Raw genomic sequence first — 576,716 nt, forward strand, 5'->3', positions numbered from 1 at the left:
GGTATGTTGCCATGGGCAACGGTGAAACGTCCAATTTAGCGGTATTATCAATACCTTTTGAACTGGGAAAAATGCAAGGCTCAATATTGCCAGTCTTCTCTTTGATATGGCTGGCCAATCGCAGGAAGCCCCGCCTTCTGAATGAAAGAGCCAATCGCTAATCGGTATAGTCAGCGCGTCATTGCAGCTGAAGTTAGAAGCGTCCGGTTGCTATAGAAACAGTCAGCGTTCCGAGACGTGTGAATGCTCACTGGCTGATCTAGCCTGAAAAAATAAGCTTTTTATAAAGCTATTTGAGCAAAAGAAACTAAATTTATGACACAGTTGTTGTCAGATTTCAATGGTGATTTCAAATATGAAATTTAATCGTAAGTTTAGTGAACAGTTTGGGAGAATTTAATGTTTCCCCATACAAAGTGATAGGAGCTGCACTTGCATGCCCGTGACGCGTTTCAAAGATGGCCGCCGAGTGACATGACTTGCCTTAAAGGTACTTTGGTATTATACAAAATATTTTAACCCACATAAATTGCTGCAACTGACCTATCTGATATAAGTATTCCAAAAATGCGTGCAATGAATGGTTAGTTGGACTCCCAGCCTGGCTATGGTCAAGATGGCCAGCTAAAAAAAATAAAAATAAAATAATAATAATAATAATAATAATAATAATAATAATAATAATAATAATAATAATAAAGAGTGGCCAAAACCCCTCTAAAACCAGCCTGCAAACCAGCTATGACCAGGCTGGAAGACCAGCTAATATATGCAATTTTTAATAATTTATTTAATTTAAAAAGGTTTAATATGTATATACTATATAGTATAAATGTTAACTTGTTTTTTTTTTTTTATTTGGCAGGAATTATTTGTAATTGCTGAAAGAAAGACTACAAGTAATGTATTATTCAAGACAAATGTATTATAATGGTGTTAGATGAATGACAGACCATTAAGTAACACATAGCCTATTTGCTGTGGAACAGTTGAGATGACAATGGCTTGTTTTGAGTGTATGAAATACATAATTCATTGTAAGGTGGATTTATTGGCTGTGCATTTTCATAAGTTTTGAATATGTCTTTGGATCCAGTCTATGAACTTGGCCACTCTGGTGTAAACTCCGGGAAGGTTGGGTCTGCCACAGCCGGAACCCCAGCTCACAATACCCGTCAGAAACCAGCGGCCGCCCGAGTGGGCTTGACAGGACAGAGGACCGCCTGAGTCTCCCTGAAATCAAAAACTGGTTATGTAAAAATCCAAAGAGACAGCTCGCTTTCATCACAGAGAAAGGCTAGTCCTTTAATAATGCTCTGAAATGAGATACTAAGCTTAGGTTCGGTTCATAAAGCAGGAACCAGTCCAACGGTTGTTATCTCCCCTCACCCGGCAGGCATCCTGCTCTCCTGAGGGCACACCAGCACACAGCATGCGGGGTGATATAGCACCATAGCTTCTCTTGCATTCACTCTGGCTTATAATGCTAACTTCTGCCTTCTGCAATACAGTGGGAAGAACCTTATCTGTATAAACAAAGGGAAAAAATGCTATTTATATGCCATATATTGTAAAAATAATAATAATAATAATAATAATAATAATAATAATAATAATAATAATAATAATAATAATAATAATAATAAACCTTTAAAAGTTTGGGTTCTGTAAGTTTTTTTTATTTTTTTAAGAAATGAATACTTTTATTCAGCAAGGACAAATCAAAACTGAGAGTAAAGTCATTTAGAATTTTACAAAAATTCTACATGCAAATAAATAAATGTAGTTCTTTTAAACTTTATACTCATCAAAGATTGCTGAAAAAAATATATATAATAGTTTCCACAAATATATTAAGCAATATTAACTCTTATGACAACACTGACAATAAGTCTCTTGAGCAACAAATCAGCATATTAGAATGAATTCTGAAGGATCATGTGACACTGAAGACTGGAGTAATAACTGCTCAAAATTTGGCTTTTTCATCACAGGAATAAATTACATTTTAAAATATATTAAAATAGAAAAGTTATTTTTTAAATGGTAATAATATTTCATGATATTACTGCACTCTTGATCAGATAAATGCAGCCTTGGTAAGCATGAGAGACTAGTTTCAAAAACATTAAAAAATCTTACTGACCCCAAAACTTTAAATGTTACTGTTACATCAGTTTGTCAGTGTTTTTTAGCTCTTTACCCTGTTCAGAACGGTAGCCCCAGCCGGTGACCCAACAGCGGTGTCCCTCAGTGAATGTCTGTGAAGGGGCCGGCAGACAGATGGGCTGGATATATTGTGCCAGACTGCTGGGCCAGGCCTTCTTCAACTGCACAAGGGCGATGTCATAGTCAAAATTTCTTGCATTGTAGTATTCATGCACAACAAATCGACGGATCTCGGCCACATGCTTGGCATTGCCCTGGTTTAGCATGCCTAGATGAGCCATCCACATACGTGGATCTGCCAACCTGAAAGCATCAAAAATCAGAAATGCTCAAACTACATTAAGCCCAGCTCAGTGCTACTAACAAAAAAGGCATTAAACTTTGATGTTCAGTAATTTATACTGTAGGTCTACCTGATATTTCTCACCTTTCTTTGCTGAAACAGTGTGCTGCTGAAATGAGCCACTCGTCAGAGAGGGCCGATGCTCCGCAGTACAGCTGACCAGAAAAATGCATGCTGACTTGCCATGGCCACTCCCCCTCCAGCGCATTGATCCCGCCTACAATACGCTGCTGTGTGGCGGCACTGTCAGATACACGCTTTGAAGGGGTGGGATTGCCACAGGCTACAAATTATATGGAAACATATCAGACACAAGAAGATTATATACTTTGCATTAGCGTACAAGCATCCAAAATGAATGACATGATATGTAACAATGTAAAAATATGTGACAGATACAGGTGTGTGTACACCACTATTCAAAATTTTTAAATAATTATGATTTTTAATTTTTAGAAAAAAGTCTCATGCTATTCAATTAAGAAAGGAAAGATCGGGAAAGGTCCGTGAGCCGGGACTTGAACTCGGGAGACACGAATCGCAACAGCACTATATGTCTGCATGCTAACAACGAGGCTATTTGTGCCAAAGATTATTCCAAACTTTTGACCAGAAGTGTATGATTGTATGTGCATAAACTGCTCAGTCATGACAAGTGCATCTGATGAGCCAAAGCCATTAAAATCAGAGAGCGTTCAGGAAGAGAATGAAGCATGATCAAAGCTCAGCTTGACTCCTGTAATCGTCCTCTGATTCAACTATTACACACACACACATACATACACACCAATTACCAAACACAATTTCAAGTCGACCATTGCAAAAAAGGTCAATAGATCATAATAATAGCAGCGATGTCATCATAGGAACATGATGGCTATTTTGGGTTGAATGGTTAGCAAGTTATACGTAAAAATTGGAGGTCCTAAATGAACTTTTGGAGTCTCTTTGTAGATTGTGGATTTTGCCTTGATATTTAGCATCAATCTGACATGTGTATTTGTTTTCTGCTCTTGCTGACATTTTTTAACTTGTACTTTTATTTTCTCCCTCTTCATGCTTTGGTTTTCTTTACAAATTTGGAATCACAAGTGAAGAACCAAAGTTTGAGTAGGGAGAAAATAAAAGTGTAAGCAAAAATGCCAGTGACAGCAAGATAATTGTAGAAAAGAAAACATCATTAGGGGCTGAGCACCGGGGTATTAGATTTGCTCATTTTTTTCTTCTTCTCCAAAATGAATTGCATTGTTGAGGGTCTAAACATGCTCAAACCTCATGAAACTTTGCACATGCACCAGAAGTGGCGAAAATTTATATCTGATATAGGTTTCAGAAGTGGGTGTGGCAAAATGGCTCAATATCACCACCTATAAAATTTCAACAAAGTGCCTATGTCATGTTTTGTACTAAAGCTGGGTACACACCACAAGATAATTGAGCTGATTTTCGTCCGATTTCTCCCCTTCTGACAATCCTAGACAATGTCCTGATTATCTTGGTGGTTCTAAAAATTATCTTATCAGATTTTTCTGTGGTGTGAGGTTTGGTAAGAGTGACTGAATCTGCTCGAAAGACCGTCGGAGGCGCCCTGATCGCATCAGAAATCCTGATGTATGGGGAGAAAATTGTGGCACACCCCACACTATAGGAGCAAAATGGTTAAATCTGGGATTTTTTTTTGTCCTCATGTTTGTGGTCTCTCACATTTTAAAGATATTATAATATTTTGCAAATTTTTAGTATGTACCCAGCATAACTCAAACGTTCCATGTTCAATCTGCACCAAACTTCATATGTTTGATCAAAGTCCTGGCTGGAAGACATCTACATTGCAATATTCAGTTATAGTCATAGCGCCACCAGCTGGCAGCAGGAAGTTTGTCACATATTAACGACATATTCCTCCTAAATTTACCACTTAAAATGCATATTGCTTTCCGTTCACAGTTTCCCTAAAGCCACCAGGTGCGAGGGCCGCTTCAATGCTGCTTACAGCTTTAATTTTGATTGCAATTCAGTTGATTTTGCAATTATTATTATTATTATTATTATTTATTTTTATTTTTTTACATTTTCTTGTCTTCAGGTTTATAATAAATTTTGATTATCTTTAAATCTGTGACGGCAATACACTGACATCAAATTGACTACATTTTGAATAACTCAATATGAATATGGATTTGAAGTTACCATACTGTTGATTGTTTGGCTCATACAAGATTATTTTAATAAAAATAACGGAATTCAAGAATATGACTAAAATACCCTAAAACAGACATGGATGGTGTTTAAACTAATACAAATCTGTTCTGTTTCTTTATGTGTCTACAAACCAATTTGATGAGTAACACAATGTTTATGGATGTTACCACAGTAAAACTCACCACAGTCCTTCTCGTCACTGCGGTCGTAGCAGTCGGGTAAGCCATCACATTTAGCATTTTTCTTAAGAATGCAGGCTCCATTGCCACATTGGTAACTGACTCCAGAACAGCTAGTCTCTGCACAGCCAACACATTAATCACTGTACATACAATTAACGCATCTCAAAGTCTGAATTTTTAAATAGTTCTCACGTTACCTTGAGTACAGTTGATCTCATCTTTACCACTGGAACAGTCCATCTCTCCATTACAGATGTATAATGGGTGCAAAGGGGATGAACTTTCACAGATTTTAGGAGGTTTAGCTGTTGAATAAAAATAATTGCTAATAAAATTGTGAATTTTAACTAAATTTTGATAGTTTTACTATTGTAGAACTACTGTGTTTACATGATTTTGTGGTTAACGTACAACAAAAAATCTCATCGCTTTCATCCTGACAGTCATCCAGTCCATCACAGCGCCTGAACTTCTCCACGCACAGACCTGTGGAGCACAGGAAGTGACCCTCTGGACATGCTTGAGAAAAAAAACAAAAACAACAAGAACATTTGGTGCCATGAGTCATTCTAGTGACTTATAACATATTATTCCTTTGCTCGTAAGTGAGAATGTACTACTGACGAAAAATGACTATTGAAATTGTTCTGCATTTCCTCTGTTTGGGCAGCATTGTTCTTACGCTGGCTGGTGTTGTAGCTGCTGTAAGTGGCACTGAAGGGTTGGGCAGCACTTCGTGAGCTGCAGCGGAAAACCACTTCAGGGTTTTGCGCAGGAATACGGAAGACGGTTGAATGGTCAACGTAATTTCCACAGTATCTGTAAATCAGTTGCAGTTATTTCTGTACCAGCTCAAAATGTTTAGAATCAGTCTATAACCTGATAAATATGACTTACTATCAATATTAAAGGAACTTATCACCAAAAGTAACATCTGTCACTATTTACTCACCATAATGTTGTTCCAAATCTGTTTGACCATCTTCTGTGGCAAAACATTTGTGTTGTATGGAACATTTTTATGGGTCTTTTTTGGTGTTTGGTCAGTGTAAACTATTGTTATATGGAAAAGAGATCTTTAAAAGATCTAATTTTTGCTTTCACAGAACAGTAAAAAAGTAAAATGAGTAAATGAGTAAATAATGATAATAGTTTTTTGGGGGGTGTGTGAACTATTCTAAAAAAATTCATGGTATTAGTACACAATGAAATGTACTTTAACTTTGACTCTGAAATATCACTTACATAATCTCATTGACTTTCCACCAGCCGTGTTCACAGTTTTGCAAGTCTTTTAGTTTTAGCATGTAGTTCTGGAACCTGAGAGCCACACCAAGAGCACTGCTGGGCATCTGACACATAAACACCCGACAAAAAACACCCGTTTGTCACATGGATGCTGTGGATAATATTGCTACACATTAAAAAAGCTTTTGATTGGGTGCAGTACCTGAAACATCCAGGTGCAGGAGCACTGACGGGGCAACAGACTGGGGTTGAATGGACTGGTTATCACTCCAGCATCACCTGGGCCAGCGGGTAATGCTATCATATTCATACACTCTGTGTATGGGAAAGATGAAAGGGCATCAGGATCATAATCGGACATACAAACATACAGATACTTTAGTCAAGGGACTCACGCTCTTCCATGAGAGCCTGGAAGAGTCCTTGGAATATCTTGTTTCCTTGAGTGAGTCTGAAGGAGAGCAGCATGACATTGGAGGTGGAGACCAATGAGATCGGGGCTGACACTGGTTCACAGAACCTTTAAAAAGAATGCATCAAAATAAAACTGATCATCTCATTTTTTATTTTTTGTCAGTTACTTTGTCTTCCAGTTTTTCCCTTAACAATCTGTTCTGGAGCATTTGAATGTGTTGTAAAACATCTACCATAAAATGTGTAGATGTTCCGGAATGATTTCCCCTAAAATCCTAAAATAAAATCTTAAAAGTTATATATCCATAGGCATATAATAATAAAACTTTCTACCCTACCTGAACAGAATCATGCCTCTCATGGGAAGTAGAGAGTCATACACGGTGAGGGCATCATAGACGCAGTCACTAGGGTCAATGCGAAAGCTCTTCACAGTGAGACGGATGACAGAGCCTGGAGCACTTGTCAGTTTGATGTAGCAGCTCAAGCCTCCCCATGAGGAGAACACATTGAGGGGAATACTGACATCAGGAACACCTGCGTACAGCTTATCCACACACTGAGAGCCTGGACACACAGAGAGATGATAACAGCACCCATCATACACAGCACTGCAATAACACAATACAAGGTTCTGTTAATAAAAATACACATTCAAAAAGTCTTTGATTGATTTAGATTTAGAATTTAAGAATCACAATTTAAGTGTGAATTTGAATTGAACTGGAATCGGTTTTCATGACTTTCATTAGTCCAATACAAGTTTTGAGACAAAGCATAGTAAATACAATGTTAATAAACAAATTCACTTCCTCAAATGAATATTGTTTTTTTTTACTAAGAAATATATACATACATACATACATACATACATACATATATATATATATATATATATATATATATATATATATATATATATATATATATATAAACAAACATTTTCTGATGTATTGAAAAAAAACACTCAAATCAATTAAATTAAAGTATTACATCTATTTAACTTTATAAAAAATTTATTTTAAAAAATATAAAAATAAATATTAACATCCATGGTTTCATTTTGAAGACTTGGATAAATTAGCATTCTAACAAATGTTTTTTTTTCCCTCACCTATTCCATGAAATTAAATTTAATTAAAGAAATATGAAGAAATATGTACATGTACCAAGCAAAGGTTTGTGGTCAGTATGATTTTTTTTGTTTGTTTCAAAAGAAAGTACTGTAATACTTCTCTTCAGTAAAGAAGGATGCATTAAATTGAGTTACAGTTTAGAACATTTACACTGTTACAAAATATTTCAAATAAATGCTGTTCTTGTTCATCAAAAAATAAGGAAAAAGTATCCACAAAAAGTTCTTTTTTAATAATATTTCAAAATATTACTGCTTTTAGGACAATAGGCTTCTTTCAAAAAGTATATTTACTGATATATAAAAAATATACTGACGAACTCCTTACTTTTCAACGGTAGTGTATGTTACATTTTTTAAAAATCAAATTGCAATTTTGCATTCTTTCTGCTACCTTAAATGTAAATTGAAGTCAAGTTCTGAAATGAGCTAGATTTAAAGAGCAGTTTTGAATTGTGCACAACCTTGGTTTGTCATGTTTATGTATTTATCAGTAGTGACTGACTTACCCACAGCTGTTGATGAGTAATCTGAGCGTAAAGCAACTGGGAAAACAAGAAAACAGAAATTGAAAATGAAAATATTTTTTGAAGCTGAAATTATTCACAAAAAATTGAACAAGGAATATGTGCACAAAATCTAACATTGTAAATTAGGATTACCATTAACAAGAATGGAGTCGATGTCCACAGGAAGGCCCTGCAGGAAGCCCACTGAAGAGCGGTTCTTCAGACTCATGTGCACAGAGTCTTTGAGGATGGCACTCACACAGTCCTCACACACTGATGGACCCTTCAGATGCGGCACCACGAAGATCATCCAGAAATGCACCAGTACACCACCTTGATTGTTATTACTGAAGATGTGAGATTACAGTATTATTTACTGAAATAATTTTTAAATATTATCGCTGAAAATAAATAGTGACGTCATGTAGACTTTAAATCTGAACTTCCAAATGAAAAATGTCAAAATAGCAAATTAATTAGTACAGACTTTTAATGGATACTTTATTGAAATTATAAACCTTCCAAATCTTCCTAGCAGAGTAATACTGGAGTGACTGTACCTCAGATCAGAGATGACGGTTTGTTTGTAGAGTCTGGACACTGAAGATGTTCGGTATACACTGGTTATCATTGGATTCAAACATTAAGGTGAGGGTTTTAATGTTTTTTAAGGCCTTTTATTCTTATGACATATTTATGCTGTGTCACTCACCACATGCTGAATGCGGTTTGCCATGGACACAAACTCACTGGAGTCAGCGTGCCGGTACTCTGGTATAAACTCCACGTTGGCAACACGGAACATACCAGCAAAATACACACCACTGTTGCTCTCTCTCCGGACTACAAAACACAAAGTGCACTTTCCAGTTAAATTACAGTTAAACTGTGGACATAATTTTGAATACCATTGTGAAAATACACTTTTAAACAGTGTGCTTATTACAGGAAAAACAATACTTTAAAAGAATAAGTGCTAACTGAATGTAATGTTTTTGGACCCCTAAACCAAATTACATTTGTTTGAAAAATGATCAGACAAATGTACTGACAACAAGCGATGCTAAATTAAAATATACTTTAATGTTATTTCTACTGAAACTTGCATGTCATCTTTAAGTTTCTTTAAGAACACTTAAGTGGCCTTTTATTTCTTTAATATGATATTATCAAGTAGTTTATTTTAAAATATAAACTTTTTAAAATTTGAAGCACACTACAACTGCACATTTAGTACAAGCACACTTCTTTTTCGCAAGGGTATGAACAGTATATTCGTGTTTTTGTTTAGCTTACATATAAAAACCCACAGAAGTGACCACATTATCACCACAATGACAAACACCACCACTGTGATGAGGATGGCCAGATTCTGTAGATCCAGTATCGGGTTTTTCTTCTTTATCTTTTTTGCTCTTCTTCTGCGTCTGTTGTATCTTCTGCATAGTTTATTAAGAGTTGCGTCCACCGTAGCCACTTCCACGGATACATCAGCTACCTGAAACCACAGGTATGTATCACATTCTGATCTGATGTAACACAGGCACAAAAAAAGCTAACTGCTGTTAATGGAGAATCAACAGGGTGATGATGTGGATTATGGTGATTTGCAAGAGTACCGTTATAACTTTCTGATAGTTTTATTACACAACGTAACGAGTCATGAAGATATCAAACATTATGCCACCAAAGCGCTGTTGTCATTTCAGGACTCAATGTCTTTCACTTTTCTTGAGTAAGATATCTATGTCGATGTATTTTTAACGGTTCAAAAGGAAAATAAGTGGGAAGTTAGTGGCTTTAGTTTTGGATGCAAGGTGTGTGTTGTGGCCTTATCACAAACAGATATTATTGCAATGAGTGGTTAGAGTTACATGGTAAAGTCACTCAGTAATTCTGAGAGAGATCCAACTGGGTTACAAAATCCACCTCACTCTGAGCTCACAATGATCTAATGGGTAACTGCCTCAGTCATTTCCCTCACTGTAAACTATACAACCAATTACTGCAATCTCTATCTGTCCAGCCTGATAGATGCATTTAGGCCAGGGTTTTCTAGAATATAATATGAACATTTTATGTGTTAACTACACTAGTCAACATTTGAAGTGGATCATAATGACCTTTATGACCTTTCATCAAACTTGTCCTAAAACCTAAATCCAAAATGCCTTATTGTCTTAGGACAACTATGATGAACTTTTTTGATCCACTTAAAATGTTGACTACAATATTTTAATTTCATGGGGTCATCCACTGGTGTTAACATGAACATTTAAAATAAATAAATAAATAAATGCAATCTAATTATCCCATAATCAAATTTAAAGTTCACAACAACTTACAAAAGTGTGTGGTACTGTCATTTATTATAATTATTATTAGCATGGTAACACCAGTGTATTTTTTTGAAGAACCTTGCAATAAGTTACACTAATTAATAACTCCAAAGTAACCTACTGTGGTATTACCAACTGATTTACTGGATATAACTTTTTAATAAGGCTAAATTTAATTAGAGATAAATAAACATTTCTGAAGGGTTTTGCGACCATCACCATGAGTGTTGCGTCCATTGTGGTTGTCCAGTCATACATTATTTACATGATGTCATCCCATCTCGTTCGCTGTATTTAATTTACAATGAGATAACATGGGTTAAAAGTCTTTCCAAGATATTTTTCAGACAACAGCGAATTGAGTTTTATTTGACATCAAGTAAATTTCATGTTCGCCTCCTCAAAATTCATACAAAATTCAACTCAAAAATGTTAAGTTACATAGGGACCGTCTACGAAATATAAACGATAAGAGCAGAAAACGTGTAATGGCTCTGTCACAATTAATTAAGAGCAAAGTTAAGATGTCCACACATACACACAAATATTTCTGTTTCAATCATTTTTGTAAAATACATAGACAAAAAAAATTTTTTACACTTTAAATAGTCAGAGCACACTTTACATACGGTCCCTATCTTTCGCCTAGGAGATACGGTCCCTAGAAGGTATGGTGAGGAATATAAAATATATAATGATATGAGATTATAACGTTAGATAAACCAACTTTTATGCAATTATGTATTCTAAGGATCATATTGTTTTTCAAGTCTATCTGACAAATGTCAAACCTTTAAAGGGTAACTAAACCCTAAACCAACTTTTTTTAGTTAATGATCTGTAAGAATGGGGCTTTATTAGTGCTGTTCATTGATTCGAGTAACTTTTTTTGACATTTGAGTATAAAGTGTTTTAATTCTACAATATAGCCGCCTCTAGACTCATAATTTCAGCAGAGATCAAATGCTTTACCCCTCACAGATACGACCATGGTGACTGCAGTTTACGATAAAATAACGTAGTTAGTTACTATAATGAAAATATAATTTTAAAAATCAGTGTGCAATCAAAAAACATGATACAATGTATTTATACTTTTCTTCTTTATTTGAAGGATATCCCACATATGATTAACGTTGTTAATGATTTCGCATTAACAACAAAAACTAAAGTGACTCGTGTTATTTTGTCGGAAACTATGGTTGATATTTTGATATTGATATCATAGTGATATTTAAGGGGTCCAGCAGCATGAATTACTCACACTTGTGGCGTCTTCTTGGGCCGCATCATCCTCGCTCCCCTGCGCGCTTTCTTCTCGCGCTGTCTCCATGGCGTACAGTCATTCATTTGGACAAGCAATCTTAAAAACTCGGATCCAGTCCGGCATTGTTAAAACTGTTTTCTCCAAAATACCTGTCTGCTCTCTCAACGTGAACGCGAGCAGCGGAATGAAGGCAAACAACACGAGGCGTTTCGTTTCCACCTAACAGTGTAACTGTATCCAGGCAGGAGTGCAGACACTGAGCCTTGTGTTCACTTATCCTATAGATGCATTCAGCTCCTTTGTACCATAGGGACGACCGTAACTTATATACTATATTTGAGCACTTGCAGGCACTGTACATTTGGTTCAAGTTTATTTACAGAATGATAGGTGTTAGTGTTTGCCGTCTTTACATTTTAGGAGGCTCCAGCCTCGGGTAAAGCAATAAAATTAAACAGACATGTAGCTAAAAAGCAGAATGCAACTCTTTGTCATAAAAGACACACATTTAGGTGAGGTGACAGATGGGAGAAACCCAATGGGAAGCAGCTTTTTTGACCATATCAGTAAAATGACATGACAAAGAAAAAAAACTAACACTTTCCACACTAACACACTGACTTAAAGCTAAATAATGAGGCTTTATACTAAGGCACACGTCATTTGTACACACATATGTATATAAATATACACTCCCATGTGTTTGCATTTGAATATGACAAAACCATAGGTGTAGTCCTGTAATATTTCATTATTTATGGATCTCATCAGCGTAATGTAAAAACACAAAATGTTGTCTAAAGTGTCTCTTTTTGTCATTTCCTGAAGAGGGCACTGCGTGCAAGTGAGTACAACAGGTGAGATGGTTTCTTCTTTGGCTCTGCTAAAGAGAAGACTTGCTGCTGGGGGATGCTGGTTGGCACAGTCACATGTCGCTGATGGAGAGGATGTAGCGGCTGATGGTGAGGAGGCACGGGATGATCAGAATAATTCATTTCTGGAAGCAAACAGACACAAAATCGTGGTATTAAAATGTAATCTTAGTTTACCGTTTTTGAATTTCCAATGTATACGTATAGTCTAAATTGAAAATAGCTGCATGGGGCCATGGACACGATGGTCACTGAATGAACAGAAAGTACATTTTTGTGACAACCAACTGAAATGAAATAAAAAATATTTCCTGAAACCTGAAACCTGTATGCTGTATGACCGGCCTGTAATAAAGATGAAAATGCCTTTAGAAATCAGTTATACTTAACAGCTTTCTAATCTTAATTTAACACTGAAAATTAACATTAAACATTAACACTGAACATGTTTAAGTTATATCAGCCCATTATCTTTGGAAACCCTAAATATTAAAAATAAAATCTAAAGAAAACTCAAAAAACAAAAAAAAAACCTAAAACAAAAAACTAACAATAACTAAACGACATTGAGAAGACATATTAAAATTAAAATACAATAAAAAAAGAAAGTATCACCAAAAAGACTCTGACTCTGTCATTATTTAAAAAAAAAAATACTACTACATTAAAAATGTAATTAAAATCTATTATAACTCTGCTTTGACCTCCAGTTCCAACAAGACAACAAAAATACATACTCTTCATATTTCCTTGTTTAGTTTTCCTGGCGTTGTGAACTGCTTGCTTCCTCTGGGCCTCAGTAATCTCCATGCCTGAAAAGCGATGAAAATAAAGAACGTCATTCTTTGAATTCATGGCATGACCATTTCATTCCAGAAGAGAACATGTATTCCTTCAGCTGTGAGACTCACCCATCTCTTGGTCTTCCTGTACCCGTCTGCGCTCTCGAGCAAACGCTTGCAGCCACCGCTGCTTGTCCTGGCTCTTTTTGCAGCACAGCACACACAGCACATTCAGGTTCTCTGAATGCCGTATGAGAAACGCGTTCTTCAGGAGGCCCAGCTCAGCGTGCCGTCCATCAGGCAGGTCGATTGGCTCCAGTAGGTCAGTGTCCATACGGCCACGGTAGTGTAGCAGGTCTCTCCGCAGGACGTCTTTCTTACAGAACACCAGCTGGTGGTCAAACAGGAAGTAGCTGCGTTGCTGCGTCTTACCGGGCCGCACTAACCGCGTTAACTCGCCGGAGTGGATGAGCTCAGAGCTTCGCGTTAACACATCTTCACCCTAAAGGAAATATATACATTTTTTTTCATCATTTTTGCAAGATTTGAAACCTGAAATTGTTGTTCTGTAGTACACAAAGCCTCATCTAGCCCTGTGTATGACCCAGCGCATTAACAAATAAGTAATCTAATAAACAGATCAACATGGTATCCAATTAATACCTAATTGCATTAGACATGCACACATCTGCGAATTAATCAAATTTCTTGATATGAAAACGTCAGAGAGGCTGTGGCTGCTTAATGCTGAAAACAGAGGAAATATCACTGACCGCCCAGTGGAGGATGGCCACCTGCCAGTGAGCGATGGTGTCAATGCTCTCAAGTCGTCTTTTCCTTTCATTTATCAGACTTGCCACATTCTTCATTGCTTTATGTGCAGCACACACCCCTGTGTAGTCACTGAGGAGAAAAACATTACTTTATTATGATCTTTTTGATAATAAAAATTATATACAATTGTAATAGTTCATTTATTAGCTTCATATTTTGTTCGTAGAAATGTTTCCCTGGGTTTGTTGTGTACATAACTGAACAGGATTCAGTGGATAAAGAATAGAAATGATGATTCTGTCTAAAGAAACAAAGTAAACATATGTAAAGATATCAGTATTTCTCCAAATGTGCACACTTTTGACTAAAAGCCCTAATTGACGCTATTTAGTGACGCTTGCATTTGACTTCCTGCCTGAGTTTTGTCGACAGTCCAGCCAAAGGCAGCACAAAATTTGACGGAGGCAGCCACCTCATAATTCTCTTTGCACGAAAACCCCGGAATTGTACCAACTCCAAACTTTTGTATAGTGCATGTAAGAAAATAAGCTACCTGTGGTCTTTGGGTGTGTATTTCAAAAGCTCTCCCAGCTGAAGGGGGTATTTACAAATCTTCTGTACAGGTGTGAGTAGGAAGCCAGCAATGGAGATGTCGATCATCTGCTGTAAGAGACGGCAGGCTTCGAAGAAATGTTTATATCTGCCTTGTTTCATCAACCGTTGCAATTCAGCACACGCCACTGGATGTGTGTTACAGTATTCAGAGTATATACAGAAACCGTCCTCCTGAGAGGGAGAAAAGATATAAAGGAATAGGAGCAAACTGTGAGGAAAACATTCATTCCACTGGTTCTTGTCTGTGTAAGGTACCTGTTGTAGAAAGCAGGAGCCAATCTCACTGAGATGAGGGTTTTGGGGGTTGTATTTCTTTTCTAGGTCCTTCAGAAACTTTCTCTGGAACCTGTAGATGTCCTCAATGTTGCTGAAGATTGTCTTTAGCTGTGTATCAGTAAACATGCCAGGGTGCTTCCTACACTGACGGATATATCCCTACAACAACAAATCATTTTGGATTGAAACGACAAATTTAACATTTTTTCATTTAGATATTTTTGCATTGCTTTGGAAAGTTTTCCTTCACTGAAAAATATTTTTTTATGCCTTTGACCAGCAGAGGTCATCAATGAGACTGTTGGATAAACGCAATCTGATGGATAAACTAATAAATTTGAGCTAAGAAATATTTACCATTTTTTCTAAACTCTTGTTTTGATAAGATTTCTGAATGTTAAGTTGCTTTTCAAACAAACTTAGAGTAAAATACAGCTATTTATTTCCAATGGACTCCACTTGCATAAATAAAAATTCAAAGCGGTGAAGTCCCATGATCACACTTTAGCATACTGCTGTTTTGGATACATTCACAATTGCATTAATATCTAAAACACCATTTAGTTTAAAATACCTAAAATAATGACAATAATCATCATTATCACTATTATAATCCTCAATACAGAGTATATAAACTACCATTCAAAAGTTTTTAAGAGGGCTATGCTCTTCAAGACTGCATTTGATCAACATACAGTAAAAATAGTAATACTGTGAAATATGATAAATATTTAAAATAACAGTTTCTTTTTTAATATTTTAATCTATATTTAAAATGTAATTGATTCCTGTGATGGCAAAGCTGTATTTTCAGCATCACTACTTCAGTCTTCAGTGTCACATTTCAGAAATCATTCTAATATGCTGATTTGCTGCACAAGACTCTTTCTTATTATCATCAATGTTGAAAACAGTTTTGCCACTTAATATTTTTGTGGAAAACATGATGCATTACTTTCTCTAATGAATAGAAAGTTTTAAAAAAGAACAGCATGTATTTAAAAAGAGAAAACTTTTGTAACAGGAAAAAGAACTTTTGAACGGTAGTGTACAATGTTCAACATTGTACAATATTCCACTAGTGTGGAGTTATGGATCATTGAATTACTCGAGCACTACATCTATTCTTGAAAAAAGGCAAGTGTGTTTCAATCTTGATCTCATATTTAAAATGACAGGCGTAGGAGACTGAATACCATTCTGGCTACATTAAAGATAAGGGTTTTTTTTATAATAGAGAATATACACAGACCACAAAACAAACAGATTAAACTAAAGCAGATGTGAAACACCTGGGATGGAGGCTCACCTCACAGATATCTTTGAGATGTTTGATGTAAACGCGCTCTGTGTCCATGATTTCTTTGACCACATTGGCTCTCATCTGCTGTCTGTGCTCTGAGTTTTGTTTGTGAGTATCTGGTGGGATGGATTCCTCGGCATCCGGTGGGATTTCTACACTATCACTGCTTGAATCCTCCTGATTCACCCGAACCTTGACAACAGCATATCATTACATTAATTCCAGAGGATCAACCGAGATTAGGCACAATTTTGAGACAACAATCAATTGTGATTGAGACAACTGGACAATCCACTTCTACAGGAAGTCTTGATCATGTCACCTAAAGCCTCTTTGTGTCTGGTTGACTCATCTTGTTGGAGCCATAGACTGACAATGGGATGCATTAATGTACAACTCAAAACAATAAAAAGCATAATTCCGTACACCAGCATTTCTCTCAAACCGGTCAATCAGCACATGCAACCGTGATGACACATCTAGCATTTCCTCTTGGGTCAACCGGTGCAACCGCACAGGATGTGTTACTATGTTCAAGTGTTACTTTCAAGAGAGGGTCATAGTGCAACTCACTCGCACAAAGCTGGAGGGAAACCAGGCCTCGCGGTCGCCCACCGCCCCCCACCACCAGTCCTGCTCCTGAACGTCCAGAACACGGATCACATCCCCGGCTTTGAAGGCCAGCTCCTGCTCTTCCATTGTGACATGGTCCCACAGAGCCTCTGCATACACGGCATGTCCCAACTGTATGTACTGGAGAAAGAGAGAGATTGTAGTCAGGCCAAGCATATTGAGGCTAAAGGTCAGACATGATAAGAAAAGTACGGAATGACAACATGCACACGAAGTGTGACGATCCCACACAAGTACATATGCAAACACTAGAACAACTGCACATAAACACATGATTGAAAAGATAAACAGTGAAATATGACCTGTACTGTATAGCACTGCCCCAAAGTGCAAACAACGAAAGATTAAAAACGTGTGTAAATGTACTAAAGGTAGATTTCATGTAACATTAAGTGCACAAAGTAACTTTTACCACTGTAAAAGAGTTTTACCCCATTGTAAAAGCTGAGAAAATGAATAGTATATTTCTTAAATGTTGATTTCCTGTCATATGTAAAAAAAAAAAATGCAATCAAATAAAAATCTAAATACCGTCAGTATAAAAAAATGAAAATATCTTATATTTAAATAAATTATATATTATTTATAAACATACACATTTGTACTTACAAACTGTGCATAAACTGTATAAATCATAGTACAATAAATTAAAATTTTAACTAATAATAATAAATAACAGTTAATAACACTTACATCATTTTAATAAATTATAATATTAATAATTATTACTAAACAATAATACATTCATAATATAATATTATTATTTTTTAATTATGATGAAAAATGTCAATTTTTGTAAACCTGATTGAGTGTGAAAAGATCGACTTCTGGTTGTAGATATGGTGTTTCAGTCAGTTCTTCAAAGCTGCCATCCTCCTCACTCACACTATCATCAAGCATTGGATCAGAGCTGCCATCTATAATATAACCATATTGAATCAAGTTAGAAATTATGCCATAAAGAATCAATATTCCCACTCCATTAAAATCTCACCATTGAGGCTCTCATGTTTGTAGGCCAAGTGCACACACTCATGCATATTAATAACAAAAACAGGTTTACCGCTGAGCACTCTGCGTCCTTTGCGCCGCCCCATCCTATCCAGTCCGATAGGTGTGCTTTGGGAGAAGACGCAAGGTCTCAGACGGGCAGATACGGCCCGGTATGGAGGCACTCTATGAGAGGGCACTGGAGGACGGGATACCGGCTGAAACAAAGCATGACAGATTAGACTTTAATCGGCAGCCTTAAAAGGAGCCCACTGTCCAGCAGGCCTTATGTTCAGAGGTCAGTGACTGTACAGACTATGCAGGACAATGACCTATGATTAGATAACACAGCAATTTCAGCTCATCCACTTGGCCAAGTACATAACATTACAACCAAAACATTGAATTTCTTGCTGAAGAAATGTGTAGATTAGATTTGCCAGAAAAAAAAAATAAATAAATAAAAAAAGTAATAATGATAATAATTGTTATTATTACTATTATGTTATACAATAATAATAAAAAATTAGCAAAAACTTAAATACTACCATGATATGATGTATAAATGCAATTTAAACATTTGCAAATCCATTAAAAGAATGAATATTGATGTTCAGAACCATATAATTGTACATTAAAATGTTTTAAGTAAAATAAAAAAAATAATTTACAAAAAAATAGTTTGAAACACTTTGACTCCTGCAGTACTGCTGTGGACTCCCTGTTGAAGAACACTATATTACAGTAATGAAAATAAGATTAAAAAAAAAAAAAAAGTCCTAAAAACCGCGTTATTTTTCTCATACACATTTTTTACAGGTTTCATTAGATTGAACATTTAAGAGATCAGTCAAATAATGCATCAAGGAAATGATTGTCTGATGGAGCATTTTTTCAAAAGAACACATGGATCACATTGTTACTTAAGAACAAAAGATGTTACAATCAGGGTCTAAAACGAACCTGCTCTGAAATATTTTATTTGATTTTGCTAATGGTGCAGAAATTTGACAACAAAACAAAATTTAGAAGAAAGAAATGGCCATACAGAAGGCAAGCTTTCAGTGTCGTCCTTCTGCTCAGCAGTTGGGGATGAATACAGATCCACTCCTCCTATAACAGAGATGGGACGTCTCTTTCTGCTCTCTGTTTGAGTGCACACATGACCATTCTTTGGTCTGTTGCTCTCTGTGTAGCTGCCATTGCTATTGTAGTCCTTTTGGGAAGTGTAGTCCATAGTCTCGGACTCCCTGTCCTCCTCTGGGATGCAGTACTTTGAGCTGGCCAGCTGGCCATAGTCAGAGACTGGCCTGGGTCTGGAGCGACCAACACTTTTCCTGGACACTACAGAAGAGGAAGAGTCACTGGCAAAGGGTGGAGAGATCGGTGTTGTTGGAGTCACCAGGGGGGACTGTGAGGAACAGGTGTTTGGGACAGGTGAAGCAGCAGCAGCTGAGATCTCATCACTTTCGAGAAACGTTTTTGTGATATCTGATGAAGCCTAAAGAGTCAGAAGTCAAATGTCATCAGTTTATGCTTTAAGACCTGCAACATCAAATAAATTATTTCAAGATTTTTCCACAGACATTAATGTGGTCAAGACCCAATGAGTACATAATACAAAAACTATAGCAAACCCTAGAGTGATTATAGTTCATTATTAGTGATGAATAAAGATCAATTAAATAAAATAAGTAGTGCTGTCAAAAGATTAATCGCAATTAATCACATCCAAAATAAAAGGTTTTGTTTACATTATAAATATACACAGTACACACATATTATGTATATATAAATACACATACAGTATATTTATATTCGTATTTATAAAATATATATAAAAAAGTTATTTTAATATATATATATATATATTTTTTTATATATATATATATATATATATATATATATATATATATTTTTTTTTTTTTTTTTTTTTTTTTTTAATATATACATGCATGTTTGTGTATTTATATATACATAAATATCTACAGTACACACACATATGTTAAATAACTTATTTTGGATGTGTTTTGACAGCACTAAAAATAAGTAATTAAAAAATTACAATGTAAACAATTAACATTTCAGATAAATATCAAAACAAGGAAAACTTGTTACACATCAATCATTGCTCAATAATAATTTAAGGACTATTAACTAATAGTTCAGAAATGTACTTTCCCAAACAACATTTAATCTTCTCCACAACTAAAACTAATACATTTCACTTGTAGGCATACATAATGGTTTTATTATTAGTTAATAATATTATTTATTATTTATCAAACATAACATACAATAATAAAAAAAATATTAAAAAATATTATTTTTAATTAAAATTTTACGTTAAATGAGTCTTTGCACAAAAAAAAGCTATTTACTTGAATTTTTTTTTTTTTTAATTTGCAATAATTGCTGATATTCATAGCACTATAAAATGCAGTTCAATTAAATCTATGAAATCATAGGCATACAATTTTGACAAATGGGGCAAGTGATAGTGGCAGAAATTCAGAAAGCCAGTTTTAGTGACAAAACTATATTTAAACCAGATATGTTTGACAAAAAATAAATAAACAGATTGAATGGAGGTCTGTCTGTACAGGATGGTAATAATTCCAAACAGATATCTTACCTCAAGATCATCAGTCTCCCTCTCTTCAGTCCATAGACACTGAAAAGGCACACAATAAATAAGCACCATATTGAAGACGGTACACAACACACATATGCAAACATATCTATGCACACACACACGCAAACACAAATAGACAAGCAAAACAAAGTTTGACTGGGATCGCTCTAGCTTGTCTACTTCTTTCTGTTATATTCCCCTGTCCTATTGGAGTCCATTTGCACTTGGTTTGATTACTGGACTTCGGCCCTTGGGTTGTTCTTCTGGGGAGGAGACACTGTCCTTGCTGATACGTGTCCAGTCTCGGGTCTAGAAGCTGTGATTAAGCAATCCCGCTAATCATAAACATAAGCTAATCATTAACTCTACCTGCTGAGTTGCTCACAGCTGAGCAGCCCATGTGACACTGATGCAATGTACCACTACAGAAGAACGACTGTGAAATTAGATGTCATTCACCCAAAAACAAAAAAAACACTGGATTGTCCTGATCGACCACAAAATTATATCAGATCAAGGATGTGGTTGCATCGTCAGATACAAGGGTCACCCGTGTGAGGAACATATGACGCAAAGCATTAAATTTCATGCTTCAACAAAAATCTAAGACTAATGTAATTTATGACTTCCTATGTTAAAGTCAAGGTCATCCAATGAACTGGACTGTTCCAGTTATTAAGTGTTTAGAATTAGATTATCATATCCTCTTTGACTTCATGGCAATCGCTGATGTGATGTACATGAGATTTCACATTTTCACGTTTGGTCTGAAAGAAAATGAGTGCTTGTGCAGTCTTGCTGCTTATTATCAGCAAGACTCATTTAAACAACAGTTAATCAATATCGTCTCGACGAGGAAAAACAAGTTACGTATGTAATCTTGCCAAGAAAATATAAACACAAATTGTAACATAAGCAGCACACACTACAATTTTTCAGTTTTGTTGTATGCAAGTAAAGTCTGACTCTGAAACACATTTTGGGCCACAAACTGCATGTCTTCAAGTAATGTTCTGGGTTCAACACAACCCCAGCATTTATAGCATAATGTCCCACAGAAAATAACTCTCTTAGTTCCCTCAAAAATAGTAGGTACAGTATGGCAAAAAATAAAGAATGAATGAATAAATAAATGTAAAGTTATTTAATTGTTTAAACCATCTTTTTGTTGTGGGTCTACAAAGATGAACTTTGAAGATCTCTATGTAAAATTAACTGGGTTTAACCATTTTACCTGGTCCTGACATGAGTGAAAATAGACCATTTTACACAGAAAAGACTGGTAAATAATTATATCACTAGTTTCATGCATGCTAAACATTTTTAGCTTTTACATGCTCTTTAAAAGTTTGATTCAAGTCTAAAGCAATAATTTGTCTTCCTAAAATGCTAAAAAACAAAAATAAAGTGCTCATAAAGTGCTTCATAAAGTGCTCCTGTAGCTCAAGTGGTAGAGCATTGCGTTACAAAGCGCAAGGTTGGGGGTTCGATTCCCCGGGAACACATGATAGGTAAAAATTAATAACATGAATGCACTGTAAGTCGCTTTGGATAAAAGCGTCTGCTAAATGCATAAATTTAATTTAATTTTTAATTTTAAAATGTCTTGTAATTGCTTTTGTCAGACAGATATTGTACTACTTTGATCAAACAATTGTAGCTTGGTTTCGTACAGCATGTGCATACCTAGCCCTGACTCCAATTACCCATAACAATTTGACACAAAATGTGTATTTAATCATTCAAATATTATGTTGCACATTGTCTCTTCTTGGACAAAGCATGATTATGCAAAAATTAATTGTAGTTTGATTACAACTGTGAATGTAAATGTGCATGCTGTGCTTTTGTACATTGAGAACCATTATTTTTCCTGTGGTATTTGACATTGCGCCACAAATGTTGTCTGTAGATCTTAACTTTTATTGAAAATTTGACAATATGTACTCATTAGGATTGTCTTACCTCAAAGTTAAGATCAACACCATTGACTGTCTGCTTTTGACTGGGGCTTGAGCACTGCTTGGGCATATGAGAGTAGTGGTTATTTATTCCATTTTGATGGCACTCCATAGGTTCCCAGTATTTTTCCCGTGGGGCTTCTGAACGGAAATCTGTTGAGGACACAGCCACCTGAACATAGTCACTTATTAGGGCTGTTGTTTTGCTGGGAGGCTCCAGAGAGTCATCTAGAGTGGAACTAAAGACAGCGGGGCAGGAGGGTGCGGGGTGTAGAGTTGGGTTGTGTTGGTGAGTGTTGGCCTGCTGGGCTTACTGGGTGTGGGTGAAGGCCTTCGCTGGCGCCCACTCATTTGTACACATGGGGTTCTGCGGGAGTAGTCATCATGTAGCTGACTGAGAGGTGACAGAGGTTTTCTGGAGAAGGGGCCTGGTGTGTTTTTACGCTTGACAGACAGGTCGGTTAAACTACCGACAAGCTTTTGCAAATGTCCACGTGTCCTCATGGGGCTTTGACGTTGACCTGAACCATGTTCCTGCAAGTCAGCCAATGAAGAACTGTTAGTCCTCTGAAGAATTATAGTACTGGGGCATTCTGGGTTCTGTGGTTCAGCTTTGCGTCTAAAATGACTTTTGAAGACATGGAGATTATCTGCACTCTTGCTTAGTCTTTTGAGACCCTTGACATTCTTGAGTCTCAAGGTTCTTGGAAGGTCCGACGGACTCCACAGTGCTGCTGGGGTCAGGCTCACTGTTAGATGGGCTCTCTGTCTTGACTATGTCAAGCAATGAGATCCGTCCTGCCCCATAAGCCTTGCGGATACTCTGAGAGAAATGGGAATTCCTCTGAAACCCACTCACATCCTCCTCACAATCATCTTCATCCAAAACTGAAGAAGTCTTTCCAGTTTGAGCTGTTCCATTTGACACTTTGTCAGTTTCTTGGATTTGAATGGTCGGAACCTCTCGTTTGGTTACTAAGAAACTACCGCCATCCTCAAACATCGAGGACGGATTTCTCTCCTCACCTGCTGCCATCGCATTGCTCCGGTTCTGGATTCCTTGGAGCACAGAAGTCCGCAGTTTTTTGAAAGAACCCATGACACGGAAACTAGCCAAACCAGACCAAGCCTGTGGTGTGACAGGTGGTCCTCTGAGCGGAGTACTGTCCTCACATTTTGTCTGGGTGGAAAGCAGACGTACAGCCCTGGAGGGATACAGCTTGGCCTGGCCATCAGCTATCACGGGGACAGTCTGGTCCTGAGAATTCAGTCTGTTAAGCCGGTTCTCTTCATAGCAAGGCTTGGACAGCACTGGTTGCATATGGACCGTACAACCAGACCTCAAACTTGGATTCATCAGCTGCTCCTCTGTGAAAGGGTCACTCTGTGGATCATTGTTGTGAGAGGAGCCCTGTGGGTCCGATGAAGGTGCCTGCAAAACCAGATTGAAGAAAGTTTAATCTTGATGAACAAGCTGACAAATCAGCATCAAGTCTTGGAACAAAGAACAAAAACCATGTGATGTGGAGTGAGAAAATAAATGACCCTTTTGTTTTGTCTGGGGAAAATTTTAACTTCAGACTACAATGAAACAATACAACATCAGTGTGATAAGCATAACCTTGATAAGTCACATTATGAAAGAACTTTGAACAATACCCTTATATTACCTGTTTGATTACTTGACCCATGCAATACTAAAACTCAGCACAGGTGAAGCAATTCAAAGCGTTCCTATCCACCCACAAGTGTAAATCAAGCTTCAACATTCCACTTATGGATGAATAATGCCTTTATCTGGCAAATTGGAGGGTGTCAGTAAGTAGCATGAGAGCTTTGCTCACGAGTAGGTTACACAAAGTGCTGTAAAATGTCCTATAAACAATTTAAGCTATGCCTTTTTGCTAAGAAAGAGAGGCCCCTCTACACTAGGGTGTGTACATTGATGCCTGGTGCGATGTTCGCTATGATGAAAGGCTTTTGTGAGCATGACTAAGCAATGAAAACCTCTAATCCATTGTGATTAATGCAATAAATTGCCCAAGGTTTGGAGTGAGGGGTCCACTTAAGGAGGTTGAGTTGCTTTAACCCATTTTTTACCAAGTAAGAATGAACATATGTACGATATTCTGAAAATCATAAATAAGTCACAACAATTTTAATATTGATTTTTGCTCATAAAAGCCCCCAAATAAAAGAAATTGTGTCAATTGCTAAGATTAAATGTGATCCAGTCTTCTTACCCCACTGAGACGTTTCTCAAATCTCTTGACTTTTTCATGTTGTATCGAAGATTTGGACCTTTGACATTATGTAACCACTTTATTGTTCTGAGTCAACCAACTGTCAAGTAATATACAATGGCCCTAAAAAATTCTAAAAGTTAGATATTAATATAATAACTTAAAAATTCACACATTACGTAATTTCAAAGCAAGTGGTAATGTCACAAATGAGCTACAATATTATGTTTTTAATCAGCCTGTGTTAAGGTGATTTAAGTTGTGTGAAGTTAGTTTCCTTCAAGCTCACAGTTCATCACATTAACTATAGAAATAGTTCTTGTTTAACCATCAGAATGACTTTTTAATCTTCATTTTACCTTTGTTCTACCATTTAAAATGGTACCCTTTTAAACATGTATTATATATTGATTGATTGTTTCTGCCATCTTTCTTTACAATAAATGCCACTTGGTTTAAGATTTTGTTATCTAATGCAAACATTCATATATTTAGTGTGGATTGAGTGTTCAAACACTTCCTTGGACCACTGTATGTAGATTAACCACCTGTACCTTTTGACCTCTTGTCTTGCTGTGTGAGCATTGGTTGATTCTGGCTCAGTTTTCAACTCAAATGCTGATCTCTATCACATCAAGTCCTGCTACCCATAAACACACAGCTCCATCGAGGCATGAGGAAGAAGCTGCCACCTGACCTTTTTGTTTAACCAGAGCTTTAAAAGAATGCAATTAACTCAACTTCCAAGTCACTCCTCAGTCTACTCACATGTCCAATGTCTCTGTGTTTAAAGCTGAACTTCTCTCCTACTCTTCCTCGTGTTTATCATCTTTGTTGCAGAGAAAGAATTAATTAAAAGCCCAAACAACCTCTGTACAGCTACCAGCTGGAATCAGGCTCAAACTAAACTCCCTAAACAAGTACTCAGACAAACACAAACACGAGCATGCCTACGGAAGCCACTAAGACACCCAAACACACATACAACTATGTAGTGATGCACGCATACTAAACACTGACATGACATTCTTAAAGCCAAGCACGCCTTTATGATGCATAGACAGCAGTCAAAAACTATTTTACTAATTTTCCAGCTCCAGATGGAGGAGGATAAAGAATTTATGCTTCTTGATAAACAACTTCCTTGTGCCAGAAAAAAAAAACAAAAAAAAAAACTACTTACGTAAGGGTTTTAACACAAGGAAGAACACACAGAGGCATTAAACATAGGGCAATCAAAAAAATATATAAATAAATAAAATAATTATTGAGATATGGCTTAGATATGACAAAAAAAGTGTTTAAAAAAAGTTTTAATGGCTTCCTACAGTTTCCTACCATAAAAAAGGAGCAAAATTAAGTAATTGAGACACATAAATAACCTTTTTCTTATTATTTTTTTCATAATACTACATTTTAAAATAACATTTTTATTAATAATAATAATAACTACATTAAAAACAATCACAATACCAACAATTTTCTTATTATTATTTATTATTTCTTATATATATATATTATATATAAAATAATAATTTAGTCAGCATTATGTTGTTCCAAACCTGTATGACTTTCTTCTACGGAAAACAAAAGAACATTTTCTTAAAAATGTCTCTGTGTTCATTGTATGAACAGAAAAATATATTTTTCTGTGCTCCACAAAAGTAAAAAAGTTACACCAGTTTGAAACCACATGATGTTGACTAAATTATGACAATGTTCATGTTTTGAGTGAACTGTCCCTTTAAAATGAAGGTGGCAGCTGTGAAGGATGACAGCGTACAACACAAATAAAAACACAAGCCCAAAATGATGCTTCCTGACTAAGGAAATTCCTAAGAATAACCAACCACACCAGTTTAATCTGCCAATCAAGACGAGCAAGTCTTGCCATGCTGTCACATCACTATGGAATGAAGTCTATGCTTGCTTTATTTAAATAGTAGTAGGAAAATTACCAGAGCCACAATTGCTACAAGCTTTTTTTTCACTCTTTCATTTTGGGTGGCTACACCACCCTTTAGCCATCCAGACTTTCTGCTTTATTTTTATCTTTGTTGATTATCTTATGTTTATATTCAGTGTTTGGAGTGAAAGTGAAAAGATTTCATTTGACTCACCCGATGATGATGATCCTTTCACAGAGTTTCACAGTGAAAATGTTTAAGGAAGCTAGCTTTCCTCATCCCTCCGGACAAGATCGCACTCGCTCAAACCCACATGATAACGTGCAGCACCCCTCTCCCTGTCCTAATCTGATTATGAGGCTTTATCGGTCTGGACTAGCATCAATATATCTGCATACTGTCAAACACGCTCACACACATAACCACGTGTGTAGAGGGAGAAGATGTTCACTGGAGCAATAACCTCTTAGGTTTGGCGTATGTGATTTATTATTTTTGTTTGGTTACTGATACCACCTACTATATTACGACCCAGTTCTCTTTTTTTTGTCAGTGAGAAAAAGACGCACAGTTACGAGGCAAACACGCCCTGCCTGCTTCAGGCATGGAAAGCGTCAAGTAATGCTACATTTGACACCCCATTCATCTCACCTGTCTCATGACCTGCATTAGTCTACTCCAAGTTCACTGGTCGAAAACATGTCAACACAACTGAGAAAAAAAACAGTGCTGAGTTTTAAGGAAAGGTCAGATCTTTCACTATAAATGTGTGACTAGAAAGGTCTTGGGTAAGTAGCATTTAAAGGAACAGTTCTCCCAAAAATGAAAATTCTGTTATCGTTTACTCACCCTCAACTTGTATGAGTTTCTTTCTTCTGTTAAGTGCAAAAGATGATATTTTGAAGAATGTTGGTATCCAAACAGTTAGCCACTGATTTCCATAGTATGGAAAAAAATACTATGGAAGTCAATGGCTGCCGTCAACTGTTTGGTTACTAACATTCTTCAAACTATCTTCTTTTGTGTTCAGCAAAAGAAAGAAGGTTGGAACAACTTAATGCTGAGCAAATAATAACAACATTTTAATATTTAATAATTGAACATTTGAATTAATATTCAGTAATATTATCAAATTTAACCGCACTGACACTGAACTAAGCTGAATAATTTCCTTCTGTAGAGCTGCTTTACAGCTGAAATTTAATGTGTTTTATAATTGATTATTTTTCATCATTAACACCTTTTGGTTTATTAATATGAGGCTGCTTTGAAACTATTTGTATTGTATAAAACACTATATAAATAAATGCGACGTTGTAACTTTTTTCAATGCAATTACAATGAATGGAGACTTAAGATTTTAAGCATCAAAAGTAGTTCACCTTTTTACAGGTTTCTCAAGTCATACAATAGCTTTGTGTGAGAAACAGACTCAAAGAAGTTATTTAGTGATAATCTTCACCTTTAATGGGCGGTGAACCATAGCGACTGGACTGTTGAATCAGTAAGCTGAACTCGAGAATGGGATCAGTCCGGTTTATGAACGATTCATTCAGACATGTTTTGAAAACAACAATAACTTCAAATAAAAACATCCTACCCAAAAAAATCACCAATCAAATTATCACAGATTCCAACATGAACATTTCAAGAAGTGCTTTCTGTCCGTTTCTCACACAAAAGTATGATTTCATAAAACTTGTATAACGCAAAAGTCATATGAAAACGTCACACTTTTACGATATGTTTATGGTGGTGTTTTTTTTTTTTTTTTGTCATTTTGGAGCCAGTTCTCATTCACTTTTACAGCTTATTAAAAGCTGCAGCCAGAATATTTCTCAAAAATGAATTGTTTTTCACAGAACAAAGTCAGTCGCACAGATTATAAAATGAAATGACTGAGTAAACTAACTTTTTTTGTGTGAACTATCCATTTAAGCTGTATACATGCATAGAATTAAAAAAAAATTGGTTGTGGCATAATAGGACTTTCAAACAAATGCTTTCTACTGACAAAACACCATTAAACACTTAACACATCAATGCATTTAATGCATTTGTGCACTATCAGGGAGTAAGGTCATTGAGAAGAAGGTGGGAAGTGCGATTTAGCCTTAATTTACGGCAGTCATAGATTAGGAGGCACCCAGTGAGGCATTAAAGTTCCTTGTGCGTGTCTTGTGATAACGCAAACACTCTCATTATGTGTGGAGGAGTGCATTCCAGCTCAATGCAGTGTTGGCGAAAAGCAAAGCAATTGTTTAGAGAAGCGAAAGTGTATAGTGCATAGTACTTTTAACCAGCTGTTACCATGAATTACATTACTTTCCTTTCCTTTCTGGCAAGTTTAATTTATTTGTCATAAATTATGATGTCAACAGCAGCACATGGCTTGCATATGACAAACATGTGGCAGACTTTAGACAATATATTAGAGCATGAGAAAGGAGTCGCTTACGAACCTAAATGTAATCTATTTTACAAAAATCTTGAATGCATTTACAACAGTGCTTCTCACGGTGGATTTCACGGACCCCCACTGTCAAATACAAGGTTTGAAGGACCCCCGTGTAGGCTAAGATACTTTAATTCAGGTGCTGTGGCTGTAATGATGACAAAGCTGCTCGTTTTCAAACGATTAACACAATTAACCTTGATTATTTTTGTAATTCCTGATGTCACACGACTTTATTATATGTTCCCACACTTTCTGATCTATGAATTTCCATGATTTTGTAGTTGTTGGTGATTACTGGATAAGGATTTTAATCATAAGAACAGAATTATAATTAATATCTGACATCTCAAGTTTTCATTTGGTAAAATATAAAAAAAAAAAAAAATCCCCTTTGGTTCCACCACAAAGAAAACCTTTCAAGCAGGACAGACCAAGACAAATATTTCAGCGTTGAAAGCAAGCTGCGGGTATGAATGAAGGCGATTATGGAGTTGAGTTTTTTTCCACGGAAGAAAAAAAGCTTTAGTTTATTTGTGAGTTTAATTAACTCAGTCTCTCCATAAAGCTCTTTAAGAAGCACCTCGAGACCCTAAACAGCCAACCAACCCCCACCTCGTCTTCTCGGATCTCCCTACAAGCTTTGCGCGCTCCTACACCCCCCTCATCACTATGGCAACCAGTGGGCTAGTAACGCATACACACAATACCCCTCCGCCGCCTCCCCCCCCAGCTTCTTTTGAACCCAACGGAACTGGCAAGATGATAACGAACTGCCAAACTGTTGAACGCACATTTTTAATTTATTTGACATATGTATTCTCAATTTCATAATTGACAAAAATCAGTATGGCCTTTCTAAATAAAAGGGATAATTATTTGTTACTTAAACGCAGAATCTTACCTTTATCATACTTCTTGAGCGCTATCTTGGCCCGGTGTCACAGCACTGGTGCGGCCGCGACCAACTCCTCCGACGGTCCAATGTCCGACGAATTACGCATATTAACCTCGCGGAAATCGTTAAACTGCCTAATGGTGAATGCGAAAGTACACGGTGAACAGTCAGCCAATATCTCGTCCGGTGCGTGTATTCACAAGAACAAACGCCCCGTAGTCACGGATCTATCGGGACGGAAAACTTTCCATGAAATGTGTGGCTCAAGCACTCCCTCGGGCGATTTAACGGCACATGACCGAAATCAACCGGACACGAGGAAGATTTGCGGGTCAGAACGGCTTCGGGTAAAAGTTTAAGTTGGTTCTCTGCGGTGGAAACGCTCAGCTAGAGAGCCATGACTCCAGGCGGCGTCGCGGCGGGGTTGGAGAGCATCAGTGCACTTGTTGCGCTGCCGCTGATTGCTGCGGGGCGGAGAAACAGCTCGACTGTGATACGCGGTTTGTAGTCTGCCCAGGGACGCCAGCCAAAATCACAACCCCTATATGACTGCTATATAAATATGGTGATATCACAGTATCACAGCATTTCTGCGTTTAGAAAACATTCTCCTCAAGATAATATGCCTTGGCTATCCTAGACACGTTTCAGCCCTCAAAACGACTGTAGCCTATTATGTTTTCTGTTCTGCTCTGCCCAATAAATATGAATAAATACTGAAGAAATTGTTCGTGCTAACTTGTCTGTGCAGAACTCGCAAGGGTTGGTGCCAGAGGGTTGCTTTGCGGTTGCTAAAATGTGCTGAGTGTTTTTAGCTCAGTGCTAGGTGTTTGCTGGTTCTTGCTAAGTTGGCCCCATTAATTTGTGGCCTCCATTGTTCATCCAAGATTATTTTAGGCATGCTTAATTTCTTTAACACACCCACAGTGTGTGATGAGAACAAAAAAACATTTCCCAAAGGGTGTATTCAAATTCTCCCAAGTTGCCTATGAACCTGTAAATTACATTTAAACATTTGCCAGATGCTTATCCAAATGTATCCTCTAGGAAATCAAACCCATGACCTTATAAGGTAATAGTGTTGCTAGCAGGTAAAGTCTCCATGAAATCAAAATAGATGATTCTTATTTTTTTATGGAATATTGCAATGTTTATTAGGCTATAAATGATTTCCCTGCTGAAAACAAAACAAAACAAACAAACAAAAAAAGACTGGTCTAGGCTGGTCAGCAGGCTCATTCACTCTAAAAATGGCTGGGTTAAAAAATAACCCAATTGGCAACCCAGCGCTGGGTAAATATTGGACAGAACACGTGCTGGGTTAAAGTAACCCAGCATGCTGGTTTACACATTTTAACCCAGCAGGCTGGGTTGTTGAGAAAACCCAAGATATAGTCATTTTTACCATTTGTGTGTTTGCATTTTTGTGGTGCTGGGTTATTCTTGCTGGGTTATTCTCATAATTTTCTCTCTATGCTTAACAAGACAATCATGGATTAATAAATAATGAAGAATACAGGTTATTTAGACTGTTAAAAAGTTATTTTTAATGCCATCTGACATTCACAAATGTGTCAAAATTCGTACCAATGAAAAACGACATGCAATTTTCTTTTTTTTTTGTTTTCAACAAATGCAAAAATCACAGAAATACAGTTGCAATAAATAAGAAAATTAGTTCTGAATGACCTGTGTCTAGCTGTTTAATTATTATATTTTGACATGTTTAACTATTTAAATACACAGTGAAATTACATTGACAATTAAAATTTAAAAAGACAGAGAATGCAAAATCATTTAAAGATGTCCTAAAATTTATAACAAGTATATAAAGACTCCTAGGTAGATGTACACTGCTTAGGGTAGTACAGGTATAGGTCACCCAAAAATGAAAATACTTTCATTTATTGCTCACCCTCATGTCGTTACAAACCCTTAAGACCTTCGTTCATCTACATAACACAAGTTAAGATATTTTCGATGAAACCCGAGAGCTTTCAGACCAGGGTGAATAATTACTGACAGAATTTTCATTTTTGGGTGAACTATTGTCAAACACTTAGAAAGCTTTGAAGCAAAGATCTACAGCTGAGAGCAGTGAACTCTGCTATAGAGCCTGTCTATGGAAGGACAATTTTCAAAAGGAATTGCAAATTATATTTTCAATTGCGTTTTCCACGTGACAAATTGTGACATAATCAAAAACACAATTGCAAATCTTGCATTACTTTTTGCGTTTTCACGAATGCACAGTGAAAAATACAGTGTCAAAGCAGCTTTACAGTATTAAATAGGAAAATAGTGTGTAATAATGCAAAAGGACAACAGTAAATACTCAATTTTCAGTTAAAAGTCAGTTCATCATTGATTCAGTGATTTATCGTCCAGCTGTTGCATTCAAGTAGACGATATCGCTGGATATTAAGTGTCCCCAACTAAGCAAGCCAGAGGCAACAGCGGCAAGGGAACCAAAACTCCATCGGTGATAGAGTTGAGAAAAAACCTTGGGAGAAATCAGGCTCAGTTGGGGGGGCAAGTTCTCCTCTGGCCAGACCAAACCAGCGGTTCAATTCCAGGCTGCAGCAGAGTCAGATTGTGCAGTGGACTCATCTGGTTCCGATGACTTGTGCCGATGTCCGTCTAGGAGACAAGGTCTTTACAGGGGATCTGTCTCTGGGGCTCATCTAGTTGTCCTGGTCTCCGCTGTCTTTCAGGGCTGTAGAGGTCATCTCTCCACCATCTGATCTGGATACAGACTGGATCTGGGTGGCTACGGTGACCTCGGAATAAGAATGAAACAGACTAATGTTAGCTTAGATGCATCATAAGAACAAGTACATCGGGTGCTATTAATTACCACGTCTGCTTTTTCACTGTGTCGCACATGTAACATGCCAAAACTGAAATGGAATTGCAATAACTTTAGCATCTGAATTTCCAAATGCCTCACATGGAAACCTGTCAATCTGTGTCAGGGGGTGGGACCATACTATGGGGCGTGTTTGTATTGGGAGGTGACATCACTCAAAGACAATTGTGCCAAATGCTTTGGACAATGGAGGTAAAGGCACTACTAAAGGCAGCTGCCACTCCGAGAGATGCGTGTTAAAGAACAGACAGTGCAACCCGGGTCTCCCTATATCCTTGGCACCTTACACAATAAATAATCTTTTTAGTCATTTTAAAACCCAAATGCAGCTACACTCCCCTGCTAATGGTGGGAGCCACAATGGTACTATTGGTCAATATTCACCATTAACCAAATGCTTTTCACCTGAGGAACATAATATAGGGTAAGTTGCAAATAGGCAAATAAGACTAGAACTGCAAGGTTGTTTTGCTGACGTGCATCAGAGTGCAAACAGTGAGAGATTTGGGGTAAAAACTACAAAATATCTCCCAATACAAACATGTCCCATAGTATAGTCCCACCCCTGACACGGATTGACAGGTTTCTGTGTAAGGCATCTGAAATTCAAATGCTTTTCAATTGCGTTTGGTCTATGTCACAATTTATGCGTCCACATGTGGAAAAATGCAATTAAATATACAATTTGCAATTCCTTTTGGAAATTGTCCAGAATATCCTTACCTGTCCATTGATTATGATCAATGTCTGATAGATCTGCTGGCATTTTCAAATTGCCATGACAAATGGATGGGGTTTTGTGGACTCTGCTCGGTTAAGGAATTCCACGTTTGTTCCAACCTATAAAATAAAGTAAACAAAATACAGATTTTTAATAGCGGTGATTCAGTTCAATAAACTGTGTGAAGTTCATCATGATTATGAGTTAAATTCACCTATGAGTAGGTCTACAGAAGCTGAATATGCTATAGTGATTGGCTTTCAAACTGTGTAATCAATAGGATGTTACAGTCAGTATAATCACAGTTTATATTAATATGCGGCTGTATCGAAACACACAATCACAGTCACTGGCACAGATATGTGAGATCACACTGCATAGTCAAAAACACAATCTGGAAAAATGGGTATATAATGTATTCGCTCATTATAAAAATTATGTACATTCTGAACACAAAGTTACAAAGTGCAGCTTTAACTACAGCACGAAACAGAATTATATGTGCGTTTAATTTACGCAAGTGTTAGTTGATTATCACAGACAAACAATTATGTATGTAAAATGTATAATAAACATGAACTTACCGTTAGACGTCTCGATAAGACTGCATTCAACGAGTTTTTCTCTCACAAATGTATCCATGTGCTCTTCTGACAAGAAAAAAACAACATTTTGAATTATGACTTACCAAAAACCTTATTTACGTATGTAAAAAGACTTTATAAACCACACAGGCATCAAACATCACCTCACTAACGCGGCCTACGTCACTCGCTGTGCGTGCGCGCACTTTGAAATGTATCGAGGCCCTGAGACGTCGATTCTTTTCCGGGAATCACTTTGTCCGAGAATTGATGAACCGGTTTATTTGAACCGGATCGTCGGTTCTTTTAGACCTGCGGTCCAGCGACATTGTACGTAATTTGTATGATTTACATGTCGATATGGACAACTGCAGGCGTTTACATTATAGCAGAAAGCCGTATTGACTTATTTTGACTCACTTAAATGTTAAATTCGCTTTTCAGTGTCAGAAACGACTCTTTCCTCTATTTTCACAGATATTCACATATTTCAGCCTTCCGTCGCTGTCTGATACTTATATAAAACTGTATTAATCTGTCGTCTCAGATACCTCAACACGATTATGCGAGTAACGTTACACGTAGAATGGCCGTCTGAGGTAAAACTGTTCATCATTTAACAAACTAATGTTGGCCTGTAGAAGTTTAACAGTATTGTTTCCGCAAATAAAGTTATAATTCTGCCAATTTCAAATAATTATTAATGAAAACATTAAATAAACTTACCTTAAAACAGTTGAAACCAGTGGCTTTGCCCCGTTGTTCTTCCAAAATGACAGTTGGGGAGCGATTTAAACATCTTCAAGGCGCGTTAAAATAACCCAGCGCTGGCCTGAAAAAACCCAGCGTTACAACCCAGCAGGTTTGACTCAACACATGGTAAATTGAAACTACCCAAAAGTGTTTAAAAAGTAATAAAATAACCCAACAAAAATGACCCAACAGACTCAGCCCAGCATTTTCTAATAAAAAACAACCAACCCATTATTATAGTTTTTAGAGGTGTTTTGGCCACTTCCTTAGCCAGCCAGGCTGGGAGACCAGTTAAAACCAGCTACTTCCAGCTTAAACCAGCTAAGACCAGCCAACCATCTCATGATTATTGTTTTTTTAATTCATGTGTCTTCTTAAATCCAAAAATCTTAAATTCAAAACATTAATGTCATCACCTCCTTGCAACATTTCTCTCTCACTCCTTTTTCTTTTGTTGGCCAACTGGAAGTTAGCATCACTCTGGTTCCCTCAACAAAAACCCAATAGGACTTTTTTCATTGCCTTTTAGATTATTGCAGAAAATAAGCTCTGTGTCCAACAAAGGTTTATGAAATTCTTATGATTCTTGCATGTAATGTTTATCATGATACTTTTCACAAAAGAACACAATTCTTTAATAAGAAATAAGTAAATGAATTTACCTGTTGAGGACATTTAATATTTCTGTAGTCACATTTAGCCACTTGTTAGCAACCGCCTTGTTTTAAGACAAGGAAAAGTTTAATAAAAAAAAATCACAAGGGGTATTACATTTTGCAATTTTATGTTGTAGAATAAAATGTGACAATATCTTGAGCTTGCGTTAACCATGCACAGACCTTATTTTAGGCATTTAACTAAAAACCCATTGACTTCAGAATGATTGAACCATAAGTGCTAAAATGCTAACTTTCTTTTTGGGTTTTGGCTTACAAAAAATGCATTATCCCGCCTGCAGCACTCTATGGGAGGAAAACAATCTCAGTTTCTGTTTCATGCCGACTCTAAGCTACAGGAATGTTGTAATGTTTGCTTTAGCAAAAATACACAGAGACACATCATTTTTGTCACAAATGAATTTAAGAAACATAAACAATGATTTACATTTTTACTGAATATTATGATGACACCACTTAGTGAATTTAAAATATCTTATTTCAAAGCATGTTTTTTTTTTACCACTTAATTCCCTTTCGTAGCAGCGTCTTTAGGTTGCAAAGAGGAGAAAGCCAGAAAAAACAGTGTCGTCATCTTCATCTGCATATAACCCATTAAATAGCAGTTTATCAGCCACTTGCATCCACACTTTGTCTCCGGCTTCCAGTTCTAGGACTGCTCCTCCAGAAGCCTGGTCCTCACCACCTTGATAGCTGTCCATAGTGTAGATCACTCGCTGACCATTCTTCATCAGGACCACTTTTACATTGCGAGAGTACACAGTGATATGGTAGGTGAAATAATACACTCCTCCGATGGCACAAGTAAAGCGGCCAGTCTGAGGATCATAGTGTCCCTGACGGTTATAGATGATTTTATCAAAGAGAATTGGAGTGTTAGCGGCAGGTAATTTGGAGCTTTCACTCAGTCTGGCTGAGAAGGCACTTTTTGGTATCTCAGGCATGTCCCCCTTTGGGCCTTGCTCCCCAATGTCCCCTTTTGACCCTTTCTCACCACGAACACCAATGCTGCCTTTGATACCTTGATGGCCGAATTCACCCCTTGGGCCTGGTCGCCCTGGGGGCCCCAAATGACCCTGTATGCCCTTGTCTCCCTTATAGCCAATGTCTCCTTGTGGTCCCACAGGGCCTATAGGACCCACGTCCCCTTTGATGCCCTGTGGTCCTGGCAAACCAAGTTCTCCCTTCTGACCTTTTAAACCCAATGGCCCTGGGAAGCCTTGGGGCCCCATTTTGCCAGGTGGACCCCTTTCTCCATTGTCTCCACGCTTCCCTTTTGCACCAGCTATGCCAGGAACACCTAAAAAAGAACCAACCTGATAATAGGCAAATGAAAATAAAAAATACACTATAAAATAAAATAAAATAAAACAAAACAAAACAAAAAATAAATTAAATATTTTTACATTTAAAAAAAAATAATTTGGGGTTTTTTTTGTTGCCATTTTTGGTATATATTTTTTATTTAAATAAATAAAAACAATTGTTTCTTCTTTCTATTATGGGAAGATTTAGAAAAAGACACAAAGACATTATTAAAATTTACCAGGTTCTCCTTTATCTCCTTTTGGTCCTTCTTTACCAGCTGTGCCGCATGTTCCTATATCACCTTTAGATCACATAAACAGTTGTATTTTTTGTATGTATCGTATGAAACACTTCTATTGCATGCAAGCAGGCCAAAATCCTTTTGCCAAACCAAGCTTGAACTTTAACATCTAAATGTCAAATATGGCTGCAAAATCTTGTCAAGGAATTTTTTTTACAGCATTGTTTCATTTGTATATCTATTTGACCTCATAACTTAGCTCAAAGGTGACTGATTAACTGGAGTCAAACATTTTACTTTCATTCTTACCTCTATCTCCTTTATCACCTTTGGCCCCATCTCTGCCATCACGTCCTGGCATTCCATTGTGTCCCGGGTCTCCCGGGATCCCGGGGTGACCGTACACACAGCCAGTGTTTTTGTCAGAAATGCTCTGCTCTGCAGCATTGTCCAATACGACTAGAAAAAGCATACAAATCTGTGTGGGAAAGAGCATGGTCCTCTCAAGCACTTCAGCAGCAGTAGTCCTCTGTGTTGAGGAAACCTAATGTGCACAAACATTTGAAGAGTTTTTTTAGACTTGACATATTGTAAACCTGCTATTTCATTGGTCAGAAAGTCGTTGTTTAGATTACTTATTTTACCCTAATACGTTACACATCACCTGTGTCCTCTATTGTAATTCCTTTTTGTATTTTAGCTTAGATAATATTCAACCTGAAACATGCTATTGCCAAATCCATATTAGCATAGAGTTTTGCCAACAAAACCCATTTATATTCATTACATTGTGGAGTAAAGCTAATATTAAACTGAACAAACCCTCATGAAAGCCACTTCCTTGAAGGCTTTAGGATGTTATGTGACAAGAACATCTTGTGCTTTAATTTGCCGTTATTGATTTGGTTACTTTAGAAATGTTACTGAACAGTCATAAAGTCAGTCTAAAGAGCATCATGCAATTCAGTGCTTAATGCATATTGTCCCATGTAGCTGCTTATGGCTGTTACTCAATCTTGATTAAATTTCCACTTCAGTGACACTGCAAATGCAATCCAACGCATCCCAAAGCTTGACCTTATGAATCCATTTGGCCTTAAGCTTTTGAAATATGTCATGTCTGCCTTCCTCCTCCCTTAAACATAAAGTTTCAATTAGAGCTAAAAGGTTTCTATGGTCATTTAAGAGAAACTATAACAGAGCTTCAATGTGCCACACTAAGAGAAACGCCTTTTGGATATAGTTTATGTAAATTAAAATATTGTGATTTGACATAATGCTAAATTAAATATATAAAAATCATTTTAAACACATAGGTTATTATATGTAGACTTGATTCCATATCTTGCTCAGACTGATCGTTTCGACTCATAAGACTTAAATCTTTTGTCAGGAGCAATATATTGTCATTTTGTGTTTTTGTATTTGATGAGGCATGGTTCCGTTTAAGTTAATTTCACAATCCAGTCATTTCAAAACGATTTCATGTGATAAATTTCCCATGCAAAGTTTGCTCGTATTCAAGTTGGTCAATCAAAATCGCCACCTTGACCATCAGAAAGCTGTCTGGTTTTAAAGAGACTTCTGTGTGAGCGGTGCTTCATTAATCACTAAACTATTTTTCCGCTAATGTGATCTCATCTAAACCAAGTTGAATAGTCCATCTACCATCAGTGGTTCAACCATAACGTTATGAAGCGACGGGAATACTTTTTGTGCGCAAAGAAAATAAAAATAAAGATTTTATTCAACAATTTGACTCCACTGTGTCTCTCCGCATCACCGTAGCACCATTTTGGAGAATATCCGCTGAACGCAAGCAGCATATGCTCTTCTGTGTCAAATTTTCCCTTTAAGAAACTCAAGTATACTTAAACATTGTACAATATTCTTAAGGCTTAACTTCATGCCATGTTACATTTTATTTTCATAGAAACATAAACACATGAACCAATCATGTTAAGGTACCAATTTATTAAATATTTACACATCAAACATGATCATCAAAACCAAGCTTATGAAACTGACATGGAATGTTCACACACAACAATGATGGACAACACAAATTAGTATATTTCTACATTTATGACTATCATTAATCTGCATACAGTACTTCTGGTTAGTATGTGCATTGATATCTTTTACTTTTTAACTTTTGCTATTAAAACAGCAAAAGAACTGATCACAATAACCCAGAAATAACAACAGGTGCAATACAGTATTTGCAAGGGCAAACGTTTGTCCTTTACTGTACATTCAAACACTGTGTAAACAAGTATACTGTTGCTGTCTGTTATTTGGTATATCAACACACTGTCTGCTCATAGAGAATAAGGCAGTTGTTTTGACTTGCTTAGATAAAACTTTTATCACTTTGCATACATTTACAAATAAATAAATATATTTTTATCATAAGCTGAGCAAACAAAACTTGAAATAGGTATGCCTAGCATGCTCTAATATCTTAAAATTATGCTTCAGTTTATGACATTACTAATACTGCTCCTCTTCATCAAACAGATGCACCATCAAGGAACACTGCTTGGTTGAGGGCTGGGGTGAGAGGGTTTAAGGTCTTCTGGGTGTTGCTGGGCACTAGTATAGTTTTACATAATCTGCCGATGCATGCCGTAACCAGTCATGCCAGCCTGAGATGCCCCACGGTTACTGCCCATCTGTAAGCCAATCAGATTCTGACCCTGCCGCAACTGCTCCTCAGAAAACTCTCGCCGGTTGCCTTGAGATTTCCTGACACAAGAGATCAAAAAGAGTTCACATGGCACTGAGACACAACAAAATCTATTCACAAGTCCAACCAGACAGCACTTAACGCCCCGCTATGAATTAGTCTGGCGGTAATCTCCACAGGAATAGTCTTGCTCACCTGTGAAACCAGTCCCGGTTACCTCGGTAAAGTCCATCGTCTTTTGTAAGAGCGACACTACCCAGGGCCATTAGTGTTCTCTGGACGGCTGCCATGTCTTTTCCTTTAACCAAGGGAACCAACAAGCACTGAAGTGACTTTGGCTTATAGTGCTTTTTTATAGGATGATGTACTGTAGTATGCAAGGCCTGGCTGATTAAAAGCAATCTTTCAAAACAATTCAAACTCCTATATATTAATTTTCTACAGCGGTTTGCTTTTACAAGCACCATGGATAATTCCGAAGTCCATGAAGTGCTGTTCCAGAACTTATAAAAGCAAATTTTACTGTACCTTCCCACAAGTCCACTGTCTGAAAAATGTCTGTGGTTATCACTCCATAAGCTTCAGCTGCCTGCAGGAACTGGGAGATCTTTTCCATCTGCTTAAAGGCCATCTGAGTCTCTGGGATCTTCTTAATAGGCTCCTTACCACGCGGATACAAACTGTTAATGAGTCTACAGAGGATCTGCAGACGTGGACGAATGGGGGGGATAATGATAAATAAAAGATGAATGGAATCATGTTGGTGTGATATTGTACAGCTGGTATTTACTCACAGTGCCATCCATTAGCCAGATCTGAAAGTTTTGCCTCCCCGGTTGTGGTTTCTCTATATTTCCTCCACACTGAGCGACAATCCAGTCCACCAGTCGAGACTCTAGCTCTGGGTCATACTTCTGCTCGATCTTCTCCTGCACCTCACGGCTCAGTCCATAACTGGGTCCTCGGTTTGCCATGGTCAAGTTTAATAAGTCTAGGTCCTTACCCAGTATATATAAAAACAACCACAAAAAATTTACACACTAGCTTAATCTGTATATAAGGCTTTATAATTTTCCCTTTAGCTAAATATAATTTTAATATTCCTGTATTATGATACAGACTAGCTACTGTATCACATATAAATGACTGACAAGGGGTTATATTGACCGGGGTGTGGTCCATGCCTCTGTTTCCATGCATGACTTTAAAGAAAAAAATTACATGTCTAAAAATCTAAAGCTATTTAGAATATTTAATAATAATAATAATCCATGAGACCACTGCAATCACTCAACGATTCTTTATAATCAAGAAGAGCGTGCAGATGCAAAAAGAAACTCAAATTTAACACCAAACACCAATAAACTAAAACAACCAAACACAAACAGATAATTATAAAAATCTAATTCCATTTTCATTTTCTCATTATACAAATGATTTTTGTCAAGAATAAAGATTTACTTACTGCAAGCAGATGCGCGTGTCGTCCTCCTGTGCAGCGAGGTCAAATCCTTCCTGTTGTCAGTGCTCAGAGATGCTGGACTGAAACATCCATGCGGCGGGGGACGGGGCGTGGCTCCAACGCACTGTCCAGTGAGTGTGGCTTGGCTTATGAATATTAATTATCTTACGTCGGTAGCATCGGCGTGACTTAATTAACATTCATGAGCTGACAATTATCGGCAGTGCAATTCGTAAATGTCGGGAATATCAAGAATGACACACAATGGGCACTATGGAACAGAATCAGACTGAATTGCAATAAATATATATTGTAACAAAATCTTAGTTTTAAAATAAGGAGTTGTACCCAATAAAATTATATAGCCTATTTACACCTCCCTATAAAGTTAAATCCGTTTTCGTAATGCCAGATTTAAGAAGAAAAATGTAAAACGGTTTAAAAACTGACAGAAAAAAAACAGATCCTTTTGCTCGTCCTCAGTAATAAATAAACAAGCCCATTTCCAATTAGATTAAGATGCATTACTAATGCAAGCAAATTCTGCAGAGAGAGAAAAAAAAGTGAGTAGCACGTGATAAACAGGAAAAACAAGTCATCTATCGCTTAAATAATTATTGAATTCTTTAAGCATGGCTTAAAGCTACTTTAGCTACTACTAAATAAACGTCCTAAACCTAAAGACCTGAGCGAGTAAACTGAGGAATGTAAATATTTAATTACATAATAAACGACATACCCTTAAGATTGTATTAAATTACATAGTTCTTTTAAAATAGTTTAATAGTGGCTAAACAACATCAAAATATAAGGCAGCTTATATAATCCTAGCAAGCTCTTCTATTGAGCAATTAATGTGGTTTAAATGACACCAAAATTATGTATTCAAGTCTAGTCAGGTTTTATTTTGTGTAAATTGCTTGGTGCCATTTTAATTTAGAGGCCTCTGATAATCAACTGATATAGAAAGGTCAGTCTGGTTGTTAGAGCTCATTGGATTGTGATGGGGTAAAAAAAAAAAAAAAAAAAGCCCCAGGCCCACTGAATCCAGACCAACGTTAATCATGCACGTTAATAAACAACCAAGCTGTTTCTGGAGCAGTGGCCCAATACGTCCTCCAAAGAAACAGAGAATGCAAAAGGCAGGAGAGAACCGAAAGGTCAGCTTTAATATTACGTGCTTAGTGCTTAGTGGGATGTTCAAGTGGGCTAAAGCAGTAGCACACACACACACACACACACACACACACACACACACACACACACACACACACACACACACACACACACACACACACACACTACTAATCCCTTACAAGAAACTAGCCTAAAAGAAACCTTCAGAGTTCAGCAAAAACTCAATCTACAGCATTGGTTACCTAATGTTAACAGCAACAAAAAAAAAATATAATTATAATAAATTATAATAATAATAGTAATCTAGGTTACGGTGAGGTACAATGGAAATTAATGAGGTCAGGGGTGCACAGTATGTATATTAATGATGGATTAAAATATATAAAATGACAATAACATAAATTGATGGATAAATTAAAATGATCATAAAATGATCAACACTGAACCTGGATTATTATTGCTTTAAGGAATTTAAGAAAGTGTTTAATTACTCCAAAACACTGCATATTGGTATACAGAGGCTTTATTTCCATAAAACAGTGTGAAATATGGTAAAAAAGAAGATCTAGACAAACCTTATGCTAGACAAACAGCAGCTTTACCTAAAAAGGTTTAATGGCACAGTATTGCAGTAAACATGTAAAAGACATGAAAAAGAAACTATTCCGTCCTCCCACAATTCACCTTTTCCAACATTCCTGTCTTGCACAACAAAACAGGAAGCAGGTGTTTGGAAGGTTGCTCGGTAACCCCATCCCAAACGGTGTTTCACACCATGGTGGTAAGCTTGTCTATGAGGTCATCGATGGTGTAGACAATGAGCTTGATGTCATCTTTTTCAGCCATGCGGTGCTGGCCGTGGCGCCGCAGAATGATGTCCACGTCGGGGCTCAGCACACGCTCGGCCACTTGCACAGAAATGTGCCAAGGCACGTCCTCGTCTTTCAGGCCGTGAATGAGACGTACGGGGCAGGTGATAGGGATGGGGCTCTGTAGGATGCAGTGGTTCTCCGCCTCACGCAGGAAGTCCATACTCACAGTGTACATGCCCTCCTCGTTACTTTTCGTGGGGACTGTCCATACACCCTTGTCCTCACACTCTTTTCTCACCTGAATAACAAATGTGAACTCTGACTGATTTTTGAATATCAATACCCCAACATGTGAGACACATTAATCAGCAGGATGTGCATAAAACTAAAACATGTCAGAATACTTCAATTGCATCTCACCTCTATAGGAAGTGTCTTGAAGGCTGTAACAAAATGATCTGCTGCTGTGGAAATGCCCACCAAGGCTTTTGTCTTCTCTGGGCGAGCGATAGCAGCTAAAAGCATCAACCAGCCGCCCATACTGGAGCCCACGAGAATCTAGGAGACAACATACTACAGTACTTACAGTCAAAGCCAATGTTGCATGCTATATTTAAAGGTATTAGTAACCTCTAGTGGTCACTCTTTAAAATGAATTAAGAATTAAAGGTATAGTTCACCCAGGAATGAAAATGTATTTACTCAGGTTGTTGCAAACCTGAATTTCTTTTTTTGCTGGACGTAAAAGAAGATATTCTGAAGAATGTGGGTAACCAAACAGTTTCTGGTCCCCAATGACTTTAATAGTATTTTCCGTAATATTGAAGTCAATGGGGACCAGCTACTATTTTGTTACCCACATTTTTCAAAATATCTTTTATGTTCATCAGAAAAAAAATGAACTCATAGAGGTTTGGACTGAGATAAGGGTGATTAAATAATGAAAGGAATATCATTTTTGGGTGAACTATCCCTTTAAAGGGGTTTATTCCACACCGCTCTGTCCCTTCACCTATAAACGCACTGATCATTTCCTGCTTTTATAAAGCCCCTCCCTCAGAAATACACAATGGGCTCAGACTGGTTAGCTGGTCCAGTGTGTTGTGATTGGCTAAACCGCCTCTAGTGCGCATCTAAAGTCCCACCCCTCACCTCAGTGGCATGTGTTCTGGTTGTATTGTAAACAATGACGCTGTCTATACTGCTTGTCAATTTAAGCCCGATTGAGACCCAGAGAATATTAGTGTAGAGGATCGTGCAGAACCTGTGCAAGCACACAGCTCTTAATGGTATGTTTTTTTGTTTGTTGTTGTCTCATACTTTTAGATACGCTGTTATATGTAAATGCTAGTTCTTCTGTTAGCTTTTAATATACGGTTTTATCCTAATTAAAGCTTAAATACAGCACAGCAACCGTACGCGCGTCCATGTATAACGCTTCTCATAGCTGTGTGAAAATAAGTGTATAATTGGAACAATTCATTGTTTGAGCTGAATATATGAGAGAGAGAGAGAGTGAGTGAGAGAGGGACGCGAGGAACAGGATTGAGAACCGCTGTTTCAGAACATTGATTTTGAAACTTGTGAATCCATTAGAATCGTTAGAAGACAGAATCACGATTCATATATGGATCGATTTTTACGTGCAACTCTAGTTTTCTCTTCCTCTTCTCTAAAGCAGCACAACATGGCCCCGTCTCTTTAATTGCATGTTCCTGAGGGTGGGGTTCATCTGGGTTTGTGACGTCACAAACTGGGGAAGTAACTCGTTGTAGTCCCTACGAGTTGATTTTGTAGGCATTAAACTGCCAGAATTTTTAAAGACGATATCTCTGTTTGCACTGAACTTTCAGCATTGCAACTTTGATATTGTTAAGCTCAAACAGCAACATTACGCACTAATTAGCATTAAAAAAGTCAAATTGCAATCCACCACCCCTTTGAGCATAAACACTAAACATGATTATTCAAAAATGAGAAATAAGTATTTCAATGTATAGTCCTTTTTTATATATAAAAAAAAAAAGTTACCAGCTGGTCGTAATTATTGACTCAGGTCTATCAGTGTCTGTGCTGTTTAGATGTAACCATGAACACATTGTAAAGTCTTTCTAGTCTTACCTGGGGACCTTCAGCGAGTTCATCTAACATGAACAGGACTTCTTTTTTCCATGTTCCTATGGTGCCTTCTGAAAATACACCCTCAGAAGCTCCATGACCAGAGTAATCAAACCTGCGAATCCACATAAAATGACCTGAGTTTTGTGTGAACTTTCACCTAGAGGATTTCAACACACACTGTTGGGACATTATTAAAAAAAATAAAAAACTTGGCTAAGCAGTTTAAGCTCTTAAATAATTAAATATATATACACAGATTAAACTATGCATGATTCAATTTATTGTTGTCAGCAAATAAAGTGATTCCAAAAAATCTGAACAAGTAAAATTCTTCTAATGAGCTTTTTTCCCCAGTTCAACTTAAATTTACGTTAAACCTGATGATCATGTTCATGACCCAAGGAGACTACTGAGCTTTAAAGAAAGAATCTGACCATCTGAGATGTCACAGATTTGCATAATTAATTAGTGGCTTAAAAATAATACAGAATCTTCAATCATTCTGACATCATAACATTTCTTTGTTTACATTTGTTAAATTCCAGTTACTTTTTACATTATTTACATTGAGTCTCAAATATTTGGACCCCGCTGCATGTATTTGTGAATGAATAACAGACACAAACCTCAGGTAGGCATGACCTAATGACCTGCAGAACTCCTCCAGGGCCTCTGCCTTCTGTCCGCTCATGTTAGATCCATATCCAGGCAGGAACACGACACCAGGACTCTTTCCCTTCACTCTCCGATAGGCCAGCTTTGGATGATCTGGCCGTGATATGTACTGTACTGCAGATTTATGTCGAACTCCTGCAAATAAACACAACAGTATGACAACAGGGCTTTAGATTTTATTGTTCTGCATTTCTTATCCTAGACTGTGGTCAGTATGATATTTTTGAAACTTATTTTATTAAAAAATACCCGTAACAACAGAAATATTATTACCGTTTTAAGATAAAAGTTTTCTACTTTAATATGTATTTAAAAGTGTAATTTATTCCTGTGATGGCAAAGCTGAATGTTCACCAGTTATTATTCCAGTCTACAGTGTCACATGGTCCTTCAGAAATTATTTTAATATGCGAATTTGCTGCCCTCTATCTTGGTGATTTTAATGCGTATCATAAAAGGACTCTAAAGTTCTTAACACTTTGCGACAATTAGACAACATGTGAAAATCTAATTAATGACTTAAGGGAAAATACTTGTTTCTGTTTTAAAGGTTTATAAGAGCACTTCTATTACTCTTTCCACAGTTTTTAGAGATAATGTGTAAGTTTATGTTATGCAGTGTATCCCACACCCCTTCATTTGCCTAGATTTTAACAAGCAGAGCTTTCTTGTCATCTAAATGCAGCTTATCATAAGTTTACTTGTACTTACCCTCGATGATCTTCGACCTGACAGTTTTGACAGCTCCATTGCCCGAGTTCTGTAAAAGTCCTCTCCAACAATGCCTCAACACTGCCGCTGCCATGCTGTCTCACCGCCCACCGTTGAAATAACGCGAGAGTACATGGGTTGCCATGTTTAGAAGCGTATTGAAAAACCCCATCGCGAGACTCTGCCGTGTTGCCAAATACACTGCAAATTATCAACTCTAATAAATCCCCTATTACTTTTTTTTTGCATCAACATTGCATAACCGTGAGCTGTACTACTCAGAAAGTTTATGATAGTTTGAGCAACTACAAATTCTGTTAGATTAGAATTGCCTCTCTGACTGAAAGAACCAGGTCAGTGCATCTCTATCTGATAACTAGAATATTATGAGCAGATGGAAAAATAAATAAATAAAAAATGTCATATAGACCAAGAATTGTGTGGATGGTTGTTTTAGTGTCACACATTGTAGTCACAGTGTTTTCCACATTTTATTTCTCACATTTTAAACATGTCATAGAAAGTGATTCAGAAAATGTGTAAACTTATAAATTAAATGACTGATTACTGACTGTATCAAATGCATGCATGTGACAGCTGTAGAGTAGACATTTTAAAAATCAAACCAGAATCCACATATACACACACACACATGTAATTGTAGTGATGAATGTTGGTGAGGCTTTTTTTTTTTTAGGTAAACAGTATTTCATCCTATCAGGACATCCTAGAATGCTCAACAGTGGTCCACTTTCCAACCAAATACACCATATACACCCAAGAACATCAAATAATCTAAATAACAAAAAATAATTTAAATTACAAATAAAAAAAAAACTATATATATAAAAAAAAACTATGAATGTATTATTAACTCATATATATATACAGTACAGACCAAAAGTTTGGAAATATTACTATTTTTAATGTTTTTGAAAGAAGTCTCTTCTGCTCATCAAGCCTGCATTTATTTGATCAAAAATACAGAAAAAACTGTTATATTTTGATATATTATTACAACTTAAAATAGTTTTCTATTTGAATATACTTTAAAAAAATAATTTATTCCTGTGATGCAAAGCTGAATTTTCAGCATCATTACTCCAGCCTTCAGTGTCACATGTAACATCCAGTCTATCACATGATCATTTAGAAATCATTCTAATATTCTGATTTATTATGAGTGTTGGAAACAGTTCTGCTGTCTAATATATTTGATGAATAACAGGTTAAAAAGAACTGCATTTATTCAAAAAAAAAAAAAAAAAAAATTCTAATAATATATATTCTAATAATATATTTTCTTTACTATCACTTTTTATCAATTTAACACATCCTTGCTGAATAAAAGTATTGATTTTATTTAAAAAAAAAAAAGAAAGAAAAAAAATACTGACCCCAAATTACTGACCAGTAGTGTATATTGTTATTACAAAATATTTATATTTCAAAAAACATAGCTTCTTTTTTTTTTTTCTTTGTATTCATCAAAGTATCCTAAAAAGTATCACATGTTCTGAAAAAATATTAAGCAGCAGAACTGTTTACAACTTTGATAATGAATCATCATATTAGAATGATTTCTAAAGGATCATGTGATAATGATCCTAAAAATTCAGCTTTGCATCACAGAAATAAATGATAATTTAAAGTAGAATAAAATTAAAAAAAACAATTATTTTAAATTAAAAATGTACAAAAACTTAATAAATATATAAACACATTTTTGATCAAATAAATGCAGGCTTGATGAGCAGAAGAAACTTTTTTCAAAAACATTAAAAATAGTAATGTTTCCAAACTTTTGGTCTGTACTATGTATATAAAAACTCATTTATAATAATGTATGCATTTATAAAAATAAAAAAATTATAAAACAAAAATAAACATAATCAAACCATAATTAACTCATTTATAATAATGTATGCATTTATAAAAATAAAATATTTTTAACCTCCATAGCTCTGTGGGACAACAGCTGGGACATCCTTTTCAAGACGGAATGTGAAATGAAACACATTGGTAGTGTTGTGCTGCTGGGTCAAAGGATCAAGCACTTCTGAATGAACCCTGACCTGGACGTACATTCCTTCTGTGTAACAAACCTGATTAAGATATCACAGTTTTGTTAGTGTGAATAATATTCAAATAAGCTGAAACAGCAAAAGTTACTAACCTGAGAAGAAAGCAGGAGCAAAGAACCAATTTCTACTGGCTTACGAAATAAGATATCATCCACAGCCACCACAGTTGGTCTGCAGCCACTGAAAGATACAAATATAACCATTTTAACAATGAACAACATTTTCACTAAAAATATTCAACATGTGAGGCAAAGCAGTTCTTTTTCCTCTTACGCAAATGCACAGGCATTGGCACGACCCAGTTCATAGGCCTTTCTCATCAGAAAACCACCGAATATCCGGTTGAAGATATTTCTTTCCTGTATAAAGACCAAATTATACTCACATATATGATCACAATATTTAAACAAATACATATATATAAAACATTTATGTTTCCCTTACCTCACACACACACACACACATATCCATATATATGTATATATAAAACATTTATTTTTCCCTTACCTCTGGGTGGCAAATCTCTAGCCCTTTGAGTTTGGCGTCTTCCATCCACACCGAATTTGGCGGTAGAATACGACCACGAAAACTCATTCGTCTACAGAAAAGGAAGAAATCTTTTTAATTAATACCCATACCAAAAATAAGAGCACATATTTAAGACTGTGTAGTGATAAATCTGACCGTGTGTCGAGAGTGTTGAGGAACAGGTTGTGAACGAGAGTCCTCTCCTCAGCTGTAGGAGCCACTTTCAGAAGAGACGCTGTGCTCAGCTCCACACGCCTCATCTTGTTAACTGATCAATATAAATTTGGCAATAAAAGCTTTTTTTTTTTTTAAATGAAACAAACAAACAAAAAATTAAGGCAATGTAACCTTTGCATAAATCTTCTTGATTTCATAATTTGCATCTATCCTTATCAAAAGGATCCAATCTGCAAACCTGAACATATTTTTAATTCTTCTGGGATAAAGAGGCCATTTTAATTGTTGAAAGACAAAAATATAAGGCACTCACCTTCACCCTGATGAAAAATGGCCTCTTCCTCCGGACCCTCAAGTTTGAGTGGGTTTACAAAAGCTGCTCTAAGAAAAGAATATATGCATTAACTCACAGACACAGCAAATCAATTTTAGACATACTGATCACATCAGAGAGCTGTGATACCGTTTATTTTCAGGATCTCGAGCCACCATGACAAATGTGGCATCTAATACATCTGTGTACGCACCATCTTGGTACTGGGAAAACAGTTCAGTTTAGTTTAATGATACTCTGATAATACTATACAACAAACAGAGAATACATTACCAAAAACTGGAAAACAACACCTGAGACATGTGCATTGTAGCTTCTATTGAGGTTTTGCCAACCCATGTCACGTGACCTGTGAACTTGATGTCACAGTCAGGGAAGATGATGTTTTGTCTCATGTCTGAGACACAATAACAATACCATATGAATGAATAATTAACAGTAAAGCATAAATACATATATAAGATCTTTAAAATTTGAGTGGAAATAAAATATTAATTAAGTAGCATTTGAATAATCTTTGTGAATAAATTAGAAGCAATACCGATCTGGTCCACGAGGGCGGTGACAATAGACAGCGGAGATCTTTGCAGCTCCTCATTCCATGTGTGAGAGTAACAGATGAGCACTAAAGAGACAAGAATGAGACAGCTTGATACCCTGTGTTTATGTGATCACTCTCAACAGTTATTACAGCATGCATTAACTGTAGTAGGGCTGGGCAAAATAGCAAAAAATTAATTAATTTTTTTTAGACTCCCTTGAAAAATACATGATCTTTATAACCGGCTATAGTTACAAATTACATAGAAATTGTTAAGTGCAAAATTAGCACAATCAAAAAAAATGTTTGTTAAATTAACACAAAGGCTACATTTAAAACATGTACTTAAAGGTGCCAATATAAAAATTATACAAAAGGTGCAAAATGTTTTGATTGTTGCAACAACAAAGTGAGTTATTTGAAGAACAAGAGACTTATGATGAACAAAGAAATACATTTAGAAAATAATACACTTGTTCTCATGATAACAATCAATAATAGTTGATGTACCATCCAGTCTATCTACAGTATATTGCTTATATTATCTGTATTATTAAAATCTATATTACCTCCTAAAAAGTCCAAGTCCTCCAAAATCCGACCAAATCTGAAGAAAACAGAAAAATCAAAAACAGAATGACACTGTTTTTTCCCCATTATCAATACATCACAAGCTAACAGCGATTACTAATCAAGCTGCAAGTGCAGAATAATGGTTTAGCACCTGACGCTGTTGTGAGAGTTAAGATATTTCTCTCTCAAGGCAGGCTGGGAACCCAGAGGAAGATGCGCCTCTATCATACTGTCCTTCATTCTTTTTGCAGGCAGTTGATCCTGACTCTGAGCAAGATACTGGCTTAGTGATGCACGCTCGGCCAGCACTTGCTGATGATCTCTGTATATTATGGAGAAAATACATCATAAAATGTACATTTCAGAGACTTCCAATTGATTTGCATAATGTTTAATGATTGTAATATGTTACACCAGGAACATACTGCCAGTTGGTAGATGCACCGACTATTTCTCTCAACCTGTTGCGAACTGTGAAGAAGAAGAAGAAAAAAAAGACCAAAATTTTAATAGGAGACATCACACATTCAAGTGGTAAGCCCGTCAGTTTTGGTATTAGAAACACAGACAGTCAAAGCTTTACACTAATGAGTTTGACAGTGCAAGGTCAATTTATGGCAAGTTCATTACTAAAAAAAAAAAGAAAAAAAAACATGTTTTGTTGGTCAAAAAAGCTCTTAAGAAAATAAAGCTGGAGGGGGAAAAATGCAGATCACATGGCAAAACAGGAAGCAAAAAGCAGGAATCAAAGCAGGACTGTTTCAGCAGGCTGCTAATTAAAGACAAGGTATAAGGTCTTGAAAGAGAAAGGCATTTCAAAAATGAAAAACATCAGATGTACTAAAGGCTCCATGCATTTTTTTTTTTAAATAATGATTTATATATCTTTATATAACAGGAGAGCAGACATGCAGACAGAGAGTCTTAATATGCATTCAGAATGCAGCATAAGCAGCTCAATATGCATTCAGAATTAATAAAAAATGTACTTGCTTGAAAGTAAAAAAAATGAAACAATCCTCCAAAAAGTGTCATCATTGTTGATGAAAACACAAACATCTGTATCTATTAGCAATGGATTCTGTGATATTTTGTGTATTAGTTGGTTAAATATCAATTTAAAACATCCCATCCTGTTGGATGACATTTAAATTTAGATAATAAATTATTACATTTATCAAATTTACATTTGCAATCCGTTAAGCCAAAATCTGAACAATATCTAACTTTTTACTTATATTATTTTATTATGCATTGGATTTTTTGTTTTTGTTTTTTGCCATTGAGAAAATATTTTAAAAAGAGCTAGTGCCTGAGCTCAACCAGCATATTTTTAAAAGCCTGCTACATATCTTTATGAAACATATTCAAAAGGTGCTGCATAACAGGAATTACTAGTCTATCCCAACAGTTACCTTCAGCCATATCAGGAACCTTCCCTTGTTGAGATATTTGACCCATTGAAAACTTCCTGTAGGTGAAGGACACTGCAGACTTAAGGAACCTATCCAAAATGAGTGAGCTGAAAATAAAATAGTCATGAGAGAGCCTGCTAAAAGTGAACAATGCATTAACAAGTAAATAGGAAACTTTTGGCAGATGAAACCGACCACGTGTCTTACCCATACAGTCTATGGTCTTACCGAATAAATGCAGTCAGAAGATACCGGGCGTACTCACCGTGGACACAACATCTTTTCGCTCTTCTCTCACCACTTTGGAGAACAGCAGGAACTTTCTTCAAAGCAACAACAAATTTGACCTTGCAGACGGTTTTATTTCACTTCCCGATCCTCTGCGCACCGTACTAATGGTTATAAATAACGTTTCGCACTTTTAACGAACAACAAACACACAGCCAGAGTTTAGTTACCACCATTGTTTAGAAAGTTTACCAAGTAATCATTGAGCAATCGAGGAGAAACCTAACAAATTGGCATAAAATTACACATGCTCTAGATTGTTATATGGGCGACAAAAAGTAACATATTTACTCACTGTCTGTCTCAACATGACCAAACGTGACGTAGTTGCCATTTCTCACACTTGCAATTGCGCGAGTTTGTCACTCGATGGCAGTCAGCCACTGTCAGTAAAGCGCTGCGCACTAAACGTTTCCACAGTAAAATGTTTTTTTAGCAAATAAAATATTAATATACAATATGTTTAAAAGGTATACACTCACATGAGATGAAGACTCCAGTCATAAGTACCCTAATAGAATTTTATTTTATATGGAGCGGGTCGCTTCACTGTGTTTAGATCACATGACCAGACAAATACCACTGGACACTTTCGCTCATTGAAGAAAAAAAAAAAAAAACTCTGCAATGTGCGTTATACATAAGGCAAATGTTAGTCCATTAATACGGATGTAAATAAGCATATTTAAGGTTCTGTGTTAATAAGAAACAACCAAGAATACAATCATAAAATAATTTTCAAAATAAATCATGCTAAATATAATTTGTGAACAAAAACATTAAAAAAAGGCCTGCATTCGCTGGTCATTTTTCGATCATTCTGGAAGTGTGTACATGAAAGGCATCATATTAATCTCCCTGAACCTTTGTGATTTTTTTTTTTTTACATAACTTCCTACAGAGTACATTCTTAGGACCATCTTTTACAAATGTCCATGGTTGGTTGTTGCATTTAAGATAATAACAAGTTTTTATATACAAGTCTATTTGTCAGCATTCTAAAACATACACAGATTAAACAGCAAAACCTTATGTTTATCCATACTGTGCTCTCTAGACCAGACGTGTTTGGTAAAGTGTTTGTGTTAGGCAGTGCCCTCATAATTTGATCTCCAGTTTAGGATCTCCTTGTTTTCTTTTGAGTAGATCGAGAAAGGAACACAAAACTTGTTCTCAGAATTTGTGCATATACTGAATATACTTTTCCAGGATACCAGTTCATGAATCGCTTTGCCTGCATTCAAACCAGTAACAGTACAAAACAGGTTAATTCCACCAGTACAACCAAAACCACTTGGTTTAATAATGACACTGTAGTGCAAACAAAACATGATCTGTTATAAGTCTTAATGACTACATAGGTTTAATATTGCCACAATCAAGCAAAAGCATTTCACTAAATGCTCCTCTCCCACTGTAAGTTTAAAATTGTGGAAAAAGAACATTTATATAAAATGCAGCGAATGATAAAATATACTGTGAATATAAAATGAACGGAACTAAAAAACTACTAGTCGAATCCACACGTACAAACTCTCATGTAACTACAGTGGTGACCATCATCGCAGCTTTGGCAGGAATCTCATCCTAGTATCAGCACATCCCAGATGCTCAACCTTGGCTCCTCATGGTCTCATCAAAGTGCCTCTTTCCATCCAGGTAAAGCATAGACTCTGCATATGACAACAATATTAAGTTACAAGTAATACAATTCAAATATAATGTAACAATATTTGTAAAAATCTGTATTCTGACCTCCATAGCTCTGTGGTACAATAGCTGGGATATCCTTCTCAACACGAAAAGTAAAGTGAAACACATTTGTGGTGTTGTGCTGCCGGGTCAATGGGTCAAGCACCTCTGTGTGAACCCTGACCTGGATGTGAATCCCTTCAGTGTAACAAACCTGACAGAACAGTTTTATCATCAATCTTTTTCTGAAGGACAAAAAATGGCTACAAATTAGTGCATTTGATAGTTAACAATTTAGAAACCTGTGAGGACAGCAATAGCAAAGAGCCAATTTCTACTGGCTTTCGAAATACGATGTCATCTACAGCCACCAGCGTTGGTCTGCCTCCACTGAAAGATACAAATATAGCCATGTAATGAAATTATATACTTCTTTACATGTAATATTAAATAGATAACCACAGGGAATCTCTTACGCAAATGCACAAGCATTCGCCCAACCAAGTTCATAGGCCTTTCTCATCAAAAATCCACCAAATATCCGGTTGAAGATATTTCTTTCCTGTATAATGCAAAGAATAAAGAAAGTCCAGGCAGCTACATAAAAAACATCAAGCAAATGTACTAACTGACATTGTCAGCGTCATTGATTAGGCCGAAGTATTGCAAAAAAAAAAAAAAGCTTACTTGTGGATGGCAAATCTCAAGCCCTTTCATTTTGGCATCTTCCATCCACATGGAGTTGGGTGGTAAAACACGACTCCGAAAGCTGACAGTTCTGTTGGGAGAAGATAAATATTGCTAAAAAAAGGGGACAAAAAATAAAGGCACAGATTTATAACCGTGTTTTGATGATAAATCTGACCGTGTGTCGAGAGTGTTGAGGAACAGGCTGTGAACGAGAGTCCTCTCCTCAGCTGTAGGAGCCACTTTCAGAAGAGACGCTGTGCTCAGCTCCACACGCCTCATCTTGTTAACTGATCAATATAGAGAGCGAGCATTAGTCTTGCTCTAAATGGTTCAAATTGAAGTCACAATTGTGATTACAAACAAACAAAAGTGCTACTTACTCTCTCCTTGCTGAAAAATTGCCTCTTCCTCTGGACTTTCTAGTTTTAGTGGGTTTATAAAAGCTGCCCTGTGTAAACAGAACATAAACCATGCATTAATTTACAGACACAATACAGCAATCATAAATATGTGGATCATACCAACATATTTAATGCTACCTTTTGTTTTCAGGATCTCGAGCCACCATTACAAAAGTGGCATCTAATACATCAGTGTACGCCCCATCATGATACTGTGAAAACGGTTCATTTTAGTTCAATGCCACTTTTATGTGCAACATTTAATACATGCTTTATAAACAGACTTTAAGAATACCTGAGACATATGCATTTTAGCTTCTATTGAGGTTTTGCCAACCCACGTCACATGACCTGTGAACTTGATGTCACAGTCAGGGTAGATGATGTTTTTTCTCATGTCTGTGAAACAATAAAACAGAATTTAATGTATTAATTTAACAACAAGAACAACAACAACAACAACAACGACGACAAAATGTCTACTACTTCAAGAAGCAATACCGATCTTGTCCACTAGGGCGGTGACAATAGACAGTGGAGATCTTTTCAGCTCCTTATTCCATGTGTGAGAGTAACAGATGAGCACTAAAGAGACAAGAATGAGACGGTATGTGATAAGAAAGAGCGAGTTATGATCTATGAAACCCTTCCAGTGCACAAAAGGTTCTTAATCATTGAAAAAGGTTCTTTAGATTATTAAAATGTACATCACATTAAAAAAGGTTATTTTAAGAAAAGTTGACTGAGGAACATAAAATGGTTCTTCTGTGGTATCACTGTGAAAACCCCCTTTTGGAATCTATATGTTTAAGATGTATTTATTACCTGCTAAACTGTCCAAGTCCTCCAAAATCCTTCCAAACCTGTTGAGAAAAAGGTATTTAAGCAAAAGAAATGTACTTAGATCAGAATGAATATTCAAAAATGGCTGGTTGCGATATTTGATATATTCTGAATGCCACAAATTTAATAACAGACAAGTGAGAAGTGGTGGTCTTTTAGCACCTGACACTGTTGTGATAGTTGAGGTATTTCTCTCTCAAGGCAGGCTGGGTACCCAGAGGAAGATGCGCCTCAATTGCACTGTCCTTCATTGTCTTTGCAGGAAGTTCATCTTGACTCTTTGCGAGATTCTGGCTTAGTGATGCACGCTCAGCTAATGCTTGCTGATGATCCCTGTAATGGAGAAAATACAACATTATTATTTTAAGTAGTGACACAAGGACTATCATTCTGCAAAATAAATAACATATATATGTTAATACAGTAACATACTTCCAATTGGTGGATGCTCCGACTATCTCCCTCAGCCTGTTGCGAACTGGGAAAATAATAAGGAACAAAACGGAGCTTGAAACGTACTGAGATATCACATACTGTATGTACTAAAGAGTAGTGTTAGAAAGGAAAGTGTAGCAGCATCTGTATCATCCCATAATATAAGAATAAAAGCAGAAACAATGTATTAGAAAGGAACCAAGACTAGTCTACATGAACAAAATGCTTTTAAAGAAGGCGTTTAAAGAAAGAAAGAAAAACACTAGCTGTTAAAGTACAAAGAACTACATGCACATGTACCATTAGATAACAGCAGGACAGTGTTTAATAAGCCACATGCGGAAAGAGACTGTCTGAGAATATCAAAGAGAGTAAAAGTTCTTCCATTTTACCATTGCTCACAAGTAAAAATGTGTTTCCTGTGGGGACATAAAAATGTAATGAGGTAAATTATTATAAGATTACAGTGTGTATAATAATTTCGCAATAATTTCTCGTGAATTACTAAATTATTTGTTTTGCACCAAGACCTAGCCAGAGATTACCAAAGTCCCTTTAAGGGTATTCTATAGTCTTTGAGATTACTAATTAAAGTTCTGTCACTGATGCACACTAAAATATACAACATAAGCATATGTGTGCAGAGTGAATACAGGATACAGGTAAAGTGGGACATTTTATTGGTCACTTTAGTAATGTATTTAAGAATAAACACATACTACATTATTTCCTATTTTACCTGCATTTTTTTTTTTATATAATTACCCTCAGCCATATCTGGTGCTTTCCCTTGTCGGCACATCTGACCCGTGAAAAACCCTCTGCACATCAGGGACGATGCAGACTTCAGGGCCCTTTACAGAAAGTAAAAACATTCGAAGAGAGCGCTGACTTTAAAACATTAATACACAACCCTGCTAATGGTAAAATCCCAAAAGTATTAAACCTTTAACTAAAGAAACTATGTAAAAAAAGGTCCCATTGAGAGAGCAGGCTGGTCTGGAATCCTTCATGCATGACTCACAAATAATGTGTTTACACTAAACGCGTAACGCAAGATAGCATTTTAAAACTCACCGCGGAGAAAACATCTTCCTTGTTCTTGGCTCACCACTTTATTGTATAACAACAGTGATTTCGTGAAACATACAACTGCACACTTCTGTCACAGATAGAAGACAGGTTTCTTAACTCGCAGTGATTCTTACTTCCTAAACGTAGGCGCGGCTAGTTTACCGTAGTAACCGTTATAAAAGCGCATTTACAAAAATCTCCCTCACTAACCGGCCAACTTCTACCGTAATTGCGGCTGTTATGTTTTGAAAGGTTTCAATGTTGTCAGCGAGACAAAAATGCTAAAACGTTGTCTTTAAACAACAATTGACATGAATTTACACATCTTTAACATTGCTCAAGAGGAAATGTCCTTCAAACGAACAAAATTTCAGTTGAAAATACATACATTCCTATAGTGTTTTAATCCCACTGATGCACCAGCATAACGGTGCGTCATGACGTGGCTCAAAAGGACTACTGCTATTGGTCCGCGATCGGAAAAAACGTTCTTATGGTAACCAAACCCCTCCCCCATTGCCAAATATATGTCCCAGTTGATAAACAAAGGACATTTACTAAAGCCAGGTGAACACAGTCGGGTCAGTTGCTGCATGCGAGTCCCATCCAGGAGAAGCCCAAACTTGTCAGCGGAGGGTAATATTCTGAGAAGCGAATGAAGAAACACCTTTTGCTTCTCTTCACATATAGAGGATTAGTGAGAAAAGGGAAAAAGAGTAAAAGAAGAAAATGGCCAATTTTAATTTGCGTAAAGCGGAACCCAAAGACGTGCCTGACATATTACGACTGATAAAGGTAGTTTTCACACTGGTTTAATTGCATGTGTATGTTTGAAGTACATTATTATTTAGGACAGCAAAATATGACGTCGAAACATTTTTTTTTAAGTTTATAAATATGTCTTAAAATGCGTTTATTGGTGTACTGTTCCATGTTATTATATTAAAAGTTAATTTCACACCTATTATGATCTTTATATTTATGTTAAATTGTTTCAAAACGTTTCAAGACATTGATGGAGTATGCAAATATGACCCTGCATGAAAACAAGCCCTAGGCCCACCGCCTACAGAACTTGACGTTCTGACAAGTTCAAGTTCAAACCGCATCTTTTCTTTCCACCTTCTACAGGAACTCGCTAAGTATGAAGAAATGGAAGACCAAGTTAAATTAACTGAGAAAGGTGGGATCACATTATTTCTCAAATGTTACATTTGCTCAGTAGTTGGCCAGGAGTGACAACAAATGTTCTGTTTAGATCTGCTCGAAGACGGATTTGGAAACCACCCGTTTTACCACTGTGTGATCGCAGACGTGCCAGCCGAGCATCAGAAAGTCGAGGGTAAATATCAAGACAAAGGTTATCTTTAATGCACTTCAACCTGTTGAATAGCGTAATAAACTGTTTATAGGTAGACCAATAGAAACAACATGTGATGTTAAACTTTTTTTCATAAGTTTTTATTATTATTATTATTTTTAATATTCTCACTTTCATGCACAAGCATGTAATGCAATTGTGTAAGACACCGGTGTTCACTTACAGATTATTCTGTGATTGGATTTGCCATGTACTACTTCACCTATGACCCTTGGATTGGCAAATTGCTGTACCTTGAAGATTTTTATGTAATGAAAGAGTACAGAGGTAAGGGGGTGTTATTAAGGTGTCTTTTATGAAACTAGGTGCTTCCTAAATTCCCTTGACCATTTCATGCTTCACAGGTTTTGGAATTGGGTCTGAAATCTTGAAAACCCTCAGTGATGTAAGTCATCCTGTTTACATTTGTTGCACATACAGTTTGCATCATTAAAGACAAAAATGGATACAAAACTGTATAATTGCTGACACAAAATTGTAATTATAAGCAAGTAGTATAAACTCAAAACAGACCACAGAAATGTAAGTGTTTTATGTCATCTTTAAATGATTTTATGCATTACACGTCTAAATGCAATCATAGACTCTTCTGTTTCCACCTGCAGACAGCAGTGAAGAATCGGTGCAGCAGCATGCATTTCATCGTGGCCGAGTCCAACAAGGCATCCATCGACTTTTACAAGCGACGCGGGGCTTCCGACCTCTCGCTGCAGGAGGGATGGCGACTTTTCAGGATCGATAAGGAGAATCTCCTGAAAATGTCTGCTGAAGAGTGAGCTGGCCCGATGTTCCAGTGTTCAAAGAGGAAATAGGGATGGCTCACAGCTCAGTTTAAATAATACTTCAATGCTTAGACAAAATACTTTAAAATACTCTGTGGGTATTCATCATATTAATACACAGATTAAGTTACAGTAGTGCATGTATTCATACTTATATTTCAAACATATTCTGTAATTTGTATGTCAGATTAGCTTATCAATAGTCTTTTTTACTTATATCCAAGTTAATGCATTAAAGTCTAAAAAAGGAAAGAAAAAATTATGTCTTGTGATTATTTGCATAAGTTAACACCTTCAAGCTTTCCTCCTAGTCACAGTGGTAAAAGGGTAAAAAAATCTGACTCTGATCAATGTGGTTTGTGAAGATTTTAAAAACTTATGCAAGTTTGAAATTTGATCTTTGTATAGTGGCACGGGAAGGTTCTAGAGAATGCAATGACAACACTGGTGGAAATACAATAGGAAACATCAGTAAGCCCTACAAGTCAATGAGTTGTTGAAAAATGTCTGGAAATTTCACAGTCTGGAAAGTCAGGTGTGTAGCTCTTTTTTTCAGGGTAGTCCAAATGGTTACTGCTGCAGTGTACATTTATGTACAAAAGGAAATTATATAGTGCACAGACAAACATTCAAATATACAGTTCCAGTAAACACGACCAACACAATAATATAGCAAATACCACTAAACTGATCCGTGCATTGAAAAGAGAACAGAATCCAGGTGCAAGGCAGGAACTCCTCATAAAACTTACTGCTTTGTCTCAGCTTGATTTCTGGCTGTCTGGTTTCTGTGTTTTTTCAGCCTGGAAAGGAAAAGATAAAAGGTTACAGAAAAGCAAGAGTGTTTATTCTACAAATTCTAGAATGATCTTAATGTTAAATATATGTGCCATCAAAATCTTGACTTCAGACTCCTTACATTAAGCACAACACAACTGTTTTCAACATTGATCTTAAGAAATTTTCCTTAAACTGCAAATCGGCATATAATTATTTCTGAAGGATCATGTGCCACTGAAGACTGAAATTATGGCTTTTGAAAATTCAGATTTGCCATCACATGAATAAGTTAAATTTTTGAATATATAAAAGTTATTTCACAATATTACTTTTACTGAATTTTTATTGAGATGAACGCAGCTTTGATGAGCATAAAATGAGTTCAAAAACACTGAAAAAAAAATCGTACCGATCACAAACTTTTGCGCAGTATTCTATGTTTTGGTTTCATTTAAGACATTTGGATGAATCTGCACAAGACATTAGCACAGTATGAACTCTGTCTTGGAAGAGGAAAAAACTAGTACAACACTGCCAAGTATCAGATTTCTCCTCACTTTGTGCTTGGATGATGATTTCCCTCTCAGCAGCTCCTCCAAAACAACTCGCCCTTCTGAACCCCAGGAAAATATGTAGTGTTTTGTGGTCTGTTAAAAAAGAAAAAACAGTCAATTCATACAATTCATCAGTGGACTAATGTCTGATATTTGAATTTTGTAAAATCTGTGAAACAGTAAAACATGCTCATTAGTCTTCATATAATTTTCAGTGCTTTTCCTGTGAGGCAGGGTGTAGTCTATTATTCACTTTATTTGACTGAGCTTATTCATGGAAAAATTCTCAAAATATCCCTCCACTTTCTAGTTTAGCACTTATGGATGGCCAGACAGGAAAAAAGAGGAAGGAACACTGACTCTCTGAACATACAATTCACAGACTGCATTTCCTCCAGACAAGCGCTGTTAATATCCCAGGAGGACACAAGTATAGTAGTTGACATTACATTATTCAAAACCTCAGTTATTGCTGTCTGTACTGGAAGGCCTGCTGAGAAACAACAACAGACCCTGTCCATCTAAAAAGAAAGAACTGTAAACTTGCCCTGGCAACAGAGGCGGCATGCTGTGGGTAGAACATGGAAGTGCTCAGAACCATCAGCCCAGTGGGGAACATCAGCCTCTTGATTCTGCTGCCTGTCAACAGAGAGATCCAAAAAAACGGTTCTTAATAATAACACAAAACAAATGTTAGAGGTCAAAGACCTTATGATCGAAATTGAATCAATAATAATGGAGTAAGAATCATACCTTTTGCTAAATAAAGTCCTAGAATTCCAGAGAATCCTATAACACCCACACTGGGGAAGAACTTAGATGGAGGGTCGTTCAAAAACGCATACATATCTGAAAAAAAAAAAAAGAAATGCAATGCCGTTTCGTATAACCATGGAAATGTTTATAGAAAAAACTGGAAATAAAAATAAGCAATATGGGGAAGTCGTGGCCTAGTGGTTAGAGATTAAAAAGATTAAAATACACAAAAAATAAATTTCAATGTAAATAAATGAATACAATAATTAATAAAAACAGATTAAAATGATCATAAAACAAAAAAATCTAAGTAAATTAAAATAATAGAAATTTGATTAATATAAACAAATATATATAAAAAAACCATAACACTAAAGTATTATACTTACTATAAAAACATATAAACTTAATTAAATGATTGATTAATTAATATTTATTCCTGACATTATAAATTGGGTCTTTATACATAAAAAAAATCTATAGCTGCATTCAAATTTAATAATAGGAGTCCTTCTCATGAGTGTGATCATATTTGGGGGTCGGTGGCATCAAATATCGCAACCCCCTGGTGTGGAAAACCCATGTGTTTGTGTCCATACCTTTTACAATACTTTGAGTGGTATTCACACCAGGCTCAACGGTGTTGTAGTAAGACTATGATTGAAAGAGAGAAACATTAAGTTATAGGAAAATATTACTGGTTAATTCAGTATCACGGTAATAGATTATGAACATAATTGTTAAGTTGCTAGAAATAAACAATATAACTTGCCTGCACTTTCTCCGTGGCAAACTGTGTTTTTCCTGCAGGTGGACAAGAATCATAAATAAATCATGGAAACTATAAACCAAACATTATGATAATGTATAATGTATAAAATATGGAGAAGATATGCATGTACTACGTACATCATCTGATGTGTCTGAGTTGAGTACACTGTATTAACTAAAACTCAAGCTTTCTTATTGAATCACTTCACTATGCACTGTCAGTACAACAGCATACCTGACACCAGGAAATATAAGGCTCCACTGTCTTCCTCAGAGATGCTACAGCCTGCTCAACATGACCGACCTCAGGCTCCTCGTACCTCAGCTGGGACTCCGGTGTGTCATAGAGTGAAAGCTGAAAAATACAGGGGTGTTGTAAAAGCCATTCAACATCATGTCAATGACCTCCTCAATCTACCCAACAGCATCCCAAAATACAGTGCACAGGAAGTACCTCATCCGTCATCAGGGTGGTGTTATTTTCTTTGGCCTCGCTTGCTGCAAAAACTGTGGCAGACATCAGGCCAAGGGCTCCGGGCACAGCCATGGGCAGCACCACCTCAACAAGGAAGGCCAGAGAAAACAAACATAAAACAAGTCATAGTAACCTTAGAAACAAAGCAGATGATGTATTCACATATTATGTACAAGTACTGGAAAACTGAAATTACCAAACAATATTACAAGAAAGCAAAATCAAACATCAAGGCATATGAGTTTGGCATGATTCAGGATGAGGAAGATAATTTTTTAGAATTCCGGACATAATATAATTCACGAGAAATATAAAAACAATTTTGAGAAATTTATCAATTTAGTTTAAATATAAAAATGCAAAAACACTATGAGGTCAATAAGCTCCAGTTAGCTTAGCTACATCACTGCTGCCCCTCTCTATGCGCTGAGATGTAGCGCATCCTCAAAATAAACGCTTTACTGAAAAATCTCAGCTTTCTTATTATGCATAATTATCTTATTTAGTTGCACACAAATATACAACCGTACTTGCTAAATTCGAATTCATATAATGAAACATATCTATATATTTTACCTTGGCTATTTTCCCAAGATATGACATTTTTTCTGTGCTACGGCAACTCTGTGAGGACAAACTTCTCCGCGACGTGTAAATATTTCGAAACGTTTTTGTAAAGAATAATATAAATAAACAATGTCACATTCTCTTAGTTGTTGTTTTAAGCATTATTATCTGGTCCGTAGGGTATTCAAATTAGATGTTACTTTTTATAACAATGTAATAGGCTAGTTTTAGTTTTACGATGACAACATTATTCATATGAATAATGTTGTGATTGTAAAATTAAAACTATTAAACATGGTTTTCGGTCATTTAAATAAAGCTGATCTAAAACATTAGATGAAAAACTTACAAAATCAAACATTTTGCCTTGACAGCCAATTTTATAAATGTAGGCCAAGTATTAAAATTCCTACAAATTTAAAATCACTATTACCAAAACTAAAGCTGAAAAAAAAATAAAATAAGGCAAAATAGAAATATTTAAATTACAAAAAAACATAAAATTAATAAAACTAACAAAATAGTATAAAATAAAAATAAAAGCGAATTCTAAATATTAGGCTAATAAATACTCAACAAAATTTTATTCATTTTATTTCAAAATGTTACTCATTTATTAGAAGAATTTATTAAAGACCACCTTAACAAGCAAAAAGAGACCCAACAAATAACCCCTTAATAAGTAACTGGTGGTGGTACAATCTCAACATCTTTTGGAGTGAGTGGAGAATGAAGAACAATTCCAAACTTTTCTCTCAACAACTCAAAAAAAGTAAAAAACACTCTTGTGGTTTTTGTAGCTTGTCTTCCATCCACTGAGGATAAACTTATAATCAGTCTGCAGCCCATGATTATGATTCTTCCAGTAAACAGAGAGACTTTCAGGAGAAAATCGAGCTAGCAGAACTCTGATGGTAATCACACATGGCTCTGAAATCATCTCTTTCACGTGGCTCCAGGGTGAATTTGTACAGTTCCGTCCAACATTCTTCTCCAACCCCTGATACTTGAGTCTCAGATTTCATTTCCATGAAATGTTTTCCTGAGATCTGAGGCAATGCGCTCTGTTCTTGTGGACTGTCTGTCTCGAGAGAGAGAGGCAGCTGGAATCCGGATACGAACCCTACATCACAGAGCCATCTGTGTCCATCCAGCTTCACCATCATGATGAAGTGGTTGAATAGAGGCCCGTAAGCACCGGTGAACCGATTCCTGACATGAGCGCAGAGAATAGTCACATCAAAGCCATGAGAAAAGCCCATTATTCTCAAAGCAGAATCCTCCATTTTTCATATAAAAGTGGCAACTCAAGCCTGACCCTTTCTCTGATGTGAATAGTGAGATTCTCAAAGGGAACGGTCATTAAATGGTTCAGATAAATGTGTCGCAATATCTCAAACGTCAGAGGACATGGTCCCACACAGCCGATACATGCCAAATACTTTGAACATGCATTGTTTTGCAAAAATAGGTATGTAGTTAAGCCAAGAAAATCAACCCAGTTGCAAACATCTACTGGGAGCAAACAGCATGCACCCATGACCTTTAGCAAGTTTTCACTTTGCATAGGCTGTAAACACAGACTGTATTTTCTCAGAAGTCCAAGTCTTTGTCAGGGTTGTGGGTAAAGGATGGAGTGAGGACTCAATGCAGGAAGATACGGAGCCCCTCTGGTCCCACTTTGTCAAAAAAAAAAAAAAAATTATAACTATCTTGTGGGACCAGAGGGGCTCCGTAGATTTCATAATAGCATAACAAGCTACTATACATAAAACGAATACAAAAAACAGTTATCACATTTTATTTTAACAAAAAAAAATCTGAATGCATATAATCTTTTGTGATATCAGTGACATTATTGCCCATGTTGATTATCAGAAAAAAAATTTGGTGGAATAAATAAATTATATATATATATATATATATATATATATATATATATATATATATATATATATATATATATACATCCCATAGGGGACCCCAGACTGGCCAACACAACATGGGAACATATGTCAACAAACTGGCACAGAACTGCATATACAAGGAGAATAAATAGGGAGCAAATGAGGAGGGTAATTAGGGAAACACAGGTGGGGCAAATTAACCAATAATCAGGTAACAAAATACAACTGACAAAAAAAAACAACGAAAACACAAAACAAACACAAAACAAAGACAAAAGCCACGTGCTGGCACAAAACAAAAACACATGGGCAGCAAAACAATCACAAGCCATGTGTTTGAACAAAACAAGACAGGAACACCGCTAATGAGAATACTCATAAACCGCGTGTTCACACAAGACATCACAACATGAAAGCACACAGCCAATAAAAAACACAAGCTGCCCGCTAAACTGCACAAGACATAACATGACATAAAAACATGCAGCCGAAAACACGAGCTGCGTGCAACACCACAAGTCAACAGTAAAGCACTCCTTACTGTTTCTTTTGTACATACTGTAATCTTTGTTGTTTATTATTGAAATAATAATAATAAAAACAGTAAAGCACGCGACTGAACACAAAGCATGTGCTACACAAAACAACGGGGACAGAAGAGCGTACAGCCCGAGAGAACCATAGGAGAGAACTCGAGACCGCGCGCTCCCACAACAAGACAGAACGTGGAGCGCGAGAGTACGAACCCCGTCACGAAACCGAAACTTAACAAGACGTGAGCGCTGGTATTCCAGCTATTCACGTCCTTCAGGATAATTTGAAAAATACATGGTTTGTGTGTTGGAGCAGGGTTGGAATTAAACCCTGCAGGGCTGCGGCCGTCCAGGAACTGATTTGAGAACCCTGCACTAGACCGAAGTGACAGAACCCTGACAGTCTTGTGCTCACATGAAACTTTCTCATCAACCCTTCCTTAACTGTTTGCTATGTTTCTTGACGATGTTGCAAATATACCGTTGATTTTACACAAGTTTTGACGTGAACGAAAGAGTTCTGTCTATGCGTGTTTATAAGTTGCCAGATATCAAGAGAAAGCATAGCAACACAAAACTACCAAAATAAGCGAGTGTTTTTGAAATATTAGATAATGAAACATTAATTAATCGGGGCTAAACTAATATATTTTTAATAGTTAGTGTTCTTTCACAAAATGTTAATATTTTAATTAATATTAATATTTTTATACAGCTACATCTTTCGAAGAAAAAGCATCAGATTAGCGCACATTGCAAGCACTTGCAAACCCAAACACCGTTTTTTTTTTAAATAATAAACCGAACCGTTCACTTTGATTTTTAAAAGTAAAATCAAACAAACAAAACAACAAAAAATAAATAAATAAAAAAAAAACAAAAACGAACAAGCGACTTAAAAGGCAGGAACATGGCAACACGTGCTTTAGTTAACGCCCTCTTTGCTGGCATTGGCCAATCAGATCTCGGATCTCTTTTTGGTTTCTAGGTAATGCTTACAAACAACCTGTTGCTATGAAAAACACAGAGACACAAGTCGCTGCTGTCTTATAAGATGACAAAATAATATCATACCTCCTTTACTACATATAAAGTAGCCTATATAAACGTACACTCTACGTTTATAATAAGCTATTTATGAAGAAGGACTTAACTACAACGTTGTATTTAAAATAACCATAAAACGGTAGGTTCTTTTGTTTGTTTAAATTAAATGCTATTTAGTTAATCTGGAACGCCAGCAGATGCTGTAGCGAATTAAAGTTAACACACTTTTCATGTGTTCAAGTGCGTAGCTTGTAGCTACTTGATCCACGGGCTAATGTCCTTCTTGTGCTCTTTTGTGTTCACCTTCTCTTTGTCATTATCTTAAAGTCAAACAAAGTGATGCCTTCTCCTGAGTCAATGTACTGCGGCCAGCAGATCAACGGACCTCCAGAACTGCCTGATATTTTAAAGCAGTTCACAAAAACTGCCATCAAGACACAGCCACATGATGTGCTGCAATGGGCAACTGAGTAACTTTTGCTTTTTTTAAACATAATGCATCAGACTGGCATTATATATAATATATGCTTTATAAAACAAGTGTGATAAATGACAACAATAAAACTGTAATAAAACTTCTCCTCCAGCTATTTTTCAGCATTATCAAAAGGTCAGGACCTACCAGTCAAAGAGAGGCTGGAAATGCCAGTAGCAACTCAGAAAACAGACACAGGACTTACACCAGGCCTTCTAAAGAGCCTTCATCAACAGGTGTGTTCCACTGCATTTCTTTTGTATGTTTTATACACAATACAACATATATTTATGAATACTGATGAAGTTTCTCTCACCTGTAGTTTGCACCCAAAGAAATCATTACAAAAGAGGAGCTTCTTCAGAAGTGGAAAGGCATGTGCTTGCCTATTGAACAGCTTGACACAATCCTGGCTCTTGGCAACTTCAGTGAAAATATCAATAGGATGCAGTTTTTTGCTTTAGGATGCAGCGCTTTGGGCGGGGTGAGTGGCTAGAAATATGTAACTGTGTACTTAACGATACATTAAAGGAACGGTTCCTCCAAATTTGTTGGAATTTTAATCATCCAAGATGTAGAAGAGTTTGTTTCTTCATCAGATGAAATCTAGAGAAATTTAGCATTACATCACTTGCTCAGCAACTGATCCGCTACAGTGAATGGGTGCCGTCAGAAAGAGAGTTCAAACAGCTGATAAAAGCATAACAATAATCCTCAAGTAATCTGTGGGACTCCAATCCATCATTAAGGCATTTAAAACATCATTTCTGGACAAAATACGAGCCCATAATCCATAATTATAGATTCATGGAATCAACGGTTTGAAATGTTAAAATTATGGATTTGTATATTTCAAACATGCAGCTTTTCATCTCACAAGACATTAAATGATGGACTTGAGCCGTGTGGATTACTTGTTATGTTTTTATCAGCTGTTCCCATTCTGACGGCACCCATTCACTGCAGAGGATCCGTTGGTATGCAAGTTATGTAATTCTAAATTGATCCAAATCTGTTCTGATGAAAAAACAAACTCATCAACATTTTGGATGGCCTGAGGGTGAGTAAATTTTCAGATTTTCAGTTGAATAGTTTTTGGGTGAACTGGTCTTTTCATGATATCATATGCTAACTGGCTTTATTTGAGATGTTGTAAATGTAATTCTACTAACGAGCTCTGGATGGCAGTGTTGGATTTTTAAATGGTTTCAAATTTCAAGGAGTTGAACAAGAACTAAAGATTTACAAAAAACCATACAGACAATGATGTTCACTTCATTCAAAGTTTGCTAAACAATGTCAAAAAAAGTGTATGTTTTGAAATTATGTCTACTGTACTGTTCCCACAGACCATCACAAGTGCTTTGAAACATGCTTGTGAAATACTCACGGAAGACCCTGAGGGTGGTGCAGCCCAGATTCCTTTCAACACATTTCAGAGTCTCTACACATACTTGGCCCATCTGGATGGAGAAATTCCTAAAGAACAGATCAACAGCTTCTTGCATAGTTTAGAGGAGTATGCATGAGTACACACACACACACACACACACACACACACACACACACACACACACACACACACACACACACACACATACACACACACACACACACACACACACACACACACACACACACACACACACACATGTACACACACAAATGCATTCAGTTAAAATACTATTATTTTAATACTACTACTTCAATGGTTACTAGAAAACAGGAAGCAAAAACAAAAGCAAAATGGTATGATCAAAGGTGCCCATTTGCATGAGCAAAATATGTCATTCTGACAGTAGGTAGTTTGAGACAAAATGGCAATAAGAGGCTTTAGTGTATGAATTAGACACATTTTTTGAGGTTGACAGTTTCTTTTCTGTTTTACTTTTGTTGCCAAAGAGGTCTTTTAGCAGGACAAGTGATAAGGAATAAAATTAATTGCTTTGACTTTTGTTGCTTGAGGCACCTTCAAGTCTTTTTTGTTAGAATTTACTCCTGTGAAATTACAAAGCCTTCTGTTGTTTCTTTCTTCCAACCGAAAAAAAAAAAAAAACTGTTCTATATTTAAAACTATGAGTGAAATGATTGAAAAGGTACATAATACATATGTCTTTAAACATCACATAATGCAATAAGATTATGTAGTTTCCAGTTGCCTAATACAAGACAAAAATCTCAACCACTATTGTCTTTACTCAAGTCAGTCTACAACTGCAGAAACAATACCAGAAATTATCATTGCATTTGTAAGAATTTTTGTTCTGTGGGTGGTTTTATTACATTTTACCCTTACCAGCATACCAACAGCAATTGTCTTTATCAGTTGCATAAAAAAAAAAGATTTCATCCCCTGTGTTTAAGACATTTTTAACTCAATTCAAAAGCCCAACACTCTGTTTTACTATTAAGACTTAATAACAAGGAATTTATGAACAAACGTTGCATGAATCATATTATCATGACCAGCAATTAATCTTCATAATTATACTGTTCAAAAGCCTATGTAAAGTATTGTTATATATTTGGCTGTCCCAGATTATTCAAATGGTATTTCTGCTGTATGACTTCATGACATGTTATAAATCAACCTCTTTGTAACTATTAACATTTTTTAGTTCAAATATTCTTTTAGTCTATTTAATTGCCATTCAGACAATATATCAGAAGGTGCTTTGTACCAGTTCTGCTTGGAAGGATGGTCAACGTTTCTTCATAGGTTGTCAGCACTTTTAAAGGCTGAAATGTAAAGGACCAACTGAGACTTTTGAACACTCTTTGGATCACAATTTAAGATATTTTGGATGAAAACCGTGAGGCCTGTGACTGTCCCATAGACTGCCAAGTAAGTAACACTGTCAGGGTCCAGAAAAGTATGAAAGACATTGTCAAAATAGTCCATCTGTCATCAGTGGTTCAACCGTAACGTTATGAAGCGACGAGAACAATTCCTTTGTCAACAGTCTCCTCTGTGTCTCTTCACATCACTGTATGCTGAGGAGACTGTTGACAAAGGAATTGTTGAATAAAGTCATTATTTTTGTTTTCTTCGCTTACAAAAAGTGTTCCCATTGCTTCATATAACCCAGATTGCACGTCTGATGGCAGATGGAGTATTCTGACGATGACTTTCATACCTTTTCTGGACCTTGACACTGTTATTTACTTGCCAGTCTATGGGACAGTCACAGGCCTCCCGGTTTTCATCCAAAATATCTTAAATTGTGTTCAGAAGACAAATAAAGCTTTTACGGGTTTGGAACGACTTGGGGGTAAGTGATTAATGACAAAATTTTCATTTGGGGGTGGAGTATCCCTTTAAGTCTTAAAAAACTGATGTCTATGTAACGACAGGAAAACAGATAAGTCTTTTTCTGCTGCTTTGCATGTGTGTACCAGCCACTGATACCGCTAAACCAACCCACCCTCACTGCAGGGTGCCCTTTTTAACTCTCAACAAACATAGAAACAAAGCAAACATTTGCTTCTGTGTACATGAAGAAGCTTAGATCTTCAACGTGATAAAACAATTAGAAACTAAACTCCAATTCAAATGAATTCTTGTAAGCTGATTCATCACATTTACTGGTCTTGATTACAATCTCATACACACTTTAATGTCTGTTAAGTGCTCCTAAGAAACAGGATCTCTTGACACAAAAGCAGTCCGTTCCTGTAAATACACAATACTGTTTGGGAAGCATGTTAGTGAGTCAATATTACAGACATAGAAGCAAGAATAATGAAATGTCCCCAGCATGTGTTTTAGACTAATGATGACAAGCCTAAAGCAAATGAAGTAAAAGAGAATTGAAAAGAGGATGTCAATAAACAATTAATAAGCAAGAACATCTCCTGTCATGATAAAAAACATTACACATGACATTTGTAGACGTTTAATTGGAAACTCTGTTTTTCCTGCTTTCAGAGAATGCCAAGGAGGAATGGTGCAACCTTCAAATTTTACAAGCCTCCACAATGCTGAGTAAAACCCAGTACAAATGATCTTCAGGTTGTGATATCTCAACATGCTTGAAAACTATTGATCCTTGTTACTGTGTCTTGTGTTTGCTCTCTTTATCCTTATATTGTGATGTGATTTGATTATTTAACCCAAATAAATCCTTGAATTTCAAATCTAGGTTGCCTGGAATAATGTTGCGAAAGTGAACGACAAAACAAGGCTTATTAGGTGCTTATGTGAGCCTAATGAACTTTCAGTTCTGATTGCGATTACAGATGTCCCATTGATCCTATAGGTTGGGGTTTTCAAAACCCCATTACCTCACTTACCATTGTGGGTTTCCGTTTGAAAGAAACTGTATTCTGTATATACTTCGAACACTCACACATATTATTTTTATATTAGAAACAATGACATGAACTAGAATATTTTTGTCCTTGCATTGTACCGCACATTTGTCTTGTGTTTCAGAGAAGCAGTGGCACAGCAACAGGCAACAGTTTGATTGATTGCCTTTTTGTGGATGGAAAGAGGCTGTGTACCAAATGGAACCAAAAGGAGCTACTCAACCTTCACAGACCTGTTAATGAAGGCTATTCTCAACATTTCTCTGAAATTAACTGATTACCCATTAGTAAGCAAGGTCATTTTAGATGAACAGCCCTTTCTGAATGATGATACAGTCTCAACCGTGAGATGTTGTTCACTTCTTTATGAAAAAATATTTTTAGCAAGCATAATCTAAAACCTTTTCAAATTAGAAACGGATTCAGAAATCGTTGTTTGATACAGGGACAGATAATATCAAAGATTGCTGGTCAAGGATCTATTCAGGTGCTTTTATATGATTTACAGAAGATACCAGATGAACTTTACTCAGCATGAAGTTCTCCCTTCTTGATCGGCTCCTGAGGATTTATTAACTTAAGCAGGTCAGAGTGCTGAGCTAATGTAATTGTCTAAGCCAAAGTTGCCAAGGAGCAGCATGGCATCTATCATTTCTAAGAGAGATGAAAGTTGTTTCCCTTTTCGATCTCTCACTAACAATTCACTCCTAATGAGGCTGATTCGCACAAACCTGCAGCAGTATGCATTTCAAATTGAATTGAATTGCCTCACTGTAACCCAGATTTATTTATTTATGTAAAAAGAGGGACAAGTGAAATTTTTTTGTTGTTGTGATAATCAGTATTATGCTACAAATGCTCTCAATTCTAAAATTGATTACTATTCTAAATATTAGGATTAAAATTGCAGGGCTAATGTGTAGTACAGTACAGAGTATATGGAGTATACAGGATACAATAGAGAGTGCAGTTCTGCAGAAACATCATTGTGTAAAATGATAGTCATGATCTGGCAGTTAGATAATGACTCATTTTTGGCAGCACAGCTTACTTGTTTTTAAAACCAACAGTACTTCCTCTATAATAGATGTGTAACGGTCGAACGCAAGCATACAAAGCGGTATGTACTGCTGCACTGTACTTACAGTATGTTTGACTGATAAGATCACAGCTGCAAGTGAAGGGGATGGAGCCCAGGCTCCCAGCTGTTCGGGGCTAAACGACTCACTAATTAGTCACAGCAATTATGCCACTTATCTTAGAACTCCAAGGAAATGGGAGTGTTAGAATTGTGGAAAAAGCTTGAGGTTGTAATAGAGCAAACACATTAGCTGTGATGTGTGATATGGAGCCGTTTGTGTGTGTATGGTGTAGCTTCCCTAAATTAGGTGCCAATCTGAATTTGAAAGTGCTATGCTTGCTTTCAGAATTCAAAAATGTATTTATTTATTTGAAAGGGGAGTGTAGCAAAGAAAGCTGAGCTGATAGAAACCTTCCAAGGTTTTGTTATATGTGTAGTCTAAAAAAGAACCACAAGTGTCAGAAAGTTGATTAATTACTCTGGTACTGTCACACAGGGACACCCCCAACACAGCCACAGTCAAGCTGAGAAAAAACCCACGATGATGGTAAACAAAACTTTGTACTTTCCAGAAATAACAAGTTTCAGTAACTTTGTGTTCAGTAGTCCACATGATCAAAAAAATGTATTAAATAAATTAATTTTTTGAAGATATTTATATATTTAATATATCAATTTGATATATATTTTATATAAAACAAAAGATTTCCAAAATGTTTTTTCCTTTCACTCACTCTTTTAAATATTATAATAAATGACAGTAACATCGCTTTGACCATTTTGACCTACAAAAATATCAATATAATAAGAGAGAAAAGTGCTTTATGTAATTTTAAATATTAGTATTATAGTGTATATTTTTTAATAACTAGCCTAATACAGTAGTTTAGAGGAGAAGTAAAACTGTCATTGACCCATATATGCAAAAATACATAGAGTGAGGGAGGAAGAAAAAGTAGTGTGCGTTTGTGTGGGTGCGTGTGTGTGTGTGTGTGTGTGAGAGTGAGTGAGAGAGAGAGAGAGAGAGAGAGAGAGCATCTAATCGGATTATGGAGGCAGAGTTTTGAAGCGAACTCGTCTGTTTCTCTGTTATCTTCTGCGGGGAATGTCCAGCGCTTCCACCCTCAATGCTGTTTGTTTGGAACATCACAAAATCTTAAGTTTCTCAGGAAACAAATTCGACATTCTGAAGATTGTTTCACTTTACATGGAACTTCAAATACTTATTTTCTGGAGTTTTTTTTTTGGTTCCACATGCGTTTCTGATCATCGCCGAGTGCTGCTGAGGAACACTACACTGACAGTGGCGTTATAGAGACATTAATTAGATTCAATTAAGCTGATAAAACTACGATCAATTTTTGTTACATGGACAACAATTGCACTTGTTTTCTATATGAGTGGGGAAAATGAAGTCGCCGATAGGCTGCTTAAAACAAGATTTGAACCTCAGTTTGGAGATTAAACGCTTTTTAAAATAGCATTTTTGCTTGTTTGGCATCTATGATTTTAACGAAGCTAAATGTAGCCGAAGGAGACCAGGAGGTGTTTGATCCACATGACTTGAGGATTTTAACTATTGGGGTTAAATGGTTCTGATAACGGACAACAGGGATGGCGGAGGATCATCTCCAGGAAAGGTTAAACCACTTAAACATGCTAAAAGCGCCCAGATCGCTCCCACTATCGTGGAGGAATCACCTGATCGATCTGGAGATAACGATTATGATGAATATCTCGGCTCGGTCGAGTTGGATGAGGACTTCGAGGAGTTGGATGACTTCTCGGACCTGCCGGACACCAGGAGCATCGCCTCAGATGACTCCTTTTATCCACCGGACGATGACTTTGCTGACTCGGAGAGAACCCCTTCCCCGGAGAGTCCCGCACCGCTGTCCTTTTTTCAGGCGTGTTGCAACAACAACGCGCTCATAGTAAAACTCATGATTAGACAAGGAGTCACGGAGGAGGATGTACAGGAGACGGACAAAAACAACAGAGTGAGTATATCAGAAATTAAAGCAGATCACAAATTAAATGCATAATTACATTTGGTCACACTTTACAATACAGTACACAGTCTACAGATAAAGGAGAAGTGTGCAACAATGTAACGAATCGTTTTATTGAAGCGGATCTTTTCATTTGAACAAAAGTGGTCTGACTCTGAACGATTCATTTACGAAGTGAATTGAATCAGGGGTGTGCAGGCGGTCAGAGAAACATCTTTTCAGGTTTGTACGACTCGCACTAATCCGGGTAAAAGGGATAGTTCAACCAAAAAAAAAAAAAAAAAAAAAAAAAAAAAATTAATTTACTCACAGGATAACTTCAGTAGAACAGTAAAGAAGATTTTTAGCTGAAACCATTGTCCTTGGTGATTTATAAAATGTAAGTCAATGGCTACACTGGCATCTTATTCATGTGTCCATACCATAGACTGTACCCCTACCCTAAACCTACCCGTCCATACTTACCCTTACCCTAAACTTACCCTTAAAACAATGCAAATATATTTTTGGTAGCACAATCTGATAGCATGTTTCGTCTGTACACCGGCACTTTGAGAGTCCAAAAAAAGCATATCAGGCAACACAAAATGAATACCCGTGGCTACTGGCGCTATATTGAGGTCTTCTGAAGCAAAACAACTGGTCTGTGCAAGAAACTGAAAGTTATTTATAACCTTATTAGCCTGTAATCCATAGCCTTAGGTCAATGTCCAATTCTTTTTCCGGGAACTGGTTCTTTTGGACAGTTCATTTCAATGGGTAAGTATGGACGGGTAGGTTTAGGGTAGGGGTACAGTCTATGGTATGGACACAAAAACCAGCATCATAGGATCATATACACTGGTATAATCTTTAGAGTGACGGCCGGTCATGTCCTAAAGTGAGCTTTGATTGAGTAACTTGTAGACCTGTGCTGCTCAGGCTGCAAACTGTTACAGAAGGTTTAGTCTGATTTGGTGAACTGATTAATCCAGTTCACTAAAAAGAACCGGTTCAAAAGAATTATTTGCTCTTGAACTGGACATCACTCTGGACCATTTGACTGAGCTATGAATTACAGGTAATAATGCTGTAAATAATGTATTGTCAGATAGACCTCAATATCGCTAGGAGCCACGGGTATAAATTTTGTGTTGCATGATTTTTTCAATCTCAAAGTGAGGTTAGCAATTAAGGTTCACTTTATGAATCGCCAAGGATTAGGTTTCAGCTAAAAAACCGTCTTTATTGTTCTACTGAAAAAAAGTCACATTTTGAATGGCCTAAGGATGGATAAATTAACAGCAAATTTTAATTTTTGGGTGAACTACTTCTTTGACAACTCACTTAACTGAGAACCATCTTGCTCGAACATGTCCAAATTGACTTGTAGTGAGTTGAGAACTGATGAGTGAGCTAATAGTTAAAGCATTTGGAGTCAACTGAGAAAAGAAAATAACTTTAATAGCCAAATAGAACAAATGTTACATATAAATCGTAGGCCTACTGGAAATGTTATGAATTGTGTGAGTTTTATTAACACACATATAAAACAGAACAGGTTTAAATAGTTTGATATTATTATTTGTAGGTTTGTAGAGTTTTTTTAAATAGACTTTTGTAAAGAACAAGATGTCGTTTCATGGTTGTTAAGGATGGGAGCTTATTTAATTATGAACAAGATATGAACAAAACCCAATATCCCAATATCTTGAAATGTCAGAAAGTCAGTTAGACAATCTGTTTTACATGAACACGTGAAGTTTTAGGGTTGATTCTGGCAGTCTGCTGTGACCTCTAAGGCATGTGTTGTGGGATAATTACATTATATAAAACCTTAATGCAAAACACGTTGTGCAAAGTGTGCACCAGTAATGCACAAATAATTTGCAGGACTTGAGGGTTAAATAATGGACACATTATCAGTAATGGTCACAAGAACAAGCCTCTTGCCTTTTCTCTTTCTAGCCCAAACCTAGTCATTCCTCACAAAAATGAGTCCCCAAATGACATCACCTCCCAGAGCTTGAGGCCTCGGCAGTTCAGAATGTATCACATTACAACTTAAAAGCTTAGATTCAAGAGAATGTGTTTAAAAATATAAAATCAATACACTCTATAAAGAGAAGGTGATATAATGGGGAAGCCGTGGCCTAGTGGTTAGAGAGTTTAACTCCTAACCCTAATATTGTGGGTTTGAGTCTCAGGCCAGCAATACCACGACTGAGGTGCCCTTGAGCAAGGCACAGAAAATCCAACTGCTCCCCGGGCGCTGCAGCATAAATGGCTGCCCACTGCTCCAGGTGTGTGTTCAATGCTGTGTGTATGCACTTTGGATGGGTTAAATGCAGAGCATGAATTCTGAGTGTGTCACTATACTTGGCTGTATGTCATGTCACTTTCACTTTCACTTTCACTTAATGGCATGGCTCGTCATTCCTGGCAGCTTAACAGACCGAGCTGTAGTGGGATGAGACTGTGAAATTCCTCTAAGGAACCTCAAGAGCTTCACTTCGCACAGGCTCATCTCTTATCTCATCACTCTTCTACAAGTTCAGAGCAACAGGCACAGGATTTCCCCACTAATAGTTCCAGCATGTGCTCTGTTCATTTGAGACTCTGCATGGTGTAATGCTGTAAATAAGGTCATTAGTCATCGCTTCCTGGGCTGAATGACTTGACAAAATAAATACAGTAACAGTAAAAAACTAAATAATTGTGACATGTTATTACAATTTTAAATAACTGCCTCCATTTAAATATATTTTAAAATGTCATTTATTCCTGTGATGCAAAAACAGAATTTTTAGCAGCCATTACTCCTTCAGAAATCATTCTAATATGCTGATTTGGTGCTAAAGTATTTCTTATTATGATCCATGTTAAAAACATGAATATTTTGTGGAAACTGTGCTACACCATTTAAGAGTTTGAGGTAAGAAATTTTTTTTTTTCTTAAAGAAATTAATACTTCAGCAAGGATACAGTTGATCAAAAGTGACAGTAAAGACATTTATATAATGTTACAAAATATTGCTATTTCAAATAAATGCTGTTCATTAAACATTATATTCATCAAAGCATCACAAAAATGTATTATTCATGTAGCAAAGAATATGTTGTCAATATAGATAACAATAATAATAATAATAATAATAATAATAATAATAAGAACCATTATTATTAACTGAATCCCAATAATTATTTGGGCACCAAATAATCATATTAGAATAATTTCTTCAGGATCATGTGACATTGAAGACTGACCGCTAAAAAATCATATTTGCCATCAAAGGAATACATATATTTTCAAATAGTAATAGTAAACAGTTATTTTAAATTGTAATACTGTTTTACTGTATTTTGTCGTTATACTTAAGCAAATTCACATAAAGGAAACTACTAAAAACTGATTAATGTTCTTATTTACAGCATCACATCATTCAGAAATTTCTTCTCAGCTCACATATTAGCACTGAAATGCTGCAAACACAGAAATAGAGTGATACCACCGTAAAACATTTGTTGGTATCAAGAATCTGGGCTAAACTACACCAGGCCTAGCAGGGAAGTAAATTCCGCCAGCTTAACTGACAACTCTCTGGCAGATTCAAGGCATTTCATTTACACACTGCTGTGCAGGTAGGGCTCTCCAGTTGATGAATGTGTTAGGATCACTTTGAGCCTGGCGTTGATGTAATATGAAGTCATTGACGGGACATCTGTGGATGGACGTTACCCACTGACCTGTTTTCTGGGACTCCAATAATTCACAGCCAGACTGACATGATATTATTAAATCCAGGCCAGCTTGCTCCTGTCACACTTTTTTTTGAGGCCAGCTTGTTTCAGGGTTTGTTTCACCAGTTTGTCATATATTATTATTCATCCTAAAAATGTCTAAAAACTTCTAGTGACGCGCAATAAGTAATCTAATGTTCAAAGTAAACATAAAAACATGCTACTTTTTTTTTGTATTAGTGCGTAATATCATATTACATTGTGGTCAAACTTTGCATTTCACATCCACAAATATGATATGCAAAGTAAGCAGTTCTGTTCTTTTTTTAGAAGGATCATAGACACTGTATTTTGTCTTTGTTGTCAAAGCTGAACTGGAGGACAAATCCTGTAACTCCTCTTTCATTCAAAGGCTCACAAGGCTAATCCTTTCTATTTTAAGAATCAACCAGGCCACAGATTACCCAAACACATGTCTACATTTGTATTTAGACTGAGCTGAGTATGTTTGATATAAAGATGCAAACTAAGAGAAACGGGTTGCACCCTAAATTAAATTTTGATAATAAATCTACCTATAAATGAGTTCACAGTGCAACTGTATTTCTACACAATACTTTATGAAAAGCAAAACTGCAAAACAGTTTACCCAAAAACAAAGATAATGTAATTTACTCACCCTTGTTTTGTTTCACATATGTATGCCGATTTGTTTTGCATTAAACACAAAAGGACATTTCACACTTCTCTTTTAGGACACAACAACAGTTAATAGTGACTATTAAAAAGCATCAAAACATACAATAATATACATAATACAAATCAGAAATTCAGAGGTCATATGACATTGTTTTCATAGCGTCACCGGGCCAGAGTTGGAAACTTGGCTCATAATGTCTCTGTATATTAAACATCAATAACACTACATACGTCACCCTAAGGACACACTTTCACCGTCATCAGCAACTGGAAGCATCTCTCTCTTATTATCATAACCGTGTAAAATTTTCTTGTCCGGGGTTTATTTTTAGTGTGCAGCCTCCAGCTGTGTGTCAGTATGATGAGACGCTGCTGTGCTGACACTCCGTTCCACACTCTTATACTGTTCACACTTAAATAGGACAGACTGACTGAGAAGAGAGAAACAGGCATGCCAGACGTCTACAGAAACCCCCCCCAAAATCAGCCGCACTGCTTCATCATGCCAATAACACTGTGAAATAGGCCTACTTGCAATTCTGCCCATTTTCAGATTTGAATATACCTACGTCAAACCAGATTAGAATTTATAATTCACACGCCCAGCTCATCAGATAGCCTACCATCATTCGTTTCATTAGTAAACGTTTCTTGCTAAACACTGTTTAATCATATGAACACACCTAAAAAGAATCGAATCATTAATCAAAAAAAAAAAAAAAAATCATTGTGAACTGAATCGAATCGTTCAGAGTTTGCAAAAATCGTTCTTGAATTGAATCGAAAACAAATGAATTGTGAATCGATTCGCTTTCTACTCAAAGATTCACATAGCTCAGTTTTATCGCAAAATCAATTCAAGTGGCAACTTTTTGAAAGAACAGTACAACTTTAGAAATTTATAATGTATTTTGCAATCGCTAAATCAGCATTTTAACCACGGATAGACATCAGTAAACACTTGTAAACAATCTGTCAAGTAACGTTAGGTTTAGCTCAGGAAAGCCATTAAAATAAACTAGAGAGGATCATTTTGTTAAATATATACACTGTTACATATTCTTTATATTTTTACTTTACATATAATATTATAAAAATATACTGACAGCATTCCTTGTATAGTTTACAGCTTACTGTACCATATATATTTCCAAATTAAAATGGAAATTGAATGGTGAAATCTGTATCAATACCCAGCCATTTTCCTCAGATTTACCAACTGCTAGTTCCACTAAATGTTCCTGGCCAGGGTGGAAACTTCTTGACAGTAATGCCTTGTATGTGTGTTGACTTTGCAGACTGGACTAATGGTGGCATGCTACCAAGGGTACGTGGATGTGGTGGTTGCTCTCTCCCAGTGTCCTCACCTGGATGTGAACTGGCAGGACAATGAAGGCAATACAGCCCTCACCACCGCTGCTCAGGCGGGTAAGAGCGATCAAACAGCCTCAATCCAAATCACTACCTGCACATATTTACATTTAGATTACTATAAAGTTTAAGTAACTAGTATCTCAACATTCAAAGTAAACGGATGAGTGTGAAAACTTCCAAATACTACTAGAAATGAACTTCTGAGTGCCCCAGAAATGTTGTTACATATTTAACAGCTGACTGCATTTCCATAATTCTCCTGAACAATTGCAGGTCACATCACAATTACTAACTACCTACTCAACTACTTTCCCGGGCTTGACATCGAGAAGAGGAACTGCCACGGTTTCACCGCTCTGATGAAAGCTGCTATACAGGGTCGAGTGGAATGTGTCAGAGCCCTGATGCTGGCAGGTACTCCAGTCTTAGACCACTGTGCGGTAGACTGACAGACGTGCCAGGAAACACTACAAAATAAAGCAGCTGTTATATGATTAGCTACAATGCAAAGATAAAATGCAAACATAATAATACCACAGATTTACTAACTGATTTTAAAGGGATAGTTCACCCCAAATTAAAAAAAAGTTGTCATTATTTATTTACTCTTATGCCATTCTGAATCCATATGCTGTTATTTGTTTATGTAGAAAAAAAAATGCAGCTCTTGCTATACATTGGGACTTAATACAACTATATTACACATCTTCCGGAGTCACACAATAGTCACACAGTTTTATTTATTTATTTTTTTATTTTTTTAGGCTTTTGTTACGGTCTTTTTTATATTTTATTCTTTAATTTTTTGCTTTATTTTTTTCTAAAAAGATCTTATATTCTGAGCTGTGAAGCTGCATTTTATGAATGATGTGTGCCATAGGAGCAATACTTCTTGCAAAAATATTTATTATTAATATTTTTTTGACATTTTATTTATTTCTAAAGTTTTATATTCTGACATGTGAAGCTACATTTTATATGTAAAATTTGCCACTCAAAAAGTATTTTTTTTAATAAAAATTTTATTATTATTATAAATAATTAAACTTTTTTTTTGCTATGCTTTTTTCCCCTAAAATAAAATATAGCAAAAAAGTAATGTGTCTCAGCTTCATTCTTACATATGAAGCTCCATGGTATGCATAACATGTTTAATACAAATAATATTTATATTATATTAAATATTAATATTTATTAAAAATATATTATCATTATTATTTATCCCCTGAAAATCTGTGAATAACGAATTAAATGCCATATAACTTAAGACGTAGTGCAAGAAAGTAGTGAACAAGCCATATTTGTTGTTGCATGGCATAATGATTCTTCCAAATTTAATTATTTTGTTATAGTCAACTTAAGTATAGTCAATTATAGTGATTATTAAACAGAATTATTAAAAAATAACTGCTTAACTACATTTTAATGCTAAAGTTGCAGCCCGATCTCACGGCAATTTGTACATATTTTACGAGGTGGCTAATTCGTATGAATTTGTATGACCATACTCATACAAATTCATATGATTTTTGCCAAATCGTATGTATTTTACAAGTTGCACAATTCGTATGAATTTGTACGAATGACCTACACCTAACCCCGCCCCTAAACTAAACTGACACTGAGGTTTAGACAAATCATATAAAATAGTACGAGTGAGGTTGTACATATTCATACGAATTAGCCACCTCGTAAAATACTGTAATGATTATGATTCTACTGATGCGTGACGTCACTGCTACGGACAAATACGGAAGGAATGATGTCTTCGAGCACACCTGTGGACAATGAACAATTTTGGGATGCTTTTAAATGCGGGGGAGAGGAAAGGTGAGGGCGCGCTGTTGCCTGATAATTAACTGTGAAAGAGACTGAGACGCTGCCTGCCGGGTTCGCAAAAGCAGGGGATCCGTGGCATTCATGGTTGGCTAGCACCACCGGCGTGAAGAAAACCGGGGTCCCACTTATTGGCCTGGAGGTAGACAGTGGGGGGAAACTTAGATAGATAGGGAAGAGAGTGTAGGTGGACTTGGCAGGCTGTTTGGAAGAACCTTCTCGGCATTACCGCGGAAGGGAAGGTTGAGTCCTCACAGTGACGGCAGGGTGTCGTCAGACGTGGACAGGGAAGTCCGAAATTATTTTATTATTACAGAGTTGTGTGTTGTTATTTTTGTTGTGCTCAGCCATTGGTGATTACTGTCCTCCTGAATTATGTTGATTGCCTGTGCTGGTCATTACACCTAGGGCATGTGATTTAGGCGTGGAGTTTCTAATTGAGTGTGCTTTGCATGAGATTTCACATTATTTATGGTTTGCTGTGGATTTGGAATGAGTAACGTTACTTGGGTTCTCTTTTATGTGTGTCACGGTTTAATGAAATATGACTAGTGTATGTAATCAGGATATTTAAGTGAGACAACGCCAAATGGCTGCTATTGTTAATAAAAAGTGTATTCTTCTGTAATTCTTGTTCTTGAGTGTGTTTTGAGTGCTCCTTCCGGACCAGACCGGGTTAAAATTAAAGGTGGTGGCAGAATAGGTGTTAATCCACAATAAGAAAGCTTACCAGTGGCCCCTAGTGGTGGCTAGAATTATTACAATACGTACGAATTGGTCGTGAGATAGCGTTGAAAGTTACCACTATTTTGAGTGTTTCCACATGACTCAACAGCGGTTAGGTGGCACAAGTCAGAGCAGATTCCTAGTTAATTATGAGTTCTAGGAGTATGCGAGCGCTTTTCACAAGTCAGATTTATTATGGCAATAACTAATGCTAACTCCAATCACACAATCACATTTGCTTTCTTGATCAGGAGCTGACATAGATGCCAGGGACAACGGGAGGAAGTTCACTGCGCGTGAGTGGGCCATCTTTACAAGCCGCTATGACACTGTGTTAGCCATGACGCGGCTGATGCAGCAGCCATGTGCGGATCAGTTCTGCGACACCTATCGGTCCGAGTGGCCCCTTCTGCCTGCGCTGGTGGCCAAAGCTCAGGCACCCAAAGGCTGCATTCAGAAAATTTCAGAGACACTACGTGACTTCTTTGACATCAGTAACGTCACCGAGGCTTCAGAAGACGGGGTTCTGGATCACATGGTGCGCATGACAACATCGCTGGGGAGCCCGTTCATCGCAACAGCATGTCGAACGGTGTGTCCCGGCAGCCCGCCCTGTGTGGGAAAACGCCGGTACTCAGTTCAGGAGATACTAAAAAAACAACGCATCGAGCAGCTGAAAAGTCTGGGACCCGAGCGCCTCGAGAACTACAAACGTCTCTTCCAGAACTCCCGCATTCTGCTAGTGCCCAAATCGAAAGATCGTCGTGCGAGTCTGCAACCCCAGGCCCAATCAAACGGCTCCTCCTCTTCCTCCCCGGGCATCCGCAGAGCCAGCCTGCTCCCCTTACACCTGCTGAGGAGGAGCAGCGTAAGGCCAGGTATGGTGGTGCCCAAGATGAGGATTACCAAGGCACCTACGTCAAACTACGTGCCAGAAAAAGTGCGGCGGAAGAGCAGCTGTATAGACGACCAGTTCCTCCAGATCCCGAAGTGGAGATACAAAGAACTGAAAGAGGAGCGAAAGAAAGCAGAGGAGGCAGAAAGGAAAAGACTGGAAGCCATAACGAAGAGACAACTCACTACAGGCAAAAGGAAATAAGTGTGTGCAAACATACTGCTCATCGTTTTATACTTGAAATGCAATTTTGATGTTGGATTCAAATTTATTTGACTAACTATTGTTCTCATTTATATACACTTAAATGCTTCTCAACTCCTCTTAACCTCTTTAAAATAGAGTTAAGTGAAGGATTTACTGTAGGACAGCTCCTTTAATCCCTCTTCATGTGTTTTGAGCATCAGGAAAATAGCTAACCAGATTAGCTAATATGGGTACACTACTAAAACCAGATGCTACTTTATGTTTACATTCTTAAAATAGGGTTCTTTGAGTTTTTAGAGTTGTCCAAATGCTAGCATTGTCTCAGTTTTAACAGTAGCATTGTGAATGTATTTAACAGACATACTTTGTCAATACCTCATTTGTAAACTATTTTTCTAAACGTTGTAGATATTGATGGTATTTCAGCAGCAGATCTGTCTGTGTTTGCACACATTTCAGAGACAAACGCTACAGACAATCACCAGCAAGTAATGCAAGACAGAAAAAGAGGTAGTGATATCATGGATCAGCATCTTATTTGATTTTTTCTGTATTTGTATTTTAATAATTATTTATACTACTAAAGCACTCTAAGTACATTACTTTAATGACTATGTTCTGAACCTATACCTGTTCAAGAAAAACAAACAAACATGTTTTGTCTTTTATCAAATGGTATTTGCAACTACATATGGAGAGTGGGGTATGATGTGTCTTGCACACGAAATTTTAGGATTTTATGTATCAAGGGCCCAACATACACTGCTGCCTGTGATGGAGAGGTGCTTTTAAAAAAACTAAACATTTCTTTGCATGTCAAAGTAAATAGTTCTATATGAAAGCCAACACAAATGTATACAGGTTTAAAAATATATATCATACACACTACTGTTCAAAGTTTAGGGTAAATGAGAATTTTATATTGCTACAAAAGATTTCTACTTACAATAAAATCTGTTCTTTTTAACTTTTTATTAATCAGAAAAATACCCAAGGTTTTCAACATTAAAAATATTAAATTTTATATATATATATATATATATATATATATATATATATTTTCTAAATTGTAATTATATTTCACAGTATTACCTTCATCAAATTCATCAAATATTTCTGAAACATTTTGTGTCAAGGTTTCAACATTGATAATAATAAATGATTATATACATACATACATACATACATACATACATACATACATATCTATATATATATATATATATATATATATATATATATATGGGATACACACACACACACACACAAAAAAAACTATACACACACACACACACACACACACAACTGTAAGTCACTTTGGATAAAAGCATCTGCAAAATGACTAAATGTAAATGTAAACACTGCAAATTATTATTAAATATTCTTAATATTTAACCTTATCCTGGATATCTTGGTATATGAAAATGCTAATAATATGCAGCAAAGTAAGACTTAACAGAGGTATCCTACTGTACATTAGTCAATATTTTCCTCCCTCATTTGTTATTTTAATTTAATATGTAAATGATTTCCCAATGATTCGATTTAACCTTTACGTGACAGTTTACCCCTAACATGGGCCCTATTATAAACACATAGGAGGCATCCTGAAATATTAAACTTTTTTTTTTTTCCATTCCTTCTCGCAGGAGGCATCTTAAGTAAAAAGTGGCACAGCTTACCCTGCTCTCCCTTATGATTTCTTTCAGAGCTGGAAACAGTTAATGCAAATTCAAACATATCACAACAAATCTCAGGTATGAATGCTTCTGTATGCAGAAAAATTCAATGTTTAATTAAAGAATGTGTAGTGTTATCTGTTTGAAATATCCTCTCACTGACCGTCACATCATCTCAACAGCACCACTGTGCCTCGGTGTCCAGCACTCAGACTACACAAAACACACACCACACAGCTGACTTCACAAAGATGCAAAGAGGTCACCCTCTTATCTTAAAATAACACTGTTTACACACTACTGTAGGTTGTAAACCAAAAGTAATGACCAGCAATGCTTGAAAGAAGGATCTCATTGTAACTTTTAAATAAAAACTACTTTATAAATCCAAAGTGTGACTCTATTTGTTGAACTTTGAGCAGGAGTAAAGGTGAAGCACACACCTTATTAAGCTATTGAGGTCACAGGCACGAGGGATTAATCTGTCTTGCAGGGTCAGCACTTGCCTCAGGACAACACTGTATGAAAAACAATGAAGTGCCCTCTGCTGGAGAACCAAAGCACTGATGTGGGATCTGTGGTTGTGCTGATAGCCTATCAAAGACAAATACACTGAGAAGGCCTGAATGTCAGATAGACACCAGGATTTGGGTCACCCTGAACTGGCTTCAAAACCAGTGCTCCATTTCCAGATACCATGCTGTGGAAAAGTGAAAACCTTGACCTGAAACATGACATTTCGTAAGGGTTTAGCTGCCACTCATTCCTTTTGAGGTTCACCTTGTCCGAGTGGGAACAGCAGGTTTGGCCAGCTGGTCTGCTAAAGGCATGCATGCATAAGTCTTGCTGCTTTGGACCCAGAACATGCTGTGAGAACTACCTGAAGTTTGTGGCAGCTGCTGGCTCTTATCGGCACCTGAGTGGAACACAAAGTGAACAGAGCCAGATAGGAGGAGAGCTGGAGAACATGAGATAATGAAACAGAGGGAGAGAACGGGGCAAATGCTGAGTGGCATTAGGTTTGGTGGCTCAGGGCCGCATGGGCTGAGGCAGAGGAGAACAGGAAGCTGACGGGCTTTGCCACTCTTTACTAGTTCATAGAGCATGAAAAGTAGGCCGTGGGATTACAACATTAATAATATTTAATATGACAAATCACACATGGCAATTGTTTATTTTTTTTTATTTTTTTTTAGTGCATGCAGTGCGATTACTGAAAATCCTCTACTTTTACTCTCCATGAATTCCACAATTCAGTTCAGATTGTTGTCATGAACAGCTCAAAATGGCATGAAACATTGTTTTGAAGATAATTTTAACCTCAATTGTGTTACTTTTTCTATTATCTTGGATTCTAAAAAACGCAACTGTATGGTAATTCTAGCATGATTTTTTTTAAGCAAACATTGAAATTCCTCTTTTAAACCTATATAAATGTCTGCAATTAATTCAATATAATAAAAATGTATATGTAAAATTTAAAATAATGTGTCTGTGATATATATATATATATATAGTGTGTGTGTGTGTGTGTGTGTGTGTGTATATATATATATATATATATATATATAAATATATATATATATATATATATATATATATATATATATATATATATATATATACACACACACACAAATACATACACACACACACACGCACACAAACTGGCACTGATGGCTATAGTATTCAACCCTCTATATTTTTAACATTCATTTGCAATTTTTTAATAACTTATTTATTTTTTAATAATTTATTCTCCAAAAATTTCTGAAATTAATTGAACCCAAGGCACACAGACTCCCTATTACCGTTTTGTAAATCATTTCAGCCTTAAATGTTACTACTTGTTTGTGAAAGCACTGATATTTCCATCAGGCATTGCAACTCTATCTTATGAATGTGTTTTCAAGAGCAAAAAGGCGCGTGTGGTTTTATATTAACTCTTTATTCAGATAGCCACACCTAGTATCTAATGCCTAATATACAACATTTACCGACTTCAAAAAAAAAAAAAAAAAAAAGATTCATACAATTTACATCTCTCTGGAACTATTTATGTAAGACAAAATTAAAACTAAATAAAACAGCTCCAAGCATCCCTCATGAAGTGGCCCCACATAATTAACATGTTTCTGATTATTGATTTGCAATGGAGCTTTCAATTTTAGTGTTGCAATGATCTACAGCTAAGAAACAGGAAAAGGAACGCGTGTCATGATACTGTTGGAAACAGGACACTTGCAGGCACAGACGGAAGGGGGAGGGGGCGTGCGGAATGCTTTATGGCAAGAGATCCCTGGCAACCTGAGCAGGTGTTTGGGGTGGTGTGGTCCTGGCCCTGTGCGGGGGGCCGGGGTGGTCTAGAGTTGTGTAAGGCTCACTTCCGGGGCTGGTGGATGTGCTGGTTGATGTGGTGGGCTGAGGGCAGCTTCTGTACCGCAGGCACAGGTTTCTGATGGGCCACCTGGGCAGCAGCAGGGGTGAAGTCTTTATCCCCCTGAGAAGGACGACCAACAGAAACACACCTAATTATAATGGTGACATGGCAAATGCTTTGTGTGCAGTAAATCACAAATAATTGTACAAAACTCAGCCATGGTTCTCTAATCTAAATGACTGAAGGGTGTTCGAAGAGTGCTCTGTTGTCGACCAGGGTAGAGTTTTTCAAAAGCATTGTGAGCTAAGTTGATCACAGAGACCATTGGTGTCAATAGATCTACAATCTACTTGGGCTTACAGTGCTTTTTGGAAACGCTGCACAGTACTGATGACTGCTGTCTGTGATCCAGGCTTTATTATACTGTAATTAACTAAAACTGAAACCATAAGGCCACGTGTCGACCGAAGTGTGACATGCGCTGAGCAGCACTCATCACTGTCATGGTGTAGTCAGCCATCCAATCACAGTGGAGGAGGAGCTATGGACAAAACACAATGTGCAAATGTGCTGTTGCTCAGAATGATATCCAGTACTCGAATGTGATATTGCTTAATTATGATGATTCATATCAGCAGCAACTACTTTTTAAGAGATGCTGAGACCTCTTTGCCTTAGTTTTATGTCTATTAACATGAAAAGAAAAGTGGGAAACAGACGCATCTGACGTGCAGCAGCTGGACGCCCAGTGAGGATAAAACTCCTACTGCGAGAAAGCAGCAGCTGCAGACATTCTTCCGCATCACTTTAATCTGTATGAGAGAGTCTTTCAGAGCAAATATGTGAAGCTTTTGAAGTAGATTACAGGGTGGACAGTCCAAGACTGAACACAAGCGTGGCATTTTCTGTTTTATGTCTGTTTACCAACTTGCCAGAGGACAAAAAGAGCCTCAGATGTGAGTATTTAGAGAGGAAATATTGCAGGAATTGTGTCTCTTGAGAACTAGAGCACTATTTAGATCACTTCAAAGTAAAAGGAGCCCACTGCCTCAGTAAAGGGCTCCATGTGCATCTAGGGTCACACACTGTGACATGCGTAATCAAACACAATGTTCTCTTATACACCTGACATGTTTATATAATGATAATATAGCAAAACCTCCCACATAACTCTGCATGCTCATCCTTGTAAGCACAGATGGATGCATTACATCACAGCCTCCATCAAAAAAACTAATTCAGAGACGCGGCCAATCCCGTGGCGGCGGACCGGATTAAGGTCAGCTCGGGCTGGAAATGAGCAGAGTGGACTCTATGAGACCAGCTCTTTTGTAAAAACGGTACATATATGTCCTTTTAAAGGTACTGATCCATTGACAAGCTTTTGTACCCCAAAAGGTACAATTTAGGCCCTCCCTTTTTCTGTGTATATTAGGGTACCTTGTGTTAAATTATTCTGACATTAAAGGGATAGTTCACCTAAAAATGAAAGTTCTTTCATTACTTACTCACCCTCATGTTGTTCCAAACCCGTTAGACCTTTGTTCATCTTCGGAACACAAATTAAGATATTTTTGATGAAATTCAAGAGATTTGTGAGCCTGCAAAGACAGCAACACAACTGACACGTTCAAGGCCTAGAAAGGTAGCAAGGACATCGTTAAAATAGTCCATGTGACATCAGTGGTTCAACCTTTATTTTATGAAGCTATGAGAATACTTTGGGCACAAAGAAAACAAAAATAACACCTTTATTCAACAATTTCTTGTCACATGGACTATTTTAACGATGTGCTTACTACCTTTCAAGGCCTTGAATGTGGTAATATCTTCATTTGTGTTCCGAAGATGAACAAAGTTCTTATGGGTTTGGAACAATGTGAGGGAGAGTAATTAATTACTATTTTAATTTTTGGGTGAACTATCCCTTTAAAACATAAAACTGGCAATTTATTTGGACTTAAAATGAATCCTAACAGCTTGCTTGATTTGCATCCTGTCACTGTTTCTCTCAAAGAGCCGTTTGACTGTCGGCAGACCAACTGGTGCATTTACACATCAGTGTCACCTACAGTACAGAGTAGAATTTAGCCTGATGAACATTCAGGTGTCAGTCTTTGGTATGAATAGATCTTTTGAAAACAACAGCGGTTGCTCTAAGTTGCTCTGGATGAAGCCAATAGAAAGTTAACTGGTAGAGACCAACAAAACTCAAAATGTTGGACCAGAGTCAACCTGGCCTTTGATTTAGATGTTATGTAATCAATGGACATGTGCACCTACCTTTGTGACAACTCCCGAGACCACAACAGGTAACTTCGGAGGGCTAGAGATTGAGGAAAATAAGAAAGTCACAGTTACAAACAGAAAGCAATACATTTAAAACAAAAAAACAAAAATGATTAAATATATGTGCTAGTTAATGAAGTATAAGCAAAACAGATGACACAGAGTTTATGAAGCAAAACATTCTCATGTCAAATAGCAACTGATTGTAAATAAGCTTGTATATTAATCAGTCTCTGATTTTTTAGCATCATTAATTTTTCCACAGGGAATATGTGAAGGAGAACACAAACAACTCTGTATTCTGGTAATAAATAACACCATTCATATTTTAGAGAGGGGAAAAAACTATTTTGTGGATTTCAACCAGATTTGGCTCAATAGTGCTGCCTTGTGTCTAGGCCAGAAACACCTTTAAACTGAATTTATCCAGACGGCGAAGGCCAAAGTTTGTGTTTGCTGGTAAAATGAAGATGAAGTGGTTTCCAAACATTTAAAGGAGACAGATTATGCCCCTTTATACAACATATAATATAAGTCTCTGGTGTCCCCAGAATGTGCCTGTGAAGTTTCAGCTCAAAATACTCCACAGATAATTTATTATAACATTTTGAAACTGCATTGTATTGTAGTAGCTGTATCACAAAGCCCAAAAGATATAGCAAGGCTTTGTGACAAATCATCAGGGCTACTTATCAGCATCCACAAATACATATTTTATTATTTTATCAACGCCGAGCTGACAGCAGATTGTCGGCTGTATGAAATCAAAGTGTGAGGCCTGTGCTGATTAGCTGAAGGTCAACAGGCATCATTATGTGTGCGGGAGCTCAATCGAGACCTGACGCGGCTGTCAGCAGATGCCCTCTACTCCATATAACCGCTGGAATGAAGCTTCTTCTCCGTCTGGACACGTATCTAATCGGATGCTTGTATGGAATGCTAATGCAGCAAATTAGCTACAGCCTTGATGGAAACAACATCACATTCTGCATGTGTGATCGGCATTCACCGGGCCACCAATTACAGTGGGATTAACATGATAATTATTCTTCTAACTGTATGGCCTAACATGGAATACAATATCACTGATGAGTAAAAGACAATAAACAAGATACTGCCTAAATAGCAATTTGTACATTGGTTAACATTAATAAATAGGCTGCATGGCACTGATGATGTCAACTGAAAAGTAATTCCATTTTGATATTATAAACTAAAATAAAAATTAAAATAAATATATAAAATTAAAATAACTGAAATAATATAATATTATAAAATACATATATTTTTTTGGAAATGAATCCACTTTTGAATCAAACATACAATAAACAATACTATAACTTACAGATTCTAAATTACTTGACAGAAATTGTAGTTAGTAACGTAATCCATTACATATTTTAGGTAATATAATCAGACTACTTTTTGATTACTTTTAACCTAACTTGTTTATTAAATTGATTTAAATAGGATAATATTGCACCATATTGATAATAAAATGCAATGAAAATATATAACATATTTAAAAGATGGAAAAGAATTGGGGAGAAACAAATTATGAATAATTTATTGGTATAATGTGAATATATGAAATCAAATAATCAATAAAAAAGTAACTGTAGTTTGATTGTGAGCATTTTAAAATGTAATTTAATCTAATTACAATAATTGAATTTTTGGAAACTGATTACGCAATCCAGAATGCATGTAATCAAATTAAAAAAAAAAAAAATGGTGAGTAAATGATGACCAAATTAAAAAAAAAAAAAAAAAAAAAATAAAGAAAAAAAAAATATATATATATATATAAATATATATTTATATATATATATATATATATATATATATATATATATATATATATATATATATATATATTTATGGGCTTTTTATGTCTTTATTGTGAGAGGACAGTGGAGAGCTGACAGGAAAGCACTGGGAGGAGAGAAGTGAGCAGGATCGGCAAAGGAGATTCGAACTTGGGTCACCGTGAGCACAGTTGCGCTACACTGTATGTTGTCAAACTAACCACAAGGATATGGGCACCGACAAAATTAGAATTTTTTTGGGTGAGCTATTCCTTTACGTCCTGGTCAGTTCTCAAGGCCTGCATGCACATCTGGAAACTAGGGGGAGCAAATGGATGGCTCTGACTCAAAACCAGGTGCTCCAGGCAGTGGGTAAGGTACAAAATGGCCTATAAAAATTCCCGAGGGACAGGGAATTTACCACCACCATCTGAGCACAGAGCAGAAACATGGCCCCAGGCTTGTGCAAGCCGTCAGCCTCAGAAATGACTCTCATTCATTTTCCAAAGCCAAATGTTTCCCTAAAAGCACTAAGTCAGAACAGAAGGTCAAGAGTGATAATTGACCTTGACAAGAAAAATGGTCTATTGGAAATAGAATTATAATGTCAAAGAGAAAGTCTGAAGAGTGTCCGACTTCCAGTAGCCCCGGTCAAATACTACAGCGCCTGTAGTACATTACACCACCACTCGCACACTGCAGGAAACAGAGCTATAAAAGGAGACGATTAAATTGTTATCACAGCGTGAGACAATCCTGATGTCTCAACATACTTGAGACTGAACATAAATGAGGATACTGTGACAAAGGGCTTCATCTCTAATGCTGTGAAATCCAGTATATGTCAGAAGTTTGTGGCTTTCATCTCGCTGAGAAGCCAAGGAAACTCCAAAGATAGCTCAAGACAGTGAAAAGAGAGAGAGAGAGACTTGCCAAAGGGATAATCTCACTTTGAGGCATAACAGTGCTGCTCAACCGGTCTCATAGCTTCCTATCTTTTAAAAGAGACAGCTGTATAATCTCAGATTAAGCGGTCACTTCTTTTTCTAAGGGCAAAAATCTTATAAAGCCCTGTGTTTAAGAAAATGTGAGATTTTGGGATCAAAAGCCAAGTTATTGAAATCATACCATCAACGAATTCAAAAAAGCAAGCAGGATTATGTTTCTATAATCTATTTTTTTTAATATCTTAGCTTGTTTAAAATTTGCTGAATGGTAAAGGATGAAAACTTAAAAACTGAAAATAAATGTTATCTATTTTTCCGTTGGAGATAATTCAAAAAGGTATGTTTTGGGATATAATTATTAACCCCAATACTCTGAACTCTATTTGTGTACAGATTAAGAGTTATCATGCATAAAATGTTAATCAGGTACACAGCTGACCCATTTCCTGTTTCAGCGATGAGATTCCTCACCTGAGGGTGGCAGCAGTGTGCTTGGGTTTAAACCAGGCCAGAGACTGTTTAAATCCTTCAGAGTGTCTAACTTAGGTAAAATCATTTATGGAAAAACACAAGCTGAAATAGATTACAAGGTTAATATGAAGGTCAGTATCTGAAATATTTAAACTTAAACAAAACATTCACTTAAACTTAACCTCTCCTGGAATTAATGTAAGAGAAAGCCAAGGCAGAATTTTCTTGTGCAGAAGATGCAGTCTACAATTTATACAGAAGGCAGCAGTGTCACACGATCCTTCACAAATCATTCTAATATGCTGTTTTGGTGATCAGTTACCAATTATTATTGATGCTTTGTTATTAATAATAGTTCTTATTATTAAGGTTTAGGCAGTATTTGTTGCTTAATATTTTTGTGGAAACCGTGATCCATTTGTTTACAGAATTCTTTGATAAATGGAAAGTTTCCCTAGTGAATAAAAGTGTTATTTAATTTAGATTTTTAAATTATACTTACTTATCTGTGTTTTCCACAAAAAATATTTGTTAATATCAACAAATAAATGTTTCCCGAGCAGCAAATCATCATATTGGAATGATTTCTGAAGGATCATGTGACACTGAAGACTGGAGTAATGTGTGTAGGACACACACACACACACACACACCCATTCAAAAGTTTTGGATTAGTGCGATTTTTAATGTTTTTTTTTTTTTTTTTTTTTTTAAAAGACATTTCTTCTGCTCATCAAGGATGCATTTATTTGATCAAAAACAGAAAAAAACTTATATTTTGAAATATTATTACAATTTACAATAACAGCTTTCCATTTTAATATACTGCAAAATATAATTTATTCATGTGATGCAAAGCTGAATTTTCACATGATGCTTCAGAAATAATTTTTTGCTGCTTAATATTTTCTTTGGAACCTGTGACACTTTTGTCAGGATTCTTTGATGAATAAAAATGTAAAAAGAACAGCATTTATTTAAAATAGAATAAAAAAAAGTCTTTACCATCACTTTTTATTGATTTAACATCTTTGCTGCTGCTGCAAAAAACAAAACAAAAAACAACCACAAACATTTGAACAGTAGTGTATATTATTACAAAAGATTTCTTTTCTTTAATAAATGCTGTTCTTTTTTTTTTTTTTTTACTTTATTCAAATAATACTTAAAGTATCACAGGTTCCAAAAAATAAGTTTCCAATATTGATAATAAATCAGCGTATTAGATAGATTTCTGAGGGATCATGTGAAACTGAAGACTAGGGCTGTCAAAATGGCTGACAAACTAAATTAGAATTTTGTATATTAGACTTTAAAATGCAAAATTTCAGTTAGGGTGAAGAAAAGCTTTTGGCTTCTCTCCTGAGGGCACAAGAGGGCGCATGAGCAAAATATAACTAATGCAGTTCATTCAAAGAATAAGATAACATTACTATCTGTGAAAATAAAAAAAGTCCATGAGTTTTAAAATAATGTTTATAAACCAATTATAATTAAGTTGCTTAAAAAACGATAAACAAAGCAGCATCATGAATGTATGCATAGTTTAATACAAAGAGCCGAAAGCCAATCACAGAGAGTAAAATTTTCATTTAAAAACGTCCCTCTAGAAAATGCGTGAAATATGCATTCCGTGTGAACAGCTTGGTTTCAGTTTTGACGTTAACAAGATCTTCTCCACATTGATGTTCTCTTTTCCCACAATATTTCTAATTAACAACACAGCAAGTGGCTTCAACTGGATAGGCTAACAAAAACATTAAAATGCAATGACACTTAGATCGTCATCGCACCTCGTAAGCCACTGATAAGGCTGCCTTAAATTCGAATGCAACGTTTTTGCATTTGAATGTGGATATTTATTTTAAATTCAACGAATATTCGAAATTCGATTTTTTTTGACAGCCCTACTGAAGACTGGGTAAGGATGCTGAAAACTCAGCTTTGCATAGAGATAGAGATTGTGTGTAGGAAGAGAGTGAGCTGGTACATTACAAGCCAACTCAGCTTCAGCAGCAAAAGCAATTGCTGCAATTAACAAGTCGGCACAGACGCTCACAACTTGCTGTTGTCATGGCAACCACGTGGAATAGCTTTTATTTACTGATGAGCTAAATCGGGAGGAAACAGCAAAAACCTCTCGTCTGGAGCTTAGGGAATGAACCGTGCAACCGAAGCAAAATTGGACTGGACCTAAAGCTCCATGCTTAGCCTCTGCTGCAAACAAGACTGAGTCTCAACATCAACAGAATATAAACACAGGGGTGGATGGAGGAAAGCATCTGTAAAACAGAGCTCAGAGTAGTACACAATCAAATGAACCAAAATATTAAATAAAACAAACATGAAATGACATGAGCAGGAGTTTGTTAATGAGAGGTGTAACAATTCTGCTGAGCTTTCTGTGTGGCCTGATGATATGTTAGAAAAACCACACACGGACACAATAGCGCTCTGATGAATGGCTTGCTGTAATTACTATTATCTGATTAAAAAGTCCTTCCCCTCTGAAATTAACTAAGGTATGAGGTTAAAACGACATCGGTATCTGTTCCTTATCATACAACAGTTTGCAGTAGTGAGACTAACCCTAAATCCTAAATTAGAAACTCACATTCCTGCCAAAAACTGATTATGAAAAAAATGGGAAACGCGTGTTGCAAAACTAAAATACTTACAATTATGACCGAATTTAGGATCTAGTTGGGTAAAAATCTAGATAATGCACAAAAGATCTTTTCCTTAAAGCACTGGGCGGATGGGGAAGTCAGGTTTGGACTTTAGTTATGCAGCTCCATGTGTGGTTTGACTGACAGGCGAAACATTTGAAAAGTAACTTCTGTGGTAATGAGATAACATATAGTTATACAGAAATTCTTCCGACATAGCAGTGAGGCAAATTTAAGCAGATTAACTGAAACAACACACCAAGAGCCCATTATTCCAATAGCGTCAGCACACTTCGCTAAACAGTGCAGAGAGGGAAACTAGCGTGGAAATAATTGTCATCAAACTGTCAATTTTTATTTCCCTTTTTTTCATTTGCTTTATTTAAATCCAGCACCCCATCCCAATTTTCACCATCGCTTCATCCACTGAGGAACGCAGGCAGTGGGATGTGCTTTAGCAGGGGCTATATATATGTATATATAATTTACACAACTGCTCAGTTAGCTAATACTTCCATTAATTAATTAATTTAAATTAACAAACATTTTTCAAAAAAAAAATTAAATTCTAATTATTGCTGTTCTTTTGAATTTTCTATTCATCAAATATTTATCATTCTATTCTCTGTTCATCTATTCCATAAAAATATAAGGTAGCACAACTGCTTTCAACTGTAATAATGATAAAAATGTTTTTAGATGACTAAATCAGCATATTAGAATGATTTCTGAATGATCATGCAACACAGAAGATCACTGGATTAACGGCTGCTTAAAAAATTCACAAGAAACATAATTTATGGCATTACATGAATTACATTTTATTCAAAATGACATGTATTCAAATAGAAAAATTTAAACAATACTACACAATATTACTGTATTTTTGATCAAATAAATGAAGTCTTGATGAGTATAAGAGACTTCAAAAACATTCAAAAAATCGTGATGACCCCAAACTTTTGAACAGTAATGCATATTACAAAGCATGCAAAAAGTAGTGTAACTGTTTAGCGCAGGTATCCTTAAATCTGGACCCTGAGATCCACTTTCCTGCAGAGTTTAGCTCTAAGCCTAATCAAACACCCCTGAGCATGCTAATCAATGCTAATCAATGTCTTTGGGATCATTAGAAAATCACATGCAGGTGACTTTGATCAGGGCTGGAGCTAAACTCTGCAGCGCATTGGACCTCGAGGGCAAGATTTCAGGAACCTGGACTTTAGCGAATGCTGTATGCATGGACACTCCTGATGACAAAAATTATGGATCATTGCGAACCGTGGATGGACAAAGTATACTTTGGGCTTAAGTATAAAGAAAGGACAGGGAAGACAGCGGAGGCGGACGCATCAAGGAGTGAGCTCACCAGCAAAGCACATCACATTAGCATCTCAGACCCATTCCATTTTGGCCACCGATCCATCTGAGAAGCCCAAATCACATTTGACAGGTGCTCCCTAGACAGTGCCACTTGACTTGCTTCAACAAATGTGCAATTTTTCCATCAGAAGCCAGTTGCTTACAGGTTATCCCTCTGACAGCCAAGAGAACATCGAGGAAGAGTGTATAGTGCAAGACATTGGAGTGTGTGCGCACGTCTGGCACATTCAGCCACAGGACAAACTTAAAAATGTATTAATATCTACAATAAAAGATGAAATACAGAGCAGGAACGCTTCAATCAAACAAACTCAATTTTGATATGGACGTTCTCACTCCAGAGCTGCTCATAAAGGTTCAATGATCCGTGGCCATGGAAAGCATTAGACTTCATCCAGATCTCACTGAAAACATCTGTGAATTTGTTTAAAGGCATATACCAGAGCATTGTGAAGGAATAATGTTTGCAGAGAACACCGCTTAGCTTTTGCCAAACAAAACCAACCAAGAGTTGTTTTGTATTTTATTTTTATTTTTTTCATGGCAAGATGGCGCCGCTGAGTTTGGATGCCGTCCAGGTCGCTCCACTTAGATTGTGTTTTTATTTACTTTTGTACTTTCTTTTGCTCTCTCTTTTTACACACATATCGTCTGCACTGACCTAACCGGTTTCACGACACTTTATCCTCCAACCCATCGTGGCCATCTGAGATTCTCCAGAACGCCGAGATGAACAATGGCCACTTGAGTAACCCACCGCGATGACAGATCAAGAAACACCACGGGAAACGTACTGGGATTCGCAACAGACTGAAGAAAAGCGCACACAGCCCTCCTCTGCCGAGCATTCTGCTCGCCAATGTCCAGTCTCTGGAGAATAAGATGGATGATCTGGGAGCCAGGTTAAGTTTCCAACGGGACATTAGGGACTGTTACATCCTTTGTTTGTCTGAAACATGGCTCACGACCTCGGTCCCAGACACTTCTGTAACACCATCTGATCATTTCTCTGTCTTACGGATGGACAGGACAGTAGAGGCCGGTAAATCCAAAGGTGGTGGAGTGTGTTTCATGATCAACAAGAAATGGTGTGACCCCAGGAATATCTCCACTCTGTCACGCTCCTGCTCTCCTCATCTGGAACATTTATCCATTATTTGCCACCCATTCTATCTTCCCCGGGAGTTTTCATCGATCATCGTTACTGCTGTTTACATCCCACCACAGGCAGACACAAGCTTGGCTTTGTCTAAGCTTCACGATGTTCTCAGCGGTTTGATTAACAAACATCCTGACGCTGCTCTTATCATCGCTGGGGATTTTAACAAAGCCAACATCAAGCAGGATATGCCTAACTTTTATCAACATGTATCCTGTCCAACCAGAGGACTGAATACACTGGATCATTGCTACTCTCAGTTTAAGAATGCTTACAAAGCTCGTTCACTACCGGCTTTTGGCAAATTGGACCATGCCGCCATTTTTCTCACACCGGAATATAAATGAAGGCTCGTTCAAGAACCCCAGTTGCAGAGGGTAGTGACAAGCTGTTCCGCCCACTCTGAAGCCATGCTACAGGCGGCTCTTGATGATGTAGACTGGGACATGTTCCGAGCGACTTCCTCTGATGTCAGTGAGTTCACGGATTTAGCATTAAGCTTTGTAAACACGCTAACCGAACAAGCTACGGATACAATAACTATAAGGACCTTATCAAATCAGAAACCATGGGTGGACAGAACAATCTGTGCTTCAGTAAACAAACACACTGTGCTATGATCTCCGATGGGCAGTTAAAGCCCCACAGATACAGGGAACGCATAGAGTCCCATTTCCAACTAAATGACCCCCGACGCATGTGGCAGGGACTAAGGACCATCTGTGCCTTTGGAAATAAATCCCCTACAACTTAAACACCATACACGTCCCTTTCTAACGAAACAAACTCATCCCAAGGCAGCGATAAAAATCAAACCACGCAGCGCGAGTCTGCCGATCAGCGCATCAGGAAGCAGCACTCATAGCAGCGATAATCATGTAATCACCATGTCAGAGGACGAGGTTCGGAGGGCTCTAAAGCGAGTGAACGTCAGGAAAGCAGCAGGTCCTGATGGGATTTCTGGCCGTGTTCTGAGGTCCTGTGCTGATCAGCTCGCTGGTTTGTTTACATCAATTTTTAATGAGTCCCTTACTACCTCGGTGGTTCCCACCCCCTTTAAAAAAAAATCTGCCATCATCCCTGTGCCTAAGAACAATAATCCCTCTTGCCTGAATGACTATCATCCAGTTGCCCTCATGTCAACAGTCATGAAGGTCTTTGAGAAACTTATAAAAGGTCAACATTTGATCCTCCATCCCTGATACTTTGGACCCTCTTCAGTTCCGCTCCAACAGATCTACTGAAGATGCCATCTCTCACATCCTGCACTCTTCTCTCACGCACATTGACAGCAGCAATGGGAACTATGTAAGGCTGCTATTCACTGACTATAGCTCAGCTTTCAATACTATAGTCCCCATCAAGCTAGCTTCCAAACTCATGGATCTCAGCCTGAATTCTTCACTCTGCAACTGGATTCTTGATTTTCTCGCTGGTAGACCTCAAGTGGTGAAAGTAGACCAGTTCACCTCCAACTCCATCACCCTGAATGTGGGAGCTCCACAGAGCTGTGTCCTGAGTCCCTTGCTCTACTCTCTCTACACACATGACTGCATGACTTCCCATAGCTCCACATCTGTTATCAAATTTGCTGATGATACTGTGGTTCTGGGCCTCATTTCCAACAATAATGAAGCCGCATACTTAGTTGCGGTAGAGAAACTCACATCATGCCAGGACAATTGTCTCTCTATGAATGTGAGTAAAACTAAAGAGCTGATTGTGGACTTCAGGAAGAGACAGCAGTGGCCCTATACTCCTCTTAAGATCAGTGGGACCCATGTGGAGAGGGTGAGCAGCTTCAAGTACCTTGGTGTAAACATCTCAGAGGACCTGACTTGGACTACCCACATTCAAACACAGGTTAATAAAGCCAGGCAAAGACTGTACCATCTGCGACAGCTGAGAAAATTCAGGGTTTCACCAGCAATCCTGAAAACTTAGAACATAGAAAGTGTATTGACTCAGTGTATCTCAGTGTGGTATGGGAACAGCTCCAGTCAAGACTGCAAAGCCCTGCAGGGAGTTGTGCACTTAGCTGAGCGCATCTCAGGTTCTGCTCTCCCCTCTCTGCAGGAGATCTACCTCAAACGCTGCAAAAGCAGAGCTGTTAAAATCATTAAGGACTCAAACCACCCTAGTAACAGTCTTTTCACTTTGCTGCCATCTGGTAAGTGCTTCCGTAGCCTGATGGCAAAAACTGAGAAACTTAGGAGCAGTTTCTTCCCCCAGGCCATCAGGCTCCTAAACTCAAAACCAGCCTCTTAACATCTACATGTCTCCACTTAATATTCACTTAATCAGTAAGATATTCATCATTCTCTACCTCATACTGACAGTGTCACAACCTGTTTGCATATTCACCTCTTGTACATTATTGTGTATCTTAATATTTAAGACTACAGTATACTTTCATGCACATTTTATTTTCTATTCTATATTTAAGCCTACAGTATACATTTTTTATTTATTTTATTCTTTCTATTCTTTTTACTTTTATTTCATTCTTCCATACCTATATTTATGTATATTTTCCTCTGTGTTGTATTCTTTAATCATTGCACTGTCCATGGAGCAGACCTGACCTGATTTCACTGCTGGTTATATATTCTCTATATAATCGTGTATGTGACAAATAAAAAATCTTAAATCTTTAATCTTGAATGAAGGAAATTGGTTGTTAGATGACAATTCAGGCATGTTACTTCTGTCCATTGTTCAGTTTTGGCTCCTTTTGACTCACTAAATGTGTGCCAGACATCTTTAATGGCTGACACAATTTTTAGCATTCAGCATAATGACTCATGTTTGCTGATGGATTATTATGTCTAGTTATGCGAGTCCCCCACATGCATACATTGAGGGCCACAAGCAACTTGGTGGATCAGATGTGAAAATGCCTCCTTGGTTGGGAAATGTAATTTGATTATCTATATCACTTCTAAATTTAGGGTATAATAATTTCGTTTTTCTAGTGGCCTTTAATATTACCATTAATATTAGCTCTGAGCTGTTTATTTCCTTTGATTTGGAATTACGAGTTTCTATGGAAACACTATTAATGCCAAAATTAATTTGTGTAAGCAGTAGCCAAAACCACAATATAACGAGTATAATATATATTTTTTCAATATCTTATTAATATGCATTGTGGTTGGCCGAACACCGCAAGCTCTCGTCGGAAATGTAACAGCCCTTTCCATAATCACGAGCTTCATCTTTCAAAATAAATGTAAAGACAGTTAATAATGTCCTTAGTTTTACCATCAGTTCAAGCCCGAAAGGAGAACAGAGTCATGTGACAGACACAGTGATGAAGCTCATATGTGTTTGCAGTACACAATCCACCGACGGTTAAGACAGCTGACTCCACTGTGTGACCCTGCCTCTCTCTCTCTCACACACACACACACACATACACGACGCGCAAAACTCCGCATTTGAAAATTCAATAGCAAATACTTTAATAACAAAACATACTTACAGTAGGTGATTCAGAAGCACCAGATTGTTGTAGCTAAGTCAGAATTACCTCCTCTCCTGGGTTCACTAAACGATAAAATGCATTACTGTTCTGTTGTAAGTAATCTTAAAGCTTCCTAAATGCATCTTCTTTCGGAAGGCCAAATAAAGTGCTTTTGCTTTCGCCTAGATACACACAGCATCTCCCTGACATGGCTGCTTCAACACTAACTGCGGTTACTGAAACCATGCCTTCTTTCTTTGCGTGAACATTTGGGCAGCATTACGCAAATATTTCCACATAGTGATGTGGGGGCGTGTTTGAATGAGCCATTCATAGTGCTCAACTTCAAAAAAAAAACATTTATATAGAAAAAATAAATACTAAGAAATTTGAAATCGCATCATATGACCCCTTTAAGTCCAGTATGGTGTGAATGCGCTATTGACTGAAAACATACTGTATGCAGTTACATAAATACAGATACATACAGAAAATGGGTGAAATTATATTAAAATCGATTAAAATGTATTACAATTAGATTTAAATATGAGAGTATTTCAAATTTAGTTGCAATAAATAGTTAATATAATACATTCATTAAATTAATTCACTTAGCATTCGCTTAAATTTAAAAGATTTACATATTTTTTTATTAATATTAAATATTTAGAAAAATAAAACATTCATAGAAGATGATTTTCTGCTTTAATGATTTGTTCCTGTTTTTATTTTACATAACTTTAAATGAAACTCCCCGATTAAGTAAGAAAAAAACTAAAATCATAAAAACAATTAAATTGGGAGTTTTGGGAATCAACACAAAGATGAATAAACATCCATTAATCAGCCAGCAATGAGACAAAATAACTGGCCTATAACATACTATTAGCCTATAACTACAACAACAACAAAAAAAAAGAAGCTTGAATTAACTGATAATAACCAACCACCATAATAACCGTGCAAAGAATCTCTTTGTTGTCAACAACTAAAACAAGCTTTGGAAAACCATCTGAGCACAAAGAGACTACACAGGAAAATGGCGAGTTCCCTCTTGGCTTGCCAGTGGTACGAGAAAATGCCAAACCTAATAACGTGGGTGGATGGATCACATTCTAACATCACAGTGCTTGGGCACTGAAACCGCATTTCAACCTCTTCTCTGAAACATCCACCCGGAATGGCTGCCATGTTTCTGAAGGAAAGCCAATGAGATACTAAAAGCAACTTTAAGCTTGTTCAGGAACGATACACCTCGTAGGATTTCCTGCAGCAGGCTGAGTGAGCTGATAAGGGCTCGCTTGCAGACGGGGCGGCCCATCAGTCATCAGGTACCGGGGTGGAGGGGACCGCTAACAAAGCCATAAAGCCCATCTGAATCAGCAGTCAAACCCTGTGAAAACACCTCACTAGCGCTGCTAACAGGTCAGCTATTACACAAACACAAACGGGGAAATCTGAGGACTGTAAAACTTTTGCAATGCACATGTGCTCTTGCGCAACTAACAGATAGACAGCTACCTAGTAGCAACAAGCAGAAAACTCATTGAAACCTATTTAATCTAAACACACTCACCCAAAATGAAGAAAAAGGAAAAAATGAACATGTGGCGATATCCGGCTGTTGCCACATTTTCCTAACTGACACACCCAAGATTATTACATTTAGTTTGCGACCAAAAATTATATCATGTGCTCAACAATCCAGATGTGTGTGTAAAGACGGCCAAATTCACCTTCACTCTTAGTCATCGAGAAACTGATGGGCACTAACAGTGACTTCATCATCATATTTAATATTATGGTTTAGTATGAGCTGCTTCACCAACACAGAGCAGAGGAAGTCCAAGCTAAGAAAAACATTTCTCATTTTAGCAGAAACCTCTCCATATGCCTACGGTCATATGGGAATTGCACACCTGTGTCACTGATCAAATGTTCAACGCTGACTCAATGCTGAACCAATTCTTTCATAGCGTTACTAAAGGTTATAAAGAATTGTGCTACTTGGAAGTTAAAGGGATAGTTCACCCAAAAATTAATTACTCACCCTCATGTCGTTCCAAACCTGTAAGACCTTTGTTTATCTTTGGAACAGAAATTAAGATATTTTTGAGAGCTCTCTGACCCTCCCATAGACAGCAAGTGTCCTTACACGATCAAGGCTCAGAAACGTAGCAAGGACATCGTTAAAATAATCCATGTGTCATCAGCGGTTCAACCGTAATTTTACGAAGCTACGAGAATACTTTTTGTGTGCAAAGAAAACTAAAATAATGACTTTATTCAACAATTTGTCTCCTGCACGTCACCCAATAGCGCCATTTTGGGGAGTATCACATACGAAAACAACTTATGCAACATATGTACGTAGATACGTTGTTTACTCTTTGATCTGAACATAAACAACGAACATGAGGGTGAGTAATTAATGACATTTTTGGGTGAACTATCTCTTTAAGTAGGGCTGCATGATTAATCACATTAAAAATAAAAACGAGATATGTCTTAGTGCAATCATCAAATCACAAAGTATGCAATTTAATTAAATACATTTATATACTGTGCATTTCAGCACGGCAATGTGTTTTCTTACACGCCAGCAGCTCATGATCTCCTGTTTTCAGTGTTTCAGAGAAAAAGAAAAAGACCAAACCCATTATTTTAAATAGAAACTTCTATGAGAAAATTGAAAATATCTATTTAAACGACAATCAATCACAGTTTAATATTATTATTCAAAATATCCACCTGCAGAATGCAGCGACTGACCAAACAGAGTGAAGTATTAAAGTGAGCCGTGAAATAAATTTTAATAAAATGTTGCTTGTCTTGATGAGAGGCTGGTTATTGCTGGAAATAGTTTATCTGAAGAGGTTTTAAAAGGTTGGTAGCGTGCAAGTAAACAAAACTAAAAATTACGAGCACAAAGATACTACAGAGTTATGAAGTGATGTATAAGAACTGAAACCTATTTTGATTTTGAAAGCATCAGAATTATAAGACTTATAAGCCTAGAATCTCTTAAAAAATATATACTTCATAAATAAAATCAATCAATAAAAAAATCAAAGCAATAATGATTCTGACAAGTTATAGCTGAAAATATAGATGACCATATGCTTCTCTAGAAAAAAACAGTCTGTCATTGCAGAGGTGTATGGTGAACTGGAAATTCAATGCATACTTCAGAAATGTGAAGGCCAGCATACTTACATCTCAGTCTCATATTCTTCACTGTCTTTGTCATTCTTCTTTTCTGGCACATCATTTGCAGACTGGTGCTTCTGAACTATCCGCATGCCTCCTGCTTTCACTGCCACAAATAAACACAAACGGTTCAGAGTTTATTTCCAGACACTGGTGGTAACTGAAATTGCATTTATTATACAATGTCATCAAGCAACATAAATCAAGTGGCCATTTTAATGTGCAACCCTATGCAATCTTTTTTTCCCTTGGCCTACATTTAGGGCCATTACACACATGTTGTTATCTGATTTCTTGTGTACTTTACACCACACTGACAGATATGCTGACAGAGTGAAACACAATGCAAAATCACAAATTTACATCTTGTGAAAGGACAAATATTTGGATGAAAATCTGCACCATGTCACATAATCAAACATGGTTGATCTTTAACATAAACTGCCTCTTAGAGACAAATGACTACTTGGGAAGAGCATAACACATCAGCTGAATCATGTACTAGGGAAATTCCATAAAAGTATGCCTTTCACATCCCTTGAGAGCATATGTGTAAACAATGAAGAGCTGACACCAACTTTTACTCTGTTATTATAGAATTTTTTCTTGAAGCGCCAACCAAAATCCAGTAACTTTATTCTATTTTTGTTGGAAGTATTTTTTGCCCATTCCATCCCTGTCTTTCCAACTTATCCTTATTTCATTACATGCAATAATCATATATATATAATAAATTTGCGCCTCATGCGTCAACCCTGTTATTATCAACCCCCCCCCCCCATATATATATATATATATATATATATATATATATATATATATATATATATATATATATATATATATATATATGTTATACCAACATCACCACTTCAAAACGTTAGCTCTTTAAGGTATATTTTTTCTTTATTTAATATTTTGTTAGGTTTGTCAGATTATATATATATATATACACATATATATATATATTAAATAAGAGATTCAATGCAACGTCTAAAATCTACAATAATGGACTTTTTAAATCACATTTTACAAATGCAAAAGGCGCCCATTGGTGGACTGATCCATTAGACTTGTCAGCAGAAAAACAACAACAGCAGAAGCAGTAGCACAGAGACATTACCAGCAGGAAGATGTCCAGCTTTGGTCTCGATTTTCTCTTTGGGTGGCGATGACATGGCTGCTGTCAAGCGCTTCTTCCAAAGAGTTGCTTCGTTGTCTTCAAAGTAAAACCAATCCTTCAGTTTCCTGGCTGAAAAATAACGCACACTTCTGTCGACTTCGTCAACGTGGCTTTTTCCTGCCCATTGTTTGGCAACGGTGCGTGATGACGCCAGTGGTCGGGTCCAACCAATAGGAGCGTTTATTGAGAAAGGACGTTCCTCCTCTTTACTATGGAAAGTCTAATGGAACATACGAGGAGAATCAGAAAATACAAACCTGCATGCATTTGTAGAAGAGCCATGTAGCTTTTATTAATACATTCATTCTAGCTCAAACAAGTGATAGAGAGAGGGGAGAAAATGTCTTTGTTTTTAAATTTAAAAAAAGGACTGATAAATCACAGCATAATTTAGTTAAATATTATTTATGGTAACATTACTCAACATCACCGGTCGATTAACTCTGGGTCATTTTGTACACCGGGTAAAAGGAATCCTTCACCTTTCACACTGCTCATAATTTACCCGTGGTTAACAAACAATTGGATAATCATAAAATGACGTTCATGTTTACGGCTTTTATTGTCAGGCTGTCAGCGATTGGACGACCGCGGCACGTGACCTCTTTACTTAAAGGCTCTAAAAATTTGCGTATTTTAATTACATATTCCTGCTAACAAGTTTTCCAGGATGGACTTTTCGGACTATAAAGGTAAAAATGAAACGGTCTCTTTTTAATTTTAAGGCTAAAATTTGTCTGGGAAACTCTAGCAGACATAATAATAGGGAATCTTATCAAACAATTATGTCTGGGGAAAAAATATATTCAAGAACTCCCAACTGCTGGTGCTCATATCCCTACAGCTGGTAGACCTATTGCATCATCTCAGGGGTCGGCAACAGTGGCACGCAGAGGGATAATCGCTGGCACGCGAGCAATAGAGAAAACTGCATACTAACAAACATCTCTAGTCAACAAATTCTCACAATAACACAGCACATAATAAGCTATAAATACTATTAAAGTGTGAGAATTAACTTGCGCTAGTCTACGGATGCGCGCGCGACCGTTGCACATACTAGGCGCTTCGGATCGAAGCCTGAGTCTGCGCTCGTCAGTGTCAAAATGACTGAGATGACCAATCAAATCAAAGTAGGCGGGGTTAACTGTTCACAGAAGCAGAGCGCGAAGCGTCAGTTTAACGTTAAAGAGAGCTATATCCAGTGATGCAAACTACTCGATTTTTTTTCTCAAATATGGCCACTTTTAGAGAGAGAGAGAGAGAGAGAGGTGTAAATTTCCTGCACCTGCCTCTCTCTACAAACAATGAAGCTGAGTTTAGTTACTTTAAAAACAGCGATTTAACCCCCTCGTTGCTGAGAAATATAATCTAGCCATTCAGTATCGATTAATAAAAGTCGCATGGAAGCGCTGACAAGTTTATGAGCTTCTGAATGTTTTTTTTTTTTTTTTTTTTTTTTTGCACAATGATTAACCAAAATAATAAAAAATGGCACATCATGCTGAAAAAGTTGCCGACCCCTGCATCATATTATGATGCAAAGCTGCAATTAAGAGAGAGAGAGAGAAACATTATCCTAATAATCAAAAATACTGTGAATGTGATTTTAATGGTAACGTTTACACTTTGGGGAAAGGGCATGATGTCAGTTTTGCACAAGTCCACAACACAAGGGGTTCCTCTCATTTAACGTTTTGGAATGCATAGTCTATTTGAGATCATTGTCATATATACTTAATATTAACCCCTGTGTTATTGTGTGCAGAATCATATGTCATAGCAAAGGGGCCAGAGTTTGGCCCAAGGCTATTTAAGTCAGAAGCTGCGACGCAAACACAATTTCTCAGTATGGTTTTCAGTATCAGTAAATCAAGTTTTGTTCGTCACTAGTGCATAAATCAGTTTTTCGATATATAAATCTGAGATGTTTGCCCTATAGCACTCTGTGCATTCTGCAGATGTTGAGCTGCATTGATGGATTTACACTGAGGTGAATCATGACCACTAGAGGGGAGACTAATGCTTTAATAAATGACAGGAGTCTTCATTTTAAACCAAGCCACAGAAGCAAGCCTTATGGAATGGCACTTTTTTAAAGCAGTTGGTAAATTTAATGCAAACAGTCATAACTACATACGAATCAATATATGATCAATATTTTAGAGCAGAACTCTGCATTTGTAGCATCAGATGCTGTCCATAGTTGCTAGGTAAAGTATCCCATCATCAAAGGATATACATCATCAGTGACCACAAAAAGCCTAGTGTGTTCTGGGTTTAAGGAAACAGTTGTCGTAGAGTGCAAGGCAATCAAATCGTTATGGTTTTAGGACCTGCAGGAGCTGCTGATCTGAGCCTGACAGAGGCAGTATTTCATCGTTATATCACTCACAGGTTGAAGAGCTGTACTGTGCAAAGAAATTTGTGCCAGTTACTGGCAGTAATGTCTATGACGTTCACATTGGACGTATCATGGGAGACTGATGGGGGCTTTATGTAACATTTAGCTTGCATGCTCTAATAACCATACTGTTCTGATTATTATCGAGGACTTGAGTTATTATCGAGGAGATTGAGTTACTTTGTGACAACCTATCAATAAATGTCCTCATACTATATAATTTCACCCCCTCCTCATTTTCAGGACATATTAAGCACATTTCCCCCACAACTCTACTGTAATGTCTGGTAATTTTAGTATTTTTAAGCAATTATTATTACTGTAATATTCATTTTTTGTTTTGTTTTTACAGTAAAACTATTGCTTTGCTATTATTTAAAGTTTAAAAAAATAAATATTTTCATGGTTCATGTTAAAACTAGAATAAAATAAAATTCATAATTCATAAAACTTTTTTTTACTATAATTTCTAATAATTTACTATAATTTTACTATAATTGTTATAACTGCCTCTCTTTTTTGTTTATAAAAAATAAAGTATAATTGTAGCATTTGTTGAAGTGCATTTAATATGTTTATTATTTTAGTATTTAAATTTGTATGTAAAAATTGCAAATACATTGAAAAAATTGAAGTAATTTTCACTTAGAAATTGCTAGTAAATTTCACAGATAATTGTAAAGAAATGGCAAGCCACATCGAATTAAACATAACTGAAATATTTCCTTGTAAAACAAGGAATTCAATAATAGTTTTATTTACAACTTCCGAAAAATGTTACAATGTACAGCTGTTTTACTGCAATACAGTAAAACAATGACTATTATAAAAATCATGATAAAATGTAATATTAATTTCATGTTATTAGATTAAGATTGTATTTTACATTACAGAAATGACAACTGTGGAGAATGAGCTTAATTGTTCTGAAAATTTTTACATTGCAAATCATTAAAATAGTAGACTTTTTGGGGGTATCCTGAACTCCTATTGATATTCCCTTGTACATGAAAAAGAAACTATTGGTCATTTTGTTTGGAAATTACTGATTAATCAGGTCTGGCACAAAAATATAGCGTCTAAAATTCACGGATGCCTACCCACTTGTTAAGTGGTGACGTAATGCACCAATGAATGCTGTTTCCAGGTCCAAGCCTCAACTCATTTCACTTGAGAATACTATCTCAACAGCCGTTTATGAGCACTGTTCATTCATATTAAACATTTAAGATAAACGTTTTCAAACTTATGGTGTACACTACAGTCTCTGTGCTCTGAGCATCCCAAATAAATAAATATTTATTTATTTATATTTATATTTATATTTTCATCTGGGATTTTGGTATGGAGTAAAAGGGTGGGATTAAACATTTTTTTGGTAGTATTATATCACATTGTGAGTGTATATTAGCACCGTTTGTTGTTTTCTCGTGGCATCTGATAGAGCGTTTGGACCCGGAAGCGGTGACGCGTAATGTCAGACTTAACGAACGGATTAAACTAACAACCCTGTTCAGTCTCTTCAGACACTAGAATAAATCCTGACACAAATTCATTTTCCCTTCATGAATAATTTCATCTGCACTGGGCTCATGATCCTTTTATTTAACTGTTGTCCACACAGAAATTGATTTTGTGCCAAATCTTCATTTTGGACTCAACTTCATGGATGTCAACAGTATGGAAGAGAGATGGGCTTCGAGTTCTTGCTGTATTTGCCCTGGTGTAAAATGAATCACATTGTACAATTGAAGACCTATTTTCATGCCACATTAGATTATAATCCCACAGTGTGAGGCGGCACACTCTGAAAATGAAACTTTGGTACATATTGAACACTTAATCATCGCATGAGTTCAGGGGAAATAGAGCTATTCTGCATAGCCTCTGAATTTAATTTTACAACTTCACAGAGCCGAAGGGGATGAGACAGCGAAGGTCTGACAAAGAGTGTTGCATTGAAATATTTCAACCTGTGAGTCAGAATCACTTACAGGTTACTATAACGGAGACAAGCAGTCTACAATTGCCAATTTTCAGTCTAATATATCCCAGAATTCAACTCTGCAAATAATATTAATCTAACATTATTGACTTGATAATGTTTGTAAGTCTAGACTCACAAATCTAATAATGGACTCCAGATGAGGAGACTTGTTTTATGATATGCAAGACTGAAGCCAAAAACTTTTTCCTTCCCGCAGTACTTTCCTTGTCAGTGAGGGTCCTGATACACTCTGAAAAATAAATGCTCCAAAGGTTTTTTTCCCCTTCTTTCTTTCTTTGTTTTTTTTTTTTTTGCAGCGATGCCATAGAAGAACCATTTTTGGTTCCCCAAAGAACCTTCCAGTCAACAGGTCTTAAATGGACCATTTTGAAGAACATTTTAAAAATATAAAGAACCTTTTTTTCAGTATAAAGAAATGTTTCTGCATTTGAAAGGTTCTTGGATGTTCAAGGTTAAGACCATGGATGCCAATAAAGAACCTTTATTTTAAAGTATTATGCAATATGCTTATTAAATAAAGTTTTGAAAAGGGGGATGAAAGAACCTTTTGTGCAATGGAAGGTATGTTAAATTTTCTTTGTGGAACCAGATGCTATAACCTTTATTTTTAAGGGTTTACTACACACAGTATTTCTTCTGCCATTATACACTACCGTTCAAAGGGGGTCAGTTAGATTTTGAAAGAATTAATACGTGTTCATCAAGGACACATTAAATTAATCAAAAGTGGCAGTAAAAACAAAAGTTTCCTATTTCAAATAAATGCTATTCTTTTGAACTTTCTATTCGTCAAAGAATCCTGGAAAAGACATGATCAGGGTTTCCATATAAAAAAATATATAGCAACACAACCATTTTCACAATTAATAACAATAGTTAATGTTTCTTGAGCACCAAATCAGCATATTAAACTGATTTCTGTAGGATCATGTGAGACTGAAGATTGGAGACATGGCTGCTGAAAATTCAGCTTTGCCATCACAGAAATAAATTACATTATATATATTATTTGCATTGCAATAGTATTTCACAGTGTGTTTACTGTATTTTTTAATCAAATCAATGCAGCCTTGGCCATTAAAACCATAAAAAAAATCTTACTTAACCCAAACTTAAGAACTGAAGTGTATGGATAATATTCAGTGATCAATAAATTTCATTGACTTTTCCCTGATATTCTCTGTCAACTGTAAGGAATCATTATTTATTATCATTTATTAGAGATCGCTGAGGTAGATTTCCAGTTGTATGTCAGGAAAAAAACATCTTTTAAAAAATAGATTTCAACAAGGACACTTACTAGTGTACAAATGTCTCCAATAAGACCCTCACCGGACAGGCTGATGTTATCACGATCGCTCGAGGGCAAGTTTTACTCCAGCTACTCTATCTAGCTGATGTAATATTACAGAACAGAGCAAAAACTAGACAAAATATGTGGCTTTTCCCTGACTTCTACTTCGAAATCCATTTTAAAATTCCCTTGCATTGCCATGACCATCAGGACCCTCATTCTTGTGCCATAAACTAAAACACACACGTCTCATTTCTGCCTCTTCTGTGCTGGATGGACGGACTCTGTCCCTGAAAGCAGAGAAGTAATGACAATACTCATACTGACAGGAAATTAGCAGATAGAGTCCGTCTCAAAGGGCGAAATTTAAGGTGCCTGTTACTTAATCCTTATAATACCTCACCAGGCTTGAGCTGCCACATCCTCCTTCTCTAAGAGGAGAATCCATCCTGTGTGCTTATTTATTTCCTCTCCCGCCACAGGTAATAACAGGTACATGCCTTCTCTTCACGTCTGTGTGCCCATGTGCGAATTGTTGGGTAGCCTAAATCGGCGCAAGAGACCCCTGTTGTACATCATGCAAAGCCTGCTGGGGATGTAATGCTCTGAAACTGTGCTCTCCGCTGAGCTATGGATTATGGGAAGGATTCAAAGCCAGCATCCTTTGCTTCTGTTTTCCTTTTTACTAGGGAATGCTCAGATGGCTGTGGATCTGACAATACTGCACCCGGCTGGAAGAGGTGGAAGAGCGGATCAATAAAAGGAATTGTGGGTATCTGGCCCAAGGTTCCTTGTAATCCTACTTGGTGAGTCTCCAAATGCTTAAAAGACATATACAATGCTGTTATCGATATATAAAACATATAATACCATTAACCTAATACAAAACCACACTAATGTGGACTATTTAGGCTTGCCATGTACAGAAATTTTATGGTCTAAAGGGGAGGAGGGGGGTGATATTATTAAAGGGTTAGTTCACCTAAAAATGAAAATTCGATCATTAATTATTCACCCTCATGTCATTCTAAAGCCGTAAGACCTACGTTCATCTTAGGAACACAAATTAAGATATTTTCAATGAATTCTGTGACCTCTCTGACCCTCCCATAGACCGCTGACAAAGGAATTGTTGAATAAAGTCGTTATTTTTGTTTTCTTCGCTTACAAAAAGTGTTCCTGTCGCTTCATATAACCCAGATTGCACGTCTGATGGCAGATGGAGTATTCTGACTATGACTTTCATACCTTTTATGGACCTTGACACTGTTATTTACTTGGCAGTCTATGGGACAGTCACAGTCCTAACTTTTTTTCATCCAAAATATCTTAAATTGTGTTCCGAAGACGAACAAAGCTTTTATGTCTTTGGAACGACATGGGGGTAAGTAATTAATGACAAAATTTTCATTTTGGGGTAAAGTATCTCTTTAAGACGTACCTCCTTCACCGTGATTTCTTGCACAACAACTCTGATACACATTTAAATGCGTCATTAAAAACTAGTTCAGGTCGGTTCTGTACACACAATTTGGTTGTAGAATGTGGTTGTCACTTCCTTACTAAAGTAAATTACTGAACTGTGTGTGTACAAAAAGCACTAAGAGGTGAATTGAGGCCGAATTTAGCTGCAGCGTGTTCATGGCCATTGTGTAGCGCCACCTAGTGTCCAAGCAGTGGTAATACCGGTGTAACTGCGGAATAAATGCAGAATTGTTCAGTTATGAAAATGATTTTGTGGCATATCTACTGGACATAAGAAAACGGCTCCAAATCGCAAAGAGTAATTTATTGTCCTGACATCAGAACATCATCCAAATCCAGCGTGATTATTTTAGTAGCTTGGTAACAACACAACTGGGACCAGGTCAACATTTCAAGTTTCATTTTCTCTTTTCTCTGTTGGAATCAGAACATGAAGGTAAACTGAATCATTTTTCTTTTTTTGTACAAGTCTTTTCTGGTTTGTTGCTTTCAGTGACACTGACATCAGCACATAAAAATTATATAGATCTATATTTATATTCATATTTATATATTTATCATTCTCTATTAACATCTCAGTGTAGCAGTTCATCATCTCTGGTCAAGTCAAACAGAAGAAGCCACCTGTCAGAAACAAAGCCTCTCATAGCAAACACTGATCGACATACAGCACACACTCAACTAACATTGAGAGACAGGGTTTTTTTGTACATCTTTGGAGGGAATTAAGCTCGCAAAGTTACATTTTGCCCTCCTGGTAGTATTCCAGTGTTTTCTAGATGTCGCTTAATTCCAGTAAAACACACTTATGAACAAAAAACACAAGTACAAATTGAAGAAGTAACTAACTGAAAAACTTAAAAATGTCTCCAGTGTGCTGATTGAAGAGATTTTAAAATTTGGCACAGTCACTTAGCATGGAAAACAGAGATCAAGGTCTAAAACAGACTGTTTTCCTGCAAATATGGATGACAAATAGCCACATTTATTTTTATTCAACACTGAGTCATCAAGAAAGAAAAAGTGTAATCGAAAAAAGAATCTATGTCAAAAATCTACATCTATTTTTGTAGGCAGTGAGAAAGCACTTCATCAACGAGGAGAGGAGAGTGGAATGATGCTCCGGTCTTCATCTGCTTTTGTTTTAGTTGCCACAGACATATTCACGTTTTCAGAACGAACGATACTGGCATTTACATCCTTGTTCTCCGAATGTAATTTTGGGGAAGGGACACTGAAGGTTAACACATCTCTCTGAGGATTCTTTTTTTTTGTCTTTTTCTTGTACCGTAAAACAAATACCCAAAGCCATGGGAAGAACCGAGTGGTCTGTGTGTAATTTACACAATGCACTTGTGTGATGCATCTCTTTAATGTACACCAAATACTTTACATCAAATTAAAAAAATCAAATAAAAATAGTGGAAAATGTGTAAAAAAAAAAGCTTTTGATCCTAGGTGACGCCAAATAAATGAAAAGAAAGTTTCGAAAATGGTGAAAAGCTGTTCCTGTAGCTCGTTTTACAAACTTCATTTTCTTGTGCTTGCATACCTCGCCTTCCTCTGCTATGTTTTTTTCCTCTACACTTTTCAGATACCTTTCAATACAAACCCACTTTCTACTCCAAAGGTTAAGCTTTCACTTCTCTTTAAAGTATGTGTGCTCTCTCATCTCATGCATTCTTTCTCTCTGTCAAGGCCTTCTTTTCTCTCTTGCTTTCTTTCTTTCTTGTTTTTTTTTTTTTGCTCAGCTCCGCTCATATTCGCCACGGAACCAGCTTAGACTAACAAAACTCGCTGAAAAATGTTTTGTGATATGCATGCACATGCAGTTTTCCCGGCCTCTACGTGCTTGAAGTCCTAAACCCAAGAGTCGGGGGACGCGGGGTAGTGACTCGTTTCGTAGTTGAGTTCACTATAGGGCCGGGCGGCAGAGTAGAAGTCCACGTAATTCCCGGTGGACTTGAGTCCCAGGTGCATATTCAGATCAGTGGCGGGAGGGGGACGATGGACCTGATCCTCAAAAAATGGCTCCTCAAAGTTCCTAGTGGAGTTTTGATAGATGGGGTACACCTCGTAGTCTTTGCGCGGCGGCTCCTGTGGTGCGGGCGGCACTGGGACCTGCGGTGAAAGAAGGATTTGTGAGTGAAGTTGATCAACAGAACCGTCCAGAGTCTCACATCTCAAATTTGGGAGGAAGAGGCAGCTGTTGTGCTTCCAAATACATTGATTTGGAGCCGATGTTCTTTTATATTGTACAAAGCTCAACAAAAAGGATGGCCCAGTGCTTTATCATATGTTTTTTGATAATGTACATACACTATGCCTTGCAAACACAAGCATTTAGTTTTCAGTGACAAATTCTCCTTGTCAACTTTTTAAACTCAGCTAGATAAAATTATCTTTGAGTTTTTGCTAAAATTGCAACAATGACTTGTAATAGTCTTGGTAGCATCAGTAAAAATGGGTTAAATTACAAACCAATCAATAATGTTTGGCCCTCTATGTATTTATGAATTCACTGCTGTCAGAGTTTTTACAATAATTTCCAGCTGTTATAGCAAAATGTCTTTGCAAAGAACAATTATAGGTGTCATGAAATGGAGAATCAAAATACTGCCAGTTTCAAAATTCAAAACCAACTCACCAGTTAAAACCATGGATTATTCTATACCCTTCTGAAAAACTCAGATTTGAAAAATCCTCGAGACACCCCTTAATATGCATCATCATTAGCAATCCTAAGCAAACGTCAAACTCAGATGTTGTTCTGTCAGTAGATGTAAAGAAACTGCACTTCCCTTCCATAGCCTCCTAAAGATCTGAGCATTAGAAATGCATGACTTCAGTTTATTTTTAATGATGTTCCTGAGAGACTGAGAGATAAAGTTTTCATTTTTTCTTCACATTTCACAATGGACTGTTGAATGAATTATTCTAAACATGCTGCTGGTGTTGTTCTGAATTCTGACCACCCACCAGATTATTTTTTATTATGGATATGGTGCAGTGAATCTAGCCAATCGCAGCAGTGGGCATTTACGTCTGTATCTGTGAGAGGTAACGCCCCTTGAAATTGAGTTTTTCACAGAGAGTGCAAAAAACTTTGCAAACTTATGAGCTAACCTTGAGAAGCATAATACAAAAATCTGAAACTGCATTTCATGACCCATTTACCATTTCATGAAAACAAAAACTGAATATTTTTCATATTCAGACATTCTGCCTAACATCTCCTTTTGTGGAAGCAACCCAGGTGAGTTTGGAACAACACAAGGTGAGTAAATGATCATGAACGTTTCATTTTTGAGTGATCAAACCCTTTAAATTCACATTATTCTGTCCATTCAGAGCTGCTTTCTATAACAGAGAGATTTGAAGCAGAAAATGAGATGTTACTAATTGAAAAAGATTCAGCACTGAATGCTCTCCAGCTACAGAAAGGAAAGATCCACGTGGAAGCCAGGCTTATTGGTACCCAGCCTCCTCGCAGCTGCTCGTCTGGGAAAGCATTTCTGTCGACTGACTCAACATACGGTTTGGTTCGGAAGTGTGCCAGGGACATCTGGTAAACTTTATCCATATGAAATCTGAAAATTTACCATGATGAACCTTGTCAAGTATAAGTAATATGTCTTTTATATGGCCAAAGTGCCTAGCACTTGGAAGCATATAGTTGCGATTCATTAGCATAGCATGACTGCTCACAAAGTCAAATAAACAACATCTGACAGGTCTATGAAAGAACGAATAGATCTTCAGCCTTTTGTTTGCCAGCACAGTTCTGGACTGGTAGATAGACAGCTGCCTTGTGTTGAAAACATTCGCTAATGACTTATCCCAACATAGCCGCATATCAGTTGTAGTAAATGTAAATGGTGTCTGATTTTTGCAAGGATTTCCACAATTGGAGACATATTTCTCATGCAGCCGTGGAACTGCAATCCCTGTTTGACCCTGGTTAGTTGAGTCATCTCAGGCTGGTTGCTCACCTGGTTGTGTTTGATCTCGTCATTTGAAGTCTCGTATGAGTTGCGGAACAATGTGGATGTTCCACAGGAGGTTTGAACTGCGGGATGAAAGGCAGGGTGTGAATGTGCAGAGAATCAAGAAATAATTAGCATTAAACAACTGAAAAATTCTGGAAATTGTACTTATTGAGAGTGAAACAAATCCACCCTTTTATAAGATACTCTGGCAGGGCTGTAGCAAGGAACTCTGGGCTCTATTTCAACCAAATGTGAGTCAGGGATAAAGCTTGATGGACCGTAAACACACTTTCTCCTAATAACACTTACATGCGGCCGGCCAAGAGTTCAAACCCAGACAGTGTTGTTTTTTTTCTCGCATATATTAAAATAGAACATTTCAGTATCAAACAAATTTTGATTTGTTTATAATGTCACATTTTGATACACAATACATTAAATTAATAATGCCTCTTAGATCAATCCTGCTAATAATGTTGTGGTCCCCCCTTAATATTTACAGTACAAATGAAAATGATTAAGATAATGCATGTTAATATTATCAATAAATGCATAAAGTTCAAATATTAATATATTTTCATTATATAACTATATATCAACATTGATATAATTTATATGCAACAATATAACAATAAATACAAAATATTATATTAGTTATATTAAGATTCTAATTCATGGATATAAAATCATTGTTATCTATGTTGTCTTATTTTTAATTTAATCTTCCTCCTCCTGCTGAAGTTAGACCTACCTGGCATTGTGTCTTTTCTGGAAGTGTGCTCTCCTTTGTTTCCATGGTAACTGGCGTTGGTTCCAGTAGAGTCGTAGTCGCTCTTCCTGTCCTTGAGGCTGATCATCTCTCTGGGTGAGGCGGGGGCACTGGCTGCAATTCAAATCATCACACAAACCTTCTTACTGAGCATCTGGAGACACACTGGCCTGATTTTACACTTTGTAACTTTGTCTTTTTTATTAAGATATAGTTCTGTTTGCCATCTTTATGTCGGTGTAACCAACTTTGAATTTGCAGTTCTTTGCTCTTTTTTCAATTTATTTTTATTTTTTCCAATTGTCTCTCTCCATTTCTTTCTATCTTTTTTCATCATTTCCTGCCTGTACGAGGCTGGACATGCAGAGATGTGCATCATTATTCATCATTAGTGCTCTTTAGCATGACAGCATGAAGGATGTTTCCAACAGGTCCTGTAACAGCCAGCTCCAATCTACCCAGCTCCACCAAGTCATAAAAACATGAAATTACACAAAGAATACCATATTTGTCCTTGAAGTGCCATCTTAAAAAAAAAAAAAAAAAAAAAAAAAAAAAAAAAAAAAAAAAAAAAAACCATCAAATCATGACAGAAAAGTTACCATGTGACAAACACCTCCTCTATGGAAGCAATTAGACTGGGGAAAATATTAGGGGTTATGGGTGGTTTCTATGATCAGTGCTGGGTAATAACTACTTACATGTAATCAACATTTAAAATCAAAAACTAAAAAAAATTAGCAACGGAAACAATCACCGATTCGCATCGGTGCATCGGCATAAAAGTTAACGATGCAATGCATCGATTTAAAAAAATGTGCATCGGATACAAGTTGGCATTTGTATCACGAACATATTTGCATCTGTAAAACTGATTAATTTATAAATAATTATTAGTAGATGCACTATACTTTTATTATTTAGAAAGTGCTGCTATGTGAATATGATGCATTACAACACTATGGAGACCGAGGCATGTCCTGAGAGTCACATACACATGTCTGTCTGAACCAAAGAAATAAAATGAATTATCTGTACAATACTGAATTGCATAGCATCATATTTTTTTTCCATTGCATCATATTGCATTGAATCGCATTGTGTTGAAGCGAATCGTAATTGGGGTGAATCATATCACATCGCATCGGCAGTTGCGTCACATGTATCTTTAATGTATCGTATCTTTGGATATGTATCAAGATGCGTATCGCATCAGCCTCAGTTCTAGAAACAAACATCCCTAATAAATATTATGTTAAAAGTAATCTAAAAGTGATCCAAAAGTAGACAGAATACATTAACTAAAATGAGTAATCTTGATAACATTACTGACTACACTTTTTAATGTAATTTGTTATCAGTAACAGATTACAATTTGTAAGTAATCTACCCAGCACTGGCTATGGCGCTGTGTTATTGTTATAAAGCTGCTATATGCTGGAGACCCACAGTCTTGCAAACTTCAGATCCAACCCTAATCAAACACACCAGAACAAGATAATCAAGGTCTAAAGGTTACTAAAAAGCCGCAGGCAGGGGAGTTTTTATCAACTAAAAAGTCCTCCACAGAACTAAAAGGTTTTAAATTCTTAATGGTCTACTGAAATTTGTAATGACATCCGCTTCAAACATTACAGTGTTAATGATAACATTTGTTAACTCTACAGTAAGTAAATCCACTTCACCAGCTCTAAACAGCAACGCCATAGAAATATATAGAGCTACCGCAAAAACGGAAGATCAAACATAAAATTCGAATGATGGCTATGCACTTGTTTGTCTGGCACATAAGGTCTATACATTTGCTAGAATGTTCTGAGTGGTTGCAAGGTGTGTAGCTCCACCCCCTGTGAAATCTCATCGTCTAATTTCTGCTTCTTATAACTGTTCTTTAAACATCAATACAGACTGACTGGCTGTGATTGTGTCAATAACTGACAAATTGCTTATATTTGGAAATGCTATTAATTTGCAAACGTTAATTACAATACAGCACAAGTCCTTCTCCATTACTTCATGCAGAATTATTATAAAAGCAGATTTCTTGTATTATGTAAACCAGGGGTGCCCAGACCCGGTCCTGGAGATCTACTTACCTGCAGAATTCAGTTCCAACCCTGATCCAACAAACCTGTCTATAATTATCAAATGCTCCTGAATATCTTAATTAGCTGGTTGTGTTTGATCAGTGTCCTAGCCACTTCAAAACAGCTGTATGAAGGTCACAGAGATCAGGAGAGAGTCTTCCCTCTGTGCCTAAAAATCCCTTCCAGCCTCAATGCTCTAACCGGATCAGCACCACACCCCCTCCGGCCCTCTTACAGCCCGGTCTGATCAAGCCTGGATCCCTGGATAGTGGGCAGCGGCACTATCTCCAAAGCACACAGCTACCCGAGGGCTCACGGGCACGGAAGACCTCTTTGGCCAGCATAGAAGGATTTAGACACACCCACGCACACACACACAAACACCTATTACTGATTAGCCCTGACCATGAAACATATACACACGCTCTTTTATACACACACACTCCAATAAAACACATAATAGCTTTGAGCACCACTCTACCCACAATGGCCAAGAGAAACATTAGCATGCTAATTATTTCAAACCCATAATCAGATTATAACCACAAGTGCTTTACCCTCCTCTAAACTGCCTCGATACAACTAATCTAATCATTGCTCCTCAACAATGCATCATTTTGCAAAAATATGCACATAACTGATTATCAGTCTTAAATATCGAGGAGCTCCGGCGGTTATGAAGTCAACAAGCGATGAGACTCTCAAAGGCTTCTGTCATATTTCCATAAACCTCACGAATACAGATTCTCAGAAACACACAAAGCAGTTTCGCAGAAAATCATTACTGATGCATTTAACTCAGTGTACTGTGCTTTCTGATTTGATTTTCTTCAGGTAAAGCTGCAACTCTACCGAACAGCTGATGACCTTAATGGTAGAAAATGAAAACAATATTTTTCGTAGGACATATAGGAAAAATTGATATTGTAAAGATATGTGCTACACAGCAGATCTTCGTGATTTAGCCGAATTGGCCAAAGGGCTTTTGTGTCTGAGCTCCAGTGGTATCAGGATAGGAACACTCGACTGTTGCTAAACTTGTGTGTATCTCCTTGCCTACAGCACTGAAAAGACTTGATTCTGTGAGAAATATGTCCTGATATACAAGCTAATACACACAACAACCATTATTGTTACTAAATTCCTTGTGAACGAAATTAAAAGGAAATTAGCAATCTGTATGTCTATAAAAACTCCGGTGTGAAGGCCAACTTTCCGTTTTCTCTCAAAAATTTTAAATTGTGACAATAAAAAGCTCTTTCAGTCAGGGCAAACAGTTCAGTCTTAGCCACATCATAAGTTGTATTTGAAGTGATCTACAGATTGCTTCCTCACACTTTTGGGTCATTAAAGACACAACGTGTATTTGATATTTCTACCGAAAGGAATAGTTCACCCAAAAATGAAAATTTGCTGAACATGTACTCACCCTCAGGCCATCCAAGATGTAGATGAGCTTGATTGTTCATCAGAACAGTTTTAGAGAATTTTAGCATTACAGCTCTTGCTCACCAATGGATCCTCTGCAGTGAATGGGTGCCGTCAGAATGAGAGTTCAAACAAAAAAAAAAAAAAAACATAAAACTAAAACAAACCAACACAACCCAATCACAAACATCAATTTCTTTTAAAATCAAAATCAAATTAATCAAAACATCATGCTAAAGCAAACAAAAACATCCTATATCCATAATATTGCTTTCTCTAGTTAAAGTCATCTTGTCTGAATCAGGAGAGATTTATGCACAGATCATGCAAAAGCAGTCCCAAACAGTTCTATTCAAATATGTCTGTGGACTTTGATGTGAAAGGACAAGAGGGGATGAACCTTTTCACTGTAAAAAGCGTTATAAGGGTTTATGGACTGGCATTTGTACCAGAAGTGATGATATAAAGTTAAATTCCTTGATGGATTTAAAAAAAAAAAAAAACTGTTTTGGTCCACAATATGTTAACTGATGGACTGGAGTCATGTGGATTACTTGTAGATTTCTGTGACGTTTTTATCAGCTGTTTGGTCTCTCATTCTGACGGCACCCATTCATTGCAGAGGATCCATTAGTGAGCAAGTGATGTAATGCTAAATTTCTCCAAATCTGTCCCAATAAAGAAATAAACTCGACTACATCTTGCATGGCCAAAGGGTGAGTAAATTGTCATTTTTGAGTGAACTATTCCTTTAAACACTAGTAATGAACTCAATTGTACTTTATTAAAATGAACAAAGAGCTCCAAGTCCTTTGGCCTCAATATGTCTCAGTAATACAGTAACAGCTGGCAACTCCATATCATGGCTGTTGTGTTGTTAGGGTCTGGCATCCCATAGAAGTATATCTGAAGGCCTTGTCTGATGGCATTAGAAGCATTACCTCTGTGCTTCATGATTAAATTATAAAAGTGAGCAAAATGTGTCAACCCTGCATTGAAGTTCATGCCAAAATCCTTAATGTGGATGTACTGACCAGGCAGAGCTCCAACTTAACTGAGCAACTGCCTTAGAAACATTGATCTCTGAATAATTTTAATGTGACGTCTGCTGATATTATCTGACATTTTATGTCATTTTTAAATGGAAAAATATTTACACTGTAAGACAGTTTGTATGTCTTTTTTGTTGTTGAATTTATCTACTATATTATTCTACATAAATATATTCACACATGCACCAAGCACATAACCATAGTCTAATCTGCAAACTGTGTGATGAATGCTTTCATGATGCAAATTCAAAGATGAGTGCTTCCAGTGTATCCGTTGATTATAATGGGAGTGATTCACTTTTGATGCGTCATGACGCTCTGCTGGTGTCTGCTCTAACTATACGTTTATGGTTGCCAAGTAACGTTGCAAAACTGAGTGCATTAATACAGAATTACACTGTCTGCAGGTGGTGCAGGTTATATCAGCTAATTTTACAATGGTGCCAAATGTGGCTCATCCAGTCATAATTATAATCAAATATGATTATTACTCAGAAATTTCACAAAGAACAATATTAAATAAAAAAATAAAAAAAAAAATATATATATATATACACATACACTAAATAAATACATTTATTATAATATATATATATATATATATATATATATATATATATACACACATACACTAAATAAATACATTTATTACCTTAAATTTGATACTCCAGTTTTGCACCACTTTTTGCTACTTTAATTTGAAATAAAAAAAGCATTAAACTCTTATGTTATGCTATACTTGTATGTTCTTTTTTAAAAAAGCGGTTTCAGAAAAGTTGCCAGAACTTGGTAATAAGGAGAACACAAATAAATATCTTTCCGCACAGTAAATACAAGTCTCTACTGCTGCAACTAAATGGCAAGGTCGTGGTATTAGAAATAATTGCAGAGTTGTGAAATGAATGAATTACATAGTATTGCCAATTTTGCTGTATTATTTTGGCTTTGAGCTCACATGTATCGTAGGAAATGTTAATTGAGTAGCACAGGCGAGACTCTGCTGTCACATTCTGATGCTCTGAGCCAAAGAGCACAGCTACTCTCCGTTACGCCTACAAGACCTTAGACACACCACTGTCTCTCTTTCCCCTACCTTCCTTCTCTGTCTAACTAAAAGAGTGCTTTGATCTCTGGCAAAAATCTACCGTTCACCATTTTCATGATACACACTGGAGCTCAAACCATAGAGGAAAAGCCTGCAGACAACAGAACAGCATGAAACCAGCTGCAAGCCAGAGGATGACTGGAGACATCAGAGATTCAACTGAGAAAAACAAGCAGACAATAAATCAATTTATTCTAAAAAGCTGCAGAGAGCATTTTGAATCATGTGAGGACTGCTCTGCACTATATTTCCTACACCACTAGTCTGAATCTAATGTCACAGCAAAATAAATTACATTTTACATGAGATGTGAGCTTGCAGCCTGAACTGAATGCAGAGATAACGCACCTTCCTGTCTGTGTATTAAAACAATGTGTTTAGTTTAATCCGATTAATGAACCAAATGACACTTATGACCCAAATCTTTTAATAAATCACCCAAAATTGGACTAATGAATTCTTTACTGAATCCATGAATTAACATTTCATTTTCAGTCACATTAAAATTAAACCAAACACTATTTTGTGTAGTTAAGGTTTGTCACAATCAATATTGTTACTGACTGGTTCTGTTTTTTTGGTAATATTTTATAATATTTTAATCTCATTTTCAAATATTTCAGATTTTTTTATATTAATTAAATAAAAATTGTAATTACAAATTATATATTATATATATATCACTCTATTATATTACATCTCTCTCTCTCTCTCTCTCTCTCTCTATATATATATATATAGAGCTGATATATATATCAGCTCTATATCGATCACCAGCCACCCTGCATTCTAATCGGATAAAAAACATATATATATATATATATATATATATATATATATCAGCTCTATATCGATCACCAGCCACGGTGATTTTAATCGGATAAAAAACAATATCGTTCGACCACTTATATTATATCATGGAAAAAAAATTTTAACAGCAAGATAACACTGTAATACTGCTATATATTTATCGTAGATAAGACCAGAAATGGCCTGGGAAGGAATTCACTACAAAATGTAATATAACACCTTAAATTTTGCATTAAGGAAGAAAGAACATCATTTCATCACTCTGTTCACCTTCCAGCCATTTAAAGACTCATTAGCTCTAAAATTCCCACTTCTGCTGCTCAGCCTCCACCACCAACGGTCCTCTCAAATTCTGAATCTGGGAAAAGTACTTTTCTGCTTCAGCGAGATGCTAAGTCCACCGGAAAAGGTATTAGAGGCACAACCAGCTGGCCATGAATCCACTAACCCCAACAGTACTGTGGATCATTAACCCTGAGTCCCAGGACAAACTGAGAAATCCCCATCAGTTTAATAGGATTCTATCAGGGTTAAAGAGAGAATCAACCTGCTGTTTGTAATTGTTTTAAATCCAGGCTGAAGAGCTTGGACTTCAGGACCATGGACAGCGACTCTCTATTTCAGCACTTCAGATCAAAATGTGTAAGTTATCATTGTTGAGAAAGATAAATACATATATTCACCTGATCGGTTATTAGGGGACGTCCGGACTGGAGATACTGACGGAGTGCGTGAGGATGAGTACGGTCTCTGTCTGTCTCTCTCTATTGTTGAGGCAGAGCCAACAAAGTGATACTGCGAGTAGCCATCCTAGAAAAATAAAGAAAGAGAGAGAAAAGTTTACAATAATGCATATGTTCATTTATTTTATCTACTAGACAAGTGGTGCACAACACAACATCCAGTATATATGTCCGCTACATTAGCCAATTGTCAGTTTAGTTTAGGGCCTCCCATTGTGGAGTCATTACAAAAATCAATGGGCAGATGGAGGTACAGAAATCAATGGACAAATGATCTGGAGTCAGTGGTTGTGGAGAAAGCCTGTTTGATGTGTGACTGAAGCAACCTGAAAGACTGATGGAGGAAATCAACAAGCCATTGGCCACTGGCTCTATGAAACGTCACTGTGAGCGTCAATCAATGGGTCTGCTGAGTGTGCTCAGAGCATACAGTCATGTATTACATTACTAAAAAGAACAACTTAAGGCTGTAATACACTACACAACTTTTAATATCTAAGCGGATGACTGAAGATCACAAACCAGACTTGGTGAAGAGCGACAAATTAATACAATATATGCTCTAAAATTTCCTCAAAATATGTTTGATATCCTCCTGGATGGTCTGATTCTATTTAAATATGAACTCTCTCAAATGTTTGAGTTTATTATGTTGCTTGTATAAGATATTAAAAGCATGTATAAGATCATACATAAGTTTACTCTCACTGAATAAAGATGAAATAATTAATACAGTTGATTCATGTGGCCGTTTATGCAGAGCAGAGTACAATCTTAAACATCTTACGAGGTCTCAGAATGGGTCAATGAAGAAGCTCAATTTCTGCTAGCTAGATCTGTGCCAACAGGCAACAAATACAAAATAAAGACACAAGGAGAACGTCCAAAACTTGCAGTCTACTGAACAAGCTCTCTAACCGGGACACCGAGCACTACCCTTGGCATCCCATTTGCCCCTCCGTGACATTGCTTGTGTTGGAAAGGTGAGGAATAGATCAAACGATCTGTCCCTCTGACTCTGTGCAGTTCAAAGCTGCCCTACTTTCTCAAGAAGGCAGAAACCCTGGCAGGAGTAACCACCGCTCTCCACCTAATGTGCCTGTTGCAAATAATGACATTGGACAGGTATTTGAAGGCTCCAAGGGGCTAGAAGAGAGGCACGGAACAAGGAGAAAGCGGTACTTGTCGCCTGTCGACTAAAGACCTCTTCAGCAGGGGAGTTTGTCATTTCCTTTTACTTACGCTGTTGTAAGTGTTACTTGAACTTTGAGGTTCCCACATGAGGAAGAAATGAAAACTTTTACCTTTATTCTTCATGATGATGGGCATTTGGGCTGGCTGTGCAATAAAAGATATCAGTAAGGATGGATACTTCTTTTGAAGACGTTCCTGCCATTTGAAAACAATACTTGCAGGGAAGACTGAGTTTCAATGTGATTAAAGAATCTTTCTGTGTTCATTACATCCCATAACTCCTTTCTTTCTTCTTTATCAGGCCTGAGAGAATAATGTGCTTGAATTGATTGACTTTTGTGCTGAGGGAACTGTTCCTGAGGTGTAAAAAGGGTGAACGGTAAATGCACGTTTGTCTTTTAAACTCAAAAACTTCAATTTATTCTGTTAATTCCAGTTGAATGCATGAAGCACCATTACAGGACTGACTCTGACTCAGACCAAGACTGAAAAGACCAAGCAGACCATGCAAAGATGAGTCATTAATGGAACCTGCCTACCGGTGATTCCTCAATAATGCTGCTTAAGAGTCAGAAAAAAAAAACTTCTTGTGTGGAAATGTGCACTGAAGCAAGCCAATGGCAAGCGCTCATTATTATACTCCCAGAGGCGGATGGAGCCAGGAGCGTTGCTCTTGCTGCGTTGGCTCCCTGGGGTTGCTGAGGCAATTGACTACCCTGATACTTCCTCATAATGTTGGGGAGGGATGACTGTGGAATTGCATCTCAGGAGGCTGCCAGCTGAATGCAACACCTCTCAGCAGAACATGAGTGAGGCTTCAGGCTCAAGATCAATAGCATAAGCAACATCTCTCTTCTCCCAGGCTAGAACTTCACTTCATCTTAGTCCGGCTCTACGTCATACTGAGTAAATCAAGCCAAGCGCTTCTGGGCTTTCTCACAAACACACACACCTTATTAGTAGATGGAGCTGGAAGCTGTCTGCACTTCTTCAAAGATTTCTGTCTATGTAGATCAAATGCTGTAACTTTATATGAATTAGATGCATTTTATTATACAAAATTATAAATATTTATGCATTACAGGCCAAAAACTTTTCAAAAAGCAGTTTTCAAAATCTGTTTACAGTACATCTAAACCTCCCTAGAGAATAAATGCAATGCGCAGAATCAAAATCATTAAGGCTTTGGTCTACCGCAAATGGCCAGAACACAAAGAGAATGCTTAACAAATATATTTTAAACAATATATAAATATATTTTAATATAAATATATGTGCAGTTGAGGTCAAAGGTGTACATCTCCCTTTCAGAATCTGCAAAATGTTTATTATTTTACCAAAAAAAGAGGGATCATACAAAATGCATGTTATTGCTTATTTAGTACTGACCTGAACAAGATATTTCACATAAAAGATGTTCACATGTAGTCCACAAGAGAAAATAATATTTGAATTTATAAAAAGACCCCGTTCAAAAGTTTACATCTACTTGATTCTTAATACTGTGTTGTTACCTGAATGACCCACAGCTGTTTTTTTGTTTAGTGATAGTTGTTCATGAGTCCCTTGTTTGTCCTGAACAGTTAAACTGCCTGCAGTTCTTCAGAAAAATCCTTCAGGTCCCAAAAATTCTTTGGTTTTCCAGCATTTTTGTGTATTTGAACTCTTTCCAACAATGACTGTATGATTTTGAGAGCCATCTTTTCACACTGAGGACAACTGAGGGGCTCATATGTAACTATTACAGAAGGTTCATATGCTCACTGATGCTCCAGTAGGAAAAATGATGCATTAAGAGCTGGGGGGTGAAAACTTTTGAACAAAATGGAGATGTGTACATTTTTCTTATTGACATTTTTTCATTTAGTACTGCCCTTCAGAGGCTACAGAAGATAGTTCAATTTTCACCCCCCCCCCCAGCTCTTAAAAAAAAATTCTTTCAATATATAACACAAGTATATGCAAATAAATGCTTTCAAGATATTAGCAAATTATAACATAAAATTTACAACAAAATTAGAGAAAGAAAATAATCATGAAAATGAAATGAATTGTGGGTCCATCGCATCGCGTTGGGTCTGGTGCTTGCGACAGAAGTTGAAAACTTTTCAAGTGCCAACGCAGGCGTCAGCAAATCAGATCACCTTATGCAAATACCCTGCTGCAGATGCTAGTGCACCAGAAAACTAATGTGATTGGCTGTTGTCACTATGACGGTCGCGTCAGCACCAAGCTTCAGAAACGCCCTCCATCAAGCGTCAATGCAGATGCCCTGTGTGAATGTACCGTTACACTCCATAACATACAACTTCCTCCAATACTGGCAAGAAGCATCAAAACCAAAATATCACAGATGCTTCCTGGGCACGAGGCCATTGTTCACAGCCTCGGGAGGTGTCTGGCTTTGCAAACCTCTTGTTTTCACTTTCCTCCCCTCTTGTGTTCCCCCTTCTCTCTCAGCTTCATCCATCACACCACCCAAAACACAAAGAATCGCGCCTCAGGTGGCCCGACTCATCCAATTGACACCTTTCATTTCAACGGAGGGAGAGAATGACACATCCACGTGGAACAACTGTCATTATGCACTCATGAGACGAGAGACGGGCTCTGCAAATGTTAATAATAGCAATCTCTTTCTTGCTGCCCTTTGCTTAATACCATCCCCGGTGACATTTCCAGGGCTCAGCTGGGTTGGAGGAAACAGGTTAGGTTGTGGGAGGTTTTAAAAATCTTTGCAAACGCAGCCTGGAGGGGGCTGGAATGAGTGCGAAAGGGATCCACAGAACTCTATCCCTCGAAAATCAATCAGAGAACTGTTTATAATAAGAATTAGTGTAGATTTAACAACTTCAGCCTCTCTGATGATGCATTTATAGCTCTGGATGTCCTCCACGTCCTTGACCTTGTCAGTTCATCTACGTCAGCTCAAGCAGCCATTCGATAACCTGCCTCAAGGCGGCATGCGAACACAACGCCACTGTGAACCTGTGAGCGCTTCGATATTATTTATAGATATTTAGTCAGCTAGCATAATGGGTATCGGCGTTCCATCTAATTACTCTCTTTCATTATAATCTACACATGGTACCTTTTCGTCGAACCCTCTAAATATTGAAAAAAGACAGAGAGGGTAATTAATAGTATGTGCACATGAAATTAGAGCTCGTAATTCGACATTGGTTTTGACGGCGACGAGCTCAGCGGGGTAAACTCGCAAACATCTATAATTACATATCATTACAGACATTTCAAACAGGCATTGTGAATTCGCTCTCCGATGCAGTTCGGGGAGGGGGTGCCTCTATTTTCTCAGACACACTTCTAAACTCATCTCGGTGGTGCAGGCAGTCGGCTCTTGGCCTTTTCTTATCTCTAAAGGTCAGCGTGGCATCCGTCTCCATCTCCGTGGGCTGTAATTCTTCAATGCCTTCTCCGCAGAGCCAAGTGGGCAAAACGACACATTATAGAGCTCGGTCCGGGACGTTCCTCAACACCCAGCGTCATATCTGTCAGGACGGAGATTGCTCAGTGAAGGGGAACGGTGTGTTCTCGCAGCCTAGAGCCTTCTAGGGCTTGTGGGGGACGGTGGTCTGTCACAACCCAAAGTTTCTCTTCTCATGCTCTTATTAGTAGTTAATTTGGGAACATTTTGGCTTGGTTTGACTGTTAATGTTTAACACTACTTTGGCTGCTCATTATCTGTGTTTAAATGCAGCACGAGAAGTCTGGCTACATGTAAATAGGTTAATTCCTATTGCCCTTAATTAAATTTAATTTCATGAGCACATTGTCTATTCAAAGCCCCCAAACGCTAGCTTAAAAAATGTTTGGTTTGGAAATGAAAATAAATCTGCTTTTAATTGCTGAAATATGTCTACATTCATACAAGGTCTCCTCACATCAGTCTATTCACCATGTTGTTCAGACCGTACAATACGTTCTGAATGCCATCAGTGCTCGCCAAGGCCAAAGTTTGCCTCAATAATCTGCAAAGGTGCCATCTGAACAGATACACACAGTAGTAAGTACGACAAGCACTTATTGAATGGAAATATCTCTTCAGCCTGGCTGTTACTGCTCAATAGAGCATTCATTGCTAGTCACTGCGGATTAATGTTTTCAGTCGGCTACAAGGTGTCATGTTGAATAAATAGTGGGTCGCACATCTTTGTCGGAGAGGAGGGGTACAAAAACACTTCTCCGGTTTTTTTTCATTCTAAACTATTTTCTTTAAAAGTTCAAACACAATCATGTGGGAGTGGGAGATCAGTTAGCATGCTAAATGAATTCCTCAGGTTGGGATGGATGAAGCGGGACGCAGCTGTCGTGAGTGGAAGCAGGTCTCCTACCTTCTTATAAAGGCTCCGGAGATCTCTGTACTGCCACATGCTACTGAGAACCTGAGATGCTGCCTTTACCACTTTAGGTGAGTGTCTGTAAGAGAGAGAGAGAGAAGAAAACAAACAAGTAGAGTCAACAGTAACAAATGGACAAATGTTTCAACAGTCATTTATTATTATCTGTTAAAATCCGACAACATTTTAAAAGCATATTACTGGAAGATTTTTTTTTAAATAAGTAAATTATTTGATCAAATAAATATAAGAAATTGTTGTATATTAAATCTCATAATAAATATGTATATTATTATTTATTTTCTTAATATGTTATTTATTTATTTAAAGGATTATTATTAAACAACATACAAATAATGACAGTAATAAAAAAATTAAAATTTTACAAAAAAAAAAAAAATAAAAAAACTAAAATTACACTTCCATTCAAAAGTTTTTTTTCCAAAAATTTATTTTGCTTTTATTTACTTATATTCATAAAAAATTTTTTTAACAAAAATATTAAGCAGCACAATTGTTTTCAACAATTTTAATAAAAACAAAACGTTTTTTGAGCAGCAAATCAGCATATTAGAATGATATCTGCCATCAGCAATAAATTACATTTTAAAATATATTAAAATTGAAAAAGTGATTTTTAATTGTTTTGTTTCAAACTGCTTTACTGTATTTTGGATCAAAGTAAGCCTTGGTGGGCATATGAGAAAAAAAAGTCTTACCAACCCAAAACTTCTGAATAGTAATGTACTTTTGATGTTTTGATGGATGACATCACAGAAAAATAATTTTTGGATCAAATATTGTGTTGATGTTGAAGCATGTTGAACCGAACACACATGCCAAGTTAAACCCAATTCTCCAGTATATCTATATGCAGCACATCAGTATAACAGTGACAACTAAACAACAACAACAACAAAACATTTTTAATTGTAAAAAGTTTACAAAATAATCCAACTCTAAGATCAAAATGCCAATACCAAAACATAACAGTGGAAAATGAAAATCCAATCCTGGTACATTGTTGCTCTGATGACTGTTCCTGCGGAAGCATTTGATGTTTTCTCTGCTTTCTGTGCAAACAGCTCACACGGACAGCAGCTTTTGTTATGATTAACAATGCACCACAAACAAAAGAAACAATCCCTTGGTTCTCAAAAATGACACAAATTGTTTGAGTTCAGCTGATTTGATAGAACAGCTGTGCCTTTTGTCTTCCGCCGAGCCGAGTCAATCCATTTCTGCTCAAAGGACACAATGGAACAATTTACAATTGCCACTTGAAATGAAGTTAGAGGAAAATCTTTGAACATGGCTTTAATAGAGGAAATGAATGCTGCTCATCCTTCATCATTTCCTCTCATATATGACAAAATGGATTCTTCGAGGTGGAGCTGTATGTTTGATTTGTCCTTTCTCTCATCTTTCAACATGGATTTTAACACACTCAGACCTTCAGTTGACTGTGGCTCGTCTCAAATTAACCCCCTCACTTTGGCGATGTAAAGTCTGTCAGATTTGCTATGAAGTTGGCATCAGTGCAGATTTCACAAATGGAAACTATACAGTAAGCGAAAAGCTGTGTGCCAAAAGTTTTAAATCACAGTAGATTTTTAATGTATATATAAAAGCAGTTTGTTTCTTTTTAAATAGCTTATTATAAAAAAAAGAAAACAAGTTATTCAGCCAAGAGCAGTGAGTTTATTATTTTGACATGCATGATGTGTTGAGTACATATCAAAATCTGCACCAATCCACTTCAAATCAAAAAAGTAATCAAATCTGATGCATATCAGAACAATCACACTGGTTGCTGCTTCGTGCCGGTACTAAATCAACCGGTTGCATTTTTGCTATATCCAGACAAACAAGCACCCGAGTGGCTTGTCCCTTTGATAACCTCTCAGCAGGAAACTGGAAGCAGCTGTCATTGCCATATTGGCTCCAATGGGGTGGGCACAGTGTATGAATAGCTGATGGGGATATAAAGCAGTCGCATGAAGTGTCAGTTTGATGAGGGTCGGACTGATGTCTTTGACAATGTCATCACTCACTCACTATCAGACAGCCTACTTGGTGTTTCTAAGAGGCTAAAGCAAGCAGTTTATAGAAAGGCTTGATCAATGAATGATTATTATAAAATATAATGGTATGATGCACATTTGAAACACCTGTTGCATGTAATAACATGCCATGTATTGCAACCGAATACATCTATATTAATACACCAAATCCATACATAGGGGGCACAATAAAAATTAAAAAACTAATAAATAATATATAATATAATACAAAATTTTTTGGTCACACTTTATTTTAAGGTCTTATTCTCTCTATTAACAAACCATTAACTATGACTTTTGCTTAAAAAACTCCTAATTTGCTTCTTATTAATAGTAAGGTAGTTGTTAAGTTTATGTATTGGGTAGGATTAGGGATGTAGAATATTGTCATGCAGAATATCAGCTTTATTAGTACTAATAAACAGCCAATGTGTTAATAATAGGCATGCTAATAAGCAGCTAGTTAATAGTGAGAACTGGTCCCTATACTAAACTATTACCCATTTTTTAATTATGCTATATAATCCTGCTAAGAGGTTATCAAACAATGAAATGATTACATTTTATTTTATATCAAAATTAGAAATTAGCTTTATTTGGCTAATACACAAACTCGAGGAATTTGTTGTGGTTTCCAGAACCTCTATGCAGACAATAAAATTCCTTGTGTTTGTGCACACTTATTATACTAAAAAATTTTTTTTTTTAAAAAGTAAAGTAATAAAACAAAACAATGAAAAAATTTAATAAAATTTTTTTCACTTTCAGGTTTAAATCACAGCAGTTTCCAATCTCATCTGGACCACTCGTTATATCTTTTCGTGATTTAAAAGACCAATAAGCCTGTGTCAAGGCTGTGGACCATTGGTTTTTACCTAAGTTAAGGGAGTTTTTTCCACATTGTCATGGCAGATAACACTAAACTCTGTGGAATCATTGTTACATACAGCCTTGTGATATTTAGCTTTATTCTCAAGGATGCTTCAAATCAAACATCAGCTCTTTTTGTCAGCTAAGGCAAAAGTTTTTCATAACAGTTCAGCAGGCACTGAATAAGCGACTCATGTCAGGTGCATTGCAGATGTATATATGATGTAGCCGAACATCTGTAGACAATGTGGCCTTGAAGCTCATTAAATGCTTATCGATGTCTGACTCATACCATGCATCTCTTTTAAAAGGTGCTGGAATAAAAGTAGAATCGTGTAGCTGGAAAATAAAATGTCTCCTAGAGCAATGCACAGATTCTGGTGAACAAAATAACTGGCCGACCTCAGTGTCCATTACAACACGAGCAAACACAAAACCACGGCCTATTGGTTAGCACACACTGCAGGCCATTTACGGAGGTAGTTAGTGATAAGATGCAAGCTTATTATAAAAAAGACAACTTACTTGTCTCCTTTACTCCTAGCAATACCGATGAGCTTCTCAATGCCACCGGCGTCTCGTAAGGCCTTGGCATTCTCCATGTTCTTGGTGATGACCTCGTGTAGGGCGCAACATATAGCCGTAACGGTGTCATCACACATGGTTTTACCCGCTGTGCTGTTTGCCGTACCTCCACTGCTTCCACTAGCATTGCTCCCACCCGGGAGCCGGTGCACGAGGTCCCGCATGGCATACTTACCTACACAAAGACAAAAGATAGACAGAGAGAGCATATGAGAATATGGTGATTAGCGCCGAAATAATTATGATAGTCAGGATGACATTTTTCACAGTCAGTATGACTATAGTGCTACAATTTATTCTTAATCTAGAGTATAATAATGCAGGAGCTGCAACAATTCAAGAGTGTCAGATGTGTCGGTGTAAGCATCGCTGGATTTCTATGGAGGGGGTGTTATCCTGACTGCAGCGTGGATATATGACTCACGCTACTTGAACAAAGCAAAGAAAATATGAGAAAGTGAGAAAACTCTGACATTAAAAGAACAGCAGGGGATGTGTAATTTAAATTGACCTGGCAACACTCAACAGCACCGAAAAAGAACTTGACCAGTGGGAGAAACAAAATGATTCTTGAGATTATGTGTTTGTGTCGGTGAAACTTGAGACAAATTTGTGCCGTAACACACTAAGTGATATTAACAGGCAATCACAGGCACAATGATCGCTACAGGATGTTGAGTGCTCTTTCCTCACCCAGTGGTGTATGGGACACCCCTCATGGTGTTATGAGCCAATAATCATATTAAAGTTAAATTTGCCTAGAGAGGTTTTAGTCCACATAAAAGCCACATGAAAGCGGCAAATATAATGTTTGTTTACACAGACTTTTCCTGTCATACAAAGGAGGACTACCCTGGAATCACAACCACCGGAAACAACGCCACTGATCCAGTGGACAGGAATCAAGACTTACTGTACGTGAGATTAAGTCAAGGTTATATGTTAAGATAAAGTAAAAAAAAAAAAAAAATCTTATTGTGAGATATAGTCACACGGTGAGATAAAAAGTCCCATTATGAGATAATAAGCCACACTCTGGGAAATAGTCACATTATGAGATATAAAGTCATACTGTGAGATATGAAGCCATATTTAGAGATATTATTACATGGCTCTGTGGAATACTTTATTCTGCAACTGACAACTGGCTGGAGGTATGTACATGGATGTATATTACTTGAGTCACATTACTAGACAGAATATTATGAGATATTAATCCACGCAAAAATATACATTTAAATTGTGATATATACATTTAAATATTGAGATATAGTCACACTGTGAGATAAAAAGCCATATTATGGGATAAAGTCCCACTGTGAGATAGTAAGGGACATTATGATATTAAGCCACACTTTGAGATATAAAGTCCCACTGTGAGACACGATGCCACATTATGAGATATTAAGCCACACTGGGAGATATAAAAACACATTGTGATGTTTTGTTATGCTAGAAATCTTAAATTATAAGAAATAAAGAAAAAGAGAAGACTATAAATCTCCACCATACAATTAACAATCAATATAATAGCTCATTCATGATGTCATCACTTGTAGGCAGGGCCTATGTATGATTTTTTAAATGTTGCTCTGACAAGTTCCTTCCACAGACCTGCAAAGGGCCAGAGAAGGGACTGTAGAACTCCTTGCATTACCTTGATCTCAACAAAAGAAATAATGATACTGCCATGTCAAATTATATATTTGTTGTTTGCACTTAAGGAGATCTAAGGTCTAGAATCACCTACCATGCACATGTTTAGTTCTGCATTGGAAAAATGTGAATAGCATCAGGGAAGCCTACTAGCAAATATTATAATTATCTACTTTTTTAATAATTTTTTTTGTTGTGTTGTAGCTCCAGAAACTTTTTACATTTAAATGAGAACAAAACATGAAATGCTAGTATGTGGACATCTGTAGTAATGATAAAACTGGTGTATGAACACAAGCTTACAAGATATTTCTGTGAAGTAGCCATCCGATTTCAAGAAGAACAAGAAACTAGTTTGCAACATTTATTTTCCAGATTTCACGCTGCCACTTTAATCATCCAAGCGCTCCAGTATTTTGACCTTTGAAATACTGAAGAGTCCTCCTCCTTCTGGCAAGCTATTATTCTATCACAGAAGCACACAGCTAATGAAATTAATCTAAGGCTGTTCAATTCTTTCCGCTAATTCCAAATGGTCTCCGAAGGAGAAACACAGACGTTATTTTCTACATGAAGCATACTGCAGAAGGGCTCTGTTTTATCACCAATAAGCTTCCAGTTAATTGGTGTCTCCTTATCTTGTACCCGCAGGCAAAATCGTCTGTCTGGCGTGAGCTGACAATATGGATGCAGTCCAATGAGATGTGAGATTTCTCTAAACAGTGAACTGTGGGAAAAACATGATATTCACTGAATAATAAAAACCTGGTAAAACTATTGATCAGTGATATAATCTCTTGTTGTTCATTTAATCTCCAATATTCCAACAATGAACCTCTTCATTACACCCAAAGTGAAATAAATGAATATCCTGCTGCTTCAACATACTGTGTAAATATCAGTATAATTTTAGAATGTAATAATATTTCAATATATTTATAGCTTTAATATATATCTCAATATAAAGTCACTTTTGATCAATTTAGTCCTTCCTTGCTAAATAAAAGTATTATTATTGTTTTTTTAAATCCTTACTTACCTCAAACTTTTAAGTGGTATTATATCTCTGGTTCAACAAAAATCTTAAGCAGCAAAAATAGTTTTCTACATTGACAATAATAAGAAATGTTTCTTCAGCAGCAAATCAGGGTAATAGAATGATTTCTGAAGGATCATGTGACACTGAAGACTGGAATAATGATGCTGAAAATTCAGCTTCACCATCACAGGAATAAATTATATTTAAAAATATATTAAAAGAGAAAACGCTATTTTAAATTTTAACAATATTTTACAATATTAATGTTTTACTTTAATTTTGACCAAAAAATACAGCCTTGGTAAGCAAAAGAGACTTAAAAATTTTTTAAAAGCATAATTAAAAACACGCAAAATAACAAAAACCAGAACTCGGGTTACTTTACTCGGGAAAAGTTACAGCATAAGATTTGAAGCATCAAAAAAGGACTGAAGTATCAACTCTGGCTAAAAACAGGAGGACGCACATCATGATCAGGATCCCACAGAGGAAGAGTGGCATGGAGAGGAGAAACAGGTGAAGTGTGGGACATTTTCAGTCCAGTTTTAGGCTTTATGATCACAATGAAACACAAGATTGCATGATTACGGGTAACCATGAGCTTAGGACTCTTCCAGTACAAGTTGCTGATTTTCAAGAACATGAATTACTGCAGTTCGGACAGGTTTAATTCTGAACATCCGAGATCTCAAAGTCAGCCTGAGCATGAAAAACAACAGTGCTTAAAGTAACACATTCACACTCCTCATGATAAATCAAGAGTCTCTTTATGGACTCAGCCGGATGGTTCTGCTACATGACGATGAGATCTGGCGACTGTATATGACTCAAGGCTAACCTTGACTCACTAGAGTGCCTCATCTACGAGCTCTTGGGAATACGAAGGCTTAGTGGTAATCAGAGGTAAGTGCAGACCCTCCAGCTTATAAAAGCCCATTCTCCCACAAAACAGGCAATCAGCTACACGGCCCTGGGCCATCATGAGCTCCAGAAATACACAAGCACCCACAGACATTTACAAAGAGAGAGAGTGTCCTTTCTTTATTGCTGCTTTTATGTACACTAAATTCTAGGTGACAAAGTTAGTCGACATAAAGGAGATTAAAGGCAAATTCAGTGTTGTAATTTTCCTCACATTCATGGCATTCCAAACCTGCATGCTCTTTCTGTATAACACAAAAGTAGAAATATTTAAATAATTTTTATGCAGTACAATGATAGTTAAGAGCTCCAGAAAGGACAAAAAAAAAGCAATACGCAAGTTTTGACTTTTAAGCTATATTGCAAGAGTTGATTCTTTAAAAAAATCTGTTATAACAGCACAAGGGTTACATAATGTATGAATTTCAGTATTAAATTTTAAGCTTGCATACATGCATACAGTATCATAATAACGTGCTTTACACTAGTGTTCAAAAGTGTGTATGATCTTTTCAAAGAAGTCTCTTATGCTCATCAAGGATGAATTTATTTGATCTAAAATACAGGAAAATGTTATACTATTGTAAAATATTTTTTACATTTCACAATAATTGTTTTCTATTTTAACATATTTTAAAATGTAATTTATTCCTGTTATCCAAGCTGAATTTTCAGCATCATTACTCCAGTCATCAGTGTCACATGATCCTTCAGAAACCATTATATTATGCTGATTTTCTGCTCAGAAAACATTTCTTATTATTATCAACATCAATAATACTATGTGCTGCTTTTTTTGTGGAAACTGTAATAATTTTTTTTCTGAATTCTTTAAGGAATAAAAAAAGCTCTAAAGAACAGCATTATTTGAAATATATATTTGTTCGTATCAATGCAAGTTTTTGCTTTACTCAATTTATCTGTAATGCTGTGGAATAAAAGTAATAATTTCTTAAACAAACAAACAAACTTACCCTAAACATTAGAATAGCAGTGTATAGTACATACTTATTTCAAGCAGCAAACATCACTCTGTTTCTGAACACGTACAGGTGGTTGACAAGGCATATAATGAGGGGAATGGCATTATATACTTCCATTTTATAATGGATCCGAATAAAATGAAGAGCATTAATATTCTCAGTCAGAGTTCAAAGAGAGTTGGTAAATGTTCCATGAAGGCCTGAGGGTTCTTGGCTTGGTTTAAAATGTCACACAGTGGTGAAAGGCTTTGGGCAGCATCTCTGTGAGCCTTTATCCTGCAATAACATTTAAATGGATCCAAAGAGGGTTTTTTTAATGAAGCTAACAGCAGAAAATAGCCGACTTGGACATAAAAGAGAAGTACAAACAACAAAGCATTGGAAGACAGACCTTAAAACAAAATTATTCTTAAAGGTTAGGGAGCAAATTAAATTGGAAATCAGCCACCGTGGAGACCATTTGAAAGGAGAACGTCCGGCAGCGTGGCTTTCAAGCGTTATATCGCTCTCTATTACTGCCTTTGATGTCTGTCATATTGGATTAAAAGCAAAAGACCTATGGATGCAATTTCAAACAGAGCCACCTTGTGGAGTGGCGGCCGGGACAGATAGAGAGATGGATTGAATGGCTGGATTTGGCCACGGAAAAGATAAAGTGGCGATTTTCTAGTGTCATTATTATAAAGCAGCTCTTTTGCTTCGAGACACCTCTGGCAATCTCCTAATGAAAGAGAGAGAAAACAGATAAAGGAAGGGAAGATGGAAAAATGACCAAACGGATGCATGAGGGAGCGCGTGAGAGATGGGAAGATTGGCTGGAAATTGAAGCGAGAGGAAGGCGATTGGTCACAGCCGTGCACACACACACACATACTCACACACGCACGCACACTTAGTTATTTCTCTAAAGGCCAGTCTGTCGAGCACATCCCCTCTTTTCTCATCCTTTGTGCAGGTGGGCGGCAAATATGAGTCTTTCAGTCATCAAATCCTGGATGAAACTTTCAATGATGGATCAGAACTTTTCAAATCCCTCTCCATCAACTGAAATGCTGGACCTTTGAAACAAGCCCAGTAAAGCTGGTTCTCAAAGTTACAGCACAACTTCAAACATTTCCAACAAATCCTCCAAGCTTTGTCTGCTAGTCCTCTGAAGAACGTGTCTCATCATGGTCCGCATGCCCACACCAAAACCCTTCTATTTCAAGTTTTGCCACCTGAAAGTTTGGAGAGCCCTTCCAATTACAAATCGCACTACTCTGTTGCTCATCCAGTGCTATGCTTAACATGCATCTGCATTCATTCACACCTGCTGCGCCTGATTTTGTGCACGTCGAAGCCTCAAACAGCATCTTGGGGGATTTTATACATCACGTTTCAAATTCAGCCCCTGGAACTCACAAAAACTCCACTGAAAATATATTTTGCCCACATCAGGAACTTCAAGGCAGGTTAATTGATGCTTGTGTGTAGATAAAACAAGAGTGAATGTGTGAAGAAAAAGAGTGAAGCAAAAAGAATAAAGAGTATATAGGCTATTAATAATGATCATGAGCTCAGTAAAGGATTTAGATTTAATGTATGAAAAAAAATTGTAAAAATTTAGTAAAAAGTAAAATCATATAAATAAATCATATAAATCATATAAATAAAATAAGTAACTTTATAGATATAAAATACAGATTAAATAGTGAAATATGCACATACTACATATAAAGTAGTCTAACGAAAATCTTTCCAATAAAATGTAAAGCACAGGATTCATAAAATCTAACTGTTTATTTTAAATCCCGCAGATGTCAACTTGAAAACTGGTCTTTTTGTTAGTCCTGTTGAGTGGACTTTAAAGTTGGTTTTGGGCTGTCAAATATTCTGGGACCTGGCAAACCTGCTGCCAATAAACAAAATATTTCCTAGAGTCCATTAAATTGTATACTATATATTAAAAAGAAACATTGATATATATGATATTTAATAATCACACACACAAAAAAAAACATATAAATATATATATAAAAAATAGATATGTAACTAATAACAACATAGAAAAAAAACTCTCAAGAAGATCAAGTTAGTGCTTCTTTCTCCCATCTTTCCTAAGCATTAATGTCATCAACCTCAGTCCTGGAGGCAGGAAGAGCGACAAAAAAGGCAAGAAAAATTATTATAAATGAGAAAAGGTCAAAGCAGAAACAGAGATTACATTTGTACTGTACCTCAGTGTCTATAAATATCAATGAGGTACAAAAGTACACATTCAAATGCATAAAAATTAATTATCTTTTAACCTCACAATACTCAAAACTTTTGGTTTTAATTTCCCATTTGCTTTATGTTATATCACAAATAGTAGACACTCAAGTACTATAGAAACATATTAGCTGAGCTCCCAAGCATTTTATTTTAGATAATTATGGGCCATTATTTGAAGCATAAACCATAAGATATGTCCACCCTGTCATCTTCTTACACAAAACTAAAAAAAAATCTTGAAAATGTTTCTACAGAGATAAGTAATGCTTTTGTTATGAATATAAAAACTTTGTAACTAATATAACACACCCATTCATAGTCCTTTTTATGTTAAGTTATCATGGCAAATGAGTTATTTATGTACAGGACACCAAAAGGTACCCTACAGTGATATTGACACCAAAAATAAAAAACAAGGCATCTGACACCAAAGAAACTTAAATTTTATGATCTTGCAATGTGCTGTTTATCAGCATACAGTATCAAAGCTCCAGGATATAGGCTGATGCTCTGAACTTAGGCTGTTGAATTCATTTATTTAAACAATCAATCTTTATTTTAATACATGATCAAACGGTAGGATTGAATTAGCCATTTACATGCATTTCATGTGCCCAGTTTCCATCCCTGGGCTTAATGTAAAATGAGCTCAAATATAGATTCAGTGATCAAACATGTAAATAATCATGGATGAAAGGAAGAGACTGTGGGAGAAGTTTCAAAAAGAGGGACCTTGCGTGATTTTATTGCTCATGGCTCTCAAAAGCTTTTGATGGATGACCATGTTGAACTGTCTAAAAAAGCAAAGTGTGAGAATAGCCGCCAGTCACAGACTGTGTTTACTGCACACACTTGTCAAAACAAATCAATTTAGAGTCTAAATATACTCTGTACAGACTCTGCAATCTGATAAAAATTTCAATTTATGTGAGCATGTACTGTATGCAAGTTACTTTTGCATAATACACCGAGAAACATGCTAAATCTACAAAGACAGGAAGCACATTTCCATGGCAGTGTATAATGAAGACAATGTGATCTGCATAATCTAAAATGATTTTGGATGATGTGCAAATCTAGGAGGACTCCAGGTGGCAAATGCAAACCAGTTGTTTGGGGAGCCTAAAACCAGCGGCAGAACGAGATTGGGGAGCCGTTGCCATGGAGACGGCGAAACTCACCAGGGAAGCCACGTTTATTAGAGGGTGAGATCAATATTCTGCCAGTGATGTCACTGGGAGAATTTCAAGTGGTGTGAATCAGTGTGAGATGGGATGAAGGAAGGAAGAAAACAAGCTCTAATTAAGCACCTGATGTGGCGGACCACTTCCTGTCATTCAGACAGAGCCTAGTGATGCTGTGTCATGTACTCGTTAATATGTCTAATTCAGAAGCAGTGTAATGCCAAACACCTGCATCTCAATATGAAGGCAAGGTCAACTCCCAATTGCAGAACCTCAAAGTTTCTGACACATGTTTGGTGGAAACAATATCAGTTATGGACAGGAGTGAATGTAGTTATGAAGAGTCACTTTGACTTACTTCACCTCTGCGCTGAGTGTAAACATTGAGGGAACTACCTGCATCTTCCATGTTAATCTTGTCCTAAACAGTGGAAACGTGATGAAGTACCACTCAACAAGATATTGGGCGAATTCCACTGAAAGTTAACATAACTATGCCCTGCTTATTCTGAAGGACAGAGCACTTGAAGTCAGCACTCTGAAGGGTGCAGGGCTTAACTTCGTTGTGTGTACACATTTGGAACATCTTACACAAAGATAAATTTTATTTGATTGTTACCTTGGCAACATACATTAACAACTAATTATATTCTTACACTTGTTGTAGCAAATAAAACTTGCGTCAAATTTGGCCTTGTATCATTATTTTGAATTTATTTCAACTTGTGTTCTGCTTTTGTTTCTGTTTCTACTTTTGGTATATAAACAAGGTTCAATTCTAAGAATTTTATATTTTTCTTTGGGTTTGTGATTAACAAATAAATGTCCTCAGTTTAAATAATTAATTGTGAGGATGTTTTACCAGGAATCACATGAGCAGGAATGACAAAATTGCTTAGTCTTGAATAGTCTTTACTTCCTTATAGGACGTGAGCGCTGTTGTGTCATGTCGCAAATCCATTTCTCTTTCAGGTCAGAAGCAGCGCAAATGCTTGGAGTATATCAGAAATAGAATGGGACCTTAGTTTACTGTCTGGGATTTGTTTTGTCAATCCGTTCCACATCCTGTGTAGACAGAATTGCTGATTATAACGGATTCCATCGTCTATAGTCGTGTTGCACGCTCGCGTCCAATGTAAACATGGGGTTAAATTAGGAAAGAGCTCCTGATCTCATCAGTGAAACATTTTGTTTGTTTGATTTACTTTATTATGGATTTGTTTTTAAACAACACAGATGCAGGCTGTTTAGAGAGACTGAAAGTAAAAGATAATAAAGTGCTGAGTCTGACTATATTGGATCCAATGGTAATGTCGCAACACATAAGTGTGAGTAAATATGTTTTTATCACCATCGCATTGTCTGTTCCAGACCGTTTGATATACTGTTATATACTATTTATACATTTTTAACCTAAATGACCCATGTTGTTTTCAGAGTATGTCAAAGTAGCATCCATCTGGTATTTTAATAAGCAAAACTATAAGCCAATCATAGCAGAGGATGTTTACTTGCGAGTCTTGAATGTGCCCCGCCTATAGAAACAGACCGTTCTGCAGAGAGGCTCAAAAACTGGATAGAAAATAGGCTATTACTTCTACATTTTTTAAAAATGTAAACTCACACTAACATTAAAACTGAACCTCAGAGAACATTATAAAATAATAATAATAAAAAAATGCAGTGAGAATTATATGAACTCTCTGTAATGATCTTAAGGAAGGGCCATTTGTGATGGGATTTAGACCCTTTGAAAAGCCTCCAAAAGCTTTGTCACCTTCAGTAAAGTCAGCTGAACAATAGAAAAAAAAGAACAAGTCAAAAGAATAAAACAAAACAACAACAAACCCAAACTAAAACAACATGGCCAAAAAAAAAAAAAAAAAAAAAAAAGTAACCAAGCCAAACTAAAACAACAAAGCCAAATAAGCAAAAAATCAAACAAAACAACAACAATCCAAAACAAAACTGTTTGATAACATCATTCAAATCAAACAATTTTGAGTTGCATGTCACCTTCAGAAAAGTCAGCTACTCAAAAAACAAAACAAACAAACCAAACTAAAAGACAAAAAACGAATTTACTAATAAAACTAACAAGCAAAAAAAATCAAACAGTCCCTTAGGAACAGCCCTTTGAGTAGCCTCCATGCACAACTGCAACTGCATGTCACTTTAAGTAAAGTCAGTCAGCAATGAAAATCCCAAAAGCCCAAACAAAACCAAAAATATATACAGCATATATAAACAGTTGCCCAAAAGCCATCAGCCAAGAATGTGCAAGTGCAGCCTGATGCCTGCTAGACAATTTAAAATGATGAGTGGCCAGGAAATGTGTAATAATAAAATGACAGTTATCTTCCTTTGAGCTGAGAGCAACGAACAGTCCTTTTTACCACACTGGCTAAAACATAAGAGACTGGACTTCATTACAGAGAAGCCAAAGTGACCACAGCTGTTAACCCTGAGCTCTACCAATCCAATGGATCTGAACCATTTGAAACAAAGTGAATCATAGTGGCTGATAAAATAAAAGACGACAGTCAAGAGAGGGGAAAAAAAGGCCGTACCAATTAACTCTTTATTTCTGACGTCCAAGGCCATGTTTCTGAGTGCAGTAGCGACGGCACACACCACACGGTCGTTGTCTATCCTCAGCAGCTCCACGAGGATGGGCAGACCCTTCTCTTTCCTCACCGCCGCACGGATGTACACCGACCACTAGGGGAGACACACACACACACACACAAATAAACAGGTGTAAGTCGCCAAATATGACAAATGACACCTTTTGGCCACTTTGCTATATATAATTCTACATATCAGCAGTTTTCAGGAGAGCATGAAGTGTATCGTCATAGTTGGATATGCCATGTGGGTAAATGTCTGTAAAGTGTCTCATTTTGGATCAGCCCCCCGCTGACAGTGTAATCACACTCCCCAGGTTACAGTGAAAGACTAATACTAGCTCAGAGCTCTAGCTCTCTGAGGTTCTCTATGTATGACCCCAGCTGTGGGATAAGCCTTTATCAGTGATGGAGTGTCAGCTCAGATTAGACTCTGTGCTACCCTGCACTTCTGCTTTAACGGGGGAGACCGAAGCATACGGCCCAGCAGGCATCCCCTCATATTTCTCATTTCTGATGACCTCTGTATGTGTGCATAAAAAAAGAGAGTGACAAAAACACAATGACAGAGAGGCTCTGTTCCAAAATCTTGTAAGCTGCCTACCTAGTAAGCAGAGCATAGGCTCACTCCAGAATTAAAAGTTGTTTCAAATTCATATTTTTACAATTTAAAATACCTGTTTGCTATTTTAATATATTTAAAATTTTAATATATTCCTGTAATGGCAAAGCTACATTTTTAGCATCATCACTACAGTCTTCAGTGTCACATGACCCTTCAGAAATCATTCTGATATGCTGATTTAGTGCTAAAGAATCATTTCTTATTAACACAGTTGTGCTGCTAAATCTTTTTGTTAAAACCATGATACATTCTATCCCCAAGATTCTTTGTTGTAAAAAAAAAAGTTCAAAAGAGCAGCATTTATTTGACAGAATTTTTTTGTAAATGACTTTACTCTCTTTTGATGTCTTTTTTTGCATTCTTGTTGAAAGTATTAGTTTCTTCCAAAATAAAGATCAAAAAGCACAGATGAAAACAATTATATAAAATAAATAAATAAAACTATTAGTAAAGCCTCTTTCATAGCATACATTGTTTTCTTGAACATGCACAAATCTTAAACGCTTTATGGCCTGCATATATTCACCACTGACACATCAATACTGTAATCATGGTTTGATGTTGCATAATCACCAAACAGCAAAGTACAGATTGATTTGAATGATTGCGTGCTCCCTTTATCTGTTGCTAGTTGAGTGACTTGAATGCTGCACTGCTCCAACACCATGAAAAACCCTCTGCTTGTGTGATGAATTTATTTTTTGAAATTCTAATTTATGTATTTCAGAAAATAGGATGGGGGTAATAGTCTGGAAACACAAATATTTTTCCATTCCATAATTCTTTTTTCATATTTATCCAGTACTGGAAATGACTAAAAATCTAATTCCACCTGTGCCTATGTAGTGTGTTTCAAATGAATCACTTGTGAGGTTCGTTTGCAGTTAGGATGCTGCCTAATATGGTGTCTAACAAGTGACCTCGACAAGTAACGAGCAACAGAACATTTCTTCTGTCTCTTAGTTTCTATTTCTGTGGCGTTTTGCCATCAGTGGTAAAATCTCATCGGTCCGAAATCCTGCTCCACACAGGTATATATTAAAAGTCAAATTGCCTGGAATTGTGCTAAATCAGGCAAAGTACATCACAGAGGCAGCTTACTAGGTTTAGAAACAGAAAAAATTGCACTAGAAATGAGTGTGTGGAAATGTAAATCTGTCATATAGTTAAAATCAACGTCACAGTTCATTATTATAAGTAATGCAATAAAAGAAATATCCTTGAAACTGTAATTGAAAAGGAGTTTTTGACAAGACAGCATTCTTCACGCTTGAGCGTTTTTTGATCCGTTTTAAGTTAAGGGCTTTGTTTCCATTTCCTAGTACACACAGCGTGGGATTTGATAATCCCACCGTCCAAGATGGACTTTGAAAACATAAACAGAGAGCTTAGTTCACACATATTAGATGAGGGCTCAATGTCAGCTCTTCTAGATGAACAAACAGAGCAGACAATTATGGGAACTGGACAAAATAGGCAAACAGACCCCGTCTCTCGCTTTCTTTTACTTTCCTGTTTGTCTCACCAACAAACTCAACCCAACAGCAGACACGTATACAACCTGTTGCCCGGTAGGTGTGGAGAGGGGTCTCAGGGACGCCGCTTTCATTTAACTTCTTGAAGGGGGTCTAAACCTGTTATGAGACTTCAAAACCAATCCAATCCCATTGCATCTGTCTCCATCTGAGAGTATTGATCTTGCAGAGCATATCGGGTGGATTAGAGCTCTCGAGCAACAGAGGTAAAAAAAAAAAAAAAAGAAGAAGCTTTTGTCGCTGATAGATGGTGAAAAGGATGTGAGAACAAAGAGAGAAGCAGGGGCCAAAAGGGAGATTGGCACTGGTTTTAACATCTGATGAAAGCAAGTCTTTTCAGGTCAGGAAAAATGCAATTTTACACCATTTCTTCTTGCACCGTTCAAATTTAGATCCTGACAACAGCGAATAAAACCTTCTGTAAAAACAATTCAAGAAAACATATCAGGTACCAGAGTGTAATGCTACGGTGTTCTGAGTGGTTTTTATCATGCTGCTATGCAGCTCTTTGTCCGATGGTAGGTGGACTAAGTCAAAAGAAAACTGTCCCAGTGGACAAGTGCGTTGCCATATAATACCGTTGTGTTTACGGGCGTCCTGAGTTTGAATCCCAGCTCCTAATTAGTGCCATACCTCCCACTTCACTTCCTGTTTGCTCTCAACTGTCATATCGTAAAAAAAGGCAAAACACCAAAAAAAAAAAAAAAAAAAAAAAAAAAAAACAGTCTTGGAAAATACTAGCAAAAAAAGTCAGATAAAATATAGAACAATATGTCACATAGTCAATTGTTATACTTTGAAGGCATAAAAATAAATAAATAAACAGATAAACATCGTAATGTTCTTTTTTATTATTTGAATATTAAATTATTTTTGTTTAAGGCCCTCAATGCTAAGTATACATTGGCTTACACTGGCTTAAAAAATACATGATTAACCATTTTAATATATTTTTTAAATTCTTTAAATACTTTTAATGTTAACGACCTCTAACCCTACACCAAGTAAACATTTGCCCTCAGACAGACACCAAACTTGTATTTACTACAAGTTCTCTACTTGTATTTTAAACAATATTTATTGCATCCCAAGCCTTATCTCCAGCACAGACAGATACATCCACAAGCTGACTGACCGTAGGGCTTACCTTCCAACTCCCAGCAGCCAGGTTCTGCAGTGCCCCGGCGGCCCCCTCCAGCGTGTCCGGGTTTGAGCACTCAGACAGGAGGGTGAGGTAGGGCTTTACTATCGAAGGATGCCACAGCATCTGAATGCCTTTGGGGGGCTCAGCAGTATCTGGCAGTGGTCCCACACCATCCCACTACAGAAACAATGATGTGACATGAAAAACAAGTCAGTCAGACAGGAAAACACACAAAATCCATCGCCATCAGCATCTTAATCCTTATGAAGGGGCATTCACACTGACATAAATCTGCAGTGACAAAGCAACTTGATTTATTTTCAATGAACGTGATATGACAAAGAAGTTAATGTGATTTTACTCTTCAGCATGATTTATATATACCCTAGCATTCAAAGGTTTTTAAAAATGTTTTTGAAAAAAAGTTGATTTTATTCACTAAGGCTGCATTTATTTGTTAAAAAATACAGTAAAACTAATGTTTGGAAATATTATCTTAAACTTAAAATAACTGTTTTTGGTCACACTTTAGTTTGGGGACCAAATCTCATTATTTTTAGTAGCTATTATTACAGTCTTTAGAATCACATGATCCTTCGGCAATTCATAAGAAACATTTCTTTTTCAGTGCTGTTTTGATGCTTAATATTTTGGGGAAAAATGTGTGGAAATGGTAATACTTATTTGTGTGGAAATCACAATGCTTTTTTCAGGATTTACTGATCAATAGAAAGTTCAAAGAAGAGCATTTATTTGAAATATAAAAATTTGTGTAAATTTTTTTATGTCTTTTACTATCACTCATTAATCATTTTAATGCAGCTTTGCTGAAAAAAAAAAAAAAACTTTTCTTAACTTACTGATCCTTAACTTTGAACAGTAGTGTGTCAATACAATAAAAAAAAGCTACAAGGAAAACTGTGTCAGAAATTATTCTAAGCAAGTCGTATTCATAAATTAATAATCATTTCTCTTCATCGTTATATACTACGCACTGCAGCAGTTTGTATACTTTACAAACACTTTCATCTCCAGAGTGTTCACTTTTAGTGTCAAGAAAAACTTTCATTTTTATCTCTTTTTTTTTTTAATCAGATTTTCTACAGTTATGACCACCAATAACATTAAGGCATCCGCCTACTAGCAACCATCAGTACAGAGACCTGGCGAACTCCTGAGATAAAATCGCTGTCATTTTGTACGGGTCAAAAGGCAAATGTAACCCCCTGCACATATACACAAACACCACATGAGGAGATCTCTTGACAAATCGTGGCCTGAATAGACCCAAAACTGGGCAGGAATGACGAGCTGTAAGTCTGCTTTTGAGGCGTGTGGGTGAGTCAGTTTGAAAAGTGCTGGTCTCACAGGCTGACCTACTTTCAGCAGAGCAACTTGTGAAATACCTCAGCATCTTAAACTAGCTCTGGCACTCAGCCTCACTCTCCCTTCATTATTAATGAGTCTGTTTTCATCTCCCCCCATTCCTGCTCGGGGGAGCGGCTCTGTTGTTCAATCAACTGCTGGAGGGTGGAGAAGCCCCGTGAGGCTGCTGCTCTTCCCATACGGTGAACGCAGAAGAAATGGTAAGAGGTTGAGAGGAGACTTGGTTTAATCTGTTGTTTCACTATATGCAAACAGTGAGGGCAACATTTCGCAAACATTCAGTCTGTTCATAAATTATCAATGAAAAAGGTGCTTGCTAAGGATGGCATCAGGGTCAAAAACACATCGCACACATCCAAATCTTTCAACTGATTAAAAAATAATGACACCTCTTCTTTGATGGACATGTTTTCAATTTCTGGAAAAAAAAAATTAATACATGTTGTAACTATCCAGAAATTGTAAAAAAAGAAACAAAGTTTCATTAAAGTCTAAAATCCTTGAAAATTTTTATTATTATTTATTTAAAAACACAAGCAATGACGCAGTTTTAAAATAGTTTTAAAATATTATTAATATTTGGTGATCTTTTGTCTGCCAACGTGAGAGTTGTGCAACCAACAGGCAGGTAGAAATTTTGTTGTCATTTGACAAGAAAAGTTACAGAAAATATGACAGGAATTAATATTTAAAAAATTTATATTTATACATTTATATAATTTTATTATTTACATTTAACAATATATATTTTAATATACACTGTCCTTCCGAAAAAACAATATTTCGTTGGACTGCCTTTAGCTTTGATTATGGCACGCATTCGCCGTGGCATCATTTCGATAGGCTTCTGCAATGTCACAAAATTTATTCCCATCCAGAGTTGCATAAATTTTTCGCCAGGATCATGTATTGATGATGGGAGAGTCAGACCGCTGCGCAAAGTCTTCTCCAGCACATCCCAAAGATTCTCATTGGGGTAAAGATTTGACTCTGGACTCTGTGGTGGCCAATCCATGTGTGAAAATGATGTTGCATGCTCACTGAACCACTCTTTCACAACTTGAGCCCGATGAATCCTGTCATTGTCATCTTGGAATATTCCCGTGCCATCAGGGAAGAAAAAATTAATTGATGGAATTGATGGACCTGGTCATTCAGTATATTCAGGTAGTCAGCTGACCTCATTCTTTGGGCACATAACATAATCATCCATGCAGTAATTATCCAATGGGAGGATCTTAACTATTTGCTTAGTTAAATCCAGGTGGTGACTTTTTTTTTGGACGGGCAGTGTATCAGGTGATGATTAACATTTAAAAAAAAATCTAGATTTTTGTAAAAAAAATAAAAGAAAATCTGTTAGATATTAGGCAGACAGACAGATTTTCAGAATATGTGTCTTTCTGGGCATCTAAAATGAGTCAAATCTGCCTAAATACTACTCTTATAGCTTTTCAAAACCCAAAATGAGAGTTACTCCTTAAATCTAAAAATGACAATGTGATCCTAATGCTTCTTCTGAGCTATCAGAGCGTAAAACAGCATCTCAAATTGTCAAAAACTTTCTCTTTGCCCTTTTCCTGTCAGCAAGCTTTGAGCATAATGAGCGCTCCATGCCCCATTTCTCAGAGTAAACTCAAAGAAGGGTATCAGTGCTTGGTGGGCTGAAATTGCTCTGGTTTACATACTCTCCCCTCTCAGTCAATTAGCTACGCTAAACGCCACTGCCCTGCCCGACAGAGCCGCGGTGGCAGCACGCTCTGGTTTCCTGGGCTATCTCGCTGCCACTTAGTGATAAATGATTTAACAGAGTACATTAGCCTTCTGTTGCCCGGAGGCCCAGGTGTCCTCTTTCAAAGCATCTCAGCTGAGGAGAAGGTCCGGCACATGATACGAGAGGGCACCTTAGGTTATGGGGAGAAATAGCCCTCTTTACAGTCCAACAGACAGAGACGGATGACTCTGGTATCCTTGCACATCCTTCCTTCTGTAATCTGATAGGAGGAGACACATCTGACTGAATCCTAAAACAGATCTGCAAAATCATGTATGGGATTTGAGGTAATGAATGAAGGAAATACATCTTGAATGTTCAAACAGTCTATGCTGTCATAATCTCAACAGAGCAATAGCTTTGATGTATTATTCGGCTCTGACTGCTTTTAAAGTTTTACCGCTTCTTGCTAGGCACGTAGCAAGTGGAGGTTGTTGTGACGGACATCTCTTTTGCAGCAAATGCAGGTTTTATTTTAGTTTAGGAGGATTATATTCAGCTATCGGTGGCTACAGTATATCACCAGCTATTAGCTTTATGGCTTTATGGTACGAGACATATCCAGAGGGAGTTGTGTTACACAACTGCTCTCCCACCTTCACGCTCCCCCTCTTCGTCTGCACCGAGGATCTCGGCTGACTTTTGCTGCGTGAGATTAATGAAGAGTTTCCTCTGCTATAGAAGAGTCGCCTGTAAAAAAACTGGGTTTTCCCCCTCCTTTAGTCTGACACCCACAAACACTGTGATTTATCAGCCGTAGAGCATGTCACTGGGGAAACTCTGTCTGTCTGTGCGGCTCTGTGTAGGTGGTGAGCGTTACGTTTGCAGAGGAAGTAACTGATAAAAGGGCGGTGTGTAAATCTGTTATTTGGGGAATAAATATAAACATAAATTGGCATTATTTTGAGGCAACGAGGGGTGTAAAAGGAAGCTGAATATGCTGATTGCGTTATTAATAATTTGATATGAAATGCCTACTTTTTGCTGGGATCTCTTTCAAAAGCAGAGAAGCATTTTATAGTGAAATAAAGCCCTCTTTCTCTAGCCAGTCAACACAAAATGACGTTCACAACCTGTTTTACTTCCATTTGACATAAGTGAAAATTAGGGCATATACACACACACACAGACACATAAAAAAAAGCTGAAAATACAGTAAGATTTGCAACAAGTATTAACAAATCAGATAAGGGTAATAATGTATAACTTGATTTCCTGTTGACTTCAAATAGCCTCTTTCACTATACTCTGGACTATGATTTCCAAAGTAAAGTGTGTTAGAGTCATTGTCAGCAGGTGAGGGATACCAATGCCTGTAAAGGATGCATCAGGTGGCCTACCTGGTCCAGGGACTTCTTCTTCTTTTTCTTCTTTCCCCAGCAGCCTGAGGTCTCTCCGTCCTTCCCGCTGGCATCGCTACACAGGAGACCATCCAGCTCGTCCGTCCCCATCTGCTGTCCCTGAGACGTTTCAGCTGCAAGCCGATACGAGAGGTTCCTCAAAATGCATACACAGTTTTCTATGGTCTGGCAGAGAAAGAGAGAGACAGGGCAGGTATTAGTCTAGCACCACTGAGCTCTTGATAGAGCCCATCTGGCCAGAGGGGCCAAATTTCATCTATTCAGCTCATGCTGGTTCTGAGACGAGAGGAAACACACATTTGTTCAAACACACAAATACACACTCACACACACACACACACACAGGTCTGAATGCACTTCTTGTGCCATCATAACGATAAGCAAGTGTTCGGAAAAAAGCAGCCATTACAGAAGGCGTCTCAAACTACTGGCTTGCAAGATTTCATTTCATTTCAGTTCAAAATTAAATTCAACCTCTTTTTAGAGGTTGATTTAGTAGTTTATCCTGAAATTTGGCCTGCAAATCAGTTTCTCTAAAGGACTGTTGAAGTCAAAAATAATGTCAAATAAAATAAAGTAAAATATAAAAACGTAAAAATTAATATTTGGAAAAAAACGAACATAACCCCCCCTCCCCTTCTTAATTAAATTAAGAAATATAAAAAATTAGAAATGTATTGTTGTAAAAACAGTTGTATTTGTTTTTAACTGACAGACATTTAATTAATTAAAGAAATAACAAAAAATTGTTGCCAACAATACCAAGCCAAGGGCCACCGACCTTATATAATATAAATTATTATTACAATTATTATATTATTGTTGCTTTTGTTAAAATAATAAAAAGATGGTCACAAGATAAATATTCAGATTTCTTCCCCCCAGTAGTCTGTTTTATTCAAACAATTATGAACATTTTTGCATTTAGATACAGGAGAACTTTGCCTGTTGAATATTAAAAACAAATGAACACACAAAAAAATCTGGATCTCCCCGTCTGCCATGCAAATCTACTGTTCCTGCTCATTCCCAGACTGTTTCTCTTCTCTCCACTTTCCCTAATTGCATATTCAATTATTAGATCTGTCAGCATTAATATTTTTATACTTAGAATTTTTGGGGGATCAAACCGTAACCACCCACGACAGCCACACGTGACAATAAATGACGGAATTCTATTTCAGGAATGATTTTTATTTTCTGCGTCGTCTCAGCAGGAACAACATACAAAATGTGACCATGATAATCTCAGGTAATGATTATGTGTCTTATTCAATGTAAAAAGTGTCTAATGTGAGTTTGAATATTATTTTCCGTGACCTTTATAGCCATAGTGAAAGCAACAATATATATTTTACCTCAGATCTTGAAAATAAATTTGGCTAAAGCAAACTTACGTTAAAACTATGAACTCACTGTGAACCAACATCCATATCAAAGATGATCTTACTCACTCACTCACTCACTCAAAACTGTTCAGTCCAATCACATTTGAATCATCTATTTTCAGTGTCCACTTTTCTTTTCTTCACACCATGTTTTTGCTGTCACATCGTATATCTACTTTGTGTCAGCACGTCATAAATAGAACGAGTCAGCAGTTTTCTGTCAGGGATTTGTCACGCTGCATCCAGTGTAGACAGCATCACTGATTATAATAAGTTCTATTGTATTTTGTTGCGTTGCGCCGCGCCTCTAACGTCTGGTGAAGACACAATGAAAGTTAATGTCGCTTTCTGATGCTGCATTTGAAATTTCATGCCACATTATTTGAAATTAGAGTGGGCCAAATGTTTTTCTCTCGTGGGCCGGATGTGGCCCGTGGGCCGCCTATTGAGGAGCCCTGAATTAGATGATTTGACATTAAGATCCCTGTTTTAGAGAAAGACATGTCTAGGGCCTGTCAAAGACAGCAAGTTTACATCCTACAGTCTTTAAAACTTCTATCTTGCCCTCATATTTTCCTCTCTCATGTCTCTCTTTCATTTCATCTAACTTTCTCATTTTCTCGGTCTCTGTCTTTCTCTGAGTGTTGGCTGGGAGTGTTTATGAAAGTACTTAATTATATGTCTGACACGGTCTCCCATTTAAATGTGATTAAAGGATATACTCGCAGATGGGGAAAAATGACCAGCCAAATCCATCGGCTCACACTCCATTTAACAGGGTATTACAAGGAGACACAGCAGAGCAGGCACAATGCTTGACAGCAGAAAATAGAAAATAAATGCTCGCAAAATGATGATGAAAAACGAGCATTTTTCTCAATCTACATGTTTTTCTTTTTTTCCCTATTATGGAACGAGGAAGACCATGCCCTGCACAAACAAAAATAATGACTGTAATCAGAGAAACGCTCAGAGAATTATGCACTGGCATTTAATACGTACAGAAACATATTGACTTACAAAAACCTAGACATGGCTGACCTTGCTTTCTCCATGGTTTTTGAAGAAAACAAAACAAGTTCTGCTTAAATTTTCCTGGAAATGTGCTACATAATGAATGTCGCACCTGGTGAAATTTGGGGCAGCACCATCTCTCTTACTGGCAGCAGTTTACAAGGTCACCATTTTAAATGTTAACAGTCAACAGGAGGGAGCTTGACCAACCGCAGGTTAACAGCATATTAAGACCATGGGCAACTTGCTTTCAGCAATTATAGCTCTGCTGGGCCAACACCTGGCGAAAACAGCTCTGGGCAAATCACCACACATAAAGAAATTGGAGTGATTAGGGTAATTGCCCTTTTTCGAAGCCAGTGTGATGGGTAAAATGGTTGCTGTTGCTTTTTTGAGTGTTTGTAATGTGTTAAAGCACACTGATGGATGAAAAAGAGTGCTTAGTGCTCTAAAAGGAGCTAAATGGACATGTATAGGGAAGAAGAAAAGGTGTAACCATAGGTTAGAGGTGCACTTACAGAATTAGTATTTTTACATTTAGATGAAATTCAAAAGGTCGCAGTAAAATGGGGACAAATGGCACAGCGGCAAAGCCCACCAGCTTATTGGTGTGATTTTAAGTCTCAAGTGCTTCAATATGTCTGACGTTTTTTTGCTCTGACCTGTATTTTGAGGGCAGTGGAATGCATGAGAAGAGTCCGGATATCAGATTTTTAGCAACACATGCATAAAACCAAGCATACATTCTTTGTTCTGCAGAACACAAAAGAAGATAGTTTAAAGAATAACTCATTGGGGTCCAAAACAATACTGGACCCAATATACAACCAAAGACTATTGAAATGTTGTTCAAAATATCTCAAAGATCATCTTACAGGTTTGGAACGACATGCGAATGAGTAAACTAATGACAGAGTTTTTATTTTTGAGAGAACTATTCCTTTAATATAGCGTCCACCAATGTTCAAATTAAACCTATGCCATTGTTTTTAGCTTATTAGTTTTACATAGCAAAGTATACTTTGGTTTTACATGTTCTCTAAGGTAAAAGGTCAAACAAATTTTTCAGTTCCACTTCATTTGAAGTGGCCTTAACTAACTACTATGTACTTACATTTAAATTAAGCATTTGGTACAACGCACTTTCTGTGAACATATATTTTAAAAAATACTTGCTTGTAATTACATCTGTAATGATTTCCTATAATTACATTTATAATTACTCTGTTGACCTATCCCTTACACCTTAAACCTACCCATACCACCAAACCTGTTCCTAACTTTACCGTATCCCACCTCAATAGCAGCAAAAGTGTTTTGCAATACAATATAAACTAGAAGGTTTAGTGACATCACAACTTTAGTTTAACCCTCTGGAGTCGATTAACGCGTATACGCGTTTTGGGGTATTTTCTCCTGATAACCCCGAAAAGAACTTAAATTACACTTTCAGTTTTGATCGTACAGATAAGTGCAATACATCAATCGAATCTGTAACGGGTCTACTTTTTTTTGTATACAGACATAATAACAACAAAACTTTGTGCACTTATAAAATAAAGATAACAAACAAGGAGTGCTGTCTGCAGCCTTTGTCTGCGCTGATCTTCAAAAACAAATGCGTCATTAAAATGAACTGTAACTCAGTGAATACTCAACGAAGAGACATGAGAGAGATATCTATAGAAAGCCTGACATGTCTACTTTTAAACTAAACAAGTGCTGCCGAAAACAAATATTCTGTGATAAAGTAATCCATATGAAAACAACGCGATGTCCTTTTTTCACGTCTCCCTTCATTATCTTCTAATGCGACCACGCCCCCGCGCCGAGCGCGCTTTTGAGATTCAAATGTTTCACTGAAGCGCGCGGCTTTTGAATACGCCCACACAAAAGAAGACAACGCAGCGAGACTGTTCTTCAAGTTTTTATTATTTTACTGTTTGCTTCGCGATGAGAGGAATAAGACATAATTCACCCCAAAAAGATGTGATGTGGTTGAGGATTTGAGATTTGGATTTCCTCAGAAAAAAGAATGAAGCACTTTATTCAGCAGAGTTCATAAACATGAGTAAGTCTCTTTTTATTTATTTATATACTTGTACTAGTTTTCACATAACGTATAAACATTTTACTAGTTAGACTTTTTCCAAAGACTTTTTCCAAACTATAATGCCTGACTAAATGTATAATCAAGTGAAATATTATGAAGTTTCAATAACAATATACACTACTATACCATTCAAAAGCTTGATGTAAATAATATAAATGTAACAATAAATGTAACTGTAACAAATGTAACAATCATTGCTGTTCTTTCAATTTATCCCCCCTAAAATACCTAAAAAAAAAAATATTCTCAGCTCTTTTCAACATTAATAATAATAATAATAATAATAATAATAATGATGATAATAATAACAATAAATGTTTTTTGTAGAAAATAAGATTGTTAAAAGGATTTCTGAAGGATTGTGTGACTGGAGTAATGATGCAAAAAATTCAGTTTGAAAGTCAGCTTTGATTTTTCCTAATAAACTGTTTAACTGCACTCACAAGTGAATATTAAATTATGTTGTGGGATAATTAAATATATTCTAAATAAAAACTACAAACATAAAATTATATAGATTTATTTTGTCCTCACATTCTTTCTTGTAACTCATCCCTCTCAGTGACACAGCTGACTGAATGGCTCATTATGCAGCTCATTATGCAGGCCTTTGTCTTCTCAGGTGTGAATTCATGATAGTTGACGCCTACTCGCATATGACTTTTACCAACAAAAAGTGTCTTAGAAAATTTAAATCAATATATTGTTTTCTGTAAGTGAGTAAACAAGATGATTTTCACATCATTTAGAAAAAAAAAAATTCTAGGCTACAAGCTCCAGTTCTCAAAATTCCTGGGAACCAATTTTCTGTATGTGTTTTTTATTGCCTTTTTCAAGTGATTTAACATTTTTAGTTTTTCACTAACCACGCATAACATTTTTTTTCTCAAAAACACAATCATGTACATACATGCTGCTCACATATTATTATAGCCTAGTTTGTGCTGATTACAGTGAGATTAGACTTTAGCCATTTAGATCTTTATAAGAAACTGAAAAAAGCACAAATGTCAGGGCATGACAAAACTTCTCCAGGCCCCAAAAATACCCTTAGACTCCAGAGGGTTAAATGAGTACAGAGACACTTTTATCGCTAATAACTTCTGGATAGGCATGGATGAAGCTTTCTAGTGCACGTGTGTCTAGAGACTGTGTTTAAGCATGCTTAAAATCAAGTATACTTTGAAAGGCTATGTGGTCGGCTATATGCATATAAGTGTTCATGTGAAAACTGAAGAACACTTCAAATGACAGTTATTGCACATAACTATCACAGTATGCATAAAAACTGGAACGTTGCTCACGTGGATTGAACTGTCTTGATATATGTTGAAATTTAAGGTTGTGAACTTGTTACTGAAAGAGAATTCAGATACAACACCCTGAAGAGAGTTTAGCATAAAAAAAACAAACTTCTCAACTTCACTTATATTAGGCCTTATCTTATCAGGAGAGAAATTGGTCAGGACTGTCCACTCTTTGTCGTAAAAAAACAAATAGTTATGTGACTGACTACTTTAAACAGTATATTACCAACTATGTACAACTGGCAAACTAAGAACAATGGTGTAGGTTTCATTTGAACATTGGTGGACTCTTTCCCCGCTGTGTTTCCCAGCCGAATTTTCCGTGTTTCCATGTTTTCAATGTTATACAATATATACGGGAGCACTATTGAATGAGTCCAGAATGTGCAGATCAAAAACACAGTCGTGGAAGACGCAGAAACGAGCGATCTCATATGTAAGCATATGCATATGTAAAATAACATGATCATCAACATAAAAACAGCACATAAATTAAAACTGCCTAATGTTACCAAGTGAAATGTCGATCTAGGAACTGGTAAAGTACTGTGCAAGCTTTATGGGTGCTGATAGAAGCGATCTACTGCATCTTTGCTTTGATTATAATACTTAATATTACACATATTAATAAACTTATAAACAATTTGTATGATTTTCTCAGCTCTTTGCTCATAATGTTGCTTTTTTAAATGAAACTTACCTACATTCAAGTGTTGATAAAAAATAACGCTTGAAGCTAGAATAGAACAGATTTTTTTTGTTTAAAAGTAGAGGCTCTATTCTTTTGTTTTTTGACACACTTCAAACCACCAACAATCAACATACAAAATACAGAGATATTACAAGAAATTCAAGTACACTATTTTTTATTAGCCATGCTGTGAGTTTGGAAACTGTGAAGAGAGGTGGTTGAGAGGGCACCGCGGGGGGATTCAGACAGCAGGAATTGTGGGAAAGTTGGAATGCTCGCAAGTCTGAAAATGACCAGAGGGAAAGAACTGTGCCACGCTCCAGCATCCACACGCTCTGCTCTTCAATTCTCATTAGGACGGATGCATCCCCGGCGCTCTGCTATTAGCACGCTGGGCCTGATGGAGGGCTGCCAGTTAAATCATGATTAAAGAACGCCATTTAGAAGAGCGAGCATTCGCAACCTTCAGAGGGCAGCCAACCACAGAGCTGTTTATTTGTTGCAGACACACACTCTCACAGACGTAAAAACTTTTACTACAGGTTGATCCCAGGAGGAAAGCGTACCTTGCTATCAATCTCGGTGCTTCCGAGGGAAGTCTGGATGACGAAAAGCAGCGTGTCAGTCAGACCCTCGCATTCTCTCATGCGCCGCCGAGCCTCCTCTCCTGCCGAACTCACATTCCTGGGAGAGAGATGGAGAGAGGGAAGCACAGGACAGTGATGAGTGCATTAAATCAGGGAGATTCAATCACACGGGTGCAGATTCCCTCTGGGCATACAACCCGCTTTACACCGTACCACTGTGACAAACAAAATGCAAATGTTTCACATTTTACGAGTTGCCCAAACAAATCCTCCCACCTCTGACATGTATTAATATATGAATCTATTAGTCTTCAGGGGGAGGACCACAGACACTGCTAGATATCTGACTGTTTATTTTAGACAGTATAACAGTAGGAGAGAAAGAAATGGATATTGGAGTCATTTCAGTTGGATAATCCAATAAGGATACTGATTATTTTGTTTATTGAAAAAATCAATCAGGTGTACACTGCTGAATATGAACGAGGAACGAATGTAATAGGCTTATTATACAAACACAAACACTGTTCTAACCAGATACAACAGCTGCAAGTTTCCAGCAATTTCTCTGTCCATGCTGAAAGTGGCCACACCATCAGATTGGCTTATCAAAATATATTTTAAGTTTAAAATGTGGTTGTGGGACCAATGGGACTTCACTGTGTGTGCAGCGACAGTTTATCATTTGACAATTTTGGGAGGTAGTAGTAGACAATCATTTGAACAAATTATTCAGTCACATGACTTGAGGCTTATGACTTTTTCAATGCTTGCCTTGTAAAAAATACATCTGCCCCCCTTTCTCCACAAAATATCTTAATAAAGAAAAATAATTATAAATAAATTAGCACTTTAACTTTCAATCAAAAAATTTTTTTTTTTTAATAAACACATAAATATCACACACAAAAACAAAAACACACACACACAAACAAACAAAATTTATATATATATATATATATACACACACACACACACACACACACACACACAAACAAACAAAAGCATAATAGAATGATTTCTGAAGGATCATGTGACTGAAGAGTAATGATGCTGAAAATCCAGTATACTTTCACAGGAATAAATTACATTTTAAAATATATTCAAATGGAAAACATGATTTAAATGTTAATATTATTTCACAATATTACCATCAAAACTGTATTAAATACAAAATAAAATCAAACATACTTATCATAAAAGACTACTACAACAAAATGTATGTTGCTTGTTGTGGTCACAGCTGTTGAGGACAAAAAACATTTAAGATTTATTGCTTGTCATGCCTGGTTAGGACTTGCTGTAATGCAGTCAATGTCTCTGTGCAAATGAGACAACAGCAGGCATTAAAACTCCATACACATGTCTATTAGACACACAATAACAGTAAATCACAGTTCTATTAAAGGCTTTATTCCACATCATGTCAATGTACTGAAAACGGTTTGATTCCAGCTAAAAACTCCCTTGTGTGTCGGACCAAAAGAATATGACACACGTGTTTCTCTATGCCACACCTTATGAAAGTGCCTTAGGGAAAACGGCCCACTCATAATAGGAAAAATTCACTCACATCAACTTTAATGTGAAACAGGATACATTACACCATGCAAGATTTACATTTCTATATTCACCAGACCTGAATCAATTGCTATGTATCATTTATTAGAATTGCCTCCCCTCCTCCTCTATAATGCATGAATATACCTGAAAAGGCATTGGAAATACATAATTTAGCCTGCATATGGAGCGTTTGAATTACAAACTTATCTATTTAGTTCCTTTATGGCCCTGCTTTATTATGTCATTAAATATTCAACAGGCTTGACAGCACCAGCTTTAGAAATTTAAGACCTATAAGTGTTACATCCAATTTGTTGAGCAAGGTTTCATCAAAGAGTCATGTGAGGAGGCACGGCTTACAGAAACACTCATGTCACAACAGACATGTTTCATTTGAATGAAGAAATTACTATTTCATTACAACAGACACCCGAGGAATAATTCACGTGCCAAATCATTGGATGTTTATGAGGTCAGGCATTGAAAACCTGAATGTGGAAGTACATCAAAAAATCTTTAATATGAATTATAGTTTAGGTAGACAAAGTCATAACTCTTAAAGGTACCTTGGCACTTCCTGTACCAGCCAGGCTCTAGCTCTCTTTGATTGGGTGGCTTGGGGGATGTGAGCTTATTGATATCCATTCTTTATTTTTTTGCTTGTGTATTGCATTCTAGGCAATTAATGACAGTTATTAATGTGCTTGTGTGAGAACAAACACACTAATTAGTCATGTCGCCCTTTTCTTATGATCCATCGTAGATGGAGGAAAAAGCATGTGGTTGCTGGTATGGAACAAATCAGGATGAGCGCAGAAGAAATGACATAAAGCAACTGGGGCATGAGGACGCTATCACTCCCCCTGAAGAAACACACCAGAGACCAAACATATAACATCAAAAAATTAAATATAAATAGAAAAATGGACAGTTTCAGTTTTCTATTTGAGATCATTTTGAGTAAAAGTTATTTTGGTGTATATATGTCCTTTCAGCTTTGGCAATTATTAGATACAATACAATTATTATTAAAAACAGATTATGAAACATAATATTACTGACTTGACTCCACTTCCCTATAAAATTTAGGTAAAAAAAAAAAAAAGCCAAATATGTAAATATATACATAAATATATGCACAGACATACATTTTACAGACCCTATATGCAGAATCAAAAAAAATTTATTATGTAATTATATTTATTTCTATACATTTTTAAAAATTTGCAATAATTTTTGTGCGTGTATAAACAATTATCCACACACATACGCACACAAATAAATTGACTTTCTACATACAAATTTATATATATATATAACACACTCACACAAGTGTAGGTAAAAAAACAACATGTTTTGTTTTGTTTTATACTCTATAACTTTTATAACTTCTCCAAAAGCAAACATAGAGACATGTTTCCCACTCCTGCACATCGTCTTCTCTTGTGCTGGATGAAAACTTCACACAAAGGAATTTTTGCTCTGTCCACTGTTATACAGTGTCATCATCAATAATTCATGAAGTTTGTGCCAATTTGTTTTGGTCACAGAGGCATGTGCGCATGCAATTGTGTGGTTCACTTCCCGCATTTATAAATGAGTGTAAGACATCAAAATGATCTATCGAGACGTTCCCCGTGACATTAGCAGAGGGTCCAGCTTTCAATTTAAAATGAGTATAAACAGACTTTATTTTGAAATATTAGGAAGCTTGTTTCACAGACTGCTATGTGGCAGAGATGAACTTTAAATAACTAGAAATAAATAGGAAATTTGACCCAAAGCACAGCAGCTGTTTTTTCTGACATCTGGTTTGGGTAGTCTTAGTCTCTTGGTTATGAATAGTAATGTCTCATCATTTATGTCTCCCGCATAACTGTTTTATTGCATAAAGGGGAGGCAAGCATTGGGAGCCCAGAGCTCTTCTCAGCCTGATGTGCATTAGCATAACCTTTGATTAACTATTTTCCCATATGGCCTTTGTGGTGCTTGGATGTTTAACTTCCCGCACAAAGGGCTGCATTGAGCCTTCCAATAAGTGAGGACAGCACCGATTCATGCTAAGAACTGAGCTCAAATGTCCATGTGTAAAGTGTTTTATTGACCTGAGTGGAGTATCAGTTTTTACACTTGTTTTAATACAGCAGTTTAAGTAGTGTTATTTTATAGTAAGTCACATATAAAAGTGCATGAATGCTTGTATTATATAACAAAATATCAGTGTTTCATATATATTATATAACACATTTTTATGCATATATATACACTGTATATATATGACATTTAACTAGCAGATAATATATTTAATTTATATTATAATTTATTACATACATTATTTTATATATTTAAGTTGCCACATCATATCTAAACTCATTAGAAATACCTAATTCTTTTTAAGCAGTGATATCAGATTTTTTTTAAGTCATCAAAAATTAGATAATTAATGAAATAATATAAACAAAACTTTTATATAATTAATTTAGAATAAAAATAATTAAGCAGATGAATTTAACAGTTCCCTGATTTTGCACAGTGTAAAAGTAAAGATATCGAAAATATATATTTTTAAAAGTCCAAAGAATTTGACTCCAGTAGACTTCCAGATCTAGAAGTCATTCTGGGTTATTAACCAGTCAAATGAGTCTCATTAACAGCACACAGGGAACATTAATAGGAAGTGAGGAGACCTCAGGGTTTGAGTTCCTTCATAAACGGAGCCCATGAACATCTACTCCCTCTTCTGCCTGCACCAGCACCAATTAGCAATTCACTTCCCATTGGCCTTCTTCCCTCATTTCCTCTCGGCTCACAGCAGGTTTGCGAATGCATCAAACTCTTCCCAGGCTGTAGGAAAGGGTGTCCTGAGCCCTGTAATTGAGACCGAGCTCAGAGAGATGATTCACTTGTGACGGTGAGTGATGGATGTGACTGAAGGTGGGACTGCTCGCAGCTTGGCAGGAACGTAGATGATGCATCATGCGGGCCGAGAGGAGAAAAAGAGAAATTGTTTCATTACTTTTCAAGGTGTGTCACGCTGGACTGATATCAGAGACGGGGAGAGGGAGGGCAGCAATTAGAGGGTGACGGCGGCTTGATTTATCAGAGCATCATTTTGATGGAGTATTCCAAAATGATGAAATTATTTAATAAATCCCCCTCGGCTGATGCCGCGCAGGGTAATCTGATGCTGACAGGGCAGAAGTGCAGTGCCTGATATTGTCCATAAAGCATTTCGGTGTGAATATTCAGCTGGTGGAGAACAGCTATACGCCTACAGATAAGCATGAAAGGAGCGCTGCAGCACTCTGTGCTGAGTGAGGATGGGTAAGAAAACAGACAGAGATAACTGAGCATTACACTACTCTCCATACATGATATCCTGACACTTCAACGGGTGCTATTATTACATAACTCAAATACACAACGACAATTGATCTATCTATCTATCTATCTATCTATTATAAATTACCTTTGTGTGACTCTACAATTACTTGATTCTCACATAATAAAATATTTAATTATTAATTTTAGTAAATTATAAAATAAAGATAAAGAATACATTTAAATTATGTTATGTACTGAGGTTTAAACAAGAACAACAATAATAGTAATAAAAGTAGTAGTTATAATAATAATAATAACAATAATTTAAAAACACATTAAAGTAATATTAATTTATTTGATTAATTATTAGCATCACATTAGACCAGTCACTTTCTTCTCACATAATAAAATAAATTAATTATTATTAATTAATAATAAATGATAATAATAATAATAATTATTGTTGTTGTGATTGTTACTAATATTTTATAACACAAATACATAATGTCCATTTATCTTACTACTAATTAGCTTTGTATCACTCCAGTCACTTCTCACAAAACAAAATAAACAATTTAAAAAATTAATAAATAATAAAATAAAGCTAACAATTAATACACAAATTTTATCAATTTGAGTAAAAATAATAATAATAATAATCATATTGGTAACATTTCAGTAAAGGGGACCAATTCTCACTATTGACTAGTTGCTTATTAGCATGCCCATTATTAACAAATTGGCTGTTTATTAGTACTTATAAAGCAGATATTCGGCATGACCATATTCTACATCCCTAATCCTACCCAATACACAAACTTAACAACTACCTTTTATTACTACTATTAATTAGCAGCCAATAGGAGTTTATTGAGGCAAAAGTCATAGTTAATGGTTTGTTAATGGCGAGAATTGGACCTTAAAATAAACCGTGACCTAATTTTTACTCAAATACATAATGTTCATTTGATTATTAGCTTTGCATCTTAATTTGTGTGTTAATAATTACCTAAACTTGTTTCAAAAGCTATGAGAAAGTTTCAGGCACTGACTTCACTGTAGCTAATAACACTGTAACGATAATAATAATATTTGTAAGGCCTAATAATGTATATGGCTGTCTGGCTGAGAATCACACAAACAAACTTGTTGTCAACACTCCCCTGCTGCTTAATCAATACTAAAGGTTTTACTACTGAAAAGCTACATTACTTAAGTGTGGCAGTCCCTTCCCACTGCTGCATTATTTGTAGCGATACACTGCTGAGAGAGCCACAGGTAATCACACACACACACAACCTTGTTACCTGCTTCAAAACAACCCAAACCACGATGCTAGCTCTAAAAGTTTGCTTTTAAATTAATAACAGAGGTTTGGGTGAGTCTTTTGAGCTAGCAATGGCAGTAAAATGCTTGAACAGTGTAGGAAGAAAGGATTTCTACAAACAAGAGTGCTTGAAAACCTGAAAATTGTGTTGAGATAAACAGAATGCTGGACTCCAAATTGCTGAATTTTCCATTATTCAGTGGTCTGATTTCAATCAAGAAAGTGGCATCAGTGTTTAACAGTTACCTAATGTTTGTCAACGCAAATGAAAAGCACTGCAATTAGCATCATGATTGAGGTTTAAGACGTACATGATTCAACAACACTCAACCCTGATACGTCAACACTCCACCTAATAATTTTCCACAATTAATGAGCCCTTTAGATTTTATTGCTTATTCATTTACTTTCATTTCTGTTACTCGCACACTCCATCTAATTAATTAGCATACTTTGTTAGCAAATTGCTTATTGAACACAATTAGTGCTGTTTTCAATCAAGCACACCTTAAAAATTCCTTACAAGGAGAAACGTCTGTGCCTCAGTGTTTTAATGTCCTTGGTTAAATTACCTATTCAACAGCTACGATGTGCTCTTGTACTCAAAACACTCACACAGCTGGTGACCACTGGGAATATAGAGGAAATGTCATCGTCAGACTTAGTATTTGAAGACTAAAGACTTTCTAAACCTTGTCTGAAAGAAGCAGATTTTGACAGATTGTCTGTTTAGATGAATTGTGAGGTTTCATGACAGCAGCCAGAATGAAGAAGTGCCAGGTCTCTAGTTGGCTGACACTAGGTTACAGAAGCCAAATGGCAAAGTGAGCTAGCAGCACCTAAACATCTGGAGCACCAACAGCACAATGTCCTCTTCCTGCAGTCCAACACGGACCTCCACAGCTTCTCAAATACTGAACACAATCACCTGCTGTGAGAAGAGAGCTGCTTCAGTGTCTTATAAAGCATATTAAACAATGTTTATCTCAGCAATGACTGTTAACAAAACGATTTTTGGTTTTGGCCACAAAGAAGATAAAAATGGGTTGACCATAATTAAATTCCTTTTAAACAAACTGAAAATATGACAAGAAAAATAAAAATGACACTGCACAATATTAACAATGCACTTATTTATGAAAAACTGTAAAAAAATAAAAAATAGAAAAAAAAAAAAAAAAAAAAAAAAAAGTTTGAACGGTAGTGTATACACAATATAAATGTAATAATACAAATTAATAATCTGCACAAAAGTTGTGAATTTGAGGTTGCCTGCTAGTTAGAATGTGAAAATCATGTTGTGTATACGCTCTTTCCATAACAACAAATCAAAAACAACAAAAAGCTAAAGAAATCACAACTGTATATAATAATTTCACTATTTCAGAAGATCAGGTTTTTAAAATGTTTGAATATGGAGTTACAAAACAAGGACAAAATGTAGAGGATATTCTCATCAAGTAAACCGAAACAAAAAATAATTAAATAAATTAATAACATACTGACCTATCAAATTAGCTAGAAACACAATGTGCATCTCATCCATGGAAATGTGGCTTAAGTTTCTGTGATCTCTCAAATGGCAGATTTTGTTTATTTGACAAGTATAAATGTGCTATGAACTGTTGATCATGTATGAATAAACATTTAAGGCAAAGTGTTGTGAGTGTGCTTTAGTAATTTCCAGTGACATTCAGCACAGAACACAACAAACAAATGCCTATCAGGTCTTTAATGCAGTTTCTAGGGAGGAAATACTAAACATAGTCAGTCTAAACTCAAGTTCTCATGTTTACTCTTTGATCTCACTATAGAAAAAGTGCATTTTGCTTCAGAAACAATCCCTCAATCAACATTTGAGAGTTGGAGGGAAGCTCTGACACAATTACGAAAGGAAAAGATTTGTAAGAGCGGGCAGCTGTTCAGGTTCGATTAAGATCCTGCTGACAGCTGGTGAGCTGCCGAACCTAAACAGAGCGTGGAGCTCTTTAACTGTGTAAATGGCTGATTCATCCATTCACTGAAGTCTGACAGAGAAAGCGAGAAGGAAAATCCAATGTTGTGATGCCTTTTTGGAATGTCATGAGGGATTGTGCTTTGTGGCTGAGAAAATCTCTTTCTATTAGATAGATTTTTGAGCCCACAGAGACCCGCAGGTTTCAGAAATTTGATTTCTGCTTGTGGAAGTGATTTACAGCAGCAGTGTCAAACTCCCATTGGGATGAGGCTCAATTCCAAAAACACTGCTTCAATGATTTTCAATGGCTTGCTCAAGTGTTCCCGCCTCCAAAGGAGAGAAAAAAATCCCACCCTGACGAACATCATCAATCTGAATTGAAGTATTTAATTGTCAGAAATTGAGAGAAATTGACAACTCGACTGTCTCCAAAGTGATACCCAGAAGAGACAGCGAGAACGTAACGTAAATGCCTCAGTCAAATTATCTTGAAATATTTTCAGGCCACCTGAAATATTCGAAGCAAAACATGCTGCATATTTCAGTTTTAATGTCCATTTTGCTTACATATTAAATAGTGCTGTCAAACGATTAATCGCGATTAATCGCATCCAAAATAAAAGTTTTTTGTTTACATAATATGTATGTGTACTGTGTATATTTATTATGTATATATAAATACACACACATACTGTACTGTATATATTTTGAAAATATTTACATGTATATACATTTATATATTTAAATTCTTATTTTTTATATTATATATAAATATATTTAATGTATAAACATTTTTCTTAAATATATACATGCATGTGTTTGTATATATGTGTTTGTATATATACACACATACATAATGTAAACAAAAACTGATTTTGGATACGATTAATCGCGATTAATCATTTGACAGCACTAATATTAAATAATATACAGAACATACAAGTCATTATTTATTCTAAAAAATACACTTTTTTTTTTTTTTTTTTTGTTCCTAAGAGTCAGTTGTTTGTGAACTGAATTACAATGATCACACTGTATGTTACTGATCCAATAAAAAGAACCTGTTCATAACAGTCATTTGCTTGTAGATCACATAACACTGGTCTCTCTGTATGTTTTATTCATTAAAAAGAACATATTCATAGGAGTCATTTACATGTTTTGATTCACTAAAAAGAACTCGGTCTTACAAGCCATTTGTAGGTTGCACTATAGTTTTCATTCACTAAAAATAACCACATCATATTATTCATTTGCTCATGATTCACACTAACAGCTATTGAATCATTGTGTGTTTTTGATTCAATAAGAAGAATATGTTCATAAGATTAATTTTTTTTTAAATCACAATACACTGGGGTACTGCTGCGTGTTTCTTATTCATTGAACTGAACTGTTCATAAGAGCCATTTGCTCACGAATCACACTATTGATCTTACTGTACGGTTTTGATTCACTAAAATAAACCAACTCTCAGGAGCCATTTGTCTATTAGTTTGGAATTCAGACTACATAAGGTGCATTTTTGCACAAGTTGTATGTTTTTCGTTCACTAAAAATAACTACATCATATGAGTCATTTGCTCTTGAATCACACTACACTGGTCTCATTGCATGTTTTTGATTCACTAAAATGAACCTGTTCATAAGAGTCATTTGCTTGTGAAACTTATACAATGGTCTTGCTGTATGTTTTTCACTCACTAAAAAGAATAGTCTATAAGAGTCATTTGCTTGTGAATCACACTATACTTGTCTCGCTGCATGTTTTTGATTCTCTTAAAAGAATTGGGAAGATTGTTGAAAGATTGTGCAAACTCATACATCAGATGAGGTAATCACAGCACATACATTTACTAAACTATCATAAGCAACTAGCTGTGGATATGAATGAAAATGTAGTAGAAGATATGTGTGGTCCACAATCACACGATCGGCATAAGATATGCATTTTACTTTCTGAAGCGTGTGCGTATCTGACAGACTAATATGCAGAGGATGGTAATTGCCTCTTTACGGCGCTCCTACAGAAGATGATTTGTTGAAACACAAGACACTGCCATTCACTCTGAGGGGTAATTCACTGCTGGAATCAGAAGCAGACTTGTTATTTAGAGAAAAAATTCAAACCAGAGGATAAAACGACTGTTTGTGTTTACATATCAGTGTGTATTTGCATACAGTACATGCAAATCCGTTCATGTATATTCAAAAAACTCTTATAGAAGGTAAAAATACAGTTGCTAACAACTAGTTTATAGTGAAACTGCAAAACTTCTTCAAGTATGGCTTAAAAAAAGTTTCAATAGTTAAGGAAATCTTAAAAGGAAGCTGGGAAAGCAAACAAAAGCAGCATGTTCCTCTCACAGCATAGACTTTAATGTAGTTTAATACTGCGCTGTTGCTATGGATACAAGAATAAAGCCTTACGTGAGACGGATACTCAACCCAAGAGAATCAACACTTTCTCAGTTATTTTTCAGCCAACTCTTCACAACAAGAAGCTATGTATAAATCATAATAAGCTAGATTTGCACGCCACATAAACATCATTATGCATTATTGCATAAATCATGAATCAGATGCTTTGTATCCTCTTGCTTCACGCAGAAGAGACAGGAGAGACACAGTAAATCTTTATTCAACGTAACAAAGCCGTACAGGTAATGATTCACTTTACCCGCGGGCGATCTAGAGTTAAGAATGCACAGAACAGACGTGGCTGGGGGAAATGGTTTGTCAGGCCTGTTCCTCATTCTGTATGGAACAGGAAGGAGGTGTGAAAAATCCAAAGCTCTTGTTTTTTGTCAGTTCATCAAAGGGACCATCGTTCTCAGCGGTCCAGATATAAAACTCTCTTCTCTACATCACGTGGCCAGCTGCCATAGAAACAACCACACTGTGCAAACTGCAATCTGTTCTTAATGAGAGATCTGCTTTTTCGGCCTATCTACAATCAGTGGAGTGGTGGCTGCATCTGGTTTTGTTAATGCAATCTGGGTAATAGTTTCTCATGTATATGTGAATGAAGTCTGCAAAGTAGTCTATGCTTTTCATTCAGCATTAATCTTTTGAGGGCAAGAGCTGCTGCTTAAATGAACGTCAATCTGTGCTTTTGTTCAAAAGTTTTGGGTTGGTAAGATTTTTTATGTTTTTGAAAGAAGTTATGCTTACCATTATTTAAGAGAGCATATAAAGTAATAATAGAGAGTAATAATTTGAAATATCACAATTTATAATTACTTTTTCTATTTGAATATATTTTAAAATGTAATTTATTCCTGTGTGCTGCTTTATATTTTTTTATTCTGTGACGCACATTTATTTTCATTATATAGACAAAAACAGTTGAAATGTTATGTAAACTTAAAATATATTGTTTTAAATTCTGCTGAAGTCTCACAGATTTTGGAATGTGTAAATGATGACAGAAGTTTGCATTTTATGGTGAACTATCCTTTTAAAAAACAAACTAAAGTAGTAAAAAAAAAAAAAAAAAAGAGCACACACAAGCTCACCTCAGGCAGCCGGTGGCATTGCGAAGTACTTGGGACGTGTGCATTTGAAGCTTGCGGTCCTCCTGATGTGGGGACACGTCCCAGGTGGAATGGGGTATAATCACGGTGTTGGTCAAGACGGCTAGAGCATCCTGGATTATAGGCATCTTCAGAGCATCACAGGAGGACAGGTTCCACAACACACCTGCACAGGACAAACACATAAGCACAGCATTTACAAAAGCAAATAGGCAGAGCCACTTATTTTACACCATTTGTGAACCGTATTTAATAACAAACTATGAAAGGAATTATTCACCCAAAAATGAAAGTTTGCTGAAAATGTACTCACCCTCAGGCTATTCAAGATGTAGCTGAATTTTTATTTTTTTTGTTCTTCAGAATAGATTTTCAGAAATTTAGCAATACATCACTTGCTCACAAACAGATCCGGTTGCTGTCAGAATGAGTCCACAACACGACTCCAGTTCATCAATTAACATCTTGTGAAGCAAAAAGCTCCATGTTTTGTTAGAAACAAATCCATCATTAAGACATTTCAACTTCAAACCTTTGCTTCCTTCATCCATAATGCTTTCTTCAGTAAAAAAGTTATCTTGTCTAAAGTGAAAACAGAACACAACAGTTCTAAACAAAAAAGATAGTGGACTTTGATATGAGAGGACAACAGGGAATGAACTTTTTCACTGGAGGAAGCATCATTATGGATTATGAACTGGTATTTTGGCCAGAGGAGATGGTTTAAATTTAAAATGCCATAATGATGGATTCGTTTCTTAGAGAGGATCCACTGGTGAGCAAGTAAATGAATGCTATTGTTCTGGCGAACAAATAAACTCTACATCTAAAACTCTAAATCTACATCTTGGATGGCCTGAGGTGAGTACATTTTCAGCAAGTTTTCATTTTTTGGGTGAACTATTGCTTTAACATTCGTGTGGGGCACACTTCGAGACCCCTGCTTGAAAGTGACTGCAGCAATGCACAAAAAATAATGCTTTTCTATTATTACTCTTTCATAGGGGTAAAAAATTCATAGAACATTGTCAATCCTGTGCTTGAGCTAGCCTGAGACAGGTTTTGACAACGTCTCACACAGACTCGGAGACCCACACAAATGTAGGGCTGAACACCGGAGGGGAAAAAAAAACAACATAATTTGACAAGCTATAGAGCCTGCGGTCTCACATTACAATGTCAGTCTAACAGCATTTTACCAGACTCCTTCACAGCTTCGCCAAGATTTAGAGGGAGGACTTATGCAATATGATTTACTAGATGCAATTCACATAAAACAACTCTTCTGTACTGCACAACCCTTTAGATTACATCTGAGAGATTAACAGATAAAAATGCTACAACAAACAGAATTTCGTAGCAGCTCAAAAATGAAACAGCCTATTTTACACTTTTTACAGACTATTAAAAACATGCCAAGACTTAATATCTTTGGCTCCACAACAAACTGTAACATGTCCCTGTTATCATTATCACTGCAGCCATTAGAGATTCGTGAAAGCCATTCTTGCAGAAACATCATATTTGCCTCAGACAGTCATTTGATAAACAAACAGAAACAATGGAGAAGAAGAGGAGGGAGTCATTAGCATTTTAATTTTTGTTTAGGAATTGATAATGACAGTGGAAGAGACAATCAAAATGCTTGTTCGGTCAAGACCTTTTGTTCTCCAACATATACATGACTTTATAATATATGCAGTTCGATGGCGGCTACAGTATGTTGAAAGATCTGAAGGATAAAAACTGAAGAAGATACTGTATATTCGCATATATTTGTGTGGGAGGTCTGTCCTAATCTAGCAGAGATCAACCACCCATTCTCATGCTGTGATTGTGGGCATAACGGTCATGTGACTGCACAGCTGTCTCCTTTATGACTGGTAAGAAAAGCCACTCATTTTCATGTTTTTGACAAGAAACAATGCACCTAATTAGGATTTCAAACATGCTAATTACTGCGTCTCTTCCTCCAGAGCCCAAAAACAAAATTCATACAATTCTACAGTTGACTAACTATATCAACACGACTAAAGGCTTCATCAGTTTGTAAGCAAACATCTCAAGACCTGCAGACAGCTCTAATTTTCTTACATCGCCATGGAGATAAGTCAGACGGAAAAGATCAAGATCAAGTCAACGCACTGCATTGTGGGATACAGTATTTTCTCAGAATGCAATTTAATGTACATACACTAGCGTTTAAAAAGTTTGGGGTCAGTAAGATTATTATTGTTTTTTTTAAACAAAGAGATTCATCCAAAAACAGCCAAACAGTTGATGGTAGCCATTAACTTCCATAGTATGGGGGGAAAAATAAAATAAAATAAAATAAAATAAAATAAAATAAAATAAAATAAAATAAAAGGCTATTGAAGTCAGCGGCTATAGTCAAATGTTTGGTTTTCAACATTCTTTAAAATATCTTAGGGTAAGGGTAGTACGCTGCTTAAGGGTAGTACGCTGCTCAATCAGGATCCTTGCTGTACCAAGCGATTACAAAAATTCAGCCACTTACAAAATCGATCATCAGGTTATTTCAAGTTGAACAAGAAGAAACTAAGAAATTAAGGTTGTAGGAGGTCAGTTTCAAGCAGTCAATACTAAAACATCCCGCAAATGAGAAATAACCAATTTAGCTATGTGAGCCAATCCTGAGCTCACCAATATCTCACCTGAGAGAGCTCACTGTCTGAAGCGGTAATTTATCCTGACAGAGGGTATATCACAGAGGATATCTCTAATTTATCCTAAACCTCCAGAACATTCTAATGTCTAGCAGCTGCAAGCAGAGAAGTGTATTTGGGTAGGACACATTTTGTGCTAATGTAAAAACATAAATATAGCCAAACAAAACAATTATGTTCTTATCAGACAAAAGCATAGTAGCTTGAATAGATGCATGCTTTTAGCATGCTCCTGTTTTATTAGATTCACTTTACATTATTTCCGCAGATGCATAACTACATATAACTCTCTTTGTAGCTGGAAGCATTATCAAATTTGTTTATATATTTTAGAAACAAACATTCTAGGGAAAGGTCGATGACTTGTTCGAATTCTGAAAATGTACATTATATTTATTTATCAGATGCTTTTAGACAAAGTGAGTAAAAAATACTAGCAGTGTTTAAATGCAGAATTTTAAGAGATTTAATAAAGCTTTCACAGTGATCGCCCACTTTTTACCCTGGCCTTGGGTCTGGAAGTATTTTTTCAATTTATTTTCTCTACAGGAATTAAAAAAATAAAAAGCCAACAGCTCTGAGATGAATCACAACCTGTGATATGAGGCCAAAAAGTATATGAGAATCAGAAAAAATGGATGAATGGTGCTAAAATATCAAATTATTGACTAGTCATTAAAATAATATATTTTAAGCTTATTGCAAAATATTTATTTATTTATTTATTGCAATGCTTCATGGAAGTTTGGTGGTCATTTTCAGTTTAACTGATCTTGCTCTTCAGAATTCATTAGTAGAGCAGTTCATAATTCAATAATTAAAACAAAAAATGTTAAAATTACACTGGCTTGTGGCATCTATAGAAGCATATATCAGTATATATACAGTAATATATATATATATATATATATATTATATATATATATATATATATATATATATATATATATATATATGTGAAATGAAACTAATCTAAAAATATATATATATATAAACAATAAAAAAGAAACCAATCTAAAAATAAAAATGATAAAAACTAAACTAAACTAAAAATAAATAAATAATAATAAAAAAATAAACAGACAAGCATTGGCATTCAAAAGTCTGGAGTCTGTAAGATCGACAGACAAGCATTGTAATAAAAAAAACTGGAGTCTGAAAAAACAATAACAATTAAATATAAAATATAAATAATAAAATAAATAATAATTTATTTGTAGCTTATTGCTTGGAATTCAATGCAAAAAAAAGTTAAACTTTATGGTTACTAATTTAGTGCCAATATTTTGTGAATAATATCACAGCTTCAAAAGAGGTGAGAGAGATAATGACTGAACTCAGGAGAGATTTAGACAGCCCCACAAGTACATACACAGAAGTTTTGCTTAATCTCACCACCTGCTGTACTGAATGAGCGGCCTTGCAGGGGTTTTGCTATTGCCTGTAATGTGAAGAGCTTCCTGCTAAAAGCCACTTTGTGTCACTCAGTGCTACAAAAAAAATTAGCAGATGTCAGAATGGAGGACAAACTCTAAAAACAGCGATGATGACGAATCGCAGAACACGTATGCAACCTATTAGAATGAAGCCAACCTTCAACATCAATCCAGTTGCTCATTCCCACTGTCTATCATCTTTACAAAGGACACAAAATGAGTCAGACCAAACTTCTATTTTTTCCCATTTGCTTATCTTCACTTTTCCTATTCTTCTATGCCCCATTCTCTCTCTCTCTCTCTCCCTTCTTTAGGAAACTACGCACTTTTATGAGTCAGTATGAAGAGGTGGCAGTTGAATAGTTGATGTTGACCTTGCCAGCTTCTTGCTTTCAAACACACACACACTTGCATTTGTGGTTTATGGGGACTCTCCATAGGCGTAATCCTTCAAATAAAACACAAAATTTACCCTCCAAAGCAAAACACCAACCCACACCTAAACCTACCCCTTACAGAAAACTACTGCCAATTTTTGAATTTCATAAAACACCATTTTGTATGTTTTTTAAGCCTTTTGTTTTATGTGGACACAGGAAGTGTCCTTATAAACCATGTTTACGTTGTACATAGTACCCATGTCATTATACACATTTGTGTCCTCATAAACCATATATATACACACATAGTACACACACAACACACACATCAGCCGTCAGACTTTAATTCCAGAGCTAATTTAATTTAATTTCAGAGCTCAAAACTTCATCGTGCTCATTCTGGTGAACACCTCACCTCTTCACCACAAGTCTTAGCAGGGCAACCTTAGTGTTTCTAAGGTAGGCATGTCAAACAGCAGTTTTATATAAAAATTCACATTTACGTCACAGAGGTTATTAGTAATAATCCTACTGGAAGACATTTGCTCAACATTTGCTGTACAGAAGCTGTGACTGGCATGGTACACTTGAAAAAAAAAAAAAAAAAAAAAAAAAAAAAATATATATATATATATATATATATAAAATCATAATAATAATAATAATAATAATAATAATAATAATAATAATATAATATATAATATATATATATATATATATATATATATATATATATATATATATATATATATATATATATATATATATATTAACGCATTAGCTATGAAAAATTCACACGATAAAAATATTTTAACACCGTTAACGCACTGGCCCCGCCTCCGGACCTGTACATCATCTTACATTTCATATGGTTGACTGTTGACAATGATGCAGGGCATCAGTTATGCCATAAAATTGAAAATACTGGGGCAAAAATGCTCCTGTACAAGTTTTTGTCTCATATTTATATCACATGATAAGGGATATCACACCAGCAGTGAGAGCAATTATCACATAGCAATTAAAGCTGTTTTTGTCTCGAATAGCACGAGTGCAAATGTGATTTTATTCAACAGTTCAGTAAATAAGAAGATAATATTGTGTTATATTTTAAACACAGTATTGTCTGTTTTTGCTCAGTTTTACCAACAAAAATATTACCTATAAAGCCACTGCAGAATTGTTGTGTGTCTCCGAGCAACACAGTGGTTTTGAACAAATTTTTTGAACCAATGATTCAAAGCCCCATTTATAAAAGGAGCCGTTTACTTAATTCCTGAATGAATCAGCCGTTTGAACTAATCAAATCAATGAATGACTCATAAAGACATTTAGCACCAACTTCTGGCAGTTTTAGTTTCTTATTTAGAGTATTATTTCATTTAGAAAAAGGGGGATTATTTTTTTCAAAGGGATAGTTCACCCAAAATTTTTAATTAGGCTATGTCATTATTTACTCAAATCTGAATGACTTATTTTCTTTTGTAGAACATAAAAGAAGGTATTTTGAAGACTGTTAGTAACAAAGCTGTTTTGGTTACCAATGATTTCCATTGCATGAACAAAAAAAAAAAAAAAAAAACCGGTTGTTTCTCAAATTCTCTTCTTTTATGTTCCATAGTTTATGTTAGGCCATTGTACTCTAAACGTTTATGTGTAATACATTTTATATTGAATCAAATAAAATATTTCTTTCTAGGTACTATTTGTTATGTCTACTTAATACTTTCTCATTTAACACAAAAATAGCTTTAAATAATCTTTTGGGGATATATTCACAGCCAAATGTAATTTGTGATTAATTAGATTAAATTCAAAAGTTTGGATTGATATGATTTTTTTAAACATTCTGAAAGAAGACATTAAGGTTGCATTTGTTTGATTAAAAAAGCAAAAAATACAGCAATTTTGTGAAATAATATTATAATTACAAATAAGTTTTCCAATTTTCCATTTAATATATTTTAAAATGTAATTTATTCCTGTGATTCACATGATCCTTCAGAAATCATTCTAATATTCTGATTTGGCATTATTAATGTTGAAAACAGCTGTGCTGCTTACTATTTTTTACATTTATTTCTTTATTTTTTTGATGAATAGACAGTTCAGAATAGAAAGTTCATCATATATCTGAAATATACATCTTTTGATCACCTTTAAGCAAATTAATGCATCTTTGCCTGAATTTCTTTCAAAAATATATACAAATAAAAATAAATCTTACTGGTTAAATCTCACTAACCTAAACTTTTGAACAGTTGTGATGATATGAAATACTAGTTTGCAATAACAAGCAGCATAACAAGCTGTTTTGAAAAGCTAAAAATAACTGATGATACCGAAAACCTCACACATTCAAATTACAAATAGCTGCAAACTCTTACAATTACAAATCTGGTGGATATTGTGGGTCTTACATGTTTATGAAGGTGTGAGCTTCTTATTATTGTTACTCTACTTCTAGCAGTCTTTCATGGCTCATTTTCTTCTTGACTTTCACTTTCACAGTCTTTGAAAAAAGCATGCATTCTGAAAAGGGAAGAACAACCTTGATTGCTGAACTGAGAGAGTATCTAATCAGAGACCGCTTCTCATGAGGGAGCAAGAGAGAGAGAGAAAGAAAGAGAAAGAGAGGAAGGCTCAATACTAGAGCACTACAAGGACATAATTGTCGTCAGTGGTGACATTGACCAAGATCAAATCTCATGCCAGCAGAACACAGGCCTAGATTTAGACTGCTTCATTTCACCAGGGTCTCTCACTGCATGAGTAAAAATCCCAAAGACAGCTTCAACTGACTTCACGACTGTGTAGAAACAGATATAAATAGTTGAATTTCTCCAATGTTACGGCAAATCATTTATTTACAATGTTTTAATTAATTAGCGGAGCTTACAGTAGAAAAACTAACAGTATAGATTAGAGATGCTCAAACATAAGGTTAGAGTATTGAACAAACCCCAAATCCTAAGTTTTAGAGATGCACAATGCATCAGCGCCACATCTGTCATTGATGAATACTGGCAATTTTTAAATTTTTTGTATGTTTCTTTTTGTATGAAATTTAATTGTTTCTGCCTATTTTAAGATAAACTATCAGCAATATCTATAGACTACAGCAATAATTTAACCCTTTAAGATAGATCAGGAACCAATCATTCAAGGGCATTTGTTAGTCTCTAACAAAGCACTACTAAGTTTTTCAATAACTGTCTAACAGGCATCTCAGAGGTCATTTCTCTATTATTATTCTCATTCAAACACTATTCTTTCCTCTATAGCACTGTGATGCCTATATTCTCTGACATATAACAATTTATATTTTAATTTGTAAAATGTAACGTATGATATTGGTTATTGTCTAAAAAAAGTAAAATAAATAAATAAATAAATACCATTTAGAATTTGAATGTCAGTGAATTCCATTTCATATAATCTTTTAACAAATTTTTTATTCAGCAGAAATAAATGTATCATGGTTTCCATAAAAATATTAAGCAGAACAGTTATTTTCAACACTGTTTTTTGAGCAGCAAATCAGTTTCTGAAGGATTATTTGACACTGAAGACTGGAGTAATTGATGCTGAAAATTCTGCTTTGACATCACAGGAATTAATCACATTCTAAAATATATTAAAATAGAAAATAAATATAATGTTTTTTTTTTCAAATAAATGCTTCTTTCATAAACATTAAAAAAAATAAAATTATTTCTGACAAAAACTTTTAAAGGGTAGTGTAGATGGATGAATAAAAAAGGAAAAGGCCATGAGACTCCAATTCTGCATCAAGTGCACTATTTGGGACAGTGTGTTAGAGCAGTGCAGCAAGAGACTAAAAGCACACGCTGAGTGAAATTTAGGCTAACTAAGCAAGAATCTTTCTTAATTTCAGCATACGATCACACTGCATAGTGTTCATTCAAACACATCTCACTGCCAAAGGATTCAGACAGTTTCTCAGTGGATGTTCTGTTGTCTGGGTTTCTTGCAAGCTGCCTGTTCAAGCAAACCAATATTCCATCTGTTCTCCATAGTCATGAGATTCATAAAAGAACATGGTCACATGCTTGTGCTTACAAACCAAACACTGGTCTATTTATCTTTCACATGGACTCTGTAGAGCCTCTAAGCACTTCCTTTAGGAAAACTACATGACAAAATGTGGTGTTCATTTTATCGTGTTCGAGGATACATGATAAAAGATAAGCCAAGGTTTTGAAGCTTCACGATCCTTCTCTCATAAAACATTTATCACCACCCACACAACACAAACTGCAATACTATGCTAAAAGTTTTTAGGTAAATGCAAAATCTAAATCTGACTAAATTCTGAAGGCAACATGGCTGCAAATGAGAAATTTGCAGAGGCGTTAATATTATTAATAATAATATGTTTAATTTATTTCAAGAACACAAAGACACTTTACATAATATTGGCAAACAGTCAGACACTGACTGTCAGACGATGATCATATTCAATATAATAACCAAAATAAGTATAAATCTGACAATGAAAGGAAACAATCAGTTTTAAATGTCTAGAGTGAGGAGATGGCACAGAGGATTTGGGTCAGATTTAGTAAAGGTCGTATACGAACAATGTTGTTGAGGAGGAAAAACAAATTTTACAAGCTGGCTGGCATGAGGTTCAAAGCATAATTTGATCAAATAGAATGATTGGATGATTGGAATAGAAAAGGGATTTTGGGCCCGCTAACAAGATTTCTGTTTCAGTTTTAGAAGTTGTCAGCCATCTTTGAGATCTTGTAGGCAGAATGTGATGGGAAAGAGGATAAAAAGAATTGGGCTGGACAGAAAGATGGATTTGTGTATTTTCAGCATAATTATGAATGTTAAGATGCTTAATTCACCATGACGCTGAATGATCTGACCAAGAGGAAGCATATAGATTAGTAACAGAAGTGGACCAAGAACAGATCTTTGAGGTGCACCACAGAAAACAGTGACAGAGCAAGATTAATGCTGTTAATGTTAATAAACTGTTGCCTGTCCGAGAGATCTGAAGCCACTGAAAGGAAGTGCCAATGATACTGTCAGAACATAGACAAGATAGGAGTTCTAAATGCACTGCTTTTCAAACAGTCTATGAACATTTTCCAAGATGGAAAGAATTGTCCAGAGTCTCCCTTTCATTCCATCCTCTGTGTTCTCATTCTGGGAAAATCCTTGCATAAGCCTCACTGGCCTTTGAAGTGAAGCAGATGCAGGCAGCAGGTTGACAGGACACCTGACCATCAGGTCTGACTGGGTCCATATGGCTACATCTATTTTCTGTACGTATGTCAAAAAACAGCACATTTCTACAGAGTCAAACAGGCAGGCAAAGTATGACTCAGATATGCTGCTTTGCTTGAGATTGAGAGGATGAGAAGTTGAGAATCCTATGGGCAGCCAAAGACCTTGAGGCTTCCAGCTTGCTGATTAATTTGTGACAGAAAGTCTCTCTAAGTGCCCTGTGTGCAATGCTTTTAATTTATATGTTAATCTGAATTCAGTGCATAGCAGGCATTTCCAGCGTGGCTTCGTTCCAAAGTCTACCCAGTCCGTTACAGAAACAATTTAGAAACATGTTTGGGAATGCAAAGCCTTTGGGGATGTGTTTTTTTTTTTTGGGGGGTTGATCTAGGAGTAGATCTATCTATCTATCTATCTATCTATCTATCTATATATAGACCCATATACATATAGTATGCAACGATCAGTCTTCAACACTTTGCATGACTAGAGCAAATGAAATGGCTAGAACAAAACCAATCCTAACAGTCTAGACATATTAAAGTATTAAAGAAATGAAGTCATCTAATATTCAAACATCCCTCCAGTGTTCACTGTTCTCTAAATAATAAAAGAAAATAATTAATAAATCCACAAGCAAAAATTTCAGATAAGTTTTCACTTTGAAACAGATCACTAGACAAGCAAGTTTGGGCTTTCTGTACCTATAATAAAACAAAATGTCACTCCTGCTAAAATCAAAACCCATTTGAACTTAACTGTGTGACTGCACTGGTTTAGGTGCAATGATCCCCATTACTCACCATTTAAAAGAGTCTGAAACTGGTAATTAATTGCTACAGCATGCATATATGTATAAGGAGAACTGATGACTGTATCTTTAAATTTCCTATAATATAACTCAAATTGAATAAAGGCATATCAAAGCCAGCAGAAGTTCTTACCTGTGACCAGTTCTCTGACTTCCACATCAGAGGTCTTACGCAGCAGGCGGACAAGCGCAGGAATTCCACCGCAATTCTTCAGAGCGATTTTATTATCATCATTGGCTTTGCCGTAAACGAGATTCCTCAGGGCACCACAGGCACTTCTGTGTACTTCAGCCATTCTGTGATCCAACAGGTCCACCAACAGCTGAATACCGCCCTGCCTCCGTATCTGAGAGAAACAGACCGATAGAGGGCATTTTCATGTTTTAAGACTTAAAGACTGGATTGAGAACATGGGTTAACAATAAAATCTACATAAAAGGCATCTACAAAGTAGCAAAATGACCTGGTAAAAAGTTTTCACGTCAGTTTTAATGTAACATAAGAACAATGTTCAAATAAATTATTTTTTGGCCACTCGAGGCACCAGGGAGCTGAAAAGGGCTTTGAAAATGAATTCATATTCACATTTTAAACATGAACTCCTGATTTGAATGCAACTTCAATCGATCTAATCAAGAATTATTGGTCAGTGAAAACATTAGAAACGTTGACCTTTCCCTTCTGACATTCAGCAGTACTGCATCTTATAAATGAAAAAAACAAAAAAAACAAAGGCTGAATTCAGTGTTAAGTCACACCAAACCAGCTTAGTGTCAGCCCATGAGATCATTTGGAGGATAAATGAACAAATAGCAGACACTGAATCCATAACAGTGTATTTGAAAAATCAATACTTAAGGGAGCTGGAGAATGAATCACTCTTCAGACAGCTAAACAGACTGAGAGGTGTGAGTAAATCTTTATCAACAGAGCTTTGCTGTTCTACACTAAAGTCAATTAAAGCCAGCCAAGTTCATTAGAGGATCTGAGACCACACTACATAAAGCTGTATGTTACTAAACTCTATGGAAAAACAACATGGTCTGACATCAACTCACCAAAGGCTTCTCATCTTGATAGCCGGTGCCATTTTTTATTTTATTTTCAGGAATAGTTCCCTCAAAAAAATGAACATGCTACCATTATTTTCTTATCTTCAAGTGTTTTTTTTTTTTGTTTTTGTTTTTTTAATCCAAAAGGAGATATTTGGCAGAATGCCTGTTTTCCATCAGTATTGTAATTAACTAAAACTAAAACTATAGAAAAGCATTTTCATTAAATAAATTAAGCTGAAATAAAATAAAATGAGTTAAAGGGGTGGTTCATTTTTTTTTCTAGGCTTGATTGTGTTTATGGGGTGCAGTCTAACATGTCTTAATGCTTCGTAAAAAAAAAAAAAAAAAAAAAAAACTGATTATTTTTCACATAATTTACCTTTATTCCGCTCTGTCCTTTCTCTGAGAAACGCGTTATTATAGCAGAGGATATTATTGAAGAGGATCGTGCAGAACCTGTGCAAGCACTGCTTTTAAAGGTAGGCCTATGCTTTTTGTTTGATGTTGTCTCATACTTTTAGATACGCTGTTATTTGTAAATGGTATTGCTTATGTTAGCTTTAATATATGGTTTTATCAGATTAAAGCTTTAATACAGTACGGCAACTGCGCGTGTGTCCATGTTTAACGCTTCTCATAGCTATGTGAAAATAAGTGTATAACTGGAACAATTCATTGTTGGAGCTGAGCTGGATGAGAGAGAGAGAGAGAGAGAGAGAGAGAGAGAGATACAGAGTGTGTGCAGAGCAGGGGGATGCAAAGAACACTATTAAGAACCGCTGCTTTAGAACATTGATTTTAAAACTTGTGAATCCATTAGAATTGTTAGAAGACAGAATCGCGATTCATATATGAATAGTTTTTACGTACACCTCTAGTTTTCTCTTCCTCTTCTCTAAAGCAGTGCAGCATGGACTTGGCCCCTTTGCTGCCTTTTCCTGAGGGCTGGGTTTATCTGGGTTTGTTACGTCACAAACCCGGGAAGTAACTTGTTGTAGTCCCTACCAGCCATTTTTGTAGGCATTAAACTGCCAGAATTTTAAAAGACATTGCAAAGACATTGCAAGACATTTGCATTGAAGTTTCAACTTCGTAACTTTAATTAAATTAAATAAATTTAAGTACTAACTGAACTAAAAAAATTAATAAAAATAAATGAAAGCTAAAGAGAAACATTAAAAAACATTACAGAATTACTAAAATTTAAAACTGAAATATAAAAAAAATTGAAAACCAAAAGCTATACAGTTTTTTCCCTATATATATATATATATATATATATATATATATATACCCACTGTTTTCTATACAATGAAAGTGGTTGGTGATTTTTACTGCCAAGCTCCATAAAGGCACCATAAAATTAACCCAAAATGACATCATACAGGTTTGGAATAAAATGGGAGCAAATAAATAATTAGACATTAGTCAATAAAAAAAACATAACATCTGCCTTGGATATTATTTGACAGCTTAATTTGTCGCATTTTGATCCCTTACAGACTAATACTCACAGTAAGTGATGTGTGACGTTTTGAATGATTTGACATAAAACCAGCAGGGCTAAATTATTAAGAAAGAGTCACACCTGTGTCTATCTGGAAATTCATCAAGTGATTGCACTATGAATTTCCAATTTCCAGTCCCGCTGCCAACTGGCATACACAATACCCTGCTGCATTAGCTGTAGATGAGTGCAGGAGCAGCCCTGGCAGATGTGCTTCTGAACAGAGCGTCACTACAGATCAGAGCTCCGGCTTCACATCGCCACTCACTCCAATGGAGATTACAAACCCATTTCTTTGTGTGGCTTTGTCTGAAGGTGAGAAGTGATCTAGTAGTCCATTCTGTGAGGATACTTCTCATCCTGTTTCTTCCTGTTTTCGGGTTGTACTGCATGTACAGCATGAATATTCAAAGCACACCTGACAGGAAAACAAAGGCACGGCTCATCCCGAGAGGCGGACAGACATGTGCGTCACCGCACAAAAGCCTTCATTTCATTCATGCAGTGAGATTCACACTTCTGAGAATGCAGCCCCAGTACACAAAACATTATATAGATAAAACACAATTAATTATCGTGATCGCAGCATGTTTGGAAGCAACAAACAACAGAAGATAAAAGCAGGAACTGGGGATGTTTCTGGCAAGTTCTATCAAGAAGATGAGCAAAGCTGTGCAGGGGAACCAATGGCGGCCACTTTGTTCTGCTTTTTTGTGAACTCTGTGCAGCAAAGAAATTAATTGAGGGTTAACAGTCCTGAAGCAGCGGAGATGTTGAGTTATTCAATTAGAGGCGTGAGTGGACAGGATGGAAGTGCTTGCACTTGACTCTAAAGCGCACGTGCAAATAGATATTGACGAATTAGATTTTCCCTCCAAAAGGGCTGATAAAGCTGAACTTTAGCCAGAGGCGGGCTGCACAAGAGACAGACCTGGGGAGCTTTGCTGGAGCCACCTGCTATAAATAGTGGCCGGCTGAGTACAAGAAAGAGCTGCCTTTGCATTTGGCCAGTAGTTCAGCAGGAAGACCATAAACATCAGAGCTCGGCCTGTCTGGCTGAAATGCTGGGCTAATCAGTATTCTCCTCACCTCTGCTGCGGGAGATACTACTCTGTCATCTGATACCCGTTCTCCTTTCCCATCCGAGTCTGCTTCAGTGTGTGCGCTAGTTCCTGTCTGGCTAAAGTTCATTTACATCTATCTTTAAAAATGTCAAAATGAACCTGTTTGACTTCTGTAATGTGATGTATTTTGAGAAAATGACGTTCGGATGGCCCATTAAGTTGGGTGAGGAGAGGATAATGCAATAAAATACCCTGTGTATTTCTCATTTTAAAAACACTGCTACTGAATCTACAGCGCAAAACATACAACGACAAGAACAGTCCAATTCATGAACAAATTATTAGTATTAGAAGGTTCTTTTTAGTGAATCAGAATCATACAATTGGTGGGTCTAAATGATCATCAGATCAGTGAGTTATTTTTAATGAATTAAAACCATACAGTGCGACCAGTCCAACTGATTCCTGAATAAATGATTTTTATGAGCCAGTTCTTTTTAGTGAATCAAAACTATACAGTGTGAAAAAGTAAAAGCAAAGAAGTTTGTATTCAAATTTAAAAAGCAAAAACACTAGACTGTTTTAAATAAAGTTCCTCAGATGTGTGTAACTTCTAAATTAACTTCTAAATAAAAACTAGAAGCGTCTTTTCCCCTTGATTTGTGTAGGCTATATAGTGCATATTTAAGGTAGTAATATAATACATAATATCATATTTATTAATATTAATAATATGACAATATCTGCATTTAATATTGGTTAAATTGGAGGGGGAAATCCTGCCCATACCCAGTTTGGGAAAAAAAAAAAAAATAAAAGATGTCAATTAACTTAATTTATATTCAGGAACTGTGAATAAATAACAGAAAAAAAAAAAAAATACTGCCAAAAAAATAAAAACAATAATAATAATATCACCACTATAATAACATCATCAACAAACAAAAAAGAGATTTAGATAAAATTTGATTAATATACGCACAGTACCGGTCAAAAGTTTGGACATATTAAAGGTTGTAATGTTTTTGAAGAGACTTTGATGCTCATCAAGCTATACATTTATTTAATCAAAAATACGGAAAACAAAAACTTAATATTGTTAAATAAAAAAGTTAAAAAAAAAACCCTGCATTTATTTAAAATAGAAATCTTTTGTAACAATACTGTTCAAAAGTTTGCAATTCAATGGGTCAGTATATTTTTAAAGAAATTAATATTTTTATTCAAAAGGATGTGTTAAATTGCTAAAAAGTCAGTTATGACTCACAGAAACAGATATTTTGAAATATGGTAAAAATAGAAAACCATTCAAAAAAAAAAAATGCAGACTTAATGATCATGAGCAACTTCTTTCAAAAACATTAAAAAAGGTTAGGAATCATCTTTGTTTCAAGTGCTTTTTACTGGGGGTGGGGGGCCTCAGAATGTCTAGAACCGGCCCTGATGCTGTCAAACGATTAATCGCATCCAAAATAAAATTTTGTGTTTACTTAATATATGTGTGGGTACTGTGTATATATTTAAGATAAATTTTATATATATTAAATATTTCTATTTACAGTCATGGCCAAAAATATCGGCACCCTTGATAAATATGATCAAATAAAATTAATCTACATTGTTAATCCTTTTGATCTTTTATTTAAAAAATTCTCACAAATCTAACCTTTCATTGGATAATAAGAATTTAAAATGGGGGGGAAATATCATTATGAAATGAATGTTTTTCTCTAATACACATTGGCCACAATTAACGGCACCCTTTTATTCAATACTTTGTGAAACCTTTATTTGCCAGATTAACAGTTCAAAATTTTCTCCTATAATGCTTGATGAGGTTAGAGAACACTTGGCAAGAGATCAGAGACCATTCCTTCATCCAGAATCTCTCCAGACCCTTCAGATTCCCAGCTCCATGTTGGTGCTTCTTCTCTTCGGTTCACCACACTCATTTTCTATAGGGTTCAGGTCAGAGGACTTGAATGGCCATAGCCATAATTGTCACTGCTCTAGCTCTTTTCTTAAAGCCACTTCACTAATTTGTGAAGCTCAATAATCTTTTGCTGCACATCAGAAATATATTCTTTTCTTTTACTTTCTCATTGTAATGTATGATTCAGGGGATTTGGGCTTTGTTTTCCCTCCTATTTATATTCCTGTGAAACAGGAAGCCATGGCTGGATAATTTCATATTCATAATCACCCTGGAGTGCTCAAAATGGTAAATGTGAATGGGAATATATACTTCAGAGATATTTTACTCATATGAATTTCTAGGGATGCCAATAATTGTATCCAACATGTATTTGAGAAAATCATTTATTTCATAATGATATTTATCCCCATTTTAAATTCTTATTATCCAATGAAAGGTTAGATTTTTGTGATTTTGTTAAATAAAAGATCAAAAGAATTAACAATGCAGATTAATTTTCACAGCCTTCTTTGATCATATTGACTGTATATTATGTAAACAACTTTTATTTTGGATGCAAATAATCATGATTAATCGTTTGACAGCACTTATATTTTTGAATATATGCTTATATACTTACTAGACATATGCTTGTTAATCAATCAGTACCTGTACACTGATTTAAATATCTCAAGCCTAAAAGAGATGATTCACCTAAAAACGAAAATTCTCATAATATACTCTCTCTCATTTTGTTCTAAACCTGTATGACTGTAATTCATCTGCCGTACATAAAATATATTCTGTTTCTGAATGTATATTTTCATACTCTACAAATGTCAACGGTAACAAAAATTCTTTGATTATGAACATTCTTCAATATACCTTATTTTGTGTTTTGCAACATGACGGTGAGTAAATGATGAAAGAATTTTCATTTCTGGATGAACTATGCCTTTACAATATAATATTGTAAGCATGTGTGTTTGAGTTGGTTAAAAGAGACATCTCATAAGAGTCATATATTCAGAATTGGTTGGACTGTTCATGCTGTACGGTTTTGATATGCTGAAAAGCCCTCAAATAAATCACTTGTTGTAGTCTGACTGTGATGTTGACTGGTGTCATTTTTCACTATCCACTCCATAATGTGAAAGCATTTATGTATATGTATGTTGAGGAAAAAGAATGGAAGGGGTGAAATAACTTGTTCAGAGCTTCGGCACAATCTGCTGCAGAACTGGCACATATAATTAACTGTACTGCTTTACCGAGCAACAACACACACACACACACACACACACACACACACACACACACACACACACACACACACACACACACACACACACTACGTGTCTGGTACCACCACAATGTGTATTATATAGATACCTTCAATAATATCTCCCATAATTCACCTGTTGGACTCTTTCTGCAGTCATTGTGATGTCATTTTCAGATGGACAAACTGACAATGGAAGTTCAGTCCCACTCCAGACAAAAAAAAAAAAAAAAGATCATGTTTGGACATTTACTGCAGCTGGTACTGTATAAGGGTCAAACCCTTGAAAAACACTAGGGCTGTGTATCACTAGTAAAGTCACGATACGATGCGTATCATGATACAGAAGCCACGATACGATACGTATCAAGATACAGAACTGCACTAAATTTCACCTCAGAAGAATTTAGTAAAACACTGCATACTACTATAGTGCTATTTCTAACTATTGGCTGAGCAGGCAGTTGACCTCTGCATTATGAAGGGCCCCCATAACTACCACAGTAGGCTACAATATAGTGTAATAATGACATGTTTCACACATTGGGCACTCCCCACCAGGTACAATATTCTGATTGTTTGCATCTTGTTTTAAGTCCATAAATAATAATGTACTGAATCTAATAAATTTATATTGTAATTTACTCATTACTACATTACTACATTACAGCTACATTATATTTCTCAACAAGGAGCTGGTAACATCATTGTTGCTAAAGGAATTAAAGCCACAGCTTCACCTTTAATAGAGAAACGCGGCAAAACGGTGGTAATTCATACACAGCCTATCTCCCTTGCTTTTTCTCTCTCGTAAATAAACATGACGAGTTACACTTTTCTGAGAATAGAATATTAAAGTGGAGATCGCTAAACTGCAACCTAATCGGTGTTTTCAGAAAGCAAGCGCGTTTATCAACAGTGGAGAGAGAGCGCGAGCACATGGTTGCCAGGTTGACAAAGATAAGTAGCACACTTTGCAGATATTTCCATGTTGTGCAAGTGGGAAGCTCTGTTTCGGGGATTACGTCTCTTGTAACCCAGTTGTGTTCCTCTGCGGCCAGATTAAACCTTGTTGTAGCCTTTATATTATGCTCTATTCATTATTTTTTAGAAACCTCGCACTTTTCTAATCAATTTTAAATGCTGTTCTTGTATTCAAATTAAACGCGGTTCACTGCTGCACACATGCCACAATATCGATACTGGGCCAGCTGTATCGATATTCGTATCGTCAAATCTCTGTGACGATACACCATTGTATCGATGTATCGAACACAGCACTAAAAACACTGCACCTAACTGAGAATGAGGCTGCAGAAACATTGAAGACATTGTAGAAAACTTCAGGATATAGTGATTTACAAATGTGAAATACATTGTACCAACACAAGCTTGTTGCATAATACAATGAGTTGCATAATGTACTGGATGCATTAAGTCCATGAACTATGAATGTTTGACCTTTTTAGAGACCTCAGATATGATGACCGTGGGATGAAACAGAGCAGTAGTTCTCAACTGGTGGGTCACAACCTAAAAGTGGGCTGCAGGTCTGTTCTGATTGGGTCACGAACTGGAGGAAAGAATAAATGCTAAATACAATGTAAAAAGCAAAATAAATAGACTCGCATACTTTTAAAAGCAATGAGAAACATCTTAGCTCACTGTCAACATTCTAGTTTAGTTAATGGATGCGTATCCAATCAAAATCTAAACTATTTTGGTGCATAAAAAAAAAATTATTATTGTTATAAATATTATTATTATTAAAAAAACAATTAAAAAAATAAAACAAATCAAAAAATAAAAATAAATAAATAAAAAAATATAATAATTGCAATACTATTATTGTACTGTTGTACACTGTATTGATGTAAATAAAAAATAAGTATCTAACAACAACAACAAAAATTGAAAATAATAAAAATTATAATGTTAACAATGTTTTTTTTATTTTCAAATATTAAACCATAACCATGCATTTATTTAGTCAGAAAACTGCAGGGAGATCTTAAAGCTTGTCTTTTGTTGGCAACAGATTCATAAACAATTGTAATTGCAAATTTGGGAAGATGGTTTGGCACATGTTGCTTTTTCAAATGCACTTTATAATCAGATGCTCATAGACAGAAAAAAAAAACAGTTGAGAATCACCAATGAAATGTATATGCCAATTCTTTTGTTTATTTCCAAGAAACAAAAGCACACCACAGAGCATCTGAATACAAAGGCCCAAATCTAATCAATAAAGTTATGATGGAACATTGCTCCAAATATTTTATGAGAACAACATGAAACAAGTTCATTTCGGTGTGTGGTGAAATTGATGAACGGGCGGATCAAAGAAAGCAGGGGGATTCATTTAGTGTCTTTTCTTAATAAATAAGACATTTTTCAGATGGAGAAAAATGCTGGTTTGAAGTGGAGCTCATCGCTGGATAAACTAATTTGGCTCTCACTGTTTGTGTGTTTTTTTCCCATTAAATATCATTTAAAAGTTTGTCGGCTAGCTCTTCTCTCCCTCTGTTGCGGTTTTGTTCCCGCAGATTTATTCTCCAAATTTAATTTCCTTGTCCTCCGAGCCTCTCTTAAGCCTCTGGGACACAATTATAGAGCTGCTGTGTGGAGAACGGCTGTCAATATGCAGCTTTCCGTGTATTGTTTGGCTGTGCTATTAGTGCTTAATTACTGGTGCAATCCAGGGCACTCTTCATAATTGTGAAAACTTACTTCCGGGAGATCTACCATTAGAGACCTGGCATCAAAATTCAATAAAGGGGTGAATTATATGGTACATACAAGAATTAATTTCACACAACAACACATATCAATAAAAATCTTTCAGTAGGTATTCAACAACAAGAGTTTTCCCAAGTTAACACAAAATTTGTGTTACCTTCAGATCCCACTTTCAACACTAATTACCTTCTACAAGGCCACAAAAAAAAGCTTTCTGAATAGATTTTGCCTACAGATGTGTCTTGGTAAGCAGGTATATGATCATTACAAATGATATAAAGATTTACCTCAGCTTTAATCTTGTTGTCTCCAAAGCATAGGTGTTGCAGATATGCTGCTGCGTTGGACTGAACTGAGGGAAACTGGTGCTGCAACATCTGAATGACTTCAGGTAATTCAGGATCTCGCCAGCCGAATTCCCTACGGAAAAAGAGAGTAGGAGAGTGAGTTTCACACTTCTGTTGTACAGTAGGTGGTGAAATAGGACTTTTACTGTACGTTGTAGGCTGGCAGACCTGCACCATTACTGAGGACATCTCTAACACACGGAGGTTAAAGTGAAATAAATGTCTTTCCAGAAACTGTAACAGGGAAAATGGTTTCCATTATTGTGTTATTGCTCTAAAACAGTGGGCTCGGAGAAGTAGTAGGAGTTTACAATTGTGAATGCCTGTGTGTGTGCGTGTGTGAGAGAGAGAGAGAGAGCGTTTCTCTCAGTGAGAATGACTAGATTTGATCATTTTCACTGATGCTGAGGAAGTTTGACAGAAAGATTGATTGTACTCTGAGGGTTTTGGGTTTCTGATGATCTACAGAACCCTGCTGCAGGAATTCTTCTCTTACCTCATAGAAGCCAGGCAGCAAATATCATAAAGTGTATATATACACACACAAATTTTATATAATGTGTAAACACATTTTACACACATTTCTAATTTTTTTTCACAGATTAAATGGGTCTTTATACTTATGTTGTCACAAAAAATATATTAAATGATTAGATATAAACTCTGTCTGTATACAGTATATTATAACATACAAACACACATATGCACATACACACACACAGACATATACACACTTATGAATACCAATATAAAATGTATAATATAGAATATATAATGTATACCTATTAAGTTTTTACATTTTCACTGAAGTTCAGATGAAACAAGTAAATAAATAAGAGTAAATTATAAAAAAGTTATACAAATTTTATATTGTGTAAACGCATTTTAGACATATGTACATATTATCATTTTTTTTGTGTAAATAGGTGTTTATTATATTTATAGGTGTATATTAATTTAAACTATATCACACAATTATGTTGCACGTAAGTTAATATATAATGTATTACATATTTTTTATGGTTTAACTGAGTTTTTATAGTTATATCTTGATATATATTGAATTATTATGTATATAAAATTTTACTCAAATATTATCAATACAAATATCACTTTTAATAGGTGTTTATACTTCAAAAATGACGTTTAATTTATTAAATTTTAATTTAAACTCTCTTTGCGTTATATATACATACATACATATATATATATATATAAAATGTGTGTGTGTGTGTGTGTGTGTGTGTATAAAGTTACATTTGCATTGTATGTAAGTTAATATATATAAAATTACAACATTTATGTTGTATGTAATATATTACACAATTATTTATTTTTTACGGTTTAAATGTTTTTTTTTTTTTTTAATACTTATATCTTGATATACACTCACCTAAAGGATTATTAGGAACACCATACTAATACTGTGTTTGACCCCCTTTCGCCTTCAGAACTGCCTTAATTCTACGTGGCATTGATTCAACAAGGTGCTGAAAGCATTCTTTAGAAATGTTGGCACATATTGATAGGACAGCATCTTGCAGTTGATGGAGATTTGTGGGATGCACATCCAGGGCACGAAGCTCCCATTCCACCACATCCCAAAGATGCTCTATTGGGTTGAGATCTGGTGACTGTGGGGGCCATTTTAGTACAGTGAACTCATTGTCATGTTCAAGAAACCAATTTGAAATGATTTGAGCTTTGTGACATGCTGCATTATCCTGCTGGAAGTAGCCATCAGTAGATGGGTACATGGTGGTCATAAAGGGATGGACATGGTCAGAAACAATGCACAGGTAGGCTGTGGCATTTAAACGATGCCCAATTGGCACTAAGGGGCCTAAAGTGTGCCAAGAAAACATCCCCCACACCATTACACCAGCACCACCAGCCTGCACAGTGGTAACAAGGCATGATGGATCCATGTTCTCTTTCTGTTTACGCCAAATTCTGACTCTACCATCTGAATGTCTCAACAGAAATCGAGACTCATCAGCCCAGGCAACATTTTTTCCAGTCTTCAACTGTCCAATTTTGGTGAGCTCGTGCAAATTGTAGCCTCTTTTTCCTATTTGTAGTGGAGATGAGTGGTACCCGGTAGGGTCTTTGCTGTTGTAGCCCATCCGCCTCAAGGTTGTGCGTGTTGTGGCTTCACAAATGCTTTGCTGCATACCTCGGTTGTAACGAGTGGTTATTTCAGTCAAAGTTGCTCTTCTATCAGCTTGAATCAGTCGGCCCATTCTCCTCTGACCTCTAGCATCAACAAGGCATTTTCGCCCACAGGACTGCCGCATACTGGATTTTTTCCCTTTTCACACCATTCTTTGTAAACCCTAGAAATGGTTGTGCGTGAAAATCCCAGTAACTGAGCAGATTGTGAAATACTCAGACCGGCCCGTCTGGCACCAACAACCATGCCACGCTCAAAATTGCTAAAATCACCTTTCTTTCCCATTCTGACATTCAGTTTGGAGTTCATGAGATTGTCTTGACCAGGACCACACCCCTAAATGCATTGAAGCAACTGCCATGTGATTGGTTGATTAGATAATTGCATTAATGAGAAATTAAACAGGTCTTCCTAATAATCCTTTAGGTGAGTGTATATTAAATCATTATGCATATAAAATTCAAATAAAAAATATTCTGTTTTTATATTTTAGGAGTCCTGCAAGTGAACTATCATATTTGAGGGTTCATGGCATCAAAAAGACAGTTGGACCATTTAGCAACCACATTGCATTGGCCTAGAAACCACACAAAAGATTCGGTATGCATTTCAGTAAGTTCTGCACAGACAAGATGCACTCAGATGGTGTAAAAGTCTAGTTTACGTTCCTCGAGTTAACACATAAAAATAACTGCACACCTGCCATACCCATTCTTTTGTTTTTATGAAGAATTACAGAATATCTTCCACCTCAGAGTCCATCACCGAGCGTGGCAGGCTTTGATAAATAAAGGCCCTAAAAATGCCTTTTATCTAAGGAAGATTGCATTTGATAGAGATAAGAAGAACCACAGGAGGGATTTGGGAGGTTGCCGGTGTCTTAAGCCCTTAACCTGAGGGCCGGCAGCGCTTGAGGGCAGCTGGTCTCTCCTGCCTCTGCAAACAGACCGATAAGCATCAGCCTGCCTGCAGCTAAGGGCCCATTACTCCTGAGGATCAGTCTTCCCGCCTGCCAGCCCGTAATCAAAATGAAAACCATCAGCTGATAAGATAAGCATTGTGCTTTTTGATTAATTAAAACTTAGCAGGGATTCTCAGTTCAAATGAAATGCCAGTTATGTGCTATATAAAGTGGGGGAGGGTGGGTGCAGGTTTCATAGGCGCTGTACTAAACGCTTTAAAATTGGGCCAGTTGACACCATCAGAATAGTTTATTTTCCTTTTCCCCCATCGATGCGCAAGAACTTCACAGGCAGCGTGACAGAACTGGGGCAGAAGAAAGAAGTTTTCTATGTGTGTGTATATGTGCATTTCAGTGAGTTTAACAGAGAGGAAAGATCAGAAGTAGCACAACGCAATCCAATGCATGATCATACAACCACATTTGTGTGGAGACAGCAAACACGCACACACGCATGCAGAGAACAGTCACCACGACTACAGTGTTCTAGATCTTCACAAGCGTCAGAGTCACTTTACATCACAATCACACAGACTGAGTGCTTACATGCACAATCAAAGTCTATCAAACATCAGCTTATGAGAAAAACACCAAGTTTTATGTATGAATGATAATAATAATAACCAAAACCAAGGCAACAAGTAAACTTCTTTTCATGTTGAGTTTTGAGTTAAATCATTTATAACCTTTTCTACGGCTGTGAGATGATTCCAAAAAGATTTGTAATTTCATAGGCGTTGACTGAGTATCGATAGTCAGATTCCACTCAGAGAATACATGAAACGTTCAGGCAGTTTTCCTCTAATCTAAACTACTATACATCCCAAAGAAGCCATAACAGCAATGATTCATAGTTAGTGCTGCTTTAAACTAATAATATTTTTTTCCCCTGATGCTGGGAGTCAACTGCAAAAAGAATCAAGAGTCAGTGAACTGAGTTGATTTCTCTAATCAATCAATTAATTAAAAAATGAAGAAGACAACACTACATCAACCACGTCCTTCTTTCTTAATAATTCATTATTGTTTTGCATTCCTAACTAAATAAATAAACATTAAACTCAAATCAGACTCTTTGACAACCAGCTATTTTTCACTTAAGACAAGTGATCGTATCTTTGTTGATGCTTCTTGAGAATTGTTTACTTTTGCTTAGAACAAAACTGACCATTATTTACATCCCTTGATTACTTTTGAACACTCAGATGTGTGCTTGAGAATCAGACTTTTCCCCAGTGACAACTGATCATATTTCATTAATAATTCAAAGTTAGGAGAATTTCAGAGTACCCCTACTAGCATTTATATAGGTGTGTTTATATTGTATATATATATATATATAGGGGGGCTTGTGTATCGTCAGTATGTTTTGTCTGTAACAATAAAAACTGCACATTACATTGCAAATTCCTGCTCTTTATAACCTTACATTAATCAATACACATCTTCTGATTGATAGTGACAGAATGGTGTCATGCAGCAACTTCACATTCACTACGGACAGACAAAAAATGTTATTGCACCGTGTCTGGATTAAACAATCATCTAAATGCTTGCTCATAAACGCACCCAATCAGACTGCAACACATGCAATGCTTCAGTGATTGAGGAGACACACTGAAACACAAATTCTTCAGCTCCCTTGCAGACGCACACACACTCACAAATAAATGGCCGTCAAAGGGGGAGAGATGACACAAAAAATCTTCAAAACAAAACCAGCTTCCCTTTCTGTGTTCAAACAATCGATATTGCCACAACGCAGCTCCAACAGCTGCCCAACAGCAGAATTGCATAATGAGCGTCCTCCACACATCAAAACTGGGGAGTGATAGGTCCACCCAAGACAACTGCTGGCAAGGCAATGGGAAGTGGCTAATGCAAGCGGACAGGCGTTGTCATGGCCTCCATCCAACGGCCTGCAGCCTCCCCTGGCCAGAGGATTATTTTTAGCAGATGTTAATAATGGACTCTCAGACATAATCATCATGGTTGTGTAAGCGAGAGGTGCTGTAAAGTGAAACTGTCCCTGTGATTCCTTTAATGCCCATTAAGTAAAATAACAGGCACCCAGCAACATTATCATGCATTTAAAGCCATTAATACAAGTACTTAAAGCTGCCATAGTGAATAAAGCTGATTAAATCTCACACCAGTCTGCGGTCGGACTCGGAGTTCATTGACAAAGCTGATTTATCCCACTTCAATCAATAACTAAATCTGATTGTATTACAACTACACCAATCCCAAAAGGCAAAGGAGCAGTAAATATCTGGCAAAGACACATTAACTGAAGCTTAATGAAGTCTGCCGCAAGAATTCAGAGAGCATTGTTGCTCACACCGATGAATTTCGAGGAAGAGGTACAGTGACAGATACACAGTACCTAGAGTCCAAGGGACTCTATAGTTCCACCTACACGAGTCATGCACTGCTCTACTCTAATTTCACCCTCACAACCCATGACATTCACAATTTCACTTTTCTAATCCACTGTGTCCTCTCCAATAGGTTTGTTTGTGTGTGTGTATGCTTCTGAATGTGTGAGTAGTGTATATATTTGTAAATGCAAAAGTTACAGTAACAAAGTTAAAGTAACAGACTTGGGTTTCCACACACACAAAATAAAAAAAAACAATAAAAAAAAAACAAAAAATTCATAAAAAAACAATGCATATTCTCAATAGGATATGCGCACATATACATTACCCTTTAAAAGTTTGGAGTTATAAGATTTTTAATGTTTTTAAAAAAGAGGTCTTATGGTCACCAAAACTACTTCATTCATCAAAAAAAAGTAAATATAGTAAAATATAAATGGTATAATAAATAGTAAAATATTATTGCATTTACAACAGCTGCTTTATATTTTTTATTTAACAAAATGTATTTAAAAATGTAATTTAATAATATAACACAACCCAACATAAAATAAAAACTAAAACACAACCCCATCAAATCAACTTAAATTAAACGCAAGCGTATCATCTCCATCCAACAATACAGAAATATTAAACAATTAAACTATTTAAATTGCAATACAGGAGTGAATTAGTTAGATGAGTTGTATATCACCATATGAATCATTGCTGAGCCACACATAAGTCAATGAGTTTTTAATAAGATAAGAGTCCAACTACATTCCACAGATGGCCTGATTTATTGATAAGCTTGAAGCCAAAGAAACGATATGATGATCTATTGATGCCCTCTGAAATAGGAAAAAATCTCCTGGGTAATGATCAAATTTCTTCTCAAGAGCGAGGGGTGGAATTTGATTTTAAATGAGGCAATTAACAGGGTAGAGTTCCTTAGAGAGTCACCAGACTCCATCACAGTGGCACCACGGAAAGGAATGAGAGAGATGGTCATGCTGGGTAATGGTGCTGAAAAAACGCTGCCATCCTTCCTATGTTTTATACATGAATGTGACATATTTGCAGCTCTCAGAGAAACACAGAAGCCTGAGAGGGGTACATACATATATACGCACATTATATTTAATTCGATTTTTTGTATTATATTACAAAAAGGTAATAATTTGTAACTATTGAAAAAGTAGTGAATAATTACTGGAGTACTAAATTAAAAAATAATAATAATTATGAATCTATATACAGTACACTATCAGTATTATGCTCACCAAGACCACACTTATTTGATCAGAAATACATTATAACAGTAATATTGTGAAATGTTATTTAAATTTAAAGAACTGTTTTATATTTAAATACATTTTAAAATGTAATTTATTTCTGTGTTGCAAAGCTGAATTTTCAGCACCTATTACTCAGTCTTAGAGAAGAAACATTTCTTACTATTATCAGTGCTGAACACAGTTTTGCTGCCTAATATTTTAGTTTTAACTGTGACACAGTAAGTCAGGTAAGTATGATTACAAAAGACAAGAAAAGAATCTAAAGTTCAGCAGAGATGCATTAAATAGAGCAAAAATGACGGAGAACAGATATTAAAGGGTTACTCCATCCCAAAATGAAAATTTTGTCATTAATCACTTAAATACACGTAAAAAACGTATCCTTGTGGCATGGCTGATACAGAAGAGCATATACTTTCCTGGACTTTGACAGTGTTATTTATTTAGAAGTCTATGGGACAGTCTCAAGCCTCCCTGTTTTCATCCAAAATATCTTAAATTGTGTTCCGAAGACGAACAAAGCTTTTACGGGTTTGGAACGACATGGGGCTAAGTGATTAATGACAAACTTTTCATTTTGGGATGGAGTATCCCTTTAAGCTGTTTTCAACATTGATAATAATGAGAACTATTATTAATAACTGAGTAGCAATATTAACTGAGCACCAAATCAGCATATTAGAATGATCATTAGAATCACTGAATACTGGAGTAACAATGCTGAAAATTCAGCTATTTTAAGTTGTAAAAATATTTAACAAAATTACAGGTTTTATTGTCATTTTAATCTAATAAAGGCAAGGATATAATGCAAAAAAAATTCATAATATTGGATTAATCTTCGGGATAATCATCAGATTAATTACTCAACAGTTTCGCCACCAGCTCCTTCAAAATAAATGGATACACAACCAAACAAAAGAGATCTCCGCCCTATTCATCAGCCTGCCATCTTCATGATGGCAAAACTCAGTCAGGTTCATTAGGCTATGATCTTGAATTAACCTAGAGGCCCCCAACAATCTTCCTATTCTAATCAGGAAGATAGTGACACAATTAAGGAGTCAAACTCCTTGTCAGTAATTTAATTAAGCCAGGTGCTATGCCATGTTGCATACTAAGTGCTGCTACCCAGGTGATATGACTTTAACAATTCCCTGTCTGGATGACTGGTGATGGAAGCTGAAGTTGTAGTCTCTAAAGACCTGTGTGTCTTTGCTCGCTCGGCTGTAACCGGCAACAAATACGTTGACAGAACAGGTCCAAACTCCACTTCACACCATCAAACCTGATATAATTAGGCTGCGCAAAGACGAGCGGAATGAAGGCCCCTCAAGAAGTCAGTACCCTTTGTCACACACAATTATTACTAATGTGACATCACATCAAAAGGAGATTACATGCCACACAATGAGTCCTTGCTTCCCTTTAAAAGGCGAGATGTTTGAAGCAACAGTGAAGTTTCTGCCGATGCTCATTACCAGGCCTGCTACGAGTGGGAAAAAATGAAGTGCCGGTACTCCACTTCATTATAATGTACTGATTCAAATGAGTAATTATTATTCTACTTCTCCTGACATGCACCTCACATAATTTGGCTGAATGCCTAGTGAAAATTTCCTCACATTATTTTATTTACTGGAATATTAATATAATTTCTCCATCTTTCTAAAGAAGTTGACGCAAACATATGGGTTTATTATTGTTTTCTATGGTTTTATTCGTGTATGCCTTTGGACTTAAATGGACTGAGTTGTTTTATGCATTTTTGTGATTACAAATAAATAGAGCAGCTGTGACTGAACAAGTATGTGTTTTGTCATTTTATGTGAAATAATGAAACATATTAGTTGGATTTAGCATCACTGATGCGACCTTAGACACAAATTGATAAATTACGGTCAATTTTAATGCTGGAGACTTTTTAAATATTTATAAGGACGAAACGTCCGCTTCTGTCAAGTTCATTTTGCGATAGTTTTCATTCACATTTCCCCTCACTGGTAAAATGATGTTGTGTGCCGTTTGCTTCAGAAAGGTGTGTTAAGGGTTTTTAGAGTAGCGCTGGTTCTACAGTGGAAGCACAGCATTGTCCCCCCCTGCTCATTGTTAGCCCCCACTCACACTGGCCAGACAATGGAAAAGCGACCACCTCTGCGGTAGAACGCATTCATTCACGCGATTTGTAGAGATGAGAGATGACCCCCTCCTGGTACTGTGATTCATATACTATTATTTCACCAGACACTGACGCTTTGACTGTGTACAGGCAACATGTCAGAAGCTAAATAGTAAAATAGCTGTTTTTTTCCCCCTTCACTACTCTGTTCAACTGAAAACAGATATATATATAGTATATATAGTAACTAGTTTAATTTATATGTTTTATATATATTTTATGCATTATCATTCAAAAGTTTGGGCTTGTAAAACTTATATTTTTTTCTAATCTATTTGATTAAAAATACAGTAAAAAATGTTTTTAGTTATTATTTTGAAATATTATTACAATTTAAAATAGCTATTTTCTATTTAAATATATTTTAAAATGTAATGTATTCCTGTAATTGCAAAGATTAATTTTCAGATTTTTTGAAAACTTGATTTGATGCTCAAGAAACATTTCTTGTTATTACGAATATTAAAAAAGGTTTTGCTATTTATTAGTTTTGTGGAAACGATGACACATTTTTTGATTCTCTGATTCTCAGCATTTATTTGAAAAAGAAATCATTTGTATAATTATAAAAGTTATTACTGTCACTTCTGATCAATTTAATGCATCTTTGGTGAATTTTGGTGAAATTTCACAAAGAAAATGAAAAATTAATAAATTAATTAATTAATTAAAAAACCACAGATCAATAGAAAATTCAAAAGAACTGCATTTATTTGTAAAAGAAATCATCTGTATCATTATAAATGTTACTTCTGTTTATTCTGATCAATTAAATTAATTTCTATCCAAAAACTTAATAAATAAATAACCACAACACTTTTGACTTTTTTAATTTTTTGGGAGATTAAGCCTCTGAGACATGAGAGACATATATTCAGTTAAGTGTGTCCACACTTTTGGCTGTACCTAGATTCGTATTTCCATAATCAAATACATTCCACTGAATTCTGCCATTTTTGCCCCATAATCAGCTCTGAAAATGTAAAAAGTGTGTCGGCTCATTACCTTGATATGCTGCAATACTGAGCAATGTCATGACAAAGCAATAGATACATATGTTCCTCTCTCCCCTCAACAGGGCAACTTTTAATAGAGGCACATTTGAGGATACACATCTAGAGGACAGGCTGCATCTGGCATGAAACATTAAATGAATGTCTGTGAAAGCCTGAGATGGACGATCTCTGGGGTCTCTAGAGCGTCAGATCTACTTCATCAGTCGCAGCTCAACAACACTGATGAAAATGATCATACCAGGGAGTAAGTGACAGAGGAACGCCATATCCTGAATCTCTGAAGATTGCCTCCATGGTGGATGGGTTTGCTAGGATGTTCTGGAAGTTGCGTTGGGGTATGAATCTCTCTGACTCATGTGATGAAAGATGACAGTCGTTCTTGGGATGCTTCCCTCAGAGGCTCTAAGGTCAGACCACATCCAAGGACATACGTGTCAATTATGGAGGAAACAGAGAGGGGGACAGGAACGTGTGTACCAGTGGAAACATGGCGTGGGCAGTAGATATGAAGCAAAGCCTATTCATACATAGAAAACATCGAGTGACAGTGTGAAAGCACATGCATTCAAAGGTGATGAGTGGATGACGTTAGCTCAGTGATATAGTGCTCATCAGACACTGGATCCAATTAAAAATGGATTTGCACTGATGAGCATAGGAGTTCATATCTGAATAGGTGGTACAGGTCAGGTTCAACTAATTATTCTAACATATACAGACACATTCACAAATGATGGAATACGCCTCTACTGCTTATTTGCTCATCTAGCGCATAGTCAGCTGTCTACATCAAGTTCTTAGTCACCAAACAGCCTGATGGGAAGACTAATGTGTGACACAATCTCATGAGTAGAAACATTACGTTTTCAAATATATTTGAGGGAATGATAAGTATAACTGTATAAAATAAATTTTTACAGTTACGTAATTATGAGTAACTGTATAAAATTGTTGAATATTGTATAATATTGTGTAAATGTATACCATGTGTACTGAGATAAATAAATAAATAAATAAATAACAAAAAAAGTTTTAAAGTAATATTTTTTTATTTAGCAGGTATTATTACAGTTTAAAATAACTGTTTCCTATTTTAATATATTTTAAAGTGTAAATAATAACTTTAATACCAAATATAAACTTTATTACAAATTTTAAAATTAACTTCAAATTATAATATATATATATATATATATATAAATAAAAAATAAAGGTTTGATATCTAATATTTTTGTGGAAACGATCCATTTTTTGATTCTTTGATGAATTTAATAAAATAAAGGTTTTGTAACTGTATAAATGTAATTACTGTCAATTCTAATCAAATAAAAACATAAAATCCAAAAAAAAATAATAAATTCTTAAAAAAAAAAATAATAAAATGAATAAATACATAACCACAGATCAATAGAAAATCCAAAAGAACAGCATTCATTTGTAAAAGAAATGATCTGTAACATTATAAATAATATTACGGTCTCTTCTGATCAATAGAATTATCTTTTTTTTTTTTTTTTTTGCATTTGATAACTTTTGATCTGTGAACTGAAATATATATATATATATATATATATATATATATATATATATATAACAAAAAAGCATAACTAAAGTTAATATTTATTATTTATAAGATATAATAAGATACAATAATACACACACACATACAGATACATTTTATAACAAAAAAGCATAACTAAAGTTAATATTTATTATTTATAAGATATAATAAGATACAATAATAATAATAAAACGTTTTTAAAATACAATATATTATTATTATCTGAGATGTATACAAATATAAAATATAACAAAATGTTGTTGTATAAAGTCTATATTCTTATTATTATTCTGTATTAAATATGTTTATTTTTTAGATATTTTGAATATACTACATTAAACCAATTTTCTTATTTAGAAGATAATAATAATGTGTACCAAATTTCTTTAAAAAAATAAACAAATATTATTTATATATTATTTATATAGATTATTTATGAATTAAGTAAATGTTATTTTACAGTTTATACAAAATTCCGTGCAAAATTTAGAAACTTTCAAAACATACATACTAAATATTCCTAATTTTATTTATTTTAATTTTTTTTATAAATAATCTTGAATACTTAATTAACAACATTTCTTTGTTTAAAATGATTATAAATGATATTCTACAGCATTTTGATGGTCAGTACACTTAGACCATCAGCCACTCTGCTGTATCAATATCAGCATGTGCATCAGATATGAAATAACTCGTATCATATGACCACTAATCCATACCTAAATATATACAAACACTTTCATCTGAGCAGATCTGATGCGACAAGAAAGTTGAAATGTTCTCTGCAAGAGATCAGGTGAAGTCTATAAATGTCCATTTCCACTATAGATCCTTGCTAAAAGCGGCCTGTGGGAATTGATTTTGTAGTTTTCTGCGAGATCTAAAGGTGGCTTAAAGTTGCGATGCCATCTATTTGTCCCAGCATGCATCCAGAGAGTAAGCAGAGCTGAAAATAATCCCATCCAATAAATCTCTATTTCAACATGACCGAGCAACAGGCTCCCATGGGAACTGCATCCCAATTAGTTGAAAAAGACTTAATGTCCTATAGAGCTATTTCAGGTCTTTTCTATAAATAAAACCCCTAAAAACACACATTATCACTGCACAGATAAAGTCTCACCTTCCTCCAGGCATATTGTGCCAGACTCGCAACCTGTCAGAAAACACGCCAGAAACCATCTTCTCCAAGTTTGCTGCGGCATCTGGCGCCATACTTACTACAGCCTTAGATAAACAGCACATCTAAAGCAAAGAAAGCTGCGTTAATGAAGGGCAGAAGGCCTTGTAGACCCTCACATCCTATCACTAAGTTTAGATCTGATTCCACAATACCACAAGAGCACCCGTCTGACGTCACCCACGAGGAAACATGCGATATCTGGCTAACTGCGTGATCACCCGTAAACACCCAACCCCCGCTCAACGTGATTTGTGGGAGACCGCTCAAATCCCCTCTCCTTCATTCTTTCGCTGAACTTGCTGAACACATACGCATTTTTGTGTGTCTTCTCCAGACTGTTAACTCTAAAGGCGCAGTGCTTCCTGCCTTTGGTTCGGATCAAGGTCGGATCATATTCATTCCTTAAACGAACTGTAACAGAGTTTGTTTGGAACCGAACCGAATCCACCTCTTCAGCTGGGTCTCGGTTCGGTTGTTTGGTGTGCACCAGAGTGCGATTGCTGTATTCACATCTGCCAAAAAGATCCGCACCAAAGGGGGAAACGAACCAGAGTTAATTTCATTCGAACCAAACAAGACAGGTGTGAATACACCCAAAGACAAAAGGTAGATGACAAACAGAAAGTGAGAGAGTGAGAGAGGGATGTTTAATTCATGATTCCACCTCTTCTGAGTGCAAAGCAAACAAAGATAAACCAAAGCTTAAACATTCTCCACAAGTTCTCTCTTATGTCTGACAAGATTAGCCAGCAAACTTCTAAATCAACATAAGGCTTTGCACACTACACTTAACCCCTGGTTTAATGTTTCTTTTAACCCCTTAGTAAAGGCCATGTTTTATGCTTGTCATTCTGAAATAGATTTTAATTTTAACCCTGCACTGTTCAATCAAATAAAAAAAACCTTAAAATCAAAACACAGTCAATTACAAACTGCCTTAAAGTTTTGCCTTGTTTTTGTTGAAAGCTTCTTAAGACAGAAAGTCAATTTACACAGTTTTTGTGTGCTGTAAACCAGGATTACATTAAACCAGGCTTTAAAATGATGAAAAGTGGAAATGAACCAATATTCAAATTCTAGTCAACAAGCAGGTAATTATTTTTGCGTTATGGCTGATATTTAAAATTATATTCTATTTTCTCTACATACTCTACTGTTCAAACTTCTGGGCTCAGAAAGTGAGGTAATTTTGTGCTAAGAATTACTCATTTTATTCCGCAATGATGCATTAAATTAATCATAAGTTCCTTAAAAGACATTTATAAAGTTACAGTTGTCTATTTCAAATAAATGATGTTCTTTTTTACTTTATATTTGTCAAAAAATAATGAAAAAAAAAAAAAAAAAAAAAAACTAGCACGGTTTCCACAAAATTATTAAGCAGCACAGCTGTTTTCAACATTGATAATGAATTTTTGACCAAATCAGCATATTTGAATAATTTCTGAAGTTTCATGTGACACTGAAGACTGGAGTAATGGTTTCTGAAAACACAGATTGGTGAGCATAAGACACTCATAAAAAAAAGAAAAAAAAAATTATATATATATATATATATATATATATATATATATATATATATATATATATATATATATATATATATATACACACACACACACACATATATACATATATAAATCATTTTGGAATAAGTAAGTAAATAAATAAATATCTTAAAATTAAAAAAAGAAAAAAACTTCAACTACAAACCTTTAAATGGTAGTGTATATTAAAAATAAAATGATGAAAAGTAAATTTAGGGATCACAACATTATGATGTTTACAGTATGAAAAAATATTCCTTTTCAGATTTTCTAAAGTTGACATTTAACTTCAGCATTTATTAAATTATTAGTGTTTTGGCAAATGGCAAAGGTAATTGAAATTATATATCAATATCAGCCAGTAACACATCAATTTATTATAGTGACCCCAACTAACCAAATAAAAAGAACCACCAGATCACCAGAACATTGTAGGTAAGTATATAAACAAAACCAGGATAATCTTTCTACTGAACAAAAGCAAGGCCAAACAGAGGATACCAAAAGTTCATTCCTGTGCATCAGTGTGTAAAGCTCTTTCAACAGCAGCCTCTTCTTGCTCTGCTCGTCAGTAAAGTGCACACAATTGCAAGAAAAGAAGTAACGCTTCTGGGGACACCATAAAAAAATGTCATATTAAATTTTTACTGCCTCGGTCCATTTAAAGTTCAATCTATTTTCAGAGACAGCAAGAGGGAGTAAAGGCCATAGCAAACAAACAAACAAACTTACACCAGCAAAACAAACCCATCAGCTAGACTGTAAAAGTCAGAAGATTTGAGACTAGCATTTCAGTTCGTAATAAAACTTTCAGATTACGAATACTGCATTAATGTGTCCAATATTAAATGTGTCCATTTCATTATATCAATGAACCAAAGAAAAATACTTTCTTACAAATTGTCAACTGATAAATGGATCAAAATGTCAGCTTCAGTTCTGGAGTGTTAACAACACAATCCTCAGCAGCCGAGACAGAGTTATGACTAGTAGAGTTTGGTCTAAATAATGTGACAACTCAAAGTATACAGGAAGAAAAGAGAAAGAACAGACGCCAGTCCAAAGGCTCAGTGAATGCGATATCTGAGCCTCTGGGACTCCATGCCCTTACTTTTAGCTTGAGCTGCGTCCAGTGGTTTTTTTTCATCCCCTGTGACTGACTAACTGTTATTTGATGTATTATATATGACAGACACGTGCTGTACACGTGAGCTGTATTTTACGTGCAGTCACTGAGGTCTGGAAGTGGGGGAGATGAGCAGGAACCAGTGGTGTAACTACTTTTTTTAAAGGTTTATTTATGGGCTTTTTTATTACTTTATTTGGACAGGACAGTATAGAGCTGACAGGAAAGCACTGGGTGGAGAGGGGAGTGGGATCAGCAAATGACAATGAGATGGAATTCGAACTCGGGTTGCCGCGAGTGCAGTTGCACTGTATGTCAGCGCAATAACCATGATTGGCGCCGACATGTTTTAACTACTTTAAATTACTTTACTACATGCTCTGGTTATGCCATAATATGATATTTTACTCAATATAATTTAATGCACTGGGCAATGCTGACACAAGCCATGCGAAAAGGCCTTATGCATTAGCATTTTCCAGTCACTGCAAAATGCTTTGATGTTGTACCTGACAGCTACGAATTATATTTTAATGACTCTTCAAATGTTCTACACTTCACAAGCCGCACCTTCACATTAACACCTGAATCTCTACTGTCTAAAGCAGGTCATATAATTTGCATTTTATGTGCGAGTAAGCTAATGACTTCAAGTGCCTGCATGTCAGTATTCTGTTATTATTCAAGTATTGTTTACACACAGACAGATGCATTCCCCTCTTGTTGCCCTGTGCTTTGGGATTTGCTCAATAACAGCGGCATCTCTGATGAGACGAGCTGCCAGAGGACCATATGGACGGCTGTCAGTACCACACTGTCTGTCTCCCATCTCAGATCTCCCCGTTACAGACAGTGTCCTGACCTGACAGATTCCATACTGACAAACAGAGACACCACATACACACTTGATACTCAAAAACACATAAATAAAAAAAAAAAAACAAGCCAACAAACATCAAAAGAGAACAAGAAGACTCAAAAAATAAACCTCACACAGGTACTTAGCAGCCAAACAGCCGCAAAAAATATGATCAAAGGGTGTGGGATTTAATAGCTAGTTGAAGCCAATGCATTAATAACACGCCGCAAGACGCAGGCAGTCCTGAAGAAACATTGGCTTGTTCAAATATAGTTATAGGGGGATTAGACCATGTGAGCGCAGTCCCAGGGAGAAGCTACTGTATTCCCTTCCCTTAAGCTAGCTAAAGGTTATATTTGATATGCAAGCATACATTTTCCACTGCAAATCCTCTTCATTGCAGTGTGACAAATTTTAATGGGTACGCAATTTACCGAAGAGCGATAACCAGGTGGTTGTATTGTGTTTGCGTTAATGACATCACAATTCTATGATGTAATCAGTGGTGTGTGTACATTTATGATAATTAAAGGTTTTAAAGAGGCATGCAGGGCAAGATGTGACAGGCAGCACAGCCTGTTTCTAGTGTTCATCTTGTTCACCTTTAATTTTCCTATGCCACTACAGAAACATACACACAAAAAATAAGTTATTTTTATAAGAGTATAAGAGTCTTTTACACTCACCAAGGTTGTATTTATTGATCAAAAACAGTAAAAACCAGTGATATTGTGTATTATTTTAACTTTAAAATAATTGTTTTCTATTTTCTATATTAATTTATTACTCATGTAAGCCATTACTGCAGTCTTCAATGTCACATTATCCTTCAAAAATCATTCTAATATGATTCCGAACTTAAGAAACATTTCATATTATCATTAATATTAAAAACAGCTATGCTGTGTAATACTTTTGTGGAATATATGATACACCCATGGGCATCAATAACTTTACTAAATATCTGCTGGCTAAGAAATTAATAATTATTATCTTACAATCCATCTTTTTTCAAATCCACATCTTTTGAATATCACAACACCGATGTCTGTCAAAAAAATTTTTGACAGACATTTTTATGAGGAGCAGAGGTCCAGGGAGTACCTATTTCCTGTAAAACCCATACTATTGGATGTTTTGACTACAATATTGTTTCTGAGAAGAAGAAAATGGCGACCTGAGCAGCTTCAACACACTATCTGTATAGATGGTAACATACATAAAATATAAAGCATGCGAGTTTAAATTTGTTCTTTACTCACTTAAATTTCATTGGAATGATCAGGGAACTGAGTGAAATATTTCACACTGCACGCTAAAGAGAAAAACGCCTAATTATAAAGCTTTGCCGGGTTAGTAAACATCATTCAATGACATTTGACACTATGCATTCTGATTCAGACATTCTTTTATCTTCTTATTCTTTAAAGGGGTCATATGATGCAATTTCAAGTTTTCCTTTCTCTTTGGAGTGTTACAAGCTGTTCGTGAATAGATAAGATCCCTAAAGTTGCAAAGACTAAAGTCTCAAACCCAAAGAGATATTCTTTATAAAAATTAAGACTCGAACACGCCCTCCTAAAACACTTAGTTTAAACACACCTCCACATGTCTACGTCACAATCTGGAAAGATTTGCATAACACCGCCCAAATGTTCATGCAATAAAAGAATGCGGAACTTTGATTCTCGCTGTTGCTACCGGCGCCATGTTGTGGAGACGCTGTTTCGTTGTGAAAGCGAAAATACTTTGTTTGTCCTTCCACAAGAGGACACAAATAGAAATCAGTGGTTAAGTTGAATTTACAACACTGTTCCAGAACAGTTCAACCCAAATATCCAGATCTGTGCAGCACATTTTATGGAGGACTGTTTCCTGATCCTGGGAGTGTAGAGTACAATGCCAGTGTAATGTGTACAATGTTCTGATTTGTAAGTACGTTTACATTTAAAGGATTTGCCAATGACGATTCAAACGCAAGCTTTCAGCAGTGTAGAGTAGTGCTTGTTGTTTGTCATTTCTTCGATCACAAATGCAGACATGGTTTTATGTTTGTGCGGTGTGATGCCATTATAATCAGTAAATAATAAAGGCCTGTTCACACCGGGACGAATTTCGCGCGCGATATTCGCCGACGTTTAACGCCTCGTGACTAAACAAAGGGCGCCAATGTGAGTGTGCACACCGACGCGAAAAACGCCACGCGTAAAAAAGCGTCATTTTTTAAAAAAACGCCTCGGGTTCGTTTTTTTTTGGTTTGACGCACCGCGTCAAAAACTATACGACCAATGAGAATGGCGCTTTTGCACACGTGTCTGGAGCTTCTGAAGTTACAGTAAAAACACAACTTGGGGGCGCTCAAACACAAAACTGTCTTGCTGAGCACACATACGTAACGGCGAAGAAGATATACGCCAAGTAGCGTCTACACTGCCGGGAAGAAATAAGACGAAGAAGATGCAAGGCAAGATGAATGTAGAGTTGCTGGTCTCGTTGGTGTCGGAACACAAAGAACTATATGACAAACGCGACAGCGATTACAAAAATCTTGAGAAAAGAGAACTAGTATTTCTAGTATTTCTGTTTTACATTAAGCGCCATCTAATGTCAGGGAATGAATTTGCATGTTCACTCGGATCATCGTCAGCGAAAATCGCTTGGGTGTGAACACAAAAAACGTGTTGAAAAACGCTGGCGAATAACACGCGCCGATATTCGTCCCGGTGTGTACGGCCCTTAAGTCATTATAATCAGTAATTATGTCCCCACTGGATGCAACAAATGGCTTGTTTGTAATGGGTTTTATTGTTTTTGTCTTGTTCTGACCGGGACACGCATCACAGTATGGCAAGGGGCATCACATTTCCGTCACATGCTTGAGGTATTCTGCCAATCACAAAGCACTGGGTAGCTGGCAAATCAGAGCACACCTCGCTTTTCAGACCAATGAGCTTTGTAAAAAAATATGCATTTCAGAAAGGCGGGGCATAGAGGAGAAACAAGCAACATCATAGGACCCCTTTAATCTTTTTTTAATTTTTTTTTAATAATTTTTTATTCTCGACTTTGTCATAAGTTTGGTAATAGATTAACTGTTTAATGAGTGATCTTGAGATGTGTCCTTTCACACAAAAAAGCCAATTGATTTAAAAAAATCTCTGAAAATAACATCATATTATGTAATTTTGCCTTTCAAGTAAATTTCTATTGATCAAATATTTGTACCACAAAACAAGAAGAATATGAAAACGTTTGCTCAGATTTAATTTTTTGGAGTGACTTTCTGAATAAAAGTCAGGGCTTTTTCTGCTCTTCAGCTCTGAGTGATTTTGCCCTGAAATACTGTTATTGAAGTGATGAGCGTGAATTAAAGGTTGTCGGGTAGATACTGTTTGAGTGTAATAGCCCGAAGTGGAGTTGGGACAGCCTTCTGGCCTGATTCATATGCTAAGTCAATAACCCGCAGGGATAAATGCATTATGGATTAGCTTCAGTTATGTAGCACACAGCTTGCTGAAGTCACATCATATTAGCATTCGTGTGTGTGTATTTGTGTTGGTGTGTGGTAGAAAACAGCGAGAATATGTCGCACAGCATGCAAAACTTGATTGTCACTGCAGAATTCTTCATCCAGCAAAGACTTTTGCCCACGTCCGACAGAAGCAGCTCCACTAGCCTTCCTAGCAGTGCCGAATATTTCGCTGATGTAAATGTCCTTGTGTGACTTGCATAAGGCTTATTCAAATGGCTGACCGTTTTGGTGTCAATGACGGGATTTTAGTTCTGCGGGTGAAGTAATGAGAACCACAGGACTTTAGCAACATGGGCTTAAGTGCTAGATGCTGCGCTGTGGACTCGGCTAACGTGTGGCGCTCCATGATCACGGTGTAAAACCACAACAACAAGGAGACTAATGAGGGAATGTTTGCAATGTGCGACCCTCAAACGGACCCACAGAATCACTCACTGTCAGCCAACATTCCCAGTCATGGAAATATGAGCAGAACAAATCGAGACTGAGGTGACTCATGTATGCCTGTGTATGTGCGCAGCATCGTTGCAGCAAACATTTGCTTTTAATTTTGAGGCAGGTCAAAGAACTGATGGAGAAGACCTTTGAAGATATTAGTGGATCCTGGAAAGAGACTGCTGAGCCTCAATCCAGAGATGAGCTACCGGCTTCGGTATTGCTCGGCAAATAGCCCCATCTGGGTTTACAAATGGATCCTCACGTTTCCCCCTGAAGAGTCTGGTTTTATGCCTCATCCTTTGGGAGAGATGATAGCAAATTTTAGAAAGCCGTATAAGATAAATAAAGACAAAGAAAATATGGTTTGCCCTCTTTTGTGGCCCAGAAGTAGGGTGACCAGATTTCTCAAGGTTCAATACGGGAAGTTTGAATTTATTCTAAATTACATATGTATACACAAAAAAAAAACAAAACAAAAAAAAAACAAAAAACAAACAAAAACACAAACACCCACACACACACACACCTGTACATAGTTATTTTTTATATAAAGATAAAACAGCAAATTACAAACCATAAGACAAATAAAATAGATACAAATTAAATAAAATACACTCGTTTTTCTAATACAGTAGGTTTAACATGTATACTATATTTAAAGGGGTCCTATTAAGCTCTTTTACAAAGTCTTGATTTTGTTTTGGGGGTGTACTAGAACAGGCTCTCAAACTAGGTTGTTCGAAAAACACATTATTTTTCACATTTTACCTCTCTCCCCAGTCTGGAATGAACAGCACGATTAGTTCCTGTATCAAATGAAGGCCTGCCTTCTGAAATGTGCTGTGATTGGTTAGCTGGGCCAGTGTGTGTTGTGATTAGCACCACTCGGCGCCTGGTCGGGGAAAGTCCCCTTACCAAAGCCGCCTGTGAGCTTCAGTGTAAATATTGCATCAAAATCAAATCAATTTGAGCGCAATTTAAACCCGGATGATTGTAACTATTTTAAGTTTGTCTGTCTTGGGAAAGCTAGCGTGTCTCCGACCCACCTGTGTATGTTCACTTAAGCCATAACAGACTGTATTTACGTGAGATACTCCACACAATGAACATTTTGACAGCTGTGTGTGTGTATTTGACTTGAAGGTGCAAGGAGAACTGATCACATAACTGGGAATGCACGGGCACGCGGCTGAGAGATTGATTCTGTTGTGTCATTCAGCGTGATTCCGCCTATCTATCCCGCCTTCACTTACAGTACTGCAAGTTAATTGATAACGAATTGTGATTGGTAGGGCTGTGCAATTAATCGCATTCGACTGTCGTGCGCATCTCTTCAGTAAAGCCGGTCCCGTTATTAGTAGTAAATCACCATCACCTGCTTTCAGATTGAGCCGTATTTCACTGACAATTAGGCAAAATTTCCCTCATAATCGAAGATGAATCGCATTCGATTCAAAATAAGTCGGGAAACTAAAATAGAGCTGAAATATGGGACTGTCCCAGGAAAAACAGGACGTCTGGTCACCCTACCCAGAAGTCAAACAACAGGCCTGGAGATGCATGGAGCAGAACGGCATTGGAAAAGCAATATCTTTTACTTCATTTATGCTCATAGTTATGTAAACTCTAAACAAGCTTTGTGTTACTCTTAGAATTCTCAAAACAAGTTAAGATCTGAAGGTCTTGTTCACACCATTTTACAATTGTTCACAATTTTTTATTTAGGCAAATTGCAAGTGTTTTGGCACATATGTAAAAGAGTAAGTACATATGTCTACACAATAACAGCATGCGCATGTTTGCTAATTAAAACTGAGTTCGTTCTCAGTGTAACTGTCACTCTCTTCACAACTGTCTTTCATTGTGTGAGTCATCACATACAAATGATCCATTCAGTTCATGAAATGTGTGTTATGTCTGCATAATCATAAATGACCTGTCATAGTCATGAAATAGGAATCGCATTCACATCAACTCATTAAAATTGAAAGCTTTTCTGGATTGTGACAATTTTTCTGTATGAGTTTATAGCAGTGTTATTCTGGTATCATTAGGAAATATATAAACACACACACTTATTAAACTATATTAAATTTTGCAACAAAAATAAATGTACTGCATGCAAATGTTTATATTCTTTTTCCATATACTACAATACAGACTTTTCCCAGTAAACTTTTTACCTAATGCTAAAAACTGTATGTAAAATGCTGTCAACAACAACAAAAATTAACAAAAATTTAATTTGTATATAAAAACACTGACAGCCATTTAAACATTTTTGACTAGTACAGCTTACAAAATTACAAAAAAAAACCTTGATTTTGATGGCATTGGCCAATTTACTGATAATAATTGGGTGTTAAAGCATGAATTAAATGATTTGGGTGAGTTACTGGATTGCAGACATGATGTCACATAAAAGAGTTGTGACAACTGCACTTACAGTTACTCAATTCCTGGAGGGCCACAGCTCTGCACAGTTTTGCTCCAACCCTAATCAAATACACTTGATCCAGCTTCAATATTACTAGAAATGTCCAAGCAGGTGTGAGTTGGAGCTAAACTCTGCAGAGCTGTGTCCCTCCAGGAACTGAGTTTGAGAATGTTAAGACGGTTTCAAAAATTGAGTCTAAATGATTGAGAAAAACTAATTAGCAAGTAATGGTCACGTTGTATACAGGTCTTTGGGTCAACCTTGTTGTTGCTGATGGCCATTTATAAAAATAATTGGTCAAGAGCACTTAACGTCGTCCAGTAATCATTGTATAGCTTATTAGGAGTTAAGTATTAGTTAATTGAATCACAACAGAGTCAAGCAAGCATAACAGCCGCCATGAAACATGCAAGTTTATTTGTGCACAATTATGGGTTCACAAACAAATGCATTAGAGAGAGAGGACAGACTGAGAGATTTCTGAAATTGTAGATGCAAGAATGAAACCATCTCTCAAACAGATTAATCGCATTAGAAGATGGTAAACACTACGTGTTCGCCATCCTTATATTGAGCTCCTCGCAATCAGGACTAATCTGCTCCCGCAATTTTTCTGGCTCAAGACGCAAAAAAAACCCACATGTTTTTTGTTTGCAGCATCTTTTTTCAACAATAAAAAATATGGAAAAAATACCATCAAGAAAAAATGAATACAAACAAAATACTGTAGCATGCAGAAAACATTTTTTTTTTTTTTACTGGATTTTAGTGCTGACTCTCTCCTACTGAAAATGTACCGGGATCATGTGATTAAAGTGCAAAATGGCCTTTAGGTTTAATACCCAACCTCACTGACTCAAATAATTGATTTTGAATGAGTGATTTGGTCTTTTGGAATTGATTTGGTTTGAGTCACTGACAGGACAATGTTATTGTCAAGACGCAACATGGTGGAATCTCAACCTCTCTGATCTTACCGCCCGAACACATGAATCATCCAAAAGACCTCTGCCTTGACTGCATAAAACAGGCCACCTCAGATAATGCTATATTCATAAACACTCAAAAATGTGGTGACCTCGAACATTAAAGACACGGTTTTGCTTAGCCAACATATTTGTATTTATCCAACCTGACACATAATGTCAATGTAATTAACTGACGCGACCAGCGCTGTGCATTAACCTTAAGTACAGCTTGTTGCATTCATTGATTCACTCTCTGTCTGTCTATCTGTCTATTCCAGGAATCCATACTGACTTCACTTTAGTTCCTTGAGTACAGAGCACTCAAGTAGCAATCATAAACACTATACCATACTAACGTTCAACCACACAAGCCTGATACAAAGCGAGGAACTGAATCAAAACTACAGCAGCCCCAGACAACCCTCTACATTGCGAGTAAATCACTCACATATGCGACTAAATCTTCACTCTGGGTAACTAAATGATGTCTAATATTAGCCACTGGCCAATAAATTCTCAGATTTTACTTGCCATTCACTGTTAAATATATCTGTGCTAAACTTATACTGAGCCTCCAACTCAAACACTGGCGGCCAGTGTGTGAGTTGGAGGCTCAGTATAAGTTAAGCACAGATATATTTACACTTGCCGAACACTCTCTGACTGAGCGTTCAGAGTTTCACTCTCTGTCAAGTGATCTGTGATATTTTTCAGTTCATCTGAATGGATGCGAAGCAGACCTGCGCACGACTCGCCGTAATGTAAACGATATTCTTTGTTGTATTTTCCTGTTAAAGTAACAGAGTTCCTTTGGAATTCTTCAGCTTTTAAGAACTGCCGGGTTCTCCGGTAGTGGGCGGAACTAATGCGCAAAGGACAATCTCATTGGCAGACGCTCACCTATTATCGTCCCTGTTTTGATTTCAGAAAATCAGTTCAAGCGAACACACACAACCTGATTAATATTCATGAATCCAGCAGCTCAATCCTTATGCGTTTTATTTTGTTCTTATTAGTAGAATTTGTATTATCATTAGGTTATTATTGTCTGTTAGATTTTTACCCATTTTTTTTTAATAGAAACACTGAATGACCAAAGAACCACCACCACCAGTCCTAAAATCAGTTAAAATGACTATGCAGTCATACATGGTTACCAAGTTTTAATTCTAATTACTAAAGTTCTATCATTAAATAATAGTTGATTATCATGTTAAGAGTGTACTTTCAGATATTTAAAAAGCTGTGCCATTTTACAAACATTTTATTTATATATATTTATATTATATATTATTTATATTATATACAATGTGTGTGTGTGTGTATGTAATGTATAAATATGTACTTATGCTAACATATATACAGTAGTATATCAGTCTGGCGAGTAAACTAAAACATTTACTAGCCAATGGCGATTCAATTGCCAAGGTGTCCGTAGGGCTGCAAGAACACTTTTTTGTTGATATTCCACCCAAAAAAAAAATTCTCTTAGGATGTGCTTAGACAACATGTGCTTTTTATTCATTTTAGCTTGAAAATGCAAACTTTTGAAAACAACTTTCAAAGTGCAAATTTGTGAAAATGGTAGCATTATTGATGAGTAAACTACAAATTTGCGAATTTGTGAAAACGGTGACATCATGCACACGCCCATAATGTTTTTTTTACATAGCTACATTGCCAACTACTTGCCTAGTCTTGCATTGCCAGACCTTCAGACTGATGATAGAAAGGTCTGGAATCCATGGCAGTTTTCTTTGGCCAATGCCCTCCCATGAGGCCGTTTGACCAACATGTCAAACAACCAAACACAGCTCATTTCGTTCAGTGTCACGTATCGGAGTGTGGAAATGTCGTCACAATAACAGACCGGTGTGTAAAACTCTTGGATGCATTTTAAGGATTCTATGCCACAAACATGAAATATTTCACATAATTTTGAAAATCCAGCATTTAGTTGATCCTGAGTTGAAGCGCTCATCATCACAATTGTAAAAACGACAGCTTTCTTTTTCCATGAGGGGGTTTGGCATCACAGCCTCTTTGGTTCCAGGCGAAATGTTAAAGAACACGACATGCAAGTCTCCCGGAAATCCTGTACACTTCAACTAATCAGAAGACAACTTCAAAACTCCTGAAGTGTTTCCAGCTAATTGTGCCGAATGCTTTAGACGTTCAGCCTATGGTCCATGGGCGTGACGTCTGAGGCTGAGACTATTACAAAAGTCTCTTTAAGACAAGTCATGTCACTCGGCGGCCATCTTTGAAATGCCTCTCGTGCATCCAAGTGCAGCTCCTATCTCTTTGAATGGGGAAACATCCAATACTCCAAAACTGTTCACTAAGTTTAGGATTAAATTTCATATTTGAAATCACCAAAGAAATCGGTCATAAATGTTGCTACTTTTGCTCAAATATAAAAAGCGTTATAAAAAGCTTATTTCTCAGGCTAGATCAGCCAGTGCGCATGCGGAGTCCTTAGCACACGTCTCAGAGTGCTTACTGTTTCTAGCAACCGGGACTTCTAACGGCAGTTGCAGTGACACGCTGACTTCACCGATTTGCGATTGGCTCTTTCATTCAGAAGGCGGGGCTTCCTGCGATTGAGCGGCCATATTGAGCGTTCCATTTTTCCCCATTCAAAACTATGTGTGACATGTCTTGGTTATTCTATAGTCTTTGCTACTACTGGTCTGGCATGCATAATACAGTGTTTTTAGTTGTTTTCGGGAATCTGTGTGAACCGGGATCATTTTGACAACTTTGTTGCCTGTACGTGAAACTTTTCAAAAATGCAAAGGAAAAACATTTACGTTTCAGTATAACATCATGTAAACGTACACTTAGATTCTCTTGAAGATTTTCAGAAGAATAATTCCATCTTTGTGAGTACATATTTCGCAAGTGCATAGTATCCTAAACACTTTATAAATGAAACAAAGCAAGCAGAATGATAACATTCAGGGCTGCATTTCCCAAAAGCATTGTAAGCCTTAGTACATCGTAGACCCACTGCCACCAGTGGAGCTACGATCAACTTAGGCTTACGATGCTTTTGGAAAAAAAAAAAAAAAAAAACCCAAAAAAAAAAAAAAAAAAGATGTATAAGAAAAATACTAACATTTTAAACTAACTTTTATAAACTACAAGAAAATGCTAACTAGAGGTCGGCCGATTAATCGGTCTGATTTTTGACATTTTTAAATTAAATTTTGATTGTGCTGCGAATTAGGCCGATTTATAGGCAGGCACATCTGCGGGCATCTAAGTCATTCCCTCTGGCTGCGTGAGCAACTCACACACTGCAGCAGCGTCTCATTTACACACAGCTTCAGCTAATGATGGGAGGGGCAAAACAGACAGTGAAAGCGTAATTACGTTTTAACCTACTAGAACTGATGCAGAAAGTTATTATATTCATAAGTGCAACAAGTCATTTGCATGTGAAAGTAGAATCATGTACAATTCAGACTAAACTTCTGGGCTGATTACAACGTGCACAATAACTTTCCTCATGAAATGTGTCTGTGGGTCCGACTATAGCATCCACGACGTCATCGCTCGTGTCCAGTGCACTCTTAAGCAGTTATGAGCAGCAGGCTGTGTAATATGGCCATTTGACTTATAGCAGTGTCCAGTGTATGCCATACACTGAGTTATTTGTGGCGGCTCGTCACAATATCAAAACTGAGCACCAGAAATAGATTTCCCAAAAGGCTTATACTTCTTTGAATAAACTGAGCACTGTACGTTTCAAAATTAAAATGTAGCGCGGGTGTTTTTATACGAATGTATCTTTGAAAAGAACCAACCATTTTCAAAAAAGCTTCAATGTCATTTTCATTTCATCTTTCCTGTAATGCCTGATAAAGTAACGTTTGTGAGCGCAGTGCTTATATGATTACAGCGTTACCGGGGAAACCGCTATATCTCCCGCTCCAACATCGCCTCCTGCTGGCAGAGAATGAATTTGCATTTGCACGTCTGTGGGAAACACTGGTGTCTGTCAGCAAACACAAACAAAAAGCAATGCTCAGAACTAGTTTGAGAAGGTGCTTAAGTTTTGAGCCATGTATTACTATGAATCAGGCTACTACTACTACTACTACTATTACTATATTGTACCTTACAATAAACATTTACTCAAAATCTCTATTATTAGATGAAGGGTATGAAAAAAAGAAAATTTGCCAGACATATCGGCCATTGGCTGCCCTGATTTCTAAATCTCGGCATCGGCCAGAGAAAAACTCATATCGACCTCTAAAGCTAATCACATCTGGATACTCTTTAGCCAGATCACATTCAAGTTTGTGTTAACTTAAAAGGATAATTCTCCCAAAAAAATTAAAATAAAATATAATTTTAAACACGTATGACTTAATTTTTAAACAGATTTTTTTTTAAGAATCTTAGTAACCAAACAGTTTTGGTGACCATTGATTTGCATTGTATGGGGAACAAAAAAACAAAAAACAAAAACAAAGAAAAATACTCAAATTCACTTTATGTTCTACAGAAAAACAAAATGATGTAAACAAGTAACTCATGAAAGAATTTTCATTTTTGCTTGAACTATCCCTTTAAGATAAGTTTTGGTATAAACTCTAGCATAATTTGTTTGCAGATACTGCTTGGATTAATAAATTGCTAATCCCATATTTTGAAGTTTGGTTTATTTTGAAGTTATTTTGTGTGGCTTAAGTGGTAAAATACTTTTCAGGACAACTGCATGGTTAAACCCACCCACCTCGTTGTCTGCGTCCGGCGTCTGGTACACAAACAATCAGGTCTATTTATTTAAAAATCCCAGAGGATACTAAACCCCTTAGAATAATCATAATCACTTCTAAAAAAAAACAAATAAAAAAACAAACACAACAAACACCAACACCAAAAACAACTAAAAAAGACAATTCCAACACCCCACAGATACAGTAATTATTACTATAAACACCAGGTGCAGACAGGATGAAATATGACAATGCCGTCTCCCCATACGTGACAACATGTGACAACACTGCAAAACTCTTTGCCACTCAGACTACAAAAAAACGAAACGGCAATGAATGCACCAACAAGAGCTGTTGCTTGCACAGTTATTGTGAACAAACCCTGAGGTCTTCAATTTCCATCACAAAGCACTTGGCACTGAGTCACACTGGAGTCATGCATGCATAATGTTCCTTACACAGGATAAATCCACCTATACACTGTGTCAATGTAAACTGCGTTCCTACATTGCAAAGTAACCACATGCTTAAGTAAAAGCATCATCCATAATAATACAAGGCATCATATGTGCCGTTCTGTTTTGCTATCAACATCTTCATGGCAGAGGTTTCTCAAGAGACTGATCTGAAGATAGATGTGAGGGCAATGACGCACTCAGGGTCACAGATGCAGCTGTCGATAAGTCTTCGTGAAGGGAAACACAGAATGGTGATTTATCAAGTCAAGTCAAGGTAAGGTTAAAGACAGCATGGCTGGGGTAGACGCCATGAGTCTCCAGCACTTTATTCTATATTGGAGGCATTTATAAACTTGCTAGGAGTGTTTCTGATGCACAACAACCACCACGTTCTATTGCTGTTCTAAAAGCAGGGGAGCTGCATCACAATTAAGCTGTATATTCAAACCAAATGTGAAAGTGAAATTGATTTTTAACAACAGCACAATAAAAGAAGACCAAATATACAAACAAATCCAGAGCAGGTCTGTCAAGCATTCTGAGGAACACACAGCAGTGGAGCTACTGAATGGATGATTGTTTTTGAATTAAATGGTTGAATGAATGATTCAATGACTGGTTGTTTCAGAATGAATCAGAGTTTTGGAACGAATTGTTTGAGTGAATCTTTTGTTCCTAAATAAATCAACGTTTTTAACTAATCAGGTTCATGAATTATTTGATTATATCATCTTGTTAAATGATGGCTTCATGCTTAATATCATGCAATATATTGTAATATTGTTGCAGTCGTCATTTTGTTGTTTTACTGGTGATTTGTACATTGTAAATTTAGTATTCTTTTTCTTAGAGGAGGCTTAAGGAAAATACACAGGCAAAATTACAAAATCGTCTGACTGTACTGTACTCTCTTGATCAATTTTTCCTGTGTGTAAACCTTTATGTTTGGTTTGACAAATTAATCTCATAGAAAACTTTATATATATATGAAGAGTTTGGTTCCAAAACGTGATAAACGGCATTTTTAAAAAATTGAGTTTCCGCCAAAATCAGTATTGTTTCTGGTCGGTATTGAAAAGTCGATATTCGCAGAGTTATTAGGTCATGTTTTCTCCTTTTTTTTTCCGCTAAACCAATCACAGTGCACCATTCCATGCACTGTAAACAGTAACAACCAATCACAGTGCAGCATTCCATGCACTGTAAACAGTAACAACCAATCACAGCGCACCATTCCACACACTCTAAACAGTAATGGCGGCGCTTTGAATACACTCCGCATCTTAGTTTTACTTCTCTACTTTGTACTTTGTGATCAACAAACAAGGGCTGCACGATAAATCGCATGTGATTGTCATTCGCATCTCGTCAGTAAAGCCGGTTCTGTAATTAATAATACCGGTAAATCTCCATCACATGCTTTTAGATGGAGCGACATTTAATACACAGAGCCATAGATCACTGACAAGCTGCGCTATATCGTGTTCATTAGATGTATCACATTCAATTATGAACGCAATATTGCGTAGCTTGTCAGTGTTAGTGTTTTTATTAATGCCATTTATTTTTATTTTTTTTGTTAAAACAGCATATAGCACTAGTCAACTAAATAATGTAACATGGCAAAGATGAATGCACTTTTGGAAGTTGCATGTAAGGGAAATGTCATTTTGGGATTCCTGTGGTCTAATGTGATGTTGTTCATGTTCATGTTCTTGTTTATGATGAAATTTTCTTTTATTGCTGTAATTAATTTATTTTGAATTCATTTTGGAAGCGATGACTGATGGATGTATTTTTAGTCCAGTGCCTGTGTATAAGTATTGATTATGATATAATATAATTAGTATTGACCAAGTTCAGAGGCTGTCATATGTGGATCAACTTACTATGTTGTGTATTTTCATCAGTTTCAATATGAAAAATAACTTTCATATTGATTCAGTGGATTTATTGCATTTTGAGAAAAAAAAAAGTATCATGGATTTATTGCATTTTGGGAAAAAAATATAAAATTTTATAATAAATCTTTGAAAATCAAAACCTGGATTTTAATTTTTTATGTTATTATAACCTAAAGATGCTATGTGAAAGTTTGAAACAGAAAACAGTGTTTTTTATCTTGCTACTTTCTTGGTAAAGAAAACACATTTTTACTAAAATTAATCAAAATGGATTTATTGTGTTTTGGAACCAAACTATTCATATATATACTGTATATAATTACAATGTGCTTCGGTCAGAGCAAGATGGTAAAAAAAAAAACGAAACAAAAAAAGCAAGATTTTTTTAGACTATAACTAGCCCAGCATTGCCATGTATAAGCAGCATAATGCATCAAATTGCCACTCTGCCACAGTAATGCATATCTGAAGACTGACCTCCAGTTTCACAGACCCTCCACAAAATAATACCAACCATCCTTTTCAAGCACTGCTCTCTTTTTATTAAGCATCCTTAGGTCACTCAAGGGCATCACCTTCCCAACGTCCCACAAGACGTTTTCTGTAAATCACAGCATGCATTTGTATTTGTCAATGCAGAAGCTTGTTTTTGTCCCTGAGTGGACAAGGACGGCACTCAAGTGCACGTCCACATTAAAACAAAGCAGTGAAAAAGCTCTTTGGTGCCCCAGTAATAATGACTGTGTTGAAAAGGTTTGCACCTAAGCTTTGATCAATAGAAGGGGGAAGGCGAAGGGCAGACCCCTTTATTTTCCTAAGGCAATCCCTTATTCTCTCCAGCTCTACGGGATACGCTGGCAAATCAATAACCCCCATTCAATCACACTCATTTATCTTCATCCCTCAAGTCTCCCTTCTTCCTCCATGTTCTCTTGCACTGCAGATGGCTCATAACTCTGTTTATCGCTCCACGTCAGCAAGCGTAATACGATAACGTCTGCCAAAGATTTTCCTGGCCAATAGTGGCTGATGCTTTTGACGGTTTACTGAGCACTTGAACCATATTTTTAGCCGCATGATGAACGTTAATAACTTGTTAATGTGCTTTTTGTTTTTAATCACAGCGTGTCATTGACAGATTTCACATATGTGGATCGCAACTCCCAAACACCTGTCTAATATACATTTTGAGGCAGTTGGTCGTGGCAATTATGGATTTCACACAACTTGTGGATAACAACTGCTTGAGAAAGTTTTGACACTTGAGAACAGTTAGGTCTTTGTATTCTTTCTGTTTCTTGGGGTTTGGGTTGTAGGCTACCATGTGCCGCTTTCAGGTGGAAAGGTCAAAGACTGTCTTTTTGTCATTTTGAGTAGTCGAGCGTTTCACCCAAGGACACAGTTTGCCCTTACAAATTCATACAAAAAACACTTTTTAGCAGTGCTTCACACTTGCCGTGGGCTGAGGATGTCTAAACTTATTATGAGCCTCAGCACTTGTGGCAGTGTGTGGTTAGCATACCTGTCCTCCCTCATCCCTTTATCTCTAGGGAGGAAACACTAGAACAGAGCAGAAATAGCCTTCATTAGAGTCATAACCCGATTACAGCTTATCACGCAGCAATATATGCAATTAAACAAGCCATTTTCTCAAGAGATCAAGCTAGAATTTTGTCACATAAGGGAACAAGCACTGTTAAGTGTTTAGGTCATTGAATATTTGCCTTGTGTTCGCTCATAAATTAAACAGAGCAAAAAGATTCCTGAAGTAAAAACACTTAATTGTTTCCTCAGAGACAATAAGCCTCATTCATGAAACTTGTGTAAATATATGAGTAAATTCAGAGTAATTTGCACATAAAAAAGACCTTCCCGAAAACTCTCCTTCGGATTCACAAACTCTTCGTAAACGTCCGATTTGTTAGTTAAACGTGTATGTTAACGAATTCCAATCATTCGTAAATGGGGTGCTCGGGAATGCTCATTCACAATTAGCATTATCTCGCCTATGAATTACAGCTACACAAATTACATGTCCAGGAACGCAGTGAATTATTCTGGTCTACTTTCTCAGGTTTGGCTTCAGTATATTGCATGAAAATCAAAAAAGACTAGGTCATATGCCTATTAATTAATATTCAATAATGTGTGACCACCAAAGTGGTTTTAGCCAGCTGAAAAATGTCAGGCGTTCTTCTTAAAACAACTGGTTGTTGGCGCTTGAGAATGCTTTGGTGGCACATGGTATGGGATACTAACGACGGCAACGTATTAGCCTACTAGTACCTATTTTTTAAGAATTTTACTAAATCTAATAAAGCAGTAAACAATAATACTGACTTCTCAATCGTTGTAGGCAGTCATTGTACAAGTAGGATGTTTAGGTATTTGTCCCGCCCCTCCTCTATTTAAGGCTTGGTAAAAAGTGACAGTGACAAGCACTGCCTTTTACACTTCTCAACTCAGCTGCAATAAATAAATAAATAATAAATACATAATACATAATTAAAAAATTTAAATAAAAAAAAATTAATAAGAGGCCAAGGGCAAATTAACTTGTAATTATTATGAATTTACAATAATTATAGTAAATTCATTGTCATCAGTTTGCCAAAAAGAACACAGAACGTTTTACACACCATTTACACGTGGTAGGGAGCAGGTGTACATTTCTTTTGTATCAACTAACATTTTGAAAATAGAACATTTTAATGAATTCGAAAGTTTACGTCAGAACGGCTTTACCAACGATTTACACAACAATTTGCTCTGTTCGTGTTTCATAAATGAGGCCCAATGATTTTTAACAATAAACTACAAACATTTACAGACAGACCTACTATTATGGAGGACCAAACCTGCAGAAATTAAAAATAAATGCATAAATAAATAGATAAATAAATAGGAAAATAAATAAAGGTATAAATGACTTGATAAATATAATTAATTATAAAATGTAATCATTAATTTATTTTTATTTATTTATTAATTTATATTATTTATTTTTATTAACTTTAAAAGACAACTTACATAAATAATAAATAAATTAAAAAATATAAACATAATTAAATAACAATTAATATAAAAAAAATCATTCCCATGTGTATTTATTTCCAGATATTTATTCATACATCGTATTTATTTCCAGATATTTATTTATACATTTATTTTTTTTAGTTTTCTGTGTGCAACATGGAAAAGAGGGAGGAGTCCTTGTGGAGCACAGGTAAATATAAATAAATGTCCTCCATACTATGTGAGCTGGGAGATTGTTAAATGATGACATACAGTATTAGGTAGACTATGTAGTGATTTCAAAGTAATTTTATTTATTTTAATAATATAATCATTTTTAATAATATTAATAAAATAAAATAAAATAAATTTAAGAAACTAAATTCAATAGAAAAACCACACTTGAAAAAAGATCCACCTTAGATCCACCAAGCTGCTGTTAGCATGGAAATGAGAAGCAAGCCAAACAGTATCCTTAGCAAACTCTGACTCCCACAAAGCATTGCGAATGACTCTACACAAGGCAAACAAACTTTAAATATAAAAAATATATAATCAGTAATTATAATTATTGCTTTATTTTGTAATCTTATATTTGATTACATCATTCACAATGCATTATGGGATTTGTAGTTCATTCAACTTATGTGTAGTTTATTAGTTCAGTGTAGTTCAAAAGACATATGGTTCACCCGAAATCATTTACAGAATAGGTACTACATTTGAATTGAAACTACTTCATAACCCTTAAAATTGTATGTTCTATATAGTACGAATAAGCATAGTATAAATAAAAATTTTGATGTACTACATCTGCCATGTTGATATTGTCATGTGACCTACATTTCACTGCCATTCACATATCCTCTCCTGTGGCCTCATGGGATAGTAAAGTGTCCACACTGCAGAATCTCACAGGAAGTGGTAGGTTATGTTGGTGCTTTCCCTCTACTTTTTTTCTTAATGAATTCAGATACTCTTTTACAGTAGGGAAGTATTCTATTTCAGACACAGCAATATGGTACAATCTTCTATCTTCAAATAATTTTGAATGCATTTTTTAATCTTGGATCTAATATTGAAATCCCTGGGGAGAAAATTAATGACAAAAATACTTCCACAAACAATGTTGCTGAAAAAGTGGGCGGTCCCAGTTGTGCTCCATTCAGGCACAGCCTTGCCTTTACTGTATATGAATCACACTCAGACTAACAAGCTCACGCTCTCATTCTGCTGCTAGTGCTAATGCTATTCAAACAACTTCCCCCTCTCCACACTATAAAAGACCAAAGTGCATAATAAAGATCAAAGACACTCTAACAGACATCTATATGAGGATAAATTCTGTGTGCATAAGCATATCAAACTGCATCTCTATACTGACTCTTTAAATGGCTTTAGTATAGTTAGCTACTTTGTGTTAGCAGCTACGTACATTTCAGTCGCTTGACTGTAGCCGTTTTACATCATGAGCAACTTTGTGAGTACCATTTCAGAGTAACATCTCCAACACTCATAGTATGTAGTCATCAGCTCTGCAGAAACTAAACAGCACCCTTGCTAGACTGCAGTAGCCTTTATTAGCCCAACCAAGAGTGTCACCAAAACTCACAACTAATTATCTGCTGTCGAGTTTTTCAGGAGCGCATTAACACCGAGCAGATGCGGATCTGCTTTCTATAACGGCAACATGCGATCGTCGCTGTCTTATTAATGAAAAAATGGAAAATAAAAGTTTTTAGTGATTTAATTAATACTATCACACATATCAGCCACTTTAAAAATAAACAAAGTGTTATAATACTGAAAGAGGTGTGAATTCAAACAAAGGAAAACCTGACAAATAGATGAACACTAGAAATATTGGTAACACTTTAGTTTAGGGACCAATTCTTACTATTAAACTAGTTGCTTATTAGCATGCACATTAGCATATTGGCTGTTTATTGGTACTTCTAAAGCACACATTAATGCCTCATTCTGCATGACCCTATTTAAGATCCCTTAACAACTACCTTGCTAACTATTAATAAACAGCAAATTAGGAGTTTATTGAGGCAAAAGTGGGAATTGGTCTTCAAACTAAAGTGCGACCAAAATATTAAAATGATGCCTTATTGTATCCAGTGTGCTATTAAAGAAAGGTGGGAAGAATAAGATTTATTTAGATTATTTATATGCCTGTCTAATACCCCCAGTCTTCATGAATATGGTTTGCCATCAATAGCCAATATTAAAACAATGGTGTTTGTTAAGGCAATTGCACTGTTACTGTTTTTTTCATATTTAGCCTAAGGTTAGTGAATCACATAACTCATTCGATACAGTTTGGACATGAATTATACCTGAAATTGAAGCGAAAAGAGATGTTCTATTATTAACACCCTTGTAACCATCTATAACACCATAGCAACTGCATGGCAAAACTCAGAGTACCTTAGTAACCACACAGAACACTTGAGTTACTGCATAGTCACACTATAAAATAATACAGAAAACCATAGCAAATACCAAGCAATGTCTAACAAGCACACAGAGTGCATTAGCAATGCAGAATCCATGTACAACAAGACAGAGCCACTGGAAAACATGCTAAATTACTGCTTTTTTTCTTTTAAATTAAATGTGAAGAATGCATTTAGATTTTTTCAATATTTTCTAAAGAAGTCTCTTATACTCACCAAGGTTGCATTTATTTGATCAAAAATACAGTACAATATTGCCAATAATTGCAATTTAAAATACAGGTTATCTATTTTTATAGATTTTAAAATGTATTCTGGTGTCATTACTCCAGTCTTCAGTGTCACATTATCCTTCAGAAATCAATCTAACATGCTGATTTGGTTCCCAAGAAAAATTTCTCATTATTATCAGTGTTGAAATCAGTTCTTATTTGCTTAATGTTTTTGTTGAAACCATCATACTTTTTTTTACGGCCCTTTGATGAATAGAAAGTAAAAAAAAAAAAAAAAAAAAAAAAAAAAAAACATTTATTTGAAATAGAAATCTTTTGTAATATAATAATTGTCTTTACTGCGGAATAAAAAAACAACAACAACAAAAAACAGTACAGTGTATGATTATCTGGCAGCCAAAATGCAAAAAGGTGAAACAAATAATATACTTCCAAAAGCTATTGACTAAGAAACAGTTACAGAATACGTAACAAGTCAGAGACTAATTAACAGTCTATTTTAGCTAGAAATCTCACTCTATATGCTTAGAAGCCGTCTAAGGTTCAGAATCATAATCGCAGGAAACCTTGTATCACATGCAAAAACATTTATTCTCATTAACTTGTTTATGTTTTCAAATTATTTATTTGCACAAGACAGAAAAACAGTAGACAGAAAAAGATATGGCGGTATAAAAACCCAGTAGGATTAGCCTTTGATAAGTCAACTGCTTAACTGTGATATGAACAGAAGATTACAAAACAGAGCTCCATTATGGCTACAAAATCACTTCCTCCTCATTTATGTCACGACCAAATGTTTACTGAGAATCCTGAATATGATTTTACCCTGATAGACTGTCTAAATGTGTATGCTAATGATTTCTGAAGGATCATGACTGGAGTAATTCAGCCTTGCCATCACAAGGATGAATAACATTTTACAACATATTAAAGGGGTCATATGATGTTGCTAAAAAGAACATTATTTTCTGTATTTGGTGTAATGAAATGTGTTTATGCGGTTTAAGGTTCAAAAAATGCATTTTTTCCACATACTGTACATTATTGTTTTTCCTCTATGCCCCGCCTTTCTGAAACGCGTCAATTTTTACAAAGCTCGTTCTGAAAAGCGAGGTGTGCTCTGATTGGCCAGATATCAAGTACGATGTGATTGGCTGAATACCTCAAGCGTGTGACAGAAATGTTACGCCCCTTGTCATATTTCAGAACACCGACGAGACAAGACAAAAACAATAAAACCCATTACAAACGAGGCATTTGTTGAATCCAGTGGGGACATAATTACAGATTATCAATTACCAATACTGCCTCTTAAACATAAAAACATTTCCGCATAAACAAAAAACAATATCTACAAACAACAACCACATTGTAGTCTTCTCTCTCAGGATCAGGAAACAGTCTTCCATAAAATGTGCGGCACACATCTGAATATTTGGGTTGAACTGTTCTGGAACAGATACAACTTAACCACTGATTTGTAGTTGTGTCCTCTTTTGGAAGACCAAACTAAGTATTTTCGCTTTCACAACGAAACAGCGTCTCTACAACATGGTGCTGGCAGCAACAGCGAGAATCAAAGTTACGCCTTCTTTCTTTGCGTGAACATTTGGGCGGCGTTATGCAAATCTTCCCACATCATGACGTAGACTTGTGGGGGTGTGTTTAAACGAGGTGTTTTAGAAGGGTGTGGACGAGTCTTAACTTTTATAAAGAATATCTCTTTGCGTTTGAGACTTTGGTCTTTGCAACTTTAAGGATCTTATCTATTCACAAACAGCTTGTAACACTCCAAAGAGAAACGGAAATTTGAAATCGCATCATATGACCCCTTTCCACAATATTACTGTTATCAAAATAAAACAATTAAAAAAACACAATAAAACATAAGACTTCTTTCAAAAAAAAAAAAAAAAAAAAAACTGTTACAGACCCCAAACTTTTGAACGGTAGTGTATGCAGACTGAAATTAAAAAAAAAAAAAAAAAAAAAAAAAGACCAAAACACTAAACTAAAACGTGAAAATAAATAATTAAACTAAATAAATTAAATCATGAAAATAAAAAATAAAAAAAATAAATAAAATAAAATCTTACAGACCCCAAACTTTTGAACGGCAGTGTACAGTATGTAGACTAAAATTAAAATAAAACTTAAAATGGAATAGAAATAAATAATAGAATTTAGAAAAATCAATAGAAAATAAAATAGAAAAGAAAAGGAAATAGAAAAATAAAAACAAGGAACCTAAATTAAAAAGTATAACTAACAACATCAAAACTAAATTAAGACCAAAACACTTAACTAAAATGTGAAAATAAATAAATACATTTAAATGGATAAATAAATAAATCTTAGATACTGTACATAAAATGGAAATGAAAAATAAAAATAACCTTACTATAAGACAAGCTGGATGATCAGTTAACTAGTTGTCCATCATGATCCATATACTTATATGTTAGATTTTTAAATTCTGAAACTTACAGTACAACAGGTTCTTGGTTAGTCTCTACAATGCTATAAAATGGTAATACTCACTTGTACTGTACTATTCAATACTCAATTTACTGATAAGACTAAATATAATTTCACCACAATACAAATGCAAGACTGTCAAATATTTAGCAAAAGGTCTCCAAAAACTGAGACACACAAGCCCTGAAAACCCCTTCAGCAGTCGCTCTTCTAGCTCAAATTTGATCGATAGGTGTAAATTTGCCAGGTACTTTTACTGTGACTATAAAAAAGGTCCATGCAGACTCACCTGGGATCCTTCTGGATGCTGTCAATGGAGGGCGAGCGGGCCAGGTTGCCCTCGGGTGGCAGGGCAGGGCCGGACTTGCTGTAGGGAGACTCCACTGAAGAGCAGTACGGCAACGTGCGGTAAGTATCCGTGTAATTGGCACCCTGACCGGACGCATAGCCGCCTCTGGGAAACGTCCCTGTGGCATTCTGACTTCCTGTTCGCTGCAAGGGTACGGAGTCAACACCAGGGGAGGACGGGGCTATGGCAGGAGAGTAGGGACAAAACAAGAAGTTCAGGACCTGCTCACAGAACTGGTTCACTAGGTCTAGGTACAGGAACAATGAGAGGACAGTGAGAAGACAAGCAGACAAGATGTGATACAATGAAAGAATGACAAGGAGGGAGCAGAAAGAAGAGGAAGAGACGACAGCAATGAGAACGACATTAAATAAAAGCTCTTTAACAGGTACATAATTGAGAAAAAGTAAGTGTTACTAGTCAAAATCTTTCTTTGGCAGATTAAAAAAGGATTTATATAAGAAATTAAATTGCATTTGGATAGTTTTGGATGTTCAAAACTACATACTGTGTTTCAACAAATTTGATTTAACATTGACTAAACAACTTCTTAAGTAATCACAATCAGCCATACGGATGGTGCATTTCTTTAAAGGGGATGCTGAATCAAAAGTCTGATTAAATTTCTAATTTTTATTTATTCTTTACATTTATTTGATAAATTATAAATTTTATTCAGACATTTATAAAGACAAACATTCTGAAGATGTTTATAAAGTGACAAAAAGTTTCTATTTCAATTTTTAACTCAAAACTTTCTATTAATTAGAGAATCCTTAAAGGTGAAAATCATGAAAATTTGACTTTTCCAGGTTTTAAGTACTATAATCAGGTCCCCGGTGCATCTACCAACCAAGGAAATATGACAACCCTCTACACTGCGAGTAAATCACTCGTATATGCGACTAAATCTTACTCTGGGCGACTAAATGTCTATTGTTAGCCACTGGATAATAAATTCTTATGTTTTTCTCATCAGTGTGTGTGTTAGAGGCTAATTAGTTTAGCACTAAGTTTAGCACAGATATATATTCACTCGCTGAACACTGAGCGCTCTCCATCAAGCGATTTGTGCCGTTTCAGGTCATCTCAATGGATGCGCAGCGCATCGACTTGCCATCGCTCTGCTGATAGCGCTGTGTTTCTCACACATGCAAAGAGAGAGCGAGAGTCAACACGCTACTTGTAAACTATATTTGTTGTTGTATTTTCCTGTCAAAATAACAGAGTTCATTTAGGATTATTCAGTTTTTAAGAACATGCAGAAGATATGCCAGTCAGGGTTGCCAGGTTTTCGCAACAAAACCAGCCCAATTGCTACTCAAAACTAGCCCAAAACTAGTCTAATCACGTTTTGACGGGGTTCCCCTGGTAAAATTCGCCTTTTTAGGTGATAAATAACGCGTTATTGGGGTTGCTAAAACCCGCGGACATGAAAAACAAACCGCGACAACAGTGTTAAAGTTGCCGCGGGTTGCCGGTTTTACTGATGCCGGTTTCTCCTTTAGTGGGCTGAGCTAATGTGCAAGCGCAATCTCATTGGCTGGTGCTCATCTATTACCGTGCGTTTTGATTTCAGCAAATCAGTGTGAGCGAACACTGACAATGTGATTAATATTCATGAACCCAGCAGCTCATTAATCCTTAGGGAGATGTATATTGTTAGTATAGTAGTAGAATTATTAGGAGTAATATCTTTTAATAATAATTACTATTATCTATTACTATTAGAGGTCGACCGATAGTGCATTTTGCTGATACCGATAGCTAGGTTGGACCACACTGGGCAATACCGATTAATTAACTGATAGTTTTTAAAATGCATACTGAACAAAAACTAAAATAGTGCTTTATTTAAAATAAAAAAACAGTACTGAATCATACCAGTAGTAGTAATAATAATAAAACTAATAATAATAGTAATAATAAATGTTGAAATTACCACATAATCCTTTTTATTTTTTCCTAAATTCCGTTTTTTTTTCCCAAATTCTGTTATTTCCGTTTGAATTTTTCTGAATTCTGTTTTTTCCGTTTTAATTTTTCTCCACTCTGTTTTAATAGTTAAAGTTTATTAATCAAAAAGCAAGTCTTATTAATTAAAACCATGAAACTTATACATTTTCACATCAATTTAATAAAAGTTTAATAAAAAAATGACATGTTCAGGGCCCTATGAAATGTTTTATTTTTTCTTACCATATTTTTTATTGTTACCAAATTCTGTGTTTTAGCATGTCTAATTATATGAATGCATAAAACAACCTAATTTATAATTTTTTTTCTTAAAGAAGCCATATGTTTTTTACCCCTCAAAAATTCAGTGTTATGTATTACATTTTTTCTGGTTATCAAATCAAGGCATGAAACATTAATTTCATTTATCTTTTAATTACTGAAAATTAAGCAAGCTTTTTTTTTGGCAAACAAAGAGGATTTACTATTAAAATTAAAACATGGAATAAATGTTATGAAATTATTCCTTATAAAATAATGTTTGTTTCATTTTAGTAGTAGTAGTAGTAGTAGGCTATGTACATTCTACTGAAAAATAGACTGGACTTTTATTTTGACGGGTTCCCGTGAATACCTTTACAGTTCTGTGTATGTGATATGAGGCTAGTTTTACTCAAATCAAACGGTCAGACGACACTAAGGGGCCTAAAGTGTGCCAAGAAAACATCCCCCACACCATTACACCACCACCACCAGCCTGCACAGTGGTAAGTCAAGTCAAGTCAAGTCAAGTCTGCTTTATTGTCAATTCTTCCACATGTACAGTACATACATACAGAGAATCGAAATTGCGTTACTCTCAGACCCCCGGTGCATACAGATAACACTAACAGTAGAGCCTAAAAATCTAGATCAAATATAAAAATATAAGGTAAAACTATACAATAAGGGAATGTAAAAAAGACATAATAGAAAAAATAAAATAAAAATAAGGTTAAATAAAAGCAGCGCAAGGCACATGGCAGATAGAGTGCAAACCAGTGAACAAACAGTGCAGATAAAAAGATTTTTAGTGCATAAAAATAGCTTATTCAGTCTGATTAAAAGTGACAAAGTGACAAAGGGCTCAGACCAGTTATTTTATTAAACTGACTGATGAGGAGGTAGAATGATGTCAGATCCATGGTGAATGAGGTAGTGAGCAGACCACTGCTGCACAAAGTGACTGGTGCATGACATTCGTATATTAGAGGGAGGGGGGGTGGAAGGACCTGGGGATGTGGGACCTGGGGGGGGGGGTTCATAGTTCAGTGGTGCCTGAGGCAGAAGAGGGACGGGGGGGTAAGTTCGGGAGCGAGTTCAGCTTCCTGACAGCCTGATGGATGAAGCTGTCCTTCAGTCTGCTGGTCCTGGCCTGGAGACTCCGCAGTCTCCTCCCTGATGGCAGCAGACTGAAGAAGCTGTGTGACGGGTGAGTGGGATCACCTGCAATGCAGAGGGCTTTTCGAGTGAGACGGGTTCCATAAATGTCCTGGAGGGAGGGGAGAGAGACACCAACTATCTTCTCAGCTGCTCTCACTATGCGTTGCAGAGTCTTCCGGCAGGACGCGTTGCAGGCGCCATACCACACAGTGATGCAGCTGGTCAGAATGCTCTCGATGGTGCCTCTGTAGAAGGAGTACATGATGGGGGGGTGGGGCTCTGGCTCTCCTCAGTTTGCGGAGGAAGTAGAGACGCTGCTGTGATTTCTTGGCCAGTGCTGCGGTGTTGTCGGTCCAGGAGAGGTCCTCTGTGATGTGCACACCCAGGAACTTGGTGCTGCTCACTCTCTCCACAGTCGCACCGTTGATGGTCAGAGGAACATGCTGAGTGTGCGCTCTCCTGAAGTCCACAACAATCTCCTTCGTCTTCTCCACGTTCAGAGAGAGATTGTTGTCACTGCACCACCCGGCCAGGCGGCTCACCTCGCTCCTGTAGTTTGTCTCATCTCTGTTGCTAATGAGACCCACCACAGTCGTGTCATCCGCAAACTTAATAAAGAGGTTGGAGTTGTGTGACGGTGTGCAATCATGGGTCAGCAGAGTGAAGAGGAGGGGGCTCAGCACACATCCTTGGGGGGCCCCAGTGTTCATTGTGTTGCTGCCGACCCGTACTGCCTGAGGTCTTTCAGTCAGAAAGTCCAACAGCCAGTTGCACAGCGAAGTGTTGAGCCCCAGCTCGACCAGTTTGTGAATGAGCTGTTGAGGGATGATTGTGTTGAATGCTGAACTGAAGTCTATGAACAGCATTCTGACGTATGAGTCTTTTTCCTACAAGGCATGGTAACAAGGCATGATGGATCCATATTCTCATTCTGTTTACGCCAAATTCTGACTCTACCATCTGAATGTCTCAACAGAAATCGAGACTCATCAGACCAGGCAGCATTTTTCCAGTCTTCAACTTTCCAATTTTGGTGAGCTCGGCCCATTCTCCTCTGACCTCTAGCATCAACAAGGCATTTTCGCCCACAGGACTGCCGCATACTGGATGTTTTTCCCTTTTCACACCATTCTTTGTAAACCCTAGAAATGGTTTTGGGTGAAAATCCCAGTAACTGAGCAGATAGTGAAAAACTCAGACCGGCCCGTCTGGCACCAACAACCATGCCACGCTCAAAATTGCTTAAATCACCTTTCTTTCCCATTCTGACATTCAGTTTGGAGTTTTTATTGCCAAGGTGTGCGTAGAGGGTCGTATGAAAAAGATTAACCCAGTAACTTTGTTTTGGTAAGGCTTTTTCTGCAAGCCTCTGAGAAAACAAGGACATCTGATTTCGCTCCCTTGGTAGTCTCAGCCTCAGACATCATGCCCACGGACCGTTGGCTAAACGTCTGATGCATATGGCACACAAAAATGGAAACACTTCAGGAGTGTTGAAGTTGTCATCGGATTGGTTGAATTCTACAGGATTTCCAAGAGACTTGTGTGGCGTGTTCTTTAACGTTCCGCCTGGAAACAAAGATGCCGTGGCACCAAACCCCCTCACAAAAGAAGGAATGCATAGTGTTTACAACTGTGACGACGAGCACTTATCAGGATCAACTAAACACTTGAGTTTCAAAAGTATGTGAAATATTTAAAGTTTGCGGCACAGAATCTTTAAAATACGTCCGCAGATTTTACACACTGGTCTGTTATTGTGGCGACATTTCCACGCCCCGAAACGTAACACTGAACAAAACAAACTGTGACATGTCGGTCAAACGGCCTCATGGGCGGGCCTTGGCCAAAGAAAGCTGCCATGGATTCCAGACCTTCAGCTGTCAGTGTTTTTGCTTCCACTCAAAATAGGCATTTGCAAAATTATATAATGATCTGTGGGGTATTTTGAGCTGAAACTTTACAAACACATTCTGGGACACCAGAGACTTATATTACATAATGTAAAAAGGGGCATAATATGTCACCTTTAAAGTATAAAATAAATAAATAAAGGAGGACAATTGTGTTCAACATGGATAACAATAATAAATATTTCTTGAGCACCAAATCATCATATTAAAATGATTCATGTGACACTGAAGACTGGAGTAATGGCTGCTAAAAAATCAGCTTTGCCATCACAGGAATAGAATAGAATAGAATAGTATATCAGTTATTTTAAATTGTAACAATATTTCACAATATTACTGTTTTTAATGTTAAAAAACAACAACACCACAACATTTTGACAAATTAATCTAAACCCTAAAAAATAAGGAAAAAAGAAAACTAAATTAAAATAAAAAATGAACAAAACCAAAACTAAAATGAAACTGAAATGAAAAACTATATGCGACTATATGACAAGCTGACTGCAGGATGATTATTAACTAGTTGTCCATTGTGACCCATATCCTGAAAATTGCAGTAAAAATTCAATAAACTGCTTGATTAGTCTCTATAGTCCTCTAAAATGGTCCAAAACTTGTAATTAAATAATTCATCTTGATGCCTGATGACTCACCGATTGACCAGGCTTATGTAAGCTCTAATTTTAGTTGTGACCGTTTAAAAAAAACTGTGTGAAAATGGAAAATGAATGTCTACGGCAAGACAGGATGGCATCAGTTGAAGGTGACATCACAGGTCATGTGACTCCCTCATTTTCTTTATACAGGTGCAGCTGTATCTGATAACTCTAAGAGGCAGATCAATTTAACTGCGCATTTGTTTGGTTTTTAACATATCGAGGTGACAGACTGTATCCATTTCACTCAATATGAGGGTAATGTGGCAGCCACTGTCTGCTAGACAGTCACACTGGAGTGTCTCATAAATCTGCAGCGCGAGACGATCAATGGCAGGGTTCAGAGTCTTTACCACAACACTGCCAGTGAAGCCGTAAAACAGGACAATTAGTCACCAAACACAAAGTGCACCCCGGGAGAAAAGGCTCAATGTATCTTCGGAGACCATCCATGACTCTTCAGCTTCCTTTGGAGAAAATGTTGCACTCGCTCAGTGCAGGCTAATGATAATTTGACAGAGTTTGAGATTAATGAAGACCGGTTGAAAAAGGAAAAAAAGGGAGAGAGCTAAAAACAGGGTGAGAGAGGAGGGGAGCCTGATGGATTGAATTAAGCTTCCTGAGCAGGAATATATAATGAGAAGCTGACAGACAGAGGAGAAGAAAAGTTCAGTGACCAGACAGGGCTGTAACACAGCAGACATTTTACACATTAATCAAATCAGGCTATAATAATAATAATTATTTTTATTTTTTTTACCATGCCAGTAGCTTAGATTTACATACACCCTGCCAATATCTTCAATGGCCTCATCATATAAATAAAGTAAAATAAATAGATAGGATGAAAAAATTAAATCAAAATTAAAAGTACTGAATAATAAAACATAGAAATATAATTAAAATATATAAATTAATATACAGGTAATAACAACACTATTTTAGTTCTTTACAAACAAATGTATGATGAATAAATGAATGAATGAATGAATAAATAAATGAATGAATGAATGAATGAATGAATGTATGATGAATAAATGAATGAATGAATGAATGAATGAATGAATGATGAATGAATGAATGAATGAATGAATGAACATATACATACATATTAAGTAAATAAATACACAAATAAATAAAGCTAAAATAACTAAAATTAACCCTGGAATAAAAATGAAAGATGCATAAATGTGGGTCTCTGGAAAAAAAGTAGATAACCTTAACTGCACTTTAAAAAAAGTATCCATTTGGCTCAATCTAAGAGTGTGGGTGTTTTGGCTTTGGGTTTACTCAAACTCATTACTCAAATGTGAAGATTTCAAATAAATAAGGTCTCTAACTGGTTTAGCACTGAAGGCCCCTAGGGCTTGATTTACAACTTCAACTGCATGCAAACACCTTAAGTAGGTGTGTATGTCATTAATTATTGATAATTACATTTTAGTCTTTAACTAAATGCAGAGTAACTGACATTGGACTGTTTTGAATCTCACTCGATCTCACATAGTAAGGTCACACATTGATTCAGTTAATGAATGAATGATGATATATCATCAAATACTGCTGCAATTAAAAAAAAAAAAAAAAAGCCTTTGTGACACACTTTTCCAAACCGTAAATATTCCGCTTATCACTGTATGAATAAGAGCTGCTGCTCCAGGCCTCTGTGAAGACTTTATCATCATGAAGTGTTGCCACTCTGCCAAAGCCTCTGGAAAATGACCTTTCAGTGACCTTCAGATTCCATTAGCCTATCTTATCAGAAATGGTGTATCTTACTGTATGCGACCCCACACATCACTACACGGACAAGGGCTTTCATCGGCACAGCGTGAGATAAAACACACAAACGGACAAGAACACACACAAACCCACAACACGACAAAAGGTGGATAACCCATCTCCTATCTATTATTCGTCATCGGCGATCGTAAACAATGCGAGAGCAGAAAGTAATAACTGGCAAATATGAGACTGCATATATTTTCGGTATAAAAATGATAGATGGACCCATAAACAACAATAAAGCAGGTGTTTATTAACTCACAGTAGGTTTTTCATCTTTTTTCATTTGTGCAAAAGTTTAATGGTCAGTTCCAGTGTCAACTCGATATATTTCTCTACAACTTTATAATCCACCGCTGGTTAATTCCATCAGCGTAGATCCTGTCCTCTATCATTAAGGGCAGGTGAGAATAAAACGGCGCATTGGCTGGTACAATGGCTGGTAAATACATCTCTCTGGGGCCACACTGTGCATTCTCCGTCTTAGTGAAACGCTGACAGTTTCTCTTATTCATTTTGTATAGAGGCTGTTAACGAGGGCAACTAGCCGATAATGTGCTTCAGTGAATGCTGCTATTTCCAGACAACGGCGTTTGATGGTGTAAATCTTTAATTAACTTGCATACTAAGCCTTTTTGCTGTGTTCTGCTTCCTTTGACACCGTATACAGTCTTTTCTTAAGCCAGTTTGAAGGACACTTGTGAATAACGGCCAACTTCCCTCCGCTAATCTGCGTCTTTTCTCTCTGAACCGTGTAAACCAACATGACAACCAATTTTTTTTTTTTTCTGCTCAGAATCATAATATGTTATTGTACAAAAGTTAAAAAGTCAGTATGATCTTTTTAAGAAACAATACTTATAACTGTGCATTAAATTGATCAAAAGTGACAGTAAAAATATTTATAATGTTACTAATGATTTCAAATAAAGGCTGTTCTTTTGTACTTTCTATTTATAAAAAAGTCCTGAAAATTGTAGTACGATTTCCTCCAAAAATGACAGCAGCACAACCGTTTTCAACATTCAAAATAAGAAATGCTTCTTGAGCACCAAATCAGCATATTAGGATGAATTAAGGTTTTTTTTTTTTTTTTTGGTATGTACCTCAGGGGATGTATATCAAGAGCTGAATGTACTTGTTTACATTTTGTGGTTTCACTAGAATGGATAGCGGGCCACTGCAGCTGTGCAACAGCGATAGATGGAAGTGCATGTCTATGTACATAAGAGAAGATTACCACTGCTGCTTTCCACCTGATAACAGCCACAAACCCTTAGCTTAAACATTAAAAATAACACACTCCAGTGCCTGATCACCACTCATTATAACACACACTAACACAAGGAAAAGTCTGGAGATGCTTCTTCTGTATTAGAGAAACGAATGCTTCGTAAAGTGGAACAAAATCGAAAAAAGTGGTGTTTAGTGTTTAGCCACACTATTATGTCAAAAGGTGGCACATTCCACAACCTGTCGTTTTGGCAGACTGGCTTCAATATAAGCTGTTTTTAGACTAACCACAAAGTTTTTTTAGTTCTGAAAAGTACAGGACGTTTTTATAGTGCAATGACCTCTTATATGTCAAAAGATCAAGGGGATTTTTATTTCTCAGTTCATTACCCCTTTAACCCAATCCAATTCAAATAGCCATGTAAAAACATTTTAAGACATTAAAAATAATAATCTATAAAATAATTCCTTTAAAGCACTGCTACACACACACACACAAAAAAAAAAAAAAAAAAAAAATCAGATAAACTAGTCTAATTCACTAAACGACTAATTGGTTGTCCTATAGTTTCTATAGTGAAACCTCTATAGCTACCAAGTATTACATTTTTACACTGCAGAGGCAGTACAGAAACCACATCTGAAGCGGCATACAGTATAAACAATGAAAATGTGAATAGACACACATGTTAATGTGCCACAAAGATGTAAACATATGAAACACGCACTGATTGTCATGACAACAGCATTTCATACCTCATACTGTATTTATAAAGCCGGTTGTTTTAGCAGATTTCAAACACTAAGAATAAGAAATGTATGAGAATTACAACTAAAAAAGCCACAAGTGAAAGACCTTGACATTACTATGAATGTGTTTCTAAGTGCATTCTTCCAGCACTGAGGCTGAATATGAAACGCTTTCCTTCTACACTCTCTTTCAATCTTCTATTTGGCATCTCATGAATTAAACACACACCCAGCCAATGTTTCTAATCTCCTCTTGCGGAAAGGCTTTGAATATTCTATAGGTTTGATAATGGCCCGCTCTTTTAAATTACCTGACCTTTGAGATAGGAATCAGAGGATCCAGCATCTCCTTAGCATTGGCATCAATAGATTCAGTGCTCTGGTACAGAGTAATGTGATCATAAACAAACTGCCCTTTCTTCTTTTGCTCGGCTGCTCCTAGCAATTTTTTTTTTTCTCTGCGTGAGATTACACCCTGCCAAAGGTCACTTCCACTCAACAGAAACATATTAGAGGAATGATTTGCTGCTCTGGCATTTGCTATGCTAGAAAAAAAAGGCGTGCAATACAATAAAGGGCTACCTGCTTTACTGGGGGTATCTGAATGACTCGGTCTCGAATGGATCCATCTGTTTACTCTGAAGAGAGGGCTTCAAATGCTGACATTAGGAAAATATCACCCTCTGAAAGCAATTCAACCAAAATGCTGGTGAGATTGTGTTTATATTTGAGAAGTAATACAGAAGATTTTCCAATAAAGACATACATGTTATCTGGATGAAATTTTTGTGTGTGCATGTTGTCGGGCTGAGCAGTTTAGATGCAGATGTGCATCTGCTAAGCAGCAGGAGTGCAACCTGATGGAGTGCTTTATTTCTCATTTTAAAGAGGACAGTTCTGGTCCTTGATGCTGATTGGTCAATACATTGTTCCAGCTGTGCAAAAAGGCATGAAGTGGTAGCTATGATACAAATTACCTGTTCAATTTGCTGCTGTGCACATAACAGAAGGCCATTCCAACATCAAAGTAAAAATAAAATAAAATCATTTTTAATTAAAACATGCCTGTAATAAAAAAAAAAACAAATAAAAAAACTACACTACAACATAATAAAAATTTAATGAAAATATAAAATAAACAAAAAAATAAAAACTAAATAATGTGTTTGTGTGTGTAATTACAGTATAAACACATGTATACTATAATGATAATAAAATATATACATAAAAATAAAAACTAAATATGAGCTAATGAAACAAGTTGAGTTAATTACATGAATCTAAGTTTCTTATCTTTAAATAGATTATCTATGACAGGAAGCGAGTAGGAGAGAAAGAGGAGGACGGGAAAGATTCATGGTATTCAAACTCGGGACACTGTAAGTGCAACTGCACCATATGTCAGCACACTACCCATAAGGCTATCAGCACCAACAATATGAAAAATATTTTAACCCCATCATATACAATCTCTGTTGCTGGCCAAGACTCACTAATGCAACATTTTCCTCAGTAAGTGATCTGATGACGTCTTCTGCAGAGGTTGGCTTGTTAGGCTTCAGTTCCATTTAAACATGAAGGATTCCCACTACACATACAGTAGATGACATGTCACTCAGACTCAAGTGTGTGTTAAGGCCCTTAACATATGGCTCAGCAACAGCACAGGATCCACTGAGGTTGTAAATATCATCCATGTTATGCCTCACATCCTTGGAGCGAGGCTATGGGACAGATACAAGGTGATGCTTCACGTGAATCAAGACACTCTGTGTCTCCCCGCCAGTACCTCAGCGTAAGTTATGAGTGCCATCCATCTTGTGTAGTGTGTTTATGTGTCTGCGTGTGTGTGAGAGTGCGTGTAATTGCTCATTAGCCATGCTTGAGAGGAGCAGAGGCCAGATTCACAGGATGGTATTAAACTGAGCTCACAACTGGTCCAAACTGTTATTGTTCCACTGATTTACAGACTCCACGCAAAGACTGCATACAGTATGAGCTTTAGTGAACTCACAATCTAACAGGTGACTGTGGTTAATTTCCCTTGCCCAGGGACGTAAATTCCATCTTTCAGTAGGGGGGGACAGTAAACATAAAATTTCTCAAGAGCAATTTTTGAAGGGGACACAAATAATACAGCTACAATTGTACTTGTAAGGATAAGTATGCACTGAGGAAAGCCTTACTACTTTTATTGTAGCAGGGAGACTGTGCTAAATTAGAAAACTTAAAGCTCTTGTGGTCACACCATGATAGCGGTCATGTCCACTGTAGACATTACTATCCGTCAGGCAGGTAACATTATTATTGCTAAAATAGCGGAATCATCGAAAAATACATTGGCATCATCTGTATTAAAGAGAAAATAATCACTTCATCCGATGTTTAAGTGAACTATTTAGTAAACTATTGACTTTTTCTCACTCAGAGGACTTGTGTGTGTAGGTGATGCAGGGATGCAAAAAAAAACCACGCCCAACCACGCTACTCAAAACTAGCCCGTTAGGAGCACTTCAACCTGCGGAAATTAAAAACAACCCGCAGCAACAGTGGTAAAGTAGCCCAATATCACAGGAAAACCACAGACTTGGAAACACTGAGGTGATGTAAAAGAGGAAAGCAGGCATTTGGACCAAAGCACTGTGAGGCAAGGGAGGGGAAACTCAAATTCTAAACTTAAAACCAAAATTTCCCACTTTTCATTTTATTTTTTTTTACACCTACACAACAAAGTTATTTAAAGTGTAAAACATTGTTGTTTATAATACATAGAGTGGTTTTTTGTATTGAAGTTTATGGCATTGATTATACAAAAATAAACAATAATGTACATAAAATTAAATAAAAAAATAAAGAAAATATGTTGCACAATGCCACAGATGTCGCAAGTTTTGAGGGAGCGTGCAGTTGGCATGCTGACTGCAGGAATGTCCACCAGAGCTGTTGCCCGTGAATTGAATGTTCATTTCTCTATCATAAGCCGTCTCCAAAGGCGTTTCAGTGAATTTGGCAGTACATCCAACCGGCCTCAGACCCACAGACCACGTGTAACCACACCAGCCCAGGACCTCCACATCCAGCATCTTCATCTCCAAGATCGTCTGAGACCAGCCACCCGGACAGCTGCTGCAACAATCAGTTTGCATAACCAAAGAATGTCTGCACAAACTGTCAGAAACCGTCTCAGGGAAGCTCATCTGCATGATCGTCGTCCTCATCGGGGTCTCGACCTGACTGCAGTTTGTCATCATAACTGACTTGAGTGGGCAAATGCTCACATTCGATGGCTTCTAGCACTTTGGAGAGGTGTTCTCTTCATGGACGAATCCTGGTTTTCACTGTACAGGGCAGATGGCAGACATGTATGGCGTCGTTTGGGTGAGCAGTTTGCTGATGTCAACGTTGTGGATAGAGTGTCCCATGGTGGCGGTGGGGTTATGGTATGGGCAGGCATATGTTATGGACAACGAACACGGGTGCATTTTATTTATTTTCTTTTACACCTGTGAGGTGGATGGATTATCTCGATAAAGGAGAAGTCCTCACTAACACAGATTTAAACAGATTTGTGATCAATATTTGAGAGAAACAGGCCTTTTGTGAACATAGAAAAAATCTTAGATCTTTGAGTTCAGCTCATGAAAAATGGGGGCAAAAACAAAAGTGTTGTGTTTTAAGTGTTATAATTTTGAACACAATATAATAAAAAATATAAAAAAAAAAAAAAATAATATAAAATAAAAATAATAAAAAAAAAGACAAAAAATCACAAAACAACACATAAAAAAATACATATAAAATCTCATATAAATAACAGCAACATTTTTTTAAATATACAGTCGTGGCCAAAAGTTTTGAGAATTACATAAATATTAGTTTTCAAAAAGTTTGCTGCTAAACTGCTTTTAGATCTTTGTTTCAGTTGTTTCTGTGATGTACTGAAATATAATTACAAGCACTTCATACGTTTCAAAGGCTTTTATTGACAATTACATGACATTTATGCAAGGAGTCAGTATTTGCAGTGTTGGCCCTTCTTTTTCAGGACCTCTGCAATTCGACTGGGCATGCACTCAATCAACTTCTGGGCCAAGTCCTGACTGATAGCAACCCATTCTTTCATAATAACTTCTTGGAGTTTGTCAGAATTAGTGGGTTTTTGTTTGTCCACCCGCCTCTTGAGGATTGACCACAAGTTCTCAATGGGATTAAGATCTGGGGAGTTTCCAGGCCATGGACCCAAAATTTCAACATTCTGGTCCCCGAGCCACTTAGTTATCACTTTTGCCTTATGGCACGGTGCTCCATCGTGCTGGAAAATGGATTGTTCTTCACCAAAACTGTTGTTGGGTTGTTGGAAGAAGTTGCTGTTGGAGGGTGTTTTGGTACCATTCTTTATTCATGGCTGTGTTTTTGGGCAGAATTGTGAGTGAGCCCACTCCCTTGAATGAGAAGCAACCCCACACATGAATGGTGTCAGGATGCTTTACTGTTGGCATGACACAGGACTGATGGTAGCGCTCACCTTTTCTTCTCCGGACAAGCCTTTTTCCAGATGCCCCAAACAATCGGAAAGGGGCTTCATCGGAGAATATGACTTTGCCCCAGTCCTCAGCAGTCCATTCACTATACTTTCTGCAGAAGATCAAATCGGTCCCTGATGTTTTTTTTTTGAGAGAAGTGGCTTCTTTGCTGCCCTTCTTGACACCAAGCCATCTTCCAAAAGTCTTGGCCTCACTGTGCGTGCAGATGCGCTCACACCTGCCTGCTGCCATTCCTGGGCAAGCTCTGCACTGGTGGCACTTCGATCCCGCAGCTGAATCCTCTTTAGGAGACGATCCTGGCGCTTGCTGGACTTTCTTGTACGCCCTGGAGCCTTCTTTACAAGAATTGAACCTCTTTCCTTGAAGTTCTCGTGATGAACCTATAAATTGTTGATTTAGGTGCAATCTTAGTAGCCACAATATCCTTGTCTGTGAAGCCATTTTTATGCAACGCAATGATGGCTGCACGCGTTTCTTTGCAGGTCACCATGGTAAACAATGGAAGAACAATGATTTCAAGCATCACCCTCCTTTTAACATGTCAAGTCTGCCATTCTAACCCAATCAGCCTGACATAACGATCTCCAGCCTTGTGCTCGTCAACATTCTCACCTGAGTTAACAAGATGATTACTGAAATGATCTCAGCAGGTCCTTTAATGACAGCAATGAAATGCAGTGGAAAGGTTTTTTTTGGGATTAAGTTAATTTTCATGGCAAAGAAGGACTATGCAATTCATCTGATCACTCTTCATAACATTCTGGAGTATATGCAAATTGATATTATAAAAACTTAAGCAGCAACTTTTTCCAATTTCCAATATTTATGTAATCAACAAAACTTTTATCAAAAACAATATAAAATTATGTTATAAAATGCATTGTAGTTAGTTTAATTGAATATTAAAATTAAACAATAATGTACATAAAGTAAATATAAAAATATAAAATTCAATTATTCTTTTATGAAATGCAATACATATTAAGGATTAAAATGAAAAAAGAACAAACATAGATATGCTAAAAACGTTAGTATGTAATAAAATATTATTTCATTAAAAATAATAATACAATACAAAAAATAAAATATTTATTTTATAAAAATATACAATTATTATTTTATTATTACACTTATATATATTTTTACAATTACATTCCTTTTATAATTATTAATAGATTTTGAAAAGATACTGAATATATTCATACATTTAATATTTAGCACACAAAATATCACTAAAGTTACATATTTGTTGGGTTCTTTGCATTCTTAATTTGGGCAAATAGTTCAGTACTTTATTTACATCTTATATAACATTCTACAAAGCTGTTACTCTCTAAATTTCATATTACAGCTCAAGTTCAATTTTAATATATGTAAATTAAAATGTTAATCACCTAGCTGCTACCAAGAACAACCTGAATATTTATGGCTTATTTGGTTTGTTAAGGAATGTTTGGAAATTTATGAAACAAAAAAACAATTGCAAATAGAAACATCAAAATCTACATACCTTGAAATATAACAGAGGAAACTCCTATTCAATTCAGCAGCCCAGAATCAAGAAGGCTCTGTATGTTTACAAATTCAAATGATATGCTGTACAGTAAAAACTCATGAGCAGCTCCCTTTGCTCTTGTGCGTCTTGTAAGGGAAAAGAAAATCTCAGAAGAAAAGTCAAAGTAGATATATTTTAGGTGCTTTATCTTACATAACAACTGGAACAGGCTACTATATTCAGATACGAGTTAAACTGAGCCTCTCAATAGGGAATTTACTGCTGATCTCCACAAATTATATACTGTATGTGGATATCGTGAGCAATTAATACATCCTGAAAGCTCAGCAAAAACACAATGTTACATTTTATATAAAGCACAGGTATTATAAATGTGAAGGTGGCTCAGAACAACGAGGTCGGCGGGCAGAATTCTGGGAACAGACAGTGTTTTCATGGTTTAATGAAGATGATTTTTGATGGTGCTCGACGAACAGATTGATTTTATAGCAATCTTGCGAGTCGTATGATGGTAAGCAGCACATAAGCACCTGGTGAACGGAAAAAGAGCTTCAATATCCAAAGAGTACATTCCACTCTTTGCTTCAAACTGCACTTCACAACTGCTGAAATACTCTTTCTTACTTTTCCACTTCAGCTTCAAGTACTGCTTTAGACTCTTGAACCGAGGTTTGCATAACAACTGATGTAAAATCAAGGTTCCTTGCTTTTTTTTCAGAGAACATCCAGCAGCTCTCATCTGGGGTATTATGGCCCATTTTTCTACATATGACGCAGATGCAGGAAACAGACTTAATAGTTTAAAGCAAAAATAGCCCCACTTTGTCATATTAGTCATCTTGTATGACAAAATTCAGCCAAACACACACTGTTGTGATAGCTCGTCTCCTGTTTTGTGGTAAAGCATGGTCAGTTATGGAGGGATGTGGGTAGGAAAGCTCCATCAGCATTTGATAGAGCACTTCCCTCAAGCTCGGGTTAATTCCTTTGCTCGGTTCCAAAATTAGTCTTTTCAGCACATTCTTAGCCGCAGACACTGCTCTTCCAGTCGCTCTTACACAAAGCCTAATTAACTTCATGAAGTTTGAATTTCAGAGCTGGAAATGAATGAGAGATCCTGCAATGGTGCAGCAGCAGAATGAAAGGCCATGAGGAGCTGAATCACATTCACATTATCTGGAGCTTTGTGCCAGATCATATTTGATTCCCGGATAGGCAAACTTGTAATGAATAACGTACTTGAAATGAATCAGCATTACGGGGAATCCATAATGGGCCATACTAATAAAATGTGATACTGTCATAATGTTGAGCTTCTGTAGAGATAACGATTTTGGAAAATCCCGCAAAAGCTGCCCAGATCAAACCTAAAATAAAAAAAAAAAATAAAATTATTCACAATGAAGCCTATTTTCACAATTAATCCTATTTTTATGTTTTTTTTTTAATATTTTAAATTGAAATAATATTTCACAATATTACTGCTTTTACTGTATTTTTGATCAAATAAATGCATTCTTGGTGAGATTACTTAAATGTATTTTATAATAGAATTATTTTGTATATTATATTATTTTGTGAATTGACCCAGATGTGTTCCTGTCAGTTTTTGTGAAATTTCCCCCATAAAAGCCTTTTACCATGCTGCTCCTCTCTGATAACATTTCAATGTTTTCTTTCCTTTTCTTTCATAAAAATAAAATTTGAAAACTCAAATGGGCTTTTATGGCATTTTGTTGAAAGGAGCCAGTGCTTTCCTTGTATGCACAGAAGACATCATGCGAGGCACTGCACCAAGAGACAGAACAGCTGCAGTGCCTCTTTCTTTCCCCCAAAATTATAAGACCAAAAACATTTCATAGGAGAAAACTGCCCAGCAGTTGAGCTCTGTCTGTCTAATCTGCTCGTGATGGTATTGGCCCTGAACTGCCCTGATTGCTCCAGTCATTTCCACCTGGGGATCACAGGCAGGACAGTCTTCCAAACAATGTCATCTGTTCCTAAAAAATAAGACTGTAAATCTTTCTCTTTATCTTTCCTGCACTGAGTGACAGAGCTGTAATAAGAAGAACACAGCTGCTACATGTTAGCAGCGTATCTGTGATGGCTTCTAATGTCGTCATTAGCCCTGTACTTCATCTGCGGGTCTAATGAGCCACTTAGAGAGGGGAAGAAATGCAACTGGGAGGAAGAGAACAGAGATGGCAAGAATAGTGAGGTCAGTGCACTCACAGAGTGAGCAATAATGTGACATCAAACTCAAGATCGAATAGATCCCTATTAATGACTTTTCATAAAACCATGTTCATAAAACTCACTTTCAGGTGCTATCTTGGGGAGCCGACCTTGATCACATAAAACCCCTACTTTGTTTTCGAGACCCTGTTAGGCATTGTGAGACTTTGTCAGGCGTCTCAATGTCAGTCTGAATGCTATCGTAGAGTTTCAGACATCTCAAGCCACAGCTGAAATCTGCTGGCTGGAAAATGGCTGTTTATTATCGGGGTGCGACTGCACTGCGCCAATTTTGAATGACTTGATTTGATCATTTGCCAACTGTGCAATAGGAGAAAAGGGCAAACTTAACTTACTGTATAGAAGTCACTTGAATTGAATTTTGTAGATAACTCTAGCCTTAGATGTGCTCTCAATTTTTGGATTTTATAAACTTTACCCATTTTTTGAAGTTAAATCTACCACTGCCATAAAAAATGCCAGCAATGATGTCATACTTTTATTTGCATAATGAATTGTAAGTGGTCTTCATCAAACATTAAAGTTTATTAATGGAATTTGAATTGTAATTTGAGGGTCTAAATCAATCAACCAATCAACCAACCAACTTTACCTAAAAAAAAAAAAAAAACCAATAAATACCAATACCTACAACTTTCAAACTATTATTTTACCTAAAATAATAATTTTGACATTAATATATTTTAATATTTTAAAATATATTTTAATATATATATATATATATATATATATATATATAGAGAGAGAGAGAGAGAGAGAGAGAGAGAGAGAGAGAGAGGGAGAGAGAGAGCGAGATACATAGATTCATGTGATCTCAATTGTAATTTGATGTTCTCAATTAAATCAATCAATCAACCAATCAATCAACCAACCCACCCACCCAAACAAGGTCACTCATGTCTTTTCTAGATGCTAAATTCTGAACTTTATGGAATATTTATTTGAGCCCGACTGATATATCGTTTAGCCGATATTATCGGCCAATATGAGCCTGTCTGCCGATATGAATTTTTTTTTTTTTACAGAACATATAACACAGATTAAATGCTTCTGAATGGTGTAATTATTTAGTTTGTCCAGCAGAGAGCACCCCATTGTTTGCTACTGGCAACCCAGGTTAGTGTAGTGTAGAGATGCGCGGAAGAGCTCAAACTTCACCCGAGTCCGCTGCTTAAAATTATCCGCCGCCACCCACCTGCACCTATATTTAATCGTCACATAAGATGTGTTCTGGCAAAACTGAGACGAGCCTTTATGTTCTTTTTGCTCAGCAGCGGTTTTCATCTTGGAATTCTGCCATGCAGACCATTTTTGCCCAGTCTCTTTCTTATGGTGGAGTCATGAACACTGACCCTTAACTGAGGCAAGTGAGGCCTGCAGTTCTTTGGGTGTTGTTGTGGAGTCTTTTGTGACCTCTTGGATGAGTTGTCACTGTGCTCTTGGGGTAATTTTGGTCGGCCGGCCACTCCTGGTTGGGTCTCTCCACTGTTCCATGTTTTCTCCATTTGTGAATAATGGCTCTCACTGTGGTTCACTGGAGTCCCAAAGCTTTAGAGATGGCTTTATAACCTTTTCCAGACTGATAGATCTCAATTACTTTCTTTCTCATTTGTTTCTGAACTTCTTTGGATCTCAGCATGATGTCTAGCTTTTGAGGATCTTTAGGTCTACTTCACTTTGTCAAGCAGGTCTTATTTAAGAGATTTCTTATTTGTGAACAGGTGTGGCAGTAATCAGGCCTGGGTGTGGCTAGAGAAATTGAACTCAGGTGTGATAAACCACAGTTTTAACAGGGGGGGCAAACACTTCTTCACACAGGGCCATGTCGTTTTGGATTTTTGTTCCCTTAATAATAAAAACCTTTATTTAAAAACTACATGATGTGTTTACTTGTGCTATCTTTAACTAATATTTAAATTAGTTTGATGATCTGAAACATTAAAGTGTGACAAACATGCAAAAAAATAAGAAATCTGGACATGCGAAAGAAAATAAGAAATCAGGAAATCAAGGATATATATATATATATATATATATATATATATATATATATATATATATATATATATATATATATATATATATATAGAGAGAGAGAGAGAGAGAGAGAGAGAGAGAGAGAGAGAGACTATGTCTGTGAATATTAAACTGCAAAAACACAATTTAATGCTTGTTCATTGGATTACCAGAAAATACACAACACTTTTTTTCACAACACAGATTTCGGATAATAGTGTTAATTTACCTGGTTATTTCCTGCGTGTTCGCTCGATTCAGTTAAGGGAACTACAGCTACAGTAAACAATCATTTTTGGACATCAACAAACTGTGTTCCAACATAGTTGTGGATCATTCTTTCGACTTTGGCGAACTCCCTCCAGAGCTACAGAGATCACTGCGGACAAGTGGATCACTCGCACCGACTGAAAGTGTTCGGCGTCGAGATCGTAAACAAAGACGGGGGAAGCATGGAGGGCTGCATGCTAAGCTAAGGCTAAACCCACACCGGCCAGCTCTACCCAGCATCTTCCTTGCCAATGTACGCTCTCTGATGAACAAGCTGGACGAACTAAAGATCTGGACCCTCACACAGAAATGACTTATGGACTGCAATGTTATGTTCTTCACTGAAACATGGCTCTGTAACGATGTCCCAAACAGCGTGGTGCATCTGGACGGACACTCTATCTTCAGGGCTCACAGAGTAGCAGCAACCTCTGGTAAAAACAAGGGTGGTGGAGTTTGCATTTATGTAAAGACATCATGGTGTACAGACTCTGTCATTGTTGATAGCTACTGTTCTGCTGATTTGAAGTTCCGGATTATCAAGTGCAGGCCATTCTACCTACCACGTGAATTTACTTGCATTGTTGCTGCTGCAGTTTATTTACCGCCAGACGCTAATGCTAATGGGGCTATGAAAAAACTTTGGATTGCTATTAGCAAATTACAAACCTTGCAGCCAGATGGGGCCTTTATTATTGCTGGGGACTAATCACTGCACTTTAAGATCTGTTCTCCCTAAATTTCATCAAAATGTCTCCTGCACTACAAGGGGAAATAAAACATTGGACCACGTATATATTAACCCTCTGGAGTCGATTAACGCGTATACGCGTTTTGGGGTATTTTCTCCTGATAACCCCGAAAAGAACTTAAATTACACTTTCAGTTTTGATCGTACAGAGAAGAGCAATACATCAATCGAATCTGTAAAGGGTCTACTTTTTTTTGTATACAGACATAATAACAACAAAACTTTGTGTACTTATAAAATAAAGATAACAAACAAGGAGTGCTGTCTGCAGCCTTTGTCTGCGCTGATCTTCAGATACAAACGCGTCATTAAAATGAACTGTAACTCAGTGAATACTCAACGAAGAGACATGAGAGAGATATCTATAGAAAGCCTGACATGTCTACTTTTAAACTAAACGAGTGCTGCTGAAAACAAATATTCTGTGATAAAGTAATCCATATGAAAACAACCCGATGTCCGTTGTTTCACGTCTTCCTTCATTATCTTCTAATGCGACCACGCCCCCCGCGCCGAGCGCGCTTTTGAGATTCAAATGTTTCACTGAAGCGCGCGGCTTTTGAATACGCCCACACAACAGAAGACAACGCAGCGAGACTGTTCTTCAAGTTTTTATTATTTTACTGTTTGCTTCGCGATGAGAGGAATAAGACATAATTCACCCCAAAAAGATGTGATGTGGTTGAGGATTTGAGATTTGGATTTCCTCAGAAAAAAGAATGAAGCACTTTATTCAGCAGAGATCATAAACATGAGTAAGTCTCTTTTTATTTATTTATATACTTGTACTAGTTTTCACATAACGTGTAGACATTTTACTAGTTAGACTTTTTCCAAAGACTTTTTCCAAACTATAATTCCTGACTAAATGTATAATCAAGTGAAATATTATGAAGTTTCAATAACAATATACACTACTACACCATTCAAAAGCTTGATGTAAATAATATAAATGTAACAATAAATGTAACTGTAACAAATGTAACAATCATTGCTGTTCTTTCAATTTATCCCCCCTAAAAAACCTAAAAAAAAATATTCTCAGCTCTTTTCAACATTAATAATAATAATAATAATAATAATAATAATGATAATAATAACAATAAATGTTTTTTTAGTAGAAAATAAGATTGTTAAAAGGATTTCTGAAGGATTGTGTGACTGGAGTAATGATGCAAAAAAATTCAGTTTGAAAGTCAGCTTTGATTGTTCCTAATAAACTGTTTAACTGCACTAACAAGTGAATATTAAATTATGTTGTGGGATAATTAAATATATTCTAAATAAACTACAAACATAAAATTATATAGATTTATTTTGTCCTCACATTCTTTCTTGTAACTCATCCCTCTCAGTGACACAGCTGACTGAATGGCTCATTATGCAGCTCATTATGCAGGCCTTTGTCTTCTCAGGTGTGAATTCATGATAGTTGACGCCTACTCGCATATGACTTTTACCAACAAAAAAAAGTGTCTTAGAAAATTTAAATCAATATATTGTTTTCTGTAAGTGAGTAAACAAGATGATTTTCACATCATTTAGAAAAAAAAAAAATTCTAGGCTACAAGCTCCAGTTCTCAAAAGTCCCGGGAAACAATTTCCTGTATGTGTTTTATTGCCTTATTCAAGTGATTTAACATTTTTAGTTTTTCACTAACCATGCATAACATTTTTTTTTTCTCAAAAACACAATCATGTACATACATGCTGCTCACATATTATTATAGCCTAGTTTGTGCTGATTACAGTGAGATTAGACTTTAGCCATTTAGATATTTATAAGAAACTGAAAAAAGCACAAATGTCAGGGCATGACAAAACTTCTCCAGGCCCCAAAAATACCCTTAGACTCCAGAGGGTTAATGTGACTGATGCCTACAAAGTCACATCCCTCCCCCGGCTGGGTCAGTCTGACCACCTCTCTTTGTTCCTGCTTCCCAAGTAAACCCCGGTCATCAAACATGTGAAAATTACAATGAGAACTGTCAAAATCTGGCTGGGAAGTGCTGACTCCCCTCTACAAAATCACACAGACTGGAGTGAGTTTGCTGGCCAGGCCACCACAAACTCTCAGATTGACACTGACACTTACACCAACTCTGTCCTAGAGCAAATCAACAGGTGTGTGGGCAGAGTGACCACACACACAAAAAATTTTTTTCCCCAATCAGAAGCCCTGGATGAACAGAGAGGTTCTCCTCCTGCTCAAAGCAAGAGATGCAGCCTTCAGGTCTGGAGACCAGGAAGTTTACAGCTTAGCCAGATCCAAAGTGAGGAAGGGTATCCGCCAGGCCAAACTCACACACAAACAGAGGATTGAAGAGCACTTCAATTCTTCAGACCCCCAGCGTATGTGGCAAGGCTTACAAACTATCACAGACTACAAACCACCCAGCACTGTGCCTCCTTCCAGCTCTGCCTCCCTCCCTGACGAGCTCAACCACTTTTATGCTCGTTTTGATCAAAATAATAAGGAGGTCTCCCTCAAAGCTGAGCTTCCACCCAATGAACTGCCTCTCACACTCTCCACCACCAATGTTTACTCCACTATATGTAAGACGAATGCACGGAAGGCAGCTGGCTCTGACGGAATACCTGGTCGTGTGGTTAAAGCCTGTGCGGAGCAGCTGGCTGAGGTCTTCACGGACATTTTCAATCTGTCCCTGGCCCAGGCAACTGTCCCCACTAGTTTCAAAACCTTCACCATCATGCCAGTACCGAAGCACTCCAATGCCTCGGCCCTTAATGACTTCCGCCCTGTCGCACTCACCCCCATCACTGCCAAGTGCATTGAGAGGTTGGTTGTATCCCATTTAAAATCCTGTCTCCCTGCTACACTAGACCCACTTTGCCCTCACCCACCTGGACAGTCAAAATACACATGTGAGAATGCTGTTCTTTGATTTCAGTTCTGCATTTAAAACTGTAATCCCCTCCAAGCTGATCTCCAAGCTCAGCCAGCTTGGAATCAGCACATCCCACTGCAACTGGGCTCTAGATTTTCTCACTTACAGACCCCAGTCTGTTAAGTTAGATAACCTCTCCTCCTCCATCATCACCTTGAACAACGGTGTGCCACAGGCCTGCGTACTGAACCCTCTTCTGTACTCCTTATTCACCCATGACTGCGCTCCTGTTTATGGCGCCAACACCATAATCAAATTTGCAGATGACACCACGGTGGTAGGTCTGATCAAAGATGATGATGAGTCAGCCTACAGGGATGAGGTGCAGCACCTGGCTGTGTGGTGTGCCACCAACAAATCTGGAACTAAACAACCAGAAGACAAGGAGATCATTGTGGACTTCAGGTGGACTAGGAGTCATGCACACACCCCCATCTTCATCAATAGAGCTGTTGTGGAGCGTGTGTCGAGTTTCAAGTTCCTTGGCATCCACATCTCTGATGACCTCGCCTGGTCCCTAAACACCTCCACCCAGGTCAAAAAGGCACAGCAGCACATTTACTTCCTATGGAACCTTAAGAAAGTTCACCTGAGTCCCAGGATCCTAGTTGAATTCTACCGCTGTACCATTGAGCACATACACAAACTGCATCGCAGTGTGGTACAGAAATTGCTCTGCATCTGACCGCAAAGCACTCCAGCGGGTGGTGAAAACTGCTCAACGGATCACCGGCACCCAGTTAACTACCACTGAGAACATTTATCACAAGCGTTGCCTGGGCAGGGCAAGGGACATCATCAAGGATGCCTCACACCCTAACCATGGACTTTTTACCCTCCTTTCATCCGGCAGGCGTTACAGGAGCCTACGCTCTCGCACTAGTAGGCTCAGGAAGAGCTTCTTCCCCGAGGCTTTGACCCTTCTGAACCCAACACCACCAATCTATCTGGCACCTGCTCTCTTACTGCATTGGTCACAGTACTTTACAAATATGTGTTTGCACTACTCACATTTTGCATAGACTGTACATTATTCAAGCTATTACACTGTACACTGTCTAACGTTGTTACTGTACAAAGCACAGTAAACAAAATATTATTGCACTACTGATATTTTGCAAAGAATCCATTATTTAACAATACTATTGTACACACAACCAACTGTATTTATTACCACTGTTCTTACATTGCTGCTGTTCATAATGAATGAATGAATGAATGAATGAATTAATTAATTAATTATGCATTTATATAGTGCTTTATTGTGTATTGTTGTACACCCAAAGCGCTTTACAATCATGTGTGTGGGGGGGGGTCTCTCCTCAACCACCACCAGTGTACAGCATCCACTTGGATGATGCGAAGCCTGTCAAAGGACAACGGCGCCAGTGCGCTCACCACAGACCAGCTACAGGTGGAGAGAAGAGAGAGACAGAGCCAATCGAGTGGTTGGGGATTATTAGGAGGCCATGACTGACAAAGGCCAAGGGGACAATTTGGCCAGGACACCGGGGTTACACCCCTACTCTTTTACGAGAAGTGCCATGGGATTTTTAATGACCACAGAGAGTCAGGACCTCGGTTTAACGTCTCATCCGAAAGACGGTGCTTGTTGACAGTATAGTGTCCCCGTCACTACACTGGGGCGCTAGGACCCACATAGACCCCCTGCTGGCTTCACTAACACCTCTTCCAACAGCAACCTAGTTTTCCCAGGAGGTCTCCCATCCAGGTACTGACCATGCTCAGCCCTGCTTAGCTTCAGTGGGCAACCAGTCTTGGGCTGCAGGGTGATATAATGTACATATAACCCTACATTGCACTCCTATTTATATTCTGTACATACTCTGCTTAATATTGTATATATCAACTCCACTGTACATACTGTTAAGTGCACTGATGTCAGACTCATTTTGAATAATAAAAGTTTATTGTTAAATTGTTAAATACCCTGCCTCCACTCCAAGTGTTTGATCACCACATTTGAGTTTTAATTGCAAAAAATGTGTTTATGTATATATATTCTGTTTATGTAGGCTATATACTATATATAGAATACAGTACCAGTCAAAAGTTTGGATACACGAATGGGAAGTGTGTCCAAACTTTTGACTATACTGTACTATAATAGAGCCTACACAAAGAATATCGGCCGATATATCGCTATCTGTCTTTTTTACTCCCTAATATCGGTATTGGCACCCAAAAAACCCATATCAGTCAGGCTCTAATATCTACAATGTAAACACATTCAGCCTCAAGGTAGATAAAAAAAGACTTTGCAAAATGCAACAGAAAGTCAATGTGCAGTTCAGAGGTGGCTAAGCTAACAAACAGCCCTGGCAGAGATCAAACTTGTTCTGAAAAGCAATTTGAAGACATTAGTGTCAAGACATTCAAAAGCTTAGGGGTCCTCATATTCTTACATGCATATTTTAACTAGTATACAGCCATTTCTGAGCCTTTTTCACATATGAAAATGGTTACATAGTGAGCCAAGTTTCACAGTACAACTGAGGTCTCCAGATGAAGATATAGAGCTTAATTAGTAACATAGACTGTAATGAAAATAATACAGCAGTAATGAGCACAAGTGCCACAACTCAACGCTGGAAACTTATACATTATGAATCTGAATTTTTAATTTTTAATTGAAGTGCTCAGGCAGGATTATACAATGTCTTAAATTCAGTTTCTTAAGGGTGTAAATAGCTTTAGTTGGAGTCCTGTAGCAGACGGGCACTTTAGCTTCAGTCGACCTTTAGCAACAGACAGAAAACCACTGCAATGACACGGATTTAATTGCTTCATTTACCTGTTTAATCGTATTTTAGCTCTATTCAAAGGAAATTAGAGACAGAACTGCCCTTGTTCTGTTTTGTTTATCTAAGCAAGCCAGTGCTCTCAATTTTCCTTTTAAAGCACAGTAACATCTTGAGGGTGAGAAAATAAAAGGACTGTGATATGTGAGAGCTCAGAGCCAAGAAAGCCAGAAGAGACAGTCTGCTGATGCTGCCGTACCATTAGGCAGAGGCAACAATTTTGAAAAGGAATAAAGTCCCTGAGGTACATTATAAGCTCCACTTCTCAAAGGTCACTGAAAGACAGCAGCAAGCGCAGGAAATTACCACCGCAGACCCCAATTAAAACAGACCGTACAGAATTTATCTGCACAACTTAGCCAGGTGAGAGTTGCACTGCATTTTCTGCTCCAGGGCTGCTATGAGACCCTGTTATGCTGCATCCTTCCACACTCACTTATTGGATCGCTGCCATTCTAAGGTGTTGATTTTCAGCTCAACATCACTTCACATTTTTTGAAATCTAGCAAATCCAATCAAAATGACAATATCTGTTGTTTTTTCAAACACACAAAAAAGTATAGCGTCAATGCTACATTTGCAATCCAATCAACAGAACAATTTTACTACTAAAAAGCTGCATTACTTAATTTCAATTTGCAGAGATGCCTCTTCTTCAATACTGCTGAGAGCTATGTCAGGTAATCATACACAAAAACATTTGTAGAAAAAAAAAGTAATTACAATAATCCTGACATTGATTTGTAACATTGTCATAAATTTTAAATGATTAGACAGCTGAATTGTTGAAAATGTTTATATATACAAACCCGATATACTCACAATTTGTACAGTGTCCCAACTTTTTTGGAATCAGGTTTGTATGTATATATATATATATATATATATATATATATATATATATATATATATATATATATATATATATATATGAATGAATGAATGAATATCAATCCAAGGACCTAAAGTATTGATGAACTATATAAAAAATCATGATATATCATTATGACTGTATTGGCACAGTCTTTGTAATCAAGTCATCAATCTCACGCTCTTGAGCTGAATTCACACTACTACACTATCTCATTGAGATGTAAGGAACTAAAAATAGCAGCAACAAAACTGGCGAGACTGATAAGATTAACACACTATACCTGAGCTAAAATCAAGATAAGATGAAGAATGTGCTAATTGAAAAAGACTGCTGAGGTGTTTTATTGTGATATGGTAAGACACGTAAAACCCTCTAAGTTAAAACTCCGATTAATTCTAATGAGGTCACCACTCGGCTGTGAGCAAGAACCGTGTCCGATTTGGATAAATGCTCTCTAAGGATTTGGCTCTCTAGCAGAAATCCTGGAGGTTGGTAACTTGGGGATTAACACATTTTAGCACTCACGCACACAGAGAGAGTGTGACTAAACTTTACCCGTGTTATTCCGGTAGGTTCCAGTGTGGCCCGGAGGGAGTGCTTCTCCCTGGCTCTGGCTCAAGCTTCTCATAGGGACTTTCTGGTAGACTCTGTCTTCATATATGGGATCGATGTGGTGCTCAGGGGACTGCAGGGGCCTCAGCTCGGGGCCCAGGTGAGCGTGTTGACTGCTGTACGAACCTCGAGATCCTGAAAGAGACACGAAAGAAGCAGTTCCCTGTTAGTGATGATAATTTTAACTTGGAGGAAAAAGTCTTGGAAACCATGTCCCCCTTATGAATCAGAACGATATGGCAGTGTAAACACATTTTTATGCTGATCCCATAATGCACATAAGCTGTTAGCTATCACACTAGATCTGTCAATCACAACTTGTCCAAGGCATCAGAAAGCAAATTAGTCAATATTTCTTTCCTGATCTAGAGTGTATCTCTGGAAAACAACAAGGAAAGTATGAAGTTGATGTTTATGAACCTTTTGACCCACAGGAGAAAGACAAATGTTACTCAGAATCTCCAAAGTCATCCACGCTATATTTATATATCTAGGCTTGGTAGAAGTCTACAGGGACTCAGTCTTGTCACGTTCTGACCGGGACACGTATCAAAGTATGACAAGGGGCATAACATTTCCGTCACACGCTTGAGGCATTCGGCCAATCACAAAGCACTGGATAGCTGGCCAATCAGAGCACACCTCGCTTTTCAGACCGATGAAGTTTGTAAAAAACGACGCATTTCAGAAAGGCGGGGCATAGAGGAGAAGCAATAATGTACAGTATATAGAAAATAATGTGTTTTTTGAACCTTAAACCGCATAAACACATTTCATTACACCAAATACACAAAATAATTATTTTAATAACATGAATATTGTTTACACATGTGTATGTGTGTATACAAAGTGAGTGTTATTAAATACTATTACTAAATATTATTTTAAAATAGGAATAATTATTTATATTAAAGTCATATTTAAATAATTTATTACATTTATATATAATACACAAAGAACCACATATTACATAAATGATCACATATTATCATTATTATTTAAACATTTAAATTAATATTTAAATTAAGCAAATAATATATTCATATACTTTATATTTTCTATATTACATTTTAATACTCTAAAATACATGACATTTTAATTCTAAAATAATTATTACTAATTATTACTGAAAAATTTGAATAAATGAAGAGTTTGTTTCCAAAACGGTGTTTTTTTATTACAATTTTTAAAACCTTGATACAAGTATACAGGTGCTGGTCATATAATTAGAATATCATCAAAAAGTTGATTTATTTCACTAATTCCATTCAAAAAGTGAAACTTGTATATTATATTCATTCATTACACACAGACTGATTTATTTCAAATGTTTATTTATTTTTTTTTTTTTTTTTATGGTTATAACTGACAACTAAGGAAAATCCCAAATTCAGTATATCAGAAAATTAGAATATTGTGAAAAGGTTCAATATTGAAGACACCTGGTGCCACACTCTAGTCAGTTAATTAACTCAAAACACCTGCAAAGCCTTTAAATGGTCTCTCAGTCTAGTTCTGTAGACTACACAATCATGGGGAAGACTGCTGAATTGACAGTTGTCCAAAAGACGACCATTGACACCTTGCACAAGGAGGGCAAGACACAAAAGATCATTGCAAAAGAGGCTGGCTGTTTACAGAGCTCTGAGTCCAAGCACATTAATAGAGAGGCGAAGGGAAGGAAAATATGTGATGGAAAAAAGTGTACAAGCAATAGGGATAACCGCACCCTGGAGAGGATTGTGAAACAAAACCCATTCAAAAATGTGGGGGAGATTCACAAAGAGTGGACTGCAGCTAGAGTCATTGCTTCAAGAACCACTACACAAAGACATATGCAAGACATGGGTTTCAGCTGTCGCATTACTTGTGTCAAGCCACTCTTGAACAACAGACAGCGTCAGAAGCGTCTCGCTTCAAAAAGGACTGGACTGCTGCTGACAAACAAAAAACAATTCTCTATGACCAAAGTAAATTTTCCACATCCAATCATAATCAGAGTCCCAGAGTCTGGAGGAAGAGAGAAGAGGCACACAATCCACATTTCTTGAGGTCCAGTGTAAAGTTCCCACAGTCAGTGATGGTTTGGGGTGCCATGTCATCTGCTGGTGTTGGTCCACTGTGTTTTCTGAGGTCCAAGGTCAACGCAGCCGTATACCAGGAAGTTTTAGAGCACTTCATGCTTCCTTGCTGCTGACCAACTTTATGGAGATGCAGATTTCATTTTCCAACAGGACTTGGCACCTGCACACAGTGCCAAAGCTTTCAGTACCTGGTTTAAGGACCATGGTATCCCTGTTCTTAATTGGCCAGCAAACTCGCCTGACCTTAACCCCATAGAAAATCTATGGGGTATTGGGAAGAGGAAGATGCGATATGCCAGACCCAACAATGCAAAAGAGCTGTAGGCCACTATCAGAGCAACCTGGGCTCTCATAACACCTGAGCAGTGCCACAGACTGATCGACTTCATGACACGCTGCATTGCTGCAGTAATTCAGGCAAAAGGAGCCCCAACTAAGTATTGAGTGCTGTACATGCTCATACTTTTCATTTTTATACTTTTTAGTTTGGCCAAGATTTTTAAAAATCCTTTCTTTGTATTGGTCTTAAGTTATATTCTAATTTTCTGAGATACTGAATTTGGGATTTTCCTTAGTTGTCAGTTAGAATCATCAAAATTAAAAGAAATAAACATTTGAAATATATGAGTCTGTGTGTAATGAATGAATATACAGTAATATACAAGTTTTACTTTTTGAATGGAATTAGTGAAATAAATCAACTTTTTGATGACATTCTAATTATATGACCAGCACCTGTAGTATTTTTACATAAGCAAAACAAAAATAAACACACAACAAAAAACTCAAAACCAAACACATAAAATAAAGTGCTTTTTACTGTTTTGTCCTGCTTTTCAAATAAAAAGTAAATTACAAAACAACAATTTAAAAATATTTACTTAACACTGAACATTTTTCTTTTTACATTCTAGCAGACATTAAAACCAACAAAGCACAATTTAACTTAAAATTAAAAAGTTAGTAAAATAATATTTTTTGGCCATTTTTGAGACTTGAATCAGGCATGTATCTTCTACTGTACAAATAAAGGCAGCTGTTGTAGGGTAATTATTATTATCATTATTATTGTCTTTTTTATTTTATTTTACAGAATGAAAGTAAAATTACAATACTATCATTTATGAATGTCGATGGAGTTGTTGCTTTTTCGCAGCTTTTATTTTGTTGGAAACCCGCAGGAAGATCTCAGTGCTTCTTTTTGTTGACAATAGCATCCAGATTTATAAATGATTCTCATGAAGAATTTGGTAAGATGTTTGTCATATGTATCACATCGTCACATGCCTTTAAAAAAATTCACAAAAATGTTACTGAGCAACTGACGAGTAACAAGTTCAGCACGGATTTTGATTGTGCTTTTGACTTTGAAACCTTGCGCCGCGAGCTTGTGCAGCGCTATCAGAATACAGTACATGCAATTTATGCGTGCATTATAAAATATAACATTCAGCAGTTTATATACTAATCATCTGAGGCCATTTTGCGATTTCAACCGTCATACAGTAACCTAACCACCAGCGTTAGCCACCTCTTCTTCTCATTGGAGATGTGATGCAGCACTAAACAGTCTCTCGCCGTCGGTGTTTCGTGCTTGTAAAGATTTCTGTAACTTTCTCTGATAGTTTTAAATACTTTCACACTGCCGACATGTCTGCTGCATTAGTGTGCATCTCCATTTGATCGCGTTAGTCATTTTTCAGTACATACTATTCGGCCTTTTCGCTTATTAAAAAGAGATTTTTTTTGCTATTTTCGGCCAAATAATTTCGGTTGAAGAACATTGGGTGCATCCCTAATATTGACATATGATTTTATGGACACAGCCCTAGTTATCCTTCCCTTCTTGTTTATGAGTGCATGCTGGGATCTCCAGAGAGCATGAAGGAGAGCGTTAAGATGATGTCTATGAACCTTAGACACAGGAGGAAGGCAAATGCTAACTCAACATTCACTCACATACTCGCATTGATCCACACACTTTATATCCCAGCTTTGCGACGGCCTACAGGGATGCCATACACCCACACACACACAATCTTTAGGACTGGAGGTTTCTCTATATCTTGGCAGCTCGTCTTATTGGTTTTCACGGATTGTCAGTGATGTACTACTCTAAACAGCAACGCAAACAATCAGCAGAACAGAGATGCTTCCTCAAGGCCTCTGGAACTAAACACGCACATGGATGTTAATCGTCACACTACTGCAATGTCTGATCTGCTCTGGTGCTCTGTTGCTTCGCAGGACATAATTGTGCAATGTTCAGAGAATAAGAAGCTGGAGATATACAGGGCATTGTGTGTAATCATCTTATCAGTGTCCGGCAGACAAATGCCCCTCTTCCCTAACCTGATTTCCTTAGTGCTGAGGGAGATCCATCGGGATACATCCTCAATCCCTGGAACCTCTCTCTATCTCTCTCTGCTTTATCATCTGAGAAGCTATATTTTCTTCTGACCAGGTGGAAAAGATGAATGACATGAGATTCAGAGAATAAGACATTTACTTTTGTAGATAACACCAACATATGATGGGAAAACCAGAGGTTTTTAAACTGGTGTCTAGGGACCCCAAGGGGGCTGCTTGGGGGTCTGTGGAAAAACGTAGGAAAGAGAGATTTTTTTTTCCCACAAAAAGAGTAAAAAGCATCTATCTATCTATATGTCTATCTGTCTGTCTGTTTGTGTGAGTACTAAATAAATAATTAATAAATAAAATTATTAATATTCAAAATATTTTGGTTTATATTTCTTTAATTCTCTTTTTGTAGTAGTTTAAATCAGCATATACTGAATATGTATATAATGTATATATATAAATTAAAATATTACTACTAATTAAGTATAATACAAAGTAAATATTCCCCAGACAATGACATTTTAGTTTAAATATGAACGCTACAAAAATACAAAAGAATTTCATTTTTCCAGAAAATATATTTAACATTTTTTTTTGAAGGACTGCAACAAATTAAAGGGCAAGTATTCAATTTATGAAACAAAATGTCATTGTATTTTATACTTTATATACAGTATATATATATATATATATATATATATATATATATATATATATATATATATATATATATATATAGTATAAATGAGCCTTTTTCATGTGAAAAAAAGCTGTTTTAACAATTATGATTTTGGCACTGTGACAATTTAAAAAGCCAATTATTTAATTTTCGGAATTTACATATTCATATTTTATACTTAATATTTTTGTGAAAGTATGTCTTCACATTCAGACTTCCTTGACATTGAAAATTTGTGAAAACTCTTGAGGTAGATAGAAGAATGAAGACTTCCAGCCAATTTCTATACTGGTCCAGGCTGGTTTATGCTGGTTTGTTGCTGGTCTGCCTGCATATTTGTGCCATTCACTCTGGAGGAGCTGATTGAAAACAGAAGCCTTGCTGGTTAAGCTAGTGAAAAATCCTAGTGGGAACAGCAGCATCTAAAGCTCAACATATGCTGGTCTCTTCATTGAGAGACATGGGCATCCTGAGAGACGGACAGATGGCTGACCGGGCAGATAGAAAGACTGACAGGCAAGCAGGAGTACAAGAAGAGACATGTAAGAACAGAGAGAAACTGAGAGGGCAACAGATAGAGACACCTCGTCTCAGATGTTGCCAACAGGTCCAAGTGTTTACAAGCGCCTTTGATAGGAGCACGTCTCACTGCAGGAGAATCACAGCTTTTCAAAGGCAATTTCGTGGCTAAACTCTTTGTCCAGGTGGAGGATTTGGACTGACGGGTCAGGGGCTCCTGCACAGACACCTATACAAACTAGCAAAAGCTTTCCCATATCTTGTGAGGAGATGCATGTAACATCCGTCCGATCTCCCCTCACGCTCCCTACCCACCTAATGATGAAACATTACATCTAAAAGAGAAATCCACGAGCCTTTGATACTGCTGGCTGAATAAATAGGTTTATACATCTGGTACACATTTGGAACAACTTAGACAAGCTCTCTGAAGCACCTCTTCACCGTCTAATCACAGACGAAGTGTTAATAGCGCTTCAGGCATCTGAACATTGGCTGTGCATCGTGTTTTCTTTTTGCTGTCATTAAAGCGTGAGGATGATAGATGGAGTTTTGGATCTAATGTACAAGCTAATTTAATGCTAAGACGAATCCTGTCAATTTATCTAATTTAGAAATACAGATAGTTCCAGCTCTAAAATTTGATTGGATGTTCGATGCAGTTTAAAAATTCAATACACCTAGAGATGACCGCACATCAGTTAAATTGTGTTAATGCGTCAGGTTGCTACTTTACATTGACTGACAACCAAAACAGCCTTTTGAACTGTATTATTCTGACTTCTGAATCAGATTTCTTTATTGAGATGATGATCACACTTCGTTTTTATAAAATAATAAATTATATTGATATGTATGTATTTTTAATTAATACTTTGTATTAATGTGACATTATCTCAATCTCATTACAATTAAATTTTGTTTTGTCAAATGTAATTAATATTTTCAGTCAGCAAAGACGCATTTAACTGATCAATTATAATGTTGTTTTATATATACATATATATATTTATATATATGCCAATAATTTATGTTTTTGGCAATATCTCTAGCTATCGATACAAGATCGTCTTTCGTGTTAAACAGGTTGTTTTTGAAAGTCAGTACTAGAAATAGGCTAAAGCTTTTTATTTTATTGACATTTATTGATGACTGCAGTGTTAATATTTGAATTATAGGCCTATAATTCATTGTATAATAGACCTGTTTTAAAATACTTTTTTTTACAACCTGGTAATTGAGGAGTAAATAGCCTAATCTTTTGTTATCCTCACAGTGCGTAAGTTATACGCTAATATTGCGGGGCAAATTAATTGTAATTTTAAATTAATAACAAAAGTTACTTCATAATAATAACAGGCCTAAAAAAAATAAGAATGTAACAGATCTACACTAATTGGAGATGCCAAGTCCTCTTAATATCGCCAATAATTGATGTTTTTGACAATATCGCTAGCTTTCGTCGATACAATATCATCGTCTTTCGTCGCAATCCAGCAAAGGGAGGTTATCGTGGGGCAGACAGCACGTTGCCTGTTATGTAATTTGGGCTGCCTTTTTGAGTGCAGTGGCACTGAGAACATTATATTTCACACTCTTAAAGCTCTTTTATTTTCCAAATGTAATAGGATTTGTCCAACGAACCATTCAGTTTGTAATGCGTACCGAACCGGAAGCCTCGTACCGAACAGTTCAATATGAATACATGTATTGTTATACCCCTAATATATACTGTATATAGGCCGGGGTCTGGTCGGGTCACCTGGGCGAGGGTGTATGATATTCGAAAGACCTGAAACATCATAAAGGTGCTATGCTGTATATATATATATATATATATATATATATATATATATATATATATATATATATATATATATAGATCTATATATATATATACACACACACACACACACACACATACACACATGCACAAACAAACAATTATATTAAACACAACCTATAATAATAATAATAATAATAACAATAACAGTAATAATACAAATTATAATAATAGAATAGTTTACCCAAAAATGACAATTACATTTTAAAGTGAGTTTTTTTATTTATTTATAGCCAACAACTTAAGAAAAAGCAAAGAAAACTGACTTCAAGTGGCTTATTCTACTTTTGTCACAAAAATCTACTATCATTAACTTATCTTCTATCATAAACCATATCTTCTTAAGCTTGAAAGTAACCTCTCCTTTAGATTAAAATAGATAAAACAAATAATTTAAAATATTAAAATAATAATAACAAAATACAGAGTCTTATATAAAGAGTCTTAAATAAAAAAAAATAATAGCAAAATACAGAGTCTTTACTTTCAAAAAGGCAAGAAATTTCTAACTCTACAAATAGATTTTCTCTAAATAGGCCTGTATTTTTATAATGCTTTCACACTGATGCTCATGTGAAGTGATAAACTTGCTTTTCCTCAAAACACCATGTTTCTGTACCGTTTACTCTGATTTACCCTACACTTGCACATAGTTTTGCTTTTGCAGAAGTAAGACAAGCACTAAAGTCCATCTTTCTAGGTCTTAGTAAGAGTCCAACTCTGCTATTGTCTCTCGCACAGCCTCCGGCTGTAATGACACACATCATCAGCCTCTCACCGACAATCCCTGCAAATACTACATCATGAAAGACAGGCTCACCGACGCATCAAAATACCCTCCAGAAATCAGGGAAGCCTTGCAAACAAAGTCTCCCGTCTATACTACGTAATTGCCTTCAAATCTAATCAGCTTCCGGTCAGTGCACTGCTGGGTGGACTGGGCTGTTACCACTGTAAGGATACTGGTAGAGGTTTATGGCCATGGGATGCCGGACTTTAATCAAAGAGACACGCGGGAGAGCCAGTGATGGCTCAGCACGGCCATAGCGATAGTTTGGCACTGGCCCGCTGTTTCCCATTGTGCCACTGTTTCCCTCGGTGGGTTTGATGAAGGGCTGACAATGTGGCAGGTAATATAGGGCTGTAATCAACAATACCTTACACTGGTCCGCAATCAGCCTGTTAAGCTGGTGATTTAGATAACAAGCTTCCTGCTCTGAATGAAACAGTTTTTTCTGGATTTATTGCATAGGACATCACAAATGCAGACATGGTTTTATTTTTACGCGGCGCGATACGCAATGCGTAAAAACACCATATAAGAAATTATAATCAGTAATAATGTTCCCACTGGATGCAACAAATGCCTCGTTTGTAATGGGTTTTATTGTTTTTTTCTGGTCGTGCCGGGAGACGGCATCACAGTATGTTAAGGGGCGTGACATTTCCGTCACACGCTTGAGGTATTCGGCCAATCACAATACACTGGATAGCTGGCCAATCAGCGTACACCTCACTTTACAGAACGATGAGCTTTGTAAAAATCGACACGTTTCAGAAAGGTGTGGCATATAGGAGAAACAATAATTCACACTATGTGGAAAATAATGTGTTTTTTGAACCTTAAACTGCATAAATACATTGCATTATACCAAATACAAAAAATAATGATCTTTTTAGCAACGTCATATGCCCCCTTTAAAATGTGCATCACTTGATTTTTAGAATAAAATAACTTTAGAATAAAATTAATGATTTATTTCTAAACACTTTTCACTCAGAAATTACTAGTAAATTTTACACAAAAAATTACAAAGAAACAGCAAGTAACACTAAATTGTGTGAATTTTTTTAAGCAGAAAAGCTCAGATAATATTATATGTTTTATTTACAACTTAAAAAAATTATATTATATAGTATACAACATAAAAAGTTGTAAAATAAGACTGAAACAGTGTTTTCTTGTGAAACGTACTCCAATAATCTTGCGTTTTATTTTCAACTTCGAAAAATCATTTTTCAGTGCATTATTGGATGCGATACAAGATTCAGTTAGGTGTATACATAGTAATTCTATTAAATTATTGCTAATAAATTAAAGAAAAAAAATTAATAAAACAACTAAAAAAAACTTTGAGCACTACCATAAAAATCTTTTTTATTCAGATATTTTTTTTTTAATTTATTTTTTACAGAAATTATTAATTTATTTTATTTTTAAATTTTATTTTATTTGTTGATTTTAAATATTTTATATTTATCTATAGTATATATATATATATATATATATATATATATATAATATATATATTTGTTTAAATTTTAGCTAACTATAATAACCTTACTATTAATAACCCTGATGTTACATTGTTTAAATTTTAGCTAACTATAATAACCTTACTATTAATAACCCTGATTTTAAATCAAATTCATCTAATTCGTATAAATGTTGGTCTTTGAACTTTTTATTCATCAAATAATACTGATAAATGGTGTTGAGCATTAAATCAACAAATTAGAATAATTTCTCAAGAATCATGTGACACTGAATCCCGGAGGAATAAATATAATATAATATAATATAATATAATATAATATAATATAATATAATATAATATAATATAATATAATAGAAAACAGATATTTTATTATATACACATCTAAAAATCTAAAGCAATTAACAAATAACAACAAAAAACAAAATGCAAATGCCCTTAGGAGTACAAATTGGGATGCTATCAATTAATAAAAGCAGATTGTTGTGTACTGTGCTAAACAGAAATTGAAAACTAACAGGCTAAAGCAATTAATGAAGCTATTAAACCAAAAACATTAAGGACTTTAAAAGCATTTCGCTTTAAAAGCATCAGCAGGAGGTGTTTTTTTATTTTTATTTTTTATCAGAGCCTATCATCATTGTCCTAAGATTGATTGAGATCATTTTCTACAAGATTTATGGAAAAAGTAACATATTAAATGCAAAAATAGCACCACTAATTAAAATCTCAGCCACGTATGGTATATGACTGAATAAATGAATTGTTACAGCACCTCTTTGATGTCTAACTGTGGAGCGAGAACGAGTCTTCATATCAAAGTGCTATGTTCCTTCAAAGGAAGAGCTGAAGTCTCTAGACTTAAGGGGCTGAATGTAGGGATCAGCAGAGAAAGCATGCATAGGAAACAAATCTGGTTCCCTAGGTGCTTTCTATGTGAAAACTAATACACGTATCAGATTTGTCTGTCTGCTTTAAGAGTTGTGTTTATTTACCCAGGCCAGGTCCCATGGGTATTTATCTAATTCTGATAACAGAGAAGTCACTGATGTTCGGACTTTGATGTTTGTTTGTAAGTTTCCCTCAATGTTAGAAGCAATAAAGCTAAGAATGCAATATATATATGTTACTTTGTGTATTTTTGCTCTGCCAATTAAAATCCAAACTAAGTCAACGCCCAGTCAAATGTTGCACTTAAAAGTAGTGTTAATGAATCTGTGTTTTTGAATAGACATTCGCTTGATTCTTTCCAAATTCGTTGAGCAAATTGGATTTATGAATTAATAATCAGTCATAAAGACATTCATCTGTGTCTTTCCGGAATGAATCAATGTTGTTAAACAAATAAAGTTGAATGAATATGAGTGATTCACTGATTTACTCATTAGAACATTCACTTCAATAATTCCTGAACCGCTGAATGAATGATTCACTGACTCTTTCAAAAAGACAATTATTTCTCACCACTTCCAGTGTTAGTATTTTAGTATTATTTATATACTATTGTAGCATTTATAAATATTTTAAATGAGCTATTTTATATTTTCTTTATTTATTTATTTTTTCATTGTTATTTCTTTTTATATCCAAATTTAACTGTCATTTATTTTTATTTCAGTTTTAGTAATTTTAGTACTTCAACAACTTATTTCAGTTTTGTTCACGATGACAGTGATTCAATGGATAACGATCAACAAGTCACTATTCTGTTGCATGCTAGTCATTCCTACTCGACTGTAGTATCCAAACGTATCATACACAGGATCATATTCTCATTGGTAGTTGCTGAATTGAATCACCACACTTTTAAACTCAATTTTGTTGCACAGTCACTCATGTTGCCTCAATTCAGCTCTAACTGAAAACGAATGGCTTCCAGTCGCTTCAAATCGCTGTCAGTGCCAATGCTCCTTCACTTCAAAGCTGATCAAAATCAATTATACATGTTTCAAACAGTCTGCCATCTAGTCACCAACTACCACAAGTTCTCTGCACACTGACACACTTGTATTGTTTCCTGCTGCTGTTTGAAATGAGATTATAGTTGAGCGTTTCAAAGAAAACACATTCCCAGATTACAGCAAGTAATCGACTTGTACTGTTTTCTTGGGCGTCTGAAAATATTTCACGCTTCAAAAACATCCCCACATAAACACCCACACAATGTTTGTTAAATCCCAGTTGGCGAGTCAAAGGCAGGTCAAGAGTTGTTACTCACCAGCAAGACTGCCTGGTCTCTGTAGAGTAGCTGTGGCGTAGAGATCGTGGGATATCTTGTACTGCTCAGACGAGTGCACCAGCCTTTTGGTGGGTGAAAGCGTAGCGTAAGTTGACACTCCCGCGGTCTGCAGCTGCTGATAGATAGGCGACACGTTATTGGGCGGAGATGCCAACCGGTGAGGGGAGCCTGAAGCGTGAGTACCGGGCGATCCTCCGATGCCCACCGCATTGATCGGTGAGCTACTGCTATAGGATTTTGCAAGCCTGCCTGGGGAAGGCTTGGGGGAGGCTGAGGAGGACGAGGAAGGCAGGCGCTGGGTGGTGGCGTAGCCGGGTGTGTCGGAGACTGAGCCCAGACGCTGCAGTTTAGCTGGGGATCCGCTGGCCGCCGTGGACTGCATTGAGTTCAGGGGCGAGCTGACGCGCTGGGCAGGCAGAGTAGAGCTGGAGTAATACAGGCCCGGGCCGGACACTGCAGAGGAGTGCTGGGAATCGGAAAGCAGGGCACTGCCATGGCTCTGACAAGAGTCGCCCGCCGCAAGCTGGGCTGCACGGTTGGATGTCACCTGTGGCGAGAAACAGATTACTGTTATATCTAATTATAACAGATCCTAAAAAAGGAAAAATGTGTACAAAAAAAAAAAAATCGAATAATTTTAAAAAAAGTTTCTTTTTAATTTTTTTATTTATTAAAGAATCCAGAACAAAAATAAATGTATCATGTTTACACAAAAATATTCAGCAGCACAACTGTTTTCAACATAGATAACAATCTATAAATGTTTTTTGAGCAGCAAAACAGCATATTAGGATGATTTCTGAATGATCATGTGACACTGAAGACTGGAGTAATGGCTGATGAAAATTCAGCTTTGACATCCCAGGAATAAATAAACGATTAATGTATTAATATAGAAAACGGTTATTTTAAAATTGTAATACTATTTCAGAATATTACAGTTTCCACTGTATTATGATCAATTAAATTAGCCTGGGTGAGCTTAGGAGACATTTAAAAATAAATAAATAAAAAAAAAACACATAACTTCTTGCATGTTGTGTGACCAAACATCATGGCATTTGATGTTTTTATATATATACTTTACTCTATACTACATTAACTTAAAGTAATTTTTTTTTTTTTTTTTGAGTAAACTTTCATAATATGACAAAAATGAAAAACGTGTTCGACAGAAGAAAGTCAATTAAAGGTTTGGCACGACATGAGGGTGAGGGTAAATTTTGGGTGAAAAACTATCCCTTCAAGGTGGTTTACTTGATATTCAAATGGTAATGTATGAGACAAGGGCATAAATTCTTCAGACAGCCTTAAAAATCATAAGAATTCCCTTGAAAGTTACAGATGAAGCATGTCTCCTGATCACAAAAAAAGCCTGTAAACGGAAGTTACTGCATATACATGTACAGCCATATGTCGCATTTCCTCACGGCATCACCACCCCTTACAGTATGTCAATGAATGTTGCATCGCCTGTAATTCAGAAGGGCAGGCGTGCACAGATAAATCCAGGCAAATTAATGCTGGCGCAGTGCCAGTCATTTAGAAAGATGCTTTGGCGTGTGAATAAACATTTCTTCCTTTAGATTCCTCATAATCACCATGACGATTGTGGGTGATTACAATGAAACATTGGTTCCACTGTTTCTCATTTACAGAAAGCATGAAACCTGATTATTCTTATTCAGTATAAATTAGGTTATTTTTAAACTGGCAGCCAGTGCAATTTCCCATTTTGGGGGATGGGGGGCTCTGTTTGACAATACGCTGCATTCATAAACAAAAAAAACTCTTCAGTGATGCTTTGCACCACCTATGAGCAATCCCCTATCAAGAGTTGTTCTCGGTGGATAGAGCTGTTGAGCTGGCTAAAGGCTGAATTCAGAAAAATTGGGCCACTTTTGTCACTGAGATGAAAAGAACAAAGTGCTGCAATTTTCAGCACCTGAATTTACTCTAAAAATCTTTGGTGATTATGATTTGGCAGGTAGGGCTTTGAATGTCAACATTTTTGCACAACTAATAAAGGCAATAACACCTATACATCAATTTAAAAAATAACTAAAATAATAAACAAACAAAGTATCCCCATTACTGACTTTTTTACTCTGTAAAATGCAATAAAAATAAATACATTTAATTAAGTTTAAAAAATAGATAGATAGATAGATAGATAGATAGATAGATAGATAGACAGATACTGTAGATAGATAAAGATTGTTCTACTGACATGTCTTCACATACAGATGTGGCCATTATGAATGCACATTTTTTCTCGCAGCAGCACACAATTTGTCACATTCCCAAAGCTTCACATGGGACAGTGTTTGTACAAAAATTTGTAGAGTCTTTAAAGCAGCATATTGATTCTAGCTATCCTGAAGCCATGATTGGAGATGGTTTACTATAAAGAACTAGAGAATATGTCCTCAGTCTGCAAAAAGCCTTTCGGTTGTAACTTTAATCTTTATTTTCAGGATTGTGTAGCTCCTCCTGATAAGACTTTAATGAATGAGATGGTAGAGATGGAAGAATCCTCTGAAGAAGAAGAAGAAAAAAAACTCTCAAGATAGGATTGTGAAGACTTAAAAAAGGCGTTTAATAGCTCAGTATCATGTTATACCAAGGTGTAATGCAATTATACCATCATTCCTCTGCCAAATGCTTTATCTCTCCATCTCTCACTCTCTCTCTCTAGCTCAGAGGGGGAACCACATCCCGGCACAGAGAGCAGAGGAACACCTACTTGAAGAGACTGCTACTGGTTCCTGATGTAGATGAATTATTTAGGGAACAAGAGGTTTATGGTGTTAAAAATATCTACATAAAAGCACCTAACTGACGCGTTGTGTTATATAAACCCATCCTAGAGCAGACAAGCACTCTTCAGATTACCCTCCACAGAATCAAGCCGACAGTCCGCAAAAACACAGGAGAGAAAGAAACACAATGCAGTTTCTGCTTTCACTATAAAGAAAGCACACTTGTAATCCAGAGAAACTGCATTAATTTAAAATGAGATGAAAATGTTTTCAAAGAATCTTTGCAGCGAGGCTCCCCCAACTCTCTCATAAACAAGTCCGGAAGGCCGAGGACGCTGGGCATCTTTCATTAAAAGACAGAGGGCCTATGTGTTCATTTAAAGTGTCAAAAGATGAGAGAGAGAAGAGAGCTAAAGGGAGGGTGAGCAAACGAGTGAGAGAGGGAGAGGATGTGCCAATGTCAGCTTTATCGTGACCAACCGCTCAAGCTCTTCTTCTTCATCATTTGCATGCGTTAAACAGTCAGTTAATTAGTGAACATGTAGGAAATAAAATATTTCAGATCTTAACAGAAACCGTACCTTTTTTACCCCACATTCGTAGCTCGTAGCAGGTTCCCGAGACTCGTTTAAAAGAAATGAAAGTTGGGAGAATCCGCCCTGCAGGGTTTGCTGTAATTACAGTCTCATCAACAGGGCACAATTTAACTCCCAAGATAATGACAAAGTTTGTTGCGCACACGCTTGCCGCTCGATGCAATGCAGTACTGCTGGCGTCTGCTAACAAATGCTTCGGTCTTGCAGTTAATTGCTTTCATCAGGTCTCGAAATCACTTTTTAGGCAGCAGCTTGAAACATGATCCCAGCTGGAACCCAGGAAATTGTTTTGTGCCAGTCCCACCCCCCCGCCCCCAAAAAAGCACCACAACATCTCTGATCACGAGTCGTCTCGGTGAAAATACAAAACTGAAAGATGGATGTATTACGAGACTCTGAGAAAAAGAGGAAAGAAGCTGCGCTCACCTGGTTGTAGCTGTGCACGGCTCCTCCGGGCTGCCCGCTGGAGCGCGGAGGGGGCTGAGGCTGCTGAGATTGGGGTGCGGACAAGCAGTCGCTCAGGGCCACAGTCTGGTTACTATGGTAGCTGCCGGAGTACTGGAGCGAGCCCTCTGGGTTCGAGCTGAGCTGCAGTGAGCTCTGAGAGAGCAAACTCGGTCCTGTGTGCAGAGCGCCAGAGCGAGAGAGAAAGAGTAAGAGAGAGAGAGACGGAGAGAGAGAGAGCAATTTCAGCAAGGCAGCGATGCAGCCCTCAGCCTGGCAGAAATGGCATACATAATTTATTAGAAGGGGAGGAGTGAAATAGAGAGAGAAGGAAAGAACGAGCAAGGGAAAGACAGCACGAGAGATGGGGATTAAAATGACAAGAGAAAACCCAAGCAGAGGAATGTGCGAGAGGAGAGAAAGCAAGAAAAATTAAGTGTTTTAATGTTTGTGCGGGGGTGTCAACAAACAGAACTAGGGTTGGGCATGAGGACAATCGATCATGAACAATCCTTGAAATGCAATAATAGTGCTGACTTTTTTATCCAAACTTCGAAACATTTTATAACAAATATACACAAAAATGTGGCAAAAAGTCAGTGGTTGTGGTATCATTTTAAAAGCAATTATTTGTGCCATCATTGCATCAATGTACCCCAACTGGTGCGGAATCCCCTCAAAATGTGTTTTCTTTGCTGATTTGATTTTTATATGATTTATTACACAAAAAAGTAGTGAAATACACTCAATTTGTCAAGGAAAACAATAAAGTTAAAAACTTGTTTGCATTGTGGTCCTTGATGTTAAGCACAAACTTCACTCCTGGTGACAGGTTCACTGGCATAGTATTATAAATACAAAAATGACAATAAAATCCCACATTTACAAAACTTTCAATCACAATTAAACATACACCAATACAAATGAATCAATTAAACAACCTACTTTAGAGCCATCTTTTAATCTAAAACTGGCCATATTTGGAATACTTTTAACTCTTTTCCCACCATTGACGAGTTATCTCGTCATTTAGCAGACAACGCTTCCCCGCCAAAGAATAACGAGTTGAACAAGTACAAAACCTCGCAAACAAAAAACACACGTGAACACGACGAAAAAAACTAGCGATCTCTTATGTAAACAGATGCATATAATAAATAATGCGATCTTCAGCAATAGACAGCATATAAATATAAAACTGCATAATGTTACAGAGTAAAACGATGATCCAGGAAGTGGTATATGGCTGTGCAAGCTATGGAGGTGTTGATGGAAGTGATTTACTGGATTTATGCTTTGATAATCATACTGAATATTATCCAGATGTAGTTTTTGTTAAAAATTTAATTCTCTCACCTTTTCGCTCAAAATTATACAGTAGATTTTTATGAAACCTACCTATATTCAAGTGTTAATAAAAAAAGAATGCTTTAAGCTAGAATAAAACAGCTTGTTTAAAAGCAGAGGCTTTGATCTTCATTTTGGTTCATTGCATATTCAAATATTCATACAACAAAATATACTGTAGGCCATCAAATTGTAGTGAAAATCATCAAAATCGCTGGCAGTGGCTGGCAAATGTTTTCAAAAATGCTGGCGGGGAAAGAGTTTGTATCCATGCTCACTGGACAATAAAATGAGCTGTACGTGTCATGTGACTTTTTAGAGTGTTTTATTAGAGAGTTATTAGTGACTGAAATTAAACTGATACACTTGGGGAAAAATACTACTAATAATGGAACACTTTTCACTCAGAAATTGAAGTAAATTCCACAAATAATTATGAAGAAACAGCAATAACAGTAAATTATGTGTGAATTTTTTAAGTAGAAAAGCTCAGATAATATTTGTTTGATTTACAACTTGAAAAAATCATATTATATAGTATACAACATAAAAAAGTCCTCTACAACCATATTTAAACACTGGCAAGATAGATTTGATTTATCTGACAAATACTTGAGCAAACATAATGACCAAAATGTCCATTCCTGTCAGATTACACAGATAACCAGCAGTGGCCTGACTGCGTGTTTAGAGCGCTTCTGGGCCAACCTGTCAGCAAACCAGATTCTATCAACAATTCATAGTTTGTCAAGATGCTATCGGCCTTCATGTAGCTTTCAGCAGACCCATGTTTGCACTATCAGTCTCAATCAGAGATTAGCTGCTTCTGAAACATACTGTGAAAATAATGATTGTTTTGTCCCTCCCCTCACAAAAACACTGTCCCTTTAAAAACGGCTTGGGTTAAAGCATCTCAGGTTTCTCAGGAGGAGGATGTTGTCTGCTCTCCTCGCGCTACACAATAATCTATGGCTCCTGTATCAGACAGATCCATCAAGCTGGTCTGGGGAGATAAGAAAATTGGTGCATTATTCAAGTCCATAATAGCCTGCTGCTCTCATTTATGTTCCCATTGATCTGAAAACCCCTGATCAGATGTGGGGAATGCAGTGCAGCTTTGGTTAACCTAAAGCTTTCCTCTGCCCTGGACCCTTGACCATATCATCATCAGACTTCATGGCATTGTAAGGTGAAGTCTCAAATGCTATTAGAGATGATTAAAAGCAACAGAACAGTCATTAGAGTCCACTTGCTGAACTATCCCTTTAATGCTGTCACAAAAATTCTGATCTTCATTTCTCATTATGTCAGATAAGTACTGCACATTGCGCATGCCATGCATAAAATAAAGTAATAAAATAAAATGCCTATATAAAATAATAATAATAATAAAAAAGGAATTATGCATGCATTAAAAAATAAATATAACAAAATGCAATTATGCATGTTTACATAAAATAAATTAAAACAAGAAATGCAATTATGAATACATGCATAAATAAAAAACGAAAAGCTGAAAATGCAATTGTGAAGAAAGAAAGAAAGAGAGAGATTCAGACAGACAGAGAGATAATGCAATTATTCATGCATACATAAAAATATATAAAAACTGAAAATATAATTGTGCATGCACAGATACATAAAATAATAACAAAATAAAACAAGAAATGCATTTATGAATGCATGACTAAAGTAAATTAATTAATTAAAAAATAAATAAATGTTAAAACATAAAATGCAATTGTGCATAAATAAATAAACTGAAATGCATATATAAAATAAAAATAATTATGCATGTATAAACTAATAAAATAAAATACAACAATGCAATTATGCATTGTTACATAAAATAATAAATTAAAACAAGAACTGCAGTTATGAATATGCATAAATAAATAAAAATCTAAAAGCTGAAAATGCAATTGTGAAGAAAGAAAGAAAGAAAGAAAGAAAGAAAGAAAGAAAGAAAGAAAGACAAAGCAATTATTCATGCATACATAAATAAAAATATAAAAACTGAAAATGTAATTGTCCATGCATGGATACATAAAATAACAACAAAATGAAACCAAGACATGCATTAAATAAACAAACAAACAAACAAACAGAAAATGCAATTGTGCATAAATAAAATTAAACCAATAAAATAAAATAAATCAAAATCAAATCAAAAATATATTTTAGACTTTGGAATTGACATGGGTGAACTACCTGTTCACTGGCCAGGAGGTCAGTGTAATTGGCCAGCGTTGATGATTAAATGACTAACACTCAGCCAGGCCGATATATCACTGTCACTAGTGCTAATATTCTAATGTGGTGCGTGTTCCTTCTCTTTTGTATGAATACTGTATGTACCTTTTTTTTTTGCATGTTGTTTTCAGCCTCCTGGGAATCATTCTCTCATTTGAAGCAGCATGTCTACAGAAGCTGCAGCTACAACATCACAGCAGTGACACTAAATATAGCTCCTCACCTAGTGTAAGACACTTACACAGCTGTTACACATCTGACTTCCCCCATCCTCAGTCAAGCCTGCCCAAGATATCCACAGCACTCTCATTCCTCTCCTTAAAACACAGTGGCTGGATTAGCTTAACTGAGGATAACACCTCCATACATGTAAAGTAGTGTTGCTAAAACCTGAACATCAAAGAGCCGGGCAGCGCTGCATGCTGTATCACACAGAATCAATCACACATCCCCAACGTACAGTCCTCCAAACACCAGCTTTACTGATTTCAAAAGCTTCTGGGGTGAGGTGCTCCTCTTTTCCCATGTCTCAGTTTGCAAGTCTTCCCCCCAAAAATTAAACCATTAATACCATAAATTTCAATACTACATCAAAACTAAATAATTAAGCAAAATATTGGCTCTGAATGCATCAAAGCAATAGTCCACACTAAAAGTGAAAATTGTCTCATTATTTACTAACTCTCATGTCTTTCCAAATTTTTTCCAAAACCAGAAATTAAGTTATTAATGAATAAATTAGTAAATAAACACGCAATTATTCATAAATACAACAAAAAAATAGACAATTCAAATATGCATTCAAAATAAAATTAAATAAAACAGTTAATATTAGACTTTGGAACTGACAAAGGCACACAGGTTTGGAATGACATTAGACTGAGTAAATGATACAGAAATATCCCTTTTTTCCCCGTCAGAGTCTATTATGCTGTCAATAAGAATATTAACAAAATTTAAATAAATAACTAAATAAATAAAATAAAGTATTTATAAGAAAATAAACACTCCTCTTGTTTTATTTCTTTGTTAATTATTGCTGATTGTTTAACTGAATAATTAAATTAAGCAATGCTTACCTAAATTAAAATAATTAATAAAAATGGAAGGCAACGTGCCATTGTTTTAATTTGCTTAATAATTATATGAATGTTTAACTAATTTTAAATAAATGCATCACATGTGTGATGCTGGGAAATTCCACTGCTAATATTTTTAATTCCACTGCTAATATTATTAATTTAAATAGGGAATTTGGCCATGGAGATAGAGAGAGGAAAAAAATTTGGGGATATGTATTGTTTTTCCAAACAAAATTTCAGTTAACACAAAAATAACATTACAAACAGGTATCATACAGTTATCATCAAAATATAAGCAGCCTACTGATAACCTTTCTGTATTTTACAACCACAAGACATATACTTTGCATTTTGTTTAAATTGTCTGAAAGTTAATAAATCACAGTTGTTTCACTTGCCATGGTATCAAGAAGATGCTTGACAAAATTTCACATAATTCCAGGCTGTTAAATTAACTAATGGATGGAATAAATTTGTACTAGAAATATCTAATCCCATCTCGGAAGTCCATGGACTGTTGGACTATTATATAAAATATCAGCAGGTGTTCTACCTCTACTTTTTTAGTTCCTCTATGATTAAACATTTCACATGGGATCTATTTTTTATATTCTTTTACTAAACTCACAAAGCAGAATCTTCATACTGCTGTGACTCAGTACAAGTGTGACATGGATATATAATATAATCAGAGGAAACCTATGGAAACGCTGACATTACACATAGCAGACACTGAGACCGATGCCTTCAAGACATCAGTCTTTTTCTTATTCCAGTGATGCTTAGATCACTAATGCATTCGGAACGAGTCGGGGACAAGCTCCATTCAAAGAATAAAGCCTCTGGATGGCGGAGGCCAATGTTTGTTGGCCATCAGATAATATGTAAAAGCGTGTCCACATCAGACACCTCCACGGAGCTCCAGCTACTTTATCTCGACTCACCCTTCTATCAGATAAATTATTGAAAGCCACTCTGTCCTTAGCGAAACGTTACAGCTCACTGTAATTCCAGCCCTTTATAGTAAATATACTTAGTTTCAATGCATAATTCATGGGCTGTTATGTTCGGCTGTGGTGTTCTAACGCCTGAAGCCCAGAGAATGTTGTGGTGGGGATGTCTATTCAGCGGAGGCGTTATCTGTTTTGATTATTTTGACTTTAAAGCGGGAATTGGATTGCAAAAACTTGTGGCATTTTTCTCTTGTCACCGACCTTAACAGAAAGCACAAAGTCAATAACTTATTTAAAAGCCACTTTGAACTCTGGAAAAGATCAATGACATGCAACTTTCTGGGAGGAGATTAGGACAGTTTTCGGTGAAGTAATATATCCTCCATAAAACAGATGCTTAAGCCTTTGTGTTCTTAATCTCTGCCAAAAAAAAAAAAAAAAAGAGAAAAGGTGAAATGTGGGACAGGGTGGTAAAGTTACACTTTACCATAGAAAAACATGCTGACATTCAGAGATTTATGAATTCTAGTCAATCTTGCACCAGTAACATACATCATGGTCAGCTTTCATCTTATTTTTAATAATAAAAAAAAAAAAAAAGGTCAGTATGATACTCTAATTGGACTGGTTAAATAACACATACAATGTGAAAATCATCTTTCAAAGTTGCAAATAAACATACTATTTTAGTATTTTTATTTGCACTATTTTATTATTGTTATTATTATCATTATTATTATTATTATTTATTTCACTTGAATTTCGAAGTGGGATTTTTAATAAATCTGTAAAATTGCTACATGCTACATTTTACTGCCAGGGAAAGCCAAACATGCAGAAGGATTCACCAAAAAATGTCACTTCTTTCATTATTTATTCACTCTCACCATTTACAGTACATTTATTATATATTTTGAATAATACTTGGGTCCAAACAATATTGGATTACAATTGTGTTACACATTCTTATGCGTTCTGGAAAATAAATTAATTCATTAAGGTTTGGAACGGCATGAGGGGTGAGTAAATGATTGACAGACTTTTCATTTTTGGGTGAATTATTTCTTTATCAGATTTCATTAGCATATAATGGAGATTTATTTGCCAATTACATACAGAATTTTAAGTATATTCATAACAACAGACTTCTGTCCACTTGTTCTGGCACACAACTTCCAGTTCTGCTGTCTTAATTTAACATGGCATGTGGCTAGATGTAGTTTCACAAAATGACAAAAATAAAAGTTATCATCATCCCTAAATAAAACACTTTAGGTGCAATGCACAACATAACAGGCAGCTTAATTATCAGAACTGACATAATAAAAGCAATGTACATAACATTAATCTTGACAGATGTTCTCAGTTATGTTCAAAATGCAGATACAAAAATACAAAGTGAGACAAATGGTTGCCTTATACAGTTATAGATGTGAAAAAGGCTGTTTCCTGATTTTCAATGTGTCAAAGAGATATGTTACAGTTGCTGCACATGTATTCAGTACTTACAAGTATAATATACATCAGTATATTATATTATTACTTATTTTTTGCATGTAAGATGTTTTTGCATCAGTACATTGCTCAATAAAAACGTGAAAATGCATTTTTGCAGAAAAAAATATTATTCCTCTTACAATTTTCAATCATTTATAAGCCACATACAGTACATCTGAAAACATATTTAAAATATTGTGCACCTTTTAAGGGGAAAGAACAAAGACATTTTTCCAAACAGAACAACTGTGCCATTTTTTAGACTAGAAAATGTTCTGCAATTGTGTAGAGAGTTACCATGCCTTTTTTTTTTTTTTTGCCGTAAGGCTCTGTCTGGAAATAATTTCACATTATTGCAATAACTAGCACTAGATTCCTTGATGCACCAGTTATCATATTCACCATCAGTATCAAAGATGCTGTTTAGAAACCAATCCACTGAATAGACACACCCCCTTTTTCAAAATCCCGCCCTCTCGTATATGTGCTGCTCTGTTGATTGACAGCAAATGCTCTTCTTTCAAATGAATGTAGACATCAATGTGACTCTCAGCCAGGTTGTCAAGTTGAAATCAATGGTGAAAATCTCTTCGCTAATTGGTAGGATTAAGCTTTTGTTTCTTTAATGGACAACACTCAAACATAAAGCAAACTCAGGCACTCCAAAAAACAGTTAAATAAGCAACTGTGATTGCAACTCACTATCAGCTGTGGTATATTCCTGATGATCCAAGATCCCAGACTCCTGTAGGGAGCGGATACACGAATCCACCAGTTCCAGGCCTGTGTTTAGTTCCTCCTCAATATCCTTCTGTCCATCTGGGAAAAACAGGGAAGAGGTTAATCATGCATGCACTACAAATACTTCCTGAAGCCTCATTTGTCACACTTGGGCTATGACCTCTTGACCTTTTCCTATCACTTGCTCACTAAGCATCCAGGCTGAGATTGAACTTAATTGGCTGTTTGGATGACCCTGTTAACTGGCGTGCTGCTTGTTCTGTGTCAGGACTGACTGCCAACTCTTCCAGGGCCAGTGTGGCATAATTTGCCAAGGGATAAAGGGTTACACAAGCTCCCTAAGACATAAGATTAACCTCTCAACTAGAGCAGCACCCTTACAGCCGGAGAGCAGGATGCCAAGCTGGGATTCGTCACTGTTTAGACACATATGAGAGTGATACAGACTGGACATGTTGGGTTAAAGATGATTAGAGCAAGCACACTAGAACTGCAACAATGAATCAGGAAAACTGCTCAAATGGATGATGAAAATACTACATAATGAATTTAATGAATACTAAGGTTACTTTAAAACCTGTATATTGTAATCTATATACAGCATTTAAAACTTATTTCTTTCTTCTATCCAGACCGATAATGTACATATAACACATTTTACAACAGTTTTCACATACTGAAATTCATGATGCAATGATCAAGATGATGCAATGAACCTGCATGCTGCAGCACAGCTAATTCAGCATAGTTATGAATTTTCCACAAAAAAATCCTGACAACCAAATTTCAAAAATCATTAAAAAAAAAGCCATTTACCTTGGGTATTCCAGCGATACTGCTCATCGGCTGAACTGCAAATAAGAAAAATAACAGTTGGAGTCACTCTCACATTCATATTTCTCACACTAGCATGTATAAGCACATTGTACAAAGCAACTAAAGTAAATCCTGCTAGAAAAAAAAGACAGATTATATCCTTGCTCAATAAAAATATGAATTTCCTAATTTCTTTTTAATTATAATGAACTGTTATATTTTAAGTTGAACGAACAAGCACAGACAAGTTGAGTTACATTAGATTTTTTAATTTTTAGCTTTGTGTTTTAGTCTCATCTACTCTCTTCCCAGCATGCACTGGGACATAAATAATTGATATGGTTGCTAGTTTTATTTACATTGTTGTTCATGATGTTAACATTTAGTAAATGGTCTTGTGACGAGCTAGTTCCCATATTAAAATGATCCTTCAAATGTGTTTAGGTTGAATGGCATTTTAAGGTATTTTCTCCTCATGAGTATTCATGTGATATTGTTAACAGACTTGAACACTTCAATCCCCATGACATTTTCTCAGAAAACAAACCATACAAAAACACACAAAGAAAGGGAACACTTTGCATACTCTTATTTTTACAAATGTTGATATAGGCAGATATAATAATAAGTAATATCAACTTCACATATTACGTTTAGTCAAGATATTTACAGTTTTTTTTCAATTGCTAACAAGTGTTTACCTATACTTAAAGTACTTTTTCTAAACTCTTAACACAGCAACAAACCTACATCACACAATTAGCCAAATAGTTCAGTTTCTGGCCAAAACCTTCTTGTTAAATAAATACAAACTCTACATTTCAAAATGCTGAATATCTTTTTCTACATATACTAACTCTATCAAAACTAGGGCTTGCATAGACTAGTCGACCACTTCAACCACTAGTCGGCACTGTCGGAAACAATTGACTACTCAAGCATGCATTAACCATATTGCATGCACAGAGTTTGCAAGTACGACGTGAATTTTAGGATTACAATATTGCATGTAGCTGTTACTTTCTATGACTTTATCCATGTTGCATGTAAAATTAAAATATGTAATTTAATAATTAGGGGTGTGCCCGAAGCCGAATACTTTATTCGGAATGGCACAGATAATGGCTTCAAAAACGAATAACGGACAAGGAATAATTCTGCCTGAATATTCGTCTGAAGCTGGCACAGTCTGGTGTTTGCTAGATAACAGTTGAGCCAGGGGATCAGCGCAATTTTATACACAGACCTCTAAAGTCACGCAATAGAATAGAGTGTGAAGTGAATGAATGTAAACTTTATGAATGAAAAGAGCGCAAATCAAACACCGCATTGCTGTTGCCTCTCTGTGCATCTCTCAGAAATTAGAGCTTGGCAAGAGTGATATCACCTATAATAATAAATCATACAGGTTCTACTATTTGTATATAATTAAAAGGGAATGATTTAAACCTTAGGCTATGATATGAAACAAATTAATGGAATAAGCACAGCGCTCTCGCCAATCAAACAGCCGGGTTGTGCATCTCAGTCTTTCAAAAAACAAACCAGTTCTCTCTCAAGAGTAGGCTAATAATCAGCTAAGATACAGATAAATTTTCTACTCGGCCTACATGTTTGCATCTTTATCTTTTGCTGGTTTGCGTGGCAGGCACACGCACATTTGTTTAGTGAAGTTCAAAAAAGTCTTGCTTAAAGAGTTCTGCGTAATGAAAATGTGCGGATTAAATTAATTCAATCATGTTCAAATGATCACTAAACGTTTGTCATGACATCTCTCTGCTTGCATGACAAATATATTTTTAGAAATTAATAATTATTTTTGTTTAACATGGCATACTTGTTCAGTGATAACTATGAAAAAAAAAGATAGTCATAACGGTCTTATCAAGTAACTGTATGACGTTCCACCTGGTTTTATCTGAATGCAGATACGAATAATTTAGCGATTGTTACAGATACAAATACAGATACAAATACTGTTACATGAAAATTTAAATGTCATTTCATAATTATAAAGTTTTGACAACTTACATATGTAATTGTTGCATTAGGCTATGAATTAATAAGCATTTATTGATATGTCTTTTCTTTTACAGTAGAATGAAAGTATTTTTTAAATAAGAAATCGACTAACAGAAATCAGTAGTCGTGCAACCCCTAATCAAAACAGCTAACCCAATTCAAAATCGAGTCATATGGACAAAACATTAGCACTACTTTTCTATCCAATAGGAACATATAGTCAATCATAGCACAGTGACTGTCAAAATACTAACAGTTGATGGCTTTACAAAAACTGCATTTCTCTCTTGTACATGTTTGACATACATGTTTCAGTTCTACCTGCATATAGACAATATAAAAAGCCATTGTTTTTTTATAATTTAGTTACCTTCAACTGAAACCCATTTTACATTTTTAAGTGTTGAAGGTGTTCATTCTTAAACATACTGTCTAAAATTGAATGAGACATTACTTTATAGAATGTACAATAGAAAAAATAGGGTCCTCTATGCAGAAATTGGAACCTTGATTGAAATTGCTCTCCAGTGGGTGGGGGTTGGATGTGGATGGTGCCCCACGGTAGCTGATGCCAGTGATAAACAAAAATTACAACATACATGGCCTTTGGTTACCATGCAAGCTTGTTTCTGTCACAGGATAAAAAAGTAAAAACGGTAATTGTGAACTTTTTATCTCAGACTTTATCAGAATTGTGAGATAAATTCACAATTGCAAGAAATAAAAGTAAGAACTGTGAGATGAAAAAAAAAACTCACAATTACCCTTTACCAGTTTATATTCTACGGCAGAAATAAGCTTTCATAGGTTCCACATGTGTAAGATGGAAAAACAAACAAACAAACAAACATAAAAATGCACAGTCCAGCACACATTTTTACAACTCCCTTACCTCTATTTCTGATCGAACAACTGATCCTCCTCCCAACTATTCATCTCCCTTTCCCAGCCATTATTTTCTCTCTCTCTGATTCTTTGTGTTGTTCCGCATCCACAAAACCAATTCAAAGAGATCTTTTTTTATTCTATGTTGATGTAACTGAAAGAGCATCAACACCTGACTATTCCTCCAACTGAGACTGGAATCAGCTATTTCTAAATATTTTAGTAATCTGTTACTTAAAAATGCTTATCAGTTGTTATAATATTTTATCTAGAGATATTTTTTTCAATTCTTTTGAGTTGCTGTTGTTGCAGAAGTAGAGGCTTTACACTATATTTAAAGTTTGGAGCATTAGACCTTCATTTCTGTCATGCTGTGTTTAAGCATTTGTAAAAATGATAAGATCTATGATTTTGGTATCGGGTAAGCTTATGTGAAAAGAAAATTTAAGTATTTTAGAAACGTGTTAATTTACTGAATATTGTGTGAAAACAACATGAATTGTGTTAAAGGTATGGTCACAACAGACTGATGTGCTAATTGTGTATAGTGTTTTGAAAATGTGACTACAGATTGGACAAAAGGATGTTAACAACTGAAAAAAAAAAAACTGTAAACTCAAAAGCCATGCAAACAATTACATTCATTTTCTAAGTTCACTTTTACAGTGTAAATACTATTTGTGATTCAAGCTTTGATGTTTTTTCTATCTGCCTGCCTGATACAGTAGAATTGAGATGTAAGAGAATAATTGCGAAACCCCTAACATCTCTCATCTCATAACAACCCAACATCACTGGCAGGAAACTACAGCAGGCTGGGGTGAACCGAGGATGCCACTTCACACGAATGCAGATGTATTTTCCCTCTCTCCCAGATCTCGGATCAAAGGTTAACCGGGAAAATGCTTCCCACCCTTTAGACCATCATTATTATAAAGATTTCCTATTTATACTGAGAAAGAATACAAATGACGTCGTACAGGCACATAGTGGGAATGAGACTGGTGCAGAATATTGGATTTCCTGGACCATGATCGATGCTGCCGGTGCCTGGCTGGGCCAGAGGATGGAAAAAAGAGAGAGAGAGAATAGGGATGGGTTGGCTAAAATCAGCTCTGCTGCGGTTGACTGCCCATCTACTGAATAGACGCCTTCAGGCATAGCATGCTGTGACCCATGATCCTCTGCTGCGGCAGCCTGACAAACTGTTAGAGGGTTTCCTGCATTGAAAAAAGTCTATTTATCAGCGGTAGATCTCTGCACTAGGCGTCATAGAAAAAACTGTGTGTGTTTACCAGCAAAACGTCCTATCCCCTACGGAAAACTCTTCTGCTGCCCACCGCTGTCCTCCATCAACAGACAATCAAGGCCATTTATTCATTCAGTCTATCCTACGGTTACGTTAAACAGCAGGTATTGGGAAAATATACTTAAAAAAGTGGAAACGACTAGGGTGACATTGGAGTGACGAGAATTGTTTACAGCATGTGTCCTTGTTCAAGGACCAAGGTGATCGAGCTATAAACTATAAACCGCAAAGATGTCTGGGTCATTTCTGAATCTGAATGTGGAAGAGTCTGCATTGTCACAGAAGTGTTCCAGTAGATTTTGCATGAAAACATTTATTTATGCTTTAAAATACACAAAGATACATGAAGGAGACCTGTTTCGTGTGTAGTGAATTTAGGAGCATGTAAATAAAAGATCATGGCATGAACTGAGGGAACTTAGAGTTGGTTTTTGTTGTTCTATACTTTTCATAACCGAAAAAACAGCAACTATTGTTTTTCATGATGTTCGGTTCTGTTAATTGTTCTGTTAACTGTTCATCTTCTGATGTGATACTGTACTAAAATATTATTTTGTTATGCCACTGATATTTAAAGCTAGTAATTGTTTTCATGAAGTGGCCAGTAATTGATAAATGATAGATATCAAAATTTTAATAATCTTGTGAAAATAAATTAAGTGTGAATTAGATACGTTTAAAAGTGTGTCACTTTCGCTCACCAATGCTGCATTTATTTGATCCAATTTTTAAAATGACCAATCGTTTCACTAGATAAGACCCTTATTCATCGTCTAGTATCGATATTTTAATATATTTTAAAATATAATTTATTCCTGTAATGGCAAAGCTAAATTTTAAACAGCAATTAACTGAGTCTTCATTGTCACATGATCCTTCAGAAACCATTCTAATATGGTGATGCTTATTAATATTTTTGTGGAAATTCTGTAGCAATGTAAACATCTCTACAGTCTCTGTTGATCAATTTTATGCATGCTGAAAAAAGTAGTAAATTATTATTAAATTATTATAATTGTATACCATTTTGTAAAAAAATAAATAAAAATAAAATAAATTGTTTTAAATGCCTCAAGTGAGCATCATATGGCACAGTACAGTGTGAAAAATGGATGCTCTTTTTTAAATTTGTTAAATATTAATTTAACAGTGTTATTAAATTATTAAATTTAATCTAGAGGTCTATATCATCTACATGTAAAAATAGGGGAATACATAACTAACTACTCCACACTAAGTAATAATAAAACACCTCTAATATCAGTGGATAACCATTACAGTACTGGTATATTGTAAATTCTTAATGCTTTTCACGTACAGTAAATCTATAGCGCCACAACAAAATATCACAACATAATATGCAACAATGAACATACTTTAGGCAGGTTTAGTATGCATCACAAAAAAGCCGGTTCTTTTTAAAGGAATACTCCACCCCAAAATGAAAATTTTGTCATTAATCACTTACCCCCATGTCGTTCCAAACCTGTAAAAGCTATGTTCATCTTCAGAGCACTATTTAAGATATTTTGGATGAAAACCGGGAAGCTTGTGACTGTCCCATAGACTGCCAAGTAAATTACACTGTCAAGGTCTAGAAAAGTATGAAAGACATCATAATAAAACTCCAACCACCATCACAATCTCAATCTTAATAATATAAAATAACACTAATACACTATAAAAAAAAAAAAAAAAAAAATAAAAACAACAATTCTTGTTCATCTCCTCTGTGTCTCTTGTTTCGCGGCTGACACAGAAGAGTGTTTGTTGCTATGGTGATGCAGAGAGACACAGAGGAGACGAATTGTTGAATGAAGTTATTTTTGTTTTCTTAGCGTACAAAAAGTATTCTTGTCACTTCATAACGTTAAAGGAATAGTTCACTTTCAAATTAAAATTTCCTGATAATTTACTCACCCCCATGTCATCCAAGATGTTTATGTATTTCTTTCTTCAGTCGAAAAGAAAATAAGATTTTTGATGAAAACATTCCAGCATGTAGTAGACGTCATGGACTCCAAACGGTTGAAGGTCAAAATTACAGTTTCAGTGCAGCTTCAAAGGGCTATACCAGACGATGAATAAGGGTCTTATCTAGTGAAACAATTGGTCATTTAAAAAAACAAAAAAAAAAATTTGTGCTTTATAAACACTTTTCTCTCCCTTCTGCCGACTGTCAAAACCGGAGGCCGCTCCGGTGGATGATGTAGCATGTCGGAGTTGCGTGATTAGTGACGAGCGCAGAGAGAGAACAAAACAAAACGCCATTCACGAATTAGAAGCACAAAACGAAGATTTATTATGGTAAATGTCAGATGATTTTGATATAAGCCAAGAGGAGACTGGTTTTCCTTTGCTAAAGTAAGGAAACGTTGTTTCCTTTTCTCCTACATTTCCCAGAGGCGCACGCGTGACCCATACGTGCTACGTCATCTGCCGGTTCCGGTTTTGACAGTTGGCAGAAGTGAGAGAAAAGTGTTTATAAAGCATGTAAATATTTAATTTTTTTAAATGACCAATCGTTTCACTAGATAAGACCCTTATTCATCGTCTGGTATCGTTTATAGTCATTTGAAGCTGCACTGAAACTGTAATTTTGACCTTCAACCATTCGGAGTCCACTGAAGTCTTGGAATGTTTTCATCAAAAACCTTAATTTCTTTTTTCGACTGAAGAAAGAAATACATAAACATCTTGGATGACATGGGGGTGAGTAAATTATCAGGAAATTTTGATTTGAAAGTGAACTAATCCTTTAAGGTTGAACAACTTATGGCAGATGTACTATTCTGACGATGTCTTTCATACTTTTCTGGACCTTGACAGTGTAATTTACTTGGCAGTCAATGGGACAGTCACAAGCCTCCCGGTTTTCATCCAAAATATCTTAAATTGTGTTCTGAAGATGAACAAAGCTTTTACGGGTTTGGAACAACATGGAGGTAAGTGATTAATGAAAAAAAAAATAATTTTGGGGTGGAGTAACCCTCTAATGATTCAGTCAATACTGTCAAGATCCATAAATCAGTCTCAAACACTTAAGTTGTCAGTCTGAATCAATCCAACAAATCACTGAGTCATATACAAAATACCTACAAAAAATTACCAAATACATATAAAATCACAAATAAAATAATGAAAAAACTATAAGAAGAACATGAATGATAACATATGACGACAGAATGTTTATTTTTGGCTTTAAGGAATCAGAACAGTAGCTAGAATCATTCAACAACTTATAATTCCCATCCCTACTCACATGGCAAACCTTATGAGACAAAAACCTTTCTTCAACTTAATTGTTTCATGATATAAGTAGGATTATGCCTACAATATGCTCATAAAATAATGAGGCTTTTCTACAGAAATAGTGAGATGGCAAATTATACACACGTACAGCAAGTTCTGCCGAGGGTTTAGTGAAAGGCCTCAGCATGAACCCCATGAGGACGTTTAGCGCTAGTGCGCTTGGGGAAACTTTACCTCTTATGAACTTGCGTTTGAAACCAAGCATAAAGAATGCAAAGGATGGGAGAAAGTTCTCAGCTGACAAAATTATTTTTTCAGCTGCTTGTTTATACAGATTTTTCACTTTAAATAATGCATGAGTCAGGCGTCTGAATAATGAAAATGTTGACTTGTTTGAATGGGAAATGGTTCTAATAATCAAAAGCTACTTATATAATTGTGTGCGGAAGGAATGAATGAAAGCGCCTGAAATTAAATGGTCGTGTGATTCAATAGAAATGCTTCTCCTTTTGTGCCGTTGCTTTGTCAACATTTGAGAGAAAATGACGTCAAAGCATAAACCCCATGCGACAATTTAGATCATTCCTCTTCAGAAAGTCGTTAAACTCTCTTAGAGCCAATCAAATGCGAGGACCGGCGTCAACTGTTGTGTAATGCTGATTATTTTACAGTGGGCCAATATTTGAAATAGCCTGTCTCTCAAACACACTTCATCACACCAACAAATCACTTCCACTCCTTATGGCCTGCGGTTTCATTTCCAAGAGGCTTTAACACACAACGAACTCCATGGCCTAGCAGATTTTAGCTCGAGATGCTGTCACACACCTTCTGTTCAGATGGATGCGCCGGAGCCAGACGCCAGAGAGTAAGGCAGCCAGAACCAGCAGCATGACTGAGGAGCCTGCAGACCTGTGACAAGGCTTTTAATTGCAACCTGTTGGCAAGTGCAGACGAGCACAATGCCAGAGACAAATGCATGCTGGGTTGCATGCAAGTGTCAAACAAGGCAAAGGAGGTGCATTATGGCACTTAAATTTGATAAAATGTCATCTTCGACAGAAATGTCAACAATTCTGCATAACATTAGGGTTGCATTTTTTTTTGGGGGGGGGGGGTATCACATTGGGATTAGTTTGCTAAATATTGTGATTTTAACTGCAATATGATATTTTTTTTCCTTTTTATGCCTAGATAAAGGCAAAAAGTAAAAAACTAAATCAAAAGCTAGCAAGTGTTGATTCCTCTCATTAGTTATATTACTAATAAGATGATAATATAAATAATAACGATAATAATAAAGACTTGCTAAGATATGTTTATAAGTAGTAGTAACAGTATTATTACTATTATCAATACTGATAAAATGAAAATATTAAATATATTACATGGATACATTATAAAATGAATATTATATTCAATGAATAATAATAATAATAATAACAACAACAATTATTATTATTAAGACATAATATACTATTAAATTAATAAAATATTTTAATATTATTATTATTATCATTTATATTTATATTTAAGATGTTTATTATTAGTATTATCAGTGTTATTACCTTTATTATTACTGATAAAATATACAAATAAAATATATTATATGTATACATTATAAAATGAATATTATATTCAATTAATATAATATTTAATAATAATAGTGCTGTCAAGCAATTAATTGCGATTAATCGCATCCAAAAAGTTTTTTTTTTACATTATGTGTGTGTACTGTGTATATTTATTATGTATATATTAATACAAACACATGCATGTATATATTTAAGAAAAATATGTTACGTTTATATATTTTAATATATTTATATATGATATAATTTATATGAATATAAATATATACGCGTAAATACATGTAAATATTTTCAAAATATATGCTGTATGTGCGTGTCATATATACACATAATAAATATACACAGTACACAAACATATATTATGTAAACAAAAACTTATTTTGGATGCAATTAATCGCAATTAATCATTTGACATCACTAAATAATAAATATAATAATAACTATTATTTTATAATGAAGACATAAGATACTGTTTAAATTAACACAATGATAATAATAATGTTATTATTATTATTTATATTTTTTATTATTAGAAGGATCAATATTATTACTATTATTAATAATGATAAAATGAACATACTATTGATTTTTTTATTGTATGGATATATTATAAAATGAATACAATATTCAATTAATATTATATGTAATAATAATAAGTATCTTATTTTTCCAGTTTTATTATTTTATTTTTCCAGTTTTACATTACAACAGTAATATATATCTGTCTTAATTTATTTATTTTCATAGTCTTTCAGTTTACTGAATTGCACTAGGCCATAGCACAAATTCGATTTTATTTTGATCATTTGTGCAGCACCAACACATATAAATGCTATTTGTGCCGTTCTCTCCCTGTAAATACTTGACACCATAAAAGCAGTCAAGTCTGACGCACTAAACCATCTGTGGTGTCGCTCTGCCTTGATCCTCTTGACTGACCACGATGAGTGTGTGTGTGTTCTCAGATCACAGCAGGCCACGGTCCATCAAGACACCACACAGAATTATAGAGTTGCCTAATTCACTTAGATGGATCAGTACACCTTCTACACCCTTCTTTACAGCTGGTCCATTTGGAAAACCCTAGTTACATCACAGATTTAGCAGGGCTCTGATAACTATCTGCTACACGGGCCTCCAAGCAAAGATGTCCTTCAATAAAACATTACCCTACCAAATCTAATAAAGCAGCCATAGTCAGAATAAAAGATGAGACACAATTAACGCCGGACAAATATAACCGTATCAACTGCAATAAAATGGCACAGCTAAATCAATAACAATTACCGCAAGACTGCGCATCCATACATTACACATACACTAGACCGAACTAACTGCAATATTAACCTCATTACCACAACATCCATAGTGTAAACGTTGACATCCATCCCCGATGGGTCCTAACAAGAAAGAAATGTATCTTCACTCAGCCAAAACCCAATGACTCTCTGCTTGCCAACGCTGGGCATCTTGGATAACTCTTCCAGAAGTCTTGAATAAGATACAAACCCTCTCATTCATGTCTTTGTGGGAATTAGATTCAGTGGACTCCTTCCAGAATGCTTGATTAGAGACTTTAATTACCTTCTGCTGCCAGTTCAATTGAGGGGGGCACTTCTTTTCGATAGGAAAATCTGCCACATGGCATCCTGCTTATGTATGGTTATGTGCCAAACGCTGCGTTCCCATGATCTAAATACCCAGAACTGTACACTGAGTAGAAGTTGTTATGAGAACATTACTAGCTATATTGTTATTGTTACACTGAAAATATTTGGAGTCAGGGCTCCAGACCAACTATTTTTACTAGGAGCACTGTAGCCCCTGACTGAAAATCTTTAGGAGCACAAGCAGAAAATTTAGGGGCACACCTTAAATCAGCCTGCAACGCAATCGATTTCAGATTTTCCACATTTCAACTGTATTACTGACAAATGCTTTGATAATAAATATACTTAACTCGGAAATTACAATGTGCAGTATTCTCTTAATTTTAGAGGGATATGACAAAATAAATAAATAAATAAATATAAAAAAAAAAAAAAAAAAAAAAAAAAAAAAAAAAAAAAAAAAAAAAAAAAAAAAATATATGATAAAATTACTATTGTTTTGCATTAATAAGTGCATTAAAAAAAAAAAAATACACATTCATTTTTTATTTCATGTTTATACACATTTGACAGTAAAGCACTAAGCTTGAGTTGGGAATCTTATAAAATTTATATTATTAACGACAGTAACATGCAAAATCAGATTTTTATGTAGGAAATGTATATAATGTACTATAATGTACCATTGTTCTTCTATAGTCTTATATGGAACTGACCAACATCTTCAATGATTATGAGCACTTTGGACATTTATGAGCACAAAGCACTTTTCTTACTTACACAAAAAAAGCAAAACTCTGACAAAATCTGATTTCTTGATGATTTGATATTTTATAATAGTGGTATTTTTATAAATGTTATTTTTTAATTTCAAAATATAAAGGAGTAAATATAAAAGTATAAATGAATGACTAATAAGCCAATAAGTGCTCATTGGCTGCCATCTACAGGTTATAATGGTGATTTGATGTATTCATAAGTATATTTTGGTCATCCCATTTAAAATAACATTAAAATCAGATCATTTTGGAGCTTTAAAGTGCTGGAAACATTTATGTTAAATGCTTGAAAGTAAGTGAAATCTGCTTGAATTTCTCTCTCAAAAGGTTGTACAAACCCTGAAATGAATGATCTATGAAATGAATGTAATAACATTAGTCTATTTCTGCCACAACACCATGGTTACAGTTAGCATTACTGCTTCTGGTTTTCTGCGTCAGCACTATTTGATCTGTTTATACACAGATTTCTGTGCAGAATTTGAATGTATCTTACTAAATCTCGCGACAATCATTATTCATTCGAATTAAAACACTTCTCACTGGATCTCGCAGCGCTGTGCTGTAACGGTGTCACGAAATCAACTTTGGTTCCGAGGTAAAGCTGTTCTGAGCTCGGAGCAGTTTGTTTGCATTGCGGTCCGAACTGATAAATGGTCCGCGCTGAGCAGCTCAAACAGGTAGTGCGATTTAGTTTAGCTTTCATTTCGTTTGCTGTTTGCTGTTTCTCATATGCAACATAAATGGCAGCGCATACGAGTTGAACAACATGGTGGTCGCGCCTGTGCGACAGCTAACAAAAATTAGTCTGGAGCCCTGTTTGGAGTAGAAAAATAAAAACTCACACAGAAATTGCAAGGAAATTTCACAAATAACTACAAAGAAGTGACAAGTAATGCACTGAATTAAATGTGAAAACTAAGTAGAAAGACTGAAATTTTATTTTCTTGTAAAATGTACTCCAATTATATTTGCTGTAAATTACATCTTACAAAAATAAATAAATACATTTTTACAGTGAAGTTTTGAGAGCATTAAAGAAATATTCAATTTTTAATAAAGTTAGTCAATTGGCAAAATTTGCAGCATAACATAAAAGAAATATTCATTGCCTGATTCATTGTTTTTTTCTTGCAAAACTGAGCAACTTAACATTTCAAGTTCAACAAAAGTTAAGCTCAATAGGCAGCATTTACAGCATAAAATAAAAATTTATTTTGACATCTCCCTTTAAAAAATCATTCATTTTAAAATGCAAGCTGTTTCTGAAGCATAGCCAAAAGATACTCAAAGAGGAAAAAAGGTGAAAATACAAGATAATCTAGATTTTAAAATAATAATAATAATAATAATAATAAGGTAATTGAGTTTTTTTTTCTTACAGTTCTTCTCAGATACATCTCAAAATTCAGTTTATGTTGCATTTCTTTTTTTTTCCTTTTTTTTCAATATAAACTCAGAATTGCAATAGAAAAGTATGAATTGGGAAATAAAAAGCCACAATTAAATACCACTAAAAATATTTTACTTTTATTTTATTTATCCTGAAAACGGGCTTCCATAACAATCATTAGCTTGTCAGAAAAGAGACTAAATAATCAAGGCTTAATAGTTAATGCACGGTATATCAAGTGCCATTTGTTTGCCATCACTCTTCCAATTCCTGCAAAAACATCAACAATAAAAAAGACTGAATGCCAGCCACAACACAAAGCAAAAGTTATTGTTACCAACACTCAACCAGTAGTTTTTCTTTTATTTCTTCAAGATTTATCTTTGTTTTTTTTTACCCTACATACAACACATAACTCAAATTCAACAAACTACTTACACATTCAAAAGGGAATCTAAGTATTTAACGAATGCTGAAGTCTGAAAATACATGAACCTGAAACCCTACAGATAACCCAGATCTGTCATGCGTCACACTGGGGAGGCATCAGGCTAAAGCAATAATGACAAGTCTGAAACGTCTGGCCCCTTTACAAGCAATTAAAATCTGCCTGCCATAGTGCACTATTTTATCTTTAAAAGCATCTGTATCAAAGATTGGTCTGTAGCTGTGGAGAACAATATTTGGGGATTCCATATTGATTGCCATTGATGAAGTGACCAAATATGAGTCTATTATCAAACAGGCAAAGATATTCATCTGCAGAAATAAAAGTAGTCAACATCCAAACAACTTTTTCTCTGTGCTGTGTGAAGAGAGTGACGCTAGAACGATGCAGATGAGAAGTATTTATGGAGAGGAAGGAAAACCATGCTTGACTGCTTTGCTGCCTTCTTGCATCCTGAGATGAAAAATGAAGTTTTAATTTTACGACTCAATCAAAATGGAGCAGAAACAGCTAACAGGCAGTCTATTTGTGTACCCTTCAGGGATGCTCTTTGTCTGCAGACTCACATACAACACACACACAGTCCTGAAGAAGCCATTATGGCACTGATGAGAAGATATTAATTTCTGACAGGACACACACATCCGGCTCATGTTTTCCTCCACCTATATGGCACGTTTCAAAGGAAGATGGCAACCTTTCAACTCAGCCTCAGACTTCACATCCTGTTGCTAATGGTCACACATGCCCACATCACCGGAGGATCATTTATCTCCGTTTAGTAACTCATTAGTGTAACCAGACATCCGCAATCTAGTGTCCTGTCCCCGGCTGAAGCTGTCCACGGAAATGTCCCCACTGTTTACTGTGCTTAACAATATCTAATGGGACAGAACATGCTATATGCGGTAAGAAAAGGCAGTATGATTATGACTAATCAGTTTCCATTATACTTTACTGATTCATGAAATAATTATTTAGACGATATGTTATCAATACAGTACAAATTACAATGAGAACAATTTATTATTTGCTATATAAAATTTTTATTTCTGTTTTCTTAAATGTTATAATTTAATATTTATAAAAAACTAGATTACATTTTTTTAAATAAATAGCTATTAGAGTTTGTTATATGTTTACATATACTAACTTGTTTAATTTTCGAAAAGTATATATTAATAATATTATATTGTAATAATATATTTTTATATATAATAAACTATATATTTTTAAAACTATTAAGATATACAATTTTTAAATATTATTTATGCTTTATGGTTTAATTACAATAACTTTGTTTATATGTTGTTCACTTTATAATTAACTTTTTATATAGCAAACTAGATCACATTTTTATTAAATTATTAGAAATCATACAATAGTACAATAGTTATACATGTAGTTATATACGTATGTGCGCTTTACACACTGTGACGAGTCAGCTGCCTCCTCCCTGATAATCACCGGCACCCCGTCCTAAATCGCCGCCCTTCACCAGGCTCCCGATAGGAGTGGGTGTGGGAGAGAGGAGGGGCGCTGGACGACTCAGGGCTGGCGGCGTGTGATGGGGCACACCTGAAGGAAATGGAGCCTCATCACCGCCGCTGTTTAAAAGCCCAACGCGCCTCTCCTCGAGAGACCGGTCTCTTTCCCCGTGCATGCACACTGGTGTCCTCGTGGGTCCAGGAAGGGTGCGTTGAGGGACTCCCGCGCCACCAGAGACGTGAGCTGCCGGACCCGCGGTCCGGTCGAGAACCGCACCCCGTCTACACGGCCGTCGGGCCAGGATGCCGGGCCGTCCATCCCCTGCAAGCGCCGCGGCCAGCGAGGAGGATGAAGCCGCTAGAAGAAGCCGCCGCCCCTCGCGCCCCGGACCGAAGAGGGGAGCGCGTGCGGCCGCCGGACTCCGCCCCTTACCTGGACCCTTCCTCCATGAACACTGCCAGACCCCCACGAACCCCGCAGCACGACGAGGACACCAGATTCCCTGTTGTTTTGGAGCACTCTTCCCCTTTTGGACACTTTATTCCCCCTTTGTTTGGTTTTTCTGTTAAATAAAAACCTCTCCGAGGCCTGACGCCACGCCCACTGTGTCTGTCGTTGGCTCGTCCCGTCACAACACATTATAAGTATAATGTAAGTAGTAAGTATAATGGTTATGTATGGTTATATATGTTGTTTATATACAAAACTAAACTAAAAATGTATTCTGTAATTTCAACTTAAATGTAAATTAACCATATAGCTTGGAAACAGTAACTGGGAACAAACGAAAGTGCTGTTGTTGACTACATGCAATTTATACTAGAATGATATACTAGTTTTCATCAAAGTACTACATTTACCAAAGTAAAATTACACAAAACTGGAATTGGCTTCATTTTTCATCTTTAATAATAACAACATTGACCATTTCGATGATATATTAACCACTGAACTTGAAATCTCCTCAGTTTAAATTTCAAAATCTAGTCACCTTACATTAGAGTCTCTCTTTCTTTGGAAAACTCAATCTCGGGTCACAGAGAGACAGAGAAAAGAAAAGAGATAGAGAAAGATAAGTGCGAAGTGGAGTCCCAAGGCGAGTTGTCAAGAGTATATGTGAGAGTCTGAAGTTTATTTTCTTGTAAAAGAGTCCACTGCCTCACTACTAGTGACAGGGTTATGAGACATGGCAGCCTGTAGCATGAAGATACAGTATGCATAAACTTCAGACTGCAAAAAGGCGGAATCACACACACCGCTGAGGTTTGGGAAAGGCAGCAAGGGTGGTTAGGAGGTGGGGATTTGGGAATAGATCTTATTGTTATACACCAGCTGCAGTAACATTTGCTGTAATGGATCCCTAAAGATCGGCTGGGTTTAATGTAGGGCAGTCCCCACACACTGCCTGCTGGCAATTACCTACAGTGTGGCTGTGGGAGGCCATCCGTCTGTGTATGTGTGTGAGAGAGAGAACAAGCAAAAGTGTGGAAGAATAAAATGTGTCTTTGTACACGTCCTGGTGATGTTCATGTGCCTTCATCCATCATGTATACCCTACACCTGCTTAAAAAAATAAAAATAACCCAGCAAATTGAGCCAAACAGACTAAACCCAGTATTTGGGTTAAAAAATAATCCAGAAGTGTATGTCTGGGGTCGAAAATGAACAAAGCATGTGAGAAAAGAGAGTAAAAATTGGGTTTGATGAAACAAAGGAATGCGCTCTTCTGGACAACCTAAGTAATTACACCATTCAGAAGCATTTAATCTGCGTTATATGTTCTGTAAAAAAAAAAAAAAAAAAAAAAAAAAAAAAACCACTTTAAAAAACGGCGGCATATTCGCCGATACCGATATATCGGTGACAAGCTCATATCAGCTGATAATATCGGCTAAACGATTTACATAAATAAAAATATACATTTCTGGAGTCTATACATTTCAACGAATCAAAAAAAAAAATTCTGAATAAAACAAAAACAAACAAACACACAAATAGGGCTGGAGCTATCGATTTATTTAGTAATCGAGTATTCTACTGATTTTTCTATTGATTAAACGAGTAATTGGATACAAAGTAATTTTTCATTATTAAAGAAAATTAAAGAGAAAAATTTTCAGAAAAATTTTAATTTTTAATGCTGAAATTGCATACATTAATAACCGTGAAAACTAAACCCATTTAATGTGTTTAATTGTTAAATTACATTCAAAATGCACATACATAAACATTGCATTTATTTTATTATATATAATATATATATATATATATATATATATATATATATATATATATATATATATATATACACACACACACACACAAAAATCTATTTCACATTACTTTAAAAAAAAAAAGGTAAACAGTACAAACTAAAACTAAGGCATAAATCAAAATAATAGTAATAATAATAATCGTAATAATAATAATAATAATAATAATAATAATAATAATAATACCTAAACATCGCATTTATTTTGTGCAAATTAACATTCAAGTTTCAGCCTAACTAAAGCTCAAGCATGACATAAGCCTTTACTGTCTTCTTGGATGGCTTTGTGGCTTTTGTAAGAGGCAAATATCAGTGGACAGGAAGGTAACTTGGAACAAGAACAAGAGTCCATACACAATGCGTTTCTAAACATATTTTTCTGCAACATGACATTAGAGTTATTTGGAGAATAAACCCTCTTAAACTGTCTCTCTACATACTGGTGTGTGTGTGTGTGTGTGTGTGTGTGTGTGTGTGTGTGTGTGTGTGTGTGTGTGTGTGTGTGTGTGTGTGTGTGTGTAAAACTTGTTTTTAATATCCTATAAATTCTATGTACTGTTCAGTTCACAGCAGTGATAGAAATTAATCTGTTCCAATAAGTTTAGATTCATTTTTACATTTTATGATAATTTTTAGCTTTATAGAGCCATTTTTTTCTGTGTGCATCATCTTTTGAGTCAAATTCTTAATCAGTCAATTAGAATAATAAGACAGTTGGGCTGTTACCAAACAAATGATATCAGTATCAACAAAATTCATCTTTGTAATGCTGAGGAAACACAGAAGCTGCATCTGAAGACGCATTTAGATGTAGGCCTATTTACACTATTTAATTCAGCTCAGAGGGACATGAATGAATTTAACCTGCAGTTACAAATGCATAACTAATATTTTGTTGTTTTAAACATCAAACATCGAATACTGATATTTACAATTATTTAAAAAATAAAAAGATACTTTAAATGTGAAATTAAAACCGCCAGTAGGTGGCAGCAAGTCAATGTTAATAAGTGATTCATTGCAATTGAACCGAATCATTTAAACGATTGATTCATTCAGGAAGAAACACTGTCATGTTGCTCAGACACACAAAACAGTGCTGTGGCTGTGTTTGGAATTATTTTTTGTTGGCGAAATAGAGCATAAACATGCAATATGGTGTCTAAACCATAAGTCTCTTAATATTAATATTAAATATATCTTCCACAAAACATAGCTAATTTAGGCACATCATAACTAGCCACCATATTAATTTATGGTCTTAAATATGTCCAGCGATTATCGGGTTGTGTGTCAGTAATAATGGTTCGTGGGGAAACACAGTGTTCCGTCTGTAGTTATTCTGCTATGATTTTTTGTATTCAAGTTACTTGAGGAATCGTTTCAGCCCTACACACAAATGAATAAAGAATGGCCAAATTATTGAATGAATAATTTTGTGTCTAAACATTTGAGTGTGATATATTAAAGAGATAAAAAAACAGTAAAGATAAAAAAGAATTAAACTCGAATTTTTACCACTCTTAAGATTTTGGGCATGCACTGTCTTTGTAAAACAACAACAACAACAACCACCATATAATCAATAAAAAAAATAACCAATAAACCAAAGTCAGATATTGCAAAGGCTAATCATAGTGCTTTACTGTGAAGCGGTGGTGTCTTTAGTCCAGGACGGTGTGGAGAGAAAGAGGGAGTTTTAAGAGAGAGAGGCTTATCTGAAGTGACGTGGTCAGCGGCTGTAAATAATCTAGGACATTGTGTCTCAGTTCTTCAGTCTCAGCTCTGGCTAACAGCACAGACTCACAGGTAAGTTGCTAAGTCATGTCAGTCCCACTTAAAAGAGTCCCAAGGACAGTCATTGTATGGCTGAAATCATATACCACCCACCTCCAGATTGAACCCAACCCCTCAATGAGCCAAAGAAGAATGAAAGCAAGGCCACAGCAGAGAGTGAAATGATGAATTAGTGACATCAGCTGTGTTCTGCTCCTCTGAGCACACTGCTGTTTCAGAACATGTCACACTCAAAGTGCAGGGAAACCCCGAAATAAGCCAGGATCGCTTTCAGCAATGTGAAAGAGCATTCACAACACATTTAACCTCAGCAATACAATGCATTTAAACGCAATATAAAGTGGAAAATAAGGCTAAAAGGACCTTGACTTTGTTTCTCAGGGTTTCACAGGCTTTTGAAATGTTAACTGATATCACAGATTAATATTACTTATGACTAATAATCACAGAAGCAGTATTATATTAGTACCACTGAGATATTATTACCATTATATAGCTTTTGTTAATATTTTGAATTAGATTATTTTTATATTTTCTGGTTTCGTGTTAATTTTGATTAACATTTCAGTAACTTTGTTGTGGTTTTGTTATTTTACTAGATTTTGTTTTAAAATATGTCTATATTGTTTTTATAGATTTTTATTTTCAGTTTTTATTTCAGTTGAGAAATGAGCTGGTAACAATTATTTTTTTTTATTTTGCTTTGTGTTCCTGTGGTTTAGTGGTAGAGCATTGTGTTAGCAGCACAAAAGGTTGTGGGTTCGATTCCCAGGGAACACATGTTAAGTAAAAAAATGTTAGCCTGAATGCACTGGAAGTCGCTTTGGATAAGAGCGTCTGCTAAATGCATAAATGCTTTATAAATGACATTATGCTTATTTTAGTACATCAAGTTGAGACATGTTACCTTGAAAATTAGCTAAAATAAAATTATAATTAATCTTTAACCATGTATTCATATATCAATAAACAAAGTAACAATTTTTTATTTTTTTATCAAATTTTCCAAATCTCACCAAGCAAACAAATTAATCAACATAAAGACAAAAAAGAACAAGAAACAGACTTTTTAAATCTATTCAATTTCAATTTAGTATCCTTGCTTATTAAAAGTAGCATTTCTCTCTTTCAAAAAATCTTATTTCACCGACACCAAACGTTTAAACAGCATGTACATCCATGAATATGTACTGCACAATGGAACGCAATGGGAGGGCGGGAATTTTTTTTGCTTATACATCCCTAACCCTAACCTAATTTATATTAGCTTTCCATTTAGTAGATACAGAAGTCAGCCATGATGGCGTTTGGACGGATGGCCTGTTACGCTCACAGAGCTCAGTCATTAATCTCTCCTCTCATTCAAATAAACAACACCATTAAACAGCAGTTCTGCCCATCAACACACTCATAGTAAATAAGCCCGCTGTGTGGTTTGAAACGTAAAAGCAAGTTTATGGGCAGGCAGGCAATAATGATGTTTACTCAAAGGCTTCTGGTCCTCAAGGGGACAAACAAAGACACGGCCATCAAGGGCAGATCACTTATAATCTGCCTCTAAACCCATAAAACACACCGTCTATCCTCTATAGACAAACAATAACTCTTGTATTTTATATTGATGTGCGTATATAAGCAAAGTCTTAAATGTCTCCCAGAATGGCCCTCTTAAACACACTAAAAATTAAAGTAGCCACTCAAACCAACCACACACGGCTTTGTGAGATATATTATTCAGCATGACCCCCAATCGCCTAATGTAACATGCTGTGGAGCTGTTTGAGGTTTATCATATTGCAGAAACAGCCATGGAAGCAGGAGAACAGAGTGATGTATAATGAGGCTGAGGGATTATCTAGCTGGGTCATAGAGAAATCAATGGACATTTTACATAGCAATCGGCTTCAATTAAAGGAACGCCTCTCGCTGCTTGGTCAGGGCATCGGCAGTGAGATTAGTGAATTAAATAGTCAATAGGATCTTCACTGCACAAGCAGATGCATGTCGAAATGAAGAATCGTTTCGCTTGTTATGTTGCAAGCATCTCAATTTCTATTGCTCGGAATGCTCATGGCAACCACCTCCAACAACCCAGCCTTGTGGTGACATTTACATGGGTAAGTGGCACTCACATTTACATAAAAATAAATAAATAAATAATAATCTTGCTTACTAAATATTGCATTATATTATAGGAGTATATGAATGTCACAAAATTACATATCCAACAAATAATAAGAAAAAATATATATATATTATCAACTAAATCAAAATATTCAAAATATAAATATCAAAATTAAAATTTGAAAAAAAAAAAAAAAAAATAAAAACAAAAAAAAAAATAAAAAATTATAAATTATAAATGTTATTTAAGCACAACAACATTATAAATGCAAGTACAAGAACAAATATTAAATATAATAAAATACTAAAAACAAGAATCATTAATTTTTATAATGCAGAAAATTAATACTTACAACATTATAATTGAGAATATTAATAAATTATATTCACATTTAAATAATATATAAAAAATTAAAATACCATTATAATATTAATAATTATTAATAATTTTATAGATAGATAGTGTAATATAATATAATATAAAATCATATAATATAATATAATATAATAGACAGAACATTCGTTAGTACAATATAACATACTATAATAATATAATATAATATAATATAATAGACAGATAGTATAAGTACATTCAATATAACAACTTAAACATATAATAGATAGATGACAGATGGAAATTAGTTTTTTTTTGTATTTACATGTCGAGCCGTGGTGTTCATGCAGGTGAGGTGGGTTTGAATCAGACTCGCAATGATTCTTAATTCTATTCCCATTTCTTCTTTCCATCGATTCCTGTCTTTCTCTACTAGTCATACCATTGAAAGTGGTTTAAAAAAAAAAGCCAAAAAAGTGAAAATGGCATAAACTGGACTTGAAAGACGGACTCAGTTTTCTGACCAACAGAACAAGAAAGTGATATACTGTAAGTGATAAACCCTGCCTGTAGTGTGACGAGATCTGCTGGGTAGAGTAAGGCCCAGAAGCAGACAGCAGACCGGCTCACTCTAGCCATGCAGATGAAATAATCAGATTTGACATAATACATAATTGTGTGTCGTGCACACTGTAAAACAAGCGACAGAGGGAGGAAAAGCAAGAGACAATGGTAGAGTTAAGCAAGTGGATGAGAGTTACATCATCGAAAGCTAAATCTTTTGTAATATATTTTCTGTGCTACTAAGGCAACAGCTGTATTCCTTATTCACAGAAGGAATGACAGCTTGTCTTCATAATTTTACCCCGTCAATCAAACTCTGAACATCAGCCTTTGTGCACTGTATAGACCAGAAAATAAATATGCAAATAAGTGGTTCTGACTCCCTTCAATTTCAACTACAACGGCTCTTTTTCTTTCACCCCATTTGCCCATGTTTGGTCAAAAATGCAAATACAAATGCAAAATGTCTTGTGGGGCATAATAAAGGCAAGCTGTTTGATTGACAAGACATCAAACATACCACATAGTATGTTTCAATAAACGTCTGAATAATTGCCTTGCATTTTCAAATACGCGCTACCAATCAAAACAGAAGAAGAACAATAATAATAAAAAGAATAAAAAAAATAACGAAAAAATGTCTTATTAAGAAACACCAATACCTTCATAAAAAAATCAGTGCTCGGTAGGGATGGTATCATTTACATTTTATCGATACCGATACTGCTTATCGATACCGATATTTACCGATACTGTTATCGATACTATTTGGTACAAAAAGATATGAAGTGAAAAGTTGTTGAAAAAATTATTTTATTACTGCTGAACTTTAGCAACTGTATTAAAGTTCTTCAGTAAAGAGCAGCGAGTTATTTTTCTCTGTGTATTATTTTATTAACATTAAAGGAATAGTTCACCCAAAAATGAAAATTGTGTCATCATTTACTCACTCTCAAGTTGTTTTAAACCTGAATGAGTTTCGTTCTTCTGATGAACATAAAACGTTATTTTGAAGAATGTGGGAAACTAAACAGTTGCTGGTCCCCAGTGACTCTCTTTTTTTCCCTACTATTAAAGTCAGTAGGGACCAGCAGCTGTTTGGTTACCCACATTCTTCAAAATATCTTCTTTTGTGTTCAGCACAAGAATAAATAAAAATTAATCGTTTGGTACAACATGACCCAAAAAATAACTACATAAACTTAAATTTAATGCAGGAAGAAGACTAAATGACAAGCGGTAGCATATTAAGTACTGCCGGTTTAAGAGCGGCACACATCTGTTTTTCTCTTAACTGTTTACTTTCACTTCAGACATAATTAACTGTGTTTATATGTAAACCTTGTGTGTTTTTGACAGTTTTAGGGCAATCAGACGATAATTAAGATAACTAAGTAATCAGGTGCTGTTTGACCGGCCTTTTAGTGTACAGACACTTCAGGTGTACGCGCTCTGAATAAGCACATGTTATAACAGCACGCGAATAAAACGTTTAACCAGCAAAGCTTTAAAGCACGTGGAAATAATGTACTTTTGCGATTGCGAAAAAGTCTCATGAGTGTAACTCTAAAGAAATCAACATTTGATGTTAATGTGTCTCACAAGTTTCAGTTGTAGCTGGTGCCGCGAGACATAATACAGCGCATTGCTTGAGGTAGATGTTGTGTTTTTTAGTAAATGTTTCATTATATTAACAGTATTGCCTCCTTCGTTCACTATTACACTACTGCATACATCGCATCTGACACTGGTGTCGCTTAGTTTTGTAACTTGAGCCCAAACTTTCGAACGTTTCACTCTTGCAGCTATGACTGACTGCACACAAACACACACCGCACATGCGCATGGATATCACACGCACGTCAAGCAAACGTCGGGCACACCATTCAGTGTAGGGGAAATGACAAGCAGCAGCTTCTAATTTGTAGTTAACGTTGACGTAAACAGAGATAAAACAACGCAAGTATTGATTACAGTATCATTTGTCCTGAAGCTTATCGGTACTCCGGTATTGACCCAATTATGTACCGGTCCAAAAAAATACTGGTTCTCAGTACCCATCCCTTATATTATATTTTATTATTAAATTCCATTGATTTATAACATTATTTATAACATAAATTTTCAACTCCGTATTAAGTAGTTTGTGTCATGTTAAGTTGAAGGCTGAATCTAATTAAAAGAGGAGAATTAGTATGACAGCAGTACTCAATTCCAGTCCTCGTGCCCCCCTGCTCTGCACATTTTGTATGTTTCTGTTATCGCTTCAGACATTTGCTCTGTCACACTTGTCCGTGTGTGATGACGTTGTGCAGTGCAAATCCGTGAATGAATGTTCTGAAGTGAAGTAAACTTCAACAGATTTCCCATACTCAGGGAGTAGCGAGCAATGAACACTGCAGGGACCACTGCAGGAGCTCACTTCTAACAAGCTGATTATCTGAATCAGGTGCGTTAACAACAGTGTTCATTTTGACAGGCATTTTTGATTTAGTCATAGTCTTTATCTTGAGACGAAAAATGCTTAATAGTCTTAGTCACATTTTAGTCATTTGAGTCTTTCATAATTTTAGTCTAGTTTTAGTAGACGAAAAGTCATTGCATTTTTTGTCAACTTTTAGTCATTACTTTAGTCAAACTGCAGTTACCAACATTTATTTTGGTAGCTATTTTATATATAGTTTTCAAACAAAAATAGTCATTAATTCTTCTTTCTTTAGACCAAATTAATTAAGCTTATGAGAAATTTTAATCAAGGATTGAATTTGGAAAAACTTGAATAAATGATGACAATTTTCATTTTTGGGTGAACTATCCCTTTGAACAGTAGTGAAAAGGGAGCAACTTATAAAAATTATAGTTGTTCATATATAATATAGATAATATATTTAATTTATAATTTTTGAAAAAGAAGCACAATAAGACAAATATGAAAGAGATAAATTAAACTCAATTTTTTTAGATACAGTAGGTTTACTTAATGTGTGCATTTATTTAACATCTTTTGTTGGTTAACATTAATGACAGGGATAGGTACTTAAAAGGAATGATGTCCCTTTAAGATGGAAGGCATGCATGCATGTAATACTGAAACATGTTCTGTTTTCACCCACCTGTTCACGTTCACTTAATCCATAAATGTATTTACGTGAGATATTCTACACGAAATTGGACTGCTGTGGTACTCTATCCAGCCACTGCAGCTGCCATACTGAGACTATGCGAGCGCCCCTTATCTGATTGCAATCCAATGACAGGGACGCACATTTTGAAGGACAAGAAAGTTCTGTTAACGAAGATGCGGTATACATTTTGTCAGTTTTTATCATCATATATTAGGTTTAGCTCATCAATGTCTCGTCTTAGTCACAGAAAAAATGTTCGTTAACGAATATTTTTCATCCTCGTCTTGGTTGACAAATTAACACTGGTTAAGAAAGAGAGACATGCAAAATATGCAGAGCTGGGGGGTGCGAGGACTGGAATTGAGATCCGCTGCAGTACGAAAAGACATCATCACAATAATATAAAGAGCTAAATGCTCTCAAACTATTTGAGGAACACTTTCTTAATATGAGGGTTTACTTAAGCCAGAAAGAGGTTGAAGACCCATGATCTTTTAAGCTGATCTAGTGTTCAGCTGACTAAAGTTTGTGCTGATCTATTTTCACCTCTCTGAAATGCCCACAGTACCCAAGGTGTCCATGCAGTCAAAAGTGAATGCTCAGCAGGAAATCTGCAGGGACTCCACAAAGCACAGTGCTTCAGAATTTTTGCCTTTTTGGCAATAATGAAACTTTACGTTTGAGGAATAACTGTAACGAGTGAGATAATGAATGTCAGCTGAAACTGAACCCGAGTCCCTCTTTCACAGTCTGTTTGCACTGTTGTCCTGCTTATGAAAGCTGTGTGAAACAGGCCTGAGTCCTTTTCCAATATACTTTGAAGATGACTTAAAAACACGTCCCTCCAGCGGTTTTTGGAAATGCATTCATTGAACATCCATAACGTAAACACATACACACATCCCATGTACGCTTCCAGGCCTATAGCTAATAAGAATCATTTATGATCCTCCATAGACGCACATATACACTCTCTCTGCATGACTGCATGTCCTTCATCTACTCCTGCTGTGTTCCCACTAGGAGCTTCTATTTAATCCTTTCAGGCGTGGGAATGCGGCACGTGTTGAATAGGGATCCATATAATTCCCCTCCGGTTAACTCTCCTACTGGTATACAGTCCCACATGACCAAGAAAACACAAACATACACATACAAGCTGCCGGCTGAGTGAATATGTGTGTATTATACAGCTCCCCTCCTCACGCTGGGGTTTGTGTATGCATGTTTTCAGCTTTATATACAGTATGTATGACGGTTACACTACAGTCCTGCGGTAGGAAAGTGTCAAGAGCAAAGAACATAACACCATTAAAACACGGCACCGCAGGGCTGTGCTGAAACCTCTCTCTCGCTCGGTCTTTGGATGTTTTCACTGCTGCAGAACAGTGGCAACAAAATGCCATGCTGACTTCACACTCTGGAATGGACAGGGTCAACTGTGATCGGTTAAGGTCATGTCTAGATTGCAGTATAGAGTCTGGCAAAAAGAAGACTTTGTGAATGGAACAGTTTTTGTGTGAGTCCAGCCCTGTTCACATGGTTTAAAGATCTGACTTGGGTGAGCCGTTCACAAGTGTTTAGCAAGACAGATCGACATCTATCGTACACATGGTAGTAACATGTCTTCTGTGATCATCATGACAGGATTTAAAGAGAATGGTTTTGTGGCTGCATATCACATTTATGATAATGAGGCCAAAGTAAATAACCTGCAAAATTAAATTAAATTAAATTAAATTAAATTAAATTAAATTAAATTAAATTAAATTAATATATTGGATGAAAAAGAAACAAACTTATGTACTCTATTAACTTTTAGGTGGACTCAAGATAAATAGATTTTTCTATTGAAGTTCAAGACACTTGTTTTAGCACAAATTTTGATGGAGAGAGGAGTAGGCATTCCTTCACTGTACAATGCAGATGGTTTCTGATTACCTACCTCATAAAGTAGTTGGTTGGTAAAAAGATTTTTAGCAAAAACTGGGTAAAATCAATAAAAAAAAAATAACAAATTCATAAATAAATATTTAAAAGAGATGAAGGACAGACAGGATGGACTTTAAATGAATAAATTCAGTTCACAAAAGGTTTTGGACCCTGTTTACAGCAGTATTTTGTGCTGTCCACTTGTGATCTGATCACTTGAGATGGATCTCAAACACCAAGTGTAAACAGGATCTGTGTATCCTATGGTTCTGAAATCCTTGCATTGATTACAGGTCAGATTCAGTTAAACCTTGACTCTGACCCTTCCGCTGCTCTCTTTTCCAGACGACAAGCCATTTTTTATCTCTCCATCCCTCTCCTCTGTATCTCAGCATGCAGAGAAGTATTAAATCAAGCCCAGCATCTCTTCGTTTCTTCTGTCTGTAATGTTTAATATCAGATTCAATTAATATCTCCACAGTCCTTACAAACATAGGCCCACAATTAATCACTGCAGAAGCTCATCCCTCATTGTCAGAATAAAATCAAATAATCCTGATAATACCGATCTGGGAGGAACCAGAGCAAGAGACATGGGGATTTTACAAAATTCAGAAACACAGAATTCACTCATTATTGGGTTTAAGATGACAAGTGATATGAAAAGCATAAAAAGCAGGGTTAACTAAAACTAAAACCACAAGAAATGTGTTAACTGAAATAAAATAAAATAAAATATATATTTTGGTAAGTAATATTTTTTTTCTTCTTTTTTCTCACTTGAAGCCTTTACATATATTTCACCATAAATGCATTTTATGCTTTGTAATGCAACTTATAATGCATTGTATGATCTCGTGAATAATTATAACCCAGTTATAATACATTATAAAACTTACTGTATCTATTCATTGTTACAAATTCAGAATTCAGATTGCATTAAAAACTATGCAAACAACAAATTTCAGAAACAACAAGGAATCTGCAAATATTATAATACATTTTAAATTTGGTACTATTGTTTATGAAAAAATACAATAATGAATACCTTTATAATGTATTACACATAACAGGCTTCAGTTAAAGTGTTACCAACTTTTTTTTTTTCATCTATTTCTTTTATTTCATTTAGTTCTCATTTAATTTAGTTGAAATTAATAATAGTTTAAATAAATAATAAGATCTATATAGACATAAAAAAATACTAAACACAACAAAATGACACAACAAAATGACTAAAAAAAGCTAACTAAAATTAAAATAACAACGGAAAATATAAAAATAAAAGCTGATTCCAAATATTAAAAAATCTACAATAATATCACTGTAAATAAAATAACTAAAGGTAGTCAATAACACTAATAAAATGAAAGACATTAATTACTGGTTTTGGATGAGGGACAGGATGCCACCAGAAAGCTTTACTACAGAAAAACTGTTTTCTGACAGCATTCATGTTGTTCTAAATCAGTCCTTCCAGCAGGGGAGAGCACAAAAAGGAAAGACTAAATATCAAATGCAGAGTTAGCATGTGGCGTAATGCTAAATTTTAATGGAAGCTGATCAGTGCGCACAGTGAGGGTCCTTAACCCTCTGGTTGATGCCTTCAGTCCTGGCATAAGGAAGAGAAGCTTTCCTTTCAGTTTCTGCTTTCTGATTACCACACAGACTAATTATCTTTCCCCCATTTCATCCGAATGTGTCTGTGGAGTGAAGACACAGCTTTAGGCAAACAGCATCCAGCAGCAAACTGTGCTCAGACCAACACAGCGAGAATACGAACCTCAAACATTTACACTATAGTATCCAAAAACGCTCTTAAATACACTTGAAATATAATCCTTGCTTGCATTTTGGTGCCAAGTCTACCAAGTAACAGAGTCGATGATCATTTGGTATTAAATAAGCAAAACCAAGATCCATGATTCTCTGAGAAGCTGGTCACATTTACTGCTTATTATTAAACATAAAACAATAAAAACAACATAATCATATCACAACCATATTTCATCACATAAAAACATAAAACTAAAAAGCATTTTTCAATATACACAACATACACCCCAGAGAGATTGTAGGACTGGGCAACAGAAGAACATCCACATTATTTACTGCCAGTGGAAGAGACTGCAGGCTGGAAACTCACTGTTTGTTTCAGTGCCTTGTCCTCACAGGCCCCCAAAACAGCAGACCAATAACAAATACAAACAGAGGAGAAAAAAAATAAAAACATTACTACTAGCAAATCACCATGGCTGGCCAAGCAGAAGCCAAGAAATATTATATCCTACAGGTCTTTATATGCTACTGGACTGAGAGTGAGTGTTAGTGGGACATCTTATATAAGTGCTTTTATTGCTTAAGATTCTTGTAAATTAGATAACTTTTTGAAATTTTTATGCTATCATGCTTGGGTTTTAAAAAGACTCCCCATAACAATTTCCTACTGGAAAATCCAGCTACATTCAGTTTCTGTTTTTAGCCAGTATTTGGTTTCTAATTTACAGATATTTTTCATGTTTTGTTTAGGTGTCAAATTACCAATACGCATTGATTTTTTAATTAGTATTTTAGATTTGTTTTTGACATAACATTTATGTATTATTATTATTAACAACAACAAACAGCAGCAATGTTACTGTCACACTATGCTGCCGGAAGGAACACAGAGCCGTAGATAATCGAAAGAGTCTTTATTAATCCAACATAGCGGTAAATCCAACATGGAGAACAGGAGGAAGACACACATACGTAACTGGTAGACCCGACAAAACTGAACAGAAAGGACATGGGCTTATAAAGGCAGAATAATTGGGAAGAACGAGACACACCTGGGATCAAATTAACACAATCACTGGAAGACAAAACTGGGTCACAGGGAGCAAAACACACACAGACAGGTCCATAATCCTGACAGTTACAAAAAACTATTGCTGACAAACGATTTATCGTAATTAATCACATCCAAAATAAATGTTTTTATTTACATAATATATGTGTGTATACTGTGTATATTTATTATGTATATATAAATACAAACACATGCATGTGTATATTTAAGAGAAATATGTTGTTTATATTTAATATATTTATATATAATATAAAATATAAGAATATAAATATATAGACGTATATACATTTAAATATTTTTTCAAAATATATACAGTATGTGTTTGTATTTATATATACATAATAAATTTACACAGTACATATACATATATTATGTAAACAAAAACTTTTATTTTGGATGTGATTAATCGCGATTAATCGTTTGACAGCAATACAAAAAACATAAAATAAACATTCAAAATTATTTGAATGAATTAATGAATGAAATTGAAAAAATAAAGATTATTATATTTTATTTAAATAATTTTATATTATTATTATTATTATTATTATTATTATTATTATTAGCTGGAACATTTAACAATATTCAAATAAATAGCAATATTATATCTTTGGAAGGAAGGAAGGAAGGAAGGAAGGAAACAAATAAATATTTTACACTAATAATTTTATATTATTATCATCATCACCATTATTGGAATGAATAAATACTATATATTTTTATTTATTATTGAAATAAATAAATACATTTTACATTTTTGCATCAGTCAGTGTCCAGTACTCAACAACTAATGAAACTTACAAAGTGTGTTAGCCTCACAATAACTTTGTTAATAGTACAAAATGTCCAGTTACCTAAAAATGCTAAATTATCATCCTTCAGACACTGACTATAAATTGAGAAGATTGCATCCCCATCGTAAAAAACCTCAAGTAACACATAAATATGTAAAACAAGAGACATGTCATTTAAAAAGTTGGGGAGCAAAGACCCAGATGTCCATAAATAAAGGTCTGGCCCTGACTCAGTTTGGCTCAGGAAAAATGATGTGACTTTAAATGGGCAGAGCAGAGCTGCAGTGCTTTTAATTAACTCGTGAGCACTGTAGGCCGCAGTCACCTCCATTAATCACTTATTTTTCATGTCTGCAGGAATCATGAGTGCACACGCGGCGCAGCTAAACCTGAACATATGCTTCCGGCTGTGTCATTGGCCAAGTGCCCAGCGACCAACCTCTCTGAACTTCATCTCTTCCTTTAAAATAATTTCCTCTCGTGTTCATCTTTGAGTTACTGACACCCATTAGCACAAACAAAACAACACAGGAAAATTAAGATATCAAAGCAGACTTTACTGTTAATCGTTCCAATAAATCGCCTAGCATGGCGGCCGTGTTGCGAGCTCCGAGTAAACTTTGCAGTTTTTCGTCTGTTTTACTTGTTTTTTTGTTGTTCTACGTGTTGGATGTTGTTTGTATAACTGTCTACGATAGACACACGCTTCTGAACATCGGTTCCTACGTCGCGGAACGCAAACCGGACTTTGAGTTCTTGAACGCCGGCGCTTTGTTTACAGACACCGCATCAGAGCCCTTTGTCTGGGCTGCGCGGGCGCGACCGAGGAAACGCCGCCGGAAAAGAGGAAAGAGAGCCGGCGTCCTCGTCAGACTCAGACGTCGTCCCCTCCGACCTCCTCTCCCATCCATTTTGCTGGCTAACGTTCAGTCACTGGACAACAAACTTTGCGAACTGCGGGCACGTATCTCATACCAACGAGAAACAAGGGACTGCTGCATTATTTGCCTCACAGAAACCTGGATGTCTGCAGTGGTTCCAGACTCAGCCATCGAGCTTACGGGGTTCTCCGTGCACCGCTCGGACAGAACGAAAGAGCTCACAGGGAAAAGCAGAGGTTGGGGGCGTTTGTTTCTTTATCAACAACTCGTGGTGTGATGAAAGGAACCTACACTCTATTAAATCCTTCTGCTCCCCTGATCTGGAATTTCATATGCTTCTGTGTCGACCATTCTGGCTAACCGAGGGAATTCACAGCGGTCATAATCACCGCTGTTTACATTCCCCCTCAAGCCAACACAGACCAGGCACTCAAGGAACTGTATGGGAATATAAGTGAGCAGGAAACCGCGTACCCAGATGCAGCGTTTATTGTTATGGGGGACTTTAACAAAGCCAACTTCAGAACAATAGCTCCGAAATATTTTCAACACATCACCATCAACACGCGTGGTGATTGTGTACTGGACCACTGCTACTCTCCTTTCCGGGACGCCTACAAATCTCTCCCCACGCCCACCTTTCGGCAAATCGGATCACTCTTCCATTCTGCTGCTGCCTGCTTATAGGCAGAAACTGAAACGGGAAGCACCCGCCCTCAGGACAATTCAGTGCTGGTCGGACCAATCAGACGCTATACTACAAGACTGTTTTGATCACGTGGACTGGGACTGGGACATGTTCCGGGCAGCGTACTGAACTGAACGTGATGACGACATGAGTACTACTCAGAAACTGTAACGTGTTTCATCAGGAAGTGTGTAGAAGATGTAGTGCCGACAAAAACAATCCACATCTACCCAACCAAAAAACCGTGGATTAATAGCGATGTTCGAGCAGCCTTGTCAGCGCGGACATCCGCTTTTAAATCCGTAAACGCTGATGATCGCAAACAAGCCAGTTACGATCTCAGGAAATCCATCAAAGCCGCAAAAAGACAATACAAAAACCAAAGTTGAAGAACAATTCAACACACCAGCGATGCAAGAGGCATGTGGCAGGGAATCAATAAAATCACAGACTTTAAAGGGAACAAACCAGCTACTGTGAACATTGCCGCCTCTCTACCGGACGAGCTGAATAACTTTTATGCTCGTTTCGAGGCTCACAACACCGCCCACACAGAGAGCGCTCCCGCAGCTGCTGCAGAAGAGGTGAGTGCACTCTCCGTCTCTGTCGCGGATGTAACCCGATCCTTCCGACGGGTGAATATCCGCAAGGCAGCGGGTCCTGACGGCATCCCAGGCCGTGTGCTCCGAGCATGCGCATTCCAGCTAGCCTGTGTTTTTACAGACATTTTCAACCTCTCCCTCTCTCTCTCTGTGGTTCCCTCGTGCTTCAAAAAATCCACCATTGTGCCCATACCAAAGAAAAATTAAATCACATGCTTGAATGACTGGAGGCCTGTTGCTCTCACACCCATCTTCAGTAAGTGTTTTGAGAGACTCGTCAGAGACTACATCTGCTCTGTGCTGCCTGACTCACTGGATCCGCTACAATTTGCATATCGTAGCAACCGTTCTACAGACGATGCTATTGCTTTCACTACACACTGCTCTCTCTCCCACCTGGAAAATAAGAACACCTATGTGAGAATGCTGTTTGTGGACTACAGCTCAGCATTTAACACCATAGTGCGTGCCACACTTGTTGCGAAGCTCCAGACTCTGGGACTAAACAGATCTCTGTGCAGCTGGATCCTGGACTTCCTAACAGGCAGAAGCCAGGTGGTCAGAATGGGCAAAAAAAACTTCATCCCCGCTGACCCTCAACACTGGTGCTCCTCAGGGCTGTGTCCTCAGCCCGCTCCTGTACTCCCTGTACACACATGACTGTACAGCCACCACACAGCTCCAACGTCATCATCAAATTCGCTGATGACACAACGGTGATAGGCCTGATCACCGACAACGATGAGACGGCCTACAGAGAGGAGGTGAGCACCCTGACTAAATGGTGTCAGGACAACCACCTCTCACTCAACATCGACAAGACCAAGGAGCTGGTGGTGGATTTCAGGAGACAGAGCAGAGAACACACACCCATCACCATCGACAAGACACCTGTGGAGCGGGTAAGCAGCTTCAAGTTCCTCGGTGTTAACATCAGTGAGGATCTCACCTGGTCTACACACACTGATGCAGTGCTGAAGAAGGCACATCAACGCCTCTTCTTCCTGAGACGGCTGAGGAAGTTTGGAATGAGCCCCAGCATCCTCAGATCGTTCTACACCTGCACTATAGAGAGCATCCTGACGGGCTGCATCACTGCCTGGTTTGGAAACAGCACCGCTGGCAACCGCAAAGCTCTGAAAAGGGTCGTGCGAACTGCCAGCCACATTGTTGGAGGTGAGCTTCCCTCCCTCCAGGACATCTACACCAGGCGGTGTATAAGGAAATCCCGGAGGATCATCAGTGACTCCAGCCATCCTTCCCACAGACTGCTCTCTCTGCTGCCCTCAGGAAGACGTCTCCGCAGCATCCGATCCCGCACTAGCCGACTGAGGGATAGCTTTTTCCCTCAGGCTATCCGACTTATGAACAGTCTGAACTAATACACCCTACAGCATACTCCACAATATGGTATGCCACACACTGCACTTTAACTTTGACAGTTCAACACCGAACTATTTAACACAATAATCTACCTGCTACCACTGGATTCCATCCAATGCACATCCATAACATTTCTGTATCCAGCCCACGTACACTTAGCATATTTTCATGCGTATATATGTCTACATAATCTAGAATGTGTACATTCTGTGTATAGTGTATAATGTGTAGTGCTAACTGTATGTATGTACATATTGCGTAAAATGTGTAGTGCTAACTGTAAGTATGTCCAATAGTACACTGTGTGTACTGACTATATGTATGTGCATATTGCATATTTTCACCTGTTGAAGTCTGTATGGTTATATGTTAACTGTTTCTGCAATTTCTGGTGCACGCTCCCAAGAATTTCACTCACCAAGGCACATGTACTGTTATTAACTTACAATAAAATGACACAACCACAATCCACCCGACTTTCGGGATGCAATTTAATTCTGGACATGCAAGGTATTAAATGTGTTTCTTCTGATGTAGCCCCAAACCTTTAAAAAGGTTACCTTTAAAGTGAGCAGAGAGAATGTATCAAACTAAGACACATTACGTTCAGATTTTTAGCGTTCAGCGTTTTAGCATTTTTTATATCTCAAAATATAAAATCTGTTTAAATAACATACATGAAATCCATCATCAGATGTGTTTCCATTACAGATTTGCACAAAACTTTTGTGATATTTTATAAATGTCAATTAAAAAAAATTGCGAAATGGCAGCATTTCCATTAACCAATGTTATGCGACAACATTTTTTTACTCTCGCAATAAGTCATGATGTCTGGTGTTGGTAGGTTTATGTATATCACAGCCATCACACTAGCCATTTTTTAAATCGAAGGAGACGTAGACCCATATCTTTAGCAAAGAAAACGTGGCATGGTATGGCTGGTATAAACACAAGTATTGAATAGAGTGTCCATGATCAGCTCTGGTGGCCGTGTTGGAGCCGTAATGCGCTGCAGACTTGTGCAGTGTAAATAAGGGGTCATTCAAGCATTAACAGATGCAAGTAATCTTAGGCTTATCATCAGAGTGATATCCTCCACTGGATCCAGCTGCGCGATGCATTCCATACAAAAAATATAAAAAAAAAATATTAAAAAACTGCTTTGGGAAGTTGTTCCCTGTGTGTCATTAGGTTTTAGTCCAACACAATAATATTAAAAGGATAGTTCACCCAAAAATGAATATGTTGTCATTAAATACTCACCCTTACGTCATTACTTGCGTTCATGTCGTGCATTGTGGTCCTCTCGTTGACATGTCAAGGACTGACACGGAAGAGAAGAAATTGTGGAAAAAAGTTATTTTTGCTTTCTTTACGCATGAAAAATGTTCTCGTAGCTTCACAAATTAAGGGCTGAACCACTTATATCACATGGACTATTTTAACAATGCCCTTACCACCTTTCTGGGCCTTGAATGTGTCAGTTTTGTTGCTGTCTATGTATGGTCAGAAAGCTCCCGGATTTAATCAAAAATATCTCAATTTGTGTTCCAAAGATGAACACAGATCTAAAGGGTTTGGAACGACATGAGGGTGAGTAATTAATGACAGAATAGTAATTTTTTTTTTGCGTGAACTATACATTTAACTAGCATTTTCAGAAAAAAAAAATCCTTTCTTGGTTAAAATGATCGAAAACCAGCATGAGGTCCTCAACTAAAGTGATAAACACTTTTGATGTCAAGTAAATGGGTCTACAGGGAGCAATCAATGGCCCAATGTCAGTTAGTGACTGTTATCTTATTCCATTAGCAGCACACTTCATGTCCATCTTGATTATTTGCACGGTAAACATCCAAGATAGTACCTTCCCACATCAAACCGAGCGATCCAGCAGGATTACAAGCTATCACTGCAGCAGAACAACGCAACACTTGCGTGTCCCGTCTGCCAGATATGTAAATTCATTCCTTCCCGAAGCATCACACAGCATTATATTGCAGGCAATCCTTATTCATGAAGGCGCTCAAGTTTACAATCAACACTTTATGAAGCATCTATTGCTATGCAGGGAATGTCTTACGGTGGCCCTCCAGTTGCCCGGCCTCACGGGACTGACACGTGCCCTTAAAAGCAGCACATTCGGATCCAAAGACTTCAACAAGAGAGAAAGAAAGAGCCAGAGGAGGAGGAGAAGGGAAAAAAAGACGAAAAAGCTCTCTCTTCACCACATGACTGCTCTTACTGAGATAAGCGCGAGGAGCCATCGGGTGAACCATCGCCTAGACCGCGAGCAGGACCTGAGCGAGAGGATAGAGAGAAAACGGATGAAAGGAAGGAAATATGGCTGGAATAAATGAGGGAGGCTGGCATGAGGGAAGCAATGGTGCCCATGATTGAAGTCCATGTATATCAATATCTCTTATTTCCTCCACTGAGACTGCACTGGAGAGATTGTAAAGAACTCAAAAGAGCCACAGAACAAAGACGGTTCCCTGGCTGAGGAACAAAGAGGCAGCAGAGCCCAACTCATTTCATGTCTTTCATGGCATTTTCATAGGCTTCTTGACATGTCTTCGATCAGGCAAGGGCAGGGAGAGAAACACATCCACACCTTGAGCAGTGTTCAAAAGACTGTGGAATTTGAGATGTATGGAAGAAGTTGAATTGAGACCCTCATGGTGGCTGCCATCCTCTACGGTGACTTTCTCCTTTACTCTTAAAAGAGTGTTTTGGGCAAGATAGAGATGTTAAGAAAGTGGTCCAAACACACACATACATACACACTTACACATGCTGCTTCAGATTTCTTCTGTCGGTGTGGGCTAAGTGTGTAAGACACCCCTGTGGGCTTTCAAATCATCCAAAGTAGAAAGAAAAGGACTTCAAACCACTTACTGGGGTAGATTTTTACATTTTCTGTAGCAAATGTGAGTGTTGCTTGCCAGGTTCCTAGGTGTTCTGGGTGGTTTCTTCTCATTTTGCATACTTTTGCACTGCTCTATAGCATTTTGTAGTATGGGAAGTATTAGCTAATTTTGACTAAAACCAATTATTATGTTCATGTTTTGACAGATAACCGATAAAGGGCCAATCTTATTTTGTCTAAATTAATTAAAAATAAGTCACAAAAAAAAAGTAAAATAATTTGAAATGCTAAAAATTTAATTTGGGCATCACAACAGTGTAATGTACATGAAAAGTAAATTTTTCTATTGTAATTTTCTAAAGACTAAAGACAATTTACAGTATTATTGTATTATTAGTGTTTTTAAATATTACTTGAAATCAGCATGAGATGACTGGAAAGTAATCAAAATGTACATGTGCATTCACAATTAAATATCCAAAATAAACTGCCCTAGTAAAAAAGAAAATAAATTTATTTCACACTAAGTATAGTTCAAATCTATTCCTATGTTTATTGACGTATCACTCGAGACTTACTGATATAAAAATTATAATTAAACTTTATTTGGAGAATTGTGCAAAATGCACTTTTCTTAATATTAATGTCTTTTAATGTCACTATTGATGAGGATTGTATGATCTTTGAATAATATCGCTCTTTAAATGCAAGATATTTAAAGTGTACCTAAAGTATACATCACAATCAAATATACTTCAGTACATCTTCAGTACATTCAGTACTATTTCTGCACAATTAAGGTGCATTTAGCATAAAAACTATACCAGTTTAGTGTGTGATGGAAATGTTTTAGCTATTCAGAAGGACTGAATAGGGTATATTCAACATAGAATGTTCAGAAAAGTGCAAACTAATGATACTCAGATCAAAGATCATGTATCCAGTGATTAAAGAATCTATACTTATCCAAAAAGTGCTCAAAACAGTACAACCAATCACCAGTGAAGAAGACTTGAGTGACATTGATTTTTACTTAACTACTAGGTATAAATGTACATTTATCTTTCAGTTCAGAGAGTCTCTCTTGGTTGTTGTGACCAGTGGGCTCCCGACCATGAATAAACCTTCATTCCTGCAAAGAGCAACTTGGGAGTGGTGTCTGGTATATGTTGCGCAGCTGAGGAATAGAAGTACTAAAGATTCTACACTCAAAAGACCACCATAAAGACAGTGATAGTGTTGGAAGACTTTAGAGCCATCCGAGTTAGTAGTTAGTTAGAGCCTGTGTCGGACCAGTGTACATCTGAGAAGGGCGGTGAGAGTGTATAGATGCTAAAAACCTGTGCCGTCACCATACTTCAGGGAAGTATTGGATTGTAAGTATTCAGGTAATTAGTTCGAGGTACTGTAGTTATTATATTAACAACTGGTACAGTAGTTGTTTAAATTGTAGGGTATTTTAAATACACTTTAGTATATACAAATTGAAAAATTGGGAAAATTGAACTTCCTCTATGGCACTGCAGTGAAAAAAAAACCCTGTTGGAAACATTATTTTGAAGAGTTTAATGCAAAAAAACATATGCTGCCAAGACTTAGTAATGATATCATTTTTACAGACGGCAGCATACAGTGTGTATTTCAAGTACATCATTTTTGAGATGCTACTTGAGTATCAATGACATTTTGATCACTATATATGCCCCTGGTTTTAGCCTGTTTGTCCACCAGACAAAACCCAACTAATACATTTCTTTTCTACAACAAGCAACAAAGTTTTAGTCTATGTGATACAAGTTACACTTGTTTAAAACTGTAGCTCAAAGTACAAGCAACAGTAAAAAGTTTCTTCCAAATTGAAATTTTAATATGACCCTGACTAAATAGTGTGTTAAGGGCATTTAAAGTGCATTTTCACAAGCTCACAAATAAACAAACGGATGCTGCACCCTTGAAATGAACCTCAACATTCAAATCACAGTTTTAGCATTCACAATGCGTGGAAAAATTAAGACTTTTTTAGCCAATTAAAAAGTGGTTTAATTGCTTTTGGTAGGCCTGTTTGTCTTGGCTCATTAATTGTTTGACTTGGCATAGATTTTGATCTGAATTTCACAGCATGTGTAGACTGAGTGGAACTGTGTCACAAGACAAGGGATAGGAATAAAGAGCACAACAGCAGTGAAAAACAGAAGAGAGAAAGAGCGCAAGAGTGAGCGAGTCCTCTGGTACCATTCCCAGAGGAAAGCTAAAGTGAATGGCTCTCGCTTTCATCAATAGTCTCGCTCTCTCTTTCTCTCCTTATATGGCCTCTCACCATCGCTGATAACATCTGTCAATAACAGACACTCGACATTGAGTCACAACCATTATGACATCAATCACTTACTATGACATCATCCATCAGCTCCACTCCAGACTGCCTGGCCTTGCCAGTGAGGCTTTTATTAAGCACGACATTCTGTGTTTCTTCAAGGAGGAGCGAGGCTGGTCGTGTTTTTGCATGTATTTCCTCTAGTGCAGAACAAATTCTAGCATGAATGCATAGAAACAAAGAAACAAACACACAGCTGGAGTGGAGCCTTCATTAAGGGGGTGATGATGTATGCTGGTGCAGCTGTAGGCTCTGGCTCATAACAGGAATCTATACACAAAGTCATTAGGAGAGCTCCCTACGCTCTCCCGCCCAATTCAACGCAAGCCATTTCACCAGTTACTCATAACTGGCTTTTACAATTGCCGAAGACAGAGTGAGAGGTGCTTACTTGTGTAAAAGCCACCACTGCAGTAGAAGTTTGACTCTTCACTTGCCTCACGGTTCGATCTGACCACAATTCAGATGGTAATTTTGGGATTTTAAAATGATTCATCACAGAAGCTACAAAAGTTAATCAGTCGAGATAGCTGAGTGATTCCCTATTTTCTTTTGTTGTTTTTTTAAACTATAATGGCACAGACAGCAGAAGGTCTCCTATATTAAAACCTAATGCACGGATCCAATATACTGTTACACATTAGATTTTTTTCCACCACTGAATGGAAGGAGTTTGCAATGCTTGAAAGATAAAATGTGTATGTGTAGTATTAACAGGATATCAATAATATCATGAATGTCAGTGCCAATAGCCTCGTAGTTAGCATGCCAACATATAGCACATCTGCACTCACGGCGACGTCTGATCTCTACTATGCTGTCAAAGGCATAAAAAGGTCCAAAAATATAACTTAAATAATAATAATAATAATAATAATAATAATAATAATAATATCATGTAGGGCTGGGCATATAATCGAATGCGATTTTCACGATACACAGATTGTATCATGAAAATCGATTATCAACATAATTGCGCTGATAATCGGCAATGAATTGCCTGCGATTATGAACACGATATTGCATTGCTTTTCAGTGAACTATGGCTCTGTGTATTAAATGCCGCTTCTTCTGAAAGCACGTGCTGGAGATTTACTACTAATCATAGAACCGGCTTTACTCACGAGATGCGCATGAAAATCGCTTTCGATTATTTGCACAGCCCTAATATCATGACTAATCCAACATCAGTAACTGGCCGACGCTATTCTACTTTAATGTTGGTTAACGCTGGTCATAAAAAGGAAAAAATAAATAAATAAAAAAAGATGTAGCATGTAGCTACTACAGTCGTATAAAATCACAGCTGTTATCGTGGAATAACGCACCTCACAATGTCACAACTGACCATTTAGAATCAAGTATTCCAGAGATCTGTGTAATAATGAGAGAAAAGACAAAATAAAGATATTTAAAGATGAATTTGACTGATAGCATTATTTATTTATTTAGATTAGATTGTTACTGCGGATTCTTTCAGGTAGGACAAACGTGCAGTGAAAATCTGAAATCATGACAGCATTACAGCCATTAATAAAATATATTCTTTACATTTACGCATTTAGCAGACGCTTTTATCCAAAGTGACTTACAGTGCATCCAGGCTATATATATATTTTTTTACCAGTATGTGTGTTCCCTGGGAATCGAACCCACAACCTTTTGCACTGCTAACGCAATGCTCTGCGCTGCTAATGCAATGCTCTACATGTTACTTGCATGTCACAGCTAACACCAGCTGATTTGACAAAAACAGTTAAACCAGTTTGATTTTGCAAATAAATAAATAAATAAAAGATAAAACCAGTTGATTTAACAAAAACAGCTAAAAACCTGCTAAACCCAGCTGATTTAACAAAGAAAAACTGCAAAAAAAAAAAAAAAAAAAAAAAAACCTAAAACCAGTTGATTTAGCCAAAAAATAAATAAATAACTAAATAAAGTTGGATCAGTCAGAAAAGACAGGCATTTCTAATACACATATGTATTCTTGTAAAAATGCCTGTGACCGCATTAAGGACCTTCCCAAGTGGAAGTTGTTCAGTAATAAAATATTCACCTTTTCGCTCTTAATAGCGCCCTCTCTCTACTTGTAGGAATGTTACACACCTCATAAGAGATTTCTGCACCACTGTTCAAACACTTCTTGGATTGCACCCTGGATACAGAAAGGCTTGGGTGATTCATTCAGTGTAAGTCAATGTGATGTTTTTTTCACCCCTCTGCCAGGCAATGTAATAGCAAACTTCTACAACAATCCACATGATTTGGAAATGGGGCAGGAAGCAGGTGTAGGGGGTCTTTTACAACATAATGAACCAGGCGAATGAGAAAACCTCTCGAATCAGCCTGGTGTCTTCCCATCTTCAGACAAACATGCACGAGTGCCCAGATTTATGGAAATTGTCTCTCTCTTTTTGGCAGCAGGACTAGGCTTATCTGGACTCAACCACTATCTACTGTTTGGACTAAATAAGTTTCCATTTACATTTAAAATGAGACTGAGCATTTTCCAACTCACTCTCCGTAGATGCATGCTCCGTTCGGATGGGGCGGAAGCGGCCATGGGTAGGTGGGCAGGGCAGGAGGGTCACTACTGCATGCGGACCCCACTGAGACATCATCCCTGTCAGAAGAAAGCTTGACCGTACTGTCGGAATTCACACACAAACGCACATTTTTCCTCTCACGCTGTCTGCTTTCCTCTCTGGCCCCTAACCAAAAACTGTAATCACATTTCTCAGCTTGCACGATCTTTGGCAGAGGAGGACTGCTGGAGATTACACAAGCTTCTGCACAGCAGGAGAAGACTCATGTTTCTGTTAAGACTCTATCAATAATGCTGACAGCAAACTCGAAATATGACCTGAAAACTGGATTTCAGGGACTGGAACTTTTGATTCAACGACAGCAATGAATAAAGACCTTCGTGCTGTCATCTGTAGGATCTGCTGCATCAGTTTTATCACATGCCAACAAACTTCAGTGATGAAGATCCTAAGAAAATAAACTGCAGGGAAACTTATTAGGGGCCAGTGAAAAGTTCTGAAATGTGGCACATAGATAGAGGATAGCCTGAATGGTAACCACAGCAATTAAGCAGCCTCTAACTCAAATCCCCTAGCGCCACCAACTGTCCAAAGCTGCACTTACATTTATGCTAATAATTTTTGAACCGTAAAGGCTAAAAATCCATTTCATGTCATGAAAATTTGTGAATTTTCCAATAAACCTACTTTTTCGAACATTTTTCGACAATGGCCCTCCAGGACTGAAACTGTACTAGAACCAGACTAGAGATGGGCAAATGAAGCCTTGTGAAGCACTGAGACTTTCCTCTGACTGTTTCGGGAAAAGATTCAAAGTTTTGAGAGTGTCGAAAATAGTGCTATTTGGTGGTTAGTAAAAAATAAAGTGGGCAAAAGTCTGTGTTGATCAATTATGTTACGTGCACAAATAAAAGCCTATCACATGAACAAACAAAACCCAAAAAACTTGTGTGTTTGTTGAATTTCGGTCTCTGATAAATTAAGTTAACATTACCCATTAAACTGTGGATTTTAATGCCAGTACGAATATCAATATGATTTAGTAGAAGAATAATGTACACATACTGTATATAAATTGCATATGGCAAATATGCAATTTTCCTGAAATAATTAATATTCTTCATATTACTTGTATGACTGGGTTCTTAAACATAATCGAATAAGTCTGAATAAAATGTTTTCTTTAATGAGAATGTCTCTTCCCTGTAATAACTGCAACTAGCAAGTAGCGATAGTAGCAAATTGAGATTTCTCTGGGCTTTGGCACAAACTAAAAGTTATTGCCAATAAATAAATAAATACAAATCTGTACATGTATGTCAACACTGGAAAATTGGAAAGAAAATCATGTTCATCTAACCACTTTATGGGGTCTTCAAGTGCCTTACTCAAGGGCTGACTGGTGACATAAGATTCCAGTTACAGTCTAATTCATACATCATCCCTTCTGGGGTGTGAATCAAAAATCTTTTGGTTTCCAGCCCAGATATTTAACCACTAACTAAAGGAATGCACAAGTCTGGCCACTTGCCGATAATTATTTTTGTGTTATTAAATTAATTTTGTTCTGCCAGTTTTTTTTTTTTGTTGTTGTTGTTGATCTTTTTATTATCACAATAATCAAGATAAAACGTAAACTAATTTTTAATGAATAATAATTAATATTGATAAATGCTGGATATGCTGGAAATGACCGTTAGACTGGATATTTCACTCAACCACCCAACTTGAGGTTACCCAGGCAAAGTAGAAGAAGTGAGTGAAAAAGTAAGAAAGAGAAACAGATGGGTGGTCCTGTGCCCTTTTCCCTGTGTGATGAATCACTGAGTCGAAACATGGGTGAATGATGATCTTCTTCACATCAACGAGAAGCATTCAGCAGACCCCAGAAGAGAAGAGTTACTAATGAAAGAGTCAGAGAGGCCGTTCAGCTACATTACTGTGGAGAAAAGAGGACTTTTAGCCTCTTTCAGACCATTAAACAACATTCTATGAAAGGGGTCTGCAGTTTTCAAATTGGTCCCATAATCACCCCAGTAATAGCCCATGGAATAAAGTCTGCTAGCAAAGGCACTCTGTCCCTCACTCAAGTGTGCTGAACCCTAAAATACCACCAGCTAATTATATAATGGCCACATTTATTGTCAAAAGCATGACAGACAGAAAAGTGGAGTTTCATTTTTGGCAAAGTTTGACAAACATGTTCTACAGCACAGTGTGAATATTACTGTCATAAACAGCCACGCACCAGCTATCACAGCAGGAGCAGCTACAGGCCAATGGGCTGTAAATGCCCTTCTGAACAAACTAAAAGCATGTAGAGGAGACATATCATGAATTTTCAACATTCAATTTTCCCCATGAGGTTCATTTGTGAAGTTAGTCAAGGTGTTTGTACCAAAAACAATTTCATCATTTAAAAAAATTAAATAAAATAAAATAAAATACTGAAAGTAAACATTAAAAATGTTTGCGTGAAAGAATTTTTAAAAGTACACATTTTATTATCATTACATTATTTAATTTAAATTTTATATTTGAATTTATATTTTAAACGAACAATATAATTAAAAAATTGTATAAATAAAAATACAAAAATTGTGTAAATAAAAAATGAATATAAAAGACTATGATTTTAAATAATTTATGATATTCATGATATAATTTAAATAAAAAATCCCTCTTGTTGTGACCTCTTTAAGACATAACACAATACTTTTTTTCATTAACTAAAATAAAACAATAATTAAAAAAAAACATTACTTGAAATAAAACCAACTTAAACTAAAATAAAATTTTTGATCTTAAGTTAATGCACTAAAATATACAGACAAAAAAACAAAAAAAAAAATATGGAGACATTAAAAATAATATAAATACAATGACAGAAACATAATTAAAATGACTAAAACTTGAAAAAAATTTTAATTAATACAAAAATTATAAAAAATAAATATGTATAAAATGTATTAAAATAAAATGTATTCAAATAAATAAATTAACAAACAAATGAACAAAAACTATAATACAGTATCAGTGTTACTAAAATAACATTAATCACAATTTATATTTATTTGGGCTTTCAATTAATGTAATTTAATTAACAATATATTAATAAACGTGTCTTAAACTGTATATCAATTCTGTACAAAATTATTTTAATTAATAACCACATCATATAATTAACTGAATAAAAATCAATTGAAATATGATGACCTCCAGTGATAGGATGCTAAATGGATTCCTCCAGCCAAATAAATGGACACAGAAGGTCAATTCCACTCAATCACGCCTCAGCGTACAGGAATTATGCGTGTTTACTCAATTCTGTATGAGTGCAGTCATGCAGGCACATCTCCCTTTGCTTGAGCCCGTGTGCATAAAAATCATTAAACTCACCAGTCATTTTCTTGTTTGAACGGCGTTTGAAGGTAAGCAGTTTGTGAATGTGTTTGACCGCAGCAAGCAGACAGAGGCTATCATTCTCTTTAGAGAACACAATCAAAGAAGCCGGCAAATGTCACAGCATCAGTGTAAATGTAAAGTCCAGTAGCAGCCAGAGGCCGCTGCAGCTTCACTTCATCTCCTTCTGTCAACTATTCTTTATTCTTTACAAGCCTTCTTTTGTTACTCAATCTCCCGTCTTCAATCCCTCACCATCTCTCAGGTCTTTACACGAGGTCAGCTACAGTAATTAACACTGATTTAAGTGTAATTCTGTTGTAGACAGAACAGGACAGAAAGAGGTCCTAAATGCCATTCACCTCATTCAATGTTAAAGGGATACTCCATCCCAAAATGAAAATTTTGTCATTATTTACTTACCCCCATGTTGTTCCAAACCCGTAAAAGCTTTGTTCGTCTTCGGAACACAATTTAAGATATTTTGGATGAAAACTGGGAGGCCTGGGAGTGTCCCATAGACTGCCAAATAAATAACAGTGTCATGGTCCAGGAAAGTAAGAAAATCATTGTCAGAATAGTCCATCTGCTATCAGTGATTCAACCGTAATGTTATGAAGCGATGAGAATACTTTTTGTACACGAAAAAAAAAAAAAAAAAAAAAAAAAAGACTTTATTCAACAATTTCTCTCCAAATCAGCGTAGCGCCAATTTGGCAATTCTGAGCTGTACGCAGATTGCATACGCTCTTCTGTATCAGCCGCTCTGCAAGGATACATATTTTACGTGTATTTACGCTTTGGTTTGAAAGCAAACAACGCATCGGTGCAACGCGGCTGACACAGAAGAGTGTACGCCATCTGTATCGATTTTACTACATTAATATTTTTTCTCCTATCACAGCTTAAAATGTAGCGCAAGCCATTCATATTGTTACATTGGTGACGAAACCTGGGAGGAAGCAGGGACACGCTACCAGAGATCCCTCGCCGCTGTGGTGAATCCGCTGTGTCATCGACCATGGTGGAGCAGTCTGCCACCATGGACGCTTGAGGTTGTAAGGTCCAGGCACTCGGTCCAAGGAAGGTATCCGGTGCTGGCTGAAGGTTTCTTGCACGTTCGGTCTTTTTAGCGCGTAGAGTTATTCAATTTAAATCCAATTCTAATCTGACTCCATTTTAATATTTCATCTGACTCCATTTTAGTATGACCTCGAATTTAGGTTGAAAGGCAAATTGGTTGATTGTCTGTCTCTAATTATTATTATTATTATTCTGACATTGGATTATTCTAGTTAACTCTTTACTTTATATTTACTCGTTCATTAGGAATCTATGTCGCTCAGAGTGCCCCACGACGGCCGTTCTACGTGTGCCCCACGATCACAAACTCGCCAGTCTGAACAGTAGTCAGAGGTTATGACTAATACTATTTAATAGGTTACCCATACTTACCATATTTGAAATAGTATTTTCGTTTAGTCCCCCTCAGTTACCCATGTACAACTTAGTTAAAGCTCACCACAATAATCAGCGGTTATGCTAGCACTATCTGTCTAGCCCCCCCGACAGTCATATAACTACGTACAACTTAATTAAAGCTGAGACAATAATCAGAGGTTATGCTAGTACTCTTTGTCTAGCCCCGATAGTTAAGATTAACTACGTACAACTTAAATAAAGCTCAAACAATAATCAGCGGTTATGCTAGCACTACCTGTCTAGCCCCCCGACAGTTATATAACTACGTACAACTTAATTAAAGCTGAGACAATAACCAGCGGTTATGACCAGTACTCTGACTAGCCCCCCATAGTTACTGCAACTGAGTACAACTTAACTAAAGTCAAGCGGTTAGCCAGAAATCTAAAACCTCACCTGATGTGCCCCATGCTCCATCTAGCCTGAGTTTTAGTATGCACTTAACCCTGGACGCAGATTTGCGGAAACATAGCCTTCACTTTAATCTACTTGAGGAAACAATTTCAGAGTAACTCAGAGTAAATCAAATGTAACAATTTATTATCAGTCAGGTAAGTATTATGCCAATTACATAGCCAATTCAGAGATATCAAATCAATACAAGACATCAAATTCTCAAAGGTGAATCTAAGAGTAAAAGATGCATACCTGACTTTTAGAAAAATGCATAAGTATGAAGTGTGTGGACACACTTCATGCTAAGGGCTCATTCTGGCTACAGAAGGCCCTGATCCTTTTGCTGCAATCGTTTAAATACCTCAGACCAAGACAAACACCCCCCGAGATGGAGACAGTAACTAACAATAGGAATTTGCATTAACTCAGGTCCCAAGCCTGGGTGGTTTTACAACTCAATGGGAACAGGAGGTAATTTACATGGAGGACCCTGGGAAGGGGCACTCCCATTACAGTAGGCAAAATATCTCTTAACTCGTAGGATCTGTATTATCTTTTAATCTACTTTTGTAAGATTGAAACCATTGTACCAGTTGCACTGAGACATTTCAAATGATACCAGACATGACTGTTAGTTCGCTCGCATTGACATTTTCATGTAATCATTTTGAGCAGATTGAGTAGAAGAAAGCATGGGTGAAGGGATTTAAAAAGAAACAAATGGCCAGAAAGGGAAGGAGGTCTCCTGCACCTCCACTCTGTGGGGTGTCTCGAAGATGCCCGTGTATACCCTCATTGTCTGTTTCTCAGGAGATCAAAGTATCTCAGGTTCTTTAATCCCTTACAACGTGGTGGGCTGGAGTGAGTTGCCGGGGGGTGGACGAACTCGCTGCCTGCTGCCTGGGATGTGGAGGGACGGCTGCCATCCATGAGAGAGCGGAGGAGTCACTGCCATTCGCCTGAGGCCGGAGCCTGTTGCCATCCACCATGATGGGGAGGAGAAGGGAACGGGGGACTCCTGCCGGCTGCCCGAATCCAGAGGAGCCGTCGCCGTCCACCGGACGGTCCTATCCAGTACCGCCGCCAGGCAACGCCGAAGAGTTTACCCAGCTGGTGGAGGGCCGAGCGGCAGTGTGTCTGGGAACTGGAACAAGAATTGTATTTTTTCCTCTCTCCCCTCTCTCGTCTCTGTCTCTCCTCATCCTTCCGTCTCCTTTTCTCTTGCCTTGTCTGTCTGTCCTTACCCCCAGGTATGCCGCGGCCGCCATGATCAGGGGAGAGTAGAATGCAGTCTCGTGGGGGTATGTGACGATGGAGCGGGGCCATAAAGGCCATGGGAAAGGTGCGAGGCCGGTGAAGTAAATGCTAATGCGCGACACCTGCGCCACTCACGGGTCTCGAGTCCCATGTAGGAGCTCCGGAAGGATAAAAGGAGGAGTGATGACAGTGTTGAATGAGAGAGGACCAGGCCTGGACTTTATTTTGTGTTTTTGTTCTGTTTGTGTGCGACAGTCATCCGCGAGGGGCTGTCACATTCTTTTGTGTTTATTTTATTATTAAAGTTTTGTTTCTGTGACTACGAATGTTTGTTACACATATCTATTTTACAATCCAAATTATAAATTACACAATACACCACAAACAAAAAAAAAAAAAAAACATACATAAGACAGACAGACAACTGTGAAATCTTAAAATGAATGAATGAATGAATGAATGAATGAATGAATGAATGAATGAATGAGGTAATTGTGTCTTTTTACAATTTGGATGTTCTTGCAATTCTGTTTTTATATCTCACAATTCTAACATTTTTTCTTACATTTCCAAGAGAACGCAGGACTGTGAGATAAAGAGTCACAATTACCTTTTTATTATTCCATGGCAGAATAAATAACAATTAAGAGATTGTACTCTGAGAATTGTGAGATTTTAAAATTGTGAAAAAAATCTAGTTTACATCTCACAACCCCCCCCCCCATAATTGTGAGAAACAAAGGCTGAACTATGAGATGCAGTCTCAGAATTGTGAGAAAGAAGTCAGAATGGAAATAAAAATTGCCATTATCCATTTTTTTTATCCCGTGGCAGAAACAAACTTCTACAAATATTACAGTTTTTACTGTATTTTTGATCGAATAAATGTAGCATTGTTGAGCATAAGAGACTACTTTCAAATAGGGAAGCATCAATCCAATACTTAGTATCGGTATCGGCTCCAATACTGGCATTTTCTTCCGGATGGGGTATCAGTCAGACGAGACCGATCCAAATCCGATATTGTGTGTATACTATTCTATGTTATTGCCCCACAAAAGCACAAAAACATTATAAAGTTCCATAACGTCACAGTCCAAGTGTTCTGAAGCCGTTCCATAGTTTAATCTGAGGTACAGATGAATATTTAAGTTGTTAAATTCAAGTTCACGTAAACTCTTCTGTCATCCTCCATTCAGCATTCAAACTGTGTGTCGCATTCAGTTTCGACAGTCAAGACTATGAAACTTTCTCCAGGAGTGCACAATAACTGAGATTTAAAACTGTTAAAAAAGGCTTAATAAACTATTAGTACTATTATAGCATTTTACCAGATTTAGTCTTACACTTATTCACTTTTATTTTTTCCCCACTAAATAATGTTATTTCACTAAATGTTTAGATTTGATAAAATTGTGCACTCATGATTTTTTCTAAAATAACTTTTGCTACAAAATTATCCACTAATCTAGTTTATAATAGTATTTTGTCATAGATTATGATTATATATTTTTTAATTTGTTGTTTTTCATTAAAATGAAGTTGTCTATGTTTAGTTGATTGTATTTAACACACAAAAGAGTGACGATCAGGTCAACACACAGAAGTATATAAAAAGCTGCGCTGTTATCGGATCAGATGGGAATTGGCCGATACTCAGAATTTTCTGGATCGGATCAGATCAGATCGGATCTGAAAAAATGGTATCGTTGCATCCCTACTTTTAAAATCATTTTAAAATCTTAATGACCCCAAAATTTTGGACAGTAGTGTGGAAAAAAATGCAAAGTCAATCTGTGGCTTGGCAGAAAAACAAGTGTATGTATATCCATTTTGTGTGTGTGAGAGAATAATTCGATTGAAATCTGTAAAGGCCTGAGCTCAAGCTGGCTGAGTAAACATCAGCACTAATAGAAGAGGAAGGCTCCTGCGTAGCAAGCACACAATTGGAACTCAATGAACTCATCAAAATACCTTACGGGAGGTTTGTTCATCAAGATTAAAAAGGCTCTGATTAACTTAAGATTCTATGTGCAAGACAAACTTCAACCTTTGACGTGCTGCACTTCTGTAACCTGTCAGTCTATATGTTAATTCAAGCAAGTGTCAGATTCAGAACTACTGCTGAAGTCTCTGACCTTACAGGAAACATTCCCTTTAATGAGTTATTACACACTGTTCCCAATTAGTGCGGCCAGTTGAGTTCTACACACTGATCAGAGTGATTCGCTGACCTCATCAAATCTGTTGTGTTTGTTCACTATGGAACTGAACTTGAAGACAATAATAATAATAATAATAGTCCAATGTGATTCAGTAGAATTACTTTTTCACAACATGAGGGACAAAAGAGTGCGTCAGTTTATCTGGAGGTTCATTAGGGTTGAGCTGACAAAGTTCACACAATTAAAGCGGCTCATATATTGAAAATAAAACAAAATATTCTCAATATGAGAGACGAATCAGTGTTTTATTTTATTCTTGTGGCTCATCTGGCAACCTTCACAATGAATGTTACAAATTTCTTCAAAAAGTGACCTAAACACGTTTTTGTGAGTTTTACCCGGTTGCTCTTTTAATATTGGACGTTCAGTTCTCATGTGACATCAAGTGAAAAACAAAAGTTGAAAATCTTGTTGAAGATCTGATATCATTCTAAAACAAACATTCACATGCACATTTACACACTACAGACAATCAGATTTTTTTTTTTTTTGTCATTTTTACATTAGATTTGGTCAGATATAGTTCACTTTTGTGTACAAATTCACACACGTGTGCACACACACACACACAAAGTGAAGGCACTTCTTCCCCAGATGACTATCAGCTCCATCCACCAAAATCAAACCAATCTCTTTCAAACTGAGCAGTGGTTCATCCCCCTAATGAAGAATCTGTTCAAAGCAGCCCGATGTGCCTAACAGGCCCAGTTAGCGTTAGACTGTGTGTGGCAAACAGCAGTTGAGCGTGTGTGATGGGCGGCTCGAGAGCACACACAAGAGATTAGATGACACACACACTGGGTGCTTCTCATTAGCTGCAGGGCCCACATACACAGAGAAACTGCTGACCACTGAGGGCTTTTACAAATGCTGACATGTAGCCCCATAACTGACCTCATGGTTTAGCGAGAGCTTGCATGTGCCATACACACACATACACACACTCTAACCAATGTTCCCAGTGATCCCCTACAGAAAGAAAGACAAAAAAATCAATGTTGTGTGTTTCACAGGCCACTGCAAGCTAATGAAAGTCATTCATTACACCAGCCAACTACCAAAACACTTTACACTTCCTCTAAACGCTTTATACCAAACCATCATTAGCTTCTTTTTTCCCCTTTTCCTCTCATCACATGCAAATTATTGTTTTAAACACAAAAAAGCATTCATTTAGAGGTCAAGTTCACTCCTCTTCGTCCATTACAGCAAATTTTCCAGTGATCTGCATATTAATGTTGGCCTCATCTACTTGTCAGTACTTGTTTGTTTGGCCCAAGTAATGGAATCTAATCGTGTCCAGTAGTAGCCACCTAAACCCCTTAACATTTTCAATGAAAATGGATAAATTTGGCAATAAATAATAAGAAATTTTAAATAAAGCAGAAATAGTTTTATGTATATAATTAATGCATTATTTTATTAGTGTATTTAGCTATTATGTGCATCAAGTCATCAAAAATACTATAAAGATTGTAGTAAATATTAAAATATTTAGTAAAATTATTAGTTAATATTAAAAACAAAAAAACAATAAAAAAAAATGTAATAACAAAAAATTAAAATAACTATTTTCTATTTTAATATATAACAATTTATTTCTGTTTTGCCAAACTGAATTTTCAGCATCATCACTCCAGTCTTCAGTGTCATGTGATCCTTCAGAAATCATTGTAATAATCGTATTTGGTTCTCAAGGAACATTTCTTATTATGAAAGTGGAAAACAATTGTGCTGCCTAATATTTCTGTGAAAACTCTTTTTTTTTGTCTCAAGATTCTTTGATGAATAGAAATTATAAAGTTCAATAGGACAGCATTTATTTGAAACTGAAATCCTTAAAAACATTATTAATATATTTCTTGCCACTTCTGAATAATTTTATGTATCCTTGCTGAATAAAAGTATTAATAATAATAATAAAAAATTATTAACGGTACTGATTGGCCACTTTTTATAATTACATACAGTATAAGAAAATGTGCATATTTTAGGTGATGTGACTTGGCCACTAGTTTTTAATGAACGTTTTGTTATTGGTCTCATTTCAGTGGGAGAAATTAATGTAAAATGAAAAAATAAAAAAATAAAATTGACCTGCAAAAAGCAGTATGTAAATATTAATAAAACCACAAAATAATCAATTCAAAATCTTTTTAAATATACAATGTTTTTTTTAATGCTCAACTTCTTATGCTACTGTACCTTGTCATTGTCTGTCTTTGTCATAGGCATAGCTGAGGCATAATTGAAAATCAAGGCTTGGTAATATTAGAAGGGCTTTGATGATATAATTTTTCTCATAATGTCATTCTATAAGTGTGGGTAATTCTGTTCAGAGTCATGCGCACAGGCTCTAAGAGGCTTATTATGGCATTATGAAGTAAAACCTTCAAAACGTCCTTCCAGTGTGCATTTTCCCAGCAGTTTCCATTGCTTCAGTCTGAACAAAAACCCATTATCACAATATCACAACAATGAAGAATCTACTCAAACTACTAAATTTCAATTCATTCGCACCATTGATTCTTGGTCTAATAGTAAAAAGAGACTAGTTTAGTATCACCGCCATTGCACAGATGTGCTAACATTCTTTGATCCGAAAATGAGACTTCAATTTCTACAAAATAACATTCAAGGAAATCTCCAGATAATTCCATATTTTCCCCCTCCAATTTACTCCTGTTTGTAGTCACATGGTCTGTAGGATAATGACTTCCACCAGCTTACGCTTTATGCACAACCTTTCCCGTTTAAAAGATACGTGCAGAACTTCAGCTGAAGCAAAATGGACAGTCATGCTTTCAGGCGAAGCAATTCACCACGGTACATCATTGCGCTGGAGCACTGACTGGCAACCCATTATCCAATTTGAATAATAACACATTGCCTTCAGCCCGAGAGCTACGGAAGTCTCGGCTCTAAAAATATAGCATAGAATAGAAAGGAACTGGCAGAAATAGTGTGAAAGAGCTTTGCCTTAATGTCCTCTCTGTAGGTTACAGCAGCCGTTTAGAGAAGAGAGACCTGAAATGGCCCACCCGCACACACACACACACATACACACACACCTAACTGGGACAGCAGATGTTCAGTGGGAAAGAAGCTGAATGGAGCTAACCGTGCACAAACACAAACAAACAAGAGATTAAATATGCTGTGCAGCGAAGGAGTAAATTTAAGAAGTGCTTCATTAATGCAAAGGTAACAGTGCTTCTATAAATATAAAAGCTTTCTGGTGTGAGTTATCAAAAATACAATTTTTGCACATTGACAAATTAAGCTTGTTGTCTTCATAATAATGGATGATGTGCATAAGAAAAAAAGAATATTGTGGCCTCGTATTAAGAATTATTTGTGGCCACTCCTATGTTATGAAAACTAATTAAAGGAAAAACTTCACCCAAAAATTAAATTTGCTAATTTGTGGCCATGGGCCATTGTACTAATTCATTTCTGTTTTGTACCATGATTTAGATCGTTATATGAGTTTATTAGGAAAACCACGTAAAAATTTACTCACCTTCAGGCCATCCAAAATCAATAATAAAAAATTCACCCACCTTCAGGCCATCCAAAATCTAGATTAATTTATTCATCAGAACAGATTCTAAGAAAGGTTTCCCACAAAATCACAAACGAAAATCCTTCCTTCATTATGCATGAACATGTTCAAAAAAAATTAAGAGACAAAAAAGCTAATTATATATAAAATCAATTATAGAAAGTTCTTCTGTCTTTATGCATGCTCATGTTGAAACCTATGCGGGATCGGATGCTGCGGAGACTTGAAACAGAGAGAGCAGTCTGGGGGAAGGATGGCTGGAGTCACTGATGATCCTCCGGGATTTCCTTCATACACCGCCTGTGTAGATGTCCTGGAGGGAGGGAAGCTCACCTCCAACAATGGATTTCTTCTCATGGTAGAACTGAGTTCAGGGATGAAGAGGCGTGACATCCAGAGTGTGTTAGACCGCAGGTGAGAGCCCTGCTGATGTTAATCACCCTTACTCGCTCCACAGGTGTCTTGTCGATGGTGATGGGTGTGTGTTCTCTGCTCTGTCTCCTGAAATCCACCACCAGCTCCTTGGTACTTGTCGATGTTGAGTGAGAGGTGGTTGTCCTGACACCATTTAGTCAGGGTGCTCACCTCCCCTCTGTAGGCCGTCTAATCGTTGTCGGTGATCAGGCCTATCACCGTTGTGTCATCAGCGAATTTGATGATGACGTAGGAGCTGTGTGTGGCTGTACAGTCATGTGTTAGTACAGGGAGTACAGGAGCGGGGTCTGAGGACACAGCCCTGAGGAGCACCAGTGTTGAGGGTCAGCGGGGATGAAGTTCGTTGTTGCCCATTCTGACCACCCTGGCTTCTGCCTGTTAGGAAGTCCCGGATCCAGCTGCACAGAGATTGTGTAGTCCCAGATTCTGGAGCTTCGCAACAAGTGTGTGGCAGGCACTATGGTGTTAAATGCTGAGCTGTAGTCCACAAACAGCATTCTCACATAGGTGTTCTTATTTTCCAGGTGGGTAGAGAGCAGTGTGTAGAGTGAAAGCAATAGCATCGTCTGTAGAACGGTTGCTACGATATGCAAATTGTAGCGGATCGGCAGTGAGGCAGGCAGCACAGAGCAGATGTAGTCTCGGACGAGTCTCTCAAAACACTTACTGAAGATGGGTTGTGAGAGCAACAGGCCTCCAGTCATTCAAGCATGTGATTTTATTTTTCTTTGGTATGGGCACAATGTGGATTTTTCTTGAAGGCACGAATGGTCCACAGAGAGTGAGGAAGCACGATGGGAACCACAGAGAGAGAGAGGGAGAGGTTGAAAATGTCTGTAAAAACATCGGCTAGCTGGAATGCGCATGCTCGGAGCACACGGCCTGGGATGCCATCAGGACCCGCTGCCTTGCGGATATTCACGCCGTCGGAAGGATCGGGTTACATCCGCGGCGACAGAGACGGAGAGTGCACTCACCTCTTCTGCAGCAGCTGCGGGAGCGCTTCTGTGTGGGCCGGTGTGTGGCGGTGTTGTGAGCCTCGAAACGAGCATAAAAGTTATTCAGCTCGTCCGGTAGAGAGGCGGCAATGTTCACAGTAGCTGGGTTGTTCCCTTTAAAGTCTGTGATTTTATTGATTCCCTGCCACATGCCTCTTGCATCGCTGAGTGTTGAATTGTTCTTCAACTTTGTTTTTGTATTGTCTTTTTGCGGCTTTGATGGATTTCCTGAGATCGTAACTGGCTTGTTTGCGATCATCAGCGTTTCCGGATTTAAAAGCGGATGTCTGCGCTGACAAGGCTGCTCGAACATCGCTATTAATCCAACGGTTTTTGGTTGGGGTAGATGTGGATTGTTTTTGTCGGCACTACATCTTCTACACACTTCCTGATGAAACACTTGTTACATTTCTGAACGCCTCTATGTCGTCATCAGAGACGCTGCCCGGATGAGACGAAAATGTCCCAGTCCACGTGATCCAAAACAGTAGTTATAGCGTCATGATTTGTCTGAGTTTCTGCCTATAAGCAGGCAGCAGAGAATGGAAGAGTGCACAGATAAGATTTGTAGGCAGGAAGAGAAAACAGTCCGGAGCTAAAGAGTTCTAAACAAATATTTCCCATACAGTTCCTTGAGTAATGTAAGAGGACAACAATGTGAATACACAGAAGCATATGAAATTCCAGATCAGGGGAGGCAGAAGGATTTAATAGAGACCTATTTTTCGTTCTGTCCGAGCTGGAGGAAGCGTTATCTGGATAGCAGACATCCAGGGTCTGTGATGGAGTTGTATTTTGGACAAAAGCAACAGTTCGAGGTTAAAATGTTTCAACTCACATATCAAAAAAACACAATAAATTAAATAATGGAATCGAATCGATTATATTAACATCTTTTAACTTCATAATACAATAAATCATTTACAACAATCATTCTGATTACACCCATTCACTGCAGAGGATCCATTAGCAAACAAGTATAAAAGACTGTTTGTCTTGGGTCACAACTCTGTAGATGCACTGTATGACTGATGGACCATAAATCAAAACACAAAAAACTAAACACAAAAAACTACAAAAAACCCACCAAAAAAATCTACACCAATCAAAATAAAATAAGACCTGATACTGTAATGCTAAACACCTTATTAGTAAATCCATCATTAAAACATGTTTAATTTCAAACCTATTTCCATAATATTGCTTTCTCTAATAAAAAGGTCATCTTGTCTGAATAAGGAGAGAAATATGCACAGACAAATCACAAAGAAAAAAAAGTCATTAAAGAAAAAGGACAAAAATTCAATAAATTAAAAAGAAAAAAATTTAATAAGACTATTTTCACTGGAGGAAGCGTTATTATAGATTATGGAGTTGTATTTTGGACAAAAGCAACAGTTCGTTTAAAATCTCACACAGCTTTTCACTTCATTAAATTATGGGACTCTGGAATCGTGTGGATTATTGTAATGATTTTTGTTTTTGAACTCCCCCCATTCACTGCAGAGGATCCCAAACAACTGTGCTACTTATTTCAAATATAACAATGCGTCACAATTTATCTGAATTGTACATTTTCACCAGGGTTTAAAAGATCTCTGTACCTTAAAGCACACAGATTTAAATTTGGCTAAAAGACACCATCTGACTAAAACATCCTTAAATTTGGCTAAAAGCCTCCAGCTGACTTTAATATGCAATGAGTGAGAAGAATTTTGGGTGAAAAATGGAAATGCACAGAGAGCCGAGACCTTTGGGGGAAATCGGCCACATAGAGAACACATAGTCAGACATGTTATTCAGCGATGACCTTTCACTAAACACTGCCTGCTGTTCCCCAGGCACTGAGAGAAAAAGAAAAGAAAGAAAAGAAAGGGGGCTAGAGAGACAGAGCCACTGCATCACCACACATACATTCAACATTTAAAATTAATATTGAGGATGCTCAAATCTTCTTCATATACTAAAAATCCCTTATATTCCAATACTGATGCCCATTTTGAATAAAAACATCTTTAAGTCAGGAGACTGACTATGAAACAGAATCAATGTCTCCTGACAGAATAAAGACTGAAGGATATTCACTCAGAATATTTACCATCCAGCCTGAGAGAGATGAGAGAGCCGTGATAGACAAGTGCTGAACGTTTAGTCAAATTTACCTGTGAGCCTGTTAAAAAACATATCAACTTAGAAATATGTTTTGCTTTAGAAGAGTTCCCACCAAACCAAAATAGAGAAAAACATGACACCACAGAAGAAGGAAAAGTGACTGGGTATGTGTTTGTGTGTAATCACGTTATTGGGTAGGACGTGTTCCAGACAGCCGTGAACCAGACTGATCCGGTGCCAGAGAGTGACTGGATTTACAGCAGTAACACATTAACACACATGAATCACGCTCAGTGTTTACTTAACTCTGTGTGCCACTACTGAAAACATAGAAAAACACAAGCAAAAAGAAAAACTGAATGCACACTGGGTTTAAATTGGTTTTTTGGCCATGAGGTTTCCAATTATACAAGACATGTGCGTCATTGTTTACAATTGAAAATGTCTCATTTGCTTTTTTACGCTCTGTGAAAAATTTGTGACACATTTCAGCTTATTTCACGCTCACAAAATAACCGTCTTAAAGTCCATCCAGAAACTACCCAGGCTTTAGACTTCCACAACTTGTACAGTAAACCTCTTTTTTTGTAGTTTTTTTCCCCCTCAATGTGTCTATGCAACCGTGCATCTTCCCCGCAGTGAGGCCCGGTGAGCCAAGAGTCTCTTTATCAACTCTACCCAGAATTCCCAGGAGACTCATTTGACAATCAAGGCCGGTCTACTGTAATAGCAGCATCTCCAGTCTGTTCGGGCTTCAGAACTGTCAGACTGATAAGTCATTGCTAGCAGACACTGGCTCCGTGTCTGTCTGGCTCAAGTATCAAACCCAACAATATGCAACAGATGGTAGAAACACACACATCATATACACACAAAACTAAAGATGGAAGACAAAACAGTAACACTTTCTGTTTATATATGGAATGTATGAAACATATTGTCTGTTATGGTTTCATAAATAACTGTTAGTTAAAATGCATTATAATACATACTACACAAAATATGATACTAAACAATATACAATATGCAATAAATTCTTTATGCATCTTTTTAATAATGGTTTCTAACAGTGATTACTATTGTTTATGAAAATTGATTATTGGGTGAACCTCACAAAATAAATAACTAAATTAATGAGGTGTATTAATGCGACTGTAAAGGCTTTTGTATAATATATATGTATATTAATATCTAATTTAATGTGACATTGCAAAAAATGGTCCCAAAAAGAGGCCTCATTTAAGCATAATATAATATAATATAATATAATATAATATAATATAATATAATATAATATAATATAATATAATATAATATAATGATGAAGGAATTCATATTTGCTGAGCTGCATTTAATTAATGCAGATTTAAATACTACAAACTAGTATATACAAAATTAATATGAAATAATATATTTGTATTAATATATAGAAATTTTGAAATGTAATGAAAATATTATCCAAAAATATTGGATAACAAATTACCCAAAAATATTACAAAATTGGAATATAAATATTAGCCAAAATTATTTATTTTTATTTTATTTTTATTTATTTATTTTTTGGGGGTATTGATTGATTGATTGAGTAAAATATTGCCAGGAATTGTGACCGATACGTTTTCCAGAAAACACTACTGACTTATATATGTAGCTGTACTGTACATTTGTAAACAGATTTTCATTCCGTCCAAATTCACATGTCGTAATTACAGTTTCCTTTCATAAGAATATCCAAGAAGGACTCGAGAGCAGCTTGATAAAGCGTTACTGATTAAGTACTGCATTTGTTGTGGATAAGTCAATCATATCCTAAACCACAAACAGAGCAACACCATGAGAGACCAAGTTTGAATAAGTGTTTTTCACAGAAGGCCTCTGGAACCATCAGCTGAATGAAAGTCTGAATCAGATAGCTACTGTGGAACGGTTCGCTTATGGCAAATTAAAAGGCTAAATCAATATTATGTAGCAGAGTAACATTATGGCTTCCTTCCCGCACAAGCTCTCAGTGGTAACCTTGAGGCTCTGAGCGCAGCACGACTTCATTTCTTTCTTGCCCTGTCGTTTTCTACAAACCGGTTAAATTTCTTTCATAAAAGACATCTGTGAATAGGGAGTAAAAATGGGTAGTAAAACTGAAGGACAGTGTTCTTACACAGGTTTTACACAGGTACATGAACACATTGTCCCACTGAAGCAAATTTTTAACAGTCAAACGGCTTCATACAGTGCATTTAAGAAGCTCAAGATGTTATTTGAACCTGTCCCTCGCCTGAGAGTTGCTGTGACTACTGTGAAAATGAGAGGGTCACAAAAAAAAAAAGAGGTCAGATGGACAAATTACCAATGTTTCTCTTTCACTAGAACCAAAAAACTCTCACATCCAATACCAGACTCCTGGAAGGTCAAGCCGTCAAGAGATGCACATAATTAACAAGTGTGAGGAATGTCAACTAAAGCTAAATGATGTTAATTGCTATTGAATGCTGGGGAAGCTAATGTGACACTCACTTAAAAGAACTCTTAGATTCATTATAGATATTTTTTATGCATTCATTTTTTTAAAGAAAGGTGATAAAGACAAAGTATCTCATTCACAAATGCACACAATTTATCTATAATTTATATACTTGATATTATTCTTAGTATTAGCATTTTATTATAATAAAATAATGCTGGTTGATATAGATTAAACAACAAAATAAATAAAATATTTAAATATATAAAACAACTAAATAAATAAAACCAATTAGAAATAATACAAATAATAACATTTTATAACATATAATATAACAATAATGATGATGAAGATTATTATTACTATTAATATTCTTTATTCTATACTGATTATAATAAAATAGTAATAATAAAATAGTAATTAGTAATAAAATAATACTGATTTAAATAAATAAATAAATAAATAAATGAAAAACATTTAAAATAATATTTTAATAAAATAATACTGGTTTAAATAAATAACTAACTAAATAAAATACATTTAAAAATAACAATTTTATAACATTAAATATAACGATGATGATGACTGTTGATATTATTATTTATTTTATACTGATTATAACAAAATTTTAATATTAATAATAAAATAATACTTATTTAAATAAATAAAATAATATATTTAAATAAAACAAATGTAAAAATAATATTTTATTATATTAAATATAACAATGATGACAATGAAGATTATTATTTCTGGTAATATTGTTTATTCTATACTCATTATGATAAAATAGTAATAAAATAATACTGATTTAAATAAATAAACAAATAAACAAATATAATAAATAAATTTAGAAATAATATTTTAATAAATACTGGTTTAAATAAATGGTCTAAAATAAAATACATTTAAAAATAATATTTTATAACATTAATTATAAAAATGAAGATGATGATGATGTGAATTTATTAGCTAATATTATTATTTATTCTATACTGATTATTATAATAAAATAGCAAGATTGATCATAAAACAGTACTGATTTAAATAAATAAAACAACTAATATATTTAAATAAAATAAATTTACAAATAATATTTACATACCATTAAATATAACAACACTTATAATGATGGTGATATTAGTTTTATTATTACTATTATTATTATTATTATTTATTCTATACTGATTATAACAGTTTAAATAAATGAACAAATAAATAGGTAAAGTCTTTAATTATTTTTTTTATAAAAACAATAAAATCCAGGCTCAGGTGGGGCTCTGTCATGCAGTAAATGTCTATGAGGTTTTCCAAGGCATGAGAAGAACCCGCTCATCTGATGTGGAGACTAGTTTAACCCGGGTGCCCTCATGTGACAGAATCACATGTGCACATGTACGCAAAAACATTAGTATTTAGATCTGCAAATGGAAATCCACCAACATGTGGACCCACGCACACATGTACACTCTCTCTTGCACATACAAACTCATGCTGCTGTATGCAAATCACAATATGAGCTGAAATTGCATGAACTCCACCCTGACCCTTGCACAAAGAAGTCAAGAATATTGTCAGCTTAACCGTACAATTACATCCTTCAGGCAGCATGGTCTCATTACTTGTTGAAGCATTAGACAGCCCCTGCACACTCCCACACAGTACATTTGCATTACCTGATACTGCTCATGCTGCCACCGGTCTCAGATCCCAGTTTGCATCGCTCCAGCTGAGTAGCCACTATCTGACGCTCCGCCTCCAGCTCTCGAGTTAATCTTTCAAACTGCAGTTCCTGAGAAACAGAAAGAGAGATGGTCAGTTAACACATTTTACTTAAGCTCCATTACTCTACGTCACTTACACTACAAAACATGTGAAGATTACTACAACATTCTTATTAAAACTGCACAAAGCTGACAGTAAAAGCTTTTCTGAGGAAAATATAAGTGGTATTTAAAAGTGCAAAAGTTGCCATCGTGATGCTAAGTGTTCTTATGTGTTCGTTAATGTGCTTTCAGTGTTTTACCTTGTCGCAATGCATTTCCTAAAGTGGCTTCTAATGTGTTACTGTTTTTGCTTTAAGCTGGTTGGTCTAGATGAATTATATAGATGTATCTTTATTTTAACAATCTTGATATTGATTCTTAAATCCCAAGACTGGTCTTTCAGTCTATTTTTAGTTTGTTGATGCATGAAAAAAAACCTTACTAAACATTATTTGTAGAGTGCTTGCCATCCAATAATCGCATTACGTTTGTTCTTTGTTACTTTTAATAAGAAACAGTCTCAGATTTCAAATCCTCATAAGTTCAAACAATAAATCTTATTTTAACGTTCTTTAAAGTGGTGTGACAGATCATTGTAGCCACCTCAGTTCAACTGAAAATACCATGTACTGCACCTATCATAGTGATTGAATCGATTCAAATGAATTGATTTTGAATCAAATCGAGATCAGAATTGAATCGGACCAAGAGCTCGTGAATCAGAATCAAGCTTTTTTTTTAGCATGTTGTTTAATGAGTAAAAAAGACCTCACTCCATTCTGGTGTCTACATAAGGCTCAGTTTCCTTCTTCAATTCAGGTATATTTGTGCATCTGAAAATTTAGAAAAGTAAAAGAACTTCTTCTGGACGATTTGAGGCAACATACTAATATTTAAGAGTTCGGGGTTTGTTCAAATCCCTAATCCTATAAACCCAAAACAAGATCCACTAATTACATTCAATATGTAATTTTAAAATGTCCTATAGAGGGCACATTTTGTTCTCTCCTGTAAAAGATAAGATTAAACTCTAGTCCCATAGAGAAACTTCTGTAGAATTTGTGGAGTAGCGTGCACACCTATAAATCAAACAGGCAGACCTCCGGTTGGCCCTGAGAGATGATAATCACCACTAACACCCCAGCTGGGACAGACGGTGCACCATCAGCACCAATAAAGGCCCATTTCATGACCGGACAGCACATATAATCACTTAGACAGCCGGCCCCAAGCTGCCCACTCCAGGCAGCCAAGATTACAGCCTGAAGCCCCAGAAAAGAGCACTTCCTCCAACGAGAAACCGTCAAAGAACTTCCAATTCCTCAAATGCACTCAGAGAGGGACAAAAGACCTGTGTGAGACACCAAAGTGTTTTATTCCTGCACAGAAATGGTCCAGAACAGGGAAATGAGGATAAAATAGGAACTCTGAAAACAATCAGACGCTCCACAGCAGGAGTTCTTGTCACAGGTACTGGTTTTAATTACAGCTGGGCAGGAGAATCGATGGAGGCTTGATCCGTAACCACATGCATACGGGGGTCGTACAATTGGAGAGTTTATTGATCCAGCTCTGAAAGCCATTTGTGGACTGAATCAGATGATGCCGTGTCCCGCCAGAGCCTATTTCCAGACACCAAAACAACAATTTATCAATTTTTTTCCTATTTTTAATTCTATAACACCCTTCTTCATCCACACTTAAATCACAACCAACCAGCTCTCGGCCAGCAAACCACAAAAGTGCAACAAATTAAACTGCTTTCTTCTCACTCTCTCGACTCTCTCTTTCTCACACCGTTCACACTTCTCCCATGAGATTTTTCCTTTATGCAGTTCAGGACACTGACACATTAAAAGAGGATATGGACTGTGGAATGCATCCTGCCCACAGAGAGATACATCCTAAGTAATTAAATCTAAAGAAAGATGCCTATGCATGGCTGTGCTCTTCATTTAATAAAGCTTTTTTCAGATAAGTCGGAGCAATATTGAATAATAACCGTATATTTTGTCGGAGATAAAGCAATATTGTGAATATTGCTACAATTATAATGCGCAACACTTGGCAACTATATTTTTCTAAAGATTGTGTCAAAAATAGTTTTGGTTTTGCATTTCCTCCTGTCTCATTACATGCGGGTATGTAAGGGCCAAGAAATTTTTATGTCTTATGACTTATTTAAAATTCAAAAACAGTTGAGGTGGCAAGTTTGTTCATTACCTTAAATCAGTTCAAACTGGTTCAAATATTCACACACATACAAAGCACCTAAGGGAACATGGTAAAAAAAAAAAAAAGAATGCAATGATAGGAAGCTTATAATTCTGTGGTTTTATATTTGCGTTACCTTGAGAAACTTTGCTAACACTTGCTCAACCACTGCTCTCTCTCTCTCTCTCTGAAGTTTTCTGAGAGAATGCAAATATCTTGAAACTCAAACGCAATAAAAAAAAAAGAAAAATTTACTAAAAAATCAAATAATATTAATTTTTTTGTACAATTACTTAATTTATTAATATGTTTGATAATATGAAGGAATATTTGTATTGATTTTTCACAGGTGTTTTACCTGGGAATTGCACATTGCATTGTGTTATGTTTTAGGGTTGATTGAAATGTCTGTATATCTTACGGAAAATGTAAAATTTAACTGACATCTTAAGGAGAATTTTCTGCCAGGACATTATCTGTTTTTCATGCTTTTTTCTTACAGTGTACAGTCCTGTACCACATATTTTTGATGAAGTAAAATTGTTTTTAAAGTGTTTACATATATTTATATATTTATTAAATTAAATTGTTAGCTTTATATTACACATAGATATTTAAAATTATTCCATTTGTGCATGAACATCAATAAAATGTAGTTAATTTACTGATACACAGTCTGAAAAACAGATTTGTACTGTACTTTTCCTCTAGCATTAAACAATTTTAATCTAATTTCGGGGGGGGGGGGGGGGGGGGGGGGGGGGGGTCTGTTCGATTGCAAAGATGTTTCCTCTAAAAAAAAAATAATAATAATATTCTTAATTCACAAATATTAAACTGGTAACACTTTACTTAAAGCCTTTATGTATAATGCATTATAAAAGTAGTTTTAATGCATTAATTATGCCTTGGAATGCACCTTACAATGCATTGCACAATCTCATGAATAAATGTAACCACAGTTACATAACACTTATCAATTCATTGATACACTATGAATTATAAATTTGTTTGTAATTATTTATGCCAAGATATAATGTATTTCAATGCACATTATGATTAATTATAATGCATTATACCCTATAACAACCCTTTATAATGCATTATACATAAAGGCTTTAAGTAAAGCATTAGCATGAAATCTACTTAATTCCCACATATTAAAAGTACACTAAATATTTAAAATAACACAGAAAAATATTTATACATACTGCATTATCTTCCAAGGCAGCTTAAAGTAGATATTATAGAGCAATAACACTATCAAACCAGGTGAATTAATGGCGCAGCAACACCTGTTGATCAGAGTTAAAAAGAAAATAAGTGCAAGGAAATCCTTTAAATGCAAACTAATGCATCATTCAAATTTTACAACTGAGAACTGATAGCAAAGTCTGACTGAAATCTACCAATTAAAACCAGTATAAATAAAGCTGGAGAGCTAATCGATAAGAATTAACGCCAATGAATGAGGCTGTTTTGCTGTATTATGCCATACCTAATGAAAAACACAACAGATGTCCAAGAGGAAAAGCAAAAAAACAACTTGCACCAAAGTTATCTTAACCAAATATCACTATATTAGCAAAGCATACATATAATCCAATTAAAGTTCCAAGAAACTTCCAACCCACCCTTTAAATCAGAACCATTTTTTTCTTCCTTTCCCAGTGCAGATCGGGAAAAAAGAGCCGTACCTCGTCTCACACCACACACCAGAGCAACCGGTCGCAGAGATCAGTGTAAAGCCAACCCGTCGACCAGCCCTCTTAGCTCTTCCTATTAGAGAAATTCCTCAACTCATTACAGGCGCGGCCGGTCTGCCAGCCGCAGCTTCCAAGCATCTCACGCACAACACTGGCTCAGTCAGCCACAAAGATCTCCATGGCAACAGAGGACCCAGCGCCCCCCTCTGGCATTATTTATGCAACATTTCATCGCCGAACGTCACGCCCACCAGCCAGATTGCCAAAGCAAGCATCCCTCCAAACGCTCTCCCGTCTGCCCCTTTTCGCAGGACTGTTTGTGCCCGGCACCTCAAAGACCGGGTGAGAATTTCGAGTGCCTTTGGGGTGAAACACTAAATGCCTCTCTCCTCATCCATCCCTCGGCACGCTGAAAAGCCTGAGAACTTTCACTGTCTGTTCCACATCAATACTAGCCTGGAAGTCGGCGTTCCTGAGAGAGACAGAACGATTTATCTAAAGCGCTGTGTCGGAATATGTTTAAACACAATGGAGACCCCATGTGTATTATCAGAGAGAGGGATGCCAGAGTGTTTTGGCAGCCAAAACTTCTCCAGCCCTTTTAGTGCTATTCATTATTTATTGAAAAGACACTATTTCACAGTATACAGCTAAATGACCTGTCTGGCTGCGGTCAGAGTAAATGAGAGATGGTATTGCGTCTAACTAAACCAATCTAAGTTTCATAAAAGCAGGGGTTTCAGAGGTTTAGTTGCTGCAGCAACGAGCGGAAAAATAAAACTGACCGCCTGCTTTGTGTTCCCACAATAGGGCTGGTCAGTGATGAAAGCTGATTGATAAAAGGTTACTCTTGCTGTTCTCATGCATACCAAGTGCGCTGACACCCTCTCGCCTAATAAGCTCCTCTCTTCCATCTGATCTCTCCATCCTTACAGATGAGCTGGAGAAGATGGTCAGGAAAGTTTCAAGGGAATGAGATGCTCTTCATTAGGGATTCATGATATACAATATAAAATATTTAATTGTAAATGTTTGTTCCTCTCATTTTTGCATTTAGATTACCATTGCTGTCTTTTAAAACTCAAAGTTAACCTTTAAATTAATTCTAATAAAATGTTACAATATTACTGTTTTTACTGTATTTTTGATCAAATAAATGCAGCCTCATTGAGCATAAGAGACTTCAAAACATTTAAAAACATTGATACAGTGAATAAAACACTGATATCCACATACAATTTATTACAAAGGCTCACAATCATTCTATGTACTTGACATCTCACAAATATACTGTTCTAGTTCGGTCCCCTTTTGTTATTCTGGACAGTGATGGTTTCGTTAGATCAGCTCAAGTAGAGAGTATCCTATTCCAGCCCCCAGGGGAAAGCAGCTGTATCCCCCACAGAACGAACAATAGGTCATGTGATCTGATGGCTGAGCGGACCCTTCCATCTCTCTCAGGTGACCATTTCAGAGCAGGATAAGAAGTCTGAGGTCGTCTAACCTGGTGTTCAGACACATATTCAGTACTGAAGGGCTGCCCTTGTCAGTCAACTTCATGCCAGGAATCAGGAAACTGGCCTGTTACTGACTAAAGGTGGTTCCATGTGTTATTTAGCATGTCAAGCATGAAGTTAAGTGCTTGAACGTGTGGTCCAACTGACAGTCTGCTTAGAAAAAAAGAAAGGAAAAAAAAGGAAAAATATGTAATTCTTGCTTTAAAAGCACCATTAGTGACTCAGTTAATGGAATTTTGTCATTGATAGGATTTTAATTATTTTTCCTTTTTTACATTTTAAACAATTAACATTAGCTTTAAGTCATTGAAATGTCAAAATATGAATGACATTTAACAAAATAGTGTGTCTAAACAACAAAAAAGGAACACTATGCAAATGTATATGTACAGTCGTGGCCAAAAGTTTTGAGAATTACATAAATATTAGATTTCAAAAAGTTTGCTGCTAAACTGCTTTTAGATCTTTGTTTCAGTTGTTTCTGTGATGTACTGAAATATAATTACAAGCACTTCATATGTTTCAAAGGCTTTTATCGACAATTACATGACATTTATGCAAAGAGTCAGTATTTGCAGTGTTGGCCCTTCTTTTTCAGGACCTCTGCAATTCGACTGGGCATGCTCTCAATCAACTTCTGGGCCAAATCCTGACTGATAGCAACCCATTCTTTCATAATAACTTCTTGGAGTTTGTCAGAATTAGTGGGTTTTTGTTTGTCCACCCGCCTCTTGAGGATTGACCACAAGTTCTCAATGGGATTAAGATCTGGGGAGTTTCCAGGCCATGGACCCAAAATTTCAACATTCTGGTCCCCGAGCCACTTAGTTATCACTTTTGCCTTATGGCACGGTGCTCCATCGTGCTGGAAAATGCATTGTTCTTCACCAAACTGTTGTTGGATTGTTGGAAGAAGTTGCTGTTGGAGGGTGTTTTGGTACCATTCTTTATTCATGGCTGTGTTTTTGGGCAGAATTGTAAGTGAGCCCACTCCCTTGGATGAAAAGCAACCCCACACATGAATGGTGTCAGGATGCTTTACTGTTGGCATGACACAGGACTGATGGTAGCGCTCACCTTTTCTTCTCCTGACAAGCCTTTTTCCAGATGCCCCAAACAATCGGAAAGGGGCTTCATCGGAGAATATGATTTTGCCCCAGTCCTCAGCAGTCCATTCACTATACTTTCTGCAGAAGATCAATCTGTCCCTGATGTTTTTTTGGAGAGAAGTGGCTTCTTTGCTGCCCTTCTTAACACCAGGCCATCTTCCAAAAGTCTTCGCCTCACTGTGCGTGCAGATGCGCTCACACCTGCCTGCTGCCATTCCTGAGCAAGCTCTGCACTGGTGGCACTCCTATCCCGCAGCTGAATCCTCTTTACGAGACGATCCTGGCGCTTGCTGGACTTTCTTGGACGCCCTGAAGTCTTCTTTACAAGAATTGAACCTCTTTCCTTGAAGTTCTTGATGAACCTATAAATTGTTGATTTAGGTGCAATCTTAGTAGCCACAATATCCTTGCCTGTGAAGCCATTTTTATGCAACGCAATGATGGCTGCACGCGTTTCTTTGCAGGTCACCATGGTTAACAATGGTGAAGAACAATGATTTCAAGCATCACCCTCCTTTTAACATGTCAAGTCTGCCATTCTAACCCAATCAGCCTGACATAATGATCTCCAGCCTTGTGCTCGTCAACATTCTCACCTGAGTTAACAAGATCATTACTGAAATGATCTCAGCAGGTCCTTTAATGACAGCAATGAAATGCAGTGGAAAGGTTTTTTTGGGATTAAGTTAATTTTCATGGCAAAGAAGGACTAAGCAATTCATCTGATCACTCTTCATAACATTCAGGAGTATATGCAAATTGCTATTATAAAAACTTAAGCAGCAACTTTTCCAATTTCCAATATTTATGTAATTCTCAAAACTTTTGGCCACCACTGAAACTTAACTAAACAATAAAAAGCAACAAATTTCATTACCAAAAAATAAAATTATTACATTTAAAAAAGGATATAAAACTTTATGGCAAGCAGGCCCTTTATAATTAACTTGACCAGAGTTTGCCTCATTTTTCTTGAGTTGGTATATTATACAATACAAGCTTTGAAGAGTTACTATGTCGCCAAAGTAGGTTCACTGGGAAAGGATGATAAAAAGGAACATTACATAACGCATGTAGTTATGACTATGCTAATCTTCAACTTCACTGCATATTATCAGAGCACATAAATATACATTGACATTCATTTTGATACATACATTTCATGTCAAATTTCACTTGAGACATACAGAGATAACAAAATGTGATTTCATGCAGGACTAAAAATAAAATCACATTCACAAAGGGAAAGAATACTGGAAAAACGTAAATCCAAATCTCACAACAAAACAATTCACAACAAAATTCTCTGCCTGTCTTCTATTTTAAAACTGTGCTGTTTTGATTAAGGTATCCTCGTAGTGTGCGAATTTGGGTCACGTGATCCAATAATTACATTTCTGTTTACAGAAAGAGAGAAAGATTAGATGCAAAAATGAAAGACTGAGAAAGACAGCTACATGAGGAAAAAGAGACCGAGGCAGACATCATCAGCATTCTGTGATGAATGGCCCAATTAAGTTCAAAAGCAGGGCTTCTGTCTGTCACGTCTGCTCTTCAGTGAGACTAAGAATAGCCAATTTACCCCAACACATAGATAAACAAACTACACTGGGCAAACAACCTTTCCCTTGCCAGGGGAAAAAAAAATACACTGTGCTTCTGAAAGAAACTCACTTAACCTTTACAGGCAGTGCTAAAGGAGCCGCCGATGGATCAGACTCACTCAGGATTGCACAGGGAAATTTATCTTCTTGAAGTATCATGGGAATGATTATTGTTTAATGTGACAGGATGGACATAAATTAAGTCAACAGATGATTGCAGGCTTCTGATAGCGAGAAACAAGAATATTGGGCAGTATCTTTCTCATTCATTTTTTCTCACTGCGAGTTGGGATTACAAAGTGTCATATGGTTTAGTAAAGAGATTTGAGTCACATATCTAAATAGTTATGACATCCTATAACATCTGAACAGAGCTACAGTACACAGTAAACAGACTCATAGGCAGGGACAGACACTACAGTTCTGGAAATATTAATATGCCGATATTTATTTTCATGTTATGGCTGATATCTGACAAGTAGCCAGTACTAAAATCCTGTACTATTTCGTCCAAATAAGTTAACAAAAAAACACCATAAACTAAAGTCAATCTTTTAGGCATGTCAACAGTATAAAAAATGTAATTTTTCACAAAAAAATAAAAATAAAAATCTGGACTATCAACTGGTTAACAATATGGTACAATAAAACACATAAAAAAAAAAAACAAAAAAAATAAAAAAAAAAAAAAAAAAAAAAAAGAGGTTATATCTATACAGTATATCTATACTATTAAACATCCAAATATTAAATGGATATTTTTGGTGTTCAAATTGTGTTACCTGTCTTAATTCACTTCAAAATTAATATTTTGAAAATTAAGGAAATGAAATAGGAAAGGAAATTAAATGAAATGAAATAGGAAAGGAAAGGAAATTTATATAAAGTAAAATAAAACGTAAACTAAAATAAATAAAATTAAATACATACATTGTTCAAAATTAAGACAGGGAATTTTATTAACTGGATTCATAGTTAATAATAGTTTTACTGTGATTATATTTGTGGATAATCTGTTATGATATCTGTGTGAACTTCATACATCCGCTAAAATTGCCTTCGAAAAAAGTTCAAAGTAAAATGGCTCAGAAAAGTTTGTTCAATTCTAAAGTATAAAAGCTCTAGAATCGCATGTTTGCACATTTGTTATATAGTATAATGAAAGACATTCAGTCATTTGTGGCTAGTGTCCAAATACTTTCTGAGGCCACTGTATGTAGCTCTATTATATATAGCCTACTTACTGATCTTCCATTGGCCACCCTGATCTCTAGATGGGCCATTGATCGCCCCATATTGTCAACCACTGCTAACAACCAACAAATACGCTAACAGTACACAACCAAGGTCACATACACACACTAGCAAAAATATCAGCATGTCTAAATATCCCTTTAAAAAAAAAAAACAAAGTTCACGCTCTTATGAGGTTAGACTACTGGCACAACAAAACAGCACCTTGAAATGTCAGCACCTAAATGCCAACTCACAGTGCTGTGCTTGAGCATTGAACACTTGAGCAGCTTCTGGCTGGTTGAATCCGTTCACCCTGATTTAGTTCCCCAACGGACTTAAGTTCATTGATCTTCAGAGACATTTGTTTTCATATACTGAGCCCCAGAAAGGCAGGCTCTCAGTCTCTGTCTCCAGACGGAAGCAGCATTGCTCAACATGTTCAGTGAAACTCAAGAAAAAGCAAAAGGTCAGCTGAAACGATGGAGAAAACAATATAACCGTCACAGGAGAGAAATCCCTTTTTTCCAACACCTTTACTCTTCTGGTGCGCTGAGCATGTGAAAATGTAAAGAGCTGCATGGCACGTGCTCTCTTAAGGGTAGAGAGAGTGACAGCTTCAGAAAGTGATCTCTGGAATGGAGGAAAATACCTGAAATTAGATATCTGATGTGCATCGCTGGGCTTTGAAGGAGGGGGTTCAAAAAGTCAGTCCTTGACAAAACTTTATTATGTGTGGGGAAAAAAAAGAGGTGAAAATTGAGATAAGGTGTCTCTTTCACACATCTGGCACACACACATTGACGTTCATTTGGGAGGGCAGTCAGGTCACGTATAAGTGGAAATTTGGCTCCATAATTACAGTGTCTGCATCTGTGCAATTATATTCTTAGCTTGTTCAATGTTTGGTCAAACAGAAATAACTGAATTTATGTTATGCTTTATTATGTTTCCCACTCTTACAGATTTATTCTAAATGGTGGTCAATGTCCCTTCTTCCAAAGAAATCGTTCAAATAAATAACTGAATATATATATATTACTATATTACTTACTATTACAATATCAAAAATACATTTTAATATTTGTGTTTTTTACTCTAATATGAAAACTTGCTACGCTTACATACTTGTTTCTCCCAAAAACAATGCTATAGCACATTATTCCACTGAAATGTGCATTCCGTGTCAGAATATCTGTTTTTGTTTAGCTTTATGCGATTCCATACACTGCCAATTTACCCAACAGTACACAGCAGGTTGCCAGTTTGTGGGAAAAAACTGTGTATTGCACCCATTAAAGCCAGCAAACAAACTGGGTCAGAGATCACAGATTCTAATCAAACCTGAAAAACTTTGGCATCCATCTAAAAACTCATCAATATACACATCGCCTTCCTTAGTCATTTGCACTCATTTCTTTTGTATGTCCTCAATCTGGCAACCTACATGAGCATATAGTCTGAGGAGGAGGAGACGAGAGAAATAACTCCAATATTTTGAATTTGGACTACTAGCTGTCAATATTACACATTGCAACTTGAAAATATATTATAATATTTGTTTTATTCCATTTCTGTTAATTTCTGTGATACGGAAAAAGCAGACAGAACTGTGGAATCCAGTCATGAACATGTAATTTACTGTATAATGCAGAATAAATCAGAAGTAGGTCACTTTACTTAAATCAGATTGCGATATGGACTAGTGTCTGTGAATATTAAGCAACAAAAAGACTATTTAAATATAAATTCTGCATGTTCTGTGTGTCTCTGTGTGAATGAATGGCGCAGATGCATGGTTTCATCTGCTACGCCTAATAGCTAACAGTATTTTTGTCTCCAGAGCTGCTCTGAGAGTCATTTTATGAGCATTCCAACGTTTCTTTTTAGATAAACTGCTATCATATCAAATACACATAAACAAAACTCTTCACAGTTCAAGTTTGGTTAAACCTGAATAAATTCTAACTGAAATACTTTTGTACAGTAAAATTAACTTCTTAATGTAATACTACTACGACTAATAATACAATTATTATTAAAACTTTATTTTTATCTTTATTTTTAAGCATCCTTCAAATTGAAATACACTGATTAACTACATTACATCAGTTTACATTTTATTCCGCACTGAAGTCATTAGCTCCATCTTTTTTTAGACATGCTAAAAACTATAATAGGTGATAGGTTGCCATGTCATGCTTCTGTTTTCACTATGTGACATCCATTTTATTGCTGCAAACCAGAATAACAAACACACTTAATTTGACACTCCTCAGGCTTTCTTTCAGGTTCATTAAAAGGAGCTTCTTTTTAGATCTGCTATCTTCACATACAGAATCACAACTATTGGAATAGAATCACAAATATAATCCAGCACTCGTAAAACATCTACTATGGCAGGGGTTTTAAACCTTTTCAAGGGAATGTCCCTGAATTAACTGATGCTAGCGCCCACCTTGACAGGTGCCGGCGCGCCCCACAGGTTGAAAACCCCTGTACTATGGTAATAATGAAATATTGGCAATACAGATTTTGCTTGCAAAAACATTTTTGTTTTATCACAGTACACTAGTGGTTTTCAAATAGCCGTCAATGAAAAGAGGGTGCAGTTGCAATATTTACCAGCAGAGACTATTCAGATCACGCTAACTATCCCAGCTTTGACCCTTAAGTTTGTATGACACCCAAGCCTTGATTTGCATACAGTCCTATAAATCTCAATTAAAACATCTGAAATATTTGTTCTTCCTACTTACCGGTGATAAGACACATTTCTGTTATCTGGGAAGGTGCCAGTTTTACAATCTCTTCTGAAGTGCACTTGAACTATACATTAATCTATGCTACAAAATTTCCCATGATTTATTGGCCAGTGCTAAAGTGTAATTCGTTATTTCCCATGGCATTATGATTAACTGCAGATGTATAATCAAAATGACTTTACTAAAATGAAAATAATAAGGTGCCTATTTAAGTGCACAACCTTTTGTACACTTGAAAAAATGATTAAAGTGAATAAAATTTGTGTCCTTAAAAGCTAACAGTTCTTTCAAATTCACTGCATATAAATAAGAGTGTAATAGAAGATTGTGTGAGACAAAAATCAATCACCCTTATATATGATTCCAACTCCATATTGCCATCAAATCCCATTGACATAGAATCAAAATATTAAAAATTAATGTCTTAACAGGCATGTCTAATAATAGACTAGTTCTTTGTCTAGTTACATGTTACATCACACAGCGATCACACAGAGAACTCTAATTTTGTTAGGCCCATCTCATTAGACACTGGTATGGTGCATGAGGAACTGAATCTTGGGATGGATGAGCTCATGATTAAATCTTAGACATCAACAACGCAGTGCAGAACTAACACAAAGAACATGTGCCGCTGGAGAGATGATACTGGCTTCCCACTGTTCCCTTCTCATTTGAGTTTCACCTAACACAACGTGTTGCCATTACTGGCGTGCACAATGGTATTTCTAATCAGTACTCTGCTTAAGGCTTCTGAGGGGAGATCATTTGTTAGAGAGATGCACACACAGCTACATTCTCTTCTAGTAATTGCCATTAATGGTTACATCCAGGCAGGGTTTCTCTTCATAAAAACCCATAAACAAATGCCTCTGCAAAGTTACCAGCATTCATGGGAAGACTAAATATGTTAGTGATGCTCATGGGCTGAATTTTTACATGGTCCCTCAAGTGTTTATAGTTCGTTCTTAAATAAATCTGGCTCACAAATCAAATTTGGCTTGGTTTGAGCTTTAATGTTATCCTGTAAGGATTGTGATACAGTGGCCTATAGGTTATTTAAAAATCCAGTGTGCTTGGGGATCTGCAAAAACATTAAAAAGTAAAAAAAACAACAATAAAATTTAACTAAATGTATTTTCTGAAACACATTAAGCAGCACAACAGTTTTCAACATTGATAATAATTAGAAATGTTTCCTAAGCAAATCAGCATATTAGAATGATTTCTGAAGGATCATGTGACACTGAAGCCTGGAGTAATGATGCTGAAAATTTAGCTTTGCATTTTGAAATATTAAAATAGAGAACCATTATTTTAAATTGTAAAAATATTTCACAATATTCTTTTTTTTTTACTGTAGAATTAAATAAATGTAATCAAATTCATTAAATTTTTATTTAAGCAAAACTGCAATTAAATAAATTCAGCGTTGGTACAGGAGAAATAAAATGGTATACATCTTAAGATATTCAAATATCGAGTAAAGATACTGTTTTCCAGAAAGGAAAAGAAACAATAAATGAGTACATTTTTGTTTAACAATTTTAATTAATTAAATATTAAATATTTAGCTACTCCACTGATTTTACTGTCTGACTGAAATTTAATTTGTTAATATTATTTGTGCAAACCTATAGCTGAAAATGTTGTATCGTGATGTAAATTGTGATGTTTCTACTCTTTAAATAGGACTGATACCTGCCTGACCTGCGAGGAATAAATTCTCAAAAAACACAATCCCAAGCGTTATTACTCCACTAAACATGCAGAGCAAGGTATGATGGATAGATGAGTCGGTCTGCCCATGCATCAACAACTGTATAATTGCAAAAAAAAGTAAAGAGTCAAAATTCATAGTCGTAAAAATACTTCTAATGACCTCTCAATGGAGAACATCACCTGGCTAGCAGCCCAGAGATAATTTGCATTCGAGACCCCTAAAGTAACAGGAGTAATTTTTCTAAATAATCAACTTGAAATAAACACAACTAATGAATGAACAGAACAATAAATATAAAGCTTGATTTTTACCTTTTTTTTTTAAGTGACAGTTCACCAAAAACAAACAAACAAAAAAAAAATACTGGCATTAATTACTCACCCTCATGTCGTTCCAAACCTGTAAGAGCTTTGTTCATCTTCGGAACACAAGATATATTTTTGATGAAATCTAAGAGCTTTTTGACCCTGCATAGACAGCAACGCAACTGACACGTTCAAGGCCAAAAAAGTTAGTAAGGGCATCATTAAAATAGTCAATGTGACATCAGTGGATCAACCTTAATATTATGAAGCTACACTACAATAATACTTTTCGTGCGCAAAGAAAACAAAAATAATGCACGTTGACGAGAGTAACACGAAGCATGCGTGTGGTGCTATCGACGCAGGAGCTGGCGTTCTGACACTGAATGTCCATCTCTCTAAGTTCATCATCTGTATATTCTGGTCTGTATATTCGCGTGGTGGAGACTGACAAAGAGGAGAAGAAATTGTTCAATAAAGTCGTTATTTTTGTTTTCCTTGCACACAAAAAAATGTTCTCATAGCTTCATTAAATTAAGGTTGACTCACTGATGTCACATGGACTATTTTAATGATGTCCTTACTACCTTTCTGGACCTTGAATGTGTCAGTTGCATTGCTGTCTATGCAGGATCAGAAAGCTTTCGGATTTCATCAATAATTTTGTGTTCCGAAGAAGAACGAAGATCTTACAGGTTTGGAATGACATGAGGTTGAGTAATTAATGACAAAAAAATTGTATTAAACACATTTATGCTAATGTCACCTGCACTCACAATTAATACAGGACCTCTAAAACCCAAACTGTCGTGTTTTTATCACTTAGCTGAGATGCTGCCAGCTCTCCACTGGTGACAGAATGCTTAATGTTGTCTCGCAGCCATGATGTTCACATTTAGCTTTTTTGTTACCGTTTTACATTCACATAGACTAGTCTTTCTTCTTCTGTCCATTATTTGAATGGGCTGGACCAGCGCTGCCTCTTTCATGTGGGGGTCAAAGAGATTAGAGCGTTTGAAGTGTGCCAGGCGCTAGCTGAGGGAAAAACACTAGTTCTTATGAGACCCCGTGGCCTCAGCAAGAAGGAAATGACAGACTGCAGGGAGAGAGAATGAGAGGGCTGCTTTGAAGCGGCAAATATCAGTGCTGCGTGATGACACATATGCATTGTGAGTGTGACAAATAGTTTAAAAATAAGCCGCAGTTTAGGGCAAAGTATAACATCAAAAACAAACACTTCTCTCAAACCTCTTATCAGCTCTTGACTGAAAAACATTATATGTGGGGTGAGTACAGGTGCAAAGCAGGTGGATATGGCAGTGAATACATAAAAGCTCCATGGGGAAATCCAAAGGAGAATCCAGCTGTCTGTAAAATACATTATGCCTATTTGAAAACCTGCCTTTCTGACTACATAGGGAGTTAGCTTCAAAGGCAGCATTCTAACCATAATGGAACCTCACAAGTGAATGATTTGGAACACTCTGAATCTATGGCTTCCTAATTTGGCAAACTTATATTACACATTGCTCCTTTAGCATCTTTTTTTGTTGTTGATGTTTGGTCACAGCGAAGTGCTTCCACAATGATTATATGTAGGATTGCAAAGTGGCAGAAAATTTCCAGTAGCCTAAATGTCCAGAAACTTTGCAACAATTTCTGAATGTTTCCAAAAATCCTGAAAACTTTTCAAATTTTCTGGAATGTTTCTGAAATGTACCTTTGCAACCCTACTAACATGTTTAACTGTTTACCTATCCATGTTGTTTGTATGAATCGTGTCAGCCTAGAAACACTAGGCCTAATTAAATTCCACCGTTCGGTAATCCCTCTTTTCCGAATTAGCGGCAATTCGGTGTTGAATGCAACTCAAGCAACAACAAAATACAACGTCAAACTCTGCCTAAAAATCTATAAATCGTAGAACTTTTATTAACAAAGCGAATAAAAATACACCATGCTAGGCTATGCCTAATATAAAATAACAAATAACTTACACAAAGTTTAAATAGGTGTAGCCTACAAAACTGAAAATAAGTAAACACTGTGGAACTAAATAAATAAGAAACGTAGAATGTTTATTAGCAAAACGAATAAGAAAGTTTGAAGGCATGGCATACACCTTGATGTCAAATAAAATAAATTACACAAAGTGTAAATAAAGTAAAATCAGCAAATGCTGTGGAACCAATTAAATAAGAAACAAATGTTTAACAAAAACTTCCAAAATCACCTTAGATAAACAGCAATAGGCTTTTCAAAGTCCAAAATATTACCAAACAGGTGCTTTTGTATGTTGTTTCGAGATTAAATCATCCGCTATCATCTTGTCTGTCTGATCTCACTCTTTCTGTCAGTCAGCTCGACTCACTCCTCGACTGTGATAAATGAAATCAGATGTGATGCGACTGTCATTCAGCAAGCTGCATTGAGCAGCTGTGTTCAGTTTTAATTGTAGTGTCTCTTCTCTAACTGAACTAAATGATTTCTATTACTATAAAAACAGTGGGCAGTGACAAGTGACATAACCGGTGTTGCAGCTTAACACCGTATCACCGCCAACACAGTCTAACGCAGCAAGCCTAGTATGTAACGTAAAGGTTTATTAACTGAGAAGCTGTCAACACTTTAGCATAAAGTAATAATGTAAAAGTTATACATCAAATGTATTATAAAGTGTCAAAATCTGACTTGGCACGCTACAAACACTTAATTTACAATGGATTCCAATGGGGTTTTTCATTAGCATGTTGCTAAGCTAACAATGTACTCCAACTAAATGAAAAAGTGTTTTCTGGGTAGGAAATATATTTTAAACCGTATTTCATTTTTCTAAACTTATGTTGTATATCTAGTACATTTACGAAAAAAAAAAAAAAAAAAAATGGAAAAGTTTCACAGTGGAATGGAAAAACACGTTAACGGCCCATCAGAGTGTGCTCCTCCTTCACATGCCGCAGTCTCTGGGTAAACGGGGCAGGGGACATGAATATGAGGGAATTCTGTTTAACATGCAGTTTGGACAACTGAGGTGGGGTGTGTGCTTGTGGGTGGGTGGGTTTACAGTCAGCAGTTTGCAGAGAGATAGGACAGCAGGAGATGGTCCCCAGAGGTCATTAAACACACACACAAACACAAACAGCTCTGGGCTGATCCTGCACACTGACAGGGGCTCTTCATCTCTCTTTGACCCCAGGAGACACCCACTCCTCACCCTGGCTGGTATTACATCAAACAGACACAGGTCATCAGTCTAACCCCTGATATACCTGCCACCTTTCAAGCCAAATCAAACACGCTCCAGGACAGCGTCTTCCGAATTTTGCATGACTCAGACTTTCTGCTTACCAGATAAATTATCAAAATGTTTTCCTGTAGACCTGAGGATTTTTTCCTTGAGGAGGCAAAAATTTTGTGGAAAAAAACAGCTGACAGTACAGAAAAAGTTATGCGGCAAGAGGCAATATAAAATATTTATTTTTTAAATGTTTTATATATATATATATATATATATATATATATATATATATATATATATATATGTGTGTGTGTGTGTGTGTGTGTGTGTGTGTGTGTGTGTGTGTGTGTGTGTGTGTGTGTGTGTGTGTGTGTTTGTGTGTGTGTGTGTTTTAGTCAGTTTAATGCATTAACTTAGTTAACTTCATTAAAAATAACACGATTAAAATATTTGTACGTAGTTAACACACTGGCCCCGCCCCCAGACCTGTAAGTCTTCTTACATTTCATACGGTTGATTCCTGACAAATATGATGCTGGGCAACAACTCCATGAATGCAGTTATGCCCCAAAATTCAAGATGTTGGAGCAAAAAAATGCCCCTGTATGAGTTTTTGTCTCATATTTAGCCTACGTCATCCAATATCACACGAGTAGCAAGAACAATATCATGAGTGTTGATTTGCTCCCAAATATCAGAAGTTTAAATGTGATTTTATACAACAGTTCAATCAATAAAAAGTTTATTTTGTGTTATATTTTAAACACAGTATGTGTTTTTGCTCAATTTTGCAGAGAACACATTACCTTTTTTTCATTATTTTATTTGTTTTTTTTTTATATATATATCTATTTGGTCATTTTTTCTGACTATCAAGTGTCAGTCACTCTCAATGCAAACTGGCAGGATAGATAAAGTGCCGACAATTCATACAACTATTTCCACACAGTGGCATAGCGGACGGGACCTGCCCGTGCTGAGATGCGTCGTATCATGTGTCAACGGTAGCTAGAGATATTTTCAAAATATCAAAAATTGGCAATATTAAGAGAATTTAGCATTTTCCATTAATGTAGGCCTGTTACATTCTTCTTATTATTAGGCATATTATTAGGTTTCATTTACAAAATGTTAAATTACAAGAAATGATTGTGCCGCAATAATTTCATAGCGCATCACCACATGACGTGTTGTGAGGATAATTAAAGTTTAGGCTATTAGCTTACTCCTCGTTGGAAATGTTTTTAAAAAGTTTTTTTTAAACAGGTCTATTAATTTATACCAGTGGTTCCCAACCTTTTTCAACTCGCGGCCCACACAACCAAACACATATGTTTGCGCGGCCCACTGCAAAAAAATTAACTGACCCCGCTATTGTTGGTTTAATAACTTAGTATTCAAAAGCTAGAATGTTAACTGTATTTATTGAATGAACTAGGGCTGTGCGATATGGACAAAAAAAAAAAAAAAAAAACTATCGCAATTTCTTTGATCAATTTTGCGATTTCGATTTTAATTACAATTTTGACACACACAGAGACATGCTTTACAGTCATAAATGCATTCAGGAAGAATTTGACACATATTTCCAAAAGAAAACCAATTAGAGCTTTATCAAAAAGTTGTAACGTCTCTAGAACAGACATAAGTCAAAATAATCAATATAGTAATTTATAAAAATATAAATAAATAAATCCTGTGTCCAGGGACTTTTTTTCTTTTTTGCCATACATTGTTTATAGAACTCATTAATTGTAGCGGTGCCTCAGGTGTTGAAATAGATTTGTTATACATTATACAGGTTCACACATAGGCCTACTCCGTTTGCAGTGCGTATATAGTATGTGTATGTGGTGCTGAAGCAGCAGCGAGAGCGCATAAATGTAACGCGAAAGCACATTAAATTAATGCACGAGCACGAATCTCTCCGCTCGCATGCAGATTTCTTTTTCTCTGTCACAAAACCAGACGTGCTTGCTCAGATACACGCTGCTCTCGTCCGGAGAGAGTGTGCGCACTTAAAACGTGTCTCCTCTCACTCAAACTGCATCCTGTGCACTCACAACTCTCTCTATGCTCATGTGCTAGATATTAATTATTTTCGCACGCTTTTATTTCTAGCCTTTTACTGCGTGCAGTGTGAACGCTCTGATCCATTAACATGGGCTCGGAAAAAAGGCGCATCACAGACAGTGTGTGTGAACCTGGAGTTACGTAGGCATATTCCCAATCTGTTCTGTTCTCACGCTAGGCGCTTTGCATTCTAATTAGATCGGATGGCATACTGCGGGATGTCAGGCCCGCGGAAAATCGTGCTATAAATCGATTTAGAAATCGCGCATGCTCAAATTGTGATTTTATGACGATTTCTATCACACAGCCCTAGAATGAACTGGCAATGAACAGAAAATAACTCAGGCTCATTCAATTATATATATGAAATGATGTTATTATGTTATGACTTAGACATTTTTACATTATTATTTATTTTAATAGTAATTGGCGGCCCACCTGCAATACCATCGCGACCCACTAGGGGGCCGCGGACCACAGGTTGAAAACCACTGATTTATACAATTGAATTATATGCCTATAATTAAAATTATTAACACTGCATTTATCAATGAAAATTAAGAGCACCGATTTTCAAAAACACCTGTTTAATGCGAAATACATTTCTTCTCATGTTTTTCACTTTAAGGGCCACAAGATAAATATTAAGGGAATAAATTAAGACAGTTATATAGGCTACCACTATCAGCATATGTTGACGTAGTTTCGTCTCTTGTCTCAGAGAATATGCATCATTAATGCAGCATTAGAAAGCTGTCAGTTTTTTTACTTTGACTTTCTTAATAGTGAATTAACAGTGAATAGTGAGTGCCGCCACCGACCTTTAAAGCCATAGCAGAATTGTTGCTCATCTCCGAGCAACACAGCATTGTTTAGTTTCTGAATAAATCCGTGTATTAAACAAATCGTGTGAACCAATGATTCAAAGCCTCATTCATTAAGAGAGCCGTTTACTTCACTCCTGAATGAATCAGCCATTTGAACTAATCAAATTAAGACATTTACAGCCACCCGCTGGCAGATTTAGTTTCTTATTTAGAGTATAATTTCATAAAAAAATATTTTTTTTTTAATTTAACATTTTAATCGACTGACAGTCCTAATGTTTTTTAAAGATTAATTTTAAGTATAAGTTAAATGATGACATAGATAATTTAAATCCAAGTAAAGTGGAAATAAGCATGAAAAATGAATATGTATGAACATTCAGTACAAAATGGTATAGTGGTTGGTACTTTTGACAACAGTAGTTGCGACATGACTGTCGGATCCAATAGTCAGCAAAGCATCTACTTTCTGTTTCAATCTTGTTGAAAATCCCGCATCGGATTGTGCCTTGTTTGTAAACAATCCTCTGTAAAATGAAGTGCACAAAAGACTCAATGAAGTGACTTCATACTGATGCGGTCTGGTTCTTCATTAAAAATGAATTAATTCACTCTTTCCTAACATTGGGATCAGAAAGAAGGCAATACAAAGGCAATGTTTTTTCCACAACTTGACACTGCCAAGTGGCAGAGCCATCTTTATAATTTGGTTTCTACACAGACCTGCGCATTCGCTTTTCTCGTAAACACTATGCGCAAATCAGCAGGCAGGGCTAAACATGCAATGATGTTGAGCTTCTTCTGTGGAGGCAACACTTATTCACACTATTACATCGAGTAGAACATTCCAAAAGCTGTCTTCAATATAAGCTGTTTTTAGACTAATGACAAAATTTTGAGTTCTGAAACTTACAGGATGTTTTTAAAGTACAACAACCTCTTATATGTTAAAAGATCAAGAGAATTTTAGTTTTCATTTCATGACCCCATTAAGACAGCAGAAATGCTACAGCCACTGTAATTTCTTGAATGTGGACATCAAAATGTATTAACCCAGAACGAGAGTTTAAACTTTTATTTTAAAATCGCAATGAACATTAACATATGTCAATTAACATATTGAGAAAGATATTGATGTATTCTCCTGTGTTTGCGTAGATTTATAAATTATTTACCTTAGAAATCTGATGAAATGGCACGTTTCATTCCCAGATGGATGTTATATTAAACCCAAACTCACAACAATATGCAGAGATGGAGTTTGAGATGCTCCACGCAAATGATTACAATTTGTGTGGAGCAGCATTTACTGTGAACGGAGCCACTCTGAGATGCACGTACATAACCTACACACACGTAAATAATTAAAGCGCATTTATTAAATCCAATGCTTACTCGACACGGCAAAATGAAATGGATGATTTTTTTTTTTAATCAAGTACTCAAATTGAATCAAGGAATCTTGACAGCTTTACTTAAAATGTAAATGTCTTTACTGTCACCTTTTAATAATTTAATGCATCCTTGACAAATAAAAAGAATAATTAACAAATCGCAAAGATGCAAAGAACACTCCAATGCACTTAAGAGTAACTGCTGAATCTGTAAATTCTCTAAATTCTTTAATTTTCCACACAATTACATTGCAGTTTGATCATTTTCAGCTTTACCTGTTTCTAAATGGTACAAAAATGCAAAAAATAAAAATAAAACTAGGGTTTGTTATTTTGCATGATTTCCTAGGTGGCAGAATAAGCTGAAACTAATGAGAACCTTGCTCACAACTGGCTTGTTATTGCCTGTACATTCAAAAAACACACAAACACTCCACTAATGAATGTCCAACTGATGATGAGAGATCTCAAAACACAATGGGGTCTGGTAAAACAGCTCATCTACTCTGTATTGTTCAATAGTGAAAAGGTAGTTCATTTTGAAATCTTTGCCAAGGAATCTACCTACTTTTATTGAGGATTTGAAGACTGCATGAATCTACTGATAGCGTGTCTTCAAACTGTCGTGCCTCACACAGACGTCTCCTTTCATCTACTCAAGTTAGTCTGCCGCCATCAGACAGGTTTTGTTGTTTAGCTAAAATGACAGGTGCTGTTCTCACACTTGCACCCCTTAAAGCGAACGGCAACTTGAGGTCTGAAATTAATTATTCTTATTAATCAATGAACCACTGCAAGTACTTTAGCCTGGGGCTTTCAACAAATCAAAGAGATTTGTAATAACTTTTTTGTTGTATCACAAAATAATGTCTTCACTGTAATGAAAAAGATTATTATTCCTTATTTACCACCATATTGGCTGATTCCAGTTGGAAAGGCACAAGGAAGCAAAACCCTCTTGCACTTAAAAAAAAAAAAAGTATAAAAAGAACATTGAGCATTGTTAATTCAAAAGAAGAAAGCAGTAAATTAATGCTGAGTTCAAGTTGAATTAGACATTTACTGGAACAATGTGAAAGATTAGACTCCACCGGGCGAAATGTCAATGAATCAATCTCTGAGTAACAAAACAGAATGAGAATGCATGTAAACTACTGCTGACCACACTGACCAATTTTCTATTTACTGCACATAGAATTTCTAGGGACCATAATTGTTTGTTTTATTAAATATAAAGTTATTAGTTATTAAATTAAATTAAGCTTTTTACATATTCATGACATAAACTTTATTAAAAGCTCAGGGCAACAACACAACCCTGGAGTTTCTTTTAAGCAAGCACAAAACATTCATACTGAACTATTAATAAATTAATGCAACAATATAATATAATATAAGTGGAAAAAGCTGACCTAAAATACTTTCATAAACACTAGCGATAATACCAGATTTTTAAAATATAGTGTTAAAAATTTTAACAAATTTAAAATGTATTATCATTTTTTTTTTAAACACACTAACATTTTTGGCAGCACTAAAAAGCTAGAACTACATAAACAAAATATACAAAAATAATTTTAAAAGACCTAAAATTGTATAAAGTGAAATCTGACGAAGACTAAATTATAAAAAAAGATGATAGAATTTATAAAATTATAAAAACAAATTCATGAGTTTGATCATTCATGATTACATTTATTACATGAGCTAAAGTGTCCAATAACAATGGGATCAGTGTTGTTACTGTTAACAAACTATTAAAAATTGTTTTAAATAACTGAAATTAAGTTGGGATAAAATAATTTTTTTTGATGAAAATAAATATTAGACTGAAATGTAAATATATGAAAACCAAAATGGAAATAAAACAAAATGCAAAGCTAAATAGAAATATTAAAAACACAGTTAAAGTACTAAAATGACTAAAACTGAAATAAATATAAAACTTAATAGAAATGTTTTAAAAATTCAAATAAAAAAGCTGATAAAATTACTAAAATAAATTAAAACTGAAAATATAAAAGCTATACTATTAACACTGTAATAGAATATAAATAATACTAAAATGGTCGTGCAATCTCAACATGTTGGTTCCTGTTCACTGACCCAATCCATAAACAAATCAGGTTACTGATATGACTAGAGTTCATCTAATGTGAGTGTATGCAGAATTTAAACATTTCTCGAAAGTACTGTATATGCATTTTTAATGAGGAAAAAAAAATATTGCATGAATCTTCAAAATATGGGCAGCAGGACTTGCTGACATGCGATATGTGCAAACATCTCTATATTATCCTGCAGGCACAAACACTCTTTCAACACAAAGGCATTGGAGACCAATTATGTGTCTTTACACAAGCCTTTCGCCTTATAGGCTTAACAAATAACTGACAATAAAATGTTCAGACAATAAACATACAAAGTTTGACAGCTTATTTCCAATGCATTCTATGCATTCGGTTACACAAGTTTTCTCTTCCGTCCGTTCATTTGCCCAGGAGCTAAATGAATGCTAATGAGCGTATACTGATGCGAATTACACAGAGTTATTCACCTTTTCACTTTAGTGATCATAAAATACACAGCAATAATTAAATGACTCACTCACTCATCGTCTGTTCTGTTTGTCTGGATACAGTGAATGTTTAAATGCATTATTATACTTAACAGTCAACAATATATAAGGTCATGTAACTCTTATCTGGGATATAAATGGTTTCAGCACATCCTTTTTTGCATATTATACAATTTTCACATTGTATGGCTGCTTATTTAATGCACACACATCTTGTAATATCAAAACTAGAGAAAAAAAGAGACAATTTCAAACACTTAGGTTTTTACAATGAGCTGATTTGTGACAGTTACCAGTAATTTACTGTCCACGTATACTCACTTAATATCTGGATACAACAAAGTAGCTACAGAACACCAACATCTCTCTCTGAATAGACATTTCAACCTGTAATTTCTGCACCAAGTAAGATCAGCCGGGCTCATGAATTGACATGAGTGTTAATAATTGTTGACTGGTTGGTGGCAGGCAGCATATTAGATTAAATCAAATGGTCTGTTTTGAAAAACAGTAAGAGAAAGAGTAAAAACAGTGTCTTTATCATTGTTGTTATTGCCCTGAATACTAAAAAAAAAAGCAGTTCAAAATGGCAGCATTAAAAAAAGTATTCCATTGTATCTTACCTTACAGCGACTCTAAGAGGCGGTGAGATCTGCAAAGCCATTTTGTTTGTATGCTTGGCTTGCTTCCACCATAAGCATATTTTTCACTATAATGTAGTGCTGTGAAACTTGTGTTGATCTGTATGAATATTTAATGCAGAGTTTATGTTTTAGTTTGGATCTGGTGTAGGAAAAGTGCACTGTATTACAAAAACAAAGATGTCTCGACACACTGAACGGCCAAAACATAATAAGACTATGTTTGAAAGAAGTCAGACTAGGGTTGGGTATGTTCATTTTTTAACCGGTATCGGTACCTGAAATTCTGTACCGGTACCCAACGGTACCTTTTTTTGGTAGTTTACACTCCGTGTAATTAAAAAAAAACATTTAATTCAGTGAAAAAAATAAGTCCAAGTCTCAATTTCAACATTTTGAACAACAGGGCCCTACAAACAGTCTTTCTTCTTTTTTTCAGAAATTCTTGTTTTAATTTTTCTGAAAACTGAGGTTTATTTTAAATCAAATGAAAATTAAACCCCAAACTGAGGTTTACTTTTATTTTTTGGCAAACAAACTGAGGTTTACTGTTGAAATCAATACATGGAAAAAAATTGTGTGAATATTCCTTTAAAACTTTTTTAATCGGTTAATAATTGTTTTATTTTTTTCCTACAATTAAGTGATTAATCTGGCTGTAATATTTATTTTTATCATTTAATTGTTTCATTTAAATTTGATAGAAAATGGAATATTTGAAGATGTACATTACACTGTACAAAAGTATTAAGTAATACATTTCTGTTACATGTTAAACCATACTTTTATTTCCACCATTCATACATACAAAGGCAAGTGGAACATGCAAGATTCATATTTAAACTGTCTTTTTGCATTATAACATTCACAGACACTAGTTCATATCACGATTCAAATTAAGTGGCAGACCTACTTTTGATTTATTCGTCCAAAAATTTGTGAATTGCTTGGCATTCCACGCTATAGAGTAAATTACGTTTTTATAAATGGACTCCGCGATCCTGTCCATGTTTTTGCAGAAACCATATGGCCCTAGAAATGTAACTACACTTCAGAACATTTCAGCTTGCCCTGTGTGTTGTTTGAACGAGTTGCAGGGATGACATCACAACACAGGGTCTCTCTTTCTCTCTCTGTAGCGTATGCGCCCAGATGCATTCTCAGGTACCGAAATTTGGCACCGATTCATTTAATGTGAATTGGTACTCAGTAGTACCAACGCAATTCAGTCGGTACCCTTAAAAGTACAGAGTTCAGTACCCAACCCTAAGTCAGACTCACTCCGTCAACATTTTTGGTTTTATATAATTTAGTTTGTGCATTAAATATAAATCATAATCGACTGAATATACAACATACAGCCTAGAACATTGACTATGCTGTATATAATGATTTTTACAGCCATATGTGCTGTATGATGATCAATATAATTTATAAGACAACAGATTAAAATATGGATTTTATACCTAGAATATATATTGTGATATATTTTAAATATAATCTAATTTTATTTTGGAACGCAAAATAGATAATGGATAGAAACACTGCATAAATGTGAATTCTCAGGCATTTATGACCAATCAAATTTAGTTAAAATCGGTTACAAGGGACTGCTAAAATTATATATGTGTATGCGTGTGTGTGTGTGTGTGTGTGTGTGTGTGTGTGTGTGTGTGTGTATACACACATTATTTAATTATTAATTAGCTACAATATCCTAACCCTGAAAAATCTGAACTGAAATCTCTTAAAATATTATATCCACTTTAATATTTCACAAAAGTACTGATGTACTTTTGCAGTCTGCATCTGCCATTTCTCTTGCAGTTATGTCAGATTTTGAACTTCCCAATATGGCAGATTCACAGACATATGATGGTAATTAGGAACAGTTGCTAATGCGGCATCAAGATTAGACTTTTTACCAAAAAAGAAACAAACAGACGGTCAAATTAAGCTTAAAAATCGAATTAATCACCTTGTTTGCATGCGTGAATTTGATAATGAATAGCAATGCGGCTTAATGATTGGTGCATTTGTAAAGTAAATTACTATGGCAACAAAAACAGACCCATTAGTGCAGCCTGACTACTTCTTACAGAAAACAGCAGTGTATTATGGGAGAACGCCGATGAAAGGCAATGACAAATCCAATGCACTGGAAGATAAATGGCTGCCAGTGCGAGCCAAGGAAGATGAGATTTCCTTATATGAGAAACTCTGTCAATCAGAATTCATCACTGTTGCCATTTACTCATCTCTGGTCAGAAAGCCAAGTGTCTTTTCACTTGAGCACTCAAATGGGATAAGCAAAGAGGGAAAAGGCAACCTCTTGACCTTGTGTTCTTCAGCGTTTGTAAAGCCATGGCAACTCTAAGAGTGGGTTATGCTGAGCGGAGGCCCTGAATAAACTTTCAGCTTTGTTTAATACCTCGGCATACATTTAATCAACATAATTCCCCTCAACACCTCACGCTTATAAGTGACGCAAAGCGGGACGCTCTCCACTTGAATCTTAATAACTGTTTTTGCATCCTCCTTGCTAATTAATTTCCTCGACATTGTTCTTAAAATGGCGTACCTTGACACATACAGTTCTGCGTGGGTAAGCTTGTTAGACTCGTTTCAGAAGAATATGGCAACAAGAACTTCCACACACACACACACACTTATAACACCCTCTTTTTTCTCTCATATATTTTTCACATAACATATATATAAAACCAAAAAAAAAAACAAACAACAGCATTTTATTTCAAAAAGGGAACTTTTATGACTTGTTGGGTTTGATATCAATGGCGAGAACTAAAAACAACACAGCTGGTGTAAAATCAGGTGTGATGCACCATATTTGAATATGTGCAAGCAAAAATTTGACACTGGAAAAAAATCCAAGAGAATGATTACGTTGGTCAGAAGAAAGAAAGATTTGCCATCAATCCCTAGAAACACTCATGCAGCAGTGTTGAATAATTTTCTGAATTTAATTCCAAGGTAATAAAACTCAATATAGTGTTATAAAAGTAGAGTATTGCATTTTGTAGAAATAAAAATATTGAAAAAATGTACGCGGATACGTTGTTTTAGATCAAGGGTAAACAACGTAAACAGTGTATCCGCGTACGGTGCTGCTGACACAGAACAGCATACGTTGTGTATGTATGTGATACTCTCCAAAATGGCGCTAGGGTGACATGGAGGAGACAAATTGTTGAATAAAGTTTTTCTTTTTGTTTACTTTGCACACAAAAAGTATTTTCATAGCTTCGAAAAAATACGGTTGAACCACTGATGTCACATGGATTATTTTAACGATCGCCTTGCTATGTTTCTGAGCCTTGATTGTGTAAGGATCCTTGCTGTTTATGGGAGGGTCAGAGAACTCTCGGAATGCATCAAACATATCTTAATTTCTGTTCCAAAGATGAACGAAGGTCTTACAGGTTTGGAACGACATGAGGGTGAGTAATTAATGACAGAATTTTCATTTTTGGGTGAAAATTAACTTACATATTGTCAAACCTTATGCAATGCATCTTGACAAAACATGTTTAAAATCAAAAATGCCTCTTAATTGTCCCTCTTAAATTTATTTAGCCAGGCTTTACATTTGCTTAATGGTACATTTATGATGCTTTTTGTAATTTTCATGGCTCCCATCCACATCTATAATGTTTTTCAAATGAAAGAAGAACAGCCTAAACATCTACTTTTGTATTTCACAAAAGAAAAATACATAGTCATAGGGTTTGGAATGAAATAAAGGTGAGAAAATGATGAATTATGAGTGAACTTTTCATTCAAGAGAGCTGCATTTCAGCTTCAGGTAACCTGGGCTTATGCTCCAAAATCATAGCTTGATCTCACCATTAAATAACCTCAATTGGAAGAAAAAAAAAATAAAACTTAAGGAAAAAAAAAACCACAAAGTGTGACAGAGCAAATAAGAGCTAGTGAGAATAATGAAGGCACAGTTCGTCTCCAGAATCCAGAGTTCAACAAAACATATATAATGGATTTTGAATCATTAGATTATGAAGAATTTCTTTTCACAAACAAAACAAAAAAAAAATTTATATCTCACATCCCACAACATTCTAAAAAACAAAAAATCCGTCAATTCTACACTAAAAAAAATGTGTAATATTTAGTCAGAATCTTCACAAATAATTACAAAGAAATGGCACATCAAATTAAACATGAAATTTTGAAGTAGAAAGACCTTGTAAAATCTTTTTCAATAATAACTACACAAAGTTTTAATAGTGTACTTGTTATTAAAAGAGTATATTTGACTCCATCTGTATGACTATTCAATAGGAAAAAAAAAACCTTGCACTATAAAAAAACAATATGCACTGTAAAATATTTTTTAAAATTAAAAAAAAAAAAACATTTTTTTTTATATTTTTTAAAAGCTTACATATTTCGGCATGTGTGGAATGTAGCTCTACACAACCACAACTACACAAGTGAAGCCTAGACGTCATTATTCTGAAGGTCGCTGATGAACAGGAGAGATCATGCTGTGAGAGTTTGTTTAAGTGGAAGATGTTAGCTGGCCTGTTGTGAGAGATTCAGGAGGCATGTCAACCATCTCAGAGGAATCTCATCTGAACAAAATTTCAATACGCAGCCCAATGAGCGTGACACAGATTTGCCATAAAACTTTTGATCTAGTACTCAATGCAAAATAATTAATTCAAAAGGGAATAAAAACTCTTCCTTAGAGCTGTCTTCTAAAGGAAAAAAACAAACAGCTGTCACTTTTTGCAGTTGGATCTCAGCATTCACAGTGAAAAATCAGCCAAAAGGGATCTGCGAGTGGCTAATATAATGGCCTTTACTTCACCGTGAAATCTGCTCTGGGTCAGAATGTTGTTATATAAGGTTAATTAAACAGCTTCAGATAATTAAACTGATTCCCAACACCTTATTCCAATACTAATACGCATTACGCCGGATAGACCATCTCTCACCAGAGCTTGAAAGAGCCTTATTCATTATGAGCTGTAGAATTGCTTTGCAAACCCTAGCAGACAGCGTTTCAAATCAGAAGTCTGGATCTGTCCCTGCGAGACACCAGTCTCTTTTGGACTTGACAACACTGGAAGCACTGACTTAGGCCTTCAGTTGACAGATGGATTGTGTTACTATTTTAGATGTGCCACACAACTACTTCAGCACAACTGGACTCTTTATATTGTCCATCTGAAATGAAATATTTATTTCCAAATAATCAGCAAATATTCTGCATTATATTAGTTAAATTTACTAGTTTTATATTTTAATAAGTTTTACTAATTTCTTAAATATTTTACTAGTTATTTAGCCATTTAAATAACTAATTTAAATGATTTGAGAATGTATATTTACTAATATAAAATATAGATAATTCTTTAAATGATTAAAAGTATAATTGTTAATTTATTCTCTTACACTCTCTCTTTAAATTATATTCTACGAGTTATTTAGCTAATTTAATCATTATTTATTTAAATGATTTTGAATATAAATTATTTACATAACAAAATTTACAAAAGTGAATTCATATACATAGACCGATAACCGATATTTTGTAAAATTGAAAATTAATGTCAAAATTAAGAACAAGGGCTCTGACAAAAATTCTATTTAAATTTTTTTAAATTATTTATCAGCAAATCAGTTTGAAAATGACTATTACTGATAACCATGAAAATGCTTAATATCAGCGCCGATAATCAGCCCTAACCCCTAATAGAAAGCACAGAAAACGTAAAACAATTACAATTTATTAGCATTTTGAGGCTGCACTGTGAGCCTTAAATATACTGTATAGAGAGTAAATAAATAAATAAATACATATTGAATTAAATAATTTAAAACCAGCTCACTACCTTAAAATAATATTTTACTCTGAACCGTATGTACACACCTTATCAGTAGCCATTTTATAAAAAACATACATGCAATGTCACTTTTAAAATATAAAACATTAACAAAGTATATATACAAAGTATAGCAGCTTTATACACTACAAAAAACCACAAGTAGTCATGGCATTAGTCAGAGAGGCTGTAGGGCTGCTGTCTCCCAGCGTTGTGCAGCCACAGGCAGTGTGTCCTCAGAGTTCAGTCCAGAACAGCTGTTTACTGTGAATGGAGGGAGTTTCAAGGTCTGGATGATTAAACCAGGAGAAAACCACTCCTGACACCTTATTACCCATAGTTCCTATAGTGAGGTATAGTCCCCTGCAGATGGTTTGTGTTGATTTCATGCCTCATTACACTTCCCGTTTAATGATGCTACTGTTCCTCAAAGCGGGTTTTGTGAGTGACCAGGTGCAGTAACAAATGCAGACACATTCCAAAAATGAACATTAATATCAGATCCACATTGCTAGAAAAGTGTCACTATGTAAGGTGCATCTTTGTGTCATATACGTTAGGCTTGCCGCGACAGACGGTGCTGACGGTAATATCGGTGTTAAGCCACAACACCGGTTACGTCACTTGCCCACCAGGCACCAACCCCAACCATCGTTTTGATTTTTTGTAGTAATAAAAATCATTTATTTCAGTAAAAGAACAGACACTACAATTAAAAACTGAATGTGGCTGCTCAATGCAGTGTGCTGAACAACAGTTGCAAAAAAAAGAAGTGCAAAAGCCTCTGATTGGCAATATTTTGGATTTTGAAAAGCCTGTTGAGTTTTGCCGTTTATCTAAGGTGATTTTGGAAGTTTTTAAAAACATTAGTTTCTTATTCAATTGGTTCCACATTGTTTGCTGATTTTTACTTTATTTGAACTTTGTGTCAAATTTCATATAAAGACCTTATTTAAAGCAAAAATAACTATATTGTAATATTGATATAACTATATTGTGATTTTGGTCATATACACATTCTTAAATTATATTAGTAATTATTAGTAAGTTTGTTTGTTTATTTGTGGTATTTTTTGCGTCTACACAGTATAAATATTTGCATTAAAATGCAATTAGTAAATGTAAAATATAAACAATTTAGCTCATCCACTTTGCTAGCTGTTGATTCAATAACACTAAACTGATGCAAATGTTAAAAATGTCGTCATACCAAGTAAACAATAGCTACAACTAGCAAATGTGCATTAACTGAAAAAGATATCGCTTTTCAAACACAAAAGCCCATGGGAAGAAATGAAAAGAAGCTGAAAATGACTTTCAGAGAAGCAGTAGGCCAGCTGTATTTAAGCAAAAGCTGCCTTCTTCTCAGCAGGCTGCCTTTGAGTGACAGGGAGGTGCTGCTTGTCATAAGAGGTGAAGAGGAATGACTGATAAAGAATCTGAGCTTTGTGTTTCCTCTGCGAGTAACACAGGAGCCCAGCCAGTGTCGTTCTCTCTCTCTCTCTCTCTCTCTCTCTCTCTCTCTCTCTCCCTTTTCAGAGATTATTCTGCCCCTGAGCGAGGCGCATGTGCACACACACGCTGGCTGACAGCACAAAGGTGGGCAAAGCTGACAGAAGTGAGAAAAATAGCTAAATCTCCAACAGCCGGATCACAAAGCACTCACAAACTTCTAAGCCGCTCTAGAGAGGATGCAGTGTTAGTCATCGTAAGAAACTTTGCAGTAACTAAAAAAAAAAAAATTATAAAAAAATAAAAAAATAAAACCTTATACATACAAATAAAAAAACATAAACCCAAAAAATTCTTATTGTTTATTTCATTTCACCAGAAAGGATTCTCACCGGAATTCTTATATTTTGGTGTTTCTCCTTCCCTCCACCCCTTTGTTTATTTCAGCATTTGCTGTCAAACTGTGCTGTACAATTCTCTTCGCTAAGCATTTAAGAGTGAACAGATTAATCATTTAAATGAATTAATGAACTGCTTTTATGCAAACAGTAGGCAGCCATGTCTCAAGTGTGCGGAAGTGGTTGGTAATCCAATATTCATCCCGGGAATGAGAGGTAGTGTGTAGCATATTGACAAAGACTGCTGTACCAACGACATGCTGGGTCTGTTTATACTCTGTCTGGAGACCTTTCGCTATGACCTCCAAATCAGGCAAGGATGGACGATGCAGTGCAGTAAATATGACTTGAAGACAGCAGGCTAAAAAATACACACAGCTATATATAGCTATATAGATACACACACACAATATATATATATATATATATATATATACATATATATATATATATATATATATATATATATATATATATATACAATATATATATATATATATATATATATAGATACAATATATATATATATAGATACAATATATATATATAGATACAATCTATATATATAGATACAATATATATATATAGATACAATATATATATATAGATACAATATATATATATAGATACAATATATATATCTATATATATATATATATATATATATATATATATATATATATGTGTGTGTGTGTGTGTGTGTCTGTTGTATTTATTTATTTAGACAATTCTAAAATGTATAAATTCACATTTTAAAGAGAATTTTATATAGTATAAATTTAAATTAAGAAGTACCATTATAATTGCAAAGAATAGTTTTAACATCAGCGCATTCCTACTTTAGATTCATTGTATTGGAAAATATTTATTAGCTAATGAATCAAAGCTTAAATTAAAAAAAGCTTTAAAAAAAAAAACAGTCCCAGGCATATAAGTTACTGCAAAAAGTAAACTGTGTACCACTATCAAAGAATTACCGTGACGCCGATCCTATCGACAGGTAAACTCTGGGTGTTGTGGTTCATGACAGTCACAGCAAAGTATTATGGGAAGTGATGAGAAGTGCAGGGCTGTAAGGAAGAGGTCGTGCAGGGAGGTTGGGGGCACAAACAAGTTCTTTCAGGATTAAAGTCTACAAGCACTTCAAAGCGACTTCCCGTTACAGCTACTCACTGTCAAACCTCAAGCCTTTGTGTCGTAAATAATAGAAGCGAGTTGAGCTCAGGTGGGGTTGAGTCTGTATGGGGCTTTATAATGCCATTCAGTCACCTGGGGGGCAGCAAGGCAATTGAGACATGTTACAATTCACCCATGAATACAAGGAAAAAACACAATGTCTAACATAATGATTGGAGTGAGCTTCACTTAGAAACTAATGAGAAGAAATCGAGGAACAAAAGAAGGCACTTTTAAGTAGCACATTAGGGAATCCGTGAGATTCATCCCAGACCTCTAGTGAAGGACCGTGCCCAGGTAAAGTTCAGGGCCGGCTTAGGAGAAAGGAAAAGTTAACTAGAACACTAATGAGTGGAGAAGCTACAACTACATTATGAGTGGTTTGACAGGGGCTTTTGAATTTGTCCTTTTTTTGCGTAATGACCCTGAGAAAATGAATTCATTACTGTGCCTGCAAATTACTGTCAGGCCAGCTATTGAAATGGCAGAATGTCAATACTGATATTGCAGTCAAAAGCAACGCATCCGACCCCAAATTAATCTGATCCAAACAGGTCTAGTTCAGAATATTTAAAGGGATAGTTCACCCAAAAATGAAAGAAACCCGAGTTTCTTTCTCCTGTATATTTGTGTGAGTGTGTGTGTGTGTGTGTGTGTGTGTGTGTGTGTGTGTGTGTGTGTGTGTGTGTGTGTGTGTGTATATGTGTGTGTATGGGTCATTCCGTGTCAAATCAACCAAATTTTTAAAAGTCAAATTTTGGATTTTGCTAATATTTTTTTCCAAAGACAGACAGACATGTATAATGATGAAAGCCAAAATATTAAATGTCATGGATGAATAGTTATGGAGTAATCCACTATTTTACAGAAGGGGGTAATAGTAATAGATTCAGTAATAGAAATAGATACTTTCTTTTTCATTATAGCTAAGCACTGGGAGGCATCCACTAGGCCTTTACATCCATAATGTAAATTGGTGCTTCATGAAGGCTGCAGTTCAGTGCTCATTAACATCCATGTGTATGAATTATTTGAACATGTTTAAAAATGAAATGTTTACTACTGCATCTAATCATCATCATGATACATCCCTGTGTACTGATATGAAATATGAAAATTATATTGCCCGGCACAGACCACAGACCAGAACCTTATTTATGATGTACAACCTATAAGGCTATATTGCTTAGTAATAGGCTTTTAGGCCTGTTGATGCGCCGTCACTGCTCTACTGAAAGTTCATGTCATCACAGAAATTTGCTTAACCGCATTAGTTTAAAACAATATGCATTAAAATTAAATAAAATTTTAAAATATGCAATTTCCCGTTGGAATGATTACAAGTTTTTTTTCTGCACATATCCAGTGCATTCCCATTTGGGTGGACAACACAGTGAAGGAGCGACCCAGACACAAGTGGCAGAATAAAATGTTAGCAGGTTATATTGGCAGGTTGCTCTGTTGCTCAGACTAAACCTGGATTCAGGAGGCAGAGAAAACATTTCTGGTGAAACTGAACACATTTGAATGAAAAATATCCTGAAAACACTGTTAAACTTGAAGCAGTGCAGTGAACTTATTCTCACTCTTTCTCTCTCTATATTATATATATATATATATATATATATATATATATATATATATATATATATATATATATATATATATATATATATATATACACACACACACACACACACACACATACACAAACACACACACACGCATATGTTGCTGCTAAAAAGAACATTATTTTGTGTATTTGGTGTAATGAAATGTGTTTATGTGGTTTAAGGTTAAAAAAAAAACACATTATTTTCCACATACTGTACATTATTGTTTCTCCTCTATGCCCCGCCTTCTGAAACGCGTCGATTTTTACAAGGCTTATCGCTTCTTCTACGAAGAAGCATACCTTGTGCTTGCAGCAACCATATGTGACGACCCCGGGCTGGACTCCGCTTCGTCCTTCGTCCACGGTGAAAGTCCATTCTGTGATCCACAGTGCAAAGTTGATATTTTTCCTCAGTGACCAGCACAGATCAGCTCCAGGCATGACGAAGCGGATATCGTCCTCTTTTGGAAGGCCAAACAAAGTAGTTTCGCTTTCACAGTGAAACACACAGCGTCTATATGACATGGCGGCGATGGCAACAACAATACTACAACGAGAATAAAAGGTATGCCTTCTTTCTTTGCATGAACATCTGGGCAGCGTTATGCAAATCTTCCCACAAACTGACGTAGATATGTGGGGGCATGTTAGAACGAGCCGTTACAGGGGGTCGTAGATGAGTGTTAACTTTTATAAAGAATATCTCTTTGAATTTGAGACTTTAGTCTTTGGAACTTCACAGATCTTCTTTATTCACCAAGAGCTTGCAACACTCCAAAGAGAAAAAATATGAAAATCGCATCATTTGACCCCTTTAATCCCATTTTTATAGACTGTGACAATCAATCAATCATAGACAGATGTCAAAATAGAATTGCATGACATCATCCTTGAAAACAGACAAAAAACCTGAAAGAAATTATGCAAAGTAAAAGAAAATATGACAAAGATAGATTACGTTAAAAATGAAAATATACTGAGGATAAATCATGTCTACATCAACCACGGTCTGTTTTGAGTTTAACTGCTCGCCGGCTATACAGTACATGGTAATTTAACATTTTAACATTTATACATTTGCCAGGTGCTTTTATTCAAACACTGATGTTTACATTTTATCAGTTTAATGCAATTCCTGGGAACTGAACACATGACCTTGCTCAACTGTTTGAGCTACTGGAATGCATTTAAGGACAATTTGGTTTAATTTTATATAATAAACAACTTGTGTAAATATAAAAATCTGTGTCATGGAGCAAAAGAAGCACAGCAATTTAAAAATGCATTGCCTCCACCTTTTCCACCTTTATACGTATATACAGATCCAAATGATAACATTAAATATAAGGTTTTAAAAAGACTGGACACAGTTCTTAATGAAACAGAAGAGCAACTTTAAAGCTGACTCCGTGACTGTCTGCCTTTGAAGAAAGAAGACCAAACAGTTGGTAGAGACAGGTAGCGGGTATGTTTCTTTCTCAATCTGAACAGAACTGACTAAAACATCCAGTTGTGGATCACTCCTGCTGAGGCTCCCGTCGTCTGTACAAATCAAACCAGACAGTTCCATTCCCTAAAAAATGTTGCCCTTATTACCAAACCCACTATTTACAATCACTGGCTAGACATATGCTGCTGTCAGGGAGCTTTCCCACATGGTTCAATTTAACAGTGAAAAGCAGCATGTGATATTATGAATAATGGGATGTAGCTGTCATTCCAAAATGGTGCACTTTTCAAGTGTTGTGTATTCTTGATGTGCTATAGTTTTAAAGGTGCTGTATGTAAGTTTTTGATTCTACTAAACCATAAAAATACCAAAATATGTTTGCAGATATTTAAGAAACATGCTAAGTTAACATACTTGTTTATTTGAAAAACAATGCTACAGTCAGTTATTCTCCTTTGAAAATTTGTACATTCCGTGTTGGAATGTCTGTCTCTGTTTTGGTCTGTGTAACTGGCAGTTTACCCACCCTGGCACCCGGGTTGCAAGTTGGCAGAAAACACAGCGTATTTCTAAAGTCATGGAAGTTCCCAAATGAAAGGAGTTCGTTCCTGCTGGTTTCGTCAATCTGGCAACCTGTGTGTGCATCAAGTCTGAGGAGGAGGGGCAGGTTAAAAAAAAAAACCCTCTCGAATATTTAGAATTTGGACTAGTTCAACCACTAGTTTAACCACATACAGCACCTTTAAGTTGGATTGTCATCCCGGATCAGTGAATGTGTTTTACTGACATCTAATGAAGGGGGACCCATGTGACGTCTGCCTGACTGAAACAGGTCAGTGTGAATGTGTTGAAGTTGTTTTCAGCTGAAACTAAAAAATGTATCATAACATGAGGACTTCATTTATGATCTCCGGTTTTGTCATAGATGTTCACAGACCATCACAGGGCTTTTAGATGTGCATAATGCAGTGAATAACATTTAACAAAAAAGCAAACAATCACAAAAATAAAACAGTCAAAACCTGCATGATCAGTGCATGATATCATTGTTAGGTTTGCATTAATGTTACAATTCGGGCTGATACCAACTTTTTAAAAAATATATAAATTAAAGGGCTAGTTCACCCAAAAATGAAATAATAAGAAATAAAGTAAATAATAATAAAAAAAAACAAACTTAAACAAAAAAAAATAAAAAAACACTATAAAAAATCAACTCTATTTGTTTTTTTTTTTAAGAAAAATATCCATATTTAAAACATTATTAACAGTTTACTCTAGCTTGCACTAACTGTCGTTCTTGAACGGATGCCTTGAAAGTGAGTAAGTCATGGGCTAATTTTCATTTTTGGGTGAACCAACCCTTTAAATAATATAATAATTTGTTACCATTGAGCAGTATTTAAAAAATTCTACCATATTTTGTCTAATTATATCTTTTTAAGTGCTATAATCAGTGTTCTTTTAGTATTATTTACATACATTATAGCATTGTGATGACCGAGGCTACACATAAATGTATTTGATTTAAGTGTTATAAATGATTGTTTTGATAAGTTGATTTTTTATTTATGCCTTGGTTTTGATGCGTTTTTTCCCCCTATTTTTCTCTTCCTTTGTAAATTTGCATTTATTTTTGTACGTTTCTTTTGTTTATTTGTCTAAACATATATGCTCTAAGTTAGGTAGTTTATGTTGTCTCCTTTATGTGCGCTAAAGGAGGACAGGTAGCTCCTAATTACTATTCACTGGAGTGCAAGCTGGTGAATGGAAGGAGTAACAATGAGCATAGACAAATTATTTGGTTCTTTATTTGCATAATATGTTACAGTGTATAAATGAATATGATTTATGGATGTAATTAATGTGATGTGAATTCATCTAATTTAGGTAGTTAAGTCATTTGAATGTATTTGTGTGTGGGTGACCCTTTTATCATTTGTTAAAGGTGCCATAGAAAGCAAAAATCACTTTTATAAGGTGTTTCAACAGTTGTGTGGCTGCAGTGTGTGCAAACAACCAGCCTATAATGGTAAAAATCCACCCACTTAATGTTTTATAATCTCAATAAATCATAAACAGTCTCTACACATGAGCAGTTCTAGATTTCTCACAACTATGATGTCATACCAGGGAAAGTCCTGCCCTTTTGTGACACTCTCTTCCCCATTAGCATATACACAGCCCTAAGTGAGAAGCAGCATTACTGTTTTCTTGCTGTAGCTGATGGAGATACAATGTCAGTGCCAATGAGCCATTAAAAGAGTAGTGCGCTGGGATGCACCAACAAACATAGGAGTCTCCATAGACCACTGAGGACACAGTGGTTAAATTTCATTTTCTAAAGAAATGTCCCGGAAAAAAACTGAGAAGTCCTATACGTTTGTGCTAACATTTTACACCAGACCTCACAAACGAGGGTCAGTTCAGAGCTGGAGTTGTGCAAAGATTGCTTCTGAAAGAGGGATCAATACCAATGCTTCGTGCACGAATGTCCAGACTCCAGACAAAGTAAGCATCACGCGTCATATTTTGTTTTCCAAAAGAGCTTCTTGGCTCTCTGTAAGGCTAATGTTGCTAAAGCTACCATTGACTCTGCCTCTTTTTACTAATGCTGCCTTCACGTGCTACCAGAATGACCGTAAATAGGAATGAGGTAGTTAAAAATTGCATTTGGAAGCAATGTGAGGTCAGTAACACAGTCAGCACCAATAAAACTGTAACACCGGTATGCCGGCAAGCATGAGCTCTTGAAGCTCCGCACTCCTCTGAAAAGGGAGGTGGGAGCACCAGCTCATTTTCATTTAAAAGGGACAAACACAAAAACAGCGCATTTTGGCTCATACCCTAAAAATGGCTGTACTTTCAGCTGAGGAAGGAAGTACAACCTCTACTGGGCCTTTTTTTTTTTTTTTTTTACAGTGGAGTCAATGTTTATGTCCCACTTCAGGTCCTGAGAGATGGTTGTACCCAGGAACCTGAATGATTCTACTGCAGCCACAACGCTGTTCATGATGGTGAGTTGGGGGAGAGCAGGGGGGTTTCTACTGAAGTCCACGATCATCTCCACTGTTCTGAGCATGTTCAATAGCCAATATTTAACAATATATTGTGGATCACAATCATCATATCATGCTAAAACCTGCACCTAAAAAATTACATTACAGAAATATAGATGGACAAAATCATGCAACGTGTGGTTAAAGGCTAACTACTAGAATACTTAAAAATAGAAATAACAGCTGTTTAGATCAAGGTCACAACACAAACATGCAAGGTCAAATATTTTGAATAGTGTATGAATTTGAATTATTTTGACAACTATTTTGACAATTCAATTTCACCAAAGGTAAAAATCATGACAAATACTACTTTGTTCAGGCTAATACAACCTAAAATGGTACCAAAGATCTCCAACTCCCATCACAGTGAATGGTGGGAAATTTCTCAAGGTTTACGATGGAAACCCCTGAAAAAGCACTGTACAAAAGGCCCTCAATGAATCAAGTATGTATAATAGATAATATGGAAGCATTACCTATTCTGTCCAGTGCGTGGCAGCATTCCCTCACTTAAGTTCATTGCAAGTATTGCATCAGCCATGCGTCGATTGCGTTGATAAAATTGCCAGAACAGGACACGTCAGAGTTGTTCAAGTTCCAAATCTTGGTGGATTATCTGCAATTGGAAAAGGGCAAGACTGATTGCAGATTCCTTCCTCAACTCTCCATATCCTTACACAGAGACAATGGCTGCCTTGAGAGAGAAATTTGGTAAGCCTCATCATCTTGCTTTGAATAAGATTGCTCGAGTAATGGATGCACCAGATGTCCATCCAGGAGACCCTGAAGCCTTCGAAAGGTTTGCATTACAAGTTAAAGCCCTGATAGGACTGCTGAAATACCTGGGACCAGAAAGGGATGCCGAATTGAGGCTCGGTTCTCATGTAGTTCACCTGCTGACTAAGCTGCCACCTGATTTAAGAGCTGCTTTCAGGAGACAAATGCTGCCTAGTCAAGCCTCAAGCTTTACACTTCCAAAGTTCTCCAAATAGTTGCAAGCTGAATCATGGTGTCAAAGTTGTGATGTGGTGGGAAACATTCAGACCAGGGGATGGTCAAAGCAAAGGACTGATAAACACAAAGAGCAAAGGACAAGACCAGTTACTGTACTGCATGAAGCAGGCAGCCTCGAAACAAATACAACTTCCTCTCCAATTAAATCAGCCACTTCGCCAGAGAACAAGGTGAAATTTAAAGCCTTTTGTCCCTATTGTGAGAATGCACACCATTTCCTTAGTCAGTGCATCATCTTTCAGACGCTCACGACTGAACAAGTGAAGCAATGAATTCAAACTAACAAAGGCTGCTGGAAGTGTGGAAGGTCACATTTATCTGCACAGTGCAACCTGAAGAAACCCTGTAACAAGTGTAAAGGGAAACATTTGATGATACTTAATTTACATTTTTAATTGACATAACAATTACAAGTCAGTGAAGGCTACTTCACCAACATCAAGTTCCACTGCAGAAAGCTTATACCTGGACAAACCTGGAACAGATAGACAGGTCCTGCTCAAGGTAGTCAGAGTTCTGCTGCAAGGCTCAAAGGTTTCATTCAGCGTCTCTCCAGTGGTGCAACCACATAAGACATACCATATCAAGCAAGCCTTTACAGCCAACCACCTGGGATTAGCTCAACAATCCTATCCTATGGAGGCCCTTGTATGTAAATACAAACACCTAAAGGGCCTTCCTATCCAGTCCTTTGAGAAAATTCACCCACTCCTGCTGATTGGTGCAGATCAGCCACATCTAATCACCCCAATCGAGCCAGTTAACCTGGGACCCCCTGACTGGCCAGCCGCCATCAAAACGAGACTGCGTTGGACACTACAGGGCCAAGCGAAGCTCCTCCTGAATCCTCTTTATCCTCAGCAGGTCCTCTTAACCTCTTTGTCATTCAAGCAAACCGAGCTGATGAGAAATGTTGCAAAGTTATGGGAACTGGACATTCTCCTCTACCGTAATGAGAAACAGGTCACTCGCTCCAGAGAGGATCAGGCGGCCCTTGAAATCCTGAATGAAGGAACTGTAAGTGTTTACATAAATGGGATCCAGAGATATGCTACCCCTGTTATGTAAATCCAGCATGGCTTGTCTTAACGCCTCCAAAGAAGCTGTAATGCCACCCCTTCATAGAACTGAAAGGCATCTCTTGAAAGACCAAGAACGAGCGACCTATTCTGTGGAGATCAAGAAATTGGTGGAGGAAGGTTATGTGGTCAAACTTGATCCAGACAAAACACATCGGAGCCCTGAGAGGTGGTTCATACCACATCATATGGTCACCCACAATGACAAAGATGACTGGTCTTCAACTGCTCATTCCAGTACAGGGAAATTAACAAATTATTCCCTACTACCTGGCCCAGTACTAGGTCCGTCACTCCTTGGAGTCCTGATAAGATTCGGGGAGCATTCTGTAATAGTGAGTGGGGACGTGAAAGGAATGTTCCATCAAGTTCAACTTCTGGAACAGGACAGACCTATCCTGCGATTCCTTTGGGAGAGATATGGAACAAGACAGAGAACCGGACATCTATGAATGACAGGTACTACCATTCGGTACTATTGCAGCCCTTGCTGTGCTTCCTACTCCCTGCACAAACATGTCCTTAACACTCTGGAGTCTAAGGGTATTTTTGGGGCCTGGAGAAGTTTTGTCATGCCCTGACATTTGTGCTTTTTTCAGTTTCTTATAAATATCTAAATGGCTAAAGTCTAATCTCACTGTAATCAGCACAAACTAGGCTATAATAATATGTGAGCAGCATGAATGTACATGATTGTGTTTTTGAGAAAAAAAAATGTTATGCGTGGTTAGTGGAAAACTAAAAATGTTAAATCACTTGAAAAAGGAAATAAAACACATACAGAAAATTGGTTCCCAGGAATTTTGAGAACTGGAGCTTGTAGCCTAGAATTTTTTTTTTCTAAATGATGTGAAAATCATCTTGTTTACTCACTTACAGAAAACAATATATTGATTTAAATTTTCTAAGACAGTTTTTGTTGGTAAAAGTCATATGCGAGTAGGCGTCTAATCTATCATGAATTCACACCTGAGAAGACAAAAGACCTGCATAATGAGCTGCATAATGAGCCATTCAGTCAGCTGTGTCACTGAGAGGGGTGAGTTACAAGAGAAGAATGTGAGGACAAAATAAATCTATATAATTTTATGTTTGTAGTTTTATTTTAGAATACATTTAATTATCCCACAACATAATTTAATATTCACTTGTGAGTGCAGTTAAAACAGTTTATTAGGAAAAAATCAAAGCTGACTTTCAAACTGAATTTTTTGCATAATTACTCCAGTCACACAGTCCTTCAGAAATCCTTTTAACAATCTTATTTTCTACAAAAAAACATTTATTGTTATTATTATCATCATCATCAATTTATTATTATTATTATTATTATTATTATTATTATTAATGTTGAAAAGAGCTGAGAATATTTTTTTTAGGTTTTTTTTAGGGGGGATAAATTGAAAGAACAGCAATGATTGTTACATTTGTTACAGTTACATTTATGTTACATTTATATTATTTACATCAAGCTTTTGAATGGTATAGTGGTGTATATTGTTATTGAAACTTCATAATATTTCACTTGATTATACATTTAGTCAGGAATTATAGTTTGGAAAAAAGTCTTTGGAAAAAAGTCTAACTAGTAAAATGTTTTACACGTTATGTGAAAAACTAGTACAAGTATATAAATAAATAAAAAGAGACTTACTCAGTGTTCTGATCTCTGCTGAATAAAGTGCTTCATTCTTTTTTCTGAGGAAATCCAAATCTCAAATCCTCAACCCACATCACATCTTTTTGGGGTGAATTATGTCTTATTCCTCTCATCGCGAAGCAAACAGTAAAATAAAAAAAAACTTGAAGAACAATCTCGCTGCGTTGTCTTCTGTTGTGTGGGCGTATTCAAAAGCCGCGCGCTTCAGAGAAACATTTGAATCTCAAAAGCGCGCTCGGCGCGGGGGCGTGGTCGCATTAGAAGATAATGAAGGGGGATGTGAAAAAAACGGACATCGCGTGGTTTTCATATGGATTTACTTTATCACAGAATATTTGTTTTCAGCAGCACTTGTTTAGTTTAAAAGTAGACATGTCAGGCTTTCTATAGATATCTCTCTCATGTCTCTTCGTTGAGTATTCACTGAGTTACAGTTCATTTTAATGACGCATTTGTATCTGAAGATCAGCGCAGACAAAGGCTGCAGACAGCACTCCTTGTTTGTTATCTTTATTTTATAAGTGCACAAAGTTTTGTTGTTATTATGTCTGTATACAAAAAAAAGTAGACCCTTTACAGATTCGATTGATGTATTGCACTTATCTGTACGATCAAAACTGAAAGTGTAATTTAAGTTCTTTTCGGGGTTATCAGGAGAAAAATACCCCAAAACGCGTATACGCGTTAATCGACTCCAGAGGATTAACAACACAGAGTCGGGTGATGACCTACAATTCAAATCAAAATCACTATTCAAAGGAGCTTCTATGTTGACAACTGTCTTCAGAGCCTGAACACAACTGATGAAGCCAGAGGGCTGATTGACCGTCTCAGAGATCTACTGGCAAGTGGGGGATTTGACATCCGGAAGTGGCCCTCAAACCAACCTGAAGTGGTAAGCCATCTATCTAAAGAGGCCCAGTCTACCAGTACCGAACTGTAGTTGTCCCAAAGGGAAACAGAAGTTCCAAAATCCACTCTGGGTCTGCACTGGCACAGCCCCACTGACACTCTTGGGTACAAGCACTGTCCCTTAGAGCTATGTGGGCCACCCTTTGTGGACCACCCACAATGCACAATTTATATCGGATCCTTGCCAGTTAATATGACCCATTGGGCTTCATTCTACCCTACACGACCAGAGCAAAAATATTAATCCAGAAACTGTGGGCTAAGCCGAGAGAATGGGACGATCCTCTGTTCCCAGACAAACTTTTTCAGAGCTAGCTACAGTGGGAGGACGAACTTAAATCTCTTTCCACCATTACCTTTCCCAGATGCTATGTGACTCCAGAAATGGAAAATGACTATGTAGTGAGAGAGATACATGTGTTCTGTGACGCATCAGAAAGGGCCTATGGTGCAATCTCGTACCTGAGAACAGTCAAAGCAAGGTACAGTTAGCATTCCTAATCACACACTCTTTAGTTGCACCCAAAAAACAGTTGTCAGTTCCCAGACTTGAACTCTGTGGAGCTCAGTTAGTAGAGATGCTAAGAAAATAACTTACACTTGAATAGCAAATAACCACAGTACTTAATTGGTTGCAGTCGGAGTCCTGCCAGTTCAAAGTCTTTGTAGGCACCAAGATTGCAGAGATACAAGAAACCACAAGTCCACAGGATTGAAGGTACGTGGACTCTGCTCTGAATCCTGCGAATGACCTAAAAAAAAGAGAAAATCGCTTGCGGATCTAGCCACTCTAAACAGATGGACCAATGGACCCCCGTTCGTATTAATGCACTCTGATCACTGGCCAAAGAGTCCTGCTGACAGCTCTCTGAAGGATCTTCTGCGCCCTAAATGTAGTGACCTCCAACACAGAATTTCCTGATGCCAGCCAATTTACAACTTACAGAGAATTACTGGAAGCTAATGCACAATGTGTCCATGGGGTGGCAAATGAAGAACCACTAACAGCTGAAGATTTCCTACAAGCAGAAATACTTCAGTGGAGAGCATCTCAGCTGGATAGTTTCTTTGATGACTTCCAATACTTGAGGCAAAGTAAACTTCCCCCTTCTAACAGTAAACTGCTCACTTTGAGTCCAGAGCTGGACAAAGAGATAGATGTTATTCGAGTGGGGGGAAGACCTGACCCCAGTCATGCTCATCACCAGTTGAAACATCCAGACCCAGAGAGAGTCCTGGCTGAAATTAGAAGGAATTTTTGGAATCTTTGTGGCAGAGAGGCCATCCGCAATCACCAATTTCGATGCACTGACTGTCAGAGATGGAGAGCCAACCCAAAAATCCCACAAATGTCAGACTTGCCTGTAGCTTGACTTCAAATACTTAAGCCTGCATTTTACTCCACAGGAATGGATTGCTTTGGCCCCTTCTCAGTAAAAATTGGATGGAGAGTGGAGAAAAGGTGGGGGATAATTTGGAAGTGTTTGACAACCAGATGTGTCTACCTAGACATACTATCCCCTTCTCATTGGGCGGCTAGATGGCTCTCTCCCACAGGTTGTATATCCTCAAAGTGAAATGATCAAACGGGAAATGATGGCACCACAGTCAGATTCTCACTGACTTATTCTGGTCTGCGTTCATCAAGTACTATCTATTTACTGCCTAAATTTGGCAATGGCTGTACAAATGGCCCTCAATGAATCAAGTATGTATATAGAATCAGAATCAGAATCAGAATTAGCTTTATTCACCAGGTGTGCTCAAAAACACATGAGGAATTAGCTGTGTGTGTTTTTTTTAAGGTGCTCCTGGTAAATACATACATACATGAATACATACACATATGACACGAGAACAGATTAAAAAAAAAAAAAATTAGTAAGACTTAGCAATAAATAATGTGTATGAATCTGGAACAGTAAATTGATTTATGAACAGATTTATGCAATTTTACTCTATATAGAACTGTATAAAATAAAGAGATATGCATATGTATTTACATAATACTTGAGAAAGGCAGTCATTTAATATGAAGAATGATTTACAGAAATTAATTACAGAACACAGGTAATGATTCATATGTTAGCGGTTTAAGCTGGAGATGGCATGGGGGAAAAACTGTTTTTATGCCTAAATGCTCTAGTGCACAGAGATCTGTATCTGTAAAACAGTGGTAATTCATACATACACAGCCTCTCTCTCTTTCTCTCTCATGTAAATAAACACTTGGTGTATTACACTTTTCTGAGAATAGAATATTGAATTGGAGATTGCCAAACTGCAAGCTAACCGGTGTTTTCAGTAAGCAAGCGTGTGAAGTGAAGAGAGAACGCGGTTGACAAAAATTATGGCTGCCAGGTTGACAAAAATTAACACACATCAGATATTTCCGTACTACACAAGTGGGAAGCTCTGTTTCGGGGATTACATCTCTTTATATCAGGCAACCCCGATTGTGTTTCTCTGCGGCTAGATTAAACCTTTGTTGTAGCCTATATATTATGCTCTATTCATTATTTTTTAGAAACCTCGCACTTCTCTACTCCATTTTAAATGGTGTTCTTGTATTCAAATTAAGCGCGGTCCACTGCTGCACACGTGCCACAATATCAATACTGGACCAGCTTTATCGATGCTCGTATCGACAAATTTCTGTGACGATACATTGTCGTATTGATGTATCAAACATAGCACTACTGACTAATGTCATGATGTGTGACGATTAATCTTTATGCTAAGCTAATCATGACTAGTAGTGAAAGACGTCATTCGTACAAAGTTTGTCTAGCATTAAACGATCATTCATGGTGACTATTCATACTGTAATCATTAGTAATCTGTGGCTGCAGTCGATTACATTATAAAGAGAATTTCTGTCCTATTGCTAATATACTGTATATTATCCTAATATTATTCTAATATTTGTTTGAATGTCTTAGCATGTGTGCATAATACTGTACTATTTGGGATGATATTGCAGTTAGTAATTATTCCTTCTTTCTGTTCATTTTAGAACCACATCAATATATACCTAATTGTATATTGTGTTGTTTGGAACCACAGAAAGTAATCCCTGTATACCATACCGTGCTGATTGCTGATTCTGAATCCTAATCATACAAGTAAACCTACATCAACCCGATACGGTCGTGACTGATATCCTGTAGCGAATGCAACATATTACCAGCTAACTAGGTCATCCCTATCTCTTCTGAACAAGCACTGAATACTTGTCGATAAAGCTAACTTGTGATTTACCCTAAAGGAAGCGTATCTGCTCTCCCTCAGGCCTGAGGAAAGCACATTCATCATCAGGCAGACTGGGGTGTAAGCCCAAGTCATGGGCGCATCTATCAAATCTTAAAGGTGAGAGATTAAAGGGGCAGCTGCCAACTTGCCTCATGGTCAAACAGAATGCTGAATTACAAAATGGCTCCCGGCAGCTAAAGAAGAAGGGATCACATATGTGTGCATGTAGATTTGTTTAGGTTTACCTGATTGTGTGGGGCATTGCAGCATTATTTGATATATGATATGACTCAGCATGAGGATACACAACGGTGAGGCCATTATATCTGCTATTACAGTACAAGCAAACAAGGATAGGAAATAGAGGATAATTAGGGTGAAAAACCAGACCATTCTTCCTTTTTATCCTTTCCAATATGCTGTGATACATGGATGCTGATTAACAAGCCATTCATTCCCGCAGTAACTCAGGTCAGCGTTATAGAGATATATAAGTGTTGTTCCTAGTGGCAAGATCAAAAGTGAGATGCACAGAAAAGAAAAACAAGAAACAAGAACAACCTCTCATCTTGTGAGCTTGCATGTTCATTAAATCTATCCAGAATGTCCTCGAAGAACTAACTAGTTGCTCATGGGAGTCTTTGATGAGGTTCTGCATATTACAAGAATCCATCAACAGAGCTGAAAGGAGATGTGGCCAAACAGAGATGGCGAGGATGATAAAAAAAAATCTGGCTATCCTCAAATATCAGAGACAGGCAGAACACAGTAAATAAAGAGTGAAATCCTTTTACTTGCTCTTAAGGATTCAGTCCATCCACATGATTTAATAAATGAACTAAATGATTTGAATTAAAAGTGGTGCTTGTTAATGGCATTAGTACTAAGAATAATATTAAATATTAAATACTATATTATTGAATAAATATTGAAAATTATATTAAAATATTAAATAATAATATTAAAATATTAAAAAAGCATGTGAAAATGTATTATAGAAAAGGTATGTATTGGATTTGGTTGGTTTCCTATGTGCATATGTTTCCAAAAAGCAAGTTTTATGCAGGCAAACTCCACTCTCATTTCATATTACAAAAACCTATCAGTATCATTACTAATTGATTGATTTTATTTAAAAAAAAAATAATAATAATAAAAAAATTAAAAAATCCTTTTGCAGCCCAAAACTGCATCTTTCCCCTGCCCCTGAGAAATGCTAGATATGAAAGCCATATTAAATAACCAAAGACAATTTGATGTCAAGTAATAGGCGTTGCATGCTTTCATTTCATGGTTTAATTAATTAATAGCAAAAAAGCATAAAAAAATCCTGATCACAGCCCATTTAGTTAAGGTTGAATTACCAAGGCCTTCAAGAGACACCCAGATTACTTATTTGTCAGCCTAAAAAGGTCTCATCCAACATGCAATTATTAATTTAAAAAGCTTTTTTCAATTTGTAATGTTACTGTGCAACTCACATCAGATGTTTTCACCACATGCACAACAAAAAGGGCATTTCACTTTAGAGTCTACAAACAAATGACTGAATCCTCAAAGATTCATTATCCTCTGTTAGGAGCAAATATTCCATTTTAGATGATGACAGAATTTCTCTTTAAGAATAAAAATGTATGAGCAAGTAAAAGGATTTTACCATGAACCCAAACACAATGTTGAAGCCGCATTTGCAGATTGCACAATCAAACATGCAGCACTTTTTCACTCTGCAGGAGTCACAACCGACAGTTATTATTTTCTCCATGTTGTAGAGAGGACATGATGTACAACACTAATGTTTGACAGCCTCAGTCTCTGGATTAACACAAATAGTCTGTCAGCTGTGGTAACTCAAGATTGGCCTGTTGATACCTCAAATCTAACTCCACAAAATTCTCGGTGAAGGCCTCAGGGCTAACAATACACATGTCCCATACAATCATCTCCAACATACACTCTACTGATAACATTCATACCAGCTCATGTTCAAGGGCAGACTGACAAAACATCTCTTGTCATGCCCATAATCAAAGATCGGTGGACAAGTCGTGTTTTCTCTAATAGATTCTTAACTCTCCGTGTCTCTTTGGAAATGATAATGTTCGACGGCGATTTATCAGCGAACAAGTGTGTATACACGTACCATAATGTCACTGTAAACACAAATCTACACACATTTGGACAATAACACACGTGTTGCAAACGTTTGTAAACACCAAGTTGTTCTTACCTGCCATACTGAGACTTGCGCAAACAGTGGGGTTGTTGGGAACAGAGAACCTGTTCAGTTTTAAAGGTGCTGTATGTAGGATTGACACCGAGTGGCTGAAGTAGGTATTGCAGTCAATATTGGAGAGGATTTTTTTCACCTGGCCCCTCCTCAGACTTGACCCAAACAGGAATGAGCGCACTTGATGATGAATTAAATGAAATACACTGTGTTTTTTGCCATCTGGCAACCCGGGATCCAGAAATACAATTGGGTAAACTGGCAGTGGGTGGGTTTCACAAACCAAAACAAACACCGACATTCCGGGCCAGAACGCACATTTTCAAAGGAGAATAACTGACTGTAGCATTAATTTTTAGATAAACAAGTATATTAACTTAGCATGTTTCTTAAATATCTGCAAACATATTATGGTTTTTTTATGCTTTAGTAGAGTCAAAATCTTACATACAGCACCTTTAAAAAAGAATCCGAAAGACCAACGCTAACAAATCCCGTTCCCTAAAATACATCTTACACCCAACTACAATTAAACGACCGGTCCTAAAAATACAGCACTAAACAAAAAACTATTCAGCGATGAAATATGAATATGAAATCTCTCCCATTAATTACTCATCCCCATGTCGTACCAAATATTTGTTCATCTTTAGAACACAAATTATGATATTTTTGATGAAATCAGAGAGCTTTCTGACCCTGTATAAACAGTGATGCAACTACCACGTTCAAGGCCCAGAAAGGTAGCAAGGACATTGTTAAAATAGCTCATATGATTGTCGGCGCCAATAGCCTTGCGGTTAGTGCGCCGACATATACAGCGCAACTGTGCTGACGGTGACCCGGGTTCGAGTCCCGGCTCGTGGTCCTTTGCCGATCCCGCTCCCCTCTCTCTTCACCAAAAAAAAAACACTTTCCTGTCTACTCTACACTGTCCTTTCCAATAAAGGCATAAAAAGCCCATAAAAAAAACTTAAAATTAAAAAAAAAAAAAAAAAAAAAAAATAGCTCATATGACATAAGGATGTGTAATTAATGACAGATTTTTCATTTTTGGGTAAACTTTCCCTTTAAATCCTTACAACACAACCGCTATTGGACCAATTACTCTTTGAGATGGTTCATTTTAGCAAGTCTTATTTGTGAACAATATTAATAAATTGTTATTTTATAGTGAATATGTAGTATTTTGTAAAAAAAAAAAAAAAAAAAAAAAAATCTTACCTTATTTTTTGTTTGTTTAGTAGGATTTTTGTTACGGTTATGGGTTTCTACCTCAAAAAAAATAAAATAAATAAATAAATAAAAAACTCCCACTCCCCAAGTATGCTGTTGATTTTTCTTTCAAGTACTTGAGTAGACAAAGTGACCAACATTGTACACCAGAAACACCAGTAAACTTAAGCAATACTCAGCAATGCAGTGAACACTTTTTCTGATTTCCTGTACAGAGAAACCGTGGCAAACAGTTACCAGGGCAACCTCATTAATGCCTAAAAAGACACTGGTTACTGACACCTGGGCTCAGCATCTCTCCCTGCCCCATCATGCTTTACTTCTTCTGTTGCTGTCTGAATGTGTGTACATGTTTGTGTGTTTGTTGTGTAACACCCGCACACCTAAGCCCAGTTACAATGAGACCAAGAGGCCACAGTGTGCTCCTAGAGGACAGGTAATCTTCCTGACTTATGGATACAGAATATTGTTGGTCGCTGCAGAACCAAACACCATAGTGTCCCCGAGAAATCAAAATATCAAACATTTCTTGAAACATTATGTGTCCTAAAGCTGCTTGGATGAACAGACTGACTTGAAGTCTTAATCAAGTAAAACCTTGGTGTAACACCTTCATCAAAAATATGTGGTCCATGTCTAACATCTCTGTGAGAAAGAGATACAAAATAAGATGGAAGAGGAAAAGAAAGCAACAGAAACTTACCTCAAAACAAAAAATAAAATCCCCAAAAATTACCATCAAAAACAACAAAATCATATAAAAAAACAAACAAAAAGAATTCCTCTTTTAAACTTACCATTAAATGTATTATATTGATATAAAAAAGCAAAGAGAAAGAATTCCTTGAAATATTCCTTTCTTTCTTTCTGTCTGTCTTTGTGAATATAGTCAAAGCTGAATGGTATGACACACAGTAGGATTTTTAGATAGAAAAATTTAAAAGAGGAAAAAAGTATATAAATAAATTATGAATAATTTACTGCCATTGTGTGAATATGTAATCATGCAATCCATAAAAAAGTAACTGGAAATTCAATAAGAAAACATTTTTCCCTTTTTATTTCCTTTTAAATACAGTGCACAAATGGACCAGAAACGTGCATTAAGAAAGTAAAAATGTATCCTTTTTCATTTCACATTCACTTGGAGGGTTAAGTTCAACTTTAATACGTTTGCCACCTAGTGGCGAGAGACTCTTATTTGCAAAGCACTCTTGAAGAACTTCAATGAAGGACATTAACATTTTCTGCATGGTCAGTTTCTAATTAAGATACAATCAATTCAATAATGATAGTGTAAACAAAACAAGCCAACATCCATAAACATAATTTTATGATGTCCCATGCCACTTTACCTGGCATCCAATATGACGAATGCACACACGTTTACAATTGATTACAATCGCTCAATGGAGCTGATTCTAGGTCAGTGTTCATGCAAACAGTCTCCTGTTAAACTTAATTTGGGATTTACCGACGACAGAGAGTGAATAAACAAAGCAACAGAAAACTAAACAAACTGCACACAGATACAAACACACACAATGAACCGAGTCGCTGGGCCCAGCATGAGCAAGAGACACACAAACCTGAGCTGTAACCGAGATTAACCGACAGACAGGAGGCCGGGGCTCTGAAAGGGACAGCAAACTGGCTGTGCCGTCGAGGCAGACAGGTCGAGATGGGAGGGTGTGGGGTGATTTTCAAAGAGGAAACAGCCTGCCCGCTGTCTGGTTTCTGTAGTGATCCACTCAACACTGACAACATTATGCTGTTCTTCCCTGAGGCCAACCATTACTGACAGGCCCCCGAGGCCTCCTACTGCACACGTGTCTGCTCCATGTGTGACATATTCATTTCTCTTTGCTGCACAAGCGCTCGTACTCTCTCGCTTATGCTCTCCCTTTATTCTATGGCCCAAACATTTCGGGGAGGGACAGAGAGGGTATCTGTGATATTGGAGCAGTGACAGCATGTGTATCTGAGGCAAAAGAGACCGGTATGACGCAGTCTGTGTGTTACACCCTGTTTACCAAACAGCGTTTCATTCTTGATTTTCATATAACACTTAAATGTTCTGAGATGCTGTGGTGCTAGGTGCAATGCAATGGCCACTGTGAAACATTCATATCTTGTTTCTACATGACAATTATTATTATTATTTTTTTTTTTTTTAAAGAAACTTTGGATATTACAAGTTGACAAGTAGCTCAGAAAAAGTTTAAAAAATGACACTGAAAAACACAATTTTCTCTTCCATTCATCGAATCATCTGAAATGTATCTGTTTTTTATTACAGCTGTATTCTTGGAATAATATTGTCATTCTTTTTTTCACAATATTGCTCTGATACTGTAGATCTTGTATCAGTAAACCATCCATCCATCAGTAATCCATTTTGTGAAGTTTGTATTAGGTCAATACACAACAACTATTGCACTGTGGAAGCTATATGAATGCTCAGAAAAATTAAATAAAATAAAATAAATGTGAGAAGACAGAAAGAATAATTATTTTAATTATTAGCCTAAATTTGTAAATGCACATTTTTGTGTGTGTGTGTGTGTGTGTAGTTGAAGCAATATGCTTATAAAATGAATGCTTATGAAATGAAAAATGGCTGTTACTTGTGGAGATGGGATCAAAGTTAATCTCTTACTGAACCTCAATTCAACAATCACATGGTGAAATCCTGAATAATTTCCAGATTTAGATTTAATGACATTTAGATTTATCTGTGGAAAATACTCTCTGAATTGACTGAAGTAAGTTTTACTGGCTTCCTGCCTCCCTCTTTACTGGTTCCAAGTCCAATTGCCTTTTAACATAAACCCTTGAGTATCAACAATGCACTATTCAGTAAAACACAAGGACAGTCAGAACGGTTGAAGCTTCCAACTAAAACGTTCCTCAGTGAAAATCAATGTCTTTTTTAGGTTAGTGCTGGATGCCTATAAGCACCTTAAGAAAGTATTCATCTTCATTCTCTTGATGTTGATCTTGACATTTAATCTCCATGTCCTCATCAAAAAGCCTCCTCAAGAGTGGCTGTCAATGGTGGCCATGAGAGGAACAGCTCATATTCAGATCCACAAAACAATCAATTCTCTAATCAAATGTACCTTTTAATCTTATTTTACACAACGTTTCACTCAGAAACGCACCAAAAAATAGGTTGCGAAAACTATTTCATGCTGATTTTAAAGCACAGATATCAGAAAGCTTTCGAACCAAAGGAACATTTTCATAGTTCCCATAACCACTCCTATAAGCAGGAAGTATACCTGCTTTTTGGAACTGGTAACGATTTTAGTCAGGAACGCCGTTTAGTTCCTATACCATACAACCAAAAACCATGTTTGTGAGTAACAAGTGTTGATTTGTATATATTAATCACCTCTATTCTTTGCCTGTTTCTTCTCTGTAATACGATCCACAGCAGTCTCGTGTGAAACAAACGCACTGGTCACAGAAACTCTATGTGCCGTGCCGTCTAATATCAAAATAAAAGCTTGCCTTTCATATCGGCTTACTCACTGAGACCTGTCCCGCGCATCCACTTACACCGGCTCAATTTGGTAGATGCGGTCCCTTCCCAATCAATCTCTTTGAGCGAGCCATCGCGTCCAAAATAAGATCACTTCATTTATAAGATCGCCTAACACTGCCAACTTGATTGGGACACACAACTGCCGCCTCCTGTTGAGATCACACACATCACTTCAAAGAAAACACACAAGACGGATGGTCATTTGCATGACATACATATTTATGAGGCCTCCTTCTCCATCTCACTAGACTCAATACAGATCTTGCGAAACTCCCAGGCAGCGCTGACATCAAGTCACACGTGATACGGATAACAGAAGCCACCGAGCCATGTCTTTTTTTTGCGGGGCCTATATGGATGATGTGCTGTACTAGAATGCATAACAGGGTTTACTCAAGAACACACCGAATCAGCGATCCGCTGCTGAAGTGCATTTCCATTTTGATGGGTGCGGTGATGAGGATGGTGATTACAATGATGGTGCTGTTATGGTGATTGCTCTCGGGTGTAATCCCACAGTCCCCTGCACGATGTGCATGAGTGGCAGGACGGGCAGGAGGTGGTCGAGAGCTATTCAGGGTGTGCTGGTTGGGGATTTAGATAGGACGAGCGGATGGAGGTCATAACAGCAATGTGTGCCTAAGATCTCATCAGCTGTTTACATCCGCCATAAAGGGATTTCCAGGTGCATCTATGATTCACATTCAGCAAGTTATGCAAAGACATAAATAGCATCAGTATGTGAACTTGGGAAATGATGTAGGATATGTGGAAAAACCCTGTAGTCCGTATCAAAATTATAAAAATATCTTAGTCCATGGGTTTCCACACTGGGGGCCACAAGGGGGTCCTGCAATGGTAAAGTTGTTGAAACTACATATAATTTAACTAAAATAAAACGTTCAATATTATTGATATTTTATTAGTAGCAGTAATAATACAATAATATATTAAATGAATACATTGTTAAATAATATTTAGTAATAATCAACAAATTTCATCGACAACTTCAATCTTTTCTGGGGCCATAAACAACTGTTTAAAAGGGTCATATGATGTAATTTCAAGTTTTCCTTTCTCTTTGGAGTTTTACTAGCTGTTCGTGAATAGATAAGATCCCTAAGTAGCAAAGACTAAAGTCTCAAACCCAAAGAGAGATATTCTTTATAAAAGTTAAGACTCGTCCACACCCTCCTAAAACGGCTCATTTAAACACGCCTCCACGTCTACGTCACAATGTGGGAAGATTTGCATTAAAAGTCGACCGATGTATCCGTTTTGCTGATTAATCGGCACCGATAGTTGATTGCTGGAACAATCGGTTATCGGCAAAAATCCATGCCGATAGTTTTCCAGGTTGCGTCCATTGCTGGAGCGGCTGAGAAGGGTCTGTTTTCATTATACATGGTAAGAGCGGCCTCTAGTGGTTGAAATCACTGACAGCATGTGCTATTTGTTTAGACACATGATGATGCATGCTGAACAGAGCGAGAAACTTCAGACCCGGATTTAAATGCAGCTGACAGAAAATCCTGCCGCGCCACAGAGTGCCATTCAAATAGTTTTTCATAAAATTACATTATATTCGCCCCGAATCGTTGTTAATGTACATAATGAATTGTATATTAAGTATTTTCATCTAAACATTTGTCTTTCTGTGGCTCTAATAAAGTCTGTATGCTTCATTTATAGAGCTATAATATAGATCACTCTTTCCGTTTGCTCCGTTTTTTTAAACACTGAACTTCAAACTTATCTATGCCTCATTGTTCATTCTTGAAGTAAACTTGTGTCCATTTGGTAAATAAATAAACTGTTTTAGACCGCTGCTCGAGTTGAACGCGTCGCGTCCGGAGTGTGTGTGCTACCGGTGAGTTCTCCTAGACTCAGCGCTGCTCTTTTATTTTGATTAGAGAATCATTAAATGTTCAAGAATAGATGCAGTTAAAGTGTGAGAGCATACATTGTGCTGGTATAATTGTAGGGCCCTATGATTTCCGTGATGTGGAAAACACAAAAATAATCAATTAATAAAAAAAAAATAGGTCATTTAACGCAGAATGTCACGGAATTGGACAAATTTTGAATGAATTAATCAAAAGTAGGTCATTACACTTAAATCAAATTGCGATATGGAGTAGTATCTGTAACTATTAAGCCTTAAAAGTTGATTTAAATATGAATCCTGCATGTTCTGCGTGACTCTAATGAATGGCGCAAATGCAAGGTTTCATTTATACTAAAGCGCGTGTGATGCTCACGGTGATTTCAGCTTCTGTCGTCTCTCTAAATGAGGACATAAACACATGAACAACATCTCCAAAACTGCTCTGAGAGAGCTTTCATGAGCTTCTGACGGTTTGATATGAGTAAAACTAGCCTCATATCACATACACAGAACTGTAAAGGTATTCATGGCAAATAAAAGTCTGGTCTATTTTTCAGTAGAATGTACATAGCCTACTACTACTACTACTACTACTACTAAAATGAAACAAACATAATTTTTTAAGGAATAATCACACAACATTTCTTCCACGTTTTAATTTTAATAGTAAATCCCCTTTGTTTGCCAAAAAAGTTTGCTTAATTTTCAGTAATTAAAAGATAAATGAAATTAATGTTTCATGCCTTGATTTGATAACAATAAAAATTAAATACACAAAATTTTTGACGAAAAAAAAAATCATAAGGCTTCTTTAAGAAAAATAAAATAAATAAATTGTTTTATGCATTCATATAATTAGACATGCTAAAACACAGAATTTGGCAACAATAAAAAAATATGGTGAGAAAAAATAAAACACTTCATAGGCCCCTAAACGTAATTTTTGTTAAACTTTTATTAAATTGATGTGAAAATCTGTAAGTTTCATGGTTTTAATTAATTAGACTTGCTTTTTCATTTAATAAACTTTAACTATTAAAATGGAGTGGAGAAAAATTAAAATGGAAAAAAACTAAATCCAGAAAAATTCAAACGGAATAACAGAATTTGGAAGAAAAAAAACGGAATTTAGGAAAAAATAAAACAGATTTTGTGTTAATTTCAAGATTTACCATTACCATTATTATTACTTTTATTATTATTACTACTACCAGTAGTAGTATGATTCAGTACTGTTTTTTTTTTTAATAAAGTACTATTTTAGTTTTTGTTCAGTATGCATTTTAAAAACTATCGGTTAATTAATCGGTATCGGCCAGTGTGGTCCAACTTAACTATCGGTATCGGCTTAATCCACTATCGGTCGACCTCTAATTTGCATAATACCGCCCAAATGTAAACGCAAAGAAAAAAAGCATAACTTTGATTCTCACTGTGGTATTGTTGCTGCTGCCATGTTGTGAAGATGCTGTGTGTTTTGTTATGAAAGCGAAAGTACTTTGTTTGGCCTTCCAAAAGAGGACACAACTAGAAATCAGTGGTTAAGTTGTATTTACAACAATGTTCCAGTACAGTTTAATCCAAATATTCAGATGTGTGCAGCACACTTTATGGAGGACTGTTTCCTGATCATGGGATAGTAGACTACAATGCCGGCTGTTCTGACTCACAGTCTGTGAGTACGTTTACATATTTAAAGGATTTGCCACTGATGATTCAAACGCGAGTTTTGAGCAGTGTAGAGTAGTGCTTGTTGTTTGATTGCACTGCATTTTATGTATAATCTTAACTGTTTTATTTCATTTTAAAATCAATTTGAGATCATTTTAAAAGTTTTTAATTTCCTTGTTTCATTTTTGTGATTTTTTTTTATGATTATTTTAATTCCTTTTATGTAAAGCACTTTGAATTAACATTGTGTATGAAATGTGCTCTATCAATAAACTCGCATTGCCTTGCCTAATAAAGCAATATAATAATAGAACTATTAATACAAATATTAATATTATAACATACAGGGAATTGTGTAAAAATAACATTAATATTAGTGTATTATTATTATTATTATTATTTTTATTATTATTATCAACATTGCTATTACAAACACAATAACATTAATATAATAATATATTATATTATATAACAATCTAATGGAAATATTAATACATAAATGTTTCAATATTTTGAAGACAACAATTAAACAATGATTAAAGCAATAATAATATTTAGTAATATAGTAAAGTAATAATAATAGCACTATTAACACAAATATTAATATAATAATATACAGAAAGTTGAGTAAAATTATTATTATTATTATTATTGCTGTTGTTGTTTTCTAAAACAATAAAAATATTCATAAATAAATATTTTAATTATATGAATAAAACCATTAAACCACAACAACAACATGAATATTAATATTAGTAGATTATTATCAATTTTAATAAAACAATTCATTAATAAATTAATCATATAATAATATTTAGTAATAAAATAATTTAACAACAACAAGACAAAATATTTTTATTATTATATTGATTTCTAATATAATATGAATATTAATATATAAATATTTTCATCAAATGAATAAAACCATTAAATAACAACAACATGAATATTAATATTAGTGGAGTATTATTATTATTATTATTAATAATAATAATAATAATAATAATAATAATCAATCATTTAGTAATAAAACAATTTAACAACAACAATATTAAGAAGAAGAATTATAATATACATTAGATATCAATAAGTAGAATGAAATGAAACATAAATAAAGACTTGTCAGAACAATCTTTTTAGATTATTCACAATTATGTTTTTTTATTACCAATATTTAGGAAAAATACTAAATGTATTACATATACACACATATACAAGGGCAGCATCATTTTATTTGGGGGCTCATTAAAAGTTGGATTCAAAAGTTTACAAACCTACAGTGACCAGTGTCAAGATTTCAGTGTTCACTTTAGTACAGCAGCTTTCTTTTAAATGTCTGGCAACAGGTACATCTAACAGTGCGCAACCTAATAGCGCCTTTAATAAAGCACACTTCTGATATCCTTCTTTTTTATTTCTAATCAGAGCATTCAACATGAAAGGCTTTATTACACAGGGACCAGCCCACTGATATGTGAAGGCCAAACATGTGTTGGATGTATGAAAGGAGTTGGCATAATAAGGCTTGCACACAGCCCGGGCTTGTCTGAAATTGCAAAGAAATAACCCTCAGATCCTCACAATAAAATCTCAAGGCTGCAAATATAATGCCTTAATTGCTTGTGTAATCAGAACAGAACAATATTTTCACTGGAAAACTCGAAATGAATAAATTGTGCCTTTTCTTCTTGAGAAAAAAAAATGCAAGTGGGTTTGATTTCACAGTACAGTACTATGCCGTTTTAGCGGAGAGTACTGTATTATTTCAAGTTCTTTTCTCTGGTGAGGTTAGAAGTCGCTGAAAGTATTTCTGTTGTGAATTAATTCATGACAAAATAATATGGGAGTTAGTCTACAGAGATTACAGGAGAACATTATCTAATTTATACTATTTTTTAAGAAAATTTTATGCCACAAAAGGTGCAGAAATGGCACTAAGCACAAAATACTGCTGGTAATGTTTGCTAGCATTAATTTTTGCGAAGCAGGACTCTATAAAATGTATTTTTCTGACATTTTCTTACTATTATTTCATATACCAGACTTTTAAAACGTCAACTACTCAACATTAAGAACCAAAACCAATACCTTTAAATTGTGCAAGGATGTTTTACAAGCATAGCTAGACGGGGCTTCAGAGAGAGGAATGGGAGTCTCCAAACATTACTAGCATTGATTTAACCAGCCTCCTCACAGTGAGTGTCTCACAGACATATACCGGTTTATTAATCAAATCTACCATGAAAACCCCAGCACTGCATCGTACAGATACTCATTTCTGCTCGGTGAAACCCTGCATCAGCATCTCTGATTTTAATGTAGCTTTTATTAAAGCAGCACATGAAGCCATCAACATTTTGAGGCTGTGATGAGCCAGCCGTCTGTACGACGCGAGAACCCGTTGTGTATGAATAAAAGTAATGGCTAATTTTTGTGATGGATTGGCCCGGAGTGCCACCTGCACAGTCTTCCAGGCCGTTCCAGGTGGGAAGGGAATGGCTGCCTGAACTAAATCCATCATCAGGTAAAACACAGGTGGCCTTTTACTGCTGAGCTGGGATTTGGCAAACATGAAGAATGTAATCAAATACAAATTACACGCTATTATATGTTGCATACTGTAGTGTCAATTAAATCATTACCAAGACAGATTCCCAAGGTGTAACAGTTCCGCAGGCTCTGACTTTATGGCATTTTCCTGATTTCCCCCTCCGTCTCTCAATTTGCATTCATTGCGGAGGCTATGGATTTTGTCCTCAGGAACATTTTCTCAGTCATCTTCACACAGTCATTTTCCTCCAGCTTACTTCTCACGACTACTGTAATGTCCTTTTAAATATTTCAGATTTTCTCTCCACCTTTTAGTACCTGATTTTTAAATGGTCTAATAATGTCACACCTGAGCTTTAACTCAATAACCCTCCGGCCTCTCCAAACTAGAATATGAAAAATTGTATTTCATATATATCGTTTTATTATTTTGAATTTATATACATCTCACATACTACTGTTGAGGTGATATTTTTTTTCACACATTATTTGATTAAAATGAACAGTAAAGACATATAGGGCCAGATTTACTAACAGCTTGCGCAGGCGCAAACAGTCTCTTGGCGTTAAAATAGTATTGTCATGATTTACTAAAGACGTGCAGCAAAGAATCAGCGCTGAAAAGACATGGACACAGTTATTTTTGTGCCTGACCTTATTGAATTTGCATTTATAAGAGTTTCCCTTTCGGATGAAAAATTTATGGGAGGAGGGTATTAAAATGAATCACGCAACACGATTTACTAATGTTTGTGTTTGTCAAATTACTGGTATTTGTGCCATTATTTAATGCCCAAAAAAGCATGTCTCAAACTATTTTGCACTTGAAATGGCTGCATTTGTTGCTGCTAGGAGGAAGCACTGCATAGAACAGAGAGCGCGTGGTAGAAGGGAGAGGGTTTTTTTCCACAGGTATTAATTTATTTGGAATGCCAAAAGAACACATTTTCCAAATATGCTAATTTACGCGACGCTTGTTAGATTGCATTGGTCATTAATGAGATGTAGAATTTTCCATGCCCATCTGCGCCATTTTGGAATGGCGCTAATTTGCCGTGTTTAGTTAAACTGGCCTTTATAATGTTATAAAACCTTTCTATTTGAAGAAAAATGTTCTTTTAAAATTTCATTCATCAAAGTATCATGCTTTCCACAAAAATATTAAGCAGTTCCAATTGTTTTCAACATTGATAATTATAAGAAATATTTCTTGAGTTACTCAAGTAATGATGGCTGAAAATTCAGCTTTGCCATCAGAGAAATAAATTGTTTAAAAATACATCAAAATACAAAAGAATCACTTTATATTGTAATAATATTTCACAATATTACTGTTTTTACTGTATTTTTGATCAAACAAATGCAGGCTTGGTGAGCATAAGAGACTTCTTTCAAAAATGTTTAAAAAAAAAACCCAGTAGTATGGGGGGGGGGGGGGTTATTAGATAAAAATGTACTCCAAGTCTTTACATTGATATTTTTACATCCTGTTAAATTCTATTATCTGTTAAATCTTTCATAATGTTAACTATATAGTTAATTCCACCCAGTTGCCATTTGATAAGCACTCAGTGTCGTACAAAATGGCCTTTCTTGCATTTACCATTCCTCCTTTTAATCTTCGTCTCCCAGAAATTGTACAGAAAAAGTCCGGCACTAGAGTTAATATGAGAAATGTGAACAGATAACCGCTGTCTCCTGATAAGTCACGGACAGAACTGCAAACGAGTTCATCTTTTCCACTGAAAGGTTCTGGCTTTGTGCCTAAGATGTGAATGAAGTTGTACAGTGGACATTAAAAGTCCTACCTGCTCTTTCACAGAGGCCAAAATGGCAGAGGTGGTCTCAGTCTCAGATCCGTCGCCATTAGAAGCATTCAGTACTGGGCTGAGCATGGTGGCGTTCTCTACTTCAGCAGGCTGTTCTGGAACTGGCATGACTTCTGGAGACGACAAAACACATTTATCAGCAACTCTTCATCATTAGACTTTAACACAGGATCATCAAAAGGATTTAGACTTACTGTGATCACTGAATGATATTTGAGAGAATGCAAGAAAACATGTGTAATGATCTGGTTCTCAAATTCAACCGACGGCCTAAACCTTGCATGTAATGTTTTATTACAGTATGTGTTGTTATTTTAACACATTACATGCTTGATAATTACTTAAAGGAATAGTTCACCCAAACATGAAAATTTGATTAAATTGTATTTACACTCAAGCTATCTAAGATGTATCTTAACTGGTTTCCACATCTGAAAAGATTTGGATTAAATTGGGATTACATAATCTACTCGCAAATGAATCCTTTACAGTGAATGGGTGCCGTCAGAATGAGAGTTCAAACCGCTAATAAAAACACATAAGTAATCCTCATGACTCCAGTCAATCAGCTAACATTATGTTAAGTAAAAAGCTGCTTTGTAATAAACAAATCCAGCATTTTAACTTCAAACCATTACTTCCAAGTCCTCTATCCATAATATTGCTCATTTTGTCTGAATAAAATATGAAATATGTACAGATCAAGCACCTTTTACAAGCAAAAAGTGTCCAATCAATTCTAAACAAATATATCTGTGGATTGTGATGTGAGAGGACAACAGGGGCTGAACTTTTTCACTAGAAGAAGGGTTACTATGGATTATGGCCAGAAATTATGGTTTAAAGATAAAATGCCTTAACAATGGATTTGTTTCTTGCAAACACGCTGTTGGATTGGTGTTGTGTGGATTATTGTGATGTTTTTATCAGTTGTTTGGATTCTCATTCTGACGGCACCCATTCACTACAAAATATCCATTAGTGAACAAGTAATGCTGAATTTCTCCAAATCTGTTTTGATGTAGAAACAAACTCCTCTACTCATCCATCTTGGATGGCATGAGGGTGAGTTAATTTCCAGCAAATTTTCGTTTTTAATTAAAAAATTATAAATATACATTCTTTTGATCATGAGTCAACCAGGTATGAGGGTTTATGAATATTGAGAGTTTGCACCTATCTGACTTCGTTGGATATGACAAGAAATCAACACATTTTAGATTTATAACAGTGAAATCACCAAAAGTAGCTAGTCAGACTTTTTCAGTCTAGTCTAATGCCTCAGTTATCTCATAAACCTCCACGGTCTATTTATAGTAGCAAATGAGCAGATGTCAGGATGTGCAAACGCATGATTGATGCAACCTATGAAGAATCTGTATTGATTAGAAAGAGATTCCAAATAATAACTGAGCAGGGCATTAGCTGGACTCAGATCAAGATAAATGGTTATGCAGGACAATCTCTGGATATTTTGTCACACTCGGTGGCGGCTGCGGCTTAGCCTGCCAACTTTGTTCCCTTGTTAATAAAGATGACTAGCCTCATCTAACACAACAGCGTGCCTCCGCCCGACGTTCTGGAAATCAGATTATGCCTCCTTAAACCACCATTTCCACATTTGTTTACCTTCCTCCACTCTTGCCTTCACACATGCTCACATAATTCACCTAAAAGCCTCTTCAATGCACTTACAGGAATAAAAGACTTGTAGAAATAAGTCATAAGTTCAGGCAAAAGCAACCACTTGACCGATACAATATGCTGAGATGTGTTGCAGGTGCTACACTCAGATCTGAAAGGGAAATGTAATGTATAATCCATCCTAACTATAATGTGCTAACATAGTTAATGTTCCCATGAAGTAACACAATGAAAACTTTATTTTGGAATGTTGGTTATTTGAACATTAGAGAAAACATTGAAGGAACATTCCATTGTATAATTTAGAAAACATTATGGGAATGTCTAAAATGAGTAAGTAGAAATGTTTAAAAATAACTTTGAACAAACAAGAAGTTCTATTAACATTCCTTGAAGAATGTTTGCTCATAAGTTTGAAAGAACCTTTCCTGAACATTCTTTCCAAAGTTGTTGCAAACTATTCAACTATAATTTGGATATCATTTACTCACTCTCAACCAATCTACAATTGCTCTCCAAATACACTCAAAACTCCAGTTTTAATGAAGATATATTTCTTGGTGTGTGTGTGTGATTTTTTTAAACTTGATTGACAAATGTTTTTTGTTCTTTTTATATTTACTATTTTATTGTTGTACTTAACTACACTTTAAAACATTATTTATCTTTTTATCCAAGTAAATTTTTTATTAATACGTTAGTATAAATGTATTAATATATAAATATGTGATGTTAATAAACAGTACATTTAGGAAACGGTCCATTTAAAAAGTGATTTATGTATTTAAGATATACAGCATGATATAAATATGATATGATAATCAATTACCATAATAAATGACAATGAATAAGGTTTGGGACTATCAAGCTCCTTGATATCCACCTAGCTCTCTTGATAGAACCTTTCAGGAGAACTAGAAACATCTGATTCAAGAACGAATCAATCTTCTGCAGTGAATCATTTGATCCCATTTTTAAAATCTAAATGATCTGTAAGAGAATCCGTCTGATCTAGTTCTTGAATTTGACTCAGTGATGTATTTGATTCAGTTTCAATCATAACAACTCACTGAAGTTGAGGATTTTGTTATTATTAAGCTATCATATGACTTAGAATATTCCACACATATGAACCACTTTTAAGACATTTTATGGTAATTTTGAGTCTTTTTAGAATCTTAAAAGTTGCAGGCTCCATTCATTTTATTTTTATGTAAAACAGTGATTCAAAATATCTCCTTTTGTGTCAACAAAAATTTTTTCGGGTGTGGAAGGACATCAGTCTGAGCAAATGATTCATTTCAGAATGAACTATTGCTTTAACACAAGTACTGTACTTTTGAGCTAGAGTTTCTCCTAATGCCTGTAGCTGTTTTTTTATGCAAACAAATGTGTGCTGCTGGGTAATGTGTTGTCGCATTTTTCAATGATATAGCTCATTTCATTCACTGTGGTTTGCCCTGGTAAAGTTAATGTTACCATCTTCTAGACCCTGGGTACAGTATGTGAGTGGGCAAATGGTGCAGTTAAATATCTCTGAGGGCCTCTGGAGTGGATTGCCCTGTGTCGACCTTATTCTGTAAACAGTTCTCTCTTCTCATACATTAAGCACTAAAACGCACTTTATCCAATTACACCTCACTCTAAAATGTCATTTCTGAGTGTAAACACAAGGATAAAAGATACAAACGATCTATTGAAATACTTACAGGCTTGGTGTGGCTTCTTTAAAGTGATCTGATCTAATAATCATTCATTGAGCTACACACACAAGCACACAGTTTTTCTATACTTTTAATAGAAATGTTTTGTTAAAATACTTTCATCTTATTTGAATGTGCAGAGAAAATTAGCACTTTACTAGGCTAATCATTACCTAACCTGCCAAGACAACAGTCATGTCAGACAAAGAGATGGTTAACTTTCTGTATACTAGACTACACAAAAGGGATAGTGGTCATAAACGTTGTCAGTGTTCCAAGAGCTAACTTGATGCTAAGTGGCTGTTCTTTATCTGTAAATGGAAGCAGTGAACGAGCCCTTCTAAAAACGATCATCTCCCACCGTCTCTCTCAACAGGGGTCTCAGATGATGCAACAAGCTACATGACAGCAGATCGAATGAGGTTCATGGGCCGCAGCTACTGATTGCATCTAACAAGCTGCTTGATGCCTCATTATGAATGCAGACTGACAACATACATCCATCAGCACTACCACCCAAATAACTCCAACCATGTTCAGGGAAAGCCAGAGACCGGAGACCATTTATTAAAAACACACTCGTCAACCTCATAATTTCAGTTTAATGGGGTATATATGAGAGAGAGAGAGAAATAAGGAAAGAACTTTAAGTGAATCTACAAAGACAAGGTTGACAAGACTATCAAGACTGATTAGTTAAACAATGTTAAACTTTAGAAACTGATGTGGCTTTATACCATGACAAGCACAAAAAAAGAGAGCCTCAAAAGAGAAAGTCACACATGGAGAGACAGAAAATGGGGAAATGAGACTGAGAAACAGGAAGAGGGGCTGGAAAATTTGACAGAAGGTGCAGACAGACCCGTTGTCACCCTGGCTAAAATAAGGCTGCCAGGTTGTAACTGTCTATGTGCCTCTGTCTCATCAGCGCTTGGCGCTTTTACTGGCAAACAAGCCTCTGTTGCTCCAGCCTTAACCCGAGAACAGTTTGGCAGGCCAGTGAATAGGAACTGATTGAGCCTTGGAGTTGTTATCCATCCTCTGTCTGAAGGCCCAACCTGGCTGAAAAAAGCTAGAAAATGCTGGAACATGGACGGCGGGCTTATGTGAGAGACAAGGCTTCTGGTATATGTCTTCTGGAGTTAAGTAACGTTGGTTTATTGTCATTTCTGTCCTGCGAGACAAGAGAAAAAACAAAATATCATATATTCTCAATATGACAGGTCAATATGATGCTCTGCCTACCTTTATTATTGACACTCCCCCAAGACAATAACTCAACGCCCACCTGTGACATTACATATCCATCGGGAAGACTCTTTATTGCCTATTCTAGAATTAAAAGCTACAACTATATCATAGTGTAAGTTTTGGTAGAGTCAACATTAACATTTCCAACCAGGGGCAATCATGCAAAATACTTTATCGAAGATAAAGAATAGAATAGAATAGAATAGAATAGAATAGAATAGAACAGAACAGAATAGAATAGAAAAGAATAAATGAATGAATGAATGAATTAACAATATGTGGGGACATAAAGGCTCTTTATTCAAACAATTATACTTATGCTCGTATGAAAGAAAAGAACGAACAAACAAAATAATGAATAAATAATACATGAAAGAAAGAAAGAAAGAATCTATCTATCTATCTGAGGGAACATGAAGGTTATTTCTCCAGCTGATTTTACTGCTGTATGTTATGCACGTCTTAGTGACACAGGATATTAAATCAATCAATAAAACCCTGCAACGAGCTAAGAGACTAAGATGAGGAACTTTGTCTTTAGAATAACATGCACTGATTAAACACAATAAGAATATGTATTAGTACAGTAACCAAAGTCTATTTTGATTTCATGTTGACTTTAAAGGAACAGTATATTAAATTCATTGCTCAAGAGACATGAAAAGCATCCCAAAAATCAATGGATGTCTCCATGCTTCTCTCAGAAAAGTCGTCCTGGCCATGGAAACCCAAAGGAGTGGGCTGAAAGTGTCGGGGGAAATCTGCACCGTTTTTCTCTGTCTCTCGTTGTCTTCCTCCTACTCCCAGTCATTTCCCTGCATATTGCGCATGTCGCAGCATTGGTTCCGGGCAGGAAGTCTGGCAGCCACACTGCCCTCCTTCCCACGCGGCTTGTGAGTTCCGTCCCTGTGTTAATGCTGCAGGAAGCCAGCCAAGCGCCCGCATGCAACAAATAAACAAACCACAACAATCCCAACAGCGAGAGCAGATCCTAGAAAGAGTCACACATCACCCAGCGAATAGCTACAATTACCCAAAGGAGAAAAAGTGTGACAAACTAGAGGCAAAATGATCACTCTGTCAACACTCTTTACCAAAGCAGTGTGGTCACATAAAAATGCTTTTTATCACTGTATTTTTTTTGCAAGGCATCTTTAGCCGAGGGCATCTGACATGTTATTGCTGTTCCTCTGACATGTGGTCTATTTCCGAGCCGGCTGCTCAAGCTCATTGGTGAGGCCTGGTATTTCAGTCCTCCAGCTTAGATAAGAAAGCAGCCTATGAGCTAAACTAGGCAGCAGAGCTGTACAGTTTGAGAATAAAACAGAATCATCCCTCTCCAACATGTTCAATTTCACACATTAATGACGCTGAATGATAAATTACATATTTATAAACAAATGAATAAAAAATGTAAAGGAAATTTACTATGTATACAAAAACACTGGTTTGGGGTCATAACGATTTTTGTTGCATGAAAAAGCATAACTTTTTTTTTTTCAAGAATGCATTCAATTGATCAAAGGTTTTTGAAAGATCATGTGACAATAAAAACTAGAAAAACAGCTGCTGAAAAAAAATAATCTCCACCACAAAAAAATTATACAAAAAACATAATTAAAAAGAAAACAAAAATTTTAAGTTGTAAAAACATATTTTATAATATTACTGTTATTACTGTATTTAAATAGAGATAAAAAAAAATCTTAACAACTTCAAACATTTGAACAGTTACTTAAAAATACACTACATAAATGAGAAAAGACATTTAAAAATACTGCTCTTCAGATATACTCATCTACTATTCCTCTCCTGAATTTCCTGTTTTGTACTGTTTGACTTTACTCCAGCTAAGGTAATGTTTCTCTTTTGATACCTTTTCGTTTTCTGGTCCAATCAAGCAACGTGTCAGCAAACTTTGCACTCGAGGAGTCTGGCAGCTGGTCAGACAACTCCAGGTCCGCACTTGAGCCGCCAAGTCAAAGCTTCAATGCACACTGTGCAAACAGTCACGCTAGGCTACGCTCACCCCGTTGGAGGGAAACATCTCCATAACAGAGTGACACCAGGATACTTTATTCCTTCCTCCCGTCTCCAGTAGTGGGGCAGGAGAGACAGAGTTTCTCTCTCATCCATACCCATGGTCCCTGCCCAGGTGCGCTGGCGCATCACTTTATTTTGCCTGCACAACTCAGCCTGTCTCCACTAAAACCATCATTGACAGGCCGCTGTCACAATAAACCCACCCTAGCTGTTTCTCCACAACACCCACCCAGTTTTGCTTTTCTTTTTCCTCATCTAATCCCCCACAGCACACTCACCCGGACTTTCAAATACTCGCTCCCACCTCTCATCCTCCTCTGTTCTACTCCCATTCGCTCCTTCATTCAAGCCTTCAAGCAACAAGCAAACGTTGGTTCATTTTCAATCCGTGGTTCTCAGCTGGTGTAGCTTCAGGACCCAGATTTTTACATTTTATCCAACACTTTATCAAATCTGTTTATCGTACAAAATTGAATTTCAATAGGTTAATGCTATCTGCAGTCAATAAATGTGCACAAAACACATTGTGACCAGCACAAACCAGTTTTATCCACATTGTAAGTGAATCTGAATTAATGTAGCCTGGGTTGGATTTCATTTTATAATGCATTTTGTTCAACATGGCATATGGCATTTGACCCTGTCAGAATAGATTTGCAAAGGATTTTTGGGTTGCAATCCACAGGTTGAGAACTAGGACAAGTTATTTTATTTTTTATTTGTTCATTTGTTTGGCTGGTTGGTTTCATTTTTATTTATTTAGTTTTTAAAGCTGATGTAAATTTCTGAACAAAACAAAACAAAACAAAAACAAAAAGTCAAATAAAAAGTAAAATAAAATAAAACAAAGTTAAAATACAATCAATTAAATTAAATGGGCCTATAAAATAAAATATAAAATAAAGTAAAATACAAATAAATGTATTAAAATCAAGTATAAATTAAATTAAGTAAAATAAAATAATCAAAATGTATAATTAATTAATCATTAAATGTATTTATAACATTACATATAAAAATACAGATGAATCAAATCACATTTAACACACTGTATAGGGCTGTCAAAGTTGATGTTAACATAAAATATTTCTTAAATATGTTTTACAATTTTTAATCAATTTGAATGATATTAAGTCCTCTAATAGTGGGCAAAAAAGGCACAGAGTCAACAAGATTTTCCAGAAACACCTAAAATATCTTAGAAAGGAGGATCATATTTGGGGTTCCATGCCATCAAGACCTTCAAAACCCCTGGTCTAGAGCATCCTTAAATATTTATGATTTGTTTTTCATCCCAGTGCAGAGTATTGTATTCTTTTAGTCATTCTCCTGTCCACTTGATTCATGCATAACAGGCCACTACAGAAAAAACTAATTGAAATATAATCTATAGAACTATTAATATTGCATCTCTGAATAGTAAAAAAGAAAAAATACCCAATGGCACTATTATTTTTCTATGCGCTGCAGCCATAATGCCATAAGCACATTCGATTTCAGCCTGGTAATATGTAGAATAAACGCAATAACCTTCTTATCAGCAATTGGGTCATCTTGTACATTGGTTTATATTTACATGCATTGAAATGCATATTACCTTCACTGCAGTGAAATGACGAGTCTGAAATACAGCAGTGCATTTTAAGCCTAAAGAATGGATCTGGGAACACAAGACATGACCTTACGGGACAGGTGGAGATGTATGATAAACAAAGCAGTACATTTTAATGCGAATGGAGGGTACATTCATGCATTTGCATAGCGTTCTCCATCATAACATACAGTATCTATGATACAGTACAGTATATATGGTTGATTCACACACTCAGAGATGTGCTGTGCTGATCCAGAGCGTGAAATCTGAAACATGCAAATCTCCAAACATGAAATATTTCCTTATCTAACACAAAACCAACTTAGCTTGGCAGTTATATAAGTGCATAAGAACGTCTTTTTCAAGGATAAGTATTATTCAGATGACCTTTTGAAGTATGCAGACCAATTATGCAACAACCTCAGTGATTATAGAATATACTGGATGTCAAAACAGTTGTATGAGAAAGTGTTGCTGTTATACACAAGGTTTCCACATCTGACCAGTGAATTTCCATTTTCAAGCTCCAGGCAGAAAACGTTCACTACTGCTTCGCTTTTAAGTTTATAACAGCAGTATTTTAGTTGTACTACAGATACTACTGTTTTGTTTTTTTGTAATATTTTCAATTGTTAAATGGGCACCAACACATATTTGACCATATGGTGCTCCATATGTTTGTACAACAGCAACAAACCTTCATAATCAGGGGTTTTCTCACGATATCCTCATCTTTTCAGCTAACTGGACTCTCATATTCCAGATAAACAGAAACAAATGAGCAAAACTCATCCAAAATGTCATCATAAATCCAGACACTGTATATTTATTTAGCATGTATTATCACTATCAATGGTGCTTTGCCATTTAGGACACAGTTAATAAAAGTACCCTCTTATGTAATGCGACTGGACATAATTTTCTTTGTAAAACTCTACTTGAAAACACCATATAAATCATAATAGGTTCAGTTTGCTAGTAAAATGTAATACATATCAGAGATGTTACCATATACATAAATATATTCAGTCGTTCCTGTTCGCTGCTCCGGGACACCATCTCTGACAATTTATTGCATGGGTCATTTGGAAACTACAAATAGTGAAAAAAAATACCTCCCTTTCTAGTCATATTTGCCTGTATTTTCAGCCAAGTAAGACTGCAAATCATTATGCACTTGCAAGTTATAGTGATCATCCTTAAATTATAAAACCTCACAAGGGAACCTAAAAAAATTACCATTCTACCAAATAGATAACTTCACAAGGGAGTTTAAAATTATTATTTTTCTATTTAATAAAGCTCTCAGTAATGCATATTTATGAGGGAGACATTTTTATCCAAATCGTCCATCTTTAGGCAAAATAAGTCAACCAAATTCTGTGAGACGTGGACAAAGTTTGTCAGTGTTACAATTCAGCTTGAAGTTCAGTAGATATGAGTGTATTAGGTGACTGATGGCTCCAATTTACCTCCACATAATGTCATTTTTTTTCCTATCAATATTTTTTTCACTAAATAAAACTGGATTGGAAACACATGGCTGTGAGGGCATTAATTTTCTTTTGACTGATGTTGCAAAAACTAATTTTGCACATATTGCATACTAACCAGAAAATATGGTCATAAACAGTTGCTGACTGGCAGGAATTCATTTAGGTTTTGCTGATTGGGTGTATTAGCTGGTCGACTAGGTCCACAAGGCCCATTTCCAGCCAACAATCAACACATAAATTGCACTTTTCACCTCCTTTAGTACAAACCTTTAATCAAATGCACAAAGCTCTAAAGATTCAAGCATTGTTCTAACAGTGAATTATGATCATTATTGCTCTGTAAAGTTTTATTGCTTGGTTGTTTTGTGCCAAATCACAAAAAAATTCCAATTAGTCGAATTTACTGACAAAATCAAGTTAAAGGCTGAAAACGGCACATGAAAAAAGCATGTGCAAATCTGCATGTTTTCGTAATTGACTATTTGATGGGTCATCAATTAGTTGGGTGATTTACAGTAGGTGGACAACCAGAATGGGTATTACCGCCGCATGTACCGCCACCGCAGGGCTGCGCCATTAACTGCAAGTCAGTCGCGTGTTAAAATCATTCACGAAACTGCCGCCAGGTGGCGCAAAGGGATGGATTGCAAACTGACCGTAGCCTAATTGTAAAATGTTGGTTTGTAAATGCAGATGAAAGGACGAAGTAAAACAACAACATTATAATATTACATTGTAACATCCTTAAAAACCATTTGAAAATTTACTGGTTAATTTCCAGACGTGGGATAGTCTTAGGCTACAGTCTACGCATCAAAAATTAAAAGAAAGACCTTTACACAAAGGCTCTTATGCATGCTATTGTTATTTAACAGTCATCACATTATGTATTATGTATTATGTAACAGTCATTACATTATATATATATATATATATACACACACACACACACACACACACACACAGATTAAAAGCTAAATGTTTTCATTTTTTTGTTCATTCTTGGTAGAAAAAATAAATAATAAAAAATAAAGTCCTTCAGGTTCAATATGCAAAGCGAAATCAGACCGGTCCAACATTTAGAAATAATTCTTATTAACACTGCTATTATTCTTGATTTTTCAAACTGCTAACACTTTGCAGTTTTGAATTATGCCTTTACTGTGTGAACAAAAACTGAGTATTTTCTGTTTCAGCCGTTTGATCACACTGGTGCCTCGCGCACATTCATTGGAAACAGCACAGCCGTTCAACGTGCCATAAGGCGTGAGTAGCGGTTCACTTTGGCTTAGTTTTGCTTATTATGATTTTTTCCCGTCGATACTGAAACACGCGTGAACTACAAAGCCTATTTTACCTAATGAATAATAGTTAACCTTTAAATGGGCAACATCACGAATATGGAAACGTTTTGACTTGTCCCGAAAGAGAGAGGTAAGCCCAACCTTACCTTATGTTTCACTTTAAATTATTATAATTTTTTTTACATTTTATTTTTATAGCTAAGCCTATATTATTATTATATACTGCAATCTTATTTATCCATTATAATTATTTTTTTAATTCTTGCTCTGTTCTGATAGTTAAATTTAAAGGATTTGTTGTTTTGATATCCTGTTGGTACATTATAACATTTATAGGCCTACCGTTATTATTTCTGAATGTAATAAAATGTGACTTATACATAACATATATTTTTTTCCTCTCAAAAACTTAATTTATTTTAAGCGTGTTTTTAAAAAACATGCAGCAATGAAAATAGGCGATTAATTGGTTAAAATGTGTTACTGTGGGTTAATAAATTTACATTAATGTATACTTAGCAACAGAGTCTGGGCCTAATCTAGGCTATGTTGTTAACTATTTACAAGTTTCGTGTATGTTTTGTGCATGCACATTCACTTCGTGTGCTCTGGCGCAGAACCTGCCTCCCGCGTTGCTCAGCTGTGGACGATTTAAAAATGTTTGATATAAAGGTTGCTGTCAAATTTTATACAGGAATTGTTCATTTGTTCTAGTTAAATTCTACTTGAATTAACTTCAGAAATAGAAAATAAGGGCTAATTGTGATTCTTTCTCTTTTATTCTTTAAGAAAATAGTGTTTATTCTTTAAGAAAATAAGGGACAGAATACGGGACGATCCAAATATTTGTACTGTACAATAATGTAGGCCTATATCTGCATGCAGTTAAAAACTTATCAGAAATAATCATATTTGTTTTGCTTCACCCAATTTATGTAGGCTACAATTTTTCTAAAATAAATAAATACATAATGTCATACAAAAAAAATGCCATCGGCCTGAGTAAATTTTACCATTATAGAATTGTGACTTTACAAGGGTAGTAATTTAGGAGGTGATAATACTGTGAAATTACAAATGGCAAGGAATTTTAAAGCATAAAAACTGGAGGTCTATGAAATGTTAGTCAATAAAGCATTTTTTTTAAACAATGGTACTTAAAGTTTTGAACAAATATTATTTCAACCATATAGCCTGTGAATAAATAAAATACATACTTTTCAATGAAAGAACACTTAGAGAGTGTAAGTTACATCTGGTGTTTGGATTTGTACCTCAATATAATGAGGTCCAAGTTTAAGAATAGCCTACACTTTTTTTTCTTTTTTTTAACTCTCTATTTAACAGCATTAACTTACAATGAAATATGTCTTCCTTCAGGTAGACTGAATGTTTTCCTGCCTTGCTAAATGTGGGGCTCATGATCAATAAGTTGCATTCGCCTCAAACTGATTTTGTAAAATAAAACTGTGGACGGTGAACCTGGGTGCAGTTCGCGCTCGCTGTGAAGCCGAGGCAGCTGGCAGAGGATTCCGCTTGGTATACTGTACGCGCCTTTAAAGAGAAATGCAACCTTCACAGATTAGATAATGCTTACATTTCAAGCTTTCTGTAGATATATTTCTCATGTATGTGAGGCACCCTAATTTTAAGTTATTTCATTTTCAGGAAAAAATTCAAGTGATCGATAGGGCGCCTCCCTCTCATGCATGCGTATTAATTTTCGCACAAACACTTGAATATGAATAATTAGAGAGCACATTTCTTTTCGGTTACAGTACGGGGTCCACATTAAAAAATAATCTTTACAAGTCTACAAATGAGACAGATGCAGTTATAACCTGTAAAGTGAAGGCTATTTGTAGTGCATGACAAAAATGCATGCTGTTTTATTAAAGTAATTTTAAAATATAAATTAAAATGTATTTGTGACAAATATAGGCCTAATATGTGAGAATATTGACATTTTGCATATCAATCCATGTAGCCTAGCTCACTAAAATAGGCTACCACTTTTAATGCACCGATGCAAAGTAAGCCACCATTTCTTTAGGATAATATAACACATAATTCATATTATATAAATAATACTGCACACCTATTAAATGTGTCAAATCTAAAATAAGGTGTAATACTTTGTAGCTTAGAGAAAATATAAGCACAAGCTCATAGGCTTGACATTTATCCTGCTTGAATTCGTAAACGCACATAACTTCATAAGTACTAAACTTTCATCTGTGAATATTCAATAATTTATCTACAGTGGTTTTCTTTCATTTTCTCTGACTAGCGGTCAAAAACTTAAAACACAGGTGAGGCAAAGCTGACGGCTATTTGCGAAAATGTGCTTTGATGCGCTTGTTGGCTAACTTGTGGTTAAATCGCCACTCACAAAAAAAAACCTTCAGTTGGCAATTGCAGACGCCGCGGCGGCACTCGCGGTGGTCAAAAAGCTCCTTTTGGTTGGCAACCTACTGTAGGTTAATGTCCATGTGTTTAATTCGGAATTCATATTCAACTAGGTATTTTAAATGTTGTCACAACAGTATGATATACTGAACAGACTGTATTTCTGTCCCTCACAGTCATGTTTTGTTCATGTCAAATTTAATATGGTGCATAGTCTGACAAAGGTCGACCCAGCACAAATCAAAAGCCCAAAAAACGTACCTAAGCCCATATGAGGTTCTAATTTGAGCAGCCCTGCTGACCTGTTTTTGCCATTCACACAGCGGTAGGCTAGCCGAACTGGGCCATGATTATGCGACTGTGTGATTGAGACTAGCCAGGAAGGATCACGTCTTGAGTGGCACCAAAGGAAGGGTGATCTCTGTAGCAGGTGGGCATGAAGACACGCTGCTGCAATCTGCCTAGGGACTACAGTCATTAGGGACTGCAGTAACTGGACTAATCACTGCTCCATCTAATTTTCAATGCGCATAAACTGAAATAACAAAGTTAGGAATTTTGCATAGATAGAACGTCATCTCATTCTCAATGTGATCCCAGCTTTGCCAGAGAAGTTGGGGCAGGAAATTATTTTACTAGCATAGCGTAAAACGTAAGTGCCATTTCAGCAATAGTTGTGTCATTCATCACTGCAAGATTGTGTCTAATCTGTTTGTTACAGACAACTGTCACAAACTCATGCTGGGAATATAAAAGAGGCTCTTGTGGCACTCCGCAATAAGCCATTCTTGATAATAACGGGTGACTCTCATCAGCAATGCAATCATAAGCGGCGGTAATTAGCAGCTGTGAGAGACAGCAAATCTTAAATTAATTCCCCTGATTACCACATTGATTATTTCATTTCGTTGGTGCATGATGGCATAAGAAAATTCAAGTGAGTTATGAAGGTAGTAGAGGAAATGCCAAAATAGAATGGAGACCAAAGGTTTCTGCTTTATACTCACAAGGCTTCAGAGGTTACAATGCTGTCAAACTATAGGCTAATGTCAATTTAAAAAAAAAAAAAAAAAAAAAAAAAAAATTATATATATATATATATATTAATTCTAATATATATATATATATATATATATATATATATATATATATATATATATATATATATATATATATATATATATATATATATATATATATATCAGCAAATCAGAATATTAAAATGATTTCTGAAGGATCATGTGTCTGGAGTAAGGATGCTAAAAAATTAGCTTTGAAATCGCAGGAATAAATTACATTTTAAAATAGATTTAAACAGAAATCAGTTGTTATAAATAGTAAACAAAAATTATTTCAGAATTTTACTGTTTGTTGCTGTACTTTGGATCAAATAAATGCAGCCTTGGTGAGCAGAAGAAAATTCTTTTAAAAAATGTTACAAATTTTACTGACTGTGCAGTGTGTATAATTTTTTTTTCTTTTACTTACTTACATTGCAGGAAAAAAGATCTAGATAAACTAAATTATTTTACTAGTCACTACTAGTTAGACAAATTGTTGAATAATCAACCATCCTGACTTACCCTGTGAAATCACTTCATTTCTCACTTTTTTTTCTTTTCAGTTTAGATTCCAATTCAACTTCCTGTAGGGTGCAGCCAATTTAATTCAAATTAGGTTTTAAGGAAGGTGCTAAATTGCTAAAAGGCAGCAACACAGGTAAGTGAAAGCTGGAAAAGTCACCTTCAAGAAGTCATGGATTTCCAAGGAAAACCATCAAGAGCTGAGGTTGAGGATGGTTTGAGGATGTCATTGATGTGGGAGGCCATCAAGGCTCTACAGTATATAGTCAGCAGCGACTTTAGAGAGTATAATCTTTTTTCCTCACCCATGACAAACGGGGATAAGGCTCAATATTATCTCCAAGGTCAACCTGATCCTGGCACTGAAAAGAAGTGCCCAACCGGAGGAGCCGACTTGCCACTATATCCCTTTCTCCACCTTATCACCGTCTGAACACACTTGTTTAAACAAAAGCGAGACAGAACAAGCCCACATTCACCATCTCTCATGCTCTTTTTACCACATCAGTGCCGCGACACAGATAACTTCAGTTATAACCAGCAGCCACACATTTTGACAACAATAACAATATCTTTCAAGCATTCTCCTCTGTGCAAAGGTTAGATTATGCAGCTATTAGAGAATTTAAAAGGGCATTGTTGGAGTTTTATGAAAACATACAATTAAAGGACAAAGGTCAAAGTAATTTTCTCTACTGAAAATGAAAGAATTATTGAATGAAAGGTAACAAAAGCCTCAATAAATGAATAATGCTAAATATACAAGAACAAGCACAACCTCACAAGCACAAAAAACAACAACATACAACAAGATTTATTTCCATAGCATTCCCTGTTATTACGCTCTCCATGGAACACTGACCAATGTGCCCTCTCAGCGGATATGAGGGTCCAGGGTAACCATTCAACCTTGAATGCCCTGCTTGTCCAATCCTTACCGCCACAACTTCCTCCCCCATGATCCATTACAAGGCCGAGGAGCAGAACCAGTCACTATGATGTATTTAATCTCTACTGCACGGTCTTGGACCGCTCATGGTCCCGATTCAACAGAATAGTTCTTCCCTACATGCATCTGAGACAGTACAGTATGGCCCGGTGGCTTCCAGACTTTTCTCAGAATTGATTTTCTAGGGATTGATTGTGGTGAAGCTTTGGGCTGAGTGTGAGGTTGAGATAATCATAAATACGAGCCTGGCTGGTAAACAACCGATATATCCCACAGAATCCAATTGATGATATTTGCACAGCAATTCATTGTCAAGTTTACCAGCACACAGATGCATAATCTAGCTGAAAATGATTTTTATTACTCCACCGGTGTTTATATAGAACTACACCTTCATTCTTCCTGCCAAAAACTCTTTTCGTCACAATGGTTTGTCCCACTTCCCTCTAAATCCAGCCATCACAACTCCCAATGGAGTCAAGCCAGGAAGCCTGTCTCACTGGTTGGATGGATGTTATGGTAACCAAGCTGCTAATGCTTGCTAAGGTTTCCAGCTGACTGCTCTGTTGAGGGGCTTCAAGTGATGCCCCAGTGACCATCTCTACACTTTGGGCAGTCAGTCATGAGAGACACGCCCCCACCTCTGGCGTATCTCACGCCCCTCAAGCTCTGGTGGGGCTCTAAAGCTCAAAGTCACCCAAGTCATTATTCACGGATGACCTTCTCCTCTGTCGAAACTCTGAGATGGAGCACAAAAGTCATACGTACCACAAAAATGGCAAACTGATGACAAACACCATTGCTTGTTTTGAGACCAAACATCATTAATTTTGAATTTGACGTGATGACAATATTGGATTTGAGAGCTACAGCAGATTTTCAATGAATAATAATTCAAATTTCATCACATACACCAATCATATGGTTTCTGAAGGCACAGAATAAAGCGAAAGGGCCATATGGACCACTTTTATAATACTTTAATGGTGCCCTTTTGTTATTTTGATGACTGACAGTCTAGTCACAATTCACTTGAACTGCACCTCCTTCTCTCAATTCACTCCTGCAAGTGTATGCTCCCTCCTGAATGAGTGGTGCCTTGTTGTTTGTTCACAAAATCACTCTCCAGATTATTGGTTTCTTTTTGCATCAGCAGCCAATGAGCTTTGAGCTGCTGTAGCAGTTGCAGTGCGCTTCAGAAACCCTCCACCTCCTCAGCTCCACCCGTATAGATCTGCTACGGGGTAGTTTCACATATGTTATAGATGGGGTTATTTCATAAGCGTTATATGTGTTATATGCAGCAGCAGTATTTTCTACATGCTCACAGCAGCATGTCTATGGATGTATTGGCAGTAGCAAGTCTCGGTACTTGCTTTGCCACAGCAGCAGCAGCATAACAGATCTAAACCGCCAAGAACAAACACATCAACATTGCCATGTATAAAACTTTCTGAGAGTTTTCATGACAAAAATGTATTAATTAATTAAATAACCAAACTTTTGTGTCAATACAGGTTTGGAATCATATAAGTATGATTAAACAATGACAGAATTTTAACTTTTTAAGAACTTTGTTGTGGAGTACAGATGTTAGCTATTTCAGTCAATAAGATAAGTCGGATAAATCAGTACTTATTTTGAGATAGCATCCTGTTTACTGCATGAATCATAGTAACGTGTTTTAAAAATAGCAACATCTGCTATGTTTAGAAGTTTAAAAGTGAAATGCGTAATTTCTGTTCCACTAGTGGCATCAAACAGAACTGTTGGTATGAGCAGCCGACTGGGCTGGGCATAATAATGGCTTAGACATGGGCTAAGTGTTTGGAGCAGTCATTATTTTAACAATAAATGACATATTTTGCTTTTTATATACTTGGAATGTAGTTAAAATCGATATTTTGCATTTAACAACACTGACAAATGCATAATTATTTATTATTTATTAGGTCAATTATTTATTTATTATTAGTTATTAGGTCAATACTATACAATTTTTTGAAAGTTCTTGGACTCTAGATGTTATTGAAGTGACTATTAACTATAAATCAAGTTTCATTTGTTTCCATTGACTGTTGGCCACATAATTGGTGGCCCTTCTATCAAGTAGCATTTTAGTATTTGGATGGGGACGACAGAAGGGTAGGAAAAGGCAAACACTTAGAAAATGGTTTCTTCCTTGATAATTACATGCAGTGAAGCGTGACTCTGCAGGCAGCACCCCAGAGAAGGTTGAGGTAATCAGTCAGTCACTGCACCCTCTACTGGGGAAAAGGGGTCTGAGGTCATCGTTTCTGCTGCTAAACCTGCAGGTGCCCAATGCTGTGTGTGCATCAGCTGCTCATGCCTTTATAATGACTTAGAAACTCAGAAATGAGAGATATCTTGATATATGCATACATTTATGCACTGAAATTATTTAAATGTTACAATTATTATAGTGTATAGAAATATATGTTACTCTGATCTCATGTCTCGTTCCCTAAAGGACAATATTAAAAGTGCTTATCCTTTCTGGAAATCTTTTTCATTGAGCAGAACCCAGCTGCCAATCAAAGACATCGCTGGGTGGACTCCAACCATGTATTTGATTTCATTTTCTACACAGCTAAAAATATGGGTCTAAATATAGCAGGCTTGGTGATGAATGCTTTCTGCTCAAGGTGTGCAAAGCAGCTGAGGTGCAAAGCGCTGACAGGACGAAGGCGTATCCAGGAACATGATATGACAGGGCATTTGGTGGGATTTAGCTGTGAGGGAACAGAATCCGCGCCATTTGATTAACCCCCTCTTCTCCCTAGCGAGTGCTTACGGTTTGATTCTTAGACCTTTTCTTCCGCCTTTCCAAAAAGAAAAAAGGAAAATCAATACGGTGAGAGACACACTCACATATGAACACACAGACAGACTCCACTGACTCAGCAAATGAGGATCAGTTGGTCAGAGAATTATTTCCCTCCACAGCATGAAAACAAGACTATATAAAGCAACCATTCTATCATGTGTGGAAGAGAAAACGCCAAGTATGTGGAGCGAAACAAGCAGAAAAGCTATATTTTAACATCAGCAAAGCATCCTGATACTTTTTAAAAGTGTTACAAATTCCAAATACCAAAAATGCAATAGGATTCTGGAATATATTCTGTTTTTCACACAACTCCAACACATCTTTTCATGCACCTCTGGTTTTATAAAAGATATCGGGAATGCTAATGATTATGTAGTCCAACTTACATGACCTTGATTTGAAAAACATAATAAAAAGTCCTTTTTTTATCTAGCCTATTTACAACTCTCTCGACAATTTCATACTTAGAAATATCCACCTTGAACAAAATGACACCTTTAGGAACAAGATGACCAGATATCTGCATTTTTCTTATGATAATGACAGTGTAACTGTGTCTCTGGTTATTTTGTGTCTTAGTGATATTTTTAGCAAAACTGTGGGAGATCTGAAATTTGAGATTTCAAATAAGTAGGCACGTGAGTGGAAAAATGTAGGATTCTGCCAGGAAGATAATGGAACATCTAACAACCCCTAAAAGCACCAATTGCGACTGTGAATGAGTGTGATATTGCTTTTGCACAGCAGTTCAATAAACAACAAGTTAAAAATTGAGTAACTTACATTTTAGACACAATATTGCTAGGTCCATTTTTACTAACATTAATAATTCAAAAGAAAACCACGGCAGCATCAACCACGTCTCTGGGGAACACACAGCAGTTGTGTTTCGTCACTGAATGAATGAGCATTTTGAACTAATTGGTTGGGTGAATGATTTAATGACTCAATTTTATGGTGCGTCCAAAATCACATACTACTACATTTGTACTACATTTGGATTCAAACTTTGTGACCCCTAAAAAAGTATGTTCTACATAGTATGAATGAAATTCAGATGTACTACACTTGCCATATGGTCATGTGACCTGCAGCATCAGTTGCTTGACTTAATTGCCATTTACAAATCTTCTCTTCTGGCCTCAAAGCAGATATGGAAAAATTAAAAAGTGTCCATAAAATATGCGCACATCAGAATCTCGCCAGAAATAGTATGGTATGTGAGTTTTTCATCTACTGTTTTTCTAGTACTGTGCATACTCTTTTGGCGTACACTTTTTCGCATAACATATACTAGATAAGTAATCCATTTCGGATGCAACTTTAAAGTTACTTGTTTCATTGCTGACTGAATCTTAGTCTATGATTTTTTTGTAATAATACCATGTAATAATACCATTTAGGAAGCCATTGTTAAATATATATACATAAAATCTAACATCCAAAATCATTTTGTCCAAAAAACTACATAATTTTAGTGAATTCAAGCTACACTTTTCTGTATCTGCTTATTCATGACCTTGGAATCAAACCTGTTACCTTACACAGATAACACAGATAATGAAAAGCTAATAATGTAAGAATCTCATAAAATGAGACCTGACATCATCATCAGCTTATTAAGATCCTTGGTAGCCCACAGAATTATGTGTTATGTTGAACCTGTCCCTTCTGGCGGCAATGACCTCACTGATTCAACCTTAATGAGTCAACAAAAGTGACAGCATTTTTTTAAGCTTGCCGACTGGTAGAGGATGTTTGTTAGCTCTATATAAATATCATGCAAGTGCTGACCCTTTTTAACCCGAACCTGTCATGTGTCCATGTGTGGGGGAAATCTGAGCAAATAAAGCCATGTGGCACCTAATTAAAACTGAACCACACTCATTGTGACCCAAGATACGTCCCATGGTTAACAACAGAGCCCAACCCTCACCTTAGGCTCGATGAAATAAATAATTCATATCATGGAACAGCAAATATGATGACAGCTTCTTAAACGCCAGGCTTTCTAGGTGCTCAATTAGCCTTTGGAGACCTTGATAGCGAAACTAATTAGTAATCTGCACAGCAAAACCAATGACGGATCAGTGTCTACTGACGTACAGTTACACACCAACAAGCCATTACAATCCTGATTCATTTGAATAACTCAAATCATACTGATTTTGAGAGTTTCTCATCTTCATCCAACAGCATTCGTGGCTGATGACCTGGCCACAAGTTGAATTTCTTCAAACAAAAGGGGCCTGAAAGCCAGGCATGAAATCTGTCTGTTAAAATAGTGCCTATCTGTGAAAAGCACTTCACACGTTCTCCCTGTTTCATCAACAAACACATGGTGCTTTTCAAGCATGCTGCCATGGCACAGAAGACAACCGAGAAACGGCAGATGAAAAGAATTAATAACGATCCGGCCAAATCTACTGGCAAACAAAACAGAATCTCGCCGTTATCTCTCTGTCCATGCATGCTTTCAAACAAACAGCAAGGAGATAACTGAGATGTTTTGATAAACATGATCTCAGTGCTTTAGACGTCCTTCATCCCATTAGCATGCTGCAAGCGGTATGCATTTCATGCGAAACCATGAAATTTGCAGGGGCCAGCACTGAGCATTCTGTAGATAACATTACACCCCTTTGATCCCGCTTTGTCCCTCATCATCTACAGCTCATTCAATAGGCTTATTTACAGATGCGATCAGGCACCCTGTGGAAAGATCTGCCAGTCAGCTCTCCAGATCAATAGGCTTCCTCACCTCCTTTCCAGCACTGTAAAATACTCACTCCTGAAATGCCAATTAATGCATTTGTAAACAACAGTCTTGACATATGGGCGCACTGAGAGGATAACATCACTTCATGAAGGTTTTAAACATCAGTTGAACATGAAGGCAAGACTTTTAATTAGTGTGAGGAGCTTTAAACCTCCACCCCAGGTCTACTGCAACATCCAGTGCTGCTTAACAGCGCTTATTTTTTAAATAGTACACAATGACAGAGTAATAGTTGATATCTCGAAATCCTATATTCAGTCTGACAACGCTGGAAGTGGACCAAACTGAGCTTAAGAGGATGTGCTGGTAGACCTCGTGGCATTTCATCTGTTCAGAAGAAACTCTGGATTAAAGTATGTCAAATAGCCACTTATATCAACTTAATACAGTTCTCAAGGTAAAAAGTAAAACCTTTGCAAATAATGTGCAGATTTACCCGCCATGTCATTGAAGAGCTTTGTTCAGGTGTTTCAGAGAGAGACAAAAATCACATCCTTATTTATTCCCAAATTCACTACACCTTCCACTCACCCACCTTCCATTTCAAATTTGGGTCAGTCTCTTTAAATGAGCTGCGATGCCAAAATCTATTGTTAAACTGAGCACAGATGCCAGAGCTCTTTTTCTCAGTCTTTTTTCTGCACATTGAGGCATGTTTGTTGGAAATGAATTTTGTGCTACTTTCCTCCATCTTAACCAAAATAACAGACATCTTTAATAGAACTGAGCTAACCTGAAATAGTGCATTACCCCGCAAACAAACACTGAGTGCGATGGAATGACATTGTACACTCACCAAATGATGTCCAGGGAACAAACGCTCTCCTTTCCCCGCTTTAAATCCGTAATTCAGCTGGATAAGAATCCTACAGTCATGCCCTTCTGAGGTTTTTTAAGGAAACGAACTGTTCTCTGGATGTTGACACAGTGAGGGACAAGCATCGGCTGCTGAAGGAGCGAATTGCTGCGGCTCGTGCGGAGGCAACGGAGGCAGAGCACGCGGTGATGCTGTCTTTTCTCTATCACAACCGTCCCAGTCTTCGCGCGCGCGCGCGCGCACACAGCTTAAGCGCTGAATTAATTTACAGAGCACCATCTTCTGGCAGTACATGAACGTGTTTTACACACCTGTCCTTTATTCGGCATAAATGATTTTAACTAATACCCTTCTTTTGTATCACATTTAATGAAGCGTATGATTTGGTTTATTAATAATTTAGACAGTGGAATTGTGTTTTATGATTGTTGTACATTGTTTAAATTATCAGCTAAATTTTCAGTGCTTATTAAGTTTGATACCCTTGAGTATTGTTTTGGTTAAAATTTCTATTACTTTACTTTTTGTGTTATATTTATTTTGTGTGTTAATTTTGTACGTCCGTTTTGCAGTGGCTAACTAAATTTAAAAACACACTTCAAATCCGCAAAGGTTTATCTAGATTCAATACATGCTAGAGAATGAAATCACAATATATTCTGAACATCTTGCAGACAAATTTACAATCATGATTAAATTGACAACAATTGTTTTATAGTCTACTAATATAATTTCAAGGGCGTTGCTGGAGTTTCTCGGACCCTTGGACAGTATAGCTTTTGGCTCGGGCACCCTCTATAGAAATCGCGTTCCAGGCGTCCCTGCATATTTCGGTCGTGTATATATGCACGTGCTTTCTGTCACAAGGGATACCGTAAACGCGCTTTAACCCCGCGCATGCGCATCTAGGTCCTTCGAGTTCAGGTGACATCATTCTTTTGGAGCTGAGCGGCGTCTTTTGTGCTTCACAGCCATTTCTACACGGTTAGAAGTCTTTGTTCTGTTAGAAAATACTGTAGTGATAATTTAATGTCATATTCGCATTATGAATGTGAATGTGACCCATTAGCCTCATAGCCTTATAGGCTACATAAACTGACAAATGTAAACCTACATTGAAAAATGTTAACTGGAGTGAAAAGTGTGACACTAGCCCCGGGGTTCTCTCTCTGTCTACCCAGATGACAAGTGCTCGCCCTGTCTTAGGTATTGAAAACATAGAACTTCTATTTGTATATATCTTTGTCATGCAAGTTAGCGCTTCTTTATAGGCTAGATATAGTATTAAGTAGGTTAATTGTGAAGCTCCACATTGTCAGACAAAAGCGCCATCTTTTGGTCGTTGTGCAAGCATGAAGCTGCCACAGAGTGTCATTGGTTGACCGTCAGCAGTTTACAGCAGTTCAGGTAAACAACGCTGGTTGTGCAACGCCTGATCACTGGTCAGTGGTTCCACTCTGGATATGAATCACTTTGGGTGGACTCTGACAAGGTTACGATAAGTAGACGTATTTTGCTGAATAAACAGAAATAGTGTTTGACGTTCTTGATGAAGCAATATAACTTCCCAGTAGGGCTCTGATTAATAAAATTATGAATAATAAATGACTTTGCTCCGCTCTCCAGAGAGATTTTAAACTTTGATTTGATGATCAGCACTGGAACAACAAAAAAAGGGGGCTAGAACAGTAAAACAATATTTCTAAAGGAATAGTTCACCCAAAAATGAAAACTGTCATTATTTACTCAACCAAATAGCTGATGGTAGCCATGACTTCCACGGTATTTTTTTCCATAATGTGGAAGGCTACCGTCAACTGTTTGGTTACCCATAGTCTTCAAAATATATTAAATTGTGTTAGGTAGAAGAAAGAAATTCATACAGGTTTGAAAAACAGAGTGAGTAAATGATGAGAGAATTTTCTTTTTTTTTCTGCAGGCCGTTTCGATGTTTATGAGTCACTGAATCACTCAACAAATTCATTCAATAACACTATTTAATTCAAGTCGAAACACCACTACTGTGTGTAGATTGGTTGATTCAGACTTGACTTTGTTTGGATCTGTTTTTGTAACTCAACATTAACTTATTGTTTATTGAACAAAATCCATATGTATTTTGCAATGTTAATAACTTGTTGCTCCATTAATCAAATCCTTTTCATAAAGTGTTTAATCAAGATCCACTACCACCAGATCAGTCTAATTCAGTTCCATTTATTCAGTTCATTGAAAAGATTCGGCTTAAAATGTTTTGCTAAATATGCTGATGGTATTATTTACTTTTTTATATTAGAGCTGTTAGGGCTGAATATAGAATGACTTAGATAACTTAGCATTAGTACTTCAGTAATTCCTACAGAAAAAAAAGTGGCGAAGGAAAGGAAGAAAAAGAAAAAATGCTCCCTTTTAACCCACTCATCTGTTTGAAGTGTTGTGCACAAACATATCAAATTATATTACAGATTAAAAAAATTATAAACTTCCTATAATAACCATCATACTTCACACACAGTCATATTTTTTCTAGCATGACCGCAGTCAGTTTGTAAGTCATGCATTGGTATAATCATGTGATGTTTCCTAAGCTTCCAAACAATGAGTCATAAATTCTGCCGAACACTTTGCTTCTTTCAACAGGCATCACTTTGTACCACTTAATGTCAAGATCATGAAGACGACTCGATAAATATTTGCTTATAAGGCAAAATGCCAAAATAACTCCTTAAAATGTCCCTAGAGATCTTAATTAGATAACATATTTAAGGAAACTGTAAGCCTCTTTTTCATGACGAAGTCTGTGACATAGTATATATGGACACTTAATACTGTAATTTACTTACTTCTGTTCAGTTTCTAAATGAGCTAATTGTATTCAAACGTTTTTAAGGTTTCCCTGCAGAAGATATAATTTGCACAGAAAAACAAACACCTTAATTGATTTTTAATTAAAATGTTTTTAATCATTATTTTTTGGAGTAATCCATTACAAAATGTAGTACACATACAGATACATCACATACATTATTTTTCTAGTAAAATGCATATTGTATAAAATGCTATGATACAAGCCGTTCTCATTGCAGAGTTTACAGGAATTGGTTTGGTTTCTCTTTTATCAACCTCTGCTTTTTCACACTTGTCTGGGCAGGAAAGTTGCAGATTTGGTTGACAGAATTACATGTATTTGTTTCATACTTCTGTCTGTATGGCTGGGAATTTGAGCTTGCAGAATTTAAAAATGCCCCAGTGAGTCATGGGAGGTTATTCAGCAGTCATCTGCAGCACATGAAAGCTTCCCTTTAATGGTTTAAGCATTAGCGTAATATCGTATCAGCAAAGTTGTTTCATTGCATCAGAAAATGTACTGAACGAGAATTTACAATGATGTAAAAGTAACACAAAGTACAATTCAGAAAAGTAACACTAGGTGACTACACCCTCAACTATGTGCACTGATTTGTAAGCTGCAAGATATCATTAAAACATAAAAACTACCAGATGAATGAATTGCGCTATCTGTGTGAGGGGATGGGTGTGTGTGTCCTGTATGTGTATCACAATTGAAGGGTGTGGAGACTTCTTCCTTCTTGACTTGAACAGCAGAATATTTAAGGAAGTCTTCCATTTAGAGATGAGTGACACGTGCAGAGTTGGGGAAAGTTACTTTTAAAAGTAATGAATTACAATACTTTACTCACTTTTTTACAGTTTACAGACATTTCATTCTAAGATGTATTTGCATGCTTTGAATATTTGACACATGAATATTTTAATCTGTGTGAATTTGCCTCCTAAACCAACTGCAATTACTGTTGTGGCGTAAGGCTCTCAAGTTCACTCGCATGATAGGAGGTCAGAGACATGGATAAAACTATTATTTTATTTCAATATTCAATAAAAGGACTCAATTGTCAACATAGAATAAAAAATTGACTTCTGACATCAAGCTATAGACAAGTTAAAATAAAGTACAAATATAAATGAAAAATGAACAATAACAGAATAAGGAAGTAACATTCAAATCCTTCCAACAAAGCTCCAAACATAACACAAATTCAAAAGTGAATAACCAGTACAATTTCAATGCAAACTATAGCGAACTGAAGGCAAATTCATTTGAATGCTCCAAAAAAAAAAAAAAAAAAAAAAAAAATGTTTTCCTCCTTTTACCATAGGTTAAATTTTTCACCAACTCTTTTGAAGAATTTGTAGAGGAAGCTTGGGAAGAGTTTGTTGAGGCCTTTAAAGTAGTAATCATGGAAATGGGAATATGCATCCAGGGGATTGTTGGAATTGATCCTCAATATGGTTATGTATGTGGATGATTGTTAACTGTTGATTCTCATATCTGCTTGCACATTTGCCTAAAACTGGTCTTTGGAGTGGATTCTGGAGCTCCACTTCCCTTTTATTATATCATAATTAGTGGTACTGAGCAGTTATTAATCAATATTTATCCTTCTAGGAATTACAAATGCCAAATTCTGTTGTGAAACTCTAGATGGCGCAGGCTATTGGGTCCTTAACGCAAACTGATAATATTCACAGCGTTAAACTACTTGGCACAAGCTGATTGGTTGATGTTGTATACACAGCCAATGAGCTTGCTGCTTTACATTTAAATGGCTGGTTAGCATTCACTAGATCAGTTCAAAGTGCTCTGAAACCCTCTACCTTCCCCAGCTCCACCTGTATAGATCTGCTACTAGTTATTATATACAGTCTTTGTGCAGCAGGAGTATGTCTTAAATCTATAGAGAGTCATCATGACAGAAATGATTTGAATAAATTCTATCATTTTATGATAACGAAGCAGGATTCGCATTAGCAGTCTTCATCTTTGAATGTGTTGTTTCTCTATGTTCTTATGTCTTGCAACAAAAAATATATTTTTAACCCTCTGTCTGACCAGTCACACAGGCCCTTCTTTGTGTGACCAGTCTACAGTTTTAAGCACTCAGAGACTAAAGAAGAATATTGTTTTGAACCTCTGACTGTGAGAAAACATTTCTTATTACTATGCTTGGGTAAGTTTCCTGATCTAACTAGAGCTAACTAGAGAAGAAAAACAAGAGTGGGGACACTCGCCATGGGGGTTCCACTCTCTTCACCCTTCACATCAACATGTGGAAATTAAACATTCCAGTCCCCATGAAAGGACAACAAGGCTTAATTGCAATATAATTAAAGAGGAAGGGAAATTAATGGGTTCTCTCTTAAGTACCATATGCAGAAGGGATCCTCTGTGTTTGTATAACTACCGACTTGGATGCTGTTAAATATTTGGCTGAAAACGTTTCAAAAGTTACTTCACATTTATAATTTTCTCCAGTTTCAGCTTTTTGGATGAACAGACTGCGATTTGTACTTGGCCGGAAACTTTTTTTTAAAGTTTGTGAAGTTGTTGATACTTTTTGGATAAACAGGCTGTTTAGATCAAACAAATGTCTAGTTTACTCAGTGGTGTGCAAAGACCTCCGGAGGGTCAGGAAGGAAATTAAATGATGCCTGCATGATGAAGACATCAGAAAGTTATGAGAAACCATTCCTATAGTCTTAAATTAATATTGGTAATCCAAAAATGTGTTGATAAGTAACAGCGACACCATCAGTAAAACCTATATGCCAGTAAAGTAATACATTATAATTACAGTAAGGTAATATAAGGTAAGCCCAAGTATACGAGAGGTAATTGGATATGACACTTAAGGCTACCATGCCTTTCAGAGAAAATTATGTGAATTACTTTGTGCCTGTTTGTGATGCCAAAACAAACCTATGACTTACACCTCAGGTACTTAAGGAAGTGCAAAACCCTGCATGAACCCTTATAATTATAGGCAGGTGGAATTTGTAAACAGGATACAGGATACAGGATACGTTGCTTGCATTTCAAACCTTCTGTCCAACCACATGGCTCTGTTTGAGCATTGAACATTTATAGTTCAATCAATAACTGATGGTTAAAACCAGTCCTCCTTGCTCCTCCTTTTTTATTATATACTATTTTGTTTGATCTAAGGATTCACATTACAGATGTAAAGTGTAATTGTTTCAAGTTGACAGTCAGACAAAAGTGCATTATATAATAAGTTCACTGTCAGAAACTCACCCAAACTTTCCATTTCAGATATGATGAGTATAAATTCAATGATAGTTAGCTCATATTTGAAAGCATAAGACACCATAACACCATAATAATCACACCAGGTTGCAGTTCATTACACTTGACTCTTCTGTTGATCATTTTTTGTCATAAATAAGCATTTCTATGCCATTTCCAATTTTTTTTAAGAGGCCTGATGCTGAATAGAATTAGATTAACTTTTCAAATGATAATTATTGACTGCAGGTGTTGGATTTGTTTGTTTTAGATTTAAATGCAATGCAATCGAAGAGAGAGAGAGAAATTGGTGGCTTGGTTGCCAAGTTTCAAATGCAGAAGGAATCCTCTGTGCTTGTGTAACTACTGACTCAGGTACTGTTTAAATATTTGGTTGGAGACGTTTCAGTTTGTGAACTTGTTGGTACTTCAAATGTGCATTTTCTTTTATTTTTCAATCTTTAGCTTTTAAAATACAAGCTGTTTTGCAAGAACAAATGGCTAGTTCAGTAGTAGTTGTTGCAGGGTTATTATAGTATCAATTTTTATTAATATTTTTAATTAGTTTTCATTTTATAAAGTTCAGTTGTAAATAAGTTTCAGTTTTTATTTATTATTTGTTTTTGTTTAAATTCTATATGTTTTAAAAAGTTTGAATGTTTGTAATTATACATAGTGAATTATGTACAATATATGACTACACATATCACACGGCATGCCTTTTGGGTATCAGTTTTTGGCAGTTGAATTAATATTTTGCGCAATTATTTTTCTCATAATTCTGAATGCCCAAGCCGTGGGAAACCACTGTACTTTTCCCATGCATCAGAGCGATAATAAAGAACAAAAAAGCTGTTCATGAAAAGATGAGTTATTAGTAAACGGAATAAATACTAAAAAGCCTTTGTTGTGATTTCATAAACCCACACTGAATTATTATCATTGATTCATTGACAAAAAACCTTATAATAAATTAACTTTATAATAAATGAACAGTATTATACTGATAAAATACATTTCTGGCTCCACATTTCAGTTGTGTCAGAGGAGAAACATGGAAGTTATAACAAACTTTTTTTTTACTAAAAACTTTGAAGTAAGATCTAATCTGAGTTATTTAAAACAAGCTACTATGTGTGTGTGTGTGTGTACTGCATTCATTTATGAATGCTGTAAATGTTTTATTTTGTATATCTTATTACTGTGCAACCCTCATAAAAATTATAATCATAATCAAACAAAACTCAGATCCACCTATGCATTTTGGTATTGCAATCAGGTCGCTGAATATTCCAGTGCTTTTAAGTGAGAGTAAATAAGGCAAGAAACCTGAAACATGTAGGACACTTTACAATAAGGCAACATGAGAAGAAGGTCAATCTCTCAGATTTCTTTTTTCTATATATATATATATATATATATATATATATATATATATATTCCTCAAGTAATACAGTGTTTCCACCACCTTCAAATTTGAGTTTTCCTTTTGTTTTGTTTGTTTTGATTGCAGTCTAACAAGAAACAGCATTGTTTCTGCGAAGGTGGAGAAATAGTTGGTCAGTGAATCATATTGTGTTTTAGAAGCAAGTACAATCCTGTCTGATAAGTCATCTAGGTGCCCAGGTGAAAGCAGACAGCTTGTGATGGATGTTTCTAATTACGCAAACAGCATTGTTTCCTGCTTGTGAGACTCATGATTGCTTTCACATAAGACACTTCCCAAATGCTACTGTAGCTTTGTTTGTGTTCTTTTTTTCTGTTCTTATTTTCTCAAATGCATATTAGGAATTCTAGGAAAGTTAGGATTTTAATGCTAGGAAGTCATAGAAATCCCCATCTGTTATTAAAATGGGATTTTAAGCTTGATTTTAAGCTTATTTTTATTTTTAATACCAAAATCAGTACCTCATGGATAAGCTTAGAATGATTAAATTATGGAATGCTGTATCCAAAATGATCCATGAAAGATTTGTGGTTTTATAGAAAAACAAAAATGTGCTTTTTGGCTTATATATAGCACATTGAAATATTTAAAACAAACAAAAAAAGAGCAAACAATGCCATTATTTTGTAATTAGTTTTTTTTCTTTTTGTTATTTATATTGGTGTTATTGTTAGTTTATACTGTAATTATTGCTAATATTGTTTTAGTTCTTCTGAAGTATAATACGCTGAATACATTATGAGAAGTTAATAAATAAAGTTGACTGGGCTTGTCTGAGATTTCGCTGCCAAATGTGACTGCATTCAACATTTGTCATAACTACAATTAAAAGTTGATTAACCAGAACACACAGGGAGCCAACTTTTGCTGTGTTACTTGTGTTACAATGTTACTTTGAAATGCTCTGTGTCCAAATGTTCTGTTAAATGTTCTCACATTCAAACATTTTTAGATGAACACTGAACTGAAACATTTCAGAAAAATAAAATATGAGTAATGTTGTTGTGCTAAAGTTTTGAGAACATTATTCATAACCAGATAACCGAACAAATAATACTTTACTTTAACTATGTTTGTGCATAATTTTAAGAGAAACTTGCCAGAACGGTAGCCAAAGTCAATAAGCAAGGCCTACTGAGCAAACATCACATAACTTAAATAATATATTCATTCAAGCAAGGCAGTCATTTTTAGGCATGTGCTTTTCATTCATTTGTGCTCATAAAACTTTATAATAACTATGAATAACAGTAACAAACATGTAATGCTTGACAGATTATTAATTAAAATACATTCAAATGTTTGTCATGAAAGTTTGATTCATTTCATGTATTCGCATTTGAATGTTCAGAACTGATCTGTTAAACAGTCATTTATCAAGTTGTCATCGAAAGCCTTTCATGTGTTTCACCATGTATCAAGTAGCTTATGTTTCTGAATTCCATGTTTCTTCATTCCATTTTTTATTGCTTGCTCATGTATATTTTGTTTTGTGATTTATTAAAATTTAATACCTTAACTGTGGTTAAAGTTTTTTATTTTTATTTGTAGGAACGTTGTTATTTATACTAATTTGAGTAGGCTAGTTCACCGCAAGGATTTAATTAAAACAATCAAAATACATAAAACTTTTATTTATTCATTTATTTTTTACATTTGTAGTTCATACCATGTACTGGAATGTAATGGAATTTAATTCCTTTCAAAAGACAATAAATGTGTTGCTCAAAATTTCCTATGAATGTTTTTAGAATGAAGGTCCTAATAGTTTATATTATACTTTTTATACTGACGGACAATAAATCAGAGACAAAACCAGGGCCCGAAGGCCAGAGATCTTTGGCCCGCCATGTCATATCAAAAGTAAAAAACATGCAATTAATTTAATAATTAATATTAATTTATAACTCATATTTTTTTCAACATTTTTTGTTTTATTTGTGCATTGAAATGTAAAAAAAAATAACAGAATAAAAAATATTGAATTGGGTTTAAAAAATATTTAAAATGAAAAAAAACAACAACAAAAAAAAACACTTTTTTAAACTATTTAATCATTTAAATTAGGCTATTTAGTCATTTAAAAGTAATTTAAAAATGTAATGCATTTGAATGGGGTCTTCAACCATATTTGACTCGGGAGGTACTTTTTAAAAATGAAAGCAGCTGAGAGCTACCCATATTACACAATACTTAAATCTCTTAAATAATCTATCAATCCAAACTGTTTTTCACAGTATTGTTAAAATTTGCTGGAAATATTAAAAAGTAGCCTACTGATACACACACTTAAATCATTTTACCAAGTTTTATGACAAAACCCAACAAAAATGAGCAGCACTATGCACTTTTTGTTTGCATAAACAGTGAAATAAAAACATTAAAAAACCATGACCGGATTTTAAACTAACAAAAACTATTCATAACATGTTATCTACTGACATGTACTACATGTTAAAATAAAGTTTTTACCTTCTTTTTTATGTATAAAATTATAACATTTCAGCCTTAAAAACTTTTTTCTTTTTTTTTTGGTTAATAAAAAGGATGAGTTAGGGTGATCAATTAAATTTTATCTGCTCCATAAACAGTTGTACATAAGCTAATGTGTATTCTAAAAATCTCAACACTTCTGATAACAATTATTCTAAGACAGTCGGTTTCCTATTATTCGTTCATATAAATAATTCCATCATACAGTACATTCTTTCACATGATCTCCCTAAGCAGTCTGCCTTCAGTCATGTTTTCACACAAAACGAAACTATAGGCTACTGCGTGAGACTCTTAACTTTGATTAAAGCTGCGCAATATTTACTGTGAGTTTTTCAAACCGCGATAATCAAATACGGGTCTGAATTATTTAAAATAATGATAATTAAAATATGAAACGGGATCATTAAAATAACCTCATGGCCAATATGTCAAGTAGCCTATGTCTTGGCGAGCTACCTCCAATCAGGCCACTATCTACTGGTAGCTCGCGAGCAAGCGACGTGTTGGAGACCTCATAATGCAACATTTACGTTTGGCCCATTGCCCTCCGGCAATCAAGTTTGGGCACCTCAGCAATGAATGGTCGGTATAGCCAAAGACTATAGAATACACTTAAAATGACTTTGCCATAGCTTCCCATTGCAGGTATTAAACAAAAGTATAAAATATGAAGATTCCCAAACGTTTATCCCCTTCGAGCCTATTCTAAGAATCTGTCTACGTTACCTGTCCGGTCAAAAATCCGATTTAGATGATAGCTAAACAAAAAACCGCACTGTCATCCTGCACTCGATAGTCTATTGATAGGCTACTAATTGCGATAAGATTCGATGGAATTCAAAGGTGCAGGAATCATTGTATTTTTTTGTATAACAACATTTTTGGAAACCCCTTACATGAACCTAACACTGAAACCAACTTTGATGGGTCGTATGCGCCTATAGGTAATTATGATACAGTTGGCCACGCACTAGTCGTTCTCCAACGATATAACGTTAATACTATAAAACCAGACTGACTGTAGCTGTCACCAGCTGTCATGTGGAAATCGGGAAGGCCCCTCCTTTCGGTAACTTGTCCTCTCCGCTCGCTCCGAACTCACACAGAGTATGGCTCGAAGCGATATAGCCCCAGTCATGCAGAGGCGAACCGATGACACACAGCGATGAGATCCAGCAGTGACGTTTAATTCCAATGGACTATGAGCGTTTCAATGTCATAAAGACAAGGAAAGTGTTCGAGTTAATAAAATAACTGACCGCCAGGCTTGATTCGCGTGGAAAATCTATAGGAAATCATGAATTTCCATTTGTCCATCTTGAGGCGAGTTTGCAGTGACGGCTTCGGTCTGCATGTGAATATGGCTCAAAAATGACCAATGGTAAGTTGAACAAGTGTCTCAATCAATGAAACGAGCTGAATTAACGCATTACTCTTACCTTCAAGGGCACAGAGTTGTTTGAGCCCGACTACAGGAAAAGCTTGTATTTATAGCTATCGTTACTTGGGGATTCCCGGCCATTATAAGCAACAATCAAAACGAAACTTGTGATTTACAAAGAAAAAGCGTGCTTATTACGAAAGTGAATGTTCACAGGGGGTTATTTATGTGGAAATAGTCATCCTGAAAGGGCAGTCATGTTGATCATTTTTGAATGGCATTGTAGCCTATTAAGTGTGTATGCACTGCGCATGATAGCCTAGTGTTGTGTTAATCCTGCATACGACTGAATGAAACCTTTTAGCGTTACACATGTGCATTTTTGTATTTGCAGCATCGTCTTGGTACTTCTGTTTTGATGCTTATTATACTACCTCTTGCGTTTTCCTGTGAAAGTGGCCACGATAAAAAACAGATCCCCAAGGAATACCGCAATATCATTAAGATACAACTGAAGCACGTTGTAAGTATTAATACCACATGTATGCCACCAAGTGAAGGGATTCAAACAGTTTATCTTATGCTGGCCTATTCTCACTTGTGTGTAGGATATACACATTGTAAAAACGTCTATTAAATGTACATTAAAGTGGGCAGGGTAAAATGGGTATATATATTTAAAAAAAAGTACTTAGCCTATGTTGCAGGCATGATGGAATATTTGTGCCGTAATTTGCATACAGTGAACTTTGATTTAGCTTTGTACCTTAAAATTGATTGATAATAACCACCATAATAATATGGGTAATAAAATAGGCCACATGATAAAGTTCCAAATTGGCATTTCCAAGAACCATAGCTAATAAGCACTGTAATATATTACCCAAAAAACAACATCATGCTACCACAATGCTTTAAACATTTGAACGAAAAATAAAATGTGAAGGCACAAGGTACATAACTGATTAGCCTACTCAACATATATTTTAGAGAAACTACTTGAATTTTCATGTTAAATATAACATAATTTCTCAAAAAAAGAAACCAATTCAAAATTAATGTATAACCATAATAATACTTTATTTTTACTTTTCAGGAGTCTATTATTGAACAACTCGATTCAAACTGTACAGCAAGAAATGTCAGCATGTTGAAGGAGCCAAAAAATGTAAGAAAATGTATATACTTTTTTGTCTATTTAACAAACCCCATCTGTTCAAGAGTGTGCTCATATTTCTCTCTCAAACTGAGAGAGCAGAAGTTGTTTCTCATACTTGACAGCCTTTTATATGTGGCAGTAAAGACACGTCCTCTAAAACATGACACCGTTTGGTTCTTTCACTTTCGTATTCCGCAGATTTGCTTTGTAAATGTTCTGACCTGCCATTCCCACACATTCCAGACCCATATGAAGTGCAGGGTCAGCTGGATGCTGTTCACAGCACATAGACACAGATGTTAGTTTAACAACCCTGCTTGACACCCAAGTTTCTCCTCTATTGTTGTCACTCATTCGCTGATTTGTTTCTGATCCGCTCACAGATGCAGTCCATCCACAGAAAAATCTGCAAGGTTAACGGAAAACTGAGGAGAACCAAGGGGGATTCAGCACACATAAATGGACAATTGAAAGATGTGTTATTAAAACTTGTGGATGAAATAAATACGTCCTTGAGATGTTGGTGCCATGGAAAGGTAACCCGAAACAACCGGTTTCCTCACATTCAGTTTTCTTTTACATTATTTTCATTTAAACCTCCTTTTTGTTTCATTTGTGGATGAACAGAGAGAGGGGACAAATAAGCCAATACAGAAAAGACAACAGTGGAAGCTTTGCAGAGTGAAAGACATTCTCGCCAACTTACAGAGATACTTTGAACAATACAATGCATATCTGTCACTCAGCACAGACCTTCCAGAGCGTGGGAAGACTTCAGAGCAAACCGGTATATAATACTCGGCCTCCATTCATCTCAAAGCTCTATTACAATGTTCAGAATATGAAGAAGTAACTGGACGCACCATGTGCCATTAACACTATTCAGTATTTGACTGAAGAAAACCTTTTTACGGGAAAATATGTGCTAACTATAAACATAATACTTATGCATGAAAATGTTTCAAAACATTGAACTTCGGATTGTTATATTTGAGTACGGAGGGTGCAGCAAATGGAACTCACAAACTAAAAAGTTGGTTTCAAATCCTATATTATACTAATTTTCTAGGCCTCAAGTTACAACTTTGTAGTTTTTGATTGCTTCTTTTTTGGGAAGTGACCCTATACAAGTCTTACACATTTTCTTACAGTAAAGCTGTAATAGATTACGCTCTCATTGTGTTTTTGAATGTTCTATACACATTAACTGTGATGGATTTAGTTAATGCTTTTTATATGAGGTTCCTAGTTTTGTAAATTATAAGTAGAGCCGTTTCTTAAAAATCCTTTTAAAGGGTTACTCCACCCCAAAATGAAAATTTTGTCATTTATCACTTACCCCCATGTCGTTACAAACCCGTAAAAGCTTTGTTCGTTTTCGGAACACAATTTAAGATATTTTGGATGAAAACCAGGAGGCCTGTGACTGTCCCATAGACTGCCAAGTAAATAACAGTGTCAAGGTCCATGAAAGGTGAATTTACTTTTGATTTGAAAGAAAACAGCGCATCCTTGTGGCGCGGATGATGCAGAAGAGCATACACAGCATACGGTGATATGGAGAGACACAGAGGAGACTGTTGACAAAGGAATTGTCGAATAAAGTCGTTATTTTTGTTTTCTTAGCTTACAAAATATGTTCCCATTGCTTCATATAACCCAGATTGCACATCTGATGGCAGATGGAGTATTCTGACGACGACTTTCATACCTTTCCTGGACCTTGACACTGTTATTTATTTGTCAGTCTATGGGACAGTCACAGGCCTCCTGGTTTTGATCCAAAATATCTTAAATTGTATTCCGAAGACGAACAAAGCTTTTACGGGTTTGGAACGACATGGGGGTTAGTGAATAATGACAATTTTCATTTTGGGGTGGAGTGTCCCTTTAAGGAGTGATTTTTTAGTTTATAATTATTAAACCTTGTCTTAAGGAGCTACTGAAATGGTTCGATTTAACATGGTTGATAACAATTGGTGCTGTTCTACTAATATATAAATATTAAAATATAAATATATAAAATCAACAGGTGGGCTTATATGGTACATGAACTTTTTAGGGTCACTTCCCCTGTATAAAGAACTATGTTAACTTTTCACATATTCACTTCACTTTTTTTATTTTTTATATATAACAGTACATCACTGTTTGTTTGTTTTTTCCAGAATGTTTGACATTAATTGAGATTTTTAAAAAATATTATTGTATTGCTATGTAACACCAAATTTCCACTTTAATTTCCCGTTTTATATGCAACTTCATGCCAGTATCTACAAGGAAAAATGTGTTCATGAAGAGAAACATGGAAATAGAAATATGGAACGGAACCATGTAAAAAAAACCTAGGGTTGTCAATCAATTCAAAAATGTAAAAAATGCTTTAATGAATAACTACATATATAGCATATATCAATATTTTTTGAGAAAAGCCCCTAAATAAAGATTATGACACTATTGTGAGCAAATCACTGAATAGGCATTATAAAAAACACTGAGTCAATAATGAAAGGCTTATATATTTGAATAAATAGACAACTGTATTAAATTAATGTGTGAAATTAGCAGCCCTAAATAAACATTTAAATAAACTCAAGCAGAAACAGTCTGATTTATGTTTTCCACTTTATTTATGTAGGATAAGTCAATCCATTTTAACCATTTTATCCTTTAACGGCAAAAATTGTCATAATCCAAAAAGCAGGTATTCATAAGCTATATTTACTGCCAGAGAAGCAGTAACACAAGCATAACAAGGTGAAGAGTGTTGCTTGAAATGCATATGAGCTTGAGATCGGCAAACAGCCATCAACTCCTCGACCTCTGTCATCCTGGACCAGCAGTGATAAAGCTTAAAGGCTCGGAAGCAATAAAATACCATTGTAAAGCTACTTTTTAGTAAGGTTGTAATATGGTTGACGCTCTTGAAGAATGTGACATGATATTGCAGTCGCCTTTAAGTTTTGTATGTTGTGTTGATGTGTAAATATGTTGGACAGACTAGATCAACCAAGGTTGAACAGATGTAATGGATTGAATGTCTAATAAATATACGACGACGATTTCTACAAGTCATTTTCTTGTTCAATACTGTTAAAAACACACAAAACAATCAAGAACGTATAAAAACAAAGTGAAATACGAAAGTGGATTGCTCAGCGAAAACAACTGTTGTCAATGCATTTAACAGGAAACTTTTTAACTTAAAAAAAATAATATTTTAAATAAAAATGAAAGCATTTAAATTCCCTCAAAATGACACACTACAATAAGATTAACATTAGAATAGTTGCATTTTATGAGTGATATGGTCCCATTTTAAGGCCTAGATCAATTTAAGTCAATTTAACATATCTACTGTATATTTTAATCATAACTATAATTGAGATAACACTACTCCCTTTGTAGCAGTAACCAATCATATTGCACTTTCATATCCCCCCCAAAAAAAAAAAAAAAAAAAACTGAGCAGAAGGCTGGGATGGGATTCTTTCTATAGAAACAGAAGCAGATTACAAGTGAAAAATTTCTACACCACAAGGATTTGCCAATAATATATTTGCGGCTACAGTGAGTCAGTCTTACTTTTATATGTAATTATTAAATGTTCATTCGTTTCACTCCGCACTCGCAGCAAAACTTGGCCCAGTCCACAGGGTACTTGGTCCCACACTCATGACAAAATTTGGTGCCCATTGTGGAAAAAGAGATTTCATTTTCGTTTTTCACATCATTCCTAACAAAAGAAAATCACAAAGGTTTGAATGAGTCAGTGTGGACTATTTAAAACAAAACCGCAACCCAGAAGTAAGACTAAAAGAACTTTTGTAACCAATGTAATGAAAAGACAAAGGAAAAACTGAATACCAGCAGTTGATGGATCTCTCGGTCCATGTCATTTGCATTCATCACCACAATTCCTAAGAAGTCACCCAAACTTCACAGTGCAATACACCAGTATTTGCAATGTCATACCTTGGAATACAGTTGTCTGCATTCTGGACCTTTTTCTTGTTCATCCCTATACCAGAAGGTGGATTTCTCAGTGAGCTTTGTGAAACCATGCCCTTGGGTTTCATGTTCCCTCTGCAACCACAAACATAATGATGATCTTACAGCCTGAAGTAAATGTCAAGTATCAGGACTGGTCAGTGAGCTGGTGTCTTACTCAGAGGGAGGGCTGGTCAAGCCAGAGGAGGTGTTCCGTAATGGAGAGTATCCTGATGATACACTCCTCACTGAGCCAGTGGATGAGGTTTTGCAGCTAGGAATACCTGTGGAGGGAGAGAGGAAAGAGCTTTTTGGACCATTGACAGAGCCTTGATTTAAAAAAAAAAATAATTTATGTAAATGGTAAATGTAAAAAATGTAAATGGTAAATGGTACCATTCTCTACACTTTATGTTTTTGGATGCTTGTCAACTCAGTGGCATTAATGTGCATTTTAAATGTTTTGTAGAGAGTCCAAAAACTATTTTACATTTTACTGATGTTAAAAATATTAAAAGGAGACCATCGGAGGTGGGAAGAATTTAGAACCAATATGTGGACAGGATCAGTGATGTTATTGTTAAATATATAATAATAATAATTTTATATGTTTTTCTTTTATAGCGCCACCAAGTGACCAAAACACCAATTTCTTTAAGGAGTTCAGACTGAGGGCTTATCCACAGGAACCAGAGCTTTCCCTATCTAATCTTTTTTTCCTCATTCTAAAACAAAAAATTCCGTAAACATGGCGTCATCTCAAGAAATATCTGGGCACACACGAGACCACTGAAACAGATTGAAAACTATGTAGTATACAAACCCAACACAACAAAGACAGTGAATGCAACAACTTCAAGAGCAAGAGTGGAGTCATATAAATTTAACATAAATAGATATTTATAAAATGTTTATTAAATAATAGTATTTCTTTATGGAGTCGAACACAAGCATGTAGTCCGCCACTACTGTTGTTGTTTTGTTTTACGTGACATAGCGGTGTCTGACTAGGTTTGAAACATGGGGTGATGACATCATCGTTTCACAAAATATATGAATTGGCTGTACACACGGAAACACAAGGGTGTCGTTTTCAGATTTATGTACTCTAAGACCCATTTTTTTTTTTTTTAATAGCTGTTTCAGGCTCTGTCTGGACGAAACTCTGATATGATACAAAATTTTGACTACACAGATACGCGTATCTCTGTGTGTTCTGGCTCTGAGCCCATACACCTCTGTGCCAAGTTTGGTTACAGCATCTCATTATTTTCAAAAGTTATAGCCATTGAAGTAAAAGTGATTTACAAGTGACAAAGGCACAAAACTAAATTACTGAAACTTATAATTAAAATGCAAAGGAAAAATACTATAATATTTTATAAAAATATATAAAATAATACAAGCCAGATTTGAAGCACTAAAAACTTTCGCTCACTAAAGTGGCCAAACACAGGAGCAATCCGGTAGGTTTAATAGCTCTGCTTGTGTCCAGATTTACAAAAGTGATTCTTGATGAAATAACAAGAAGGAAATGATTGATTAAAGAGGGAAATGACTGATTAAATCGAGTCCATACCTGTGCCAGCACCCTGCCCATAGGCTGAGCGCTGAGGTAGACGAGAAGACACGGTGGACACGGTGGACACCGTGGATACAGCAGGAGAGTTTGCCTTCTTTGGTAGAGAAGGTTTGTACTGCAGACATAGAACATACAACGTTTATATCAATCCACTCAAGGCACTCTAAACAAATGGTGCAAATGAGTGAAATAAAATGAAAGCAACATGAAGTATCAGTTTCAACACATTGTAGAGGAACATTTAGATCACCGCATACACTTTAGTGCCAAACAAGCAGTTGAGTTTATTATCTAATTTCATTTATGAACCCATAAAGGGTTACTCCACCCCAAAATGAAAAATTTGTCATTAATCACTTACCCCCATGTCGTTCAAAACCCATAAAAGCTTCGTTCGTCTTCGGAACACAATTTAAGATATTTTGGATGAAAACCGGGAGGCCTGTGACTGTCCCATAGACTGCCAAGTAAATAACAGTGTCATGGTCCAGGAAAGTATGAAAAGCTTTGTCAGAATAGTACATCTGCCATCGGTGATTCAACCGTAACTTTATGAAGCAATGAGAATACTTTTTGTACACGAAGAAAATAAAAATAATGACTTTATTCAACAATTCCTCTCCTCTGGGTCTCTCCAAATCAGCGTAGTGACATTTTTGCAAATCTGAGCAGTACACAGATGGCGTAATCCCTTCTGCACGGCTGACACATAAGACAGTACACCATACAAAATCAAAAATACATGTAAAAAAACAAAACATTGTGGCACGGCTGACACAGAAGAGTGTATGCCGCCTGCGTACTGCTCAGAATTGCCAAAATGGCGCCACAATGATTTGGAGAGAGACAGAGGAGAGGAATTGTTGAACAAAATCGTTATTTTTGTTTTCTTCATGTATAAAAAGTATTCTCGTCACTTCATAATGTTACGGTTGAATCACTGATGGCAGATGGAGTATTCTGATGATGATTTTCTTTCCTGGACCTTGACACTGTTTTTTATTTGGCAGTCTATGGGACAGTGACAAGCCTCCCGGTTTTCATCCAAAATATCTTAAGTTGTGTTCCGAAGATGAACAAAGCTTTTACGGGTTTGGAATGACATGGGGGTAAGTGAATAATGACAACATTTTCATTTTGGGATGGAGTATCTATTTAACCTTCTGAAGTCGATTAACGCATATACGCGTTTTGGGGTATTTTCTCCTGATAACCCCGAAAAGAACTTAAATTACACTTTCAGTTTTGATCGTACAGATAAGAGCAATACATCAATCGAATCTGTAAAGGGTCTACTTTTTTTTGTATACAGACATAATAACAACAAAACTTTGTGCATTTATAAAATAAAGATAACAAACAAGGTGTGCTGTCTGAATCCTTTGTCTGCGCTGATCTTCATTTACAAACGCGTCATTAAAATGAACTGTAACTCCATGAATACTCAACACAGAGACATGAGAGAGATATCTATAGAAAGCCTGACATGTCTACTTTTAAACCTAAACAAGTGCTGCCGAAAACAAATATTCTGTGATAAAGTAATCCATATGAAAACAACGCGATGTCCGTTTTTCACGTCTCCCTTCATTATCTTCTAATGCGACCACGCCCCCGCGCTGAACGTGCTTTTGAGATGATAATGTTTCACTGAAGCGTGCGGCTTGAATACGCCCACACAACAGAAGACAACGCAGCGAGATTGTTCTTCAAGTTTTTTTTATTTTACTGTTTGCTTCGCGATGAGAGGAATAAGACATAATTCACCCCAAAAAGACGTGATGTGGTTGAGGATTTGAGATTTGGATTTCCTCAGATAAAAAGAATGAAGCACTTTAATCAGCAGAGATCATAAACATGAGTAAGTCTCTTTTTATTTATTTATATACTTGTACTAGTTTTCACATAATGTGTAAACATTTTACTAGTTAGACTTTTTCCAAACTATAATTCCTGACTTAATGTATAATCAAGTGAAATATTATGAAGTTTCAATAACAATATACACTACTATACCATTCAAAAGCTTGATGTAAATAATATAAATGTACCAATAAATGTAACTGTAACAAATGTAACAAACAATGCTGTTCTTTCAATTTATCCCCCCTAAAAAACCTGAAAAAAATATTCTCAGCTCTCTTCAACATTAATAATAATAATAAAAATAATGATAATAATAACAATAAATGTTTTTTTGTAGAAAATAAGATTGTTAAAAGGATTTCTGAAGGATTGTGTGACTGGAGTAATGATGCAAAAAATTCAGTTTGAAAGTCAGCTTTGATTGTTCCTAATAAACTGTTTAACTGCACTCACAAGTGAATATTAAATTATGTTGTAGGATAATTAAATATATTCTAAATAAACTACAAACATAAAATTATATACATTTATTTTGTCCTCACATTCTTTCTTGTAACTCATCCCTCTCAGTGACACAGCTGGCTGAATGGCTCATTATGCGGCTCATTATGCAGGCCTTTGTCTTCTAAGGTGTGAATTCATGATAGCTGACGCCTACTCGCATATGACTTTTACCAACAAAAAGTGTCTTAGAAAATTTAAATCAATATATTGTTTTCTGTAAGTGAGTAAACAAGATGATTTTCACATCATTTAGAAAAAAAAAATTCTAGGCTACAAGCTCCAGTTCTCAAAAGTCCCGGGAGCCAATTTTCTGTATGTGTTTTATTGCCTTATTCAAGTGATTTAACATTTTTAGTTTTTCACTAACCACTCATAAAAAATTTTTTTCTCAAAAACACAATCATGTACATACATGCTGCTCACATATTATAGCCCAGTTTGTTCTGATTACAGTGAGATTAGACTTTAGCCATTTAGATATTTATAAGAAACTGAAAAAAGCACAAATGTCATGGCATGACAAAACTTCTCCAGGCCCCAAAAATACCCTTAGACTCCAGAGGGTTAATTGCCATTATACACAGTTCTTTTTCATAAATAGTTTAAAGAACAAGTGTGGTTGTTATGGGCAGCCCACTTGCCACAACTCTGGGGCAGTATTCAAAAACATTCCTTCTCTCCACTGAGAGTTCTCCTAACAGCAGTAAAGGTTATTGGGTAACAGTTTCCTCTTAAAACCTATACAAAGAGCTGCTAAGACCACCTTTTACTAAGAATGGGGAGCAATCTTAAAATAAGAGAAAAGGCAGACCTTGTTGACATGGATTAGGTAATAAAAATGTTTTTGCTTTACTTGTACTGATAGGGGATGGGTCTCTGTCAGTGAGTTAATCACAGAGATATTGTAGAATGAGGTTTCATGTTGCCATATTCAAATAAAGATTTTAAAATAAAAATGTTGCCATATTCAAAAGCCTCAACATGTCTGCATCTTGCAAACAATTAGTGGATATGCATACAAGCAGCCTTTTAATTAACAGCTTAGAATAATCATGGCTGATAGCAAGACGTTGTGAAAACCTGAAAGAAAACTGAACTGCACTCAAGAACAGTTGTTACTTCTTGAAAAGTGTAGTAACAGTTTTTACTACACGAAAAGAAGGACATAAATGAATTCAATTGAAAATGTTTATAAAATGTTTATGTTCTGAGGTGAATTGCCCACAACAGCCATTTTAGGACGGTTTGTGATTTGGTCTTGGTGATTTAGGAGTCCTCGAGTCCTCTAATAATAAAACTGACATGTCCATTATTTTGCATAAGTTTCTCCTAAATCAGCAAGTTAGGAGCTACTTAATAGCTCATTTTGACTGAGTGGTATGGTTCCATACAGTACAGTTTGGTACGCAATTATGTCCGTTTCCATTGTAAGAAGTTTTGAATGGTTCCAAAATAACCCGTACCACTTTTTTGGTACCATTCCTTCATGGTACCTAGCACAGTAGTTCAGTACCTAAATGGTGGAGCTAGACTCACTGCAAAATGTTGACTGGTTGACAGAGAATCATCACTTGCGCATGCTACAAGGAGAATGACAACATAAGGGGAATAAAACGTCTCCTTCACTTGTTCTGCCATGCTGCTCATGCATGTTGGGTTTGTTTACATCAGAGTGCGCAAACACAAAAAAAATATAACCGTGTATTTTAGAATTTTAGATTTTCACACACATACACACAGACGATGTCATGCTTTCTTCTTCATGTCAAACGAAGCCAGATAAATGTACTGTCCCGACCTGTACCGCTTGGTGGAAATGAGCTATAAATTATATATTATAGCTATATATTTATACAAAAGTTCCAAGATGTGTTTACTAACATCAAGACCACTAAGCTGTCTAAAACACAAATAAAACGATCAAACGGAATACACGAGGTGAGCACAGGGTCAGCAGTGAAGCCACGCCCCCGAAAGTTCAAGAATAAAGAAGCTTAACGGCATACATCATGCCTATCAAGCAAGGGTACAGTTGGCGGTGGAAATGAAGCCGGATCAATGCATACCATCCCCGAATCGTACTGTACTGTACTGTCCCGTACCGCTCGTTGGAAATGAGCCATTAAGATGTTTTGTAGATACGGAAACACCTGTCTAGCAGGAAACTATTTACTATTTGCACATTAAAATATTTGTTCTAATGAACAAACAATTAGTTTAATAGCATTTATCTTTGTATTACATATCATGTGTCCAGTCACAGGTTACAGGAATGTGAATGCTATAATGTTTATGTCAGAATGTCCAAAAATGTATCAATCCAGTGAAATGTATCAAACTGGAAAAATACTATATATACAATATGGACAAACAAATTGGGACATCTCACACACACTTTAATAATAACATTGCATTCCCCACTTCGCAAAAGCTTCCATTCCTCTGGAAAGGCTTTCCACAAGATTTATTTCCACAAGTATTTCTGTGGAATTTTTTTCCCATTCATCTAGTAGATCATTTTAGGTCAGGCACTGATGTTGGATGAAGAGCCCTGATTCTATTCCAGTTCATCCCAAAGGTATTTGATGGGGTTTTATGTCAGGGCTCTGTGTAATTCAGGTTCTTCCACAATAATCTAATTCAAACCATGTCTTTATAGACCTTGCTTTTGTGCACTGGAGCACAGTCATGCTAAACATTACAATTCCTTCAATCTGTACAAAGTTACAGATGTCCTCTCACTTAAACAACTTCTAAAATAAAGTGTTCTGTGACTAGAAAAGTAGATCAATGTCTTAAATTATTTTTTTAACTTACAAATAAGAAATGTTGGGAAAAATGCAATTCTAGTTTTAAATATAGCTGCAAGCAGCAATTACGGGGCCAATCGCTCCACCAGCAAATTGAGGAACTAAGCATGGCATGAAGCATCACACCAAATGCAACAATGAGCAATTATAGCAATTTTAGGATGATTGTAATTGAAATGGCGGAAAAATCATAAATACAAGCACTAGTATTATGATTAAATAGCTAATCACTTTTGACCAACATGTGGCGCTGTAATCAAATCATTTTGGTGTGTTCTGTGTGAGGTGACAATGGCAAACACAAAGTTTGGTGTCAGTATGCCAAGCATTGCAGAGATACAGGCTGAAGTGTCATTTTGGCATCATGCCTGAAATTCGTCGCTGTGGTATGCGAAAACGGTTTTGTCTATCGACACAAAACCAATAACATTTTGTCAGCACAGTCTGAAGATCATCTAACTAGATTTTGGTGAAAATTGGACCAACGGTTGATGGAGTTCAAAAAAGTAGGTTTTCAATATAAATCAAAATGGCGGACAGGAAATTCAGCTTACTCTGGTATATTTGGTATCTATGTTGTCGGCATAAGCCACAGAATATTTTGAGACCAGTTTCATTGCAATAGGCTAATGCAATAATAAGTTATTAGCATTTTTATAAATGTAATTATTAATGGTTAATGAATGGTTTATTACTCTTGACCAATAGGTGGCGCTGTTACCAAATTGATGTGGCATGGTCAGTGTGAGGTGACAATGGCACATACAAAGTTTGGTGAAAATATGTCAAACCTTTGCAGAGATACAGCCTCAGATGCATTTTGCATTTTTCCAGCAAATTTGTTGATGCGCTAAATGAGAACCATTTCGTAACGAAATCCATAACTTTTTGCCAGAGGGGTCTGAAGATGATCCGAGACAAATTTGGTGGAAATTGGACTAACGGTCTAGGAGGAGTTCGAAAAAGTAGGTTTTCAACATGAATCAAAATGGCGAACAGGAACTTTGCCCAATTTCTGCATAATTGGTATCGATGTTGTCGGCATGATCCACGGAATCTATCAACATCAGCTACATTACAAAAGGCTAATGTAAGCAAAAGTTATTAGCATTTATTAGATATTTCATTATACCTTTTGACCACAAGGTGGCGCTGCCCCCAAACTTTTTGAGTAGCATCAGTGCATGTGGCCGAAGATTTTTTTTATTATTTTCGTAATGATATGATAATGTGTTTAAAAAAATACAGTATTTTAGAACATAATTCAAAATGGCCAACACCTAAAATGGCTGACACGGGAAAATTGAATATCGTTCGACTCAACATGACCCAGCAAATCTAAAGAGACCAGTTTTATGATTTTTGGCCAAAGCATTCAGAAGTTAGGGGACTTCCGGTATGCCTCGTGGTGAATAGACGTGGTTGGAAGTCGCTCCGTGAACACACATTTGTTTTCTTTTTAGCAGTGCTATTTATTTAGTCATTTTTTATTACATATTCGATTTTATGTTACATTAATAAGGAAAAAATGCCAAAACCAGGAAAATCAGGGCGAAATATTGTGGAAATGCTGACTGACAAAGGGAGCGACCAAGCTGCTAAGGCTAACGCTAGTGCTTCAGTACAGGTGGAGGAAGAGATCACGCCAACTTCCTTGAAGGACCTAATTTCATCCACCATCCGTTCAGAAATCTCGTCACTACGATCTGAATTTCTGTCTGAAATTCGTTCTGCCGTTTCCACATTACAAACAACCCTGTCATCACAAGCTCAAAAGATCGGGGACATTGAAGAGGCACTCAACGACTCAGACGGCCGGTTGACGGCGGTGGAGAAACTGTGCAGCACGCTGCAAACAGAGAACACCAGCCTCAAACTCAAATTGGATGACCTGGAGAACCGGTCTCGGAGGCAAAATCTAAGGATTATTGGAATACCAGAGGGCTCGGAGGGCCAAAATCCGGTTGCTTTTATGGCCTCATTTTTTACTGAACTGTTTGGAGACGGCGCCTTTAAGCGACCTCTGGAAATTGATCGAGCTCATCGTGTCGGACAAAAATCTCAGCAAAGCGCTTTTTCTAGACATATGCTGGTCCGACTCCACCATTACCAAACCAAAGAACTCATATTGAAGCTGAGTCGCGAACTGGGCTCTTTGGAGTTTAATGGTGCGGTTGTCCGTATCTTCCCGGACATGTCTGCTGAGGTGGCGAGACGCCGCGCTGAATTCAAAGACGTGAAAACAGCACTCCGCAATGCTGGCATCACCTACGGAATGTTGCATCCCGCCAGACTCCGCGTTGACTTCCAAGGACAACGCCACCTATTCCAGACCCCGCAGGCAGCGATGGACTTTGTTAGTACGGTCATTAAGTCTGCAACCAGCAAGGATTGAGCGACGGACATGTTTAACATTTAAAAAGAGTTCGTTACCCTGTTTTAAGCGAGTGTTTGTGTTATGAAAAGGGAGGTAGGTAATTTAGTAAAACATTCAATCCTGAGTCGCTAAAATCTGACCGTTCTATAAACTGAATACTGAGTTGGATGCCATCCTACTGCTCTGCCTTTTTTCTGGTTTGGATGCCATTCACCATATAGCCTACTGCTAAAAGAATAAACTATACTTAACTCCTGTTCACGGAGCACTGCCGAAAGGGCAGCTAAAGTTGCAAGAGCTAGTTAACTTAGCTGTTTTGTACCTGTCTGTTATGTTCCTTTCAGTCAGGTTTGTTAATGTTTCGTATGTTACGAAACATTTTTTCTTTTCTTTTTTTTTTCTGCACCTTCAGCCATCTCTCTATATGCCAGCACTTTTTGTCATGCTCTATTTTAACAATTATTATTATTTTTCCCCTAACAATATTGAGCTAAGGTTTATTACCAATGCTTAATACATTCCAGGGGAGGGGGGGCATTGTTAAATTAATTAGTTGGAACGTAAAGGGATTAAATAATCGAGTGAAAAGTATAAAAATATTTTCCAATTTATTTAAGTTGAAGGGAGATATATGTTTTTTGCAGGAAACCCACCTTAAGAACTCCAGCCATAAAAGTTTGATGAGGTCATGGGTTGGACAGGTGTTCCACTCTGGATTTAATGGTAAAGCTAGAGGTGCAGCAATTTTAATTAACAAGAATACTCCATTTAATCCTTCTAAAGTTATTTCAGACCCCAACGGTAGATATGTGATCGTTTCAGGCACTCTTTATGGTAATCAAGTTGCTTTAGCAAGCGTTTATGCTCCTAATTGGGATAATCCAGACTTCTTTGTAAATCTTTTTTCTAATTTTCCGGACCTGAATCTTTACCAACTGATTATGGGAGGTGACTTTAATTGTGTCCTGAATACTGTATTAGACAGGTCCTCCCCCAGACCAAGTACCCTGTCCCAATCCTCTAAAACAATTAACTCCTTTTTGGAGTGGTACGGTATAACTGATATATGGCGCCATTTGAATCCCACTTCTAAAATGTTTTCTTTTTTTTCTCCAGTTCATCATACTTATTCACGTATCGATTATTTTATCATTGACAGCAAACTTATTCCTTTAGTCAAGTATTCATCTTATGGAAGTATAGTCATCTCTGATCACGCCCCAGTAATTCTCGATCTGGCCCTCCCTGGGGGTTCTATAATTTCACATTTTTGGAGAATGAATGTATTACTCTTATCAGATAGCCGCTTTGTTGAATTTATCTCTGAAAAGATCAGTACTTTTCTTGAGGTTAACTCTACTGAAGGAATTTCTGTATCTCTTCTCTGGGACACGCTCAAAGCTTATTTGCGTGGAGAAATAATTTCTCGTTCTGCTTATATCAAAAAGGTGCGGGATAGAAAGCTCTGCGAACTCTCTAGACAGATTGGTCAGTTAGACCAAAAATATGCACTAAGTCCAACCCCATTACTATATAAGGAAAGGGCTTTTTTGCTTTCCGAATATAATCTTCTTTCCACTAACCATGCTGAACACCTTTTACTTAAGTCACGTCATCGATTCTATGAGTTTGGCGATAAACCAAGCAAAGCACTTGCATTACAACTTAGGCTGCAAACTGCAAGGAGCTTTATTGCTCAAATCCAAGACACAGCAGGGAATAGTATATCAGACCCTCAAGAAATTAATAATCAATTTAAACTGTTTTATTCTTCGCTGTATCAGTCAGACTCCCTCAAAGATGCTAATCTTATTGATCACTTTTTTGAAAATCTTGACATCCCTCAAATTAGTAACGAGTCAAAAACCAAATTAGAGGATCCTATTAGACTAACCGAAATTCAGCAAGCTATTGCCCAGATGCAGAGCGGAAAAAGCCCAGGTCCTGATGGCTTTCCTTCTGAGTTTTTAAAGAAGTTCTCTCTCCAGCTCTCCCCACTACTACTTTCGGTTTTTGAAGAATCCCTAAATGATGGGCATCTTCCTCCCTCTATGCGGCAGGCGTCAATATCATTGATCCTGAAACCTAAAAAAAATCCACTAGACTGTGGGTCCTATCGTCCAATTTCCCTTCTTAATGTAGATGTGAAAATCCTGGCTAAGATTCTCTCTCTAAGGTTGGAATCTGTTATTCAAGACATCATTCACCCGGACCAAACTGGATTTATAAAAAACAGACAAAGCTTCTTTAACCTTAGGAGGCTGATGAACATAATTTATACCTCATCAGACTCATACATGCCAGAAGCCCTAGTCTCTCTTGATGCGGAGAAAGCTTTTGACCGCGTTGAGTGGGACTATTTATTTTCTACATTAAAAAAATTTGGGTTTGGTGATAAATTTGTGTCCTGGGTAAAACTTCTATATTCTTCCCCTGTTGCATCGGTAAAAACGAATGGTATTAGTTCTGAATATTTCTCTCTTCACCGTGGGACAAGACAGGGCTGCCCCCTGTCCCCACTTTTGTTTGCTATAGCTATAGAACCTCTTGCAATCTCTTTTCGTTCTAACTGTAATATCACTGGCATCCATAGAGCAGGAAAAGAACAGAAAATTTCCCTCTATGCTGATGATGTAGTATTATATATTTCAAATCCAGAATCTTGTCTTCCACATGTTTTAAGTATTTTAGGACAATTTGGTAGCGTCTCAGGTTATAAATTAAACTTGCATAAGAGTGAATTTTTTGCAATCAATACAGTTGCAAGAGATCTTTTAGCATCAAATATTCCATTTAAATCAGCTTCAGATAATTTCCGTTACTTGGGAGTTACAATAACACGAAAACATGTCGATCTATTCAAACATAACTTTATTCCAATCTTGGAGAGAACAAAAGAGGATCTTGTTAGGTGGAAAACTTTGCCACTCTCATTGGTAGGTAGAATTAACACCATAAAAATGAATATTTTACCCAAATTTTTATTTCTATTCCAAAATATTCCGGTATTTATACCAAAAGCATTCTTTAAATCCCTGGATCGAATGATTTCAGATTTTATTTGGAACGGAGGCCCAGTAAGAATACAGAAAATTTTTCTTCAGCAACCCAAAAGATTAGGTGGATTTGCACTTCCATACTTCTTATTTTACTACTGGGCAGCAAACATTCATAGCATTTTATATTGGAGTCAGTCGCATTATGGTCTTTGTCACTGGGTGCCGGCATGGGTTGAAATAGAATGTGAGTCTTGTAGCCGAGTTTCTTAACATGCTCTTTTATGTTCTTCTATTCCTATAAAACTTTCCCACTATTCTTCAAACCCTTTAGTTCTGCATAGTCTAAAAATTTGGCAACAATTTAGAAAACACTTTGGCTTTCAGAAAATGTCGGGTCTGTCTCCTATATATAAAAATCCTTCTTTTTTATCTTCCATTTCAGATGGAGCCTTCGCATTATGGTTTAGAAGGGGCATTGTAAATATTAATGATCTCTTCCACGATAATACTTTTGTTACTTTTTCATACCTATCAGACAAATTTAACCTTCCGAAAACTCACTTCTTTAGATATCTTCAGACTCGCGAATTCATAAGAAATAAATTCTCTCACTTTCCTCATGCACCTCAGAAACAAGAGATTGATCAAGTTTTAGAAATAAAAGTCTCTAAAGGTGCTGTTTCTAATATTTACAAAACTATTTTTTCTTTTACTGCTCACTCAAATTCCTCACCCATGTCTAACATTAAACAGAACTGGGAATCCGATCTTAATCATGTCTTTACAGATGAAGAATGGTCAAAGGTCCTTCGTCGAGTTCATACCACTTCTATTTGTGCTCGTCACTCACTAATACAGTTTAAGCTCTTGCATAGAATATACTGGACGAAAGCTAAACTATCCAAAATTTACCCGGATCTCGATCCTACGTGTGACCGATGTCGACAAGCCCCGGCTACTCTCTTCCACACTTTTTGGCTTTGCCCAGCATTAACCTCTTTCTGGACTTCAATCTTTAAGTCAATCTCGAATGTTTTCATGTTAGATGTTGAACCCTGCCCCTTAGTGGCAATATTTGGTCTTAATCCCTCAAATGTATCTTTATCATCTTTACAGTCAAACAGTGCTTTAGCGTTTTGCTTAATAATTGCCAAAAGGCTTATACTGTTGAACTGGAAAAACCCTCTTCCACCCAGCTACTCTCATTGGATGCACGACTTGTTGCAGTTTATTCAAATAGAAAAAATTAGATTTACCATGATTGCCAGAACAGAACAATTTCATATGATTTGGCAACCTTTTCTTTTGCATTTTAAAAAATAATATTTTTTCTAGAAATAACCATTTATGAAACCATTCTTTTGCATTTGACCCTAGTTGTTTTTGTCATCTCTCTCCCTCGCCCTTGTTTGTTTAAGAAACAAAGTACATAAAAAAGGGGAAATAAATTGTATTTGTTTTCTAGACAGATGGCTTTGATTGGTAAAAAAAGAAGGAAAAAAAAAAGGTGTTGTAAGGTTTTTTTGTTTGGTTGTTGTTTTTCTACCAGAAAATACATTCATATTACACTACTATTTTTTTTTTACTTTCTTTCCTTAGTAATATTTAGTATTGCTGTATTTTATTTTTATTGCTACCAGATTGTACATGCATATTACACTACTAGTATTTATATTATTATTGGGTAATGCACTAGCATGTTTTGTAGCAAGCAGATATATATACATATATATATATATTTCTTTTTATCTTTTTTCTTTGAGTCAGAGAGTAAGAAATGCGACTGTTTAATTTCATCTGCATATTTTGTATTATTATTATTGATCAGTATGTTGATACAAACTTTGTATTGTTTTTCCACTTTCTTTCTGATTGGTAAAATACCAATAAAAAGAGTTAAACTAAAGCATTCAGAAGTTATAAGCAAAAATATGCATTTTTCATATCTCCTGACCACTAGGTGGCGCTGCGTCAAAACACTGCAAGTAGTCTCAGGTCATGCTTGTTATAACACACACCAAGTTTGGTCTCAATACACCAAACCATTGCGGAGTTATAGCCTCACAAGCATTTTTGCATGCTTTTCGTAGAATTTGTTCGCGTGGTATTCGAGAACAGTTGGACGAATCAACTTGAATTCCATAACTTTTTACCAGCATGGTCTTAAGATGATCTGAGCCAATTTTTGTGAAAATCTGACCGTCTAGGACGATTTTGAAAAAGTAGGTTTTTCGAACAATTGAAAATAACAAAAAAGCTAAACCTTGCGATTTTTGAATTTTTGAACGACTTGGCATGAGCCAAGGATTCAGAGGAAAAAAGAATTTTCCTTCTGTGCCTTACGGTTCAAAAGTTATTAGCATAAAGATATTGAAATTTTGGACAAGTGGTGGCGCTAGAGAGTTGGAGTTAGAGACTCCAAATTTGCTATGTTTAATGTTGATACACCTTCGGTGCTTGGCCCCTAAATATGAAACCAAACCAGTAGGTGGCGGCAAATGACTGTTTGAATGAGTAAGTTATTTGTCCTTTATTCAACAGATTTGTTCAAATGGCAGATTCATTCAGAAACTAGGCAAGTGACTACTGTCTTTATGAATGAGTTACTGAATCACTGAAACACTTGATTTGATCAAAACATGGATTCATTTAGGAACAAACCCCAGCTTTGTTGCTCTGAGATATAAAACAGTTCTGCTGTGGCTTTGATTGGAACTATTTTCATCAGTGAAACTAAGCAAAAACAGTCAATATTGTGTCTAAAATGCAAGTCACTTAATTTTAACTTGTTTATTGAACTACTAATGTATAAAATCACACTGCAATCGTGTAAAAACTTTTTTTGGTTGTGCAATGTTGCATACCTAAATCAAACATTTCTTTTTTAACTACCGCAGGTATTCATCTATAAGTTTCTGTGTGCTGTTGCGCTCATTTGTTTTGATTTCTGCATGAGTCTCTCACACACACTCACTCAGGCTGCATAAGCCTCATCTGGCATAACATAAATACATTATCAATCACCGTAAGTGTGACGTCAAAACAAACCGGCTCGGAATTTGAAGACTGACCGGCCGATCACCTGTCTGGGCCGGTCATGTGGAAAACTGGCTAATTCCGGTCCCTGACTGGTTGATTGGTGCATCTCTATCTAAAATGTTTTGCTGAAGCATTAAGGTTTTGCTTCACTGGAAGCAAGGGGCCTAGCCCAACCCCTGGAAAACAGCTCCACAATATTATCCCTCCTTCAGCAAACTTTACAACTGCCACAATATAGTCCATCGGTAATCTCCTAATAATTCTCCTGGCATCTGCCAAACCTAGACTGGCCAACAGAGTGCCAAACGGGGAGAAGCGCGATTCGCCAATCCACAGTATAGGCTTCTACTGCTCCAAAGTCTTGTTATGGAATGCTTATTAGAGTACCAAGAAACATCAAATTGTTGAATAAAGTTGTTATTTTTGTTTTCTTTGTGCACAAAAAGTATTCTCATAGCTTCATAAAATTTCTGTTAAACCATTAATGTCACATGGGCTGTTTTACCAATGTTCTTAATACGTTTCTGGGTCTGGGAACATTTCAGTTGCATTGCTCTCTAGAGAGGGTCAGAAAGCTTTAGTATTTCATCAAAAATATCTTAATTTGTGTTCTGAAGATGAAGGTCTTACGGGTTTGGAATGACATGAGGGTGAGTAATTAATGAGATAATTCTCATTTTTGTGTGAAAGCCAATGGGGTGTATGCCAATTGTGTGAAAGCTTCTTTATTGCCTAACACTAAAATGACCCGTTTAACTGTCCCAGGCCATAGAAATTGGAAATTCCATGAACTCAAAAATTAAGTGGCTGATGTGCATAGGAACAATGAGCAGTTGAGGGAAACTGTTAGACTGTCAGCAGAAGCTAAAGGCCTTCAATGCGACATCAGCAGCCAGGAAACGGGAGTTAAAAATGATGAAAAATTACAGTCTGTGCACAACATGAACTTGAACAGCTCAAGGAGGAGAATTTAAGTATGACTGCGCTAATGGAGAACCAGGACACAGCTTCTAGCGGCCTAACCGTGAACACTGACCCCAATCATCAACATTGAATAGTTCCCGACACTCTAAAAACTGTCTGCTCCCTTCCCAAGCTTCCTAGCTTAATTTGTGTTCTGAAGATGAAGGTCTTACGGGTTTGGAATGACATGAGGGTGAGTAATTAATGACATAATTCTCATTTTTCTAGCAACAGACTATCTCTTAGACAACTTAGCACAGGGCATTAAGGTGTTTAATCCTGAGACCCCAGGAAACAACACTGAATGGTACCTCAAAGAGGTCAATTTCGCTTTGTCATACCTCCATGAGAACCCCATGGCAGAGAAAGTCTTCCTCCTTAGGCAGACAAAATGCCCCTGCTAGGGAGAGTAAGCAGTATAAGGACAGGAGGGAAAGACAGAGAAAAGGTTGAGACCATTCTGACAATGTCTGTAAACAGGGTAGTCAGAGTAGAATGACATCCAGATGGATTGAAAGGAAGGATGATGAGGATTTAGCAGAGATCTGAAACATGCTTCTTGAAGTCCTCAAAGATTACAAATCAGAGCAGCACAGCTAGACCAACAGAGACCAGGTCGGGTCCCTGGTACTTGCCACCAAAAGTAAAATATTGCAGATCACAGCCAGTGTTATCCAATTTTTTTGCCAACCTTTCAATCTTCTTTACAGGGTTACCCTTCTAAAGAGAAGGATAGTTTGATTGGTCCTGTGGTACAGTCCTCCAGAGGCAAATTCACAACCTCACTGCTGATTAACATACATCCCTTTGAATTACACCATCCAAAAATGTAACCAGAATAATGGATGTCATACAACATGACTAACCCATTGATTAGCCTGTATAGCATTGCTAATTTTACTTAAGATCTAAATGAGCTCCACTCCTGATAATGTGGCAGTCAGCAGACAAAATCTTAACATTCTTGGTACCAAGTAAATGGGCTAGGGATTTTTTTTATTGGGCAAAGAAAGTAACTATGCAAATAATACAGTTGCACTTAGTTTATAGACTGAACAGTGCAAAACCAAATAATGTCAATCCAGACATCCGAAGAAATTGGCTTCCTGCTAAATGTTTCAATGTTTACTCTTTGTTTAGCTTTCTAGCTTTGAAGATATCTTTATTGCTGTTCCTTTAACTTTATTGTCCAGGTCAACGACTTCAAGGTCCTTAATCCATACAACAGCAGCCAAGATGGCAAACCCTCTTTCCACACAACCTGTGCAGAGTTAATTTTGATGTGATCAGGCTTTTGTGGACAACAATGGATGACTTTTGCCTGTGGAGATGGGGTGGGGGGTGGGGATGGGCTACATAAACATACAGTAACCCCTGCTAAGGAACTGCTTTGTTCTCCCTTATTCTTATCAAAGTGCGAATGATTGTAAATTCCTCTCACACGAGAAACAAGTTTTACCATGTGGCTAAAGCCACAAAGGAAGAACAGATCTTCACATTCATTCATACAAATTGCACACAAAATTGATTAAACTACATATACTTAATGACTGCTGTTTGTGATACAACAATGTACACAACCTTACCTATTAAGGTATACTGTATAATGCATGGGTCAATGTTCAGCATTACCCATTGACGGTTAGACCTTATATTTTCAGCACAATATGTAGGTTAATCTGGAATTGGTTTGGAAAGTGAATTAGGCATAGGAAAAACCTTAAATACATTGTTTTAAACACGCAAACAATCCTCACGCCAGAGAGGGGCCATACCATGGCCACCTCCGAAAGCACCAGCCAAACAAAATGCTGGATCTAAAAGGCACCAACTTGCAAATCCCTCATTCTCAGGTAAGATTAAAAGGTTCTCTAAGAGACAAAGATAGGGTCTTACTATGTGTGCAAAATGCTAAGTTGTTCCAAGGAGAAACAACAAAGTTCTGCAAGAGGTGGATTTGGCAAGTTTGGAAACAGGAACAGCATCAATGACCACAAGCTTAGTGTCCCCCACCTTCTGCAACAACTTCAGAAACTTCTCTTCAGTGATCCTCCGTCAGCGATCTGCTCTCTGCATGTTCCAGACTGTCCAGATCTTCTGCAAAGACTTAAGAACCATCACCTTCAAGGCTCCTCCGTTTGCATGGTTCAGACCAAGAACCGTCTTGGTGCTCAGGAGATCACCATTCACAAGCGGTTCTTTTTCAAGACTGTGAAACTCCTTTCTTCCCACTGCAACATGGCTTAGATTAACAAATGAAAAATGTCACCACTCAGACCCAGCATATGACCAGGTGGAACTTGGTTTAAGCTGTTTAAACAAGCATGAAGGCAGCGTCATAACTTCTGGTGAGAAATAGCGGAGACACTGGACAAGGATGATTATTAAATGGAGTATGGTTTCAAAGGCTGTGAGCTGGCTGCACTCATTCGCTGAGCTGCTTCAGTCAATCGCACCAGCAGCACTTCAATGAACAGAAACACACACAACGATATAAAACTGCATGGTTTTGGCAAGTGTCCTTGTAAACAAGGTCTTAAATGAGTTATAAAGTCCTAAATGACCATAAAGCTATGGGAGAAAATCAGATGCGTGCCAGATCAGTGTCATGTGCGTTGGGTTTAAAAAAGACAGCGTTGCTTTTAAAGTAAAACCTGATGAAAGTCAATTGACTGCTCTAGCCACTGATTAACATTTGTAGCTTGAATAAAGTTTAATCTATATAGTTTATGCATATACAATTTAGATTTTTTTTTTTTTTTTGTGAAGATGTTTTTAAGTTCACTTAAAGAGCCCATTACATGTTAAAAATAACGGCTTTCTGTTATACTGTAATGCTGAATGTCTATAGTTAATGGCTAAAATTGTGGGGGAAAATGTATTTAATAGAGACATCAGTAGCATTATTGTTATCAATGATACTGGTCTTCATTAATAATATGATACTTCATTAATAAAAAGATTAAATGCGTAAAACACATTGAACATTTAAAATATATCATCTTTGTAGTATCAAGCAATTCTCTTCTATATGCGTTGAACTAAAACTTTGACCTTTTGCAACGTTTTGATTTAAGTAGCCTATTATTAAAATGATTCAGATATTGCACGCCCTTGCGATATGCATATTGCTATATTTACATTTGCAATATTTCGATACATCGTGCAGCCCTAGTACAACGCTGGATTTGCACATAATTTGATCATGAAAGATTATAAAAGATCCCAGTTATGATTCAAAACTGCAGACAGTAAGTGAAACGGCATCAAATGTCTGTTTTGTTGGCAATCAAGTGCTCGTCACTCTTTAGCTCAGCCCACGGTACGCCTCCAGGAGCTCGGGACAGCCCCCCCCCACTCTCTTGACCCCCTTCAATTTTTCAGTTTGATAATCTGAAGCTAATTGAAGCTAATTGAATAGCCCTGCTCTAGAGGATTCTGGCAAGACACACAAGCTGGTCTACATTATCTGGCTTCAGAGATGTCCTTTTACATGTGTCAATGTTGCCACCTGTGCTAAAAACCCTCTCAGAGGGGAAGCTTGTGGCATGAATACACAAGTAATGTTGTGCCAGTTGGCTCACTCTGGGGAAGTTCAGTCAAACCAAGAGAATCTGAGTCATTTTCAGCATCTGGAGACTGAAGGTAGTTGCAGAGCTCCCTCTTAACTGCCTGCTGTGCCTGCTTGTGTGTTAGTAGTAGTGGTGGTCTTGTTTGAAGCCCACCACTAGCCAGAGACCAACAAACAATCTCCTTTTATCCAGTGAAGCAAAGTTGATCTTTTTGTATTGACTACTTCAAAGCCAGAGATTAAAGGGGTCATATGATGCGATTTAAAATTTTCTTTTCTCTTTAGAGTGTTACAAGCTCTTGGTGAATAAAGAAGATCTGTGAAGTTGCAAAGACTAAAGTCTCAAATCCAAAGAGATATTCTTTATAAAATTTGAGACTCGTCCACGGCCCCCGAAACGGCACGTTCTAACATGCCCCCACATATCTAAGTCAGTATGTGGGAAGATTTGCATAACGCTGCCCAGATGTTCACGCAAAGAAAGAAGACGTACCTTTTATTCTCGTTGTAGTATTGTTGTTTCCACCGTGGCCATGTTCTATAGACGCTGTGTGTTTTCACTGTGAAAGCGAAACTACTTTGTTTGGCCTTACAAAAGAGGACGATATCCGCTTCGTCATGGCTGGAGCTGAACCGTGCTGGTCGCTGAGGAAATACATTAACTTTGCACTGTGGATCGCCGAATCGGCTTTCACTGCGGATGAAGTGGTGTCCAGCCCGGGGTCGTCACATGAGGTTGCTGCAAGACCAAGGTACGCACCTTCGTAGAATCCGCCTGCCGCACTGTTCTCAGGCCTCCCGCCTCTGCTCATTCAAGCTGGCCGCGGCTCACACTAGACCACGGCTCACTCTAAGCCTCCGGCCTCTGCTCACTCAAGGCCGCAGTGTGTGATGCTGTTTTGTTGAGAAAGCGAAACTACTTTGTTTTTGCCTTCCAAAAGAAAACACGACTAGAAATCATGTTTATATCACGTTTATAATGGCTTTTATGTTTTTGTCTCGTTGCTCCGGCCGTACAAGGCATCACACTATGTTAAGAGGCATAACATTTCCCTCACACGCTTGAGGCATTCAGCCAAACACAATGCACCGGATGGCTGGCCAATCACAGCACACCTCGCTTTTCAGAGAGAAGATCCTTGTGAAAATCGACGCGTTTCAGAAGGCGGGGCATAGAGGACAAACAATAATGTACAGTATGTGGAAAATAATGTGTTTTTTAACCTTAAACCGCATAAACACATTTCATTACATCAAATACACAAAATAATGTTGTTTTTAGCAGCATCATATGACCCCTTTAATTGGTTTGAAGACTGTGCAAGTAATGGACCGGTGTCAAAAAAGGCAAGTTTCCTCTACATTGCTCACTGTCTGTCTTTTATCAAAAAGGAGCAGCTTAAAATCTGCTTCACCATTAGTTTGCCCAACAGTTCCACATGTTCAAGCCAATTCTGAACTCTGTATAACATACTAACACAAGTTTAAATCAAACACGGTGAAATAAACACAAGTTCCCTCTCACAGTCAAAAACTGAGCTGCTTCCTCTATTCCAGAAACACCTATCCTTCTACCCCCAGTGCAGCCACTTAGTCATTTCATTATACTGCCACCCGAAGGTTAACAACATTATTGCAACAAAATATGGTTCCTACAAATATACAGTAGGTAAAATAAGTATTAAACATGTCACCATTTTTTTCAGTAAATACATTTCTAAAGGTGTTGTTGACATGAAATTTTCAACAGATGTCGGTAACAACCCAAGTAATCCATGCATACAAAGAAAACAAAACAAATAATTTCAAAAATGAAGGTAGATGCATTAAATTGGAATGACACAGGGAAAAAGCATTAAACTACTGAAATTTATTTAATACTTTGTACAAAAGCCTTTGTTGGTAATGACAGCTTCAAGACGCCTCCTGTATGGAGAAACTAGTTGCATGCATTGCTCAGGTGTGATTCTGGCCCATTCCACACAAACAGTCTTCAAATCTTGAAGGTTCTGTGGGCCTCTTCTATGAACTCTGATCTTTAGTTCTTAATTTCTATTGGATTCAAGTCAGATGACTGACTGGGCCATTCTAGCAGCTTTATTTTCTTCTTCTGAAACCAATCGAGTGATTCCTTGGCTGTGCTTGGGATCAGTCTTGCTGAAATGTCCACCATTGTTTCACCTTCATCATCAGGATTGCTTTCTAATTACTGATAGATTTCAGCTGGTGTCTTGGCAGTCCATGCCTTTTTGCACCTCTATTTCTTCATGTGTTCAATACTTTTCCCATGTGTCATTCCATTTTATTAAACACAACTTTGATTTTCATAGCATTTAATTTTGAATCTGTAAAAATGATAAAATGTGTGCTTTCAAAACAGGATGGCTCTGCATAAAATGTTGGGAAAAGATGGCATATGTATTTGGTAAAATTGAGAAAATTAGTTGTATTTTCATTCCAGCTTACGATGCTGATGGAAGGAATATATGTATTGGCTAACTTGAGAAATATGGGAGATACCTGATGGCATTAAAGCACAATTTATCAACATTAGATAAGATTAGGAACACTTTTGGTGATGTATTTTGCCACTGCTTTTAACCTGTGTTACCAGCAACTGCTACTGTACCCACTGGAAAACTTAGAATTGGATGCTTCTTTAACGAGCATGTAAAAACATGAATGAAAAAGGTTGATGACTATGTAAGAAAAGTGATAAGGAGAGGGAATTGTGAAGGAAATTTCTCATTTCCTGCAGGCTTAACATTCATATGCTTTTGATAAAAAATGTACCAACACTCTAGCCAAAGTTAATGTGTTGCAAAAACAGACTCATATGGTCAAGTCAGCTCAACATCTGAATATAATAATCACCATAACAACCCATAATCAAAAATCAAATATACTTTGCCTTTAACAAAGGGCAGAATTGCACATAGAGAAGAAACAATTACATTAGAGAAAATGATGTAATGAATCATGCAGCTATGCTGTATTCTTTTTGTCAGAAGCATTCACAGTGATTGGGTATGAAGTCCTCCCGGCCATGATTAAAGCACATTCAAAGGCACTGTCTGGAGTCTGTCTGTTTAGTGGATCATTAAAGATCTTAGCCTCAAGTATTGATCTATATAATAACTTGACTGCTCATTGTGTTCTAAACTGCCATTCAGCTGTGACGCCACCAGAAGTGTTCGAGAAGAAACCCTGACCTAAATAAAATCTGATTTATGAAATTTGAAGTATGCAGAATTAGTATTTATGTTATGTGTATGTAAATTAATTGTTACTTAAGATGTTATCTGCAATGTGTGTGGTCTTAGATAGTGTGGACAGTGTGGACAAGATAAGCGATATATTGAAATCATTAAGGTTGGGTGTGCCAGCTACACACTTGCCGACAAAGGTAACTGATCCAACACAAAATACATTTCTTTATGTACATAATTATGCAGGAAATATTAAGCATGAACATGTATCTGGTATTAGTATCAGAAATTAATTTGGATATACAATGAATATTACAATACAAGCCTCTGTTAATATTATTGCTCTATAATGTATTGAAATTCAAAGCTTACTATGCATCATCTTGGAAATACAGTTTCATGTCTTTAAGTCTGTATCATCTGTAAGTCAGTGTTATTTATCTGTATATTAAGTTCTGATGTGTGTATTTTTTTTTTATGTCCTGATGGAACAATGTCCATTTCAGACTCTTCAAGATCCCATTTTACCATAGCATTACAGTTTCCACAGGAGTAAAATGTTATGTATGTTTAATTAATTATTACTTTAACCAACATTTAAATCATTAACTGCTTCAAAATGTATGCTGTTAACAAAATCCTCTTTGAGAAATTTGCAGTTAGCCTACTGTATGAATAAAAACAATAAAACAACAATACATAAACAGTGAATGCACAAGGTGAATTAATGTATACAATAAATAAATCTTTGAATAATCTTTGGTAATGAATACCAATATGGCAGTGCGGTGGCTTCACTTTTTTGACGTAATCAGCAATCCAGTTCTCTATTATAGATCAGCGGTCCCAAGTGATAGAGTTCAAAAGGGATGAGACACCCCTTAAAATTTTTAAAATGTATTCATATCAAGTATCTGATAATTCTGTTTATGTTTATCACATTAAAATGACATACTAAATCCTGGCTGATCCCAAGTCATCTTTACAGTGAAGCCTCACCTGAGTCTTGGCTGGGGGTTTGGCTTTTTCACTCCCAGGAAACTTGCTTTTGTTGGAAATTCTGGACGATTGCTCTTTACAGAACTTGATGTGGCGATCTGCTGCATTCTCACCGAAGCGTCGCTGGCAATAGGGACACTGGATATAATCTGGAAAAGTCAATCGCTGTTACTGTTTTTACCCATCTTACTGTAACTCTTCCAAGTGTTAATAGACTAGTGTTTTTTTTACCTGGATCATAGGATGGAGGAGGCGGTGGAGGAAGGGGTCCGCCATCTTTCATGACTTGATCTAATCCTTTGGCAGCACGAATGGTGGCAATGAATTCTTCATGCTTTCGGCGCCAATTGGACTGTTTCTTCGGTGGTTCAGGCTGTTTGAAACAAACATTTAGTTTAAAAACGTCTGAATGATAATCAAACAGGAATACAGGATATTCTAATTCTAAATTTCCTAAATCACCTACTACATAACCTTCAAAAGGGGGAAAGATTACTTAATTATTTAAAATGTACGAATGTACCATTATTAAAATTGTGATAATTGTCATGTTATAACAAAAAAGGATAAATGGACAATATTCAAATTCTATACCATTTTGTCTAAACGAAAAGTTAAACTCTAAAAAATAATAATAAATCATATTTAAGACTACAAGTGAATTTAGGCATCACAACATTATACCGCACAGTATCAAAATTTAATTCACATGTTGAGACTGACTTAAAAAAAAAAAAATAAATAGTATTAAAAAATGTTAAATAAACTAAATATTATAATAATCTAATTAAACTAAAATGTTTTCTAAAAATTTTGATGCACTGTACAACATCTACCAACATTTCTTATTTAATTTCTTTCCTATCAACAACTGTTGCTTTTACAAAACAACAACAACAACAACAACATGCAGTTCATCATACATCTGGAATTACAAAATTAATCATGGCTAATTTTAATCTATTGATACTCTATTTTCTGCTAACAATAAACGTTAGCTAACAAGCTAATCATCATTACAGCAGAAATACTAGAGGAAATATCTTGAATGTTGTGTTGGATAAGTTGAGAATCACTGTTTTTAACAACAATAATTGTGTTTTGTATTTCAGGACTAGTAGATAAACATTATTTATTGATCCCAGTAGGTAAACTTGAGACAAACATCTTGAAGAAAAAAATATTATTTACAACTCTTTCAAAATTATAACTCTTTTGGAGATTTCAAAGCAAGCAAATATTAAACACTGCAGCCTTAATGTTAGAAGTGATATGGTGAGACACAAAATTCAGTGATGAGAAAAGAAGAAAAAAAAAAGAAACAAAATCAAACATTCAACTTACTTTATCAGACTTAGAGCTGCTGGAAGAACTTTGTAACTGAAACATAACCAAAAGGGGTTTTAGAATACTTCAGGACACTAGGTTATTATATGAGGGTAGCCGCGGAGGAAAACAACCCTGAATAATGGGCTCTGTTTGAGACTGAGGTCTTTTTTTTTTATTTTTTTATTTATTTGGTATGCTTGCTTAAGGCCAAACTGGAGTTTGACTGTTCTGAATGAAAGCATGTTAACAGGTATGTTGACACGTCTCACTAAAGCTATAATTCCAAAGTTTTAAACAAATTGTCTGGTGCATTCAGAAAGTTGAGGAGAAAATGTCATGTTCACACTGCCCAAAAAACTTGATGTTGCCAAACATGAGTTTCCTTTAGACTAACTGATAAAGAATGGCACAAACAACAGAAAGGTCATGGGCTTGGTTTCCCAGGAACAGCCATGCTGGAAAAAATGCAACAAAAAATGTGCACACAAAAACTAAAAAAAAACACATACATTTTTATTTTTAAAACTACAAAATAACTAATTTTTAACTTAAAAAAAAAATACAATAAAGGAGTAATTCATGGAGGACAAGAGTCACATATAGATTTATGGTCATGGTCAGAATTGTGACAAAATCAACAAAACTAAATGTAAATTAAAAAAAAAAAGTGCAAAAAACAAAAACAAAACAAAACAAAACAATTACAATTATTCCTCCAATATTTTTATAATTTTAGATTTTTTATTTTAACATATTTTATTTGCTTTGAATTTATACCCTAGTAAACCTGATATATTTTGATGTAAAACAAGTTAATTTTTATGTATATATAAAAATGTACCCTGAAAGTACTGCAAGTCCATTTGGATAAAAGAATATTGTTTAACATGTTTTTTTTTTTTTTTTTTTTTGCTGCATTAACCACATTTATTCTATGTGAAACATCAATGTAAGAATAACATTATAATAAATGTAATCCATAAAGTGTGGGGGATATTATTTTTAATTACTGAAGATTAGCACTGAGGTTTTTATTCCCTGAGAATTTTGACGCAGAAAAAAAAAAAGTTGCGTTCATTTGATATTGGTTTGTTGAAGTAGCATAAACCTTAGCCTTACAAAATATCTTTGTTATTTTTATTATTATTAGCTACACAGTACTAGGAACTGTTGCCAGTGTTGCTTGGCAATGAGGTTTAAAAGCCATTAAATGTATTATTTGTCTTCATACTGGTGCTGTTCTGTTACTACGAAGATGAAGTTGGTGAACAACATTATTGCCATTGTATGCAGTGACCCTGCAGATGGATTTTATGGCAACAGCACATGACACTGTTTCTGAATGTGCAGCAGTCTGAACAATACACTGTATGTAACCACTCACAGTTCACCATCAACTGTGAACATGAAGGGAACAAATACAGGTCCAACAACTAGTGTAAAAGTGTCGCTGTAAAGTTTAAATGGGGTTGTTTCCTCACCTTTGGTTTTATGGGTTTGACTGTAGGAATATCAGTCCCCTCTGCCCTTTGCCTGCTGGAGTCAAACACCTTTCTTTTCTTTGCAGCTGACTTCTGGCAGATCAGCACATGTTTTTTCTACAATAGGTAATCAGGTGAGCAGTTATCAAATAACTGTGACAGCATTGCACTGACTTAGTAATTTGACAAGGTTTTGTGTTTACTTTGGCAACTACATAACAACATAATTAACTAGTATATTGCTGGGCAACACAATGTAAACTACCGTTCAGAGATTTTTTTTTTTTTCTTTTTTGAAAGAAAGAAAGAAATTAATATTTTTATTCAACAATTAGGCATTAAATTAATCAAAATTAACAATAAGAACAATTATAATATTATACGATTTCAAATAAATGCTGTTCTTTTGAAAAAAATGTACCATGTTTTCTTAAGCAGCAAATCAGCATATTTGAATGATCATGTGACACTAAAGACTGGAGTTTTCGGCTAATGAAAATTCAGCTCTTCCATCACAGGAATAAATTACATTTTAAAATAAATTAAAATAGAAAATGGTTTTCTATATAATAATAACATTTCACAATATTACTATTTTTACTGTATTTTTTTAAAATAAAATAAATTCAACCTCGGTTAGCATGAAAGAGTTCTTTACAAAACATTAAAAACAATCTTATAACCCAAACTTCTGAACTGTAGTGTACATTCTGTATCATACTGCAACTTGCAAGGAAACGTATAATAATGCACATACACTAACACAGTAAAAATATTATTTATATGTAGTTATATGATTAATTTAGAATGTCACATTGGGATTTTTATATTTACACACACACATTTAAGATAATTTACATCAACCACCAGCTGTCAGCTCATCATCCATTCAGAAATACTTACAAGAACCTTTGAAAAAAAACTTCTTCCACATATTTTGCAGGGAAGCAGGTCTTCAGAAACAGGAGGAGATTCTGTAGACAAAACACAAAGAATAAACAGTAACAGATCAACATGATAAAATAGAAGAAAAAACACACAGACACAAAAATGATAAAGATGAATAGCTGAGTGAGTCTATCTGGGTGTGCCGATCAGTTCAGTCAGATACAGGGGAAGTGTGTGGAAATAGGTCACTCCTGTCAGTCCATGTTAAACAACTGAGGGACTGATTGAAGGCAGGAACCTAAGGATAGGAAGGATGCTAGGAGAAAAAAAAAATCTTGACATTTGATTTTTTGTTTTAAACAAAGCAGAACAAATCATTGGAATGTAACGTTAATGTAAGTTTGTTTTGCAGCAGCTCACTGCACATGAATCAAATATCACAACAAAAGCACTTCAGCTATCTATCCGTCTATGTATGTGTGTATATACACACAGTTCAAATACCAGTTAAACGTCAGTATTTTCCTACAAGACGTTATTCTCTTCCATTGTGATAACATCAACCAACAGCGACCGAATAAACCAAGCTGCTCTCCCTTATACAACCACACGGACTGAATGCTAAAGGTTAGAAGCGTCATATTCAAAATAATTTTTATTTACATGAGCATCTTTCGTTGCTTTTTTAAAGCCTTACCGTCTATTTCCTCCATCTTTCTTGCCTGGTAAGACACTAAGGACGATGCTGTAGCAACTAGGCTCTTCTAGGTAGCCGCCTCACATGCTAGTATCCTTATTTTTGATTGGTCTTTTCCCGTTTCCCTGCAGAAATAAACGCTGTGCACTACCTGTAACTGGCCGCTAGGTGGGACGTGGGAGGCGGCCAAGACTGTGCATTACAATCTATAGAAAGAATAATACTCTTCCACTAATATTTGACTGATATTTGAAAATAAAAACTAATTTTCAGCATGCAGACTTACTCTAGTACGTGCTTGTACAATTTTTTTTTTCTTGTTATTATATCTGCTGGCAGATTTCCAGACCCAAAGCTACTATTTGCAAAAGCAAAATAAAGGAATATTGTCCCTGTCAGATGCCATATTGCACCATATTCTTCTGTTTTAAGGATCCTGTTCACATGGCTCTGGGAAGCAACAATCAACATGTGTTTCAGACGAAATGTCAAACAATAGAGCCCTTGTTTATAAACTAGATTGCTAAATGCTGTAACAGCACATCTGCCATGTGTGGTGAGAAATGCATTGCAAAGCAACAGCTACACTGTTTGGAATTTACTTATGATGATTTGAAATCATATGGACAGCAGTTTTATCTGAAATTGCACATATTTGACCCTGGACCACAAAACTAGTCATAAGGGTCTTTTTTTTTTTTTTAATTGAGATGTATGCAACATCTGAAAGCTGAATAAATAAGCTTCCAATTGATGTATGGTTTGTTAGGATAGGACAATATGGCGGAGATACAACTATTTGAAAATCTGTGATTTAATAAAAATAAATAAATAAAATAAAAAATATTAAAAATATTGAGAAATTCACCATTTAAAGTAAGTGACATTCTTAGCAATGCATATTACTGATCAAAAATTAAGTTTTGATATATTTACGGTATGAAATTTTGGTATGATAATTTTGACCCATTCAATGTATTGTTACTAATAGATAGTTATACATATATCAGTGAAGCATGGAATACAACATCTTGGCTGGACCACTGTATATGCTCAGCACAGATGATGCACATTATTTTCTAAAGAAACTTGAGATTTTGTATGACTTTGCCACATAACATATACCTATTTTTATAATGTTAAATGTTGAAAGTTTACATGAGTTGAGCAATTATGATAAAAATGAGAATCGTGAAAAGTCTTACGGCAAATGACCTTTGGCATGTTAACAGAGAAGAGATTAAGTAACAGCTGTATCAACTGAGGCTATTATGTGTGATAATGTTAACTGTAAGAATTCTAAACATATTAATGAGTTGCATTTTATGTATGATCAAATAGTGTATTGTCTAAATAATGCCAATTTTTTTTTTTTTTTTTTTTTTTTTAATGTATGTATTGTCTAAATAAAATTGGGTTTTAACAGGTAAAGCAAAGTATGGCCCAGAGAGGCCATACTTTGTGTTGAGAGACAGGAATGTGAAGTATAGGTCATTTACCGAGTGATGCTGGTATGATTATTAGACCTGCTGAGGTTAATTGTGCTATTGAGAAATTGTCATTAAATAATGTATGTGGCCCTGACATCTGAAGTATGCTAGCCAAAAAAAAAAAAAAACCTTACTTGCTCTGTGCTTTTTTAATGCATGGTGTGTTACCTCAATCTATGCTGACAGTTTTATTAGTGCCAGTAATTAAAGATAAAACTGGTAAAATATCCAGTATAAAAAATTATAGGCCAATTGCCTTAGCGAATATTATTTCAAAAGTATTTGAGCATATCCTTATGGATCAGCGCAAAGAATATTTGGTAACTACCAACAATCAGTTTGAATACAGTTGCTTCGTGTATGTTCAAATTATGGTGTGCAGCATGATATTGTATTTAATACTAAAAAGAGTGTGGTTATGATTGTTAAAACTACAGAGGTTCGTAAACAAAAGTTTCCCTCCTTTTGTTTAGGTGACCAAGTATTAAATGTGGTAAGTAAAATAAAATATCTAGGTCACATTATTAGAGATGATTTAAATGAAGATGATGATATGCAACGCCAGTGCTGTAAGTTATACGGACAGGCAAATATGTTACTAGGTAAATAGGCTTACACTTCTTTTTATATGTCACACTTATGGTGTAGTAAAGCTAAAATGAAAAAGCTTCAGGGGGCATTTACTGATGCATTAAGACTTCTGCTTTAGTTACCAAGGTGGATAAGTGCAAGCCAATTGTTTGTATACTGATGCTCCTTTGCACGCTCTTTTAAGGATTATGTATACTTTCATGTGTCGATTAAGTGATTCAAGAAATACAATCATGACTGCCTTAAATGATCCCACATTAAGTGTCACTATAGGTATTCTTCCTTGCTCTGGAAGCACTGGAATTCAAGTTTGTATGTTTTTAAATAATGATTGTTGTATGTAAATGTATGTTTGTATGTGATTTTCTTCCCATGTTTCTTGTATATTGTTTGTGATATGGACTTAACGGTCTGAAATAAAGAAATAATAATAATAATGTTGCCTATTGCTACAAATATCTGTGCTACTTATTACAGGCTTTGTGGTCCAAGGTCACATATTTCCCATTGAGTATTAATAAAAAATCAAATGAGAACTCGGGCGAACAAATCGTTCTTTCACTTGCATTCAATGAATCATATTTAGTATATACTTCCTATTGAGAGACTTTTTTTTCGCACATAATGAAAGGAGTCAACTCATTCTCGACACATAAATCTGGTCTCACTTTCAATATGAGAGAAATTGGGCGGGAAAACAATAGTCTTTTTAAAGAATCATGAGTGAAGGGGTCATCATAATAAACGACTGACTACTGTCGCCACCTACCGGCGTAAGTCGAAACCCAAAACAAACGAATCAGTGAACTGGTTCAGAAGATTCGAGTCACTGAGATGAATCACACGCCTCAGCACTACTGTGCATAAGCAGATATAGTGGTTTTGGATAATCCTCGCATATCCCAATACTCATCAACCCCCATACTTCAACACTTCATACTCATGCACACAAACAGCCCAAAACAACAGCAGCACTGACAGCACCGTCGCATCCTACTGAAGTATTAACCAGAGCGACAAAACTGCACAGCCTTGACCATTAGGAAACCGTCCAGCCTAAACCAGGTACGATTTGCGAATTCGCTCGGCCTTATAGATAAGCCCTCTGAGTCGTATTCTATGATAAGCGCGCCTGTTTCATTAGCATCTGTGTATAGCTTGTCAGATTTATATAACCCGTTGCATTCATGCAAGCTCAAACGCCGTATGCTGTGCTGTAAATGAAAGATTTGTTCCGTTGGGATTTGCACTTGTAGCTGTCATATCTGGATATGTCATGTTGGATACTATGTTTTGATGTGATGTTATTACCGAGTACACGTGACATGTCAAGGACGAGAGCGAGTAGCTAGTGTGTTATCACAAAAAGATTTATTATTTCTTTGTATTTTCATTCTAACGTCATATAAAAGAATGCATTTTACGCTCTTAATGTTCATAAATCTGTCAGGATTGTGTGTTCATTTAAACAAAGGCAAAGAGGAAGAGCAAGAATATCACTGCAATATCTATTGTTTCAGTTTGGCTTCTGGTAATAAGTTGATTTATATTCTGAGTTTGAGGCAATGAAGGGTTTAGCTATGAATGAAGCTATTATTATTATGCACATTGTAACTAACATTAGATCTCTTATAATTCCAGAACATTCTCCATTATAATATGTTAGAGGTCAAAATTGCAAAATTGGACTGCCAAAAAAAAAAAAAAATAAATAAAAAATAAAATAAATAAACGATTGACGATTGATGTATGTATGTATCTGGAATCTGAGGTTGCAAAAAAAAATCAAAATACTGAGAAAATCGCCTTTAAAGTTGTCCAAATGAGGTTCTTAGCTTTGCATATTACTAATCAAAAATTAAGTTTTGATATATTTACGGTAAGAAATTTACAAAATATCTTAATGGAACATCATTATCCTAATGATTTTTGGCATTTAAGAAAAATCAATAATTTTGACCCATACAATGTATTGTTGCCTATTGCTACAAATATACCCATGCTACTTATGACTGGTTTTGTGCTCCAGGGTCACATATTAGGTACAAACAAATTTGATATTCATTTTGAAAAATATATATTGAATATTGAACTTTATTTATTTTATTTATTTTTTTACTATGGCACCCATATTGAGTGAGAAAATGGATGAAGGTTGCACCTGCTTCTCAATTTAATTCTTATAAACCTTTATTTTCTAAGTTGCAACCTGTTCCATCCCAGCACTCAATCCCAGACGTCAGTGGTGTACACATTATGCAAAAAAAGAGGCACACCCATCTCAGCATTCTTTCTACAGCAGTCCTGTTTTGTTCTTTGTTATGTAAAATGTGAACCTGCTGAACCTCTATTGTTGAATTCTCAGTTTGTTAGGGCTGTTTTGTCCAAACTGTTGCACAAGCTGTCTCTGAGGGTGCGTTGGTGGATTCCACAGAGGTCTACCTAGACATAGGCAGGGTAACTCTTCTGCATGATTGTCACTGTTACCTTGAGGAACTGCTCACTCAAGTCCATATTGATTTTTTGGTCTTGAATTACTTTGCCAAGTGAGCTTTAGATTATATCTGTTTCCCATGTATAAATGGAAAAAGACACTTAATTTAGTGCTTACAGCCAGAGGCATATCAATAGAATGCAACATTATGGTATATTAAGTATAGTGGTGAATAAAAGTTTCTGAATTTTCTGTATTTCTACATAACTTTTTACATACACTTTGATCATATATTACGTAGACCATATTACTACAAGCAGAAAGTCCAATTAAACATATAATACACTTATTTTAGTCTAATTTAGGAACCAAAATGATTTTTTTTAAATATTTTTGTTGGAGGAATGGAGTCTGTGAGTATAATGGTGTCAACAGCCCTTTAATGATGACCTCCTTATGGGTGTTTCACCACACAGTGGCACCATTTTGAAGGCAACAGCTGAGAATGACTGTGCTGAGATGATAACATGGGCTAAATATAACTCTGAGCTCAGGGAAGACCGTCCTCACATCTCATGAGTGACTTAGTTCAACAAAATTCTAGATAATCTTGCAGATTTGAGCCACATCTGTTTTGATGATCTATTCAGGGATCAGATTATTAAAAAAAAATATGGGACATATTTTTCATGCAACATACAAACGAATCTCTAGTAAGAAAGGAATTCAGAAGGACAATTTAGAAATGCATGACATCACAAATGTGACACAGTCCCTTATCCAAGTTTATCTTCTTATCTAGGCCAGATTATGACTGCTTATAAAATCTTTACATTGTTACTTGCTTGGGATTCCTAATGGTTAAAATAGTTGTTGTTTAAATGTTTATCAGTTATAGAATCAATTTGAAAATATAAAAAATTTATGAATTTATGAATTTTACACTACTGTTCAAAATTTGGGGATCAGTAAGATATTTGAATGTTTTTAAAAGAAGTCTCTTATACTTACCAATGCTGCATTTGTATGATCAAAAACATATTGTGAAATATCAATACAATTTAAAATAGTTGTTTTTTTTTTTATTTGAAAATGTTTTAAAATATCATTTATTCCTGTGATGGTAAAGCTGAATTTTCAGCAGTCATTACTCGAATGTCACATTATCCTAAAAAAATCATTTAATTTTGCTGATTTGGAGAATACGGAACATTTTCTATTATTAACCATGTTGAAAACAGCTAAATATTATTATTTTGTTGTTATAATTTTTTTTCCCAGGATTATTTGATTAAAAGAAAGTTCAAAAGAACAGCATTCATTTGAAATAGAAAACCTTTGTAATATTATAAATGTTTTTATTGACATTTATTATGATTACACTATTATTGTCACATATTATTATTACATTAATAACTGTCTGTATAAAAAAATAAAAAAATTGTTGCATCAAAGCAAGTGAATGATGGAACTGCTATCTTAAAATATATGTTCTTAATAAATTTGAAATTTTATTTGTGAGAACCAGTGGCCCAATGTATAGCAGCAAGGAAAGCCAAAAAAATATTTTAATAATTACACTATAATTAAAATGACATTTTAGTGCAGCAGTGCTGTTCTTATAATTCTTTTTAGTAGGTTAATAATTGTGACTATAAAGTCACATGAGTTTTTTTAATGTTTAATGATTTGCAAGGCAACTGCACATCACAGTGGGTCTAAATAAGAGCATCTCTCTGTCACAGGCACTGCTATGTTGAAACGTGTTAGATATGACTGATGTCGAGGTGACATATGAAGACTTCATCGCCTCTGGAAGGACCGGCCGACGCAATGCTGTACACGAAATCCTGGGAACCTCCGGCGGCCTGGACGCTAGCGGACTCTCCCAAACTCTGTCAGAGCTCAATATCAGCAAAGCAGGTGAGTAGAGCTAAGTGTTACTTCTTCAGAAAAAAACACTGTGTGTCATCAAAACACTGCAGTAATGTAATATGGCACTGAGAGGCAGGCTGGCCATGAATAATGCACCAGACAAGCCTGCTTTAGGCAAACTAGAATTTAGAGGGCATGTTAGTGGCTTCCTGCACCAGTTTTTAGCTCAAGACAAACATGGATCTGCTTTATCAAATATAGGCCTGTTAGCCGAAGGCATCCCTGTGAAAAAGCATATCAACCAGCGACTGCAAAACAGCCTGCCGTGCCGTAGGCCGTCAAGTATCCACTAGTTTTCATCAAAACCATCTGCGTTTTGTTTCTGTTTTTGTTTTCACTAACAAAACTCTTCATGTTTTGCTCTCAGAGGCAGGGAATGATGAAGAGAAAAACCAAAGCTTGGCAGACTCTGAACCCAAGCAGGAAGAAGGCAAAGGGGAAGGTACATAACAGACTTCAGTGACAGAATCAGGAAATACCCCCTCTAGTGGCTGATTTTAAAATTGAGCATTGAGGGGTTGACGCTGAAAGTAGAGGAGCATCCCTCTCCCTTAAGGATCCAGATGGAGGAGACTTTGCTTTGAGGAAGCTACTGTGAAATGCTGGGCCTTAAGACTCACAGCGAAGCTGTTTTTCGACAGCGAATGCTATTTTAGATGATGTAGGTATGATTTTTACTTAGAAATTCACATTAGTTGTTTGTTACTTAGAGTGACTGGTGGGAATTTGGGTCAGAAGTAATAACATTAGAATGGCAAAGACACTCTTGGGAGATCACATGGATCTTATTTGGGATGCCACCCACTGAACTCTTGATTTTAGATTAACTTATTAACTGCCAGAGTAGCGCAGCTAATACGCACTCAATGTTCAGTCGTTTTATTGGTGTAGTGTTGTAATAGTAATATCAGATTTTGATATTAAATTGTGCTGTCTTTGATATCATGTTGATATTCACATACTATAAGTGCTGCACTTTTGTTAAACACTCACTGAGTTCAGATTAAACTGTCTATGATGGTCTTGCATGGCACTGCTCTTGACTGAATACCTGTGTGTAACTGTTCACATCCCGCAAAGGACTATTCATTTGTGATCCGAACATTTGCAGCGTGTGGTGATGCTAATTCCTTGAGTGTTTTATGATGAAAATTCTTCTTGTATTATGAAATCAAGCGTGATTTTAAGTCTGACTGACACTGCCTATTAACCCTTTTGAAAATGTGTTCAATAGAGCTTGCCTTATCAAACCTCTGCCCATTTTTTGTCTTCCAGTCATTAGCTCTACATCCTCAATTTTGCATAAATATATTTGATGATATTTTCATCTGTGGGCATGTAAATATTTGAATAAATTTAAGCAATCTTTGGGAAAAATGTGATGTTTATTTAAATTAATATATATTATATTATTATTTTTTAATGTGTTAATTTAACGACTAGATAGAAATTGTTTTATTGTATATATATTAAATGGGAAAATGTGATGTTTCTGTATTTTATATATATATATATATATATATCATATGCATATCCACCTTCATCAATAACCCTATCTCTGTACTAAGACAGTGACAGTCATCTCCCACTGGATGGCGCTGTTCACTCACAAATCTCTTATATTTCAAGTGCAGCTCCACCTAATGAGTGATTGAAGGTCAGTTTTGTTTAATTACATTGTATATACTTAGGTGCCTATAGCTATATAATATTATATAATATTTTAAAAAGTGCATTGTTTTCGCTTTCTCTCCAATATTGCAATATTTAGCAGTGTAATTTCTTTTTCTGATTAAAATGGATTTATTCATACATCATGACAGGAAGAAATGAATTGCAAGTGGGAAAACCTGTGGAAAGACCAACGTTTCCTTTCTTCGTCATTTGCCGTGTCATTTCTCTGTAAGTATTTTGAGACCGCCGAACCCTTTGGCAGAGCTGCTGACCTTTTCTGCCTTTTAAGTGGCAGAGCCGCACATTAATCATTAATCAGCTAACACCACACTGGAGTTCACAGTTCTCAGCCAATTTTCACAACCAATGAATCCATGTGGCTTTTCTGAGAGATTTGTTATGTAATTGTGACCCCTGTGCATAAGCAATAGAGACATAAGGTGGTTTAAAGCCAGACGGGACCATGGCCTTAAAACTTTGATCACACACCCCAGTTGTAATTTCAAATCTGTCAAGCATGTCTGTCCACTCAATCACACTCCTCAGAGGTGGCGTCTGGTGGACCCTGTAGCTTGCGTTTGATTGGAAACCAAAGAACGATGGTGCATTTGTAGACCTAATCGTGGGCCTGCGTGAATTATAATATCCGATTATGACAGAACATAAAGAAAAAATACCCAATGTTGGTCTACAATGATTGAAAACTCAAAAGTTATCCTCAAAAATTAATTGTGAAGACCTCTTTTTCATGCATTTACAATGAATACGAACTGCAGCTGAAATTGCACAAACTCTCTGAAACAAATGAGCTGTTTATATTTTCATATACTGGTGTGAGAGAAGTGGGATGTGTCAGAACAAAACTCCTAAAGTTAGATTTGGACTGTGGCCTTGCTCTGGAGTGCAGAGTGAAAATTCAAATCTATGCGGAGCTATTATTCAGATGGAAGGTGTCTATACGTGTGGGCAGGGCTGAACGGCTCAAGGGAGTGAAATTGAATCTGTGGTCTGGGAGCTCTGCTACTCTTAGTCTGCTACCTCTGACAGTGATGGATTTTGTCCTGATGGGAGAGTGTCATACCATCATTTCTAATCTCTCTCTTTCTTCTCTCTCTCTCTCTCTCTCTCACACACACACTCACATTTACACTCACACACAAATACACTGTTGCTTAATATGTGAAAACCTAACTACAACCCGCATTTAACACGCTTAAATGTATAGTTCAGCCAAAATTTTAAATGATCTAATCATTGACCCTCATGTCATACCAAATCCATATGATTTCCTGCAGCACATAAAAAGGAGAATTTTTGAAAAATATCCTGCTGCTCTTTTCCATATGGGGACTGGAGTTGGTAAGCACTAAAATAACAAAAAAGAACAATAAATGTTCTCCAGTAGACTCAGTAGAACTTTAAGTTTTCAATTCAATTCAAGTTTATTTGTATAGCGCTTTTCACGATACAAACCGTTACAAACTTTACAGAAAATTAAGTTTCTACAATATTTATTAGAAGCTTCTCAGTGGTGACTGTCAGTTAATGTACATATGGCAGAAATGTACAGATAAAATCTATTAAAGATGTACTCAAACAGACGATGAACACTATTAACAGCAATTATTATATGATGCAATCAAACTTACAGCAAAATTTGGTAGTTCTGTATGTTGTTTCAGGGTTGGCATCATCTGAGGGGTTGGCATCATCTCTTCTCCAGTGTTTGGTCATCTCAGATCTTTAAAGGGCTGGATCCAGACTGAAGCTTGTGTAAATCCTGAAAACAGAGAAACAAATAGAGACATAAATAACGTAGCTGCTGTTCCAACCAAGCAAAATTGATTTGTTTAACCCAAGCTAAAGAATAATAATGCGCATTTGATAAGATATAACTGCAGTACAAGATTATGCATTATTTGAATGATTGGCCAAAGAGATGTGTCTTTAATATAGATTTAAACAGAGAGAGTGTGTCTGAACCCCGAATGTTATCAGGAAGGCTATTCCAGAGTTTGGGAGCCAAATGCGAAAAAGCTGTCCCTCTTTTAGTGGACTTTGCTATCGGTACTACCAAAAGTCCAGAGTTTTGCGACCTTAAGGAACGTGATGGATTGTAGCCTGGTAGAAGACTAGATAGGTACACAGGCCTGTCTAATATAACACCCAGATTATTGACTGTAGAGGATGTCACAGTACATCTGTCTAGTTGCAAATTGTAATCCAAGAGATTCTGTGTACTGTTTTTTGGTCCAATAAGTAATATATCTGTCTAATCCGAATTTAATAGGAAAAAACTATTTGTCATCCAATCTTTGAAATTTTTAACACACTCTGTTAGCTTAGATAATTTAGAGGTTTAACATCACCTTGTTGAGATATATAGTTGAGTATCATCAGCATAACAGTGGAAACTAATCCCGTATTTTCTAATAATATCACCAAAGGGCAACATGTATATTGAAAATAGCAGAGGACCTAGGACAGATCCTTGTGGCACTCCATATTTTACTGGTGATAACTGAGATGACTACCCATTTTAATAAACAAAGTGGTAGCAATCGGATAGGCAGGATCTAAACCATCTTAAAGCCTGCCCCTTGAATACCTGTATAGTTTTGTAATCGATCTATAAGTATGTCATGATCTATGGTGTCGAACGCAGCACTAAGATCAAGTAAAACTAGCAATGAGATGCAGTCTTGGTCTGATGCAAGAAGCAAGTCATTTGTAATTTTAACAAGTGCAGTTTCTGTGCTATGGTGGGGCCTGAAACCTGGCTGAAAATTTTCATAGAGATCTTTTTTCTTTTCTTTTTTTCTTTTTTTTTTGCAGGAAGGAGCACAATTGAGCAGACACAACTTTTTATAAAATTTTGACATAAATGGAAGATTTGAAATGGGTCTGTAATTTACCAAAATACAAAGATCTAGTTGTGGTTTCTTAATAAGAGGCTTAATAACCACCAGCTTGAATGGTTTTGGGACGTGACCTAAAGATAACGACGAGTTAATAATATTAAGAAGCGGTTCTTCTGCTACAGGTAACAACTCTTTCAGTAATTTAATGGGTACATGATCTAATAAACATGTTGTTGGTTTAGATGCAGTGATAAGTTTATTTAGCTCTTCCTGTCCTATAGTTGTAAAGCACTTGCTGTTCATCTTTGGGTGAGAGACTGGGTATTACTATTGTACCATGTCACAGTACATTTTTCTCTAACCTTTTTCAATTTGATGGGGGCAACAGCTTCTAATGTATTAGAGAAGATAGTGCCCATGTTGCTAGTCATTTCGTCTAGTTCATGTGTATTTATGGGTACAGAAAGCACTTGAGATAAATCAGGCCTGATTTATCCGCCCGGACGATAATGCGGAGCCATATAGTTAATATCAGTAATATGCAGCATGCATGATACAAGGAAATGGTCAGTAACATCATCACTTTGAGGTACAATATCTATATCAGTAAGATCAATTCCATGAGATATAATTGAATCTACTGTAGCATATGATTAAAATGAAGAGTGGGCCCGGTGACATTTTGCTTGACTCCAAAAGAGTTTATTAGGTCAGTAAACGCAAGTCCTAATGCATCATTTGTATAATCAACATGAATGTTAAAATCTCCGATAATTAGCACTTTATCAATGGTAACCAATAGGTCTGAGAGGAAATCTGTACATTTTTTTTTAAAATCTGTATACGGCTCTGGTGGTCTATACACAGTAGCCAGAGCAAGGGATATAATAGATTTCTTTTCCATATCTGACAGTGTAACATTAAGCAGAAGTATTTTGAATGAGTTAAACCTGTATCCTGTTTTTCAAGTCTTCTCAAGCCATAAACAATATAGTATGAGGAACAGACTGAGATTTAATACATCATATGCTAAAAATCTCTGATGTAGCTCTTAAATCAAATGTGGTGCCACTGATGTCAAAGAATTCTGGTCACATGACACATGGAAGCCAATGATTTTTGCATCACTGACATCAAAATGTATGCAAAGCTATTATGTGGCTTTAAAAAACTAAAACTACAAAAGAAAAAAGATTTCTCATTTTTGAAGAGCTAAAATCACTAAAACTACTAATTAAAAATTATTTTAAAACTATATAGATGTGAAAACTGAAAATATAAAAATGGATCCAAATTAAATAAAAACTAAAAATCTACAATAGAATAAAAAAAAAAATAAAACAAAACAAAAAAACAAAAAAAAATAAAAAAAGAAAATAAAAAAAAAATTGGATTTGGAGTAGTATGAGGGTGGGTAAATGATGAAGAAATGTTATAATATTAAATATGAACAATACCTCTGTGAAAATTATAGAAAGGTGCATAAGACAAAAAAAAAAAAAAAAAACACAAATTGAAAAAATTAAGGGAGCCATATGATTTTCATCAGGCTTACATGATCAGAATAATTAATATGAATGATAAATCAATGAACCTGAAAAATTGAAGAAGAAAAAAAAAAGTCCCAGCCACATTTTAGTCATACAACAACTTCCATGATCACAATATTAAATATTAAATAATTATTTGATAATAATTTAGATCATAAACTCTTAATAAAGAAATTAAAAGCTTTTATGCTCACAAAAAATGACAACACCCTCAAATCCAAGTAAATATATTCATTTGCTGCTTAATTATTAATTGGTTCTTTTTCAAAACTTGGTAAAGCAGGTGATTTGGAGTTTTAAATCAGATGAACTTGTGCCCACCTGGCCTCCTCACGTCGCCACCCACGGCGTGTCACTCACACAGGAAGTGATATTGGCTGTCCTGTCGCTGCTTGTTAACAGCTGGTTCACTAATGATCCTCCGCCTGTCGGCTCGCGGTGCAGCGTGGAGGGAGAGCCGCAAGCAGCGTCCTCATCAGTCCTGTCGGCCCGTCTCAGCACACCGCCTGCGGGGAAAAGACCCTCGGCACTGCACGCTGGTGAGCTGCAGGTCTCACGTCATGATCTAGCAGATCAAGGGTGATTGTAATTAGACAGTGACATCGGCTGGCAGTGGGATGCTTGTAATGAGGGCCATGGGGTGGTCTTATGTAGAGACAGAGTGAGTGATAGAGAGAAGCAGAGATATCATGCATTTATGTTTTATAAGGATTACCGGCAAAGGTCAGGCTGGAGTCTTGCTGATGCTCAACAGCTATATAGAGAACAGAGTGCTAAACAAAAGGCGGACAGAGAAACTCAGGAGGAGACAGCTTGACTCTGCAACGCACAGCCTCTGACAGGCAGGACTGACTGCTTGTCTCTGTGCATATGGGTGTGAGGCCAAGAGCTACAGTATTGGTTGGAAGTAGGGAGGCAAAACTTTGCCAGGCTTTAACAGTACAGCACTCTGAAAATGAATTAATAAGCTCCACATAGATTCATATGATACTATAAAAAGTTCCCCAAATAGTATAGCTTTGGGGTAAAGTGGGCCACAACATCCCACAACTTAATTAATTCCCCCATTTTAGTAAATCATGTCAACATTGCATTCATTTGTTTACTTAATTTTGATTAATTAGTAATATTTAATATTTATATATATATATGCACATTTAAAATCTGAGTCAAATATGACTAATGTTGACTATAGAACTCTCCCCAATGAATCAGTTCAATAGTCAACATTAGTCATATTTGAGTCGGATTTTAAATGTGCATATTAAAGCAAACTAATATCATAGCTCTCTCATTTTTGTGGAAGAATTATTCACATATTCTTATTCGCTTCAGATATTCATATGCTACTATAAACATATTTATGGAAGCATATGGGTAGCAAAATTCATAATGCAATGTAATATGCAAAATGAAAATGCAATATGTAAAATGGCAAAGTATTTCTGTATTTTAATTTACATTTTCCCATAGATACTGTATGTGCAACATTTAGTGCAAAATGAAAATAAAAATTCACTTATATACTTTACATTTGCCATTTTCTACACTAGTTTTAATATGTAAATTAAAAAAAATATTTTAACGCTTTATAAGTTAAAAATTAAAATGAAATTGTTTTACCCAAATTGGTTAGATATTTTTAACATGTCCAAGCAAAAACGGTTGCAAAATTATCTTTTAAATGCCATTTTTCCTAAATGCATTTAGACTTATGGGTAGGAAACTTGAGACATGATACCGCGTGATAATTGTAGCAAAATGTAGTATGAATTTCAAAATACATTCTGTGCAGCAAAATGGTGATTTAAAAATCTTTTATTTTTCTTAAATGCATTGACACTTACACTTAAGATGTTTCAATTGCATTTTCATTAAATACCCTGCGATCAGTGTAGACTAGTCAATGTGGATTTGAAAATGCATTCCAAGCCGATCACGCCTCCAACCTGTCAATCATTATATCATTATATCAACAAGATGCACAATATAGGTCAATATTCCCCATTAACCAAACACCTTTCTCCTGCCTCAACATCTCACTGTTTAACACTCCAGTTGATGCACATAAGCAGGCAGTGCAATTCTACACTTTTACCTATTTGCTACCATACTTTATTCTTCTCCTATAATGGATCGTGTGTCCCCGAGCACCTAAGTGTTGCAGGTGTGTCGCACATCTCACTCTGCACGCCGTGTGATGCACGTAAGCAAATTGCACCGGACAACTGTCACGTCCAGAGTAGCCACGGTGTAAGGTGGCATGTAAATAAGTGCAGAATTGCACTGTCTACGTATGTGCATCAGTCGGAGTGTAAACAGTGAGATGAGGCAGGTGAGTATTGACCTATTGTGCGTCTTGTTGCCGAGCCCCGCCTTGATATAAAGATTTTAGAATGGGATTGTGTGAGTCCCACACAAATTTTAATGTTAATGCAAACCAATGCTACAGCATTCTCATTTCTGTGCATAGGAGACATACAGTAGAAGAATAGGAGAACAACTTAAAGGGACAATTTACTCAAATATGGAAATTGAGTTTACTCATCCATGTTGTTCCAAACCTGTATGACTTTCAATGTACTGTAATACAAAAGATGCTATTTTGCAGAATGTTTTTCATTATTTTTGTCAATATAATACAAAACAACATTGGACCCCATTGACTTTCTTTGCATTGATGAAATCTTCTTTTCATTTTTGTGCCGTCAGTCCCTTTAAGTTAAAAGTAGCATATTGTCATTGATATATCAGTCACAAAGAGTGAAATCGGTGCCTATAATTATCCTAATATTTTACTTACAATGTATATTTATTTGTGTTTTTCACACATTTCCCGCCTGAAACAGATAGAGTGACCCATCAGCTTGTACACAACGCCCAGTATTAAAGAGCAGACATAGTACAGGACTTAAATGTGTGTCTCAGCTGGCTGTGATATATCAGTCTCTTCAAAGTACAGACCATGCTGTACACTCACACAAATACATACATTGTTTAAGCCTTCCACCTCACAGATTACAATATTATTTCCTGGCAGATTGCGAAATGATTCATATTTATTACCGCTTAATATAACAATTTTTCTTATTTATCTGTCAGCTGGAGCCAAAATACATAAATCAAATATATAGGGATGCAGACTGTAACAATATGTAATTACCAGAGTGTCTGGGCCCTCTCCCAATAAACACAATTACAGTGACGCATATTGCTCATATTGGGTCAGATTTTACAGGGCGGCAGACTTTTATGATTCTCACACAGTCTCTACGTGTTTGTGCCGCAGTGTCTCCGAGTGACCGATGCATCGACTGTTGTTGTATGCTTTCCTACAGAATCCAGAGCCAAAGTGCTGCTGCGTTCAGTGGATTCAAACTAACGATGCTTTGAATCATTAAGAATGTTAATGTTACTTGCATGAAGTATAAGTGTAATTTGCATCTGGGTACAACAAAAAGTGTTCAATCTCGAACAAAACCAACTAAATAATAAGACAAGACTGAACCGATGTAGAGGCAGAAAAATTATTTTATGTATAGTTCTTACTAGTTTGCATTTTCACTCTAATTCTCAGCTTCTCTGCCTTTATTCATTTCCATTAAAAAGCAAAGAGTGCCCACAATATTCTATAAAAGTTCTGCTTAACTGTTCCTTTCAGGTTTTTAATTAACATGAGGGTGAGCAAATAAATGGTACATTTTCATAATATTCAATATTAACAATAAATTAATAAACCTGAAAAATTATATAGGCCTATAGCTATGTGTGCAAGACAAAAGCATTATCCAAATGAATGAATGAATGTATAAATAAATATTGGCCAGTGTCTCAGTCATACACACACAAAAACAGAAATTAAACATTTATTGAGGTACTTTCAGTCACCAACTAAATAATAACCAAGACAAGGCTGAACTAGTTCAATCCTCAGCTTCTCTACCTTTATTCTAATGTCTAGTTTATTCATCAAGCACCAGTCGATGTCAGAGTTTTTACTTTGTTAGAAAATAAAAATCCCCCAAGGGACTTTCTGATCTTGTATGTACAAACATGTTATGCCTCGTCTCCAACTCTCTATTCACTACAGCCAATAACATATCCACTAATAAACGCGGGTCTATTGACAGAGATAACACAATGTGGTTGCCTTTGGCCTCTTTTAAAACATACAAATAAACAATTATATCAGGGGTCCTCCTGTGGAACTCCAAAGAATATGCTCCCATGCTGAATTATGAGCAACTCTGTGGTATAATATGAGGCAGCTGGTGACTTATGAAACAGATATATTGCTGTAGCTCCAGTTTTCGCTTTCAGGAGACTGAAGGGCATTTCATGCTATTAACCTCCGGTCTGGGAGAAAATTCAGCTGGGTGCATGATTGAAATGCTTCTCATGGCAAGGGCCTTGTAGCGAGGTCCCTGATTGTTTGCCTTGTTCATTTCTGTAATTCTCTTCATCATGGGGCTCTCAGAGAATCTATTAAAAGCACATGGCTATATTTTTAAAGGTTAAGCTCAGCTTTTCAGCCTCACCAATCAAGCAAGATGAGTTTTAGATGAAAAACAGCCATTATTTGGAGGTTAGCTGCCTCCCAGGGTAGTCGCTCCCTTTGGGCTTCTGCATATTGTTTCAGTCTATGGGAAGACGGCTATATTTATGGTTCAAAATTTGCCACTTAAACCATTTTGAAAACATTATGTATAAACACATTTCTAGTAAATACATCAAGTGTTTGCTGTTGAAATGGCTGCTTTCTAACTATGAAATTGAATCCTTGGTCTTTTAAATACTGTACATAGGCAAATCTGATTCACATGAATTAAGATGCAGTATCACACAACAACAGTAGGGTGCGATGTTGCATAACTAAACTGACACAAATACTCATAATGTCCCTTGATCAACATATGCTGCCTCTTGTTGATGACATAAAAGGTTTCAGGATATTTTTGCTTCGTTTTGCCCAAATATGTTGTTGATAATATAATATAATCTAGGTCTATATATATATATATATATATATATATATATATATATATATATATATATATATATATATATATATATATATATATCCATTATAGACTAATGGATTCTATAAATTATAGAAGAAAATATAAAATATATGTGTGCCAATGCATTCTAAACAGTGGCACTAAATTACATCTCGCTCTTCTTCTATTTCACTTTCCCTTGCCCTCACTTGCCTTTTTATTGCTTCTGCACCCGTAAGTACATATTTGTGAAGTCTGTGGTTATTTTTGCTGCATTAGGGTTTAATTAACGTCAGGGTGAAAGGGGTACATGGTCCATAAATTAAACGAATGAACGGCAAAATAATATGCGGTTAGTTCCAAGTTTACAAGTCTTCAAGGCATTTAGTAAGAGCACTAATAAAACATAGATAGTGTCTAATTTTGACTATTTAAAGGTACATATTTTATATTTGTCTGTTAAACCTGTGACACATCTATAATTCTGATATTTTACATTGCCAACCTCAACCAGACAAAGATATCCAATAATACACTGCACCGCTCCTGATTGCTGCTGGAAAAGTATTCGTGTTTATAAGGAAAATCCATCTCTTTTCAGGAATTTGTTTTCAACCACACACATTACAATAATTGGTTGCTTTTTAAAGAGAAACTTGATCCAGTGTGTGTGTGGATAATTATACAGCTTTGGGTTTCTCTCTAGAAGAATTTTCTTTCCCCTCTTCTCCTCTCATGTACTCAGTCACAAACTCGGCTCCCTTTAAATGTGGAGCGGCACACCCACATAAACACACAAACTCACACGCACTCAGCCAGACACTAATCAATGTAACCACAGTGAGGCTGATTGGTTTACAGACACATGTTTAGAGACCAGCCTCCACACATCTCAGTATGTCTTATTGGCCAACAGTATTTAGTTTGTTTGGACAGCTAGCAGTCCTGGCTAACCACTGCTAATTAGGTCCCATAAAGCTGTACTGGAACAAACAGTGCATGCTAACTGAGCTTTAAATCAACACTCGCTGTATGCCGAAAGGAACATAAATTACATTTTAATTGCTTCAACTAATTCCACGAGGAACATGTTTGCTGAGATCAAAATGATCATAATTAAAAATGCTCCGTTTCATTTCATTTCTCATCCCCTTTTTTGTACCGTCATGCAGGGTAAATGAGAAATGATGAAATATCCCTCTCATTAAACCCTCTTTCTATGTTTCTTGATGAAGTGTAAGGTAAGATTAAATTGCTTTATGAGAATTATGAAATAAACCTACTTAGCCATGTGTAGACCAATTTACAGCCATTGGCGCTAAGACGATATGCGGTTATCATCTGTGAGCACACCATGACAGTTAGATCTTTGAAATCTTTAAAAAGTTTGCAAAACTTTAAATAAAAAAAAAAACTGGCAAAACTTAGCATAAAATGAGCCGACAAGCTCTAAAAAGGATAAAAAGCACCATTAATTAGTCTTTACGACTCATGCACTTCCCATTCACTGAAAATCTTACTCTAATTGAAGTTAGAGTCAAAATAATGGCGTCAGCCTCTCTGATACTAAACTAGGATTGATTCTCAATGAAAAAAGAATTGGTGTAGGATTCACTTTTTGTAACAATTTTCACATAGAAATTGCCAGTAAACTATAAAATAATAACAAAGAAACAGCAAGTAACACATTGAATTAAACATAAAATTTTGACTGAAATAGTGTTTTCTTGGAAAACACAATACAATAATCATTTTACATACTCCAGTAATAAAGTAAATTTACAATTAAAAGAAAAACACACACACAAAAACATTTGTTACAGTGTATAGTAACCTTACATAAATTGTGGATTGTGGATGCTACATGAACTTTGGCAGAGAAGAAGGTTTATCATGACTGAAATAACAAAAAGGGTTTATAAGTCTTGGAATATAATTTACTAAATTGTTTGGACTATTTTATGATGTTAGGAAATTATAAAATAATTTACATTTTGCATGAACTGTCCCTTTAAATTCTCCTCAAGCTCTTAAGGGCAAAAAAAAAAAAAAAAAAAGATGGAAGCCCAGAGGCTGGAAAATCTGATAAGCACAACGAGTGTTCCAGATACTTTAAATGTCTTTATTGAGACACCGCATTAGAGTGCATTTGTCTATTCTGTCTGGAGTCACACCGAACCACATGGAGCATGCTGGAACCATTACATATCTAAATTTACAACACCGTTCTAGTCCAAGGCCATATTTTGTAAGCTATCTATCCATAGAGCTTCCTACAAACTCAGTTAACATACCAAAACATTCACGCAAACATACAGCGTACATATATACATAACCGACTGCATGAAGAGACTGCATCCACGCCAAGCTTTTTATTGACAACATTTCCACACATAAACAAACAGCAATTCACACCACTTTACACAGACTCAACTGTTGTCTGAACATGTGCAGGCTATGATATTTTTCCTGCGCCAGTGGTATTCATCTGTAACTAATATGCAGAGAGAATTTTTCTCTCACACAGCCAGTTGTTTTCCATTTGTAGAAAAGGCAATGCGTCTTTTTCGTTTTCCCCCCATTTGTCAACTTTTGAACGCACATCTCTCATCACAGTTTGTTAATTGTTCCACATGTTACGGCTGAGCCAGCGAAAGCGCACACATGCCTCAGCCCACCAGCCTATACTGAGCCATGAATGTGGCTGCTGACTTGGTATATTTAGGTGGAGCACGGTACACAGCTGGCCTGACGCACAGGGCTGGCGTGTATCGCAGGGATCGGCTGCAGCGGGTGACTGTGGGGAGTATGAACATGATGGGAGGTCTCCGAAAGGTCAGGAGAGGAAGAGGCCGCTGTCATGTGCTGCCATCAGCTCTCTTTTTCACTCTATTTCACAGAGACTTGGTCATGAAATTGAGTTAGCGAGAAAACGTGACATAAAAGAGACAGACAGACAAACAGACAGACAGACAGACAGACAGACAGACAGACAGATAGATAGATAGATAGATAGATAGATAGATAGATAGATAGATAACAATAGATAGACAGACAGACAGATAGATAGATAGATAGATAGATAAGACAGAGACTAATACTAGAAAGACAGAAAAATGCAGTCATAGACAGACAGAACGATAGATAGACGTACAGATAGATAGATAGACATAGATAGACTGACAGACTAATAAAAAGACAAACGGATGCAATGACAGATGATTGGAAAGAAAGAAAGAAAGAAAGAAGGAAAGAAGGAGCGAGAGAGAGCAATTAAATGTGAAAGGGCTCAGCTGTGAGCAGGCTCTGTTCAGATGACAGTAAATTGAAGATAATACAGAATTGAAGTGGGTTTGACGATTCTTGAATGGCTTGCAGAGACAGTTTGGGCTCACAGACAAGAGGACTGACGTGCATCTTCACTCGCCCTGATCATCAATCCTAATGACACACATCAGCATCTGACGCTCACGTGTGTTTAGGAGTCACACTTTCACCAAAACACACCAGGAGCTCCATGAGTCTGAGAGGGTCCATGTCTCACCTCACAAATGTCTCGTATTTTTTATTTGGGTTAAAAAGCTAAACTAAGGCACAAGCTTAAAACCTAATTAATGCTCAGTGCAGAGATCATTAGCACACTGGATTCCAGAAGAGAAAAGTTCTGATTTGGGTGCTCGTATTTTGCTAATTCCCTCTTGACAGTGCTGTGGCACTTGTGCTTAGGAATGTGGAGAAGATTACACATCGCTTTTAATTATGGCAGCTCGTTTGCATATCTTTCTAAATCATAATATATGGTAATGAGCATTTTCCTTGCATTGAGAGTCCCAGGCAGCAAATGTGCCCTAAAAATGTCTGTAAATATTAGTTTTCCTGTCAGCTCAAAGAAATTCTCTTGAAATGGTTTTAAATAGCATCGCTTCTATTTATTCTCCAGAAGAAATTTAAATGCACTGCAATTAAAATAAACATTAATTAGTATGTGTGGCCTTAAACATCCTGAAACTTTAGTAAGAGAGACATTCAAATCAGTTACAGTTCTGAAATTTGACACAGGGTTTTTGGAGAAGGCTGCCCTGTTCTCAGAAAATGAGAAAATATTCCACTAAAAATAATGAAGTGGTGAGAGACGTGGTGGATAGTGCACGCAATCTGAAATAGTAGTCTACGGTTGTTTCCTCATCTCACTAGAATATTTGCATCTGTAAAATAATTACCTTTTTATAGAATGCCATTAATAATTTATACACCAAACTCTATTATGAATATGCATGTTTATGTAAAAACTATGTAAACAGAAAACAGACCTGTCTAAGTCTCATGAATGTATACATTACAGCGAAGGTTCCTGGTTCATTTTGAATCAGACATAACTGAAAAATGACTAGCAGTTCAGTGAGTGCGTCAGTTGTGAACTCAGTAACAGCTTTGAACAATTTAATGACTGAGAGGGATTCAAACCACCAACTCAAAAGTGAATTATTTTGACTAATGCATTAATTGAACTGGTTCAAATGAGTCATTTTTCCATTAATCAGACACCGCTCTTCGCGCTATGTTGTGTGCATAAAAGGAATATTTCACTGAAAAATAAACATTTGCTGAAAATGTACTCACACTCAGGCCATTTAAGATGTAGATGAGTTTTTTTTTCATTGGAATAGATTTTAGAAATTTTGCTTTACATTACTTGCTCACCAACGGATCCTCTGCAGTGAATGGGTGCTGTCAGAGAAAAGAGTTTAAAGAGATGGTAAAAATATCACAGTAATCCACAAGTGTTATTGCAAGCACACAGTTTTTCACTTCACAAGACATTAATTGATTGTTGTGGATAATTGTGATGCTTTTATCATTTATTTTATTTCTCATTCTGACGGCACCCATTCAGGATGCATTGGTGAGCAAGTGAAATAACAAAAAAATCAAAAAAATCTCCAAAAAAGAAGAAGAAGAAGAAAAAAAAATAACAACAAACAAACAAACAAACTAACAAACAAACAACAACAAAAAAACTCATGTATGTCTTAGATGGCTTGAGAATTAACTATATAAAAAATGTCATACAGATGAGTAAATAATGCCATAACTTTGTTTCTCTTTAAAAAATCACACAAGATCTCAAGTTTCCTACCTTGCTCTTAATAGAACCAACTAATGGAAGAAAAATGCACTCAAGCTAAATACCAAGGCTGAATCTATCTGAAAACATCTTGTAGATATTGAAATCACTTTGTGCCTCTCCATGGAGCGCACATCTTTTATTGAGCCCTACATGCAAAGATCATTTGATCCTCTCAATGAGTCCAGGATCAGAAAACATACTTAGACCCTCATAAATTATTTGATTCTCTAAAGGGCCTAAGAGCTGAGAAAGCCTCAGTTGAGGTACAATTCAAAGAAACCAGGCGATCGGCAGATAGCTGCTCCTTATAATTCGTATCAAGTGCATCAATCTCTGGAAGATGCTCTCAGTCTGAAGATGGAGCAGAAGACATTTGTGCTCTGCGGGCAAGACAATGTGTTGACCCATAAACAAAGCAAGCGATCAGATGGAAGCACTTGTGTGGAGAAATAGCAGGGCTTTCAAACAGGACTGTAATCTGTATCTGACCAAAGGGAAGAGTGAGGGAGGTTTTAATTTACTCCGGTACATGAGAAAAGGAAGCTGCCCGAGCACATCAGAATGGGATTTTACACTCAAGTACACTCTGGACTCCTGCTTTTAAATTTTTTTTTTCTTCTTCTTCTTCAAACAGAATTGATAGAACAGAATGAGCCTTCTTGTTCTCTGTGGTAGTGTGGATCTCACGATCCATCTGTTCAGATATTGTAAGTAAAAGCACTGAAGGATGGGAAGAAGAGGATGAGGGGGAGGAAAAACTAAAAAAAAAAAATATTTTTAACTCTTTTATGATAGGATAGATTATGAAGCAGATCTATTAATTTATTAAAAAAAATATTCATACATACAATGACCCAAATACACATCTTCTATGTGTTTAATTTACAAATTAAAATTAATTTAAATATTTTTAAGGGGTGGGTGTAACGTAAAATAGGGTGATATAACTGTCCTGACACACACACACAATTTTAACATAATGATTTATTTTATTAATTAATTAATATATATATATATATATATATATATATATATATATAAATATATAATTATTATTATTATTTTTTTTTTTTTTTTTTGGGGTATATATATATATATATATATATATATATATATATATATTAATCAATGAGCAAGATGTGTACACTCACATGTTGGTGTAGGAAAACCATTTCATTAATTTTCCATCTAGATGTAAATGGACATTGTTTTTCTAAGAACTCTCACTTAATGTTCCACTCAAGCCCATATGGAAAACATTGTTTACATTTTTCTTGAAAAACCTGAGAGGATCTCATAACTGGAACTGCACTAATAAATTCATGAGTTTCTGTAAGGCCTTAATAGAAGTACAACTGGGACGAAAAGCAGTAATTGCGGAAAATATCAGCCGAACGAACTTCATCATTACCAGCGCCCTCACCTCATTTCACAGTAGTCTTGCACGTTTGATTGGGCGGCGTACATTACCTTACCTAAAGACTTATCCACTGTATCAGTGCTGACCCCTCGCGTATCTTTAAAACGAGGTGAGACTGCACAAGAACATACACAAAGAGTCGTCTGCTGGTGACTGCAGATATGGTGTTAAGTTAGCAGTGCTACAACATAAGGAAGGACCTATAAGCTGTGTCAGCCCATGAAGAGAGCTCTGCTGTTTATTTCAGTGCACTCAGAGCCTGTTGAGCCCCTACTGTAGCGTGGAGGAGAACATTGATTTTACTGTCAGGCAAAAGCACTTACTTCCGGTGCCAGGTAGACCTATAAACTAGAGTAAGAGAAGTAATCAGCTCTGAAGCTGTTGGTCTAGAGCAGAATGAACACAGTGAATGGACAAAATTCAGCTGAGGTGCTTTTGTCTGCTACAGTAATTGCTAATAATATTAGCTCTTCTTAGTCATTACTGATACATATTTATTGATATGTATTTAGGGTTTGTTAATATATTTTGCTTGATTCGTATAACAATTTATTATTTCTAAAAACATGGTGATTTTTTTTCTCTGGCTGTTGACAATATTTTCTGATTTCTGGAATAATAAAAAGATTAAAAAAATAAATGCATGATGTATTATCTGGTGTGCATCATTATAATACTTCAAAAAATTGTTTAACAAATATTCATATATTATTTTGTCAGCTGGTTATTTTGGTTAATTTTGCCTGTATAATCTGTACAATCTTTTCACAGATTTATGAAATAATAAAAAGAGGTATCCAAAATTTACCTCTATTTATGTCAACAAACTGAAACAAGAATTTTCAATCAGAATTTATCCAGTTTTCAGATTTCTGTTCTGAAACTGCAAATTAGTGCATATTTTATTAGATAATGCCTTATTTAAATATTTAAACATAACATTTCAGAAAACATGCAATATATATATATATATATATACAAAATTCACAATTGTTAATGTTAGTTATCAGTTGGGAAAGTATTAGCTTTATCTTTACTTTTACCTGTGGTGTCTTACCTTAATTCTATAGGTGTATTAGGAATTAATTATGTAATTAATTTGATTTAGAATCAAGTCTACATGACACAGTTTTGGAAAAAAAAATACTGCATATAGAATACATACATTTGAACCCAACTATACTGGTAATTTTCTCTTTCTATACATATTGATTTTTAGTGACTTAAAGGTACTGTTCACCCAAAAATGACTTTACTTTTATGCCTCACCCTGTCATTCCAAACCTGTATGGCTTTCATTCATCTATGGAACACAAGATATTTTGCAGAATGATGGGGTCTATACAACATTGGACCCTATTAACTTTCAATGCATGGACAAAGAAAGACAAACTAAGACATTTTTCAAAAAGTATTCTTTTGATTTTTACAGAAGAAACATATGCATACACGTATGGATAAATGATTTAATCTCAAGTCACCCTGACATATCTGAACTCTGTTCTTACCAACTTAATAATTTGTGTCATTTCTTTTATTTAGTCTGCTTTGTTACAGAATTCCTGTAACTCAAATAATAGTGTGCAGCGCTTGTGATGTGAAGGTCATGGGTTCTTTCCCAGAGAATAAAACATGTACCTTAAATGCAATATATGTCACTTTGGATAAAAGCAACTTATAAATATGTTTATATAAATATATATTTTGTGAATTTCCCACACCTGTACCAAATGATTCAGAGCTTTAACCATATTGTAATGTTTTATAATGAAGCTAGAGAGATGAAGCCCAGTTTACATGTATGTGTGTGTGTGTGTGCATGTACTGTATCTGTGTGTGTCAAGGCCAAGCTCATTAAGGGCCAGCAAGCCTGTGTTGTAAAGGTCTGGTCACAGCTTGGTCATGGCACCGCTATCTCTCAGCAGATTTTGTGTGCTAGACCACACTTAAAAAAAAAAAAAATGGATCTGTTAATAAGCCAAGCACTTCATCAGCCCGCCTGAGGCTATAATGGTGTCCCACCAACACACTGCTTTCATTTTCGCCTTTCATCAAACACGCTTTCCTTCCCCTTTTCTGCTTCTCTCCCTCCTCCCACTACTTTCCATTTCAAATGGGCAAAGAAACAAACCTTGGACCCTTTTGGTCTGAAACCAGCATATTTTTTTAAAAACACCTCAACTCATCACAATAGCAGATGAAATCTCAGCTGGGAATTCAGGAAAGTGCAAACACACACACACACACACACACACACACATGAATAGACACTGTGTGTGTGTGTGTGTGTATGTATGTATGTATATATATATATATATATATATATATATATATATATATATATATATATATATATATATATATATATATATATATATATAGATAGATAGATAGATAGATAGATAGTAAACTCCACCACACTTTAGTAGCATTTACAGTGCTGGATGTTTTAAATTTATTTATCAGATAGGTGTGGTTACAGACACATTTTGTCATTGAATACATCGAAATCAAATGTTCACGCTAATACACCTCAGACAAAGGTGTTGTTTTGCTTAATTTTAATAATATAATTGTGGTTGATCAACCAGATCTTCAATCCAAAATAATCTGTATGCTTATAAGAACATAACTAATAGAAAGTCATAGTTTTCACAAACCACTACACCTTATATTGCTTTTATCCAGCGATTGAATAAACACTATACATTAATATACTGTACCGAGTTACTTACATTTTATACACAGCATTGCCAGTTACATTGTCCATTATGATCCACCAATGCAAATAGTTTAAAACATAACCAAAGCTGAATCAACTGTTGCCAGTGTATAGTTCCTGAACGAATCAGTGTTTTGAACAAATCATTTAATTGTTTGTGATTCAGTGACTCACTCATAAAGACAGTCACTTAGCATCACCTACTCGCTCATCAATGCAACTTGCACAACTTAATAAAAATCAGTAAGGCACAGAACCTGTCTCAACCAATTAAAATCAAGGATCATAAACTTTAGAAATTGTGTAATGTGAAATGTGGTCTGTGAAACAACTGACTTGTGAAAAGCTACCAAAATTGGTCATTTCACACATAAACAAATAATGATAAACACTTTCTTCAAATGTGGAATATCATTCTAATCAAGTTAACAACAACAAAAACATTGTCATAATTTTTCATGTTTTACAGACACATTTTGATGAGTTTGCCCCAGTGAACCCAGAAGGTGAAAGACTAAGATCCATCTCCACTTGTGACTGGACTACATAATGATGTTTAATTTATACTTCCACTTGGGAGTCCAAAGAGACCCTGTCAGTCCCTCTAATGCAACACTCTGTCAAAGGCCAAACACCACATCAACAATCAGTGTGTGTGTGTGTGTGTGTGTAACCTCATACATTGCATTAATTAGTTCAAAAAAGAGAGCTACACAATATAATAACTGAGCCAGTGGGCCCGAAGGATCATAAAGCTCTTATCACTCTACATTTAGACTTAATTATTAATGTTATACACCATCTAAGTGAAACAATTAAAATAATACGGCCACAAAATGGGTTGGCTGGGAGGCATAATGAAAACATTTTGCCTATAAGGGGTGGCTTGGATGGCCAATTTCAGAGACAAGAAAATCCTCTAATGAAAAAGAGAACCTCTAAAACTCATTAATTGTGCTGGAATATGATGTTTAATTGAGAACAAGGCAGGGCTGGACAGAAAGGCCATTATGAAGGTTTTATGGACAACATTGCTTTGATGGTTCATTATGAAAGGCTACATGGATGTTAAACAACAAGGCACACTGGGACTCTTGTGATCAAGACTGCATTTAAAACAAGCAAACAAACAAAAAAAAGAGATCATGTTTTATAGAAAAATACATATATTTTCATAAAAAAACAACCTTCCAACATCCATATGATGCATTATTTATATTAGTACATGTAGTTATTAATAATATTTTTTATTAATATAAATAATGCATCATATATTCTTATTAAAAATAAGATGCATCATATATTCTTATTAAAAATAAGAAATAGAAAAAATATGAAAATTAATTAATTTTATATTACATTTCCATATAACTACATATGTACTACCCTCCAAAATCTATAGTCTTGTTTAAAAAATACTTGATATATATATATATATATATATATATATATATATATATATATATACCAACGTCCATACATGATGCATTATTTTAAAACAAACTAACAACACCTTTATTTATTATTATAGAAGAATACATTTATTTTCATCCTAAAAAAACAACCCTCCAACATCCATACATGATGCATTATTTTAAAACAACCTTCCAACATCGATACATGATGCATTATTTATATTAATTATACTTTTAGTTAATAATAATAATTTATTATTAATATAAATAATGCATATATACATACACACACAAACATATATAAATTCATTTTCCTATTATCCCTGTATCAACTGCTGAAAATTAATTTTCTTTTATATATATATTCTTATTAAGAAACAAATAAAGAAAAAATAGTAAAAAAAATGAAAATTAATTTTAAATAATTTATTGTTAATTTATATTAAAATTTAATGTTATATTTATTTTGCATATGAATACATATTTTAAATATGTATACAAAAAGTATACTTCCCTTCAAAATATGTAGTCTTGTTAAAAAAAAAAGTTGATAAAGATTATTATATATACTCTATTATACATAAGTAAGGAACGTGGCTGTCTGTATATCCTTGCATTGTGATTGATATACCAATCTAAATAGGATTTGGAGAATTACATAGCTGCAAATCTCTCTTTATCTGAAAAATCTTCTCAGAACACAGGTGCCACTATGTCAGGCCACACAGGGGTCAAAGGGCAAGACAGCAGAGCTCCAAAGAAACTTATAACTTGCACAACTGATGCACAACTCCAAAATAAAGTGAGTCTTTAACAGTCAATGCTCCCAAGTAGAAAATAAGGTCAAGTTAAGTTTAAGTGTGTCATGCTTAACCGGTTGCTCCCTTGGAGCTGAGTCAGTGTGAGTAAGCACCGAATTGAGTCAGTGTGACTCCCGGGGCTCCCCAAGGGCCCGGGTCAGGCCTGAGCACTGAAGCACAGCCATCTACACAAAGCTAATATCAGCCTCAGTTAAGGACCTATGAGAGCCAGTTTCATTACAGCTTGACTTGGTCGGTGTTTAGAGGCCTCCTGCTCTTTGTCAGGTATTATTGGAGAAGGCAGCCCACACCGCACGCAAGACACTCAATGAATAGATCATTATTGATTTTACCTAAAAGGCACGTTGAATGAAATCAGTCTCTCTTACATCTCCACTTGCCCCCACCTCTCCACTTCGTTCAGCCTTCAGGCCGACGAGAACTCCCTCCAGCCGTCTCTTCACAGGCCCGCCACTGAACGCGCAAAATATCCCCATATCGATCACTGGCCCCAAAGGTCAACTCTTGAGCATTCACTGCGAACGCTTCAACAATCCAGTTAGGCGGTGTGCTCTCAGGCTTGTGAAGCGCTGAGAACGGCCATTTTGTTTCGAGTGTGGTAATCCCTCACACACACAAACGCAAACATAAAAGCGTGTGTATGAAAGGTTGAATGTCTTTCTCGTTCCTCTGCCCAACTTTGAACCAGTTTGTCTTTGTCCTCTCTCTGAGGGGTCCGCTCGACTCTATTTTCATGGATGTGCACTTTTCTTCAACAACAAAGAGCCGATTTTGATGGGGGCGGCACAGCTGGAGAATTGCAATCTAAAAATCACAGCTGGCTCACAGTGGGCGACTGGCCATCCCAGCATCCCTTCTACATTTACAGTGTGTTGTGGCTAAACAGGCTTGGATACCCGGTCTGGGACGAATTCGAAAGCACAATGGTAATAAGGTTGGCCCCCTGTGAACAAGACGCGATCACTCGAGCTACGGAAGCGGGCTGCGGCGAGGACACTTGTGATAGTTTGCATGCGTTCATATTTTGATTTTCAAGTTTATGTATTTGTGCCGACACCTCTGATTTTTTTCAAAGCTTTGTACCAGTCGCCCACACTTGGAAGTCAAGAAGATGGCATGGATAATAAAAGAAAATGACTCTCAAAAAAATAAAAAGATGCACCAAAACATGTCCCTGCTTCTGTTTCATCATCACACGACTGTTGTTTGTTGAAATTCCCATCTGCTTGTGACGCCCCGCTGTCTTTGCTTACGCCGCCGTACAGCTTCTAAATCACCGACTTGACTATTTGTCAACCTCAGTACGACATGCTGTGGTTTTAAAAAATTCATGCAGTCTAATTTATGCTAATATGCTGCCTATTTAAGTACCAGTAACTGGCTGTTGGAGCTAAAGAGAGAAAACTGGAGGAGGGAGCGTTTTGTCTGCATTCTCCAGGTTTAGATGATCAAAGCATATAATGATCAGGCCGCGACCGAGCCAAAACCACATGGAGCACTCAGTGTTTACGTTCCTGTTGATGTAGCAATGCCGGGTGGCTCAAAATGAGCTTCGGTTTGCTTGCACTGGATTGGCTGATTTAGTTCAGAGAGAAATAAACAACAAATGTAATGTACTGTTTTGCAATACAATTCTATACTTTCCTTTTCATTTTAATATGGTTTCCTTTTTAATTGGGACTGACCTATGGTATGCAATTTCATGTTGATAGAAAGACTCATAAGCAGTGTATAAGAGGAGCTGCTGATTTACTGCAACAGCTGGCCCAAGTGGTGCATTCACGCTGTGGTAAACATTCTGCATACACATTCTTTTCAGTTACATTTATTTTTAGATGTTTTTGTTACTTTTACTTTTATTATCATTGTTATTATTGTCTGTTTTTCTGTTTTGATCCTGCTTTGTAATATGGTTTGTGCGCTACTCACTGGTTGCTGATTGATGTGGAAATAAATAAAATAAAATAAATAAATAAATAAATAAAAATGTTGCCTTGGCAACTAAGTTGGAGCTGAATTACTAAAAAAAAACTGAAATAAAAATTAAAACTTGTTTTTATTTAAAAAAAAGAGTAAAAACAACAAAATTACTCATTACTTAATTACTACTAATTTAATAGCAGATTATTAAAAAAATTAAGAAATACTATAAAATATATGTAAAACTAAATTAACAGTGTCTAATGTTTAGAGTCTGGTAAATATAACTGGGAACAAACCAGAACATATAGTTTTTGTTTACTTACAATGTTTTGTCCACTTATAGTGCCTCAAAATTAGTGCTGACAAACGATTAATTGCGATTAATCACAACCAAAATAAAAGTTTTTATTTACATAATATGTATTTAAATACACACACATACAATAAATAATGTATTATTATGTTTGACAGCACTACTCAAAATATCTGAATATCTTTCAAATATCCTTTAGCATGAACATAACTTTGGCAAATTAGGTGACTAAAGTTCAGAACTGGTGATATCGGAAAATGGTTGATATATGCAATATGGATCAGAAAGCTTGTGAACGGCTTGCATGGAGTCCATGGGTATCCATTCTGAAACATCTTTGAGCACATGCTTGATGAAAAGACATAATGACGCTTCACTGCCCCAAACTGAACCCTAACACTGGTTATATAAGTCTTCTCAAACTGAACTCTACTAACAGACCCTCAGTCTGAAGGTTATTTGATTAAAGCTTTTAACTCAGACTTCTGAATTACATTCATTAAATATTGAGGTAATAAAGAAGATGTCATGCAACCTTTCCTATAGAGGCCACAAACTTACAGTAAGTTGGCAAAAAGACTCATTCTCGTTTGACATTTCCATGCAATCTAGCTTCTGGTTTGAATCACTTCATTCCACCGCCTCTGTTACTGCACCGTCCACACACCAAGAGAATGAAATCGACATGCCCCCACATGACCTCCATGGGAAGCAAAGCACAGCAAGGAAATTTATACAGTGTGAGCAAAAATCATGACTCAAGTTCTGTGCGGACAGCAAGGGGCTTTCCTTCTGCTCACTGTTCCTCCCTCAGGTCTATTTTCCTCTCCAACATCATCTTGTGAGCTTCATTTGAGGTTTTTATAATGAATCTGCACATTCTTGTGGCTCAAATATACTGTACAAAAGCCGAATCAACTGTCTCCACAAAGAGACATTTGACCCCTGATTGGTGGAACTGTTGAAATACACAGTTATCCTTAACACACAACCTCATTCAGGCCTGAGCTTAGACTTGTAACACGAGTGTATTGATTCTCAATTCCTCCAGCAGTGCGGGAAAAGCATTATTCCAGTTCTGCTTGACTGTGCCTAAGACAGGGGGTAAACAGGGACTCTCCTTTAGCCAGAGACCAACAGTAATGTGCTGATTAAGACAAGGGGGGTCCCACTGAGGCCAGACAGTGACATTTGACCACGGCCTCCATCTGAGACTAATCAATCACATCATTATATTCGTCCAGGTTGAGGAATTTTTTAGCATGGTTGAAGGTTTTGGTGGTCTCCTCCTGTGAAGATGGCTTTCATTATAACGCCATAGGGAAAGACAGATATTATATTCCCGAGTAAATGCTTACCACAGCTGAGCTTTGATGTCAAGTTAATTATTATGTGCAGAATATAGCAATTACACCAGAATTCATTCTTATTTCGGCATCACATGAATTAAGCAAATGAGTTCAAATAGTTCAATAAAACAGATTTTTAGTAAAGCAAATTTAACTCAGTAGATTCTGATTCAACAATGATAATATCCTATTCTCGTATAATTTAAAAAAATTATTAAAAAAAATGCCAAGCTACAATTTAGCCTACTATATGTTCAGAATAGCATATAATACTTATCTTATACTTTTTAAATTTTTATAACTATCATATATATTTTTAACATGCTTTAGGTAAATGAGTTCAATAAAACAGATTTTAATAAAGCAAATTTAACTCTGTAGACGCTGTTTCAATTATGATAATAGTATTCTGCATTATTTAAGCTACTGTTAGTGCATATGCTTTACATGAATGAATACATTTGCATGCATAACAGTTCATATTCTTCATTTTCTATATTATCTGGAATTATACTACATTTCAAAATTTGGGGTTATGTACTTTTTTAAATGCTTTGAAAGTCTTGCTTAACATAGTTGCATTTATTTGACCAAAAATACCGTAAAAACAGTAATATCTTGTAAATATTAAATATTATTTTAATATTATAATATACTAAACCATAAATAATATTACAATTTTAAATTACCATGGCCCTTTAAAACATGATCATTAAGAAATATGTTTATTTGGTGCTCAAAGAAACAGCATTTACTTGAAATAGAAATCTTTTGTAATTATTATAAATGTTTTACTGTCACTTTTGATCAATTTAATTAGTCCTTGCTAAATAAAAGTATTAATTTCATAAAAAAAAATAAAAAAAATTACTGACCCCAAACTTAGTAGCATTTCTATGTTTGGATATGTTCATTTAATAACATAACTATTTGTTCATGGTATATATTTCCAGTAATGTGTTTACATGATCAAAAATTCTGATTCAATACATTGATTAACATCTTGCACAATTAAAAGCTGTCACTAATGTCAGGATATGGAGGTGATTATTAACAGAACAGAAATATGTCTAATAAATGCACAACAAATTCTATAGTGTTGAGATTATGGAAAACCCTGTCCACAGAAAATCTCATTGGTCTAAAATCCTATTTACTATATATTATGCAAAAATCAAAAGCATCAGTTATTGAAGTACATCACGCAGCATTTTTGCTTTCAATGCACTGGAATCTTGTTGCTTTGCATAAGGTTAGGACACACTGTAACAAAATTTTCTTTTAAACTTTAAAAGATATGAAACCTACAGCTAATAAAACGTGGCCAGTTTTACAATATTACTTTGTCAATAAAAACACAATCATTTTGTAACCTTCCCAGAGGTAAACAACAGTTGTTCATGTTGGTTCCCTGAAAATACACCAAGCGTAAAAGTCAATAATCAAGTTTATCTCTGAGCTGATGGGTTCAAATGAGCACTTAAAGAACGTCTCTTCATTTTGTGGATTCAGTAGCCTTATTAATTCAAATCTGACTTTGAATGCCTGCATGTAGCCTGGATAATTATTAGCAGGGGAAGATCAAAGGAAGCATATTATGGTCCTTCTTCCATTTTTTTTTTTCTTTTTTAGCTGATGTGTGTGATGTGCCTCCACTTTGATGTTGTAAGCTGTTTCATTTAATGTAGAGAGGATAAAAATACTACACCATGTAATCTGGCATTTATCCTGGGAGAGCAGAATTCTAAAATGTGACACATGTCAAGAGGCTGGGAAAAAGGAACAAGGAGGGGAAAGAACTTGAAAGAATGAGTGTGTTTCATCCCAAAGAACTGACCCCCCATCTATGAACGCATCATCAAATACACTGTGCTTTTAAAATCAGGGGGATTCAGCTTTTCATTAAAATGATAAATAAGCAAATGCTCTATTGACCTGGTGAAGATAATTAAACAGAGATGATGGACAAGATGCAAAGCCAATATAATTTTTAGCTTTTGATGGTGAGACTATCATGAACATTTTATTTTTTAATTTTATTCATTTTTTTTTTATTCTTATTAGCCGTAACTTTTTAACATGTTTATCTTGACTAGTTATTATTAAGTCAGTGTGAGATGGTGGGATTCTTCAGTGATTATTTTCTGAAAGTAGCATTGTTACACCAGTAGGTGGCGACAAGTCTTTATAAGTGAGTCATTGAACCATTTATTTAAACGATTCGTTCAAATAACAAATAATTACGAAACAAATGTGCTGCATTCAAATATGCATAGGCTAATTCTCTACTATACAGTAGGTGAAAAAAACAGTATGTGAAAAGAGTAATATGTCAGAATTCACAGTATTCATAAAACTGGGCAAAAATGACTTGTATGAAGATTCTGAAGTGCACATCCAGTTTGTGAAAGGTAAGTTATTGAAGTGCTACAACATGGCAACATAACGAATACAGTAAGTCGAGATTACATACTTATTATACATTATATGCACCATTTTAACGTTAACAAAGGAATTACTTATTCAAAAGAAGTACCTGTTCAGAGAGTATTTGATTTCAGACGAAGCCACTGAATCATTTGTTTAAACGATTCGTTCAGAGATATACAATCTAAATTATTATGGAACTATTTACTTTTGGAACTATTTTATACGAAAAATAACTGTCTAAAATGTACAAGACCCAACATTAAAGTATTGCTTATTATACTATTGTTAAACAAAAACACACTTGCTTTTTTAGTTTTTAGTTTTAGATTTGCCTATATATAGTTTTTCTTAGTCTAACTGCAACATGTAAAAGGTCATATAACAACAATGTAGAATACTACTTTTTTGTAAAATAACTTACATTATGACAATCACATAGTAGTCGGGCTCACCTCCACTTACAGCTTGGGTTCTGGAACCACGCCCCTTGAGAGAGGCTAGACTCTCTACCACTCTGGAGTTGCTCGCGGTGAGAGGCGGCAAGTTGGTGTGGGGTTGCTCATAGCTCCCTAGCTTAGTCGCCATGTGTTGGAGTTTACCCCCGTGAACGAAAGTGTCGCTTCCCTGCACCTTTGGGTCGGGGATAGGTCTCTCACTGTCATTTGTGCTTACGGGCCGAATGGCAGTGAAGAGTACCCGGCCTTCTTGAAGTCTCTGGGAGGGGTGCTGGAAAGTGCTCCGAGCAGGGACTCCATCGTTCTACTGGGGGACTTCAACGCTCACGTGGGCAGTGACAGTGACACCTGGAGGGGCGTGATTGGGAGGAATGGCCCCCCTGATCTGAACCCGAGTGGTGTTCTGTTATTGGACTTCTGTGCAAGTCACAGTTTGTCCATAACGAACACCATGTTCAAGCATGAGGGTGTCCATCAGTGCATGTGGCACCAGGACACCCGAGGCCAGAGGTCGATGATTGACTTTGTGGTCGTTTCATCTGACCTCTGGCCGTATGTCTTGGACACTCGGGTAAAGAGTGGGGCGGAGCTGTCAACTGATCACCACCTGACAGTGATGGTGGGGGAGGAAGCTGGACAGACTCGGCAGACCCAAACGTATTGAGCCCCCTGTCAGAGAGATTTTCAACTCCCACCTCCGGCAGTGCTTCGACCAGATTCTGAGGGAGGCTGGAGTTATTGAGTCCGATTGGACCATGTTCTCTTCCTCCATTATCAATGCGGCCACTCAGAGCTGTGGCCGTAAGGTCTCCGGTGCCTGTCGAGGCGGCAATCCCCCAACCTGGTGGTGGACACCGGAAGTAAGGGATGCCGTCAAGCTGAAGAAGGAGTCCTACCAGGCCTGGAGAGGAGAATTTGGCCAATAGTCAAACCCTGGATTCAGGAGGAACAATGCGGTTTTCTTCCCTGTTGTGGAACACTGGACCAGCTTTATACCCTCGCCGGGGTACTGGAGGGTTCATGGGAGTTTGCCCAACCAAGCCACATGTGTTTTGTGGATTTGGAGAAGGCATTCAACCGTGTCCCTCACGGCCTCCTGTGGGGGATGCTCCGGGAGTATGGGGTCCAGGGCCCTCTGTTAAGGGCTGTCCGGTCCCTGTAGGACTGGAGCAGGAGCTTGGTTCGCATTGCTGGCAGTAAGTCAGACTTGTTCCCAGTACATGTTGGACTCCGGCAGGGGTGCCCTTTATCACCGGTCCTGTTCATTATTTTTATGGAAAGGATTTCTAGGCGCAGCCAGGGGCCGGAGGGTGTCCGGTTTGGGGACCACATGATTTCATCTCTGCTTTTTGCAGATGATGTTGTCATGTTGGCTTCATCAGGACAGGACCGTCAGTGTGCGCTGGGACGGTTTGCAGGCGAGCGTGAAGCGGCTGGGATGAGAATCAGCATGTCCAAGTCCGAGGCCATGGTTCTCAGCCGGAAAAGGGTGGCTTGTCCCCTTCAGGTTGGTGGAGAGCTCCTGCCTCAAGTGTAGATGTTCAAGTATCTTGGGGTCTTGTTCACGAGTGAGGGAAAGATGGAGCGGGAGATTGACAGGTGAATAGGTGCAACTTCTGCAGTGATGCAGTTGATGTACGTGTCTGTCATGGTAAAGAAGGAGCTGAGCTGCAAGGCCAAGCTCTCGATTTACCGGTCGATCTACGTTCCTACTCTCACCTATGGTCATGAGCTGTGGGTCATGACCGAAAGGGCAAGATCCCAGATACAGGCGGCCGAAATGAGCTTTCTCCGTAGGGTGGCTGGGCACTCCCTTAGAGATAGGGTGAGGAGCTCTGCCACTTGGGAAGAGCTCAAAGTATAGCCGCTGCTCCTCTACATCAAGATGAGCCAGCTGAGGTGGCTCGGGCATCTGTTCCGGATGCCTCCTGGACGCCTTCCTGGTGAGGTGTTCCGGGCACGTCCCACCGGGAGGAGGCCCCGGGGAAGACGAAGGACACACTGGAGGGACTATGTCTCTCGGCTGGCTTGGGAACGCCTTGGTATCCCCCTGGAAGAGCTGGAGGAAGTGTCTAAGGAGAGGGAAGTCTGGGCGTCTCTGCTTAGACTGCTGCCACCATGACCCGTCCCTGGATAAGCGGAAGAAGAAGGATGGATGGATGGATGGATGGATGACAATCACAATTTACTTGAAAATCTAAATTTTTTATTAACATATTTTTATTTTTAATAAGATTTCAGAAATCATAAGTTTGGGTGGGAAATATAAATCAGATTTTCCTTTTAAAAGTCTCCTAAAAATTAAATAAAGTAACCAGTAAGCAAACATGATTTACTAACTTGTAGTTGGTTGCAGATGATAGCAGGGTAGAGGAACATTATCAATTTTTATAGAGCATTTGACTGGCCAAAAATCTGTGTAGTGCAGGATGAGTCATCATTACTACTTTTAGGAAAAGATTGTATACATTTGAAATATGCACGTCTGCTAAAAGTGAATGTTGGAAACACTAGCTAACAGATACAATCAAAATGCCACAAAAATTCAAATTTCACGTCTTTTAAAAACAGAGTAGCAAGCAGTATAGCATGTGCATTATGCAGCTAGATGAACGTTCTGAGTGTACCTGTGATAAAACGAGAGAGAAAGAGAAAAAGGAAAACAGATGAGTCCTTATATGTTGATATGAACTCCCTCCCTGCCAAAAGTATTGATTTTTGTGTTTGTGTGTGTGTAAAGGGAACGAGCATATGTGAGTGAGAGACAATTGAGAAAAATGACTAATATATGAATATACATTGAAAAAAAAAGTGTTGAAAACTGAGTACTGAGTACTGATTTTGTATATATCCAAGGAAGATACATTTGTTCAATTATGAACTTGTGTGCATGTGTGCTCTGCAGACAGATAGAGGGATATACTGTGTGTGTATAAAGTGTGTGTGTGTTAATGATATATCTTCCTTGGTCGGGCCTGTGCTTCCAATTTGGAGGCTGTCAGAGTTCAGGGTGATGGAGTGTCAGAGCTGGAAGCTTGATGCATGTGGAAAGGGCAGGTTCTATAGGGGCCCGGCAGTGCCTCTGTCATCAGACACACACACAAACACACACGCGGCGAAATGTCACGCACAAATATGCACTCAACCCCACACACTGTCAGGGCACAGCGCGTGCACTTGGAGGGGCCCACACGCGCATGACCCCCTCCCCCTTTTCATATATTTCATGTGTCTGAAGCGAGAAAGCTTCAGAAATGACTAGGAATTATTATCCGGCAAACCTTCCACGAAATAGAATAAAACAGCAGCGGCGGCCCAGCGAGAGCTGAATTCAAACCGTCAGAAGCGGCTCTGTGTACCTGCTCAACCACCATGAGGAGCCTCATTAACAACATGCAAAGTGAACTCATTCAGAGGCTGAGGAGACGAACCCAGCTGTCACTGAAGATGACTGCTTTAATTGTCTAGGGAGGGGGCGGTGGAGGGGAATGAAAACCGAATGAAGTGTTGTTCGCTAATTGAAAGATTTCTCCTCATATTCTAGGTTCCTTGTGACAGATGCCCGAGGAGCCATTGAGGAAATGGGAGCTGACTTCATTGTGAGGTGATGAAAGAGACAGACCTTGGCCTCCCAGAAGGAGTTATTCTCCGAGGCGACTTGAAGAGGGATAGTAGTGCACAGGTGTGACAGCCCGTCAGAAACGCGACGCGTGCGTTTACACACAAATACACAAATGAGAGACAAAACTCGCAAAGGACGGAGCTGCACTGGGCACCGGGCCGCTTTGATATCGCTGCCCGGGAAAAGTGTAGGAGATGTTTGGAACATCTTAATGGATCCTCAAAACACAGTTGTGTTCCGATACGATGCTACTGAGCTGCAGTGGTGGTGCTTTTTCTGTAGACTCACAGTTTACATGCTACTTTAGGAGCATCTTTTTTGTTTCTCATATCCTGATGGCCCTTATCATAAAGTACTGTGGTGGTATTGTGGTCCAGCAATGGTGAGAGATGCTAATGTTATGGTGTTATTTGGGCGTTTCTTTAACTTTAGGGAACTTAAAAATAAGAGTATTCTGTATTTAATAAATAATTCTGTATGTCATTATTATTAATATAACTTTTTTAAAGCAAATTACATTATACATCATTACATTAAATACAGTACAAATACAAAATACAATACAAAAAAATCTGTAATTAACATGTATCACTTTCAAACAAACAAACATGTTATATTCTTTATGTTTATTTCACTTTGTTTAGATTACTTACATATTTTTTAACACATAATAATCATATAATTATTCATATTTCTCCTATTTTGAAACTGAAAATCTGGGCCCCGGACAAGAATAAAAAAAATTAAATCTACATTAAACTCATTTAAACTCATTAGATTCATACAATATATAATTTTTTATTTATTTATTTTTTGTTAATGAAATCACCTCCTATGAAGTTGAAGGTTGAAGAAATGTCTATATACACTATCATTCAAAGGTCAGGGGTAAAGTCAATAAAATTTGTATTTTTAATAATAATAATTAACTTGATTAAGAAAAGACTAATTCAAATGATCAAAAGTTACAGTAAATGCATTTATAATGTTACATTATAAGTGACATTATTTTTTATTCATTAAAGAATCTTGAAACAATGTGAAGCAATAATAAGGTAATAAGGTAATAAGAAGAAATATTTCTTAGGCACCAGATCAGCATATTAGAATAATGTTACATTGAAGACTGAAGTAATGGCTACTAAAAATTCAGCCTTTGCATCAAAGAAATAAATTATAAATTTTAAATTGCAATAATATTCCACAATATTATTATTATTTTTTTACTGTATATGTGATGTATAAATGCAGAAAAACTGCATCTTTGGTGAGCATAAAAAAACTTTTCAAATACATTTGAAAAATCTTTAAAAAATCCAATCAAACACCCCCCCCCCCCCAAATAATTAGTTAATTGTTACTAAATTAATCAATTAATGTCCAGAAACCAAAATATACCTCCAGCATCAGTTCAACCATACAACCTACAAACAAACAACAGCCTGCTCACATTACAATAACATCCCTCACTTCGTCCCACCGGTGTCACAAACAATAAGACGTCCTCATGTGAACCCAATGAAGTTGCAGCATTATTCTTATTGGCTCAAGTCCATGATGCTATAAAAGCGCACACCCCACCTTCCCATGGACTACTTTAAAGCCAGTATGCGCAGTCAGGAGGAGGAGAAGGGGTACAATGGCAACTTTGTAAATGTCAGAGATTTCAAAGTTTGACATAATGAAAGGAAACAAGCATCATCCTCCCGCTGCGCCCATTAAAACCAGCCCGCAACACATCCCCCTGTTTATCAATTAACTCTCCTGGATTTTCAGACAACCAGAGGAGAGCAGGAGAGGAAAGAAAACAAAACAGAGAAGAAGGAAGGAGGTAATGAAGAGGGTATGGAAGGGGGCTGGAGATGGTAGGTCTCTCTCTCTCTCTCTCTCTGGCTGCCGGGGCCCAACAGTGCCCTAAGGCAGTGGAGACAATAACTGACACATTTCTTAACCTAGTGTAGTGATGCCCCATATCCTGTAGCCTGGACCTTCCCTGTTCCCCCAGTATCCAGAGCTTTCCTTTTATCCCCATCCATCAGAGAGAGCTGACAGCCTGCCACAGGGGGACTAACAACACACACACACACACACACACACACACACACACACACACACACACACACACACACACACACACACACACACACACACACACACACACACACACACACACACACACACACACACACACACACACACACACAAGCAAAACACCTCTGAAACTCTTTTCACACTAGGCACCCTGACAACTCGATGATAAACACAATATGCAGAAAACTGCATATTAAAGAACACAAATGATTATTATGTCCACAGGGCAGCGGTACAATACTAACCAATATGATAGATGACGCCGCTGGAAGGTTTTATGGGTGCCTAGGAACAGGCAGAAACAAAAGGAGATGAAATCACAAAGCAGGGGAAGGGAAATCACTTTTGGGTTATAAAAATCATTCGGCATGGGGAAATAATAGAGGTAACAGCATAGGCTGCAATTATTTAATTGAAAAACGTTGGAAAACCATATAAATTTATGCAGAATTATCGCCCATCCATGAGAAATGTTAATATTTCAAAACATTGGGACATTTGTGAGTGTAATTGCGGCATTTTCTGGAGTGTGAGGAGCGTGTGAATGTCTGCTTGGGGTTTGGTGCTGTTATGGGTAGGCTGAGCAGGAAACAGACAGGAACATGTTGAGAGACATTTTGTCATCTGATCAAATTTTCATGGCCAAGTGCTGCTGCTTATGACTGCAACTGCATTAGAGTCCTGTGATAGGAGAATATTGGTACGAGGACAGGTTTTGCCATCTGTTATTTTTGTCCTTCCTTCCATCCATCCATATTTTTCCCTCCTATATTCTTTATTTCCTTCCTTTAATCCATGTTTTTCTCCATCCATCCATCCTTTTCTCTTTCCTTTCATCCATCCTTCTTTCTCTTCCCCCTTCATTTTTCATCCATCCCTCTTTCTTTCAATTATTTTTCATCCACCCATCATCCATCTTTCCCCTTCCTTCTTTTTTCATTCCCTCTCTTTATCCATTCATCCTTCCTTTCATTCATCCATTTTTCTTCCTCCTTCCTTCCCTCCATACTTCCTTATTAATTTTCCTCTTTCGTTCACCTCTAATTTGATCCCTTTTTTATCTACCAATCATCCAACTTTTTACTTCCTTCCCTTCTTCCTTTTCCCATCCCTTCATCCAATTTCTCATTTTTCCTGTTTCTTCCTCCTTCCCTTCATCCATACTTCCTTCCTTCTTCCCCTTTCTTTCTGTTTGTGCTTCCTTTATTGCATTTCTTTCCTTACAACCTTCCTTCTTTAGTCCCTTGTCTCCTTCTTCCAATACTTCCTTTCATCAACCCATCATCCATCTGTCCATCCATAGTTCCACATATCATTGTTTTTTTATCTTTCTTCCTTTCATCCATCACCCATGCTTTTTCTCCTGCCTTCGTTTTTCTTCCCCTCCATCCATATCATCTTTACTTACGTTCATCACACACTCATCTCTCTCCATCCATCTATACTTTCTTCCTTCTTTCTCTCCTTCCCTCTTTTGTCCCTTGCCTCTTTCCTTCCATCTATCCTCCCTTCCTTCTTTCTCTCCTTCCTTCTTTTGTCCCTTGCCTCTTTCTTTCCATTCTTCCTTTCGTCCACCATCCATGCATTTTCTCCTGCTTTCCTTTCTTCCTTCCACCCATCTATCCATCCTTACTTTCATTCATCCACACCTTTTCCCATTTTTTCCTTCAGTCCTTCCATCCGACCATCTTTCCTTCTTTCTCTCCCTTCTTATTTTGGCCCGAACCTCTTTCTTTTCAAACCTTTCATCCACTCATCATCTATCTTTCTCTTTACTTCCTTTTCTCCCTCTAGCATCTTTCCCTTCTTCCTTTTATTAATCCATCCTTTATTGTTAATTTCTCCCACACTCCATATATTTCCTTTCATTTATTCTCCAATCTTTCTCTCCTTCCTTCTGTCATCCCTTCCATTTCTTTCCATTCCTCTCAACCTCCATCTTCTTCCTTTTCCTCTCATCAATCAATTCTCTGACTTCATTTTTCCTGCATCTATCCATCCTTACTTCTTTCTTCCCTCCCTCCATCATCCATCCTTTGTTTCTTACTTCTTTCCCTCCATCTGTCCTTCTTTCCATCCATCCTTCACTGCTTAGTTCCTATCTCTCCCTTCCCTTCTCGCTTCCTTCCTTTAGACATTCCTTCAATTATCATTCTTTCTTTTTAAAAGTCCCTTCATGGCTGTTGCCACATTTGAACAGACTGAGAATGGTTAACAAGGACAATTTACTAACAAAGATATAAATGAGTTCTTTTTGAGCTCTTATAGTTGTTCTTATCAATGCAAAGGAGGTCAGGGTCAGTGCAAGAGAGCGAATCCACAGGTCTTATTTAATGTCTCTGTTTGCCCTTTCATGAAAGCATCGTTAGCATGAATATTTAGATGCTGCTGTATCATGTGCACACCACTGCTCGCCTTTAAATGGAGCTCCTCCTATTAATGATCTTAATGATGAGAAAGGGCGAACATCCTCGCAAAGTCGGCCCAGCCAACGCACCTCCGAGGCCTCGCTGCTACACTTTATGATGATGCTCTGTGCAATTAATCAAAGTGGCGTTTATTGCTTGTGCCAGACATATTAAATTGCTCCCTTGTCCTTAGGGCTCCGGGGCTACTGGGTGTCATTATAGCCCCGCAATCACTAAAACTCATTTCCTGTTTTTGCTACAGGTCACATATAATCTAAAATGGTGCCCGGTCTCCTCTCTGATTGTAACATAAACTATATTGGAAATGGGAGTAAATGATAGAAAATCCTGAACCTAGAATATATTTGCGTAATGCGTTCACAACATATGTCTGCTTTTGCCTTGTGCTGATTTGAGAGGCAATGGGTTTTATAATATAGCCATGCGAAGAATATAAAAACAAGAGTTCTCCTCTTTTGATCAGACTTGTGTAAGAAAACAAGCTCTTTTGTCCCCTTCGTCTTAAGTGGCAACATCTCTCTTATGGCCAAATAAACAGCTCATTAACAAGCAGAGCCTGTTCCTGTCTGGTGTGCGGTAATACAGGCTGCTAGCAAAGAAACACAGATAATGTATAATCACACTCACAAACGTGTGAACAAATGTGACGAGTTGCATTTTTAGCAAGGACCACACCACAAGCAAGTATGTAAATGAATAGTTTATTGTTCAGAATGTTAGGGATGAGTTGGAAGAGGATGAAAAGGTAAAGGGGATTGGATGATGGTCAGGTTGATCTGGGAGTCTGGAATTGATGGCCCAGAGAAACTCAGGATGGGGGTATCATATCGTTTGTATATTTAGGCCAGACGATTAGGACCCCATAAGTTGGGAAGAGCTGAGGTAAGCTTGGGCTTGATGGAGAACAGATAGACCATTTGGAAATAGAATTGGAATTGGAGGTTGAAGGAGACCAGACTGGCCTGCATGAGGTAAGGCCCAAGGGGACACTGAATGAGGCATCTGGAATTTAGAAGTAGCTATTGAGAATTATTATAAAACACAGAGCCATATCGCTGATTGTTTGTTGTTTATTTACTTCTTAACACCATTCCAGCATCTGCGGCTGTATTCATGGCGAGGACCAGTTAATCCATACATAAATCAATCTGTACACAAGTCTGTTATACACACGAGTCGAGGGGGAACAACTTAGAGTGCTTTCACACCTGGCCCATTGTTTCGGAACCTGGCGCGTTTACCCCTTTTGCTCTGTTCGTTTGGGCATATGTGAACATTGCAATGGCGCTTGGATCCACAGCAAAACAATCGGTCCGAGATAACCTGAACAAGGTGGTCTCGGCTCGATTGAAAATAAACTTTGGAGCGGTTCGGTTTTAGTGAGAAAGCAATCCAGTCCATCGGACCAACAAACCAGGCTATATCACAATGTATGATGGGTAATTATTAAAGTTAGCTTTGTTGTTTTGCTAATACCTCAAAATGAACCTGTGAATGTCTGTGGGTGAGCATGTCGTCACCAAAATCAAAGCGTACTTTTTCATATTATATTGCCATTTTATTGCTCTTCTTCGTAGTATGGTAGGTGTATTTTAAAAATGTTTTCCCGATGAATCCTGGACTCCAGCTCAAAATGCTAAATTAATATAATGACAGCTACAAAAACCCCCAACAATAAGTCCAACGATGCTGTTGTCGTTCCACCCTGACGGATTACAGCCATGACAGTGGTGAAATCCCGGAAAATAAACCGTGGAACTTTGACCAATGAGAGGACAGTTTTCTTGCGTGTGACTTTTATTAACAAATTTGGTCCATTTAGAAACTTTGACGTGTGAAAGCGAACCACACCAAGAATAAAAAGCAACATTGTAATAATTGTAATCCCTGTTTTGGAACAAAGCAATCGATCTACAGGTGTGAAAGCACCCTTAGAATGTTCAATTTAACCAACCTGCATGTCTTTGGGCTGTGGGCCGTATTGCTGTAATCAGCTGAAAGGAAAGGGTATAGGAATGGATGTTGGAATAAAAGGATGTATAACGGCTCCTGAAGGTTTTCTTCTGATTAAAAGAATCAGGCTTCAACTGATGTCTTAACGTTTAATATATTCTTTTCAAAGGGTACAAGTGTCATCTTCATCGCCATCTTGATTATATTTCGACATCACTTGAACATCGTGACACCCTTTGGATATCGACATCTTTACATCATGACACCGTGAAAAACGTGTGCGCCTTCTAATCAAAAATCCAGGAGACATTAGGAGACATTTATGTAGACACTCTTTCCGCCAATCGTACAATAAAACAGCTCCTAGCATGTGCGCATTTCTTTGTGGATCAGATACTCAAAATGGCTAACTAGATCATGTGACAAATTCAACTGATATTACACATTTCACCAGTAGGTGTCACTATTACTCAGTATTTATAATACTCAAATACAATGTACAAATGAACATTCATAAAACATTACACACCATTTGTGAACTAAATACCATTTCACAAAAATAAATGACTGAAATACTTAAAAGAAAATTCAACCTTTTCAGCGACAGCTACAGGATGTTTGTGAGCAGGGTTTTTATAAGCAACTGTGACCATAGAGAAGAGAAGAATATTGGGAGATACCAGATTGAGTGAGAGCAGGTGGAATTACGACTTGCCTACCGCTTGGGGGAGCTGCTGTATGACGCTGTGGAGGAGAATTTCTTGTGACGTCATGTGTGACGGAGAGTGACTCGCTAGGAGTTGCCGGAAGTGCTGAGGGCTCAAAGTTTGTCATGACAGAAGTTTTATAGATACTGAATATAGTTGGAATAATTGTTTGCTATTTGCACGATTGAATTGGATACCTTGGATTTAAGTGCGCATTGAAGGCGATCCGTGGTTGAGTTACTGATGTTGTCCTCAGCTCTGGAAGACGTGCGACAGGAGCAATGAGGAAAAATTTTGGAAGTCAAGACGAGCCTGGGAGTGAAACACTCACGGGCCCAGGAATGTGTGCGACCGAACGCAAGTGCTCGGTAATAAGACTTTGATTGGGACGATGAGAGGCGCTCCTTGAGCGATGCCAGTGGCATTGAATAGAACAGAATGCTGTCCGGACCAGGCGAGTCCATCTGTCGTTCGAGAGAAAGAGACAAACAGTACGAGGTGGCCCAATATATGAATGATTCGGGAAGTGAGGTGATTGGTAGAGGTGTGGCCTCGCTCCTGAACCTCAGTTAACTAGTTAACTCCCTAAAGTAGCGAAGCTGGCTTAGGAGACCACTCCTCCTCTGAGACAACATAGTCTTGCCTTCAGTCTCAAAATCCACTGTGATGTGCTTAGTGAAAAAATAAGTTGCAAGGAATTGTAAATAAAAATAATATAAACATAATTAATCTTTAATTGAACATCAGAAACACTGATAAATTTAAGAACTAAATAACAAATACATATAATAATTATTATTATTAATAATAATAATAATAATTGTATCATTAATAATATAATTATATTACATTAAACAATATAATTGTGCTCAATGCTGCAATTGTTTGATCAAATATAGAGTAAGAACAGTAATATTGTGAAATATTATTACAATTTAAAACACTGTTGTATATTTTAATTTGCTTTAAAATGTAATGTATTGCTGTGATGGCAAAACTCAGCTTTCAGCAGTCATTATTTCAGTTTTCAGTGTCACATGACCCTTCAGAAATCTTTCTAATATGCTGATTTGGTGCTCAAAGATATTACCAGTGTAATAAACAGTTGTGTTGCTTAGTGACGACATACTTTTAAACAGTACTGTAAATAAATGTGTATATATTGCATGTATTTCTATATATTTTTATTTATTCAGTCCAAATGAATATTTATGCTTATTAGCTTTAGCAATCTGCTAGAACCAAAATTTACTAGAATCAATTTCTGCAGTATCTAGAAATTGCTGCCTTTGTGGAGTGTTCCAAATCAGTCATTTATTGAGTTTCCATGATTATTAGGATACAGTCTTAAAAGTCAGCTGATTATGTAGGAAACAGGAAGCTGTAAGGTTTTGGAACAGAGGTACAAACGAACACACTGAGACATCGAAAAAGATGTATGAACCCTGCCTATTTTGAAAACTTTTATGTCTGTCATTTCTTGGCAGTGGGTTTTTGGATGACTTATCGGATAGTGTCCCTGGCACTTCGATGTTAAAATTAATCAGACCAACGGTAGGTCTTTCTTTCTAGATACCGCGTGAGCCCTGATCCGACGGGTCAGTCTTCATGAGATAATTTGCAGCTGCAGTCGGAATGGGAGGGTGGGGGAGGACAGTTATTTCAGTGGGACAGGCAGTTAGTTAGCCTTGCCATCAGGGTGGCATCTGTCATCCCACTGTGCTACTGCTTGTGTCCTATGATGGATGTCACAATTTGGACCATCAAAATAGGAGCCCCCTGCTGCTTTTAATTGCCAAAGCCGGGCGCTGGCACATTTGTTATTACCGAGCGCTTGTTACGTCACACCAAATGAATTAACAGGTGAAGATAATAGATGTGCACCCGGGCGACCTGGTCTACAGCCCCTATGAGGGCCCCGAGTAATTATGAGGTAATAAATGTTCAGTATTGAAGCAGTGGGGGGCAGCATTAGACAGGCAAAAAAAGTCTCCCTGACAGGCTGAATGGAAATACGCTCCACATCCTGCAATGACACACACTCATCAGCTGCCTGACAGACGCTTGTATAATTAGACCTGTAATACATACAATTAGAAAAATAGTGAAGTGTGCAATTTTACAGGTATAAATATATTCCATCGATTCCATCGTTTCATTAAAATCTGCTAGAGTAAGTGCAACGGTGGAAGCTTCTTGCAGACAGAATATCTATAACAGAAAGTAATGGGTTGACTACAGCTGAGTACAGAACTTTTAAGGATGTACAAAAACTCCCCAAAACACAGTCATGATGTCTGCTGAACCTTTGTGGCAATTACATTCCACCTTTAAAACCAATCTGGGCTCATTAAAAATACACGCCTCTACCTACTGTACATACTGTATATGCAAACCTCCAAAAGCTTAGTTATCCATACAGTTCACTACAGTCTCCAGCTGGAATAATCACTAGAGGCAGTAAAACGGCAACAAATTTTATTCCCTTTCACATAAATTATGATTACAATGGCATATTATTGATTGATAAAGACTTATTTTGTGTGGTTTCTTGTACAATTCTATGTTACCAGAGCGCATTATTTGCAAACGATTTTTTTAAGGGCCCCTATTATACCATTTAGAATATTTCGAACGACTCCATTCTTTTTCGTGTTCTCATCATTTTACTGACGACTGCTTCTCTAATCTTGGGGAGGTCATCGCAGCATTCACAAACGCTTGCTGTTGAAAGATGGCTCAGAACCCAGTTTATCTGGACCAGCTGGCTCCTCTGAATCACCACCTGTAAGTATGATAAATAATAGATGTTTATATTTTCTATTGAGCATTCAAAATAAGGAACTATGGCAATGGGTAGATAATTTCCGACATGCACTGAACGCAGTAGACCAATAACAACAGACTGGACCATCTGACCAATGAATCAGAGCAGAGTAGGCTCATGGAAAGGAGGGGTTTAGAGAGACTGAATTTTAGAACAGCTTAAAAGAATAGTTTGAGAATCACTTGAAAAAATGGGTGATATTGAATGCATATTTTGAGAAAACAAAAGTGTTTTATGACCTTGCAGGCATGTAAACCGAGACTCCCCAAACAATATTAGGAACCTTAAAAATAGCATAATAGGGGCACTTTAATATTTACATTACATAACCATATGTATTGCTTTTTTTAAATAGTAAACTTGCTTGATAGCTCACCTGATACAGCATTCAGATTGTGATGCAAAGTGAGACAAGTCACGATGCAAGTTTTAATAGCATGGTTACCTGACAAACTTACAAACTTACGTTTTTTTTTTGTAACTTTAATGGTTAGGCTTAGTGTAGGTGGTACACAAAACAATTTATTTTTCTAAGTGATTTGATTAATACAAAAACCAATGAAACACTGAGTCTGCACTGGACGTGAGTGGCGGCGCAATGCAACACCAACACTAAACTGATGCCTCATTTTATTGCTGATGTACTCCATACTCTGGTGCTATTTCTGACAACAGTACAAATGGATTCAAACTTTAGCTTTGACGTGTTTAGTGTAGATAGCTTTAAACTGTTGTGCGTCACAACAACAGTCATGCCCGGTGTAGATTATCGATAATCTGTTTTGGATAAAACTGAACATGCTTTTAGTGCTACTAACATTTAATTTCTGAAATGCTGTTATACATACAAGAACCAATAATAAAACTTTGCCAGAATCTTGTTCATCTTGGTTTTAGCGCCACTCACTGGAAATTTGACTTTTAAAGTCTGGCGAAAAATGTAAGACGCAACATAACATCATTTTGCAGCAATGTCACCACAGGCACATATTTCCAGTGAGCCTGGGTTGATCAAAACCAGGAGAGTAAATATAACCGGCTCAAAACTGGAGGCAGTGGGAGTCAGCGCGTTCAGTAGAGCGTCAGCCAGAGATGGCTAGATATAAATAAGCCCAGAATGTCTTAAGCAAACAGAAATTATACAAAATTAATTAGCGAGCCCCGGATGATAATTACCAGTGGTGAGCGGCTGGGCCTTTGCGTGGGGCTGGAAAGAGCCCAGGCACAACAGAATTTGGGAGGATGTGGCGTGAGTCTGCATTTGCAGCCTGCTGCCGCCTCCACACAAACCTCTGTAATTACTAACTTACATTTCTCTCGTTCGCCTTCACCTTTCATTTCGCAGTCATTTGGGAGAGCCAAGGTAAACCAGAGGACTAATTGGCAATAGACGATTCCACTGGTAAGGCGTAATGCATTAAAGATGTGGGGCTCTGGCTAGTTATGAGCAGCCAAATAAACATTAGCCTTTAGCTATGCAACTAACCTTCTGTATCCTGCCCCCTACACACAATCCCCTTCTTCTGTCTGTCTCTCTTTCTCTGGCTGTCTTTCTTCTTTACCTGTCTCTCTCTCCATCCTAGTACTTTATTGCCAGTGCATCAAAAGACAACAAAAGCGGTTCCAAGTCCTTTACTAGCATAACGGCTATACATTCAATTTTGCCAAAACATTAACACACAACAAAATCAGTCACAAACAAATGGACAAATAAATGAATAAATGTGAGAATCTGATAAAATAACTAGCAGTGAGGATTAAATAAAAACAGAAAGAAAAAAAACTAACAATTAAATAAAGGTACTGTAAGTGGTGGGGATTTTTCAGTGATTTTTTATTTTTTATTTGTATGTAAGCTACATCATTTTTATGAGTCTTTATTGGTGAATTACTTGAATAATTTTTAAACCGATTTGTTCATTAAAGAACAAAACAGGTTGCTGTCTTTATGAGTTGAATTAACTAAAGAAGATACAGAATTTGTGGTGTAAGAAAACAGTTCGTACAAACAAACAAACAAACAAACAAACAAACAAACAAACAAACAAACCCTATCCTTCCTCTCGCGCCCTCAATTTTAAAAATAAAACACAAAAAAACAAACAATTGTTAGGTCTATAAATATAAAATTGGCAAAACATCAACATACACCACAAAAACCAAAATAAATGTATAAATAATTGAATAAATTAGAGACAAACAAACAAACAAACAAACAAACAAAAAGACAAATAAATAGATAAATGCTATTTATATATTATATAATATGCTTGCTTCTCTTTCTGTCGTTTTTTTCTGTCTCTCCCTCTGCCAGTGTTTCTCAAGCATGAGCATGAGTTCTTAAGCATGATGAGTTCTGTAGCTCATGCTGAATGATGGTTGAATGACAGAAGAAACTTCTTCAAACTGAGGGCTGAGGTCTTGTGTATGACAATAGGATGCCCAGCTGTCAAAACACTGAGGTATGTATGCATGTGTGTCTATACTACATGCTAATAAAAGGCAACTGCGTTCTGTCACAAACATGCCCTGTGCAATGGACTGGAAATCATGGCAGCACCTCCTATGTGGTCTGTATGTTTTCCAGAAGCCGCAAAGGCAGGAATTCTATCTTTGGCAGGGACCTCAGTGTAGCGTCCATGCCTTAATGTACAATGATGTGTAAAGTAATCTGCCATTTAAGAAAAACGGCCTGGTGGGAAGATCCTATTCAACTCTAAAGACTCTCTGTGTTTCCACAGGAAAGCTTTGCATATAAATGTCTGGGAACGTGGAACATAGCAGTGAAAATGATCAAACCTGAATTGTAAGATATCTGGCTTATGTATGACTAATCTAAGACAATATTTGGTGTTTTTCATCAAAATACGGCCTTCAGGAACAACGGCTTCAATTAGAAATACTGTGTCTATATTGCATGAACAGTTTAAATTATTTCAAAATGATAAACATGCTTTGTGTTTGCAATAATACATGTGTATTCATGAGTCCTGTGTCCATTCATATCCACAGTGACACGCGACAAGAGTGTCTCAGAGTAATACTAGATCAAATGGAATACATACATTGTCCTGCTAATTATACCAATTTTCAAAATGATCTACGGTACAGTACTTATATATTAATCAGCATCACCTTTCATAGATGTGAGTCATTCTATGAACAATGCATAAGCGTATTCAGATGTTATATATATAGGTAAATGTTCTCTTTGGCTATCAATAAGAGAAAACTATATTTGACTGCTAAAGTATCATGTGAAAATAAAGACTTGAAAATTCAGCTTCAGTTATTTTAAATAGTAATAACATTTTTCACTGTTACTGTTATTACTGTATTTTTCCACATTATCTTAAGTAGTTGGTACAAGAGCTTGAGAAACTTCTTTTCTTTCCAACCCCAAACTTTTGAACACTACTTTATCTATGTCTATTGAGCTGAGATTTCTAGTAACATTCAGGATTCCCAGGTTGGGAAAACCCTGCTGTAGAGTGTGATAGATAAAGTTTAGATATTTATGTTTCTTTAAAATTTCATAGCAAGATCACAAACATAAGGGGTTATAGTTTAACTTCAGATTCAGGCACATCTGGTGAACGACAGCTTTGGAGGGGGGCTTGTATGGATATTCTGTGAATAAAACATGCAGAGAGCAGAATGGAAATGGTTCTGGTTGTCATTTTGGCAATGATTGATAGACACCCCAGTGCAATGAACAGAGAGACACCTGCTATTTGGCCATGCTTCACCGTGTGCTGTACGCTGAATGGACTGGGTCCTGACTGCCATAGAAAAATACTGCACATTTGAGAGAAATGCTACATATGTAAATGTATCTGTATCTATATATATATATATATATATATATATATATATATATATATATATATATATATATATATATATATATTAAGGGATAGTTCACCCAAAAATTTAAATACTGTTATCATATACTCACCCTAATGTTGTTCCCCTTTTTCCACGGAACAAATAAGGAGGCATTTTAAAGAAGTTTTCCATGCAATTACACTGAACAATGACTCAAGCTTTCAAGCTTCAAAAAGGATGCAAAAAGCAGTATAAGTATCATAACGTCCATGCGTCTATATTTTATATCTTCTGTAGTCAGTGATAGCTTTGTGTGAGAAACAGACTGAAATATAAATCTTAGGAATTTCTCCTTTCTGGTTTCACAGAAGAAAAAGTTGGGAGCGACATGAGAGTGAATGATGACTGAATTTCCATTTTTGTGTGAACTATCTCTTCAAATTATTGTAGCTTCCCTAAGACAGTCTTGTTTGTAACTGAGGGTTGAGATGAAAGGAAAAATAAGGATTTTTTTAATGAATATGTGCTCATACTCGCATTACTGTTTAGTGAAACTGGACACTGGGGTTAAATCTGTGTGTGTGTTGGATGGGGGAGGTGTGAATATTGAATGCCTGTTTGCGGTCTGTACTTCCATGCTTACAGGCCAATACATCAAAAAAAAAAAAAAAAAATTAAATATTCAGCATCAAAAAGGCAAAGGGTACATGCCTGATGATTTTAATTGGCCCATATTTTTGATTTCAAGCAATCATAATGCCTTCAAAGTGACACAAATTGATTTGTACGCCGACAGCTGCGTGCTTGTAAAAAAAGACGGCGGTGCGGTTAATAGAATGAGTCTGTCTTAGCGGCTTCGGACGCCTTTTCAAACTAAAGAGAAATGCAAATGCGTTCATACTTGAGTAGCTCAGACATCTGCGGGGTTAATGGAGGTCTGAATATTGCTGTCCACCGCAATGTTATTCCTTTAAAGACAGAATCAATCATAAACAACGATTCAAAGAAACGCTTGCCTTTAGAGTCAATTAAAAGTAGAGTGACATAACACAAAAATACTCCCAGCATAAATTAAGCGGCCCGCCATCATTGTTTTCTTGTTTACCATGTTATGAAGGCGATGTTTGATGTACACGCGAACCGCTCTGGGCGATAGTTTATGATCATTATTATTTAAATGAGCTGTTGTGTTTTGAAGGTCTTAAATCACTGAACAGGAATTTCTGAAGTCCAGAATTATAAATGGCTCTCCATGCAAATAGGGGAACGCTGCTCTCTTGACTGCTTTCATTTTGCGGCGCAAACATATTCATGTTCGCTATTTAGAATAACATTAGTCGCAATGTAAAGTTTGGTATTTACGCTTAAACCATTAGCAACTTTATGAAGTCAATGTTTTTCATTCTATGGTCCCTGATGTGCGCGCTACGATTGCTTGTTGCTGAACATACTTTCCAGAGAATGATTAATGACATTTTTTTAATGAGGGACAGCACTGAACCCCTGCCACGCCGAAACTAAACACGCCACAAATGAGCGACTCGCCGTGGCCTAGTGGACTGAAGCTTTGGCGTCATTATCAACAGACCTTACGCTCTCATAAACAGCTCGCAGGCCTCAATTCTCCTGATGCAAAGAGAAAAGCAACAATGCTGTACCGCATTACACAGATTCACGGGATGATGCTCTTGTAGTCGATGCTGAAATGGTCAAATTGATAGAAAACTACTCAAACTGTTTCACAAACTAACATCATTTCCCTAAATCTATGCAACACTGGGGTTGCTGCTTGTTTATGCCAGGAAATAAAAATGCCAAAGGGAGCCTCTGGGAGCTCAAATGAAAAAAGGGGGAAAAAATAAAATAAGTTTAAGTGTGAGGAACTTTTAAAAGCATTTTGTCAATGAATCATACAATTGAATATGATACAGCAGGACTCCATGAAGGTGCCCCTATAAATGGGCCTCATGCTGTAATTCAGTTTGAAAGCCCATTGCAATGGGAAGTTCAATACGAGATGAGTGGCCCCATCAACTCTTAGTGCCCCAGCCACTTTGTCGAGTTTTGCACTGAGTGATGTAGATATTTCAGGAAAAAAATGCACTTTGGACATTTAAACAGTTTCTGGTTAACTAGAACATGACCACTTGAAAGTGTATTAATGATATAAAAACATTCATATAGGCTCTTCGGTAAAGTTTGCTGGATGAGAAGGTTAAAATGGTCAGTTCATCAAATGCATGATTTTTATTATTTTTTCCTCATTAAAAAGTTTAACCACTTAAGAAAGCAGGAGTACTGTTGATTTTTTTTAAAATGTATATTTAAATGGTTAATGGTAAGCTCCCTTACATTTTTTAGCAGAGGTACCCAAACTTTTTACTGTGAAAAGCCAAAAGTCAAACTTGACTGAGGGCTGTGGGAGAAAGTAAATGCTGCATTATACTAGAACATAATAAAGTGACATTTTATATTTTAACTCTACATCACTATATTTTAGTGCGATTAATACATTAATAATGAAAATATGCTTACATTATCTTCCCCTTCCCAAATCAAAGGTCATCACGAGCAAAAATTGTGCATCTCTACTTTATACAGTAGAAAACTTTAATAGAAAAGTTAAATGTGGTTGTAAAGTAAAATACTGCAAAACTGACATTACCAGAATTCTCTGTGTGACAGTTCACATTTGATGGTCTTTCACTTAAATAACTACATTTCTTCTTATTTTTTTTATTAGTTATGTAAATTAGGGTGTTATGTTACATCTTATGTTTTATTTTAGTGTCATGCTTGTTACCATGATGGCATTTTGTATTTGTTTGTATGACACCCTAAACATTCTATATTAGTATTTATTTTCATCATGTTTTTCTTATTACCACTTTTGTTTTTAAGGTGGTTAGCAATACATTATCAAGGTTAAACAGATTTTAGTTATTAAACTGCTTATTATGTTATATTATACATATATACATATTATACATACAAATGTGAATGCATGCTTAATATGTAAAACTTTAAAAGTGATAGTTCACCCAAACATTTTTAATTTTGTCATCGTTTACTTATCCTAATGTTGTTCCAAACCTGTGTGAATTTCTTTCTTCTGGTTAACAAAAAAGAAGGTATTTTGAAAATTAGGTTTTTTTTTTCATACGTCAATACCAGCAACTGTTTGGTTACCCATATACACAAAACTTTTATTTTTGGGTGAACCATCCCTTTAAAATGTTGCTAACATCCACAGCTGCTGGTTTTAACAGTATTTTTTTAGGCCTTCATTTGAGATCACATGATCCACCGAATGCTACTCATGTTATTGCAATAACCCCCCATTATCAAACACTTTAATTCACAGAATAAAGAAATCATGTCTAATGGTAAATAGCCAATTTCTTCAAAATTGGTACAAACTGCCACTGTACATCCACACCACTAGGTATCAGTATAAACCCAAGATGACAGCACATCATAAACAAAAAATTACTCAAGTGCACCTTTAACATTCATTTACAACACAGAGACTAAATATAAGCATTTTTAAAAGAACCACAGGTTTGCTACAGAAGGTCAGACACCCATTACTTCTAATTGTGGTGTCCAGCGAGATATTTAAGTCTGTGTAGGTGCGTTCGTTTTCGGCTCGTTCTCTGGTTCGGTGTCTGTCAGCCCCAATCTTCCCATTTCCCAGATCTCTCCATCCCTGGAGGTGATTCATCTAACACAGGGAGATTAACACATTATCTCTGTACCTTCCTTAGCTCTCGAAATTGTATGCCTCGCTTTAACATTCCTTTCATTTACTGCTTATTTGCTGCTTAAAGCCTCTGTGATCAAGAGAGGGGAATGAGCAATTGTCTGGGAAGCTGGCCTGTTTGCATATGTAAAAAGAAAGAGGGGAACTGACTCGGGCGTGAAGAGCTCAAGCGTTGAGGTAAAAGATGAATCGCACACAGACACTGGGGATTTGCCCAGTGGACAATTCCATCATGCACGCAGACAGCAAAGTAATTTGGAATAGATCTTGATTGGTTTCTCATTGTGTGTCCGGAAAATCCCTTGTGTGCGGGAAAGCTTTAATTGAGTTTGACATTTCAGGATTATGAATCCTATGGCTATGTTAAATGGCCAATTTACATCTTAATTTAAAATTCCACATGGATAAAAATATATTAATTACATTATTGTCACGAAACGCACACAGACAGGTAGATCCAATTGCAGTAAGTCTTTATTAGGGGCAATCCAAACTCATAAATCCAGCCAGGCAGGGATCAAAACCAAACATAAACCGTCCAAAACACGAAACACAAACACTCACGAGGGAACCAGGAAAACACAGGGTGACATTCAACAAGGACTCCGTGACAATGACAGAACAACCGGGGTATTTATACACAGAGAAATGACAATGCTAACGGGGAATTGGCTGAGTGCAATGATTAGTAACAACGGACAGCTGAGTGCAATGAGCAGTGATGAAACAGACAAGACTATGGGAAATGCAGTTCTAAGGTGGGGTGACGATAAGGGGAAGTGAGACCTCTAGTGGCCACCCAGGGAGACACAGAACAGACACCGTGACACTACCCCCCCTCTAAGGAGCAGCTTCCAGATGCTCCTCAGAACAAAATAACCAAAAAAAACAAACAGACCAGGAGGGAGGTGGACTGGTGGAGGCAGAACAGGGGGAGGGATGGCGGGCCAGGCCCGTGTAGGGGAACTGGGACCGGCAGCGATGGCTCCCCTGGTAGCCCAGTTGGCTCGGTCAGATCAGGGGGCCATGGTGGGCCCGAAAGTTCAGGGGACCACGAGGGACCAGGCAGTTCAGGTGGCCACGGTGGACCCGAAAGTTCAGGGGACCACGAGGGACCAGGCAGTTCAGGTGGCCACGGTGGATCAGTCCATTCTCGTTGTGCAGACAGCCAGGGAGGAATTCGCCATTTGAGTGGCCCGAACGGAACCTGCCAATCGGGGAGCCAGTAAGGAGCAGGCTGTGGCGATGGCCAGGTCACGGCATTGGGAATGGCATCGGGAACGGCCTCAGACAAGGGCACCGCCTCGGGAACGGCCTTGGACACGGGTATCGCCTCCGGAACCATCTCGGGCCCCGCCTCGGCCTCCGGAACAGCATCGGGCACCGCCTCGGCAATGGCCTCAGGAACGGCATCGGACAAGGACACCGCCTCGGGAACGACCTCGGCATCGGGCACCGCCTCGGGAACGGTCTCGGGAACGGCCTCAGGAATGGCCTCAGGAACGGCATTGGACAAGGACACCGCCTCGGGAACGGCCTCGGGCTCGGCCTCGGGCACCGCCTCGGGAACGGCCTCGGGCTCGGCATCGGGCACCGCCTCGACCTGCGGAACAGCATCGGTCACTGCCTCGACCTCCGGAACGGCATCGGTCACCGCCTCGGCATCGGGCACAGCCTCGGCATCGGGCACAACATCGGGCACCGCCTCGACCTCCGGAACCGCCTCGGTCTCGGGCATTACATCGGGAACCGTCTCTGGCACCGTCTCTGGCACGGCATCGGGCACCGCCTCGGGCACCGCCTCGGCATCGGGCACCGCCTCGGCATCGGGCACCGCCTCGGCATCGGACATTGCATCGGGAACCGCCTCGGCCACCGCATCAGGCACCGCCTCGGCATCGGGCACCGCCTCGGGCACTGCCTCGGCATCGGACATTGCATCGGGAACCGCCTCGGCCACCGCATCAGGCACCGCCTCGGCATCGAGCACCGCCTCGGCATCGGGCATTGCATCGGGGACCGCCTCGGGGACCGCCTCGGGCACCGCCTCGGCATCGGGCACCGCCTCGGCATCGGGCACCGCCTCGGCATCGGGCACCGCCTCGGCCATTGCATCGGGAAACACCTCGGCCACCGCATCAGGCACCGCCTCGGGCACCGCCTCGGCATCGGGCACCGCCTCGGCAACGGGCATTGCATCGGGAACCACCTCGGCCACCGCATCAGGCACCGCCTCGGCATCGGGCACCGCCTCGGACACCGCCTCGGCATCGGGCACCGCCTCGGCAACGGGCCCCGCCTCGGCAACGGGCCCCGCCTCGGCAACGGGCCCCGCCTCGGCAACGGACATTGCATCGGGAACCGCCTCGGCCACCGCATCAGGCACCGCCTCGGGCACCGCCTCGGCATCGGGCCCCGCCTCGGCCTCGGATACAGCCTCGGGCACCGCCTCGGCATCGGGCACAGCCTCGGGCACCGCCTCGGCATCCAGAACCACCTCAAGCCCCGCCTCGGGAACCTCGGGCACGTCCACCTGGACGACAGCGGCCTGCTCGGGAACGTCCTCCTGGACGGCAGCGGCCCGCTCGGGAACGTCCTCCTGGACGGCAGCGGCCCGCTCGGGAACGTCCTCCTGGACGGCAGCGGCCCGCTCGGGAACGTCCTCCTGGACGGCAGCGGCCCCGCTCGGGAACGTCCTCCTGGACGGCAGCGGCCCGCTCGGGAACGTCCTCCTGGACGGCAGCGGCCCGCTCGGGAAACGTCCTCCGGGCTTCGAGGAACGGCTGACGCCTGTCTCCTCCTCCTGCGGCCTCTATGATGGCGTGCCGGTGGCTCCTTGACGGAAAACTCAGGCGTTGAGTCAACCATCTTGTGCTGTGGTGCTGGGCCGGCGGCCATCCCGTGCTGTGGTGCTGGGCACGCTGAGCTGGCAGCCATCCTGTGCAATGGCGCTGGGCTGGCGGCCATCTTGTGCTGTGGCGCTGGGTTGGCGGCCATCTTGTGCTGTGGTGCTGGGCACGCTGAGCTGGCGGCCATCTTGTGCTGTGGCGCTGGGTTGGCAACCCTCCTGGACTGTGGTGCTGGCTCAGCAGCCGTGATGTGACTACTCCTGGGAAACTCTGGGATCTGGCACATCCTGGAAAAGTAACTAAACAATGTCTCCGCGGCCATCTTGGGCGGTGGCGCTGGGCTGGCGGCCATCTGGCCTCGTGGCGTGGGGCTGACGACCGCCTTGTGCTGTGGCGCTGATCCATCCCACACAAGCCCCGGGTCGAAGGGGCCCCGTGGTTGAGAGCGATGTTGAACTTCCTCTCGCGCCTTCACTCCTCTGCGACCTCCCCGGGTCCCACGAAAAACGACCAGGCGGTTTCCCTCAAACCCACTCCTTCTCTCCCGCTCGATGGCCGGGGGAGAAACCTCAAAAACCATACTGCTGGATCTAGGATTGACGGAGTCCTTCTGTCACGAAACGCACACAGACAGGTAGATCCAATTGCAGTAAGTCTTTATTAGGGGCAATCCAAACTCATAAATCCAGCCAGGCAGGGATCAAAACCAAACATAAACCGTCCAAAACACGAAACACAAACACTCACGAGGGAACCAGGAAAACACAGGGTGACATTCAACAAGGACTCCGTGACAATGACAGAACAACCGGGGTATTTATACACAGAGAAATGACAATGCTAACGGGGAATTGGCTGAGTGCAATGATTAGTAACAACGGACAGCTGAGTGCAATGAGCAGTGATGAAACAGACAAGACTATGGGAAATGCAGTTCTAAGGTGGGGTGACGATAAGGGGAAGTGAGACCTCTAGTGAACACCAAACTAAACACATAAAATACACCCTTACAACTATGCAGGAAATTCAAGTTGTTGTTTTTTTTCCCTCTTATTTTAATTTCAACTGCAGGGCATTCAAAAGAGAGCTGTTTATTTGAATCTCAGAGCGGTAAGAAACCAGGCCAGTACATTCAGTTTGCATTCTTCACTGATCACACCAAACACGCTAGTCGATTCCACTTCACATATTTAATTCCACATTATGACTGGGAACTTAGATTGTACTGAACATATCGTGCAGTAGTTTGGAAAATGAATGAAAAGATTATTTTATGTGAAAATCAAACTTTCATTGGCATGGTAGAAACAGAGGAAGTCTTGGCATGCAACAGAGTAAAAAAAGTTATTAAAGAAAAATTAAAAAGTAATATCATCAATATTCACTCCAAAACTAAGAAAACTAATTAATATTCCAATAATTAACATAATAATGTATTTTATTCATTATACATACCTATTGTTATGTATATATCTTTATGCTCACCAAGGCTGCATTAATTTGATCAAAAATACAGCAAAAGAGTAATATAATTTCCTGTTACATATGATTTCTCTCTTTATTCTTTCTTAAAAAAAAAAAAAAAAACCTTACTGACCCCAAATGTATATATTGTACAAAATATGATGTATAAACTTCTATACATAAATGAACTAAAGAAACATTACATCTAAAGTTTGTAGATTTAGACTTGGTACTTTAAGCAAGGTGCATTGTGGTATCTTCAAAGTGTCCTTTAAGTGGCCATTCCTGCTTTCCTGAGTAAAAAAAAAAAAGGAAAAGAACAAAAACATATCAGTCAACAGACAGCCTGGTTTTGACACATGAAACAAACAAGGCGGTGTTTGTCATTGAGATTAGAGCTGATCAAAGGCTGTGGTGACCATAAAATGCACCTCCTTATGAAGAAGAAGATAGAGAATAAAAATCAAAAAGTGAATTGTATCTTCCCGAGAAGGTGGAAAAATAAAATTTTATGTGATAAAAAAAAACGTGCGAGGGAACTACTGCATTATAGACTGCTCTCTCAATGAGAATGTAAAAGGTAATTTCACATATAAAAAGAACTCTAATGCATGGTAGTAATGTCGTGGTGATGGAACAAAGGCAAACTTTCATCTCTTTAAGCTTGGATGGAGAAAACCTTTGATGCTTTGAAAATGATAATAAAAATCTCAGACTGAACCACTGAATACGATGCAGGCCCCCCAGCACTTAATGCAGACACATGGGCCATCTACAGGGAGAAAAAAGCCTTCAAATTGTGACACTTAGGGTGGCCAAATTATACCCTGAACAAACACAAAAGTGCCGGGAATAAAAAATCCTATTATATCAAAGATTAGTCAAAATCTCAGCATGCCAAGAGACAGAATTTATGTTCAAATGACGTTCTACATTTTGCGAAGCAATATTAATATATAACTGTGATATATTAAAAAGAGAGCCGGGGAAAGATTTAAAGATGGCTTTAAGCGCAATAAGGCAAAATGCAAAAGTTTGATTGGATAGAAATAAGTTATTGCCCTTTCTAAACTAAAAAGCCCTTTTGTGAGTGATGGAAAAAAGACACAAGGCCTGTTCGGTGGTCTTTAGAAGAGGAAATTAGCCGTGAAAATTAGACTTTCAACCAGCGTAAAAGGACAGTCCAGCGGCCCCATGCCTGGGGTCCATCCAGCAGGACAGATGATGCCCGTCCTTACTAAACGCATTCCCCCTGAACCCCTGACCCTGGTGTGCATTGAAATAACCCATTAGCTGCGTAATGTATTTAGGCCAATGTCTTACACTCCAACCCCTCCTTCTCAGAAACACATTTTGACTCTACATTTCCAATTATTCAAACCATTTCCTGTGACTAGGCTTGTCCCTGTTCTCTGAGAGTTAGGGTGTTCATCCTCACTTCCTGTAGATGTTTTCCAAAACTGGCATACATTGTCCTTGGAAAATAACAAGAATACTCACTCTCATGTTGTCGGAATAATTTTCTGGTCACTCTTTTCCATTTTACAGTGAATTGGGACAAGAGCTTTCAAAATGGAGCCAAAAGCATCATAAAATTATGTATTATGTAATTATGTATTCTAGGTCTTCTGAAGTCATATGATAGATAGATAGATAGCATCCTTTTGACAACAATTGGGACTAATTGGTAGACAAAAGCACAGAAGAAATAAAGTCAAAGTTTTGTAACAACGTTGTGGTGAGTTTGAGTGAACTATCTTTACCGACGTTTTGGAATTTAAATGAGGCAGAAAGTACTTTCAGAAGCATGTATCCAGAAGATAAATGAATTAATATTTTACATTTCAACTAAATTCGCCAGAGGAGAGTTGAAGTTTGAGAATCAAAAAAGGGGAGCTTTTGAGCTCTCTAATGTTATTCAAATATACTGACCCAAGTGCAGAAAAAAATCCTCTCTTGTTCCTGTCAAGGACATTATCAGGTCTTTCATTTTTATATTCAATGCAATTTTGAGGTTGAATGATATTTTGCATGGGTATTGAAGGCAGACTAAAGGAACGCTAGTAGTGTCCTGAATGGACAGTTCATGGCATTGCAAAGACACTGACTGGATACTGTTCCTCTGAAATGCCTATGGTTGACTCCTTACATACCACAAAGTGGATCTGATCACAGCATCAGTCCCAGTGCAGTCATCTCTCCAAATGAGGGAGGGAAACAAAACAGCATGGCCAGGGTCCCTGCATCCAAACTGACATACTTCCCTGCTATACAGTACATTAAAAGCATCATATCAAATTAGTAGGAGTTACAGACCCAAATCAAATCCATTATAAAGTGCATTCATTCCAACTAAAATAAAACAAACTCTCCATAATGATGTCTCCCTGACAAGCTTAAGGCCTCTGAATGGAATGAACTGCCAATATTCAAACACAGATAGGAATTGAAACAGGAACATTTCTTCAAATTAATGCCACAGCTCTTTGAAACACTGAGGCTTTTTGCAAAAGAGAGTGAAAGAAAGAAGAAAAACAGCACTGCTTATCTTTTAGTTTTGATTTAGGCTGAAACTCTCCGGAGGTGTATTCAATCCCCATGATAACTAAGTATGAATCCTGATCTTCACAGCATAATTGCAGCTTTTGAGGAGTGAAACATGAGAGAATGCAACGCTAACACCGACTTTTTATTTCTAACTTTTCATACAGTACAGATCCCCGGATTTCTTATGAGTAAAGAAAGCTAAGCTATAATTATTGAAAAGCTGAGCTTTAAGTTACAGCTATTTTCGGGCAAAGTTTCTTGCTGATGGCTCATTTTGAAAAGGGCGTGTTTGGTTAAAAAGAAAACTTGGAATCTTGGAATAAAATGGAAATTGTCATTTAATTAAAACCCTTAAAACGGCCTATAAAAACAATCATTAAACTGACCGTTCACTCGTTTTGCGACACATTACATCACATCACATACAAAGTATGCGACCATAATTATGTGAGAAAGGCCTTTCTGGACTAACAAGTAGAGACATTTCCAAGCACACACCTCCCTCTTCCAAAAGTAGAGTCGGTGCCCGAAATGGACCTCCTGCAAGGCTCTCAATGGTAAACAGATAAAACCTCTCACCTACATCAGCTACGCCTCTCTCATCGCCTGGCATTGAGCAGAAAAACCCCACCAGTGCACCCTCATGGGGATAAACAAGTCTTTGGGTCAAGTCTAAAGTGGCTCGGATGCGTTCCTGCCAGTTATTAATATGGTCTTGGAGGATACCACTACATCTTGCGAATATTCAACTGAAGCACCCGGCCTTCCACGTGCCATAGCGGCGCGGCGGAGACACTCTTACCCCTTTTAATTGCCCTAGAGGTGGGCTGGGTTACAGAGGGCCATGCCTGGTGAAAATAATGCATTATTTATTCCGATCTGCCTGCTTCTCTATGAGCGTGCATCAGGGCTAATAGATTAATGAGGTCACATTAACATTTCTCTCACAGCCCGGAACAAGATGGCTGTTGATGGAAATTAGATTAAGCCAGTCTAGATTAAGCACATTTACTTCAATACAATCTCAGGTACTTTCTACTAACACTATATAATGGCATCGCAGCACACATATAATGCGTATCCCATTACAAGCTGCATTTAAAAAATCAAATAAAACTATGTAATTTTTGGCCAAAAAGTAAGAAACACTCACCAAATGCATCATTACAGGCCCGCACGTCCGTTGTTTAAGGCATTAAGGTAATTTAACAATGTCAAGAGGAAAGTGTAATGGCCATGATGGATTTTTGTTTTTCTCATGGTCTATGGCTGATAATATTTTTATAGTCTTTTTCTTGTGTACTTAAGCCATTAAAGACTCCAAATGTAAGAAAATTGTCTGTCAATTTGTCAGTTATTTGCTCACTAAATGTTGTAGCACTCACTGTCATTTGTGGTGATCAATACTTAATAAATTAGGATGTTCACCTCAGTTTAAGACACGGATGTACAGCACCTTCTCGGCCCCCGAGGGGCCCGGACTGATGGAAGCTTCTCTCTAATGTAGCCAAAGTGAGCCCTTTCTGCAAATTGCTTTTGTAAATTCAGTTGCGCTGAAATACAACTCAACCTCAACTTTCATTAAACGGGACGCTGAAAGTCAGAGAAAGCAAGAAAAAGAGAGGGCAGAGGAAGAGGAGGGGTGCATGGGTGGAAGACATTTACGTACAGTAATGCATCGAAGATTGTGCTCTGTCCAAAACAATCCCATTTGCAATATTGAATTATCAGGCAGAACATCAATGCTCGTCGTCACCGAGATACACACTCCCTACGTCCAATCCAATTAAATACGTTTGTTAAATAATGTAATGATTGCTTTAACCATTCTCTCACTCACAGTCCATTCATTATGAATACTAAAAATGCCATCGTACAGTACTTGGGGAAAAGGTTACGTGGACCGATAGAATTAATTGTCCTGCTGAAGAAAAATGTCATGGGAACAATTAGATTTTTGTGATGCCCGATTCCTCCTCCCCAGCCAGTTAGTGGCATGGCGTTTTAATTTGTAACCCGACATGATAATATGCTGTTAGTGGGGAAAAGTGGCGAATATATTTCATATTGATTAAAAGAGATGAGCTAATGTTTCAATGTGAGGAAAAGCTGCTTTGTGCAGGTGTAGGTGCCTCTCTGATTCATAATTAGCACAAATCCCATCAGGTTACCAACATCCTGAAATAAATACAGAACATTTAGGCACTGAACATGCAGACCAACCACTTAAACAGGCAAGTGTAACTTACAGTAAGTTAATAACATTTGGATGGTTTAAATTATATATATTTGGGGGGTAATACATTACAAGTAATCCAAGTTATGTAACCAGATTACTTTTTCCAAGTAAATAGTAAAGTAATGAATTACTTTTAAATTTACAATAAAAGTTACTTTTACTTTTACTTTTTCAAACAAGTAATGCAAGTTTATTCACTGACACCTCTCCTGTCCCCTTGTTGAGAGAAATTCAGAGTGAGGTGTAGAGGCAATTCCTTCAGTCTGAAGCTTATTAATTTCACTTTTGGTGGAAAACGGCCCTTAAAGTTACCAAAAATATAACTTTTGAGTTTTTGGTTATTGAAAAACAAATAACCAAGCCCAGCCCAGGAGACAAAAAGTAACGCAAAAGTAACATAATGCATTTTTTCCATAAAAAGTAACTAAGTAATGCAATTAGTTACTTTCTTTTTTTGGAGTAACGCAATATTGTAATGCATTACTTTTAAAAGTATCTTTCCCCAGTATACACTGCTTGGACCAGCCAATGCACATATGCAGTCAGAAACTGGAGCTTCCAACAGCAGTGATGTGATAAGGCTCTTTTACTCTTTTGTTTAGAAGACGGGACTTATTTTACAATATTGCGTGTTGGACTTTCTCCCATTCATAGTAATATGAGTGAACCTTCTTGGTATATATATGCAATCACTGCTTATATGAATTATTTCAAATATGTTGATACAAATGTTGATACAAGTGTGCTGACATACAGTATTGGAGGACTAATATATGTGGCATTGCAACTGAAACACTGTAAATTAAAAAAAAATGTTTAGATCAGGTGTGATAGTCTTAGAAAAATATGAATTTATGGCAGACTAAGATTACTGTCATGCTAAATAGTTAACATTAAAATTTTGAAGATTTAAGCGGTTTAATATTACAGCATGTGATTTAAAATAAAATTATGTATGGAGAAAAATAAAAAAAGATGTATAAGGCCAAAGATTTCTATTCAAACAAAGACGGTTGCCATAATGAGACGTCAAAACAATATGCTGAATTTAGTGTTGCAAAAACACATTCTTTGAATATTAGTCTGGCCGATCAAAGAGCTTGTACATCTCTACTTGCCTTATAGATAAAAAATTAGATTTTTTGGTACTTTGGACTTTGTACATACTAGATGCAAAACCAAAACACTTTTAATTAAATGGTGTTAAAGTTAAATTCGATAATTATGTGGAGACAAAGCAAAGAACATGAAAGTCACAAGATGCTCTACAGATCAGAGTTCACGATTTTCATCGTAACACCATTTGGAAGTAATCAGAAACCTGCGTTGTCACATAACCTTGCGAATAAGATGTCAGCGAGCTCCTTTCCAAGGGAAAAAAATAAATAAAGCATCGCTCCAGCAGATAAAAAGTGTTCAAATTACAAAAGGAAAGGATGGAAAAATAACTGCAATTTACACTCATTTTCACCTTTTGTTGCGAGTTTTCTGTCCTGGGATTGGCGCGGCCGGGGAGAGGAGGCTATTCTCCGGGGAGAGGGGCGTGTGTGCAGCAGGACAATGGACCGAGGCTCACACCAGGCCCGGCGCGTCACACCTGCTGAGAGAATAAATGACACACTTCGTTCTCTGCCGTTGTCTGCCTGGCATTTCACACACGCTCCAAATTCATCACCTTTGTCTTCAAAACAAAGGCAAGAGAAGAAAAAAAAGGAGAAATTGCCTGGACGGAGGTGAGCTTAAGGAAATATTTCCAGAGACAGAAAGGGACAATAACCTTTTGTATGCTTTGTGCTAGTACACAGACAAAAGCCTCAAATACAAACTCTCTTTTCACTGTTTGATGGAGAGAGAAGATCTCACTCCATCAGAGGTGGAGTTTTATGGAGGTTTGTATTAGAGATGCACGTTTCTGGATGGCAGGTCTATTAATATTCTTCCAAGTTGTGATTGGAAATTAAGCTGGATGGACATTTCCCAAAGGTCTTGTAGGAAACCGACAGCAGGTTGGATAGCATCTCATGAATCTGTGTACGGATGTGCTGGCTGCAATATTAAGACAGTGAGAACTGGGGACTTTATGTGTGGAAGACAGTCAATTAAACGGGAAGCAGGACTAAAGAGGAGTGATTATGACCTGACCTTTAGCAGTGCATTAAAACCTCCAGCAGCTGAGATCTTGAGAATGAGGTTTCATCCCTGAGCAAACCAATGAATGCAGGCCAATAAAACTCACTCGCTTGTATGAGGATCAAAAATTATGTCCGAATATATGCAGCTACCTAGATGTATGTACAAACAATCTTACTAACAGGTTTAGGCAAGAAAAACCGAGCTACGCACACAAATGTCAGGCTTTAACACTGAGCTCATTTACCCTGCAGTCACATCTTGTATTTCATGAATCATTTGTTTCCCAAGCTACAAATTTATTGTTTTTAATTCTTTTTTAAATCCTTTTCGGCAGCTGCAATTTTAGGGATTACTGAATTAAAAGTGTAAAGTCAAGCCTCTTTGTTTTCAACCAGTCTAGCTTATCATTACTGTGCTTTCCTGTACTAAGACACGATTACCTACAATGCACTGCGGTACTCGTCCTCTCACTGTTGTAGACATTTTGAAAGCAATTCGAAAGTTTCAAAAGAGAAAAATCCAAATTCATGAACATTAAACTTTATTGTTATTGATAATATTGTTAATAATAATAATAATAATAATAATAATGAGCTACCATATGCCATATATTTTTACCATATATTTATCTGGACAAAAAAAAAAAAGTTTATATATATATATAAATATAGGGTAAAAAAACACATAAGTTATATATATGTATACATATATACATTGTTTTTTACCTATGCTCAATTTTGTTTTCTTCATCGAGGGCTCATATAACTTATGTTTTTAGTCACATGACATTTAGAGCTCAGAACGCTGCCTCAAAATAAAATTGTCACATACTTCGGTGGTGCAACTGAAACTGCCGTTGAAATGAATGTGAATGCTAACAGCTTTCCTCAGGTATTTTAGAAAAACACAGTGTCCTTTAAGTATAAATTCAATAAAATGGTTTATGTGGCCTTGATTTACACTGAGGCAAACATTAATTCATGAAACAAAAACATTTGTTTCTTTGATAGACTTTTAACAAGCAAAACCTTTAAAAGTTGTCAATAGCACGTCTGCAAAATCCAAATGTTGTGTCTGGCTTTGTAATAAGCACATCGGTTTTCACTAAAGAGAGAAATGGCTCCATCTGTTAACACACTGCAATTTTGTTGATTCACGAGCATATTCAGGTTAAAGCAAGAGACTATGCATAATTTAGGACAAAACAACCATGGCATTTTCTATATATCGTATTTGCATTACAAAAAGTGTGGATTCATTAGCTTTCATATGCTTTGAGTCTTAAACATCATCAGTTTATCGCTCTCTTTGGTTCTTAAGCGGTATAAATGAACTTATTAAGCTGTTTTTTCCATTTCAAGTAATGTTTTAAACAGCTTTTGTTCTGTATTTTTTTTAAGAACTCCTGCATTGCATAGTGAAGCTTCCTCATCCTCAGCCTCAAACAGGAGCCTGGTTTAAGACCAGCCTAATCCCTCAAAATGGTGCTCTAATTTCATAATCCCCCCAAGGAAAGTAATTTGGAACTGGCTCCAAATGTTCAGAAATAAAAATGGGAAATTAATGCTCCAGTGCATGGGTGGTTCTTACATTTTCTTCTGCTTTTTTTTTTAATGAAGTTGTAGCAAAAATCTCGATCATCCTCAGGGGACGTCCTCTCCTCTCTCAAAAAGAGCTGATTAGCAGGATATTGTAATGCAGATAACAGCCTCCACTTCTTCTCTGGTATTAAGCCTCAGGGTGTGTAGCTGGGGTTCTGTCTGTGAGTGCTGTTCCCCAGTGTATGCATACACTTTTGGTTTCATCTGATCTCAGTGCATATAGCTAAACTCACAGGATGGAGGCGATTTAGCATTCTATTTTGTGGGAGCGGCTTGTCTTTGTGTTGCAACAGCCTGGAATCGGTTAAGGAGCAGAATTGTGCAAAATTTGGAATTGAAGAAATGTAATGAGCTGGAATTTGGATTGAACTGGCCGCAACTAACAAGAAGCTGAATTGGAATTACAGGAAGAGAAGTAGTTTTACTGAATTACAAATGACAAAATTCAACACAGGTAATGCATTCAGGGTAATGAAGTGTACCTCCACACACCCTGCGTCATAAAAGTTAACTAGCTAGCTAACTGACTAACTTAGGGTGACCATATTTCCTCTTTATCCTGAACATATCCTGGCCGGGGTTTCTAAATTGCCACGATTGGTTGATTATGTACAATGCCTGCATGCATTACATTTCAGTCCTTGCCTTCAGCAGGTATGGAAAACAAAGCCAAAACCTGAACATTGTAACCGAATAAATTCAGAAGGTGAAATAACTCAAACCCCCCCCCCCCCTTTTTGTTTTCTCAATTGTGGAGAAAAAAAAGAGGTTGTATCAACAAAAATAATGTTTTTACACATGGATAAAATTTCAATAAGCTTGCATTTTAAACAGTTAAGCTTAGTATTAACGTTACATAAAAACATTATTACGATGATTATTATTATCGTTGTTGTTGTTATTATTACGTCAAGAACTTCTATACATTTGAAAGTTCAGTTACACTTTATTTTAAGGTCCAATTCTTGCTATTAACAAACCCTTAAACCATGAACTTTGCCTGAATAAACTCCTATTTTACTGCTTATTAGTAGTTAGTAAGGTAGTTAAGTTTAGCTATTTCCTATAAAAAAGTTCAACCAAAAGAAGAAATATAAATAATCACCAATAAAAAAACAAAACTATAAAAAACTGAAAACAAATAACCAAACAAAAAATATAGAGAACTGGTTCCTATTAGGGCTGTCAAATGATTAATCACCATTAATCACATCCAAAATAAAAGTTTTGTTTACATAATATATGTGTGTATACTGTGTATATTTATTATGTACACATAAATACACACACATGCATGTATATATTTAAGAAGAATATGTTATGTTTATATATTAAATATATTTATATATAATATAAAATATAAGAATATAAATATATAAATGTATATACATGTAAATATTTTCTAAATATATAATTTATGTGTGTGTATTTATATATACATAATAAATATACCCTGTACACATACATAATGTAAACAAAACTTTTATTTTGGATGTGATTAATCGTGATTAATCATTTGACAGCCCTAGTTCCTATACTAAAGTGTTACTGAAAGGTCAAACAACAACCAACAGTTTGTTTTAATACATTTTGGATTTTTGTTAAAATTTGTCATATTTTTTTCAAATTTCAATAATCTGTAATTTTACTTCCTTACACCCCTGAGCCATTTTGTTGAATTTACATTTAAAATACTTGTGTTAGTATACCATTCTGTTTGCTCAATTCAATGTTGCAAGTCAAAACGAATTTAAAAGACACTATTAATTCAATTCTGAATGGCCCACAGATCTGTTGAGGAGTAGAGGTTGTTGTGTGAAGCTGGAGTCCATAGTGGTATGGTGGTGGAGGTCAGTGATTCAGAACTGGACAAAGAACACGGTAATGCAACAGAGAAAACCGAAAAGAAAGCCTGTGACCCTCACTGCCATTTTAAATTCAGAGCTAGTATAGCAGTTTCACATTCCACACATTGTTGCTTCAGAAAGCATGTGTCTGATTGGCGAATGTTGTGAAGTCCTGTCTTGATAGAGGAGGTAATCAGTGGCGTAGTCACCGGCCTTATTATGTGGAATAATGGAGCTAAATGTCTGTATTAACACATCATATCGCTCTCGCCGTCACAGCAGTCAATGATATATAAAAACCATTTATAATTATCCCCCTGCAATGAACTGTCATCAGCCCGTTTGGTATGAAGAGGAAATCTCATTTCCCTCAAATCACATTCATAGGCAGGGACTGGCAGGTAGCAGAGGAAATGCTGAGTGGGGTTTTCCACAGGGGGGAAAAGACAAGGTCCAGGAGACCCAGCACAGGGAAGATAGCAAAAATATTATGCTAATGCCTCCACAGTGGGCTAATCACCACGACCCTGAATTAAAAGGCCAGATAATTAATTCCAGAGTACTAGGTTATCTACTTTGGCTATTGTCTCCACCAGAGAAAAGGAGAAAGGATTCATCCCTTTGTCTGTGTTTAACAAGACAGATAAGGTAGGCCTGAACTCGCCTGGCATGGTCTGCTGGAAATTAGAGCATGGATGTGTAAAAAGAGGTTCTGCTTTATTGCAAAGACGAAAAAAGGCAAGCTGACCTCCTTACGATGTCCTTCCATATCCAGAAAAGAAACTGCGGCTGACTTGTTTGGGCAGGAAGGGCAGCTGAAGTCCTTTGTGGTGGTCCTGATAAGTGTGATATTGCGTGGTACTTTATTTATCCTGTCCTTTTGGCCTGACACAGCTTCTACTTTTCCAGGACAGATCTCATTTAAAGGATACGCGAAGGTCTTTCCGCCGGCCTGTAGGTGAATGATGTGGAACAGAATCGTGTGTGATCATGGCAAAAAAGTAATGTCATTTACTGAGCTTGTTTCTTGTTTTTTGACCATATTTGAGTAAAAAAAGGAAAGATAATACAGGAAAAAAATAGGGAAGCACAACTTCATGCTACCTTTTAACATTCCAGCATTGGAACATTAATAGGGAATGCAGTAACAATGCAAAAACATTATTTAAATAAAGAAATAATGGGAAATTTTAAAAACTTTTTTTTTTAATTGAATATTGCAACAGCACCTGTCCAGTTTTTCAACAGCCTTGGTTCCTAAGACTGAAAAAAAGTGATATAAAATAAACATTAAATGAAATAATAATAATAAAAAATATATTTTTTAAAACATTTCTCATTTTCATTTAGTTGATATACTAAAAAAAAAAAAAAAAAAAAAAAAAATTAAATAAAATGTATAAAACCTATAAGGACTACAAATAAATAAATAAATAAAAATCAAAGGAAAAAAAATCACTTAATTTTATATTTTCCATCTGAATTTTAAAGAAACTAATTTAATTAATAAATCCTACACTGTCATTTTTATTTATTTATTTATTTATTTATTTATTTATATTTGTATTCTTTTGTAACTGTAGAAATATAGTAGAAATTTCTGAGTGAAAAATAGTTTCTACACCATTCATTTTCTAGTGTATAATAGTATCTTAATTATATGAAAATAACAATAGTTACATAGTTTTAAGACTCCAGCTACTATGGGCAAATCACAACATTATAATCTTATTTAAAAGCAAAAAAGTTGAATGCTGGCTGATGGCTTCAACAACAGCATATACCACAGATTACCTTGTACCTTGTAGGTAACCTTGTAGCTGAAAGTAAGTCACAGCTTTTTAACAGTTTATAAGTTATTGTTAGAAATCAGTTCTCCTATGGAGAAAATGAATGAGTTTTACTTCAAGAACCCGACTTTTGTAGTCTATTAAAGTATAGGTCCAGTAACTTACCAACATGCTTACATACAACTCAACTGAAATCAAGTGTGAATATCCCATTTAGAGCACCAAATATTTTATGTACAGTGTTTAAAATCAGTCACTTCTATAACAGTTAAGGTGCTGCCCTAGAAGTAGACAGATTTTTAGAACAAGCTACTCTTTACCCAAATTAAGTAGCAAACTGACCGAATCAGTACCTGTGTCACTATTGTCTACGTTTTCAATGCAACTACATATAGTGAAGCCTCTCGATACAAAAAGAGTACATATAGCACTTAGATCTGCTTTTTTTCCATGCACTATCCTTGCTATAATACCAGCAGCATTGTGTCGTTCTACCAAAGCCGGGCTTCAGCGGGCCCAGCTGCAGTTTGAAGTCCTTTCTCTTGGACAGGCTGGGAGTGAAGCACCTTTGCACAATCCCATAATCCACTGTCCACGCTCTGTCAAATGCAAACCTGCCTGCGCCTCCCCAGCAGTGCAGTGGCGAGGTGAATTATTCATCTGTGCCATGGGGTGAGGAGTCAAATAAGCCCATTTTGTCAGCAGTGGGCAGTGGAGTTGATGAGAGCAGAAGCAGGGGCTGCTGGGAAAGGGGTGACCATCTCTGCCTGAGCTGTCGCTTCTGCTACCTCAACCAACAGGATGAGAAAGAGAGAGAGAGAGAGAAATGTAATGAGAGCAGGTCCCATGCATTATTCAGCAGTAGGACGTCTCACAAAGAAATATAGAAACACTGGGCAGATTTTTGACAAGGCAGGTCTGCAATCATGCACACCGCACTCCCAGAGGAAATGTGATAACTCTGGTCAGGAGCAGAGCGAGAAAGAGAGAAGGAAGAGTAGGGGGTGGAGGTGGCATGCGAATGCTGGCCTCTACTAAGAAAAGCTGAAGGCTTTTCAAATGAAGTGGAATTTACCTAAGCATCGTGCAAAGCTTAGCAGCATCAGACTCACTGTTTACACCTGTTAATGTTGCTTAGCAGGCATTTACTTTGAAGTATCAGGCCCCGTATCCTGTAGTGGGAGAAATCCTAGGTACAGAGTGTTTTTAACAGGTATAAAAACATAATATGTCAGGCGGGATGTGTATTACCTGCCAAATTTACATATGTTAAGTGCGGCAAATGTAGGGCGATACATCTGCCTACAGTAAAGCGGATTAAAGGCTGAAATGTTTGGCACCATAAACGCTTGCCTAAACGTAATTTGCTGAAAACTTAATGCGTTCATTGTAAAGGTTGACTGTTGGAGAGAGGAAAACCAGGAGAGGAGAAGAAAACTGACACATGAAAAAACTGTCGGGACGGAAGGGAAACAGGGAATGATGAGAAAAAAAAGAGATAATATGCATAAGTCTGGATGTTTTATAAATAGAACAAAGCAGGTGAAGTTTAGACACTTTAGAAGATTACTGGCGTAATCACATCTGGAGTTTTGTTGCTCTTTTTTTGCAAGCCGATATCATTTCACATGGAATTTAAATGATTAACGACAGACGTCACCAGGGGCCGTGAATATCCCATTGAGTTATACACTACATTTACAGTACATTGACAATTCAAGGCATTTATAAGACCTTGCAAACTATAGCAGGGTCTGCTTTGAAACTGTTACTTGACAAGCTGCTCATGATTTAAAAAGTAGTTCAGCTGCAGTCAACCATTTGAATATAATTAGCTTGGCTATCTACTACTAACGAAATACATTTGTATATAATTAGAAATACACAAAACAATGAGGTTCACATTGGAGTTGAAGTAGAACCCTTAATCCTATAACTACTTTACTAAACTATTAATAATAAGCAGCATATTAGGAGTTTCTTGAGGCAAAGTAAATAGTTAATGGTTAGTTAGTGAGAATTGGTCCCCAAACTAAAGCGTGATCAAGTATTTTACTAAATATATTATTTTAAAAATTAGTGTAATAATTAGCCTAATATTATGTTGTGCATCACTAAAAAAGACATAAAATGCAGCGGTGTTGTCTACACAATTATTTAACTGAATCAGAGAATCATTTATTTAATTATTTTTAATATTTACATTTTTTCTTACAGGTTTGTTTAAAGGAACCACATGAATGAACAGATTCACTAAAATATTTTTTTCAATTTCAGATTTTCAGTTTCATTTAATAATGCTTAAGGAACAAAATGAACAATTTGGGTGAATGAGAGTAATGATAAAGATGAATCAGTGAATCACTTTTGAACAGGTCACATCTAAAAAAAAACAATTCACTAAAATGAATCTAATTTTTCAATTCAAATAAAAAATGCTTAATTTGAGAGATTCAACAATTCAACAATTTGGGTGAGCATGCGGATCATTACCTCAATTCTTTTGCAATTTTGTCTAGATTTTAGACTAGCTCAGTTGTTTTCAAAACAAGTTTTCTAATGTGATGCTATTTTAAAATGTTTAGTTTGCAGCATTACTTCTGCTTAACTGCTCCTCAACCAAAAGAAGTGTTGATGGCTTGGTTTTGATGAGAACTGCTCTGATTGTCTTAGACTTAGTTTTTCACAACAGGTTACACAGTCAAAGAAAAGAAGGGAGCAACATGCTTCGATAAAAATGGGAGCACTTTAAATTCATAGACCCTGTGATATCCTCCCACCAACGACCATGAATGCGATTTAAGCACAGTCTTAATGAAAATGTCAGCATTTTGCTCATTTTTTTCCCACGACTGTTGACAAATAATACAAACATATCACCTGTTTCTCTAATGCAAAACCCCCAACCCAATGCATCAAAGTGCCATTAGGATTTTCATATTGCTTGGATTATTTAAAGCGTCTCACAGAACAGAACCGTTCACTCTGTACAACACTGTAACCGCACACACTGACAAACCGAACGCTCACAAACCTTAACCAAAGAAATTCTCAGTTCTCTCTCATTCTTTACCCTTCTATCTTGCTATCAATCCTCTCTGCTGGATTATGTTGACTGAATTTAATTTCCTCCCCCCCCCCTCTCTCTCTCTCTCTCTCTCTCTCTCTCTCTCAGGCAGTGATATATGGCTGTAGGCAAGGGCTGAGATGAAGTGGAGAAAAGTAAATACTAATGCAATTATTCCAGCCAAAGTGTCTTATTGATATATAGGCTTCTCTAATCCTTTTTATATCAGTGCTTTCTATATTACAGAAACAGTGTGAATATAGTAATAAACATACAGGAGCATTTTAAATATCTCTGTTTCCACATTTATTCATTATTTTAGAGAAGAAACTCAGTGAAAATGTTACATTTAATCACATCTCTTTTCTGCTGTAGCCCACTAGTAAAAGGTAACTTCTTTTTTTTTTTTTTTTTTTGGCCAGATAACAAAAGATTGAGTATATATATTGCAGATTTAAGGAGAACAATATATATGCGCAACAGCTTGCCACATCATATTTTCTCCCAAAAGATTCTTAGTAGTATTTTAAGAATACATATTGCTACTCTAGGGTGCTAATACGCACCATTTAGGGTGTAATGTACAAAGTTATCCCTTTAAGGGAACTGCCCCACTGACAAGATGTTGTACCCCTAAAGGTACAATTTTCACACATTTTTTTTCTGACAGTATATGAAAAGAGGACTACATGAATATAAAAAATTGTTTCAGGTGTACTCACAGATATCAGTCCTGGAGCAGCTAGCTAATGTGAAACAGATTTCAGCTGGGTCTCATTTGAAGGACACAGATTCAGTCTGAAGCGGGTTTATATCTCATGAAGCCACCGATACACTAAAAACAACCAAAAACAGAGCCGAGCACAGTTTTAATAGTCAGTTTATAATTAGCAATCATAACATTGACAATTAGATGCTTTTAGAGACCGTCTTCAGGTCAAGCTCTGTTGTTTTCTTAAAGAACACGGCTATGAAGCAAATTAAATTAGATTGAATAAATGATGAACTGAAAGTAGGTCAAGGGCTCTTCAGTAAACAAAACTTTAACCGAGTTATGAAGGAAGCGACTGCAAAACCCCCTCAATTCTCCATTTTTTAAAAAAATAATCTATATGACCATCTTTCCAAATACATTTAAGAGAGGCCCCTGAGAAGATCTGATTATAGGCAGGTCAAACACTGATGTAACATGTATGGGTTTATCCTTGATTAAGTGCTTGTCAAAGAGGCCTCGTCGGTGTATCTGGTGAGGAAAAACTCTACATGTAAGAGCAAAAAAAGTTCAGTGATCCATAAAACTTCTCCTCTCCTTAGGTTTGCTCACTCTCTCTGTGTTTTGAGTGAAGGGAATGTAATCTTAATGAAATGACCCTTTAAAGTGAGCGTGTGCCCTCACCTGATAAGTTATTCCTGACTCGCTTTTAAGCTGCTGTCAAACAATTTCCCTTGAAACTCCGCTTTGTTTTTTGGTGGTGGTGGGGGGGTTTGAGTGAACTCCCACCGGAGGAGGAAAGGAGTGTGCTGACACTGTACGGGAGGCGCGGGGAGACATCACGCAGCTGACAGAGCTTTAATTGAAATGACAGATTATTTTAATGTGTAGGAAAGTCATTAAAACTCTGCACAGCATAGCAGCATCCATTATCCTTGCTGAAAATAGCTCAGCTTCTCAAACAGCTCGGTAAATATGCTAAACTTGTAAAATAAGACTGGATCAGGCTGCTTTGTCAGTCACTCTTGCATATCTGGAGAAATCAGCAGAGGGTGATGCTGAGAAATGCCCACATAACAGAAGTCCATGGGATGGATCAACACCTGATTCAGATGATGGTGGGAAGAGGTTCAGTGTTGATAACACTGCCATATGATGCTGTTTATGATCGTTTTATGCATAGGTATTAGACCTGTAGTAGACCAATATAGTGTTGGAATGGCTGATCTAATGATATCTGATATCTGAGGGCACTGATGATGTAAGCTTTCATTTTGTTGTATATATGTGTGAGTGTATAAAATGGAAAATAATAATAAACATATATATATATATATATATATTAATTATACTGTATATATATATATATATATATATATATATATATATATATATATATATATATAGAGAGAGAGAGAGAGAGAGAGAGAGAGAGAGAGAGACACAGAGAGACACACTCTCCCGGTCACACACATAAATACACACACTCCTCCCTCAGCCCTAATCAAACACACCTGAACAAGCTAATCAAGGGCTGAAGGGTTACTAGGAAGCTATAGGCAGGTGAGTTTAAATTAGGGTTGGAACTGAAATATATATATATATAACTACTGTATAATTATATACTGTATATATACTGTATAATTACTGTTAGTTATACAGTACAGACCAAAAGTTTGGAAACATTACTATTTTTAATGTTTTTGAAAGAAGTCTCTTCTGCTCATCAAGCCTGCATTTATTTGATCAAAAATACAGAAAAAACAGTAATATTGTGAAATATTATTACAACTTAAAATAATAGTTTTTTTATTTGAATATACTTTAAAAAAATAATTTATTCCTGTGATGCAAAAACTGAATTTTCAGCATCATTACTCCAGCCTTCAGTGTCACATGTAACATCCAGTCTATCACATGATCATTTAGAAATCATTCTAATATTCTGAGTTAATATGAGTGTTGGAAACAGTTCTGCTGTCTAATATATTTGATGAATAAAAGGTTAAAAAGAACTGCATTTATTCAAAATAATAAAAAAAAAAATTCTAATAATATATATTCTAATAATATATATTTTCTTTACTATCACTTTTTATCAATTTAACACATCCTTGCTGAATAAAAGTATTGATTTTATTTAAAAAAAAGAAAGAAAAAAAAATTACTGACCCCAAATTACTGACCAGTAGTGTATATTGTTATTACAAAATATTTATATTTTAAAAACATAGCTTCTTATTTTTTTTTATTTATTTTTTTTTACTTTTTATTCATCAAAGTATCCTAAAAAAGTATCACATGTTCTGAAAAAAATATTAAGCAGCAGAACTGTTTCCAACTTTGATAATGAATCATCATATTAGAATGATTTCTAAAGGATCATGTGATAATGATCCTAAAAACATCAGCTGTGCATCACAGAAATACATGATAATTTAAAGTATAATAAATTTAAAAACAATTATTTTAAATTGTAATAATATATCACAATATTACATTTTTTTTCTGTATTTTTGATCAAATAAATGCAGGCTTGATGAGCAGAAGAAACTTCTTTCAAAAACATTAAAAATAGTAATGTTTCCAAACTTTTGGTCTGTACTGTATATATACACATAAATTCAGCTTTGCCATCACAGGAATAATAAATTTTAAAATGTTTTAAATTGTAAAAAATAATGCACAATAGGCCTATTACAGTTTTTACGGTTTGTGTTTTTGATCAAATAAATGCAGCTTTGATGACTCCTTTGAAGAACATGGAAAAAAAATACTGCATTTTTGTTAACTGTAATCAAGCACACCAGATTATAAACTGAGGGAATAATCTCAAAATGGTAAAATATCAATTGAATAATCGGTCTGGCAAGAATCCCTTGTGGTAGACCAACATAAAACTACAGAACACTTTTATTTGCATTACAATTGTATTTTAGAGCATTTCTTGTGCAAAAGCACCTTGAAGGATGTCCAAATAATGTACCTAGAAATCTCTAAAACGTGAGCTGACAGCTGATTTCCTTTAATACGGTACTAATTGCAGCAGACATAAGTAAATCAAAGTTTTTTAAGTGCAATCGGAGGCCGTTAGACAAGCAGCACCATAAAGCAGTTTGTGTTTCCAACCTGAGGACAAATGAATAGTAGATTAGAATTCAGCAGAAGCCCTAAACGCCAAAGCTCATTTAAATGATCTACTGGGAAACATTAAGCGTGATGACTGCAGTAACAATTGATCTAAACGAGCGAGGAAATGCGTTTGATTTATTTCAGTTGTTACCTGTTACTGGCGCTGGGGCTCTAATTTTTGTTTAGTTGTTCCACACGCTTCTTACCGAGAGGTATGTATTTCTCAGGCGTGTTGATTTGTCTTTCATTATCGGGCTCTGGCGCATTAAAGGCAACATGCTCAGAATTGACCCACCATGCCAGCGTTTCGCCCAGCGTCCTTCCACCCCGTGTTCTGATGGACATTCAGGGCCGATTTTTGATGGGAGAATTGCTTTCCCGACAGCATCTCAATCTCTCTCTTAATTTAGGATTCCTTAAACAATCCCGGGGTGCAGGCCGGTGAATTATACACACGCGGCGGCTGCGGCTGCATTTTGATCAACTGATAGGAAATTCCATTTTCTGCTGTGCAGTGTCTCTAAGCTCTCCACGCGGCTGCTTAAGACTATAAGCACCAGTGAGGGACTCACAATTTGGAGCTTATTTTCCTCGACTCCCATTGTCATTCAGCAGAGGTAAATATTTAAAGAGGGTATTGAGTAGAGCACGGCATACTCTGGGACATGGCAGCAATGTATATGGAGGAGAGCGTTTTATTAAGAGCAATGGCAGTCATATTAAAGTAAAGAATGTCTGACATGGGCAGGAAATTGCCAGTATATGACACAATTCCTCAATATGCGGCAGTCAGCTGTACTGTAATTTTCCAGGACAGATGACAGAGGCAGAAAAATCCATCTAAAACAGCTGATTATAGTCTGCGAGCACATTCAGCTTGATAATTATGCCGACCGCGAGAATTCTGTCAGGGCTTGGGATATTTTCATTCCGATTTCCAAATTTGCGAATATTTGCGTTGTATAATCAAGAGAACTAATGCTATTTAAGGCAGCCATTTTCACCTTTAAGAGCTTTTGCTATTCAGCCTCTAGTCGTAGGTCTATTTAGCTGTCTGCAACATGTAATCAAACAGGCACTGACATTAGCAACGGCTTTAATGTAAGTTAAAAGCTGATCTGTCTCAGTTCACATAGGCACGCTAGTCTTTACTTCAAACTGTGGTCGATGCACTTGCCCTGTTTATGTAGTGTTCTCAAAGCAGCGGGCCAATAAAAACAAACTGTATCCTGTTCACTCGCCCGGGTTTTGCTGCTATTGGCATAATTCTTATCTTGGTGCAATCATTTCTTGCATTCTCTTCCTATTTTTCGATTCATCTCTTCCTGTCCCTGCTGTTCCGTTCCTCTGGGCTTTGACTAGAGCTATTTTACAGGTTTTAAAATCAATTTTATTCCAATAGGTCATTTTCTGCCAATGGTGCGCAACCGGCGCAGGCATTACAGATCCCAAGTACTCAAATTGTTTACAATGACCAGTCTTTAAAAACTAAAATTGAAATAATCTATTTTTTATTAGTTTCAAACTCCTAAAAACTCTTTTTCGTTTTGCGCCACATATGGTTCATCTAATAGACACAATTCTGTTTAAGTGAATGTAATTTAAGATGTTTCCACATTAAGGATTCAATTAAGCAAAGTCATATTCTGATAAAGAATGCATAATTGAAATATTACAGTTTTTAAAATACAAATTAACAGCACTGCATGTTCACCAGATTCCCAGTGTCTTCTTACGCCATTAGAGATAAAAAAGTAGCAGGAAATAATGTATTTAATTAATATTCAAGCTGAGATAAACACATCCACGAGGCTTAAATCACCAGAGCTGTAATGATCATTTCAGTTCATAGTCTGAACCAAAATGGGATATAATTACAAACACTCATGATCCACTCTCATTCCCACAATGCAATACTTAACATGCGTCACAGTTTCAGACAACGGCTGTTCAACCTATCTTGATGTAAATGATCACAGATGATTTACATCTGTAAAACACTAAATGTAATAAGATGTTTTGTTTCATGAATAAACAATGTGGATTTGAACGGGAACACTGAACTATTATAGTGAATAGCTGTAATATGTCAGAGAGAGGTTGAGGCTGTGATTGAGAATGATTTTAATGGTGACTATTATCCCTCTGCACATGCAATAATATGAGAGCTGTCATACCTTTTATCAAGATACTCTGGTGAACAAACAACATTTCTCATATTTAATCTATTTACAGTAATGCGCTTTTTATCAGGATGTTGAATGTTTACCATTTCTTATGACCAAATCAATCTGGAGGGTAATAAAGAAAATGAAATGCGTTTAATCTGAGATATGGAATGCATTTAATTCAGATGCAAAAATTTGCTGTCCATATGCACTGAATTCATGCAGAGCTCTTTGTGCTGGAGTTTTCCCCTGTATATATATGCCAATAGAGGGCAGCAGACGAGAGAGAGAGAGAGAGAGAGAGAGCAAGAGAGAGAGAGAGCAAGAGAGAGCGAGAGAGATGAGACAATGACAGCTGAGAAACGTGTACTTCACGTTTGGGTTTTGACATGAACGCTCCATTGTTACAGTAAGATAATACATCCCAACATGCAAATCCCTTTGCATTAACCAGCAATAAAAATGTCAGATTAGGATATATTGTAGCATATTCAGGATCCACTCCCCCTGCTCTCACATCAGTACATCAGCACACCTAAGCTTGGTTTAACTGATGCTGAGTTATAAACTGAAGACACACATTTTTTCATTTCAAATAAAAATTTAATAATTTATTAATCAATAAAATGAATCACAATTCATCATTCAAGCCTCCAAATGAAGATAATTTAAAAGAAAAAAAAAATGGCATTTTTGGGATTTTCGACAAATAATAAGAAAAGATGGGCAAAATAGGGGCAAAAATTAAGAGGCAAAAAACAAGGGGCAAAAAATGACCCAGGATGGTAAAGTTATTATCTATAATTAATCACACTGAATTTAAACACTAAATTTGACAGTCCTATGTTGAACCAAATGCAGATAATAAACATCCACACTAAAAATGAACAACAGAGCCTCTAAGTGAACTGAAAATTCAGAGGATGTAACATTATCAAACACAATTCTGCTCTCTTTGATCAAATTCCAAAATGGACGCCTCTTTCCCAGCACCCCGAACATGCTGTGACGGAGGCCATTTGTTAAAATGAAGTGAAACGTCCAAATCGAGATAATGACACGAGACAGACGGGCTGCGAGGAAGCCGTCTGAGAACATTATGGATTCAGCTCTTACCCAATGGTGTGCTCTTCCTAGAAAAATGATAAAAACAAACAGGAAATTACTTTGTGTGAGTATTTTGGCTGAAGAATGCACTTGTGCTGTCTGTACAATGACAATATGATGGTTCCACTCTATTTTCGAGAGCAAAAGTAGCCAGTTGTCAATCCTGCCTGAATCCCGGCGATCTGTCAGAAACCCCAAAGTATAGCTGCAAGTCTTTTTCCACCCCACTTCCATAATTTACATAATTTCATGCATATTTTATACCAATGCATTACATCTTTTAGTATTGGTCACATTTCATTTGAGGCCTTTGTAATAATGTGGAATTTGTTTTAATGAATTATTCCGTTGCTACACAACCAGAGAGGCATTTCAAGTGCTAAGTGTTAAGCAAATGCTACATCTAAGAGTTATTCCGAGGAAAAAAGTGAGCATGCACATGATGTTCTATATTAAAAATTCAATATTACATGCATGTGTTGCCATTATCATAATTACTATTTCATAAAGTGCCGTAATTAAGTCTTACAGGCAGACGGACTATGAGGATAGGCTTTACCCCATGCCCCGCCAGCTCTCTACCTGTCCCACTTTAGGTGTTGAAAGCTGACCTTCAGTGATGCACACACACATACGGCACGAACAAAAGCACCACCCTATCTTATATTAGAACAGCTTGCACTAATCCCCAATGGAAAATGATTCCTACCGAGCCAATTAAAATTAACAGAAACACTGGGCGCATACTCTTGAAATCTGACAGTTGCACTGCGCTTGGAGAAGAAAAAAGGAAGGCAAAATACTAGAAAATGATGTTAAAAGTCATAGAAGCCTGAGGCTGACAAACTTTTCATTGCCCCCTCCCGTCTTTTGGCACTTATCTTTCAAACTCCAAGACTTTGCCCATCTTAATAGCTAACGATCTTTCCTGGCATGCTAGCGTTTGAGCTTAACGTGGCCCATGTGAAAGATGAGGGGGAGACGAGGGGGGGACAATTGCAGTGTCTGTGGTCAGGCGTCCTGCCAGTGCAAACCGCTATTCCCCCGTTCGACTGGCGGCACAAGTGCACCTTATTCAGAACCTACATATTCCCAGCTATTACGGCCTGGAACCCCGCCAAGCCAAACTTCTCAAGCATGCCAGAATCTAATGCCCTTTTTGATATGTGGCGGAAAAAAAACACCGAGGGGCTTCTGCAGGGTCCACTAAATTCTTATCATTCACTCTTCTTCGCACCCCACCCGCGTACATTCATATGGAGATGTCTATACCACTGCTATCATGAACCTTAAACATGCAGGAAGCATACATTATCAAAAACAGGTTGGAAATGGAGGGAGAAGATAAAGAAGTAGGTTGGCTTGATGAAATGGAAATGGATGAGGGACCTGATTGGCCCTCTGATAACTTCTGTCCGCTCCAGATGGAGTTCTCAGTTAGGCCCTGTCATCTCGGTCTTGTTTTGATGGAGCTGTCTAAATGAACTCATTTATTTTTTCACCTGAATGCTCTAGTCGCCACTACAATGGGAAGGCATGTGCTGAGGGGGGTCACAGTCAATTTGACTGCAGTCTGCTCTAATAGCCTACATAGATGAACTTAGACGTCTTAAAAGGTGGGAGCTTCTGTACGCACACCGGGGAAAATCTGTTTGATATTCGGTTAGACCGAGCGCAGAGGGCCCGAGTGTTAGCTATCATCTCCTGTGAGCATCTGATAGAGAGATCGAGGAGATGTGATGGTTATCGGACTGTTTTCTCGCCTAGGAAGCAAGGGAGAGCAAGATTATCCTAGATACAGTGTTAAACGGCAATGCGACCAAACAGCGAATTAATTTACTTAATGCTAAAGTACATTTACTTAAAGTAATGCATGCATAATGAGGCCATGTATAAATAATGCAAATGTATAGATATTACTGATAGGTTAAAGGACTTGCTCTGACGACAAACATGAATTAATATACAGTTTTTGCTTAAACTGCCAGTACAGAGCGCAGAAAAGTAAAGGGATTTGTGGACATGGTTAGTTTCTTTTCATAATCTGCCTATTAGCACTAAACTGTGAAATTCACAAACCCATGACAGGGCCACTGTTACTGGCAAACTCACTGTGGTTCGACTTCCCTAGAGAACTCTCTCTCTCACTGTCTCTCTCCTGTCTTATAAATCCATTTGAATGTCCCCAGCCGCATTACAATGATAGAGCGGGAGAGTACACGCCGATATTGCGTTAATAGGTGTGAAATTTTTATTGCCGGAGCAAGAGATGCCTTTATTGGTGCAAACTTTCAAAGATACATGTTTGATTTTAATTCTACACACTGTCATTCTGGATTGCGCTGCTTGTCATTTAATGGAGTGGGGATGCCAGGGCCTGTAATTGCATTTGTAAACATGGCACTATGCCAGCAAAACTTTGGTGAATTTACTGGCCTAATTTGACCCGAGTTTAATCTCTTTGTGCTATTCATAAATGGACTTGTAGAGAAGGTGTAAGATGGTGAAAGTGAAAAAAGAAAAAAGAAAAAAAAAGAAAGAAATATGTCTGAAAGAATCTGACACTGCGTAATTAGCTTATTTACTGAAGGGATGACAATCAATAAATAAACTAAATGAAAAGGTAATTTTCCACATTACTTTTTTAAACTGGTTAAACTGGTTTAAATATATAAACAAAATTATAAAAATCTTCAGAATGTACAAGTATCAAAATCTATTATACAATTGCTTGCGAAACTCTCTAAGGGTTCTACTGGGGGTCAGTAATATTTTTTGAAAGAAATTGATACTTTTATTCAGCAAAAATGCATTAAATTGATCAAAAGTGTGACATTTTGCCTATTTATTTATTTTAACTAAATACTTTCTATTCTAAAAAGACACCTAAAAAAAATTTTTTTACAGTTTCCACAAAAATATTAAGCAGCACAACTGTTTTGTTTTTTCATCATTGACAAGAAATGTTTTTTGATCATCAAAAAAACATATAAGAATGATTTCTGAAGGATCATGTGAAAATGAAGATGAGTAATGGCTGAGGAAAATCTTATAAACACTTTGCCATAATAATATATAAATAACAAATTACATGTAATAAATCATAACATAAAAAATAAATGCAGCCCTGGTAAGCAAGAGAGACTTTCAAAAACATTACAAAAAAAACTAACCAACCCTAAACTTTTGAATGGTAATGTATATAATATAAATCACAAACCGTGACTTAAAGCAATCTTTTAGACAAACGTCTGAAAATAGTCCAGTATATGCTTCTTAGCAGTGCTATAAACAGTCAGTTTTAGTAATCATAATCAAAAAACGATATTATTGAGGTCAAATGGCCCGTACATTAAGCTTTTGGTGCTGTTTTAAATACATTCCAGATTCAGTGTGGCTGAGTGATGCTGTTGTTATTGTGAGTCTGTCAGATGGTATTTTAGTATTTTGCTTAGATATGTCATCCTCCATTACGGATCTGCTTGATTCACTGCGTACGCACACAAGCTCCCTCACTGTTGTCAAATTCTGACAACACACATCAGCTTGCCATTGGGAGCTTCTGACCTCATGTGACACCTTCATTTTGTCATTCTCTGGAAGAGATTACACTGGCATTGATTCTTATACTATATATGCTAATGACTGAACAATGAACACCCAGTGGCACCCAATGGCTTCATATGTAACACTCACTATAAAGGCAAAGATTGAGGGGAGGCATTATAAAGTGGATCTGTGCTGTTTCATACCTGAAATGGAGCTTGTGACATGCTTAAATACTCACATATTTTCCATATTTTCTGAGCCAAAGCTTTGACACTCATGAGTTTAGGTTCTGCTCCTTTCCTGATCCTGTTCCCTACTCGCCTCTCAGCTTGACTGCTTCCTGTCTCTCTTTAAACTGTCCTGTCCAATAAAGACAGATACTGATGCAAATATATAAATGTTTGGATTTGGTAAGATTTTTGCAAGAATTCTCTTATGCTTTCAACAAGGGCACAATTTTAATCTTTAATTATTATATATATATATAAAAATGTAATTTACTCCTGTAATAGCAAAGCCAGATTTTCAGCAGCCATTTAGCCTTCAGTGTCACATGATCCTTCAGATGTCATTCTAATATGGTAATTTGGTGCTCCAGATACATTTATTATTATAATTAATGTTGGAAACAGTTGTGCTGCTTAATTTTTTTTTAATGGATAGAAAGTTCAAAAGAACAGCATTTATTTGCAATACAAAGAATGTATTAACATTATACTATAAATGCCTTTGCTGTAGTTCAGTGCATCCTTGCTGAAAAAAAAACAAACAAAACAAACAAACAAAAAACGAATAATTTCTTTCCAAAATAAATAAATAAATAAATAACATTTGGATGATAGTGTATATTTATTAGTGACAGTATTATATATATTGCATAATATGCCATTATTGTTGTGTGTGTGTGTGTGTGTGGGGGGGGGGGCATTGTAGTATATGCTTCAATATATACGAATGGAAAAAAAGTTTAATGCTAAATATGGTGCCTATAGTTAAAAGAGCTAATCACCTTTTTCACAGAGGCATTAGTATGGTGGCAATAATGGAAGTCCAGCCTTAAAAAGTTAAGAGAGCATTGTTAGTTTATGTTGAATTTAGCTAAAAAAAAAAAAAAAACACACACAATTCATGAATCCATTATTATCAGATTGTATTGTATATATATAACTAAATATGCTATTAGAATAGATTTTCCTATTCATTTTTCTTTACTAGCTAGAAACTTAACTGTATGACTTGCATTCGGTTTTTAAAATCTGTACTTTTGCATATCCCAGCCACGCATGCATGAATATGTCCCCACATTTCCCCTCCTTTAGCAAAGCAATTAGACTACAGTCAGTGCATGGACTCAAGGCTAGATTAATTTCTCCACACTGATAACAAAACACCACTGTCCTAAGATGTCATTAGCTAAAAAATTTAATTATATGATTTTTCTAATATGGAGAATGAAGTGCTCACTGATCTTCATTCGTCAGGTTCCATCTCCAATGAGTGGGCTCGGGGGGAATCTTTCAAGGTTGAATAAAAGAAATGGTGGTGGGTCCCTGAGAGAGGGAAGTGATCATCATTTTCACCTTCAACTTCTCTTTGATGTGGCAGAGTCAATTTTTAATCAGCTACCATCGGGCCTGGCTTCATTTCTCCTTACAAATTCCTATTACTCCCCACTTTCTGGGAGGAGGTGATAAGGACAATGCTCTCCTCTCTCCCTCCGTAGAGCCTCACGTATGATGAGTCCCTTTGGAGAGGCTTGATAAAAAAGAGAGGACTGAGCTAGGAAGGATAAAGGTCACCTCTCTTTCAGGATTAACCCTTTGCGTCCCAATCCGGGTAACATGGGCGAAGAGGATCTTGTAGGAGCCCGGGGGAATCAGGGGTTAAAATGCTCTCAATGGGCCACACCTAACAACGGAGTCCGTTTTTTTTCTTTAAATGTAGATGCTGATTTCTAGACATCATTTAAATGAGCTTGATCACACTAGCGTTCGGGATCAACTGCATGAAGGTGAAAAGAGCCCACCATAGCCCTTGCCCCTAAAGGGCAACCGTGACCTAGGCAGGGTCGTGAAGTGGTTTTACATTTCTCCCCTGCCTCTCTTCACTAATCAAGACTAGTTAGGCTTTCACATGCATGATTCTTTGTCTGGAAATGAACGCAGACCATGACCCTGCATAGAAGTTCACATTCAGATACCATAAAGCTGCAGTTGGTAATCAGCACAGAGTGGCCCAATCTAAACTCAGCGTGGCCCAGACAGACATCTCTCAACCCTCATTTACAGTCCAATCAGGTGCATATGCCCTGCATCTGTCTGTCTTTTCTCATTTCAATCTTAAAAAGCCAATTTAACGAGTGCTGCTCAGGTTCTGCTGGCCAGTACCTATAATTTTCCTTTAACAGTCAAGTTTATTTTTAACATCCATTATCATTTCCTAGTGATTTAACAAACTAAATTACATTCAATGAAAGCATTATGCACTTAAATACAGTAACAAGACCAGGAAAGTGGCATATTGCCACCAGTAGTTTGACTATGATAGTTAAAAATGCTCCCAGATTAGAAATACAGTAATTTTTAAATGCATGAATTTTGCCATCAAAGCCATTTTCATTTAATGGGAACTTTTATTAGTCCTTAAAATAGCGCGAACATAAAACACTGTCATTAACTGAAATAAAAATAAAAACTAACATTACAAAATAAATAAATAAATAAATAAAATAATGCATGAATTTTAGATGCATTGAACTATGTAGATTAGGGATGGCAAGATTACCCGATTTGCATCGGTGCATCGGCATAAACGTTAACAATGCGATGGATCGATTTTAAAAAAAGTGTGCATCGGATACAACTTGTAATTTGTATTGTGATGCATTGTTTAGAACATATTTACATTGCATTGGTAAAAATTTATTTATATATAATTATTAGACGTGCTTTACTTTTATTATTTAGAAAGTGACAATAATTTGTGACCAATATTTTATTGCATCGTATTGTGATTTAAAATTGGATTGCACTGCATCATAATACGGGTGAATCGTATCGCATCGTTAGCTGCTTTATATATTTTTTAATGTATCGTATCGTTGGCTATCCATCGGAATGCGTATTGCATCTACCTCAGTTATAAAGATGCATATCCCTAGTGTATATATAAAAACTGAAACTTTTACAACACATATATTAAACATGAAAATGCCTTTACGCAGCAATACTATGCTAGGAACTGTAAATATTTAGAAATGCTGTTAAACATTTTTAAATTACAGTATACCCTTCAGTGTGTTAACTTTGGCAGCCCTAACAAACTATAATAAAAACCACAACTGAAATTGAAAATAGAAAACAATGAAACTAAAATGAACAATGTTGAGTGAAAACTAATATTAAAAGCTAATAAGTAAACAAATAAATAACCCCTGTTTTGAGTTTGACATCATAATATTAAAAAAATTGCCAGTCTGTTAGACAAACAGACAGAGAGATAGACAGATATAAAGAGATAAAATGAAAAAAGGGCAAAAATAAAAGTGTGGGTGTTCTTGAATGCAACATGGAGCTATGGTCTGTCATGATGAATTCTCACTCCTTTATGTCTGTGGAAATTTCCCTCACACAAACACACAGCTGGTTTGATGATTCTCCTGAATGTCTGTCATTGGTAAGAGACCATTTGGTTACTTTGCTGAAACAGAGCAGAAATTTAGGGCCAAGCTGGTGTGCACATCGTCCATATGCCTCGTCTTAACGTCATTTGAAACAGCCGAGTTCAAGGTGAGAAAATGAACACATGTGTAATGCATTTGCGTGCGCGTAAGGCATGAAGGGCCCAGAGTTATTTTCATTTCCAATGCTGAAATAAAATAATGCACCATAATCTCATGGGTAATTGTCAACATCCCTGGCTGGAGAGGGCTCCCACAGTTTGCGTCGAGAGAAAAAAAGCTAATTTTGGGAGGGACGAAAGTACTGCATGGCAATATTTTCACGGTACCATCATTTTCCAGAGGACCACACGCACTACGACCACATCTTCATTAACTCAAATTATAGCAGGAAGTCAGGGAGGAGACGATACTGGTCTCATTTTTTTCTTTTAATAAAAAGCGCTCACTATGTTGAAAATAAGAACTTATGTTCAAGAGGGGTTTTTTGAGGCGGGAAGGGGCAAAAGTAATCCCCCTTCTAGGCTAAAATGAGTTAAAAACACATCAAAAGCCAGCTTAACCTTAGAAACCCTCATCGGGTTTTAAACAACAACAAATGATGATTCCACACCATTGTTTCCAAGAGACTCTTTCTTCCCGGTACTTCTGGCTTTGGCTTGGAATCTTAAAAGCCTGTGGTTTTATTTTTAATGACTATGCCATGGATGTGAGACTAAGATGTGTGTGCATGCATTAAAAAGGAGTATTTTTAACTGTGACATTGCAAATGACTAATACCACTAACAAGCCATGTCTTCCCTCATTAAAATGTATAATCCTTGGGTTAAGAAAAAAAAAAATCAGTTGGTTAATGTTGCTTCGCCTGTTGCGGATGAGAGTGAATGCCACACTAAGAGTCCTGCATCTCCAAACAGTCCCTCATTAACACAGTGAAACGACTTCTTTTCTTCACAGAAGGGCCATTTCAAAGAGCAGTCTTAAAGGTCTATTTGTTTAGCCAACAGAGCCTGGTCCTTTTCAGTTTTTTCGTCTATTATTTATTCCATGGCATTCACCAACATTCAAGACACATTTCTACTTAAGGGTGTCACTTTTGTGAGTGACAGTAAAAAACTTAAATAGATAGACTGTGGAGTACAGGAGTTCATTGGATGATCAAACAGAAGAGCAATCAGCTGTTTTCATGAGATGCAGAAACATATAAATCACAAGCATCGGCATGTTTGATTTTATGCCTGCTGCAAATACAGCAAGGATTTTAAAAAACAACAAGCTGTTCATTTTTAGTGGTGCTTACTAGGGCAAACATCATTACTGTTGCAACTTCTTAGAGTTATGGACTTGAACAAACCTCTAACTGTAAACTTCCCAGCATTATGGCAGAGAGGTTCTGAAGCAAACATACAATATTACATTTATTTAAGATCTCACACATTGAACACAAGTTAAAAGAACACAACATACCAAGGGCAACATGTTCATAATTTAACATTATTTTGTATAAACAAAGACAAAAGTCTTGTCAAGTAATACACACTTCTCACAGAGCGCATGCCATAATTGTAAATTATTATATCCATGGTAATCAACCGCTGTCATCTTCATTAATGGAAAAGGTGTTCATAGCAAACAAAAAGAAATTGGCCAGCGATGGTGGTAACAAAATGGTGGCCCAAAATAACAATGTATTATTAACATGCACAGTGCAGGCAAAGGGGGAATCATCCCTTTGCTTATTTATGAGGAGAATCACTAGGCACAGATGAGAGCTCATTTTCTCAGTAAAATATATGGCCTCAGACCCGGGCTGCAGTGCACTAATGCGAAAATATACACCTTACCTACTTAACTACCAAAACGTCAACATGAACTAAACCATCCGTGGCATGTGTGTACATATTTTACAACTTGAAACACAGCACTGTCAATAAGTGAAAAAAAAAAAAATCTTAGGAACCTGTATGATTTTCTATACAGTATCTCTTTCCATACCTTGAAAGTATATCATGACCAGAAGCTCTCCGACTCCAAAAAGGACAAAAAAGCAGCATAAATCAAGTCCATACATCATAAATTAAAGGTGACAGAATGTTTATTCTGGGTACACTGTCCTTTTAAAACTGTGGTTCCAATAAACTTCTAAGCAAATTACTTAAAATTGATAAAATGACAAAAACGAATGGGCAACTAAAAGTAAAGATATTTGGAAAGTCGGCATAAAATGAAAATTCCCCTTATCTATTTTATAAATCCACGTTATAGATCTGTTAAACAATTTGGCCATGCATATGCTTCATTGCATGCATATTATTTATTTTATTTTTTATTTTTGTCCTTACAATGTTCAGTAAAAATGTTGTAACCAGTCCTTCCTCCACCGTGAGCAAAAACACAGATTTGGCATATTTGGACTGGATTAAAATAGCGATGTACATTCACGGTGTGTGTGTGTGTGTTCACTGCTGTGTGTGTGCACTATGGATGGGATAAATGCAGAGCACTAATCCCGAGTATGGGTCACCATACTTGGCCACGTCACATCATAATAAAATTAAAGTGAGGCAAATCACAGAAACTTCTAAGACCGGCCTTTTTAATATCATTGTCAGGTGAGATACATATCTTTATTTCTCTGCTCAGTTATGGGTTTATTATAAGCTGGCACTTCTATAAACTCACGTGATGTTTATTAGAAAAAGGATTTTATGCATGAATATTATTCATTTTTTTAAATCGTACACGATACACGCAACCACAGTACATCTAGAAAACACAAACTCCCACCTCTTTAATAAAAATGGATGTCTGAATTGGTGCATAAAAATAACAGACAATGGGTGATAAGAACTGCAACTCAGTTGTAAAGAAAACTAATCTAATCCAAAAAGAGATTTTAAAAATGTTTATCCATTAAATCAATAACAACTGGAAAAGTCTTGGGGCCTTTAAATATTATTGGCGTGAATGGGGGACCTTGGAGTCAAAGGGGTTAATAACCACTGCTTTAAGAGGCCATTTTTCTACTATCTCCACATCCAATTGTCTCCCTTGCCTTTCTTCCTAATTCCCTTTCCTTTTTCTTTCTCCTTTCCTATTGCTACAGCAATATTGAATCAATTTCTCCAGGCTGTGAATATTTAAAGGTCGCAAGGGTGCTCTTAAAGGTACAGTATAGGTTCTGAATCATTTGGGTAACTTCATAGACAGGTCACATCACACTCTGCATGTCAGAAAGCTTTCTCACAGGTGTGTCAACAGCTCGCTTCTGGTTCCAGGAGGCTGCGTTCAGTGATGAGGTGCAACATTTCTCTCTCTTCTTCTACGTGGTGGCAGGTCAGAGCCAAGTGTAACTGGGGTGGGTGTGAAGGCTCATGGGAAAGGAGAATGAAGGGTGAGATTGAGCGTCGTGCACTGCCTGCTAACAGCTGCCGTTCCAGCTGTGTTATAGATTTCTCTCCTTCTTCAGCTTCCTGTTCTTCTGGTTCCTTCTGCTGCACAGCTGCAAGGACAATCACCAGCTCCTTGTTACCTACACTGTGTATGGAATTATAACACATTTGGCCTAATTAAGCACACAGTGTGTGTTTATGCATGTCAGAATCTGCTGAAGGGAACAATGCAATATTTATACAAGCCTCGGCCCGCCTGGAGCACAGCGGCTCGCCTGTGAATATTTAGGGCACGTGTTGATCGTGCTCCACAAAATTGCATGGGCCACTTAATGAAAATTGCAACACTGTTGCTTCGCTTCATCGGGTTGTTGATCAACCTCTGACAGAACTTGCCATTCATAGCTAGACAGAGCGCTCGGAGGGAGCAACGGTTCCAAACATGTCGGAGTAAACATGCATGACATTTAGGAGCCATTAATCGGCAGCCATTATGCCACAGGAACATTTCTCACGGCTGGTTTCACGCATAAGGCTTTGAAAATGCAAATGGAATATATAATCTGTTTTCTTGATCGTGTTTTGTTTGGTAGGAATGCATAAACATGATATAATGGTGCAATTTTCACATGAAAATGACCAATTTAAGAGATTAGAGATGTTAATTTACAGCCGATTTCAAGCGTGAACCATGAAACTAAACAAATAATAGCCTCCAAACGTGATTAGACAATCACTTCATAGAAAACACTGACACGTCTTTGATATGACACTCTGAGTGGCAATAAACCATCCTGGTAAAACAAGTTATAATGCAAGCATGTGACAACAATCCAGAGCAGTGCTCATATTGCTAATTTTGATATAATACTTATAATACAAATTTTTTGAGCTGGAATGCTAATTAAAGGAATGTTCTAGGTTTAATACAAGTTAAGCTATATTGCTAGCATTTATAGTGTCATAATGTCACTTAGCCTACTAAATTGTTACTTTTAAAATTTGACTAAAATCAAAATCAGGCACTAAACACTAAAAATTTTACATAAGTTTAACTAAACACTATAATGTTTTTATAAAGTTCAAGATTTGTATCAGACTAGCATGATAGAATTACTCACCAATGCTGCATTTATTTGATGAATATACAGTAAAAAGAGTATATGTTATTATTTGATAAATTGAAAATTCAAAAGACAACATTTATTCATTTATTTGAAATATAATTTCTTGCTTTTCTTTACTGTTAATGTTGACCAATTTAATGCATGAAATTTAGGAGCCATTAATATACTGTATGTATGTATATATATATATATATATATATATATATATATATATATATATATATATATATATATATATATATATATATATATATATATATTAGTGCTGTCAAAATTAACGTTTTTGTTTACAGAATACGTGTGTTTATTGTGTATATTTATTATGTATACATAAAAACACACACATTCATGTATATATTTAAGAAAAATATATGATGTTTATATAAATACATGTAAATAATTTCAAAATATATAGATCCATGTGTGTGTATTTATATATACGTACATAATAAATATACACAGTACGCGCACTCATATTATTTAAACAAAAACTTTTATTTTGGATAGATTTTATTTATTTTATAGATAGATAGATAGATAAATAGATAGATAGATAGACAGACAGACAGACACACACACACACACACACACACACACACACACACACACACACACACACACACACACACACACACACACACACACACACACACACACACACACACACACACATAATATTTTTACCATCCTCAAACTTTTAAATGGTAGTTCATATCCAATATTTCAACTTTGGTGTCATAAAATCTGAGTTCTGCATGAATAAAAACTATAATGAATTCATGTGCATCAACAAAAACATTGCTGAAATATGCAAAAATATATTGAAAAAATATAAACATTAGCAGCAGCAACAACAACAGGAACAACATACATTTTAATAAATTAAATGTCTTTGGTAGCTGACCTTGCACAATGCTGTCATTTGAGCTTATGTTTATTCCGGAACTTTGCATTAATATCTAAAAAACACAACCAAAATGAAAATGCAAATAGACAAATGGTCTATATGATGTATTTAGATGAATCCCACATGCAGACAGACCCCTTTCTAACCTGATAAAAAAAACACTTTTCCAGTTTTATCATTTCTATAAATGATTATTTAGGCATGCTTATAGCTATAGATACAGGAGACAGATGCATGAAGACATAATGAGACATATGCACTCCTCTTCTAATCAAAGATCTGAGACAATAATCTGTTGGTACTGCAGGTGCATTATTCTCACTCTGTGATTATACCCATTGAATTATGGCTTCTCATCACAAATTTCATTTGCACCCCAGAGGTTATCCATCTAATCAAATGGCCTGGGCACGCTGTGATTACAAGTCTATCTAACAGTAATCAATAGAGTGAATGGTTGATGGTTTGTGAAGTATAATCATATGCAGGTCTCATCTGTACAAGGTTTGATCAGCTCATACTTTTTATGACATGCTAAACAACTGATTATACTCAACGCTTTCTCCCACAAGGCATGTTAATTAATTACCCCATGACCCTTCTTAAGTCATTTCTAATTAACTTTGCATTCAAGAGTTCAAGTGAATGTTTCTCAGCTACGCGTAATTATACAACAGCTAATGACATTCTCAAATATTAACCCAGGTCTGTAAAGAGGCACAGGTCTTTCCCCCTGACTAACTAACCTTGTTAGGTGTCATTTTCCACATCAAGGTGGAAATAAGCAATGAGAGGAGACAGACTGGCCTTGTGTACCACAGGGAACGTCTCACATCTGTATGACACCAGCCACTCACAAAGAAACAGGCTAATACTCATTTCTTTGTTAAGTAGAGAGAAAAAATCAAGGTGACATCCAATTACTTGTACATTTTTGACAGGCTGTGTTCAATTAAAAGTTGCGAGTTAACAAGATACAGATTTGTATAAAGTTTGATTTCCAGAAAGCTTTCCAATGCCAGTGCTGTCATTGAATATTCACTATAATTTAATTCCAGGCCTAATCACTGAAGTATAAACAGGGAGGGAAAAACACTGATGGATCTTAGGCAGCCAACAGTATGATGTTTTTGGTAACTGCATTCAATCTAGCTCATTTCATTCATAAAAGGACATGAATTATTGGCTGTTATGAATAGAAAGTGCAGAAATTAGAAATCAAATCCTGTCTGACTTTATTCTTGCCCTGCAATCTATGCAGATTAGACAGGGGCAATTTAGTCACAGCTGCCATGCTCATTTTCCTGCCATTACACTGGAATGAAGTAAGACATTCCATTATTATTTAGAGCAGGAACGGTGGCAAGGGAAAGTTGCTGAAAATTAAAGTGTTTTTTTTTTTTTTTTTTGAACTGACTTAGTGTGCTCATTACTTCAAACATCTTAGTTTGAATCAATATCAGTAATGATTCATTCTTTTGATTAAGAGGCAACTCCATCTGTAGGTGTCAGGTAATTACCGCGATGACCTGTAATGAGAATATTTCACAAGACTCCTACTTCCTCTTTCCCTTTCTGCCTCTGTCTACTCTCTCTCTCTCTCTCTCTCTCTCTCTGGCAGCTGTAATTACCTCCTGTTCTGTTGAGAGCTGTCCACAGTTATCAGTCACTGACACTGGACTGAGGGTAGGGCTGCAGTGGGGAGAGATGAAGGGTCCTACAGTACCAGATTCACCTGATCACATTCACAAACCTCATTAGACACATCAACTGATGCTGAAACAGTAGCTCACAAAACAACCAGAAAGATTTTACGGGCCTTAGGGAGAAGGGAAAATTCAAGTGATCCCTTACATAAACTTCTTATAAATATAAACAAACTCAGACTCTTGAATTGAACCAAGTGATAAATAATGTTTTTTTTTTTTGCATTCACAATATTCTTTATCTTAAAAGTGGACTTAGATCTCATTCATTCATTCATTCATTCATTCATTCATTCATTCATTCATTCATTCATTCTAATCTAAAAATAAATAACAAACCCTCATCTCATTTTGCTCCATTTTCTTTTTTTGTTTTGGAAAACCTGAAGAATCTATATATATATATATATATGTGTGTGTGTGTGTGTGTGTGTGTGTGTGTGTGTGTGTGTGTGTGTGTGTGTGTGTGTGTGTGTGTGTGTGTGTGCGTGATTTCTAACAGTGCCATAATATAATATCAACAATAAAAAATTAAAATTACAAATTATAATAATAAATTATGAATTATTATTATTATTATTATTATTGTTGTTGTTGTTGTTGTTGTTGTTGTAAGAGGGGTCTGAGTTCAGTTGGAATGTTCATATAATAAATAAGCTTGATTTCTGACTCTCAGACCTATGAAATGAACCAGGTGTGGAAAAGTGTATTTCCATTAACAAATGAACACTGCACAGACATAAATTTTACTTTTAAAGTATCTGAATAAACAAACAAACAAACTAACTAACTAACTAACTAACTAACTAAAATTAAGCATTTAATTGAATTCTAACAGCAATCCATGAGTATAAATGACTAATCTGCATGGCCTGTTTAGATAAAACAGCATAGTATAATTTCACAATTTCATGTTTTTTTTTTTTTTTTTTTTTTTATGGCAGCATTGCTATACAATTGCTTAAATGTTTTCCCTTCTTTTGAAAATCTCAGCATGGTATGGTGAACATAAACATTTTATCTCTATCAAAAGAGAAACCTAAATGGGAAATGTCACACTTTTACTTACTCCTGATAAGATCCCTTTTCTTTTTTTCTTTTAAAGCCTTTGCCATTTATCTGAGGAAGTGAAACAGCTTTTAACTGTTTTTTTCCTCTTTTTTCAAGTGCATGTCTTTCATGGATTTGAAATCAGACAGCAGGCAGAGCATCAGA

General features: G+C 36.4%; 15 protein-coding genes, 1 long non-coding RNA gene and 1 pseudogene across 25 annotated transcripts; 4 read left to right on the plus strand and 13 right to left on the minus strand.

Moving 5' to 3' along the window:
• Positions 1-866: 866 nt before the first annotated feature.
• On the minus strand, positions 867-12,020 carry tmprss7 (transmembrane serine protease 7). The gene is made up of 17 exons (XM_042752528.1): positions 11,806-12,020; positions 9,499-9,700; positions 8,763-9,045; positions 8,356-8,549; positions 8,203-8,238; positions 6,897-7,125; positions 6,540-6,664; positions 6,347-6,459; positions 6,142-6,248; positions 5,579-5,715; positions 5,308-5,415; positions 5,094-5,201; positions 4,897-5,013; positions 2,597-2,795; positions 2,204-2,472; positions 1,390-1,526; positions 867-1,233 (listed from the first exon to the last, which is right to left on the minus strand). The coding sequence occupies exons 3-17, from the start codon at positions 8,831-8,833 to the stop codon at positions 1,066-1,068; spliced, it is 2,118 nt and encodes a 705-aa protein (XP_042608462.1). The 5' UTR covers positions 8,834-9,045; positions 9,499-9,700; positions 11,806-12,020; the 3' UTR covers positions 867-1,065.
• A 144-nt stretch (positions 12,021-12,164) lies between these two features.
• Positions 12,165-30,816, minus strand: spata13 (spermatogenesis associated 13). Its single transcript, XM_042752526.1, has 14 exons — positions 30,159-30,816; positions 22,654-24,081; positions 20,689-20,727; positions 19,102-19,554; positions 18,127-18,271; positions 17,865-17,980; positions 17,004-17,183; positions 16,437-16,622; positions 15,107-15,286; positions 14,790-15,022; positions 14,236-14,365; positions 13,592-13,964; positions 13,418-13,492; positions 12,165-12,805 (listed from the first exon to the last, which is right to left on the minus strand). Exons 2-14 carry the CDS (start codon positions 22,759-22,761, stop codon positions 12,624-12,626), a joined length of 2,400 nt encoding a protein of 799 aa, XP_042608460.1. The 5' UTR covers positions 22,762-24,081; positions 30,159-30,816; the 3' UTR covers positions 12,165-12,623.
• Positions 30,817-32,615: 1,799 nt separating this feature from the next.
• Positions 32,616-34,714, minus strand: LOC109060685. Its single transcript, XR_006158512.1, has 4 exons — positions 34,491-34,714; positions 34,327-34,392; positions 33,745-33,861; positions 32,616-32,932 (listed from the first exon to the last, which is right to left on the minus strand). It is a non-coding gene; the product is annotated as an uncharacterized LOC109060685 (long non-coding RNA).
• Positions 34,715-35,888: 1,174 nt separating this feature from the next.
• On the minus strand, positions 35,889-37,867 carry c1qtnf9 (C1q and TNF related 9). Its single transcript, XM_042752385.1, has 3 exons — positions 37,615-37,867; positions 37,303-37,365; positions 35,889-37,056 (listed from the first exon to the last, which is right to left on the minus strand). Exons 1-3 carry the CDS (start codon positions 37,799-37,801, stop codon positions 36,287-36,289), a joined length of 1,020 nt encoding a protein of 339 aa, XP_042608319.1. The 5' UTR covers positions 37,802-37,867; the 3' UTR covers positions 35,889-36,286.
• A 1,407-nt stretch (positions 37,868-39,274) lies between these two features.
• tagln3b (transgelin 3b) lies at positions 39,275-42,823 on the minus strand. 3 transcript variants are annotated; one of them, XM_019067489.2, is made up of 5 exons: positions 41,460-42,823; positions 40,789-40,992; positions 40,523-40,697; positions 40,190-40,292; positions 39,275-40,053 (listed from the first exon to the last, which is right to left on the minus strand). In XM_019067489.2, exons 2-5 carry the CDS (start codon positions 40,966-40,968, stop codon positions 39,912-39,914), a joined length of 600 nt encoding a protein of 199 aa, XP_018923034.1. In that variant the 5' UTR covers positions 40,969-40,992; positions 41,460-42,823; the 3' UTR covers positions 39,275-39,911. The 3 variants fall into 3 exon arrangements, with proteins under 3 accessions (XP_018923034.1, XP_018923033.1, XP_018923035.1); XM_019067488.2 differs by having other exon boundaries at positions 40,789-40,998; XM_019067490.2 differs by lacking the exon at positions 41,460-42,823 and having other exon boundaries at positions 40,789-41,288.
• Positions 42,824-43,100: 277 nt separating this feature from the next.
• Positions 43,101-47,190, minus strand: abhd10b (abhydrolase domain containing 10, depalmitoylase b). Its single transcript, XM_042752267.1, has 5 exons — positions 46,913-47,190; positions 46,153-46,336; positions 45,527-45,638; positions 43,826-43,963; positions 43,101-43,703 (listed from the first exon to the last, which is right to left on the minus strand). Exons 1-5 carry the CDS (start codon positions 47,004-47,006, stop codon positions 43,362-43,364), a joined length of 870 nt encoding a protein of 289 aa, XP_042608201.1. The 5' UTR covers positions 47,007-47,190; the 3' UTR covers positions 43,101-43,361.
• Positions 47,191-48,861: 1,671 nt separating this feature from the next.
• On the minus strand, positions 48,862-53,212 carry acot9.2 (acyl-CoA thioesterase 9, tandem duplicate 2). Its single transcript, XM_042751910.1, has 15 exons — positions 53,148-53,212; positions 52,830-52,956; positions 52,565-52,671; positions 51,575-51,620; positions 51,301-51,471; positions 51,146-51,183; positions 50,577-50,660; positions 50,329-50,432; positions 50,165-50,238; positions 50,015-50,082; positions 49,681-49,792; positions 49,504-49,594; positions 49,270-49,355; positions 49,089-49,176; positions 48,862-49,017 (listed from the first exon to the last, which is right to left on the minus strand). Exons 2-15 carry the CDS (start codon positions 52,841-52,843, stop codon positions 48,862-48,864), a joined length of 1,239 nt encoding a protein of 412 aa, XP_042607844.1. The 5' UTR covers positions 52,844-52,956; positions 53,148-53,212.
• Positions 53,213-53,699: 487 nt separating this feature from the next.
• On the minus strand, positions 53,700-58,230 carry acot9.1 (acyl-CoA thioesterase 9, tandem duplicate 1). 3 transcript variants are annotated; one of them, XM_042752263.1, is made up of 16 exons: positions 57,991-58,222; positions 57,679-57,767; positions 57,306-57,332; positions 56,911-56,956; positions 56,641-56,811; positions 56,461-56,498; positions 56,137-56,220; positions 55,931-56,034; positions 55,774-55,847; positions 55,615-55,682; positions 55,410-55,521; positions 55,232-55,322; positions 55,021-55,106; positions 54,847-54,934; positions 54,608-54,758; positions 53,700-54,525 (listed from the first exon to the last, which is right to left on the minus strand). In XM_042752263.1, exons 1-16 carry the CDS (start codon positions 58,002-58,004, stop codon positions 54,464-54,466), a joined length of 1,305 nt encoding a protein of 434 aa, XP_042608197.1. In that variant the 5' UTR covers positions 58,005-58,222; the 3' UTR covers positions 53,700-54,463. The 3 variants fall into 3 exon arrangements, with proteins under 3 accessions (XP_042608197.1, XP_042608198.1, XP_042608200.1); XM_042752264.1 differs by lacking the exon at positions 57,306-57,332 and having other exon boundaries at positions 57,991-58,230; XM_042752266.1 differs by lacking the exons at positions 57,679-57,767; positions 57,991-58,222 and having other exon boundaries at positions 57,214-57,311.
• A 277-nt stretch (positions 58,231-58,507) lies between these two features.
• LOC109049840 (diamine acetyltransferase 1-like) lies at positions 58,508-60,409 on the plus strand. 2 transcript variants are annotated; one of them, XM_019067496.2, is made up of 6 exons: positions 58,510-58,782; positions 59,119-59,170; positions 59,246-59,329; positions 59,534-59,635; positions 59,713-59,753; positions 59,974-60,409. In XM_019067496.2, exons 1-6 carry the CDS (start codon positions 58,717-58,719, stop codon positions 60,142-60,144), a joined length of 516 nt encoding a protein of 171 aa, XP_018923041.1. In that variant the 5' UTR covers positions 58,510-58,716; the 3' UTR covers positions 60,145-60,409. The 2 variants fall into 2 exon arrangements, with proteins under 2 accessions (XP_018923042.1, XP_018923041.1); XM_019067497.2 differs by lacking the exon at positions 59,534-59,635 and having other exon boundaries at positions 58,508-58,782.
• Positions 60,410-60,750: 341 nt separating this feature from the next.
• apoob (apolipoprotein O, b) lies at positions 60,751-64,149 on the minus strand. Its single transcript, XM_042752268.1, is given in 9 exon segments — positions 60,751-60,953; positions 61,488-61,577; positions 62,032-62,123; positions 62,238-62,333; positions 62,840-62,894; positions 63,013-63,044; positions 63,240-63,366; positions 63,466-63,570; positions 64,063-64,149. Coding segments are annotated over 9 exon segments (666 nt in total). The 5' UTR covers positions 64,090-64,149; the 3' UTR covers positions 60,751-60,911.
• Positions 64,150-64,457: 308 nt separating this feature from the next.
• On the minus strand, positions 64,458-65,727 carry LOC109050247 (annotated as a pseudogene).
• Positions 65,728-67,484: 1,757 nt separating this feature from the next.
• Positions 67,485-72,156, plus strand: LOC109049839 (ropporin-1-like protein). Its single transcript, XM_042752180.1, has 6 exons — positions 67,485-67,679; positions 67,868-68,010; positions 68,128-68,251; positions 68,338-68,499; positions 69,365-69,534; positions 71,944-72,156. The coding sequence occupies exons 2-6, from the start codon at positions 67,880-67,882 to the stop codon at positions 72,002-72,004; spliced, it is 648 nt and encodes a 215-aa protein (XP_042608114.1). The 5' UTR covers positions 67,485-67,679; positions 67,868-67,879; the 3' UTR covers positions 72,005-72,156.
• A 2,311-nt stretch (positions 72,157-74,467) lies between these two features.
• ankrd33ba (ankyrin repeat domain 33ba) lies at positions 74,468-85,854 on the plus strand. The gene is made up of 4 exons (XM_042751581.1): positions 74,468-75,407; positions 81,137-81,266; positions 81,486-81,626; positions 84,026-85,854. The coding sequence occupies exons 1-4, from the start codon at positions 74,997-74,999 to the stop codon at positions 84,871-84,873; spliced, it is 1,530 nt and encodes a 509-aa protein (XP_042607515.1). The 5' UTR covers positions 74,468-74,996; the 3' UTR covers positions 84,874-85,854.
• Positions 85,855-88,484: 2,630 nt separating this feature from the next.
• LOC122142161 (death-associated protein) lies at positions 88,485-107,664 on the minus strand. Its single transcript, XM_042751582.1, has 4 exons — positions 107,461-107,664; positions 106,344-106,443; positions 91,219-91,261; positions 88,485-89,055 (listed from the first exon to the last, which is right to left on the minus strand). The coding sequence occupies exons 1-4, from the start codon at positions 107,513-107,515 to the stop codon at positions 88,936-88,938; spliced, it is 318 nt and encodes a 105-aa protein (XP_042607516.1). The 5' UTR covers positions 107,516-107,664; the 3' UTR covers positions 88,485-88,935.
• A 7,330-nt stretch (positions 107,665-114,994) lies between these two features.
• Positions 114,995-433,091, minus strand: ctnnd2a (catenin (cadherin-associated protein), delta 2a). 4 transcript variants are annotated; one of them, XM_042752176.1, is made up of 22 exons: positions 432,841-433,091; positions 410,418-410,551; positions 347,528-347,643; positions 285,602-285,636; positions 284,747-284,863; positions 276,895-277,088; positions 273,090-273,657; positions 261,053-261,244; positions 232,765-233,005; positions 193,486-193,618; positions 183,769-183,982; positions 173,042-173,225; positions 161,332-161,449; positions 154,232-154,417; positions 149,735-149,908; positions 146,371-146,521; positions 135,705-135,939; positions 132,241-132,325; positions 126,635-126,761; positions 119,452-119,583; positions 118,704-118,780; positions 114,995-116,832 (listed from the first exon to the last, which is right to left on the minus strand). In XM_042752176.1, exons 2-22 carry the CDS (start codon positions 410,544-410,546, stop codon positions 116,572-116,574), a joined length of 3,669 nt encoding a protein of 1,222 aa, XP_042608110.1. In that variant the 5' UTR covers positions 410,547-410,551; positions 432,841-433,091; the 3' UTR covers positions 114,995-116,571. The 4 variants fall into 4 exon arrangements, with proteins under 4 accessions (XP_042608110.1, XP_042608113.1, XP_042608112.1 ...); XM_042752179.1 differs by lacking the exon at positions 432,841-433,091 and adding an exon at positions 388,044-388,183 and having other exon boundaries at positions 410,418-410,544; XM_042752178.1 differs by lacking the exons at positions 410,418-410,551; positions 432,841-433,091 and adding an exon at positions 351,529-351,683.
• Positions 433,092-448,058: 14,967 nt separating this feature from the next.
• zc2hc1a (zinc finger, C2HC-type containing 1A) lies at positions 448,059-477,891 on the minus strand. Of its 2 annotated transcripts, XM_042751594.1 has the most exons (10): positions 477,755-477,891; positions 477,073-477,143; positions 476,170-476,286; positions 474,704-474,739; positions 473,591-473,732; positions 473,360-473,508; positions 451,020-451,137; positions 449,619-449,724; positions 449,426-449,536; positions 448,059-449,186 (listed from the first exon to the last, which is right to left on the minus strand). In XM_042751594.1, the coding sequence occupies exons 1-10, from the start codon at positions 477,768-477,770 to the stop codon at positions 449,051-449,053; spliced, it is 1,002 nt and encodes a 333-aa protein (XP_042607528.1). In that variant the 5' UTR covers positions 477,771-477,891; the 3' UTR covers positions 448,059-449,050. The 2 variants fall into 2 exon arrangements, with proteins under 2 accessions (XP_042607528.1, XP_042607529.1); XM_042751595.1 differs by lacking the exon at positions 474,704-474,739.
• Positions 477,892-480,795: 2,904 nt separating this feature from the next.
• On the plus strand, positions 480,796-485,570 carry pkia (cAMP-dependent protein kinase inhibitor alpha). The gene is made up of 3 exons (XM_042752197.1): positions 480,796-480,900; positions 484,015-484,192; positions 484,572-485,570. Exons 2-3 carry the CDS (start codon positions 484,042-484,044, stop codon positions 484,652-484,654), a joined length of 234 nt encoding a protein of 77 aa, XP_042608131.1. The 5' UTR covers positions 480,796-480,900; positions 484,015-484,041; the 3' UTR covers positions 484,655-485,570.
• The last annotated feature ends 91,146 nt before the right edge of the window (positions 485,571-576,716 follow it).

The sequence above is a fragment of the Cyprinus carpio genome, chromosome B24 (genome assembly GCF_018340385.1).
Source record: "Cyprinus carpio isolate SPL01 chromosome B24, ASM1834038v1, whole genome shotgun sequence".
In the NCBI taxonomy this organism is placed as follows: Eukaryota; Metazoa; Chordata; class Actinopteri; order Cypriniformes; family Cyprinidae; genus Cyprinus; species Cyprinus carpio.

What these genes read in the sequence shown, in the direction of transcription:
- tmprss7 (XM_042752528.1), bottom strand. Translation starts at nt 8,833, where the DNA reads ATGATAACCAGTGTATACCGAACATCTTCAGTGTCCAGACTCTACAAA. An exon ending in CAGTGACGAGAAGGACTGTG is followed by an intron (nt 2,796 to 4,896) that starts GTGAGTTTTACT and finishes TATAATTTGTAG; the next exon opens with CCTGTGGCAATCCCACCCCT. An exon ending in GAGAGCAGGATGCCTGCCGG is followed by an intron (nt 1,234 to 1,389) that starts GTGAGGGGAGAT and finishes TTTTGATTTCAG; the next exon opens with GGAGACTCAGGCGGTCCTCT.
- spata13 (XM_042752526.1), bottom strand. Translation starts at nt 22,761, where the DNA reads ATGGAGTGCCATCAAAATGGAATAAATAACCACTACTCTCATATGCCC. An exon ending in GTGTTGATCTTAACTTTGAG is followed by an intron (nt 20,728 to 22,653) that starts GTAAGACAATCC and finishes GTGCCTTTTCAG; the next exon opens with TGTCTATGGACTGAAGAGAG. An exon ending in AGGACGCAGAGTGCTCAGCG is followed by an intron (nt 17,981 to 18,126) that starts GTAAACCTGTTT and finishes GTTATATTATAG; the next exon opens with ATGGCAGCTCTGATCCAATG.
- c1qtnf9 (XM_042752385.1), bottom strand. Translation starts at nt 37,801, where the DNA reads ATGCTCTTTCCCACACAGATTTGTATGCTTTTTCTAGTCGTATTGGAC. An exon ending in AGGTGATAAAGGAGATAGAG is followed by an intron (nt 37,366 to 37,614) that starts GTAAGAATGAAA and finishes TGTGATCTAAAG; the next exon opens with GTGATATAGGAACATGCGGC. An exon ending in AGGAGATAAAGGAGAACCTG is followed by an intron (nt 37,057 to 37,302) that starts GTAAATTTTAAT and finishes GTTCTTTTTTAG; the next exon opens with GTGTTCCTGGCATAGCTGGT.
- tagln3b (XM_019067489.2), bottom strand. Translation starts at nt 40,968, where the DNA reads ATGGCAAACCGAGGACCCAGTTATGGACTGAGCCGTGAGGTGCAGGAG. An exon ending in GACAGTGGACTTGTGGGAAG is followed by an intron (nt 40,293 to 40,522) that starts GTACAGTAAAAT and finishes CCTTGGTTAAAG; the next exon opens with GAAAAGACATGGCAGCCGTC. An exon ending in AACCGGGACTGGTTTCACAG is followed by an intron (nt 40,054 to 40,189) that starts GTGAGCAAGACT and finishes CTCTTGTGTCAG; the next exon opens with GAAATCTCAAGGCAACCGGC.
- abhd10b (XM_042752267.1), bottom strand. Translation starts at nt 47,006, where the DNA reads ATGGCAGCGGCAGTGTTGAGGCATTGTTGGAGAGGACTTTTACAGAAC. An exon ending in AACTCGCTGAAGGTCCCCAG is followed by an intron (nt 43,964 to 45,526) that starts GTAAGACTAGAA and finishes GTTGTCTCCTAG; the next exon opens with ATTCTCGTGGGCTCCAGTAT. An exon ending in TCAAGACACTTCCTATAGAG is followed by an intron (nt 43,704 to 43,825) that starts GTGAGATGCAAT and finishes TTTGTTATTCAG; the next exon opens with GTGAGAAAAGAGTGTGAGGA.
- acot9.2 (XM_042751910.1), bottom strand. An exon ending in GGTTCCTGATATGGCTGAAG is followed by an intron (nt 51,621 to 52,564) that starts GTAACTGTTGGG and finishes TCTTCTTCACAG; the next exon opens with TTCGCAACAGGTTGAGAGAA. An exon ending in GGTGCATCTACCAACTGGCA is followed by an intron (nt 51,472 to 51,574) that starts GTATGTTCCTGG and finishes CATAATATACAG; the next exon opens with AGATCATCAGCAAGTGCTGG.
- acot9.1 (XM_042752263.1), bottom strand. An exon ending in GGAGCATCCACCAATTGGAA is followed by an intron (nt 56,812 to 56,910) that starts GTATGTTACTGT and finishes TCTCCATTACAG; the next exon opens with GGATCATCAGCAAGCATTAG. An exon ending in TGCTATTGCTGTCCTCACAG is followed by an intron (nt 54,759 to 54,846) that starts GTTTCTAAATTG and finishes CTGTTCTGTCAG; the next exon opens with GTTTGTTACACTGAAGGGAT.
- LOC109049840 (XM_019067496.2), top strand. Translation starts at nt 58,717, where the DNA reads ATGGCCAATTTTAATTTGCGTAAAGCGGAACCCAAAGACGTGCCTGAC. An exon ending in ACATATTACGACTGATAAAG is followed by an intron (nt 58,783 to 59,118) that starts GTAGTTTTCACA and finishes CACCTTCTACAG; the next exon opens with GAACTCGCTAAGTATGAAGA. An exon ending in TGTAATGAAAGAGTACAGAG is followed by an intron (nt 59,636 to 59,712) that starts GTAAGGGGGTGT and finishes CATGCTTCACAG; the next exon opens with GTTTTGGAATTGGGTCTGAA.
- LOC109049839 (XM_042752180.1), top strand. Translation starts at nt 67,880, where the DNA reads ATGCCTTCTCCTGAGTCAATGTACTGCGGCCAGCAGATCAACGGACCT. An exon ending in TAAAGAGCCTTCATCAACAG is followed by an intron (nt 68,252 to 68,337) that starts GTGTGTTCCACT and finishes TCTCACCTGTAG; the next exon opens with TTTGCACCCAAAGAAATCAT. An exon ending in GATGCAGCGCTTTGGGCGGG is followed by an intron (nt 68,500 to 69,364) that starts GTGAGTGGCTAG and finishes CTGTTCCCACAG; the next exon opens with ACCATCACAAGTGCTTTGAA.
- ankrd33ba (XM_042751581.1), top strand. Translation starts at nt 74,997, where the DNA reads ATGGTTCTGATAACGGACAACAGGGATGGCGGAGGATCATCTCCAGGA. An exon ending in AGACGGACAAAAACAACAGA is followed by an intron (nt 75,408 to 81,136) that starts GTGAGTATATCA and finishes TTGACTTTGCAG; the next exon opens with ACTGGACTAATGGTGGCATG. An exon ending in CAGAGCCCTGATGCTGGCAG is followed by an intron (nt 81,627 to 84,025) that starts GTACTCCAGTCT and finishes TTTCTTGATCAG; the next exon opens with GAGCTGACATAGATGCCAGG.
- LOC122142161 (XM_042751582.1), bottom strand. Translation starts at nt 107,515, where the DNA reads ATGTCATCGCCACCCAAAGAGAAAATCGAGACCAAAGCTGGACATCTT. An exon ending in GAAGAATATGAGACTGAGAT is followed by an intron (nt 91,262 to 106,343) that starts GTAAGTATGCTG and finishes CTCAATCTCTAG; the next exon opens with CCCTCCGAAGTTACCTGTTG. An exon ending in TCTCGGGAGTTGTCACAAAG is followed by an intron (nt 89,056 to 91,218) that starts GTAGGTGCACAT and finishes CGTCCTTCTCAG; the next exon opens with GGGGATAAAGACTTCACCCC.
- ctnnd2a (XM_042752176.1), bottom strand. Translation starts at nt 410,546, where the DNA reads ATGCCAGTTCCAGAACAGCCTGCTGAAGTAGAGAACGCCACCATGCTC. An exon ending in GCACCGAGATTGATAGCAAG is followed by an intron (nt 154,418 to 161,331) that starts GTACGCTTTCCT and finishes TTTCTCTGCCAG; the next exon opens with ACCATAGAAAACTGTGTATG. An exon ending in TCCGGAGCCTTTATAAGAAG is followed by an intron (nt 126,762 to 132,240) that starts GTAGGAGACCTG and finishes TTATTTTTCTAG; the next exon opens with GATGGCTACTCGCAGTATCA.
- zc2hc1a (XM_042751594.1), bottom strand. An exon ending in GTTTTTTTTCAAAGGTTCTT is followed by an intron (nt 476,287 to 477,072) that starts GTAAGTATTTCT and finishes TACCTATTGTAG; the next exon opens with AAAAAACATGTGCTGATCTG. An exon ending in TCCTCCATCCTATGATCCAG is followed by an intron (nt 473,509 to 473,590) that starts GTAAAAAAAACA and finishes TGACTTTTCCAG; the next exon opens with ATTATATCCAGTGTCCCTAT.
- pkia (XM_042752197.1), top strand. Translation starts at nt 484,042, where the DNA reads ATGACTGATGTCGAGGTGACATATGAAGACTTCATCGCCTCTGGAAGG. An exon ending in GCTCAATATCAGCAAAGCAG is followed by an intron (nt 484,193 to 484,571) that starts GTGAGTAGAGCT and finishes TTTTGCTCTCAG; the next exon opens with AGGCAGGGAATGATGAAGAG.